This window comes from Spermophilus citellus (genome assembly GCF_964194105.1).
Source record: "Spermophilus citellus genome assembly, chromosome: 3".
Classification (NCBI taxonomy): Eukaryota; Metazoa; Chordata; class Mammalia; order Rodentia; family Sciuridae; genus Spermophilus; species Spermophilus citellus.
In genome coordinates this window covers 34,048,541-34,625,256 of record NC_138184.1, presented here as the reverse complement: position 1 = coordinate 34,625,256, position 576,716 = coordinate 34,048,541, and the positions used below count along the sequence as shown (strand labels likewise).

The window sequence follows — 576,716 nt, the reverse complement described above, 5'->3', positions numbered from 1 at the left end:
CTACATTTATCTTGGAGTCTGTCTGTCAATGCTAACTCTAGATTTTATTTTTTCTTCTCCTCTTTTTTGAATATTTGCCCGAGTGAGTTGAAGCAAGGAAAAAAATAAAGGATTATAGATAGGCAAGTTAGTTTTCATGTGCTGACCTACTATCATGATCTCAAATTGAACCAAGGAGCTAGGATGATCTCTGCTTACTGGTTAATAGTAGAATGAATGAAGTTTTAAAAATTCATTTACTGTTTTTATTTTTTAAAGTTTGCCTCTACTCCTATAGAATCTGTAGCCAAATGGATAGCCTTATGATGAATACCCGTAGCCTTCTAGAGATGTGCTAAACTATGAAGGTGGACACCTACATCTTCACCATCACACTCCTGGCACATTTACTATTTAACTGAGGATTTTTTTTCCTTTGAAAATATGCCTGGAGAGCATCAATTCAGTGAAGTACTTTCATAAGTATTAAGTACATAAATGGTAAGCTATATGGTCCCAGAATTTCAAACCTTCAAGAGTATGTCTCCTACCTTCACCATATTCTTATTTGGACAACATACACAAGACGATCGTGGCTGCCTACTGCAATGTATTTATTAATAAGCAGCATAAGTTAAAAATTCTACATGTTATAGAGAAAATACATTATGTATAATATTTAAACAATTTTTTCCCTTTGGAAAAGTTTTCAAGACTTTATAGACTTCATAACCAAAACCCATGTACCCCAACCACTCTGTGAATGAGCAAATCTTAACCTTTTGCATTTTTGCCTCAGAACTTCACACATTTGTTTTAACATCCTACCATCTCTGAAATTGGGCGCATTTGAAAATCAATGGCATTTCATGGAAACATTCTTCCTTAGTGATACATAAAATAATAGTAAGTTTTATAATCAATTGCTTAGTTTGATAATCCTGATTTATTTTTAATATTTAAGTAATATAACATTGCTGATACAATTGTGGGGCTTTTGTTTCTCATTCTCATTCTTACTGGTCTTATTTTTCTCACTCTTAAGACACAATAACTATCATAGATCTATTGTGTATCTTTTAGGACATAATTTTATATATACATTTATATACATGTGTCTATGTGTTTTATATACATATGTTATTTCATAATATGTACTATTATTGTTTTACATATATCATTTTGCAACTCTCTTTTTTTTTACCTACAATTATATTTTTTAAATTCTACTCATGTTGACTTACATAAAGGTTTTAATCTGCTCAATCTGCTGAATCATATTCTATTATATGCATACTCTAAATAATTTATCCGTTTATTGGCAGGCATTAAGAAGGTTGTTTCCAATTCATTTTTTCAGGTTCATACTGGAATTTTCTGTCTCTCTCTCTCTCTCTTCTTTTGATACCAGGGATTGAACCCAGGGGCGTTTAACCACTGAGCCACATCCTTAGACCTTTTTTATTTTTTTTATTTTGAAGGTCTTGCTAAATTGCTTAAGTTCTTGTTAAATTGCTGAGGCTGTTTTTGAACTTGTGTTCTTCCTGCTGCAGCCTCCCAAGCCACTGGGATTACAGGCATGTGGCACCACGTCCAGCTTATGCTGTAATCCACATTTAGCAGTGGACTTTCCATATTGTAGGATATATATACTTTCAACTATTTTCAATTTACCTTTATTGTAATTAATGCTAACTTTAGTGGTGCCTTTAACTTTATTGAATGAAATCTGGACTTGCTATTTTGTGAGGTTTGATTTCTTTTTTTCCTTCCTCAAAGGAAAGTCCTTTCTGTTTTGCTTTCACCCACTTCTTTACCAGAAATCATAGTGATACAGTTATAAAGTCACTTCTATAAATGTCACCTCTGAAATTTCTGTAGGACATCAGTTAACTGAACCACCTACACTTCTTAAATCATGGTTATATTTCCAAAGACTACCTGTACTTGCAAGACCATAAAAGGTCCTCTCAGGTTCATCCATCAACCACCTGGGGTTTGAGAGCTGAAGTAACCCTGAACTTTAAAGAATTGCCAGTAATAAGTGTCAAGGGTCTAAAAGTGAACATCCTTATTTTATCCAGTAGTGCTACATTTAGGACTTTACTTTAAGTAAATTAAAGATACGCACAGGAATGAAGTGACGAGGTATTACCTACAGATAAGTTTATAGTAGTAGAAAATTAGAAGCACTCAGAATTTTACAGTGAAAGGTTATATACATAAGTCAGGGTGAGTTTCTACGAATAGTTGACCCAGGAAGTGTTTATAATATGTTGTTCAATGAAGAAAGTGGAATAAAAGATAGTTTTTGACATCTTTTAAAAAATACATTCTTGGAAAACTATCTTAAAGGATATGATCAAAGCATTAATGATGGGATGTGCAATTTATAGATGATGACATTTTTCTTCTTTTAGTTATGTATCTTTCTAATATTTGTACAGTGAACATAAATTATTTTCAAAACAAAAATGATTTTTTAGGACCTATGCCAGGACTTTGTTTGCTCGCATCATAATAACATGCTGAGAATGGACACTGGAAAATGGGTAGACTGTAAGAGAATTTAGATGAGGAAATAAGTTTACTAAAATACATTATCTGGGAACAATTTGGATTTTTCCTGTGCATTTTCTTTATTCTTGTTTGACAGACTTTTAAAGGGTTTTAAACACAAAAACCCAGAGATGATTGGTGTCTTGTAATAAATAATCCTATTTTCCTTTTGTTTTTAAGACTTTTGCACTTATTCTTTCACTATAGGAAGAGAATATATGTTCCTAGTATAGACCTGCAGAAAAATAGATTTGACAGCTTTCTTTAATAATAAATTTAAGAAAGATATCCAATGCTTCTCTTATTTATTATTTTGTAAATTTAGTTTGGAGCAGACCACAATCACTTGTAGAATAACATTCTTTTATCTTTTTGTAGCTTCAATATCCTTTCCTTGAATCTTCATTATTTTGTAATAAATAAGTAAATAAATATCACTTGATTAATGTAAGAAGCTCCATCTACAATGAGCTCCTATCAGCTTCAAAACGTGCAAGTTACAATATACAAAAAAAAAAAAAGCTACATTTTAGTTGGCTCCTTAATGGCTGAAGATACTCAAACGCAAATAATCTAGAATTTGTATTGTAGTAGGCAAACCAAAACTACTAATAAGTGATAAAATCTAATGCTTTCCAATATATAGGATTTGAAAAAAATATCATGTATGCATTGATAATGACATTAAAATGGATTCAGTATTTGTGAAAAGAATCCTTATAATATATAAGAATTATCAAAAATGATTTTTTAAATTACTCAAATGAAAACCCTATTTGTACAAGTATCTTTCTTGTAAAGACAATTGATTTACTATCCTTCCATGATGTAACTACAGAGAATCTGCAGCCCAAAATGGAGTTTTAAGACCCATCCCAACTCTGAGCCACTGATTCTAGGATCCCAAAAAATCACAGAATTTTAAAGAAGGAAGGAAACTTAAAAAGCAACTGAATGGCTGTAAAAAAAAAAAAAAAATTAAAAGCTTTCCTGTAGGTCTCCCTAGCTATTAACTAAAGATACTAGGCTTGCACTTGATTATGAGTTAGTGCATCTTTTCATGCAAAACCCAAGCACTCAGTGATGAGGTGGCCCCTAAGGAAAGACTAGGGACCAGAAGCCAGTTGTGGGTCAAGGAAAAGGGATTGTTGGTTCAAGGGTATACCCTGTGTCTGCTTGCTCCCTCTGTATTCCAGACAATAGCTCTGGAAGTGGTGTGAATAACACCCCACCCCCACAATTAGCCTCAAAGAGGTGTTAATTTCACAGTCAAACTGAGGACCATTTAAATTCTGGCAGTGTCAGAAAACAAGCATTTATTTGGAACCGAAAGAACAATTTGTCTCTTTTCTTTTGCATTGTCTACCCATTAATTTTCCCAGAATAAAACATCTTCCTGCAGACTTTCCCTGCTCTTAGAATGCCCCACATCCCAGTCCAGGCAGACAGGACTTTTAAACAAAAAGGAAAAGCACTTACTTACCTTTGGTGAAGACAGCAGGAAGAAAGAAGGCCAAGATGCCTCCAAGGAGGCTGTTTGGGGGTCGGGGGAGTTAAGAGGGACATGTGTTCTTCTGGGGACCCACTTTCATTAAGGACATGGTTATGTTCTTCCAGAGTTCAGAGAGTTTGAGTGTGGATGCCTTTCCTCAGTTTTGTTTCTGATCACAGGGTTATGGTTTTAGATGTTAACTGTATTTATTTATTTATTTTTCATCTCACAGTTTCTCATCTCAGGCACTAATGATATTTTAGACTTGATAATTTTTTTCAATGGAGAAAAGAGAGAGAGAATGTGGGAAAGATTAATTAATTAATTAATTAATTTTGGGTATGGGGGATTGAACTCAGGGGCACTCTACCACTGAGCCACATCTCCAGCCCTGTTTTTTGTTTGATTTAGAGAAAGGGTCTCATTGAATTGGTTAGCGCCTTGCTTTTGCTGAGACTGGCTTTGAACTGGTGATCTTTCTGCCTCAGCCTCCTGAGTGGCTGGGATTATAGACATGTGCCACCTTGCCCAGCCCTGTTCTATTTATTATAGGACAGTTAGCAGCATTTCTGACTTCTATTCACCAGATGCTAGGACCACACCCTTCCCCTGGGCCTCCATTTATAACAATGGAAAGTGTTTCTAGAGATTACTAAATGCCCCTGGTTGGAGGCTAATCCCAACAAATAGCCCTACTATCCTAATCCCCAAAGGTGCTCAAAACCTTTCCCAGAAATGGGTTCAAGACGCATGGTTTGGGCCTCCTGTTCTTGGTACTATTCTACTAGATCATCCACCATACTGAAATGAAAACAAAACCAAAACTAAACAGAATATTGGGTTATTTGGAAAATCATGGGGATAGGAATCAAGTTAATTCTTCATCCCATTCAATCTTGACTACTCCTTTTGTTTTTCATTAACACCAACCTATGTTCTGTATAAATAAATATATTACCATTTCTGCTAAGTCTCCTGTATAATAGAATATAATGAATTGTCAGCTTCTGTATTATGTATCTTACACTGTCATAAAACCCCAGAGAAATAGGTACTTGCTGTCTCAGTGTCACCAGAATACAAGCTCCGTGAGCATAGGTGGTTTACTGACGTACCTCCCAAGGCTTCTTACTATTCTTTGAACATGCCAAGAACACTCCTACTGCAGAACCCTATGCCCTAGCTTGTTCTCTTTACAAAGAACATCCTTCCCACAGGTCTCTGCATACTATCTCCCTAATGCAAAAAAAAAAAAAAAAAAAAATTTAGGGGTGGTGTTGTGGCTCAGAGGTAGAGCCCTTGCCTAGCATGTGTGAGGCACTGGGTTTAATCCTTGGCACCACATAAAAATAAAATAAAGGTATTGTGTCCACTTACAACTAAAAAATGTTTTAATTTTTTTTAATTTTCTTTGGATATACATGCCAGTAGAGGGTATTTTGACATACTATACATACATGGCATATAACTTCCCATTCTTGTAGTTGTACATGATGTGGAGTTATACTGGTCGTGTATTCCATATATGAACATAGAAAAGTTATGCTCAATTCATTCTAGAGATTTTCCTATTCTCATCTCCCCTTTCCTTCATTCCTTTTTGTTTAATCCAATGCCTCATTCAAATCTTTATTCAAATACTATCTTCCCAATGAAGCATCCTCCGGCCACTTTAGAGTTGCAATGTTCCTGACCCTCTTTGATGCTTAACTTTCCCCCTATTTATCATTTACCACCTATTAAACCAGAATGTAAACAGATTTCCACCTTTTTTGTTATTCAGTCTCCAGCATCCAGTACATACATGTAGTAGGTATTCCAACATTTTGTTAGTTGTTAATAGATGGATGAATGAATAAAGACACAGAGATGTCAAGCAGGAAAACTAGCATGTAAATCTAGACTGCAAGTCCTGTTCTTCCAATAAAACTCTGTCTGTGAATAGAATCACTTGGGGGAGGGAGTTATGCTTGTTAAAAATGTAGATCCCATGTTGGATCTAGAGGAGAAGGGGATTCAGGAGATTATACTGCAAAAAATCCCCAGAAAGTCCTATAAAGTAGTATGATGGCCTTGCAAACCCATAAATGAAAACTTAAAGTGTGATCTGGGAGCTGCCTGCATCAGAACTGTCTGGTGCAAAGTCTGGAAACTGGAGCTGGCCTCTTAGGCTGTAAGAATCCTGACTCCACTGTCCCTGAGCCTTCTTGATTCTTGCTTTTATTTTTCCCTTTATTTCCTATCTAATCTGAGACCTTCTGAAGAAAGGATCTCTGTATCTCACTGTGCAAATTTTCTCACAGAAGAATCTCATATCTCCAGTTTCTTAACTGAATGACCTTTGTCAAGTTATTTACCCTCTTTATCATTATTCTCAATATGTAAACTAGTAATGTATACCAGTTCCTATTTCAGAAGACCACTATGAAGATTCCATGAATTTTTTGTTATGAAATTATCAGAACAGTACCTGGCATACGGCAAACATCTACTAAATGTTAGCCACCATTATTCTAGGCTCATTTCCCGGAACTATGAGATTGCAATTTCTGCAGATAGGGCTCTAGAGTACTTAAAACAAGCTCTTTGTGATTCTGATGCATACAGGGGTTTAGACTGCCCTGCCTCACTCTACCTCTTGGGAACCCTCACAGTCAAAACTTCAATAAACGTGGAATGGGAGCACAGTGATCATCATGATCCCTTGAGGAATCCAAGGGACTTGCTAGTAATAACACCACAAGTTTGGAGAGATAAAGATCAGAGATCATACAGCTCAAACCCTTCATTTTTGTAATAACAGAAACTTAAAATGATTCTGTAGCCCATGTGATAATACTGCTTAAACGAGGCATAAAAATCCCTCTAAACCCTGTTACTCAGTGTTGGTCCAAGGACCAACAGAATCAGCAACACTGGAAAGCAATCATATTAGAAATGCAAATTCACAGTCCCTGAGCCAGAACTGATCCAGGAAGACTGCTTCAAACCTCTGCTTCTTAAATCTGTGGCACAGTGGAATTACTTGGGAAGCTTTAAACAACACTGATATCTCAATCTCATTCATCTTAATCTCATTCCTAGAGGTGCTGACTCATTTGGTTTGTGAGAGAACTAGGACCTCACAATGCTGCCCAGGCTGTCCTTGAATTTATGATCCTTCTGCCTCAGTCTTCTAAGTAGCTAGATTATAGGCCAGTGCTCTCTAGATACCTAGCTCTCTAGGTGATTTTAATGTGTAGCAAAATATGATAACGCCCTGTCAATCACAGTGCATACATATTGCCCTCCAGGCATTCTGAATTGGAGACAACTGAGCCAGCAATCTAGATATTGGGTTTGAACTCCCATCTTTTGTTGTAGGGGAATGTCCCAATCAGAGTTGGTTCATAATTATCATTTTAAAAAATGATAATTTATATTTATACATTTTCATACATAAAATATATTCATATATTTTATACTATATACTTATATAAATATTCATGTAAAAATACATATATATAAATACATTTATGTATAAATATACACTTATATATTTTTATACATAAAAATGTGTAAATATAAATACATATGTCATCTCTAGCTTTTTAAAAGTTTTATTTAATAAGGGAGAGGATAAGACAAGAGGGTTAAACTTAAAATTTGAGAAAAGGAAAAGATCTATCATTTACCATTCTGTCTCCCAAATGCAATTTTGCTCTTCAATAGTAACACGAATTTTAAATATTAAATGCATATTTCCCCCTTGTTGACTTTGCTCATGCTAGTATTCATTTACAAATCAACCAAAGTGGATAACTGCATGTAATCCTGTGTGGATGTATTATTTTACCCATTTAGACTGTTGCTTAGTATTTTCACATTTATAAGCAAGTTTTATGAAGAGGATGAATACTCATCTCTTGAATCCATCCCATTAACTGTCTGGCACTTCAGCTTGCTCTTTGGTGACCCAGAGATAACTTCTAATCTATCTCCCCTGCGAAGAAGATTGCATGAGATAATGAAGATGAAGATGCTTTGAGCTGTATAAGGGAGATTACCACCAGAGGGAAAGAGGAAGCATCATCAATAGGCTCCATTTGTTGAGGACCAATGTGCCAGGCATTGAATAGGTGAAATATTTTACATCTGAAACTCATAGTAACCTTGCTAAATATTACTATTTCTTGTTTATTCATTTTAAATAAATGGGAGACTGAGACTCAGAGAATTGAAGAAACAAGTTTAAGATCATCTTGCCAATATTTGGGAGACCCAGTTTTTGAACCTAAATGTTCACAATATTGAAGTTACTTCCCTAAATAGAGGTTAAGAGGGGGCTGGGGCTGGGGCTCAGCAGTAGTGAACTTGCCTAGTGTGTGTAAGGTACTGGGTTCAATTCTCAGCACCACATATAAATAAATAAAATAAAAGTCTATCAACAACTAAAAAAAAGGAATTAAAAAAATATAGGCATGTGTAAGATGCTATAGAATTTATAAAGTTTAATGTTATAGGAAAGGAATAGTTAGAGGGCCATAGAATTATAGAAAGAAAGGAAATTGTGTTATAAATTGAAGCAATTTACATTTAGTAAATATATGGCCTATTTTGCAGATACATTCCAAATCAGAATGGTAGCCTTCTCCAATTAAGAATGGCTCTACTAATTTAAACTAGTTTGAACAAATTATTAGATATTCACCAAGTCTTTACAATGAACATTTAACTTGCAAAATACAATTAACTGTTTAGACGTAACACCCTGAAGATGGGCATAAGTGGAGCTGTACATGCCTGTGTGATGAAAGTCGACAAAAACAATACCCTTGGAAGAAAGGATATGTACTAGTTCTCCCATTTCCCTCTCCAGCCCTTTTTCCATCTCATACACATTCTCTTTCCCTGTCTCTCTCTCTCTCTCTCTCTCTCTCTCTCTCTCTTCAAAATGAGGGTTATAGGATAGGACAACTTTATTAGGAGGTACTAGAAATAAGCTTATATTATCAAATTTATTGATTTTCCACATTGACCACACATTAGAATCATCTGGATAGCTTTTAAAACTGTTGATGCATGGGTCCTTTCCCGCAGATTCTAATGCAATTTGTCTATAGAGAGGCCTGATTTGGGAATTGGGGGAATGTCCTTACAATTCTAATAGGCTACAGTGCTGGAGAAACACTAATTAACCATAAAAGACCAAAGCTTAGTGACTAAATTACTAAAGAAAATGTATGTAGAATATATGTGGTAGAATTATATATGATTAAAAATGCACCACTTGCTGGGCATGGTGATGTATACCTGTAATCCCAGCGGTTTGGAAAAAGTACTAAAATATGGCAAAAAAGATATCAGAATAAACCTTACTGGAACTCTGGAAGATAATCAAAGTTTGTAGCAACCAAATGAATGCTTAACAAAGCTAAAAGTCACTGAAACATGGTAGAAAAGTGTTCTAGCATTTTAACTTGCCCTAGTCCTGATTCTTCCTAGTGTGGTAGTGGTTCTAAACATGGTAGCCATCTTAGTGTGGGTATCATCTGTCAGGGGGAGCAGAGAAGAACTTGTTCTAAGGAATTGTATTTGTCTGTTTTGACCTAACCAGAGATTCTTTCTTTTTTTTTTTTTTTTTTGGTACTGGGTATTGAACCCAGGGGCACTTAATTATTGAGCGACATCCCCAACCATTTTTATATTTTGTTTAGAAACAGAGTTTTGCTGAATGGCTTAGGGTCTCACTAAGTTGTTGAGGCTTGATTTGAACTTGAAATTCTCCTGCCTCAGCCTCCCTAGCTGCTGAGACTATAGGTGTGTGCCATTAGACCCAACTTAACCAGGGATTCTTTAAGGGACTGATGCAAGAGACTTTCCTTTCTTTCACCTCACTTGGAACTCTATGACTCCTGGAAGGTTAGTGCCCCCAAACATGGAAAGATTAAAAATAATCTGTTATAGACAAGGACAAAAGATAATAGTTGGGGCAAATACTAGATATATTCAAAATCCAGAAAAAAAAAGAAGCTATAAATGAACTTAATGTTGGGGATGAAATTTAACAGCGCTTTGAAAGTCTCCCACGTATATTAGAGAATCTAGAAAGCCATATGTATATCCAGGGCAGAACACATGCTCAGAAAAGACTTGCGAAACCATGGAAGCTAAGCAGAATTACCCATGTCCTCAGTAGAGAAAGAGTGACCCATACAGAGTCTGCAAAGATATGGGACATTTTTAATCATAATACCCAAAGTTTCTCAAAGTTGCCAGTTCTATTAAAAAAAAATCTAAAAAATAAGAGAGTATGACCCAATCAAAGAAAAAGTACATATATAAATTAATAGACACTGTTCAGACAGAAGCATAGACATTGGAGTCAATAGCCAAAAACTTTAAATCAACTTTCTTTAAAATGATCAAGGAACTAGAGTTAACCAAGGAAATGAAGGAAACCAAGACCATGAATTCCACCATATCAATAAAAAAAAGGAAATTACAGATGACCCAAAAATGAATTTTAAAGCTGGCAATTGTAATAGTGGAAATGAAAACTACATTGAAGGGATTCAGCAACTGCTTTCTTTCTTTTTTTTTAGCAGAATGAAAGAATCTGTGAACTTCGAGATCCATAAAATGAAATTACCTTGTCTGCACATAGAAAATATTAAAAAAAAAGTGACAAAAAAACTGAGCAGAGCCTAAGGGATCTATAGGATACCATCAAGTTTATAATCATATATATATATATATATACACACAAATAAAATACCAAAGACAGGGGAGGTGAAGAAATTATGCTTTGAAACTTCCCAAATTTGATAAACGACATAAATCTATTCATACAAGAAGCTCAATGAATTCCAAGTTGGATAAATACAAAGCAACCCACACTGAGGCACTGTTGCAAAAACAAAGACCAAAAGTAAATATTCAAAGCAGAAAGAGAAAAACAACATATCACTTACCAGGAATCCTCAATAAAATTAACAGATGATTTCTCATCGAAAGCTATGAAAGCAGGCCAGTGGTGGGATGATCTGTTCAAAGTGAAATGAAAAAAACTATGAACCAAGATATTGATATTTGTCAAAACCATCCTTTTGAAAATGAAGGAAAAATTAAGGTGTTTCCAACAAAAGATAAAGGAGATATTTGTTAGGAGACTCAACCTATACAAAAAAAAGGTAAAAGAGAGTCCTTCATGATAACATGAAAGAACATGGGATAGTACTTTGAAGCCATGTAGAGAAATAAAAGAACATTGGTCAAAATGTCAGAAGCTCTTTTTATCAGTAATTATTTTAAATATAAACAAAGTAAGGTCTCCAATTAAATAGTAGGGATTGGCAGAATGGATTTAAAAACCATGATTTTTTTTCAAGATCGCGGAATTACAGGAGGTGGTGTTCCTGGGTGAACCAAAAAAAAAAAAAAAGGGTGGGGGGACTTTACTGGAATTTAAAACTGGACATTCAAAGCAGACCAGTGACACAGGAGGTTGGGTATAATAAAATAAGAAACAAATCCCCAGTGGCACAGCTGTGGCTAGGCCAGAAGCATAGAGGAGAGAGAAGGGAATTAAAGGAACCTGAGTTTTTGGGAGGTCCCAGACACATCTGGGGAAGGAGTATTTAGAGATCAAGGGCATTGCCCGACAAACCTGAAAGAGGCACTGCCAAATATCCATGTGTGGAGAAGGAAGCTGCCATCTCTCCAGGTGGTGTATGCTGGATGAAGGAAGGAACTGCTTTGCAACGGGGTTGGGGTTGGGGTTGGGGTTGGGGTTGGGGTTGGGGTGGGGGTTGGGGTGGGGGATGGAGGGTGGAGGGTGGTGGGTGTAGCTGCAGCCGAGGAAGCTGATTCCTGACAAACAAACCCGAGTTTCACCTGAAATACAGGCTCAGTAAACCCACACTGCATGACATAGAGTGTGCTTAAGTGACCAGAAGAAAATCAGATGTGGAAAGAGGTTTACACAGGGGACAACTGGTTGTGTAAATCCACCCGGCTTTACCCCTCCCCCTTCAATCCAACTGCTTGCAGGACCAGATGGGAGACACGCAGCTGGCCTTAGAAGGGTGGGGATGGAAAGTTTGTTTGGAGACTAAAGTGAGACCAGGAAACCTGGGGTCCGCAGGTGACATAGGGGACTAATAAGTGGTTCCCTCACCACATGAGTGGAACCTAGGGAGATCTCTGGGGTACAGTCTTTAGTGTGGACCAGAAAGTACTGGGCCCTGGAGGTGTGCTGATTTAAAATCTCCAAACTAACTGGTATTCAGCAAAGAGCCTGCAGCCAACCTAAATCCTGCCTCCAGGAATTATGCCTACAGGATTACCTCTCTCAATCCAGCAATCTCACTGCAGAAAAAAGAAGCTTGGAGTATTTTGAATCCAACAGAAAGAATTCTTTAACATTTAAACAAGATTTTCTTTTTCTATCTTTTTAAATTCTTTTTTCTTTGTTTAATTGTGGCGTCAATGGTACATGGATGATTATACATTTTCATATTTGTTTTTTTTCTCATTTCTAGTATTTTTGAAGCCAGTTAGTTTTCATGGATTAGTTTTTTTTTTGTGTGTGAACTCAGATGTTTAATTAGTATATTTAAGTTTTATTTTGTATTCTTTTATTTAAAAAACAATTTTAAAAAATTTTTACTCTATATATTCTTTTACTTTTTACTCTCTCTATATATTCTTTTACTTATCAGTATACTTTGATTCTCTTTTCTTCTGTTAACAGCCAATTTCTATTTTTCTCTCTTTTACTCTTCTTTTATTTTTTTTACTTCTATCTTCTCTCCTCTTCCCTCATAATCATCACATCCTATATTACTTCTGTTCTCGTCCTGTCCACCATTAGAAATTGTAAATCCTTTTGCAAATTTGCTGTTTTTATTTTAGGCAATAACTGATCATATCATTTCTGATTATTATGATGATTAACATTGTAGATGTCACAGTAGGAACTATGTGGTTTAATGATATATACTGTTTGCATTGGTGGTTGTTATTTGTCTCCCCCTGAATAGTGAGGTACTGAAAAACCTTCAGGGACACTATAAGTCCACAAGGTAGAAACTCTACTGCCTCTGATCCATACTGTAAGATGGTTAGACACACAAACAACATGAAAAAGCAAGGGAATAAATCACCCCAAACAAACCAAGATACTCCAAGAACAGAATCCATCAATACCATACTGGAAGAAATGTCAGAGAAGGAGTTTAGAATGTACATAATTAAACTAATCTGCAAAGTAAAGGACCATATAAGGAATGAAATTAGAAAACACAGGAAGTGAAAGATCACTCAATAAAGAGACATTCTGAAAAAAAAGCAGAAATTCTCAAAATAAAGGAAATAATAAGCCAAATTTTTAAAATTCAATAGAAAACATCACCAACAGACTAGACCACTTGGAAGACAGAACCTCAGGCCATGAAGAAAAAATATATATATAATCTTGAAAATAGTTTTGACCACAGAGAGAAGATGTTAAGAAATCATGAACAGAACTTCCAAGAATTATGGGATAACATGAAAAGACCAAATTAAATATTTATCAGGATAGATGAAGGTGAAGAGATACAAATCAATGTAATGCACAATCTTTTCAATGAAATAATATCAGAAGAATTCCCAAACCTAAAGAATTAAATGGAAAATCAAATACCAGAGGCACACAGAACTTCAAATGTACAAAATTACAACAGACCTACACCAAGGCACATTATAATGAAAATGCCCAACATGCAGAATAAGTATAGAATATAAAGGATGTGAGAGAAAACTATCAGATTACATATAAGGGGAAACCAATTCAGATCTCAGCTGATGTCTTAACCCAGACCCTCAAAGCTAGGAGATCCTGGAGTAAAATATATATCAAACTCTGAAGGGAAATGGATGCCAACTAAGAATACTATATCCAGAAAAATTAAGCTTCAGATTTAAAAAAAAAATTATAGATGGACACAATACCTTTATTTTATTTATTTTTATGTGGTGCTGAGGATTGAACCCAGTGCCTCACATGTGCTAGGCAAGCGCTCTACCACTGAGCCATAACCCTAGTCCCTAAGCTTCAGATTTGAAGCTGAAAAACTTTTCATGATAAACAAAGGTTAAAAGACATCACAACCAGAAAGACTGCACTACAGAATATTCTCAACAAAATATTCCATGAAGATGAAATTTAAAAAAAGGGGAAATGTAGCAAAGGGAGGAACAACACTAAAGGAATAGTCAATCAAAGGGGAAAATAATTCAAATTAAAAATTAGAAATAAACCCAAATGACCAGGAATACAAATCATATCTCAATAATAACTTTAAACTCACCAATCAAATTCATAGACTAGAAGATTGGATTAAAGAACAAGACCCAACAATTTGCTGTCTCCAAGAGATTCACCTCATAAGCAAAGACATCCATAGACTGAAGGTGAAAGGATGGGGGCGGGGAAACACTTATCACTACTCACATGGGTCTTGAAAACAAGCAGGGATTTCTATTCTCATCTCAGATAAAGTACACGTCAAGCCAAAGTTAATCAGAAGGGACAAAGAAGGACATCTCATACTACTTAAGGGAATTATATACCAACAAGACATAACAATCGTAAGTATTTATGCTCCAAACAATGGAACATCTACGTACATCAAACAAACCCTTCTCAATTTCAAGAATCAAATAGACCACAACACAATAATACTGGGTGACTTTAAAACACCTCTCTCACTACTGGATAGATCCTCCAAACAAAGAATAAACAAAGAAACTCTAGAACTAAATAATACAATCAATAATTTAGACTGAACAGACATATATAGAATATTTCATCCATCAATGACTGAATACAATTTCTTCTCAGCAGCACACAGATCCTTCTCTAGAAATCTTATGACACAAAGCAACTCAGCAAATACAAAAAAAAAAAAGAGTGAATACCTTGCATTCTATCAGATCATAATGGAATGAAATTAGAAATCAACTATAGAATAAAAAATAGAAAGTACTCTAACACCTGGAGACTAAATAATACACTATTGAATGATGAATGGATAGCCTAAAAAATCAGGGATGAAATAAAAAAAATACTTAGAGGTAAATGAGAACACCTATACAGCATATCATAATCTCTGGACACTATGAAGGTGGGGCTAAAAGGAAAGTTCATTGCATTGAGCTCATTCATTAAAAGAACCGAAAGTCAAAGAATAAATGACCTAATGGAACATCTCAAAGCCCTGGAAAAAGAAGAACAAACCAACATTAAAACCAGTAGAAGAATACCCTGCATTAATTATTAGGAAATAATTTAATTCAGACCTAAAAATCAGTGAAATCGAAACAAAAGAAACAATTTCAAAAATTGACAAAATAAAAAGTTGTTTCTTTGAAAAAATAAGTAAAATTGATAAACCCTTAGCCATGCTAACAAAGAGAAAGAAAACTCAAATTACTAAAATTCATGGTGAAAAAGTAAATATCATGACAAATACTACTGAAATACAGAAGATAATCAGAAACTATTTTGAAAATTTATATTCCAATACAAGAAAATCTTGAAGACATCAGCAAATTTCTAGAGACACATGACCTATCCAAACTGAATCAAGAGAACATACACAATTTAAACAGATCGATTTCAAGCAATGAAATAGAAGATTCCATCAAAAGCCTACCAACCAAGAAAAGCCCAGGCTGTCCTCAGATTCTCAGCCAAGTTCTACAAGACCTTCAAAGAAGAATTAACACCAACACTCCTCAAATTATTCCATACAAGAGAAAAGGAGGGAACCCTTCCAAACTTATTCTATGTAGCTAATGTCACCCTGATACCAAAATCAAACAGAGACACATCAAGGAAAGAAAACTTCAGACCAATATCCCTGACAAACATAGATGCAAAAACTCTCAATAAAATTCTGGAAATTTGCATACAAACACATATTAAAAAGATAGTGCAGCCAGGTGTGGTGGTGCATGCCTGTAATCCCAGAGGCTCAAGAGGTGGATGTAGGAGGATTGCAAGTTCAAAGCAAAAGTGAGGCTCTAAACAACTCAGTGAGACTGTCTATAGATAAAACACAAAATAGGGCTGGGGGTGTGGCTCAGTGTTTGAGCAGATAAGGACATTAACTCAAAATTTATCAAATAATTAAATATAAGAGCCCAAATTGTAAAACTCTGAAAACAGAAATAAACCTTCATTATCTTTTGTTTGAAAATATATTCTTAGTTATGACTTCAAAAGAACAAATAAAAAAACAAAGCATAGACACAATTGGACTTCATCATAATTAAAAGTTTTGTGCCTTAGAGGATACAATCAAAAGAGTAAAAAGGCAACCTAAAAAAAATAGGAGAAAATATTTGCAAATCATGTATTTGATAAGGATCTAGTATCCAGAATATATACAACTCTTATGATTCAATAATAAAGAGATGACTAAATTAAAAACAAGCAAAAGACTCAAATACACATTTTTCCAAAAAAAGATACACAAATGGCCAGAAAGCATAGGAAAAGATCATAAAACCATTAGTCATTAGGAAAATAAAGATAAAAGTCACAGTGAGATACCACTTCACACTCAAAGTAGGACTATAGTAGGACTATAATTTTTAAAAATATGACTTAACAAGTGCTAAAAAAATGTGGAGGAATTGGAACCCTCATACATTGTCAGGGTTTGGAATGTCAGATGGCCCAATTTCTGCGGAAAACAGTGTGGTGATTCTTCAACAAGGTAACAGAATTACCGTATGACCCAGAAATTCTACTCCTAGATATATACCCTAAAGAATTCAAAATAGGTGTTCAAATAAAGTCTTGTACTTGTGTGTCATCCTTAGAGAAAAGGAGGCCAGTAAAATGCATGTCCCTGAAGTGGCCCTTTCCATTCCCAAGAACCAAGGTACAATCAGAGGGACTTTGGACCAGATGTCCAGATAAATATTATCTCATAGGACAGTTGGCTTTCTCCCATACATTCTGGGAATTCAGGCAAGTGTGTGTGATCTGTATGCATGCATGCCAAGTGTTTTTGCATGCAAGTGAGATCCCTTGGGATGCTGTTCAGACAAGAGGACAAGGCAAGTTGAATGAGTGATGTCACCTTCTGTAGCCTACCATGTAAAACTCCATCCTTGTGGTAACTGGTGTGGAATGGAGAGCACTGTGCAGAGGATAAATGCCACTCATTCAGCAACCATTGGACAAGGTGTCTTGAAGAAAGACATGTTACTTCCTGGCAAGGCACCATGAGGGACAAAGTTGCTCTCTGTCCAGCCAGTTGCCACTGGACCTTTCACATAAGCATTCTTCCAATAAACCTTAGGTCTCATATCTCATCTCCAGGTACTTTCTTTGATCTCTTGGCAACCTATCTCATTGACTGAGCACAAATGGGTTGTGGACAGTACCACCTGAATGTTCATATTAGCATTATTCACACTAGGTAAAAGGTGGAAACAACACCAATATCCATTAGTACAAGACTGTATTAACAAAATGTGTTTTATCCATACCGTGGAACATGATTCTGCATAAAAAGAAATAAAGCAGTGATTCATTATGTGATGTCAATGAACACTGAAAGCATTATGGAAGCTAGAATAAAAATCCAGATGTATAATGTATGATTTCATTTATATGAAATACCCAGAATAGGTAAATCCAAAGAGACAGAAAGCAGATTTGTGATTGACAGGGGAGGAGGTTTAGGGAAGAATTGGGAATGATTGCTTAATGGGTATAGGGCTTCCTATGGAGTTGATGAAAAAACTCTGGAACTGGAAACTATGATGGTTGTACAATATTGTCACTGAACTTAATGCCAGGGAAATGTACACTTTAAAATGGTCAATTGTATATTATATGTATTTAATTCCCCAGAGAGTCAAATACACAAGGCCCTTTAGGAGAAATACTTTAGTCCTCTGCCCCACCCTGACTGTTAGAGGTAAATACATTAAGATTCTATTGTCTACTTTTCTATGTTTATGAAATACAAGCAAATGAAAAAAATATATATGTATGTGTATGTGTATATATATACATATATGTATAGCTATCTTTTCCCCCATAAAATCTAGCATGCAGTACACAAACTGGCATTGACTTCAATTTTTCAATTGACAGTATGGTCTGGAAATCCCCCCACAACATACAGAGATGGTCCCCTTTCTCTAACAACTGTCAGGTCCTCTACTGTGAAAACACTCACAGCTCTGGAAGACCCATTGAATATCAATGCCCTCTCAAAAATAATTATAATCTTTGTGAAAATTTTATCACTTTCATCCTTTTATTTCTCATCATAGTAACCGGATCTGCTTTTTATTAAAGTTCTGAATGAGCCAAAAGATTCCAAGAGCAAAATTGCCTTCTAGGATACAAATGCAAGATGATGAAGTCCCTGATGATCTTTCTTATCTATGCCCTTCTCATGGTCTTACCTATGCCCTTGCTCATTTCAGGAAATAACTGAAGGTGGTGATAATGTGTAAGAGCTCAAATCACATAAGATTTCGCAGGGTATAAATCTTAACCATTGCCATTTTAGTGTTTTCTCCTTATGTGGAAAGTAAATAGAAGAAAGAAAAAGAAATATGTCATTGCTTCCTAGTGGTTTCAGAATTTCTTATAGGTTCCTCAGAACAACTCAAGCTTTGACTCTTGATTCTTGAATGCATCACAGTGAGGTGTTGCATGAGACCCTAAGAGTTTCATACAATTTCTTCCTTGCAAGCATCAGAGGAAACCAGTAACCTCTCAGCTGCTTTAGTAGTTCAAATCAGAAAAGAAAGTGGTTAATAACTTGCTGAAATAAACCCAGTCGGACTCCAGATTTTAGCAACCATGAAAGAAATTATTTTCTTCACACATAAATTTGGCATAATGGGTGAAGAGATGAAAAGGAAATGAGTTTGCATGAGGTACCATTATGATTGATTATGATTCAGCAAAGATTCCTTAGTGTTGATTCTTTCCACCTCCAAGATAAATTTCTGATAAGTTGGCAGGGCTGCCTGTGAGTCTGAAGCAAAGGCAGCTCTTACATTGGGATAAGCATTCCTCCCTCTACTGCCAGTCTCATTCCTATTAGTGCTTCAAGGCAGAGCAGACTCCTTCGAGTAATGCATCTCACACTGACTTTCTTCTCCACTGTGCATCCACAGTGTGCCACATAATCGGTATTCAATAGATATGTTGACTATTGAATGAAGGTTATTAATACTTTTAATTCTATAAAGCCTCTTCTATTAGTCAAATTCCTCCAGAGAAACAGAACCAGTAGGATGTATGTGTATGTGCGCTTGTGTGTATAAACATGATATATATATATATATATATATATATATATATATATATATATATATATATGAATATATAAAATACATGCTTATTTGATTTAGAGATTTTATTTTAGGGTACTGGCACATATGATTATGAAGTTTTTGGCAGGTTTGAAGTCTGCACAGCAAGTCAGTAGAATCAAAACTCAACTTGGTCCTTGAGGGAAATTTCTTTTCCAGGAAGCCTCATATTTCTTGCTCTTCTGACCCTCAGCTGATTGGATGAAGCCTGCCTGCATGATTAAGGAGTATCTACTTTTCTTAAGGTCAGGTAGTTACAAATGTTAGTCACATCTACAAAAATACCTCCAACAATTAAATTAGCCTTTGATTAAATACCTGTATTTTATAGCCTAGCCGAGTTGACACATAAAGTTAAGCATCACACCTTCTCATCTGATGTATAAATAATTTAAGGGCCGCTTGGAGCTTTGTTGAGGACTCAGTGTTCACTTCAACTGCCATCCACTTACCTCAATTATTTCTGGCCCAAGTCCTTTAATTTATTCTGGAGATATCTAATATCTTTTAAATTTTCAATATGCTTTTATTCTTAGTGCAGGCTGGTTTTCTGTCCCTTAGATATCCCGCAGTATGCTTTACCTAGTCCCAAGCTCCATTGCTAGACTTGTATCTGTTTATCTGAAGGATGCAAGATTGTGTAGCTATCTTCTATGCCATAGCTATCACATAAAGCCTCTATCCATTCATTAGCTAATCCCATCATCATTACTTACCCTGGGTGAATCCATATTCCAAACTCCATCCTTTGAGAAGGTCAAAGACAGTTATGATCACCTGAAGTTGCAAATTCTGGAGAGCAAGTTTAAAGCAACTTAGGTTATTAACTCTTCAGTGAGAATAGGTTAGCCAACTTTCCCTGAATGTAGTTCTTTTTTTTTCTTTTTTTAATTGGTTATTCAAAACATTACAAAGCTCTTGACATATCATATTTCATACATAAGCTTCGAGTGAGTTATGAACTCTGAATGTAGTTCTTGATGAGGCCTAGAGAGCAGATACAGAGATGGCAGACCATCCAACAGAAGGCAAAAAGTGATGAAAATGCACTGTGTTAGTCAGCTGTCTGACTCTATAACAAAATACCTGAAGAGAACAATTTAAAGGAGGAAAGGTTTATTTTGGTTCATGGTTTCAGAGGTTTTCATCCATAGCCACTTGGTCCCATTTGCTGTGGCTTGTGGTGAGGCAGAACATAACGGCAGAGAGAGCATGGGGGAGCAAAGCTGCTCACCTTATGGTGGTCAGAAAGCAGAGAGAGAGAGAGACAGAGATAGAGGCCACCGAGGAAGGGACCAGGAACAAGACATAGACGTCAAGGGTATGCTACCAAAGACCTCCTTCTTCCAACTAGGTCTCATCTCCTAAGTTTCCATAGCTTCCCAATAATGCCATCAGCTGGGGCCCAAGCCTTTAACAGATGAGCTTTGGGGGGATATTTAAGATCTAAACCATAATACATACTTCACAAATTTCTCTGTGGTTAACTAATCCAACTCTGCTCTTAGTGCTGGGATAAATTTTAACTATATTTCTTTGATAGGGTTCTTTGAAATCCAAATCTCTATTCACACCATCAATCATACTGTTTTTTTCCCTCTAGCTGACCTATCATTTATTCTCTATAATTTATTCAATAAACATTTGCTTGGCTCCTGATAAGTGTCAGGCACTGGATAAGACCCTCAGCCTTTTCTATTGGTTCAGTCTAGTCTCTCACTCAAAATAACAGGCCCTGTAGCCTTAGTTGTAGTATCTTCAAAACTCCAAAGACATTTGTCCTCTCTGGGCTGAAACAAAATTATTTCTGGTTCATTCAATAAGCTTTAAGTCATGGAACAATGGGACATTGTTGATTGGTGCATATGGCAGGTATGACAAAATATACTCAGTGCCTTCTGCATGTAATAACTATGGTTGCCTTAGGAGAAAACTATGGCAGTGTGACTGCTCATAGCACAGATGAATAAAGGAAAAGGAGATGGACCTAAATGAATTTGTTAAGCTTTAGGCTTCCTTTTAGCGATGAGCCTTTTGGCAGGAGACTGATTTTGGCAATAAATGTACCTGTGTATTCCTTTGCATCAGAGTTTATAAATCCACACATCCACAGCTTAATGGAGTCTAGGAAACTGTCCTTCTTAGTCCGATGGGTCATTACTGTCTTGAGAAAGGCTGAAGCTGGATTGACATGTTAGACCATCTCTCCATCCAGAAATCTACCTCCCACCTTGTGACAAGACGGTTTTAAGGATTTTTATAAAAATGTATGCATTGTACTAAGATTGAAAAGCAGAGTAGGTTAAAAAAGACAAGAGAAGGAATAATGAGAGGCTGTCTTTATGGGCCTGGTTTCTACTTGGGTAAAGCCTATACAAGAACATTGTTCCTCCTGACTTGCAATTATACAATTTCATGTTTCCAGTAGTCTTATTTTCTGTGCATTTTATAACCTTGAGAAAAATTTTATAAAGGATGGTATCTTAGGTGCAGTGGCACATGCTTATAATCCCAACAAGGCTGAGGCAGGAGGATCACAAAGTTGAGGCCAGTCTCAACAATTTCACAAAACTCTGTTTTAAAGTAAAATAAATAAATAAAAAAATAGGACTGGCAATGTGGCTGAGTGGCAAAGTGCCCCTGGTTTCACTCCCTAAGACAAGACAGAATCTTAGATAAATGGAATATGATAATCTAGGACCCTAGAACTAAAGCCACACTCCATTTGTTAATCATCTACATCATATGAGTTTCCATCATATTTTCAATTGCTTTGAATATCCACATTTTATTTTTCTAATTAAAATCGCGAACAGTTTGAGGCAGAGAGAGTATCCGGTAGGTGCCAGACATTTTACACATGCCATTTTTATTCTACATTATTTTAAACACACATTTTACAAATGAGGAAATTGAGGTTCAGAAAGGTGAAGTTACTTGTCTCAATTCAACTTAGTCAACTTGAATAGCAGAATCAGACTCTGGCCAACGAACCCGGGTTGGAGAAGTAACTCTTTGCAGAGAGGTAAGGGTGGGAGTCTGCGTGGTTTTGACATGGGTGGGCTAGAATTTACCCTGGAAATCTTGACTAAAATGTTTTTGTGGGTCCGGGGCACAGTTAGGTTCACACCTAGGAAACTCTCTGAGGGTAAAGCCACAGCTTGGTTAAATTGGGTGACTCACAAGTGTGAAGGTTCATATTTTAGCACCTGGCAATCAGAGGCAAAATTAAACCACTTAAAAATGAACACTGATGAAAATTCAGAAGCTTTGCAAGGGCTCCAGCCACAGCATATATTAGACTCTCAATTGCATCTGAGGACTGAATTACCTTCTGGCTCATCTTTGATTTATATTAGAGAAATATAATGTGATTATCTCTAGGCAGGTAAGAATTGGTCCTGTCTGGGGGTCATGTTCTCTACTTGGACAGACTTGATTTCAGGAACCTCTCCTGAAAAGTGGGTTCATTATTGGATAGGTTTGGAGCAGGCCAGTTATGAAGTTCTGAAAGCTGTAATACAGATCTTTGCAAATCCAAGCCTCAGGAACTTGCCGAGATAAGAATACTGTAGCATATCTAACAGTTAATACCACTTTAACTTGAAAATAGCTCTTTTTTTTTCCTGAAAAAAATTACAATTGTAAGAGGATAAGCAGAGAGAAAGGGGGGAAGTCCTACTATGTGTTATTGTTGGGCTTTTCATGGTGATATCAACTGACCAAAGAATAAAGGGACTTCAGTGTATCTCATCTTCCTATTTCTCTACCTGAGAGAATTCACAGATTTCTTGGAATTCTTGTTTAATTTAAAAAAATGTTTTTAAGTTACCAATGAACCTTTTATTTATTTATATGTGGTGCTGAGAATCGAACCAAGTGCTTCACGCATGCTAGGCAAGCGCTCCACCACTGAGCTACAACCCCAGCCCCGAATTTTTAACACTTATTATACTCTGGATCCTACCAGAGCTAGCTATCCACAGATACAATTGAAGAGTTAACAATGTGGGTATTTTGTCACTGACTTTCAGGAAAATGTGTGGATATATGTTTGTAGTCAATCTAATGACTTGGTTCTTTTGATCATTTTATGCTTCATAAATTTTTTTAAAAAAAGATATTTAGATTCCCCACCTTGTATAGTTTTTCAGCCTTTCCCCACATTTTGAGATGTCTTACAGTAAGAACTGAAGGTTATGCAATAACTGAAGGTCATGTATTAGTAATACCGATGCCAGGCACTCACTTTGTCAAGAGTCTCCCAGGCTCAAGAAGGACTGGAAGAGGGCATTCATATAGAAAGTGGGGGAGAATCTTGGCATCTGGGATTAGAAACAAAAGAAATAAAAAGTGGATCCACATTCAACTTAACCATTTATACCTCACTTTCCCCCATTGAATTATAAACTTTGTGAGGAGAATCACATTTTTTGGTTGGTTTGTTTTTGTTACAGGGTATTGAGCTCAAGAGTGCTTTAAAACTGAGCTACATCCCCAGTTCTTTTTATTTATTTTATTTCAAGACAGGATCTTGCCAACTTGCTGAGGCCAGCCTTGAACTTGCAATCTACTTGCCTCAGCCTCCCAAGTCACTGACTGGGATTACAAGCATGCACTAGTCATAGTCAGTCATATCCATTTTTATTGACTCTTGAATCCTCAGTTTTTTGCACAATGCCTGCAATCTAGCCAGGACTACAAAAATACCTAGTTAATAAATAAATGAAAAGCGAATGAGTCAGGGTTAAGAACCCTGTCTATCTTGTTCTCCGTAGAATCCCCCAACTAGAGCATAGATGCATATAGCACTAGCAGAAGCTCAACAAAATTGAATGTCTCTCTCTGGAAACTTAAATACCAACTTAGACCTCCAACATTCAGTATTTACTTACCACATGACTGCACTGATTTTCAGAAGCCAGATACCAGTATCTGATTGAAAATGCAGAGATGAATACTGATTTGCTCATAAGTCAGTTCTTAATAATGAATCTCCAATGCTTTGTTAGAGAGCTTGGAAACTCAAGTACAAATATTTCTGTCTGTAAGTTCCATCCTTTGAAGAAGCCTACAGATGCAAACTCTACTAGGCTTATTTGATGCATAAGAAAAATGTATTTAATGCTCATAGTGTACCATTGTTTTTCTCCCTTTTCTATCTGTTCCAGGTACAATACATGCCAACTCAATCCTAGAGTTCTATAGGACTTCTTTGCCTCATTATTCATCTAACATGTGGGACTTCGATCTAATTAAAATACTTTCTCAATGTGCTATCAAATAAATTCTAGCCCTCACACATCAACAGCTTACAGGAAACCACCACTGTGATGCCCGGAAGGAAACAGGAAGTACTGCTCGCCTCTGGGATGTCAAGATTGCTGAAGGACTTACATTATGGGGCTCATATTTTGACACAAAAGCTCTCAAATAATTTGTGGAGTTTCCTGTAAATGAGTCCTTCATATTGCCTCCAGCTTGGGAGAAATTTGTCCAAAAGCCACTTCAACTACAAAAGTTCACATGCCAAGAAAAAAGGGGTGGATAGTAAATGTAGTAGTGTTTTCAAATACTGCTAAATACAGAGGAGGTTTTAATGCTGGTTATGGAAAACACACACACACACTTAGAAAAAAGATGAAAAAAAAACCACCGATATGATACCATTGCTCACTTCAGGTGGTGAGTACATTTTATTATCTTCTTTCTGTTATCTCTGTTATACAGATTATATCCATGTATTATTTGGTAATCAGAAGACATTCAAAAAGCATTATTGAAAATTATATTAAATGAAACTGTTTACAGAATTCCACATTGAAAATCATAGAATACCCAACATTTTTTTATATTTTTTTGCTTTGAGACAGGGTCTCACTAATTTTCTGAGATTGGCCTCTAATTTGCAATCCTCTTGCCTTCATTTTTCGAGTAGCTGGGATTATAGGCATCCACCTCCATGTGCAACTATAGAATTTTGAGCTTAGGAGATACAAGAGTCATATAGTCCAAACATCATAATTCATTATAGGAGGAAAACAAAGTCAAATGACTCACTCATGTCTTGGGTGGTAGGTAGAATTGTGTGTGTGTGTGTGTGTGTGGGTGCTGAATGGAGGTTAGAATCTTTGGCCAGAGTTTTTCCAGTGCTATTAATGTAGTTACCATTACAGAGTTCCCTTAGCATACATGTGATGTCACATAGTTTTGGTTGTACAGATAAAATCTACTCTAAAATCTTCTCCATAAGTTCACTGGAGGGAAAGTGCAATTAAAAAAAATATCATTGAATCTATTTTAATCAGCTTTTGTAACTTAAAGGAGGTAAATATTATTTTAGGCTTATGGTTTCAGAGGTTCAGTTCATAGATAGCCAGCTCCATAGCTCGGGGCTTGAGGTGAGATAGACTATCATGATTGAAGGGCATGGTAGAAAAAAAGTAGGTTGGGACATGGAAGCCAGGAAGGAGAGAGGGAAGGAGAGAGAGAGGAAGAGAGGGAGAGGGAGAGGGAGAGGAATTTATTGAGTGTTCTGCTCACCAGGGACAAAATCTAAACCTCAAAGGCATGTCCCCAGTGACTTACTTCCTCAAACCACAACTTACCTGCCTACCATTACCACACAGTTAATTTATATCAATGCGTTGACTCACTGATTATTTTACAGCTTTCATAATCTGATGATTCTACCTCTGCACATTCTTGTGCTGCACATGAGTTTTGGGGGCTAACTCATACCTAAATTGTAATATTCCACTCCTGGCCACCAAAAGATCATGCCCATCTCACAATGCAAAATGCATTTACTCCATTTCCGAAAGAACACATTCTTAGAAATTCCAAAACTGCCCAAAAGTCCACTTCCAAAATCTCATCTGAGATTCAAGCAAACTCTTGGATGCTTTCTCCATAAAGATTAAAGGCAAGTTACATATGTCAATATATAATGGCACAGGGCAAATATTTCCATTCCACATGGGAGAAATAGGGGCATAGGAGGAAGGAATGGGACAAAAGCAAGACTGAATTCCATCTGGGCAAACGAGTCCCCTAGCTCCATGCCAAGCATCTGGACACGTGGCATCATAATATTTTCTCCAGAGGACTTATGTAATTCCACCCCTCAGGCCTTGCTGGTTGAAGCCCCATGAGCTCTCTCTATTCAATTCCTGCAGTTTTTCTTAGCAGACATTGCACATTCCTGGCATCTTTTAATACTGGGGGTCTCCACTCCAGCTTTGACTTTCTTCTCATGTCTTCACACATAACCCTCTCAGGGTCTGCCTACAGGGATTCTGATCCTTCTACACTTTTCCTGGCCTCTCAGGACTTCCCATGAAATCTTGGTGGGAGCCCCCTTGATTCCCTAATATCAACATACTACATTCCTACAGAATCAGCACCACATGGATGATGTCAAGGTCTGTTATCATCTCCAGGGGTAGTTAGACGTCCTGTGACTGTGGCCTCTGAATGCCTGGGGGGAGAGTATGGTTAAACAATTTCCTAGGCCCCCATACAAGCAGGTTGCCCCTATGGTCTCTTCTCAAAGGAATCTTTACTTTTACACCCTGGAGCCTGAGATTGGTGTGGTCTTGACAATTTTTGAGATTACCCTCAAACTATCTTTTCTGTTGTTTCTATGTAAAGCACTTAGCATCTCTTTGCTGACTATGATCTCTTTAACAACCACACCTTTCTTAGTCCCTATTTTATTTGCTCTTATTTGGCTAAATTGCAAGTTTTTCAAGACTCTCTGATCTGTTTCCTGCTCCTTATTATCATGGTAAACTTAGCTGAAAGCTGCCAGCAATATCCATGCCATCCCCTGAATGCTATGCTGCCATGAAACTTTCTCCACCAACTTAATTAGTCCATCACTCTAAAATTCAGCCTCACAGAAAATCTGAGGACTTGGTCAAAATGTAGACTTCTTTGGCAGAATGTAAATGAATGGCCTCTAGTCCAGTTCCCCATAGGTTAGTCTCTCCCATCTGAATCCTCATCAGCATAGACTTTACTCTCTACATTCCTAGCAGTATTCTGAGTCCTTACCAGAATGCTCATTAAACTTCACTTACAGCATCCGAGGGCTTCTCTGGCCTGCATCTCCAAACCTTTCCAAACAGTCTAGAGACAGTTTCAAAGACTTCTGAATCACGTCATCAGGTATAGTGACAGGAATGACTCCTTTTCTTGGCACCAATTTTCTGTGTAAGCTTTCTATCACTGTTACAAAATACCTGAGAAAAATCAACTGAAAGGAGGAATAGGTTTATTGTGGCTCCTGATTTCAGGTGTTTCAGTCCATGGTTAACCGAGTTGGTTTTATTGTGGCTCTTGATTTCAGATGTTTCAGTTCATGGTTAACCAAATGGGTTTGGGGCCCATGGTGAGGCAGAACATCATGGCAATAGGAGCATATGGCAGAGGAGGCTGCTGAACTCATAGGATTCATGAAACAAAGAGACAGGGGGACAGAGGAAGGATCTGGGAACAAAACATATCCTTTAAAGGAAGTACATACTCCCATGATGTACTTCCTCCATCTAAGCCTTATCTCCTAAAATTTCCCACCACCTCCCAATAATGCCATTATCTATAAACACATTAATGGATTTATTCACTGATGAGATCAGAGTCCTCATGATCCAACCATGTCTCAAAGGATTTATTCACTGATGAGATCAGAGTCCTCATGATCCAACCATGTCTCAAAGGCCTCATCTCCAAACACTGCTGCATTAGAGAAGTCTTCAACACATGAACTTTTGGGGGACATTTCAGATCCAAACTATAACACCTGTCAGCAACTGAGCTCAGCTAGGTCACACTGAGTGTGCTGTTATACAATTAGACTTGAGACCCAAAATATGGTTAACTCCAGTTATGACCTAAATCACTCCCCAGGTATGCCTAAACCTATGGAGAGGGGGGAAAAGGAAGTGACTATATCCTTCCATGTAAGGAAAAAGAGAAAACAAGATATAGATTCTGTGAACAAGAGCCTGGAAATTAAATAAAATCATCTCATACATGAGAGAGAGTTTATTTTTTATTTTTTTTATTGGTTGTTCAAAACATTACATAGTTCTTGATATATCATATTTCACACCTTGATTCAAGTGGGTTATGAACTCCCATTTTTACCCCGTATACAGATTGCAGAGTCACATCAGTTACACTTCCACTGATTTACTTATTGACATACTCATGTCTGTTGTATTCTGCTGCCTTTCCTATCCTCTACTATCCCCCCTCCCCTCCCCTCCCCTCTTCTCTCTCTACCCCCTCTACTGTAATTCATTTCTCCCCCTTGTATTATTTTTCCCTTTCCCCTCACTTCCTCTTGTATGTAATTTTGTTTAACCCTAAGGGTCTCCTTCTATTTCCAAGCAATTTCCCTTCTCTCTCCCTGTCCCTCCCACCTCTCATCCCTGTTTAATGTTAGTCATCTTCTCATGCTCTTCTTCCCTACTCTGTTCTTAGTTATTCTCCTTATATCAAAGAAGACATTTGGCATTTGTTTTTTAGGGATTGGCTAGCTTCACTTAGCATAATCTGCTCTAATGCCATCCATTTCCCTCCAAATTCTATGATTTTGTCATTTTTTAATGCAGAGTAATACTCCGTTGTGTATAAATGCCACATTTTTTAATCCATTCGTCTATTGAAGGGCATCTAGGTTGCTTCCACAGTCTTGCTATTGTGAATTGTGCTGCTATGAACATCGATGTGGCAGTGTCCCTGTAGCATGCTGTTTTTAGGTCTTTAGGGAATAGACCCAGAAGGGGAATAGCTGGGTCAAATGGTGGTTCCATTCCCAGCTTTCCAAGAAATCTCCATACTGCTTTCCAAATTGGCTGCACCAATTTGCAGTCCCACCAACAATGTACAAGTGTACCCTTTTCCCCACATCCTCGCCAGCACTTGTTGTTGTTTGACTTCATAATGGCTGCCAATCTTACTGGAGTAAGATGATATCTTAGGGTGGTTTTGATTTGCATTTCTCTGACTGCTAGCGATGGTGAGCATTTTTTCATGTACTTGTTGATTGATTGTATGTCCCCCTCTGAGAAGTGTCTGTTTAGGTCCTTGGCCCATTTGTTGATTGGGTTATTTGTTATCTTATTGTCTAATTTTTTGAGTTCTTTATATACTCTGGATATTAGGGCTCTATCTGAAGTGTGAGGAGTAAAGATTTGTTCCCATGATGTAGGCTCCCTATTTACCTCTCTTATTGTTTCTTTTGCTGAGAAAAAACTTTTTAGTTTGAGCAAGTCCCATTTGTTGATTCTAGATATTAATTCTTGTGCTATGGGTGTCCTATTGGGGAATTTGGAGCCCGACCCCACAGTATGTACGTCGTAGCCAACTTTTTCTTCTATCAGATGCCTTGTCTCTGGTTTGATATCAAGCTCCTTGATCCATTTTGAGTTAACTTTTGTGCATGGCCAGAGAAAGGGATTCAGTTTCATTTTGTTGCATATGGATTTCCAGTTTTCCCAGCACCATTTGTTGAAGATGCTATCCTTCCTCCATTGCATGCTTTTAGCCCCTTTATCAAATATAAGAAAGTTGTAGTTTTGTGGGTTGGTTTCTGTGTCCTCTATTCTGTACCATTGGTCCACCCGCCTGTTTTGGTACCAGTACCATGCTGTTTTTGTTACTATTGCTCTGTAGTATAGTTTGAAGTCTGGTATCGCTATACCACCTGATTCACACTTCCTGCTTAGAATTGCTGTTGCTATTCTGGGTCTTTTATTTTTCCATATGAATTTCATGATTGCTTTCTCTATTTCTACAAGAAATGCCATTGGGATTTTGATTGGCATTGCATTAAACCTATAGAGAACTTTTGGTAATATCACCATTTTGATGATGTTAGTTCTGCCTATCCATGAACAGGGTATATTTTTCCATCTTCTAAGATCTTCTTCAATTTCTCTCTTTAGGGTTCTATAGTTTTCATTGTATAAGTCTTTTACCTCTTTTGTTAGGTTGATTCCCAAGTATTTTATTATTTTTGAGGATATTGTGAATGGAGTGGTTGTCCTCATTTCCATTTCAGAGGGTTTGTCGCTGATATACAGGAATGCCTTTGATTTATGCATGTTGATTTTATATCCTGCCACTTTGCTGAATTCATTTATTAGCTCTAATAGTTTCTTTGTAGACCCTTTTGGGTCTGCTAGGTATAGAATCATGTCATCTGCAAATAGTGATAATTTAAGTTCTTCTTTTCCTATTTTTATGCCTTTAATTTCTTTCGTCTAATTGCTCTGGCCAGTGTTTCGAGAACTATGTTGAACAGAAGTGGTGAGAGAGGGCATCCCTGTCTTGTTCCAGATTTTAGAGGGAATGCCTTCAATTTTTCTCCATTCAGAATGATGCTAGCCTGGGGCTTAGCGTAGATTGCTTTTACAATGTTGAGGTATGTTCCTGTTATCCCTAGTTTTTCGAGAGTTTTGAACAAAAAGGGATGCTGTACTTTGTCAAATGCTTTTTCCGCATCTATCGAGATGATCATATGGTTCTTGTTTTTAAGTCTATTGATGTGGTGGATAACATTTATTGATTTCCGTATATTGAACCAGCCTTGCATCCCAGGGATGAATCCTACTTGATCATGGTGTACAATTTTTTTGATATGATTTTGTATTCGATTCGCCAGAATTTTATTGAGGATTTTTGCATCTAGGTTCATTAGAGATATAGGTCTGTAGTTTTCTTTCTTTGAAGTATCTCTGTCTGGTTTAGGAATCAGGGTGATGTTGGCCTCGTAGAATGAATTTGGAAGAGCTCCCTCTTTTTCTATTTCCTGAAATAGCTTGAAAAGTATTGGTATTAGTTCCTCTTTAAAGGTTTTGTAAAACTCTGCTGTATACCCATCCGGTCCTGGGCTTTTCTTAGTTGGTAATCTTTTGACGGTTTCTTCTTCTATTTCCTCAATTGATATTGGTCTGTTTAGGTTGTCTATATCCTCCTGTCTCAATCTGGGCAGATCATATGACTTAAGAAATTTATCGATGAATTCACTATCTTCTATTTTATTGGAGTATAAGGATTCAAAATAATTTCTGATTATCTTCTGTATTTCTGAAGTGTCTGTTGTGATATTGCCTTTTTCATCCCGTATGCTAGTAATATGAGTTCTCTATCTTCTTCTCTTCGTTAGCATGGCTAAGGGTCTGTTGATCTTATTTATTTTTTCAAAGAACCAACTTTTAGTTTTATCAATTTTTTCAATTGTTTCTTTTGTTTCGATTTCATTAATTTTAGCTCTGATTTTAATTATTTCTTGCCTTCTACTTCTTTTGCTGTTATTTTGCTCTTCTTTTTCTAGGATTTTGAGATGAAGTATGAGATCATTTATTTGTTTGTTTTTTCTTTTTTTAAGGAATGAGCTCCATGCAATGAATTTTCCTCTTAGAACTGCTTTCAATGTGTCCCATAGATTCCAATATGTTGTGTCTGTGTTTTCATTTATCTCTAAGAATTTTTTAATTTCCTCCTTGATTTCTTCTATAACCCATTGATCATTCAGTAACCTATTGTTCATTCTCCAAGTGATGCATGATTTTTCCTTCCTTCTTTTATCGTTGATTTTCAGTTTCATTCCATTATGATCAGATAAGATGCATGGTATTATCTCTACTCCTTTATATTGTCTAAGAGTTGCCCTGTGACATAATATATGATCTATTTTTGAGAAGGATCCATGTGCTGCTGAGAAGAAAGTGTAACTGCTTGATGTTGCGTGGTATATTCTATATATGTCAATTAAGTCTAGGTTGTTAATTGTGTTATTGAGTTCTATAGTTTCCTTATTCAACTTTTGTTTGGAAGATCTGTCAAGTGGTGAGAGAGGTGTGTTGAAGTCTCCCATGATTATTGTATGGTGGTCTATTAGACTCTTGAACTTGAGAAGAGTTTGTTTGATGAACATAGCTGCACCATTGTTTGGGGCATATATATTTATGATTGTTATGTCTTGTTGGTGTGTGGTTCCCTTGAGCAGTATGTAGTGTCCCTCTTCATCCCTTTTGATTAACTTTGGCTTGAAATCTATTTTATTTGGTATGAGTATGGACACTCCTGCTTGTTTCCGCAGTCCATATGAGTGATATGATTTTTCCCAACCTTTCACCTTCAGTCTATGTATGTCTTTTCCTATCAAATGCATCTCCTGTAGGCAGCATATTGTTGGGTCATGTTTTGTGATCCATTCTACTAGCCTGTGTCTCTTAATTGGTGAGTTTAAGCCATTAACATTTAGGGTTATTATTGAGATATGGGTTATCCTTCCAGCCATATTTGTTTATTTATGTTACTGAATATGGTTTGATTTCCTCTTTGATTATTTTCCCCCCTTTACTGTCCTTCCTCCCACTGTTGGTTTTCATTGTTATTTTCCATTTCCTCTTCCTGTAATGTTTTGCCGAGGATTTTTTGGAGAGATGGTTTTCTAGCTGCAAATTCTTTTAACTTTTGTTTATTGTGGAATGTTTTAATTTCATCTTCCATCTTGAAGCTTAATTTTGCTGGATACACAATTGTTGGTTGGAACCCATTTTCTTTCAGTGTTTGAAATATGTTATTCCAGGATCTTCTAGCTTTCAAAGTCTGTGTTGAGAGATCAGCTGTTATCCTGATTGGTTTGCCCCTAAATGTAATCTGCTTCCTTTCTCTTGTAGCTCTTAAAATTCTCTCCTTATTCTGTATGTTGGGCATCTTCATTATAATGTGTCTAGGTGTGGATCTGTTATGATTATGCACGTTCGGCGTCCTGTAGGCTTCTAGGATTTGGGATTCTGTCTCGTTCTTCAAGTCTGGGAAGTTTTCTCGAATTATTTCATTGAATAGATTTCTCATTCCTTTGGTTTGGAGCTCTGTGCCTTCCTGTATCCCAATGACTCTTAAGTTTGGTCTTTTAATGTTATCCCATATTTCTTGGATGTTCTGCTCATGGTTTCTTAACAGTCTTGCTGAGCTATCTATGTCCTTTTCAAGTTGAAATACTTTGTCTTCATTGTCTGATGTTCTGTCTTCTAAGTGTTCTACTCTGCTGGTAGTATTCTCAATTGAGTTTTTAAGTTGGTTTATTGCTTCCTGCCTTTCTAGGATTTCTGTTTGTTTGTTTTTTATAACTTCTATCTCCCTGTATAGTTGATCTTTTGCTTCCTGGATTTGTTTATGTATTTCATTGTTGAAGAGATCTTTCATTGTCTGATTTTGCTGTCTAATGTCTTCCTTGAGACTCCAGATCATCTGACGCATGTATCTCCTGAATTCTTTATCTGACATTCCATCTGCTGCAGATATTACCTCTTCTAACGTTGAGTTGACCTGCATTGCTTGTGGTTCTTTCTTTCCTTGTCTCTTCATACTGTTCGCGTTTCTTTCTGCTTACTGAGACTGTTGTGTTGTTGAATTTTCCCCCTATATATTTGTATTACTCTTGTATAGTTGCAAAGTCTCCCGCGCAGGCGCGGGCAGGGGCTCTGCTCCTCCTCCAATTGGGACACTGTGCCTACCACATCGGCAGGCTGCTGGGCCTGTTCTGCTGGTTGGTAGCAGGTGCGCCTACCTTGGAGGCGCGTGGGGTGGCTCTGCCACCCCCAGGTTGCTGGGCCTGACCTGCTGGTGGGTTGCAGGTCCGGCTACCTTGCAGGCGCGGGGGGAGGGTGCACACCTATTTGTATTTAGACAGTTACGCCAAATGGAGGACGTAATGCTTGGGATGAAAGTTGGGTGAAGGGGAAGGTAGGTGTTCTTGAAAAGAAAGAAGGAGAGGGAGATAGATAGCATAGAGGAGAATGGAAAGAGCAGTAAAACTTGGAAGGGGAGAGAGAGAGGGAAAAGGGAGAGAAAAAATTAAAATGAAATAGGAAATAAAATTAGGTCTTAGAGATCCATTTTCTTCTCTTCCTGTAGCAAAGCTGTGCCCTCCGGGCTGAATTTTGCCCTCAATGTGTCAACAGCAATCCCTGTAAGGCGGTTCCTGGGAGTCTCTCAATCCTGTTGGTCCAGAGCCGTTTCACTTCTACGGCCCCTCCTCCCCTTTCTCCTGCCAGCCAGCCAGGTCCCGCTCACCGGAGGCAGTTCCCCAAGGATTTGGTTACACTTTCAGCCCCACCGAGTGCTCTATTTCCCTAACTACTGAGCACTCTCGCTGTCATTCATCTAAGCCCCAGTGCTGTGGAGCTGTAGTCTGGGAGTCAATTGTTTAATTTTTCCGGACCCCTTTGGTGGGCACACCTTCGGAATCTGGCAGCTAAGACCATTGGTGTCGCTGCTGGTGGTAATAGGAGTTGGGGGTCGAGGATCCCCTCTACTTCCCTCAGCCCCTAGAGTCACAACCACACTGCAGGCGGTAGGAGGAGTTGGGGGTCTGGAGTGTCCTCTGTTTCCCTCCGCCCCTACCGTCACACCCTCTCAGTTTGCGGTTGGGGGATTTGGGGGTGGGGAGTCTTCTCTGCTTCCCTCTGCCCCTACAGTCACGCCCTCGTCACTGGCAGTAGGGGGAGTAGGGGGTCAAGAGTCCTTTGGCCCTTACGGTCATGCCCATGGAGAGATTTTGAAGTTTCCCGGTTGTTTGTATCTGATGTGGGTGGGAGTCACACACCTGCTAAAGTAGATTCCGCTGGGAAGGTATCTCTTTGGCCGAACTTTGGTGACTTCCCCTCTCTGCTGTGGCGGGCCCCTGGCTCCTTGCTGGAGTGTCCGAAGGGAGGGGTGGAACTGGCTTGTCTCTGGTCTGACACAATCTCTGGTTTTAGTTCCCAGTTCGATATTTCGTAAAGGGTTGGTAGGATTCCCTTCACGCTGTCTGGGGGGCGGGGAGCCGTTCGCCGGGTGGGCGGGGCTATTAGTAGAGCCGGGAGGGCATGGGCTGTCTGCTGGGCCAGGCGGGGACACTTCTCGCTGCGCCGGGCTGCCGGGGGCTGCCTATAGAGCTGGGCAGCTGCGGCCACGTGGCTAAGATCCCGGACGGCGAGATGGCGGGTGCCGTTTGCGGGTTCGGGCGGGCTGCGCCACTCGGGGCCGCCGGCCGCTTGCAGAAGCGGCTGGTGGCCGCGGGATTGTACCTCTGCACCCGCCGGGGGGCCACCTGTAGAGCCAGGCAGCTGCGGCCGCGTGGCTAAGAGCCTGGCAGGCGGGGTGGCCGTTCACAGAGCGAGAGCAGGGCCTCCCCGGGACGGTGGGATGGCGGGTGCCGTCTGCGGGTTCGGGCGGGCCGCTTGCAGAAGCGGCAGGTGGCTGCGGGACTGGACCTCTGCGCCCGTGTGGCCGGCCAAGATCCACTTGTCTGGGACAAACTGACACTTCTAATAAAACTACCAATTCCCGGCAGGTCCCCTCTTAACGGAATTTTGCTAGAAGTTCCTCAGTAGGTAGACTGCCGCTGTTCCAGTGGGTCTTTCTGATCCCGTTAATGTGGAGACATTGGAATCGCTGCTTCCTCGCCGGCGGCCATGTTGGATCCCCATGAGTTTATTTTTTAAAATTCCATTTTATAGATGAGTAAAGTGACATTAAGAAATCAATCTATTAGTCCATGATCATAGTAAATAGCATAGATGGAAATCTAAACCCAGTTACCTACCAGGCTAGTGCTCTTTCCAATCTTTTCTCTAACCATAAATTCCTATTTACATGGAAATAAAATATCCATTACAAAAAAATAGCTGTTCCAGAGTGTTAAATTAGAAGTACTGGGTCAAGTGCAAGGGTATAGATGTAGACTATCAGATTAAACTCTTAAAATAGTGAATAACCAGTTAAATATGTGAAATGAATGCTGGTGGCCCCATTTGGGGTTCCCTTTACCAGGCCAGTGTATCTCTCCCCCAGCTGCTGTGAGTGTTGGCTTCTGAAGGTTCACAGCTACCTTCTTATCTGGAGCATTGCTCTCAACTGAACCAATGGAATTCACCTCATCAGAGAGGCAGCCTACAGCCCATGACTGACTGATATGCGGGTGCCAGAACAAGACCTTTTGCCTTAACGTGGGACCCAGTTGTGATACAATATATGTTCCACAGCTCAGAATGAAGCCTGTCTTCAACTGAGACCACATCCTTGCATAGCTTTTTCTTCTTTCAATAAATCACTTGAGTCAGAATTAGGGTTGCCAGATTTAGGAAAACAAAACCACACAAAACACTTGGAGTTTTGATGAAAGAAATTGGATAATTCAATGATTGGATTGAGGCTGTGACATACAGTGATTGTGGAATTTTCCATTAACTTCATGCGGCTAGAAAAGGCACAGGGTCTAGTCAGTTTTCATCTAGTCCCAAGGAAGAACATTCTCCCCTGAATAAACTCTATAGGGTTAGTGGGAAACAAAAATACAGAAGCTTTATTATTGTATTTTATGTGTCCTACATGTTGGAGGTAGCTCTTACATTTATAGATGTAGGACTTTGTCCAGGATATAATCCAGAAAGACTCCCAATGTTGAGAAATCTCCAAAGAAGCCTAGAAAAGTAGCTCTTGAGAATCCGGTTTGAACACAGGAAGGCCTAGAGACCACAAAGTTAAGAGAGTAGCTGTCTCTCCTGTTCCCCTCAGAGAGAGGAGGGGGGGCAAAGAATCAGAATCAAGAGCTGGTGAGAGGCAAGTGGGAGAGAAAGGGGGAGAGGTGACCACACCCTCCTCCCAGGAGGCAGTAGTGGGTTGTGGGTGGGTTAGGAAACCTCAGCTTTGAACAAAGATTTGCTTTGTTAAAATGTCACTTGATATTCTATAGGTTAGTCTCTGAGTTAAGACTCTTGGTGACTTGAGAGTGACTGTAGGATCTTTTTTTTTTTTTTTTTTTTTTTTTACTGTTTTATTTATTTTATTTATTTATTTTTTTTACATTTTTTTATTGGTTGTTCACAACATTACAAAGCTCTTGACATATTATATTTCATACATTAGATTGACATGGGTTATGAACTCCCAATTTTACCCCAAATGCAGATTGCAGAATCACGTCAGTTACACATCCACAATTTTACATAATGCACTAATAGTAATTGTTGTATTCTGCTACCTTTCCTATCCCCTACTATCCCCCCTCCCCTCCCCTCCCATCTTCTCTCTCTACCCCATCTACTGTAATTCATTTCTCTCCTTGTTTATTTTCCCATTCCCCTCACAATCTCTTATATGCAATTTTGTTTAGCAATGAGTGTCTCCCTTCATTTCCATGCAATTTCCCTTTTCTCTCCCTTTCCCTCCCATCTCAAGTCTCTGTTTAATGTTACTCTTTTCTTCCTACTCTTCCTCCCTGCTCTGTTCATACTTGCTCTCATTATATCAAAGAAGACATTTGGTATCTGTTTTTTAGGGTTTGGCTAGCTTCACTAAGCATAATCTGCTCTAATGCCATCCATTTCCCTCCAAATTCTATGATTTTGTCATTTTTTATTGCTGCATAGTACTCCATTGTGTATAGATGCCACATTTTTTTTATCCATTCATCTATTGAAGGGCATCTGGGTTGGTTCCACAGTCTAGCTATTGTGAATTGTGCTGCTATGAACATCGATGTGGCAGTGTCCCTGTAGCATGCTCTTTTAAGGTCTTCAGGGAATAGTCCGAGAAGGGCAATAGCAGGGTCAAATGGTGGTTCCATTTCCAGCTTTCCCAGGAATCTCCAAACTGCTTTCCAAATTGGCCGCACCAATTTGCAGTCCCACCAGCAATGTACAAGTGTACCCTTTTCTCCACATCCTCGCCAGCTCTTGTTGTTGTTTGAATTCATAGTGGCTGCCAATCTTACTGGAGTGAGATGGTATCTTAGGGTGGTTTTGATTTGCATTTCTCTGACTGCTAGAGATGGAGAGCATTTTTTCATGTACTTGTTGATTGATTGTATATCCTCCTCTGAGAAGTGTCTGTTTAGGTCCTTGGCCCATTTGTTGATTGGGTTATTTGTTATCTTATTGTCTAATTTTTTGAGTTCTTTATATACTCTGGATATTAGGGCTCTATCTGAAGTGTGAGGCGTAAAAATTAGTTCCCAGGATGTAGGCTCCCTATTTACCTCTCTTATTGTTTCTTTTGCTGAAAAAAAACTTTTAAGTTTAATTAAGTCCCATTTGTTGATTCTAGTTTTTAACTCTTGTGCTATGGGTGTCCTATTAAGGAATTTGGAGCCCGACCCCACAATCTGTAGATCGGAGCCAACTTTATCTTCTGATTTGATATCAAGCTCCTTGATCCATTTTGAGTTAACTTTTGTGCATGGCGAGAGAAAGGGATTCAGTTTCATTTTGTTGCATATGGATTTCCAGTTTTCCCAACACCATTTGTTGAAGATGCTATCCTTCCTCCATTGCATGCTTATAGCCCCTTTATCAAATATAAGATAGTTGTAACTTTGTGGGTAGGTCTCTGTGTCCTCTATTTTATACCATTGGTCCACCCACCTGTTTTGGTACCAGTACCATGCTGTTTTTGTCACTATTGCTCTGTAATATAGTTTGAAATCTGGTATCGCTATACCGCCTGATTCACTCTTTCTGCTTAGAATTGCTTTTGCTATTCTGGGTCTTTTATTTTTCCATATGAATTTCATGATTGCTTTATCTATTTCTACAAGAAATGCCGTTGGGATTTTGATTGGCATTGCATTAAATCTATAGAGAACTTTTGGTAATATCGCCATTTTGATGATGTTAGTTCTGCCTATCCATGAACAGGGTATATTTTTCCATCTTCTAAGATCTTCTTCTACTTCTCTCTTTAGGGTTCTGTAGTTTTCATTGTATAAATCTTTCACCTCTTTTGTTAGGTTGATTCCCAAGTATCTTATTTTTTTTAAGGATATTGTGAATGGAGTGTTTTTCCTCATTTCCATTTCAGAAGTTTTGTTGCTGATATACAGAAATGCCTTTGATTTATGCGTGTTGATTTTATATCCTGCCACTTTGCTGAATTCATTTATTAGTTCTAGTAGTTTCTTTGTAGACCCTTTTGGGTCTTCTAGGTATAGAATCATGTCATCTGCAAATAGTGATAATTTAAGTTCTTCTTTTCCAATTTTTATGCCTTTAATTTCTTTCGTCTGTCTAATTGCTCTGGCCAGTGTTTCGAGAACTATATTGAATAGAAGTGGAGATAGAGGGCATCCCTGTCTTGTTCCGGATTTTAGAGGGAATGCCTTCAACTTTTGTCCATTCAGAATGATGCTAGCCTGAGGCTTAGCATAGATAGCTTTTACAATGTCAAGGTAAGTTCCTGTTATCCCTAGTTTTTCTAATGTTTTGAACATAAAGGCATGCTGTACTTTGTCGAATGCTTTCTCTGCATCTATCGAGATGATCATATGGTTCTTATCTTTAAGTCTATTGATGTGGTGAATAACATTTATTGATTTCCGTATGTTGAACCATCCTTGCATCCCAGGGATGAATCCTACTTGATCATGGTGCACTATTTTTTTGATGTGTTTTTGTATTCGATTCGCCAGAATTTTATTGAGGATTTTTGCATCTAGGTTCATTAGAGATATTGGTCTGTAGTTTTCTTTCTTTGAGGTGTCTTTGTCTGGTTTCGGGATCAGGGTGATGTTGGCCTCATAGAATGAATTTGGAAGAGCTCCCTCTTTTTCTATTTCCTGAAATAACTTGAAAAGTATTGGTATTAATTCTTCTTTAAAGGTTTTGTAAAACTCCGCTGTATACCCATCCGGTCCTGGGCTTTTCTTGGTTGGTAGTCTTTTGATGGCTTCTTCAATTTCATCTATTGATATTGGTCTGTTCAGATTGTCTATATCCTCCTGACTCAGTCTGGGCAAATCATATGACTTAAGAAATTTATCGATGTCTTCACTATCCTCTATTTTATTGGAATATAGATTTTCAAAATAATTTCTAATTGTCTTCTGTATTTCTGTAGCATCTGTTGTGATATTGCCTTTTTCATCCCGTATGTTAGTAATTTGAGTTCTCTCTCTTCTTCTCTTCGTTAGCATGGCTAAAGGTCTGTCGATCTTATTTATTTTTTCGAAGAACCAACTTTTAGTTTTGTTAATTTTTTCAATAGTTTCTTTTTTCTCAATTTCATTAATTTCCACTCTGATTTTAATTATTTCTTGCCTTCTGCTACATTTGCTGTTGTTTTGCTCTTCCTTTTCTAGGGCTTTGAGTTGGAGTGTGAGCTCATTTATTTGTTGGTTTCTTCTTTTTTTGAGGAATGACCACCAGGCGATGAACTTTCCTCTTAAAACTGCTTTCATTGTGTCCCATAGATTCCGATATGTTGTGTCTGTATTTTCGTTTATCTCTAAGAATTTTTTGATTTCCTCCTTTATGTCTTCTGTAACCCATTGATCATTCAGTAACATATTGTTCATTTTCCATGTGATGTAGGATTTTTCCTTCCTTCTCTTATCATTGATTTCCAGTTTCATTCCATTATGATCAGATAAAATGCATGGTATTATCCCCACCCCTTTATATTTACTGAGGTTTGCCCTATGGCATAATATATGGTCTATTTTTGAGAAGGATCCATGTGCTGCTGAGAAGAAAGTATATCCATTTGATGATGGTTGATATATTCTATATAAGTCAGTTAAGTCTAGGTTATTGATTGTGGTATTGAGTTCTATAGTTTCTTTATTTAACTTTTGTTTGGAGGATCTGTCCAATGGTGAGAGAGGTGTGTTGAAGTCTCCCATAATTATTGTGTTGTGGTCTATTTGATTCTTGAATTTGAGGAGAATTTGTTTTGTGAATGTCGCAGCACCATTGTTTGTTGCGTAATTATTGATAATTGTTATGTCTTGTTGGTGAATGGTTCCTTTTAACAGTATATAATGACCTTCTTTATCCCTTTTGATTAACTTAGTCTTGAAGTCGATTTTATTCGATATGAGGATGGCCACCCCTGCTTGCTTACGAGGACCATGTGCGTGGTATATTTTTTCCCATCCTTTCACCTTCAGCCTGTGTATGTCTTTTCCCATCAGATGTGTCTCCTGGAGGCAGCATATTGTTGGATTTGTTTTTTTAATCCATGATACCAGCCTATGTCGCTTTATTGGAGAGTTTAAGCCATTAACATTCAGAGTTACTATTGATATGTGGTTTGAACTTCCATCCATGTTTGATTGTTTATCCTTTTTTTTAAAAAAAAAAAAATTAGTTTGTCTCTCCATGATTGTCTTTCCCCTTGCCCTCTGTCTTTACTGCGGCACTTCCCACTGATGGTTTTGGTTATTGTTTTTCATTTCTTCCTCGTGTAGTGTTTTGCTCAAAATGCTTTGCAATGCTGGTTTTCTGGCTGCAAATTCTTTTAACTTTTGTTTATCATGAAAGATTTTTATTTCGTTGTCATACCTGAAGCTTAATTTTGCTGGATACAGAATTCTTGGTTGGCATCCATTGTCTTTCAGTGTTTGAAGTACATTGTTCCATGACCTTCTTGCTTTCAGTGTCTGTGATGAAAAATCCGTGGTTAACCGTATTGGTTTACCCCTAAATGTAATCTGTCTCCTTTCTCTTGTAGCTTTTAATATTTTCTCTTTGTTCTGTATATTGGATATCTTCATAACAATGTGTCTTGGCGTTGGTCTACTGTGATTTTGTGTGCTCGGTGTCCTGTATGCATCTTCAATTTGTATATCTGTTTCCTTTTTTATTTCTGGAAAGTTTTCTGTAATTATTTCCTTCAGCAAGTTTCTCATTCCCTTGGTTTGAATCTCTGTACCTTCTTCTATCCCGATGACTCGTAAATTCGGTTTCTTAATGTTATCCCATAATTCTTGGATGTTTTTCTCGTGATTTTTTACCAGCCTTTCTGAGTTGGCTAGACTCTTTTCAAGATGGTATATTTTGTCTTCATTATCTGATGTTCTGGTTTCTACTTGCTCCACTCTGTTAGTGATACTCTCAATTGAGTTTTTAATTTGGTTTATCGTTTCCTTCATTTCTAGAATTATTGTTTGATTATTTTTTATAGTCTCTATCTCCTGATAAAGATGCTTAACTTCTTCTTTTATCTGTTTGTGAAATGCATTCTCAATGTGTTCTTTCGCTGCTTGAATTTGCTGTCTTGTATCCTCTTTAAGGTTCCATTCCATCTGTCTTAGGTGTTCCTTGAGTTCTTTATATGACCATTTTTCTGATGACTCTAGGTCCTCCTGAATATTTAGGCTGTCCTGCGTTGTTTGTACTCCTTTTCTTCCTTGTTTTTTGAAGCTGCTCATGTTGCTTCTTGTTCTGTTTGACTGCTGAGTTACTGTTTACTCCTATAAATTAGTTTGATGCTTGGGAGGAAAGGTATTTGAAGGGAAGGGAAGAAGTCTCTAAAGAGAATGAGAGTAGGCAGGTAGAATTCAAGAAAAAAGGGAGGATAAGAAAAATGAGAAGACTAAAGAAGAAAAAGAATAGGAACTAAAAAAGAAAAAGATTAAAAAAAATAATAATAATAATTAAAAAAATTTAAGTTAAAATTAGTAGAAAAAAAAATTTAAAAAATATTTTGTAAAAAAAAAATTAATAAAACAACAAGAAAGAAAAAAATGAAAATGAAAGAAAAACCTAAATCAAAAAAAAAAAAAAAAAAAGGAGGAAAGAAAAAGAAAAAAAAAACCTAATAACTGCAGTCTTAGAGTTTGATTAACTTCTCTTCCAGTAGATGGCGCTGTGCCCACCAGGTCAAGTTTCTCCTGTCAATACGCGGGAACCAATCACTGTGCAGCAGCTCTTCCCAGACTGGGCGAGTCTCCAATCCTGAGTGTCTAGGGCCTCCTCTTGTGTCTAGTCACTTCCCACTTTTTCTCTAGCCAGGCCCCTCTCACCACAATACTGGCTACACGCCAAGTCTGCTGCTCCCGGGAGCCCTGTTTTCATGAACGACTGGGCACACTCTTCCAGTTTGCCATTCCCTCAGACCCTAAGCTTGTAGAGTTTGGGGCTGAGAATCCTCAGCGGCTTTTACTTGCCCTCTGGTATCCACTTCCCGTAGGTGGTGCAAGAGACCTCAGCAGTCAGCCCTGGTGGGAGCGGTATTTCCGCTTGCGGGACCCGCACCACCTCTGATTCCCTCGGGCTGGCTGAAGCACTCACAGGAGAGGTGGGAGGTGCCCTTACGGGAGAGATGGGAGGGGCTCTTAGAGTTTTCCCGATGTGTGGAGAGGCAAGGCTATGGGATCACACACCTGTTTCAACGCAGTTATCTCCTCCGCAGCAGTCTGATGACACGGTTTCCCTTTGCCGGGAGACTAATTCAACGGGTGGGTCCTTCTCTCCCAAGCCCCGTTTCAAACCTGTGGCCACTACTTATGAAGGCTCGGTAGGCATTTACCTTCGTATGATGAGAAGGGCTGACCAGTTGTTTCAGCGGGATGAATTAATGCCGAGTCATAGCTGTTTGTCTGCGGGAAGCAGGTGACCGGGAGTTTGAATTCAGCGGGTCAGAGCTCAGTGCGTGTTCTCGGATCACTTGGATTTTAAATTGTCGCTCATCTTATCAGCTGTTTCATATACTTCGGCAGCTCATTCGCGCGGTGAAGAGTCTGCTCTATGGTGCTCCACGGGAGGCGGCGCCAGCAGCGGCAGCGGCGGCGGCGGCAGCGGTGGCGGCAGCGGCGGCGGCCTTCAGGACCCCTGGGGAGAGGGTGCGGGCTGGGGGAGGGGAGGCGGCGCCTCAGGGCCGCGCGGTCCGGGTACCGGACACGCAGGAGAGCGGGCGGGGTGGGGGAAAGAAGTTGAGATCTAAATTTAGAGACTGAGCTTGGGAGGAGAGACGGCTGGGGAGAAAGAAGCAAGGTGGAAAGGCGGAGAGGAGAAGGGGAAGGAGAAGGAGAAGGGGTTGAGGGAGCCGGGCGGCTCGGGCTGCAGCCTTACTGCTCTCGCTGAAGTCGTGCTGTACTCCCTTCACCTTGGCTGGATTAGTGGCTGATTCACTCCACCTAGGCCCCTTTCTTGACACGGTGCTGGGTTTTTGTCGACAGATCTCCTTTAATGATCTTTACCTCATCTTTTCAGACGCCGCAGCGCGGGGCTCAGAGCGGCTTACTCACTTCCCGCCGCCATCTTCTCTCCTTCTCCGGATATACTCGACTGTAGGATCTTTTGGCACCTAAGAATTAACAGAATCATCAGGGATGACCTTAACCTTTCATCCAGAGATGGGAAAGGACAGTTCCCATGGAGCAAGATCGAGAGAGCCAAACATGGGTTGTGTGATTCCAGTCCATGAGTCTGCATGTTCAACACACTGATAAATATAACAGGTAATTGTAAAGGAAATAGGATTCTGGAAGCCCTATGGCCTTCTCCTTACTTTACAGTCCGCTGACTCCATGACCTTGGAAACCCAGTGTCAGGATGCACCGTTTGCCAACTGCTGCAGCATATGTAGCTCTCCTTTAATCTTGGGACTTGCAGAAAAGAGCTTAAAGTTGATTAAAAGTATGTTTTACGATACTTTTATGATAACAATGAATTGCTTCTGGGCATTTTCTTAGGATGTGCCACAAACTGACATCAGAGCATATTCCAAAATAATACTATAGTCTGGGGTCACCAAACTTTTCCTATAAAGAGGTAGGGAACAAATATTTTAGACTTAGCTCATTTGAACTTGAAAGCAGCAATAGACAATGCAAAAAAGCAAATAAGTGTGGCAATAATGAAATAAAAGTTTATTCACAAAACCAAGCTGTCTCCCATGGACAACTGTTTGCCAATTCCTGCTGTACTATGGCAAAACATCTTTTTCTGGTAATTGATCTTAGTTTTCTTTCAGAATTACCCCTCTCTACCATCTTTACCACTAGTGCATGTGAGTCAGGTGCTTGGGGACTCAGAGCTTTTGATTCAGGTGTGCACTCAGGTCTAGACAAAAATTGTGTGCCCCCTATGATTGAGTTAGGGGTGGGTACATGAGCCAAGGTAGCCAGAATCAAATTAAGTTTGTTAAAGGATTTTTGCCTGAATAGCTCTGGAGTTCAGTCTGGAATGATACAAGGCTGGAATGTTTGGATCAGCACATAAAACCTGCCAGTATTCAGGCAGAATACAGCACATAAAATTGTCTGAATTAAGTGGGATTCCCTAATATAAGGATTTTTGTTTCCAGGAAAACCTGAGGGAGGATATGGAAGGGGAGGGAGATCAATCAAGGATGCAATATTAAGCAGTCACAGGTAGGATGGTTTAGGCTGGGTTCTGCAGAAAGTCGGGGAGCTCTGGGGACAGCCTGTACTACGAAGTTATTCACATTGGGTTGAGGGAGTTGGGATGTTTATACCCCATGTGTCAGTCAGGTGTACTCCTGGGAGAACTTAAATTCCCAGGAACTTTAGGTCTCAAGGCCGGCAATGCTGGCTTCCAAACTGAAGGCAAAGAGACACAGGTGCCGTCTATCGGAAGCCAAAGGACACAGCAGGTAAAAGTGTACAAAGGTCGTAGATAGAAAACTGGCAGTTTTTGCTACACTGTTAGAGAAGTGGCTAAAGAAGGAGCCAAAGGTGAGAGCTAGGAATAACATGTTTTAAGACAATTTTTGAACTCATACATCCAGTTATTTCTGAAACCCTAAGATTACCCTAGACTTTGTACTTATGTAAGGGCAGGGGAGAAAACCCTTTGAGTTGTTTTTTATTACTTGCCAGCAAAAGTGTCTTAATTGGTAGAAATGTACAATTGATCAGACTTTGCCATAACAGAGAATAGCAACATAACACACCTGGGAAGGTAGCATATTGGCCTTTGGACCACAAGTCTCAACTGAGCTTTTGTGTCTCTATTTCTGTTCTTCATAACAGCCCAATTGCAGGATTGCAGGGGTAGCAGTCTTTCACACTCCTATGAAAATCCAACTCCTGAGAATGAGGGAAGGCCTGAAAAATCTGACCTCAGTTGGGGAGGAACCCCAGGTGCACTCAAGGCCCTAATAAATAATGGAGCACAAGTAGAAGAAAAGGCAAGAAATGTGGGAAATGTGATATCTCAGTTCCAAGGCCCGGTGGACCAACGTGGCAGCCTTGGATAGAAACAGATTAAGTGTGAGAAATCACTCATCCCTAATATGCAACCGTTTCATAGACTTGGCCATGGCGGGAGGCATTCAGCCTCAGTAAGCCACAGACAACAAAATGTGCATTTTTTTCACTTCAGAGGATTTAGCCAGTTGATTAACTACAAAAAGAGGGAGCTCAGTGGGTAAAAGACTTGAGCTTTCACTTCAGGGAATTCTGGTTGAGCCCTCCAAGAACTGGAGTTCACGTCTCAGCTCTGGGACGCTCCTGGATAATAGCTCACATCAGAAAACCACAGTAAAGGATTTGGCAAGGGGGACTAGGCCAGGGGGGTCAGATGGGCAAGGGATTATGGGAAGTCTCTCCTGCCACCCTCATGGAATTCTCAAAGATAAGGCAAGATAAGCAGAGAACATTGGAAATCCAGATCCAGATCTGATTTGAAATTGCCTCATGGTTTTGGAGAAACAAGGAATACATGGCTTATACAAAGAAACATGACAGTCAGGGGCACATTCTTCCTCTTACCAGTTTCTTTATTCTTTTTCTTACTTTTAAGAAGACCTACACATCAATAGAATGGGATATCAGGAAAAGACAGAGATTCACAAATGTCATTGTAGTCAGGGCTGAATTTACCAATAGGCAGATTGAATTAGATTTAACTGTAAGAAATCACTAATATTCCACCATTTTTGGTCTACAAAAATGACAGTTGCATATAATTTAATAATTTTAATTTAGCAATTGGGCCATCAAAACAAAGGAATTTTTCCTGAACTATTTTAATGTTAATTAAAAAATGTATTCAAGCAGATTTCATGGGAAAACTCTGAGTGTTGAATGTTTTTATGTTCTTTGGCATACGCTTTATTATTCAGTATTGCCTTTATTTTGAGTTACATGCTGAAGATGGGATGTGGAGAGAAAAAAAATTTCAGGTCTTGGGTATATAAAGATCCTATTTGAATTAGATAGAAACAGGCTAGGTGTTTAAGTCTCTATGGGTCTTAATATTTTTATATTATTCCACATATCTAATAAAGGATCCTGAGTCCACTGCTTAGGAGCTATGTGACTTTAGATTACACAGATGTAAGTCCTGTGATTTTTTTTTAAGTCCAAACAATCCCTTTTGGAGTCAAAACCTCAGTTCTCCAGATCCTGTTCTACTGTCTCTCAATCTGGTATAGTAAAGCAGTTCAAGGTGCTAATGACATTCATCCACTTGAGAATCATTCTTCTTGTTGTTGTTGTTCTTTTTAGACACACATGACAGTAGAGTGTATTTTGACACATTATACATACATGGAGTATAACTTATTCTAAATAGGATCTCGTTCTTATGGTTGAACATGCCATTCTTGTATTCTAGATCATCTAATAGGTGCCAGTTGTTGGGGTGCAACGGTGCGTAAAACAACAACAAAAAATCCCTACCCTTAGTGAATTTACTCTGTGGAAACAGGGCTTGGGCTAAGTGTTATGTAACTAGTGGACAACAAAGTAAATGGCATCTACAGCATATGAGATTTTGGTGATTCTTTTTCTTTTTGTACCTGGGATTAAAACCAGGGGCACTTAAACACAGAGCCACATCCTCAGCTCTTTTTTATATTTTACTTAGGGACAGGGTCTCACTGAGTTGCTTAGGGCTTTGCTAAGTTGCTGAGGCTGGCTTTGAATTTGTGATCCTGCCTCTGCCTCCTGAGCTGCTAGGATTACAGGTATGTGCCTCTACACCCAGCCAAGTGTTGATAATTCTTTTTCTTTTCTTGTTTAAAAAAATTATTTGTTCTTTTTAGTTATACATAACAGTAGAATTATTTTGACATATTATACATACATGGAGTATAACTTCCCTTTCTTGTGGTTGTACACGAAATAGAGTTACATTGGTGGTGTATTCATGTATGAATATAGGAAAGTTATATCCGGTTCATTCTACTATCTTTTCTGTTCTCATGCCAACTCCCTTTCCTTTATTCCCCTTTGTTTAAGCTAATGAACTTCTATTCTTCCCTCCTCCTCCCTTATTATGTGTTATTATCCACATATCAGAGAAAAATTTGGGATTGGCTTATTTCACTTAGCATGACAGTCTCCAGTTCCATTTACTGGCAAATTCCATAATTTCACTCTTCTTTATTGCCAAGTTTTATATATATATAAAATTTCTTTATCCATTCATCTGTTGAAGGGCACCGAGGTTAGTTCCCTAGCTTAGCTGTTGTGAATTGAGCTGCTAAAAAACATTGATGTGGCTGTATCACTATAGTATGTTGATTTTAAGTCCTTTTGGAAGAGTTTTTAATTTTTTTTGTATCGGGGATTAAACTCAGGTGCAATCGACCATTGAGCCACATCCCCAGCCCTATTTTGTATTTTATTTAGAGACAGGGTCTCGCTGAGTTGCTTAGAGCCTCTCTTTTGCTGAGGCTGGCTTTGAGCTCACAATCATCTTACTTCAGCCTCCCATGCTGCTGGGAGTACAGGAATGAACCACTGCATCTGACATGTTTTTAATTCTTAAAGATAAAAATTTAAAATGGAAGGGAGTGATTGGAAACCTGTGTGTGTGTGTGAGTGTGTGTATATGTGTGCATGTGTGTTTGAGTGTGTGCTGTATGTACCTGTGCGTGTTTTGGGAGATTTCTAGGAAGGGCTGACTGAGAGAACAACTTTGAGTATAGTCCTGAGGGATGAGATATAGGGAAAGACAACCTCCCAGTCTACAATCCTACTATATAATACATCATCTACATGACAGATTTTTATATCAAGTTCAGAATTATTAGCTTTCACCCTTAAATAAATTCTAAGATTTATTCATCTTTGACAAGACTTCTAATATTGCAACTGGGATTAAAAACTCATTTTGGGCAAGCCAGGTTAATACCTGGTCCTCAAATTATTGTGTTAGTAGAGAATCACTTTTTATTTAATTATAGCTGAAAGCATCCTAATTTTCAGCGCAACACCCTCTGTCTTCCCGCATTTGGTTAAGATTCTTTTCTCTAAAAAGTGTGTGCTATCATATTCAACCCAGTTTACTGCTCTAAAAGGCCAAGATCCAGAGGCAAATTCAATACTTGGAACTCAATCATAATAGCTGCCAGTGCTTAACACAATACTTAGAATGGGCCTAGCATGGTTCTCAGTGTTCCTTATATGTTATATGTGACCTAATCTTCACGACAACTCTGAGGCAGCTTCCTTAAGGCAGCTTCCGTAATTTTCCAGATGAGGAAACTGAGGGACAGAACAGTTAATAACTTGCTCAGAGTCATGCCATTTGTAAAACACTAGATATGAAATTTTGAATCTAGTCATACATTTAAGTACCAGATCATTTGTTTTTAAACTCCACTGTGGATTAGTTACATGAAAAGCTTGCAAAACCCAAATCACTGGCTCCAAACTCAGAGATTTTGCATTCTGGCAGGCTCTCAGGTGTAGCTGCTGCTGATCTGGGGACCAGGTTTTGAAAATAACTTTGCTATGTTATGTCATGTCCAGCTGGAGGCACCAGCTCCTGTGGAAGTGGCCATTCACACCCCTGTCCCCTCCTTCCCTAGTTAACATAAGAACCTGGCCCTACAGTTTCTAGTGAAAAGGCTGTCTCAGTTCCCAAAGTCCCTTTACTTTCTACTTTGGAATCATGGAGGTAGTCATTAGGGCTGGTTGTGTCTTTTCTTGGGAAGATCCTAGGACTCTGAGGAGCTAAGAAGGCCTGGTGGCTCAAAGCTGGTCCTAAACCCCAGGCTATTGGACATGGCAAGGGATTTAGAGTTTCCCCCATAGGATTATGCCCAGCTCAGCAGTGTAGGAAGGCAGCAGGCCCTTAAGCTAGGTGAAATCCTAGTTCAGAACAAGAAAGGGAACATTTGCAAGAGTGTTTTTGCTTCTGGATGATATATTTGGATGCCTAAAAAGGGCATAAATGCAGTGGAAAAACAGAGAAGGCTGGGACTCTCAATTTTTAGCAGTTTCTATTTAGCCTTTTGTATGTACCTGGCACTGTCTCACATACAGAAATAAATGAGGTAGGTATGGACCCTGCTCTTGTGGAGATGGCGTTCTAACAGAGGAGTCTATAATAAATAAGTACTCAAAATAATACAGAGTCATGCAAACTGGAAGAATATGGATCAAGTTCAGACCTCAGGTGTTATTTGGCTTGATGACATCTTGGTTCGCCATTTCACATAAAACCTTGGTTTTTGGTTTCTCTTGAAGCAACACTGGACCCACAGACCTACAGGACAACGCTTTGCTGGAATGAGCAATGGCTGTCCTCCTTCAATGAGATGAGTGCTCTCTGACTACCCTGCTCCTCTAGTGGACTTTCCCTGTCTAACCTCTTTGGGTATGTATTTGAGGTCATGGATCTTTGCTATGAGACCAGAAAATAAAACAAACAAAAAGCAAGGATAATTTCTGTGTCCAGATATTACTCCTAAATCAGGCCCTCATTATCTGTCAATCTATCTTTTTACTGTCCTTGTTTATTCAAGCCTCGTATTACATGTAAACTATATGATTTCAGAATTGTTAATATATACCCCTGTGGGAAGAGGATTTACTAACTAGAGTACAATCTGTATGTGTAGCTCTTTTTGTGTTTAGTCTTATACTATCTAGTCAAAACACTGGTTCCCAAAATTCATTGTAAGATATTTCTAAATTTGTTTCCAGAATGGCTGCTATATTTTGCATTTCCATTAGCAATGACTGAGAATTTTAATTGCTCTTCATCCTTGTTAGCTCTTAGTATTGCAGCTTTCAAAATTTTAGACATCTAAATAATTGCATAGTAGTATCTCATTGGAGTTTTGATCTGCATTTCCCTAATGACTATTAATGTTTAACATCTTTTCTTATGCTTATTTGCCATGTGTGTTTGTGTCTGCGCGCCATGCACATTCATTAACACATACAAATATGCATTTATTTTGGTGAAGTGCCCATTCAGATAATTTGTTCATTTAAAAAAATTATTTTTCATCTGTTTGTTTATTATTGTTGAATTATGACAGTTACTTATGTATCCTGGACACAAATCCTTTGAAAGATGTATCATTTGGAAATATTTTCTCCTAGTCTTTTAATTTCCTTAACAATGTTTTTCGTACAGTAAAAGTCTTTAATTTTGATAAAGTCCATTTAATTTTTTTTCTTTTGTGTGCTGAGTTTTTTATTCATGTTTAAAAATTCTTTTGCAAATCCAAAGTCAGAGCAAGTCGCTCCTGTGTTTTTTCTAGAACTTCTAAAAGTTTTTACATTCCACATTCTATGAACAATTTCTAGCCCATTTCTTATCATTTGTGAGGTATATGTAGAAGATTATCTTTCCACATGGGCATCTGGTTGTTTCAAGATAATTTGTTAAACAGATTATCTTTTTTTAAAATTAATTATCTGGGCACTTTTGTCAAAAATCAGTTGACCATATTTATGTGGGTCTGTTTCTAGCCATTTTATTATCTTCCATTGATTTATGTGTCTATTATTTCATCAAACTACACTGTTTTGCTTATTGTAGGTTTTGGGGGGAGTGGGGTCACTCATTTTTAAAGTTATTTATTTAAAATTGATAAATCAAAATTGCCTATATTGGTATTGGGTAAAAATGTTGTTTTGAAACATGTTTACCTTGTGGAATAGCTAAATGGACTTCATTAACATAGGCATTATTTCCTGTATTAATCATTTCTTTGGTTTGTTTGTTTGTGGTGAGAACAGTTAAAATCTACTCTTAACGTTTTTTAAGAATAATACATTGTAATTAGCTATGATTCCCATGTTTTAAATAGATGTCTTGGATTTATTCCTCCTAACTAAAATTTTGTCTTTTCACAAACATCTTCCCATTCACTGTCCCCAGCCCCAGGTAGCCACCCTTCCACTCTCTATTTCTATGAGATCAACTTTTTATGATTTCACATGTAAGTGAGACCATGTGTATTTGTCTTTCTGTGCCTGGCTTCTTTCACTTAACATAATGTCCTCTGTACTTATTCATGTTGTTAACAAATGGTAGAATTTCCTTTTTTTTCTTTTTTTGAGACTGAATAGTATCCTATTGCATATATACACTGGATTTTCTTTACCTACTTGTGTACGTTAATTCCATTTCTTGCCTGTTAAGAATAAATGCTAAATGAACATGTATGTGACATGTCTCTTTGACATACTGATTTCATTTTCTTCGGATATATACCCCGTAATGAGATTGCTGGATCATATGGTAGCTCTCTTTTTAACTTTTTGAGGAACCTCTGTACTGTTTTCCGTAATGGTTGTACTAATTTACATTGCTACCCAGTGTCCCCTTTTCTCCATATCCTCTATACCTCTTCATGTCTTTTTGGTAATAGCCATTCTAACAGGTATGAGGTGATAACTCATTGTGGTTTTAATTTGAATTTCTCTAATAATTACTATTGTTGAGCCATTGTTCATATAACTTGTTGGCTATTTGTATAGCTTCATTGGCTTGTTCAGATCCTTGCCCATTTTTAATCGGGTTACCTGCTTTCTTATTATTGAGTTGTTTGAATTCCTTATATATTTTGGTTATTAACTTATTATCATATGGTTTACAAATATTTTCTTCCATTCCATAAGCTGTTTCTTCACTTATTGTTTCCTTTGCTGTGCGGAAGATTTTAGTTTGATACCATCTCACCTGTCTGTTTTCACTTTGGTTGTTTGTGTTTTGGGGTCCACATTCAAACATTCATTGCCCAGGCTAATGTCATCAAGCTTTTCTCCTATATTTTCTTCTAGCAGTTTTATAGTTTCAGATTTTGCATTTTAGTCTTTAAACCATTTTGAGTTCATTTTAGTTTTGTAGTTAAGTTTTAAAACCAACTAGTGGTAGTCCTCCAAATTTTTGAATCAGTTTCTTGATAGCTATTAAAAACCCTTGTGGAATGTTTTATAGAGTTTCATTGAATTAACTGAAAACACAGGGTTAATAATCACCATGGTGGGCCCTATGGACCATTTTGAGGACTTTGTTTTTTTTAATTCTAAGTGAGAAGGGAATCTTCTGTAGAACTCTAAGCAGGTAAATATGACTTTGTCATATTTTTAAAAGAATTATCTTGGCTTTTTCAGGGAGAAAACATTATGGAAGCAGCAAGGGTAGAAGCAGAAAGAGCATCAGGAGGCAACTGCAATAAGCTAGGTAGCAAAGACTGTTGCTCATAGCAATGGATCAAGGTAGAGGTGATGAGGGATAGAGAGATGTGCCCATATTTCAACATAGACACAGCAGTACTTACTGTTCAGTTGCCTGTAAAACTCAAAGAGGAGTCAATTTCTCTACCAATTTTTATTTTTTATACTTTTTGATTTGAGACACTAGAGGAAAATGAATTTTTCATTTATTAAGATATGTTATGCAAAAGGAGCAAAACTTTAGGTATTTAATTTTGAGATGTCCATTTGGCTTTCAACTGAGGCTAATGAGCAGGAAGGCAAGTAGGGCACTCAAGCCTAGAATTCAAGGGAGAGATGTAGGGATACAGATTTGAGAAATTTTAGCAGTATATTTTTGATGATATTTTCCATTCATTTTCTCTTTCTGAAAATTTTATTAATCAGATTTGGCTTCTTTTTTTTTTTTTTTACCAAGTTTCTTAATCTCCATGTTTACTTTTATATTTCCAGTTTCTTAAGTTTTTTTGGTTCAATTTTTTTGGACTTTCGGTTCCATCCATTTATCTGCTCATTTGTATTTTGTTACAATGGTATAATTTTTCAGGTTTTCTGCTTTTGATTTCTCCTTTAGTGTTCTGCTCTGGTTTTGTCAAATTGAGAGTTCTTGATATCTCTCTGAAGATATTAATTGGTATCTTTAAAGTTTTCCCCAAGTACCTAAGTCATCTTTTGGGTTTGTGTGAGTGAGTCAGTTTAGAGAGCTTTCTTCAAGGGAGAGATGTTTAGTGACCCCTGATATTCATGAATACAAGTAAAATATTAAAAATCTTTTTAGAAGCTGTAATAGGCTGAATTTTTGTGCCATGTTTAAGGTGTTGAGTTCCAAATCCCCCAGTACCTCTGAATGTGACAGTATTTGGAGAGAGGTTGTAAAGAGGTAACTTAGTTAAACTGAGATGATTAGAAAAGGTCTACTCCTATATGATGGGTGTCTTTACAAGAAAGGGGATTTGTACATCCAGGGTGAGGGAAGACCAAGTAAAGACAAAGGGGAAAGAGGCCATGTTTAAGACAAGAAGAGAAGACTCAGAAGAAATTATCTCCAACTTCCAACATCCAGAAGTGTGGATGTTGGAAATTTCTGATGTTTAAGGCGCACAGTCTATAGTATGCAGTTACAGCAGCCCCAGAAAACTAGTGTGGAAGTTTTCAGGCATGGGGCTGTCTTTGCTTTTATTAGAGAACTTCATTGGTGGTTATTCCCTTCTCTCATATACGTATACATGTGGTTTTAGTAGGTAGCTGTCATTCAATATCTCTGGAGATGATTCTTCCAACTTCTTCCCAAGAGGCAGACACCTAGCTAGGCAGAGGCTTGATGGCCCAGCTATTCAAAATGCTGACTCTTCCCTCACCCTCTGCAATCTTACATCCTACTCTCCCCTTCTGTCCCATCTGGTGCTTCTGAATTCAGGTTTTACCCTTTTGCTTTCATTGGAGATGTCCGGGCTGGCAGTGTTGGGGAGTGACAGTTGGCATCTCTGCAGGAGAGCAGGGGAAGGTGGTATATGAATGCACACCTGGAATTTCAAGCCATCCATATGCTTTTTGGCTTTATGTCTTACCCTTGTCACATGTCCTGAATTCTCTGATGCAAATAAGTCTTCTCTCTGGTGGGTAGGTTCCCACATCAGCCACCACTTCACCATCTCTTTTCTCTTTTACATCATCTGAAAATGTGAATAATCCTCTCCCTTTCTTGCTGAGTCATATCTTTTTTATTCTTCTTGTAACTGTTTCATTGAAATCACATGTTTGAGAAGAGGTATAGGAATGTACTCAATCTATCACTTTCAGCTGTTTAGGAAACTTTGGGGGAAAAAAAGAATAATAAAGTGATCATAAATTTTTTCCTACTAAGAATAAATAATAACAAGAAGTTAGATAAGAGTTAGAGTTAATAATAGAATTACAGTTAAAATTTATAGTTAATAATAGATATGATGAAATAAAAATTTGAAAACTATTTTTTTAAATCGTACTGAATGGAGTTAGCTGCATTTAATCTCTTTGCAATTTTATTACCTGTCAAATAATAGAGTAGGATTGAGTAACTGGTTCCCCACTGGGAGTTATTAGAATAAGCTTGGGTGCTTGTTGATAATCCACATCACTGGCCACAAACCCAGAGACTGAAGTTCCATAGATCTGGGTAGAAAGTATAAGGTTAAATAATCTCTTGACACTCTGGGCACTTGGATATTCTGTGAGTCTGAAAATTTCATTTTTGTTGCTTTATTTTCTTTTTAGCTGGGAAGTCTTTCACGAATGAAAAATATTCTAACTATTTGGACCCATTTAAAGCCTTAAAGTGAACCTCAATCTTGCATATGAATATCACTAATTAATAAGTAAAATTATATAGTTGATTTAGTAGCTGGGAGGGCTAAGAAGGGGTTTAAAAGGATGACATGAAATTAAAAAAAATTTTAAATATATTTTTATATTTGGAAAGTGATACTCTGCTTTTTTAAAAAATAACTTCACAAATAAAATGCAAAGCTTTTTTTTTCCTTATCTCACACAATGCACAGGAAACAGAATTTATTTTTTACCACACACAAAGCTCACTCATCAGGGTGGGAGTTGGGGGTGGAGGGAAGGCTGTCATGAGAATTTCAAGTTTATACAAAAGGCTCCTGGGTTTAAAAAGGTTGGAAAGCACTGTAGTAGTGAGATGGATTGGTTTTTGAAGAAAAGTGAGAAAAGAAAACCATTAAGTCCAACTGTCACTCTTCCAACTAAATATTGAAACCACTTGGGAAAAAATTGAGTGAAGTTTATAGTCATAAGCAACTTTGGTGTTTTTGAGGTTTGCCTGTGAACCTCCATTTAGCTCTACCAGAGGCTTCTAGAGATGCAATGAATTGCCATGTTTTAAGACTTTCAAAAATGTTAAGTTGCCTGTTCAACTGGACTAACTCATTAAAAGGTTTCAGTTCAGTTGATTTGGAGGATTGTGTGCTGCTTTGTGCTTTGTGGATACAGAACTCAAGATACTGGGATCTCTGTTCTTTCACAGTTATGGTATGTATGAACTGAACAGATCTCTTAGTATTTTGTCTATAAGTCTTTGTATATCACACTCTGCATGCAAGAGTGATTCAGCTCAAAATTGGTCACCTATGGACTGTGGAGGCTCATTTGACTTACTGATTTGGCCACCAAGGTAAGCATCTTCTACTTCCTTTCTTCTCTGTAACAATGATGACCCAGGTCATTGAAATCCAAAGTGGTATTTTTATTTACTGTAGTGATAAAAGTAATGGTAGTAGTTGTCTTGTTCTAGAACATTCCTTCATGTAAGAGGTAAGCTTGATTAGAGTAGAACATTAATATTAAAAGCCATGGGTCTACAAACAAGAAAGTTGATTTCAAGCCTGGCTTCTCCCAGTTTTGTGGACTGGGTCAGGATGGTTGAAGATTTCTAAGCCTTAGTGTCTTTTTCTTGAAAAGCTAGTAGCAAGGGGTTCTGGGGATTGCTTCTCCCTACTCCCACCACTAGACACTCTGCAGGAATAGAACAATTCTCTCAGTAGCTATTTTGAAATATAAGTATCCAAATGTATAGAATATTTGCAACTTATTTGTGAAATTGAGATCAGAAGAGCTATCTGACAGAATTGTTTTCAGAAACAAAAGAAATAAAATTTTTTTCTCAAACAGTAAACATCATGCTTGGCATTTTGTCCTAAAGATAACTGTAACACTAAAGTTTTAAACAAAATAATGCTACTGAAAATGTAAAGGATAGGTAGGAAGCACATAAAACTGAAAGGTAAGAGACTTGAAGCGGGGAGGCAGGTGGAAAACTTATAATAATACACCACAAAGATTCATGATCTTAAATAAAGCAGAAGAGGGAGGAGAGAGGATGAGACCAACTTGAGTGTTAAGAGACTTGATTTCTAGAGTTGGGTTCATATCTTATTCATTTTTGTGAACCTACTACCTCACACAATGCCTGGCATAGAGTCAGTGCTGAGAAAATATTTTTTATTTGATCATAGAATGGACTCCATCCAATTGTGTTTCACCAAATAGATAACAAGGTGAGAAATTTTATAGTTCTGATCCTTTTCCCTCATGCTCCCTGTTAGACCCAATTCTTTTCTTATTCTTTTTTCTTTTTTTTTTAATCTCCTATTCAGGGAGTTAGGCATTCTGCCTTCATTCCCTTGAGAAAATGTGCCTTAAAAGAGAGTAGGATTTTAAATGTGGTAAAGTTCATAAGTTCATATTTTCAAAAGAACCCAGGCCTATTTAGAGAAATATGTGATGAATCAAAGTCATTAAATTCTTCACAGAGATGAGCAAAGACTCCCAATCCTTAAGAACAGAGAGATTTGGGGGCAGGAGGACATGGTAACCTCAAGGACAGAGAGATTCTGGGGGGGCACAGTGAGCCCTCATAGTTTCTTGAGACATTAGGAGTTAGCTGAAGGTTTAGGATATTGGATATTTTTATTGGATATGTTTAGAGATAAGAAAGTAGAGGAGATCTGTGTTCTGTCCCTGCAGAATGTCTGGGGGTGGAAATGGGGTGACACAAGCTTCACCTTCTACTAGCTTGTTAAGGAAGTCTAGCTTGTCTGTCTTCCACGAGCCTCAAGGATTTCTTTGTGTCATGGCATAACATTTCAACAGCAGATGGTCTTAGGTTCCAAAACTGCTGACAACGAAATGCTGTCTCCTACTCCATCCCTAAAACCTTGACAGTCTCAATTGTAGGAACTCTGGCTCCAGAATTCTGATTCAACTTAAGCTGAATTCAAATGAAGTCAGATTAAGTCCCTGCCACCCAGTAGCATGAAAACTCACAATATAAATTGATGTCCATTCTAGTAAAACAAGAAAAAAAATATCATTTTGTCTGCTGAGTTTTAAACATGGTATAACTAAGCTTTTTGAAATATTAATGGAAGTAGAATTAGCACTGATTGTAAGTTGGTGCATAAACACGATGTATAGGGCCATGTATAGGTTGGTGCATGATCGTCTTGTATAGGCCCCAGCATACATGAAATGGAAATTCAAACTGAGAATCCAGTTTTCAAAAGAGTATTGACGAATTGGAGCCTGATGAGAACAGGAAGAAAGTAGCAGAGGTACAATATGAAAATGGTACAAGTATCTGGGGTCCTTTGGTGGTACTTGTATTTTCTATTATTTAAAGAGGATATTGAAGATCAAAGGTAGAATTATTGTCAATCTTTATGTAGCACTTACCATCTTCCCGGAACTGTCCCAAGCACTTCATTTTGGTTAACTCTCAACTCCCACAAGAATCCAGAGCATAGATGAAATTATTATCACCAACGACAGGTGAAGAAATGGAGGCCCAAAGAGGTTTTTTTGTTTGTTTGTTTTTGGTTTTTTTTTTTTGCTCACATTCATGCAGCGGATAAGTGGCAGAGCCAGAATTTAGACTCAGTTTTATTCCAGGGTTCATGACCTCTCTTTGCTCTCTGTCAGGTTCTGGATTAGTGTAATGAAGAGACATTTACAGTAAGAACCACTTAGAAGCGGATGAATTCTGGTCTCAAAAGCAGGAATCTCACTGGAGTGGGTTGGGGAGGTGTCATAGGATGGTATGGGGAGGTTCGAGATGCTGATGGAGGTGGACTTAAGGCAGAATGATTCTGAGGTCTCTGATCTGAACTTCCCAGTCATAATTTCCCTAATATTTTCTTTGTTAGTTAAAACATTTTTAAGTGGACTTAAATAGGCCTTTTATTCCCCCTGAGGGAATAAAAGTCTGTGAGATTTACCAAAGAACAATACAGCAGTAAAATTCTAGCTCAGCTTAATAGCACTCATTCTGTGCCTATGATCGTAGTTAGAAATATCTCATTAAAAATTGCAGAACTTTGTAATATGTGAAAGTCTTTTATTTATATATCTGTAGATCTAACTGAGATGACTTGAAGTTATTTTCTAAAATTCTTTTCTTTTATATTCTGTTTTCTGTGGGGAGGGTGGGGTGCAGAGTGTGTGTTTGACTTTTATCTCCTGATGATGGATTCTTTTGGCTGACTTCTTGGGACTGGTTTTCCTGTGTGTTTTAGGATTTGTGTTTGGGAGCTCATCTTGGGTATGTTTCACCCATCTCCTTTTCTCCTATCTGTGCTCACTCCTATCTGTCTGTCAAACCTGGGATTCTCATGGTTGATCTGGTCTTCTGTCCTATTATGATATTGAAAATGTCACATTTGGTAGTTCATGAAGACTTCTCCCTTAGGAATGTTAAAATTTATAGTACCTCTAGAATGCATTGAGAAAGTGAATCTGTCTAAATGATCAAAGACTCCAACTTGTTTTACATGTACACTGACTTTTTCAAGTGTACAATGTGAAAGGACTGTGTTTTTTTTTTTTTAGGATGAACTTTCTAAAAAATATTCACTATTTTTGAATATCACATTACTGACAATCCCACCATTTTAGCTTTTGAGTTTCCAGTACCACACACCTCATTTCTGCCTATCTTGTTTAGGTGATTGCTACCTAGAGCTACAACTATCTAACAACTTCAGTAGAACTATAGAGACTATACTGAGAATGTACATATGAAAATTATAAATTTCTTTTTTTCTGTTTCTCTGTTATATTTAAGTTATGGAATTACATTGGTTTTAAAAAGTCTATGTGTAGGTAGGTTAATTCATTATGAATTTTATTTGGCTTAAAACATGGGTTATTACAAAATATTTATTCTAAAATGTAGATTTGAAGATTTATAGAGCTTTCATTTTGTGTTGAGTTTCAATAACCCCCAAACCTCAAAATGAAACCAAGCCCAAACCTCTCAATTTTAAAATCAGGGGCTTCCTTGAATCTTGACTCAAGTTTATTAAAAGAATACATGACACTTCACAAAAGTCGGTGGGAGGAAAGGTTTCTGTGAAGGGTGATGTGAAGCAAATATCATATTTCAGAGAAACCATCCTAGTAATAAAATTGTACTTTCTCAGAATATTTTCAGAAATTTTCTATTTACGTGAGTGTGTTCTAAAAAGCAAATTAAACGAGGAACAAGTGCTGTGATAAAACTACAGTATGGATGCACATTTCCATTGGATTTTTTTTATGTAAAGTTTTTTATTTATATATGACAGCAGAATGCATTGCAATTCTTATTACATATAGAGAGCACAATTTTTCATACCTCTGGTTGTATACATAGTATACATGTACTTTGGATAATAATGATCATCGCATTCCACCATCATTAATTACCCCATGTCCCCTCCCTTCCTCTCCATTGGAGTTTTTATGTCTTATCATTCTCTTGGTTTTCTTATTAGATGATACAGTATCAGAGGACAAATCCTACTTGAGGATAGCAGAGTGGGCAAAAAAAGATGGGCTTTTTAAAACTTCAGATTGCTTTGGGCCTAGGAGCAGCTCTTCAGTGGAAGTTCTTTTTACCTTTGCTCTGTCCCCACTGTGGAATATCTGTCTGTATGTCAATACTTCCAAATTCTATGTTATGGACTGGGGAGGTAGCTGAGTGGTAGGGAGCATGCTTAGCACGTGTGAAGCCCTAGGTTCAATCCCCAGCACCAAAAAACAAGACAAAAACAAAAACAAATCCTATGTTATAATCTGAAAACAATAAATGAACAGAAATATTTTGCTAAAATTAAAAACAAAACAAAACCTAGAGTAATGATTCATCTTATCCATAATCAATGTTGTTAGAAAGTGATAGTGAGTTCAACAGTGTGTTCATGGTAAATGAATCATTATAAATAAACCAGATATTCCAAAAACAGACTCCAGTGTATGAAAAATTATGACAAAAATAATTAGAATTGGGTAGAAAAGCATTATTACATACAATAGATAAGGTTTCCAGGAAAAATTAGATCCTTACTATATATTATGCCATGAAATAAATTTAGGAGAATTGAAAATATTTTTTATTTTATTTTATTTTTTTTCTTTTTCTTTTTTTTATTGGTTGTTCAAAACATTACATAGTTCTTGATATATCATATTTCACACTTTGATTCAAGTGGGTTATGAACTCCCATTTTTACCCCGTATACAGATTGCAGAATCACATCAGTTACACTTCCATTGATTTACATATTGCCATACTAGTGTCTGTTCTATTCTGCTGCCTTTCCTATCCTCTACTATCCTCCCCCTCCCCTCCCCTCTTCTCTCTCTACCCCCTCTACTGTAATTCATTTCTCCCCCTTGTATTATTTTTCCCTTTCCCCTCACTTCCTCTTGTATGTAATTTTGTATAACCCTGAGGGTCTCCTTCCATTTCCATGCAATTTCCCTTCTCTCTCCCTTTCCCTCCCATCTCTCATCCCTGTTTAATGTTAGTCTTCTTCTCATGCTCTTCTTCCCTACTCTGTTCTTAGTTACTCTCCTTATATCAAAGAAGACATTTGGCATTTGTTTTTTAGGGATTGGCTAGCTTCACTTAGCATAATCTGCTCTAATGCCATCCATTTCCCTCCAAATTCTATGATTTTGCCATTTTTTAATGCAGAGTAATAATACTCCATTGTGTATAAATGCCACTTTTTTTTTTATCCATTCGTCTATTGAAGGGCATCTAGGTTGCTTCCACAGTCTTGCTATTGTGAATTGTGCTGCTATGAACATCGATGTAGCAGTGTCCCTGTAGCATGCTCTTGTTAGGTCTTTAGGGAATAGACCGAGAAGGGGAATAGCTGGGTCAAATGGTGGTTCCATTCCCAGCTTTCCAAGAAATCTCCATACTGCTTTCCAAATTGGCTGCACCATTTTGCAGTCCCACCAACAATGTACAAGTGTACCCTTTTCCCCACATCCTCACCAGGACTTGTTGTTGTTTGACTTCATAATGGCTGCCAATCTTACTGGAGTGAGATGGTATCTTAGGGTGGTTTTGATTTGCATTTCTCTGACTGCTAGCGATGGTGAGCATTTTTTCATGTACTTGTTGATTGATTGTATATCCTCCTCTGAGAAGTGTCTGTTCAGGTCTTTGGCCCATTTGTTGATTGGGTTATTTGTTATCTTATTGTCTAATTTTTTGAGTTCTTTATATACTCTGGATATTAGGGCTCTATCTGAAGTGTGAGGAGTAAAGATTTGTTCCCATGATGTAGGCTCCCTATTTACCTCTCTTATTGTTTCTTATGCTGAGAAAAAAACTTTTTAGTTTGAGTAAGTCCCATTTGTTGATTCTAGATACTAACTCTTGTGCTATGGGTGTCCTATTGAGGAATTTGGAGCCCGACCCCACAGTATGTAGGTCGTAGCCAACTTTTTCTTCTATCAGATGCCGTGTCTCTGATTTGATATCAAGCTCCTTGATCCATTTTGAGTTAACTTTTCTGCATGGCGAGAGAAAGGGATTCAGTTTCATTTTGTTGCATATGGATTTCCAGTTTTCCCAGCACCATTTGTTGAAGGTGCTATCCTTCCTCCATTGCATGCTTTTAGCCCCTTTATCAAATATAAGATAGTTGTAGTTTTGTGGGTTGGTTTCTGTGTCCCCTATTCTGTACCATTGATCCACCCGCCTGTTTTGGTACCAGTACCATGCTGTTTTTGTTAATATTGCTCTGTAGTATAGTTTGAAGTCTGGTATCGCTATACCACCTGATTCACACTTCCTGCTTAGCATTGTTTTTGCTATTCTGGGTCTTTTATTTTTCCATATGAATTTCATGATTGCTTTCTCTATTTCTACAAGAAATGCCATTGGGATTTTGATTGGCGTTGCATTAAACCTATAGAGAACTTTTGGTAATATCGCCATTTTGATGATGTTAGTTCTGCCTATCCATGAACAGGGTATATTTTTCCATCTTCTAAGATCTTCTTCAATTTCTCTCTTTAGGGTTCTGTAGTTTTCATTGTATAAGTCTTACACCTCTTTTGTTAGGTTGATTCCCAAGTATTTTATTATTTTTGAGGATATTGTGAATGGAATGGTTGACCTCATTTCCATTTCAGAGGATTTGTCGCTGATATACAGGAATGCCTTTGATTTATGCGTGTTGATTTTATATCCTGCCACTTTGCTGAATTCATTTATTAGCTCTAATAGTTTCTTTGTAGACCTTTTTGGGTCTGCTAGGTATAGAATCATGTCATCTGCAAATAGTGATCATTTAAGTTCTTCTTTTCCTATTTTTATGCCTTTAATTTCTTTCGTCTGTCTAATTGCTCTGGCCAGTGTTTCAAGAACTATGTTGAACAGAAGTGGTGATAGAGGGCATCCCTGTCTTGTTCCAGATTTTAGAGGGAATGCCTTCAATTTTTCTCCATTCAGAATGATGCTAGCCTGAGGCTTAGCATAGATTGCTTTTACAATGTTGAGGTATGTTCCTGTTATCCCTAGTTTTTCAAGAGTTTTGAACATAAAGGGATGCTGTACTTTGTCGAATGATTTTTCCGCATCTATCGAGATGATCATATGGTTCTTATTTTTAAGTCTATTGATGTGGTGAATAACATTTATTAATTTCCGTATATTGAACCAGCCTTACATCCCAGGGATGAATCCTACTTGATCATGGTGCACAATTTTTTTGATATGTTTTTGTATCTGATTTGCCAGAATTTTATTGAGGATTTTTGCATCTAGGTTCATTAGAGATATAGGTCTGTAGTTTTCTTTCTTTGAAGTGTCTTTGTCTGGTTTAGGAATCAGGCTGATGTTGGCCTCATAGAATGAATTTGGAAGTTCTCCCTCTTTTTCTATTTCCTGAAATAGCTTGAAAAGTATTGGTATTAGATCCTCTTTAAAGGTTTTGTAAAAATCTGCTGTATACCCTTCTGGTCCTGGGCTTTTCTTAGTTGGTAATCTTTTGATGGTTTCTTCTATTTCCTCAATTGATATTGGTCTGTTTAGGTTGTCTATATCCTCCTGACTCAATCTGGGCAGATCATATGACTTAAGAAATTTATCGATGCCTTCACTATCTTCTATTTTATTGGAGTATAAGGATTCAAAATAATTTCTGATTATCTTCTGTATTTCTGAAAAGTCTGTTGTGATATTGCCTTTTTCATCCTGTATGCTAGTAATTTGAGTTCTCTCTCTTCTTCTCTTCGTTAGCATGGCTAAGGGTCTGTTGATATTATTTATTTTTTCAAAGAACCAACTTTTAGTTTTATCAATTTTTTCAATTGTTTCTTTTGTTTCGATTTCATTAATTTCAGCTCTGATTTTAATTATTTCTTGCCTTCTACTTCTTTTGCTGTTATTTTGCTCTTCTTTTTCTAGGATTTTGAGATGAAGTATGAGATCATTTATTTGTTGGTTTTTTCTTTTTTTAAGGAATGAACTCCAAGCAATGAATTTTCCTCTTAGAACTGCTTTCAATGTGTCCCATAGATTCCGATATGTTGTGTTTGTGTTTTCATTTATCTCTAAGAATTTTTTAATTTCCTCCTTGATTTCTTCTATAACCCATTGATCATTCAGTAACCTATTGTTCATTCTCCAAGTGATGCATGATTTTTCCTTCCTTCTTTTATCGTTGATTTTCAGTTTCATTCCATTATGATCAGATAAGATGCATGGTATTATCTCTACTCCTTTATATTGTCTAAGAGTTGCCCTGTGACATAATATATGATCTATTTTTGAGAAGGATCCATGTGCTGCTGAGAAGAAAGTGTAACTGCTGGATGTTGGGTGGTATATTCTATATATGTCAATTAAGTCTAGGTTGTTAATTGTGTTATTGAGTTCTATAGTTTCCTTATTCAACTTTTGTTTGGAAGATCTGTCCAGTGGTGAGAGAGGTGTGTTGAAGTCTCCCATGATTATTGTATGGTGGTCTATTAGACTCTTGAACTTGAGAAGAGTTTGTTTGATGAACATAGCTGCACCATTGTTTGGGGCATATATATTTATGATTGTTATGTCTTGTTGGTGTATGGTTCCCTTGAGCAGTATGTAGTGTCCCTCTTCATCCCTTTTGATTAACTTTGGCTTGAAATCTATTTTATTTGGTATGAGTATGGACACTCCTGCTTGTTTCCGAAGTCCATATGAGTGATATGATTTTTCCCAACCTTTCACCTTCAGTCTATGTATGTCTTTTCCTATCAAATGCGTCTCCTGTAGGCAGCATATTATTGGGTCATGTTTTGTGATCCATTCTACTAGCCTGTGTCTCTTAATTGGTGAGTTTAAGCCATTAACATTTAGGGTTATTATTGAGAATTGGGTTGTTCTTCCAGCCATATTTGTTTATTTATGTTACTGAACATGGTTTGTTTTCCTCTTTGATTATTTTCCCCCCATTTACTGTCCTACCTCCCACTGTTGGTTTTCATTGTTATTTTCCATTTCCTCTTCCTGTATTGTTTTGCCGAGGATTTTTTGGAGAGATGGTTTTCTAGCTGCAAATTCTTTTAACTTTTTTTTATTGTGGAAGGTTTTAATTTCATCTTCCATCTTGAAGCTTAATTTTGCTGGATACACAATTCTTGGTTGGAACCCATTTTCTTTCAGTGTTTGAAATATGTTATTCCAGGATCTTCTAGCTTTCAAAGTCTGTGTTGAGAGATCAGCTGTTATCCTGATTGGTTTACCCCTAAATGTAATCTGCTTCCTTTCTCTTGTAGCTTTTAAAATTCTCTCCTTATTCTGTATGTTGGGCATCTTCATTATAATGTTTCTAGGTGTGGATCTCTTATGATTATGCACATTCGGCGTCCTGTAGGCTTCTAGGATTTGGGATTCTGTCTCGTTCTTCAAGTCTGGGAAGTTTTCTCGAATTATTTCATTGAATAGATTGCTCATTCCTTTGGTTTGGATCTCTATGCCTTCCTGTATCCCAATGACTCTTAAGTTTGGTCTCTTTATGTTATCCCATATTTCTTGGATGTTCTGCTCATGGTTTCTTAACAGTCTTGCTGAGCTATCTATGTTCTTTTCAAGTTGAAATACTTTGTCTTCATTGTCTGATGTTCTATCTTCTAAGTGTTCTACTCTGCTGGTAGTATTCTCAATTGAGTTTTTAAGTTGGTTTATTGCTTCCTGCATTTCTAGGATTTCTGTTTGTTTGGTTTTTATAACCTCTATGTCCCTGTATAGTTGATCTTTTGCTTCCTGGATTTGTTTATGTAATTCATTGTTCAAGTGATCTTTCATTGTCTGATTTTGCTGTCTAATGTCTTCCTTGAGACTCCAGATCATCTGAAGCATGTATATCCTGAATTCTTTATCTGACATTTCATCTGCTGCAGATATTACCTCTTCTAATGTTGAGTTGACCTGCATTGCTTGTGGTCCTTTCTTTCCTTTTCTTTTCATACTGTTCACGTTTCTTTCTGCTTGCTGAAACTGTTGTGTTGTTGAATTTTCCCCCTATATATTTGTATTACTCTTGTATAGTTGCAAAGTCTCCCGCGCAGGCGCCGTCAGGGGCTCTGCTCCTCCTCCAATTGGGGCACTGTGCCTACCACACCGGCAGGCCCCTGGACCTTTTCTGCTGGTTGGTAGCAGGTGCGCCGCCTACCTTGCAGGCACTGGCGGCGGCTCTGCCCCTCCGCTGGTCGCCTGGCCTGTTCTGTCGGTGGTCACAGTTCCGCCTACCTTGCAGGCGCTTTAGGCGGCTCTGCCCTTCTGCAGGCCACTGGGACTGTTCTGCCGGTGGGTCGCAGGTCTGCCTACCTTGCTGGCGCGGGTGGAGGGCGAGGCCCTGCCCCTCAGCAGGCCGCTGGGCCTGTTCTGCTGGTGGGTCGCAGGTCCGCCTGCCTTGCAGGCGCGTGGGGCGGCTCTGCCACTCCACAGGTTGCTGGGCCCGACCTGCCGGTGGGCCGCAAGTCCGCCTACCTTGCAGGTGCGGGGGGAGGGGGTGGCTCTGCCCCTCAGCAGGCCGCTGGGCCTGATCTGCCGGTGGGTCACAGTTCCGCCTACCTTGCAGGCGCGTGGGGCGGCTCTGCCACTCCGCAGGTTGCTGGGCCTACTCTGCTGGTGGGTCACAGGTCCGCCTACTTTGCAGGCGTGGTTGGCAGCTCTGCCCCTCCGCAGGCCCGAAAATATTTTTTAAATGTAAAAATAGCAGGAAAAAAAAAAAAAACCCATAGAAGATTAGTGCTGTGATGCTAAAAAGGGAAATAGTTTTATAAGCAAAAATAGAAACTTAAACCAATAGAAGAAATCATGAAGGAATAAATTGATCAAATAAACTACCTTAAATTTTTTTTATTTATTGATTTTACTTTTAAAAATACATTAAATTTGTTTTTAATAATACTAACAGTAGCACCAACTTTATTTGGGCTTACACTTTGCTAGTGAGTGGGCTCCAACATTCTGAACCTGTATCTCCAACATAGAAAAGTGACTGCCGCATAGAGATGTCTGAGTTGTGTGCTATACAAGGGCAAGATAACCAAGAGAGTGCCATTCACATTGTAAACATGCTTATTACTTTGAAAAAAATCTTTTTTTAATGATACCTTTTTGGTTTCAACGATTAGTTTATTCGTATATTTATGATGACAATTCTGAAGCAATCAATTAAAGTGTATCTCTTAACAGTACATAGATATTGCTTTGCTTTGATTTGTAAGGAAAGGAACAAGTTCAACAAACAAAAGACTCTGTGCATTTACCGTAAATAATATTTCTAATGTTGTAAATTGTTTTTCATTGATGTGTGTTTAAAAAAATTCTTAATGAAAACAAGAAAAATTCTCTATTGGCAAAATTTAGCTAAGTTTTGGTTTTCATTTTTGCAGATCATAGCATTATCGTTTGTTTATTTTACCAAGATGATGAGGTAAAGTTTCCACTTAAAGTATAATAATATTTTCACATGACATGAGTCACTGTATAAGTAGCATTCATTTATTGTTACCACAAAATAACCTTCTAATTATAGCAATTACTTATTTGTTGCTGTGAAAGTTTTATTACAAAATTTTAATTGATGCTAAAGTTTAATGGCTCATTAGAGAAATATAATTTTAAAATATTACTACACGTTAAGGTCAATGTACAAAGCAAACACATTATATTTACCCAGATATTCAAAAGTTAAGAAAACAATATATTGGGCTGGGGTTGTGGCTCAGTGGTAGAGCACTTGCCTCACACATGTGAGGTACTGGGTTGGATCCTCAGCTCCACATAAAAATAAATAAATAAAGATATTGTGTCTATCTACAATTAAAAAATTTTTAAAAAAGAAAACAATATGTTGTGATCAGAAAAATTCAAAATGAGAAATCACTAACCTGTAAAATGAAAGAAATTATTTAGATCATTGAATACCCAGTGTTAACAGGAAAACAAGATAGCTATTCTCAGCAAGATCTCATAGACACATCCTAGAGGAGGTCACAGGTGAATTTAACCTCTACTTAGCTGACTGTGAGAGTGGATACATTCCTTTAAAATTTGGAGAAAACCCATGTAGAATCTATTGAATGAAAAAAAGCTTTCTGCTAACTAGTTACATGACTATAAAGTCTGAATATTAAATAGTGTCTCAAATGTCCGTCTCAATTAAGACAACTTTAACTTCCAGAAAAAAACACAATTAGAATGTTTTTGTAAGAAATTTCTAACACTAGAATTCTGAAAGAGGGTGAAAAAGAATTTAACTCCTGCTTATTGTTTTTTAAAGCCTAAAACATTCTTTCTTTAAAAAAAAATTGTTAATTTTGCAAACTGATGATGCCAAAGTAAATGAGTAAAGAGAATGGATGGATGAAAAGACTAGTAGATTTTATTACCCAATCATGGTGAAAGAGGAACAAAGTAAAATATACCACAAACATTTTATTAAGTGTTTAAAGTTGAAACCTATTTGAAAAAAGTTAATTTTTTAGACACTTATCCAATTTTGAGTAGTAGTTTAAATAAAGCTACTACAATTTATAACTGTTTTTTTTTTTCTTTTTTTAAGGCACACACTGAAATCTTCAGTAAAGGAAGGAAGATAGTTGGAGAGCACCATCAATTCTTCCTGTTTTAGAGTCCTCAGTCTTTTCTCAGGATGTGTCCTATACCAGGTAAAGTCTGCATCTGTATATATTGGTAGTTTAACTTCTATTTTTCTAAAGAAAAAAAAATACATTTAAAAGACAACTGAATATAAATAAATGAATATAAAAAAGACATTTCAATCGTTTTCTATTTTCTCTAGCGAACCACATGTAAACCATCAAGAATATGTGTTTTGTCCCAAATGGAACCAAGACAAGTGGGAATTCCCCAAACCAGAAAAGGCATGAGGACACTGTGCTGCCAAAAAGATGATCAGTATTCATTTTGCTTTCGTATTATATATAATCATCACTGAATATGTCAATGGAAAAACCCAAGAGATTTAACTACTTGAAAATTCAAAAATTTAGGATAACTTTTGCATGCAAAAATGTAATGACCTGAGACAAATATTTACAACAAATATAACAGAAAATAGGTTAGTGATTTTTTAAAACAATTTACAAACAATATGCAAATATATCTTAAAAATATAATTTAAAAATTGCCAGAGAATTTTTTTAAAAAAAATCACAAGATACAAACAAATGATTCATAGAACTACAAACGTCTAGCAAACATTTTTTTTTTAAAGAGAGAGTGAGAGAGGAGAGAGAGAGAGAGAGAGAGAATTTTTAATATTTATTTTTTAGTTCTCGGCGGACACAACATCTTTGTTGGTATGTGGTGCTGAGGATCGAACCCGGGCCGGACGCATGCCAAGCGAGTGCGCTACCGCTTGAGCCACATCCCCAGCCCTAGCAAACATTTTTTTAAAAAATCTCACATGTAATCAAAGAAATGCAAAATTAAAACAACAGTAAGTTTGTCATTATCCTTCTATGGCTTGTCTGTGATAAATGGTTTGCAAAGATTGCTATGCATTCATGTCACATATCTTCTCAAGAAGTGCCATTTCTCCTTCTCCTGTGATTTGCTTTGAGCAGTAGAATGGGGTAGAAGTGATGTTGTACCTCTGCTTGGCTTGGTTTTTGAGAAGCCTAGCAGCTTAAGTTTTCTGATTTTTTGAATTGAACTGCCAGGCTGATAGGAGGACCTGATAGAAAAAGAGGTCACCCGGAGCAGAGCAAAGGCCATCTGACAGCCAAATCCCATGCTCCAGACACGTGAATGATGCCTTCCTGGACCTTCAAACCCAAGCAGCTTCCTGCAGTCCATGAGTGGTTCCAACAGATTCCACATGTGCAGAAGAACAGCCAAGACAACTCAAAGACTCATGAGAAATCATGAATTGTTGCAGTTTTAGAAGCCACTAAGCCTTGGGTGATTTAGTAGGCTTCAACAGATAAGTAACACATTGTCAAAGATTTCAAAATCACATGGCTTGGGTTGTGGCTCAGCAGTAGAGCGCTTGCCTCACACGTGTGAGACACTGGGTTCGATCCTCAGCACCACATAAAAATAAATAAATAAATAAGATAAAAATATTGTGTAAAAAAATGCTTCATTTAAAAAAAAATTCAAAATCAAGATGTTCAACTTCCTGTAGGTGCAGAGAGAGAGAGAAGCATTTCCACATATTACTGGTGTGCGTACAAATTTATAAAGCTTGATTATGTGGTAGTTTTAATTTTTTGAGGAAACTCTACACTGTTTTCCATAGTAGCTGTACTGTTGTACATCCCCACCATTAAGCACAAGGATTTAAGTTTCTCCCCATCACTGTCAACACTTCCTGCTCACCCCTCCTCTTTTTGGTGAGAATAGCCCTCCTAATGAACATGAAGTGATATCTCATTTTGGTTTTGGTTTGTATTTCTATAATGATTAATTATGTTCAGCATCCATTCATATGCATGTTGTCCATTGTTGCATCTATTCAAATACTTTATCCAAAAGAACTGAAAGCAGAGTCTCAAAGAAATATTTGTACACCTATATTCATAGCAGCATCATTCACAACAGCCAAGAGATGTAAACAACGTAGATATTAATCAACAAAAAATACACAAATAAATTGTATATATGGTATATACATACAATGGAATAATATTCAGCTTTAAAAGGGAAAGAAATCCTGTCATATGCTAGACCAGAGGTGAACCTGGAGGACATCACACTAAGTAAAATAAGCCAGGCACAGAAAGACAAATGTTATATAATTCCTCTCACGTGGGCTATCTAAAGTGGTTAAATTAATAGAAATAGGAAGTAGAATGGTGGTTACCAGGGGTTCGGAAGAAGGAAGCTGTCATTTAATGGGCATAGAGTTTCAATTTTGTAAGATAAGAAAGTTCTAGTTTTTTTTTTTTTTTGGTACCGGGGCATGAACTCAGGGGAACTCAGTCACTGAGCCACATCCCCAGTCCCTATTTTTTTGTATTTTACTTAGAGACGGGCTCTTGCTGAGTTGCTTAGTGCCTCACTTTTGCGAGGCTGGCTTTGAACTCGTGATCCTCCTGTCTCAGCCTCTTGAGCCACTGAGATTAGGCACCTGGCAAGACAAAAATGTTCTGGAGACTTGTTTCACAACAGTGGGAAAATAATCCACACTATTGAATCAAACCCTGTAAAAGAGTTAAGATGATGATAAATTTTGTCATTTTTACTACAACTAAATTTTTTATTTATAAAGTTCATTTTTTCAAAAGTCAACTGAACAAAAAATATGAGCACTAAAATAAAATTTATAATCTACATCCAGGAACTAATAGCACATATATTTATAAGGATATTCATTACACTGTTGTTTTTAGTAGCAAGTTATTGATTTATTATCAAAATATCCAGCTACAAAATCAGGATTGTTCATGTGAATTGAGGGATATTTATATAACAGATAACTTCAATAATGTGAAATAAATGTTTATCATAGAATTCTAAGTGAATAAGGCAATTAAAATTATATATATACACACACACAATTATGCACAGGTATATGTATTTCTGTTATTTATATGATCTAATCATACACAGATGTGTTTATCTACATAGGCATGGGCATATGTGTTTTTTACATGCATGGATCCAGCTTAATGAATAAATTTGACTTAGTAGTTTATATGATAAAGTAACTTTATTCTTTCGCATAACTGCTTTTTTGAAAAAGCTCTAGAGATTCATTCTTCATATCCCAAAATGAACTTGTGAGCAGAGCCATCAGCTCATCTGGTGATTTGAAGACTTGAGACAATCTGATCCAGGCTACCATCAAAACCTCAACCTTACCTAGCATCAGCTTCTTTCCGGACCTAGCTTAAGAGAACTCTAAGGGCAGTGCAGGAGCTAGTACTGTCTTTATAACTGTCCACTTTGCTCTCCTCACCTTTCCTCTCACTCATGCAGCTACCTCAGGAAGGTAGGGAGGAAAGGAAAGAGCAGAAAAGATCACTGGCATCATCTCTTTGGAGGAAACAAATGATTAAATGCTGATTTTCAGGGGGTGTCTGGCTTACAGACCACCTCCCTGTTCCTACACACTTCTCTCTTTGTGGACCTCCCTCTTAATTTTTTGCTGATGAGCTGATGCCTTCTTTGCTTCATTCCCTACCACTCCCCTCTGGGTCTTCACTCTTCATGTTCTATTCCTATTTTATGTGGTTCCTTTCAAGATGATTCAAGGCATGGTCCCCTTTACCCACAGAAAAGCAAGAATCCTTCACCCTCTGAGCTCTCAAAGTGCAGGTACTTCCTAACTCAGGATACTTTTCTTTGTCTTGGCTGCCTCTGATTGCTGCAGTTAGACCCACTTCTTTTCAGAGTTTTTCCAAAAATGGGTCAAAGTAGTACTTTTGTCCATCAAAGTGTGGAGGACCCTGGGCAAGCTATTTGCTTGAATCCTCTTACTAGGGCCAAAGTGAGAATGAAGCACCCCTCCCAAAGATATGGGGTAGAGTGCTATGTCTGGTAAGAAAGGACTTCTCAGCTGCTGAGGGCCATTACGAAGTAGGAATGACGCATCGAAATTTCCTTGCCAGCGTACCCCATGTTAATTTCGCTGTTGACCTTGCATGTGTGTTTGAGAAAGGTGACCCTGCTCAATGACCAGGGAGGATCCAGGATTAGGGTGTGTCCTGCAGTTTGAGGAAGTATCCTGGTCCTTGGGTTAAGGGCGTTCCCAGTTTAAGACCTTGGGTTTTAGGGAAGTTCGATGTTGAGGATTATTGCTGCTGGAATTAGGGCGTTCCTCCTGCCTGAGCTCCCGTTGAGTTCTCGTGAGATTCAGAGAGCATTTTGGGAAAAAAGCCTCGTGGAGTAGGTGAATTGTGTGGCAGCTGAACTGGGATTGCCCCAGAACGTGTGTGGAGGCCGGTGTGAGTTCGGGAATAAAGAATTGCTGTTTGAATCTACAAAGCTGTGTGGTGGCTCGTGATTCTGTGCCCAGCCGAGACTGCGGCATTTGGTGGCCCGTACTCGGGATGTCTGAAGCTTGGGGGTAAGTGAATTTGCTCGCTCCTGAAGGAGAGCAAAAAAAAATGGGTGACAATTTCAAAAAACAATGTGTTCTTGTTTTGATTTATTTTGTTTTTATTTCAAGTTGCCTGTTCCTAGAACTTTCTCAGGCAAACTGGGGAAAATGGTTAACTCGAGGTTTGAAGTTGTTCGCCTCCGAGGAAGAGAAATTGTTACAGGAAGGAGGCACCCCAGTAAGACCAAGAACAATAAGGGCATATGTTGATACAGTACAAAAATGTAGCCCATGGCTTTTTAAAGACGAGTTATTAAGTATATCAATGGGACCATCATGGTATCCTGTAGAAGGATTTTTCTTCAACAAGAAAGAGATGGCTAGTTTTGTTTACTACATTTGTCTAAGATCTTGGTTACAGACATCTAATTAATTTACAAAGCTGAAGTGTTAAAATATCAACCACTAAATATGAAATCAAGTACTCTTTACTTATTAAGTTCCATAAGGTAATATGCAAGGTCAACAGCGAATTTAACATGGGGTACGCTGGCAAGGAAATTTCCATGCGTCATTCCTACTTCGTAATGGCCCTCAGCACTCAGCTTTATCATTATTGGTATTTGGGGCCAGATAATCCTTTGTTGTGGTGATTGTCCTACACATTAGGACTATTCTGTAATGAAATCATTGGTAGCTCTTTCTTTATTATAACTTTAACATTTTATATAATGAATTTGTAGTACACGTTTAAAAATATTTTTTTTTAAAAGTTAAGGCCAGATAAATCCAACCAATGTTCAACACCTGACTCAAAGGCAATGATGTCTTTAAAGATTATTAAACTAGAAATACTTTGTCTGCAACAATGACAATCAATTTTGATTGATAAAAGCCAATGCATGTGTTATTGTACTTAATCTTCATAGTCATTCCATTAAATGGGGATTTTGCCATTTTCTAGTTTGTTTCAAAGACAATGAGAAAAACAAAGCTAATGGTTAAATTCAAAGAAGGAGATTTTGTACCAGTGGTTATATATATATATATATATATATATATATATATATATATATTCCATGCATCAAAAACATCAGCACAGCCAGAGACTTATTGGAAATGAGAATGTTTGGTTCATAGCCCAGACACCATTAATCTGAATCCATGGAATTAGGATCCAGGAATTTGCATTTTAACCTATTCTCTAGGTGATTCGTATGCAAGCTAACATTTGAGATGTCCTGGTCTATATCACCTTCTCCACATTTACCACCCTCACAACAGAAAATGCCCACTCAAGAATCCACATAAGATGAAAGTCCCCAATGTTCCTAATATTTTGCAGACTGGAGCCACAGGACACATACAGCTATGGACTCCTTGAAATGTGGCAGGCCCAAATAAAGATGTGCTGTAAGTGTAAAACATGCTCTGGATTTCAAAGACTGAGAATAAGAAAAGACCACAAAATATCTCATTAACAATTTTTATATTGATTACATATTAAAATGATAATATTTCAGGTATATTGGGATAAGTATATCATTGAAATTGATTTTCCCTGTGTCTTTTTACAGTTTTAAATTTAAAATTTAAATTACTTGCTACCACATTACATGTGACAGAGCCAGAATTCAACTTGGGGCCATCTAACTCCAAAGCACATGGATGAAAACACATGTCAGGAGTCACTAGGATAATGATCCTTCTTATTCTACTTGTGCTCTACAATTTTGTATTTTCTCTCCATCTTTTCTGCAGGTCTTGAGGTGGGAAGGGTAAAATGATCCCACCTTAGTGATAAGGGCTGTGTCTCACATTTCCTTTCTCAGGGCCGCTTAGCTAACACATGGCTCAATCATGACAAATGCCAGGGCCCTTCTAGAACCAATCGGGAAGACAACTGCAAGTCCAACATGAAATAGTGAAGCTATCTTTGAGAATCACTGAATAATTCTCTAAATCAGAGTTTATACTCACATTGTATTCCTATAGATTTTTAAAATAACACATATGCTACATAAAATAAGATATTCAACAAAATATATTTGGGAATCCTTGAGTTCAGAGTGAAAAAATATTTAATATTAAATAAAGCAATATTTAATATTTAAAGTCTCATTATTAAGTATCATTTTGAATATACTTCTATGGACAGGATATTTATGTAAGGCAAGCACAGGAGCACACACCTTTAATCCCAGTGGCTCTGAAGACTGAGGTAGGAGGATTCTAAGTTGGGCCAGCCTTAGCAATTTAGAGAGGCTTAAGTAACTTAGTGAGACCCTGACTCAAAAAATTAAGTAAATAAAAAGGGTTGGGGATGTGGTTAAGTGCCTCTCTCTATACTTTTCTCTCTTATTATATAATGTATTGAAAAAACATTATTTATTTTCAATGACATTTCTGTATAAAATGATGAGTGTAATATTAAAGTCTATTTCAAATGGGAGCTGATTGTCAGAAAAAATAATAACAGAAGCAACCCTAGATGTAATGTGTGAATCCAGGGGTACTCAAGATGTAAAGCCCTTCAGGATGCTTGAGACCATCTTCCTCAGCGTTGCATCTGACGCACCTTTCCAGTTGATCCTGACCATAAAGCTGGTCAAATGGCTAGGAAAACTCTGAAAACTTGGTTCATGGCTTGTAAATCAGAAATGAACCCAGGAAAAAGCAGCAACTTCATAATTCTATGAAATCACTGTTACTGTCCTACCAGCTTCAAGGACCTGAGCCAACCTAGGTTACAGAGAAACTATGAAAGGTAATATGGATTTTTTTTTTTTGGCAAGTCTATTTCTTAGAAGACCTGTGACAAACAATCTATGCGATGATCAAAATGACACTTTTTAAACGGTAAGCAGATGCATCATCCATCTTTGTTTCAGTGCCTAGAAACAGAGCCAAGAAGCTTACTGCTGTTTTGTTCTTTTGTTGGTGTCGATAGAAGGCATTACCAGGGTAAGCCTCTGAATCAAGAAGACGCAGAGCAACAGAGACTTCTAGAAATAACCAGCAGCTTATTTGGATAAGTCTTCAGAGGTGAGTACAGCATGTTTTCCTATTTTCCATGAAGTAATTGAATGAAGTATAAGAATGTAGAACTGGGTATAAAAAAGGCAAAAAGAAGGAGAAAATCAGAGGCTGCAATGGCAGTGATGTACTGCATAGCACCTAAATCTAGAAGCCTCTTCACCAACTGGGATAGACTTGATCTCTATGGCCAATAGCAACGTTTTTGTTGTTGTTGTTGTTGTTGTTAGTTCCATATTGAACATTTTTGGTTAATTATAGTACTAACAAAAATTGATGTTCTGAGAATTTGTCACCAATAACCAACTTAAATTGACCACTGCCAGTTAAGGCCAAGGTATTCACAACTTTAATGATGGTCTGCATAGGGACTGCAGAATGATCCCAGTGGCTTTTGGGTCAAGTCTCCTGTGGATTTTAGAACCAACTGGACCTTTTCCACCTTTCGAGGACATGTACAGGTAGACCACAGACCTTCATCAGTGGAGACTTCTAGGATGGTATATGCCTGCTTCACAGTGTTTATTGTTTCCAACAGCCTCAGATTTCTCAAGTTGTGAGTTCCTGGACAAGATATTTCAAACCATAGAAAATGTTGTGGAGACTCACCCAGTGGGGGTGGGAAATGACAGTAGTACGTGTCCATAAAGCATTTTGCAGCTGATCCTCAAGGGACTTCATGGAAGCTGCTTCTCTCTCTCTCTCTCTCTCTCTCTCCCCCCACCCCTTGCCTCCCTCCCTCCCTCAAGTCTTTAAGAAAGCCAAATTTCAGTTGCCACTTAGAATTCCCAGAGTTTGAATGTGCCAACCCCTATATTTTCATAACTCTCTCAGAATCTCATCTGATATAAAATGCAAGGGGACTAATATCTAATGACAGTTTTTTTTTCTCCACCTGGGAATTACTAGCTTTCATGTGCTCGGAAAGTTCAAGATGAAGAGTGAATAAAGCCTTCCTTTTGATATCAGAAACTCATGGAAATATGACCCCCTTGGCCTAGCCAGCAGTCAAACGCATCAGCATAGCTCTAGTCTTAGAGCCAAATTAAAACCATCAGCTCAGCCTGACTGTGATGTGGCCATAACATTTCACCACATTAAATGTGTGATAAACGTACACGGGCAGGTAATGTGATCTGACAGTGTCCGTTGTCACCATGGAGCTGTCATGTCTGAATTGTTTTCTTAATCCCAGAATGTTGATGTCCATCATGTGCCTGTATTCTGGTCTAAAGTTGTCATGATGGTAATAAAGTATGCAGTGATGAATCCAAAGCAGGGGAAGCAAATTAATATTTACTAAGTTCTCACTATGTACTGGTGGCAGCCAGACCCTAAGTTGACCCCCCCCCATAATTTCCTACTTCCTGTTGTCCATTTCTTTGTCTAGTTGTCTTTCCTTAAATGTGTGCAGGACTTGGAATTTGTTTATGACCGATATGTCAAAGTTGTTCTGATTTCATTTCCTGATATTTTTTCTAGGTGGAGCCTGTCCATGACCCATGCAGGTAGTGTTGGAGTGGGGAGGAGGGACATTAGCTCCTCTCAAAGCCCAGCATCCTGGCCTGGACGGAGATGTTTCCTCATAAGTCATGCACACGACTACCCAGCTCTCAGAGGCTGACTAGGTTCCACACTGATGTCTCTGGGAAGTCTATCTGGGGCTATGGAGCCTGAGCTCTCAATGAGAGTCTTCCTCTCTGTGCCCCCAGATGAAAACACATGTCAGGAGTCACTAGGATAATGATCCTTCTTATTCTACTTGTGCTCTACAATTTTGTATTTTCTCTCCATCTTTTCTGCAGGTCTTGAGGTGGGAAGGGTAAAATGATCCCACCTTAGTGATAAGGGCTGTGTCTCACATTTCCTTTCTCAGGGCCGCTTAGCTAACACATGGCTCAATCATGACAAATGCCAGGGCCCTTCTAGAACCAATCGGGAAGACAACTGCAAGTCCAACATGAAATAGTGAAGCTATCTTTGAGAATCACTGAATAATTCTCTAAATCAGAGTTTATACTCACATTGTATTCCTATAGATTTTTAAAATAACACATATGCTACATAAAATAAGATATTCAACAAAATATATTTGGGAATCCTTGAGTTCAGAGTGAAAAAATATTTAATATTAAATAAAGCAATATTTAATATTTAAAGTCTCATTATTAAGTATCATTTTGAATATACTTCTATGGACAGGATATTTATGTAAGGCAAGCACAGGAGCACACACCTTTAATCCCAGTGGCTCTGAAGACTGAGGTAGGAGGATTCTAAGTTGGGCCAGCCTTAGCAATTTAGAGAGGCTTAAGTAACTTAGTGAGACCCTGACTCAAAAAATTAAGTAAATAAAAAGGGTTGGGGATGTGGTTGAGTGGTTAAGTGCCTCTGGGTTCAACTGATGGTACCCCGCCTCCCAAAAAAAGATACTTACATAGATTATTTCACTTCATCATCACCACTGTCTTCTAAGATCTCATTATCTCATTTTAAAGATAGGAACATTAGGATCAGAGAGTTCACATACTTGTTCAGAGTCACACAGTTATAATGCTTCAGGGTGGGGGTGGGATTTAAAATTTGTCGCCATCATTTTCTCTTATTCTACAATTCCTACCTGAAGTCTAAATATTTCCCTCAAGAGAACCTATGTGTTGCTTGAATCATGATTTATCCTTTGCCTCCTTTTACTCAGTACATTGGTGATTAGGTTCTTAAACTCCCAGTTTTCAGCTCATCTCACCATGCCCCCTCCTTAAAATGCTCTTCAAAGCCTCCGGTGGATTGGAGACAAAGGGGACTTCGGCTGGACTCACTTACCAGGCCCTCTTTCTAATCCACTAAATATCTCATTACCATTGACCAGCCGGATGTCAGCATGTCACACATTATTCCAAGAGCAGAGCAAGAGCCCCTCAGGTCGGCAGATAATCAGGAAACAGTGTTATGAGAGTTGACATCTTATGAATAATTATTTTAAAAATCTGTTCATTTCTGTCCCTTTAACTCCAGATGGGCAAATTGGTTTTACCAAGTTGCTCAGTCAAACTGTGATCACTTAAAGCAAGGTGCCAGTTGTTTTATTTTTTTCTTAAGTAACTTTATTTGTGTGTTATATTCTAAGAGTTTATGACCCAATAACTGTAGACAAATAACCCCATGTAAAATAGGTAACTCTTGAGTTCTTCTGGGAACTCCTCTTAGAGTTGTTTGGTCCTGTTTATTTTTCTATTTCATATTAGTTTCTCTTGGTGCAAAGTCCTGTGGCTTGGATGGGTCAATGGTGGAAAGCTGAGTCACGATGTGAACATAAAATGTCAAGCTCATGACAACATTGAGGGGGACCTGGCTAACTTTTGAGAATGAAGTGTTTGAGGATGGGGCTGCCTAAGGACTTCGGGACTTGTTCTGCAAGATATTCGTTGAGATGCAATCTTGTTTTCCCAGAGTATTTGGTCTGTTCATGTTAAGGCTCAAGGTGGAGGAGACAGTGTGCATTATTTTCTGTTGTATTTTAGGAAGCTAACATGGACTCCTGCCCTGCGTGTGCCAGCCATGACATAAGGGAGCCTCTCTGTCCCCCAAAAGCTACTTTGCAGAGGTGCTGGTAAAACTTTGATCTTGTGAATAGGAATAAACTCTCTTCAGTATCTGATGTACCACTGTTTAGAGGCAGTCTGGGGAGAAAATGGAAAACAGTGTCACATAAAATGTCCACATTGCTTGCAATATTCATCATTATTTTGGGATAATGACAGGTGAAAAAAATCAACAATAAAACTTTAACCCAACACTTCTTCATGTGTAATTGGAAGACCAATCATACACACATATTCCTCATCTCCACATAGATTGCAGAATGGGGAGAGGGAGCTGAAACCTTCTCTGAATTCGGAACCTGCTCAGGCACAATCTACACCCACCTCAAGGGCCTGGAAGCCTAGAACTTGGAGCAATTAAGTTGTTCATTTTAAATACATTTTACATAGACTCTTGTAGTTCAAGAGAAGCACGAAGGAGAATAATTCATAAAAGCACACACTCAAGGTAGAGTGTGGTCAGTGGGTGGCTTACTACTTTGTTTTTAGCCTGCGGTGGTGATTCCTGAGTTGATGGCAGCAGAAGAATTCCTCCTTCCCACAGGACAGCTGTAGGGGGACAGTCAGGCCTTGGAGCCCCATTGGAGCACTACAGCATTGCTATTTGCTGTCTTCCAGCCTCACTCTATCGTGTTGATGATACCCATGATGATCCATCAGTAAGGAAGCAGGGGACTGACAAAACTCCATCTCTTAATTATAGAGCCTGTGCAGGCTTTGTGTGTGTGTGTGTGTGTGTGTGTGTGTGTGTGTGTGGTGCTGGGGATTGAACCCAGGACCTTGCACATGCTAGACAAGGGCTCTTCCCTGGAGTCACATCCCTAGCCCCTGACTCAGGCCTTCTTTAGGAGGTTGAAAGGAGAGACTTTTAGTCTGGGTGATTAAGTGTTCTGGTTTAGTTGGAACCAAGGGATTCCTAGGACACTGGATTTCAGGTGTTTTTTTTTTTTAATTTTTTTTAACCAGAAAAATTCTGGGCAAACAAGGACAATTAGGTCACTATATCTGGTCATGATTTTTTCAACCATGGCTGCTGAATAGCATCACCAGAAGAGCCTGAAAACGTGGATGCCTAAGCCCCATCTCAATTGAATCTGGATCACCTGAAGTATCTATATATTTTTGATGTCAAATACAATACCAGTGAACTTTGTCTTTCAGCAGATCACACCAAAGACATAAACTTCCAAAAATCCGGCATGCTAAAAATGGGAAAAGTGGCTCAACAAAGCCTTACTGAAAGGCATACTGGAGAAGGTTGCTGTCCTTAAGGACATAACAGCTGGAGCGAGCCCTCCATTGATTAAATCAACCAATTGCAGTGCTGGGGGGAGTTCCAAGGACCACAGTGCCAGCACAGCCCCAGGACTTGTTTGGGGAGACAGATGCTGCTTCTGGAAAGCCATCTTCCATAGGTTGGCATCCCGTCCCCCTGGCTCGTCTCAAGGAGGAGGCAGGGCATGGCCAATATGGTGTGATAAAAACAAATCTCTGTGGAGCCGGAGTTTTCTTCTAGCTGCTGAATAAAATAAGTGCCTTCTGAGAAGTTAAAGGAGTTTGACTTTCCTCAAGGTAAATACTTATAAGAAAAAGAAATCTCAATTCTTAGTTAAGCTTCACATGAAATAGGAAATATCACTCAGTGATTATTAGTCAATGTGTCTTGTTTTGCCCGACCCTGTAACGTTCTGCATCATCTGTGGTCCTTTGAGAAAAAAATCTGAGAATAACTTCTCACTTATGGATTTAAAAACTGCACATCAGATTTAATGGGTGCCTATTCTGTGACATGATTTGTCCTTAGCTAGTTGCAATGACCAAATGTGCTGCTCAAAGTAGAATTTGTAACAGCCTGTGTTTTATTACTTTTTGATCACTGTGGGCTTTTTAAATTGTAAAAGCAATAGTATTGAATGCTGCTTGAGAAAAAAAAAATCTTGCTATTCCTCAACAACTATTCTCATCTTGTGCTTCCATTTTCATCTTATTTTCTGATCGTACCAATAAGCAAACAATAAGATACTAGAATTTAATACTTAGGAAGCCTCTTCATGGTGGGATGACATTCCAAATTTTGAAGCAATAGGAGAAATGTCACAAAGACTGACTCATTTAATTACAGTCAGTCCTAACTCACAATAGTATGACTTCAGAGTTTTCAACTTCACCAGAGTGTGAAATGATATGCATTTAGTAGTAAACATACTTTAAATTTGGGTGTCTTTCCAGGATAGTGATATGCTGTACAATAAGATGCTGGGCACAGGCAGTGAGCTGCAGCTCCCAGTCAGTCTTGTGATCAAGAGTGCAAGCAATCAGTACTCCACAGTGCCCTGTGTTGCAAAGCTTAGATGCTTAGCAGGTTGGGTGTTTCAAATGCACTTTTGGTTTGCAATATTTTCAACTTATGATGGGTTGATATATATATATATATATATATATATATATATATATATATATATATATATATATATATACCCATTGTAGGTAGAGGAGCATATATAATTTATGTCTCTCCAAACATTCTCTGTGGTGTGTGTATGTGTATGTATGTGTGAGATGTAATCAAACAGCACTTAGAATCTTGCTACACCTCTTCTACATGTGCCTTCTGTATTTAGAGGTTGAAAGGTAAAAAGGGACATTTTGCAGGCTCCTTGCAGGTAGGATAGAAGAATCAAATTAGGTTGACTCATAATGCATTCCGGTGAGGACTCAGGGGCAAAAGTGAGACAGATGCTGCTACCGGCCACTTGATTTTGTTTTGGGGTATGGCGGTGGAGATGTCACATCTGAAAAGTTTTCCTATGTCTAATTCCAGCCTTGGTGGCTCTCAGGAGACATTTGTGCTATCATGGTCAGGCGTCCTAATTCTCAGGTCCCAGCTGCAGTGGCATTTTCTTCCTGATGGTGGCAGATGTAGTAGCCACTTTTGAGGATCAGTGCAGTGATGTTATGGAAGTTGTCCTTAGGGGTCCAGCCCGGATTCTGTTTCTAGAGAATCTCCAGGGATTTTTGTAAGCATTAAATTCTCTGTGTTAAATCCTTTTTGTTTAAAATTTCTGGTGTGATTTATTTTTTGCATTGAATTATGAAGTCTTGGTAGGAAAAGGAAAGATCCAGAAATATAAAAATGGAAAAAATTTAACAAAGTGAACGATTAGTTTATACAAGAGAAAATGCACATAAATAGAAAGCACCTGAAGTAGATTTTGTCTTAGGATTTTCCTCATGGCAGTCACCCAAATGACTGCAAGGAAATCTCAATCTCTCTCTCTCTCTCTCTCTCTCTCTCTCTCTCTCTCTCACACACACACACACACACACACACACACACACTCTGTGATCCCAGTCTCTTGCCCATGAGTGATCAGTAAATCCCTTCCTTTTTTAAAAAAAAAATTTTTAAGAGAGAGAGAGAGAGAATTTTTAAATATTTATTTTCTAGTTTTCGGCGGACACAACATCTTTGTATGTGGTGCTGAGGATCGAACCCGGGCCGCACGCATGCCAGGCGAGTGCGCTACTGCTTGAGCCACATCCCCAGCCCAGGAAATCCCTTCTTGAGAAATGTGACATTAAAAATAAAATCTCTTTGAAAATTTTCCATGTATTTGGAATGAGAATGTATAAAACTTTTGCCTGTGGAATGAGACATGGAAAAAGCCAGTTTGTAGTGGGAAAAAATTAAGCAAAGAAACAGAAGAATACGTAAAGAAGTAGAACACAGAAGGGTTAAGAGAATGAGAATGATGGGCTGGAGATATAGCTCAGTTGGTAGAGTACTTGCCTTGCAGGCACAAAACTCAGGGTTCAATCCCTAGCAACACACACACACACACACACACACACACACACACACACACAAAGTCAGAGTAAAAATGTAGAGGTGAAAATTTAAAAAAGAGAGACAATGAGAATGATACTCTGCTTTCTGTTTGTTCCTGAGGATCAGAATATATTTCTTATTCAGCTTGAGTTTCGTGTGTCTTTGTTGCTCATAAACAACAGCAAAAATTTTAACCTTCTTTTTAATAACAGAAAATGGGCTTAAAGATCATTCCCTCAACAAGTATTTATTGGGCCTCTTATGAAAAAGAATTGAGGAAAGGGCTTAGAATAAAGCTAAGCCTTCATCTTCATGGAATGGGCAGTTGAGCAGGGAAGAGATACTGAGTGAAGCCTCCTAAGGAATTGCTGGTTTCCTTAAAAATGCACACAGGCTAAATGAATCCCTGTCAAGGCATTTAGAATGGAGCATTAGCCAAAATAATAATTTATTCATTTGTGGTTGGGGAAAGTTCCCTCGAGGGTTTGTGATGTGTGTCCTCTCTGCAGGTGGAGCACCCTTTCACTACTGTGATCAAATACTGAAGTTAAAAACTTCTGGGATGAAAAGATGGAGACTGTAACAGTAGACAAGATACTCAAAGTTGTGACATTAGGCAAGTCACAGAAGCATTCCTTTTACTCTACCAATAATAGTTCTTCAGTCCAGGTCATAGACGAGCGTTCCAAATCAGAAACATGTAAACACTGAAAAACTATATGGCTCTTTACTTACTCCATCATTTCTCCTAGATAGCTGTGCTTCGATCTCCAAACCTACATTCAGAGTTATGTATCATCATTCTCCTCCATGAGAACTGTCACTTAAGTTTTGCAGAGGGATACAAACATGGTTACCTCTTTTGTGTGTTTATTTAAAACACTTGAACTAGAGGAGGAGGAGGAGGAGGAGGAGGAGAAAGAAAAAATAAGATAAAATACTTGATTGGGTTTTTAAAAATGCTAGAAGTTTCCCTGTGATTTCTGGGCCTGATTACCAGCTGACAACCACTTTGTCCTGTTTTGAGCTGAGGACTCTAATTCTGGGACAATATGTGTCCAGGAGAAAAGCATCTGGAATCAGAAAGACTGATGGCATCCAGACTCTGATTTCCAAGGTGCACATTCTTCTAGGCCTTATTTTCTTACTTGTACAATGTTATATTCCAGCTCTATCCTCAGATTCACTGTTGATGGAGAGCCAAAGAGGAATAAGAATGCAAAAACAAACAGAAGGTGGAAAGAGAGTATTCTGTGCAAGAGTTATATTGCCAGCAAATGAAAATTGGTGTGAAACCTTGAACTTGAAGGAACAGAAGATGAGCCAGACTCAGGTCACACCAACAAACCTGTTATAGCCAGAGGATGCTTCTCCTTGGTTAAATACCAGATGAATTAAAGGCCGTTGCCAGCAGCTATGAAGAATGTCACTGGGATGCTGTCTGATTGCCCAGTGGAGTATAATGAGTGATGGGTGTCAGCTCCCATAGGAAGGTCAGCACGTTTCCAATGGTTCAACTGTGGGGTTTGGCTGGAGGCACCTATAGACACACAGGTGACAGGAAACGTCTCTTCTTCACAGTGTGCACTGGAATAAGCCAACTCTGTGCTGTCAGATAAAGTGTAGCAGAGATCACCATGGCCACAATAGGGAAATGATAGTGAATCTGGGGCAGGCCGTGGACTCCAGGGAGCAGAGAAGTGAGCCTGTGTTAGGACTTTCTCTCTCTTCTCACTCCATTCTAAGAGAAGATTGATTGCCCTGTCACCTGGCCTACTACTTTTTATTATAAACTTTATTAGAAAAAAAACAGTGTTGGCTCAGCTCAGTATTTTTAGATGTGTTTCTTATAATCCTGGTGGGGCTGGGGGTGATCTGTGAGATGCCTCAGGGCTATCTGGTGGGAGCAAGCAGGCAGACTCAAGATCCCTTATCTCTCTTCAATCAGAAATGTTCTATTCTCAGTTTTTTCTCTTGTTTATTGTATAAATTTATAGTGCATAACTGTGTGTGTGTGTGTGTGTGTGTGTGTGTGTATGTGTATGTATATATATTCACTTTTTGTTGCTGTGACCAAAATACTTGATAAGAACAACTAAAAGGAAGAAAGATTTATTTTGGCTCACGGTTTTAGACAGTTCAATCCATACTCAACTTACCGCACTAAAGAAACATCGTGGTGGAAAGGTGTGGCAGAGGAAAGCTGATCGGTTCATGGCCTTCTGAAAGAGGAGAGAGGGTGGAGGGGAGGGGAGTGAGAAGACAAGTCTTTCCAGGGCATGCCCCCAGTGACCTACTTCCTATAACTAGGTCCCACTTCCTGGCAGTGTAGTCAGCTATCCAGTGGGTTAATCCACTGATGAGGTTAGAACCCTCATGATCCAATCAATGCCCCAAAGCCTCAATTCTGAACACAGGAGACTTTGAAGTACATTTTAGATCCAAACCATAACGTACATACTTAGAAAAATAATTGCCATGGGGAAGCAATTTAACATGTCCATCACTTACAGGGTGACCTTGTTTTTTAGTCAAAGCTACTAATTTATATATCAAATTTAAATGTAACTTGTTAAGAAATGATTCCATTGTTCAAAATAAATCAGTGAAGTAAAACGGAAGAACAATAGATTAGAGTTTTCACTTTAATGTGCATATGAATCAACTGTGGATTTTGTTAAAATGCAGATTCTGATGGAGTAGGTCAGCAGTGAGGCTTGAGATTCTACCTAGCTCCTGGGTGAGGTTCAGGCTACTACTGCTCCAGGGGCCACACTCTGAGGAACAAGGAACTAGATGACCTTTTTGGATGAACATATCACAGCATCCACAGCACTCTTTGTTGAGATTTAATTTACTCTTTGTTAAAATTTCATTTATATACCTAAACTTTTAAGGTGTAAGATTCAGTGAGTTTTAGTATATTCAGAGTTAAGGAATCATTATCACCATCTAAATTGAAAATATTTCCATCATCCCAAAAAGAAACCTGTGATGGTTAATTTTATGTGTTAACTTGACTGAGTCATAGGGTGCCTAGATATTTGGTCAAACATTATTCTGGGTGTTTCTATGAGGCTGTTTTTGATGAGGTTAACATTTAAATAGGTAGACTGAATAAAGTAGATTTCCCTTCCTAATGGGAGATGGGCAGTGCTTTTCCAGTACTAACAAAATGGTTAATTTTCCTTGAGTAAGAATGAGAGAATTCTTTTTGTACTTTGTACTAACACGCCATTTTTTCTTGCTTTAGAATTTGAGTGGACTCTTATGATCTTCTTAGATCTTGAGTTTGGCAACCTTTGGACTAGAATAATACCATTGGCTCTCCTGGTTCCCAGGCCTTCAGACTAGTACCGAAATACTCTGCTGACTATCCTGGAACTCCAACATACTGATTCATCTTGCAGATCTTGGGTTTGTCAGCCTCCACAATTCCATAGATGAGCTATGTATTCTGTGTCTCTGGAGAATACTGAGTAATACAAAATCATATATCCATTAGCAATCTCTCTCCACTGCCTGATCTCCTCAGGTCTGAAAATCACTAACTTACTTTATGCCTCTATGACTTTACATATTCTGAGCATTTCATGTAATGGAGTCATTTGATACATGACATTTTGAGAATGCCTTCTTCCATTCAACACATGTTTTTAAGATTTACCTTATTGTAGTATAGACCATATATTGCCCACTCTTTGCAATCCTTTCCAACCCAACTTCATATCTCACCAGTGAGAGGAAGAGGCATTGTTCATTATTCTGTCTCCAGTGCTAAGTACAGTATATGGGATTTATTAAGTGTTAATAAATAGTTGTTCATAGAATTACTGAAAGTAAATACCCACTCAACTAGAGATAGATATAGAAGAGCTATTTCAAGAGATGTAGACATGAAAGAGATGACCGAGAGGTTCTGACATATGTATAGGGAATGGTGGGGGGAGAGGTAATTGTTGAGTTGCTATCAAGTGAGAGTAGGAACCCTCAGTGACTTTCCAGAGCACACATCAATGTAGCTGTCACCCAACCTTTTGCTTGGACTGGTTTTTCAAAGCAATTGGCTTAACATCAGAGATGTTCCAAGAAGGGTAAGTTAATTTATGCATGGATATGGGAATCTCTTTCAGACCTAAGAACCTACTATGACAACCTTAGGAAATGTGGAATGAATGACATAAGATAATTCTGAAAAACAAAATCATTTTCTTCTAAATTCAATTCAGTTATAGCCACCAAACATCAATTGCATATCTACTATATTTTTATACCCACAATATTTTAAGCAAACAAGAGTCTTGCTTAAGAACTTTACTCTGTGGTAAATAATATTTTGGAAATAATCTCTGAAACATTTCAAACATCTCTGAAAAAGGAATAATTTACCCATAATGTGTAGACAAAATCTCTCGAATTGTGAGTTAAAGCAAACTTGCATAATTTTTTTCCAGAAGCTGAAAGAAGCTATACATGTCTAATATTACCATTTCACTTTTATATAAGCACTAACATAAGATTAGAACATTGCAATATATTTTTTAAAATATTTATTTTTTAGTTGTAATTGGACACAATGTCTTTATTTCACTTATTTATTTATTTTTTTTATGTGGTGCTTGGGATTGAACCAAGGGTCTCCTAATGCAAGGCGAGTACTCTACCACTGAGTCACAACCCCAGCCCTAGAACATTGCAATATTAATCAGAAGATCTGAGTTCTAATCTTACTGATCCTCAATTGTGTCTCATTATAACTTTTCTCCACCCTCAGCCAGGGTAACATTTCTACTGTATATGCAAATCCAACCATGTCATCTGCTTGCTAAAAATCCCTTCATGTTAAATTGACTTTAGCATAATTACCTTTTTATTTGTCCAGTGGTAACAAAACATGTTATTCAAAAAAGATAAAAGATACACTGGACATGAGAGAAATTTTTTTTTATATATTTATTTTTTAGTTTTTGGCGGACACAACATCTTTGTATGTGGTGCTGAGAATCGAACCCGGCCGCACACATGCCAGGCGAGCGCGCTACCGCTTAAGCCACATCCCCAGCCCCCCACTGGACATGAAATGACACAGAAAGGCTCAAATAAAGGCAGAAACAAAAACATATTCTTAAATACTACCAAGAATCACTAGGTGTACAATATTAAAAATAGATTAAACAGAATTCAAGTAAGAACTTTTGGTAAAACAGGTTTTTATATTGATAAAGAGATACATATATTGTTAAAAACTAGTCACAAACCTTTATGTTCCTACTAACACATCAGGCAAAAACAGAATTTCAAGAACAAATTCATAAAATCACCAGCAAAATAGATTACCTCCTTCAACATTTTATAGATGAAGAAAACGAGATGTAAGGGTATAATGAATGTGACTAGATTAATTAAAAATAACATAACTAATTTTAGATAGGATATTTCCATGTATTTAATAAAAGCAAGATCACATCATTTTTAAAGATCTAAGAAACAGTGAAAAATTTGGCAACTCATGAACAACGAAGAAAAACCACAAAAAAATCCCTAAGACAGAAATCATATTAAGTCGTATTCTCCGTCAATAAAACTAGAAATTAAGAAGATATAGACAATTAAATTAAAAGGTATATATATAGATATCTATATGAATACTTTGTTCCCATGTAAAGAATCAACCAATAATGTACCAACTCTTCCCAAATTATTTTACAAATGAAAGACAATGCTAATCAATAATTCTCCTTACACATGGGGCTAAATCAGTGGGGCTCTTCTTGTCCCCCCAATTCAAGACTTAACTTGTTCCTTCATCAACTCCCTTACCAACTCTTCCACTTTTTAACCGTAGCACAGGCACCTTCAAATTACCAGATAGTGATTTATCATGCTTATTATGGTCTGCCTTACCTTGTTACAGTGTAAATTCCCTGGAGCAGGAATCATGGCTTTCAGTGAGATATTTCCAGTGCCTTATGTCTGACATAGAAAGTTGCTCAACAAATATTGCAAATATTTTTCTGACAGAGGTTCAACTATTTTTTCTAACATCTGTTTTTATGATGTATTTGCCATAGGGAAGTTAGCCTTTTGTTTGCTTCTAGTAGGAAAAATCTACCTGTTTTTTTTTTCTTCCTCTAGTAGGAAAATTGTACCTGGTTGCTGGATTCCATGACTTAGTCAATCCAGAATTATTAAATAATTGAATATATTTTGCTCTATTGATTTAATCATTTCAAAAATTAAAACAGAATTAAAATTTAAAAACCCAAGGCTATTTTTAAAACTGGAAAGGTGAAAAATTCTTCTGGAAGTATAAACACACTAAAAGACCCAATATTTGTTTTTTTTCAATGCTAGGGATTGAAACCCAGGACCTTCTACACACTAGGCAGGTGATAGTGCTCTGCCACTGAGCTACGTCCCCAGCCAACTCCTTCTTTTCCTTTCTTTCTTTTTTTTTTTAAGAAGAAAATCACAAGAGCTGCCTATTAGATATAAGAATATAACAGAAATTTGCAGAGATTAAATAATATAGTAATGGTATTAAAAACACACATACATAAAAAGAATGGGTGGAGAATAGAGAAACCAGAATTTGTCTCATGTGTAATGAGAAGTAAGTAGTATATGATTAAGGTGGAGAAAATAGAGATGATTTAGTAAAGTTATTGCTGAGATAACTGACTACATAGAAAAAAGTTATATCCCTTCTTTTTATCACAAACACAAAAAATTCCAAGTGAATTTGAAAATATATTTTTAAAAACTGTTTGGGTAGTAAGCCCAAATGTACATGATTAGGACATAATCTTGGCAAAAGAAAAGTACCATGATTCTTGAATGCTTCTAGCTCTTTAGTCTTCCTTTTCCATCAAAAATTGCTACTAAAATTATTTTATTAAGAATGCAATTGAAAATGCCCCACTGGAAAGGGAGTCAGAAGAATTTGATTTTTCCTTCTTTTTTAAGATTTTATTTTCTAGAAGGGTTCTAGGTTCACAGCAATATTGAGGAGACAGTACAGAGAGTTCCTATATACTCCATACTGGCTGCCCCATCATTAACATTCCCCAGCAAAGGCATATACTTCTTACAACTGAGGAATCTTTGTTGGTATCTCATTATATATAATGAGTCCAGAGTTCACGTTAGGGTTTATCCTTACTGTTCTATATTCTATAAGTCTGGACAAGTTTGTGACATGAACTTACCAGCATAGTATAACACAGAATGGTTTGCTGGGATTACAGGCCACCACACCTGGCTGCCAAAAGTCATCTATAAAGACTGAAGCTTTAGTGTTTTTTGAGAAAGTTTGGAGAGGATAGGGAATACATTCGTTTCTGGTTTATGCACAGAAAAACTGGAGTATAGAGAATTGAGATAAGTTACTAAAATCCATACAATGGGTCACTTCATTTGCATATTTTCTCTAGAATATTCTTCAATACCTATATTCACTAAATAAAAGGAAGCCAGTCATTAGATCTTTATGTTTAAAAATCACATTTTTTTTGAAAGTCTGAATCAAATCCCCTCTAAATTCACATGTTCATGCTCAAACTCCTAGTACCTAAGATGTGACTATATGGATACAGTGCCTTTGAGGTGGTTAACTTAGATCAGGTGCTATAGTGGGACTCAACCCAACACACTGCCATCCCTATAAAAAGAAAGGTTTAAGACACAAACAAGTTCAGAGGGAAGACCACATGAAGCCACAGGAAGAAGATGGCTATCTTCAAGCTAAGGACAGGAGCCTTGGAAGAAACCAGCCCTGCTGACACCTCGAACCTGAAACTTCTAGCCTCCAGTACTGTGATAAAAATGTATTTTTTATTGTTTAAGCCACCTGTTTTATGGTATTTTGTTGTGGCAGACCAAGAAAACTAATACAGAATGGTTCTTGTTAGTGGTGGTTTCATTTTTAAGGAGATATCCTTACCAAGCAGAAACTGCATAAATGCATAATACCAGTTTGTAATTACAGAATTAGAAAATCATTTTTCTCTTTGCCAAAAAAATCAGATTCACAGCTCAAAATGGACTTTCCGAGCCCAGGATGTGTAATTTCTGATTAATGGGAGATGAAGAATAGAGAATATATTACCCAGTTGGTAGCAATATTTTCTATAATTAGATGTCCTGGTTAAGCACACCCATGGGTTTGGCATATTTTCATAAATCATCAGCTGTGTATGCCCCATTAATAAATGACATGTGGAGAGGTGACAGTGATGCAAGTAAGAAATAGGCTGTCTATGCCCTGGGGATAGAAGAGGAATGAAGCAGAGGCTTTGATAAATCAAACTGTGATAGGGACAGTACTCCAAGACCAAGTAACATGAATCCTTTGACATGAACCAAGTTGAACTCCTGGGAAGTTTGTAAACTTGAAATGAGGTCTAGATCATGGGCTGGGGGAGAGTATCTATAGCGGTGCTGCTCAAATTTAATGCATTTTGAATTACTTGGTGACCATGGGAAAGGCAGGTTGTGAATCAGGCATTTATGAGGAAGGCACAAGATTCTGTACCTCTAGCTGGTGCCAAGACCCACATACCTCCTATCTCAATTTCTGATTCTAAAAGTTTGTTTGGCTTTCCATTGTTTCCTTATTCCTGTTCCTGAGAGGGCTGAGCCAGCTTGAACAAAGTGTAACTCCCTGGGTGGGAGTCATGAGGCAGAATAATGGCTTCTGGGTGGTCAGCAGAGCTGCTGGTCTTGATATGGATTAGACACTGTGACTGACCTTCCAAAGCAGATTCTCCCTCCAATTTCTGAAAGACCCAGGCTTAATATTGAAAGACAAATAAGACATCATCACCTGCAATCTTTCAGTCTTCCGTGGCATGTCACTTCCTAATTTTCTGTTCATGAGACTCTTTGCCCAGAAACATTCAGAGTCCTGCTGGACTACCCCTTGTATATAGCTTGTTCTGCTTCAGGCTGCAATTGCACCACTCCAAGGTACCATTCTTTAAAAGACTTAGGAAATCTTTGACCATCTTATACCAGTTGGCCTAGCATCTGTGTGTGTCTGATGTCTCTGCAGAACCCATTCCACTTACAGACCACAGACTGAGATGGGTATCATGTTTCCATTTACTAAAAGATTTACAAAATGCAGACAGGATCACACCCCAGAGGCTGAGAAAATAGTACTTGTGTGAATTCCTGAGATAAAAACATATATTTTTTTTTCCAGCTGTGGTTCTTTATAACTCACTGGCTTAGCAAAGTAGAGAAACTAAGGAAATAGAGTGTTACAGCTAGATATTTCTCATTACTGCAGTCTAGAGAAACAATTCATAGGGTTCTTTCCCAGTGTCTTCCTCCATGCTCCATTTAGCAAATATATTTCTTAGTCCAAAGAGGCTGCATGCTTTTGGCATGATACTTTCTGATTCACAGCACCCAACCCATTCTCTGCAGAAAGATGGGTCTTCAAGCTCAAGTCTAGTCTTCAGAGTAGCATCCTGCACCCTTGCTTCCCTTTATCTACAACAACAACAACAATGAAAAACTTGGAGAAAAGTGATGCCTGACCTCTCTATGCTAATGCTGCTGGCATCTCCTGTCACACCCCACAGCACCAGTTCAGTGTTCTGAAAAATCAGGAATTCTCACTGGATAAAGACTTTGGCTACTTCCACAACTGCTCCTGGTTGAAAGAACGACCAAGGCTCGTCATTGGATAAAATGCCCGTTTATTGAGGAACAGCTCTGCATATTTATGGAGCCAAGGGTGATTTGACAGTTATGACAGTTTAATGGTTGAATGGTTTGACAGTTGGCTGGGGTGCTTTCTGATTGGTGCGTAAGGATCATGTGAGCCAGCCAGGCTAGTCTGATTGGAGGGTAAGGATCATGTGAGCCAGCAGGGCTCACCATTGGATGGCTCTTCTTGGGGGATGGGGAAGTTAGTCTTTGGAGCGGGGCGACTCCCAACACTGGTAATCATGTTTCTTCTGGTCCTGATGCTACCCTCCTTCTGTTAACCCCCCTCCCCCTCCCCCCCTCACTAGGTGGTTTTAAAAATTGTTTTTAAAATAAAATAGAAAAGTTTAGGTTGGTAATAGTACAAAGTGCCACATAGGATTTGTTTACCCTTTAACCAAGGCTCAGATAGGGTTCAACTGAACCTCGAAGGATCAGAGAGGCAAATTACATCCCTGGACTTCTGTGCAAGAACAGGAGGTTTTCAGCTTGGGCTGAAATGGCCCAAGTCCACACAGAAGAAAAGCAAAGAGCAAAAGAAATAAGCAACAGGCAACAAGAGGCATCTGTGGGAAAGATGTCTACTGAAGAAACAAGTCAAACTGCTAGTCTTTCCCCCCCGATTTTTACACATATCTGAGAACCAATTATTTGGCAAGACATGTTAATTGCAAAGAGAACCCTCAAACTATAGTCACCTTTCCTTTCTACCCAACACCTTAAAGGTAGAGAAATGTAAATTTGGACTTTCTTTCCTTGACAACGCAGGAAAATCATCATGTCAGAACCCATTGTCCAAAATGAAGCCCAACAGTTCTAGAGTTAATTCAGAAAGTATAATGAATAGAGAGTCCTAAGAGGTCTGAGTGAGTTAGAACCCAAATCTATGTCCCTGTGAATGAGTGGGCTGGCAGCTTGGCTCCAAACTTCCAAGAAGGAGCTTGATTTTTAAAAATGGCACTTAAAAAATTAAACAGCTCTTCCTTTCTCTCTCCCCAATCTTCACTATTTATCCTCCATTGGCATTATTAGCATTCTTCTTCAAAAATTTCCTTATTGATGTGCCGCAGTTTTGGCTGGGCCCAGAATCACGAGCCACTCAAGCAGGAACAAAACTTTATTTTGAAAAAACCGCCGATACTCTCTAGGCGCCGGCAAGCCAAACCCGGTCCTCCCACGCGGGCGTCTACCGGTACCGCGCGCCTCCCGGAACCGGGGGTCCCCCGGACCTCCCCCGGAATTCCCTCCTACTATCCTTCCCCAACCAATGGGAACTCTCCATGAGTCCCGTAACAGGAGTCCGGTAGCAGGCCAAGGTGAACAGCGGGAGTCCAATTTCCATATGAATGTAAATCTTAACATAATCATATCTCAGTGGCTAGCTGGCGTCACTTTACAACCAAAGGTGCCATACATCGTATATTTGCTTGTGGCTCCTAGCATCGATGTGTGTGTGCCTGTGTGTGTGTGTGTGTGTGTATGTGTGTGTTTCCTCCTCTAAGTCTCCCTGAAGAGAGAGAGATTAATGAGAAGACACAAAGACCTTGACACAGAAGCTAGAAAACCATCTATAATGTGGAAGGAGAGTATTGACAGAAATCGAGGGGAGTGCTGGGGACTCTGAGAGGAGAATCAATAACAATGGTAGAGTTTGATGTGGAGGGGATTTTATTAATGAAATAGCCCCCTTCCCACAGCCACAGAGAGAAAATGAATTGGAGACGGTAGCTCCCACTGCAGATCTTTCTGTTCTCATTGTCTTTCCTCATTCAACACTTGAAAAAAAAAAAAGCTGTCCATTTTCCTGGAGGGAACCCTTCCTTCTGGGTCCTCTTCCCAGTGGAAGCATAGAGTGTTTGAACCTAATAAACTCTCCAAGGCCCAAGTGTCCTGGAATTTGGCCAAATAGCAATCGTCTGGGAATTTCACTTACTTCTACGTTTTAGATTCTGAGGTATGCAGAGAAAGACACCAAGCCGCCACTTAGGTGAGTGAGAGGAATATTTTCTATGTGAAAGAGATCATTCACTTCATCCACATGAGTGGGAGGCAGTAATAGAGAGATTAGCATTAGAGGTTGAGGAGAAGATGGGATGAATGAAAGTCCCATCCTTGGGGTCAGGAGAACTGGATTTTAGAGCCATCTTGTTACTAACAAAGTGCTTTCATTTAACACAAAATCAATTAACAACAGAATACACACTTACACTTGATTTCCACTTGAGCATTTTGATTCTATGTTACACTGATCCTGGAGGCCACATTCAAAACAGTGAAGATACAGGTTTATAGTACGAGGGGGGAAAAGTAGGTTTCTTCTAATACTTGAATATAATGGACAAACACCAGAGTACTAAGATTATAAAAGAGAACAAGGATATGTTGGTAAACAAGTTAAGTGTTAGGGATGAAAGAGGAAGAAGTATAATAGTCATGAAACAGATTCCAGTAATCTTAAATAATTATTCGGTGTCCTTTTTGACAAACGTTTGACAATCAAGATTAAATGGGTGACATAGAGTCAAAAAATAAATGGGAAAAATATTCAAGATAGAAAAGCCAAGTAGATTAACATTCAAGGATAAAATTGAAAAGTTTGTCAAGATCTGCCATTTGAAGGGGCACCAGGCTTGGAATCCACGCAATTCTCCAGAAACAATTTCCATGTTATTCAGACTATAGAGTCAACATGATGCTCAAATCAAAACCAAAATTAATAGCACTGAAAGTTTCATTTACCAATTTTAACTCTGTTTTCTTGTTAATTTTAGCTCTTCTGCTAATTTTCTGTTTCTTTTGGTTTATTTTGTACTTTCCCCTCCACTATTCCTAGTTTCCTGAGAATTTTTACTATGAACATATACTGGATTTTGTCAAATAACATGATTTTCTTACCTACTCTGATGATCATATGGTTTTTATATTTTATCTGTGAATATGATGAGATACTGATTTTTAGATGTGAAGCCAACGCTATAATCCTGGGATAAACCCCAGGAAATGAACGTGGTGTATTATACTGTTTATGTATTATTGGACTCAATTTGCTCAAAATTTTAGGATTTTTTTCCCCTCTATGTGCATGTGGATATAGGGTTTTTTCCCCCTTTATGTGCATGTGGGATATGGGTCAGTACTTTTCTTTTCTTATAAATTCTTTGCCTTTGGCATCAGAATAATGCTCGCCTCATAGAATAAATTAGGAAATATTTTCTTCTCTTAAAAATGTTGTGAAGAATTGATATTATTTCATCTTTAAGTGTTTGATAGAATTCACTAATGAAACCATTTAACCACATTTTTTTGGTAAGAAGTTTGTTAACTACAAATATAATAATGATGATAGCTAATATATTATGTTTCAAGTACTGTGATATTTATATGACATTGAAATCAGTCCTGGTAAAGACATTATAATGCTTGTACTATCATTTTACTCACTTCTAAATGAAGTAACTGAGGGTTAGGGAAGTGAAGTGACTTACTTGAAGCACATACCCAGTAAATAATAAAGTGAGAATTTGCATTTATGTCTTTTCTACTCTGGCTTCTGAATCCTTTATCTACATCTTGATTATAAATGTTTTATTCTAGCAATAAACCTGGAAGTGGAAAGTGTAGTTCTAATTCATTCATTTATTCATTCGTTTTCTCACTTTTTGCTTTACCACGACAAGGAGGCCCTACCGTGTCTCAGGATCTGTGTACTAGGTATGTTAACTGGAAACTCAGAAATGAGGTGGGTTTAAAGGACAAGTTATTGCCAGGCACGGTGGCAGATCAGTGAGGCAGGGTCTCACTAAGTTGCTTAGTGCCTAACTATTGCTAAGGCTGGCTTTGAACTCATGATCCTCCTGCCTCAGCCTCCTGAGCCGCTGCCTTTAAAGTCTAAGGATGAGCTGAAGGTTTCTGTTGTTGTTCTGCAGAACTGGGGACTGAACCCAGGGCTTTGGGTATGATGGCTCCACTGTTATGTTTTAATTAATATTCTCAGTTTATATAAACTGTCCTTAAACTTTGGTTTTGGAGAAATCATTTCTCTTAGTGATTTTCCAGTTCATACCAGTGTGACCCATGCATGTGAATGCCAGCTTCCTGAAGACAAGGACTTTCTGGCTGTGTTATTATAACAATATCCTCACAACAGTGTACCACCCATGAAGACATGCCATTCTTTGACAAATACAGAAAGTAAACATTCTTGGTCCCTATGTGCCAGCTGCCAGACTAGGTAAACCAAAATTCCCTGGTGTAGAATTTTCAAGGAGCTTTTGAAATCAATCCACATAATTTCCTTAACAATTAAAAAGATAAAATCCATCCCCTCCCCTCTTCCACCCAATGCTTTTTGGTTTCTCAATAAATCCTGAAGTCCCAGCATTTATTTGTTTGTTTGTTTGTTTGTTTGTTTGTTTATGCATGCCACACAGGGCAGAGATAGAATGAAATCACATATGGACCTGCAAGGAGATTTTCAGTTATCTTTATCTTTTCTTTTCTTCTTTTTTTTACTTGAAACCACATGTTTCTTGTCTTTGAATATTTTGCAGCTGGGTTAAAGGAGGCTAGAGTTGAAAATGTTCTTACACTTAAAAAATAGTTTTTGCCAGGAGGGTTTTTCCCAGTTTGCAAAATAATGCGGTGTGCCTCCAAATAAACAGATGCGTCACAAGAACTGGAAGCCAAGACACTAAAAACAAAAAAAGCAAATGTAACTCAACCCTAACATCTGCTCAGGTGTGTCGGTACTCAGTGGAAAAAGTTAAACCTGCATCTGTTATGGCTGTTTCAATCCCTACAATGTGACACATACTTTGATAGGTCCAACCAGAAAACGGCACGTAGGAAGAGACACAATTGCACTTGTAGCTAGAGTTTCTTGGGACTATCAGAAATTTGACTTTAAGTTTCAAAATCTGCCCCCTAATCTCCTGATTAGATTATTGTCCTATGCACAATCCAATGATGAGGGGCACAATTTTAAAATATAAAGGATCTTGAAATATTTAGTCCATGGCATAATGTTACAAATGAGGAAACTGAAGTACATAAAGACTAATTAATTTGGCTAATATCTAACCTCTAGGTAGTGGCAGAATCCAACCTGTCATGACTGACACAATGAATTCTTACCTTCACATAACACTATTTTTATTTATACAGGTAGAAAAATTGATCAAAGAATGGAGCTTGATGGTGGGACTGCAAATTGGTACAACCATTATGGAAAGCAGTACAGAGAGTTCTCAGAAAACTTGGAATGGAATCACTATTTGACCCAGCTATCCCACTCCTCAGCTTATACCCAAAGGACTTAAAATCAGCATACTACAGTGATATAGCCACGTCAATGTTTATAGCAGTTCACTTAACAATAGCTAAACTATAGAACCAACCTAGATGTCCTTTAACAGATGAATGGATAAAGAAGTTGTAGTACATATACATAATGGAATATTACTCAGCCTTAAAGAAGCATGAAATTATGGCATTTCCTGGTAAATGGATGGAGTTGGAGAATATCATGATAAGAGAAATAAGCCAATCCCTCAAAACCAAAGGCCAATTTTTTTCTTTGATATGTGGATGCTGATCCATAATGGGGGGAGGCTAGGGAAGAATAGAGGAACTTTGGATTGGGCAGAGTGAGGGAGAGGATGGTGGGATGTGGGGATGAGAAGGATGGTGGAATGAGATGGACATTATTACCCTATGTATATGTATGATTGCACAAATAGTGAGACTCTATATTGTGTACAGCCAGAGAAATGAGAAGTTGTGCTCCATTTGTGTACAATGAGTTGAAATACATTCTGTTGTCATGTATAACTCATCAGAACAAATTTTAAATTTCTTTTTAAAAAAAATGGAGTTTAAAAAATGGTTTGGAGTCTTTACTTGGTTCTGTATCTACCTGAAGACTCCTGAGCTGTTGTACTTCAATATACATGTAAAACATATTCCTAGCAATGAAAGGTGTGGTATGTGGTAAACACTAAACAATATGCAAATTAGGATATGCCAACTGAAACTTGAGAAGATTAAGATAATACATATGAGACATGGAACAGAGAGTTTGGTACCTGCATAGAGGTTAATAAATGCAAATAGTACCCGGAGCATACAGGCACACAATTAAAGCTTGTTGTTGCCAACAATGATTTATCCATCTCCCCCTTACAAGCATCTAGAATACAGAGGCTTGAAAATAAAGCAAGCTGTCTCCCAAGGTGAGACCATTTCTTTAGGGAAGTAGGTATCTCTCTTGCAAACTTACCACTTTCAGCTTATAACCTGGACCGTCTGTCTTCAGTTAACCAGTGGTGGTGGAGAGTGCTGGGTTCTCTTTTCTGGTGGAAAAGGCTACTGGACTCATGTTTGGTGTTGCGGAGACTGCTGCTGGCCTGCTATATTGGTCAAGTCTAGTCACAGTACAGCTGCATCAACAATCACCAAGCTAGTGTGAAAATAGCTCATTGATAGAACAGGGAAGAGGAAGATGAGACCCAATGGGAAAGGGGCCCTGGATGAGGATGTGTTTAAGGGAGTATTTTCATGGAAGAATAGAATATTCCTCTCTTTCTTATAAGAACCAAAAATATTGAATTATATCAGAAATGAATATTACAAACTATGATCTGTGTCTCTTCATAAGATCATAACTAAGAAGATTACCGAGAGAAAACTCTCGTTTCTTTACAGGGTCTATGCCTAGGGTAGTCAGCACAAAGTTCATAATCATGCAGATTTGAGTTGACTTACAAGTTCTTCACTTACAGTTTGGGGAGAATTTACAATTCTAACCAGTTGAATCTTTCCATGGTGAACAGCTCACACTCATTTAGTTCTTCTTTAATTCTTGCAAGAGAATTTTGTAATTCACGCAATATAGATCTTATACATATCTTATTCAGTTTACATCTAAATAGTTTATTTTCTTCTGAGTGGTCATAAGTTATTGTGTTTTAGATTTTGCTTACCACATGTGCACACATTCATTGTCAGTATATAAAATGCGATCCCTTTTGGTGCATTGATCTTGAAGATTGATCTTTTAAAAAGCAATGTTATTTAGCACATGTGTTATGTAGTATTTCACTTTGTTTAGGTCACATCATATGTAGGCGGGATATTGGTTATGTTTATTTTATTTAAAATACCTCTAGCAGGTTCAAGAAGTGAAAAATATATGATATCATTTCAGTTCCTGTCTTATATGGTTTATACAGCATATTTGAAGCACTGATGAGATGTTTGACAAAGGGACAGGAAAAAGTATTGGGTACAATGAATTTGAAGAGTACATCAGGGTGGAAAGGTCTCAAGCCTAGGATTCAGGCTGTTTGCCTTCTAGATTTTTTCTGTGACTCTGGCAATCCTGCAATGACTTTCTCATCTGTGAATGGCTCATATCACATACATACTTTTTTATTTTTTAGCAACATATTTCAGAATTCAAAAAGATAGCACTCATGAACATGCTTTTGAAACACAGAAATACTATGCCAGTATAAGGTTAGAAGATTTTTCTCTCCTCCTGTGCTTTAAATAATTAAGAGCCATTTTCCACTAGGAAAATGCTTTTAAATTTTAGCATCAAGGTGAGATGTGTATTATCAAGGTAGCCTCTCCAGCCATGTTTCTGGGGAACAGGAGTTAATTACATCACACCATGTATGAGTGAGTGTCCCTTCCATCCAGGCCAACTGGGCATTATTACAAGTACAAGTAATTGCCCTGCCTTTCATCACTTGCCTAAGTCATTAGAACACAAGATTATTAAACTAAGACCCTACCAATTTAGCTGCTCAATGATGGAGTCTATTAGACCATCTGCTACCTTATCAACACCAGGCACAGCAAGTCCAGGCAACTTTATACCCAACATGGAGCATGGTACTGCTTCCAACTGGTCCATATACTGTTTTAAAAATGATTGTTATTTAATTGCTAGGGCTAACAAGCAATCCAACAACTGCTCCTCAGCTGTTAGAAAGATTTGCCAAGAGAGGACTGTTTGGTTCAGAAAGCGCCATCATACAATGTAAGTTTATTTCAAATCCTGTTGTTCAGGCTAGAGTCTTGGAAATATTATTTTGGGAAGGCATGAATCTTAAAGATACAGGATTGTGACCTCATTCTCCTCTCTGCTCAAGTTCTCTCAGTAAGTGAAGGCTTGGTTATTTTAAGAAAGTGAATTGCAAAAGACAAATGTGGAATGTTGAAAGTCTGTGTTTTTATAATTATTCTCTCTGTGTCCTTTCTCTCTGCCCTCCCTCTTGTCTCTCCCAGAGGTAGAGAGATGTCTATGTTGCCCACTATCATATCCAGCACTTGACAGGTGCCTAACAAATATTTTACAAATAAATAAATGTTACCCCAAAGAATGTATAGTTACACACAAATCTAGGGAAAGAGGTTAGGAAGGGTATATGCACAGAGTTTAAGGGGAGGAGGAAGAAAGCTTGGCAGGTAGCTCTGAGTAGGGATCTCTTGTTGGGTGGCTCTTGGCAGATACTTCTCAGAACCAGAACAAGTGAAGGAAATGATCTGCATGTGTGGGAGAACTGGCATACTGACAGAACATTATAAAGGAAAACTACTAATGCCTAAGTGAAAGTGGAATGGAGTTTTTTTTTTCCATCCTTTTCCCCAAATAAGTCCTCCTCTCCCATTCTTCAATCATGTAGCATGAATTTCCTCTAGCCCCCTGAGGTAAAGAAGTTTCCCTACCTAATGGCGCTTACCTGTACATTTATTAAAAACAGTATTTTGTTTCTCATCTAAATATGTGACACTGTACTAGTCAGGGTTCTCTAGAGGAACAGAATCAACAGGAAGTATAATTATAAAAAGGAGATTGATCTGGTTGGCCTCTCGACCAGAAGCTGAATAGTCCACTATGCCCATCTGCAGGCTGGAGAGCTGGAAGAATCAGTAGCTGTACAGTTCAAGAGGCTGAAGCCCCAGGGTAAGAGGGATCAACAGAGCTAGCCGGTCTAAGACTGAAGGCTTCTGGAAACTCCCTAGAGAATCACTGGCAGAGTCAGTTTGGGAAGAGTGAAAAAGCAAGAGTCCAATATCCTCAGACGATGACAGCAGCAATCAAGAACACAGTCAAGAAAAATGGAGTTTACATCTGCTGGTGCTTCCTTATCTTTTTTTTTTTTTTTTTTTTAAGAGAGAGTGAGAGAGGAGAGAGAGAGAGAGAGAATTTTTAATATTTATTTTTCAGTTTTTGGCAGACACAACATCTTTGTTGGTATGTGGTGCTGAGGATCGAACCTGGGCCCCACGCATGCCAGAGGAGCGCTACCCCCTGGGCCACATTCCCAGCCCACTATTTCCTTATTCTTCCAACTTTTATTCCATCCAAGCCATCATCCTATTGGATATTGCTGCCCACACTTAGGGAGGGACTCCATTTCAGTTGGCTCTCCCACATGCCAATCATTCCTAGACACACCCTCATTGACATACCCAGATGCCTCTTAATCATTGTCATATCTTCATCCAATCAAGTTGACAATTCAAATTAAGCATTACAGACACATTGTAAGCTCTTCAAATACAAAACCATGGTCCTGTGTGTATTTTTTAGTTCACCTGGCAAAGTGTGTAGCACCTGCTGACCATGGTCCTCTGACTGACAGAAGGATCCATATTTTATCTTCTCACCAGGATGAGGGGGAGGCAGCATGTGTTTCTAAATCATTTTCCATTAGGGACTTGAAAGGTTTGAGGAGCAAACCCACTTTTTAAAGATTCTCTTCAAATCACCTTCAAAGAACTAATAGACCCTATTAAGGGTCCAATCCAGAAATGGCTTTCCCCCTATTCAACTTTAGTTAGATTTCTTAAGGATACAAAATTACTTGAAACACTTAAAAAACTGCAATGATATAACAGAGAGGATTCTTCGAAATTAGACAATTCAAATCTAGCATCATTCCTTATAACACCGTGAATGAAGGCAAGTTTTGTAACCTCGGAAAGTCTTGCTTTTCTTTTCTATAAGATTGTGTTGATGGGGTGGCCATGAGAATTATACATACATGAAACTATTTAAGGCAATGCCAGACATTTTTGTGACTACTAAAAATTGGAGTTAATTATCAACTTTGATTAACCTCTCTGATCTTTGATGTCCTCCTCTAAATAGAAGGATGACAGTTATATTCATCTCCATGGTGTTTCTATGAGTATTGAATGTACGCTTCAGAGGAAAGAAGGGTGATGTACACTGAATTATTTTCTTGATATTAATACACTATTCCCAATACAGAAATGTGCTAGCTATTTTAAAATAGAAAGGAATATATGCATGAGTCTTATTGAAAAACAAGTTTCAGAATAAATTTCCACTTACATCAGTGTACTTAGGACTACCCTTTAGATCTTTGGGAATTATAATCATGCCATGCTGATCTTGGGGTAATTTGAAGGAACAATTTGAGAACACTAAGAAAATGATTGGTAAACTATAAAACACCAAAAAAAAAAGTAATTGAAGAGATGCATTTGGGACCTGCTAAGCTTTCTCAACATGACCAGACATTGTATACATGTAGACTAAAACAAGTAAAAATTTTTTCTTTTATATTCTCACCATAGCCTATTTGCACCCATTACCAGTTTCCTTCCCTCCAACACCTCTACCTGCAAAAGACTGCTCCAATAACTTTGGGGGATTAAGAAATTCTTTGAGTACTGCTTGGTATTATGGATTTAGTTGCTGAAGATTTTCAAGTGAATATCATTCACTGTATTCTCCCACCAGAGAAAGCGATGATGACTCCAGACCAAATATTAAGTTGCCATGTTCTTAGAACTCACAGAAGTCCCATACTTTATATAGTTCATACGATTTTTCTAGCAGTTAACCTGATGCTTGTTTCTTCTTAATGACTCTTCCAGTTACATCTCAAAGTTACACATTATTAGAGACATTTTTCTTTTACAGAGCTATTTACTACAAAAAATTATACTCACACTTTCCCTGTCACCTTGGTAATAATAACATAAACCCCTCCTGAAAACCAGTGAGTGAACCAGTGGTTCCAGATGGCCTCCAGGTATAACTGGGCTGCTGTAGCCGAAGATTAGAAGTTGCACAATCCAGGTTGAGTGGATTTATTTATCCATTTAACAAATATTTGTTGACACCCTATGAAAGGACAGATGGGCAAGGCACTGGACAGATAGATGAATGGATAGATGGGCAATGGATGGAGGAAGAGGTGGACAGAGGAATGGATGGGAGGTTTGATGGATAAATTTATGATTATATGGATGGATGGTTCCCCAAAATGTGTGACAATAAATACCTACCATAAATTAAACACAGTAACCCTAAAACAGATCAAAGGTAAACAACATTATTTTTCAGGTATAAGATCAGATCTATAACTATTGGGTGCACATTATTTCAGAGATAGCTTGAGCTCTAAGTGGAGTTTCTCTACTACTTGAAATAAATGCTTTAGTCTTTTCTGGTAGAGATTCTCTCAGTTATAGTACATTGGAGCAGAACAAGCATGTTTTTTTTTGTTGTTGTTGATATTGTTGTTGTTGTTTGTTTGTTTTTTGGGTACAGGGGATTGAACTTTGAGCCACATCCCCAGCCCTATTTGGTATTTTATTCAGAGACAGGGTCTCACTAAGTTGCTCAGTGCCTCACTATTGCTAAGGCTGGCTTTGAACTCATGATCCTCCTGCCTCAGCCTCCTGAGCCGCTGCCTTTAAAGTCTAAGGATGAGCTGAAGGTTTCTGTTGTTGTTCTGCAGAACTGGGGACTGAACCCAGGGCTTTGGGTATGATGGCTCTATAGTTATGTTTTAATTAATATTCTCAGTTTATATAAACTGTCCTTAAACTTTGGTTTTGGAGAAATCATTTCTCTTAGTGATTTTCTTGTTCATACCAGTGTAACCCATGCATGTGAATGCCAGCTTCCTGAAGACAAGGACTTTCTGGCTGTGTTATTATAACAATAACCTTACAACATGGGACAGTGCCTGCAACTTTTGATGAGTAGATGGATTGATACACATTAAGTCTGATTACTGCAGTTATGTCAATCTACCTTGTTACATATTAGACTATACTTCCTCAATCACTATAACGCTACACTTTAGCCTTGAGGATAAATCATATCCAAAGAAAAAAGTAAAAGTGATAGGAGCAAAGAAAATAGATTAAAGCCTACTGTATTTAAACAAAATCAGAATAAGCCTCTGTATCGCTCTGGTCATCTCTCTCCTGGGCCACATAGTAACCGTAGTTCTGCTATGTTTGAAAATTAAGTTATTTCTTACTACTTTCCCAGATTATATTAGATATTTTTTTCCAAAGAGATGTAGAATTTTGTTCTCTTTTTCTATATAGGATAGTCTTGGAAAAAAAAATTTGCCCTTTAGTTTAAGTTCAAATACTGGTAGATATTCTCACCTCACAATGCCAAGCCCTGAAATGGACCATATTACCTATTTTCCCAGTTATAAGCAGAACATTTTAAAATTCCTAAAGAAATAGTCCTAATTGGTATATTTCCCCAAATCTGGCCTGCAGATTGAATAATTTCTACCATCAAAAAAAAAAATGGCTGAAATAATGCCTGGTTCCATTTATACAGTGAGTGTCAGAGAAATCCTACCCTTCTAAAATTCTTGGCCAGCTTACCAGATGTTTACCCCATGTTACTCATTTGTTCCATTAATAGAACTTGGACATTATTTTCAAATAACAAAAACCATAATCTTAGTAATACCTTCCAGAATCTCTCCCCACCATATTAGACTTACCAAGTCTGAACCTTTCTTAATTCAGTTGAGTATCTTTCAAAGACCGGTATAGAAGGACTCATGCTCGAATACAAGATTAGGAAAAAATGCCCATTCCTACTGTTGTTGAAAGCTGATTGCCAAGACATATGTAGGTCAACCCAATTGTGACCTTTATCCTGATGCAAAATATTTTCCAAGGCAAGATAATGATTGCTAATATATTATTTGGGACCAGAAGTGTTATTTTCAGGTTTAAGAAGCAACTGGAAGATCCTGTCTCTTATGGGCAACATGTGGTTCCCTTCACTCTCCTGGGTTCCTATGTTGAAGTCCTAACCTTTGGTACTTCAAAAATGTGAATGTATTTGGTGATGGAGCCTTAAAGAGAAAAGGTCAAATGAAGTCAAATGAGTGGAACCTAATCCTATGACTGGTGTCTTTATAAAAAGAGATTAGGGGGCTGGGATGTGGCTCAAGCGGTAGCGCGCTTGCCTGGCATGCGTGCAGCCTGGGTTCGATCCTCAGCACCACATACAAAGATGTTGTGTCCGCCGATAACCAAAAAATAAATATTAAAATTATTTCTCTCTCTCTCCCTCTCTCGCACTCTCTCTTTAAAAAAAAAAAAAAGAGATTAGGGCTCAGACACATACAAAGACAGAGGGAGATGATGGCCATGTGCCAGCCAAGATATCCTCAGAAGACCAACCCTACTGACCATACCTCAATCTTGGACTTCTCAGCTTCCAGAACTATTAGAAAATAAAAGCCTACTGTTTAAGCCACCAGTTTGTGGTACTTCATTTCAGCAACCATAGCAAACTAACGAAATGTCACAGAATATCTGGAGAAGAGATGCCTGAAGCAAAAGGGAAAATTAAGAAAAAGTGAGGTTCTTTCAAGTCTCTGAAGTGGTAGAAGTCTGAAATGTGTCTAGAGACAGTTGCCTGCTGGGGGAAAAAAAAAAAAAAAACAGCAGACCTTAATAAAGATGAGGAACCTTTCCTTTGGCTCTACTTACTTTCAGGTGAAAGCTAGATTGATTTCTGCTTTGTTCCCCAAACAGCTTGCATTAGAACTGGCCACTGCCAAGCTTGGACTGGGAGGGAAGAAGGCTTTATCAGTATGCAGATGAGGTGCTGGGGGCAGGCTGCTAACCAAACAGCCTGGTGTCAGCAGCCTTTAACCTGATGTAGGAATTCAGCCTCATTTCTGGCCAGCAAATCAATTCAATCCAGAGAGAAACCTTGGGGATAAAAATTCACACACCATCAGGAATTCAAAAACCTTACCTCCTGCAAGACTGGCTTCCAACAATTTGGAATAATAATACACCTCTACACAAAGACCCAAAGCAACAAAGAACATCTCAGCCTACTTAAACACATTTAAAAAGCTCTAAGCAGATGGTCAGCTCCGTCCCAAACTGAACAGGCTGCAGTGGACCTATCAAAACACGGCTAGTGTGCTGCTTTCATCTTTATTCCAAAATCTAATGCTCACTAAGCATTTCCAATATTAGACAGGCCCCATTTTATTTTCATTTGGAGAAAGATGGGAACCAGCCCCCACAAAAATTTAGGCACACAACTGTCTTAAAACCCATAAGCAATTTCACCTTGAATATTTAAAATATCTTGTACTTTTCTTTTCTCAGTAGCCACTGAGTACTGTATCTGAGTACCATATCTGACCCCTTTAGTGGATCATTTGTCTCACCTTCTCCTCTATACAACAAAATTATTTTCAGCAATAATCACAAAATGAAATGAATAATGGTCATAAAATAAAAGTAAAGAGTAGAAGTTTTTCTTTTATTTAACTTTGTATACCTAGTAATTTTAGTGAAAAGGGAGAATAGAATAAAATATTGACACTGAGAACTTGAGAAAAGAATGGATTAGTACTTTTTAATTAAGTGAAAAAGTCCAATTTAGGTAACCATAAGTCATATCACTGATTTAATGTTGTGGTTTCTGGATTTGTTTTCTAATTAACAAACAGTAAGAAGGGAAGAAATATCAATTTTAAAGATATTCAAATTATTTAAGATATTTCAGGAATGAACTAAAATTTGCACTTACCAAGCAAAATATTACACTTTGCAGCTCACACCCTGGTTCAGTGTTTGAATTTTAAACACAAATAGAAACTCCAAGTGATTATGAAGAAAGACAAAAATGAAATAACTCAAGTTCTGATTATTTGTTTTTTTTTAATTCTTCTTTTTCGTGCATTTTAGTTATGCATAATCTGATTATTTATTTTTATTACTGTTCATTTTGGATTCCTCCTAAGGGTTGAAGGCTTAAATTGTCCCTGAGGTAAACAAGAGTGACTCAGAACTACTGGGGACCATTTTCTAAACAGACAGAGGTAGCTGAATCCATAGGTATCAAACGAAAAGCACAGAATATCCAAATTAACATCAGTGCTGATTACCTATTTAGTCAAGGGCAATAAAATTGTGCTAATCTGAATATTGCATATATAGCAATTGTCTAGCCTAAGACAAAAAATTTGTGTGAAGGGGTAGTCTATCCCTGATAAGTTTAAATTTGTTGGGTCATGGAAAGAATAAAAACTTTTCAGTTGCAATTTATGATTTTTAAATTCTCTACAGACAACACACTTCTTTCCTGCCTACATCTGGGAATACGACCCCAGTACCTCCTGAAAGATATGGTTACCTACCTGTCCTCCCACCCCACACTAAATTTCTCCCATTACCTGGCTCTGCTAAGGTCATATAAAAGCCAGAGCCTGGAGGTGGCCCACCGCCATTTTACCCCCAGAAGATGTGCCCCTCCAGTGCTGAGTAAAGCATCTCTGGTCCATGAGGTTTCCCTCATTTTTCTTTTTCTTTTTGTATTCTCTCTCATGTGCTATCACCTCCACACTCAGCATCCAGTGGCTTCTTTTCATTGCCAAAGTTAAGTGAAACAGCTTCTATTTTATTGCTGCTCACTTCATCCATCCTCTAGTCTATAAAATTCTCTCCCCATGAAACCACAGAACAGCTTTGATTTTTAGCTAAACATACTAAGATTTTGAGAACAGGGATTATATTTCTCTCTTCTTGATATTTCTCATGGCATAAATGCCAATTCAATAAGTGAGTAAACCAATGGATAAAAGATTTGCTAATTTTTCTAAAATGTACACACACATCCTGGATAGTGATTCCATGCACCTTTACTTTAAATATTGTTATATGAAAATTCAGTACTAGAAGTTGTAGGTAAATGAATCTCACAAAGAAGGTTGAGAAAACAAAGAGTCCATAGTGTATGATTCCATCAAAATAAACTATGGAAACAGGAAAGCTATTTTAAGCTGCTAGGTCAGACAGGATCATCACTCATAACCCTAGGCAAGGCAGGGAAACTGCACTGATGATTAAAGGGGCATCCAAGGGGTGTTTGGGAGGTTGCAACAATGTTGCTTCTTGATCTGTTTGCTGTTTGTCTGGGCATGTTCATTTTGTGAAAATTCCCAGAGTTGAGTATTTGTGAAATGTATGCTTTTCAGTAAATATGTTATAGTCAGTAAAAAACATTTTTCTTAAATGTTAGAAAAATGCATTGTATATGAAAGAGGAAAGATATGTCTTGCCCACATATAGGAAATACACGATCAAAACCTTCGATAGAGGCAGGCAGATATTTATCTAATTTTTCTGACCTCCCACAATCCTCTAAAGCCACACACAATGTTTTACCAGTTTATTTAGACTGGTTGTCACTATCTGGAGAACTAAAACTAGTTTTTAAAATGTAAAATATGCTCAATGACAGTTTCGGCTCCAAATACATCTTTCTTTTCTTTTCTTTTCTTTTTTTTTTTTTTTTTTTGTACTGGGGGTTGAATCCAGGGGCACTTAACCTCTGAGCCGATCCCCAGCCCGTTTTTATATTGAGACAGGGTCTCTCTAAGTTACTTGGGGCATGCTAAATTGCTGAGGCTGGCCTTCAACTTGTAATTCACCTGCCTCAGCCTCCTGAGCTGCTGGGCATATCTTTTTTACACCCACAAACTGGACAGTCTCTTGCAGTCAGAACTTTCACCGCTCTTTTTGTGCTTCATTCTCCTGCTCTTGTGGTATTCCTCATTTTTACATGTTTTTTTTTTTTTTTTTTTTTTAGTTTTGGATGAACCTTTATTTTTATTTATTTATTTTTTTTATTTTTATATGGTGCTGAGAATCTAACCCAGCACCTCACACTGTTGGGCAAGTGCTCTACCACTGAGCCACAACCCCAGTCCCCTTCATTTTTCTCTTTACATGAGGTTTTCTGCTTCCTGAATATTGATATCAAGACTTTCTCATCCTAGAATCCCGATATATACAGGAAAATTATCTCGGCTTGTCTTCAAACCAAGTTAGCTGATTGCATGTCGGTTCTAGACTCCCCTCAAGTTTATCAGCAATGTCCTGGGGGCCTGAATCAATGGATGACCCTCTTCTACTTCCTCTGAAGACTCCCAAACTCCAGGATTTCCCGTGAATCATGCTCTATCCTGAAAGGAGGAGGATGTGCAAGGGAAGACAGGCTATAGGGGGAAATATCCCTGACTCAGAGGAGGAGGGAAGAAGAGAAAATGAGTACAGGTAGCATCAAGTAGGGGAACCGCAATGAGTCACAAGTGTGCCACGATTTAACACAATAGTAACAGAAAAACATTATTTACTGGAGTTTCTCAGAATTTACTGACAACAACAACAAGGGCAGTATAACAATAGCTGCTTCTTCTTCTCTTCCTCCTCCTTTCCCTCCTCCCCACCCCCTCCTTCTTCTCGTTCTTCTCCTTCTCCTTTTTGGTACCAGGGATTAAATCTAGAGGTACTTAACCACTGAGCCACACCCCTAGCCCTTTTCATTTTTTATTTTGAGACAGCATCTCACTAAGTTGCTTAGGCCCTCACTAAGTTGCTGAAGCTGGCTTTGAACTCACGATATTCCTGCCTCAGCCTCCCAAGCTGCTGTGATTACAGGCATGTGCCTGGCTAGCTACTACTTCTTGAGGTTCTATTACACGACAGACACTGGGCTCAGCACTCTTGGTTGGTTCTCATGATAAGCCAATGATGTAGGTATTTTCATCTCCATGCTACAGAACAAATCACTGAGACTTTACCAGCTTTGAATCTAGTTTTCATCTGAAAATCCTTATCACCACCCATATGGCAAATGTAACACAGAGATTGAAACACAGCTCTAACGAAGAGTGAATTCAAATTCCAGAATCCATTTGAGGAATGTCAGTTTCAATCATGAGTAGTCCATGTTCACATAACAGAGGCAGTAGTTGATCTTGTCATTGAAATTGTGTGGGCACTTCTCATCGAAACCTAGAAACTTTTGAGATGTTAGTTATTGGATTTTATTTATTTTCATATCTGCAGAATTTTGCACAGTGCCTAGCACATTAATAACAATGGAGATCATTACAGAAATAATTCTCAAGGTTTTTATCTCTTAGTTTAACAAAATCAAGCAGAAGATCACTCCCTGCATTTTGGTCACTCCCTATGAAGCAGCAAATCTCCACATTCTTATATCATCCTATCAGCTTGAAGTTAGGACCTGCAAAACCAACACCCAAATCAGCAACAATGGTTTTCCAACCCTTTGCCAAACATCCATGTCGTTTTTTTGTAGGGAATGCATTTTTGTTTTGTGTTGTTTCTGGGGGACAGATTTAATTTATTCAAACACTCTTTTACTATCTAGACTTTAAATTGCTTTCTTTTCTTTTCTTTTTTTCTAAGTAGTTTTCTACCACTATGAAATCTTATAAAAATCTTGCAATTTAGATAAAAGAGGAAAAATACTTACACCCATTGTAGAGTTTTTCATTTGTTTTCTGTTTTTGTTTTTAAAATAAGAGATGAGCAGCCTTTTATGGGTCCATTTACACAAAATACACTAGAAGCAGTAGATTTTTACTACAGAATGGGAGGTTGTGTTTATAAGCAAGAAAAACTCTGATTGACAGAAAGACATGACTAGTACCCCTGCTGATAAGAGCTATCTTATCTCCTGGAGACTCAACAAGGGACTGGCTAAGATAGCTCCTCCAGACATCCTTGGAAGATTCCATTTAAAAGTCAAGTTCTATAAGAACTTATTGTATGGCAGATTTAGTGTAAATAAACATTAATGGAAAGCTACCTTTTCAATCACACATAATACTAACTAGGGAAATCTTAGCTCTGAAAATCTTAAATCCAGGCTTGACCTCTCTTTACACAATCAAAAATCTGAAACATAAAACAGCAAAAAACAAACAAACAAACAAAAAACCCAAAAACAAACAAACAAAAAAACACCTCTTTATGGAACCAGATACAGGGAAACTTCTTTGATAAGGCTGCATTGTGCCCAGGCAGTGGTGGAGCAGGAATGCAGGAATATGGAAGAATGAACACAATTCTTCCCATGGTTCTTTCTGGTCTTCCCTTGTCAACCAGAGGAAGAATGAACTGGAACAGGGTTATGACCCCTGAGTACATTGATATTACCTGAGAATGTGTTCTTTTCCAAATTCACGTGGTTCAGGGGCAACAGAATCTCTGGGCTCTACATTGAACAAGGCTTTTTTGTTGGCAAACACAAGATGGCTCTTGACTGTATACACATCCACAAAAATGCTTTTTTTTTTTTTTTTTTTTTTTTTTGCATACATTGACTCCCAAAGTTTATCCAAGATGGGGAATAACTACAGGTACCAACTTGCTTACAAAGAAATCCTGGGGGATACACATGCAGAGATGCTGAGTCTCAGGATGCTGAGGCAGGAGGATCCCAGATTCAAGGTCAGCCTTAGCAATTAAGTGAGGCACTAAGCAGCTTAGCGAGACTCTGTCTCAAAAAAATAAAAAGGGCTGGGAACATAGGTCAGCAGTAGAGTGCCCCTGGGTTCAATCCCCAGCACAAAGAAGAAAGAAAGAAAGAGAGGGAGGGAGGGAGGGAGGGAAAGAGAAAAATCCACGGGGAAAAGATTTTTAGAATTAATTCTAGTTCTGAGACTACTCAGATACACAAATGAGAAATAGGGCTGTCAGTGCTATTAATACAAAGAGTTCATGATTGAGATTGTAAAATACTCCCTAGTTTTATGGTAGCCTTAACTTTGAAATTAAATGCAAATGAATATACACAATAAGATTTTAATTAATATTACATTACAGCAAATTATATAACCAATAGCATTACATAACGTCTTCAATATGCTCTCTCTCTTTAGCAATCCGTAGCTCAATGCTCTGAGCAAAATTACAATAACATAGACTTTCCATCAGACCAATGTGTACATCTGGGATTCAGTGCTTTAGTAATTTGTGCTTTTAATTTTGCTAAGCAAAAGTATACTTTTAGGGCTGGGGTTATGGCTCAGTGGTACAGAGTTTGCCTAGCACATGTTGGGCACTGGGTTCAATCCTCAGTACCACATAAAAATAAATAAAGGTATTGAGTCTATCTACAACTAAAAAAAATATTTAAAAGAAGTAAACTTTTAGCATGCTTCAGAGTAAGCCAAAGGTTTCAGATCTATTAAGCATGTAGCCCATTTCACAGGATCATGTGATCTAATCCATTTTAGAAATTACATCCCCCCCCAAGTCCCTCGCCAATGATGATGCAAGGAGATGGTGCCCCATCTTCTTGGGACCACTCTGGTAACTTCATGCAGCCCATCAAACAGAAGTAGAGGTTTTTCTTTCTTTTGTGAGGGTGAAAGTTAACTATTCTTATGTAAGAATCTTGTGTAATGAAGCATTTGGTTATGTATGGTTCCATAACCAGTACATAATCTATTCTTCTTCTCTGTATTCATTTAGTCTAAAAATATTTGCTGAAAACATAAAAGTGCTAGACATTATTCTAGATACTTGACTTACATCTATAAATAAAACCAAATTCTGGCCTATGTGAAACATATCCTAGGATGGATATAAAGATAATAACCAATGAACATTATAAATAAGTCTATCATATATATGTTAGAAGGTGGAAAGCAATGGGGGGAAATGTAAAGGAGAATAAGGGTGTTTACTAATATTCAGATGTGGTATACAATAGGAAAAATAAAAACATATAAACACAGCCATATTGTCAATCAATAATAATATTTGGGTATGGCTTAATTTTAGTAGACAATGTCATTTAAAAGAAAAGTTTCCCTTGGGAAATTGAAAAGAAAACATCAACCAAAATATCTTTTTTTTCCCCCTAAATAAGTCTGCGACTCTATTGCATGAGGAATTCACAGGTGAAAAATTAGGAGGAGATTTAGGTGTATCACTACAATAGATTCATGTTATCCTCAGCAAACAAATAACAATTTACTTGATTAGTCATTTTTATTTCTAACTTGAATGTACAAATGCAGATACGCTGCATTTGCTGACAGGCAATTGACTGTACAAGCCACATAAACCAACAATCCTAACCAGACTCAAGTACAAGGTTAAGACCATCTAGCTCAAGGAGTTGCCCTTTCTTGCACATTCATTTCTAGAAGGAAGTGGCTGGCCTAGAGCCACGTTTTGGTAAAACATGTGTATGAAAGACGAGGACTCAATTCTAGCTTCTAATTATTGGAGGAAATGCTGTTTGAACATAATATATTTCCTGGGATATCACTGTGTACACCATGCTCCCTCCTCCCCTACCACAAACTGTCACACCCTGACACCCTCCATCCTCAAGTCCATAATCCATGACTCCTCCAAGCTGACCCAGGAACAATGGGGGTACTCCCTTGGAAGAAGGCGGAGAGAGGGTGGAGTGACCGTTGAGTACACTCTGATTTTTTTTTTTAAACTGTCATATGGCGAGATAGTAGTGGGTTTCAATGCTGTCACCTATTCAGTCAGCCCAGATGAACTAGAATCACCATTTCAGTTTTATCATAGCTCCAGGCAAGAACATGTCACCCTCTTTATTTTCAGCTTCCAACAAGCTGCTTAGGCAGATGCTAAATGTGGTCCTCCCTGCCACGTTGGGTAGAGTGGCCTTTGTGTGGGTTAATTGAGCCCCCACTCCATTTAATAGGCTGTTGAAGTCTTATTGAAACAGAGCTAGTGCCGCAGGTTAAATACATTGCAGTGCTCTTGCTAATCCTCTCATTAACAGGGCTGGAAAGCTGGTTGGGAGCTGTGAGTTTGCATATATTAACAGGGAGCTCTTCGCTCAAGTGCTATCAATAAAATGACAAAGCCAGTTTGCAAATAGTGAAATCAACAGTGACACAACGCTAGGTACCTTTAAAAAAATAAACAGCTTAATAACTGATAAATCTTATATTCACACTTGGGAGAAGAAAAAAGATAAGCTGGGAAGAGATGCCTTTTGTTGAGTCAGACTTAAGACAGAAGAGACTGATGTCAACCCACTGCAGAGACTAGTGGGTGAACTTGAACTGAGAAATGGCGCTAATGAGCCATAGAGACTAGACCCACGTTTGGAAGTACTCAAGATGGCAGCGTATGCTGGTTTTTATTTTATTTTATTTTTTGTTGTTGTTTTAATAAGGGAGAAAATAAGATATGAATTGCTGTCCGTGGCTGGAATAGTTAAGATGGAGATGTGCAGGTTGCCAGTTTTCCTAGGAAAACAGTCCTGAGAGAACCATTTCAGAAAGTAAGTGGCCTCTGAAGCCACCTCCTGAAGCAAGAGACTGCTCCACGCAAGCAGGGGATGTAGGGGTAGAGGGACCTGTGAAAAGGAGGAGGGTTTCAAGTGTATTCAGCTGAGGACTCTCCATCCTCAATTTGTATGTCACACAAGAAAATGGAAAGGGGATTTGTGGAAAAGAGAATCAGTAAATGGAGAAAGAGTCAAAAAGGATGAAAAATTTCGGCCCAAAGACAAGACTCAATGTCACCTGCTCTGATCCATTAGTGGCCCTTTGTGCTCAGTGAAAAGACAAAGAAATGCTCTATAATGTCAAATAGCAACATGGAGCTCTTAGGTCTAGATGAATTCTGGGTATTTAGGGTAAAAGGGAATCTACATTTTAGGAAAAAACTTTCCTCTTGTCGACTGGCAAGAGGTCACATCCTGCAATGAAGTTCAAAAAAACAGTTAATAGCAGATGATAGATAGTGATTAGTGACATTGCTGAATAACAAGACTATTTAGTTTCCCCTGCCCCATGCCCATCACCCATTTGTGTGGAAAGAAAAAGTTCCTGGTTTCCAAGTAAATCAAACGTCACTGGTCTGAGAGTTACTAATCTTAAGGAATTATGCAACTTTTTAAACTTTATTCTAACTTTTTGGAAGTATGCAAGTCTTTTTTTTCTAAACATTGTGACTTGATCTAACTACCAAAATTCTGCTAAAAATGAGTCATGTTTAAAGTGCTATGCTGGATAATTCTCAATTAGATCAGCAATTATTCTGTGGCTAACTAACTATGTGATCCTAAGCAGATCATTTACTTGGCAGGACCTAAAAATCGTTGTGTGTAATATGCATGAATTCCATTAGGGGAAGTCTAAAATCTCTCCTAGCTCCCAAATCCTATGAATAAAATAATAGGACAACTGTAAAGAAAAAAAAATTGGAAGATTTTATTCTAAAAAACCAAGGGTCAGCATCATTGATCTGTGGTAATGGTTGGAAAGTGGAAAGTAAATGGTCTTTGGTAATTGACTTATATTTGACAGATTCAGTTATTAGTTCCCAGAGAAATGTACTGGGCCTTCCATGCTTCTAAAAACCCTTACAAATCATCACACAAATTGGGCTTTACAAGTTTACTATTATTTCAAACACCAATTCTAATGACTTCCTGAATTTAAAACAGACATGTTGAACCTCTCCCATATCCAGATTGATTTACGATCCTCTCACTTTCAATATGAAATCTGTTGTCAAGTCTTTTCAATCTGTATCTAAAGGAATCTCAAAGAAGCTCTTGCTTCTTTGCCCACTACCACTCCCCTTCGTGCTCTTCCTACTGATCTCCTTCCCAACATATCCTCTGCACAACAGACAGGCTAGTTTTCCTAATGCACACATTCAAACATATTATTTACCAGTTTGCAACCTTTAATAAATTGCTGGCATTGGGTAGAATAATAACAAATTCTACACCAACCATCTGATGCTTTCATAATCAGACTCTCACGGTTTTAGGTTTGTTCTCCTTTATAAACTCTAAAAGGTGTTCTATGTTGACCAAACCAGGGGAGGTTTGCCCAACTTGCCTTTGCCTCCCCATTACTGGTCTCTATCATCCCACTGCCAAAGTCCCTAGCACAGTTCACTCAAAACTTTGACTTCTCTTTAGTCTATGAGCTGGAGACAAAACAAGCAGCTTCTATATTTGCTATAAAAATCACTAGAATATCACATTCTTCAATCTCATGTTTCTTCCTCATATTAAAGCTTTCCTGAAATATTAGACAGTAAATTTCATTGAGTTCTCCTCATAACCTTACAGTTTACAAACTTCAGCAGGGCAGTGAATAATGATGGTGTCATTATTTTGAGGTTGCCTGAATGTACCTTGCAAAAAGCCTTCTTCTAAAAGGGGATCTATAAAGATTTGTTGAATTATATGGAACCATCTGCCTCACCCCCAAAAGAAAAAAAAAAACCTTTAAAGTCCTCTTGTGAGTTCAAACTGTTCTTTAAAGAAATTCTTCTTAAATGAGGATAACTACTTGTGGTTTATTCTTTGGTACCTTGTATTTCCCATGTTAGATTTTTCTCTATGGAAGTAGATACCCATGTAAAAGAGAAGATATAGGGTGCTTTAGTAAGCTTTGTTGTTGTTGTTGTTATTGTTGTTATTGGGACCAAAGAACCCAACAGGAACAATGTAGAGGAAGAAAAGTATATTGGGAGTTCATGGATTCAGAGGTCTCAGTTCATAGATAACCAACTCCATTGCTAATGGGCCCAAGATGAGGCAGAACATCATGATAGAGGGTGTAGGGAAGAAAAGAAGTTCAGAAAATGGTACCAGGAAGCAGAAAGAGAGAGCTTCCCTCACCAAAGACAAAATATATATACCTCAAAGGCACGTCTCCAGTGACCTACCTCCAGGTACCACCACATTAATCCATATTAGTGGATTAAGCCATTGATGAGTTTGCACCTTTCAAAACCTAATTGTTTCTCCTGTGACTGTTCTAGCATTGTCTCACACATGAGCTTTTGGGGGACATCTCAGATCTAAACCATAACATAGTGTCTCAATGTGGTTAGCAAATACTGAAGGTCACACAGTTGGTTACTGACAGAACTAAGGCTAGAAGGGTTAGGTTTTTGTAATCACGTTCAAGTGTGGCTCATGGACCAGAAGCATCAGGATCACTGGGGAGTTTATTGATAATGCAGAATCTGAGGCCCCACTCTAGACCTACTGGGTCAGAATCTGCATTTTAACAGGAGAATCATGTGCACATTAAAAGTTAAGAAGCTCAGCTCACGGGCTCTACTACTAGAAAAGAGATCATGTTGTTCGAGCTTTCAAAGATCAAAAGACAAAGATAACAAATGATGGTGAGGATGTGAAGAAAAAGAAACCCTTACACACCGTTGATAGAATTGTAAATTAATATAGCCATTGCAGAAAACACTATGGAATTTCCTCAAAATGTTAAAACTACCATTTGACCCAGAAATCCCACTGGATATATATTCAAAGGAATGAAAATCAGTATGTCAAAGAGATATCTGCACTCACATGTTCACTGTCATATTATTCACAATAGCTAAGATATAAGATCAATCTAAGTGTCCATCAGCTGATGGATGAATACAGAAAATGTGGTCCATATACAAAATGAAATACTATTTTGCCACAGAATAAATGAAATTCTGTTATTTGCAACAACATGGATGAACTTGGAGATCATTATGTTAAATGAAAGAAGTCAGGCACTGAAAGACATTTATCACATGAACTCACTCATATGTGGAATAAAAAAAAAATCTGATAGAAGTAGAAGGTACAACGGTGGTTACCAGAGTCTTGGTTGTTAGGGGAGAAGGGAGATAGAGAGATGTTGACTAAAAAAAAAATGAGTATATACTTATAATTAGGTAGGGTAATTTAAAAAATAATGTGTCCAGATTAGGTAAATATATAGAGACAGAAAACAGATAAGTGATTCCCCAGGTGAAAGGGGGAAGAATGAGGGATGACTACTAAGGGTAATGGAGTTTTTCTTATGTGTGTGAAAAGTTTTTAAAATTGATTTTGTGACTATTTCACAACTCAATGATCATACTAAGAATCACTGGATCATACATTGTAAGATATAAATTATATTTCAATAAAGCTGGCTTTTTCCTAAATAAGCAAATATATAAATAAACATATCACTCAAAAAATGTTTGTTTTGATCAACTCTCACAGATAAATATATTTTCATCAACCTACATCTGTCACGGAGGTAGTGCAGGACAAAAAACCAAGGTATCAAAAAACAAAAGAGCATTGCTAGCAGACTTTCTTATTGTTCAGGACTGATACTAATTATAGTATGTGGGGTCAAACCAAAACCTCCTTCTACCAACTCACATAAAAAGTCATCAGCAACTTGCTGATTCAGTGAAGTCAAAGAAATTAATGCAATTGCTTTTCTCCTTCTCCTGTCTAACAGTTACTATTCTAGTTTACTATAAAAATTTTCAAAGGCTGCACTAAAAATCTTTGGGTCACTCTAAAATTTCCCATTACCAACCAAAATCAAATATCCTATATTCACAATCAATGATCTATTAGGTATAAAATTATGACTTCTCTTTAGGAAAACTGGGAGTTATTTTTGTCTGTAATCATGCTGCCAAATTTATAAAGCGTTGTTTACACAACCAGTTGTAAAAATAAGTAAATAAATGAACAAACAAATGCAATGGGAATCTCCTAGCCAAATAATGCACATAATCAAACTGAAAAAGTATAAGACTGTTCATTTAAATTTGTCCTCTTCTCTCTTCCCATATCACCTCTTTTCTGCTTTTCTTTAAAAAAAAAAAATAAGACTTGTAAGGGAGTTTCCTTGGAGAAGCACCTTGTCATTTCACCACTGTTTAAGACAACTGTGGAATCCAAGAGGGAAATTCTGACTTAAGAATTCCCCTGTATTATGTTGCCCCAGTTGAAACTGATCACATTTATCAAACACTATAGAAGTGCTAATGCTATGCATTGTTATCCACAGTTAATGCAATCAAGGGAACACCTCCAGTACTCTGGTGTGTGTGTGTGTGTGTGTGTGTGTGTGTGTTTGTGGGTGTGTGGGTGTTGTTGTGGGCATGTGTGGGCATGTGTGCAAGAGCTGTTCTTTGGGTGAAGAAAGCAGGATTGATTATAGCATAGATTACTGTGAACTTCTGTCCTTTTAAAGACAGGAGGATTTCGGTGTCAATTTGGTGGAGTGCTAACAGCTTGTGATAAGTCCTCTCTCATGATCCAATGAAAATACAAGAAGAGAGGGAAGAGGGAGGGAAAAAGAAGGGGGAGAGAGGGAGAGGGAGAGGGAGAGGGAGAGGGAGAGGGAGAGGGAGAGGGAGAGGGAGAGGGAGAGGGAGAGGGAGAGGGAGAGAGAGAGAGAGAGAGAGAGAGACTAAAATAGTTCTTGAAGTGGAAAAAAAGAGACAAAGCCATATGCTACAGTAAGGGGAAAATTCATGTAAATTCTGTTGGTCAGAGAAACATTATCCTAAAATATTCACATTTTATCCTCTGAAGCAAAAACAGCACAGCAGGTAAGGGCTGGAGTAGCAAAAACAAAAGGAATGTCAGAGTTAAATAAACTACTATCTCCACTCAGCTGGTCTAAATATAGTACAGAACTGAACTTTGGGTCCAGCTCTCCCCTGTTCTCCAACAACATGACAATTATTTCTACTTTTATCAAAAAAAAAAAAATAAAAACCTTTAAAATGCTTATATCTCCAGGTAATATTATAGGAAAAAATTTTCCCTTAAGGGTTTTAAAATAGGAAGTTTCTAATTATAACAATCCATGTCATAATATGGTAAAGAAGGAGGAGGAGGAGGAGGAGGAGGAGGAGGAGGAGGGTGATGTGGTGGGTGATGGAGGAGGAGGAGAAGTAGAAACATTTCATTAAGACATACAAGGATACTAACATTGTTCCAAAATTGGATAAGAGTCACCCTCTACAAGAACACTATTGATGTATTTCATGTGTGAATAAGTAAGAAAAATACCATATATAATAGAGATGAAATTAATATGATTGCAGTAGCTATGGGTTTTTAATCTCCCGAGCAAACTATTCCCCTCCTATCTATCACATTTGTCACTGTGTTCTGCAAGAATCAGACTCTGAAATACCATGTTTAGCAGCAGGATGTTCAGTAAGGAGTGTCCTTGGGGTCAATTTCTGTTAAAGGGAGAGAAGAAAAGCAAGATTGGACAGTGGCAGCAGCTGACTTGTGATACAGGCTCCACACCCCCCTCCATGGGGCCCACAGGAAGCTCTGTGAGTGAGGTGGTCCAGACTTTGCTCCCACGTCAGTCAGTCTTTGGATGTAGGCCATGCCAGAAGGAATGTGACCTTGAGGAAAGCAACTCTCACATCCAATGCTGGGAAAGAAGAGCTCTTTCTTTTGTAGATTTGCTGGTGTATTCATGACTTCCTCAGGGAGTTTCAAGATGGCGGAATAGAGAAGGTTGCTTTCCTGGCTGCTTCATGGTGTGAAACCAAGAAAGCAGCTTCTCAGCAAGGCGAGTGAGCAAAAAAATGAGTATGGGGGAGACTTTACTGGGATTTAATACTGGACATTCAAAGCTGATATGGAGTTGGATATAATAAAATAAGGAAGAAATCCCCAGTGCCACAGCCAGTATGGCAGCCAGAGTCACCAGCCAAAGTGGTCCCTCTGTGAGCAAAGTGGAGGCACAAGGTAATTAAAGGAACCCACATTTTTAGGAGGCTTGAGGAGTGTCTGGGTACAGGGAGTTTAGAGATCAAAGGCACTGCCCAACCAAACTGAAAGGCATGCTGAGTGCAGAGGACAGTGGAAGGAACCATTTTGTAGCTGCAGCATGGGGGCTGGCAGCTGGAGAAGCCAATTCCTGGCAAACCCTAGTTTGACCTAGAAAGCCCACATAGAGTGTGCTTAAGTGACTGGGAGAAAAATCAAACATGGAGAAAGGTTTACACAGGGGATAACTGGTTGTGGAAACCCACCCAGCTCTACCCCTCCTTCTGCAGTCTGGCTGCTTGCAGGACTGGCTGGGTAAGATGGCACCTGGATAGGAATTTGAAAGGGCAGGGGCAGGAGAGATTGAGTTTGGAGACTGAACTCAAGACCAGGAAATGTGGGGGTCCTAAGATGATGTAGTGGACTAAGAATTGGTTCCTCTACCACATGAGTGGAATCCAGGGGTGATCCCTGAGATACAGTCTTCTAGTGTGGACTGGCAATTGCTGGGCCCTGGAAGTGTGCTGATTTAAAGTCTCCAGACCAAGTGGCATTCAGAGAAGAGCCTGGAGCCCACCTAAGCCTAAATCCCCTCTCTAAGAGTTTCACCTACAGGGTTACCTCTCTCACCCCAGTGATCCCACCTAAAACTGCTGAGAAGGGAAGCTGAGAATCTTTTGAACTCCAATGGTCATAATTTTTTAACTTTTCACTAACAACTTTTTTTTTCTTTTCTCTGTTTAATTGTGACCTTAATGATTCATGAGTATTTATACATATTTGTATTGTTTTTTTCTCATTTCTAGCATTTTTGAAATCAATAATGTATTTTGAGGACTAGGATGTCTGATTAGTATATTTCAGTTATGTATTCTTTTATTTTTATTTTTAATTAAAAAATTTACTTTTTATATGCACTTTATGTATACATATATATTCTCTCACTTTTCTGTTTCCCTTGATTCTCTTTCTCTCTTTTCTTCTGCTTACAGCCAATCTCTATTCTCTTTTTCACTCTTTCCTTAATTGTTTACTTATATCTTCTATATTCCTCCCTCACAATCATCACATCCTTTATCACTTCTGTTCTCTCATAGTCCACCATTCAAAATTTTAAACTCTTTTGCAAACTTACTGTTTTTACTATGGGTAATAACTGATCATATTTCTGTTTCTTGTGATAATTAACACTTTAGATATCATAGCAGGAACTATTTGGTTTAATATTGTATATTTTTGCATTGGTTATTATTATTACTTATCTCCACATTAAACAGTGAAGTACTGGAAACATTTGGGGAGACTATAAGTTCACAGGGTAAAAACTCTACTGCTTTGAATCCATACTGTTAGATAGGTAGACATACAAACAACTTGAAAAAGCAGGGGAATAAATCTCCCCAAACAAACCAAGATACTTCAATACCAGAATCCATAGATATCACAATGGAAGAAATGTCAGAGAAGGACTTTAGATTGTACATAGTTAAACTGATCTGCAAGATAAAGGATGATATAAGGAGTGAAATCAGAGAGAAAATTCAGGAAGTGAAATATCACTTCAATAAAGAGATAGAGATTCTGAAAAAAAAATCAAGCAGGAATCCTTGAAATAAAGGAATCAAAAAAAAAAAAAACAAATTAAAAATTCAATGGAAAGCACCAAAAATAGACTAGACCACTTGGAAGACAACGTTTCAGGAAATAAAGACAAAAATATATAATCTTGAAAATACTGTGGAGAAAAGATGGTAAGAGACCATGAACAGAACTTCCAAGAAATATGGGATAACCTAAAAAGACCAAATTTAAGATTTATCAGGATAGATGAAGGCTCAGAGATACAAATCAAAGGAATGCACAATCTTTTCAATAAAATAATATCAGGACTTCCTCTATAATTGTGTGAATTAACTCCTGTAGGTTCTCTTCTATATCTCTATCTCTATTCTATATCTGTTTCTCTATCTATCCATTGATCCATCCATCCATCCACCCATCCATCCATCATACTAGTTGGGTTTCTCAGGAGAACCCTGACTAATATACCAGACATAACAAATAAAGTCAACCCTAGCAAGAAAAGTATTATTCAACATCAATTTTCAGATATTTTGGAGGTGGAAGGTTAGGAAACCTAAGACCTTTACTCACTCCACATACATAAATTAAAGAATAAAACTAATATATTTAAAATTTCTAAGTGGAGGAAAGTGAATATTTTAAAAATGTTGCACAAGACAATTTTACCATGTGGAAAATGCAATGGACTGAACTTTTGAGAGATAAATGAATTAAGAAGTAAATAACCAAATTAAAATGTACAAAAAATAAAGGTAGCAATTTTTTTCAGATAAAAAATCAATATCTTTAGAATGTACAATTTGTACAAGCAAAAAAAATAACTAAGGTTCCAATAGAAAAATAATGAGTATAAAACCTCACAATTCACACACAGAAACCAATAGCCAGAGAATTAGGATTCAGGTGTTTGTTTGTTTCATTGTAAAGAATTAAAATAAGTTTTATTATAACATTTGACTATCTTCAGATCAGATTCTCCAAGATTACATTGGCAAGTGATTGAAATGAAAGTCAATTACTTCTTTCTTGCCTACAAAATTATTTTGTCATGTGTTTAAGTCTTTTTGATATAGGGAGTAAACCTTTAATTTTTCAGTGTACAAATTCTAAAACAGCAATAGGAAGAAAGTAATTAACTTAAGAATTTATTATTTATGTATATGGTATGTGCTAGGAAATTCTTAATCCCAAAAGGACATACAATAAACAATGAAGTTTAATCTAACAATGAAGACGAAGTTAACAAATGGCTTTCATATTTCATAAATAAATATAGGCTCGCTTGCTCTGGGAGAATTATAATAGCGATAGCTATATGCTAGGATATCAATAGAGCTAAAATTGATAATGGCTGCAATAAAGTATTCTCGTTATTTTTTAGTTAATACTAAGAAAGAACTTAACAAACTTATAAAAAGGATCTACATATTTTGAGGGGAATTTTATGGAGTAGAAACCAGTAGCCAGAGAATTAGGATTCAGGTCTTTGTTTGTTTTATTGTAAAGAATAAAAATATGTTTTATTATAACATGTGACTATCTTCAAGCAATGAGCTTGAGATAAGAATGGAAATTCATTAATTTCTTTTCAAAGGGACAAATCTTAAGGCAATGAATAGAAAAATAAAATAAAATTTTACTTCAAATTTAATGACAGTTAATGGATACTAAGTTGAACCAGCAGAGTGACAATGTAAAAGTCACTTGAAAGCTCTAGATATCAGTTGGACTTATGGATTATTTGACAAAAATAATTCTTAGAGCTTCTTCAAAACCTAGAATCTTGTCATTGTTTACACTTGTGATCCCTTTTTGCTCTGAAATCTATTATGTGATCTGAGAGGTCATCTGTTCCCAACACAATGAAGAGAAAGAAATGCTATGGTCTGAGGGCTTGTGACCCCTAAGTTTCATATGTTGAAATCCAGATTCCTAAAGAGATGGTATTAGGAGGTCGTTTTTATCTTTGGAAAGTAAACTGGTCATGAGGATGAAGTCCTCATGAATGGGTGTCCTCATGAAAGAGGCCTCAGAGAGACCCCTGGCCCATTCTGTCATGTGAGGACACAGCAAGATGATCACATCCATGAACCAGAAATCTGATGATCACCAGAAGTGAGATCTGCTGGATCTTGGGTTTTCCTGCCTCTAAAATTTTGAGAAACAAATTTCTGTTGTTTATAAGCCACCCAGTTTATGGAATTTTGTTATAGGAGCCACAACAGACTGACACAGCTAGTTATAAAGATCTTCCACTATCACATTTCAGAAATGAAACTCTCAATGGAATATAGCTCCAAGAAGCTTGTGATTTTTTTTCCCCTTCTATGTTATCAGTACTTAGGATAATACCTGGCCTGTAATAGAAACTCAAAAAATGTTTGTTGCAGGAGTAAGGAAGAAAGAATGGAAGGAAATAAATGGGTTTCTAGATTGAAAAAGTCCATTCAATTCCCAGAAAAAAAAAAAAAGAAAAATAGACCACCAAGGCATACTATCATAACATTTTGAAATAGTGAAGATAAAGAAAAAACCCACAGAAGACCCTGTGGACTTCCAGGGAGATTAAAAAAAAAAAAGGTACACAAGTCAGAAGGGGTTTGTAATTTTCACAAGTAACACATACTATAAAGATACTAGACTAACGCTTTCAATTTTTTTTTGTCATACTTAGGAACTTGCACATGCTAGGCAAGCACTCTACCACTGAGCCCTTTTTATTTTATTTTGAGACAGGGTCTTGCAAAATTGCCCAAGTTGGCCTCACACCTGTGATTCCCCTGGCTCAGTTTCCCAAGTAACTGGGATTACAGGTGTGCACCTTCACACCCAGTTCAACTCAACATTCTGAGGAAAAATCATTTCCAATTTAGGACTTCACTTTCAGTCAAACTGTCAATCAAACATGAAGATAAAATGTAGATATTTTCAGATATAAGCTCTCAAAATTTTGCTTTTTAAAAATTTTTTTATTAGGAAGCCATTGGAAAATATGTTAGTTACGTAAAAACGAGAGAGTCATCCAAGAAACAGCAAGACATGGGATACAAGAAACTGACGATTCAGCTCAGAGAAGAGGAGAGAGGAGATCCCTGCTTGCTAGTTGTGGAGGAATAGAGGACAGCAATTCCACATAGAAGTTGGTCCAAAGACGCTTCTTTTTCTTTTTTAAGAATGAGAAATTGATAAGTGCCCATCACACTGAAATATCTTAAGAGGAAATTTAGATGATTAATGGAGTGAATGAAGTTTAAATTAGCGTTGTTTTGAATCAATCCACAACCGCAAATAAGACTGTTATTAATCATAGCAAAGTAAAAAATAAACTATACAAAAAAAAATAAAAGTTAGCAGAGGATACTCCATGACTCAGCTGTGAAAAAATTTTACAGTTCCATGAGCACTGACTGACATCACCAATAGTCTAAGGAGATGAGAAGACCTTATGAGTAGGTAGGGTTTGAAGGTGGGGTGAAAGAGGACTAAATCCTTTCCTTCTACAGGGAAAGCCAATAGAGAAGGCTTAAAACTGAAATGCCAAGATGTTGCAATATAAGCGTATGGTTTTGAGAAAGGGACTTAAAGATCAAATAGAAACAAACTCTGCTCAGTCTAGCCAAGCTCTCTTTTCCCACTACCCTGCACATAGTCCCTAAGCACAGAGTGGAGGGGCCACCATGCTCCTCCTGGTAATGGCAATAAGTAACATGGTGTTCAAATTGTTGGTTAGACATGAGCCACTGGGAGACTGCCTGCTGTGATGGTGCCATTGGGAGATTACCTGCTGTGATGGTGCGTGCTAACATGAGAAAGAGGGAAAGACATCACTGACAGCTGGTCGTGTACCTGGCCCTGGGCTAGCTTTTCACGTTTGAATTTCTCCTTTAATCTTGTTTGTCAGAAAGAACAAGTAACAGTTGTCTCTGAATGCCTTAGCCTGAAGAATAGAATGTTTGCTTTTAAGCTGATGTGTGTTCAAGATGTCTTCCACCAAAGCCAAGGCATAAATCTCATATCATAAGCATCTGAACAGAGTGAGCAATCACTAGAACACTGTAGATTCCAGATGAAGTGTTAGAGCTCAAGAAATGTACATAAAAAAGCCAATCCCCAAAAAACCAAGGGCCGAATGTTTTCTCTGATATATGGATGCTGACCCATAATGGGGGTGGGGGTGGGGAGCATGGGAGAATGGAGGAACTTTAGATAGGGCAAAGTGGGAGAAGGGAAGAGAGGGGGAATAGGGGCAGGAAAGATGGTGGCATGAGATGGACATCATTACCGTAAGTACATGTATGAGGACATGAATAGTGTGACTCTATTTTGTGTACAACCAGAGACATGAAAAATTGTGCTCTATATGTGTACTGTGGATTGAAATGTATTCTGCTGTCATGTATAACAAATTAGAATAAATAAATAAATTAATATATATATATATATATATATATATATATATATATATATATATATGAAGACAACAGTATACAGGGAAAAAGGCCAAGGAACATTTGGTTAGTTCATAATGTTCCAGCTTTTGGATCCTAGTTAAGTATACATTTCATAGAGGTCTGGACTTAAAGGGAATAGAATCTTTCATTATATTTTATCAATCCATCAAAAATTAGCATAGCGTTGATCATCAGGTCTTACATGCCCATCTAATTTTCATTTTCTTTAAAGCAACACCTTTAAGCTGAGTTCATTATAAGAAACAGAGTACCAGTCAAACTGAAAATCAGAAAACACTTTAAGGGGCATGGGTTTTTCCAACAACTTTAATGGGGGCTGTTGAAAAATCTAGTTTTCATCATTTCACTGCATTTTAGTTTGGCTTTGAAGCCCACATTACTCCAACCAGTTCCTGTCACTGCTTGAGAATCATAAAATATACATGGGCAAAAATTACAAAGTTGGACATCCATCGTCTCCGTATCCAGTGACAGGAAACAAAAGACACTTCAACACTACAAAGACACAGACTGCTGGATAAACCCACCATTTTAACTGTTTCAAGACAAATCTCTAAATAAAGACAGAGAAGATCTATTTGTGCAGATCCTCATGGACCAGGACTTTTAAAAGTATCATTCATGATATCAGGTACACAGAAATCTAGAAAATTAAGGGGTTTTATTTTGTTTAGTTTTGAAAGCCAATACTTTCATAAATATATAACTTTGCTATTAATTACCAGAAGGAAAGAATTTATGATCTGAATTTCCAAAGACAGAATCAGTCTAGTTTTGAAGAATGGGGAGCTTGAAAAACTTCAACCTCCTGATCCTGATGGAAGAAACTGATGTTGAAGTCAACAAATGTGTAATTGAGTGCTTTGTTTATTTGTCGTTCATTCATTCAAAAATATTTTGGGCACCTGCCATAGTCTTGGCACAAGAATACAGAAATAGAAAAAAAAAGAAGTTCTTGTATTCAGGAAGCTAATATCTGGTGGCAAAGACCAAAAAAAAAAAAAAAAAAATCAACCCAAGACCTTGAAGTCTTGTTGAAAATGAAGAAAAAGGGTCAGAGACTAGGAAGTGAAGGAAAGTTGGTTAAGGGAATCATGGGAGGAAATGAAATTGGAGATGAAGCCAGGGACCAGACATTACAAGACTTCAGAGGCCACAGTAGGATTTTCTGTTTTAAGTATATTGGAAAGTTCATAGGGGGGTTCCAAGCACGAGCAATATGGTGAGTTCCACTACATCATGCTGCCTCTGAGATAAGTTATTTATAGCACTGAATGTTTGGTTTATATGGCCATGTTTTCCTTTATCTCATTTCAAAAGTTTATTTTTAAAGACATGAAAGATTGTGCCTTCAGCAGAGAATCTTTAATTTGAAACACAAAGTTGATGCTTTGCAAGCAAACCAGAAAAATTTGCTAGATTTAAAGTTCAGATATTTCATTACTTTGTTTGCAAATCTGTTTCTTCTGGATTTCTTCTGTCTCCTGCTAATACAAGTTCTGTTTCTTTTCACTCATTATTTCTAGTGATATTTAAACAGCAAGAGTGACTTTTTCCAGGACGGTTGGAAACCCACTGCGTTTCAAAGATGCAATAACAATTCTATAAAACACAACATTCCCAGTGGCTCTGGAAGCTGAGTCAGGGGGATCTCATGTTCAAGGCCAGTCTCAGCAACTTAGGGAAGCTCTAAATAACTTAGTGAGACCCTGTCTCAAAAAAAAAAAAATCAAAAGGCTGGGATGTGGCTCAGTGCCATTGAGTTCAATCCTTGATACCAAAAAATAAAAATATAACTTAAAAACAATAGTAAAAACTAGAGCTTATATCTTTAGAGAGCCCATATCTTGTATGTTGTGGAATGGTCCTGGTTTCAAGTATTTTGTGTCTATGTCCCTAAAGGATACTTGTATTCATTGTCTCATTATCTCCAGTTCAGAGCAGATGATCACTTTGCTTGTCTCACATTGCATAACCTATTGAACTGAGATTTGTTCAAAAAGGCTTTCAATTGATCTTGGAAATATGCACCAATACACTTTCATCTCTTTGCATCTGGAATAGAAAGAAATGTCATGAAAAATGCACTTATTAAGGAATGGATCATGATTTTTTTCTTTTAAGTTTGCAGAGTTGGGGCTGGGTTGTGTGACTCAGTGGTAGAACACTTGCCTTACATGTATGAGGCCCTAGGTTTTATCCTTAGCACTACCTAAAAATGAATAAATAAAGGTATTATGTCCATTTACAACTAAAAATATTTTTAAAAAATGTTTGCAGATTTTATTAGTCTCAGAAATAGAATTCAACTTTAGTCTTTGGGCAATTAATGAGTTACCTCAGCTAAAGAACATTTTTCATTAATATTACACTAATAGGAATTTCCAAAAGAGAAAGAGCAACAAAGTCTCCAAAGACAGAATCAGAGAACAACTCTCTGGCAAAGAAAGGTGGGAGGGAGAGGAAGAAGGGATGAAGGGAATGAGGAAAAGAAAAAAAAATGTTCCTTCTCAAACCTGCTGGAAGATATTTTAGATTTATTTCGAGGCTCAATGCATCATAATTATATGCATATAATGTATCATAAGAATCATGCTTCTAGATGACAGGCATCCCCAAACTGTAACTCTGTTCTGCTCTTCACTTATGCCTAGCCAGAACTCTTGCCTTTAAACACACTTTGCTCTGATTTGCTCATCTTTTGATTTCAACCTGTACCAATAAAACTGTGCTCCATACATATTCACTTAGCAAAATATGCAACAGATTTTTTTAAAAGTCAGAATAACAAAACAATTATTGAGAATAGTCTTGACAGAGGACAATGTCTGTCCAGCTGTAATTTCAGAATGAATCACAATGGCAAGGTGAAATGCTGGTTTTTACAATGTAAAAAAATGTTTTCCACATGTAACTTTATCTAATTAAGAGCAGGAACATGAGAGGACCAAATGAGGAGGCACCAGACCTCTGTTAGACCTGTGAGCTTGAATAAATTAACCATTGTAAGCCTATTTTTTCCATCTGTAAGTGGAAAGGAGATTTCATACACAAAATATTTAGCACATAATGATTAGCACTGTGCCTGACACATAGCAAGGTCCCCACGGATGGGAGCTGTTTGTTATGATTCAGTTGGCCTCAGAATCCTCCCTCAGTCCTACTGTCCAAAGGCAGCTGTCTTTGATGTACATCAACTGTCAGGAGGCCACAGCCACTGTCGGGTGGAAAGTATCTCAGAGGTCTTTGAGTTCAACCTCCCACATTTCACAGAGGAGGAAACAGCCCCCCAATGGGAGAAATATGGCCCAGGAACACATCCTTAGTTATGAGCTTTCCTGACTACACAGTTATGGGTTTCCTGAGTGCAGGGCCCATTTATTCCCTGTAGTTAAGCTGTATCCAGTCCCCTCAGGTGTCTTCCTTTCACTGCTATCCCCCTTCTCACTCAGCTTCAGGACCCCTGACCAAGAAGTCTTTGGAACATACCAGGTACCTTCCAGTCACAGGGCCTCCATGCTTCTGCCTAGGTGGATCACTGCCTCCCAAAAATCCCCAAGGCTCTGCCTTCTCAGCATTCAAGTCTCAGCTCAAATATTCTCTGCCCTGAGAGGGTTTCCATGACCTTCCCTGCATGATGCGCCTGCCCCTGCTACTCTCTCTTTTCTGCCTGCTTTGTGTTCTTGACACTATCATTAGCTGACATTTTGCTGGATACTAGTTTCTTTGCTTATGTGGTTTCCTCATGGAACTGTGAGCTCCATAAGATCACAGAGGCATGGTCATGCTTGCCGTGTGTCTTCAGTCTAGAGGAGCATTTGGCTTACAGGAGGTTCACTAAGTGTATGTTAAGCGGATGGAGAAAGGGAGCCCAGCAGAAAGGGGTGGAGGAGGGTTCTGTAAGTTGAACAGACTCAATGGAAGATTCCTGGGTTGCAGTAGAATCATCAATACAAACTACTTTAGAGAGAGAGAGAGCAGGCATCTTTCTAAAAATAAGTGCTCTGGTCACCCCACCTGTTTAAATGCATGAGCTTATTGTCTACCTTTCTCATTCTTTTGCAGACATATTGAAAGTTAAAACTTGTTCAGTTCTCTTCTATATCCCCAGCACTAGACTAGTAACTGGTACATAATTAAGTTCAATAAATTAAATGATTCACAAAAGTTTTATTTTTAAGGAAATAACTGGAAAATAATTTGGATTTAACATACCTAGAATAGGTTTTGAAAATGAACCAGACCCTCTAATGAGCACTTTACACACTTTGGCTCTGATAAAGTTTTAAAAAATGCTTTAAAAATTGACTTTATACATTACTTTCTTTTCTTCATCCCTCCCTCTCTTCTTCCCTTCCTCCCTCCCTCTCTCCCTCCTTTCATTTCCTTTCCTTCCTTCCTTCCTTCCTTCCTTCCTTCCTTCCTTCCTTCCTTCCTTCCTTCTTCTTTCCTTTCTTCCTTCCTTCCCATCCATGTACCCTGTTTACCATCAATGAACCCTATTTGGATGGCAATTCTCTAACATTCCTTCATCTACTCAAAAAATATTTTTGGAAGAACAATTATGTGTTGAACACTGTTGGAGGCTACAAAAATAATTATGATGGAAAGGGATGTGATCCTTACTCTTATTACAGTCACACTCTCATAGAGGAAAGAGATTAAACAAGGTCAGTTGGGGCTAATTGCCTAAGTGTTCTAAGGGGAAAAAAAACAGAGGTGCAATAAAAGAGAAGAAAAAGTAGGCTCAAATCTTCATCATGGTCCCAACTTCCTTAACAAGACTCCTAAAATGCAAGAAATAAAATAAAGAATCAATAAATGGGTGGATTCAAACTAAAAAACTTCTTCTCAGCAAAATAAACAATATATTAAACATATATTAACTTATTTATAGTTATAAAGTAGCTACAGGTATTATTCTCATTTCATAGTTGAAGGATCAGGCATCAAAGTATTGAGCAGCCTGCTCAAGGTTATCAAAAAGTTGAAGAGAGAGCTTACAGAATGGGAGCAAATTTTTACCACAAGCACATCAAACACAGCACTAATCTCCAGAATATAAAAGAACTAAAAAAATTAAACACCAAAACAAACAAACAAACCATTTAGTAAATGGGCTAAGGAATTGAACAAACATTCTCATAAGAAGATATATAATTGATCAACAAATATATGAAAAAATTTTCAACATCTCTAGTAATTATAGAAATGCAAATCAAAACTACTCTAAGATTTCATCTCACTCCAGTTAGAATGGCAGCTATTAAGAATAGAAGCAACAATAAGTGTTGGCAGTTATGTGGGGGACAAGGTACACTCATATATTGCTGGTGGGATTGCAAATTGGTGCAACCAATCTGGAAAGCAGTATGGAAATTCCTTAGAAAACTGGGAATGGAACTCCTCAGTGTATACCCAAAGGACTTAAAAACAGCATATTACAGTGCTGCAGCCACATCAATGTTTATAGCAGCACAATTCACAATTGTCAAACTGTGGAACCAACCTAGAAGCCCTTCTATAGATGAATGGATTAAAAAAAACTGTGGTATAGATACACAATAGAATATTACTCCGCATTAAAAGAGAATAAAATTATGATATTTTCAGGTAAATGGATGGAGTTGGAGAATATCATGCTAAGTGAAGTAAGACAATCCCAAAAAACCAAAGGCTGAATGTTTTCTCTGATAAGTGGATGTAATCCATAATTGGGGATTGGGCAAGGGATGAGTGGAGAAACTGTGGATTGGGCAAAGGGGAGGGGGAAAGGGAGGAGGTATGAGGGTCGGAAAGATAGTGGAATGAGATGGACATCATTACCATAGGTATATGTATATGCACGAATGGTATGACCACACATGAAAAATTATGCTCCATTTGTGTGCAATGAATCAAGAAGCATTCGGCTATCATACATAACTGATTAGAAAAATTTTTAAAAAGAAAATAACAGATTAGTGTGGATTATATCATGACAAATTCAATAAGCTAACATCATCAGCTGAGACAGGTCTGAGATGCAGCCTAGTCCAGCAACTTGAATGAAGCTCTCATCACCATGAAGTTCTATTATTTTGATAAGAGATGTTTATCTGAAACATCTACATGCTACCTGAGAATTCAGGACAAAGCAATTACTTACTCTGTTGACATCAGCAAAAGTCTCTCAGTTCATAATAATAATAGCAATAATTATAGCAAACCCTGTGCTGGGCAATATTCTCAGATTTTAACATACATTAAGTTATTTATAGTTATAAAGTAGCTACAGGTATTATTCTCATTCCACAGTTAAAGGATCAGGCACCAAAGTATTGAGCAGCCTGCTCAAGGTCATACAAATAACTCTTTAAGGGCAAACTGGGTCCATTCTTGTTTCTCCATTATTCATATTTTGTAGCTTAAGGACCCTGGGGACTCTGGAGTATATGGAGAAAGTGAAGAGACCTCCTTTTGATTTTTATTACAAATTCAAATTCCAAAGTTGCCATTGTGAGTGAATAATAAAGATCTTCTAATCTATATTTAATAAAAGGAAGAAGGCTCCCAAAATATCAGTAATTATGAGGTTGAGAAATAATACTATGAGATTGGTCCATAACAAAATACTTGTTTTTAGGGTTTCTATAAAGGAATAAAATAAAAATGCATTTATTGAGCACCTTCCATGAGCAGAGTCCTGTGATAGGTCATTGATCTAAGAGATTAAAAGAGTGAAAAGACATTAAAAAGCATCCACAGTGGGATGTGGTGGCACACACCTGTAATCCCAGGGCTCAGGAGGCTGAGGCAGGAGGACCTCAAATTCAAAACCTCAGCAAAAGCAAGGTGCTAAACAATTCAGTGAAACCCTGTCTCTAATAAAATGCAAAATAGGGCTGGGGATGTGGCTCCCTGGTACAAAAAAAAAAAAAAAAAAGTAAAGAAAAAGAAAGAAAAGCATTTAACAAATTCCTGTTTTTAGGAAAAAGGGATATATATACTTTTCCATATTTTTTCTTAAAAAAAAGCAGTAGGGACTTAGGGATTCAAAAACAACATGTGGTGACTCCCCTGGATTTTTTTTTTTTTTTTTTTTTTTTTGTCTCTCATATGTCCCAGACCTGGTATGTCACTATCTGGGAAACCAGAAAGGCTGATGGACATAAGGGTAAAAAGCCAAAGGATCAGGAAAGGGCCAACCTAGAAAACCAGAAAACATTTAAATAACTTTTTCTATTCTGGTCAAACATCACAGGAAAGATTATAGCAAGCCTCACCCCATACCTGCAAATACTGCATGGGGAGCTTGGATTTTACTACAGAGGCTAAAATGAGGTATCCTAACATCCATGGCAGGGGTAGTTGTTTTTTCAAATAAGGAGTCAGGACTTTTTCCCCTCACAACCAGTAACAAGGGCCCTCTCCCTGCCACATTCAGTGGAGATTATGTAACTTATAGTAATAAGTTAACTTAAGTAATAACTTATAGTAATAAGTTACCTCTCCCTATTCCCAATGGAGTGGTGTTGGAGGAAGATTAATGGAACATGAAGACTTCTACTTTCCCCAAAGTAACAAGGACATTTCTATTGCAGTGTGAATGGAGAACACATGCAGAGGTAGCATTTCCATCTATGTCTAGTAGTAACAAGGAACATCACTCCTCAGGTGCCCATAGAGGCCAGCTGGAGAACCTGGACTTTAACCTCTATCTGACAGTACCAAAGTGGTGCCCAACATTGCCTTGTCAGATTGTTATAAGAAAAATCCAGTTAAACAGAAGGTTTACATATGATCCAGAATCTCAGGACATAATACAAAATGTTCATGTTTTGATCAAGAATCACTTGTCATACCAAAAATGAGGAAGATCTTAAACTATATGAAAAAGATAATAAATAGATGACAAGAAATGCTAGAATTATCTTCCAAAGGTATTAAAGAAACCATGGTAAAAACTACTTTAGGGAGCAACTGAAAACATAATTGAAACAAATGAAAAAAAAGAAAGTGGAAATACTCAGCAAAGAAATAGAAAGTCTCAGTAATAAATAGAAGCTATAAAGAATCATTTGGAAATTTGGGGACTGAAAATCATAATTGAAATACCAAGTTCAGAGGAAGTGCTTCTTTACAGAATAGAAGGGATGGAAGAAAGAACCAGATGATAGAAGAATAGAAATTATCTAATCTGAACAACAGAAAGAAAACATATGAGAAAAAATGAACAAAGCACAGGGAGCTCTGTGGGAGTTTAATAAAATATTGAATATTCATGTCATGAGAGTCCTTGCAAAAGAAAAGAGAGAATAGAATTGAACAGTACATAAAAAAATAATCATTGAAAATTTCCCACATTTGTCAAGAAACATAATCTATAGACTCAAGTGGCTTGAATGAACCCCAAACAGGATAGATCCAATGAATTCAACAGTAAAATGATGACCATCGGTAACCAGTAATGAGTTATGGTCATATAATACTTACAGTAACCACTCAAATACATATTCAAAAACACTAAGTGCAAACAAAAAAGAATTTTAAAAATGTTAAGTAATCCACAGGAGAATAGGAAAACAGAAAACAGAGGAGTGAAAATCAGAGGGAACACACATAAAATAAAAATTTAAATTGCAGTCTTAAGCTTTAAAATGTCAATAATTATATTGAATGTAAATGGTTTAAATATACCAGTCAACTTACACTGATATTGCATCTCCTTCCAGTCAGAATGGTAATCATCAAGAGTACAAGCAAGGGCTGGGGCTATAGCTCATTTACAGAGCATTTGCCTAGCACATGTGAGGCAGTGGGTTTGATTCTCACATAAAAATGAAGGTATTGTGTCTATCTACAACTAAAAAATTATATATATATATATATATATATATATATATATATATATATATATATAAAATACAAGAAATAATAAATGTTGGTGAAGATGTAGGGGAAAAGGCACACTCATACACTGCTGGTGGGACTGTAAATTGGTGCAACCACTATGGAAAGCAGTATGGAGATTCCTAAGAAAACTTGGAATGGAATATACCATTGATCCAGGCATCCCACTCCTAGGTTTATACCCAAAGAATTTAAAATTGGCATATTACAGTGATGCAGCCACATCAATGTTTACAGCAGCTTAATTCACAATAGCTAAACTATGGAACCAACCTAGGTGCCCTTCAACAGACGAATGGATAAAGCAGTTGTGGTATATATACATAATGAAATATTACTCAGCATTAAATAAGAATGAAATTATGGCATTTCCTGGTAAATGAATGGAACTGGAGAATATTATGCTAAGCAAAATAAGCCAATCCCAAAGAAATGTTTCTCTGTGTTTGGATGCTAATTCACAATAAGAGAAGCAGGAAGAACAGAAGTATTTTGGACAAACAGAAGGGAGTGAAAGGAGGGGAGGGGATATGAGGGTAGGAATGATAGGAGAATGCATTGGACATTATTACCCTAATGCATATATGATTACATATCATGTATATCCACATCATGCACAACAAGACAAATGAGAAGTTAGACTTCATTTATGTATAATGTGTCCAAATGCATTCTACTGCCATGTATAACTAATTAGAACAAATAAAAAATATTTTTTAAAAAATACACCAGTTAACAAACAGACATTTTCAGAATGGATTCAAAAACATCATGCAATTATATGGTAATAAACTCATTTCAACTATAATGTTTTAGGCAGATTAAAAGTAAAAGAGTAGAAAAATATTTCCTGTAAATACAAATAAAGAGAATTTACAGTATTAACATAAAAAGGTTAACTTCAGGGCAAATAAAATTACCAGAGACAGAGAGGGACATTATAGAACAATAAAAGGTTAATCCATGAGAAAAGCATTTCAGTCCTAAATGTGTGTGCACCTAACAAAAGGCCTATAACACAGGTGGGCCAAGAACTAATAGAACTTACAGGAAAAAAAGCCAAATCCACAATCATAATAGGAAATTTCAATACTCCTCTCTCAATAATTAATAGAACAACTAGATAGAAAATCAGCAAGAATATAGAACTCAACAATGCCATCAACCTACACAATTGTAGGTCGATGAAATATTACTCAGCCTTAAAGAAGAATGAAATTATGAACACATCCAACCAACCAAATATACATTATTTTCAAGGATCCACAAAAATATACCAAGAGAGATTATAATCTGAGAATAAAACTCCAAAAATTTAACAGAATATACTCATAAATTACTAAGATTCTAGAGATAGCAAAAGGGAATACTTCTACCCAGAAGAAATCAAACCAAAAACCAATAACAAAAGGATAACAAGACAATATCCAATAGTTAGAAGCTATAAAACACACATCTAAATAACCGGTTGTTCACATCTGATTGGAAAAGACATACACAGGCTGAAGGTGAAAGGATGGGAAAAAATATACCACGCACACAGTCCTCGTAAGCAAGCAGGGGTGGCCATCCTCATATCGAATAAAATCGACTTCAAGACTAAGTTAATCAAAAGGGATAAAGAAGGACATTATATCCTGTTAAAAGGAACCATTCACCAACAAGACATAACAATTATCAATATTTATGCACCAAATAATGGTGCTGCGACATTCATAAAACAAATTCTCCTCAAGTTCAAGAATCAAATAGACCACAACACAATAATTATGGGTGACTTCAACACACCTCTCTCACCATTGGACAGATCCTCCAAACAAAAGTTGAATAAAGAAACTACAGAACTCAATATCACAATCAATAACCTAGACTTAACTGACATATATAGAATATATCAACCATCATCAAATGGATATACTTTTTTCTCAGCAGCACATGGATCCTTCTCATATATTATACCATAGGGCAACCCTCAGTAAATATAAAGGGGTGGAGATAATACCATGCATTTTATCTGATCATAATGGAATGAAACTGGAAATCAATGATAAAAGAAGGAAGGAAAAATCCTACATCACATGGAAAATGAATAATATGTTACTGAATGATCAATGGGTTACAGAAGACATAAAGGAGGAAATCAAAAATTCTTAGAGATAAATGAAAATACAGACACAACATATCGGAATCTATGGGACACAATGAAAGCAGTTTTAAGAGGAAAATTCATCGCATGGTGGTCATTCCTCAAAAAAAGAAAAAAACAACAAATAAATGAGCTCACACTTCATCTCAAAGCCCTAGAAAAGGAAGAGCAAAACAACAGCAAATGTAGCAGAAGGCAAGAAATAATTAAAATCAGAGCGGAAATCAACGAAATTGAAACAAAAGAAACTATTGAAAAAATTAACAAAACTAAAAGTTGGTTCTTTGAAAAAATAAATAAGATCGACAGACCTTTAGCCATGCTAACGAAGAGAAGAAGATAGAGAACTCAAATTACTAACATACGGGATGAAAAAGGCAATATCACAACAGATGCTACAGAAATACAGAAGACAATTAGAAATTATCTTGAAAACCTATATTCCAATAAAATAGAAGATAGTGAAGACATCGATAAATTTCTTAAGTCATATGATTTGCCCAGACTGAGTCAGGAGGATACACACAATTTGAACAGACCAATATCAATGGATGAAATTGAAGAAGCCATCAAAAGACTACCAACCAAGAAAAGCCCAGGACCGGATGGGTATACAGCAGAGTTTTACAAAACCTTTAAAGAAGAATTAATACCAATACTTTTCAAGTTATTTCAGGAAATAGAAAAAGAGGGAGCTCTTCCAAATTCATTCTATGAGGCCAACATCACCCTGATTCCGAAACCAGGCAAAGACACCTCAAAGAAAGAAAACTACAGACCAATATCTCTAATGAACCTAGATGCAAAAATCCTCAATAAAATTCTGGCGAATCGAATACAAAAACACATCAAAAAAATTTTGCACCATGATCAAGTAGGATTCATTCCTGGGATGCAAGGATGGTTCAATATACGGAAATCAATAAATGTTATTCACCACATCAATAGACTTAAAGATAAGAACCATATGATCATCTCGATAGACGCAGAGAAAGCATTCGACAAAGTACAGCATCCCTTTATGTTCAAAACATTAGAAAAACTAGGGATAACAGGAACTTACCTTGACATTGTAAAAGCTATCTATGCTAAGCCTCAGGCTAGCATCATTCTGAATGGACAAAAGTTAAAGGCATTCCCTCTAAAATCTGGAACAAGACAGGGATGCCCTCTATCACCACTTCTATTCAATATAGTTCTCGAAACACTGGCCAGAGCAATTAGACAGATGAAAGAAATTAAAGGCATAAAAATAGGAAAAGAAGAACTTAAATTATCACTATTTGCAGATGACATGATTCTATACCTAGAAGACCCAAAAAGGTCTACAAAGAAACTACTAGAACTAATAAATGAATTCAGCAAAGTGGCAGGATATAAAATCAACACGCATAAATCAAAGGCATTTCTGTATATCAGCGACAAAACTTCTGGAACGGAAGTGAGGAAAAACACTCCATTCACAATATCCTCAAAAAAAAATAAAATAAAATACTTGGGAATCAACCTAACAAAAGAGGTGAAAGATTTATACAATGAAAACTACAGAACCCTAAAGAGAGAAATTGAAGAAGATCTTAGAAGATGGAAAAATATAGCCTGTTCATGGATAGGCAGAACTAACATCATCAAAATGGCGATATTACCAAAAGTTCTCTATAGGTTTAATGCAATGCCAATCAAAATCCCAACGGCATTTCTTGTAGAAATAGATAAAGCAATCATGAAATTCATATGGAAAAATAAAAGACCCAGAATAGCAAAAGCAAGTCTAAACAGGAAGTGTGAATCAGGCGGTATAGCGATACCAAATTTCAAACTATATTACAGAGCAATAGTGACAAAAACAGCATGGTACTGGTACCAAAACAGGTGGGTGGACCAATGGTACAGAATAGAGGACACAGAAACCAACCCACAAAACTACAACTATCTTATATTTGATAAAGGGGCTAAAAGCATGCAATGGAGGAAGGATAGCATCTTCAACAAATGGTGTTGGGAAAATGGAAATCCATATGCAACAAAATGAAACTGAATCCCTTTCTCTCGCCATGCACAAAAGTTAACTCAAAATGGATCAAGGAGCTTGATATCAAATCAGAGACTCTGCGTCTGATAGAAGAAAAAGTTGGCTCCGATCTACATATTGTGGGGTCAGGCTCCAAATTCCTTAATAGGACACCCATAGCACAAGAGTTAATAACAAGAATCAACAAATGGGACTTACTTAAACTAAAAGGTTTTTTCTCAGCATGAGAAACAATCAGAGAGGTAAATAGGGAGCCTACATCCTGGGAACAAATTTTTACTCCTCACACTTCAGATAGAGCCCTAATATCCAGAGTATACAAAGAACTCAAAAAATTAGACAATAAGATAACAAATAACCCAATCAACAAATGGGCCAAGGACCTGAACAGACACTTCTCAGAGGAGGACATACAATCAATCAACAAGTACATGAAAAAATGCTCACCATCTCTAGCAGTCAGAGAAATGCAAATCAAAACCACCCTAAGATACCATCTCACTCCGGTAAGATTGGCAGCCACTATGAAGTCAAACAACAACAAGTGCTGGAGAGGATGTGGAGAAAAGGGTACACTTGTACATTGCTGGTGGGACTGCAAATTGGTGCGGCCAATTTGGAAAGCAATTTGGAGATTCCTGGGAAAGCTGGTAATGGATCCACCATTTGACCCTGCTATTGCCCTTCTCGGACTATTCCCTGAAGACCTTAAAAGAGCATGCTATGGGGACACTGCCACATCGATGTTCATAGCAGCACAATTCACAATAGCTAGACTGTGGAACCAACCCAGATGCCCTTCAATAGATGAATGGATAAAAAAAAATGTGGCATCTATATACAATGGAGTACTATGCAGCAATAAAAAATGACAAAATCATAGAATTTGCAGAGAAATGGATGGCACTAGAGCAGATTATGCTTAGTGAAGCTAGCCAATCCCTAAAAAACAAATACCAAATGTCTTCTTTGATATAATGAGAGCAACTATGAACAGAGCAGGGAGGAAGAGCAGGAAGAAAAGATTAACTTTAAACAGAGACATGAGATAGGAGGGAAAGGGAGAGAAAAGGAATATTGCATGGTAATGAAGGGAGACCCTCATTGTTATACAAAATTACATATAAGAGGTTGTGAGGGGAATGGGAAAATAAACAAGGAGAGAAATGAATTACAGTAGATGGGGTAGAGAGAGAAGATGGGAGGGGAGGGGAGGGAGGATAGTAGGGGATAGGAAAGGTAGCAGAATACAACAATTACGAATAGGGCATTATGTAAAATTGTGGATGTGTAACCGACGTGATTCTGCAATCTGCATTTGGGGTAAAATTGGGGGTTCATTACCCACTTCAATCTAATGTATGAAATATGATATGTCAAGAGCTTTGTAATGTTTTGAACAACCAATAAATAAATAAATAAATAAATAAATAAATAAATAAATAACCGGTTGTTCAAATTCTCAAGGGAAAAGAAAAATACATTGAATTGAATAAAAGTTAAAATACAACATATCCAAATCCACGAAATAGCTAAATCAGTGCTGAGAGGCAATTTTATGATACTAAATATACACATTAAAAAGAAATAAGAATCTTTAAAAAATATATAAAATTCCATCTCAAGAAACTATTCAAAGTATATACCCAAACAAACAAAAGGAAAAAAAAGAACTTTAAAACTAGAAATCAATGAAATAAAAAACTGAAACAGCAGAGAAAAATCAATGAACCAAAAAAGTTGTTTTTTCTAATTATCATGTAAACCTTTAGCAACATTTTAAAAAAAAGAGACAAGAAACACAAGTTACTAATTTCAATAATGAAACAGAGCATATCACCTTTTGATTCATAAGATATCAAAAGGGAATACTCCAAGCAACCCTACGTAGGTATATTTGACAATTTCAATAAGATGGACCAATTACTAAAAAAATGCAAACTATCATAATCACCCAAGATGGGAAAGATAATTTGAATAGCCATATAACCATTAAGAAACTTGAGTTTGTCATTTAAAATTTTTCGAAAAAAAAAAAATCTTCAGGACTGAAAGACTTCACTGAAAATTCTACCATTTAAAGAAGAATTACTACTAATTTGTTGAAGGGGATAGACCTCATCCCAAATAAATTTGTGAGGCTAGTATAAGACACATACTAAAAGCAGAAAAAGAGAGTACCAAAAAGTAGAGAGCTATATGCCACTTGAAAATAGTTGCAAAATTATTTTAAAAAGGTTGATAAATAGAATTTATTAGCATATAAAAAGAATTACACACCATGGACAAGTGGGATTTATTCTAGGGAAGCAAATCTGGTTTACTATTTGAAACTCAATCAGTGTTAGCCACCATATTACCAGGCTAAGGAAGAAAAATCACATGCCTATATCAATCAACCCAAAAAAATAAACAACAAAATTTAATATCCATTTTATGATTTTTTAAAAAAGAAGCAGCTTTCAAACAATGAGAGTAGGGAGGAATTTTTTTCAGCAAAGGATCTACAAAAATCTTGCAGCTAAGATCAAACTTCATGATAAAATGTTTTTCTCCTAAGATCAGGAACAAGGCAAGTATTCCCAATCTCACAACTCATACCAAAGAGATTGCTAACCAAAGCAATGAGGCCATAAAAGAAAATAAAAGGCATATATGTAAAAAAGGAAGAAGGAAAACTGTCTCTATTTGTGGGTAACATGATGGTGTATGTAGAAAATGTAAAAGAATATAAAAAGAAAAAATTCTTATAGAATAACACATGATTTCATTAGGATCACAGGACATAACACATAAAAAAAGAAAATAAGCACATGAATGTTGAAATTAAAAATATAATACCCTTTATAAATGTGCAAAAAACGAAGTACTTGGATGTCAATAGTTAAACATGCACAAGACTTGTGTGCTGAAAACTATACCACACTAATGAAAAAAATATTCTAAATGAATGGTGAGATATACTGTGTTCATGGATTGGGGGCTCATCTAGGTAAAGATGTCAGTTCTCCCTAAACTAAAATACAGGTTTAATGCAATTTCTACCAATACCACAGAAAGATTTTTTTCAATATAGAAAAGATTATTCTAAAATTTATACAGACAAGCAAATGACACAATAGTTAAAAAACAATTTTGAAAAGGAAGAATAAAGTAGGAGGAATGACTTCAATACTTAATTGCATTCAAGTCGACAGTAGTGAAGAAGGAGTCAACACATAGATGAATGGAATAAAATAAAGAACATAGAACTGAACCCACACAAATATGTCCAACGGATCTTTTATCAAGGCGCATTAATGCAACATAATGGAGAAAAAAATGCTCTTTCAACAAATCACTCCAGAACAATTGGACATCACTGAGTAAGAACCTAAGTCTCACCACTGATACAAGATTTAGCTCAAAGTACATAACTGATTCAAATGTAAAATGTGAAACTTTAAATGTTTTAGAATAATAGGAGAAAATCTTCAAGATTTAAAGGTAGGCAAAGAATTTTTAAACTTGATACCAAAAGCATGAGCCATAAATGAAAAAGAATTAATATATTGTAATCCATCAAAACTTAAAGCTTTTAACACATGCACTTGGAAAAAAAATCTATACGTTACATACCATAGCTCATTATTCCATCCCAGAGTCCCAGCATCAGACCCAGTACTAGGCATATAAGTCAATATTAAATAAATATTTGTCAAACAAATCTACAAACATTTGCAAAGTACCTTTAAAATCTTAATCTGCTATTTGTGATGTAATACCGTTGTGTTCATTGAAAAGCCAATTATTGCAAAGCACTGTGTTAGATCCAGAAACACTGGGTTTTAGAGAAGGGAATTGGAGGAGTGAAAAGATTGCAGCGTATGGAAAACTAAACCTAATGTCTGCCTTCTAGATAATAAATATCACCCTCTGGGCCTCAAATCAGAGCATCTTTTCTAGAACCACACATTTTAAAACTTTGACATTTGGTGTGACCACAGGTATCCCAGTTGACTCTATCAGGCCTTGGTCCTATAAACTAATTATAATTCCTTCAATTGTGATTGACAGATGCTTGACACAAGTGTGATTTGTTTCCTGTCCTCTGTCATGGCAGACTTTGCTTGTGAACCTCAGTGCTATGCAATACTGTCCCTAGAATGGCCTCAGAGTCCATCTCAACCCAGGGCCCAAGGCAGTGCTCACCCAATGATCAGAGTTGATTCTTGAGAAACAGCTGTTATGACCTCTAGATCTGAAAGGTGATCTTGCATAAATCATTTCACCTGCCACTTGTGCAATGCTTATCTCTCACTGACCTGCTTGTGTGGAACGTGGCCTCCCAGGGTTCTGCAATTTAGTAGGAAGAGGCGATTGCCAGTGTATAGCTTCAACTGGGTCATCCTCCTTCAGAGGACTGGCTCGAAAACGGAGTATTTTTCCTCATCCTCAATAGACACGTCAGCACTGTCCCTCCCTGCTGGCCCTGGCAGAGAGAAAGGGAGAGACAGGGACGGAGGGCTGCCATAGATTCCAGGTGTCCCTTAATGCAGTCCAGCGTGGCCACCACAGGGCCTCTCTGCTCACCTGCAGATATCCTTTTGAGCGTTCAATTAAAAGGGACATTTGCTGACGTCCGTAGGTGGTGTGCCTGGTCCTGGCAGTTTCAACATGTTGGCTTCCAGCATGGATGTTTATAAGATTTGGGAGACATTTTCGCATTTGTTGAAATGCAAACATTAAGGTTTGCAAATACTTGGCAATCTTTTATTTATTATAAGCCTCAGAAAATAACAGGACTGCCTTCTTTAGTAATCTAGATAGTATTTTACAAAAGTTTTCCTGCAGTGACTACAGGTGATTTAACATTAAAAAATTGAGATTCAGAATGAATAACGAACAATAATTTTCACAACCCTCCCAGCCCAAAGTTTGCAAAGTGACACCAAAAAGAATTTATTTTCTTACTCCTTGAATCATGTTTTGAGGAAGCTTAGGAGTAAGACAGACCTAACCTAGGCCTTGGATCTCAGTATTCTCATTGATAAAAACAAGGCTACTTACAGAATTGGTGAAACAATAAAGGGAATGAGTGAATTCTTCTATTGCTTTGGAGAGGGAGAAGGCTGATTAACAATTACACAAAAATCCATGACCCACAAAAGAAAAGCCGATAAATTAAAATGCAGTCTTAAAATAAGCAAATTAAAAACAACAGTAAAACTGGAAATAGCTGTGTCATGTCATAAAGAACTCAGCACTTTCGTATATAAAGAGCTCCTAGAAATTGAAAAGAAAAAAGGCTGAAAAGTTGATGAATCAAACTGCTTACAGGAATAAAAGAAATGCAGTTGGCCCATGCATTTTTAAAAAGGATGTGTTTCACTCACAATAAGAAACAAAGCATTGTGAAATTACACTGAAATAACACTTCTCACCTATCAGGTTGGCAAAAATCCAAAAGTTTAACAACACTCTCTGTTGTCAAGGTAGCAGAGAAACCGGCATTCTCATACATTACTGGTAGGGTTACAAATGGCATAACCCCTGCAGTGGGCAATTTGGCAATCTATCAAAATTACAAATGCATTTACCCTTTGACCCAGTAATCCCACTTCTGGGAATTTTTCCTACATATAGACCATACATACATGAAATAATGAACACATTAATAGAAACCTTAATAGCAAAATACAAGAAATAATTCAACTGCCCAACATCTCTGGATATCTGTATATTTCTAGTGCAATGTCTCCATACACCTCTAGTATTTATAATGAAAAAATAGATACTATATAACCCACTACCTTTTCTATAAGAAAGGGAAAGGTTTGGGAGACAAATATTGATATTTGTCTTAATTTTCAGAAAGAAATAATTGTAATAGCCAAAATAAACAAATAGAAGTAGGATTTCTTATTGGAAATGAAGCTGGAAATAAAATGGATAGTAACGACAGCGGGAGCAATATTTTTTGACATTTTTCCTTTTTTAAATCATTTTGACTTTGTGTGTTTGTATGTGTATGTGTGTGTGTATGTGTGTGTGTGGTGCTGGGGTTTGAACTCAGGGCCTCACACGTATTTGGCAGCACTCAAATGCTGAGTTATATCCCCAGCTCTTTATTTGACTTTTAACTCTGTGATCTTTTTTACTTTTTTAAAAATAAAAATTTAGAAAAAAGAATCAAGTGAGTTAAAAGAACATAAAATACTTAGCCAGGGTTCCAGGCCCATTCAGGTATAAATGTCAGTGGCTTACATAATTTGAAAAAGGTATCCTCAGGGTTATTTAATTGGGCTCAGCAGAGATCTAGGGCTGTTTCTTAGATCGTGTGACCTCAGACCACTAGCCTCAGAATTATCTGGGGTATGTTTTAAAAATGAAGATTGTTGGGTCCTACCCAATACTTTCCTGCATAATCAGAATCTTCAGAGCTGAGACTTAAGAACACAGACTTCAGAGTCTCCCAGTGAGTGTTTGGAACCTCACAGTTTGAGAGCATCATGGCTTTCTCAGGTACCCTGTAAAGGGTTCTGAACGTAGCAAGCATCAGGAGCCTATTCAAGCCATGACTTTCAGTACCATAGCAAGGCTGCTAAGTTCGAAATAGACTGCATAAGCCCTGTGCTCCATCCCTATGTACCCAGTTGCCTGTTGGCATCCTCACTTGACTGTTTAATAGGAATTGTGAATATCATGCAGCTGATTGAACTTGGACTGACTGGCTTGGAACTGATTTCCTGTTTACACATTCATTCTCTTACAAGGTATTCCTGTAGTCTTCTCCATCTTTGCAGATGACATCATAATCCACCTCACTGCTTAGCTAAAAATTTAGACATCCCCTAACATTTATCCTCTTACATCTAATCTATCATCAAGCCCGAGCCTCTGCAGGGGTTGTACCATTTTGAAATATATGACAGTGCCCATTTCTCTACTGGCTTACCAACAGAAATTGAAATTGAGCCCCCTTTCATATGTATGAGACACTGGTATTTCCTATTTTATTCTATAAACAGTCTACTTAGGAACTTGGCATTATAATAATATTTACTTTCTTCTTAATTTCTAGATACTGTTGATAATATAGAGATAAGTTGCTCAAAATGTAAGATGCAGATACTTCCATTTTTATTTTAGAATTTGATTTGCTTATTTTTATAATTAATAAATATAAATCACATTATAAAATAACTTGGAGTATAATTATTTGAAATCAAAATAATCCACATATAAAATCATTATTTTTGTTATTATTACTAAAATATTTCCAGGTATCAGTTTTACTTGTATGGCCCCTGCATTTTGAATCATTATTACAAGGCTCACTCCACCAAAGTATCTTTAAACCATACCTCATACCTCTGACTTCTCACTATCCTCATTACCCCCCTGGAACCCACTCCTTAACGCTTTGCTCTTCATAAATGATCTGCTTCGGGCAAATCTAACCACAGCCTCTCCCTTCCCTGCCTGCAATGGCTTCCCACTTCACCGAGGAGAGAACGCTGAGTTTTCCTCCCTGTGACCTATCAAGACCTGGATGATGAGCCCCTTTCATTCTGTCTTCTTTCCTCCTGTGTTGTCTTTCCTGGTCTGTGTTGCAGCCTCAGAGCCCTTCTTCCTTCTCTGCATGTGCATGCTCATCCCTGTTTTGGGACATTTGTGTTCGCTGGGCTTCTGCATAGGGTGTGTTTTCTCTCCTTTTTTTCTATCTCTTATTTTTGGGGGTACCAGGGACTGAACTCAGGGGCACTTGACCACTGAATCACATCCCCAGCCCTATTTTATATATTTATTTAGATGCAGGGTCTCACTGAGTTGCTTAACGCCTCGCTTTTGCTGAGGCTGGCTTTGAACTCTCAATCCTCCTGCCTCAACCTTCAGATTCACTGGGATTGCAGATGTGCGCTGCCCCACCTGGCAGCATGTTTTCTCTTGAGGCTCCCAAGGTTTATCTCTTTGGGCCATTCAGGCCTCAGCTCAAATCTCATTTGCTTTAGAGAGATCTTTCCTGAGCACACCAAGCACGCCAACTCTTAGAAGACCCTTCATCATGCCCCACCCCAGAGGTCACTGTGTCATGGCTCCCTGATTTCGTTGTAGTGCTCATCATTATTTGATGTTATTTTCATATTTGTTTACCTCTTTATTACCTAGATTCTTCTCCCAGAATGTTAAGTGCCATGAGAGCTGGGACTCTGCCCAGTCTGCTCGCTGCTATATTCCCAGGACCTGGTCTGTGGGTGGCAACTCAGTAAATTCCCAATAAATAGTTGTCAAGAAATTAGCGCCTCCTCATGGCATCTCCTCCACTTAGCCTCATAGCCTTGGCTCCAGCTGTCACTGTTTTTTTTTTTTTTTTTTTACACAATATCTTTATTTTACATTTATGTGGTGCTGAGGATTGAACCCAGTGCCTCTAGCATGCTAGGTGAGCACTCTACCACTGAGCCATAATCCCAGCCCCCCAGCTGTCACTGTTAATACCTAGTTCTTTCCAGCACTGTTCCCAAACCTTAATGAGATAGTATTGCCAGTTAAAAAAAAAAAAGAATACTTTAAAGTTACACAATTTCATGATATAATATATGCATTTCATGTTGTGAAATATTCACTACAGTCGAGCCGTATATAATCACCATCTATCCTCTTAGCTAATTTGAAGTATATAATACAATATGGTTAACTATAGTCATATTTTTTTTAACATTAGATCCCCAGAGTTTATTCATGTTGCATCACTGAAGTTCTGTATCCCTTGACTAACAGCTTCCCATATCCCCCTCCCATCAACCTCTGGTAATCATTTTGCTCTGGTCTGAGGTTGACATTTTTAGATTCCATATATGTGAGATCATGCAGTATTTGTCTTCCTGTGTCTAGCTGAATTCACTTAGCATAATGTCTTCCAGGTTCATCCATGTGGTTCCAAATGGTGGAATTTAATTTCTTCAAGACTGAGTAATATTTCATTTTGTATACACTATAAAATTTATTTATCCCTTCATCTGTTGACCAACATATTGATTCTATATCTTGACTACTGTGAATAGTGCTGAAATGAACATGGGGTGCACATAGTTCTTTGAGATATTCATTTGACTTCCTTTGCATATATATACCCACAGGTAGGACTACTCAACTTTTAATTTTTTGAGGAATTTTCATACTATTTTCCATAATGGCTGTAAGGAATTTATGTTCCCACTAATAGTATACAAGTGTTCCTTTTCTCCACATCCTTACCAATACTTATTACCTTTTTATCTTTCTGATAATGACCATTGTAACATTATGGTTTTGATTTTCATTTCCCTGATGATGAGTGAATTTGAATACATTTTTTATAGCTGTTGACCAATCATTTGTCTTCTAAGATATGTCTATTCAGGTTCTTTGCCTTTTTCCCCTATTGAGTTACATGAATTCTTACCTATTTTGGATATCAACCCCTTATCAGATATATAGTTTGCAGATATTTTCTTCCATTCTGTAGATTGTGTTTTTACTCTGTTTTTTTTTCCTTTGCTGTGCAGAAAATTAAGTGACATTCCTTTTTTTGTTGTTGTTGATTGTACTTTTATTGTAATTTCCCAAAATCCATTGCCTAGGCTAATGTCAAAGGGCAACTTCCCTACATTTTCTTCTAATAGTCTTAAAAGTTTCAGGTCTTGGGTTTAAGTTTGAAGTACATTTTGAGTTGATTTTTGCCTATGGTGTGAGATAAGGGACTAATTTTAATTCTCTTGCATATGGGTATCCGGTTTCCCCAATACCATTTATTAAAGAAAGTATTCTACCTCCATTATACATTCTGGGAACCCCTGTGAAAGATCACCTAGTTATGGATGTGTGAGTTCGTTTCTGAGCTCTCTGTTGTGTTCTATTGGTCTATATGTATTGCTATCCAAAAAGGAAGTGGAGGAAACTATCCCATTCATGGTAGTTTCCAAAAGAACAAAGTGCTCCCCTATTTTTTAAGGTAACATCTGATGGATCCAGCTCATCTTTTGCCTTTTGTCATGAGTTCACTGTCTTGATTTAAGTTCCCACCCAGGATCCAAAGGTACAGATTGTATTTGAGTGGGTGATAGTAGAAGAAGAGTCATGTGGTTTGCCTCAGAGTTGTGAAAAGGGGGGCTTCATTTAAATAAGTCTAGGATAGCATTATATATAGTATCATATATATATATATATATATATATATATATATATATATATGAACAAGTATATGAGAAAAAGAAGCCACCAAAATAGAAAAGGGGTCAGGAAAAAGAAGACTGAGGATAAATCTTCCACAGGCTCAGCCTTGTCTGGGAGCCTTGTGTCCACTCTGTCCTATTGAGGCACCAGTTACTAGAAAACCAAATCAGGGACAAATAACCCTGGGAGGGGATTGGAATTCACAGATTTTGTGAGCCTGATTCAGACTCGAGTGTGTCAGTCCTAACAAACACAGTGTCATAGTGATCTGTTGCTCTGTGCTATCCACATCTTGTCACTAATTAGCAAAGGAATCCAGAGTCTCACGGAAGAAGCAATTCTCACTTTAGTACATCATAGAAACAATTTAAACTCTGCTTTATCTTTGGCATCTCTGGCTTCAAGCAGAGAAAACTCTGCAGTTCATTTTAAATGAGAACAGAATCTTCTTTCCCCTTACTCCTTTTTATTTTTTTTATTTTGTTAAGTCCCTAGAAAATAAAGCCACCAGATTCCCCATAGATAAAAATCCATTCTCTCCCCCTCCTTCACATAAGTGCATCCCCACGTATTCACGGGCTTCTGCAGATTTTAATAAGGTCCCCTGTGTGGATCTCTTCAAATACGGGCAAAATACTTAGAGTGAGAAAATGTCACATCTAATCAAGGGTGCTATAAATGCAGCGCCTGTGGCAGGCAGACAGTTCACAAGTGGCTTGAACCAAATCACAGTCCTTGTCTGTTGGTGACCAAAATTGAAGAACCTCATTTGGATTTTTCATTTTGGCCATTTCGATAGCCAAATATGTAAGATTCTTTTTAAAGGAGATTACATTTGAACTGGAAAAACAGAATAAATAGCCTGCTATTTATAAGAAAACCCCAGCACTTTATTTCCTGGGGATAAAGTTAGAAGTTCAGCAAGTATTCTCTTTAAATATAAATACCTACATGCACAGACACAAGTACCTCAAATCTCATTACCTCTCAAGTTCTAACTCTACACTTAATCCTTTTATTACCAGAACCCAGATGTCTCCAGCCAAGAGCTCTTTGGACCTATGCCTTTACATCAACATTCTATGCTCTATCATGTACGGAAAATTTCCTGGATCTCTGGAGGATTTGGTAGGTGGGCATTGCCCATAAGGCATATTTGGCAATGTCCAGAACATTTGTGGTTGTCACATCTTAGCAGAGGAATCATGCAAGTGGGTAAAGGTCAGGGATGCTGCTGAACATTCTCCAACGTTCACAACAGTCCTGAAAACCAGCATCATCTCAGTCCCCAGATGTCCCCAGTGCTGAGGCTAAGAAGCCCTGGGGTAGGGACTTGTGTTTCTGTGGAAGCTCTTTACATTGTACCTGTTGCAGGCTGCTTCTCCATCATCACGAGGTCCTGTCTGCAGTCCTCAGTTGCACCTGGGTCTCTGCTGGTTTGATAGACAGTTGCTCTGGGATTTCATCCTTTCTCTGTGAGAAAGCAGCGGCTGCCATGCCGGTGTCAGTAGTCAGAGTGTTGAGTTGGGGAATATTATACTGCTCCTGATTGAATGTTCCCTCATCTTCCTCTCACACAGGGACTTCCTTAATCTTTGACTAGAAGTTTTGGGGTCAAGGAGAGAGAGAAAGCAGAAGCCTGCAGAAGGAACAGGTAAACATATTGGCATTCTATTGTTCTTTAATTGAATTGTTCTTCAAAGGCAAGTTCCTACCAGGGCTTTCCTGTGGTCTACCTTTTCTCCTGAGGCCCCGACACCGGAGTGTCACTACTCATCCTCTCCTGTTCGAAACTTGCAGCTGTCAGTCTGCACTCTACTTCTGAATTGTCTTCATCCTAAATTATGCTTTCCTCTCTGTTTCCAGTTCCCACCCAAACGAAGCTTTTGGTTCATTTCTACATCTGAGTAACCTGAGAAAGGCCTCCAATCCTAGGATTATAAGAAATCTCACAGAAACTTACAAATTGCATTATTTTCTTGAACATACTCTGGATCAACATCTCAGGCAGGGGATCCTTCTCAAATAAGTCTGTGGAGTCAGAGAGAAGAACAAAAGAAAACTATATTTTTTTTTGTCTAAACCAAGCAAAGGAAGGACTGTGGGTTTTCTTTTGCTTTATATTTTTAATCATGTTAGGAAGGAAGGGCTACATAGAGACATGATTAAGAGTATCAGAAAGTTCTAGATTTGAACTGTAACTCTGATATACAAGCAACATAATCTTGGGCAATGTTACAGTTTGGATCTGAATTGTCCCCCAAAGGCTTATGAATTGAAGACTTGGTCCCCAGCTGGTGGCACTATTGGGAGGTAGTGGAAATTTGAGGAGGAGGGGTATAGTTGGAATAGGTAGGTCACTGAGAGTGTGTCCTTAAAGGGTGTGTCTTGTCTCCAGTCTCTCCCTGCCCACAGCCCCCTACTTTCTGCCCAGCCACCATGAAGTGAGTAGCTTTGCTCCACCACCCTCTCCCCACCATGTTCTGCCTCAGTGTTTCAGAAACAATGGAGCCAAGTGACAACAAGGACTGGAACCTCTGAATCCATGAGCCAAAGTCTTTTCTCCTCTAAGCCGATTTTCTCACATGTTTTGTCATAGCAATGACAGCTGGTGAGCACAGGGAAGCTATTTACCGTCCTTTTTGGTCTGGTTTCCGAATATGGGAACTACAACAGTATCCACTGATTAGAGGTTAAAGGATTTATACAAGGCACTTCATATAAACACTGACATTGGGCATGTCACATAACCAACTGCTCTGAGAACGCAGAGAAAGATTACCTGCAAAGGGAACAGAGATCCTTTCATAGTGTAGGGTGTATTCCATCTGGCAAGCTAGAAGGATGGAATTATGGGTTTAGAAAGATGAGCTATGTTTTGTATTTCTATGGTTCTTACTGAGTATTTGTGATGTTTCTTGATTGTCTGATTTGAAAAAAAAAAAACACCGATCCAAAAGAAATCTTCAGTGTGAAAAGAGAAAAATAAATATTCAAAGAGAGACTACTAAGAGGCAGAGATCAAGGGAGAGGGGAAAAAAATCTGCATTTTCTTCATTTTACATTCTGGCCAGTATGAATTTTTACAATAATTACAAATAGTTTAATAGTTATAGTTTTTTAAAAGATGGACATGTGTGTTTTAATTGACCAAGTCATTGTGGCTAATTTATTTACCACAGTGCTGGGGATCAAACCTAGGCATGCCCTGTACCACTGAGCCATACCCACCAGTCCCTAAAATGTGCATTTTAAAAGACATGCACTGATATATTAGTTTCTAATTTGTTTCTGCTCCCTCACATTGAACAAGTGATATCTGGATTGTGATGATGATATGGCTGACAACTGTCATAGTTTTTATGTAAGTACAGCTAGACATATAGTCCAGCTGGTAGAACAATTTTTTTAATTTGTTCTTTTTAGGTATACATGACAGTAGAGTGTATTTTGACATATTATATATACATGGAGTATAACTTATCCTTATTATATTCCCATACTTGTGGTTGTACCTGATATGGATTTTCACTGTGGTGTATTCATATATGAACATATGAAAGTTATGTCCTATTCATTTCATTTTCTTATTCCCATCTCTCCTCCCTTCCCTTCATTCCTTTTTGTCTAATCCACTGAACTCTATCAAGTAGATCAATTTTTATATTTGTTATTGATTATCCAGTTAAACTCTATTGAATGTACTCACGGCATTTTTGAAAATAGAATCAACAGTTTCAGGATTATTATTTCTCCAGTTTGAATATTAACACCCTTAGAGGAAATATGTAAATCTCATATTGCATCATCCCATTGCCAGAATCTAAAACATAACATGGATCAGTTACACACTGAAGGTCACATATTCTCATCTTTGCATTTACATATGCCATCCACACACCTCCATGTAAGTAAGAACACTGGAGAAGTGAGGAACACAACATATACCAGTAGATCACTTCCTAAAACGACTGTGCATGTCACATAACCAACAGCTCTGAGAACACAGAGAAAGAATGAGCTTCATACAACAAAAATCAATGTGTCTCAGACACATTTCAGGACTCTTGTGAGGTTGGTGAGAGATTTCCCCCACCAAAAAAAAAAAAATTTTTTTTTTTTAAAAAAGAAAGGATTTGTTTTGAAATTAGCTGTAAGGCAGGTGGGCAAGGAATGGCAAAGGTTATCCTACATGAGGTGTGACTAATCTCCAAACTGACTTCTATTACAAGATAGTGACCTTACCTCAGCCATGGGCGTTGCCACTTCTTTTATGTGTCTCTGAGTCACTTGTTGTGGGTGAACCTCTACTTCAAAGATGAAGATCAATGACAGTGTGTTTCTGGGTGTATGTTTTCCCGCACACACACTTACACAGTTCAGGGCTCAGGGAAGAAAGGCTACCCCTCTAGGTAGTTCCCAGAATAGGCCTTTTGAGAAGGACACTTGGATTTTCCAATAGGTTTAAGAGACAAGCAATTGATTTCTCTGTTTCCAGAGACTCATTACCTTTCCCTTCTCCCAACATCCATGGCTGGCAGGAACTCACAAGTTTCATAAGCCAAGCTTTCTGCCTATAAATTGATGACCTTGGATGCATAGTATTTTCCCTAAATTCTATCTTCCTCCTACAACAACATTTGGAGACCTCTAGAGAAGTTCCTCCAAGTTGTTCTCTTATCCCATATCACAGCTCCCACCTTTTTCTCCCTAGCCAATAGCTATGGCTATAACTTCTAACTGATATTATTAGCCAGAAGAATGAAGGCATGAATCAGTGAGTGAATGAATGATTGAATGAATGTTGACTGGCAGAAATTGCCAACATAGAACCTGAACACCATCCACACACCTCCATGCAAATGCCTCACTAGCCACCATCTGGATCATTCCCTATCATTTCAGTCCTCCTTCTCCCACTTCAGTCATCAGGCCTTGCAAAAATTTAAAGGAAAATAAAAAGAGTTTTGCTTCATGAAAAGTTGGAAACCTCATGCCTGAGATGTGCAAAAAAGCACTGATGAATATGCTATCGTCTCTGACTACTAGTTTTTGACAGCTTCTTTGACTTTGTGCTATATGTATGATCGAGTGTTTTTTCCTGCCTTCTGTCTTTTCGTTTCTGTTAAAATCTGTCCGTTTGGGGAACCTGTATGTTTGCAGTGTAGGAGTTTGTATGGTAAGTTCTATGCATGCTAGCTGGAGCCATTTATTACATTCAGTGCCAAGGGAGCAAAGATGTTTTTGTTCTTGCTCTTCCTAAAACAGTACAGGACACATGGGCTTTCTCTGTCACATGAATATTTCTTTTCTCTTCTCAATGGCATGGAAAACCTGTGACACACTACCCACAAAATCAAAATAAGACTCATTGGCTTGCTTGTGGATAGGTTTTAAATAGGGGAGAATTTTAAAGATCTAGGAATGAGCTTCATACAACAAAAATCAAGTTTGGGAAATAGAAGACAGATTCTTCCCATCCAGGCTGGTACCCACCCTCACAGCCCTGTGCATGGGCTCACAGCTCTGATACAAGGCAATCATGTTGACTTTGCAACTTGAGTTTACTTTACGTGGAAACTCAAAACTAAACTTGAGGGAAACCAGAGCCCATTGCAACTGAGAAAAAAAGAAAAAGAGAAACAGAGGGAGATTGTGTGGACAGAAACTGTGAAATTTCCCACTGCTTGTATTTGCCGGCATCACATCAGAAGTCCCCACCTACTTACCCTCCCTCCCTCCTTCCCAGTGATGCTGAGGGAAGCAGACTCAGAAGCAATGGAAACATGTGCATAAGAAGGCACTGTAGGGCATGGTCACAGAGATGTGGACCTCCGCAGATCCTTTACCCAGCACTGCCTTGCACAACTAGTTTCCTTAACTTAACTCTGTTTAAAGTATTAGTTTCAGCACCTGGCAAATGACATTTAATTTTTTCTCCTTCAAAAGGGTACCCAGAGGCCATCACCACCCAGTTCCCAAGTGACTTTCAGGACTTGAACTCATGTGAGAACAAATGACAAGCCACATGGTACTTTACCCACCCTCCACCCACACATGGAAACCCAGCTCAACCTGGGCTGTCGTTGAGAGCACCTTAATCACACCTCTGTGCCAAAGGCACCCCTGGACTCTGTAAGAATGAAAGCATGAGGAGGGCTCATCATGAGCATAATACCTAGCACTAATTGAGCACTTACTGTGTGCCAGGCCCTGTGCTAAATATTGTACATGAATGGGCCCATCCAATTCTCAGGAAGAACTGTATGATGAACAGGAAAGTTAAGACAAAGAGAGACTAAGTCACATGCTTAAGATCACACAGCTGCTAAATGGAGAAAACAGGCAATATAACTCCTCAACTTACTATTTTAACAAGCATCTTCCTTAAGTTCCACTTACATATTTGTATGAATGAGTGTATGTAGTGTATAAATATGCATGTGCTTGTTAGTCCAATATGTATATAAGTGGGTTTCTGAAAGGGAGGTACTGGATGCAATAGAAGGACAAAAAAAGAACTAGAAGGAGAAAAAAGACATATTTAGAGCCTTGGATAGCTACCAATGGACACACTTTTCATGCATTGACTGGAGAGGCCCTTCTAGGCATCGACAACATGGCTATTGGCAGGATGTATTGCAGTTTCTCACTCTGTCCCAGTGACAGTTTGAGGAGACCAATTCAATAAAACATCATTTGTCAATTACTGGGGTTTCCAAGGAATTTCTTTGGGAAAGGTGTGAATTGCAGTAAAAAGTCCTAACGTTTTTAGGTCCCAAATCTTGCTCCCTCCAGCTTTGTTCTAAGTGGAGGTAAAAGTGGCAGGTGAGGATAATGAGAAGGGGCGGAGGAATAGAAACAACCCAAACCCAGAAAAAGTATCTTCATCTCATAGCATCTTATAAAAAGAAACTTAACCATTTTACTTCAATGTTTCTTCCCCAAGGGATTTCTATTGTTATTGAAACTTGCAAGCAACCAGAAAAGGCATCTGTCTCATTATTAAAAGATGAACTTTTCTCCAGAAAGTAAATCATTCTGACACCTTTTTTTTGGGGGGGGGGAATTTAAGATATTCTACCCAACAGTCATCCTGAAGGGTTAGAAAATGATTACTTTACAGATTCATTTATGTCTCTCCTTTGTTCTTTCTCCATAGAACTTCTCTTTAGAACTTCTATTAACCCCAAGGAAAGTCCTATGTGGGTGGAAATGTAAATAATAGAGTTTGTTTTCTTCTATTTCTATTAACACCGCTCACTAAGCTTTACTGCCCAAAGAACTTAGATGTTGTTCAGTGCCCTCTTCCTATTTGGGGGACAAAGAGAGCAAAGCCCAGATATCCTCTAAGCCACATGCTGTCTCCAGGTTTGATCCACTCTGAATCTCACTTCATTTCTCATCTTTGCTGGATCTTTTATATGCTCTATTTGATTAAGAGGTCAATGGACTGCTCAACGTGAAAAGTGTTGTTCAAAAACTTTTGCAGAATCAATACATTAATTTTGGACTAGCAATCTTCATTCCAATGTCTTTTAAGAAAATATTTCTTAGTTATAGATTAACACCATACCTTTATTTTATTTATTTATTTTTATGTAGTACTGAGGATGGAACCCAGTGCCTCTATGTACTAGGCAAGTGCTCTACCACTGAGCCACAACCTGAGCCCTCATTCCAATGTCTTTCTAAAGAGATTTTTCAAAAAAAAAAAAAAAAAAGTGTGGCCCTCTTGGCCAAATTTAAATGTTGACAAAATTCAATTTGCTTTCAGCATTGAGGGTAGTTTCTATTTATATTCTAGCTCTATTTAATCTTTTTAAAAAATTAGTTGCATTCATCAGTAGGGTTTCTTACTGAGCAGAACTGAGGCAGAGAAGCAAAAGTAGAAACCAAGTGCTCATGGTCACGGTGAAGTCACTATGGTGGCTACAAGCTCCATGAGGATAGAGAGCTAGCTTATTTTATTCATCACAGTGAACTCAGGATTAGCAGAGTATGTGATAAATGGTAAGCACTCAACACATTTTGGATAAATAAATTAATAAACAGTAATAGGAGAAGGAGTTTCACATATATTTTTCTGCTCTATCATGTTTGCCCAGTTGGCCAAAGTGTTCAGGACAATGCATGTATTTTTTTTTTTTTGAGGGGGAATACCTGGGATTGAACTCAGGGGTACTCGACCACTGAGCCACATTACCAGCCCTGTTTCATATTTTTATTGAGAAACAGGGTCTCAGTGAGTTGCTTAGCACCTCGCTGTCGCTGAGGCTGGCTTTGAACTTGCAGCCCTCCTGCCTCAGCCTCCCGAACTGCCAGAATTAAAGGCATGCACTGCCATGCCCAGCAGGACAATGTATTCTTGATGGCTCCTCATAAATCTCCTACACCTGGATCAGGCCAACTAAATAGCATCTTCCTAAAGAATGGGGCTGAGATGATAGTACTATTTGGTGCCTAAAAGTGTGAAGGTGCTTATGTGCACAGTGACCAAACGGGTAGAGCCAAGAATGTTCTCCCCCTTCCACATTATCAATACTGTCAGCCACATGTTTTCTCTGATATCTCCTACTTCTCAAGGTTGCCTTCTCTAAGCCTCATATTTCTTGTCTGTAAAATGTCAGTAGTTTTGGTTAAAGGTGTTAAACAAAGAACATGCCATTTCTGCATGTTGGAGAAAGACATGAAGAGAAATGATTGATTGATAGAAAAATCAAAGCATAGGTCCCCACCATCAAATTACACCATGAATAAGGGGTTATTGTCCACTGTAGTGCAGTCCTACTTAGTGGAAATTCTGCAAGGGTGAATCAAGAGGTGCTCTCTGAGATAATTAATGACAGAACAGATGAGGAGCTATGCCAGCTGACTTCTACCCCATTCATCTATTTCCCCATATTTAGCAGTTGGCCATGATTTTGTTTCTGGGCTAAAATTATTAGAATGATCTCTAAACGCTTCAAGACCTCTGTTTTGAAGATGAAAAATGAGTATTGAGACTGGAGGGGAAAATGTACCACCACTGTACATTTGTATATAAAATAAAAAGAGGCTCCTTCTTGCAGTGCAAAATGTCAAAACACCTTGCCTCCTAAATTTTGCAAACATAAATTGAGGAATCATGTTCTTGGTCCCCACCCGGCAAGAAGGCTAGATTCTGTCATTCTCTCTCCACCAAAAAGTTTCCAGTAAGTGCAGAGCCCAATGAAAAGATAATATTTCATATCTGCTGAGAAAAACTCACATTAAATGCCTATATTAACCCTCTCAGCCAATACACTAAGCATTTAAAGAAACACAAATCATGAATTTAAAAAATTAAAATGAACTAAATTCTAGGGAAGGGGAAGAAATAAACATCCATCCTAAGAGCATGACCTATCAATATTAATTTGGTTTCAACAGGAACATATATTTCAATACATTAAAAAAATGGCTAAACATGAGTTAAGTAAGTGGAATGTAGAGTTTTCAAAATATTGATAGATAAAAAACAAAACACAGCACAAAACCAGAAAAGGAAGAACAAAAACAAAAAAAATGTTGTCAATATGGTGACAGGAATGGGTGGAAAATTACAGCAAATAGAAAATAAGATAACAGGTATAGATCAGACAAATATGTAATCAAAATAAAAGACAATGGCTTGAACTTCATTATGAAAAGACAGACTTTCAGGTTCCACTTCAAAATTTAAAAGTGCATAAATGGGGTTTATAAGAGAAGATCTTTTTAAAACAAATTTTTCTTCATTGTCAATGGACCTTTATTTTATTTATATGCAATGCTGAGAAGTGAACCCAGTGCCTCACATGTGATAGGCAAGTGCTCTACCACTGAGACACAACCCAAGCCCAATAAGAGAAGATCTTTAAAACTGACTTAAAAAGATTGAAAAGATGGAGATTTACAAACATCTGACAGAGAATAAAGAAGCAGTTCATAGAGAAAGAAATCTGAGTTGTCTATAAATTTATAAAAATGTATTCAACCACTAACATGGATAAGAAGAACTGAAATGGCCAAAAAATACCATTTTCCACTTGTAATAAGTTAGGCAAACATTTGAACAATTAGTGGTAGCCAGGGTTGATGAGGATGAGGGGAACAGCCACTAAGGATGGAAAAATAAATTGGCTGGGATTCTCCAAATTATGGAGAGGAAGCAAGAATGGTATGATTCTACCAACTCACCTCCATGGTAAGGACTTGGAGACGGGATAAGGGTATTCAGAAGAGCTGTGTTGATAATCATGTCACTGTAAAAGGTGGAGACCCAGACCCAATTCTAACCCTTCCTTTCTGCCTACTGTTGTCTTTAGATGAAATTAAATAGCATTTGCAAAAACACTTTATGGAATACAAAAAAGCTACATAGTGTAACATCATTTTATAACAATGATAAAATGTATTGATATACTCTTACAAGAAGTACAGAAAAATCAAATGCATATAAAATTGGACAAAACCTAGCTACCATCACCTGAATGCTTTTCTTATGTCTCAAAAAATTTTAAACATTTTTAAAAGAAGTACTTTTCACATCTGGGGTTAGAGCTCAGTGGCAGAGCACTTGCCCATCAATGGGCAATCCCCAGCATTGTAAAACAAAAGGCAAAAAAAAAAAAAAAAAAGACAAAGTACGTATAGCATCTTTGGATAGGTCCAAATATATAGTCAGCTTGTTTTCTTTATAGAAATGCAACAAGATGTCCCCCTGCTCCCCAACAGCTGTGCCTGTCTAAAGCATTCACAATCACTGAGCTTCTTAGAGATCCCACTTAGGAGAAACCAAAGAAAGTGCTTTTAGCAGCTGTGTCCCAAACCCAGGCCACAGGTCTCTGTGTAGCTTGTCAACCCTGAAGTGGGAGGCAGGGACTCGGGATTTGGGCTATACCTTCCATTGTCTGCCTTTTACTGTCACAGCTACTAGTACTTCCAAGGATGACATCTGAGCAGGCTTTCATCACTGGGCAAAGAGAGAAGACTTCCACAATCCAGGAATGACAGGGTTTCTCAGAGGGGATAAAATTGTCTCCTTTCTTAAACCCTTGATATTATCTTCAAAAGTCAACTTTTCCACAGAAAGTTTCCATTGAACTACAACGTTCTATTTGAGTCATTACTCTATGTACCAAATAGTTTTTTAAAAAATGTATTGGTCAAGCCGGGTGCAATGGCACACGCCTGTAATCCAAGCAGCTCGGGAGGCTGAGGCAGGAGGATTGCAAGTTCAAAGCCAGCCTCAGCAAAAGTGAGGTGCTAAGCAATTCAGTGAAACCCTGTCTCTAAATAAAACACAAAATAGAGCTGGGGATGTAGTTCAGTGGTCAAGTGCCTCTGAGCTCAATCCCTGGTACCCCCCAAAAAGTATTGAGCAGATATCAATATACTTTAGGAGCAGGTATAATACTGTGTTGGCATTCTGTATCTGAGTGTTATTATAACTGCAAACTTGCATAAGGTATTACAATTCTTTTTTATATTTAAATTGAGATAATAATAATAATACCTTTCCTATAGACTTGTTGTGAGAGTTAAATGAGATAATGTATGAAGCCTTTCACATAGTCTGGATATGCAACTGGCACTTGATAAATGGCAGCATTATTATTTTTTTTACACTGTTTAATTTCGGGACTTATCGTAAAGCTACAATAATTTAGAAAGTGTGACGATGGAAACATCACTTGGTGAAAGGATGGAAACAGATCAATGGAACAGAATAGACAGAAATAGGAATGGTCCCTGAAGATGTGATCAACTGTTTTTTTGTTTTTTGAACAAGATACAAAGGCAATTCAGTGAATAAAGCCTAATTGTTTTGACAAACAGTACAGAACAATTTCATATCATTATGCAAAACACCTCAATCAATAACTTGTGTTATATACATATTTAACTTAACATAGGCAATAGATCTTAATGCAAAATCTAAAACCACAGAAGGAAAAAGAATATTTTGTGAGCTTGAGTTACACAAAAATTGCTTTATATATGATACGAAAAGCAATTTATAAAAAAGGAAATTTAATAAATTGGCTTTCATTGAAAGTAATTTTTTTAACTCTTTAAACTTCATTGTTAAGAATATGAAAACACAAGACTTGAACTATGAGAAAATTTCAGCTAAACATGTATCTGGCAAAGAAATTATATCCAGGAAATATAAAGCTCTCTCAAAACTAAATAGGAAACAACCCAACAAAAATGAAACAGACGATTTGAATAGATACTTTACCAAAAAAGTATATATGTATGGTAAGTAATCATAAGAAAAAATGCTGAATACAATTATTAGGGAAATACAAATGAAAACCATAATAAGATACTGCTAAGTACCTATTAGAATGTTTAGCACTTATTGTTAAAACTTGGCAATGGAATTTTCATAAGTTGCTGATGTCGCGGAAAAGTGTGACACTTCTTATAAAGTTATGTGTTTGTCTTATCACCCAGTAGTCCCTTAACCCCACAAAAGTCTGTACATGAATATTTATAGGGTATTAACTTATACTTATCAAAATTGAAAAATCCTGAAAACAAGCCAAATATCCTTTAACTAGTGGATGAATAAACAAGTTATGGTTTATCCATATAACGAATTGATACCCAGAAAAAAAATAAATAAATAAACTTTTTTTTTTTTAAAGAGACAGTGAGAGAGGAGAGAGAGAGAGAGAGAGAGAGAATTTTTAATATTTATTTTTTAGTTCTCGGCGGACACAACATCTTTGTTGGTATGTGGTGCTGAGGATCGAACCCGGGCCGCACGCATGCTAGGCGAGCGCGCTACCGCTTGAGCCACCTCCCCAGCCCCATAAATAAACTATTGACACGTACAGTAACATGGATACATAGCAAAGACCTTATGCTAAATAAAAATTTTTTATTATTTTATTTTATTTTTAAGAGAGAATTTTTTAATATTTATTTTTTAGTTTTCAGTGGACATAACATCTTTATTTTATTTTTATGTGATGCTGAGGATCGAACCCAGTGCCCTGTGCATGCCAGGCGAGCGCACTACCGCTTAAGCCACATCCCCAGTCCCCTAAGTAAAAAATTTAAAACCTGCTTTCTGTATAATTTCATCTATATGACATCTCAAAAGGGCAAAGATACAGAGAAAGATAATAAATCAGTGGTTTCTAGGGGGATGGTAGTGTGAGAAGTGACTGACAACATGTGGCATGAGGAACATTTCTGGAATGATGGATATGTTCTAAATATTGAGAGCAATTGTGGTTTTATGACTATGTTTCTCAAAACTGATAGAAATATACATTTGAAATGGTCAATGTTACTCTAAGTAAATAAGACCTCAAAAAACCCACCTAAAAACAAATCATAATGAGATGATCATGCAAAATCAATCCACCATCTCCAATTCAGCTTGAACCCCAAACTACTACATTGATTAGTATGGTAGATATTAAAATTTGTCTAAGACAGCTCCGGATTTAATTGTATCATTTTTCTATGATGGAATAGTAACCAGATCACTCTTTATGATGGAATAAATAATATATTATAAGCCGGGTGCAGCGGTACACACCTATAATCCCAGTGGCTCTGGAGAATGAGGCAGGAGGATTGAGAGTTCAAAGCCAGCCTCAGCAAAGCAAGGCGCTAAGCAAATCAGTGAGACCCTGTCTCTAAATAAAATATAAAATAGGGCTGGGATGTGGCTCAGTGGTCAAGTGCCCCTGAGTTCAATCCCTTGTATCCCTCCCTCAAAATAATAATAATATAAAAGAGTTGGAGAAGTGGGGATAGGATAAGACTCTGGGTCTTCAAGTCTGGTTTGGATGATGGCTCCTCAGGAAAGAAACTTTTGGACAAAACCAACTACATTGTAAATTTGCCTGTTTGACCTTTCTGAACATACTTTATAACTTTCAGAGTGGTGCATCAATGGAAGCTGATTTCACAGGGTATTCCCCAGCAATAAAACTTCAATTTCTGTTGATGGAACATTTTTGTCATGTTGGCTCTTTACACCAATCTAGACAGGAAATCCCTTTTGGCAAGAGCTCTAAGTTCATATTAGGTTAGGTTGTTTGGTGACACATTCTCTGGAGAAATTCAGATCTGGTGCTTCTTTATTATGCAATAAAGAGTATTACCTTAAATTTCTAGAGATAGTTTCAAAGTCCTATGTATCTTAAATTTATTTTTTCTTATTAGTCTCCAAAACACCTGTTTTGAATTAGGAAGACAAGGGACACATTACCATTCACCACACGTGTATGTGTGTGGTGAAAACCAGGGATGCTGGTAGTTTCTTAAAACCACTTTAAGAAAATGACCACATTTAGAAGAAAGGGGTGATGGAGTCTCGATTATGTTGCAAAACCTCTGGGAAGAATCAGTCTCCTGAACATGGGAGGGGTTAACAGAAAACAGCTCCTTTTCACCTAAAGCCATTTGTTTTTAAACAGCCTCATTAATTTTATCTTCTGAAAAGAACTTGGCCATCAAATTTATATCAAATACCAGAAAGCTGTCTTTTGGTTTTGAAAGGTGTCTGAGTCACTTAGGAGTCACAGGGTTCTCCGCTTGAGGAAGAGCTTCTTTGGTGTTGAAAGATGTCTGAGTCATTTAGGATATGTAGAAAGATGGCCCCCTGCCAGCACGTGGGTTATCTAACATCTGAGCAGCCCAAAGTTCATGTTGGCTGTTTGCATTAATCACCATAATTTGACTAACAAGCCCGAAGTGACAGCTCAGCATCAGTGTGGCACCAGGGCCACAAACTGAACAAAGAAGAAACAGGGAGAGTGGTGAGACAGAAATCCCCCACTCCCTTCCATGATAGTTGAGAATTTCCAAAATGTCACTGAAAGCATCCACAATTCAAGGAAAAAAGACAGTGAGGGGGAAGCCCAAGTGAGATCAGGACAATTCCAACTTCATGTTCTGGCTGTGATTTTATTTCTTGCTATAAATTCCAGCTAGATTCTCTATGACTTTTGGCTACAGCTGTATGCATGGTACAACCACAGCTACACCCCAGACCACCTTGAGTTCCTTTAGCCACACTGTTCAAGAAGCCAAGATGAGCACTGCGGATTTCAAACAATTTGATTTGTTTTTTGTTTTGTTTTGTTTTCATTTTCTAATTGAAAATACAATACCTCTATCCCCAAGACCTGGGTAAGAATGGATTTTTTTTTTTATTTCACTGAAATAAGAATGAACATTTTACTTACAAGGGAACAAGGTCAAGCTATACCCCTCACTATCACCTTCTCCTCCACCCCACTTTCAAAGACATAGAAACAAATGACTTTATTGGACACAAATTATATTTTTTAATAATCCAATTCAAGCAATTGATTGGCCTAATTCCTAAGCTAGATATGTAGCTATAGTTTTCCAACTTAAACTTGACTCTTTCAATTTGCCCCAAGTACATTACCTGGCCAAGTCTTATGTCTGTGGGCTTTTGATAAAGCATGGCTTCTTTGGGTGGGCAGCTGGACCTACCAGTCATACGATGGCACTCTTCCCTGAAACCAAGCAACCTCTCCAAAGATTCTCTCCATTTCCTGAACCAAGTTCCAAAGAATACTCATTTCCTGAGATGTTAGTTTAAAAAAAAATTTTTTAAGGATGAGATGAGATGAACAAAAAATTGTTTGAGAATCTGTTTTAGACGTAAGCAAGGCTTCTCATAACCTTTTGTGTGTTTGTGTGCCTAGTGACTCTCTATAAGCAAACATGGCATACATGGTTTCCCAAGTCTGACAAAGGAGCCCTTTTAAAATTGTCCACCACTTCACTAGTAGTTCCATTTAACACAGTTTGGGAATTTCTGTCCAACTCAATTTTCCTTTCCAGCGGCAGGTGACACTACTTTGTCTCTAAAACTGTATTTCATCCTCTGGTTATAATCCCACCTCCAGCTCCTATGCATTTGCTGAACAAAGATGATTGACACAGCCTGAGTCCAATCCCTCTTGCCTGAGTTTACAACCATCTGCATTTCTCCAGGTGTTGAAGATGGGCTTTCTTGGTTTTTGTATTTTGGCATGCTAAGAACTAAACCCAGGGCCTCACACATGCTAAGCAAGTACAGTACCACTGGAGTTACATCTCCAGCCCTGGAGATATGTCTTTTATCAAAAAGTAGTCTTTCAGAATTGGATTTACTGCAGTTACATTTTTCAATTACTTCACATAAATGGTAACACACACACTCACACACACACAGTGTTCTCACATTACCCTATCCCAAGTTAATTCATAGACACAGACATATAATATCATCTCCTCACCAAATGGTCCACTTGCTTCCTGCTCTATCCTGAAAATCTGTAGTCTTCAAATCTGTGCCTTAGAAAGCAGCCATAACACAAAATGAAAGATCCTGGATATTTAGTAAGATAGAAATATTGCCGATACATTCAAGACATAGCCAGTCTTCTTATTCACAAAATAAGTCCTGATTTAAAAGAATAACTATAAATCTGCCTGATAATATCCTAACTTTTGATTTCTGAAAACAAAGAAATACAGTGATATGATCCTCTTTTAATTACTGAAACTCATTTCAGTTTTCTTTGGAAATGGGGATAAATTAAATTAAATTTGGAACAATATTGAGTTTGACTAATTTAGACATGTATAACTTGACTCCAACATGCTCTGAGATTTTTCAATATAGAACAGTAGTCACTTCAAAAAGAACCCTTGGAATAAAGATCAACCATTCTTTATTCTTACATTTTTTAGAATATATATGTGTGTGAATAAATGTATGTATGTATATGTGTATATATATACATATATATATATGGGTTTATAGCATTTGGAAGAAAACAAAGATAACTGAGGGCGCGGGAGGAGGTGTCTCCTGTTTTCACAGAGATTTCAAGGGTTGAGTCATCCTTGTCATTTTCAGATTTAACTGCTCAAAGCTGAGTCACAGGGGTGGGATAGAGTAGGGGTTAAACAGAGTTTTAAATTTTGTCCAGTAGCTGGTCACATACTATGGTAACCCATGGAATTGTTTTCATACATTACTCCTCATGTACTTTTTCTGGTTCCTTTCCATTGCTCTCTGAGTAAGAATATGTTATGTGCCATTTTCTTTCCCCAGATGCGCTCTCCTACTCAGGGGGATGATATGGCTACTAGTAAAAAAAAAAAAAAAAAAAAAAAAAAAAAAAAAAACCCTCCAAATATTTGGACTTGTATAGCTTAACACTAACATGACCTGAGGTTCTTGATATGTAACAGTAAGTCACTTATTAAAACCCTTGGAATAAAGATCAACTATTCTTTTTTCTTATCTTAGAGTCATTGTGAAGAATAAATAAGTCAGTTTATGTAAAACAATTCAAATAGGGCCTAGAACAGAGTGTGTGTGTTAGCTTACCAAATGGAAAACAAAAACGTTAGCTATCTCTATTGTTATATATTACTACATCTACTATGGCTATCAGTATCTCATTCAGGTTCCCTGTATTTCCTTGAACATTAACCTACATAGTAAGGGAGGTATATTTTATGTCCTTACTTCTCAGAGTGTTATTTGCAGCAGGACCACCAGGTACCTTATTAGAAATGTAGAATTCTTAGTTCCATCCAGGTTTCCGGAATCTCAAGACCACATTTGGACAAGATCCACAGGTGATTCATTTGCACATTAATGTTTGAGAAGTAATCACATAGCAGACTATTCTGGTTAATGGAACTTAACTTCATATACCACATACAGATGATTAACTTTTAAAGATTTGAAACTAGAATATGACCCCCCAAACTTTGCTTTTTTAATTCATGAAGGACGAATGCAAGACACCAGAGGGCAGCTTCACGTTCTGTATTTTCAGGACCCTGTTCTCAGTGATAAGGTGGATAAAACTTTGGTTCAATCCTTTAGGGGACTCTAGGACAACAGTGTATCCTTGCAACTCAAAGTGTGGTCCATGGGACTAGCAGACTGATATAACTGGAAACTAGGTAGAAGTGTAGAATCTGAGATCCCATGCTTCTCCTGCTAAGTTGGAATCCACATCTTAACAAGATCCCCCAAGTGGCTCACAGGCATGTTAAAATTTGAGAAACACTGCTATAATTCATATATCAAAGTTGTCCCAGTCAGACTGTATTAGTCTTTGATTAAAGTCTTGTCCTAGGGTCCTTAATTTCCTTGATAAATTTCCAGCCACTTTGTACTCTTTGTGCATGCAGTACAAGGAGTTTCAGCAGCCAAAGGTCAGCTCCTGACCAAGAGGCCCAGTTTTTATCTGCTCCCAAGTTTTGGCTGAGAGTGAAAATACACCAAGAGCTGGTAAGCATGGAACTGGTGAAGAAATTCCAGAGGATAATGGGATGAGAACTAGGAGAGCCTGTTGGTCTCCATTTATCTTCTTGTTAATTTTGCTTTTCTTCTTGTCTTCCCTGGCACATAAGTCACCCACAGAATTCCAATATCACTTTCCCTCACTTGCCAAGATGAATAGGCAGCCAGTCCTCTCAGGCCCTCCTCTGCAATGGTTCTCAATCTGGTCTCTGTTTTCCATCAATTTGCCACTGTCCCAAGTTCAATTCCCCTACTGCTCTCAATCTATGCCCCGTCTTACCACCTATAACACTTCTTGAAAGACATCCTTCAAGGTACAACACAAAAGCCCCCTGCTAATCCTTCCAGGCAGAAATGGTCATTCTGTCTTCTCATAGCATTTTTTTTTGTATACTTTTAAGTGAGGCATTTGTCTAATTTGCTCTTGTTAGTCGTTTACAGAACTGCCATCCAGGTAGATTCTGAGTTACTGGAAGATGAAGACTGTGGTTGCAAGCCAGGCATGTACATATAATCCCAGCTACTTAGGAGGCTGAGAGGCAAGAGGATTGAAAATTCCAGTTCAGCCTTAGCAACTTAGCAAGACCTGGTCAGTCTCAAAATAAAAAATAAAAAGGACTGGGGATGTAGCGCAAGGGTGAAGAACCTGGGTTCAATCCCCAGTACAGAAAAAAAAAAAGGAAGAAAGAAAAAGATGTGATTGCATGTCCTAAGCAGTATATAATAGGAACTTAGCAAATATTCATTTAATAATGAAAATATTGATTTTAACGTATTACCAAGTACTATAATATATTTCAGATTAAGTGCTACGTTTATATTCCTTCTCAAGGATATAAATTCTGTATAAACTTGGGAGGAGAAAGATGAGAGATGTTATACACAAGTCTTTCATGTTTTCCATAGAGGAAACCTCATTTATTTGTCACTTGGCAGATTCTTTTAGCTGCTTTGGAAAAAAAAACTGTATGTGGAATTGTCAATGCAAAAATTGGTCACATACATTTGTATCTATTGGCTAAAGTCAATCATTGCTTATTATTCAAGCCATTCAATACCAATTTTCATATTCATTGCAGACTTCGAACTATGTTTCCCCAAAGCAAGTCTTGGGAATAAATGCTGTTGGCTTTTACTAGTATCATCCTACAGGAAATGCAATGTTTGTAACTTGAGTAATTAGCATCCGGTCTGTTCTTTTAAATTATCTCTCTTCCTCTCTCTCACTAGAGCCTCTCTCTCTCTCTCTCTCTCTCTTTCTCTCTCTCTCTCTCTCTCTCTCTCTTTCTTCTTTCTTCTCTCTCTCTCTCTCTCTCTCTCTCTGCTTTAATTAATGCTAATGCATACTGCCCTACAAGAATTTGCAAGCTGTACTGAGAAATAATGCAGTGTTAGTTTTGTAATTTAGTGCACAGAGCACATTTGTGCAAAAGCTTTGTAAACTGGGCCCGTGGTCAAAAGGAGCAATTAGCACTTTGTTAGTATGCAATGATGTACTAATCTGTGCAGTCCCCAAAAGCAATTGTCTGTTCCATTTTGCCCTCATGTGCAAATTTTTTCCAATGTGCACAGCACTCCTCTAAAAATAACATTTTGCCTGCTTGGTGCTATAAATTGGGTTCATGATGATGAAGACATATCAGTTTGAAGGTATTTGTTGTGTGTGTGGGGGGGAATGAACATAAATTTTGCCCTCCAATTTTCAATAAAACAAGGAAGTTCAGAAACATCCCCAAAGGGGATAATTGTTTGTTCCTCCATCAAATTTCAAAAACAGAGTTGCCTTCCTCTTTGGAGAAAGACTATGGGGTTGGCATCAGGTGGGAAAATGAGACCTCAAACCAGAACAGTTAAACCCAAAACACACAGATTTTAACTTCATTAGCACAGCAGGACTGATTTGCATTTAAACAGATGACACTGGTTTCTTAATTTAACTAACACATAGGAACCATATAACATTTTTTTTTTAAGATACCAGGGGTTGAACCTAGGGGAGCTTAACCACTGTTTTTGTTTGTTTGTTTATTTGTTTTAAGACAGGGTCTCACTAAGTTGCTTAGGGCCTAAGTTGCTGAGGCTGGCTTTGAACTCATAATCCTCCTGCCTCAGCTTCCTGAGCCTCTGGGATTACAGGTGTACTAGGAACCATATAACACTTTGTGCTTTCTTTGGACTTTTCAAGTTCTTAGTAAAGCATGTGATTATGTCGGGTTAATAATAAAAATAACAATAATGTTTAAGATTTTTAGAGTGATTTGCAGTTCCCCAAGATACTTTAGACTTGTTTGAGTCCCCTTCACATCTGTGGGTTCAGAGAGGTTGGATGACTTGTACAAAATCACCCAGGAAGCAGAACTGTAAAGTGGTTCAGAGCCTGACCACTTTGGAGGTCAAGCTGTCAGAAGACAAATTTCCACTGTGCTTCTCTCTGGCCATGTGAGCTTGGCTTCTAGTATATAGTACCACTTTTTTTCCAAGGACTTGTTTTTCAGACATAGTTTGACTCCCTGTTAAGAGAGTCAAAGGGAAAATTAATGCTATTCAACTTAAGGAAAAGATTTTGAAGGGATAGAGATAGTGTTCTTTATTACCATCAAAGAATGATCAGAACATGTTTTTGATTTGACATAGAGATAGTCCTAACAGTAGAGAAGAAGGTTCTTACAGTGCCAAAGGTTGCAAAAATGACCACAATCCAGCACCTTTCCTTGTATCCATGACCTTACCGTTCAAAGTTACTTTGTAGCTTCTGCCATCAAACAATGAAGTCTTTGTTCCCACCAGTGAATCTGGGATGGCCTGGGGTTCATTTTGGCAAATAGGATGTAGTAGAAGTAACACTATGATAGTTCTGAGTCTGGGACTCCAGAGGCTTTCCAGCTTCTGCTCTTGCTCTTGGTTTGCTGTCCTGTTAGCCTGAGCTAGCCTGCTGGAGGTTGAGAGAGAGGGCCCAGTCACTCCCCTGCCACAGGAAACAACCAGCAAATACACAGATCTAGCTCACTGGCAATGACCTGCAGGTTTATGAGCAAGCTTGGCTGTGTCCAGAGGAACTGCCCAGCTGAGCCCAGGCCAAACTGCTAACCCACAGAAATACAAGTAAAATAAATATTGATGTTTCGAGTTGCCATGTTTTGGGGATAGTTTGTTACACGGCAAAAGCTAATTTAGCACTAGGAGGTTAAGGCATTTGTGACCTTAAAAATTCTTGAAGACAGCATAGGCTCCTCCCACTCCATTCACAATATCCTCAAAAATAATAAAATACTTGGGAATCAACCTAACAAAAGAGGTAAAAGACTTATACAATGAAAACTACAGAACCCTAAAGAGAGAAATTGAAGAAGATCTTAGAAGATGGAAAAATATACCCTGTTCATGGATAGGCAGAACTAACATCATCAAAATGGTGATATTACCCAAAGTTCTCTATAGGTTTAATGCAATGCCAATCAAAATCCCAACGGCATTTCTTGTAGAAATAGATAAAGCAATCATGAAATTCATATGGAAAAATAAAAGACCCAGAATAGCAAAAGCAATTCTAAACAGGAAGTGTGAATCAGGCGGTATAGCGATACCAGATTTCAAACTATATTACAGAGCAATAGTGACAAAAACAGCATGGTACTGGTACCAAAACAGGCGGGTGGACCAATGGTATAGAATAGAGGACACAGAGACTAATCCACAAAGTTACAACTATCTTATATTTGATAAAGGGGCTAAAAGCATGCAATGGAGGAAGGATAGCATCTTCAACAAATGGTGTTGGGAAAACTGGAAATCCATATGCAACAAAATGAAACTGAATCCCTTTCTTTCGCCATGCAGAAAAGTTAACTCAAAATGGATCAAGGAACTTGATATCAAATCAGAGACTCTGCGTCTGATAGAAGAAAAAGTTGGCTCCGATCTACATAATGTGGGGTCGGGCTCCAAATTCCTTAATAGGACACCCATAGCACAAGAGTTAATAACAAGAATCAACAAATGAGACTTACTTAAACTAAAAAGTTTTTTCTCAGCAAGAGAAGCAATAAGAGAGGTAAATAGGGAGCCTACATCCTGGGAACAAATTTTTACTCCTCACACTTCAGATAGAGCCCTAATATCCAGAGTATACAAAGAACTCAAAAAATTAGACAATAAGATAACAAATAACCCAATCAACAAATGGGCCAAGGACCTGAACAGACACTTCTCAGAGGAGGACATACAATCAATCAACAAGTACATGAAAAAATGCTCACCATCTCTAGCAGTCAGAGAAATGCAAATCAAAACCACCCTAAGATACCATCTCACTCCAGTAAGATTGGCAGCCATTATGAAGTCAAACAACAACAAGTGCTGGCGAGGATGTGGGGAAAAGGGTACACTTGTACATTGTTGGTGGGACTGCAAATTGGTGCGGCCAATTTGGAAAGCAGTATGGAGATTTCTTGGAAAGCTGGGAATGGAACCACCATTTGACCCTGCTATTGCCCTTCTCGGACTATTCCCTGAAGACCTTAAAAGAGCATGCTATAGGGATACTGCCACATCGATGTTCATAGCAGCACAATTCACAATAGCTAGACTGTGGAACCAACCCAGATGCCCTTCAATAGATGAATGGATAAAAAAAAAATGTGGCATCTATACACAATGGAGTACTATGCAGCAATAAAAAATGACAGAATCATAGAATTTGCAGGGAAATGGATGGCACTAGAGCTGATTATGCTTAGTGAAGCTAGCCAATCCCTAAAAAACAAATACCAAATGTCTTCTTTGATATAATAAGAGCAACTATGAACAGAGCAGGGAGGAAGAGCAGGAAGATAAGATTAACATTAAACAGAGACATGAGATGGGAGGGAAAGGGAGAGAAAAGGGAAATTGCATGGAAATGAAGGGAGACCCTCATTGCTATACAAAATTACATATAAGAGGTTGTGAGGGGAATGGGAAAATAAACAAGGAGAGAAATGAATTACAGTAGATGGGGTAGAGAGAGAAGATGGGAGGGGAGGGGAGGGGGATAGTAGGGGACAGGAAAGGTAGCAGAATGCAACAATTACTAATAGGGCATTATGTAAAATTGTGGATGTGTAACCGACGTGATTCTGCAATCTGCATTTGGGGTAAAATTGGGGGTTCATAACCCACTTCAATCTAATGTATAAAATATGATATGTCAAGAGCTTTGTAATGTTGTGAACAACCAATTAAAAAAAAAGAAAGAAAAAAGAAGGGAGAAGGAGCAGAACATAGAAGATGACTTAAGTGAAGACAAAAGATAGGGCTAGGACTCCCATCAAATTATTCTGAGTACTTTGTTAAGTACATGGATTCTAAGTTCCATCCCATAACTACTGAGTCAGAATCTCTGGAAGTTGAGACCTGGAGTCTTGGCATATCATGACTAAGAATTGTATTGTTTAAGGCAGATAGATAAGTGGGAAAATGATGAAGCTGAAAACTGATGTGTGAGCCTTAAGAAAATAGGAAGAAGCAAGGACACAGATTCAGCGAGAGAGTGTTGGGCTTTGGCATAGGTTTCCTTCTAGGTTTGCTGAGCACAGAACCCTGTATCCTGGGTTTGTCCCAGCAACCCTCTGCCTATTTCCCTGTCTGTACCACACTGCCAAAGCTCCTTCCAGCAAAATGCTAAATTCTGAACTACAGCCTCTGAGTTGTTCCTATTCCCCACACCCCACACTGCGATGTCATGCATTTTAATCTGCATTTCATTCTGATTACTGGTGAAAACTTGTTGATAAGACTTTAAATAAGGGTCAGTAAATGACAACCCATTGGCCAAACCCAGCTGGTCCCTTGATTTTGTAGGACCCAGAAACTAAAAATTGGTTTATGTTTGTAATGGCTGAAAAAATATAAAAGACTGTTTTTTTACGACACAATAAAATTATAGGAAATTAGATTTAGTGTTCATAAATGAAGTTATTGGAACACACAGCCATGCTCACTCATGAAGAGCTGGTTTTGCTCCACATATTCCAAAGAGGCAGAATTGGATAATCATGATAGAGACCATCTGGTCCACAGAGTCCAAATTATTACTATTTTTTTTCATATTTTAAATAATTTTATTATATCATATTATTATAATTGCCATATTTTATTGTGGATTATTGTTAATTTTTTACTGTGCTTCGTTAATAAATTTAACTTTATCATAGATATGTATATAGAGAGGGAAAAAAAACAGTATGTACAGGGTTTGGTGCTATCTGCAATTTCAGGCATTAGCTGGGGAGTCTTGAATGTATCTCCCACAGATAAGGGGAGATTACTATACACCAAAATATATGTAGCTTACATTCGGCTGATACATACTTAAGTTGTTTTAACTCTTTTACTACTGTAAGTGGTATTATAATGAACTTGTACCATTTATCAAGCATTTCAATGTACCTGTGTTAGTTCACAGATCTGTAAGTGTATTTTATGGCTACATTTCTGGAGGAAGAATTTCTGAGTCAAAGGCAAATAAATGTACTTTAGGGTTTTTGTCTCCATTGCTGTTAAAAGAGGCACAATTTTCTCTATTCCCAGCAAAACAAGCACCTCTTTCTTTCCCCACCACTGTGTGAGACCGTGCATTATCCAGTATTTGATCTTTGCCCATTTGATAGTAAGGAAGTAAGTGAACAAAATGTAAACAAACAAAATCAATCAATAAATAAATCACACATAGGAATTTGATTTTTATATTCATTTTTCTAGTTATGAGTGAAGTTCAACGTGTTTTTGTGATTTTTTTTTTTTTTTTTTTGGTACTGGGGATTGAACCCAGGGACACTTAATCCCCCAACCCACATCCCCAGCCCTTTTTCATATTTTATTTAGAGATAGGGTCTCACTAAGTTGCTTAGGGCCTCACTAGAAAAAAAAAAAAATGTGTTTCTGACTTGTTCTTAAATTAACCTTTCAGTGTCTTTGGTCAAAATATTAATATATTAACAAGCTCTTGTGAAGCAAATAATTAATTCATAATACAAATTACTGCCTTTAATTTAAATCTTTCATAATGAATCTTCTTAGAAGTAGACATGCTTTTATCTTAATTTACTAACTTACTTTATGAATCTTTGGTTTCATAAAGTCTCTAACACGATTATCAGTCCACTGTACATGACCTATGCTTCTCTAGAAGAACCAATTAATAAGACAAAACCAGTCTATAGTCTCTGATTTATCTAAAACAGGATAAATGACTTCTGGCTTGAAACCCATTCCTTAGTCTTCTACCCTGGGACAATACTGTATATTTGAATGATAGAATTTTTTGAATATGCAAAACGCTTTTGGAAACAGCAAAAAACAGATAATTCACACCAATGATAAGGAGGCCCAGTACAGATTAGCACATTTCTTGGGAGGGAGGATTAATTGAAAAAAAAAAAAAATTGTGTAAGTTTACTGAATGGCTCTGTAAACTATGCCCAGAGAGACACACACACACACACACTGTTGACAAGAATTGTTCCTAAAGATACCATAACATATCCGGTTAGCAGGATGGGAGTTGCTCTTGCAGGGGACCTCATTACAGCTGCTGGCTATGAAATCTTGGTGGAGAAATGGGGTGAGACTGCTGGGTTTTCTGTGAGAAGTATTGAGTTTGTGGATTATTAAGGAGGTGAGAACCAGTGAATAAGCAGGGTTAGGCTGTACAGCACTTTTCAAAATTCATTTTTGTCTTTAATGCTTAGACTGTTAGAGACGGTCATTCTCAGATTCAGCTAAAGTCTAGGAATTTTTTTTTTAAATATAGTTATCGTTTTGTTTTGATTTTATTCTTGTATCAGGTACTTCTGTTTATAGCAATAAAATCTCTTAATGGAGAATTAGGATGGAAGAGAAATAATAAATAATAACCTTTAGATGTCACCTTCCCTGACTTTTCCATGAGAGGGTAGATAGTTTTAAAGCCCAATGGAAAAGGAAATTAAAGTTGCTTCCCCGGGCCTGAGCCAGACTGGAGCCATATTGTAAGGAAAGCATTTCCCCGTCCTGCGTCCACTCCTCAACTCATTTCTTTTTAATTTTTCTAATCAAGTATTTGCTTATTCCTGGGGCATCAATTCAACAAGTTTGTATTTAGCACCTGAGAGGACCCAGGATTAACCCCCTGGAAGTTCCACAGAGAGCTATAAGAAATGGTGCCTGCTGGATTGGCCAATTTAGGAGAGTTGTTGTAATGATGTCAACTTCTCATTGAATTCACATAATTCAATGTTATTCCTCACTCTTATAACTTTTCAGTGTGGAAACTGGGCCCAAGCTCCTTCCACCTTCCTTTGATATTGAATCTATAGCTCTGTCACACCCTAGGGTGCCAGGGACCCCCATTATGTTCTCTTCATCTGACCAACAGAGGGCAGAAACAGAGACCAGTGTTACACTTGGTTTTCCTTGAAGTGAGCATGGAAGAGGCCCTCACCGTGCTTTATTGTGCTGCTCAGAGCTCAGTCACCAGGACATAGTTCAGACTAATGAGTGTGAAATGCGACAAATGTCATTTAACTCCTCCCAGAGGTAGAAAGAAATGGATTTGGGGAGAGAGCTAGCCTGTCTTGGACAAACCTGGTTCAAAAAACTTATTTCTCCCACATTTGAGCCATGGAACACTCAAAATTATCTTCACAGATTGACATTCCTTTCACACTTTCTGCCACTCGATGTTCTGAAAACCTTCCAAGCTCTCGGGATGACTGGACGTAGGGATGGAAATGTTAACCTGGTTGAAAGTGGAGATTAAATGAGAAACCACACTATGCCTTATTATTTTAATAAGTAAATTATTTTAATCCTGTTCAATCCTTTCAACCACTCCGAAATGCAGATTTTATTACCAGAATATAGCTGAAGACAAACTGAGATTCGGAGAGATTAAAATCCTTTCAGAATCACTGGATGCCCCCCACCCAACCCCAATTCTAGCACACTTTTCACTACTTTGCTGCCTCCCAAACCTGAGTCTTTCGCTCCTTACCACACTATCACCTAGTATGTTAGACAAGCTCTGAAATCTTAGTCTCAGCCAAGATGAATCGTATCTGTAATATGATCTGGTGGCATTGTATTTTCTAGTACATCAGTGGTCAACACCTCGCACTAAAGCAATCATCTGATGGCCTTTATCTTCCTCATTTGTCATTTAGGACAATAACCTGACAAACAATTCTGAGAAGGACAAAAGAACAGAGTTCATGATTCTATAACCCTTTTCCTGTTTGTTTGTTTGTTTTAAGATAGGCACCTGGCATGGTGGCTCATGCCTGTAATCCCAGCAGCTCCAGAGGCTGAAACAGGAAGATTGCAAGTTCAATGCCAGCCTCAGCAACTTAGTGAGGCCTTATCTCATGATTTAAAAAAAAAAAAAAAGGCTAGGGATGTGGTTCAGTGGTTAAGTATTCCTGGGTTAAATCTCTTTTGTATCTCTAGTACAAAAAAGCCAGGGGCCAGGGTTAAACCCAGAGGAAAGTGCCTCTAAGATAAAAATCTCTCAAATTAAACCCATAGTGCATTATCATTTTATGGGCACTAGAATGACTACGAAGACAAATGTAAAAAGCAAAATTGACAAGAATGTTGAACAACCAGACCTCTCATAAATAGCTGGAGGGAATGTTAAATCATATAACCATTTTGGAAAACTGTTTGGCAGTTTCTTAAAAAGTTGAATATACAGCTATTATTGACTCAAAATTCCATGTGTATCTATTATCCAAGAGAAATGAAAACTTTCTCCCTCCACTTACACACACATATACACATACCCCACAAACCAAACCTGTACAAAATGTACAAAGTTTCCTAAACTTCTTGGTCTTAGGACATTTTTATAACCACGGAGGATTCAAAAGGCTTTTCATGATATCATTTTTGTCTGTTACTGTTTACCAAAATATAAATTAAAACTGAGAATTTTAAACAGATTTATTCAGCTAAAATAAACTTAGTTAATATTGTTAACACTGTTAGCTTAAATAACATTTTTATGAAAAATAGCTGTTTTTTTAAAATTTCACATGAAGAGTGGCACTGTTTACATTTCTGCAAATCTCCTTCGCATATTTCTTTTTTAAAATTTTTAATTCTAATTTGTTATATATGACAGCAGAATGCATTACAGTTCATATTACAGATATAGAGCATAATTTTAATATCTCTGGTTGTATATCAAATATGTTCACACCCATTCAGGAATTTAAGAAAGACCCACCGGAACTTATAGTGAGGATGCAAATAAAAGCAATCTTCATAAATGTACTTTGGATAATGATGCCCATCACATTCCATCATCCTTGCTAACCCCTTGCCCCCTCCTTCTTCATGTATATCTTAATAGGAGATAGCTGGGTTCTCACAACTGGTTCCATGTTTAATCTGTTGCTCTATCACATTGCACAGCCTCTAAAACACTCCTCTGTATGCTTGTGAGAATAAGAATGACAAAGTCAGTAATACCTAGCACTACTATGAAAATCGTTTTAATCTTGCAAATCTTCTGAATGCCTCTCAAAAAACTCTAAGCATCCCTGTACCACTCTTTGGAAACTACTGCCTAGGAAAATTTTCCCACATACCCAAGCATTTAACAGGAGGATAGATAAATATAGTATTCACAGTACAAAATAGCTATTCAACTATGTATACTTACATGTCTCAACTAGGTAAACTTCAGAAACAAACTATTGTCCAAAAAGAACGAGAAGAATAACGCCGAATATGAGACTATTTTTGTAAAGGAAGAAAATATGAAGGAATGTTCTAAATAGTTATTTACTACATAAATAAAATAAATCTAAAACAAGTTCCATGTGAATTACAAACTCCAAATTCAGAGTAATTTGCTTCTGGATGAGAGAGGAAAGGAAGGAGGGGGAAAATTGGATAGGAATACACAGGGACTTCAATTGCATTTAAATGTTTTATTTTAAAACTCAAAGCAAATATAGAAAAAACGCTAAGATGTGACAAGGTGGGATAGTTGGTACATAAGAGTTATTTTTACCTATTATGCTTTTATGTATGACTGAAATATTTCACAATGTTAAATTTATGTACAAGAGTCCAAAAACCTTTGGGAGTAAGATAAGCCAATGTGTTGATAATATTTCTTTCAAAGGTGATTCACAGTTTTGCTGTTTTCTTAAAGTCCTCCAAAACCAATACCTCAGTTCATGAAGGTATTTTTGTATTCAAATCTTTCCTGAATTTGTTTTCTTTTTAAATTTTAAAGGAAGAACATCTTAGAAATGTTTATATTTATCAAGTGAAAAGACATCAATATCTTTTATTAAAAAGAAGAAGGGGAGGAAAGGAAAGAAGAAAGGAGGAAGAGGAGAAACTGAGAGGTATTGTAGGGGTATAATGATGCACATTTTGCACCAACCAACAATGTGACAAGAAAGCCATTTCTTATACCACTGGATTTAGAGATGAATGGATAATCCAACAAATGTTCATTTGGGTGCATAGGAATACATGCAACAGTATATGGGCACATGTGTATAAGGATGATTTTTTATTTCAATGAATCATTAACTATTAAGGTAGAGTAAGTTATTGGAGTCTGCATAATAGAATATTATCCAGCCCCAGGTTACAATAGTATTGATATCTGATATGCACTTCCTTACATAAATATCTTTGTTGTTTTTTTGTTTAAAGAATTTGCTCGGGGCTGGGGATGTGGCTCAAGCGGTAGCGCGCTCACCTGGCATGCGTGCGGCCCGGGTTTGATCCTCAGCACCACATACCAACAAAAATGTTGTGTCCGCCGAGAACTAAAAAATAAATATTAAAAATTCTCTCTCTCTCTCTCTCCTCTCTCACTCTCTCTTTAAAAAAAAAAAGAATTTGCTCTTTCATAAAAGTTTTGAGATAATTTTATCTAAATCTAAAGAAGAAATCTTGTTTTTAATTAGGTTTGCATAAAATTTAACTGTAAACAATTTTGGGAGAAATGATGTTTTGTGATTTTATTTATTTATTTATATTTTTTTAAATAGAGAGAGAATTTTAGTATTTATTTTTAGTTTTCGGCAGACACAACATCATTATTTTTATGTGGTGCTGAGGATCGAACCCAGGCCGCACGCATACCAGGCGAGCATGCTACCGCTTGAGCCACATCCCCAGCCCGATGTTTTATGATTTTAAATTGTGCGATTTAAGAACATATGGGTTTCCAGGCCTTGTGTTATATCTTGTGTTATATCCACCATTAAGATGTATTGTCACCTTTGTGCTTGCTGTCTTTGCCATGGTTAATATATTTTAAGTGCTTTGTTATCTGTTGTTACTATGAGTTAAATGTTTCACATTCCAATTTTCAGGTACTTAAGGCTAGAATCTGTGATAACTATAGTTTATTCAAAATATTTATCATGTATATAGACAAACATTCTTGCTAATTCGATTTTTTTTAACAATAAAGATTATATGGTCTGAATATCTCCTCCAAAATCCATGTGTTGGCAACTTAAACCTCCATCAGTGTTTTTGTAAGATGGGACTTTTTGGAAGGTGTGTAGGCCATGAAGGCTCCACCCTTATGAAGGATTAATGCTGCTATGGAAAGGACTGAACAGTAAGTTGACTCACTTTTGCCTTTCTTCCATGTGAGGACTTTGCCCTTTAGCCTCCCACCAATATGGAATCTGGGCTCTTGTCTGTGAATGTGTGGATACAACCAGAAGACCTTCAACACCTTGACACCCTTATCTTGAATATCACAGTCTCCAGAAATAAAATAAATTTCTATTCCTGATAAATTACCTGTACTATGGTATTCTGCTAGAGTAGAATAAACAGACGAAGACAAAAAGTTTGCTACATATCTTTGTAGTCTTATTGGGGCTCGGGGCCTGTTTGATCCATGTCAGTTCACCTCCTGAAGGGAAACGAAGTGGGCATGCCTAGTGGCTCTCCAGTGCAGTAGCAGGAACCTGTCACTCCCTGCTGAGACACCAACGTTGAAGAAGCTTCCCATTCCCTAGCCTCTGTTCTGTCTCAGCATTCAGTCTTCCTGTTGAGAGCCCTGGGCTCCTAGAAATCAGGGATCTCTGGCACTCTCATTAAAGGCTAGTGATCTTCATCTCCCTGGAGTTCAACCTCCTCAAAGTGAATTCTTTCCTACAGTTCTGCAAAAATATTCTTCACATGCTCACCTACCCAGGAAATAAAGTCCCATAGGGGCTTCCACTCACTAGGGCCAACATGTGTGAGTCTCTGAAGGTCAAATAGATTGGAATTGGTAAGAAACTCAAGGGTTGGATTTGAGTCTACTGGGTATCCTGAGTCTCCCTTTTTTTCCTGTTTCTAGATTATTGGGTCTACTGGACTTGATGTTACTTTTTTTAAAAAAAATTTGTTTTAGTTAGTTATACATGACAGTAGAATGCACTTATATACTTTGATATATCATACATAGATGGGATAAAATTTCTCATTTTTTCTGAGTATAATATTGTAGAATCACATTGGTCATACAGTCACATACATACATACAGTAATAATGTCTGTGGTCCAAATGTCTACTTCCTTATCCCCACATCCCCTGCCTTCCCCTCCTTTCACTTCCCTCTACCTAATCTAAGGTAACGCTATTCTTTTTTAAAATTTTTTTTTGCATTACAATACTTAATACACATATATACCACAATTTTTGTATCTCTGATTGTATATAAAGAATGTTGACACCCAATTCATGTCTTCATACATGTACTTTGGATAATGATGTCCATCACATTCCACCATCCTTGCTAATCCCCTGCCCCCTCCCTTTCCCTCCCACGCCTCTTCCCTATCTAGAATTCATCTATTCCTCCCATGCTCTCCCTCCCAATCCCACTGTGAGTCAACCTCCTAACCTCAGAGAAAACATTAGGTATTTGTTTTGGGGGGATTGGCTGATTTCGCTTAGCATTAGGACTTAAAAACAGCATACTACAGAAACATAGCCACATCAATGTTTATAGCAGCACCATTCATAATAGCTAAACTGTGGAGCCAACCTAGATGTCCTTCAGTGGATGAATGGATAAAAAAAATGTGACATATATATACAATGGAATTTTACTCAGCATTAAAAAGAACAAAACCATGGCATTTGCAGGTAAATTGATGTTACTTTTTAAGGAAGCTATTGAAATATGTATCTATGGCTTTACCCTGACTCAAACACTTGTGACTTAACTTCTCACATTCCTCCATTCTCATCCACTATGTAGCCACATGCCTTAACTGAACAGTGACTATATTATTTTTGAAGGAAGGTTTTACTATAATAGAATCTCATTTCACCCATAGCTAAGCCAAGAGACATAAAACTTCCATTCAGTTGAAAGTGTTATAGAATAGTTGAACAAATCACCTAAGATAGCCTATCATAGAGGACTGAAAACATCACTAAATTCTTGGAAGTTAAAGACCACTGTGTATAACGTACATCTGTTGGTCTCCAAAGAGACCTCCCAGTGAACCATATCACCCAGTCTTTCTGCCCATGTGTAGTTCACTCCAATACAGAATCTGGGCTCTGTCTGTGAATCCATTTAATTAATAAGATGTAGGAATAGTGACAGCGAACACTTATAAGGCTTAAGCTTGTAAGAAGGTCAGTAACCTTGAGTTACAGTGTAAGATGTTCAGCTACTTCATTAGGGAGACCATATGGAATCATCATATACAGGTGCCATTTGAAGGAGAGCAAGAGAGAGGGAGAAAACTAGCCATTTTTCCTACCAGTTCCAGTTCCAGGCATAGGCACCCTTACCAAGGTACCAGTCAAACTTTCAGGAGAAGAATCTTGGATATTTGAACCTCATCTACAATCTGACTTCCCCTGTATAGTAACTTCAAGCAGGACCATCAGAAGAACCATCTGATGGAGCCTATTTAAAATTAATGAAGGAAATACTATGCAAAATGGTCTCCGAGTCCAGACCTTGGGCTGAGGTTGTCTTAGTGTATTCCAAGATCATTCTTCAGAGTGCCACCCCACAGAATGTAAGACATGATACAATGGTCATCGTTCTGCATCACTAAGCATTGGAGTGGTTTGTCCTGTACAATGTAATAACCAAAACACATGAAGGCAGAAGTCAGTCGTGAAGATAGGGATTCTCAAACTCCAGGAAGACTTCTTTCCAGAACGGAATTTGTCATTTTGTGAATGTTTCCATCTGTCCACCCAGATCCTTGGCCACCTTGTTCCACTAAGTTAAAAATCTAACATCACGTCCTGTAGAAGAAGATCTAGGGGGGCATCCCTGACTCTTGGGAATTTAAGAAAGACCCACTGGAACCTACAGTGAGGATGCAAATAAAAGCAATCCTACAACTTGGATTCCCTAAGATATATATGCACCTGCCACTGGAGAGTACGAGAGCTTGTTTCTTTTCCCAAAAGCATTGGGCTTTGTGAATCAAGCCTTCGATCCAGTGAAGTGTCTACAAGAGTAAAATAACACACACACACACAAGCCCATGAATTCATCCTCATAATAAAACCCCCTCAGACATTTTTTTTTTTTTTTTTTTTTTTTACGGCTGTGAAGCAGCACCTGCCATTAGCCGTGGTGTTTCCTATTTTCATATTGTCTGACAGTAGCAGTTGGATCAGGCTTGAGCCAGTGTGACTGAGAGGCAGACTCCCTGCTTCCACAAAGCTGAATTTAATAAGATGAGAACAGCATGCCAAGATGGGGAGCTCCCTCCCTAACACTTATCCTGACACCAGCCCCTCAGCGGGGCATATTGCTGTGGTAATCTGGGTGAGCCGGACAGAGGGTCCTGCTTACAAGTTCAATATAATGGAGCAGCAGGGGGTGAAGGGCTGGCAGAAAAGCTTAGCAAAGTTAAAGCCTATTACTCTATGCTTGAGGAAAAATGAGTCACAAAATATTAGACCCAGAGCAAGACTTGAACCTGCCAAATACAGCAGCAACACACGCTAGGTCTTGTCCCTAATGGCACATTCATTATTCCACAATCCAGGGTAATGTGGATTTAAATGTCTTTAACCCTAATGGAAATGGATATGCAAATTTCCTCTCCAGCCCATGCCTCCTTCAGTATTCTTTTGCTCTGAGTCTTAACAGACAAGGTGACCGTACACTGCATATGTCAAAGAAAATGATGCCTTTTAAATCTGCCTTTAGTAGCGAGAAGGCAAGACACTGGACAGAAATCTTTCCAGCTGCAGTTTTGTGGCCTTTGTAGATGTTGTTTTATTCCTGTGTGGTGTTGGATTTAAAGCTAAATGGAAGAAACAGCATATGCAAATGATTTTTTTATTTCAGTCTTGGTTGAGGATTAGCTGGTTTAGTTATTTTGAATATCAACTCTTTCCTATAAGTAAGTTCTAACAAAAGCTCTTCAAAACAGGGGAGCTCTGGTGCAAATTCTTCAATACTAGCTCATCAAAGCACACTGCTGGACTCAGAGCAAATCTGACTCCCATGTTTCATCAATCAGTGCCCCAGAACCCGTCTAGGGTTCTCAGACCATTCTTTAGAATCCTGGACCTTAAACGGCTCAAAGATGGAGAATCTTTGAAGGGGACAATAGAACAAGGACTTGTGATTCCTTCTGCTTTCCCTACACCGAGTCCTACACTATCACAGCCAAGTAGTCCTCTAGCTCATCAGGTACAATGCTGATAACAACGGCCACCTATTTCTGAGCTCTTACCTTGAGCCAAGTTCTTGGTGGGTGCTTTATAATCAGAATCTCTAATCTTTGTATAGGTTGTAAATTTTCTTACCACGTACAAACAAATTTCTCCTTTATTTGTAGTTGATCAAATTATCTTTGTGATTTTTTTTTTTCCCAGGGGAGAATCAACCTGAAATGTCAGACTCTCCAAAGTATGTCTCCTGTTGTCTTCCAGTTTTTACAACCTCCTTGAAAGTGCAGGGACTCTCTGATATATGCACAGTCTTTTGGATTCCCCCTCATTTCCCTTGCTCCTCTTGAACATGGTGTCTAGGACTCCTAAGCTTAGCACCAGCGAAGAGGAGGGACTTCCAGATTCACATGGTGAGTCTTGGGTTCCTGAGGGTCCTGCCTTGAAATGACTGGTGTGGCTGACTCCATGACTCCACAGAGCAATCAGGTCTCCCTTGCCAGTTGTAGCCTCCTGCTGTTACTGCTAGAAACTGTGGCCTGGCCTGTTGTCTGTGTTTATGAAGCCCTCACACGTTGCAGACTCTGACTCAAGGAGTATGACAGTCCACCTTCTGTCTCTGAATTCTGTGTCCCCAAATAGAAAGCATGGGGATATTTGCAACTTTCATGCCACACACAGGCCAGGCCAGGAAAGCCAGATTGTCCACTTTCTCACACAAGTCTTTCTAGTTCCTCTTTAGTCAATGGTGTATATTCATTCCCATCTCATGAACCAAAGATTAATATGGAGTTCCTCCTAAGATCTCAGCTATGCCTAAGGAAACAGACCACTAACCTTGATGTTTTGAGTGATCTCCTAGTTCCGTCTGGATATTTCTATTGTCCTCTCACTCTAAGAGCAAGACCAAGAGTCGGGGAAATGGGAACTCTGGCATCTGACCTTCTTTCTTTATCTTTCTCACCTTTATTCTACTCCACACGGACCTGGGCCAAGAAGCACATCTCAACATCTCACTCCTTCCTCCTCCTCCTTTGCCTGTACCTTATATCCTGACTTCTTCTTGAACTTGGACTGTCCTAACACAAGTTTTCCTTAGAGATAGACAAAGATTCAAGTAGAAGTTATTTGGGAGAGGCAGGAAATACTAAAAAGTGGATTAGTGAGAGGGAAGGCAAGGCAGTGTATTAATTGCCTTCCCTCTTGCCCATCACCATGCTGGAAAACTGGACCTTCATCCCATGGAGTGACAATGTAGAGCACCTGTTCAGAGCAATATCGTGCAAGGGCTAAAGAAGCTGCAGCATTTATACACCAATTCCTATTACTTATTAGTTGAGGACCACTCCATTTGGAGTAAGGGAGCTATTCATTATCTTGATTGTGGTGAGTACCTAAATCTCTACCTATGTTAAAATTAATAGAATGAAGATATGAAGATGCTGACTATGCATAAGACAAATATTCAACATCAGATGTCATTAGGAATTGCAAATTAAAACTACAAGTCATCACTACACCCCCAGTCAGAAGGGTGAAATTACAAAACCTGACAACACTAAGCGCTGACAAGGATGTGGAGCAAAAAGAACTCCTTCATTGCTGGTGGGAATGTGAAATGGTGCTACTACATTGGAAGAGAGTTTGATGGTTTCATACAAAACTAGATGCATTCTTCTCATATAATCCAACAATCATGTTCCTGATTCTTTTGCCTAGATAATTTGAAAAGTTTTTGTCTATCCAAAAACCTATGCACAAAAGTTTATAGCAGCTGTATTTGCTATAAAACTTGCTATAAAATTTGTTAAAACTTGGAAGCAATCAAGATGTCCTTCAGAGGGAGAATGAACAAACTATGGTACATCCCTACAATGGAATATTAGGCAGCAACCGAAAAGAAATGAGCAATCAAGCCATGAAAAACAGGTACTTTCTATTAATATTACTAAGTGAAAGACACCAGTGTGGAAAGTCCCCATGCTGTGTGATGCCGACTACATAGCATCCTGCAAAAGGGTGCCAGGAGTTAGGGCAAAGGGGGGATGAATAAGCAGAGCACAGAGGATCTTTAGGGAAGTAAAATTATTCTATATGATTCTATAATGATGTTTACATGTCATTACACATTTGTCAAAATCCATAGAATGTGCAACAGGAAGAGAGAAGCCCACTGTAAACTATGAACCTTGGGCAATAGTGATGTCTTAAAGCAGGTTCATGGGCTATGACAAATGTGTTAGTCTGAAATGTTAACAGTGAGAGAGCTGGGGGGGCGGGAAATATATGGGAATTTTGCTTTTTTCTTAGTTTCACTTTAAACATAAAACTTACCTAAAATATAAAATCAATTTGTTTAAAAAGTCCCTTAGCACTATATAGCAAAAAAAAAAGTTGAATTTACTATATGTTAATTGTTTAAATAACTAAACAGAAAGAAATAGGGGGAGGGAAGAAAGCCATTTGAAGACATCTTCTGTTTCTTCATGTTTTATGGAAACTTTAATATTTACTCATCAGAGATGTCATATCCATCAGCAAGATATTATAAGTCCATTGCCTGCCATTTTACCCAGCAAGTAGTAAGTACCCAACAACTGGGTCAGTGGGTTCTACTGCTACTTCTTGACAGAGCCTCCTTGGAATCACATTAGTATTTATTCCTATTGTCACACCAGTCCAGTCCAAGAGGCAAGAGTGTTGGTTTTCAAATCCAGGGTACAGTAGAATCACCCAGAAAGCTTACCAAAACACAGATTGCTGGGGCCTAGCTCCAGATTCTGATCAATGAGTTATGAGGCAGAGCCTAAGCTTTGCATCTCTGACAATTTCCTGGGTTGTACTACTGGTCCTGGGACCATACTTTAAGATTTTGACATTCTTCATATTCCTCCCAATCTCAAGCAGCTGCCCACTTCCAAAATGACTAATGCCTCCGCATCCTACATCTGGGGCTTCTGATTGAACAATAAGTTTAGTGTTTAGCCTTCTTCTTCTTCTTCTTCTCCTTCTCCTTCTCTTCTCCTCTTTCTTCTTCTTCAATCCACCTTCCCAGTTAATTTTAATGTAAGGTCAAGGTTGAGTACCATGGCCCTGGAGGCATGTCAATGAAACCTTATATCCCAAGCATCATTCTCAGATCAGCAGCATCTACATCACTAGGAAGCTTGAGAGAAATGCACAAATTCAGACCCTACATAGACCTAAGTAACCAGAACCTACTTTTAAAAAAATTTTAATCACCATATAATAATTATAGATTCATGGGATATGATGTGACATTTTGATATGTATGTACAATGTGTAATGAACAAACCAGGATAACTAGCATACATTTTTTTTGCATTGAAAACACTCAAAAGACTCTCTTCCGATAATTTTGAAATGTACAATAAATTATTATTAACTCTAATTATCTTAATGTGCTATGGAACACCAAAAAGGAATCCTCTTATCTAATTGCATTTCTATACCAATTCTTCTCTGTCTCTCCTTCCCAACTACCTCCCAAAACCATGGTAACCACCATTCCACTCTCTACTTAGTTGATTGACTTTTTCAACTTCCGCATATGCATGAGAACATGTGGTACTTGTCTTTCTGTCCCCAGCTAATTTCCTCCCGTTCCACCCATGTTGTTACAAATGACAGTATTTCATTTCTTTTGGCTGGAAGAAGGGGTTGTTTGTTTTTTGAATGGCTGAATACTAGAGTATGCATTTTCAACAAGATTCTTCTAAAGAATTCTTATACCTGTTAAAGTTTGAGATGCTCCCATACAGACTGTCCTCCCCTACAACTCAAATCAGAAGTGTCACCAGATCTCCCCTTTGCCCAGAGTTTCCCTTTCTAAAATACCAGGATTGTAGAACAAAATGAAGAACCTACTACATGTATCCTTTGCCCCAAAGAAAGCAGTTTTTGCCTTCCACATTTCAGGTGTGATCCTGAGAAGCTTTTTCTCTTCACCCTAGCCTTTTCTCCCCCATCTTCCCAGACTCAGTTTACATCACTAGACTTCATCACACCTATTTGTTAATGCTAAGGCTTCTTACTCTGATTCAAGTAAAGATGGGAGGCAGGATCGATGTCTCAGTAGGATTTAGAGAAAAAAAAAAAGAAACTCTTCTTTAAAAAATGTTAGCACCTGGTTTCTCCCTAAATTACCCTAACACAGAGATGTGTTGAGATGGTATTAAAATAGAATCCTTATCCACTAGAGGCTAGAAAGTGAAAAGTGACATGGAAGGGATGCCTAATGATTTGGAAAAAGAAAAAGATCTAACTGCATTAGTGAAGAAATTATGAGGTGTCTATGACCAGAGAAACCTGAAATGTGCTAATTGAATGCCCTCAGATGCCATTATCAGTGCAGGCCCTCTGGAGTCAGCAGCACAGGCACATCTGAGCAGAAACCTGAGCTAACAGCACACAGAGCTGTCTAAGAGAACTGGCCTAAGTGAAGGTTTGGTGTGCTTGAGTCAGCAGGGGAGGGGCCTGTGCATGTGGCTCTGCCAGTAATCCTCTGCAAACAAGGGAGGGAATCACCTCTGGTTAGGATGCCATTATGTGTTTAAAACCCATAAAGAAGACAATCTCTGTTTCCAGAGGGAACAATAGTAGCCATATTAGGAATATGTGCATGCACCCATAGGTACTCATGTATACACACACACACACACACACACACACACACTCCAAAACACAACTCTTGCCACTTAAAATATGTTCCATGGGTCAACAGCATCAACATTATCTGGTCCTAGCCTATACCAACAATTTAAGAATCTGCATTATAACAGTGTCCCCAGGTCAGTTTGATGCACACTTGAAGTTCAACAAGAATTTCTCTAAACCATTGATTCCCATCTTTGGCTGCAAACAGGAATCACTCAGGATTTCCATGCACAGCATATTTTGAGAACCAAAGACCTAAAATACAAGATGAAACTCTGCCCACCTTTTCCTCTCAAATCAAGTCCTTTGCCTCTTTTAAAACAGTACATTGATCTAAGACTGCTGTTGGCAGGTCTGGCTAATAACTCTTTTTAAAGACTAACTTTATTCTGTTCTAGTAACTACCACTTTAGTTACATGCTTCTGAGACTAGGACCCACAACTTACTCTGTTTTACATCAGACTTCAGGCCAAACAGCAAAATTAGGTGGATGCTCATTTAATATTTATAATTAATGTTACATTTCTGATAATAAATGAAATTCAGGTTTCTGGCTTCTCTTTACTATTTATTTTTTGTGCATTTTAATTGTTGAAGGCATTATTTGGATTATATCTCCCCAGTAAGACTATACACTCTTTGAATACAGAGACACATTTGATGTTTCCATTCCCCTTTCCATCCAAATGTGTAACATATTAGTGAACACAGAATATATATCCAGTACTTATAAATTGTATTGATTACCCTCAAGTTTTTAATTCAACTAAGAGACATGACTTTCTAAGAGAACATCTAAATCTATATCAATCATATCTATAATTAAAATATATGGATAATTCCATTTTTATTAAACTATTTTCAATGCTTAATTGATTTAGTAATCCATATCTTTTAATATTTCCTGGGATAATATTTAGAGTAGTAAAAATTTGATCATTTATTTAGAGATTTGTTGAAGGCACTAAACTAAGCACAGGAGAGTGGGCATAAATGCACAGATGGAAGTGGCAGCCTAGAGACAAGAGTGTTATGAGAGATAGGCAAAGCTATTCATGGAAAGTAGAGGTTTCATCAAGGATATATCTTTGGACTGGATATGAAATACCAGAACAAAAGATGGTAGATAGTGTTGCAGAAAAAAATTCTAGGCAAAGGGCAAAAGAGTAAGAGGCCAGCTCTTTCTGCTTCCAATGCTTCTACAGTTTAGATACGAGGTGTTCCCCAAAGTCCATGTGTAAAACAATGCAAAAAGTTTAGAGGTGAGATGTTTGGGTCATGAGAGCTTTAAACTAATCCATTCATTAATCCCCTGATATAGTTACCACCTTAACTGGGTGGTAACTATAAGGCAGGTAAGGTATAGCTGGCAGAGGTGGGTCATTGGGAGTGTGCCTTTGAGTTATATATTTTGTCCCTGGTGAGCAGAGCTTGCTCTCTAAATAGACATGGTGGACATGTCCAAAGCTGCTTTCCTCTAGCACAATGTTCTTCTTCACCTCAGCCATCTGTGGACTGAGACCTCTGAGACCATATGCCAAATACATTTTTTCTTTCCTAAAATTGTTCTTATCAGATTTTTTGGTCCCAGTGGAGGAAAAAAAATTACTGACTAAAACAAGTGCCAAGTAGCAAGAGGACAGAGAGAACAAACAGCAGGAATCTCACCACAGTGTCTCTGAGCAGTCATACGGACTCTCCAGGTTTGGAGTTCTGGATTCATGACCAGCCAACACTGTGATTGCCACCACCACCACAGGATTTTTGGGGAACTGTTGAAGTAGAAACAAAGAGAATAAAAGCAGGAGGAGGCTTGCTTGCTTTCTGTCTGTCTGTCTGTCTCTCTCTCTCTCTTTCCAGACTAAAGCTGAAGGACTTCTCCTGGCACTCTTTCTGCCTGCACCTGTTGCTTAGTTCTAGGTTCCAGCTGTCTTTGGGGCTAAAGCAGGAAATCCTAGAAGAGAAAGAGGTTTTTCTGTTTCTTCAGGTTCCAGTTTCTTTCCCCGATCTGCTTGCTATCTTTTACTTTTTTGGGTTCCTTAAAGAACTATTCTTTCCATTCCATCCAGGGAATGCATTTAAATAGGGACCTGGTATATATATATATATATATATATATATATATATATATATATATATATATATATTTACTCCACTTTGATGGAACATCCAAGAAAGGTCAGGACATCCCAGAAAGGATATCTTAATGACTGGAAAAATGGCTTTGTGATTAAAAATACCCAGAAAGCATCTTACCTGATATTTGAGAGTCATGGGATCTGTTTTAGAGTTCATCTAAGATCTGGGGAAGAAAAGAATAAGGTTATTTTATGCATGGTCTTTTAACTTAATGATTACATATGGCTAAATCTTCATAAGAAATATTGACAGGCAATTCACTTTCAATGATTAATTCTAGAGAGCTGGCAGGGGGAAAAAAAGGTCAATCTGAAAGTACTTGACATGCTTAATTGTTTTTCAGAGTGGACAGTAAGGGGGAAAAAAAAAAGCCACAGATCTCAGCACTGGCTCTCCGCTTCACTGAATCATCAAAATAAAGGGGAGTCTCCAGCCATGTCTTCAGATTAAGACAAGATGGGAACTTCATCATGCTTGTGTTATTGTTGGGGGATTGATTTGAAAATAAAAGACCTAAATTTCAGCTGGTCCTAAACTATGGAGAATTTTACCCACACAAAGGCCCCAATTGCCAATGCAAATCTGGTAATTGGACACTTAATTACCCTATTTGCACACATAAATGAGGGGTGTTCCTGCAGGAAATCAGAGTCCACTCTTAAAACTTTGGCCCCAAGCAATGAAACCACATGCTTTTGTCAACAGTTAAGTTGATTAGAATTGTGTTTATTTCTGCTCGTGTTAGTCTACACGTATTTTCATTGGAGCCTTATGTCCACTGAGTTAAAAGCTTAGCTTAAAAAAAACCAAAAAACAAAAAACTATTTTATGCAGAAAACCTAGATAGTAATTGCCAACTATGTGCCAAGTATCCTTTCATTATATAGAGACTGCAAGGTCTGAATAAAAAGAAATATTCTTTGCAACCTCATATGCTTGGGCAGACTCAGCAGTCTTATGGTCATAATAAAGACAGAAGGGCCTTTTAAAAACAAAACCTCAAGCAAAATTTCCAGCATGGATTACTCTCTTGGGTAAATGGCTCAAACATGAATTTTCCCATTTCCCTAGGGCAGGTAGAGGAGTGAATTTTCTCTGAATATCTTCTAGCTAGACAATGTCCTAACAATGTCCTTAGGGGGAAACATGTTCATTGATTTGGAAGTGTGTATCGTGAGTAGGCCCATCTGGGTTTCCTTCCCATGAATAGAAGCTCCAAGACTTGGCTGTCTCCTGATCGTTGATTACATATAGGCCTGGGTTCTAGTCCTGGCTCTAACTCAAACTAGCCATGTAGTACTGGGGACAGACTCAATTCCTTATAATTTTTTGAAAAAGGAGAAGGAAGAAGGGAGAGCTGATGAAGTTAGCCAGGCAGCAAGTCTAGAAATGGAGGTAGGCCGTGAGAAGCAGTCAGGTGTCAAAGGTGAAGAAGGATGAGCAAGAAGGGATGATCATTAGATTTCATGATTTGAAGGTCCACAGTAACTTCCCTGGCCACTAGATGCTCAATAACTATTTGTTGAGTAAATGACTTAAATATCAGCACCATTTATTGAGTGCCCTTGTACAGGGAGCACTCAGAGAAAGAAAATGTGCTCTTATTTAAAAAAGGAGTTGTAAGAGTATTCCTTGAAGAACAAAAGTTGAACAAGACAGTCAAGAAAACTTAACCTGGCAGAATGGCAATTATCAAGAATACAAGTAGCAACAAGTGTTGGCAAGGATGTGGGGGAAAAGGTACACTCATACATTGCTGGTGGGATTGAGAATTAGTGCAGCCACTCTGGAAAGCAATATAGAGATTCCTCAAAAAACTATGACAGAACCACCATATGACCGAACTATTCCACTCCTTGGTGTGTGTTCAAAAGATTTTAAATCATCATTCTACAGTGATTTGGCCACATCAATGTTTATAGCAGCACAATTCAAACAGTCAAGCTATGGAACCAAACTAGGTGCCCTCCAGCATATAAATGAATAAAGAAAATGTGGTATATATACATAATGGAATACTATTCGGCCATAAATAAGAATGAAATTATGTTATTTGCTGATAGATGGATGAAACTGGAAACTATCATGCTAAGAGAAATAAGCCAATTCCAAAAACCAACGGCCAAATGTCCTCTCTGATATGTGGATGCTAACCCACAACAAAAGAGGGAAGGGAGGAAAAAATTAGAACTTCATTGGGTTAGACAAAGGGAAACGAAGGGACAGGGGAATGGAAATGGGAAAGACAGTGGGATGATCCAATAGCTTATAACTTTCCTATGTTCGTACATGAATACACACGTGACCAGGGTAACTCCATATCATGTACAATCATAAGAATGGGATCCTAATTAGAATGGGTTATACTCCATGTATGTATAATATATCAAAATACACTCTAGTGTCTAGTATATCTAAAAACAAGAAAGAGAGAGAGAGAGAGAGAGAGAGAGAGAGAGAGAGAGAGAGAAGAAAAGAGAGAAGAAAGAAAGGAAGGGATGAACTGGATGTAGCTCAGTGGTGGAACGCTCACCTAGCACGTGCAAGACCCTGGGTTTCATGCCTGGTACCACAAAAGGATTAACTAAATTTTTAAAAACTAAACAACATGAGCTTGAAATAAATCATTTTTATATCAAATGTTGATATTCATACTACAATGTATTTTTGCCTTTAAATATTTTAAAGAAAAATGATGTGAAATATTTTAAAATATTTTTTATTTTTGCACTTGTTTGATTTCCACTCTTATTAAAACATTAAAATTGTGTATAGTTGAATGCAAAAGAAAACATAAAACATATAACATCTCTGTTTGGAAAACCATGCTCCTGTTTATTATTTTATTTTCAAGGCAAATATTCAAATGAAATTCTTCTGCTGATGGGTGGTTATGTGTGAAAATTTCTAATGTGAGAACAGAAACTGAAATAGGGACTCTATCCATCATATTCATGATATGATTGTCTGCCTCACCACCCTTTCTTCCTACATGAAAAGTATTTTTAATCTTCATCCTAACTTTCTTTCCTTCTTTTTTGGCAGGGTGAGGTGTGTGGTACTTGAAATCAAGGGCACTCGACCACTGAGCCACATCCCCAGCCCTTTTTTGTAGTTTATTTAGAGACAGGGTCTCACAGAGTTGCTTAGTGCCTTGCTGTTGCTGAAGCTGGCTTTGAACTCGTGATCCTCCTGCCTCAGCCTCCCAGGCCACTGGGATTGTAGGTGTACACCACTGTGCTTGGCTACTTTCTTTTCATCTGTATTGAGAATCTGCAGATGCAGTTCTGGGGGGGGGGGGGTTGACTGGAAGCTGTTGAAAGTGCTGAATTAGTTGAATATAGAGGTAATAGTGTTGAGGGATGCATTATCTGAGGATAAACACTCTGATCAGAGTTAGAGGTTGGGGTTGAGTAGAAAAAATATTTTTTTCTGTGTTAAAAACCTGTGAACCTCAGCTGGGTCTTGTTGGTTTAGAAGCAAGCAGAAGAAAAGAAACAAACATTTATTAAGTGTGGACTAGATGCCAGGCTTTTTAACCACATCATCTCAGTTAACTCTCTCTGCCACCTTGAGGTAGGTATTAACATTTGTTCTACACAGGAGGAGAATATTTAGAGAAGATTGTGAATTTGCATGAGGCCACCCAGCGAACGGTCCTATGATCTCAATCACATCTAAATTATTGGTGTTTTTCAAGCCATTAGAAAGTCAACTTAGTGTCATGACTAGAAGTTTCTAAGTTTAAAAATAGACTACACTAGATCTGAAAATACCCAGCAATCATTTCCTGGAACTTTTGCTTTATGTAATCGTGTGTGTGCATGTCATAAGGAAAATTACATTTCTCCCTATGAATTTGGGTCAAAATTTGAAAGCCACTACCATTGTCCATGCTGATAGTATACAATCTTACCTACTGTCCTTTTTCTGTTCCAGGTTCCCATCCAGGATACATTATAGCTAGTCACCCTTGGGTTCGTATTGGCCATGACAGTTCCTCATTTTCCTTATTTTTAATGGCCTGATGGTTTTGAAGCATTCTGATCATGTATATTGCAGGAATGCCTCTCTACGATAATTTGATTTCTTTCTCATAATTAGACTGAGGTATATAGGTTTTAGGTAGAAAGATAACAGAGTTAGTCTTTGGCCTGTTTTAACTCTTGCATGTAGCTTGGGATAAAGGATGGAAATACGGATATCCAGATTTCTCAGTGCAATCTGTTGAAAAGACTCGTTTCCTCCATTCCACTTTTATCCAATCAGCTTGTCTCCCTTTTCAAAACTCATTTGCCCAGATGCGTGAGGTTTTATTTATTTACTCTCAACTGAATACCATAGATCTCTATGTGTATCCTTATGCCAGCACCACACAGTTGTGATTATGAGAGTATTGTAGCAGAAATGGAAAAAGATAATCCCTCCAATATTGTTCTTTTTTTCAATATTTTATGGGAGAAAGGAGTATTCTGAACAATTTCCATTTCCATATGAATTTTTGGATGAACTTGACAATTGGATGGCTCTCCACAATTTATTTTCAAGTATTTCCTTTTCTTTGATGTCGTGGGAAATAAAAATACTTTTTAAGTTTGATTTCTGATTTTGTATTGCAAGTGAGTAGAAATAAAATTAATTTTGTATATCAATCCCATGCAGTGTGATTTTTGCCAAACTCATTTATGAGTTCTAGTAGTTTTAGAGAATTCACTAGGATTTTCTATACTTAAAATTATGTCATATGCCAAAAATAGTTTCACTGCTTTCTTTCCATTCTGGATGCTTTTTTATTTCATTTTCTTGCCTAACTGACCTGGCTAGAAGTTCCACTAAAATGTTAATACAAGTGGTAACAGGACATATCCTTGTCTTGCTCCTGAACTTCAAGGGAAACCATCTTTTTTGATGTTAGTTGTGAATTTTTGTAGATACACATTCTCAGATTCAGAAAGGTGGCTTTAAGTGCTAGTGTGTTGAGTATTTTTATATGAAATGGTGTTGATTTTACAAAATGATTTTTCTGTGGTTTAAAGATATGGTTTTTGTACATTGTTCTATTGATAGTGGTATAGCAATTTAATCAATTACCAGATATTAGAGTTTTCCAGAGACAGAATGAGTAGGATATAAATGTAGACATATGAGAGGGGATTTTTTTTAGGGGAATTGATTAATGGGATCATGATGGCTGAGAAGTCCCATGATGGGCTGTATGCAAGCTGGACACCTTGGGATGCTGGTTGCATGGCTCAGTCCGAGCCTGAATGCTTTAGAACCAGGAAAGCATTCAGTCTGATGAGAATTTGGGAGAACACCATTGTAAGTCCTGGAGTACAAATGCCCATAAACCTAGAGTTCTGATGTCTTAGGCAGCAGAATAAAATCTATTACCATCCTGCAGTTATGAGACCCCAGGGTAATTGGATGATGCCCTTTTGTCCAACTGAGGGCAGATCTCAGACTCACACATTAATCTCCTCTGGAAACATCCTCACAAACACACGCAAAACAATATTTTGCCAAGTTTCTAGATATTCCCTAAATCCAATCAAGTTTACACCTAATATCAACCATCACTAATCATGTTCTCAACTTCTATGAGAGCTATGTTTTGATATTCCACATATGAGTTGAGATCATGTGGTACATATATTGATGTGCCTGGATGATCTCATTTAATATAATGATTTCCAGTCCACCCATGTTGCTGCAAAGGACAGAATTTCCTTCTTTTTATGGCTGACAGTGTTCCCTCATGCATGTGCACCATGTTTTCTTTACTCATTCATCAGTGATGGACACTGTTGTTTCTGTTTCTTGGCTATGGTGAATAGTGTTGCAGTGAATATGGGGGTGCAGATCTCTCCTCCATATCCAGATTTCTTCTCCTTTGGATATATATGCAGTAGTAGGATTGCTAGATCATATGGCAGCTCTATTTTTAATTTTTCAAGGAGCCCCTGTACTGTTTTCCATAATGACTGTACAAATTTCCATTCCCATCAACAGTGTGCAAAGGTTGCCCTTTCTCCACTTCCTTGCCAACACTTGTTATCTGTAGTCTTTTTTAAAACAGTTGTTATTACTGGGGTGTGGTGCTGTGATATCCCTATGTGGTTTGATTTGCATCTCACTGGTGATGTTGAGCATCTTTTCCTGTACCTGTTAGCCATTATTTTAATTGGGTATTTTTCCTTGGTATTGAGTTTTTGAAGTTCCTTACATATTCTAGATATTATTCCTTTGTTAGATATATAGTTTGCAAATATTTCCTCCCATTCTGCATGTTGGCTTTTCACTCCATTGATTGGTTTGTTGTGCAAAGTTTTTTAAGTTTTATGTGATCCCATTTGTCTATGTTTTGCTTTTATTTCCTGGGCTTTTGGATTCTTCTCCAAAAAACATCTCTGCCTAATGTAATGTCCTAAAGGATTTCCCTTTGTTTTCTTCCAGTAGGTTCATAGTTTCAGTTCTTCTATTTCAGTCTTTAATCCACTTTGAGTCAGTATTTGTATCTGGTGAAAGAACCAAATCATATTGTTTAACTGTACATTTCTCCTTTAAATTGGCTCTGTGTCAGTGTGTAGTTGTTATACTCATTTGGCTTTTGGTTTTCTATGCATCTCGTACCTTCATTCCTCATTGTCTCTTTCACTGCCGTGTCTTACACTGGGTGAATATTGTCTATTGTAATATTTTAATTCCTGTAGTGATTTTTTTTTACTATGTGTATTTTTAGTTACTTTCTTATTGGTTGTTCTAAAGCTTGGCATATACATCTTATCACTTCAGATATATACTGTTGATTCCAGTGAGATTTTGAAATGCTAAGAGTTGTAGTCCCTTCCCCTGTTTTTGTGCTATTACTATAAAACTATATACTATTATAATTCAATTTGTGTATATATATGTATATATATACACACACACAGACACACACATATTACATCTATATGCTGCAAATCTAATGTGTATTATAACTAACATTTTATATAGGCATTCTTATAAAATTATTTTATATAACTTTATGTGAACTAAAAGAGCTTAAGAAATAAAGGACAGCAAATATAAATTTATGAAATTTGTTATGCTGATCTTCTTTTTAAACAGTTCTTGTCCTTTTCACTTGTTCCTGTGGATTTAAGTCACCATTTGGAGTCATTTTCTTACTCCATTTTCTTACTCACCTGCTGTGTAATATTATTACATTTCTACTTATTATAGGTTCCAAAGTATCAAAATATTCAGAATTTCATGAAATTACATTTTAAATCACTGATGAGACAAAAGAGAGGAAAGAGGAAATGTGCATGTGTACTGTTATTGGTGTGTGTGTATGTATTTAATGTATTCAAATCACTGTCTGGAGTTACTTGCTTTCAGCCTGAAAACTTCCTCTAGTATTTCTTATAAAGCACATCAACTAGTGACAAATTCTGTTCATTTTTACTTATTTGGTAATGTCTTCTTTATTTTACCTTCATTTTTTTGAGACAGCCTTGCTTATTATAAGACACTTAGTTGACATTTTCTTCCCCTCAGCATTCTACTGCCCTCTGACCCCCATTATTTCTGACGGAAACTCAGTTGTTCACCTTATTGAATATTCCATTGCATGTGATTGAATGTTTTTCCTTGACACTTCCAATATTTTCTCTTTGTCTTTTAGCATTTTTACTATAATGTATCCAGTCATAATTTTTTTGGAATTATATTATTTAGAGCTTGTGGAGCTTCTTGGATATGTAAATTAATATTTTTCAATAAATTTGGGAATCTTTTAGCAACTATTTCTTCATCAAATTTTTTTCTGCTTCTCTCTTTTTTCTATTCTTCCTTTTTTGATATGCTAATATCTTAATGGTATTCTACAATATTTTAAGTGTTTGTTCATTCTTCTTCATTTTCCCCCTTGTTCCTGAGATTTCAAAATTTCCATTAGTCTTCTTCAAGTTCACTGATTCTTTTCTTTGCCAGTTTAAAACGGTTGTTGAGTCCCTCTAGTTAAAATTTCATTTTTGTTATTATACTTTTAATAATTTCCACCTGGTTCTTTTTAAAATTTCTCTCCACTGATATTCTCCATTTGATGGGATATTATCATCATAGCTTCTTTTCCTTACTTGGATATACTTTTCTTTAGTTTTTTTTTTTCCAACATATTCCTAACAAATCCTTTGAAGTCTTTGTTAAATTTGATATCTGGGCCATCTCACAGTAGGTTTTTGTTGCCTGCTATTTTCTTGTGTTTAGGTCATACTTTCCTGAACTTTTTATTTGTTTTTTGCATGTCTTATGATTTTGCTGTTGTTGTTTTAAACTGAAATTTTATATAGCAATTCTAGGTTCTGATTCACTTCTCCACTCTCCAGGACTTGTTTATGTTGCTCTCTTGTTTGATTTTTTTTCTCTCTCTCTGCTAACCAACAAACCTATTTTAGCAGGGCCTATTTCCCCTGCATGTGTAGCCTCTGTTAACATTTCTCAAGGGGGAAGTCTTGGGCATGTAAACTGGGATGACTGGTTTGAGCAGGTTTGTTTTGAATATCTCTTTCCCTGATATTTCTGTTACCATGCTTGCCTTTGCTATCATACCCAGCTGTTTTGTCAGTGAGAGAACTGCTAAGCATATTTTATCACTTACTGTGTTTGGCTTAGGACTTAGGCCAGTTAGTTGCCCTAAGACTTAATTTGCTCAAATTATAAAACATGAACAAATAACACCTATCCTGGTAGATTATGCCAATTAAATTAAATAATGGAAGTAAAAATGTCTAGCATAGGATCTTTGGCACAAAGTGAGTAGTTCACATTTAGTTCTTTTCATCCAAATACCTTCAGTACACAGAAAGTTAATAGGTATACAAAAATAAAATTTCAGAATGCTACACTCAAAATATTATAGAAATAACTATTTTCTTTACAAATCTGGTTCTTCCCATCTGCTTTATTGGCTGGATGATAAATACTAATTAGAATTAAACTCTTTATTTCTGTTTTCTAGATCATTGAGTATCAGAGAAATTCCAGAATGGATTTGTCTAGCATTCAAATACATTTAACAGTTAAATACATCTGCAGTAAAGAAAAAAATTCAAATAAAAAGCAACTTTTCTCTTAGTAGTCACAGTCATGTTTTTCCCTAAGCACTACCCAAACCAGATCTCTCCCTAAGAGGAAAATGTGATGTTAATTGTTCACTGGACACTTATTAATTATATTCCAAGAGAAAAAAAGATTCTGGACATAAGAAATAGAAAAGACACATGTCTCTATCCTCATTAATTTTATAATCCTATAAAGGTTAAGAGTCAGGCTATTTGTAAGTACAAAATTGAATTGGTTATGAAATTAAAAATTTTCTCCAGATTGGAAATCAAACTTGTGTGAGGAATATCTTTATGGTTATGAACAAAGTTTATAAGTTATTTGGAAAAACTTAGTATTTGAGTATTAAGGTAGAGCATAATTTTTACTTCTGTTGAACTGCAGGAGACTCTGGGTTCATGGGGGATATATACAAAAGTACATAGCAGTGACCCAGAAGCAAAGCAGGATGTTCTATAATGGAATTGACTGCTTGCATTACTATTTTACTAAGTATAGAAAGGAATTTGAGAAATACAACACAAACTCTGCTGTGTACTTTTACCAGATAGTTTATTGTCAAATATGACTCCTGAGCACAAAGAAAACAAGGGTCATCTAGATTTGCATTTAATGGCTACCTTCATTTATTCAACACTATAGTGAGAACTCTGGGGAAGTTAAAACCCACTGGCATTCAAGGTGAGTATACTAATGGAAACAACTCAGGACAGAAGACTCAGAACCAGATCAGCTGCTGATCATGAGCCTATTAGTTGTAGGAACAGAAAGGCCTTACGGTTTCTGAGCCTTTATTTCTTTGTCTGTAAAATTAAAATAAAAACACTTAGTATACTTAACAGAGCTAAAATTAGTGTGAAAATGTGTTAAGGAAACGTGGGACTTATTGCTACAATCAACAGGAGAAACGCTAATTCCCCTTTACATCTGTTGGCCCATCTCCCAAGACCTAGGCTCTTTGTGCTCACACAGGGGAGTTAGTTACCACAGCAAATGGGCCTTCCCTTCTCTAGCCCACTCTGCTGTTCCCATGTAAGGTGAATCCAGCATTGATCGTGTGGATAAAATGGAACCCTAAATGGGATGCCCTTTATCCCTGGAAAGCTTAAGCTTGAATATGACTAATTCTGTAGTCACCCTATGCTTCCTAATCCCTGCTTCCTCTCTCCCACCTACCAAGTTGGTTTCATTCTCCTGTTAGAGTTACACATCCCCAGAAAAGTCTCTCTCTCCTGTTGCATTCATCTTTTAACTCCCAAGGTTCATAGCAGAATGATTAGCATGTAACTGATATTTAATATTACTTTTAAAGAAAACCATCATTTTAGCTGCTGGCATTTAATAAAATTAGCTCTAACATTAGTGATAACTCTCCTACTCTCTGCTATCCAATTTTAGCCAGAGGGATAGATAATTCATTTGTCATAAAAATGCCTAGGTTCAGACCAGCATTGGGAACACAGTAGTGAGCAAAACCAGACCTGTCTTTGCTCTCATAGAGCTTAAGATCTATTTATTGCTCATGGCAAATAATAATATTGTACATTATATATGAAGATCAAAAAAAGAAAAAAAGCTAGGCACGGTGGCACATGCCTGTAATTTCAGCCGCTCAGGAGGCTGAGACAGGAGGATGATGAGTTCAAAGCCAGTCTCAGCAAAAAGCGAGATGCTAAGCAACTCAGTGAAATCCTGTCTCTAAATAAAATACAAAATAGAGGCTGGGGATGTGGTTGAGTGGTTTGTGCTCCTGAGTTCAATCCTCAATAGAAGGAGAAGGAGAAGGAGAAGAAGAAGAAGAAGATAATTCAGGAGCAGACTCAGAATTCATCAGGAACACACAGAACAGCTGCGTATATGTGACCAGAATCTAGTCAGTACTTAGGCTATGTATACAAAATATTTTTATAACAACTTGTACCCAAATCTAAAGTCATTATTTCAAAATGCCTACACAAAATAGATGAAACATCATCACCGATTTAACCATCTGCATTTAGTGTTATAAGGTGACACAGAACTGAAAGGCCAGTGTCCCATTGCTGAACACAAGCTGCAGTGCAAATCAGTGTCCATCATTAATGTGCACACTCAGATAAGCTCCTTGGTAAGGACAAAGCTCTGTGAGCCTCTGCACGCTTTAAGAGAGTCTAACTCTGTTTTCCAAGAGACATACTTCATAAAATAACCCAAAGAAATGTTTTTCAGAGAGAGTTCCATTAGCAAAATGGAGGAAAACTGCAAATTTAAGAGAGAATGTGAAAAGTCTAACAAAAAAGTCCTTCAGTAAAAAAAAAAAAAAAAAAATTCAATTCAATTAAAAACCTGGTGTTGAACTCAAGACTCCTCGTCTTGGATTTTTGGAGTGATTTTTTTCAACACACACCCATAAATATGATGAAAGAATAATGTTCTAGGGAAGATATTTCTGGATCCTCCAGTTTAACTTATTCAGATTCTACACTGGTAGGTTTTTGCTTGTTTATTTTTAAAATTTTTATCACAGGAACTTGGTCAATGTATTGAACTGTTCTCTAGGTCCATTTTGATCAGTTACATCAACTCCTGAACTGACAATCAAATTCCTTTTCTGTATCTTACCTGAGAAAGCAGTTGAGAGTAATTATAATAGCTCTCCACCACCAGCAAGTCAGCCAGTACAGCCTGGATAGGTACTGGGTGGGGCCAAAGAGGATTCATCCCATAAACTCCCACGAGATTCATTTTTATACTTTCAGATTTCCTTCTGTCATATTTCTCTTTATTTTAGTAATCTTAGATAAATTTCCAATTTCCCCAAATTCCCTGCAGTGAAGTCCTATCCCCAGAGGGTGTTTTTTTTTTAATTATTATTAGTCTCTTAAACAAGTTACACAATTCAAATCACCTCTCCCTATCACCCATCTGCTTGTTTTTGCCTTTCTTCCTCTCTGCTGGATTCAGTGTAGAAATCCTCTCTGCCTCCTCTCTCCCCTCCCTGTCCACTGCCCTAAACTCTCCCCCACCGTTCTGTCTATCCTCTCTGTCAGGGTCCAGGGGCCCCTTCTGTTCAGATGGCTCTGGGCCCACCTGTACCGGCCCCATCTGTCAGCAAAGCAGCCTCAGCGTCCCGCAAACCTGGTAGAGGAAATTCTCCTCCGAAGAATTGACGTCACTAGGTGTTCTCCTGAGAGTTGTGCCCTGAAAAATTAGCTATGCTGAGGAAGAATAAAGCGCACTTCAGCATGGAATAGACGCACTGGCATCGATAATACCTCGCCCACACAGGACCACACTTCGGTCTTTCCTTTTGAGCATTATTTAACATTAACCAGTAAAATATTAACAGGAAAGTAGGAATTTGAACACATAATATCTTTGGACTAACCAGATAGATTAAAGTAATTATCTATATTTTAATGCCCATGGATATAAAGTTTAAAATATCTATTTTTGAAGCATAGCATGAGCAAACAGATTTGCAGAATCATTTCCTCTCATTCCTTCCACTCAAGTAATACAGCGATGTCTTCGAAAGATGTCACTCAGCTTTACTTTATTGACACTATTTGCAAAGATATCCTGCTGCAGAATTTCCTTGAAACATTTCATTTCTGGGATTCGCTGTTTCCTGCCTCCTATAAAATACATGTGGTGGAGAAAAAAAAGAAACAACAAAAAAATTTCTATAACACAATAAAGCTTGGCTATATTTTTTTCCCTTGAGATTTGATTCATATTTAACCAGATCTGTGTGTTTGTTCATTTAGAGACCAGAATGCCAAGAGGAGAACAGAATGGTCACAGCCAGCCATTGTAGAGAGTATTTTGTGCCAGGACCAAATAAGCTCTCAAAAATGTTGATGGCACCTGAATTTGTACACCAGAAACCCTTGAATTACGAGCTGGCCTCTTGGTTCTGATGTTCCCTCGCCTGTTTCCTGTGTCAGGCGTAGCGCTGCAGCGACCCTGTTTATCTGGCCCCTGCACAACATTGTCAGGACACATTTCCATTTTCCAAGTGACTGCTGCCACTGGGCCGCAGTCTGTGCTCATTTCTCGAGTAGCTAAACCCTTTGACACTGTGGTTTTTAATTAAAATTACATTAAAGTTAATCAACCAGAAAGAGGCTGCTGTAGAAGGCAGGTTTGATTGCAACCTGCAAAGGGCACGGAGGCTGCCAACTTGCTAAAGATGTGCCTGCAGATGCCAATCTGCCCACACGAGCCCCACGGTGACAGAGCTGCCGACGAGAGGTCAGTTCTGCTTGTATTTTCCTTGGACTGTCAAAAAAAATCGAGATGGCAGTAGCATGGCATCAAGTGAAAAAACAGACAAGCTCTCCATCCAAAGAGTACCAACCCCTACCCAGCATTTCCACTGCTGCCCCAAACCACTGTTGCAAAGCTGTCACAGCCCAAGTGTTTCCCCTTTAGGAGCAGCTAGGCTCCACTGAGAACCATTGGGTTTGTGGTTTGGGGAGGCCAAGGATACTCTTAGAAGATCCTGTCTTCTCTGGGCTGGCTTTCTGACATATGGTGCTGTATTTGGCTTTGCTTTGTTTTGAAAGAGACAGAAAAAAAATATTTGAATGCTCAGGATTCCTTGTTCCTTTCCAAGTCCTGTGCAGAACAGCTTCCTTGGAACACGACTACACAAAGCACAGCATATATTCATGCCTGCGAACAAAGAGACTATCAAATGAAAATGCACCGTCCAGGTTATTTAGTTATTTGGCATTTATTAAATGTTGCAGGAGTGTTGAGTCTAAAATCTAAATCATGTGCTGTTCAGTTCTTCCATGATTGGTTAACTGAATATGCTCAGGCTTTAAGCAAGTACCTGGTCCTTGCTGAGAAATTAATTTTGGATAAGAGAATGAATGAAAAATAAATGAATACAAGAATGAATGAGTAGATTAATGAATGAATGAATGAAAAGTATGCATTGCCTATCACAACGAATTCTATGTTGCTGTTTTTTTCTAAAGCTATATATTTATATACTATAGCCATTAGTATAAAAAGTTAGATGTCATTTTGGGTTATCTACTATTGGTAGTTGCTGCTTAAATCACTGTATTGGGAAGGATTCTAAGGCTATACCCTAGTGACTAAGCAGAAAACCTCATGTCACAGGCTCAGAATGCTATCCTTGTCCTCAAACCTAGAAAACAGTATGAAGACTATGTCAGAATTCTGTAATAAGTAGGAAGCAAGTGGACAAAATCCAGTGGGATGATCTATCTATATGGGAAAAACAAACAGAAGAGGAAAAGTAAGGAACTCTACTGAGTTTCAAATTCTTTAAACATTGGTAAACATTTTGTTTCATTTATTCTTGAGCGGCTTCCTTGGTCGGGAACTGATTCTGATCCCTGCTTTGGTCTGTCATTGCTAGCTTGTCTATGGAGAGCCACGCCACATAGTATCTGCCTGAGTACTCCATTCAGGACCAACTTTCTTGTGGCAGGTGAGCCCCAGGTGCTATGCACATCTATGTTCATTTTGTTGATACCAAGAATACCAGAGGCTGGGTACTTTATAAAGTAAAGGGGTTTATTTAGCTCATAGCTCTGGAGTTTCAAGAGCAAGGAGTCAGCATCTGCCGGCCTCTGACGAGGACTGCATGGCAGATGGCGTCACAATGGTGGGAGCTTGTACAAGAGTGGCAAGTGGTGCATAGCAGAAGAGAGAGCAAGGGCAGGTGCCACGCTTGCTTTATGACAAGCCACTCCCACAGTGCTAATCTAGTCCCTGGAGGGCTGGAACTCCTGGGAGACAAGATGGACCCTTTCATGACAGAGGAGGCCTCATGGCCCAATTACCTTACACCAGCCTCCACCTCTTAAACCTTCCACCACCTCAACATAGGGAATGGGCTTCCAGTGCATGGACATCTGGGGACAAACCACATCCAGTCCTCAACAACCTCACAGCTGTGATTGTTCATGTCTGGCAAAGGATCTTGCTACAAAAAGCTAGTTTTGTTCTTTGAAAACATTAATTTTTTTTGCCCCAGTGTTTATTATTCTTTTAAAGCAGAGTAAAGAATTTTAGCACATGAGGATTGTTCATTCGTCTTTACAGTATTCTCTTCTTATTGATCATATCATGAAATGAAATTGAAACTAAATTCTTTTTTAGGGGGAGGTGGGATTGAATTCAGTGTCACTTTACCACTGAGCTTTATCTCTAGCCATTTTTTTAATTATTATTTTATTTTGAGACAGAGACTTGCTAAGTTGCTGAGGCTGGCCTTGAACTTGTGATCTTCCTGCCTCAGCTCCCAAGTAGCGGGGATTACAGGTGTGTGCCACAGTGCCTGGAGAAATTAAAATTCTTGAAGACTGCTTTCTTTGAAGGGGAACTTACCATATTTTACTCATAAAAGCATTTCATCTATTTTAAAAAAGAACATTTAAAATGTTCTTTTAAATAGGAATGACTCTTTAGGGTAATTTGTCCTCCTTCTTTTCAAACTCATTTTCTAAAAATCATAATAAATATGTTTCTCTTCTCACTTGAAATTAGACAGTAACATTTTTTATGCCCTCTAAATCATGACCTTGATGACATCATATACATATATGATTTTCAACATAGCTTCTACACTCAAACAAACAATATTGTGGTATAGCCTCTTCCCGTAACTTCCCAGAAGGGGAACAAAAATCAGTTTTTAACTAAATATTATAAATTACATTAACTTAATCAACTAATGTTGACCAAGAATCTACCATGGCTAGTCACTCTTCTCTGGGGAAAGGCACAGGAGTGATCAAGGCTGGTGAGGTTTCTGCTCCCATGGAGTTTAATCCTCTTTATGAGACAGCAGCTATATAAAATGTGGAATATAAGTTCATGGTGGTTTTGGAAGCACTATAGGCTGGCTACGCATCAGACGTGTCCTGTCCTTCCTTGCTAACAGCATTCCAGTTTTGTATAAGAAGGCATTGGAGAATGATGGATGATGACTGCTTAGGGCCAGGATGATGGACACATTCCTATCAACCATGTGCTATTTACCTAGCCTGTTTTGAGCTGGAGAAGCCCGGATGACACCATTTTAGGCAATAAGGTCTAAGAGCACTCCTGTTTGATTTAAAGCTAGAAGAGAATATTGTCTGGGGAAAGTTTTGTGGAGACTGTCAGAGACCTATTTAGAGAGATAGTCCTCCAAAAATCTTCCCAGGCAAGAAAAGCTAATCTTTGATATATTTCTCCACGAGGGACTTTTACAAAGAATAAACAGATTTTTGATGTATTATGAACACAATTTTAAGCACAAAGATGTAGAATGATTAATATATTAAAGTGGAAAGACAGTATATTATGTGATCAGGAGATTTATTTTCTGTTGGAAAATAAGATTACTGTATTAATTAGGATGATTTTTGCTGTAACACATTTTCCAAATAATAATGGCTTAAGTCTTGTGACATTAAATTATTACAAATAACAGGAAATCTAGAAGTTCCAGTTTGGAGACAACAGTTCAAAATATCTTTTAAGTCACAAGTTTCCATCCTTCTATTTTACCATCTTCAAAATTTGAAATTTGGCTTCTTGTCTTGGTCCCAGCCAATCATACCAATTGCACCTCCTGGTTTCTGAGGCTGAGCACCCTTCTGGTCTTATGGTTCATGTCTGTGGGAGCCACAGGGAGCCAAGATCTATAACAACCCCTGATCATCAGCCTTGACCTTCCCTCCACCTGAGAAGCACATAAGATTTTGAAGAAGTGAGCTGTATATCTCTATGTTGAACACATAGGACTTTATTTAATTATATTAGATGACCTAATTATTAATTAAGATTGGTCCCTATCTAAAGTGATGATTGTATTTTCTATGCCTGGGAAAAGACATATGACTTATCAGGATTTTTTTTTCTTTTCAGAATCAGAGGAAAAATTTTCCCAGTGAATGTATTTCAAAGAGTCAATGGGAAAAAAGAAATCAGGATTTTGATTGCATCCCATGAGACATGCCTGTTTAAGGGTATGATTACATACACTAATATCAGACAAAATAGACTAAGGAAAAAAGTGCTACCAGATATAAAGACATTCATTGTGTAATAGTAAAGCATCCAATTGACTATGATTATTTTTTAAATCTAGGTTTTTATGCACCTGAAATATATGAGGCAAAAATTAAAAGAAGTATAAATAGGAATTTACAAGTCCACACTCGTGGTATGATTTTATCATATTTGCTGCAGTAATTAAAAAATAATAGGGACCTAGAGAATGTGACCTTCATAATGACCTTGGTCTAATAAGCATATGTAGAATTCTGCACCCAGTTATTTAAAAGTGTACATCACAGACACAAAAACAATGAAAATTTATCACATATTGTCTCCATTTTGGTCCCTGAGGAAAATTTGGCATGAGGCCTTTCTCTGGACTTGTAGAGGAATTAGTCCTACTTTTTAATACTTCTGGAAATGTGACCTTCTTTAGTCAAAGAAATGACTCAGGTGGATTAATTATTTATAAATTCAGTGAACAACTATTACTGGAGCCTCTACTATAGTCTATAACTAGAAATGATGTTAGGCACATAAGAATTTCAGATCAGTTTGATTAGCTTTGCACCTCTCAGGATCTTTGCAGCTGATTGAACAAACTAACATTAAGAGTTATACTGGATCAGCATCCACTTATCAGAGAGAACATTCAGCCATTGGTTTTTTGGGGATTGGCTTATTTCGCTTAGCATGATATTCTCCAATTCCATCCATTTACCTGCAAATGCCATAATTTTCTCTTTTAATGCTGAGTAATATTCCATTGTGTGTATATATCACAGTTTCTTTATCATTCTTCTATTGAAGGGCATCTAGGTTGCTTCCAAGTTTAGCTATTGTGAATTGCGCTGCTATAAACATTGATGTGGCTATGTCACTGTAGTATGCTATTTTTAAGTTCTTTGGGTATAAGCCAAGGAGTAGGATAGCTGTGTCAAATGGTAGTTCTATTCCAAGTTTTCCAAGGAATCTCCATACTGCATTCCTGATTGGTTGCACCAATTTGCAGTCCTGAGTGCTGATCCATAGTGGGGATGGGCCATGGGGAAAATGGAGGAACTTTAGCTGGGCAAAGGGGAGAGAGGGGTGGAGAGGGGGCATGGGGGCAGGAAAGATAGTGAAATGAGATAGGCATCATTACCCTAGGTACATGTATGATTGCACATATAGTGCAAAGCTACATAGTATACAATCAGAGAAATGAAAAGCTGTGTTGCAATTGTGTACAATGAATCAAAATGCATTCTGCTGTCATATTTACCTAATTAAAATTAATTAATTAAAAAGGAGTTATGCTGGTAGTCTGTTAACACAATAATACTATATAACAAGCAGCCACAAACCTTACTGGCATACAACAACACGCATTTATTTTGCTCATAAATATGTGGATTGGCTGGTGGTGCTGAAGCTCTAATCTGGGTTCGGCTGGTCTCAAATGAGCTTGCTCAAGCATCTGCACTTAGCTGGCAGGTTGGCAAATCTGCGATGTCCTTGAATGGCAGGATTCAGCTCTACTCCACATTATCTCTTATCCTCCAACAGGCTATCCTTGGCTTGTTCACATGGGAAGGAGTCAGGCAGAACATGGAAGTATAGGAGGCTCAGGCTCACAGCTGGAACTCTCTAACATCTGTAGTGTTTATTGGCCAAAGCAAGTCACCAGTTCAGCTCAGCTTCAAAGAGTGGTGATACAGAATCCCTTCTTGATGAAAGGAACTGCACAGTCACATGGAAGGAGAGGAAGGAATGGAGGATTTGGGGAAATTCTTTTTTTTTTTTTTAACCAGGGATTGAATGTAGGGATACTCCACCACTGAGCAACATCCCTAACCTTATTTTGTATTTTATTTAGAGACAGGGTCTCACTGAGTTGCTGAGAGCCTCGCTTTTGCTGAGGCTGGCTTTGAACTCACAATCCTCCTTCCTCAGCCTCCCAAGCTGCTGGGATTACAAGAGCATGCCACCATGCCCATCCTTGGGGGAATTCTTAAGATCAATCTACCACTAAAGGCTAACTTGACTCCTTAGCAGAAGCTACAACAGGATGAACTAGAAATTTAAATAGACATGTCTCTTCAAGTTTGTGTGAGTTTTACCTTTTAAAGAAATCCATACCTTCAAAAAAGGGTTGGATAATGGCAGCTATTAAGAATACAAACAGCAATAAGTATTGGCGAGGGTGTAGGGGAAAAGGCACACTCATACATTGCTGATGGGACTACAGATTGGTGCAGCCAACCTGGAAAGCAGTTTAGAGATTCCTTGGAATACTGGGAATGGAACCACCATTTGACCCAGCTATCCCACTTCTCTTTTTATACCCAAAGGACTTAAAAACAGCATACTACAGGAACACAGCCATATCAATGTTCGAAGCAGCACAATTCACAGTAGCTAAATTATGGAACTAACCTAGATGCCCTTCAGTAGATGAATGGATACACAATTGAACATTACTCAGCATTATAAAAGAATAAAATCATGACATTTGCAGGTAAATGGATGAAATTGGAGAGTATAGTGCTAAGTGAAGTTGGAGAGTATAATGCTAAGTGAGAGTATAATAACGCTCAGCAACACCTCTGCCTGGAATGGTCATCCTAGATCTCTGCATAGCTATATAGTATAATGCTAAGAGTATAATGCTAGCATTATAATATTTTTTTCATAAAAAAACAAAGGCCGAATGTTTTCTTTGATATGAGGATGTATAATGGCGATTGTGGGGGAGCATGGAAAAAATGGAGGAACTTTAGATAGGGCAAGGGGGATGGAGGGGAAAGGAGGCAGGAAGGGGCTAGGAATGCTGGTGGAATGAGTTAGACAGCATTACTTTAAGTACATGTATAAGACACAAATAGTGTGAAAATACTTTGTATACAACCAGTGTCTTGAAAAATTGTGCTCTATATGTATAATATGAAATGAATTGCATTCGGCCATCATGTATAACAAATCAGAATAAATTTAAAAAAAGGTTGGATACAAAGGACCAAGTTAATATATGAAATAATAATTGATAAATGAAATATAAAAACAATTACTGAGGTTTCATGAGCTACAACAAATCTGACTTTAGTCCTAGAAATCTGAATCAAATTATTCAGTGTAGGAAGGCATTTCTTAAAATGTTACATGCAAAATAAAACATTAACAGATAAATTAATAAATGTGAATATCAACATATCTTAGGAAAATATTCTCATTTGGACTTTGTGGCTCCAAAATTTAAATAGTAAGACTCTCTTAAGGACCAATCATTCCTGGAAATGAGGTCTCTGCTTTGTGATGTTTCATTTAAATTATATAATTAGGCTGGAATATCACATCTTTTCCAGGTTTTATGGAAAAAAGCACCTTTTGCGTTGTATGTTTGGTACAAAGACAGGTAGCATTTATTGTACCATGGGAGAGTGAAGGTAAAATCTTTATGACATAAAACAGCATGAGAAATGTAATTTTCACTTCCAGCTCACTGAAAGCTGTATTAGAAATGCTCTTGAAGATGCTGTCAACCATCTATCCAAGAACCAGGATTTCTGAAGGATCAATTTGTTCCTTAAAACATAAATTTTAATTGACTCAATAGTACATTTAAACTTCCTAATAATGAAGTCTTATGCTTTAGAGAATAAATTAAAACATCCTTTTTTAAAAATTATTTTTTAAGCAGTAAATAACACATCATGAAATTTCGCTTAGATTCTTGAACATTCATTAATACTTTGTTTCTCTCTATGCTTGTAACATAAAAGTTGTGGAACAAAAGTTATGTTTTAAAAAAGAATTGCTTATACACTCTTTTCAGAAACAACAGTGAACTATGTTATTGAAAGAATCAGCAACTTAATTAAAAAGTCTGTTAATGCTGGTGTTAATAAACTTGGCATATTTTCAATTTAGATTGACACTCTTCAAACTGATACCTGTCAGTAATATGTTATAAAATCTGGATAAGAACATTAAGAAATTAAGCTTTGATTCCTTGAAAATATTAGAAGTTATTATAGGTGTTCTGTGAACAAATTGTATTTTTTATAAAAATATTCTACTTGGAAAGCCAAGATGTACTATTTACCTTCTGGTGACAGAAAAATTGTCAACACATAATTATCCACGATAGTAATGTTTTAAATAAACAAGCTAATTTTTAAAGGATGGAAGTGTGTGCTATTTGGAGTTCAAAATTGAATAATTGCTTTATTGTTACTTTGATTTCTTCATCAAATATTTGTTGGACTACTTTTATGTGACAGGCATTTTTGTAGGGGTTGGGGAACATTAGAATGCAGACATAAAAATGACTCTCCTGGAGTGTACACTCTAGTGATTTTATTATTACAATTCAATGAATCATATTAAAGAATGACTGGAACATCCAAGTGACACAGTAGCTTCTTGGAAAACTATAATAACCCAAAATAAAACTTTTGAGGAAGGTTCAAGTATTGCTAAAGAGTTGTCTCAGAGGAACCCATGTGTCAGCACCTGCTGGCCTCTCCAAGATGAGACCACCTCTTAGACTTCCATTACTTTGTCTCCAGAAGTTGAAAGTGGTATCTAAGTTTTCTGCAATGAGGTGAGAGATGATGACTTATTCTCAGAAGCAGCACAAGCTTCCAACCCCTGGGTTCTAGAAGTTTCTTCTGGTCCACTTAGTTTACTTAATGGAGCTCAGTCCCTTCCTTTTTTCCACTATAATCATGCACCTCATTTCCTAAAACTCTTCCTGTTTCTCACTGTTCTTGAGGCACAATGGCCAGCATTTTATTTGTGTTAAACCCATCAAGCTGACTTCTTCTGCAGGGACCTTAACGCTCAGCAACACCTCTGGAATGGTCATCCTAGATCTCTGCATAGCTCAAACCTCGGTTCATTCCTGTTACTGCTGAAATGTCACCTCCTCTAACCACCATTTCTAAAATACCACATATGCACCCTCTCACCAGCTGCCTCAGCACCCTTCCTTATTTTTCTTCATCATATTGGGTATCAGGCATCACAAATTGCATTTATTTATCTGTTTATGGTTTCTCTCCAACAAGAACATAAACCCCATGACATCACGGGCTCACATTGTTCTCTACCATAACCTTCAAGTCTATAACATGCTGAGAACCCAAGATTTATTCAACTAATGTTTGCTGAATGGAAGGAGTGATACGTGAATACAGGGAAATGGCATGCAGATGAGTTTGGCAGACTTTATTGAAGAGTTCCAGGCTAAGATTAAAGAAAGGCTCAAACTATAGCAACGGAAATAAACTGAGAGAATTATTAGCATCTACATTCAAAGATGCCCTATAGCCATTCACTTTCCTTCCTCTTTGAGATGCAACACAACAAATTCCTGCCCTCATCTCACATATGAGTTCCTCCTTTCTTTATCATTTCTGGCACCTATCAAACCTAGACCCCTAAACACCTCACATCCGACCCAGACACTTCATATATTTTGCAACGATTAATCTTTCCTTTAGAGGAGATTACTTAGTATCTATTATGAAAAAGTTAAAAATTTCTCTACCTCATTGCATTATTTATTAAAAGCATTTCAAAGTCAAATTTTCAAGTTAGGTATCTTCCCAGATAAAAACTATGTATCTGGTGAAGAGCTATATCTGAAAGATAACCCTATCCTTAACAAGTGGGAGCTTTTAAACCATATTTACAGCTTGAATTTTTCTGGGGAAGAAATATACTTAGATCAGTCTGACAGTGGAAACAGTAAATCAGACACTATGGTCACATCTGGGGACAGGCACCAGAGGTTAGAGGTAACACCAGGAAGCTTTTTCGTGGTGATGGAAGAGTTATGTGTCTTGATTGTGGTGTGTTGGTTGTGGTTGTGGTTGCATGCATCAATACAGAGAGTAGAGCTTTATAGAACTATTCACACACACAAGTGAGTGCATGTAAAAATTAGTGAAATCTGAATGCTATTCAATTTCATATTGTGTTGTGCCATGTCTGTTTCCTGCTTTTGATATTGTACTGTAATTATATAAGATATTGCCATTGGGAAAAACTGAGTACAGAGTACAAGCAGCTATCTATACTCTATTTGCAACTGTCTATGAATCTATAATTTTTAAAATTGTTTCAATAAAAAATGTATGAAATAAAGCACAAAACTATAACTGAAGTATTTGGAGGAAAGTTTCAATATTTATTGAAGGCCTAGATGGTGATTCTGATGAGAAATACATGGATAATCAAGAAAATTATCCCAGGCCTGTATTGGTGCTTGCCTATAATACTAGCAACTTAGGGAGCTGAGGGAAGAGGATCACAAGTTCAAGACCAGCATGGGCAACTTAATGAGTGTCTATCTCAAAATAAAATTTAAAATAAAAATTACTAGATATGTAGCTCAGAAGGGGAATGCTCCTGATTTTAATCCTCAGTACCACAAAAAAGGAAATTTATAAATTTATTGGAGAAAAATGGTTTTGCTTCATTAGAAATTACAAACTCACTGTCAACCAAATTAATACAGTTGTTATAAGTTTATCCATGATGAAAAAGTGTTGATTGGCAAATTGACAAAACCCCATAATACATGAGGAGTTTAAAAAATAAAGTTCAACAATTAATATTGTGTAAGACCTATATATTGACATTCTCCCACACTATATAAATTCTTTTAAATCAGTTTTGCTACAGTGGCGATGAGGGTTATGATGGTCTTCGAAATGCCACAGCCGTGTTGTCAGTGATGTTTCATGTATCTTTCAATTCAGATGTTGCTTCTGAGGAGCAGTCCTTACCACAGAGCTATTTCTCACTTGCAAGGATTTGCAGGAACTTTCCAACTCCATTCTGTTGGACGGAACTCTGTCGATTTAGGTATTTATGAATGCCAACAGGTCACAGCTGGTCATAATGCATCCCTTGGTAGGCTATACAAGCTAGACAGTGTAAGACACTGCAGAATGAAAATGAGTCCCCTGTGAATGGTAATAAATTACATCTTTTCCTTTCCTCAAACTACCAGCCTTCCTTTAGTGAGCCTGCATTTAACCATGTTTCACAAAGAAGAGGAACGTGGTGGGGCAAAGTGAGGCCATTCTCATCAATCCACAGAGATTGGAAAGTCAGTGTTGTAGCTCTTGGTTTCCTGCCTTGTAGACACTATCATGTCTCCTGTTCTTTTTCTTTTAGTCAACTTTTTTGATGCTGTGACTTCAAGACCCAACCAGAACAAATGGAGAGGAAGAAAAGTTAATTTAATGGCTCACAGTTTCAGAGGTCTCAATCCATAGACAAAAGGCACTACTCCTTAGGGCTCAAGATGAGGCAGGACACCATGGCAGAAGAGTGCAACAGAGGGAATCAGCTCACATGATGATCAGAAAGCAGAGAGAGAGAGACTCCACTCTCCAGATACAGAATATATACCTATTGCCACCCCTCCACACCAGTGAACCACTTCTTCCAGGCCCACCCGCCTCCAGTTACCACTCAGTTAATTCCATCGGGGATTAATTTATTGATTAAGTTAAGGCTATAACCCCAAAATTTCTCCTCCAAACCTTCTTGCATTATATCACATGAGCTTTTGGGGGACACCACATCTAAACCATAACACTTTTGAAGCTAGGGTTGTCAAATTCTAGAGGATCATTATATCTAAGTGCTGTTGGTAAATTAATCTTCAGTAGTGGCAAATACCCTGATACGACAATGTTTTTCATCATTATATTCCAAAGCAAAATTCTTTTACCCTGTGTGTCTTTGGAAGAATTGGATTTTACTCAACAATATACCCATGTTTCACATCAAAAAAGACCAATGTTTTATAGAGAAGTTTTAGCCCATCTTACTAGGAGAATGATGGCTGCTACAATGGAGGATTAACAAATAGACCATGATACTTGAGAGTTAAGTCAAATGCTTCCTTGTTAATCGTCAACTGGAATTTGTTACCTATAATAAATTAGAAATGCCCATGGAAGAAACAGAAATGGATGGAGTGAGTAGGAATTGGAGGTGGTTTAGATGTGAGGTGTCTCCCAAAAACTCATGGGTGAGAAGATGCAAGAGAGTTTAGAGATGAAATGATTGGATTTCATGACATTTAATCTAGTCAGTGCATTAATCCCCTGGTGGGGAGTAACTGGAGTGTATATTTTGTCCTTGTTCAACAGAGTGTGCTCTCCCCCCTCCCCATCCTGCTGTCCTGTCTTGATCCACTTCCCTCTGCCACAACCTTCCACCATGATGTTCTGCCTCACCTCAGGCCCTAAGGAATGGAGTTAGCCATCTATGGACTGAGGCCTCTGAAACCATGAGCCTTCCAAACAAACTTTTCCTCCTCTAATTGTTCTTGTAGGGTGTTTTGGTCACAGCAGAAAAAAAAGCTGACTAAAATAGGAAGAAAAGAGAAAAAATTCAGTCCATGAAATGCAAATGAAACTTATAGTCCATAGTTTGTTCCAACATAAATTTTTTGGTTTAGGCAATATAGTATGGTAATATAAGATTGTTATTTGGGGGTGAAGCTGAGCAAAGAGTGCAGTGGAACTCTCTCTGAAAATTACTATTTCAAAATTTAAAATATTTTCTTTCAAAAAAGAAACCAGAGAACTGAAAATACAGGGAAGCTCCCCTCACCCACAAATGATTGCTGAAAAAACCTTCACATACTGGCCTTAGCTGCAGATGGGCAGTAGTTCTGCAAAAGGTTTTTAAATGATGATATTACATGTTATCAATCACTCACCATCATGTGTACTAAACACTATACAAAGTGCTTTGTATATATCATTTTATTTAATCCCCACAACAGTCCTCCCCAAGGGCTAGTCAACCCTCCAACAAGTAACTATTGCTATCTTCATTTTACCAGTGAATTAAACAAGATCTAGACAACTTGATTTTTCAAAACCATGTTGCCAATAGGTAATAGGGTTGGGAATTGGAATCAATGTCTTTGGCTTCAAACTCCATGTGCTTCATGGCACAAGTGACATGGATTCTTGATATATACTTGATGGCTCAGAAAAAGAAGGTATGATGATTTCTTTCCCATGGTATTTTATTCAGCTTTTCTCTGCTGTGACTAAAAGACCTGACAGCACAATTGTAGAAGAGGAAAAGTTTATTTAAGGGCTCACAGTTTCAGAGGCCTCGGTCCATATACATCCAGCTTCATCATGGTGGAAGAGTATGGTACAGGGAAGCAGCTCACATGACAATCAGGAAGCAGAGAGAGAGGGAGACTCCACTTGCCAGATACAGAATATATACCCCAAGGCCATGCCCCCAGGGACCCACTTCCTCCGCCCACACCTTACCTGACTTCAGTTACCATTTAGTTAATCCCCATTAAGGGATTAATTCAATGATTTGATTAAGGCTTTTATAATCCAGTCGTTTCTCATTTAAACCTTCTTGCATCATCTCACGCGTGAGCTTTCTGGGGATACCCCACATCTAAACCATGACACATGGAGAATGTGTAAATTGAACCAATATATTCTAGTCATTCTTTGGACAGAGAAAGGAGCAGGAATAGTCCCATTTGAAGGCCACAGATGGTTCCCTCCTCCCAAGCTTCTTTTCTTTGTGTTCTAGGGACATGACACTCTGGCCACAGTTCATTGGATTAGGAAGTAATGATGTAATATAGAATCCCATCGCTGTTATTGAGGTTGCCAAGAACCTAAAATTTGATTTTTTTTTAAATGAATAGGACTATTCAAATGTGAAGAATAGAAACAGTACTCTTACAGGGATAAGAAGGGACCTCATTAGGGATTACCCTGAAATTTGATTTTGATACACATCAGATTAGGATTGTGAGTTCAAACAAGGGAGTCCAGTTGCCTATGTTATGAACTAGGATAAGAACTCTGTCCTGGGCTGGGAATGTGGCTCAGGCGGTAGCGCGCTCGTCTGGCATGCGTGCGGCCCGGGTTCGATCCTCAGCACCACATACCAACAAAGATGTTGTGTTCGCCGAGAACTAAAAAATAAATATTAAAAAAAAAAAAGAACTCTGTCCAACTGTAGTGTTCAATATTAGATGGTGACTGAATAACCCAATAAAGATGCTCTCATGAAATTTTGAACGCAAGATACACAAGGAGAAACAGAGGAATGAGAGACAGAAAAAAGCTAAATGCTGAAAATGACACAGTTTTTAGGCAAAAGATTAATGACTACAAGCTGTTGAAGAATGTAAAATAGATGGATTTCTAGAGATACTCACGAATTGTGATGATTGGTGCTCTAGGTTTCCAAAGTCTAATTGTGTAATTATTTCTAGTTTTCCTTTATATATTTCAGTCTTCTTTTTGTTGCTATGATCAAAAGACCCGACACGAATAACTTAGAAGAGGAAAAGTACATTTGGGGCTCATGGTTTCTGAGGTCTCAGTCCATAGATGGCTGACTGCATAGCTCTGGGCTGGGGTGATAGGAGAAGAGCCCAGGAGAGGAAGGCAGCTCCCTTCATGGTGAGGTCAGGAAGCAGAGAGAGCTCTGCTCACCAAGGACAAAATATAAAAGGAACACCCCCAGTGACCTACTTCCTCCAGCTAAACCCTACCTGCCTATAATTATGGCCAGTTAATCCATATCAATGGATGAATCCATTGATTAGGTCACAGTATTCCTAATGTAATCATTTCACCTCTGAAAATTCTTGCCTCATGTCATATATGTGCTTTGGGGGGACACCTCATATCTAAACATATAAGGGAACATTGTAAATTCTCACCTATTTTTGTAATTAAGGGGTTCTCTGTAACTGGAAAGTACAGACTGAGAGAAGTTTCTTGCAGTTAGGAAGTATAAGTCAAAAGAGCAGATTTCTATATAGTATTTAAGATAGCTTTGTCAGATTTTTTAAAAAAGCAATAAATATACAAGATCATACATTTTTATGCAGAGCAATAGTTTAACATTTTATGAAATAATTTCAAACTTAAAAGTTGCAAGAATAGCACAAAGAGTTCCCATGAATGCTTTCTAGATTCACCCATTACTAACATTTTGCTGTGTTTGCCTGATCAGTCTTGCTTTAATTGCATACATGCATACTGGTTTTTTTGTGAACCACTTGAGAATAAGTTGCCAATATCATTTCCCATTATTCTTAATTATCAAAGTTATTTTCAAACAATATTCTTCCCTCAAATAACCACAATGCAGGTCTTATTGTGAAATTTAACACTAATGCAATATGATTGCCTAATTTACAGTCAATATTCCAATTTTGCCAACTGTCCCAATAATATCTTCACAGTAATTTTTCGGGTTCAGTGTCCCATCTAAAACCATACACTGTATTTAGTTGTTATATCTTTTGGGCTCAGTCTTTCCTGTTCATCTATTGTATTGTCATCTTTACGATTACATGTCATTTCTTTGTAGAGTAGCCTCCATTTTGACTTGTCTGATGTTTTCTCACATTTAGACTCAAGTTATGTCATTTTTACAGGAACACTACCTATATAATGTTCTTCTTAATGCCTCACATAAGGGACATAAAAAGTGAAAATCACCATTTGATAAACATCATAGTAATACTTGAGCAAGATAATGATTATCAGTGGATACTAAGTTACTAAGTAAAGTTTTGATGAAGAGCAGAATATCCACACAAGCTCAAAGTATCTTCCTGTAAATGCCTATTAATTACGAAAGAAAGAATAGTCATTTTGCAATGGAGAAAGCTGCTGGATACCGCCTTAACAAAGTGATCAGAATCACATACTCTTAAAGTTAATAATTAAATACATAGGAGATTCCTTGGACATGTTTCCTGTTTTATTTTCTAGCACCTACATGAAAAATTACATACAAAAATGAAAACTAACAAGAAGGGGTAGTGAGACAAAATACATAGCAGAGAAGTAGCACCTTCCTTTCACATACATCCTAAGTAAATGGATCTTATAAGGTGAGATATTTCTACATTGAATTTCTGCACTAACTACAAAATAAATACCCAGACGTGTGCCTGATAGATTCCAAACCCAGAAGGAGCAGGACTATAACTCTTGCATTCTTTACATGTAATAATACATCCAGCTATGGATGGGGGCAGGGATTGGCAATGGTATGACCACCAGAAACTATTAGGTTTCTGAGCAAGGGTGCTATTTGGAGTTTAGGGAGAATAAAGCCAGGTGTGGTGGCGCATGCCTATAATCCTAGCAACTCAAGAGGTTGAGGCAGGAGGATCTCAAGTTCAAAGCCAGCCTTAATAACTTAGTGAAGCCCTAAGCAACGTAGTGAGACTTTGTCTAAAAATAGAAATAAAAAGGGCTGGGGATGTGGCTCAGTGATAAATCACACACACACACACACACACACACACACACACACACACACAGAGAGAGAGAGAGAGAGAGAGAGAGAGAGAGAGAGAATAAAGACAACTAGAAGACTTGTAAATAATGGCTACAGCTGTAAAACCAATGGAAGAATGATCAAATTGAGCTGTGTTTTAGTTTAACTAGTTGGAGATTCTTTTTTTTTTTTTAACTTCATATAAAACAATAGCCCATATGGTCTGGGACCATGAGATCCAGGCTAGAAATCTTGCCTCCAATTTATATGAACTCACTTTCTTGGTGATTGACTTGAATTTTCATAATTTTTGAATAGAAGTGATAATGATGAGCAAGTTTGAGCTGCCACAAATCCTCGTAGAAAAACAGGAAATGATAGCAATGCTCAGATGTCTGTTTCAGTATTCACTGGTGGAGACTTTTCTTCTCTTCTAAAGGAACAACTTCCCTGGGGGTCTGAGGATGACTTAGGAAGTGCAAAAATAACTTCTTTGGAGATTAAACGTACAATGGTTGTTATCTGACATGAAATTCCCCTGAATTTCAGCTCCGTACAGAGTCACTCAGCATGGAGGCTCCTTCTTGGATTTCTTAACCATGTTATAGGCGTCGTGGGGTGATGGACCCCACTGCAAGTGAGGTCTGGACCCTAAGGATATTTAAAACTTTAATCGATTGATTCTGGAAAAGCCGTCATTTGAAAGTTATAAATCACTTCTATCCTTCATGTTGTAGAGGTTAGACTTTATTTTTGAAGCCAATTGACCTTGTTTTGGGGGGAAAAACCATCCAAATGGACTTCTAATTGTAGACAGAGAAAGATTTCTGAAATACAGAGATTTGAAAAGTGCAGATAAAAGATCTACAGAGGATTGGTGTGAAACCTTAACTTTTATAGTGATAAGAGGTGGTGTCTCTTCAATTGAATTTTAAAATAATTGTAAAGTTTATTTTAGAGCAATTTTAGGTTTATAGACATATCGAGCAGAAGATAAATAGTTCCCATGAATCCCCCACCACTGCCCACCTAAAGTCTCCCATGTTATTAACATTTGTATTACAGGGATACACTTGTTATAATTGATGAGCCAATTTGATATGTTAACTCAAATGCATAGATCATATCAGCAACATTCTTTATGTTGTGCATTCTGTGGGTCTTGACAAGTATATAATGATACATCCTGCTATCACAGTATCATACAGTCTTGCTGCCCTAAAATTCCCCCATGCACAATCTCTTGGTCCCTGTTTCTCTTCCTGGCAATCCTTGATTTTTCTGCTGTTTCCAGGGGTTTATCTTTTCCAGAATGTCATATAATTGGCATTATAAAATAGTTTGTTCTGGATTGACTTCTTTCACTTAGCATTATTCAAGTTTCCTCCAAGTCCTTCTGTGATTTTATGCCTCCTTTTGTTTTATATCTGAGTAACATTCCATTGTCTGGATGTACCACTGTTTGTTTATTCATTTACTTACTGAAGTACATCTTGGTTGTTTCTAATTTTTGACAATCATGAATAAAACTGCTGGAAACATCCATGTGTGGGTTTTTGTTTGTACATACCTTTTCAATTCTTCTGGGTAAATACTGAAGAGTGTGATTACTAGAGCATATGGTGACAGCATATTTAGATTTGAAAGAAACTGCCAAATTATCTTCCAAAGTGGCTACATACTTTGTATTCACAACAGATAGATTTTCTTTTCAGCTATTGATTTACACTGTCTTCTATCTATATTTTATTGATTTGCTTAGAAGAGTGTGTATATTTGTGTGTGAGAGTGTGTGCACATGTGTGTGTGTGTGTGAGAGAGAGAGAGACAATTGTTTCCAAAGGATTAGAAGATGTCTAAAAAGAATTGTGGTTGGTAGTATAATGGGCCCCTGAAGGTGTCTATGCCAGAATCTATAAATATTCTTTCTATGTTATAGTAAGGAGGAGTTTAGGTTGCAGTTAGAATGAAGGTTGCTAACCAGATAACCTTAAAGTAAAGAACTACCCTCAATTATTCTCATAAGCCTAATATAAAAACTAAGGTTTTTTAAATGTGGAAGAGGAGAAGAGTCAGAGTTACTCTGATACATTGTGAGAAACTACTGGCTTTAAAGATGGAAGGATACAAATTGCCGCTAAAGAAAATAGAAAAAGCAAGGAAATAGATTCCCTGAAAGAACCTGCTAACACCTTAATTTTGACTCAGGGAGATTCATTTTGGACTTCTGACCTCCAGAACAATAATAAACTATATTGTTCAAACAATAATAAACTTCCATGGTTCTAAACCCAAGTCATAGTAATTTGTGATAGCAGTTATATGTAGTCTCATCTTCTCAAGAAGATTTTGAATAGGAATAAGGTTGGACTATTCATGATCCACATGTAATTCCAAGACTGAACCATCCATAATCAAAAACAAATGTCCACACAAAAACTTGTACATAAACAAGTTCATAGCAGCATGATTCACAATATCTAGAAATATAAACAACTCAAATGTCCACTAACCGACCAGTGAATTGACAAAATGGGATCAATTATACAAGGGACTATGATTCAGCCATAAAAAAGAATGAGGTACAAATATATGTTACAATATAGATGAACCCTATAGACACTATGCTAAAGAGACCAGACACAAAAAGCCATGGAGAACATGATTTCCTGTGAAATGTCCAGAATAGAGAAGTCCATAAAGATGAATGTAGGTTAGTGGTTGCTGGGATCTAGGGTCAGGAGATTGGAAAAAGGAACGGATTCCTAATTGAAGAACAAATAAATTTTGAAAATCTGAACTTAGTAACTTTTTTTTAGAGAGAGAGAGAGAGAGAATTTTTTTGATATTTATTTTTTAGTTTTTGGCGGACACAACATCTTTGTATGTGGTGTTGAGGATCGAATCCAGTTGCACTCATGCCAGGCGAGCGCGCTACTGCTTGAGCCACATCCCCAGCCCCTGAACTTAGTAACTTTTAATAGAACAAATTTATTCCTTGTTCATCCTCTATGTCATTGCAAATTAGCAGGGAGCTCTATACTATATTTCCTCTTTCTGGATCCCAGGTTAATAATATAACCATCACTCCAAAATTACTGAGTTCACAGCAAAAGGAATCAATCTTTCAAGGATGGTTATAAACAATTTTATTTTCTGAGCTGGATGTGGTACAAGTTGCTTCTACTTATTTGCTGTACTAGTTATATCCTTCACCCAACCAAAGGAAGTGAGCTAGTGCATTATTACCCTTGTCTAGATTGCAGATTGAAAGTATCTGCTGAATAGCACTGAAGACCACTGAAGCAGACTGAATAAGAGCCCTCAGGTCCTACTTCATGGCAACTGTAAACATTATATTATTGGAAAGGGGTCTTGGAAGATGTGTTTACACAAAGGATCTTGAGACTGGGAGATTATCACACAGGCCCTTAAATGATATAATACATACTATTGTAAAAGGGACGCAGCAGGAGATTTGACACAGACAGAAAAGGAGGGGCCAGTCTGACCATGAGGCAGGCACAAATCAAGCAATGCTGTTACCACCAGAAGTTGAAAGAGGCCAGAAATAATTCTCCCCTTGGACCGCCAGATGGAGTGCAGCCTTGCCGACACCTTGATTTCTGCCCAGTGATGCTGATTTGGACTCTGACCTCCAGAACTGTGAAAGAATAAATTGGTGTTGTTTTAAGCCACCCTGCTTATAACCGTTTGTTATAGTAACCACAGGGAACTAATACAGCTATCCTAATGACTACGGTGGATGTGTTTCAGTATCTCTCTTTGGAACAAGTAATGGTCCCTTTTCCATATTTATATAACCATGAATGACTACATTAAAGCCAAGCGGAGGGGCTGGGGATGTGGCTCAAGCGGTAGCGTGCTCACCTGGCATGCGTGCGATCCGGGTTCGATCCTCAGCACCACATACCAACAAAGATGTTGTGTCTGCCGAGAACTAAAAAATAAATATTAAAAAATTCTCTCTCTCTCTCTCCCCTCTCTCACTCTCTCTTAAAAAAAAAAAAAGCCAAGCAGAGGAGTTAGACAAAGAAAAATCTGGTAGAGAACCACAGTCAAAAGACTCTACAGTATGAACTCCTAGGACCAATAGAATTGGGTAACCATTCTTACTAGAATCCCACTGAATTGTCCTCCAGTCTCTAGGAAACTCCCACTGAAAGTCATAGCACTCTTTTTACTATACATAAGCAGTTCAAGGAAGTGCAGATGCCTGTGATTGGCAAAAGGAGAGAGAAGTAGAATGATCATTGGCCCACGGCCCAGATCAGCTGGTCAGCTGGCCAACATGGCGAATGACAGCTGGGGTAGATCCATGGAATGTGGAGGCCTTTCGTGGGTCTTTCTTGAAGTACCTGGAAAAGGGAATACAGTCAGTATCTGGAAACAAATGAAACTCAAGCTATTGAGATTTGGGTATTTAAAGATAGTGTATGCCTATAACAAATTTTTTGGCGCAGGAAGTACCAGGGATTGAATTCAGGGGCACTCGACCACATTGAATTCAGAGCCACATCCCCAGCCCTATTTTGTATTTTATTTAGAGACAGGGTCTAACTGAGTTGCTTAGCACCTCACTGTTGTTATTGTGGCTGGCTTGGAACTCATGATCCTCCTGCCTCAGCCTCCTGAGCAGCTGGGATTACAGGCATGTGCCACGGTACCCATCCTCCTATAAGAAACTTTTATACTTTAAATATTAGGAATTATAAAACTTAAGGAAGTCTTGGAGAACATTTAGTACAATCACCTCATTATACTTATGAAGAAACTGAGGCTCACAGGTCAGCACATCAAGATCTCCATCTTTAAAATACAGAAATTAAGTGCTATGATTTTAGATTTGAAATAATGTCTCCTGAGGCCTGTATGTTAAAGGCTTGTTTTCCAGGTTGGCTCTCTTGAAAGTAGTGGAAACTTCAAGAAATGAGGCCTAGGCTTAAAAGCCTAGTTGGAGGCTTTTAAGTTATTGGGGGCATGTTCTTAAAGAACATTGGGGAACCTGAGCCCCTTCCATTTGTTTTGTCACACATTCCTGCCCTGATGTGCTTCATCATTGGCACAAAGCAAATGGGGTCAATTAAACATGGAATAGAACCTCCAAAACTGTGAACCAAAATAAACCTTTCCCCTTAATAAGTTGATTGATGTAAATATTTTGTTATAGTAATGAAAGCTGACTACAACAAGTTAAGTAAGGCCCTCATAAGTGATTCTTTAAATAAAGACTTGGGGTTCTAATACATTAGCTCTAGCACTCAAAATTTGAATGACAATAAAAAGAAAATTATGCAGATGAGCTGAAATTGACTAGCATATTTCTTCTCAAAAATGTTATTGGGATTAGAAGAGATTATTATAGAAATGACTATCATCTTAAGGGATTGCTTAATATTAACTATAAAATAGCCAATTCTTTAAGAAGCTTTTTAAAATAAGTCTTGAACATGGTGATAAATACATAGTAAATGAATGGGGAGTGAATGGCCAAACACATTTTTTTAAACTTCTAAAATAAAAGTATATAGTGATAGTCTTTCATCAAAAATGGTTTCTGAAAATATGACTCCATCCTCAAAACATATACAGATCTGGCCACTCCAGACACTTCCACCAGTTCCACCTTGACCTAATCCACCATCATCTTTTGCCTGTGTTATTCCAGAGTCATTGTAAATGGTTCCCTGTTTACACCCAATAATCTATTCTTAATACAACGGCCAGAGGAATTTCAAATATATATAAATCAGATAAGTCATCCCTCTGTAAAATTTTGTTTCCTCTCAATAGCTTCCCATATCGGGTGGAACGAAGTCAGTCCTTACAACAGCCTGAGAAGCTCCTCTGAGCTGGCTGCCCATCACCTGACTGAGCTCCTCTCTCCTCTCTTCTCCACCACTTATTTTGGTCTAACCAACAACACTGCTTCTCCCTCACTCCCTTCATTCATTCAGTGATATTAAACAAGTCCTTCTCAGAGAGCTCAGCCTTGTAATTCCTCCTCACTCAGCTTTATTTTATCCATAGTGCTAATCACCAAATAAAATACATTTGCCTGTGAATTCGTTCATTTTGCTCTCATTCTGTTAGAATGAAGATAAGGACTTTGCTTTGTTCCCTGCTCCATCCCTAGGATTTAAGGCAAATTCCAGCACAGAGTGGGAACTCAATAAGTATTTGCTGAATGAATTCATGAGTGTAGTCTCACCAGTAGGGAAGCTGATGTATAATATTAATGAGAAATGCAAAGGTAATTTGTCACAAGTCTGTCTTAGTGAAATGACGTCATGAAAGACCTTCCACTGTGCCACGCTCAGGGTGCTGCCTCTTGTCACAGAGGTAGCTGCTTCAAGGTTGCAAAATGGCTGCCACAGTTCTAAACATCAGTCTCTCACAAATATTTGCATTTGATCATTCAGTTATTAAGTAAATATTAGGAGAAACTACTAAGTATCAGGCTTTATTGTATGCATGGGAACATAACCACATAAAAATGAAACAGGTAGTCCCAATTCTCACAAAGCTTCATTGTAATGTAAAAAGATCAAGAAGAAAGAAGAGAAAACAGCTTTTCTTAGCTTTTTCTTTTACGAAAAATCTTTCTTGGAAGTCACCAATCAGTCTTCTCCACAGATCAGAATTATGACATGTAAAATAACCCTGTCTGGAAAGAAGCTAAGAAAGCAAGTCTCCAATATTTTCAGCCTCCACCAGGACAGATGGGTTTTGCTATAGGAAGGGAAACATGGGGGGTGTGGCTGCTGCAGGGTTTGCTACAAATAGTGCTAAGCATACACAGTCATCCAATATCTGGGTTTTGTTAAAGCATTGAGGTTGGCAAGCATTGCCCTGTGGCTAAAATTTAATATTTATTTCTGAAGATTTTTGTTCCCTATGTTTCTGTCACTTCTTCCAACAGCCTTGATCATACAGCAGCCCCAACATTTGTACAAAAATGCTTTGGAGATTTACCAAGAAATCCTGGATTGCTCCCAGGACTGAGCAATGGCATTTAATTTGCTCACCTGGAAATGACCACAACTCCAGAAATGACAGAAATGCCATTTCTCCTCATTTACTTATTGGTAAACCAGCAACCTTGAGGCTAAAGATGTGAATATATGTATTGTGTCAGCCTTCTCTATGTGTTCTTCAGGACCAGACCTGAGTCTCAAACTTCTTTTGTCCAGGGCCATTGCAAGACCAGCTTCAGACTCTTCATGCCCCTTCTCCGTGGGCAATAAAGCAGCAGTTCCATCACCATTGTCCAAATGGCAAATGAGAAGTGATGGTTTGAGTATAGGCTGTCTTGAAAAGAAGAGAAAGAAACAGCTCTTCTGACAGAGCTGTTCACACTTCTCCTGCACAGCTGGGAGACATTAGCTGAATTTCCCCAGACTGCTCTGCTTTCTGGCATGGGACGTTAAAAACCCTGAGAGCCTCCAAGGTAAGCTGGATTTCTATCATACACATTTAGCAGCTAAACCACCAAAAGTCACTTTCAAAAATTCATGCAAAGCTGCATCTTTACCCAAGGTCAAGAGTTCAACAGAAGTTAGCAAAAAAAGGATCTGTGGACAGGAAGCAAGAGGAGACAGAGCATATACTGACAGATTATTTCTATTCAAGAGCTGCTTTCATTTTGATGGAGTCTGTGTTCATGTTTATACATTTTTAAAAAATGGTTCTTCACTACATAGTATGGGATAGGTATTAGAAGAACAAATAATATTTCTATGTATGCAAATATATAAGTAATATCTCTACATATGTCTATTTCTATTCCTGCCATCAAATTCAGTGGATGGGAAGAAAGAAAGGCCAGAGGACCTGTATAATTTGTATAAAGCATTTGAAATTTATTAAGCAAATCACTGACATTTTAAGATGCTTTCTTCACCACATTTATATTCTTCAGTCTGAGAAGCCTCTCTCAAAGGCTGCCAACTGATCTCATGCAAAGGTTATATATAAATTCTATTTAAAACAAAATATGTGTGTAGCAAAATATCTAGTCTTAGTATTTTTTTTTTGTCAAAGTTATCTTGAATCAGGTGCCTGAAATATTTCTTAAGGAGATTTTTGAAACCCTGTGCTATTTGGAGAGAGAAGATATAGGAAAATGAAAACATCATCTTAGAACAGAAAAGTCTAGACTCTAGTCCCCACCTCATAACAAATTAACAGTGAGGTTTTGAGCATCTCATTTAACCATAAAACTCAAAGTCCTATCCCCTTCACTTTAATTGGAATTTAATTATAAGTAATTCTGTTTTCCCTAGCATTTATTGATTCATTATCAGCTCTTTAGAATAGACAAGAACCCTCTGGATTTTGCATTTATATTCTTCCTTATTCCAAAGGATTCCCAGGGTTACTGTAAGGAACAACTTATATGACTTTGGTGTTGATTTTAGATTTTAAGTGTTTTTCTGAAATGATATAGCAATTTCAGGATAGATTTTGAAAGTGTTAATTCTAAATTATGTAACCTGTGTGTATAAATATGAAAAAATTCCTACTATTATGTAGGATTATAATATACCAATAAAAATTAGAAAAAACAACACCCAAACCACTCAAATAAAATAAAATAAATGGGCTAAAACAGAATGTGTCTAGATATTTTTGTTTATAACTTTTACCTAAACAATTTAATCCTGCTCACTTAATGGATCTACACGTACTTTCTTAAATATATACCCAAAAATTTAAAGACAAGCACTCTACATTAATGATAAATCTTACAATATAAGAATAATCTCAAGAAATAATGAAGACTTCTGGCAAGCTGTCAATTTGAATTACAAGAAAAAAAATCACATGTCAGTGAGACATATTTTAGCTTTCCTATCTGTGGAAAGATAGGGAAAAAAAAGATAGGAAACCTATCTGTGGTTTCTCTTTTTCTAGAACTAGGGATCACTGAAGTAGGACTGGAACTGGGAAAAGGCAAATGGATGTAGCCCAAGCTTTGTCCCGGTCTCAGAGGAGCATTTTGTCATTTATGTAGAAGTCCAATAAATAAAATTTGGACAATGGTGATGGAACTGCTGTTTTATTGCCCATGGAAAAGGGGCAATATTCTTTATTTTAAAAAAATATTATGTCCGATCAAAGAGGTTAACCAGGAGCCATGAGACTAAAACTTGCCCATGGAATTTATTGGCCTATGACACATCATTAAACTTGTATCATGTTGCTGATACTTAGAAGTCAGTCATTTTACATAAAAAATCTGAATTTCCAGATATCTTGATAATTGGGATGACGGAAAACACTGAGATCATATTCCCACAGACAGTATTCAAGCGGAGCAATGCACTCAATGCCCTGCTTTGGAAGACTCACGGTACTAATTCACCACATCCCCACCAGCCTCTAATTTTTATCCACCTAGTTTGGATTTCACTTGCCTCCCACTTGGAGGTATTTTGGGGGGTGATTCCTGAGTCTACATATTTAACACCAAACCATACACGTATCTCAGGACCATTACATTCTGGCATGTCAACCAGGATGTGCTTCTGCTCAAAATTAAGCTTTCTGAATTAACCACAGTGGGACTTGGAGGACAGCATTCAGTCTCTCCTACTAAGGGATTGTTTCAGCATTTGGACAGATCCAACAAATTTGTCCTGCCTTATGTCCTGGGCACACTGAAGAGGAGCCAGCTCTATCTAGGCATAACCTCAGATGCAGACAGGAGAACATCAGCTTTTTCATCATATATCTGAGAACTGATCACAATCTGCTTCTAAATGACAGTTCAGAGTTCCTTCACCCTCCCACACTCTACAGCAGTCTTAGTCAAAATCATAGCTGAGATGAGACATGCTGAAGGGTGGTTTGAAGAAGTGTTTTTCAAACTTATTTTTACCACAACCTGCAGTAATAAATGTGTTTGGCAACATGTACATACACACACATACACACACACACACACACACACACACACACACCACACACAAACACATGCAAGTTTTATGTGGAGGTATCTGCCCCTACTGAATACAAATAGCACATTTGTATTGATGATACATATAAATCTATAAAAGCTATTGTTTTATTTTTTAAAGGGCTATTCATAACCTACTATCTTGATTTCACAATTCATAATAAGCCAAATCATCCTTGGAGTTTGGAAATCTTGAGTTAAGGAGACATGCTCTAAATTCATCTACTAGGCTTTGTCTATACTACTTAAATCTTAAGAAAATAACATGTTTATGTGATATTATTTTAGCTACCTATAGACTGACTTCACTGAACTATGAATGAATATTTTCAACAAAGATCATGATGAGAAATAGCCATGTGCTCGCCAAGTGTCCTTTCTTTACAGGGTAACATTCCTTACAACACACAATTTGTTCCTCTCACTGTTCAGGAGAGGTTTAGTTCTTCTGATTGGTACATATTGCTAAGAAATTATTTTTCTAAAACACAAATGTGATGATCTAAAACACAAAAATGATCACTCCTCTGCTTCAAATCATTCCATGGATCTCCTTCAGCATTGCCTTCAAGTGCCTTTGTGGCGCCCAAAGATTTTTCTGAAAACTTGTGCTGGTAAATACTGCTTATATAATGTTAAAATGAGTAATACTCCAAAAAATTGATAGAAAAAAGAGAAAAATATTTAAAAGCTAATAAAAATGTGTATTACTATTGATTCTATGGTTATTTATTATTTTAATATGCAAATATAAAAACATAAATATGATGCTCATATGTTCAGAAATGTTCGGACTTACTCAATAAAAGGGAAACTTGTAGGCAGGGATCTCAAATCAAAGTCAGCCTTGAGACAGGCTTAGTTTGTTATGAAGAGTTTCAGAATTTTCTTTTGCATACCTTTAGAGGGACATGTGCCTTCTGGTTCACCAACACCAAGTGTTTCCCACTTAGCCTATCACATTCATGTCAGCTACCTGACAGACCCCAAGTGGCTTTGGAATTTATAATTTTTGTTTAGAAAGTTGAAAAATCCAGGCAAAGTAGTCAAATGGGGTTTGTTCATGATGATCTATTTCTCAAATACTGTTTTTGCATCTGCTTTTCATACCTTTTCCAAGTTTGATTCTAAAAGTATCTGAAATTCCAGCCAGGAAAGGAAAAAAAATACACCACCAACAACCATATTCCTATCAGTCTAAAACACAAATAAAATCTTGGGTACAATCTTGAGAAAAGCATCCACGTTGAGGTGGTATTTAAGCTGACAGTGGAAGATTTGCATTATTTCTATGCAAAGAAACAGACAAAGAGTGTTCTAGGAGAAGGAACGCAAGTGCAAGCAAAGAGCCTGAGTCAGAAGAGAAGTTGGGGATTAGACCAGTGTGACTGGGGCTTATTAAAAATAAAGAGAACAAGGTCATGTTCAAAACATTGTATTGAGCCAGAACATGAAGTGCTCCACAGACTATGGTAACGGGTCTGGATTTTTGTCAACATATAATAGAAACTCTTCTAGAATTTGGAGTTAAGGAGTAACATGGTATGAAATTTGTTTTTAAAGGGACATTCTGATCACTGTGGGGAAAAATGGATTAAAGGAACAGCAGAGGGCTGGGAGAACTACCAGAAGGCACCTCCAGTAAACCAGATAGGGGATGATGGTAGCCTGGACCAGGTAGCAGTGGTGGAGGTGAGAAAAGTGGATGGACTTGACATACATTTTGAATTGTACTTGACAGAAATTGCTGGATATAAAGGTGATATGGCAAAAGTCATTCAAGGATGTTTCCCAGGTTTCGGGGAGTGGTACTATTTACCATGGAAAAACTGGGAAAGGATAACATAACAGTGTGTGACTGTTTGCAGGGTGCTAAGGGTTTCACTCTGGGTATATTCAATTTGAAATCTATTAGTTATCAGATCAGCAGGATTCAGAGGAGCTCTAGGCTTGAAATACAGATTTAATATCAGACAGAGATTAAATTTCAAGCCTTAGTCAGGGATCAAAGAAAAGAGGAGAAACCAAATCCAACATCAGAAATAGTCCAACATAAGAGTTGGAGTAAAAAGGAAGAGTGGAGTGAGAGGAATGCTGGCATGAAATAACTGAAAAGGAAGGAAGAAAGCAAAGAGAATGGGATGTCACCAAAGCCATCTAGAAGGATGAAGTTGTCAACCTCATTAAATGATGTTGAGAAGTTACATAAGATGAGGTAGAAATGTAGGCACCAGATTTTGTAAAGTGTAGGTCCCTGGTAACTGGAATAGGAGCAGTTTTGATGAGTAGTGAGTGGTATGAAGTGGTATTTAAGCTGAGAGTTAAAAGGCAAGGAGAGAGTTATACAAAGAGCCAAAGAATTTTCTAGAAAAAGGGGAACAAGTGCTAACAAAGAGCCTGAACCAGAAGAAAGTTTGGAGTGGAATGAAAGCCAGATAGAAAGGGAGGAAGAGAAAATGTGAGGTATAAACATAGTGATGGCATGTGTAGGGATTAACTGAGCTCCTCTGTGAACAGCTGGGGACTACCTTCTCGGATCACTTAAAGCATCATGAAAATATGAATTCAGGGAATATACTTTCAATATTTATCTTACTTTGAGGATGCTTTTCAATTTGAAGAAGCCAGGTTTTCCCTCGATTCAGTGGCTGGTAATGTTTTTCACCCAGCTCTTCTTTTCAAAAGCTGTTTTATGACTTGGCTGTGATCATTCTGCCTGTCAGTATACTTCAGGGCCTGAGGTTATCTCAAGATGGTGTGTTGGAGTCTGTACAAGTTTCATTTATTTAAAACATGGACTTGGTAAAAAAGAGTCTCTTGAGATATCACACCTCCCTTCTCTGGCAGGCATAGGGAGGGGAAATAAATCATACACAGCAAATATCATTTACACCATTCTAACACATTCATAGCGCTCTTACCAAATCCTAACGAAGGAAGAGAGAATGCACATGCAAACGAAAAGTTCAGAAAATGCAAACTAGAGAGTTGTTTTAAGAGTATATATTCCAGTAAGGAAGTTTAGGGAAAGTTACTAACCATAACATTTTTCTTTTAGCTTGAAGAGATGTCAATATTTAGAATGTTAAAATCTAAAAGTAAATAGATTATTCACAGGAAAAATAAACAAGAAAATACTGTTATTTTTGTACTCTTTAATATTTAAGAAATAATAAATAATAATCTCCAAAAATAATGAATAAACTGCATCTTCCAGTAGAATTGCAAAGGTTAGACTTTTAATATTCCTCATTTTAGAAATTCTGGATCTAGCTAGAATACTGCCATTGAACCCAAATACAAATTAAGCCCAAATTTTAAGTGAGGAATTTTATCTTTTGTCCAGGCATGGTGGCACACACCTGTAATGCCAGCAACTTGGGAGGCTGAGGCTGGAGGACTGCAAGTTCAAAGCCAGCCTCAGAAACTTCCCAAGGTCCTAAGCAACTTTAAGACCCTGTCTCAAAATAAAAAGAGCTAGGGATGTTGCTCAGCGGTTAAACACTTCTGGGTTCAATCCTTGATACCAAAAAAAAAAAAAAAAAAAAAAAAAAAAATTGCCTTTTGAACTTCTTACTCCCTATTACAGAATCACAGAAATGTCAACAGGAAGGAATACTGGAGTTATTTAACAGTTTCCACCTAAAGAAAAGTGGTCATAGGGCTGAGGATGTGGCTCAAGCGGTAGCGCACTTGCCTGGCATGTGTACGGCCCGGGTTCGATCCTCAGCACCACATACAAACAAAGATGTTGTTTCCGCCGAAAATTAAATAAATAAATAAAATTTAAAAAAAAAGAAAAGAAAAGTGGTCATAAACAGAATCAGGATGATATACACAAGTTAAGAGATCAATTTCAAGCACAGAAATAGAAGATACCATCAGAAGCCTACAACCAAGAAAAGTTCAGGACCACCGTATAGATACACAGCTGAGTTCTATAAGACCTTCAAAGAAGAACTAATATCAATACTCTTCAAATTATTTCATGAAATAGAAAAAGAGGAAACACTTCCAAACTCATTTAATGAGGCCAGTATCACCCTGATTCCAAAAACAGACAAAGACATATCAAGGAAAGAAAACTTCAGACAAAGATTTCTAATGAACATAGATGCAAAAATTCTCAATAAAATTCTGGCAAATCGAATACAAAAACATATCAAAAAGGTAGTGCACCAAGATCAAATGGTATTCATCCCAGGGATGCAAAGTTGGTTCAACATACGGAAATCAATAAGTGTAACTCATCACATCAATAGACTTAAAGATAAGAATCATATGATCATCTCAAACGATGAAGAAAAAGCATTTGACAAAATGTAGCACCCCTTCATGTTCAAAACACTAGAAAAACTAAGGAAACAGGAATGTATCTCAACATTGTAAAAGCTATCTATGCTAAGCCCCAGGTCAATATCATTCTAAATGGAGAAAAATTGAAAGCATTCCCTCTAAAAACTGGAAGACAGGATGCCCTCTTTCACTACTTCTATTTAACATAGTTCTTGAAACACTGGCCAGAGCAATTAGACAGACAAAAGAAATTAAGGGATCCAGATAGGAAAAGAAGAACTCAAATTGGCACTATTTGCTGATGATATGATTCTATATCTAGAAGACCCAAAAAATTCCACCAGAAAACTTCTAGAACTAGTAAATGAATTCAGCAAAGTAGCAGAATATAAAATCAACACCCATAAATCAAAGGCATTTCTGTATATCAGTGACAAATCCTCTGAAAGAGAAATGAAGAAATCTGCCCCATTAAAATAGCCTCAAAAAAAAAAAACAAACAAACTTGGGAATAAACTTAATGAAACAGGTGAAAGACCTCTACAATGAAAACTACAGCACACTAAAGAAAGAAATCAAAGAAGACCATAGAAGATGAAAAGATCTCCCTTGTTCTTAGATAGGCAGAATTAATGTTGTCAAAATGACCATACTACCAAAAGCCCTATACAGATTTAATCCAATTTTAATCAGAATCCCAATGTCATTCCTCATAGAAATAGAAAGAACAATCATGAAATTCATTTGGAAAAATAAGAGACCTAGAATTGTTAAAACAATCCTTGGCAAGAAGAGTGAAGCAGGTGGCATTACTATCAGACCTTAAACTATACTACAGAGCAATAGTAACAAAAACAGCATGGTATTGGCACCAAAATAGACTTGTACACCAATAGTACAGAATAAAGGACCAGAGAAAAACCCACATAATTACAGTTGTCTTATATTAGACAAAGGTGCCAAAAACATATATTAGAGAAAAGATAGCTTCTTCAACAAATGGTGCTGGGAAAACTGAAAATCCATATGCAACAAAATGAAATTAAGCCCCTATTTCTCACCATGAACAAAACTGAACTCAAAATGGATCAAGGACCTAGTAACTAAACCAGAGACCCTTCACCTAATCGAAGAAATAGTAGGACCAAATCTCCATCATGTCAGATTAGGCCCCATCTTCCTTAGTAAGAGTCCTATAGTGCAATACTTAAAATCAAGAATCAAAAAATGAAATGGACTCAAACTAAAAAGCTTCTTCTCAGCAAAAGAAACAATCAGTGAGGTGAATAGAGAGCCTATAGAATGGGAGCAAATTTTTAGCACAAGCATGTCAGATAGAACACTAATCTCCAGGATATATAAAGAGCTCAAAAATCTTAACACCAAAAAAAAACCCAAATAACCCAATCAATAAATGGGCCAAGGAACTGAACAGACACTTCTCAGAAGATGATATACAATTAATTAACAAATATCTGAAAAAATGTTCAACATCTCTAGCAATTAAAGAAATGCTAATCAAAACAACTCTAAGATTTTATCCCACTCCAGTCAGAAAGGCAGCTACAAAGAATACAAAACATCATAGCAGCACAATTCACAATAGCTAGACTGTGGAACCAACCCAGATGCCCTTCAATGGATGAATGGATAAAAAAAAATGTGGCATTTATACACCATGGAGTATTATGCAGCACTAAAAAAATGACAAAATCATGGATTTCGCAGGGAAATGGATGGCACTAGAGCAGATTATGCTTAGTGAAGCTAGCCAATCCCTAACAAACAAATACCAAATGTCTTCTTTGATATAATGAGAGCAACTAAGAACAGAGCAGAGAGGAAGAGCAGGAAGAAAAGATTAACATTAAACAGAGACATGAGGTGGGAGGGAAAGGGAGAGAAAGGGGGAATTGCATGGAAATGGAGGGAGACCCTCATTGTTATACAAAATTACATATAAGAGGTTGTGAAGGGAATGGGAAAATAAACAAGTAGAGAAATGAATTACAGTAGATGGGGTAGAGAGAGAAGATGGGAGGGGAGGTGAGGGGGGATAGTAGAGGATAGGAAAGGTAGCAGAATACAACAGTTACTAATATGGCATTATGTAAAAATGTGGATGTGTAACCAATGTGATTCTGCAATCTGTATTTGGGGTAAAAATGGGAGTTCATAACTCACTTGAATCTAATGTATGAAATATGATATGTCAAGAGCTTTGTAATGTTTTGAACAACAAATAAAAAAAAGAATACAAAACAATGAGTGTTGGAGAGGATGTGGGGGAAAAGGCACACTCATACATTGCTGATGAAACTGCAAATTGGTGCAGCCAATATGGAAAGCAGAATGGAGATTCCTTGGAAAACTAGGAATGGAACCACCATTTGACCCAGCTATCCCACTCCTTAGTCAATACCCAAAGGACTTAAAAATAGCATACTACAGGGATACAGCCACATCAATATTTATAGTAGCACAATTCACAATAGCTAAACTCTGGAATCAACCTAGATGCCCTTCAACAGATGAATGGGTAAAGAAAATGTGGTATATATACACAATGGAATATTACTCAGCATTAAAAGAGAATAAAATCATGGCATTTGCAGGTAAATGGAGTTGAAGAATATAATGCTAAGTGAAGTAAGCCAATCCCCAAAAAACTAAATGCCAAATGTTTTTTTCTGATATAAGGAGGCTGATTCATAATGTGGATGGCAAGGGAGCATGGGAGGAATAGATGAACTTTAGATAGGGCAAAGGGGAGGGAGAGAAATGGAGGGGGTATGGGGTTAGAAAAGACAGTGGAATGAGATGGACATCATTATCCTAAGCACATGTATGAAGACACAAATGGTGTGATTCTACTCTGTGTACAACCAGAGACATGAAAAATTATGTTCTGTATGTGTAATATGAATTGAATTGCATTCTGCTGTCATATATAACAAATTAGAATAATAAAAATAGGGCAGGGGATGTAGCTCAGTGGTTGAGTGTTCCTGAGTTCAATCCCTCCTACCAAAAATTTAAAAAAAAATAATTAATTAAATGAAGTTTAATAAAAGAAAAGTGAAGTGGTCATTCCAATCCCACTTAAAAAGTTTGCTAATGATCCTCTTATTCCCACACAGAGTGAATACCATTTTGGAATAGGTCTAATTTGAATAGAATGTTTACTATTACTTTAATTCTGTTCCCTTGTATTGTGACATGGATCAAAACACCTAAATTTTAGAACTATAAAGGCTCTCCATTGAAATGTTTTCTTTTCAAGACAAATTGTTACACTTTTGAAATGTTTACAGCAGGTGCCTGTGAAAATTATTTTATATTCTATCCACCTAGTATTTATATTCGGAAATGTGTAGGAAGGCAGATCTCTGGATGTATAAACAAGGTCTCTCAATGTTCTAGCTGGGCACATAAGCCTAAAGAGAATTGCTTTCAGGGTCTCTCAGCCATAGTATGATTTGGGGCCCACACAGTCAAGACTCCCTCTGTCTTGGGCAGCTTTCCTGAGCCTTCAAGGATGGACTTACCATAGATCTTAGGCTCCTCTTTATCCTTGCTGCCTACTTAGGAGTAATAAGTCTGCTTTGCCTGACGTGTATGTTTTGTGTCTTGCTGGATTCATGTAACTGGAAAAGAACCTTTGTAAGATGGTTGTGGTCAACTTTGTCAGTTCCATCTCTTTTGTCTGTCCTCCTGCTGTGGAGGATAGTAAATCAAATAGTTTCTTTCCCAGCCTTTCTTGGGGCAAGAAGTGGCCACAAAACTCAGTTTTGACCAAGGAGATAGAGAAGGACATCAACTAGGGGAATTCTGGCAAAGACTTAGAAGGAGAGAGAGAGATGTTTGGAGATATGCCCCACTCCCCCGCCCCCAATCCTCTTGCCTACATTCTGCTTCCAGATTTTAAACTTAAATTATGAGGTTGACATATCTGAAGCCACTACTGCTATTATTCAACTATGAAGGAAAAATCAAGGAAGCCACACAGATTTTAGGACCCTCCCATCTTCATGGAGTCTGGTGTCTTTTTGAATTGAATTCAAAGTTAACTAAATTTTCAGTTACCTGAATCTATAGGCATACTGACCAATATAGTAGCCAATGTTATTATTCTTGATTCACATAGGAAAAAAACTGATTTAGGGAAATTAAGTAAATATCCCACGGTTGCACACAGGGAAATTGGTAGAATCATGACTCAAACTTTTCTTTTAGTCTCAGAACAAAACTATGATCTCTAGTTTGACAAATCATTTTTTTGTGTGTCATGTTTTTCCAATCCTGCATGGTACTGGAGAGCATGATGTTGTCATATTTTTTTCCTCAAAGTACCTCCTAAATGTTATTCTTTTAAGAGTGTTTTTATTAGTGCATTACAATTTTACACAATAGCGGTGTTCATTGTCACATATTCATACATACATCTAACATAATTTGCTTCCATTTCATTGCCCAGTACTTTTCTTTCTTTCCCCTCCTTCTTCCCTGATTCTGTTCCTCTATTCCACTGGTCTCACTTCTGTTTATTTATTTCAATTTGTGCATTTATTTATTATTAAAATTGGGATTTATGTGGATATATTACTACATGCACATTGCATAATTTGGTTGGTTTTAGTCTCTGGTACCTCCTCTTGATTCTTTATTTTTATTTTATTGATGCATTATAATTATACATAATAGTGGGATTCACTATAGCATATTCATACAATATGAATATGCTATAGTGAATATAGCACACAATACCTCTTCCCTGATTCTTAAAGTCAAGTGCAGTCACTCTTTAATCTGACCAATGTAGAGGATGGAAGGACTTTATCTTATTTGATACACTGATATGAATGCAAACTAAAATTTCAGGAGCTTTTTACTCAGTCTCATTACCTTCATGTCAATTAATATTATTTTTCCTCTTAACTTCCTTTGACTCAATAATATGTAGATAAAGGAAATAACTTTAGGAAATTAGAAGGGTTTATTTTAAAAACATTTTCTTCAGTTGTTCAACTTTATACATATATATAGGATAACAAATAATTCTTTCCAATCAAATGAGCATTTAAAGACATTCAAACACAAGGATTCCTATATCTCACTTGTTTAAAATTGTCATGATTATCATTAACTGTGTGAATAAGATATAAGTTGTACAAACAGTGACTTTTTGTCTCTATACCAAATCATCAGCATCTTAGCATAGTAGCACATATTAGGCAGTCAGTACACACTGGTTGAATATAAATGATTCTAAGAAGTTCTTCCTTCTAGTTTAAGTTCTTAAATTCATTTCCCTATATTCTTTGCACAGTTAAGACCCCAAAAGAAATGACTTAAGATACAGACAGGCATTTTCCAAAACCGTAGTTAAGAAATGGATATATTTATACATTTAATTAGCTCTTTCTTTACTCAGTTATTTGGGAAATGTTTAATACCACTCCTTCCACAACTAATAACATTGTTTCCTATCACACTCAGTCTAACCAATTCCTTTTGCAACCTCTAAATGCTGATCTACCCAGAACACATGTTTAATCAATGAATGTCAGTCACATAGCAAGGAATCCAGAGCTATGCTAAAGCCAGTGAACAGTGAATAAACAAATGAATGAATAAAATCAATATCTATTACACTCACAAGTTCTCTTTGATCTTCATTCTTATCTCCTTTCACAGGAGAATTTGTTTCTAAACAAATGATTTTGACATTTTCCTAATATTCTGGGATTTTTTTTAAAGTTCTCCTACTTTTGTAGAAATCAAATTAATCTATAAGGTCTGTTTTCTGTCTCTCCTAATAACACTAACTACCTTTTCTTATCTAATCTTAAAGATTTCACTAGGTCTCCATGATAGATAATAGCTTTCTGGTTAGCCAAGTGGTCAACTTCATATTTTAATCAGATTTCAGAAGAACATGTAAGTACTCATTGTCATCAGTTTAATCAATTCTCACCACTTTTGTTTAATTATTTTGCTTCCTCTCCCATAGGGAGCTTGTCCTAGTTTTTAGCTTACTTGCCACAATGATTAGGAAAAATCTTTTACGTGTTAAGTTCAATAGAAGGCTAAGAGAAAAAGTATATACAGTTATCAAAAGAACTCGCCAAAGCTAAAACTAGAAGAGTACTCAGAAAAGAACAAATTATAAAAGTGTAGTCCCTCACCTAGTAAAAATGATTTCAAAAAAGGAAAACTATGATGTGAGTTTCTCTGAGAACAGACTCAGAAATACACTGCTCTGAATTTCATCTAATCTACTGGAGAATTTGAGCATTTGAGGATCCTCTTCATGAGTGACATTTATAACTTGGTTTGCCTGCCAAGTGAATAAAAATGTGAATTTGTCGACCTAGTTGACAAAAAAAAAAAAATCCAGAGTCAGAAACTACACATCTAAAGTCATAAGCTAACAGACCCCAGATAACTATGGAAACAAAATGAGAATATTACTGACATCATTTATTGTCAACACATTTCATGAACTAAACACCTAAATACAAAAAAAAAATTTAAAGACAGCTATTACATGCTTTGACGTTAGTGTTATGCTTTACTGTGAGGCATAGGTCAAGGGAGTTATGACAAGACACACCACCCTCTGCCAAACAATTGTTTTTATGAAGAATCTGCTGGACATTCTTTATCAGAACAAATTCTAACATCTGACCTAGGCTTTCAGGGCTCTGGTGAAAGATAACTATGCTATCACCCAAAACATAAAACCCAAATCTGTCACTTCCACAGCAGTGAAATAAGGATGGAAGAGCTATAAAAATGAACATGTTCTGAGCAGACAGAGTGGCACACACCTGTAATCCCAGTGGCTCAGGAGGTTGAAGCAGGAGGTTTCTGAGTTCAAAGCCAGCTTCAGCAAAAGCTAAATGCTAAGCAACTCAATGAGTACCTGTCTCTAAATAAAATGCAAAATAGGGCTGGGGATGTGGCTTAGTGGTTGAATGAGTGCCCTGAGTTACATCCCCAGTTATACCCCCACCCTTCAAAAAATATGTTCTGTTAGATTTCTATATGAGGCATTAAAGAAAAATAAAAGGTAAGAAAAGTATTGGTAACTGATCCAAATAGCTTCAAAATCCAAGGGCATATATTTGTTTGCCAGGTTCAACCCTCACATTTTTTATTAATTAATTAATTAATTTTAATTATGTATATATGACAGCAGAATGCATTTTGATTCATTGTACACAATTGTGACACAATTTCTCATTTCTATGTTTGTACACGACGTAGCTTTGCACCATATGTGCAGTCATACATGTACCTAGTGTAATGATGTCCATCTCATTCCACCATCCCCCATACACCCTCCCCACTCTTGCCTCCTGTTTGCCCCGTCGAAGTTCCTCCATTTTTCCCATGTCCTGCCTCCATTATGGATCAGGATCCACCTATCAGAAAGAACATTTGGCCTTTGTGTTTGGGAGAGTGGCTTCCTCACTTAGCTTGATTTTTCTCCAACTCCATCCATTTACCTGTATATGCCATGATTTTATTCTCTTTTAATGCTGAGTAATATTCCATTGTGTATATATACCACATTTTCTTTACCCATTCATCTGTTGAAGGGCATCTAGGTTGGTTCCACAGTTTAGCTATTGTGAATTGAGCTGCTATAAACATTGATGTGGCTGCATCTCTATAGTATGCTGATTTTAAGTACTTTGGGTATAGATGGAGGAGTGGGATAGTTGGGTCAAAAGGTGGTTCCATTCCAAGTTTTCCAAGGAATCTCCATACTGCTTTCCATATTGGCTGCCCCAATTTGGAGTCCCACCAGCAATGTATTAGTGTGCCTTTCCCCCGACATCCTCACCAACATTTGTCTGTGTTCTTGATAACTGCCATTTTAACAGGTGTGAGATGAAATCTTAGAGTAGTTTGTATTGCATTTCTCTAATTACTAGAGATATTGAACATTTTTTTTCATATATTTGTTGATCAAATGTATATCTTCTTCTGAGAAGTGTTTGTTTAGTTTCTTGGCCCATTTATTGATTAGGTTGTTTGCTTTTCTGGTGTTAAGTTTTTTGAGTTCTTTATATATCCTGGAGATTAGTGCTCTATCTGATGTGTGTGTGGTTAAAAAGTTGCTCCCCAAATGTAGGCTCACTCTTTACCTCATTAATTGTTTCTTTTGCTGAGAGGAAGCTTTTTAGTTTGAGTCCATCCCACTTATTAATTCTTGATTTTATTTCTTGTGCTTTAGGAGTCTTGTTAAGGAAGTCAGGGCCTAATCTGACATGATTAAGATTTGGCCCTACTTTTTCCTCTGTTAGGCACAGGGTCTCTGTTTTAATTCCTAGTTCCTTGATCTACTTTGAGTTGAGTTTTGTGCATGGTGAGAGATAGGGGTTTATTTTCATTTTGCTGCATATGAATTTTCAGGTCTTCCACCACCATTTTCAACCCTCACATATTCTTGATGTGAGCAGAAATCTAGACAGTGTCTTTGTAGGGTAATTTGACCAAATCCATTAAAATTTAAAATGTACATTCTCTTTGAGCAATTTTATTTTTAGTATATACAACATATATAATTCACATTTTCAAAATTGTGTATGTACTCTTTATAAGCATGAAACATTGAAAACACCATAAATGTCCATCATCACAGAACAGGTTAAATAAATTATGGTATATTCTCCAGTGGAATGGTACATGTCCGTAGAAAGTATGAGTGATATGAAACAATCACCAAAATAAATTGAGTGAGAAAGAAAAAATATATATATAGTTTTTTTCTCCCTTCTTATATACACACTGGAATTCTCTAAGTGGTACACAATCAGGTGGCTATAACTGTGTTGGGAAAGAGAAACTGGAAGACTTGGGAGCAGGGAAGAAATGAACGAAGAAATGCATTTCATTACACAACAGATTAGATTTTTAATATGTCTATGAATTCCTAGTTTAAAAATAATTTTAAATGAAATTACACAACAGGAACATATTAGATAATAGGAAGTGATCTCTGTTTTAGCTAAAAGAGATCCTTATTACTTTGAATACTAATGATTCACATTAGAGACTTATGAGCTGTCATTTGGATGGGGAGCAGGGTGAAGGGTGGCTGCAATATAGTCATGGGAGAAGTGGCTGGAAGAAAGGCTTTACCTGGTGCTCTTACTTCTCATCCACATTGCCTCCGAAGAGTCACTGCTGCAGGCTTGATGGGCATTTTGAGATCAACACCCACAAAAGAAGTCCAGGTATCTGACGTGGTCATATTACCAAGGCATCAAAAAATGTCTGGAGTGTGGACAGATTCACAGCTAGGGTATTCACTCACCTATCCTCTCCTCTTCCAAACCACCAAAACCAGTGGAGATTATAATCCTGAACCCAAATTATTATCCTGATATACCTACAATGCTTTTCCCTGGGGCTCATCCTTTCCTCTGCCTGAATCCACCAAAAAGGGCACCAGCCATGCCCTTCCCTACCTCACCAGATGATGGTGTCATCAAAGTCTCAGGGAAGCAATCTCTTCCAGGTCAAAATACATAGACCCTGAGGAATGCAGTCACTATTAATAAAAACAGACAAACTGAGCATATAAAGATTTGTAGGGCTCCATACCTTAAAAAGACCCCAATATCCTTGAAGAGTAAAGGAGGGTTTTAGTAATTTCAAATAGGTTATTGCAGTGTTGAAATCCAGTAGGCAGCATAAAGCATGCCCAGTATCAAGGGAGACTAATTGTTTGTCACTAATTTGCCTTAAGTTCACTTGGAAAACTAAGGTTATCAGTTCTTATAAACTGTACTCTGAGGTTAAAGAGTTAGAACTTTGGGGTCCAGTGTAATTTTAAAAATCAATCAAACAAACAAATATTAGAGGAACAGCTACAGTTTGCATAAGTTGCAGAGGGTCTCCTGGAGCAGGGCTTTGAACCAGTGCTTTACAATAAAAGGAAAGAAAGGCTGGTAAAGGGGGAAAGGAGGACATTAAAGGCACATCACCAGATGACAATGCAAAGGTAGACGTGAAGAAAACCCAGGCCTGGAAATAACAGGTAGGCTCATCCTGCTTGCGCTGACAACGTATTTTAAGAAGAGAAGGGAACCCAAGAGAAGATCGTGCCGGTTACTGAATAAAAGATTAAGGAGTTCAAATTTTATATGCTAGGCAATAGGAAGCCACCAGAGATTTTAAGAAGCTAACTGACAGACTTCCATTTCACTAGTTTGACATGGAGGAGGAGAAACACTTAAAACGCATTCTCAGACTTGCCTTTTATGTCTGTCCTCGTTAATAACCGAACATCATCCTTACTGTTATCATCCAAAGCATCACCAGTTCTCTGATGAATAATCTGGTGGGAAACACTAGAGTTTCAAGGTTTCAATGCAATATATTTGGGTTTTTCTTGTTAGGAAAGCTCAGTTTCTAGAAAATTCACCTAAAAAAACCCCAGTATTAGAATTTTTATCTAGTCATTGACATACTAAAATGTCATGGTCAAGATGTGAGGCTTAGCGGATATTAATGCATCTCTGACAAATTGAACATGATAAAGTATTCCTTGTCAGTCAATTAGGTCATTCTCAACTTGCTTAATGATTTCAGGAGTCTTTTTTGTAAATTCTAAGGGCTAGATTTGAAGTGTAGCTACAGTTGCTTTTAAAAAGGCATACTTATTATATCAATGATAGTTATGTATTTCATGATGTCTTTAAATCCACATGTGTAAAAGGCCCAAATACTTATTCATCACATGTCTTCTTTTGCTTCTTACTAATAACCTGTTTCTCTTACTAATGTACCTTAAAATTGGATATTTCCCAGATTTGGATCCAAAAAGTTCCATTTACTTTGTATTTGTTCTCTAAACTGGGAATTTATATGAATTATATATTAGGTAATTTGTTATTATTTTCGTGGAGTTTTAAAATTTTTATTTTTATCATATAATATGTATAAGTAATTTTGGATGTCAGGGAGTTCCAAAAGTCTTCCAACAAAAATGTGGTAATTTCTTCAATTATCAAGAATACAAGTAATAATAAATATTGGTGAGGATGTGGGGTGGGGGAAGTATGATCGTACATTGCTGGTAGGATTGCAAATTGGTGCAACCACTCTGCAAAGCAGCATGGAGAGTCCTCAGAAAACGTGAAATGGAGCCACCATTTGGCCCAGTTATCCAACTCCTTGACATATACCCAAAAAACTTAAAATTAGCATACTACAGTGATGTGGCTACATCAATGTTTATAGCATCTCAATTCTCAATAGCTAAACTATGGAACCAATCTAGGTGCCCTTCAACAGATGAATGGATGAAGAAAACACAGTATATATATGCACTGGAATATTACTCAGCTATAAAAAGAATCAAATTATGACATTTGCTGGTAAATGGAAGGAACTAGAGACTATCTTACTAAGTAAAGTAAGCCAATCTCCTCAAAAACAAAGGCCAATTGTTTTCTCTGATACGTGGATGCAAACACACAATAAAGGAGGTTGTATGAATAAGCGACCAGTGTAACTCCACATGTACAACTACAAGAATAGGAAGTTATATTCTCTATATGTACCACATATCAAAATATATTCTACTATCATGTATAACTAAAACAACCCCCCAATATATATATATTATTAAATATGGCCATTTCTTGATGTGTCTCTTCCTATCCCCTCTGTGATAGACTAAGTCATGTTTTGGTTGGCTCCTCTGGTATTTGCATCAGTACATAAAAATATACAAAAGCTTTTTCTCTACATTTCTCTAGAAATCAGATGAAGTTGCTGCTGACAGGATCAATGTTATTACAATTTCCTGTTCTTTTTAATGTGACCCTCCTTTTCTAAGATCATTTTTGACAAAAATTGTGTTATGTATTGTATGTGAATATGTAACAATGAAATGTACTATCATACACCGATTTTAACAAAATCATTTTTGTACCTAATTCTCTGAAATTTCACAATCATTCAGGACAGTGTATGTTTTATTTTTTCATACATTGTGTTAGAATGATTAACTTTTAGATTGAAGAAGTGTTCTTGTATATCTTCCTCACCATTTTCTCCATATTTCCCCTGGAAATGTCTATTCATTGGCTATTACACTTCTAATTTTCTGGACTTTTCTCCTTTATCCATCTTTTTTTCTTTTTGATCAACTTTTATATTTCTTTATCTTCATCATCTACCACTTTCATTAGGTTTACCAAATCTACTCTTAAATTTTAAATTGCTCTTTCTATTTCCTTTAATGGTAATCTGTCCTTATTTTATCTATGTAATAGTTCTCTTACCTCTCTGATATCTCTTTGAGGATTTTCTTCTTGTGTTTTCTCTGGGGTTTTTTCCCCCCTTGAGTTCTGTTTCTCTACGTTTCCCAGTCTCTTTCTCTTTTGCTGGAGGTTATCCTCAAATTTCTGATCATAACTATCTGTCTTTTTATGGGTAAGAATAAAGGACTAAGAAATTGACAACTGTTTCTGCAAGGGTGGAGTTGTATGCTGGTGGGCTGCACTACAGAACCAGGGAGAAACTATTCAGTTTTTGACTTGTGTGTCCTCCACATCAATCTCAGGATGCTTTTCCTCTGGAGTTGTCCTTCTTGTGCACAGAAGGAGACTCTAGTCTCCTCCTGTTGGGTGATGAGGTGATGACAGGGAAAGATAAGTAACCTGGCTGCTGGTGTTCTTCTGGAACTGGATAGGAGACGGAACCAGGGGTTTTCACCATCCAGGGTACTCCAGTTCACTTTGTAACACAGTCTTCAGTATACCACCTCCTTCCACCATTTGTCCTAAGTGCTGGTATTCCCAATCCTGAAACTCTGCTTTAATTAATCTGGAGAATAAACATTCAGTTTTCTACTACAATAGAGCAAAGGCAGCACACTGACCATGCCAGATGAAAATGAAAAGTAGTAGGTACCTGTCTTCAGAACCTTCCTCCAATTCCTAAGCCTTTCTCAGGTCTATAGAAAACCTCTGCCTGCCCTTGACCCACATTTGTGCTCAACACAGTCAGGTGCTCAACACACTCAGCCACTTAGACATGTCCCTCTTCCTGCCTGCTACATCATTTGTGATTTCTCCATCTTCTTCTGTATTCCTGTTTCATTTGAATCAAACATCTCCAAGTTATCATTGGCAAAGCAATTTTTGTGAATTATTTCTGTTCTTTGAAGAGGTCAAAAAATATCATTATTAAGCTACTTTGAGACAAAAATCTCCTAGAATACAACTGAAAATTTGATCATTTTTGTGATTGATGAGGACTGTGCTAGTTTTAGGTTAACAGTGCCCAAGAATTATTTTTGCAGTGCTGGGATCCACCCTGGGCTTCTTGCATGCTAGGCAAGCACTCTACCTCTGAGCTACATCCCAATACCAATAAATATTTTTGAGATAATAGAACTATTCTAATCTGGCACTGTACAAAATGAAAATCATCAGCCAACTATAGTTGCTAAACACTGTAATGTGGCTGATGGACTGAATTTGTAATTTGATTTCATTTTAATTTAAACTTTAATACTTACCTGTAGCTGGTGGCTACTATATTGTACAAAACAGTTTTAGACAGTAAATAACATGAGAAGTCAAACCAAGATTCCAGTCAAATAAAAGGCCTTTTCCAGTCTGGTTATAGATTTGGCCTATCCTCACAGGTAAATGATCAATGCAATTCCCAAAATGTTATACTCCACATTTCTACAGAATTATAGACATTACTTTATGCTGGAAGTTCTATGCCAACTCTCACAGCTCTAGAAAATGTTAAGAGTGCTCCAATAGAATTTTCAATTATTTTAAGACCCTTTAGGAAAAGAAAACAGCTACCAGAATTAATGGACTACCAATAGCCTCATCTCACCAAAATATGAATGAACTATTCTACTCTATGAAAGCATTGGCTATGTATTAATTAAATTTTAGATGGCATTTGCTAAAATAACTTTCAAGTTTGCAAATAATTAATACTAATACAGTTACAGGAATTATTTAAGAATCATTTATCCTCTGAGTCCTACCACATTCACTAACATGACAACATATAATTTGTATACAGAGTAATATTTATTGTTCTATTTGTTAAAACCAAGATGTGTATATCTAGGTTTTCCTAAAGCAGGTTAAAACCAGTAAGATATAGAATTAAGGAAACAAAAAATGACACAGTGTCATTTTGAACTCAGGGATTAATAGACAATTCTTATTCTCATGTTAATAAGAAGTAGGTTTTAAAGAATCAAGTAATTATGGAGTTTATATTGAATCTTTAATGAGTAACACATCATAGTTCTTGTCTCTGGATCTAAACACCAACGACACAGGTACAAGTAGAAGATGCATTATAATATTTCCAATAGGTTTCTCCATAGGACCATAAAGCATAAAAGAATAATTAAAAGTGAAAGAGGCCATTCCAGAGCTAGTTTCCCCAGTGGAAACAATTGGCCTGGGAATCCAAACTCCCAGTTTGCTGAGAAATCAATGAGAACATTATAAAGCTGGAATTTCTGTCAAATTGGTAGCTCCACACTTGGAGGTACATGAAAAATAACTCTTTTATTTATAGCAAGCTGGAAAAAAAAAAGATCCTTTCATTCCATCAACTCCTAACTACATTCACTGTTCTTCAGTAAAACTTTCTAATCACAATTGACTTAACAACTACACTTTTCATACAAAGATAAACAAAAATTTTAAAAAGGAATCATTTTTGTTTCACAGGTGCCTGGCAATGACTGCTTCAATAGAGGAATGTATATAATATGTTTTGATATGTAATATGTGTGTTAATACTGAAAGGATGAATACATTTTAGTTTATGCAATTGAGAATATTACCAACTACATTAATTTGATTCCATTTTAATTATTATTATATAATAAATAAGAATAATCAGTTAATCTAAATAAAGGTTGATGTCTTAAATCCAGCAAAATATGGCCTAAGCCTGGGTCACTATGCAATGTGAGATATGTGCAAATCAAACACACTTATGAAACGCAAGTGCTCACCAAAGACTGAGGGTACTAATGACTTTAATAAGAGTGAAACATTGTGCTTAAAGCCAACTGATTGACCTTGACAACAGAAGTGCAAACAAGAGTCTAATGAATATTAATATTTCTTCTTTCCTGCATTAACTGTAGCTATTGATTAATTCACTCTGACACCTACATGGTCAAATTAACAAGCACATTTGTGAGACTTTTTCTATTGTTTATAATACCAACAATATTTCTGAACCTTGGTAGGTTACTTGTCATCATTATTTACAAATCTACCAGACTACCTTCAAAACCATCATGACATATTATTTCCTGAATCATAGGTGCATATTTTGAGATGGATATGTAGACTTCCAATAACTTATGATGGGAGTTCAGAGCCTAAGCCAAAATGTAATAATTGTCTCATTATTAGACTTACACATGAGTTGGATTAGTTATCAGCAGTACTGATGCAGGGCAGGTTTGATGTATCCAGAACTACCATATTGAACTAAGTGCCACATCCCATTGTGCCCTTGCCATCTGTATAATGACATCAAAGGAGAGAAGGCAGGAGCAGATGGCACCAATGGCATACAAGAACAAAAGTCACACCCACAGCATGCTGCTGAGTAATGAAAGTGAGGTGATGCACAGGCAGAAAACAGAAAGAAATTAAACAAGGGTCGTGTTGGTGCTATGACCTGCTTAGCTCCTATCATCATTATGAGAGCTCCATGCCCCACCCACTCCCACCTCGCCTCTTAGGGGAAATGCTCTTTCACCATTCCCAGCATGTGCTTGCAGCAGGGGATGTTGTGTTTTACAGGGCCCCAACCTCCTCGGCCGCAGTTAATTATCTCAGGAGGTCAGCATCTGACCCAATCTGGACCTATTTTGCTCAGAATTTGAACTCAGTAAAAGGAGATATTCCCTCTGTAATTTTGGTGAGAGACACAAAATGAAAACATAGTAGCCATCCACAGTCTTGTCTCCAGATATGAAAAGAAACCCATTCCCCCTACAATTAGAAGGAATGACACTTGACACCAATATTGGAGGTAGGATTTCAGAGAGTTAAAAAAATATATGAAATATAACAGAGGTGGAAATAAGATGGAATTGCTTCTATGGATCTCTACTTACACAGGGAAAAGTACAAACTTCTACAAGGCTTTGTGGAAATGTGTAAAAACTGTGGTGTTCAACCTTGGCAGCAACTGTGAGGACTGGTCAGAGCAGCACTGAGGTCATTTGCTTCCCCTACCTATACCTATAAAAGAGATAAAGCTGTTTTAAAGTTAGCCATTTTAGCAACAATAAAGGAGACCACTTAACTTTGGCACAGCAATGCCAGCTCTCTCCAAATTTTACTCCACTCACAAAGCTTATTGAGGATGCTTGAAGGGCCTAATTCTTTTAATCCTCTAAATCTAGTGGAAGCCAAAACAGTACTATAAATTTGTAATTAGAAATCACAACATTGGGATGGTTGAGTTCTTTGTTGTAGGCACCATGTGTATTATCTCTGCTGAAGAATTTAATGATGATGATATTTAATAATGATAATTAGTACCAATTTAATTCTGCAACAACCCTAAGAGTTAAGTGCTAAAATATCACTATTTTATAGGTGAAAAAACAGAGGCACAGAAAGATTAATTTACTCAAGGTCATATAACTAATAATTGGCAGATCCCAGATGCTAACCAGTTAGTCTAGGGTCAGGTAATCTAAATTCCACTATATCCTACATTGTCTAACATTAAGGAAATGTCATTCATATTTGAGTTAAACTTTTGTCAGCTTGGAAATATGTGTACCAAAATATTAACAGTGGAGATCAATTTTAAAATATTAAATTGACTTTCATTATTTTATTATTATTACTATTATTACTATTATTATTATAATTTTTCACCAATGGATATGCTTTAACTTTTCAATAAGAAAGAAAGGTCATAAGTTTTCAAGGTAATATAATTCAAACTATCTTGTTAGCCTTTCTACACATTGCAAGGGAATGTTCTCAAAAGCAAACAGCAGGTTCCTTTGCAATTGGTAATTGAGTTGCTCTGTTCTATGGTGATTGGCAGCCAAGGTAAGAGTTTTGCAGAGATGTTGCATGTGTTATTTTCACCCCTTATGGCATAGCATGCTGTTTGAGAAGGTATGTTATTCCAAGTACATATGGGAGCAGGTATGAAGAAGTTAATTTTCATTCAACAGATACTGATTGATCCTGCAAAGTGAAGGTCATGAGAATTTTCTCATAATACACCAAGTATCTGTAATTTTTGTAATCCCTGTCTGGGAGCAGTCATGCCTGAGAACTGGAACAGTACAGAATTGCAGCACCATTCTACAAAAAGAACTTGAGACTGAGAACCAGCAGACTAAGATTTGGGGCAAACAGGTAGTTTATCCTATTAGAAAAGGTATTAAGCTCAGTGATACCTTAAGTTATGTTACCCTATATGAGACATATAATCACTTTGGTTTTTAGTTTTCTTATAAATAGATTCTCACTTTAAAAATATAAGGTTTCATGGGTAAATACTAATGAATTTGGCCATGTCTATAGAATTCACTTTCATACTTTAACAGCAAATTTTCTTAATTATTCAAAAACTGAAATTCCCGGTCTTTTGGACAGATGTATTACACTCCCTCAGGGAAACAAGATACTATAGCTACTGAAGTGTGTTCCTTTATCTAAATGGAAGACAAATATATACATCCAAAAAGGCAAGGCTGGTAGCTGAGGTTAACCCTTAAGATGTGAGTTTCAGGCTGCTATCAACAGTGCAATGGAAGACAGCTTTCACTTTACATAGAGAAGGCAGCACTTAGTATTGATAGCTTCACACAATGCTTTCTGACACAGACTACAGCAGAAAAGAAAACAGATATAAGACTTAATTCTGCCTGATGACAGTTCATTTGGCAGTCAGATTGGACTATATGTAAAAACATTATTTATTCTTCTAAACAAAACATGGCAAATAAAAAAGTTCAGTTCTCAAAACTTACAGTAATTAATGGGCATAGAAGAAATTTTGGAGATGAATTTATTCTATTTCTTGATTTTAGTGGTGGTTACATGAGTAAATGAATAATAATTTAGCTGCTTTTTTATCATTAGAGTTGATTTAAGAAAACAACTCATGCCTAGTACTGTGGCACATGCTGTAATTCCAGTGGCTTAGGAGGCTGAGGCAAGAGTATCACAAGTTCAAAGCCAGCCTCAGCAATTTAGTGAGGCCCTAAGCAACTCAAAGGGATCCTGTCTCTAAATAAAAAATTTGAAAAGGGCTGGGATGTAACTCAGTGGTTTAGAGCCCATGGGTTATTAAGAAGAAGAAGAAGAAGAAGGGGCTGGGATTGTGGCTCAGCGGTAGAGCGTTCGCCTAGCATGGGCGGGACCCAGGTTCGATCCTCAGCATCACATAAAAATAAAGGTATTGTGTTGTGTCCATCTATACCAAAAAGTAAATATAAAAATAAATAAATAAAGGAGGAGAAAAGAAAAGAATTCATGGGGACATATTGGAACCATGTTCAAAATCATTCCTTCTCTTTGCCCTGTGCTAAAGATCATCAATATTCCAAAATACTTAACTTTGAAGTTATACTTATTTGTCAACTCATAAATTCCAGATAAGAATTCGGAACCAAGAAAAGTGATGCTGGAGGCATCAAAATACCTTGTCTTGAATTATGTTACAGAGCTGTAGTAGCAAAAACAGCTTCTGCACAGCAAAGGAAATTGTGAAAAGAGCCTATGGAATGGGAGAAAATCTTTGCCAGATACTTCTCTGACATGCGAATTAATACCCAGAATATTTAAAGAACTTGAAAAAATGCCTCCAAAGCCCAGTAGGCAAAAGAAGTAAAACTAAACAAAAAAACAATTCTCAAAAGAAGAACCATAAATGGCAAAAAAATATGAGAAAAATGTTCAGCATCTCTAGCAATTAAGACAATGCAAATCAAAACTACACTAAAATTTCATATCACTCCAGTCAGAATGACAATTATCAAGAACTTGAATAGTAATTGTTTTAGTCAGCCTTTTCACTGCTGTGACTAAAAGATCTGACCAGAACAATTTTAGAGAAAAAAAAGTTTATTTAGGGGCTCACAGTGTCAGAAAGCTCAGTCCATAGAAGACCAGCTTCATTCCTTCAGGCTTGAGATGAGGCAGAAGATCATGGAGGAAGAATGTGGTGGAAGGAAGGGGCTCACATGATGATCAGAAAGCAGAGAAAAAGACTCTACTTGACAGTCACAAAATATATACTCCAAAGGCATGCCCCCAAGGGCCCACCTCCTCCAGTCACATCCCACTCTCCTTTAGTTACCACTCAGTTAATTCCTATCAGGAGATTAATTCACTGGATTAAGACTCTCATAACCCAATCATTTCACCTCTATATCTTCTTGCATTGTCTCACGCATGACATTTTGGGGGACACCTAATTTCTAATAATAAATGCTGGCAAGGATGTGAGGGAAAAGGTACACTTATATTGTTGAAGGGACTACAAATCAGTAAAACCACTTTGGAAAGCAGTGTGGAGATTCCTCAAAAATCTAGGAATGGAACCACCATATGACCCAGCTGCCCCACTCCTCAGTATTAATCCAAAAGAACTAAAACCAGCCTGCTATAGTAATACAGTCACATCAATGTTATAGCAGCAGAATTAACAATAGCCGAATTATGGAATCAAACCAGATGCCCATCAATAGATGAATGAATTAAGAAAATGTGGTCTCTGTACATGACGAGGGAGCTTTACTCAGCCATAAAGAAGAAAGAAATCATGGCATTTGCCAGTGAGTGAACAAAATTGAGAAAATCATGCTAAGTTAAATAAAACAAACTCAGAAAATCAAGGTTCAAAAGTTTTCTCTCATATGTGAAAGCCAGGGCAAAATAAGGGAAAGAAGGTGGTTGGGAAGGGTCTCATAAAAATACAGAGAAATTCAGTGGAGAAGAAGAAGGAGAATAATAGTGAGGAAGGATAGAAAGGAAAGGGGAAGAAAAATGGAATGAATTTAACAAAATCATTAAATACATATATAGAGGTATCAAAGGAATCTCACCTTTATGTATATGTAGAAGAAAGGGAGTTTATTAGAGTAGTGGGGGAGGTGGGGGAAGGAGGAGAGGAAGGAAAGAGGAGAAATGGGTATGAAAATAAAATTCCTTGCATGTATAATTTTGTCAAAATGAACCCAAATACTATAATTAAAATGCTCTAATTAAAAAAAAAGAAATTCCAGCTAAGCAAATTATCAATTAATGAGAACTAAAATTTGTCTTTAAGAGTGCTCATTGCAAGGTTATTTATGATAGCAAATAATAAGTCACAAGCAGCATGGTGAGCCAATTAAAAGTAGGACTCTGAACCCAGTGTGGTTAGTTTAAATGCTGGCTAGATGGAGATTTTAAAAGTTTCTTAACACCTCTTGTCCTAGTTTCTCCGTTCTTAAATGAACTTGACAATGGAGCCTACTTTGTGGATTTATTAAAGGGATTAAAAAAGTTAATATATAGGAAACTCTTAAAGCAGTGCCTAGAATGTAGTTAATGCCTAAATATGCATCATAAAAGCAAGCCATGTTTTCCTTGCTGAATACCAGAGTTCTAATCAAATAATAGTTCATTTTAGTGTAATTTTTTCTGTTAGATATAGGCTAACATAATAAATTGATACTAAATGGCTTTGAATTTTAATGATAAAAATAACAAATTATATTTGTTAAATTACAAATATTTTTGAGTAGCATCTTCAGAGTTGTAAGGCTTTCTTTAATAGCAAGTCCTCTGTACTCTTTGGAATAACATGTATAAATATTTTCTTAAAAAGAGGACTATGAAAATATATGCATATAAATATGTTTATAATATACATGTATATTAAAATATATGTCACAAGTAAATATTATATTTCTTGATTGTTTTGGTCATTTCATGAATATAATACATTTTTGTCAAAACATTGAACTCTATATTTAAATTGTATTATTAGAGTAGGTTTTAAAAAGAACTTTATGAAGACATATAGTCACCATACTCAGAAGGATTCCATCTCATGTTTGTGCCAAAGATCATAAAACTATAAGCTTGTGTATTAGCTACATCTCTATATATCTATTGATACATCCTTAGTGATATGCATATATATTAAAGAACCGAGGAAATCAAACTATGCTTATTGATTATATTGTTAATAATAGCAGTATGATTATTTTGCATACATATTGCTAGGTTAAAGCAAATAAGTAATTATATCAATGCCATTAGAAGCCAAGATGTTTAGTATTTTAAAAAGGAGATATAAGTAAATTCAAATAAGTTAGACCAAAAAAAATCAAAATTTATTTTGGAAATATTAGTATGAACAAACAATGTAATTTTTCACGGAAAAAATATTTTTTTCCTATTCAAAAGACCTATAAAAGATGAATGCTGTGGTAATGAGCACCCTAAGTGCCCAGATTGTGGTTTCTAAACATCATTTCCCACTGAAAAGAAAGAACTCCTCAGAGAAATGACTGGTTCCAGCCATACAGAAATACAAATCAACTTCTTATCACACCAGAAAGCAAAGAAGCTATAGAAGATAGTGAAGGAAGAAAAAAAAAAGACAAGCCAAAATAAAGGGGCTTCCTTAGAGCAAAGATTAGATAATTTGTGAGTTAAAAAAATTATTTCAGTGTTGATACATATCAACTTTTTATATAATAGGCAAATTTTAGAAATTCTCATTTTCATTTATAAACTATTGCCTTATGGTAGCAGGGGACTTTATAGCAGTTGGATCAGGCTAACAATACTTGAATCTATTAATCTGTCTTGACATCATTAAAATAAAGAAAAAAAGAAAAAGACAACCAGACACAAAGTGCTTTCTGATATGATACTAACCACATGATTAATAAATATAGTTGTCTTTACTATAGATTTTCACTAAGGAAATATAGAAAGATACATTGGTATGATACAATGGGATCAGGCCCACTGCTGAAAATTCTTTGAAAAACAAAAATCAAATTTGATCAAGCCTCTAGATCTAATTATTACTTTACTGGAAACCTGGAGGCTAGAATAGCATCTTATACAACAACTAATCAGTAAATCCAGGAAGTAGAAATTTCTATTTCACAAATGACCTGCTTCTTCAACAAATCAATGGCAAGAAGAAAAAAACCTCAAATACAGAATTTGTAAATGTAGACATTTAAGAGGCATATCAAAGGATGCCATGTATGATTCTTTGTGCATCAACATTTAAACAACTACAAAGAAAAATAATTACAAATAAAGATTATAAAACACCTGAAAATTTTGAATAACTAGATATTTAATGATAGTTAAAAATAGTTAAAAATAGTTGTTTTGGCTGGGATTGTGGCTCAGTGGTAGAGTGCTTGCCTACCATGCATGAGGCACTGGGTTCAATCCTCAGTGCCACATAAATGTAAAATAAAGATATTGTGTCCACTAAAATATAAAACTAAAATATAATTTTTTAAAAATCACTGTTTATTTTAAGTATTATAATGATAATGTTTCTGTCTTGTTGTTGTTCAAGGTTGTCTTTTAAAGACACACTTTGAAGTATGTAGGTGCAATAATAGGATGCCTGATATTTTCTTTAAAATAATCCAGATTAAAGATCAATGATAGAAAAAAATTGTAGGGGTTATAAATGAAACAAGTTAGGCCATGTCATGATTAATTATAGAAACTGAGTGATGAGTTCATGAAGTTTATTATACTGATCTTCCCATTTTGTATATGTTTGAAAAAAATCCATAATAAAAAGGCACCACCTTCTTCCAATTCCTAGTTGAGTTTTAGCTTCTGTATTCTTTAGAACCACTCCTGGTTTAGGCTTTTTGTAATTAAATTGTGGACTGAGGCTTCTTACAATTGAATCAAAACAAGATATGGGAGTGGAGTGGTAGGTAGGAAGCCACAAGCATATTCAACCTAAAATCTCCTGGCTTCCAAGTAATATATTATTCTATAATTACATGTGTCCTCACTTTTGTTTGACTCCAAATGAAGCTGCATTTCTTCAATTGGCTGCCACCGGATAATAGTGTGCGATGAATGTCAAACATAATTAAAACATAGCAGAGCACAAGGAGAGATATTGTCAGCAGCCAGTGAATACAGTGCTGTTCTTCTTCCAGTAAAAAACGGTGCCACAGGCAGATGAACAGATGCTACTTTTAACTCAAAAGAGTTTATAGAAAAGGGAAGCAATTTCACAATACAATGTCACCCTGTTCATTTCATCTCCTGGCCCTCATTACCTGAACTATTCAGTCTCTTACCTGTATTCCTTGCCTCCAGACTTTCATGAATTCTTATTTTCCTAAAATTTCCCCAGCTCAGATCTTTGGCTACTAAGGCCCCCCTCACCTGTTCAAGTCAACCCTGATCCTTAACCTGGCATTCAAAGCTTTCCACCATCTGCTCCAGCCTTTGTTTCTGGCCCTAGCTCCAGCTACTCTCTTTCCTGTAACCCATGCCCCAGGTGAATGGGCTACTTGTTATTTTGTGAGCACAACCAAACTCCTCTTTCCGAAGGGCCACCACCTAGTTACCCTTACTGCTTCTACCCTTTCGTTCCCACCTCTCACCACCCCCCATACCTGTTCATTAACATGAAAGATCATTTAAAAATTAAAAAAGCAAAAAAGCTCATAATCTTTAGATTATGTCACTTCCTCTTTCTTCCATTTGCCTTTTGAAGTCATATATAGATACATATTCAACTCCCTCCTTCAAATTCCAAAGTCATCTGTCAGAATCTTCCCATTTTATTTTACTTTGCTCATGTCTTTTCTTTTCTAATTGTTCATTCTTTCTAGTCCAGCTCTCATTTCACCCTGTATTTGCCAGGTACATAATTCTCCACCGTTTGCAGTAATTACTTGTTTCATGTATAGTTCCCCAACTAAATCATTAATTCTGTATGGAAGGGACCATATTTGTCTTTTTTACACTGTAATCCCAGGGTCTGGAGCAAAAAGACAAAAGAAATATTTTCAGTGAATAAGTACATTTTTAATGTCATCACTTTAATTCACTATTAATTATCCATTATTAATTTTGCTTTCTCCTTATGTTTTTATACCCTCCACTCCATGTCAAGAATCATCTTTTTTTTCCTTATTTTTTTCCTCATTACAAAATATTTAAAGCAAAAGTTTCCTTACACAATTTTTTTTTCAAATGGAGTATTATGAACTTTCACAATTCTAAAATACTTCAATAGAGCATTTGCTTTTCTTCCTATATCCATATCAACGTTCCAGATTAGGAAAACTGTAAAATAAATAAATTTGGAGTAGCAAAACAAATCTAATCACAAAAAATGATATGCACACCAAATAGTCATTCTCAAACTACAGCCGTTGGGCAAAATCTAGCCTGTAGACTATTGTGTGTGTGTGTGTGTGTGTGTGTGTGTTCGCATGCATGTGTGTGAAGTTTTGTTGGAACACAGCCAAATCCATTCATTTACGTATGATTTTTATTTGTTTTAACACTACAAGGACAGAGTTGAGTAGTTTGAGTAGTTGCAAGAGAGGCCTGTGACCGACACAGCCTAAAATATTTACTACATATCTCTTTACAGAAAAGGCTTGATAACCCATAATAGAAATGACTTAGAGGATGATGCCAGAAGGATTTGTGGTTCGGTCCCCACTGGAAAGAAAGACAGGGAACACAGTTTGAATCATACCATGAATGCTTTGCAATGTCTAGTAAACTTCCTGATAAGAAAAAAATGAAGGCATAGTATCACAAGAAAAACATGGATGCCTAAAGGAAAATAATGTATTACTAGAAAAACAGCAATGACAACAAAAGTGATCTCTTTTCAACATGAATGAACTCGTGAAACAAGTATTTTTAACATTCCAAACTCAGAACATAGTCAGGTGTGCAATACCAGAACTTAATTACCCAAGCATTTGCTCTTGATGTTAAACAAGTATTGGGGAGGTTGGTAATTTGGTGGACGATGCTAAGAGCCACAGTGAAAGTATGAAACCTAGAGAGATAAGTGATAAAGAGGGATCGAGAAGGGAAATCGCATGGAAATGGAAAGTGATCCTCATGGTTTTACAAAATTACATATAAGAGGAAATGAGGGGTAAGAGAAGAATAATACAAGTGGAAGAAATGATTTACAGTAGAGAGGGTAGAGAGAGAAATGGGGAGGGGAGGGGAGGAGAGGGGAGGGGAGGGGAGGGGGGATAGTAGAGAATAGGATAGACAGCAGAATACATCAGACACTAGAATGGCAATATGTAAATCAATGGAAGTGTAACTGATGTAATCTGTATACGGGGTAAAAATGGGAGTTCATAACCCACTTGAATCAAACTGTGAAATATGATATATTAAGAACTATGTAATGTTTTGAACGACCAACAATTAAAAAAAAAAAAAAGAGGGATCGAAAGGTATAGTGGGAGCCCTGCGACAAATTAGTTCACCAACAATTAGTTCTGGCCTTCCATTACTTCACATGTGAGAAAATGGATACTATTATATAGAAGCTTAAATAAGAAAATGTGTGTGAAAGTCCCTGGCAAAATCGAGTTAATATACCCTTGACTAGGCTGACTGGATGCTATAATTAATCATGGACACTAACAGAGTCAACTCCCCATAAATAATAGTGATGATCTTTAGTGAGTACATTTAATTGCCCATATAGGGCTACATTTCCTCAATTAGACATTGCAGCAAAAGCATTGCATTTTTTGTTACACGTGGTAGGTGGTTACAGAGTCATCTCACAGATGTGACACTTGCCATTTTGTTATATTAACTGCCATGATATCTCTTCTGTGAAACTGTCCTGGTGTTTTTGTCTGAACTATTTCCACCAAGGACCTGGAATCACTATTAGATTCTCCTCTCTGATTTCCAAAGTCATCTGAGGAAATCCTGGCCCTAGGGATAGGCAGGTAGCATTACCTACTATCCAATCCTTCCTATTGTTTCTTTAAGACAATCTCTGATCTGGTCTGTTTGACAATGACTTCCCTAGAAGATCAAAGAATTGTGCTTATATGCCATTTTTCTTTGTTCTTCTATAGCGAGCATGCTTTCATTTGCTCCTTGAGAATGTACTATCTGCCAGATATTCGCCTAGGATTTGAATACACAGTACTGAACATTAATATTTCTTAAGGTAATGTGAACTGCTGTAATGAATAAAACTCCATATTTCATTGCTTTAAACCAACAAACATATTTCTTAAGGAACATATGCTTCTAGTCTGTGTGAAGTACAATGCAGGGGTGGTCTGTTCCGTCTAGTCACTCAGGGATCACATGATAGATATGCCGAATCTTCTATGCGTGGATTCCAAGAAGGTCATAAGCTTTGACATGGAGTTAATAATGAAGAGTATAAGAGGGTAGAGGATGGTCCAGGGCATCACAGGTTATGTCTGGAAGGGGATTTACCTCACTTATCCACATTCCACTGACCAGCACTTGGATTCAGTGCATGCTGAGAAATGGTTTCTATGGCTAGAAATTTAATAGCAGCTCTGTGCTATTAAAGAACATGAACTTTTGCCAAACAGTTGTCCATTCTGCAACACTTCCATACAAAGATGAGACACCATTAGCAATTACATGCATAAATATTTAAGCAGGATTCCAGTTCTGAAAAAAGCAAGCTTGTCAAAGGGGACACAGAAGTTCACATTTTCTGTCACTAAACAGCTCACTGACAAATTTAATAAGCCGTATCAAAGCCTCTGAATGCAATCCATAGGAGATTTCACACCAAAAGCAGAAGAGGATAGACATACAAAAAAACCCCCGCAAAATTAATGCAAAAATAAAATTGTTCTTTTTTGTTTGTTTGTTTTGTGTGTGTGTGTGTATAACTATCACTTTTATTAGATCATTTGATTGTTTTCTTAAAACTTTTCCATCTTGGATTTGTTACTATCTTATGAGGGTATATAAAGTCTCTGTTGGAGACCTGCTTAATGAATATCTGTCATGGTGTTTAGTTGTATATCCACAATAACCATAAAAATGCATTCATGATTTTAGCAGTCTTTATCTGTGCATCATGAAATTGTCTCAATTTTGTATTATGAAGTTTTTGTCAGAGGAGTGAGTAGAAGTTTCCAACTATCATAGGAACTCTGGGTCCTAATTAAGCAATTGGATTTGACAAAGTGTATATTAATGGAAGATTGCATACCTTGGGGGCATTGAAGTCTATTCTCTGAAAGTCAATTACAATTCGTAGTGTCACAATATCACTGTAAAATGGAACCGAAAGTATCTCCAGTAGTAAGCAGGGAAAAAGTTTTCATCCTTACACTGTAGGACACTAGGTTTAAAAGACATTTACTTCTTAGTCCATACATAGTTTTATTGTGTAATAGTTCTGCCTGTTTATATATAACAATATCAGTGTGTGACTAATTTTTTGATATCCTCTCTTACATCTGTATTGCACCAGGTGATATTACTTGTCAGCAATAATGATGAAATGCAAAAAGATAAAACATTTTTTTTTAAATAGCACATTTATTAAAGGACAATGTATCCACAGGAGCAATAGTGCTCTTGAGGGTCTTTTGGAAATTTGTAGGGGTGAATTTATTTGTTTCAATCATTGGATGGCACTATTGGCACTCAGTGGTTGTCCCTAGGAATACCAGCCATCCTGTGACATGTTAAATATCCCATGTAATGAAGGATTATTCATAAGTTGATAGGGTTTTGCGTGTAACCAGACATTCATGAGCTATGCAATCCCTTCATTATCTGAGTTCAGATAATGATTCACTCACCTTCCCGGGATCATATCTGCCATGTAAATTTATGGAATCGTGTCTTTTTTTTTTGTTCAGAACTTTAAAAAGAGATGTTCACCATTTCAACAAGTCAGATTCCCACCTATAATGCTGGTTATGATATTGAATCACCAGTATCATACAGCCAGAATTATGGCTCTCTCATTTATATGGATTTTAATTTTAAACAACTTTGTGACCACATTTTTTATAGCCCATACCTGAACTTATATTATTCTTTCATTATAAACTACTTTCCTTGTTTTGTCTGTCCTTTACTGTAAGTAAGGTGCTGGGAAATTGAACCCTGGGCCTTGTACATGTGAGGCAAGCACTCTACCATAGAACTGTGCTATATCCCCAGCCCTTACTATACGAGAGTTTTTATTGGACTTGGTTTATTTTGTTCATTTAGGGGTAGGGGTTGGTACTGGACATATAACCTAGGGGAACTCTACCATGAGCTACATCCCCAGCTCTCCCCTGTGCACCTTTTTTTTTTTTTTTTTTTTTAATGAGACAGGATCTCACTAAGTTGGCCAAGCTGGTCTTGAACTTGTCATTCTCCTGCCTCATTTTCTAAGTAGCTTGAATTTCTGGGCATGTGCACCTGGCTTTTTAAAAATCTTTGAATATTGGGAATCTTGTAAAAGTTTTGTGGCACTGAGTCTGAGAGGATTGAGAACCACTATTTAGAACAGTGTAGGTTTTCAGGACTGTGACGAGATCATAATTATAATAACAGCCACCACTTACTGGTTGTTTAACATGCCCTAAGAAGTGTGCTAATCACTTCACAAGTATAATTTCATTCGATTCTCACCAAAAAAAACTATCAATAAGTACTGTTTTTATCTTTATTTTACAGTGAGACCATGAAGCATTCAGAGGTTGAGTCATTCAGCCAATGCACATTAAAAAAATAATAGAAAATTTCTTGAATCCTTATGTACCTAATCTTAAGGCCAGGGTGTGTGAATACCAGGCTAAACCAGCACTCTGGAAAAGACTGAGGGAACAATCAAAAGAAAGGGAGTAACTATATGTCAGAACCATCACTGCTTCTAACACAGCAAAACAAGACTCCTAATTTCACAAGAACAGAGAGACTACTAAAAAGTGTTTCTCAAACTTTAAAGGACATTAAATGTACCAATCCCCAGGTGAGTACCTGGGGATCATATTAAAATTCAGTTTTTGATTCATTAGGTGGCTGCTGGTCTACAGACCACTTTTCAAGGAGGAAAGGCCTAAAGATAAGTTTCAAACAGAAATTCATCCAATATATAGAAATTTGTTAATTTTCATGTAATTGAAAAAATTTCAAAAAAAGGAGCATGCAACATTTTCGACTTTTTCATAAATGATTGGTATGATGCATTAGTATGATGTAAAGGAAAAACATTAAAAAACAAAATACCTATACAAAATAAGAAAATAGTTAAATAAGTGAGGTTATTGAACATAATAGAACTTTTATACTCAACTAGGAACCTCATCAAAACCCCAATACACAATAAGTTCTAGGAATGAGAGATGTTTTATGGGAAAATATAAATAATTAAATATTAAATAGATCTATAATTAAATGATAAAACATAGCAACTGGTATCTATAATGAAATGAGAAAACATAGCAACTGGTCCAATATAAAAACATTAAACATTATTTATTTAAAAATCATAGTAACACCAGGAATTGGCCACAATTTTGCTGTCAGTATGCTAGTTTATATATATATATATATATATATATATATATATATATATATATATATATACATATATATATATACACACACACATATATATGCACATATATATCTAATATCTAATATATATACATATATACAATATATCAATAGATATATTTTTTAAAAGCTAGGTTGGCTTTGGTAAAATATATCTATTGATGCATGTCTGGTTGCAGTATGAACAAATTTGGTGGGATAATCTTATTAAAACCTTGATAAAGTTCATACTCCATGACAAAAATTCTTTGTACTGCTAGGCTGTTTATAGTACCAAAGCTATTTCTCCCATTTTAGGAGTAAAAATGCAGCAGAAGTCTCTACGGGCAAAATCTTCTCTGTACAGCTCTTCTCCGTGAACAACTTCTTCATACACTCATGAAAATCTTTGACCCCCTAAGAAGCCAGCATCATTCATAATTATGTCTCAAAAACAACTCTTTCTATGGTAGTCACTTCATAATGGATTCAGAGACATGAATAAAACATCTTAATTTTCAAGTATTTCTTTTTAAATTAATTTTTGAAAGAAAAATATCTTGTAAAGAAAGATTTTTTTTTTTAAGGCATGCTGCTCTTGCATACAGGAATATAGTTTCCCTGGCCTGTCTTGTTAAAACTGTTCTAGTACCCATCTGATGCACACTTATTTATGGATTTTAGACTAAAAGCTCTTTTTTGCCAGTTTTCTTCACGAGCACTTATCTTGACATCCTCATTAGGTGGTTTTTCTCTTTTCTTTTTTGTGGAGGCCTAGCCATGCCCTTGGTACTCTCTTTTGTTCCTTGCTGCAAAAGGAAAGGTTTTAAAGGCTCCCTCTCCACCAGTCCCACCTTTTTTTCCTTTGTAATTAGCCTTATTTGAGGATCAGAAAAGCAAAAGACTGGAAAGAAATACAAAAACTGTTGAACAAAAGGTACGATGTTCTTTACCCCAACCATATGCTGTACAGCTCGTGTACAACCTAGGTCAGATGACTTGCATATATGCCTTTAAAATGAAAAGAAAAAGAAAAAAGAGAAAGAAAGAAAAAGCACTGACTTACACAGCAGCTGCGTTGGTATAAACAGGCTTGGAGTAAATGGCACAGTCAAAGGAGAATAATACATTTTACCTTCATTGCAAAAGTAATTCACTTTAAAACCAAAGAACATGAAGAGACTAGTACCTGATAACAATGCTTGAAGAGAGCCATTTGAAATATGTTAATATTAACTTGCTTTAATGGAAATGATAGAGACACTTCTTTTTTTTCCAACCCAATTGTTTTGTCTTTTGAGACATATGCAACTGGAATTGTTCAGCTAATTCCTTTAAAATGGGTTCATTGGATACGGTGATAATTAACCAAACATTTTCTTCTGCCTCTAGCATCACTTCATTGGGTAAAAGCCTATGTCTAAGTAAAGGGCTGAGAGATTTGTGCCAGCCTAGTATCTTGAAGCAAAACTCTAGCTTTTAAAATATTAAAATTCATGAACATCATGAAACTATTGGACTTAAAAGAGTGTTCTGCATTTTTACAAAAACAAAAACAAAAAAAATTCTGTACCAATAAAATTCCATGAAAATAACCATCAATGGTAACTTTAAAGGGGCAAGTTTTACAAAGTATAGAGACAGGATTCCACAGTTGTCAGGAAACCAGCTTCAGTCTTACTGTGCACTCTCAGTCATGAAGTTTGTTCCTAGGACCAGAGGTGAAAAAGGCAGAAATCATGATCGAATCTAGAGAGGAAGCATTATAAAATGAACTTTTGGCTTTTGGAAGAGAGTTGTAGCCCACCCATACGACCTTAAAATACAGATGTTAGAGGAACAAATACCCTAACCCTTCTCTTTCCCTGCCTTCTGATTTTTCTGCAGATGTCTCCCATTAGGCAAACCTATCTGGAAACCAAAGAGCAGAGAAAGCTACTGATGCCACCTATACATCAGGCTCCCATGCATAGAGAAGGTAGAAAGGGAACCCAGAGAGGGGCGGGGGGGGGGGCAGGGTCTGCAAATGAAAGTTCTCCATTTTTTTGCAGTAGCAAATAAATGTCTCTTTCTCTCCCTGCTTTTTTTTTTCTTTTCTTGTTTACTATTGATAAAGTCATCTATTTCCTTATTCCCTTCAAGTTTTCTTTTCCTTTTACAAAAACCAATTTAATGCATTCCTTTAGGAAATAACTCTGAACCTGGAGCTTGTGTCCTCTTTATGACTTTACCAAATCAAAAAGCTTAAGATAACAGAAAAAGGTTACCCTCCTTCTCACTCCCTATTGGTTAGAAGGTGATTAATGGATATGGGCATTTCATTCAGCAAATATTTGAACAATTTCTAGAGACAAGACACTGTCCCAGAACCATGGGGTACTCAAATAAGTTTCCCATCAAATAAGTTTCCCATCAGTAGCACATATCTCTGTTATTCCCTGTCCTGCCTCACTTTTTGCTTTTTTTTTTTTTTCCTTCTTTCTGTTGTCTGTGATTCGCCACTGAGTTGGATGCATGATTCAGGCCAACCAATTCACATGCTGTTTCCTGTGGGTCAAAGGGATACTCAGGACAGACAAGTCAACTATGATAGTCCAGTAACCGTTTTATTTGCAACATCATTGCAAATTTATTAAGAAAGGGTTTTTTTTTTTTTCCAAAAGGAACTTAAAAGGATGTGAAAAAAGAAGTTGAGATAAGCAGAGGTGAAGAGTCAGAGACTGAGGCTCTGGCTCTAGCCATGCCTGAAACCCATTAGACTTCTCAGTGTTCTGAGACAATACATTATCTATAATTTTAGTCCTTGCAACCAGATGAACCTTGGTGAATACATTATCCTCAAGAAATTTATACATAATAGATAAGATATGTTTGAATGTAAAACATGAAATATAAAGTAATAAATGCCCTTTTAAAAAGATAAAGAATTCAGAGAAGGTAGGTTTATTTCTAGAACTAGTGGCCTGAACAATCGAGGCAAGATGCCATTTGAATTGGGCCCTAAATTATAGAAAAATTACAGAACATTGATCTTTGGGAGTTGAGACATGAAGAGAGGTGGCAAATATAGTATTCCCTTTGGGAAATAATTCTGAACCTGGAGCTTATGTCCTCTTTATGATTTTAACATATCAAAAATCTCAAGATAATAGAAAAATGTTAATACCCTCTTTTTCACCCACTATTGGTTAGAAAGTGATTATGAGTACAGAGGGGAACATACTACAACTTACTGCAAGTGGGAACACAAACATCTAAACAATGTACATGACTTTAAAAACATACAGAAAATTTTTAAACAAAGGTTGGCTTTTTTAAAAAAAATTTCTAGTTGTGTGTGGACAGCAGGCCTTTATTTTATTTGTTGATTTCCATGTGGTGCTGAGGATAGAACCCAGTGCCTCAGACATGCTAGGCAAGTGCTCTGCCACTGGGCCACAGCCCCAGCTCCAAAGGTTGGCTTTTGATAGTAGAATTATGAATAATTTTTTTCTTACTTTCAAGTTACATTTTGTTAATAAAGAGAAAATGTCAGAATTTGTTTTAAAAAAGGGAGGAAGGTCACAACTAATATCAAACTTTTTAAATGCTGATGTTTTTATTTGTTCTAATTAGTTATACATGATAGTAGAATGCATTTTGACATATCATACATAAATGGAGTATAACTTCTCACTCTTCTGGTTCACACCAATCCTATGTTCATAGGGCAATAATGTCCAATTCATACTACTATCCTTCTTACCCTGGTACCGGTTCCCCTTCCTTCATTCCCCTCTGTCTAATCCAAAGTACCTTTATTCTTACCTAGCCCCACCCCCTGCATTGTGAATTAGCATCTGCATATCAGAGAAAATTTTTGACCTTTGGTTTTGAGAAATTGGCTTATTTCGCTTAGCATGATATTGTCCAGCTCCATCCATTTATGGGTAATGCCATAATTTCATTCTTCTTTAAGGGTAATACTTCATTTTGTGTGTGTGTGTGTGTGTGTGTGTGTGTGTGTGTGTGTGTATGTATATATATATATATATATATATATATATATATATATATATCACATTTTCTTTATCAGTTCATCTGTTGAAGGGTACCAAGGTTGGTTCCATAGTTTAGCTATTGTGAATTGAGCTGTTATAAACACTGATGTGGCTGTGTTATTGTAGTATGCTGATTTTAAGTCCTTTGGGTATAAACTGAGAAGTGGGATCCTGGGTCAAATGGTGATTCCATTTCAAATTTTCTGAGGAATCTTCATATAGCTCTCCATAATAGATGCATCAATTTGTAGTCCCACCAGCAATGTATGAGTGTATCTTTCCCCCCACATCCTCGCCAACATTTATTGTTGCTTGTATTCTTTTTTTTTTTTTTTTTGAGGGTGGGGGAGGGTAGCGAGGATTAAACTCAGGGTTACTCAACCACTGAGCCACATCCCCAGCCCTATTTTTCATTTTATTTAGAGACAGGGTCTTACTGAATTGCTTAGTGCCTTACCTTTGCTGAGGCTGGCTTTTAACTCACTATCCTCCTGCCTCAGCCTCCCGAGCTGCTGGGATTATAGGCAGGTGCCACTGTGCAATCTTGATGATTGCCATTCTGACTGGAGTGAGATGAAATCTTAGAGTAGTTTTGATTCACATTTCTCTAATTGCTGGAGATGTTGAACATTTTTTCATATATAAAATATTGATATTTAAGTCCATTTAGTTTTGAGTCTTTTTCAAGTCTAAAGGTACATTTATTGGTCAACAACAGTTCTTAAATTCATGCCCACAAATTCAAGGGTAGAATTCACTCGGGCCATTGCAGCTCCAGGCTGTATGCCTCTCCCACTCAGTTTTTACAGGTTGCCTAAGATCAATGTATCCGTCAGAGAACTTGTTATAACACTTCTGCATTGCTCTAGGAAACTAGATTTTAGTACATGGTTTTATCACAGCAAGCCAAGAACACATGCCACATCCTGGCATAAACCTAACACAACCATCAGAAAAGAAAAAAATCCAAGCAGATTGTAGGGCTGCATCAAAAGCTAAGAAAAGTTTGAGCATTTACTTACATGAGGAACAAACTCATTTTAGTTGTGTAGAACAATGCCAAATGTGTACATGCCAGCCTTTAACCATGCGAACTATCAAAATAAAAATAAGATATTTTTAAAAGTTGAAAAAGACCATTCTCAGTTTAGACTCCAGAAGAGCTGAAAATCTTTTGTTACTCCATAGAAAAGAACTCCAGTACATTTTAGATTGTTTTACTTTATCCATTAAACAGGTTTATCATCAGAATTTGGGTAACACATTTCTTGGCATTCTTCCTACCCAGCCAACTTTAATCTTCTCAGGGGCTTTCTTTTTCCTCTAGTTTGATGTAGTTTTCATTGGCTTTTATGCGACTGGAAGTCTGGGAAAGCAGGAAGAGAGGTTCTGGAGCCCTCGGGATATGAAATTTAAGATTGATTTTATGTGACATCACAAAAAATATTTTGTCAAGGTAACCTTTAAATTTGTTATTGGTTTCAGATATTGCTTGTTTTGCTGTTAGAGCTTCTCCTTATGGTTCCAAAATAAAATGTAATTTGTATATATTTCATTTTACAAAATTTTAAACGTGTGTTAATACATTTTACATATTTATATACACAAATACACAAACCTACTGTTTTTTTTTTTTTAAAGAGAGAGTGAGAGAGGGAGAGAGAGAGAGAGAGAGAGAGAGAGAGAGAGAGAGAGAGAGAGAGAGAATTTTTAATATTTATTTTTTAGTTCTCGGCAGACACAACATCTTTGTTGGTATGTGGTGCTGAGGATCGAACCCAGGCCGCACGCATGCCAGGCGAGCGCGCTACCGCTTGAGCCACATCCCCAGCCCAAACCTACTGTTTTAACACATCTGAATTTACTCATTTCAAATTTTTTGAGTGGGAAGAATGATTATACTTGAAAGAAAAACGTAATTTTAAAAATCATGCTATCATATGAATGGGGGGGGGATGGGATCACCAGGAAAAAAAATCTAGAATCAAATCTATATTACATGCAGGACTTATTCACTTTAAAAACAAACAAACAACAACAAAAAAAGCAAAGGCAAAATTCAATAAATAGTCTTATCTACTTAGGGAAAAAAATACTATAGATTTACTGCATACCATCCACAAAAGTTGAAGAAATATAAATATTCAAATTTTTTTTTTTCTTTTTCAGTATCAGGGATTGAACTCAGAGGCACTTAATCACTGAGTCACATCCACAGCCTCTTTTATTTTTATTTTGATACAGGGTCTTGCTAAATTGCTTAGTGCCTCACTAAATTGCTGAGGCTGGCTTTGAACTTGCCATCCTCTGCCTCAGCCTCCCAAGATGCTGGGATTACAGGCCTGTGCCACCATGCCCAGCTTGAATCATTTTTTAATGTAAGACATTATAGTAAAATAGATTTATAATCTTATTATGAATAAGACAGTAAAATGTTTTCCAAGGAATATAGAAACTATGAAGGAAAATTTCTAAGACATGAGTACACACAATTTTGTTACTTTTGTTATTCAAAGCTACCATAAACAAAGATATATGACTTGAATCAATAGATAGAAATAAAATATTTTGAATACTTATTTCAGGCAAATGGCTAATATCCTTAATACAAAATGCTAATACAAATCAACAATGAGAAAAATAAACAACCCAATTAAAAATAGCACCAGATGAGATAAATTAGGTGCTAAACTTATGTAGAGATATTTAATCCACTAATAAAGACTTCAGTAAAATAACAATGAGATATGGGTAGTTATTTAGAAGCTTAATAACAAAGTATTAGTAAAACTGTAGAAAAACAGGCAATGAGATTAACAACATAACTGTTGGTAAAAGTGTAACTCTATATAACCTTTAGGAAAAGACATTATGACAGTATCTATATGTTTAATCCACATACTCAATTACCCAGCAATTTCACCAGAAAGAATATATATATATATATATATATATATATATATATATGTATATGTATATATTATGGAAATGCTGACATGAGTTGCAAACATATCTACAGAATAATGGATTATTGAATCTTACTCAAAAAAGAAAAAAAGACAAGTCCACCAACCCCAAACAAAACAAGTACCAATGCCTATAGTTCTTAATAGAATACCATGAATCATAGTGTATCTATACATTTCACTCATCTATTTATGTCTAATTAACCATTCCAAAACTTGTGCCTTAACACGGCATAGCTGATTAGTTCTCACAATTCTGTGGGTTGGAAATATAGGGAATCTTTCCTCTCTATGTGATATTGGTTGTGGCCAATCCTATGCTACAATAGCCAGTGGCTATCCCAGGCTGGAAGTTCCCAAATGCTTCACTCATGTGTGGCACCTTGACATTCCTCCATACAAAAGCTCTCTCTTGACATTGCTACTTGAGCCTCCTCACATCATGGAATTTTCACAGTAGTCAGACTTCTTACAGGAATGTAACAGTCCTCTAAACACACAAAGATAATAATGCAACTATTTTGAAAAGAAGGATGAATCATTTTTTAGTTCTTGATTGATATAAAATTGTCCAATATGTTTTTTAAGATATCTGATCACAATGCTTCTTTTTAAAGCAAAAATATAAAAACTACTACATGTGCTTTTCACACATATAGTGTGTGTGTGTGTGGGGGGGGGTGCACGTGTGTGTATGCCTGTGAAAGAGAGAGATGGGGTGGAGAGGAGACCTAAAAGAGTGTATTCCAATACACACCATGGATGGTAATTACTGTGATTAGGATAGAGCTTGGCAAGTTGTTTATTTTTTAAAATTTTTGTTTGACTTGAATTATAATTTTTAATTCTCTTTTGTATTCTTTAAATTTATTACAAGTATTATGTGTTATTTATGTGGTGTCTAAAAAAAACTTATTCAGAATATCTCCTTAAGTTCATGATATAGATACATAGCAATTATAACAAGTCATGTACTGATTGTGATCTGCCAAAACAGGGTACTGTGGAGGGGCAATAGGTAAGCAGCATAGTACAGGGACATGAGCTATGGCAGGACAATCTACTGTAATGACTTTTTTAAAACAGATTTCAAGTCTGAAGGATGACCTTCATAATTCCTCCCTTTTCTGAGCATGACCAATCCTAGGCAAATGCAAGTGTGATTTTGGTAATAATTACAATTTGATTTGTTTTGACACACACACACACACACACACACACACACACACAACCTTCTAGATGAACTTTTCATTTCTTTACCTGTGTTGACAGGGTAATAATCAGAACACAATGATGATGATTGGTGGTGGTGGTGGTGATGATAATGATGATGATGATTTTTTTTTTGTCATTGCTTTTTTTTTTTTAATTTACTGAGCCTTGGCGATGATGATGATTTTGATGTTGATAGAAATAGTAAATGTCAAGCCCTGTGTTAGGCATGTCACCTGCACAACAGCACTAGGAAGTATCTACTACTAGCATCTGTATTTTCAGTTGAGGAAATTAACACTCTCCCTTATTTTCAGTTGAGGAAACTAATACTCTCTCTGACATCATATGACACTATTGTGGAAACTGAGATATGACCTCATGCAGTCCTGGTCCAGAGCTCTTACACTGTTTCTCCATGGAGTTGATGGTAGATGGTTGCTGTATTATATATACAAAAATATCCTTAAAGAATTAGAAGTCCTATTATTGATACAAATCAAGGAAGGCTAATAATTGAAAGTTTACACTACTAAAACCCATTTTCCATTGTCATTTGTGGTACAGCTGTCTTATGTCAAGTGTGCATTTATGCCCAGGATCTTGGCTTCCATATAAACACTTGATCAGTTGGCCAGCATATCCGGAATGATATATCAATTTCTCTGTGCCATAGAGTTGTTATGCCAGAGAAAATATGATATACCAATATTCTAATTCTGAAAGTGGAGATCTCAAACAACACTGATTGCACACCATGAGATCCATTAAAATCTGACAGCAGGTATATTCACCAATTTTGACCATAATGATGCAATAAGGAGATTTTCTGTTAAAGGGACAAGAGAACAGATATCTGGCACTGGGCACTGGAAAAAAGCAAGACAGTTTTAAACAAGTACCACATGTGGTGACTCATTAGATATTGAGAGCTAATAAGAGGCTGAAGATTTTTAGCTTAGCACTGATGCTGTGGACAGCAGGATACCCTAACATCTAGAAATTGAGAATGAATCAGGAGTGGTGATAAATCCTGTGCTGCTGCCTGCTGTGCGGAACTGTTATATTTTTAGGATAAAGGCAAAGATGTAAAAATCCAAGAGAGTGCCAGGGTGAAGCATATATACTGAGACCGGCACATTTGTGTATTCATTCATTCACTAAGCAAGTGCTACACGATGGGCAGCATCCCAGGTTTCAGAATGCAGAAGTCCACTAAAAAGACAGAGCTGTATCAGAAAGGGAGCTGTGTCTAACAGAAAAAGAAGCAACTAGATAATGATTATAACATGTAAAGGGTGTTATGATAACAGACATATAGGATATCGTGCCCATCCTGGTCCAGAAAAGTGAAGAAATCCCTGTGGGGTTGCAGACCCAGGACAAGGAGAAGAAAAAGCACACAGAGAGGAAGGAAGTCCCCTAAGTAAGGACATCGGGAGACAGAAGCTAAAGCTTGTTAATGGTAGGACATCAGAAGAAAAAAAAATGGTAGGACATCAGAATGGACGGGATAGTAGCGCGCTCGCCTGGCATGCGTGCGGCCTGGGTTCGATCCTCAGCACCACATACAAACAAAGATGTTGTGTCCGCCAAAAACTAAAAAATAAATATTAAAAAATTCTCTCTCTCTCTCTCTCTCTCTCTCTCTCTCTCTCTCTCTCTCTCTCTCTCTCTCTATCTTTAAAAAAAAAAAAAGAATGGACAGTGGATAGATACTGATGCTCCATGCAAATGCATCTCTATTTTTATAGACATGCAAGTTATTTTAATGGCTGCTGTTCCTTCAAAGCAGTCAGCTAACCAACATTTAAATTTTGAGAAAATGCTGTGTGCCACATAGTGAGCAAGACAGTTTCTGCCCTCCAGAGGAGGATTCAAACAATGAACTCATAAAAACAAATACAAATAAATACCTACCAACCACTAGGAAGAAAGAGAGTGCCACAGAAGAGAATGAATGAATGAAGGAGCAGGGAGTACTCTAAGTTTGGTGGTCAAGGATGATCTTTCTTGAGAAAAAATATTTGAATCAGGATCTAAACAGAAGAGAAAGGAGGAGTCATATGGAGGTCCAAAGAGAACATTCCAAACAGAAAGAACAGGAAGGACAAACAGCTTGTGGCAGAAACAGGTGAACTTGTGTTCAAGGCACAGAAATTAGGCCAGTGTGGTCAGAAAGAGTGGCTGAAGGCAGGTGTAAAGGGGTGATGCCCAAGAAATGAATAAAGGACAAATCTGTTGGATCTTGGAGGAAGAGCGACCTCATATCCAGCTAGGTCCATGATTATCCCAGATAGTGCTCCTTAACCCAGTGTAATTATTAATAATGACCCCTGGGTGTTGTAGTCCAGATGAAAACTACTAGGGGCTTTTAAGCATGGGAGCAGCAGGATCTGATTCATGTCTTTCAAAATTTGCACTGGCTACAATTTGAGGATGTTCTGTTACAGGGGGAAAAATAAAGCTGAGGGCCCAGTCAGTGGGCCTCATATCTCTATCCATTCTGTTTAAGTCCCTGATACCAAATAGCTTCTAGCACTTCTTACAGTACTCTAAATTCTTTGAATTTAGAAAGATTCTGAGAATTCACTTGGTCTACTCTCTCATATCTTATAAGAATGTTTCCTACAACAGCGGATACCTGCAACTGGCTCTAATGAAACTAAAATCAAAGTTAGCTTTTCAGTAGAAAACTGCAATGGGATAAAGAGACAGGAGACTTAAAGTAAAAAGAGCAGAATCTTTGGAGCAAGACAGAGCCAGATGTGAGTCCTGATCCTTCATGAGTTTCATGAGATTGGACAAATGACTTAACTTCTCTGAGTCTTCTATTGCCATTCACAAAAAAGAAATAATAATAACCAATCGACTCCCAGAGAGTATTAAAACTAAAGAGCTTTGAGTGCTGCCTGGTACACACCCAGTATTCCAATAGTATAAAAATGAATTAAACAATAAAGATTCTCAAATGCTATTTCAAAACACAATCCTACAGCCCACCCTCAGCATCCCATCTTCTTGGCAAGGAAACTTAAAATTTTCTCCTTCTTGGGCTGGTATTGTGGCTCAGTGGTAGAGCGCTCATCTAGCACGTGTGAGACCCTGGGTTTGATCCTCAGCACCACATAAAAGTAAGTAAATAAAATAAAGATATTATGTCCAATTACTTCTAAAAAATATAAAAAATTTTTAAAAAAACACAACTTTCTCCTTCTTTTGCTTGTACCCGTTTTCTACCTATAGTCTAACTGACCTCATTAAGCAAATGATGTCAGGCACAAAAAAAGGCGAATTTTATGGAATTTCATAAGGAAAAAGGAAACTCATTGAAGATCTCCAGCAATCACTGTAGCAATGTTTTTCAGTGCAAGTGGTTTTGGTCCTGAAAAATTTGGTTGACTGTTCCTGAAATATACATTCACAGAGTCTCATTCATTTCTGCAACTAGAATAAGTGACCCAAATTGTTGTGATTTATCACTGGTGCTAAAAGACCAGGACCACAAAAAACTATCCACTTCTAAAGGAGCCTCTTTTTCAGGGGACTTCATTGGTGACTATACTAGCTCTAAAAAGAAGTCATCATAAGGATACCAGAGACACTTTCATTCATTTTTTTTAAATTTTTTTTAGTTGTAGATGGACACAATATATTCATTCATTTATTTTATGGTGCTGAGGATCGAACCTAGTGCCTCACACATGGTAGGCAAGCATTCTACCTCTAAGCCACAACCCCAGCCCTGCTTCCAAGTTTTACCAGCCCCTTGCATTCATTTTTTGAGAGCCACCATTACAAAGGTCCACAAACTGTGTTTTCACAGTTCTGGAGGCTGAAAGCTGGCAGAATTGGGTCCTTCCTAGGACTATGAGAGGGCATCTATTCCATGCCTCCCAAGCTGCTGGGATTACAGGTGTCAGTCACTATGCCTGGCTGAACTTCTCTAGTTTTAAAAAAATTCTGACTCTTTAAGATCTTCAGGGTTACTTAGGACACTTCTTTTTAAAAACCTATTTCCTTTGAAAGTCTTCTGCCTTGATTAAAAAAAACAACAACAACACAGCATTATAACAAGGAATTAAAAATGTAGAAGAATCTGGTGCAGACCTCCCTGTAGGCCCCCCTCTGCCACCACTTGTTCACAAAGTTGACATTTGGGTCTCATGGGTGATCACAAACATGTAATTCATTCGGAAAAATCTCTGCTACCCACTTGGTACAACTGTTTGTATTTATAAGGCACATGCTATGATGAGAGTTCCATTTATTTTATATTAGTCTGGGGCCTGGCATTGTAGTTCTAAAAGTTTGAAGATGAAATTATAAATGTAAACAGCTTAAGTTAGTAGCCAAGCCTGCTGTTTGCTATAACAGATGTCATCTGTGCTCTGCCTACTTACATCCTGTAGGCACTGTACAACAATACAGCCTGCGACTCTGCCCAAGGGCTTTCTTTAGGCCTGCATGTAGCACAGACTAGAAGTGCTGGGGGGTTTAACACCACTTGGAGTAACCCTTCAGCCAATGGTTGATGGAAGTTGGCAGATGAATGCTCCAGTTTCTTAAAACTTGGTTAGGAAATGTCTCCACTGATTCCCAGCAACCCTAAGAATTCCCCAGCTGCATTAAATTTCAGTTGCCCATTCTAGCAACTTGATTTACAATGTACCCTTCATGAACTGCTTTCCTTTCCTTCTCTCACTTCCCTACCTTCCTAGCATTTCCTAAATAAACCACTATACAGAGTTTTAGGACCAAACTAGACCATCATCTTCCCAACAGCCATTCGTTTCTTACTTGTTTATACCACTTCGATTTGCATGAAGTTCCCACCCTCCTTGCCAGTACCATGGATTTCAAGGGAGGCTGGCCACCCCGGCCCCTCAGAAGGGTCCTGCCTGGTCTAGATCAATCATGTCATTCTTACTCTGAGAAGGTGATTCAGTTTTGACCAGTGAGACATGAAGCAAAGTCAGCCAGGGGGCATGGAAAATACACAAAAAGTCAGTTTACTTTTAGCCACTGATTTGTCATGTCCAGATGAAATGTTGGAACTTGTGCAACTATCTTGAAGCAATGAGGGGAGCTACTGAGAGAGCAAAGATAATGCAGCAGATGGCAGGGCATGAGAGCCCCTAAGAGAGGCAGAACTCTAATTACACTGAGATGCCTGGTCTTTGAAATTCTTTTATTTTTTTAAAAATCTACTTCTCCATCAGATTATTTTATAACTTTATTTATTTATTTATTGCAAGAAATAATTCTAATCATTTAAAGCAGTCGAGTGAGGATTCTTTGATACTCCAAGTAGAAAGCATCCAATTAATACGTGTTTATACCTGAAAAACTGTCCACACTCCTCAGAATGTCAAGAAGCTAAATATGGCAAATCAAGAGCCCAACAGGGTCAAATAGACATCAAGACAAACAGGTCAGAGGCAGGGGTAGGGAATCTGGAATCATGTTCCCTAAGTAATAATGGTAAACAAAGCTAGAATGTATAGATTCCAGAAAGGGAGGACATCAATAGTGGAGAACATGCTGATTGTCTTCTTTCTTTTCTTCCTTCTTTCCTTCAGCTATCATTTGCTGAGCACCTACTCCATTCTGGGCACCTGTGGGAATTGTGCATTCAGTAGTAAACAGGAGCTACATGGCCAGAGCCCTTGAAAACCCTGCATCCAAGAGTGTCATGGGCAAGATAGAGCCTAGGATTACTTGGTAGTAACTTAGAGCAAGAAGAGGGCAGGTAGACACACATATAGGCCCAGATAAAACTCTGGAGCAGCTAAGGTACTGTTTCTCTATTCTCTCCCACAGGTGGATCTAGGTTCACATTGCATCTAGGCTTCAAAGAGGCCAAGGATGACTTCTGACCTCAGACAAAAAATACTCATGACTAAGCTCTGCTAAAGATAGAAAACTCTTCAGAAGGCCGTGCTCAAAAACGTATGAACTGGTCAATATTTGGCAAAAACGGTGCTTTGAAAGAGAAAAGTAACTTTTATCAAAATTACAATGTGAGATAGACACCAGTAGTTGGCAAATTATTTTTCTCCTCAGTTAAGCAATGGCCTAAGTTGGGGGCATCAGATAATAGCAACTGAAAATCTGTATTGATAAATCTATTCTCATTAGGGAAAGAAATGCTGCAATGTCTGCCATTGGCACAGAAAGGATGACAGCTACTCAAATACCCATCTGCAACAGCCTAATTGCAGGAAAACTTGGAAGTAAGATCTAGCCTTCACTCCTCCAAGAGAAATCACTTTGTACTAAAGGAGAATGGAATCAAAATGTAAAAATATACTTATTTCTTTCCTTGAGATCAAATTTATGGCACAAAAAATGGGAATTCCATTCTTGCATATTGAGTAATAAATTGAGTCTGTTGAATCAAACCTCTCATAAATACAAAGTGCAACATTACACAGGTAATTTAAATGTGGATTATGCTTTATTATTTGTGAGCCTCTGAGATATACTTAAAACATTTTACTGGATGTTTATTATTTGAACATTAAATTTGATAACACCTTTGTTTTTTGTGTGTGTTTTTGCACTGACTTGCAGATGGCTGTTACCTACTGCTGTTCTGCTTTGCATATGCTCTGCTTTATTTTCAGACACACCAAAAATATCCACATACAAACATTTAAGCTCCCTTTTTAAGGCAACATGGCTGATAATGGTGTTATTAAAATATATTATTGCTAAAAAGAATCTTGTGGATTTTATTTTTACATTCTGAAAGCATAAAGACTAGTTTTTATTCATTTATTTATTCATTCATTCAACAAGTATTTTTGGAACACCTAGTAATTGGTAGGTTCTTAGAACACTGGGCTTGAAGCTAGATTTAGCACTCTCTCTGTAGAACCAAACAGAGCTGAACCAACTTTTCTACTATAGCCTTAGGATGGAGCCATGAATTGTGTATACCAAGCTCTAGACAGTGAATCAGTACAACATGGCAATTAAAAGTTCCAAAAAGAAGAGATTTGATGATACATGAGAACCAAATTTTTTAAGCAAAAAAAAAAAAAAAAAAAAAAAAAAAAAGTTGGGATAAGGCCAAAAGAAAAGTTTTGGGACAAGGTCAAAGTTATATAGTGAGTGTATATTATCAGTTATACTGTCTTAGAATAGAAGATTCAAGATAAAAATGATCAAGAGAGAGTATGAAAATCATGGGAAAATCGGAGGCCCCCAAAACACAGAAGCTTACAAATAGATAAGCAATCTTAGGCTGTGCTTACTTGATGTGGGCAAATTCTTACTGACAGAGAACTGTGTTGACAACTCTGAGCCTCATCCTTTTGTCCCAAATGGTGTCTAAGAGATAACATTGAGGGGCACAAGCAAAGTACTGTTTTCAACTATGGAGATTTTACTATTTCATCACAGAAATCCAGTCCTTCTCCAATTTCTGTTTTATGTTTATTCCTATTAACTTACTGTTGCTTTTCAACCGTGAATGCAGAATTCCAACACTGTTTCACAGGAAGCATGATCTGGATTTCTTCTTCCACATTAATCTATAGTGTATCTTTGATCCATGGTATAGGGTCAATATGCTACCTAAATCTCCTCCTAAAATACAAAGAACAGAATATCACATTATCAAAGCCAGAATATTATAAAAAGGGAGATATGAAGACAATAACAAATCCCAACAAAATAACCTCCTACTAATGCACAAAGTTTAGTAGGATGGGCAGGAAAGCCTGGCAAGCCTCCTCAAACAGCACTGGCATTTAAAGGACAAACTCTGAACAATGGTATAAAGTCAGAAATTTTGCTTTTTTATTTTTCTCAAGGCTAACCAGGTCCTGGAAACTGATAGATTAACTACATCTCTGAAGAGATAGAAATACATATTGGTAAGTTGATTATTTATTTACAGGAAGGAAAGGTCAAAATTCTTATTTCACCTTTCCAAATCTCACAAAATTTCTCAAACCTATTAGGAGTTTTATTAGGGATTGAAGATTAAGAATAACAAAATGTAAAGTGCCTTGAGGATCTTTTATTCAGATAGTGGCCAAGCTTGGTGATCTGACCCTATCCCAAGTCATCTAAGCTCTCACACCAAGCAGATGGGGCTGCAGAACTTTGAATAAGTCTCAATTCCCATGTCCTACAGTTCTCAGAGTGAAGAATGAACACTGGAATAGATCAGAGTTGACCCAGAGCCCACTGTGTGAAGCTAATAGAGAGATAAGGGTAGAAGTTAGGTAAAAGGAAAGTCATAACTGAGACAAAGCACAAAGCTTAAGAAGATAGGAAGTAGAGGCATGAAATGCTGGGTCAGAGTCAGAGACCTTTTTCTGGGGCGCTTACCAGCCTCATCAATACATGAAGAGAGATCTGTCAAGGGTGCCAAGTGGCTCAGACACAAGGCACTGGAATTCCATTAACTGGAAGCTTTAATGTTTCCATAGTTACTATACAAAATACAGATTTACCTCTCATTTTCTGAACTCTATGTGTTATGGTTTGGATATAAGGCGCCCCCCAGAAATCTCATGTATGAGATAATGCAAGGTTTAGAGGTGAAATGATTGTGTTATGAGAGCCTTAACCCAATTAGTGAATTAATTCCCTGATAGAATTAACTGAGTGATAACTGAAGGCAGGTAGGATATGGCTGGGGGAGGTGGGTTCCCAGGGATGTGCCTTTGGGATATATATTTTGTATCTAGTAAGTGGAGTTTTCTCTCTGCTGTCTGATCATCATGTGAATTGCTTCCCTCTGCCACACTCCTCCAACATGATGTTCTGCCTCACCTTGAGCCTGGAGGAATGGAGTCTGCTGCCCATGGATTGAGACCTCTGAAATTGTGAGCCCCCAAGTAAACTTTTCCTTCTCTAAATTGTTCTGGTCAGGTTGAAGCAATGAAAAAGCTGACTAAAACGCTATGAAAATCACAAACTTTATGCAACCCATGAGTTTTCTTAATGGTGAGACTGAAATACTAAAACTGAAGTGCCTGACAAGTCATTTGATCAGTTTTACTGTACAATTCCTCAAATAGGAGAAAATAGATGATAAGATTATTTAGCAGTATGTTTTCTTAGGATTTTGAAGGCTATAAGTTAAACCTAACATAGCAAAAAAGATTACCTCTGTTAGATGTGCTGTGTTTGCCCTCAACATCTATTCTCTAACCTCATCTACCCTGCTCTGTGTTGCAGAAAGCTGATGTTTGTGGCTACATTAACCAAGTTAGCTCCTCTTCTGGCTTCAACCAATGGAACCCACTAGCAGAAAGTTAGAAAAATGAAAAAAGGAAAAGATTATTGCAGTAGGCCTCAAAGAGTTTGTTTTTGAAACTCATTTCTACTCTTAAGAGATAAATGTCTATTGAGTTTAGAAACTATAACAAAAATTATGTATGTTGATATTATCAATGAAAACTGAAGCTGAAAAATTAACATTAATTCACTTTCAAAATAATAAGCCCAGTGTACATTAATATAAGTAATACTTTTCTGAAAAATAACTATATTTTCCCATACAAATTATGATTAAATTGACATTGATATTTTTGCAAATCTCTTGAATATCTGGCTTAATATAAGGCAGCCAGATTTTCATATCAGCTTCTGTATTTGTGCTAATCAGTTTTCCATCATAGTGACAAAATACCTGAGATAAATCAACTTAAAGAAGGAAAGGTTTATTTTGGCTCTCAGTTTCAGAGGCTTCAGCCCATGAGCAGTTAATTCTGTTGTTTTTAAGCCTGTGATGAGGTAGAAGATCATGGCAGAGAGCATGTGGCAGAGCAAAGTTGCTCATCTCATGGGCAGCAGGAAACAGGAGAGATGGGAAGGAGCCAGGGTCCCACTATCCCCTTGAAGGGAATGTCCCCAATGATCTAACTTCCTTGCTGTAGACCCCACCTTCTAAAAGGTCCACTGCTTCACAATAGTGCCACAGATTGGTGACCAAAGCCTTTAGCACATGGACCTTTCAGAGTCATTCTAGATCCAAATTATGGTGACATTTAATCTGTTTTAATGTCACATTATGCAGTCCCTGAAAAACTCCTCTGCAGGTTCATGAGAAAACAAGGCAAAAGTTATCTCAATATTACTATAAAAATATTATTGAAAAATAGTTATAAAAGGCCTTGGGACACCCAAAAGTCCCCCCAAATTGCTGATTATTTATTTCCCTGGTTCCCTTTCTGCCACACTGGAAGTTGGCAGTGGCAATGTTCCCTTATCAGAGCTGTATCTTCTATTGGGCAGCCAGCTTCCCCCTACACTTAGGGGATAAATTTTCCATTCTTCAGCCATCCTTTTAAACTCATGAGTGATAAAGGCTCCCTGTTATTAAAAGACCCAAGATGCTTCAGCATTCCTTTTTGGCCTTTCTTAATCTTGCTTATACCTTTGCAAATAGATCTTTCATTAAACTCTCACTCTTTGTGCATATGATGGACAACCTGGCCCTCCATAATCTCCACTTTGTGATATTACTGATATTCATGCCTTTGTGTAATCTCTTCCACTTGAGTGTGGAGAGGACCTGAGACTTGCTTCTATTTTTTTTTTATTGTTGGTCGTTCAAAACATTACATAGTTCTTGATATATCATATTTCACAGTTTGATTCAAGTGGGTTATGAACTCCCATTTTTACCCCGTATACAGATTGCTGAATCACATCATTCACACTTCCATTGATTTACACATTGCCATTCTAGTGTCTGTTGTATTCTGCTGCCTTTCCTATCCTCTACTATCCCCCCTCCCCTCCCCTCCCCTCCCCTCTTCTCTCTCTACCCCCTCTACTGTAATTCATTTCTCCCCCTTGTATTATTCTTCCCTTACCCCTCACTTCCTCTTGTATGTAATTTTGTATAACCCTGAGGATCACCTTCCATTTCCATGCAATTTCCCTTCTCTCTCCCTTTCCCTCCCACCTCTCATCCCTGTTTAATGTTAATCTTCTTCTCATGCTCTTCGTCCCTACTCTGTCCTTAGTTACTCCCCTTATATCAAAGAAGACATTCGGCATTTGTTTTTTAGGGATTGGCTAGCTTCACTTAGCATAATCTGCTCTAATGCCATCCATTTCCCTCCAAATTCTATGATTTTGTCATTTTTTAATGCAGAGTAATACTCCATTGTGTATAAATGCCACATTTTTTAAATCCATTCATCTATTGAAGGGCATCTAGGTTGGTTCCACAATCTTGCTATCGTGAATTGTGCTGCTATGAACATTGATGTAGCAGTGTCCCTGTAGCATGCTCTTATTAGGTCTTTAGGGAATAGACCGAGAAGGGGAATAGCTGGGTCAAATGGTGGTTCCATTCCCAGCTTTCCAAGAAATCTCCATACTGGTTTCCAAATTGGCTGTACCAATTTGCAGTCCCACCAACAATGAACAAGTGTACCCTTTTCCCCACATCCTCGCCAGCACTTGTTGTTGTTTGACTTCCTAATGGCTGCCAATCTTACTGGAGTGAGATGGTATCTTAGGGTGGTTTTGATTTGCATTTCTCTGACTGCTAGCGATGGTGAGCATTTTTTCATGTACTTGTTGATTGATTGTATGTCCTCCTCTGAGAAGTGTCTGTTCAGGTCGTTGGCCCATTTGATGATTGGGTTATTTATTATCTTATTGTCTAATTTTTTGAGTTCTTTTTATATTCTGGATATTAGGGCTGTATCTGAAGTGTGAGGAGTAAAAATTTGTTCCCAGGATGTAGGCTCCCTGTTTATCTCTCTTATTGTTTCTTTTGCTGAGAAAAAACTTTTTAGTTTGAGTAAGTCCCATTTGTTGATTCTAGTTATTAACTCTTACGCTATGGGTGTCCTATTGAGGAATTTGGAGCCCGAACCCACAGTATGTAGATCATAGCCAACTTTTTCTTCTATCAGACACCGCGTCTCTGATTTGATATCAAGCTCCTTGATCCATTTTGAGTTAACTTTTGTGCATGGCGAGAGAAAGGGATTCAGTTTCATTTTGATGCAAATGGATTTCCAGTTTTCCCAGCACCATTTGTTGAAGATGCTATCCTTCCTCCATTGCATGCTTTTAGCCCCTTTATCAAATATAAGATAGTTGTAGTTTTGTGGATTGGTTTCTGTGTCCTCTATTCTATACCATTGGTCCACCGCCTGTTTTGGTACCAGTACCATGCTGTTTTTGTTACTATTGCTCTGTAGTATAGTTTGAAGTCTGGTATCGCTATACCGCCTGATTCACACTTCCTGCTTAGCATTGTTTTTGCTATTCTGGGTCTTTTATTTTTCCATATGAATTTCATGATTGCTTTATCTATTTCTACAAGAAATGCCATTGAGATTTTGATTGGCATTGCATTGAACTTATAGAGAACTTTTGGTAATATCGCCATTTTGATGATGTTAGTTCTGCCTATCCATGAACAGGGTATATTTTTCCATCTTCTAAGATCTTCTTCTATATCTCTCTTTAGGGTTCTGTAGTTTTCATTGTATAAGTCTTTCACCTCTTTTGTTAGGTTGATTCCCAAGTATTTTATTTTTTTTGAGGATATTGTGAATGGAGTAGTTATCCTCATTTCCATTTCAGAGGATTTGTCGCTGATATACAGGAATGCCTTTGATTTATGCGTGTTGATTTTATATCCTGCCACTTTGCTGAATTCATTTATTAGCTCTAATAGTTTCTTTGTAGACCCTTTTGGGTCTGCTAGGTATAGAATCATGTCATCTGCAAATAGTGATAATTTAAGTTCTTCTTTTCCTATTTTTATGCCTTTAATTTCTTCCATCTGTCTAATTGCTCTGTCCAGTGTTTCAAGGACTATGTTGAACAGAAGTGGTGAGAGAGGGCATCCCTGTCTTGTTCCCGATTTTAGAGGGAATGCCTTCAATTTTTCTCCATTCAGAATGATGCTAGCCTGTGGCTTAGCATAGATTGCTTTTACAATGTTGAGGTATGATCCTGTTATCCCTAATTTTTCTAGAGTTTTGAACATATAGGGATGCTGTACTTTGTCGAATGCTTTTTCTGCATCTATCGAGATGATCATATGGTTCTTATTTTTAAGTCTATTGATGTGGTGAATAACATTTATTGATTTCCGTATATTGAACCAGACTTGCATCCCAGGGATGAATCCTACTTGATCATGATGTACAATTTTTTTGATATGTTTTTGAATCCGATTCACCAGAATTTTATTGAGGATTTTTGCATCTAGGTTCATTAGAGATATTGGTCTGTAGTTTTCTTTCTTTGAAGTGTCTCTGTCTGGTTTAGGCATCAGGGTGTTGTTGGCCTCATAGAATGAATTTGGAAGTTCTCCCTCTTTTTCTATTTCCTGAAATAGCTTGAAAAGTATTGGTATTAGTTCCTCTTTAAAGGTTTTGTAAAACTCTGCTGTATACCCATCCAGTCCTGGGCTTTTCTTAGTTGGTAGTCTTTTGATGGTTTCTTCTATTTCCTCAATTGTTATTGGTCTGTTTAGGTTGTCTATATCCTCCTGACTCAATCTGGGCAGATCATATGACTTAAGAAATTTATCTATGCCTTCACTATCTTCTATTTTATTGGAGTATGAGGATTCAAAATAATTTCTGATTATCTCTGTATTTCTGAAGTGTCTGTTGTGATATTGCCTTTTTCATCCCATATGCTAGTAATTTGAGTTCTCTCTCTTCTTCTCTTCGTTAGCATGGCTAAGGGTCTGTCTATTTTATTTATTTTTTCAAAGAACCAGCTTTTAGTTTTGTCAATTTTTTCAATTCTTTCTTTTGTTTCGATTTCATTAATTTCAGCTCTGATTTTAATTATTTCTTGCCTTCTACTACTTTTGCTGTTGTTTTGCTCTTCTTTTTCTAGGATTTTGAGATGAAGTATGAGATCATTTATTTGTTGGTTTTTTCTTTTTTTAAGGAATTAACTTCAAGCAATGAATTTTCCTCTTATAACTGCTTTCAATGTGTCCCATAGATTCTGATATGTTGTGTCTGTGTTTTCATTTAACTCTAAGAAGTTTTTAATTTCCTCCTTGATGTTTTCTAAAACCCATTGATCATTCAGTAACCTATTGTTCATTCTCCAAGAGATGCATGATTTTTCCTTCCTTCTTTTATTGTTGATTTTCAGTTTCATTCCATTATGATCAGATAGGATGCATGGTATTATCTCTACTCCTTTATATTGTCTAAGAGTTGCCCTGTGACATAATATATGATCTATTTTTGAGAAGGATCCATGTGCTGCTGAGAAAAAAGTGTAACTGCTTGATGTTGGGTGGTATATTCTATATATGTCAATTAAGTCTAGGTTGTTAATTGTGTTATTGAGTTCTATAGTTTCCTTATTCAACTTTTGTTTGGAAGATCTGTCCAGTGGTGAGAGAGGTGTGTTGAAGTCTCCCATGATTATTGTATGGTGGTCTATTAGACTCTTGAACTTGAGAAGAGTTTGCTTGATGAACATAGCTGCTCCATTGTTTGGGGCATATATATTTATGATTGTTATGTCTTGTTGGTGTATGGTTCCCTTGAGCAGTATGTAGTGTCCCTCTTTATCCCTTTTGATTAACTTTGGCTTGAAATCTATTTTATTTGATATGAGTATGGACACTCCTGCTTGTTTCCGCAGTCCATATGAGTGATATGATTTTTCCCAACCTTTCACCTTCAGTCTATGTATATCTTTTCCTATCAAATGCGTCTCCTGTAGGCAGCATATTGTTGGGTCTTGTTTTGTGATCCATTCAACTAGCCTGTGTCTCTTAATTGGTGAGTTTAAGCCATTAACATTTAGGGTTATTATTGAGATACGGTTTGTTCTTCCAGCCATATTTGTTTATTAATGTTACTAAACCTGATTTGTTTTCTTCTTTGATTATTTTCCCCCCTTTATTGTCCTACCTCCCACTGTTGGTTTTCATTGTTATTTTCCATTTCTTCTTCCTGTAATGTTTTGCCGAGGATTTTTTGAAGAGATGGTTTTCTAGCTGCAAATTCTTTTAACTTTTGTTTATCATGGAAGGTTTTAATTTCATCTTCCATCCTGAAGCTTAATTTCGCCGGATACACGATTCTTGGCTGGAACCCATTTTCTTTCAGTGTTTGAAATATGTTATTCCAGGATCTTCTAGCTTTCAGAGTCTGTGTTGAAAGATCAGCTGTTATCCTGATTGGTTTACCCCTAAATGTAATCTGCTTCCTTTCTCTTGTAGCTTTTAAAATTCTCTCCTTATTCTGTATGTTGGGTATCTTCATTATAATGTCTCTAGGTGTGGATCTCTTATGATTGTGCACATTCGGCATCCTGTAGGCTTCTAGGATTTGGGATTCTGTCTCATTCTTCAAGTCTGGGAAGTTTTCTCGTATTATTTCATTGAATAGATTTTTTATTCCTTTGGATTGGTCCTCCATGCCTTCCTGTATCCCAATGACTCTTAAGTTTGGTCTCTTTATGTTATCCCATATCTCTTGGATGTTCTGCTCATGGTTTCTTAACTGTCTTGCTGAGCTGTCTATGTTCTTTTCAAGTTGAAATACTTTGTCTTCATTGTCTGATGTTCTATCTTCTAAGTGTTCTACTCTGCTGGTAGTATTCTCAATTGAGTTTTTTTTTAAAGAGAGAGTGAGAGAGGAGAGAGAGAGAGTGAGAGAGAGAGAGAGAGAGAGAGAGAATTTTTAATATTTATTTTTTAGTTCTCGGCAGACACATCTTTGTTGGTATGTGGTGCTGAGGATCGAACCCGGGCCGCACGCATGTCAGACGAGCGCGCTACCGCTTGAGCCACATCCCCAGCCCTCAATTGAGTTTTTAAGTTGGTTTATTGCTTTGTGCATTTCTAGGATTTCTATTTGTTTGTTTTTTATTACCTCTATCTCCCTGTATAATTGATCCTTTGCTTCTTGGATTTGTTTATGTAATTCCTTGTCAAAGTGATCTTTCATTGTCTGATTTTGCTGTCTCATGTCTTCCTTGAGACTCCAGATCATCTGAAGCATGTATATCCTGAATTCTTTATCTGACATTCCATCCATTGCAGCTATTACCTCTTCTAAAGTTGAGTTGACCTGCATTGCTTGTGGTCCTTTCTTGCCTTGTCTTTTCATATTGCTCACGTTTCTTTCTGCTTAGTAAAACTGTTGTGTTTTTGAAATTTTCCCCCTATTTATTTATATTGCTCTTGTATAGTTGAAAAATCTCCCTTGCAGTGCGGGTAGTGGCTGTGCTCCTCCTCCAGTTGGGGTGATCTGTGTACCACGCTGGCGGGCCGCTAGGCCTGCTCTGCCGGTCGGTCGCAGGTCTGCCCACCCTGCAGGCACGGGTGGCGGCTCTGTTCTGGCCCCACACCAATTGTGGCAACGTGACTACCACGCCCACGGGTCATTGGGCCTGATCTGGATGCGGGCGGTGGCACTGTTCGGCCCCTACTCCAATTGGTGTGACATGTCTACCACGCTGGCAGGCCTCTGGGCCTGTTCTGCCGGTGGGTCGCAGGTCTGCCTACCTTGCGGGCTCGGGCGGCAGCTCTGCTCCGCCCCCACTCCAAATGGGGCTACCTGACTGCCACTCCGGCGGGTCGCTGGGCCTTTTCTGGACACGGGCGGCGGCTCTGCTCCACCCCCACTCCAACCAGTGTGATGTGTCTGTCTCGCCGGCCGGCCGCTGGGCCCGTTCCACCTGTGGACCGCCGGTCTGCCTACCTTGCGAGCTCGGGTGGCGGCTCTGCTCAGCCCCCACTCCAAATGGGGTGACTTGACTGCCACGACGGTGGGTTGCTGGCCCTTTTCCAGGCACAGGCAGTGGCCCTGTTCAGCCCCCACTCCAATCGGTGCGACGTGTCCACCACGCTGGCAGGCCACCGGGCCTGTCCCCCCGGTGGGTCGCAGGTCTGCCTACCTTGCAGGCTCAGGCGGCGGCTCTGCTCGGCCCCTACTCCAAATGGGGTGACTTGACTACCACGCCATCGGGTCGCTGGACCTGATCCAGGCATGCGCGGCTGCTGTCTTCGGCCCCAGCTGCAGTTGGGGTGACATAATACCACGCCGGCGGGTCGCTTGGCCTGTTCTGGGTTCAGGCAGCAGCTTCACTCTGCCCCTCTGGCCCCCACAGCACCCAGCAGGACCCGGACCGAGAAGCAGTTTCCGCGGGATCCCCAGCCCTGGGCCAAAGCAGCTCCGGGAGCCAGAACCCAACCGCCCCGAGCTCGGTGCACACTCTGCTGGGAACGGGCTCCAAGAATCAGTCTCCGCGGGTACCCCAGCCCTGGGCCAAAACGGTTCCGAGAGCCAGAACCCGGCTGCTCAGAGCTCGGTGCACGCTCTTCTAGGGGCGAGCTCCAAGAAGCCGTCTCCAAGGGTTCTCTAGCCCTGAGCCTGATCTATCTGTCTGCGAGTGGCAGGCAAATAACAGCCTGAAATCACCTGCTCCGTAGCTGAATGAGCTGAGATCAGTAGAAAACAGGGATGATTACGTCAGCTCTCCAAGATGGTGGCCGCTGGCCTCCTCCGTGGACCCACCGGTGTGGAGAACCGAACTGGACCACTTCCCTCCTCCGTCTCAAACCCAGAACTAAGCTCTGAGCACAGCCATTGCACCGCTGGCAGGAGCCCACAGAATCCGCAGCGCTGCACCTCCTCGCCGCCACCTCGCCGCTTCCCAGCGCGCGCCGCAGACTCCGGCCGCGGGGCAATCCGCCAAACAAGCCATGCGACCCTCCATTCAGAGAAATCGCCCGCGACCAAGCCCCCGCCGCCGATCCTCACGCGGTGAAAATCCCTCCACTAGATTCTGGAACACCTCAATTTCGCTGGAAATTCCCAACAAGACAGCCTTCAGCTGTTTTAACTCGTCATTCTCCCACACAGTGATGCGGCACACGGGGGTGATGCACTCCCTTCGCCGCCATCTTCCTGACCCGAGACTTGCTTCTAAATCATAAAATCTAAAAAGGTGATGGATGCCTCACTCACAATCACACCATGTTGTATAAGATCCATCTCGCTAGTAGATGCATTCTAGAGACTCTTCCTCATGGCTTGATGAAGCAAATGATCATGACGCAGAAGTGATCATATGACAAGAAGGCTTATGGATGTCACAGCTTATATATACACCATGGAATATTACTCAGCCTTTAAGAAGAATGAAATTACGATATTTGCTGGTAAATGGATGGAATTGGAGAACATTATGCTAAGCAAAATAAGCCAATCCCAAACAGTCAAAGGCTGAATGTTTTCTCTGATATGTGGACACTAATTCACAATGGGATGTGGGGAGAATAGAGGTATTTTGAACTGGACAGAGGAGAGTGAAGGGAGAGGAGAGGGCATGGGGGTAAGAATGATAGTAGAATGAGCTGAACATTATTACCTTATGTGCATATATGATTACACAACCTTTATAACTCTACATCATGTACACCCAGATGAATGAGAAGTTACACTTTATTTCTGTATGATGTGTCAAAATGCATTCTACTATCATGTATAATTAATCAGAACAAATAAAAAAAATATTTTTTAAAAAAGAGTGCCCCACAGCCTCCAGCCAATAGCCAGCAAAAAGTTCCACCTCAACTCTCAGCCACAAGGAATAAATTGTGCCAAGGATATGAGTGAACTTGAAAGCAATTCTTCCCCAATGAAGCCTCTAGTCAACACCTTGACTGCAATACCATGGGACCCTTAAGGATCTGCCTAAGCTGCGCCCATGTTCCTGATCCACAGAAACTCTGAGATACTAAAGGCACATTGTTTCAAGATGCCAGGATAGTGGGGACTTTTGCATAGCAGTAGATAACTAGCAGAATGCCATTCGCTCCTCCCCCTAGAACTCTGACCCATAAATCATTTACACATTAACTGTAAAAACAAAAAAATACATATATTTTTTACCAGTCTTTCAACTTTTACCAGCCCTTCCAATATTCATCTCCATATCATACAATGGCTACAAAATCATTACCAATTAATAATGTGAAAAAGTAATGATGGTGTTAAGCATTTTGGTTGTTAGAAATTTTTATCCAGTTAACATTTTTCCACGTTAGAAGGAGATAGTATATAATGGTTATACATGTAAGACTCTTCTGTTTCTAATTACAGAATAATTAATATCAGTAAAGTAGAAAGAATTTTTGCATATGCCTCAATATAAAGTGTGATTATATTTTTAAATGTATATAGTATCATGATCACTTATGTAGCCATCATCCCCATTAGAAAATTGAATATTATAGAAACCTTTGATGCTAACTTCTTGGCTGTACAACTCAAATCATATTTTTTTGAAAAAAAATTATTATAATCATTAGTGCATAATAATTGTAGAAAATACTGAGTCTATGTACATTTTCACACATGTGCATAACATACTTTGGTGTATCCACCCTCCCTAATTACTCTTTCTTACACCTCTACTCTCTCCTCCTGGTCTTCTTCCTCTTCCCTAACAGTCCCCCTACACTTTTGTGTCACCTCTTTTTCCCCCTAGATTCCATATATGAGAGAAAACATGAAGTATTTTTTTTTTCACTTACTAACAAACTACACTAATTTTAATGGTTGCTTGGTCCTAGAAATCAAATTAGAACAGCATTGAAAGGATTGAGCTCTGAAATTTTAACGCCAAATTATCTTTTTTGTGCTCATGTGTCTTTGTACATGACTAGTGGCACAATATGGTAGATGGCTCTAGAAGAAGAAGAAAAAAAATAAAGTTCTCTTCCTGATTCTGCTGCTAATCATCCATGAGTCCTTAAACAAATCACTCACTCTCTCCCAGATGCAGTATTTCAAATGCAAAATAAGAAACTCTACCAGCTAGTTTTCTACATTCTTTCTTATTCTAATATTTGGAATTCAAGTCGAAGGTTGAGTCAAGACATGATTCTCATGCTCTGCATTAAGATTGAAGCTTAAGATTGAAAACACTTAGTTATTTCTAGGGCATAATATTATTATTTATTTCTGGATGATTGTGTTATCATGTTTTTTTCTTTGAAAGAAGTATGTGGAAATAATGCAAAAATATATTTGAAAGAATGGTTCTTTGTTATTGTAAAATTAATGAAAGTCACAATGCAAGAAATTCATATGGTAAACTCTGTTATCTTGAGAATTAATCTGCTATAACTGCAGCATTTTCTTCTTTTTGGATCATGTTTTTATGTTGGCTTTTGTTCCATTTATATACTGCTACATAGTACATTATCCCAAAACTTAGTGACTTATTTTTTATGTATTTATTTATTTTTATTTTTTTATGATGCTGGGGATTGAATCCAGGGCCTTATGTGTTCAAGGCAAGCACTCTACCAACCGAGCTATATCCCTAGCCCAACTTAGTGACTTAAAACATAAACTAGTTGACAACATTTCAGTTTTCTAGGTTGTGAATTCAGGCACCAGGGTTTCTATTCAGTTGGGAGCCAGGCTGATCTGGAATATCCAAAAAGCTTTATTTACATGCCTGGAACATTGGTGAGGGCAGCTGGAGAGCTGGGCACATTGTGTGCCCTCTCTCATTCTCCAGCAAGATAATTAGACTACTTACTTTGTGACCCAGTGTTTCCAGAGACCAATGTTAAGGCTTCCAGACGGCCAGATCTGAAATTGACATGGCATCATTTCTGCCGTATTCTATTTGTCAAAGCAGTCAACAACCAGCTGGGATTAAATGGAAACAGTATCAAATAATTTATGGCCAGTTTAATCTTTCATAAAGCAAGACATATCAAATTCTGCAGGATTTATGAAGGCCCCATTTAATCTTGGTTTCTTCCAAATAAACCACTGCTACACTACTAGCAGAGAGATAATATCTCTTAAATGCCTAATACATGATAGCAATTCCTGTTTGAAGGCATGCATTATGAATTACAGTTAGTTTGAATCTTGCCTTGCTCACCCCAAGTGTTAAAACCATGTATTGCCTATCTATAAAAGCATGGGAATATTTAGCACAATATTGGTGTATAATAATTGTACAAAAGCATGATAATTGTATCAAATTGTTTTTCTGCAAACTTGTATACAATACAGCTAGAAAATCTGGTGCTTTAGTTAACTTGTAGTAAAGAAAACATAGACTTTGTTCATGACCATGTCAAAAATTTTGACAATATCAAAATTTAAATGAATCTGTATCACAAAATATCATGTGTTAGTCAGCTTTCCATTACTATAGAAAATACCTGAAATAATCAACTTATAAAGATAAAAAAGGTTATCTTATCTCACAGTTTTGGAGGTTTCAGTCCATGGTCGATTGGCCTCATGGCTTTGAGCAAAACAGAAAATCATGATGGGAGCACATGGTGGCAAAAACTGCTCACTTCATGGCTTTGAAGCAAATGAGAGAGAAAGGGGTTGGGGTCTCACTATCTACTTTAAGGGCACATTCCCAATTATCTAAAGACTTCCTACTAGACTCTGCCTCTTAAAGTTTCTACCACCTCCCAATAGCACCTAGCTGGGGACTAAGCCTTCTACATATCGCTCTTTGGGGAATAGTCTGGATCCAAAATACAGAATACATAAACAAAGTTCAAAGAAAAACAACAAATTTGAATAAAATGTTTTCAATGTATATAGACCATGGATTAGTATCTAAATTATACAAAGAACACCAATAAACTAATAGAAAAAGATAAATCCTATGAGAGAAAAACAGACAAAGAATATATAAAAAAGCCATTCACAGAAGCACTCAGAAACACTAAGAAAGTCTAAGAATCAGGGAATTGAGAACTACACTCAATATAATAGCATTCTGTACTTATTAGATTGATAAAAAGTTTAAACTTATCAACATTGAGTATTAGAAATACTGTAAAGACATGAAGACTGTGGATGGACCTGAAATTTGTGCAGATCAGCATGATTTATTGAAACAAACAAAATTGCACACTGTCTGCAACCCAGTAATTCTGTTTTATTAACTTCCCTTGTTGCTCAAAAAAGAAAGCATTTTGATTTTGTCAAACTTATTGACAAAGTTACAACTTTTTCTATACTTTTAAAAGTAGTTGGATAAAAATGTCTGGCTTGCTAGTTAACACCTACAAGTTTTGTAGGAGATAGTATATTAAATGTATTAACAAAATTGATGTTTGGTACATATATCATGTATAAAGAACTATGTTAAGAATTAAAAGAATTATAGCATCATTTGTAAGTATAAAAAAGTACCTAAATGTTAATCAATAAGGGAGGTGCTAAAGTAAATGAACTATAGTCTCAGTTATAGAACGGAGGAGGCAGGGGCTGGGGTTGTGGCTTAGTGGTAGAGCACCTGCTGGCATGTGTGAGGCACTGGGTTCAATCCTCAGCACTACATAAAAATAAATAAATATGTTGTGTCCATCTACAACTAAAAAGAAAAAGAAGAATGAAGGTAGGTTTGTATGTATTAACATGAACTAGTCTCTATAACAAAATGTCAAGTAAAAAAGAATATGGCAGAACATTACATATAATGGAATCCTATTTAGGTTAAACAAATACACAAAAACACAATACTATTAATTGTTATGATTTTGTAAGTAATGACATGCAAATGAAGGTACTAAGATCTGGAATAACATTTACAATACTGCTCACACTGGTGATCTGGAGAGATATTGAGGATGAAGACTGAAATCTAAAGCAAGATTAAAAAGGACTTTAGCCCCATCTGTAACACATTAATTTCTATCATAACAATGTATTTATTATGAAAAGTAAAAATAATTTAACATTAATCACAGAAGTTTTTATTTCAAAATGTATAAAGATATAGATTACTATTAGTAAAAAAATAAGATATCCACATTATACTTTTAGGTGAACAAAGTAAGTTTCAGTATGATTCATTTAGCATATACTTTCACTGGAAAAGGAGAGAAAGTCCATTACCTACATGAATGCTGTACCTGAAGGGAGTGAAGTGAGAGAGAGAGAGAGAAGATATGGTACCCCCTTTTAAAAATATGTTTCTCTATTGTTTCAGTTTTATAACAAGCACACTCTTCTCTTATAATAAAATATTTAATCTTATAAGGGCCTCCATGGCTAGTTATAAAACATCTCGGGTTTCACACCTAGACCATGGACTATCTCCAGGTCTCACTTTTGCTTTAAAGATAAAAGCTTCCATATCTAAGGGATTGACTTGCAGGTCATGGGCTGTCAATAGAAAACAGCCTTCTCACTTCACATGTGCACTGATAGGGCTCTTTCATTAAGAATCAAGAAAATAGGAAAATGTAAATTATTCTTTTCTAAAGATTAGTAACACATTGCTTTTCATTATTATTATTGGTTTGTAAATCTCCGGCAAAGTGTGTAAGAGCTAAATATTCTAAACCAAATCTTAGGCAAGAATTCAATCTAGAACTAATTATAAAGCATCCACTAGAAGAAACTGTACGAATTGCATAACCACATTTTTCATTAAGTTAGTTACAATAAGATAAGTGTATAAAGCGACATTACTGTTCTTTTTGCCCCCCCCAAAAAAAAGAAAAAGATTTTTTTTTAAGTGTCTGTTTCGATGATATCAAACATGGTAGGAAGAACCTCTTCCTTTAGTCGTTTCCTGTTTGTCAGTTTTCTATCTAGGTGTCAGGTTTAAATTTGGAACATGCAATATGCAGTGAATTTATCTCAGGCAAGGGAAGAAAAAAGAGAAAGGAAGAAACAAAACCTCAAATTACCCATTTTAAAATAAAATGTAATTTAATATATAATGTTACTTTTTCTAGTTATAAAAACTATAGGGCTATAATTTGCAGGATGCCAATGAGTGCCACGAATAAATACAGCTCTAATTGCTTATGAATTGTTAGACTGTGATTTGAAGCCTGGTTTAGAAATTGCTGACATTAAAAGATTATGATGTAAAAGTGATAATGAAAAGCAATAGATTCCAAAATGGAGGAAAGTCAAAAGTGGAAAATAAAGAACAGCAAAAAGTGTCAGAACCTCCCAAGAGAATGATAAGAAGTAAATATTCTAATACAATCAAGGTATACAATAGCGGCCAGGTGTGGGTGCACGCCTGTAATCCCAGCAGCTTGGGGGGCTGAAGCAGGAGGATTAAGAATTCAAAATCAGCCTCAGCTACTTAGTGAGGCCCTAAGCAACTCAGTGAGGCCCTAAGCAACTCAGCTCTTGCTGTCTCTAAATAAAATACAAAAAGGTCTGTGGATGTGGCTCAGTGGTTGAGTGCCCCTGGATCGAATGCCCATTATCCACCTCCCCCCCCCCAAAAAAAAAATAGAAAGAAATACAATAGTACTCATTAAATTATGTGATTTATAAAAGGATTCACTGTTACAAAAATGTAGTTCTCTCTTAGCTAATATACAGAGAAAATGAAGAGAACAAAGCCCTATTCGACCCCCCCTAAGGACTGACCTTAAGAATAGCAAAACACTAAGAGAATTCTCTTCATGCTTTCAGATCTAATTCTTACTTGCCTAATTCTCTTTATGTACCTGCCTAAATAGTAGGTAGAATAACCATTCCTGGGATTTTCCAATATAATGACAGATTACTTTTTAATTTTGATATAGATGGCACAGTAAATGCACAAACCTTTAGTGTATAGCACAATTAATTTTTGTATATGTATACATCTGTGATTACTATATGAAACAATCCATTACTTTAGAAAATATTTTTCTGACCCTCTCCAGGCATTTCCTCTTCCTTCAGAGATAGCCAGCCACTATTGCAACCCCTATCATGATAGTTTATTATTCATGATCTTGAACTCAATACCCACAAAATCATATAATATGTAATATTTTATGTCTGGCTTCTTTCACTATTTTATTTTAATATTTTACTTGTTTTAATTAGTTATACATGACAGTAGAATACATTTATGTACTTTGATATATTATAAATAGAAAGAATATAATTTCTCATTTTTCTGAGAGTATGTGTTGCAGAATCATATTTGCCATGTAGTCACATATATACATACAGTAATAATGTCTGTTTCATTCTACTATCTTTTCTATCCCCACATCACCTCCTCATCCCTCCCATTACTTCCCTCTACCTAATCTAACGCTATTCTTCCCTAGTGCCCCACCACTTTATTGTGAATCCACATATTAGAGAAAACTTTTGGCCTTTGGTTTTTGGGGATTGGCTTATTTCACTTAGCATGATATTCTCAAACTCCAACCATTTACTGGCAAATGCCATAATTTCACTCTTCTTTAAAGCTCAGTAATATTCCATTGAGTATGTATGTGTATGTATATATATATATACATACACATACATACACACACACACACACACACACATATATATATATATATATATATATATATATATATCACATTTTCTTTATCCATTCATCTGTTGAGAGACATCTAGGTTGGTTCCATAGTCTAGCTATTGTGAATTGAGCTGCTATAAACATTGATGTAGCTGCATCACTATAGTATGCTGATTTTAAGTCCTTTGGGCATGAACCAAGGAGTGGGATAGCTGGGTCAAATGGTGGTTCCATTTCCAGTTTTCTGAGGAACCTCCATACTGCTTTACATAGAGGTTTCCTCAGTTTGCAGTCCCATCAGCACTGTATGAGTGTACCCTTTTCACACATCCTCACCAACATTTATTATTGCCTGTATTCTTGATGATTGTCATTCTGACAGGAGTGAGATGAAATCTTAGAGTACTTTTGATTTGCATTTCTCTTTGAGACAACAAAAATCATTTGTTTTGTTACCAAATCTGCAACTTGATCAAGCTCAGTGGAGACAACTTATCTCTAGTCTATACAGCATCAGCCAGGGTTAAGTAACTGATGCTGGAGGATCCACTTCCAAGATGGCTCATTTGCATAGTCAATAGGTTCATGCATACTATCAGATGGGTGCTCAGTTTAATATTTCATTCCATTATAGCATCAGACTCAGGCTCGAAGTATTAAATATTATTATCTAAAAATAAAGTTAGTTTCTTTTGACAAGTGGCTCCTGATTGTGTCCAGCCAGACTGTGGCACTATAGATAGCTATCATCTTACTGTGTCCTCACTTAGGAGAGAAGGGGAGGAGGAAGACCCTAATAGGACTGCATATCTCTCTCTCTCTTCCTCTTTTTATGAGGCCAAGTCCAATCTAATTAGGGCCTTGCCCTTATGACAACTTTTAACTTTATCCCCTAAAGAATGTATCTGCAAACACAGTGACACTAGGTTTAAGGGATTCAGCATTTTTATTTTGGGGACACAAAGCACAAGTCTACCTATAGACCCTCAGGTGAGGTTCCTTGAGTACAGATTTATGGGTAGTTTCTAATTATTATAGAACCTGTGGATTAAAGAAAATATTTTTATCAGGCTCTGATGGTGAGACAGAGATTGCCTATAATAGACAGGCCTATCCAAAAAAGGGAAGGAACAAAGGTAAAAAAAATCACAGATTCCATGGCAATTCTGAAATCCACTCAGGCACATGGCACCAAGCCTGCTTGATAAGAGCACAGTGATGCTTCCTGAGTGATTATTCTTGGTCCTTGGCTTGGACCTCTGGGTTTTAGGCTCTCTCTTTTGAATCATTTATTTCCCATTTCCAGGTACCATTGCTGTACAAAAAAAAAAAATTACACCAAATTTTAATGTCTTCAGATAATAGTCATTTAATTATACATTATTGTTGTTGTTGTTGTTATTATTATTATTATTATTATTATTATTATTTTGTGGTGCTGGGGATTGAACCCAGGGCCTTGTGCATGTGAGGCAAGTACTCTACCAACTGAGCTATATCCCCAGCCCTATACCTCATTATTTTAGGCCTCTGGAATTTGGTCAGAGCCCAGCACATCAGAACTTCCAGAAAGCATGTTCCAAGGATACAAAGCAGAAGCTACCAAGTCTCTTCTAACTTAGTCTTGAAGACATACAATGAGTCGCTTCTGCTACTTTATACTAGCTATGAGTGAGTCACAAGACCTGGGGGTATGGTGGGTAGGAAGAAACAAAGAAATATGAATAGGATACAAAATTAGTATATCAGTGGAAGAATAATAAAAAGCTTTGTAATGTCACCATTTCTTATCCAATCAACAAATAAGAATGTTCAACTTTTTAGTTATTATGTTTTATCTCTGTGTTGTGTAAGTTAAACTTTCTGTACTTTGTTTTCTTTAACTGTTAAGTGGGGATAAGATACCCATGTCATAGATTTTTGTGATGATTAAATTGAGACTACAATATACTTACAGGTAAATGTGTGGCATAATAATACAAATGTGTAATAGTTTTAGTCCTCATTCCTATAGGAATCCTATTGGAAAGGAATTATTTGTGACATAAACAACAACAAAATAGACTCATTGAAATTACTAAGATCTATTCACTGAAATGATGTTATTTTTATTGTTGGGGCTCAGATACAGTCATAAGTTGTGTTGTGAAGGGGATATGTCCTCAGAAATGTGTCATCAGGCAATTTTATTTTTGTGTGATCACAGAATGTACTTATATAAACTAAGATCCCTATAACATCACTAGGCAATATAATCCCACAGAACCACTGTTATATATGCAGTCCACTGCTGACTGAAAGGTCATAATGCAGCACATGACTACATTTATAAATGGTGCTGTAAATGGTGAGTAGGAAGTTAGGACTTTGATACATGTGAGCTCGTCTTAGGGCAATACTGATATACAGTCCTAATTCTCTGAATGACTCTAGTAAATCTCAAGATTATTCTGAAAAATGTTGCAAAGACAAGATGCAAAGGTAATTCATGTCATTCACAGGGTTTTCTCTGGCTTAGATTACTCCACAGAACAGGAAAGGCCATCCTCGAAATGCTTCAGGGAATCATTCTGTTTCAGAGCCAACTATGAATTTAAAAGGATTTTCAGAATTATTTTACTGTTTTATTTTATTGCCCCGAATTAGAGGGCCTATAAACAATGAGGCCAGCCAATGTATGATTCTAATGGGCACATTTTTAAATGTGTGTGGTGCTCTTACAGACATTTGCTCTACTTTCAGGGCTGCTCACAGTATTCAAGATCTTAAGTTTCAATATCTGCTCCAGAGAAAGACATCTCAGTTTCCCAGGTCCCACATTCACCTCTCTTTCAACCCATTTGTGCTTACTAAGGTCTATAGCTGACCAAGTTGCAGATTTGGAATAAGTCCCTCAGGGCATGGTACTCCCTTCCTCAGAAGGTATACCCACTGAAGATGAAGGTGACTTTTTCTTTTTTTTTTTTTTTAGAGAGAGAGAGAGAGATTTTTATTTTTATTTTTATTTTTTTTTAGTTTTCAGTGGATACAACATCTTTATTTTATTTTTATGTGGTGCTGAGGATGGAACCCAGCGGCCCGTGCATGCCAGGCGAGCGCACTACTGCTTAAGCCACATCCCCAGCCCCTGAAGGTGACTTTTCCAGGATCCTTTTTGATAGGAATAAGTCTCTGACCTCGGTCACATTTCATACTCTCCTTTTTTTGGTGGGTGGGAGTGGTACCCATTTAGCCACATCCCCAGTACTATTTTGTATTTAGAGACAGGGTCTCACTGAATTGCTTAGCGCCTCACTTTTGCTAAGGCTGGCTTTGAACTTGCAATCCTCCTGCCTCAGCCTCCCCAGCTGCTGGGATTAGGCATGAGCCACCATACCAGGCTCATACTCTCCTTTTAAGCCAGTTTCTCCCAAACACTTCTGTTTTCAGTTTTGAAAATGTCAGTGAGGCTGCTAGGGCTAAGTGTTCTCAGATGTTTGGTCAACTCAGATCTTCCAGGAAGATCAGAAGAGACCTGAGAACTACAGTGTCCTAAATCAAAGTGGGGTCATAGTGAGAAATGATGGCCATTGTTAATGACTGCAGAGTGCATTAGCATGCAGTTGGGAATTTAAAGAGGAGTAAGTACATATGAATTTACTAGCCCATTTGCAATGATGCAAAATGGTAAAAATAGTATGCTGTATAATAGACTGGTTAGAAGTGTTGGAATGTTATACTTCTTTCAACTATTTACCTCTCTCTCTCTCATTTATTTTGGAGGGGAGGTACAAAGGATTGAACCCATGGGTGCTTAACTACTGAGCGAAATCCATAGTCTTTTTAATTTTATTTTTTAAATTTTGAGACAGAGTCTTGCTAAGTTGCTCAGGGCCTAACGTTTCAGGGTCTCACTGAATTGCTGAGCGCCTCACTTTTGCTGAGGCTGACTTTCGACTTGTGACCCTCCTGCCTCAGCCTTTGGAGTCACTGGGATTACAGACATCACTATGTCTGGCCTCATCTTATTTTCTTGCCACCCAAACCTTTAATGGCTTGGCATTTGCTTGCCTGGTATCATACCCAAATCAAAAAATAAGCAGCAATTTGGGGCTATGTATATATTGGGAAACATTTAAAGAATAAGGTTATTGCACAGAAATCTGAGAGCTTATCTAAGTGTCTAGAAGAAAACTTGCGTACACTATCTGAAAAAAGAAGAAAGCATTGGAGATGAAAGAGACATTCTTTGAATGAGAGAAGTGAATTTTCATTTATTTTGGTACTGAGCCAACATTTTAAAGAAGACTCAAAGCATATTAATGATCAGTTGCATTGTATTAGTGTAGCACCAAAGCTAATGCTGGCCTAGGAATTATTATTTTTCATGAAGGATTAAAATTTGAGCTTATTTTTACTTAAAAAATGTGGTTAAAGATCAACTTCTATCTCTTAGTTCCTCTTTTCAGTCATGATACACTACACATTATAACTAACTCACTGATATTTAAAAAAAAAATCAGATCCCCCATGACTTGGTGAGTCAGATTCTAAATTAATAGTCTTCACCATTAGGATAAGGAGAACAGCAGCAAATGAAAAGCCAATTGGAGAGATTCTGATGCTGATACTGATGCTGATGCTGATTTCAAGTTACCAGACTGCTCAGAAAGGCTCACTATATTTATTTAATGTCTCAGAGAACAAGTCCACAATTTCCAGCTTTGTCCTATTGAAGTTACAGTGATTGTTAAAATCTCATAAGGAGTTTCTGTTCCACTTTCTAATTCCATGAAAGACTGACTCTTTTGTAAAATGCCTCACTTCATTCACTTATTTATAACTGAATATATGCACCAATCTACTTAAATATTTTATGAAATAAAATTAAAAGTGTAAATGTGGCTAACATTTCAAAGATATGCCAATTGAAAGTACTCCTTGAACTCACTTGACCAAGTATATTTTCCCCATTTGTTTTGAAATCACACCTGTGCTAAGACATGCACTCTTTTCCTCTATCTGGTAAGCACAAGGTGTGGGAACTTGTGCAATGGATAATTAATCTCTATTGCTATCTATAGTTTCATAGTTAACACTGTCTTAGCAGAAGTGTGAAAACACATTCACACCTTTGAAAATGGATGATTAACTAATCAAATGACAATATGAATGTTAGACAGAATTACAGAAATGACTGCAAGGCAGAGCTATTTATGATTATAACATTCTCTTTAATTTTTTAAGGGTGGATTGTTCAGTATAATCTGTGTTCCTTAAACATCTGAGGAGATTCTCAACTTTTTAATTGCACGACTCCTCAAAAAAGAATAAAGACAATTTCAGATTCTCCCTTAATTAAGTGTTTTTTAAATACAAGGGGTTAAAAAGGGGAAAGAGAAGTACAGGTTAGGACCATAGCAAGGAGGATCCAAGAGAGGAGAATCAGAGTTAACTGAATAGTGAGTTACTTATTTTCCCCTTTTGGTTTTGGCCACTTCCACTTAAAATGAAAACTAATCTCAATGGATAATTGAATATTTAGTCTATGGCAGCAAGTCCTCTTTTGATTGTCCAAAATATAAAAATCTAAATTGGGAGATAGACCTCTATTTTCATTATTTTGTTAATTTTCTAATTTTTATCTGTGATCTCTCTTTTAAAAAATAATCCTTGGAAAAAGGTAATGACACTGGTGGAGAATAGCAGATCTAATAACGGAAACTTTAAAACCAATATCCCATGTATACTGCTTTAAAATCTTTTGGAATAAAAATATTTTTCTGTGTTATATTTAAAGCTGAAGTATATATATGTGGCATATATCACTTATTGCCTTGTAGTAATTTTGAAGGCATCTTAATTGCCTTAGAAGCCTTTGCAATCTGGTTACATATATGTCTTATTACCCTGTTTTTAATTAGCCCAGAACTTTCTTCTAAGTAGGCAAACTTGTCTACTGAATAAACACTAAATAGTAAACGATGAGCAAAAATTTGCCACAAAGTTGCATTCTCATGGAAAAAGTTAATTATTTAAAGCATAAAAAAGCATTATACTCAATTTATATGAGTCACATATTTCTTTGTTACATAGAAAATTTAAAAATGTATTAATTATCACTAGTTTACCAGTGAATGCTGTTATAGTTTGACCTCATACTTACTGTTGACATTTGGGGCAGTTTAGGGGTACACCAACACCATTTTCCTACTTTGGTCTGTCCCCTTTGCTTTCTTGAAACCACCTTTGTTAGGGTCTTGACCATCTTTTTTTTTTCCTTCTAATTTTTAATTCTCAATAACATTGACCCCACTGCTTTCTCTTGGTTTCCTTGCTATGGCATGCTCCTGATTGGCCTCTAAAGGCCAGAGCTCATTCCCTCCTTTGGATTCAGTTACAGGGGAATATATTATTATGTATATGTTAGTACATTTCATTATGCCTGCCAAGTTTACACCTCTAGTCCAAATCTCTTTTCACTTTCAGTTCTACATATGGATGTGAACGTATGTGCACACACATGCATACACACACGCACCCACACACACCACTCTGTCCCCCAAGCCTGCCCTTGCATTCTATTTCCCTCTCTTAGTGATTAAGGAGCTATTTACTGTTACCCAAGTAGAAACTTGAGAATCACCTTTCAATTTTCTCTCTCATACCCCACCATATCCAATCTCTCACTATATCCTCTTTATTCCATTTCCCAAATATTTCTTGGATTCATCTCTTTCCATCACTCCTATTCTCTACCCAAATTGGGCAACCACTGTCTTGCCCTGTGTATTGAAACATGTTCTTCTTGCCTGCAGTCTGTGCCCCTCTGTTCAGTGTCATATTGGATTCAAAGTGATTTTTCTAACAATCTTTAAGGTTTTTTGCTCACAAGCTCTGTATGAAAATTTGAAAAAAAAATACATATATCCTCTAATGCATTTTTAAGTTGGCATAAAATTATTTTACCTAAGCTTAAATAATTACCAAGAACAAAATAAGTACCAAAATTAAATAAATAAAGAATATACATTTGGATACATTCAAAAGAAGGACAGCTGTGTTCTCTCTTGGATATATCCAAGTGAATCTAAATAATAATATTTGATACCTGTCATTGTCCTCTTAAAATGCACAAACAAGTTCTTCTCTAGAAGTTAGTAATTTTATGGTTTTTATTTTCCTTGAATTTGTATTTATATTTCATCTTCTTCTGAAGTAATAAATTTGAGTCTCTTATTAATTATCCTATCACACTATAGCAAAATTACATATAGTAGCTGTAGTTTCTGTTTATTTTTTGTACCACACATTCAAAGTTAAATAATATCTTACAGATTGATTTACTGTTATATATATCATTATGACTGATGAAAATAATATAAACATACTTTACTTCTAGAAATATGCTTATTAAATAAATATAAGTAAAATTTTATAAGAACCTATATCTTTATGTTTATCTTTATAAGAAACCATATCTTTATGCCTGTGGATAAATATCCTTATTTCTATAATAAGCATTCAGAATAAATTCTATGCCTATATTTGATCTTATAGATATAAATTTTGAGAAGCCTTGATACCACAAATAACCATATGGGTCAAAAAAGTATATTATAGCAATGACAGTCATTTCTTGAATCTCTTTTCAAGTAATGCACAAAAATTCACAGGATATAGTGTTAAAATTATTTTAATAAGCTATCAGTTTGGCAACTTTATTAGATCCTCCTTCAATTTATGAAAAATGATTGGACACCATCTACTTTGTGAAAGTAGCTTTTACCATTTATTAGAGTTACTTATTTGGTCAGTATCCAACAAGTATATTTAAAAAGTTTTAGCAAAACATATATGACAGTTAATTTTATTCCTTCATTTAGGGCCCCTTATTTATGGATTTAAAATTAGGTTAAGGCAAGTTATCTATCTACCCATCTATCTATGTGTGTATGGAATTCATGTTAGAATATCTCCTGTTATCTGTTTAATAAAAGACCTTTACATCTGTGCCAAAGTTCAGTTTTCTAGGTCATTTCACGATACCTTAAAAGGCACAGCATATCAACATAAATATAGGCTCTTTAGAACTGTTATAAATAGATAGTATAATAATGTCATTTCATGGTAAAAACAATTTCAGAATTAATTCTGTAAATCCACACCTAGAACAGTAGAAAATTAATCACAATAAACTGACAATAAATTTAGGTTCAAAGCATTTGCAGAAATTAATAGCAAGAAGAAGAGAAGGCATTCCTACATATTAGAGATTGCTATTAGAGTAGAACCTATAACATATTTTCTTAAAGTTATTATCATTGTAGTAAATACTTGGAATTGAAGAATATTTGACTAAAAATGCTGATGAGTGACAAAAAGCAAGAGAAAAATACTTAGTTTCTATGTGTTTAGAGTACTGAATGCTTTCCAGGTAAGGTAATGAAATTGTTTCCTCACAATCTGAATAGAAACACAAAACATAAGCTTATCTTTGTTGTATGTTCCTTTCACTAAAGCTATAAAAGCTCTTGAAAATAAGTTAATTATTTTCTACTTTTTTTCTCCTTGATATCAGATAAATTATGCAGCTAAAACATACATGAGAATTCACTCACTGGTGTTGGAGAAGTTCTTTCTTCTTACCATGGAAGATAAAAAAAAAGTGCAGTCAGCAGTTTATTGGAAATTCTTATTTTCTAACACACTTTTTACAATTTGGGATAGTCCATTTTTTAAACAGATAGAGCAGGGAACTCTGCCTTGAGTTGTTGCCTAGACAAAGTAAGGTGCCAAACTCATCAATGTTTTTGACTAAAATACTGTTTCTTTTTAGAAGGACTGCATTATTTCATAAAGGATCTGGAATCAAAGGGACAAAATTCTTAAGTATAAATTATCGTTACTCCATCATCTCCACTCTGCAATTTATCTTATCCCAAAACATTCTAGCACTATTTTTGGGTCTTGAGTAAACACTTTTCAAGCAAGGGAGAGTCTCAAATCCTACAAAGTTTATTGTGCCTTGATAAAAGGAGTCTTCACCAATACTGATATTTTGAAATGTTCATGTGTTTTGTGCTCCTGATAACCCCACCAAAGCAAGACTCTGAATGGGGGAATGATATGATTTTTTTTAAATAAGGAGGAAACAATACAGTTTTGATAGGAAAAGAGGGAAGGGGAAAACATCTGATGGCTTTTCCCAGAAATATTGGCTTTCTCAAGTAGAAAGAATATAGAAAGGACCTTAAAAGTTGATGACCTTAAAACTATTTCAAACTGTTTGTCCTTGTGACCCTTGTTTTAGTCACCTTTTTCATCACTGTGACCAAAAGATCTGAGAACAATGTAGAAGCTCACAGTTTCAGAGGTTCAGTCCATGGTCAAAGGTCTCCACAGCTCTTGGCCTGAGGTGAGGCAGAACTTCAAGACAAAAGGGCATAGTGGAAGACATCAGCTCAGGACATGGCAACCAGGAAGCAGAGGCTGCTCACCAGGGATCAAATATATACTCCAAAGACTTGCCCCAGTGACCTAAATCCCCCTACCACACTCTACATGCCTACAGTTATCCACAGATTATTTCTCTGATTAGGTCACATCTCTCATAATCTTATCATTTCACCTCTGAAAAATCTTGCATTGTCTCACACATGAGCTTTTGGGGAATACCACACATCCAAACCATAACAACTCTTGAGCCCCAGTACACGAGCTTACCCCAGTTTGAAGTCTTGTTCTACACATAATTTCATGTTACTTCATGGATTAACCTGTGAGTGTCCTTTGTATGCTCTTAGAATCAAGGCTAATCCCATGCATGTTACCTATAAGGTCAAGAAGTCCCAGTGACCCTGCCTGTGTCTACAACCTCACCTCTTAGGCTTGTACTGAAGCACCAGCCATATTGAACTTCCTCAGGGTTTTCAAATCTATAGGCTTCTTTCCTTATTTTGCATATTTTACTCAATCTGGATTATTTACCTTTCCTGTTCTTTTCAGCCTGAATTTCTCCTATCTATCCCATTTTTCCAATATCAGTTCCTCTTAAAATCCTTTTGAGACCACTTACTGCCCCATGCAAGGTTGGATGAAGTACCCCTGTTAGGTACTTACTCTGTGCTATTTTTGCTCCCTGTTTCCATAAGGTTCCACTCCCTTATCATCTTTATTAAATAAAATCTTACTTATAGACATAAGCATCTTGGGGGTCACCAACACTACTTTATTCACCATTGCATCATCAACATACAGGTCAATACCTAGAATATCAGATTTCAATAGTGAGCATGGTTCTTTTAAAAAATATATATTTTTTTCTGTTGTAGATGAACACAATATCTTTATTTATTTATTTTTATGTGGTGCTGAGGTTTGAACCCAGTGCCTCACATGTGCGAGGCAAGCACTCTAATACTGAGCTACAGCACCAGCCCATGAGTCTGGTTTTTAACAGTTATGAAAGAATTTATTCATTCAAATCAATCTTTTTCTTTCTTTCTTTCCTTCTTCATCATTTGAATTTGAAGTCTTAATTATCTCATCAAAGCAATGAAAAAATTAGATAAATCTTCATCTATTCTGCTTATTATTTAGTTTTCTGATTAAAAGTTTTGTGTTGGAAAAAGGAGGTCAGAGCTTTAAAATTACTCTGAATTTTATGAAAATTAGGTTTCATTATTCCCATTCAAAACAAGTAACTATTGATATCATGTGTGTAAAAAGTTTGACCATATTTCCTATGGAAACTCTATCTTGGAATTTTCTGATGATTTTCATTGATATAACACATTAATGTGTTTCTGTTTTTTTTAACTCACATGTTCAATAAATTATGTGTAAGATAGCCCAGCATGGTGGTGCACACCTGTAATCCCAGTGGTTTGGGAGGCTGAGGCCAGTCTCAGCAATTTAGCAGTGCCCCAAGCAACTTAGCAAGATCCTGTCTAAAAACAAAAAATAAAAAGTATTGTGTTGTGGTTCAGTGGTTAAGTACCTCTGTCTGAGTTCAATCTCTGGCACCAAAAATATAGACAGTGAAGAATTAAAAATGCCAAAACTGATTAAAAAGGTAAATAACAACAGTTGTACCAAGGACTTGGAATGAGTGAATTCATGACTTTCAGCAATTAAAATACTGTGAGTTTTCTGGTAGCTAATAAATAATGGGAAGTTCATTAAGTAAACGCATTCTGTGTATCTGCATACTTTTTCTCTCCTTGACAGATTCCACTGCTATGGTCTCAGTGTTTTTCCTCTCCAAAAACTCATATTGAGATTGAATCTCTTGAAGTTATATATTAATGGAATTTGGAGGTGAGGCCTGAGAGGTAATTAGGATTATATAAGTTTATGAGGATGGCTCCGCATAATTGCATCAGTGACTTTATTAAGGATAAGAGAGACCTGAGTTAGCAACTTTGCAGAGTCTTGCCATGTAATGTCCTTTATTTTAAAGTAAAATAATAAATAGTTTGACGTAGAAATATAATAGATGGTATCATACCCTTCCTCCAGATTACATGCTAGCACCAGGCTCTGGTCTTTCCAACCTCCAGAACCATGATCTGAAATCAACCTTTCCTCTTTATAAACTATCCAATCTGTGGTACTATAAACAGCAACAGAAAATGGACTACGTTACTCTTTAAGGCATAGACAAAATTTAACATAGATACTACACAAATATCAATATATTTGATACCTTCTGAGTCATAGTCACACCATTAATTTATGGAATTTCAGGTGAACTAGAAGGGTTTGATAAGCCAAAAATTTCATATCTCAGAATTGTTTTCCCCCTGTGGTACAAGACAAGACCTCTTTACTTTTTAAAACTGAGACAATGGCTCACTCTTAGAATGAGAAATCAAAAAGTCAAAATTAGAAAACATTTTGGCACTACAGAATATATCTATTAGGCCCTATATCACCTGTACTTCTGGTTTGTTACCAGTCAATATTTGAAATCAGAAAAGTATAAGAAATTTCGCCTAGTTATGATAACAATGTTCTTTATGTAAATGAGAAATACCATAAATTCCAAGAGTAAGAAATTTTTCTCTGATTCAACTTATTTGGCCTAAATGCAGCTAAAACTTTAAATTTGAAACTTGACATAATATCTTAGCTATCATCACTTCCATCTAGTTCATCAGAAATTGACAGTTTTTCTTTGTTGTTTTTAACCTATGTATCTCTTGGGGGATATAGACTATCATTTATTCTTCAAGCCAACTTGCAAGGTAAAAAATAATCTACATATTCAAGAAGGTGTATTTCACCCTGAAAGTAAACAGGGTATGCAATCTTTCATGGCAAATAATTTCTATAATTGTAATACATCCAGTATAATTAATGGAGTTAAGTTATTCATCTTTTCTGAAAACCAGCTTATGTTGCCCTCTTAATGGTTAAGTGGAAGAGGCTGTCATTAACAATATTTCACAGATGGGTTGTGATTGAAATTTTTTAATTTATTTCTTTTCTTATCTAGACATTTTTCCCCTTTGTGATTTCAGAGTAAAATAATAAATAGTTTAAAGTAGAAATATAATAGATGGTGTCATACCCTTTGTCTCCTGCAAGCCCCAAGTGAAAGAAGGGATGGAAGAATAAAATGGAGAATGGCTAAAGAATAAATCAAGGCCAGTTGAAAAGAATTGACTGGTGGGTACTAGGAAAAAGGGAAGAGATGGAGGGAGGCTCAACCAGGGCCTTCCTCCAGATTACAATAACTGGTTGAACAGGCCTTTATTTTAGTAGGTATAGTCAGTTTTAAGATCCAGGAATCAGTGAGCCAAATCAGATCAAGCTATGTGGTTGTGTTATTTTGGTAGGAATGCAAGCATACAGAGATCTAGAGAACTTAGTCTTAACCTCAAGAAGCCAATGCCAACCAAAGAAGGCTACAGGGTGCCAGACAAAAGAATGGTCAGCATAGCCTGAATAGAAGTCAGCTACATAGACATTTTGAATGTATGGGCTACTGGTAAGGCAGTAGTAGCTGAACAGAGTTCAAGAATGCTCCTTGATAGAGTCTTTGGTCATATCCTCATAGAGTGGAAGGAACTTTTTAAGATTTCAAGGTGATTATATGCCCCATAAATGATTTAAACCTTTTCATACATTACTAAATTAGCTTTAAACACAAATGTAATGTACATCAAGCAACTATTCTTGCCAGATATTGTGTGGATCATCAGAAATATGAGATATGGAACCCCACTCACTATCTAGTGAAGGAAAAAGACTTGGCAACAGTTGAAGTAAAGCATGAATGTAAAACAAAGATATGAAGATGGTGTGTGGTCATTATTAAAATTCCCTGAAAGAGTAAGGGAAGTCTGCAAAAAGGAGGAAGCTTTATTTTTATTTATGTCAGTATTAATTTTAATAGAAATAGTGGAAACTACCTAAACACAGTGAAATAAATTGTGGTATCAATAAACAGCTTTGATGAAGACTTTGATGTTTTCTAAGGTTCTAACAAATAATAATCATGAATAAAGGGAAATATTTGTAGATATATTCAGTATATGTATTATATATGATTGATAGTGTTTCAAGCAAAATCAAGTGAATGATTATTTCCCTTCTAATTTTTGCTTTCAAGGGCATAGGCATCAATGTCTTTATATATTTATTTGACAGTTTTTCTGAGTACCCTGTACATCTCAGATATTTGAGGAGATCTGGGTGAGCTGGTTTGGCCCTTGTGGGTCATTTGGGTATATACACGTGCAACCATATAATATGGGACTAAATTTTGATGTAGAATGATGTCCAGAGAATCTGACAGTCACACTTGGGGCAGCATGATCAATGGGTCTTCACAGAACCAATGCCTGGGATGAGTATTGGGAGCTGGAGTTTTAAGCTAAGCGATTTCCAGCCAAGGTAGAACAAAACCAAAGAAACAGGTAAATAGTAGTCTGAGGTAATTCTGGAGACTCTTGTGCCTGAATTTTTATTTTTTTCTCATGCAGTTCAATTACTTGCATGAACTTTATCTTCTGGGTGGTGAAGGAACTATTACAAGTATTTTTACTAATTGGGACAATGTCTTTGAGTAGCAAGGAGTAGGAACTAACAAGAACCATTTTTTTAAAAGGGTTGAAGAGGGGAACCATGAGCAATTATCTTTTAGCTTAAGTTGTGTTCAGGTATATTCTATTTAGAATATAATCCTAGGGAACAGGAGTGAGGAAGAGGGAAGAGTGAAATAGGAAAGGAAGGAAACAAAATGCATGGAAGTATTATTGAATTTCACACTATACAGATGACAGGTGCTGGTTACTATGAGATCTTCTGAGGCATCTTATACAATGTATTTCAGAACAATTTGTCTAGGGCATGAAAGTGGAAGCATACAGCCATTTTGTCCTCATCACTTCATCAGGGTGGCCTCACAAAGTCTTAACTTTCCCTTTACTTATGCATTATATATACATTTCTGCTGAGCCAGTCCCTGCAGGTGTGTAAAACAATAGTGGCAGAGAAACAAGTGAGAAGTTCAGGGTTGAAGCAAGGGGCTATCAGGTTGAACTAATGGACGTGTTTTATAGAGTAAAACTTTGTAAACTAGGAATTCATTTGTCTTTCTCTCATTGGATACCTAAGTATTCTTAAGATCTACTCCAAAGAAATATTTATATGAAAGTCTTCTGGAAGTTGAGTTAGTTTCTTCTTCCTCAGGTCTCCTACATCATCTCGTATCAAGTTGGGTTGCAATTTTTGGTTCATGCATTTGTCTCTCTCTGCCCAGAGAAAAGGGGCTTTATCTTTTTACTCCCTGGATTCAGTATCATGTATGGTGTATACGAAGTTCTTTGATTCAGGGGAGGAGTGGATGTTGAATGCAGGCTGTTTGTACTCTCAGATTAAGAGTGAAAAGATACTGGAGTGTAGGTCACTAAGATTTTCATTGACTTTATCTCCTTCACATTAAAAAAAAAAAGTTCCCTGACAAGCTTTCAGTGCAGTTGGCCATCTAAATAGAATGTCACTGATATTTCCAACTCAGTACAAGAAAAGCACGACTGCTTTTGTTTGTCACATTTGTCAGCTCCTGTGAGAAATTCTAAAAAGGGTCATAGCATCTGCTCAAGACCACAATAAGAGAAATCCCAAATAAGCCATGTTATAATATATATTATCATTAGTTTTATCATTATTCTGTCCTTTTTTTAGGAATAAAAATTCTCTGACCACAGAGAAAAATTGTGGTCTGTCTCAAAGGAGGCCACCCAGAAAACAATACACATTAAAAACAAAACATGAAATATAGAAAGCTTTTCACAGAGGTGAGAGGTGATTTTTTTCACACCTTTTTTTCTCACCTGATAAGTGATAGGGCACACTGCTAAATCTCCTCTGTTCATTTGAAAGATGTTTCACATAAAACTGATTTAAACATATTATTACTTAGATTTCAGTCCTGAAGGCAGGGTAAGTCTGAACTATTAAATATTTTAAAAGTTACTTACAATATAAAAATAGTTCAAATGAACAATTTCCCAAAACTGAAAATAGAAGATTAAAGGATAATTGTCATAGTAACAATAGCTACAATTTAATGAATGGCCTACTAAGTACCAGAAACCATTATCAGCATTTATAATAGGTCAATTGTTAAACATAAGTTCAATTATCCTTGCATGGGTTCTGTTTTTACAGATGAGGAAACTAGATCAGAAGGATAAGTGATTTATATCAAATGTCATATGAGAAGTAGCAGAAGTTATATACAGATACACCACAACACAAATGAATTTCATAGCTATGGGGCCGAGCCAAAGAAGGCAGAAATAAACGATGTACACTATATGATTACATTGGGATAAGTTTCCAAAACAAGCACACCTAAAGAAAGCTTATAAAAGGAGAGTATTACTTTTGTAGGGTGGGATTTTACTGGGAGGTTGTAACAAGAATCTTCTGGACTACTAGAAATGTTTTTTTTTTTATATTGGTTGTTCAAAACATTACATAGTTCTTGATATATCATATTTCACACTTTGATTCAAGTGGGTTATGAACTCCCATTTTTACCCCATATACAGATTGCAGAGTCACATCAGTTACACTTCCACTGATTTACATATTGACATACTCATGTCTGTTGTATTTTGCTGCCTTTCCTATCCTCTACTATCCCCCTCCCCTCCCCTCCCCTCCCCTCTTCTCTCTCTACCCCCTCTACTGTAATTCATTTCTCCCCCTTGTATTATTTTTCCCTTTCCCCTCACTTCCTCTTGTATGTAATTTTGTATAACCCTAAGGGTCTCCTTCCATTTCCAAGCAATTTCCCTTCTCTCTCCCTATCCCTCCCACCTCTCATCCCTGTTTAATGTTAGTCATCTTCTCATGCTCTTCTTCCCTACTCTGTTCTTAGTTACTTTCCTTATATCAAAGAAGACATTTGGCATTTGTTTTTTAGGGATTGGCTAGCTTCACTTAGCATAATCTGCTCTAATGCCATCCATTTTCCTCCAAATTCTATAATTTTATCATTTTTTAATGCAGAGTAATACTCCATTGTGTATAAATGCTACATTTTTTTAATCCATTCGTCTATTGAAGGGCATCTAGGTTGCTTCCACAGTCTTGCTATTGTGAATTGTACTGCTATGAACATCGATGTAGCAGTGTCCCTGTAGCATGCTCTTTTTAGGTCTTTAGGGAATAGACCCAGAAGGGGAATAGCTGGATCAAATGGTGGTTCCATTCCCAGCTTTCCAAGAAATCTCCATACTGCTTTCCAAATTGGTTGCACCAATTTGCAGTCCCACCAACAATGAACAAGTGTACCCTTTTCCCCACATCCTCGCCAGCACTTGTTGTTGTTTGACTTCCTAATGGCTGCCAATCTTACTGGAGTGAGATGATATCTTAGGCTGGTTTTGATTTGCATTTCTCTGACTGCTAGCGATGGTGAGCATTTTTTCATGTACTTGTTGATTGATTGTATGTCCTCCTCTGAGAAGTGTCTGTTTAGGTCCTTGGCCCATTTGTTGATTGGGTTATTTGTTATCTTATTGTCTAATTTTTTGAGTTCTTTATATACTCTGGATATTAGGGCTCTATCTGAAGTGTGAGGAGTAAAGATTTGTTCCCATGATGTAGGCTCCCTATTTACCTCTCTTATTGTTTCTTTTGCTGAGAAAAAAACTTTTTAGTTTGAGCAAGTCCCATTTGTTGATTCTAGATATTAATTCTTGTGCTATGGGTGTCCTATTAAGGAATTTGGAGCCCGACCCCACAGTATGTAGGTCGTAGCCAACTTTTTCTTCTATCAGATGCCTTGTCTCTGGTTTGATATCAAGCTCCTTGATCCATTTTGAGTTAACTTTTGTGCATGGTGAGAGGAGGGGATTCAGTTTCATTTTGTTACATATGGATTTCCAGTTTTTCCAGCACCATTTGTTGAAGATGCTATCCTTCCTCCATTGCATGCTTTTAGCCCCTTTATCAAATATAAGAAAGTTGTAGTTTTGTGGGTTGGTTTCTGTGTCCTCTATTCTGTACCATTGGTCCACCCGCCTGTTTTGGTACCAATACCATGCTGTTTTTGTTACTATTGCTCTGTAGTATAGTTTGAAGTCTGGTATTGCTATACCACCTGATTCACACTTAATGCTTAGCATTGTTTTTGCTATTCTGGGTCTTTTATTTTTCCATATGAATTTCATGATTGCTTTCTCTATTTCTACAAGAAATGCCGTTGGGATTTTGATTGGCATTGCATTAAACCTATAGAGAACTTTTGGTAATATCGCCATTTTGATGATGTTAGTTCTGCCTATCCATGAACAGGGTATATTTTTCCATCTTCTAAGATCTTCTTCAATTTCTCTCTTTAGGGTTCTGTAGTTTTCATTGTATAAGTCTTTTACCTCTTTTGTTAGGTTGATTCCCAAGTATTTTATTATTTTTGAGGATATTGTGAATGGAGTGGTTTTCCTCATTTCCATTTCAGAGGGTTTGTCGCTGATATACAGGAATGCCTTTGATTTATGCGTGTTGATTTTATATCCTGCCACTTTGCTGAATTCATTTATTAGCTCTAATAGTTTCTTTGTAGACCCTTTTGGGTCTGCTAGGTATAGAATCATGTCATCTGCAAATAGTGATAGTTTAAGTTCTTCTTTTCCTGTTTTTATGCCTTTAATTTTTTTCGTCTGTCTAATTGCTCTGGCCAGTGTTTCAAGAACTATGTTGAACAGAAGTGGTGAGAGAGGGCATCCCTGTCTTGTTCCCGATTTTAGAGGGAATGCCTTCAATTTTTCTCCATTCAGAATGATGCTAGCCTGGGGCTTAGCGTAGATTGCTTTTACAATGTTGAGGTATGTTCCTGTTATCCCTATTTTTTCGAGAGTTTTGAACAAAAAGGGATGCTGTACTTTGTCGAATGCTTTTTCTGCATCTATCGAGATGATCATATGGTTCTTATTTTTAAGTCTATTGATGTGGTGAATAACATTTATTGATTTCCGTATATTGAACCAGCCTTGCATCCCAGGGATGAATCCTACTTGATCATGGTGTACAATTTTTTTTATATGATTTTGTATCCGATTCGCCAGAATTTTATTGAGGATTTTTGCGTCTAGGTTCATTAGAGATATAGGTCTGTAGTTTTCTTCTAGAAATGTTTTTTATCTTGACATGGGTAATAGTGCAAAAGCATATACACCTGGTAGGGCCTGCGCTTATAATCCAGCTACTTGGAGGTTGAGGTAGGAGGAGGTATTTCAAGGCTAGCCTGGATAACTTAGTGAGATCCTGTCTCAAAATAAGAAATAAAAAGATCTGTAGATGTAGATTAGTAGTAGAGCAACCCTGGGTTCAATTCCCACGTCTCTCTCTCTCTCTCTTTCATGCATGTGCGCGTGCGCGCGCACACACACACACACACACAGCTCAGGTGAGGTGGAGGACATCCAAAATCCCTGTGATTTAGGAGGCTGAGGCAGGAGGATTGCAAATTTGAGACTAGTCAGTAATTTAGTGATATCCTGTCTCAAAAATAGAAAGGGCTGGAGATACCTCAGGGGTAAAAATACCTCTGGATTCTCCTCCCCTCTCCACACAAAAGGGTTGTGTTAGTAAGCTTTGCGTTGCTGTAGCCAAAATTGCCTCACAAGAACAATTTAGAGGGGGAGTTTCTTTGTTTTTTTGGCTCATAGTTCCAGAGGTTCAGTCCATGGTAACTAGACTCCATTGTTCTAGGCCTGAGATGATGTAGAACATCATGGCAGAAATATAATGTGGAGGAAAGCTGCTCAGCTCATGGCAGCTGGGATGCAGAGGGAGGGAGAGAAGGGGGGGGAGAGAGACAGAGACAAAGACAGAGAGAAAGAGAGACAGCCAGAGAGAAAGGGCAGCTAGGGACATGATATAATCCCCAGGGGCAAGGCCCCCCATGGTCTACTTTTTAAGCCTGCCTACAGGTATTTCTAATTCTGGTGTATAGGAGGATATTTTGATATATATGCACATACATTGTGGGATGTATAAATCAATTAGCATATACATCATGCCATGTATTCATCTTTTTCATGGCAAGAACACTTAAAATCTAATCCTAGAAAATTTAAATATACAATATATGGTTACTAACCAAAGATACCATGATGTATAATAGGTCTTTTGAACTTATTCCTTTTGTCTAACTGAAATTTTGTGTCCTTTGACTAATATCTCTTCAATCCCTCTCTCCAAATTCCATCATTTTACCCTGTTTCTATTCTTTCTTTTTTTTTTTTTTTTTGTATTGTGAATGTAAATAAGATCATTCTGTATTTGTCTTTCTGTGCCTGGATTATTTCACTTAGCATGTCCTCCAGGTTTATTCATGGTATCAAGAATAACAGGTTGTCCTTCTTTTTTTATGGTTGAACAGTGTTGTATTTCCATATATGCTACATTTTAAATATCCATTCACCTATACATGGACACTTAGGTTGATTCTGATCTTGGCTCTTGTGAATAATATTCCATGAATATGAACATGCAGATACCTCTTCTACATTTTCATTTCACATCTTTTGGCTATATACCAAGCAGCAAGATTGCTAGGTCACATGATATTTCTATTTTTGTTCTTTGAGGACTCTCCTTATTGTTTTTATAGCCAGTATGGATCCTGGCTATACTAATTTGCTATCTCTCTAACAATGTACATAAATTCCCTTTTCTCCATATCCTCACCAATACTTATCTTTCATCTTTTGGATAATGGTCATTCTAACAGATGTGAGGTGATATTTCATTTGTGGTTTTTATTTATATTTCCCTGATAATTAGTAAGCTTTTTCCCCCCATATACTTTATGATCATTTATATACCTTCTTTTTTTCCATTAGGAAAACATGGTCAAAGTATATTGCATTGGGGAGATGTATATGTTAGTCTTCCATTGCTGTGACCAAAATACCCAACAAGGACAACTTGGAGGAGATAAAGTTTATTTTGACTCACAGTTTCAGAGGTTCAGTCTATGTTTGGCTGACTCCATTGCTTTGGACCTAAGTAGAGACAGAACATCATGGTGGAAGGGTGTGCTAGAAGAATACTTCTTGGAATGAGAGGGAGGTAGGGGAGAAAGGTGGAGGGATGGGGCCACAGGGAAAATACACCCTGGCAGGGCATGCCCCCAGTGGCCCACCTCCTCCAGCCACAACCCCACCTGTGGGGACACCTTTTACTTTGTGGGGATATCTCATATCCAAGCCATATTACAATGCCAAAGTTAGGTAGGTTAGCAGTCCTCTTCCCAAATGATTTGGGATTCAGGGAAGAGTTTTAGTTTTTATAAAGAACTAAAGAGTTTTATGGGCTGAATTTTGTTCTCCTAAATTCATATGTGGAGTCTGAACCCCTAGTACCTAAGTATGTGACTGCATTTGAAGGTAGGATCTTTAAAGGGGTCATTTTAAATAAAAAGAAGTCATTGGGGTGGTCATAAAGGTGGGCCCTTTTGGTTGGTGTCCTTACAAGAAGAGATTAGGGTACTCACACACACAGAGAGAAGAGAGTGTGAAGACAGAGGGAAAATATGGTCTTTTATAAGCCAATAAAAAAGACACAGGAAAAAAACAACCCTGCTGACACCTCAGCTTTAGACTTCTAGCCTTTAATCGTGAGAAAATAAATTTCTGTTGTTTAAGCTATCCACATTGTACCTCTTTGTTATGAAAGACCTAGCGAATCATACATGTGTCTCTAAAACAAGGGTCAATCTGGGTCTCAGTCAATTCAAATCAGACAGGGCCCAGGCCATGAAGACCAAGTATTAAGTCATATAGCTCAGAAAGTCACCAGAGCTGCCAGGGATATTTGGTTAATGATCTTAGCCAAAAATAATTTCCAAACTCTATCTACTGTAGGAATGGGGCTTCTAATATTCTTTGAAATGTGATTCTCACTGACTCAACTATGGGGCAGAACAGAGCTACAGGTGGAAAATCTTTAATTCTCATGCTGAGCAGAGTCAGACACAAGCAGAGGTTGACTGACCATCTCAACAAGCTAACTAGCTGCATATTAAAAATTTGCCAGTGAATGGTTGGAGTTGTAGAATATCATGCTAAGTGAAATAAGCCAATCCCAAAAAACCAAAGGCCAAATATTTTCTCTAATAATGCAGATGCTAATTCACAATAAGGCTGGGGGGCACTAGGGAAGAATAGCATTACCTTAGATTAGGTAGAGGGAAGTGATGGGAGGGGAAGGAAGGGGATGTGGTGATAGAAAAGATAGTAGAATGAAACAGACATTATTACTGTATGTATATAAGTGACTACATGACCAATATGATTCTGCAACATGTCCACTCAGAAAAATGAGAAATTATATCCCATTCATGTATGATATATCAAAGTGCATAAATGCATTCTACTGTCATGTATAACTAATTAAAACAAATAAAAAATTAAAAAAAAGAATATGGAATGCTGAGCCATTCAGAATTGATAGACAAGATATTTGTTTCTGTTTGCACATTCCTTGGGTATTAGATCAAGGAGGACGTGTGTGTGTGTGTGTGTGTGTGTGTGTATATATATATATGTATGTATACATATATATATATATATGTATGTATACATATATATATATATATATATATATATATATATTTAATATCCAATGTACACAATGAATACTTCAGTTCTTTTCCTTCACGTGCTGTACTATGATTCGACCACTGTCATTGCTTCTATGGGTTACTGCAACTTCCTCCTTCTATCTTACTGGTCTTTCTTGCTCCCTGGCCTCCAGAAGTGAGGAATAAGCACAGATTATTTTAGGTATGAACAGGCACATTGTCACGATTTTCCCATTTGCATGTATATATTTGCCAAAGAAAGAAATCACCTAGAAATTATCTTGAGTCCTTGTCCTAGTCTCTTAAGTCCAATTCTTTCTTTGCAATTACTCTCACTTTCATTCTTTCCTTTTCCATTTCTACATTTCCTAGTACTTTTCAGATCCTCCTGAACTCAGAAATAGCCTTACTTTTCTGCTTCGCTCTTCTCTTTCTCCTCAATTCCTAAATTCATCCTACATAAAAAATTTTTATAAAACATCTCTATAAAATTTTGACCACGGTGCTATTTTCCTATTTGTTAAACTTCAATAGCTCTAGACTGTCTGCAACAAGTTCCAACACTCCTGAGCCTAATGTTTAAGGCTATGAGAATCTGGCCTGTGCTAGAATAACCTTATTTACAACTGCTCTAGCATTCCAAATCTTACAATGAATTGAAATGGTATCCTGTATTACCTGCCACAAGCCTCCCACCCTTATGCTTTTGCTGGTATGGTGTCATTCCCTAGCTTCCACCTTTTCCATGTTCCATCTGTCTTTCAAAACCAACTCAAAACCCAGATGCATTTGTTCTAGTTTTTCTCCCACTATGATGTGCCTTCTCCTCTGCCTTTCCATGCTATCCATCTTTTATGGCTAAGAATAATTTTAACTTAACTTTCAGATCTTTCCTAACCACCCTGGCCTTCAATCCTTCCTGAAAGGCTATCATGGGGCCATTAGGTGCCAGACATTGTCTGAATCCTAGGGATCATAGCTAGATAATGTACAATTTCTAATGTCCAGGATGGTGTACTTTCCTCTCTAAACACCTATTTCAGTCACTGCCCAAAGAATTGTCTTCCAATAATGGGATGTGTTAGAAAATTTTTTTCTCTTTTGAACTGTCAATTATATTTCTAGAATTTTCCTTTAAAAATGACTTGTCTCCCCTAGTTAGATTATAAAGATTCTGTCCCCCAAGCAAAGTATCTAGTATTTATACAAGAATGGAGAGGCATTTATGTACTAGGCATGAGGTCCTATTTTTGCTAGTGTTCCTACTGGTGTAATATGTCAATTTTATGGGGCACACAAAACCCAATATTTTACAGGTATTATTGCTTAGGATAAGGTTAAAGTAGACATTAGCTATTTAGGTTTTGAAAAGTGAATTAATTTAAATTTAAAAAAATTAAGTAATACTGTTTCAAGTTATAGTTTTGGAAAAAACTAAAAAGTGGTTCTTCAAGTGTGCTATATAAGAATGAACTTGTAAAGTAGAAAATAAAGCCCAGAAATACACTGGCTCTTACTTATAAGTCTTATAACTGTCTTATAAGTCAGCATACAGGATTCAAGTGAAGGTACCAGGTTTCTCTAACTGAAACTCTTTAAATTTGCCCCTTTTACCATGTACCATGATACTCTTTTGCATAAAGATTAAGTTTAATTACTTCAATGTGTCTGACCTGTGTTTTTATATGGCTTCTCATCTCCTCTGTAAGATTTGCTTTTGTTTTTTAAATCCTTCACTACCAGAAAAATGAATGGGGCACTAGAGTGAATTTTGTGTGTCTCCAAGCACATTTATAAAGCATAGAAGGAAAAAGACCCGATTTCCTGCCTGGCTGAGTGAAACGTTAATTCTTCACGTTGGCACCTCAACCTGCAGCTGTAATCAGGGCTGTTATGCCCAAATAGGCCCTTAAACGGAAGACCTGCTGAGCAGAGACCCACTTTCCCAGCCCCACTCAACTGCGTTGTCTTTTCTGCCAACTGACCAGGCGGAAGCAGCAGCAGGGGAGGAGGGACTGCAGGTAGGTGGGGAGGGGATCATTTTGAAAGCCCTAAATCCCTTGCAGGGAAGAAGCAGCTGCTCCTTGTTTTTCTAAACATCTGTCCCATCTGTGCTTGGCCTTACCTCACCGTTTGGTGGCTTGAGCTAGTTAAACGTATATTTGACGAGGGATCACTTCTGAATGCTGGTTGGTGAGTCAAATAGGCCCAAGTGCTACCCAGAAAGTTTTTTTTTTTTTTTTTATTGAAAAGAGGGGCAGTTGGGGCGCTTAAGGAGGATGGCTGTTTATTTTCTTCTCACAAAACATACAGCTTTAAAGGACAGGGTCGTTATTTGGAACATCACCCCAAATGGACTGTATGCCCTGGGGTTATTATTTCACAAAAGTTACTTCTAGAGCTCAGATTGTACTTACCGGCCCCGATTTGAAAGAGTAATGATACTTGCACATCATATACCACTTTAATGGTAGGATGAGCTGTGCACACTGTGTGTGAGCTGCGTCTCACCGATGGTCTTCAACAGCATACTGCTTGTATTTGGTTTGCTTGCTAATCCTGTGCTCTTGAGAATAAAGGCCTTATTTTTATTCAGTTGTTTTTCCTTAGTACTCAGAACCAGGCCTGGAACCTGGCGAATATAAAATGGAGCTTTATGAATGAATGACAAAGAAAAATAAAGGGCGGATGTTTCATTTGGTTCTCTGAAGGAGCGTATGGGGAGGGGGGCTCGGACATTGACACAGCAGCGGAGGGAAGTATAGTTCCAAAGTGCCAGATGCGGAACCACAAGCCTTCGCTACGCCTCCCAAAGCCAGGCTGCGCGGTGGGAGACAGTCCGGGTGGAAGCGCGGGAAGCCACGCCCCCTTCCCTAGTCAAGCACTGAGAGCTCCCGGGACAGGCTTCGGGGCGGGGCCCGCGGGGCGCAGGCGCAATGCGCGGCGGAAGTAGGAACTTGGGCAGGGTAAAGGATAGGAGCTTTGCCCGGCTTTGCGAAGGGCGCCGCGCTCCTCCTCTTGTTGCGGGAAGCTGCGGCGGCGCACGTGCAAACGAGCCCAAGCCCCTCCCCCATCCCACCCCCGCCCCTGCCCTGAGCCTCCGGGAGGCTGCCTTCTGCGACCGCCGTGATGGCGCTCGACCCCGCAGGTACGGGGACGACCAGCGTGGTTTGCCGAGGGCCTGGGCTCGGGTCTCGCGCCGCGGGCCTGCGGGCGGGGCGCGGCCTGGGAAAGGTGCAGAGCTGAGGTTGCACCGCTTCCGCACACTTGCCCTCACGCCTGGCCGGCTGCGATAGGGTTTCCTGCCGGCCCTGGCGTCTTCCCCTGGTTGTAGGTCATTCTCAAGTGTTAGGTGAGGCGCGTTCCATTTGTTGTCTGAACTTTCGTCCTGTTGTGGCCTAGGAACATCTTGCCGCGGGGGACTGGTTTCCTCATCGCCATCCTCACTTTCGCCCCTTTGGGCACCGGTTCCTTGCAACAGTGTGTCTTGCCAGACTTTCTTGCCACAGAGAAAAATTCATTGTTGCCCCAGCGCACACTTTTACATTTCTTTTTGGTAGTTCATGGACCCCAAGTTCATCCTTAAAGCCCAACTTAACAGTTAAAAGGCTTCATCCTTGTGGCCACAGTCATTTTCTTTGGAAAGGATCTTCAGAGTCTTGAGTGCTCCTTTACTTTCATCTTTCCTCCAACTTGTCAGTTTCTCTCAAATTTTTTTTCCTTACAGTAAACCTCATCCAGTGTACTTTTTTTTTTAGGTTATTTATGTGAGGGTGTAGCTGAGGGACTTCTTATCACTCCTTTCGTTTTAGAGAAAAACACAAAGTATTGAGAGGTGGGATGCTTTCAAACTTTCGGAGATTCTGAAGTTGAAAAAAAAAGTCCCTTTCATGGTCTCTCAAGGAGAATGAAAAATATGTGCAGGACACAAATGATAAAAGTTTGTTGAATATTTTATTATCAAGAAAAGTAGTCTCATTTATCCAAAAGTAGTATCTCCATTTTACAGAATAGGAAAGTGAAGTTCAGAGAGGTTAAATTACTAGTCCAAGCAGGTAGTGGTAAGATCTGGTAAGAGAAAAAAAGATTGCATAGATTCTGTGATTAGAGCAATTGGTGCAGGTGAAATCATGTGGTTAGAAAAAGGATGATGTAGTCAAGAAGGTCTTTGAGATGGAGAATATTGAGTTGAATTTTTAAATAAGTAAACTTTGATAATGAAAAAAAGAAGATGGAAAATAAAAACTCTTAATTGAGGCAGAAAGGAGTTCTTGAACACATAATGATCATACAGGGTTTGGGCTGGATGACATTGGTCTAAGATGTATCTAAAACAGGCCAACATGATTTCATGGGCCTAAAAACTATTGCGCATGTTTTTCTTTTTCTAGAATTTTCCCTCTCTTCTTCCCCAAATCTAATTCTGGTTCAGTTTTTGCTTGTCACTTTAGAGTCAATTTTGTAGGAGGCTTTTGCAAATTGTCACTGCTCCCCAGTCTTTCAAAAATATATATATTTTCTAGTATTTAGAATTATCTAAAACCCACCAAAAATTTACATAAACAGGGTACATTCTTTGTTTCATTCTAGATCTGAAGTTTTCCCTTGAGAAATAAAAGGAAAATGAGAGATACAATGGGTGTATATGTAACAAAAATAATTTGAGAAAGACAAACATGATTTGGAGAATCATGTGTAGTAAACAGTAAATATAGCTCATGTGATGTCACCTCTTTAAACTTATTAGGGAGTAGATGACTAGAAAGAGTAGACCTAGACTGCAGGAGATTGCCCGTTAAGGAGTCAATGCACTATTGTGGACTCAGCCCTAAATTTGTCTTTTTCTTTCAGATTTTTTGATTAACCAATTCTGAACTGTATGGTAAAAGGTTTGAGGATGAGCAGTAGGGAGAGTAAGATACTTTAGATATTTGTTAATGTTTCTTCAAGCCTTAAACTTTTATGATTCTGAATACTTGTTGGTGTCCATGGGTTCTTAACTCTGCGTAGTCAATTCACCACAGAAAAGAATATTTATTTGTTATTGGGTGAGTCAGTATCCTTATTTTTGTATAAGGTTGTGAATTTGTAGAAATCTATTATGTTTACAGATTTCAAAAAAATGAGAAATATCAACTAGAACTTGATACAGGTAACAATATTGTGCCCAATGAGAACACTGTTGTCCAAGTTAACCTTCTCCTCTGTGGGAACCCCCTATTATATTTTCACATTTTAAATAAAGAGATTGATGGGCAAGATTTTTAAGACCCCCTGGCATTGTGCTTTCGCTAAAGCACTATTACTGGGAGATTTTTAAAGATTATGATAATGTTAATTATCTAAGAATGAGTAATTGAGAGTAGAGAATTTCAGATGTTTTTTTCTGCTAAATAAGGATGCTTACCTATATTACTCACTATTGTATATGTAATCTCTGACTTAGTATTTGTTATATAATAGGTCCCTAGTGTTTGTTGGTAGAATAAATATCTGTGACTATCAAATATTGAAATTCTCTTAAATATTCATGCTATTTGTTAAACAGTTAAATGGTTTTATTGCACATTTACCATGTCCTAGGAGCTAGACAGGTGTTCTTACTCTTCTGGAGGCTAGGAAGTTGATTCACAAGGTGACACTTGAGTTGGTTACTGGCGAGGACTCTTTCTTAGCTTGAAGATGGCCGCCTTTTTTCTGTATCCTCTTGCAGTTGGGCTAGGGGGGTTCTTTGCCTTTTATAAAGTTACCAATCCTCTTGGGTTAGGGCCCCACCCTCATGACCTCATTTAATCATAACCCATAATATATATTATCCTTTATATAAGACACATAAAAACTTAAGTTGAGCAATTTCTTAAGTGTCAATTCTATAGGACAACTATACAATTTTATAGGTGCCCTATATATAGGGATGCTGGGACAATGGGCTAATTACCTCCTTAAAACACTATCTTAAAATATAGTCACCTGTGGGCTATGACTTCAACATTTGAACTTTGAGGAGCAAACAATTCAGTCAATACCAGTTATCTAGCAGGAGAAAAAAGATTGCATAGATTCTGTGATTAGAGCAATAGAATTGGTACAGGTGAAATCATGTGGTTAGAAAAGGGTGATGTAATCAAGAAGATCTTTGAGATGGAGAATATTGAGTTGAATTTTTGAATAAGTAAACTTTGTTAATGAAAAAAAGAAGATGGAAAATAAAGACAGAAGATTGAACTGGAGTTTGGTTTTACGAGTTATTTGCTGGGTAATGTTAATGAGATTGTTTTGAGCTCATTTCTTCATATCTGCTTCTGAATGAAATGCTATTTGTAAATAATTTCTTCCACTCCTTTCTTTTTTTTTTATTTTTTGGTACCAGAGATTAAACTCAGGGGCACTCAACCACTGAGCCACATCCCCAGCCCTATTTTGTATTTTATTTAGAAACAGGGTCTCACTGAGTTGTTTAGCTTCTCACTTTTGCTGAGGCTTGCTTTGAACTCACAATGATCCTCCTGCCTTAGCTTCACAAGCTGCTGGGTACAGGCATGTGCCACTGTACCCAGCTCCACTCCTTTCTTCTTTCTGGAAATGTTTATTGTGCCTCTTCTGCATACATAAATGTAAGCTGATTGGTCAGCTAAGTAGGATAACTAATGGGATGGCAAAATTCAGGTTTCAATTATAGAAAATTTAAGTTAAAATCGGGATACTGAGTAATATTCCATTGAGTATATATACCACATTTTCTTTATCCATTCATCTATTGAAGGACACCTAGATTGATTCCATAGTTTAGCTATAGTGAATTGAGCTGCTATAAACATTAATGTGGCTGCATTACTGTAGTATGTTTATTTTAAGTCCTTTGGGTATAAACCGAGGAGTGGGATAGCTAGTAAATGGATGGAGTTGGAGAATATCATGCTAAGTGAAATAAGTAAATCCCATAAAACCAAAGCCTAATGTTTTCTCTAATATGTGGATGCTAATTCACAATAAGACAAGGACACTAGAGAAGAATAGCATTACCTTAGATTAGGTAGAGGAAAGGGAGAGGAGGAGAAGGGATGTGGGGAAAGAGTAGAAAGAAACAGACATTATTATTGTGTGTGTATATGTGACTACATGACCAATATTAGTCTGCAACATGTACACTCAGAAAAATTAGAAATTATATCCCATCTGTGTATGATATATAAAATTGCATAAATGCATTGTACATTTTAATGTATAACTCATTAAAACAAATAAAAAATTAATTTAAAAAATTAAAAAAATTGACTACATGAAAAAAAAAATTGAGATGCTGGTAGGATTTGGAAATTACTAACACTGTGACAGTAGTACAGTTATAAAGATGGAGGTGAGTACTGAGAACTCTACAGGAACACCATCTTTGAAGCTGGAATCTGTGGGATCACCTCAAGAGTAAGTGCAGTTAATTACCTTGGCAGCCTCTATATTTTTTCTAGTATTGCTATTGTTCAGTATTTGTAAGACTGTTTTAAAATGTGCCTTCCACCTCTATGTTAATGTTAATATCTTCATTTTTGCAAATCTTGTTCTGAAAGTGAATTTAAATTTCAGTCAAAGTTTAGCCAGAGATAAGCTGATGGAGGTGGTCAGTGATCATCCTGGGAAATGTTACCTCTGCTCTCTCCACCAAAAAAAAAAAAAAAAAAATTATGGATCCGATCTGGTTTGCATGTTTGAGTGAATTGATTCTGAGTGAATTGATTCTGAAGGCCATATTAAGAAACATGGTCTGATTTGAGCAAACGCTACATTTTTTTAATTATGTGAATAGCTCTCAATATAAAAAGTTCCTGCACCTCATTATCAAAGTAGTATATGTTTTTTTGTAGAAATTTTATGAAATATTGTAAGATAAGAAAAACCAGTGGAGATAGGGAGGAGATAAGCATTGGAGAACATTTATAGAGTTTAAAATGTTCTGTTATCTTCTAGATGTATATGAGAGAAAAAAAACAAGTCAGGTAATACAATGCAAAGTAGGCCACAGGCAAACTGTCTTGTATTCTTCTATCAAATGTCTTCTTCTGTTCCCTATAATATTGATGTTTTTTTTTTCTTTATTAGATATCAGTGGGAAATTGTACTTTTTGGAAAACATAGTTTCAAAGTTTTACCAAATAAAGTAAATGAAACTCGTTAATTCGTTTAAGAAATTATGGTTACATTGTAGTTTATAGCAGATTTCTAAATTTGACATGTCATATTGCATAAGTTAATTTCCTGCTTTGATCTACTTTTCGATTTGTTGAGTGAAAGGGGAAGTTTTCACACCTAGCAATTTGTACAATCTGAAGTTCAAGAAATTGGTGGTATTGAGAAATGAACATCTACTGTGAAGGAGTTGGTTATTAATAGTGAAAGCTGATAAGATAAAGAAGTTCAGATGAAGTATGTCATTGTGGGATATAGGTAATAAATGACTCAGAAACTAAGCAGAAATAAGTGCACATACCTTGTTGATATAGTTTCCATATTTTGTAAGAGTTTGAGACTAAAAGATTAGATGTTGCTAATAAACCTAATATTTTATATTCCTTCTCTTCAAAGAAAAAGGTGTTTGTCAGCTACCTGACGACTTGCTCCTCTTTTCTTCTTCTTCTTCTTTTTTTTAAATAGTTTTTCTCCCATTGGGAGGGGTCAGAATTCATTTGTCTTTACTTTCTGATAAAAAAATGAGAACTGTGAAATTTTGAATTTTGCTTGTTCCAAATGATACTTCTGAAATATACAGTTGTATTGTCTAAGGGTTATTTCCATGCTTTGGCATAACTGCAGAAAATCAATTAACCTTATTTGCCAAAGTTCTCTTAGATAGGCCCCGTATGTATGATGGTGTTATGGAAAATTTGAGACCTTGGTTATATGACTTAATGTTACCTTTCATCAGAGACTTGGGTCATTTTACCTCTGTGAGCCTCCATTTCTTTATCTGTACAATTTGATCAAAATACTTAACCTGGGAGGGTTGTTATGAAGACTGTATGGACTTCATTGTCCTTGTCTCCTTTTTGTTTTGTCAGTTTAAAATAGCATGAAGGTAAGACTGTATGAGGCACATGGATCCTAACTGTCTTGATTTTCCCAATTTAAGACCTTTTCTTCTTTCCTTTTCTCATGTTGCACTTTTATTATTGCAAGAGGGTATGAGCAAGCTGGCAAGAACATGAAAATCTTGTTATGAGCATCCATATGGAGGGAGCTAGAGTCTGCCTAGCTTCTGGTGGAAGCACTTAGTGTTATGGTTTGGATATAAGGTGTTCCTCAAAAGCTCATGTGTGATACGATGCAGGAATATTCAGAGGAGAAATGATTAGATCATGATAGCTGTAACTTAACAAATTAATTCGTTTGATGGATTAATAATTTGAATTGATTAATGGGTGGTAACTATACACATGTAGGGCATAGCTAGAGGAAGTAGGTCACTGGGGGGATTTTATTATCCTTGACTTCTTGCACTGAAGCTCTCTTTGCTTGCTGGCTGTCAGGAACAGAGTAACTTTTCTCTACCATGCCCTTTTGCCGTGATGTTTTGCCTCTTCTCAGGCTCAGAGCTATGGAGTTGGCCTGCCATGGATTCAGCCTCTGAAACCTTGAGCCAAAATAAACCTTTTCTTAAGTTCTTCTTATCAGGTATTTTAGTCACAGTGATGAATATTAGGAAGTAACAATTGAGAACTATGATCTTATTGTTCTATACTTGATGCTTTCTCTTTGAGGCTCTTGGTAGCTAATAAAGGAGAGGAACATAAAGATTGAACCTGTGCTAATGAAAATACTTTTGCAGATTTATTACAGGCATTTTTCTTGTGTGTGTGTGTGTGTGTGTGTGTGTGTGTGTGTGTGTGTGTTTGTTTCCCTCTAGAGTAAATAGTAGCATGGAAATGTCTTCAGGAACAAATAGGAGTACCTAGGAAGTTTTTTTGAATTGGCATTAAGAGCTGGTTAATCTCAGTGGTTTGGGAAGCTGAGGCAGGAGGATCATGAGTTCAAAGCCAGCTTCAGCATGTTATCAAAGCCCTAAACAACTCAGCAAGACCCTCTCTCTAAATAAAATATAAAAAAGGGCTAGGGATGTGGCTCAGTGGTTAAGTCCCCTGGACTCAATTCCTTGTACACCGCCCCCCCCCCCGCCCAAAAAAAGTGGAATTAATTTAAATAAGAACTGAGTTAGTTAAATCAGAACATGCTATGAAGATTCTGTAATACTCTGATTTGTTTCACTGTTATCTTTGTCGATTCATTGCAAGTGCTGTTATCAGTAGCCTTATAATCTGGTGCTGCCATATTGCAAGAATACATGAGCCCCAAAGCAAAATCTGAGCTAACAAATTCAGCCAGTGAAAAAGGTGAAAATTGACTTTTAGGTGATGATAGAATGTTGAGAAGTTAGAGCTTTGGAAATTTTCCGTGGTTGTGTTACCCTGCTTCTTTATGAATTCATGTGACTATACAGAAGGAAACTTTCAAAAAAAATTTTTTTTTCTCCAGGCTCTTGTACAAACGTATAACATGTATACAACATTGACATGAAGGGAATCAGAAGTTTTTGAATTTTATGAAAAGTTCCATATCTATAATATTTTCAGTGTTGAAGATAGCTTTGAAATTAATTAATTATAAAATTCTAATTAATTAATAATTAATGTTTAATGACTGGTGTGCTACCAAGTGCAAAATCTTTAAATTTATAAATTTTTAGAAGGGATATTTTTGATGCCATGCCAAGTGTTTGGGAAACTGAAATTAGTATTCATGCAATTCTGTATTTATTTGCCTTAGGAGGTTTTAGAAGAATGATCAGAAGGAATTTTTGTAAGCAGTTTAAAGAACTTGTTTGATAGGGCTATTTTAACTTAGAATTCATAATGAAGATAAATTCCTATTATAATTTATTTATGGAAAAATGGCTCAATATTACAAAAATGGTTCAATATTACTAAATCTGTATCCAGAAAACTGATTTAAAAAATTGCTTTAGTTATGTGTGACCATTGCAAGATTTATAAAACAAAGAGATTCATTTGGTACATTGTAAATAAGTGATATCAATTAAAACATAGAGGTGAAAGAGGTAAAACTTTGAAATTGATTTTCTAAATTTGATCAGTATATCACAATATTTATTTGAATCTGCTCAGTAGTTACGCTGTTAATTATTGAGATCTGATTATGATTTATGCTATAACAATGTAAAATGGAGTGTGTGGAGATAGTCCTAGTTTTATTTCTTCTTTAAGTACACATTAGCTTTCTAGTCAACAAGATGACTCAAGAGCATTTCAAATTCAACATGTCCACAACAGCCCCTGGTCTTTTGTCTCAGTGAGTGGTCACATCATTTCGCTTGGAGTCAGAAAACAGGGTGCCCTCCTTGAATCATTTATTTTCCTTTGTCCCTTCAGGCCCTGCCACTCTTGTGGAATCTCTCTTGAATCTATCTGTCCTTTTCTCTCCATTCATATTTTCAGCTTGTTCTATAAGCTTAGTTTTCTTTTTCTAATTTTATGGCAGTTTCTTTCAAAACAAAGGGAAAGGAGAAAGCACAGATAAATAGTATAGCACAGATTTCAGCAAACTCCCTTGTGGGCCAAATCTGGTAAGGCTTGCAGAAGCTGGGAATGGTTAGTAACCTTTTTAAAGGGTTGTTTGAAAATATACACCCCCCCTCCCCAAACACACACAGATGGTATGTAGCCTGCAAACTTAAAATATTTATACTCTGGTTCTTAAGGGAAAAAGTGTCCTATCATAGGCAGCAAAATTGGGATACAACTAGAGGTGTGATAACGAGAAAAAACATCATGTGAACACCTTCATATAATTATTTTGAAATTTTAGGTGAGATAAGTGTCCTTAAGAAATTTAAACTTAAAAAACTCCAAGTGATCCAAGAATAAAAATCCCTTAGAAAATTGAATTAGTTGTTAAAATTCTCTTTGCATCTTCATGCCCCGCATACATACTTCCAAACCAAGGCCCTGATAAGTGATGGATCTGCATCTCATAAAAAGGAAAAGAAAGAAAGAAAAAATCAGTAGGATGGGCTGGGGATGTGGCTCAAGCGGTAGCGCGCTCGCCTGGCATGCATGCGGCCCGGGTTCGATCCTCAGCACCACATACAAAGATGTTGTGTCCGCCGAGAACTAAAAAATAAATATTAAAAAAAATTCTCTCTCTCTCTCTCTCTAGACTCTATCTCTCTCACTCTCTCTTTAAAAAAAAATCAGTAGGAGATCTGTATGCACATCTACACGTCTATATGTGACTATCTGTATTTTAAGAGATTTATTGCAAAAAACTAGCTCAGCTGATTGTGGGCAGCAATTGGGCAAGTCTAGAATATGGAGCAGGGCAGACTATCAGAAAGTGCAGGCTTAGTACTCTTGGTCGAGAGCTGAAGTTGTAGTCATCTAGTGGAATTGTTCAGGAAAGCCTGGTTCTGCTTTTTATCCTTTTAACTAATTGAATCAAGTGCACCCAAATTATTTTGGGTAATTTCCTTTACATAAATATGCAAGATATCTTCAGAGCAACACCTGAATTAGTGTTTATTTAAAAACCTGGGTGCCTATAACCTGTTAAAGCTGATCCATAAAATTGACCATCACAGGTGGTTTCTGCCAAATTTTGAAGGAACAGGTAATAATCTTTATATAGGTTGAGCATTCCTAATCTGGAAATCTAGAATTTGAAATGTTCCAAAATGTGAAACTGCACAATTTAGGATGCTAAACTGGTAAAATCTATGTGAATATTCCAAAATTCTAAATCTGAAACACTTCTAGTCCCAGTCATGTCAGATAAGGGATATTCAACCTGTACAGAGTGATTCAAAGAATATTAGAGGCAGGGAAAAATCCCTAATTTCTTGTTTAAATAATGTAACTTCGATACCAAAACAATACAGACAAGAAAGTCATAAGTAAATCAGAAATTCTAAAAAGAATTTAAGCATTCAAGATAAGCATCCTGTTAATTAATATTCACTATTTTTTTCTAAAGAATGTAGCCGTAGAATTAGAAGACACAAAATAGTCCCTAAAATTGTCTGCTTAGATACTGGAAGAGAATCTATTGTCAGATTACCAGAGTAATGATAGAGTAAAGTTGTGTGGGTTTTAAGGACAATAGTAAAAGAAAAATTGAACCTATACACCAGCAATGAATAATTATAGCCTGTTATCTATGGAACAACACCTTGACCAATAAAAATTAAATTAAAAAATGAGCAGTAATCTTTAAGGAGAAAAGCATAAGACTTTTTGTCTACTTAATTATCTAATTTGTAATAATTTATGTGTTAAAATATCTGTTAAAACAATGTGTCTTTTTAAAAGCTAAATTATTTTAAGTTGAGATGACCAGCTAGTGACATTTACAGACTTCAAGTGAGTTTTCATAAGTGTATACTGTAATCAAGACATCCATCAGAATACCTCTCTCCACACCCGTAGACAACCACTGTTCCATTTTTGTCACTGCAGATTAATTTTGCATGTTCTTCAACCACATAGCTAAGTAGCAAGTATTTTTGAGATTCACCCATGTTGAGTGTGTCAGTATTCATGATAGTATTGTTTGTAGGGTATCGATAATACCTTTCTTTTTTGTTACTAAGTAATTTTTGGCCATTCTGAATAATGCTTCCATAAACAGACTTGTATAAGTTGTTTTCTGGGCATAGTGAAGTTTTTCAAAGAAATTTACCATTTACTTTTATCAGTAATGTATGAAAGTTCTAGTTGCTTCACATTGTCTCCATTGTTCAGTGTTGTCTGTGTTTTAATTTTAGTCATTTTTGTGGTTATGAAATAATATCATAGGTTTCATTTGCATTTTTGATGATTAATGATTTGGGGCATCTTTTCGTGTGTAGATTTATAATTTGTTTAGCTTTAGTGATATTTTTGTCCACTTTTTATTGGGTTGTTGTTTTTATTACTATATGTAATTATTATATGTAGGCATTCTTTATATACTTTGTATTCAAGTTCTTTCTCATATACATATGCTTGAACTGTTTCTCTTGGTCTCTGGTTTTGCCTTTTAATTTCCTTAACATTATCTTTTGATGAACAGAAAATACTATATTTGATGAAGTCAAATTTATCACTTTTTTCCTGTACAGTTCTTTGTATTCTCTTTAAAAATTTTTTGCTCCAAGGAATTAATTTTTTAAATAGTTTTAATTTTACATGTAGGTTTGTAATCCATGACAAATTATTTTTATTTTTGTGGTATTGGGGATTTAATCTAGAGGCACTTAACTACTGAACTACATCTCTAACCCTTTGTATTTTTTATTTTGAAACAGGTTCTTGCTAAGTTGCTAGGGCCTAAGTTGCTGACTCTAGCTTTGAACTGGTGATCCTCCTGCCTCAGCCTCTAGTGTCACTGGGATTATTTTTGTGAATAAAATGAAATAGGGGATCAATGGGATCAGGCTGATATTTTACATGTTCACATATTTGTTCTGCCACCATTTATTGAAAATGCTTTTATTTTCTCATTGACTAGCCTTGTTGTATTTGTCCAAATAAATTTATAGTCCATGAAAGTACTCTGGACTGTATTTTATGTTACTTTATTTGGTTAATCTAATTATGCCAGTACTACCCCAACTTTTTGTGTAGCTTTATGGTAAAACTTTGTAGTTGTTGCAGGTCATTCAAATTTGTTCCCCTATTTTGGTGTTGATTTGGTTGTTCTAGATCCTGTGTTTTTGTATACATTTTTTACTTTATTATCATAACTTTTTATAGTAATAATTTAATATTCACAAGAAATTGCAAACTAGTATAGTTTTCATGTACCTTTACCATCTTTTTCTGATACTATATGACATAATCGTAGTACACACTTTCCCAGTGGGTGTGATGCTGCTTCCAACGGGGACAAAACTTGTTATTGGGTGGAGGCAAAAATTCTGCTTCTTTAATATATAAAAGCCCTGTTACATATTCAGTATGTAACTTTTAAATATATTTTTGATGTTAATATTTTATGGGGGACATTAGGAATAAATATCAACAAAAGGCTCCTTTTAGGGAAAAAGTGAAAAAAAATATTGGGGGCACAATGCTATGGTAAAGAAGAAAAACACAAATTGACATTGGCATGATACTGTTGACTCAGATACATACATATCTTAGTTATAGTTATGACATTTTATCCTATGTGAAGATTTGAGTAAGATTTAAGAAACCATGACCACAGCGTACAGAGCTGTTCCATTACCACTAAGAAAATCCCTTATTACCTCCTAATAGTGTCACCCTCACTTATGTTTTCCATTGCTATAATTTTGTTACTACCATAATTTTATATTAATGGAATTATATACTATAGGATTATCTTTTTTTTTCTATTTAGCATAATGTCCTTAAAGCCCATCTGAGTTGTTATTGTGTATTAAAATTTCATTTTGTTTTATTGCTGAGGAATATTTAACTGTCTGGATGAACATTGTTTATTCATTGACCTGTTGAAGGATTTTTGTGTTATTTCTAGGTTTTGGCTATTACAGATAAAGCTACAATGACATTTTTATGTAGATTTTTGTTTTCATTTTTTTAGGATAAATCCTGGGGAGTGCATTTGTTGAGTTGTAGGGTTAGTTTTTGCTAAACTTTGTAAAAAAGTGCGTACTTCAAAGTGACTGTACAGTATTGTTCCCTTGAGACCCATTTGCTCTGTATTCCTGTCAGTCCTTGGTAAAATTGTTATTTTTAAAATTTCATCTATTTTATAGGTCTTGAATAGCATCTGTTTGTAGTTTTAATTTGGATTTCCCTAATGGCCTATAATATTGAGCATCTCTTCCTAGACTTATTTTCCATTTTGATATCCTGGTATAGTGTCTGTTCAAATCAATTGCCTATTTCTAATTGGGTTGTTGGTTTTCTACTGTTGAGTTTAAGGAATTCCTCATATATTCCAAATACAGCTCCTTTGTCAGAAATGAGATTTGTAAATGAACTTTCACAGAGGAAATGTCTGTAAATTTGGTGAAGTCAAATTTATTGATTTCTTTTTTTTTTTTATAGCTCTTTGCCTAGTTCTGTCATGAAGATTTTCTCATGATTTCTTCCATAAGTTTTTTTCCTTTGGCTTTTTATTTTGAAATAATGAAGACTTCACATGAAGTTGTAAAAAGTAATACATAGTGTCTCATGTAAGGTTATCCTATTTTCCTAGGAGTGACATAAAATTTGTAGTAAAATATCAAAACCAGGAAATTGAAGTTGGTATCATACTTTAATGAGATTATAGTGCTTTTCAGTTTTCACCAGTTCTAATATACATTAATATGTGTGTATATAGTAGTACACGTCATTTTTTCTTTTTGCAATTTAGGGGATTTAACCCAGGGCCTTGTGTGTGCTACACAAGCATTCTACTACTTAGTTACATTCCCAACCAGTTCTATGTAGTATTATTTTATGTTCCTGCTCTTACAAAGAAAGTGTTTTGTGTTTTGCCACCTAGTGTGATGTTAGCTATAGGTTTTTTGCAGATTTTTTTTTCTACTGGCATTGAACCCTGGGGTGCTTAATCACTAAGCTGCATTCTGTAGCCCTTTATATATATATATATATATATATATATATATATATATATACACACACACACACACACACACACACACACACACACATTTATATATCTATATCTATATCTATATCTATATCTATATCTTTATATATATATATTTAGAGACAGGGCCTAAATTGCTACTGAATTGCTTAGAGCCTTCTTAAGTTGCTGAGGCTGGCTTTGAACTCTCCATCTTCCTGCCTCAGCCTTCTGCTGATAGTATCTTGGAGATACTCTTTTTTTTTGGTACTGGGAATTGAGCTCAGGGGCACTCAACCACTGAGCCACATCCCCAGCCCTATTTTGTATTTTATTTAGAGACGGGGTCTCACTGAGTTGCTTAGCTCCTAGCTTTGAACTCGGGATCCTCCTCCCTCAGACTCCTGAGCTGCTGGAATTACAGGCCTGCCCCACCACGCCTGGCTGCAGATACTTAATTGAGTTAGAGACATTTTCTTCTATTCTTAGTTTATTGAAGATTTTTTTGTTCATTTAGTTTTATGAATGTATATTGGATTTTGTCCAGTCTTTTACTGTATCAATTGGTGTGATTATATAATTTTCCTTTTATAAGCTATTAATATAATGTATCATATTGAATAAAATTTTAGATAAGTGAATCAGTCTTGTATTGCTGGAATAAGCCCAATTTAGCTGTGGTATATTTCTTCTTTTATATTTTGATGTGTTCAGTTTGCTGAGATTACATTGTTGAGGTTGTTTGATCTATGTTCATGAGGGATATTGGACTGTGGGGTATGTGTATGTCTGTTTTATAAATACCATGTTTCCTTTTGGTATAAAGGTAATGTTGGTTTCCTAAAATGTGTTGGGAAGACACTGTAAAATTGGAGCTTGTTTGTTCTTTAAATATTTTAGAAAATTTATTAATTAAGCCATCTGGGCAAATTTTATGGGTCTTTAAAAAAAACAAGCTTCAGTGTATTAATCTCATTTGTACTTCTTTTGTCAAATTTATTGCTTTCTGTTCTTTGTTATTATTCTCCTTATATAAAGTTCATTTTTTCCTTTTTCTAGTTTCATCAAGTGGAAGCTTAGGATATTAGTTTGAGACTTTTCTACTATGAGAGTTTACTGCTATCAGTTTTCTCATCAGTACCCTAGCTTTCTCACAAAGTTGGTTTATTTTTTTATTTTTAATCTTTTACACTTCTTTTCTGACCTGTAGATTATTTGCAAATGAACTATTTAATTACCAAGAATTAGGAGATTTTCTTATTATTTATGATCAGAGAAAATACTTTCTTTTTAGTTTTTGAGTGTCCCCTTTGATTTACATATTGTGTTTACCCTGTGTTTTTCCTTTTCTTATTTTTATTTTTAATTTTTAAAATGTTTTACTTTTTTGGCACTGGGGATTACACTCAGGGGCACTCGACCAGTAAGCCATATCCCCCAGCCCTATTTTGTATTTTATTTAGAGATAGGGTTTCATTTAATTGCTTAGTACTTTGTTTTTGGTGAGGCTGGCTTTGAACTTGAGATCCTCTTGTCTCAGCCTCCTGAGCTGCTGGGATTACAGGTGTGCACCACCATACTCGGCTTGTTTTTACTTTTTAAAATATTATTAGTATACTTACTGATGTTTTAATATTAAGTGAACTCTTTTATTCTGTGATAAACTCTACTTGGTTATGAGGTTTTATCTTTTTATATATTACCATGTTCAATTTTTAATCTTTTGTAATACATTTCCATCTTCATTTATGAGGTTATTAAGATGCTGAGTTTTTTTTTTTTTGTTATTGTTGTTATATCTTTGTCTGGTTTTGGTATCAGGGTAATGTTGGCTAAGAGTAATTTTCTGGATGAAGAATTTTTGTAGAATTGATAATTTTTTTCTTAAATATTCAGCCAATCATCAGGGAGACTATCTGGGCCTGGAATTTTCTTTTAACTTTAAATTCATTTTCTTTAACAAATATATTGAATAAGTGTTGGTTGTATTTTTAAAGGAATTTGTTCATGTCATTTGTAGTTCTCAAATTTATTTGCCTAAATTTGTACTTAATATTCTTTTATTACCCTTTAAAAATGTTTATCATTTTTGGAGTGATATTGGAGTTTGTGACTTGTGGTTTTACTTTGGCTGATGGTTTATCAATTTTAATGATCTTTTCAAGTAACCAGTTTTGGTTTCATTGATTTTGTTTCTATTGTGTATTTTTTATTTTTGCTTTTACTTAATTGATTTCTGCTTTGATTATTATTATTTTTTTCCTTGCTTCATGTTAATTTATCTTTTCTTTAAAATTTTTTTTTTTAGTTTTAGTTGGACACAATACCTTTATTTTATTTATATTTATGTAGTGCTGAGGATCAAACCCAGTGTCTCGCACATGCTAGGCTAGTGCTTTATCACTGAGCCACAGTCCCAGCCCCTTTTTTCTTGGCTTCTCAAGGTAGAAATTTAAGCTGATTTAAGATCTTTCTTTTTGTATGCTGGCTTTTAGTTCTACAAATTTCCATTAGCTGCATCACACAAATTTTGATATGCCGCTTTCATTTTCATTTATTTTAGAATATTTTCCAATTTTTCTTTTGGATATCTTAGGATCTATGAGTTATTTATAAGAGTATTAGTTAGCTTGCAAATATTTGGAAATTATCCAAAGATCTTTCTGTTATTGATTTTTTTTTTAAAGAGAGAGTGAGAGAGGAGAGAGAGAGAGAGAGAGAGAGAGAGAGAGAGAGAGAGAAAGAGAGAGAGAATTTTTAATATTTATTTTTTAGTTCCCGGCAGACACAACATCTTTGTTGGTATGTGGTGCTGAGGATCGAACCCGGGCCGCACGCATGCAAGGCGAGCGCGCTACCGCTTGAGCCACATCCCCAGCCCTGTTATTGATTTCTAATTACATTGGTATCTAGGAACATACTTAAATAGTTTGAATTTTTTCAAATTTATTGATATTTGTTTTATAGCCAAAATATGTTATTTTGATAAATGTTCTGCTGTTCTTTAGTGGAGTAGTCAGTAAATATTAGGTTAAGTTAGTTGATAATGTTATTCAAGTGTTTTATAATTTTAAAACATAAATTTAAAGCACAACAATTTTGGCAAGAAAAGGAAATAAAAGGGATAAAAATAGAGAAGAAAGAAGTCAAATTATCCCTGTTTGTAGATGATATGATCCTATACTTAGAAGATCCAAAAAGCTCCACCAAAAGATTACTAGAGCTTCATCAAAGTAGCGGGTTACAAAATCAGCATATAGAAGTCAGTAGCTTTCCGTTACACCAGTAATGAATCTGCTGAGAAAGGAACCAGGGAAACAATCCCATTCACAAAAGCCTCATGTAGTTAGATCCTATACATGTCATTTGCAGGAAAATAAACTTGAAAACATTATGTTAATCAAAATAACTCAAAATCAAGGGTCATATGTTTTCTCTGATATATGGAAAGTAGATAGTAAAAGGAAAGAGTGAGTTGGGGGTCATGAAAATTGAAAGGAGATCCTTAGACACAAGGGACCCTGGAGAGGGAGGTGGAGAGGGAAAGAGGAAGCATTGGGAAATAGACAGATTATATAGTTATATGGCGTGTATGTACAAATATGTAACAACAAATCCCACTATTATGTACAATTGTAATTCACCAATAAAAAATATGACAAAAATTTACATGTATTTTTTCTAATATGCTTTATATATTTCACATATATGCGTCATGGATTCATCTTTATTTTAATAAAGTATTTTCTCTATCACTTCTAGTCATAGGTTTTATTTTACAGAGATTACATCCCATCCCTCAGGCTCTTTGATAAGGTGGCTTTGACACAAAGAATAGTGCCTACCCCTACCCCCACTTGAACGTAGGCTGTCCTTAATTACTTGAAATTATATAATGTATCAGGAATAGTGTTGCATGGCTTCCATGACAAAGTCCGAAAAGGCCAGATGGAGTATTCACTTGATTGTGTTGAAATGCTTGATCTGCAGACATTGCTTATGAGATTGTTCTTTCTCAGGACGCATTTGTCTTACTGCAAGAAGCCAAACCAAATGGAGAGGGCATGTTATGGTTTGGATATAAGGTGTCCCCCAAAAGCTCCTATGTTAGTGCAATAATGTTCAGTGAATGGATCATGTGTTGTAACCTAATCAGTCTATTGTAGTTTGAATGGACCTACTAGGTGGTAACTTTAGGCAGATGGGGTGTGGCTAGAGGAGGTAGGACACTAATGGTACCTTTACAAGGTTTCATCTTTCCTGTGGGACTCTTTCTCTTCCTCCCTCTGCTTCCTGACCCCACCACAAGATGAGCAGCTTTCCTCTTAGGGGCTCTTGCACCTGATGTGCTTCCTCACCTCCGGCTCAGAGCAGTGGAATTGGCCATCTGGGTATTGAACCTCTGAACTTGTGATTCAAAATAAACTTTTCCTCCTACATATTTTTCTCAGGCATTTTGGTCTAACACAGGCCATGTGTAGGTGGTCTGGTTTACAGTTCTAACTGAGCTCTTCCTTATTCCAGCCCAGATATCAGATATGCAAGTGGTGAAAGAAGTAATTTTGCAAGCAGATCCTCCAGTCACAGCTTTTGCCTCTGTTAAAATTAACATCTGTCATTTGAGCGTTCCTGGATGAGGCCCCTCTGACTATAGGAACCTTAAGCATAATAAAATGTTTATTGTTCTACATCACTTAGTTTGATTAGTAGTTGTTGCACAACCAAAATGTTAAGGAAATTACTTCTTTTTCTGTTGGGTTTGAAGGAGGTAAACATTTTTGTTTCTACATGTCTGAAAGTGTCTTTAACCTAACTTTTAACTGGTGGCTTACCTTACTATAGTTTTCTTACATATAAAGTAATTCTCTCACAACCTTGCAGTTGTTTCATTGTCTAGTTGCGTACATTTGCCAGGGAGACATGATGCACATCTGATTCCCATTACTTGTCAAATGGAAAAAATTCTAACACAAAATTTTGACTTTTGGGTTTCAGATAGTCCATCAAAGTGCATTTGAATATCCATGGTCTTTTTCCATCCAAAGACTCCTGTTTTTTTATTTGCCTAAATATATTTATTTTACTTTTTCTAAAATCTTATTTTCTTTACTCTTTTAACCCTTTCAGGGATCGTTTACTTTTTGATTAATTGTGATTGGATATCCTGTTTCACTGTGTTGCCCTTCACCAAATTTAGGTGATTCTTGGATTTTTGTTGTTGTTGTTGTTGATCTTGTTTGCTTTTTGAGAGCTTTTTTGTTCTCCTTTCTGAAACTATATATCAGTTCATAAGAGTTTAGGGATTCCTAGTCTTCTGGGTGTCACTGGATACTGGGAAACTTTCTGATCTTTTGGGAATAAATATCTTTATTTCCTTCTTTCACCCATGGTCTGACAGCAGCAAAGAAGGTAGCTATTTGGCTCCACTGAGGTACTTCATCAAATAACCAGTTTCCTCAAGGGAAGTTTCTTGCTCTGTGTGTTTACTACTTCAGAGCAAGGAGCAACACCCACTTTCAGCATAAGTTTTTTCCTGGGTGCTCTGTGGAAATGTGATTGTCTCCTTTAATCCAATTTCACCTGCCTTTTTGTCTTTCAGAGATTCCTTGTTATTTATTTTCACCAAGGATGCTTAGCTCTTCTTTGTTTCTCAGGGCACTTTGAGAATTTAAGAAGCAGGCAGGATGCTGTAGCAGTTGCTCCTTTTGCAATTTTAGTCTTATGGTGGAAGTTCTGTTTAATATGAACAGAAGTCTTAAATACTTTGTTTTGTATATGGATCTGCAGTTCTACTTTTTCTTCTGCCAGTTCTTTCTTAGGCTACTCTTTTTACTAGGTAGACAAACTATTCTTATATCACTTAATCTTGTATCTCTTCCATCTAGCTATAAATCTCAGTATTGATAAAAATCTTGTTTTTGAGGATTATTTTATTAAGAAAATGATGATGAATTACTTTAATTTTGACCAATCTACATTATCAAGTAAGTGTGTAATATAGTTTGCAGAAATGTTTGGTAAGATGGTTGCCTTTGTTCCTCACATTGTATTGTATATCCAAAATACATTTCCATTGCTTTTTAGTGAGTAAAATAATCACAGTTTTATCAGTTGGTAAAAGCCATTTAAAAATATATTTATAGAAGCTTTTATTTTAACAAACTAGAGTACTTCTTTTTCTCCTCGTCTGATGATTTACTTGAGCCTTTAATAAGGATCTTTTTTTCTCCTCCTCCAGAGCAGCATCTCAGACATGTTGAAAAAGATGTTTTGATCCCAAAAATAATGAGAGAAAAGGCCAGAGAGAGGTGTTCTGAACAAGTTCAAGGTAAGAATCCAATATTCCTATAAAGATCAAATTCAATTTTAATAATATGATCTGAATTTAATCCTTAGCCTCAGAGTCAAGTAGTCAATGAATTAATATGTATGAATTGCTTCTCACCCTTTCACTGAGATACCAGTATTTCAGCTTTCAGAACTTCCAGGCAGTGTTCAATTCATTTACAATTTAAAAATATTCTCCCAAATTACTAGTAAAAAAGACACTCTCCCCCACCAAGTATGGTAATGTATAGAGAAAAACTCGGTGTGAGTATTCTGGAGAAACAAGTTATTTTGGTGAGTTTGATAGGGAAAGAACAAACATCTAATCTAACATGTACCTGTTTTTCATCTATCAGCATATTCATGTGTATGTACTAAGATGATTTTCTTAGAACTATTGTCTATTACTGAATTGTTAATGGAATCCCAATAGGATCTACAGTGAGTCTAGGGAGTTTTAATGTTGTTTCATTTTGTTTTGTTTTATTTTTTGTTTCTAAGTAAAGGATATTTATGTAAATGTATGTTAGGGGTTCCCACACATGTATATTTTCTTTGAAAAATATTGTTAACATTTAAATGTTCCTATATACTATAAACTTTAGATATTGTTGATTAATATGTAACATTCTAGTGAAAGTACAAACAGTGGTGATAGGTAAAAAATGAGGTCATAATACATCTGTAAATAATGGGTAATTAAAAAGCTGATGGCAATATTTCTGTAGAACTTTCCTTTAGAAAAAAAAAAAAAAACTACCATTTGGAATAACCTTCAAAATAAGTAGTAATACTTTACTGACATAGTCTGTTTTCTTGATTCCCCTTCTTCCCTTTCCCCTGTAGTATCTTTGTTGGGGATCACCATACTTTCTAGGAAATGGAATGCAGTTCCACTGCACCTTCTTAACAGACAAACAAGGTCGTGTCAACTCTAGTTTCAAGACTGTGCTAATAATTTTTGGATGCTAAGAACATTTCTTTGCCTCTCCACCTCCAACCCTTGGAGGGGAGAGGCAAAGAAATGGAGACAATGTGGATGGAGACAATAAAATAATAGTAGTTTCTTACACTTCAACAATATGTGATGATCACTTCTGTTTCTTAAATTAAGTGTCTTATTCTGTGTGGCATTCTGTTAATCCATCTACAAATTAGTAATTTAAAATAACAATTATTCTGTGGTATTATTCTTGCTTTTACTTTCAATCAGTTATTTAATAAAAGCATCTTTCAGCCCCACTCCAGGTATCAGGAGAAATTAACCTATTGGCACCTGCAGATAGGGTTCAGTGCACATCTGGAAGTAGCAGGTATCATGCTGACATTCTCAAGAGGTAGCCTTTCACTTGCCTCATAGAACTTCCAAAAATATGTATCCTGGTTCAGGTGAGGGAAGAAAAAACTTCAAAATGGAATAATAAAGTTTTAAGGTTAACTTTCACTACTAGGAAAATTTACTTGTTACTGATACATCAGTCTAAATTTATAGGTTGTATTTATTCTGTTTTATAACTCATAATCCTGGTAGCTAGACTGAAAGAAAGCTAGGCTACTCAATTATAGATTTCTTTCGTTCTTTCTTTCTTTCTTTTTTTTTTTTTTTTTTTACTGGTTATGATTCAGATAGGTTTCAGAACTGTGCTTATTCTTAGAACCTTTATTTTTGGCTATTTAAGTGAAAGAAGAGAGAATAACTAAACTGTTAATACTTGTGTGTGTTGCCCAATGGTATAAAAAAGAAAATGCTTATTTAAATTTTTTTTTATCAAAAATTAGATTGTTTAGGGTGTTGACATGGTTAGGGTTTTGTTTTCTTAAATGGAATTTTGTTTCTTTCTGGAGACTAAGCATCTGGAAATGAGATTCATTTGGGTTATATTAGTATGTTAATGCCTTTGCCCTTATTAGAAAGCATGCTATATCATAATTGACATTTTAATATTTGAATTTCTTAAAGGTAATCATATGTTGATTTTTTTTAGATCACATGTCCAAAATTGTGTTTTAGAATATAAAATTGATTATTTTATAAAAGAACAATAATCCTTAATATTTCCTCTGTTTAACCATATGAATTAGAAAAGAATATATGTTAGTATTGCCTAAACAGCAGAAGAAAGCTACACTGAAGCTAACAATAAGATGTAATTTAGAATAGGGACACTTTCATTGTAGTTTATTTACTATTTATAGTTTTTGTTTCATTAAATAATTAGGGTTTTACATAAAAGCATTTACATAAAAGCTAATTTTATGGTTCTTGGATAAAGATATAGGAATTTTAATAAGTAATCTGACTTTCTGCTAACTGCCTGAAACATGATTATGTAGGAAAGCTTTTCTGTTTAATTTTTTTTTTTTTTTTAATGTCACTTCAACCCAGCTGATCATAAGAATTGGGTCATACTGCCAGCAACTTAGGTTTGTGAAGGGAATGGAACAGCTTTTCCAGGGACAAAGAGAAATGAAATCACTTTCAATGAAAGAAAGATGCCTCATTATAGTCACCAACAGCAGTTATTGACAGCTACACTTCCTATTAACAAGGAACATTTAACTAAGAGTTTGGCTGTTGGATCTTTGGACTTGATCTAATTTGCTAGCATTAATTAGTTTCTTTTGAGCACAGACACTTGGTGCTCACAGCTATAGATTTGGAGGGCTAATTAGGATAGAAAATTGAACAGAATGGGGTAAGGCATTAACCTTCAACCATTACCAGCTGGGACACTGATAAAGACCACAGAGTCCAAATGCTCCCTATTGATGTGAAGAGTACCCTAATGAATATCAATTTCAGCCAGGTTGCTATATTTTTTTTTTTTACTAGTTCTCTATTCATTATAATTTTTAACCAGCTTCCATGATACCTTCATTATCTATACACTATTGGTTTTTACTATACACTTATTTAGTCTGAGTTGCACATTTCACCTAATATTTAAACAATTAAAATTTGTCTTAGCAGATAGCATTTAGAATATTTCATTGTTAATGCTTGTAAAATTTATCTTCAATCTACAATTACATTATTCTAATTCTACAGTACATTTGTACATAGTCATAGTAACTGACTCATTTCAATATGATGAAAACTATAACTTTATAAAAGGAAAATTTCAGCTTTTGGATAACCGGTAGTGTTTGTGTTATTAAGCTGGTATCAACTAGAGAGTTTGTCTTTAAAAAATATATTTTTAAGAATGTAAAATAAGAAACATCAAAGTATATGTTTCTTTTTGAAGAGAAAACTAGTGCATACTACCTTTTCTTTGGGAACTTCATTGATTTGATCAGTAGAGGTGTCTTGATATAAAGATAGATATAGCATAGAGAACTGTGATCTTATTATTGTGAAGCTTTTTGACAAGATTATAAACTGTTGATAGCAAAATAAAGGTTATTGATTTAAATTCAACTTATTATTTCGCCAGTGATAATATTAGTAGTGAATAGAGCCATTGGAATAAATGACTAAAGTGTATGTGTAGACTTCAACACAATCAGCACACTGGAAATGGAACTGACAGAAAATTCTAGAATGGCCAAATCTCTAACTTTTCCCACTTTCCCTATTTCTCAAAAGCAAAACACAAATCTCCTTCTGCCAGCTGTGATGATGGAATCATGGTTTTTCTTGGATCTGGGAATTACCAACTCATGTTTTAGGGAGATGGTTTGACAAACTCTGGAGATTGCTTTCAGTGTTGTGCCTTTTCCCAGCTGTTTCACTTCACCATATTAATGATTTAAATTTTCTGTATTAATCATATTTTAAAATACATATTTTTGTTACATTTATTGGTAAAGTGTGTATTTTGTATTTTAGTATTTAAAATTTTCTTCTGGAAATAGGGCTTCCATAAGAGGAACAGTTGCTGAATTGCAGTGTTTTGTAAAAGAAATTCCTCATTATATTCCGTTGTTCTTTTGATGGACATAGTTGACATTTGGTATAAAGTCTCTATCTTGAATTTTGTTTGTTTTAAAAATAATAAGAGCTTTTCTTTATTTTTACTATGAAAGATCAAGACCAAAAATTATTTTGTCATGAGAGAGCTTGGAAGTTTATTTTACTTAACTGCATTCTCCTCCTCATTGACTCTCCTATCTCATGGGCCTTCTTTTACATTACTTCGTATTTGTTTTGTGACTTTCTTATAGACTTCTTGATCTTTTTTTCAATAAGTGGGATATAGTTCTGAAGGAATTATATAAAGTACAAGGAAGCAATTTTGAAATATTACAGAACTGTGTTTAAAAAACACAGAAACTTGGTAAAATGCCTGCCTTCTACTATCACTCACATACAACTGCAGTATGTTACTTTTTGCTAAATTTCAAAGATATATGAATAGACAAAAAAGAAAATCAAATTAAGGACACTTAGGATATTCTTTAGGAAATTTACAGGAAGAGAACTGTTAAAATAGCATTAACACAAGTGAGAGGGTTACAGACTACATTCTCCAAGTGATCAGTCTTTGTGCAACTGTGTTACTTGAACCTGCCCCAAACTTCTCTTTTATTGTTTGAACTGTACCATTTTTATTACACATTTTTTTTTGTCATTTAATAAGTTTACCAATATTAACTAACACCGAGGTGGAGATCAATATATCTTTGGACAGGTCTGAATAACATATAAGAGAATAATATATAAAAACATCAAATTGATGAGTATCTGTTACATATAAGACCATGGTATATACTCTAAAAAATATACGTTGGGGCTGGGGATGTGGCTCAGGCGGTAGCGCGCTCGCCTGGCATGCGTGCGGCCCGGGTTCGATCCTCAGCACCACATACCAACAAAGATGTTGTGTCCGCCGAGAACTAAGAAATAAATATTAAAAAAAAAAATTCTCTCTCTCTCTCTCTCTCTCTCTCACCTCTCTCACTCTCTCTTTGAAAAAAAAAAAAATATACGTAAATAAAAGACACAGTTGCTCCTTCTTGGACTTGTCTGGCCTTTGTCAGAGGTCCCCAGGACCATCCCTGGGTTCATTTGTATTCTAGGAGGACTTATAAGACTCAGCATTTAGTCTTAATCATGGCTAAGATTTATTACACCTAAAAGATACAAAGCAAAATCAGTAAAGGGAAAAGGCACATAGGACAAAGTTCACAGACAACTAGCTTCTAAGAGTCCTGTCCCAGTAGAATCTTTTAGAATGTGCTCAATTCCTCAAACATTAAATTTTGACAACACACATGAAATGTTACCTACCCAGGAAGCCTATTAAAGACTCAGTCTCCTGAGTTTTTATTGGGAATTGGTCAGATGGGCACCCTTTGCTTAACATGTACCCAAATTTCATACTCTCAGAAGGAAAGCAGGTATACAACATGAGCCATATTGTTTACACAAACAGTCTGGGCTCAGCAAGCTGCTCCATCAATTAGGTAATGGTGGGAACATTCCCAAAATTCAAGTTCTCAGTTGCCAGCTAAGAGCCAACCTTGCATGCAGTCCTTTCTAAGGATAGCAGCATCATGTCTACTATGTCAACTCTTTTTTTGCATATAGACATTGAAAACTAGCAATATTTGTGTATGACTAAGGCCTAATGTTATGCCAGTGGAATTTGGACAAATAAACTCATATGAATCACAAATAGTACTGAATTAGTCTTAAAACAAGTGAACAAAATATCTGATGGTTATTTCTTATTGATTTAGTGGTTCTCAGGTTTCTTAATGTATTCATACTTCGGTTATCAGAACTGGTGGCTTTCTGTGATTTCCTTATTTTGATTAACAGGATAATTTTGCAACAAAATTATATGTAAGTAGATATAAATACTCTTAAATAAAATGATAAGCTTTTGTCTCAGAGAGAGTGCAGAATATTGTAATTTGAGAAGTCAGTGAAATCTTTTAAATGGCAAGTACTTAATTTAAGTACTTAATTTAAATGACTAAGTTAGCATGAAATTTTGTCAGGACATATGAATATGATACTTTAAATAACCAATTATACAAGTCATAAATAATTGAGAAAAGTCAACATTTGAACACAAAACAAAGAATTGCATGGCTTGAAACTAAAAAAATTGTTAAAATAAATAAACATTATTATAAATCATGACATAGCTTTTCTGCCAATAGTTCATTAAAAAGTTTTTATTATCATAGTATTCCTTGACAATAACTTTCAGTTATTTTTTGTGTAATAGACTTAAATTCTTGTATCTAATGAGAAGTTAATTAAAAATTAGTTGTGGTCTTTAAATAATACCCTTGTTTTTAAAATCTAAGTACAAAATCTTGCTTTGCTTAAGCTATCTGATGATCCTCTAGTTGTAATTGATAATCAGAGTCTGATACTGGTAAAATTTTTGTAAATTCCCACAATAATTACATTTTTAGTGAAATGTATTCTAATATGTATCTTATACATATGTTGGGAAAATTATAAAGGAGGCAGCTTGGCTTGTACAAAACTTTGGAATGTGTTAGAGTGGAACATTTAGAACCATGTAAAAAATAATCAGTCTTGCTGGGTGAGGTGGTGCACACTTGTAATCTCAGGCTGAGCAGGAGGATCTCAGGTTCAAAGCCAGCCTCAGCAATGTAGCAAGACCTTGTCTCAAAATAAAACATAAAACGGCTGGGGATGTGGCTTGGTGGTTAAAAAATCCCTAGTACTAAAAAAAAAAATATTCATTCTTTTTTGGTGGGTGGAACTGGAACTTGCTTTGAACTGTATTGTCTAAACATATACTATTTATTACATTATAAACAGATAATATTTATTATATCATTTGATTTTGTTGCCTTTATAGTTCATAGAGTCAATAAGTAGTGTTATTTTTTATGAAGGATATTTTGAATTAGCAATTATAGATTTTAGTTGCAGCCTAGTATTTCTCCTTTCAGTTTATTTTTGTGGTTTTCTTTTTGAGGGGATGTGAAGTCTAGGGTAATCTGAAGTCACATGTCATTCCTTATAGAAATAGAAAAAGCAGTCATGAAATTCATCTGGAAAAATAAGAGACCCAGAATATTCAAAGTAATCCTTAGTAAGAAGAGTGAAGTAGATGGCATCACTATACCAGACCTTAAACTATACTACAGAGCAATAGTAACAAAAACATCATGGTATTGGAACCAAAATAGACTTGTAGACCAGTGGTACAGAATAGAGGACACAGAAACAAACCCATATAAATACAGTTATCATCTCATACTAGACAAAGGTGCCACAAACATATATTGGAGAAATGATAGCCTCTTCAACAAATGGTGCTGGGAAAACTGGAAATTCATATGTAGCAAAATGAAATTAAACCCTTCTCTCACCATGCCCAAACCTCAACTCAAAGTAGATAAAGGACCTAGGAATTAAACCAGAGACCCTGCACATAATAGAAGAAAAAGTAGGCCCAAATCTTCATCATGTCAGATTAGTCCCCTACTTCATAAAGCACAAGAAATAAAATTAAGAATCAATAAAAGGGATGGTTTCAAACTGAAAATCATCTTCTCAGCAAAAGAAATAATCAGGTGAATAGAGAGCCTACAGAATGGGAGCAAATTATTACCACATGCACATCAAATAGTATAATTTCCAGGATGTATAAAGAACTCAAAAAACTTAACACTAAAAAAACCCAACCAACCAACAAACAAAAAAAAACCCAATCAATAAATTGGCTAAGGAACTGAATAGATCCTTCTCAGAAGAAGATATATGATTGGTCAACAAATATATGAAAAAATGTTCAACATCTCTAGTAATTAGAGAAATGCAAATCAAATGTCACCTTACTTCAGTCAGAATGGCAATTATTAAGGTCACAAACGACAATAGTGTTGGCGAGGATGTGGGGGAAAAGGTATACTCTTAGATTGTTGGTGGAACTGCAGATTGGTGCAGCCAATCTGGAAAGCAGCATGGAGATTCCTTAAAAAACTTCAAATGAAACCACCATTTGACTCAGCTATCCCACTCCTTGGTTTATACCTAAAGAACGTAAAAACAACATACTATGGTGACACAGCCACATCAATGTTTATAACAGCAAAATTCACAATAGCTAAATTGTGGAATCAACCTAGATATCCTTTAATAGATGAATGGATAAAGAAACTGTGATATAAATACATACACACACACACACACACACATACATATGTGTATATATACATACAATGGAATATTATTCAGCATTAAAAGGGAATACAGTCATGGCATTTGCAGGTAAATGGATGGAGTTTCATGCTAAGTGAAATCAGTCAATCTCAAAAGACCAGGGGCCAAATGTTTCTGATAAGTGGATACTGATCCATATTGGGGGTGGCAGGGAGCATGGAATGAATGGAGGAACTTTGTATAGGGAAAAGGGGAGGGAGTGGAAAGGAGGGGGGTATGGGGTTAGGAAGGATGGTAGAATGAGATGGACATGATGACTCTAGGTACATGTATGAAGACATGAGTGGTGTGACTCTACTTTGTGTACAACCAGAGAAATGAAAAATTGTGCCCCATTTGTGTACAATGAACTGAAATGCATTCTGCTATCATGTATAACAACAACAAAAAGAAGTAGTTTTAAATTGTAATGATTTCTTGAGATTCACTCAAATTTCTGTACTATTATTCAATTAAATAGAGATCATAGAGTTTTATTCTTAGGCCCCGTAAGCATCTGACATCATATTTTAATATGATAATATTGATACAAAATTCTTGAAGGAGATTGAGTGATATATGCAGATATATCAGAGAAGAATGATGTGAGTAGAAGGAATAGCACATGCAGAGACCCTAAGGAACTCGGTGAAGCTAGTGTGTCCAGGGGATACCCAAAAGGTCCCTGTGGTTACGGTGGGATGAATTGGGGCCAGAGTGGAAGGAGAGCAATGCAATAAAAGAATTGGAGACAAAAATTTGTTTAAGATCATGGAGGTACTAAGCATTCATAGGTCCTGAGGAGAGAAACAGAAAAGCAAAAATGACTTTGAAGAGTGAAGTAAGAGTCTGATTTATAATTTAACATGCTATATTAAGAATAGAAAATGGCAGCAGTTGCAGAATCAGGGATGCCACTATGGATGTGCTTGAGACAATCCAAATGACAGACTGGAAAGGTGGGTGGCAATGAAGGTGATGAGAATGTGCGCATCTAGGATCTACTTTGAATGTACAGGCGGCACAGAAATGACTCCTTATAAAATTTTTCATGAACTAGTAAAAGGAAGGAGTTAATAGCAGGGATAAGGAAGACTGTGTAGGAAATTTTATTTTTTGGTGATCAGTGGATCAGGAGTTTAGTTTTGGACATGGTAACTTTGATGTGCTTATTAGACATCCAAGAATGAAACCATTATTTTTAGTGTAATAATAAACTAATAAATCTCTTAAAGGGAAAGAAAGAAGTGTGATAGTAGTGGTTCTAATATTTTTCTAATGTTTTTGTGTAATTAGTGGTAAGTTGATTTAGGGTATAATCAGTACATGTGTTCACTTGGACATTTATATGTTAATAACTGACATTTTTATTTTTTGATTTTCCTTTTAAGTTCTACACAGACAACTTTCTTTCCAGAATGAAACATAACTACACTGATTTGTTAATTCAGTCATCACTGATTTGTTAGTTCTAGTGAAGTTAGAACTACCTTTCATTACTGCTATGGCAATGTATGGTGCTAGGTACAATGGAGAATTGGAAAGCTAGAGTCTCAAACCTCAATAAAGACAGTAAATTACCTATTCAGTCTCCAGTATGTTAATATTAGCAGTGCTGTAATTAGAATTCAAGTATCTTAATTCCTGGATCAATGCTCTTTTTATTTTAATTTACTATTTGACTGTGTCAAAATAGCAAATACAGGGACTGGGGTTGTGGTTCATCGGTAGAGCACTCACCTAGCACGTGTGAGGCCCATATAAAAATAAATAAATAAAATAAAGATATTGTGTCCAACTATAACTAAAAAATAAATATTTTAAAAAATGTTAAAAAATAGCAAATACTCTACAAATGGGATGAATCAGAAAGTGTATTGTTAGATTAAATGACTCTCATGAGAGGTGGATTTGACAAATGATATGCGTGGGTAATGTTTTTTTTTTTTTTTTATCTCTGGCATGCATACTGCTTTGCATGTTAACTTTGAGGTACCTATTAGTTCCTAGATCATGTGTGCTAAGTGATATTTATACCATATTTCAACCAGATGTAAAAGTAATTTTCTTCTGTACCTTAAGCCATTTCAGATTTTTATTTTCTTTCTTCCTATGGTGCTCTTTTGGACTGTAATGCAACATGCAGAAACTATGAGCCATCTACTAATCAAAAATGCATTCATCCAAAGAAATGAAGTCAGCATGTCAAAGAAACATCTGCATTCCTGTGTTCATTGCAGTGCTACTTGCAATAGCCAAGAAACAGAAACAACTAAGCATCATCAACTGATGAATGAATAAAAAAAATGTGGTACATATACACGGTGAAATACTATTCAGCCATAAAAATAATGAAATACTATTCAGAATTAAAGAAAAAAAAAGAATGAAATCCCAATCGTGGCACACACCTGTAATCCCAGCTACCCAAGAGACTGAGGCAGGAGAATTTGAAGCCAGCCTTGCCAATTTAGCAAGACCTGGTCAAAACAAAATAGATTTAAAAAAAAACAAACCCAAATCCTGTAATTTGCAACAAGAAGCATGGAACTGGAGAGCATTATGTTAAGTGAAATAAGATAGGTGCTAAAAGACAAGTAATACATGATTTCACTTATATGTAGAATCTAAAAAAGTCGATCTCATAGAAATTCAGAGTAGAATGGTGGTTACCAGAGGCTGGGGAGTATAGGACTGAGAGATAGGGAAAGGTTGATTAATGGGTACATAGTTACAATTAGGAGCAAGAAGTTCTGGTGTGCACAACAGAATGTCTGTAGAAAACAATAGTGTACTGTAGGCTTCAGAAATCCAGAAGAAAAGAATTTGGAAGTTTTTACTGCAATGAAATTGTGTTTGAATCGAGAGATGTTAAACCTGATTTAAACATTACATAATGTCTTTATCAATACATCAAGTTACTCCATTAACATGTACAATTTTTATATAACTAGTTAAAAATACATTCAATTACAAATGGATTCATACCTGCATAGCATAATAATCTGAGTTATATGTTAAGCTTAGTTTTTATTTTATAATTCATAATTAATATCTTTGATGTTAGTTTTCACTGAAATTGAAATCCTTTCCTTGATTTTTATTACCACATATTAATTATATCATTAAATAAAACATTGCAATTTAATTTTATGAATGATTAGCAACAAATATGAATGTGCTCATATGCTGTGTAAACATGACTGAGATTAACATACAGGCCAGTAGCTGGGGTGTGGTGGTGCACGCCTGTAATCCCAGCTGTTCGGGAGTCTGAGGTAGGAGGATCACAAGTTCAAAGCCAGCCTTAGCAAAAGTGAGGTGCTAAGCAATTCATTGAGACCTTATCTCTAAATAAATTATGAAAAAGGGCTGAAGATATGGCTTAATGGTCCTGTGCCCCTGAGTTCAATCCCCAGTCATCCCCTTTCCCCCTAAAAAAAATACAGCAGTGGTAGAGCAGTTGCCTAGCATGTACAAGGCCCTGGGTTTGATCCCTCAGCATCATTAAAGAAAAAAAAAGCATGATATAAAGTAATATACATGGTATAAACCCATTTTTAAGTAAATCATACATATATATACATAAGAAAAAAGAAATGTTTCACAAATTTAATATAATTGCTTGGAAGTATGGGAAGACTATTTCTTTTCTTACAGTATGCTTTTTCATTTTCTTGAAAAATGAAAACATGTTACTGTCTTTAGACAAACTTTTATATCCTATATATGCAAATTACAAGTGTATGTATCTTGATGAATTATGACAGTGAACATCTCTCTATGTAACCACTATTAAGGTTAAGAGAAAGGTATTATATGAAGCTAGCTTTCTTTGTACTCTTTCCAAGTCACTGCACTTTCCCTCAACCCAAAGTCACCATCATTTTGATTACAAATTTCATAGATTAGTTTTCTACTTTTTAAATTCAAGTATAATCATATAATGTGTGCTCTTTAGTTTTACTCATCATTATGTTTGTTAGAGTACTTATGTGACATGTAGTAATAGTTTCTTCATTTTTATTACCATATAATACCATTGTATAGGTTGGCTATAATGTATTCTTTATTTTTACTATGATGGGCATTTAGGTTATCTCCAGCTTTTATACAAATAGCACTTATATAAACATTCTTGTTTAGTCTTTTATATCCCTATGTATGCATTTTTGTTGGTTAAATACCTAGAAGTGGGATTTCTGAGTCATGGGATATATATCATTTCAACTTCAGCAGATAATGTTGTTTTCCATATGACTTGAAAGTATATGCAGTGATTAAAAAGTTATAAATCATTATAAGAAGAAGAAGAAGAAGCCTAGAGTTTCCTACAAGAACTGTCAAGAATCAAATATTTTAATTTATAATAGAAAAAATCATCAATATAGGAAGATAATTGTTTTGTATCATATACTGTAAACAATTGAAGAAAAAGACTACAAAGTAGGAAAATATATGTATAACATATAACAAAGATTTGATATCCCTAGTTACAAAAGACTATTAGGAAGTAATGAATACCAGTTTTAAAAATGAGCAAAGGTGAACAATCTGAAAAGTTTTATATTCTTAAACATGAAAAATTGTTTTTTCATCTAGGCAATGGCAAACCACAGTCTATATTACTATATTTTTACGTATTAACTTAGCCTGATATATAAATTCATAATGGAGAAATTCTGCTTCTGGCATGACCTGTTAGCTTTAACAAGTTCTTTTGTAGAAAACAAATATAACTTATAAACAAAATATGAAAAACAGTCTGAAGGCTTCATAGGGTAAAAAGAACCACAACAAAACAAACGAGGGTAGTCAAAAACTGAAGGAAAGGAATAGCATTGGGTGGATCTCTCCCAGGTAGGGTGGCAGAAACTCAGATAAAACATCAGCTAACAAAAGAACCCTTCAGTCTTGCTTGTTTGAAAGGACAGGGAAAGTGTCCTTTTAGGCCCTGAAAAGTGTATGTATGAAGTAAACTAAATTGCCTGCTTAAATGAAAAATTCCTCAGAAAAAAACTGAAACCAAACTTTCTTTATATCATTCACAGTATTCATAATACAATGCAAAATTATTTAGTGTACAGAGAAACAAGAAAACACAACACATTCTCAAATCAGCAAAAGGCTAATTTTATGATATCAGATTAAAATCACTAATTGGAATTAGTGGGTAAGGATTTTAATGCAGCCATTGTCATTGCTTAAGAATATAAAGGAAAATGCTCTTGCAAAGAATAAAAAGGTAGGAAATATCAACAATTGGAAACAATGAAGCTGGAATGAAAATTCTAGAACTGAAAAATATATCTAACATAAAAACAACTTTAGAATGGAAACAACAGGAATCATGAACCAAAAGAGAGCAATAGAAATATTTAAAGAACAGAGGGAGAAAAAGAGATTTTAAAAAATGAACAGAACCTTGGGGACTTGGAGAACAATAACATAAAGGAAATACTCATGTAATGGCATACCTATCAGAACGCTGTAATTAAGAATACTAACAACATTCACTAAGGATATATATCCAATGACCTAGCAGCTCTGCTTAGGAGAAATGAAAATTATGTGCACAAAAAAGAATGTGCCTATACAATAATACTTATAGTAACTTATTTGTAATAGCCACAAATTAAAATTAGCCCAGGTTTATCTCAAAGGGAGAAGGACCAGACCAATTTCAGTATATTCATGCAATAGATTACTTGTTAGCAGTAAAATGGATTTAGATTACTGTTTTCTACAACAGCAGAGATAAATTTCAAAACTCTTATGTTGAGAGCTTCTACAACCAGCTTTGGCTCCTAACCACAATGGCTGTCAGCTTGGTGAGAAACACAAAGAAGTGGGACTTAACAGCTCCCAGCCCTTGACTCAAGGGTTACAGAACCCAAAAGTAAACATGAAGAGTGGCACAACAGCATGAGCAATGAACATGCATCCTTGCCAGTAGTTTTGATGACTACAGTGGAAACAAGCCCTTTATTTTTCATTAAGAATTTTTTCTCTATTCTATCCCCCCTTTCCCCTATTTTTTAAATTTATTTTTTACTTTTTATTATTCATATATTTTAAAAATTATTTTTAAATGTTTTAAATTTATTTTTTTCCATTCTGCATGGGTACACACACGTGTGTGTATGTTTGCTATATATGGAAAGGTTTGAAAATTACATGTTTTTCATATAATCTTTTTATTTTAATTGCTCTGTATTATTGTATTGAAGTCTATGTGGGATTTAATGCCAAGAAATATAAATATATACACATATATAACATATATATAAGTTTATAAATTCATATATATATATACACATATATGTATATATTTATTTTATGTAATTAGTTGCACTGATATTTAGGAGATAAATATTATCATTATTGTCTTCTTGTTGGATTGTTCTTATATTTCTTTTATATGAATACAGTGGAATTTCAACACATCCCTATAGACAGGTCATCCAAACATACAATCAATAAAGATATTTACAACCTAAGTAATAGTATAAATTAAATGGACTATATCTAAATAATATCTATAGAATATTTTACTCAAAAACAACTAAATTCACTTTCTTTTCAGCAGCTCATGGATTCTTTTCCTAAATAGTCCATACCAAATACCAAAAAATGAGCAAATGCCAAAAATTGATATAATATGATCTATCATATCATAATGAAATGAAACTAGAAATCAATAGCAAGAGAAATTATAGAAACCATAAAAACACATGAAGATTGAACAGTACTCTTTTAAATGAGGAGTGTATCTTAGAAGAAATGATAGAATAAAAAATTCTTAGAAACAATGAGAACCGAGATAGAAATATCAAAATAAAATCTTTGACACAGTATGAAACAGTTCTGAGATGAAAATCGATAGCAATGAATGCCTACATTAAAAAAAGTAGATCCCAAATACATAAATCTTATGTTTCACCTCAAGGTAAGAGAAGGAAATTAAGGGGATACAAATAGGAAAAGAAGAAGTCAGATTATTTTTGTTTGTTGATAACACAATCCTATATGTAGAACACCCTAAAAAAAACTGCACCAGAAGACTTCTGGAACTAATAAATAAATTCATCAAAGTAGGATACAAATAAACATTCATAAATAAATAGTTTTCTTATACTTCAGTAGTAATTCTGCTAAGAAATGTATCGGGAAAACTATCTCATTTACAATAACATCAAAAAAGTTGGGAATTAACCAAGCAGGTGAAAGACCTCTACAATGAAAACTATGGAAAACTGAAGACCTTAGAAGATGGAAAGACACCTTCCCGTCCCCACATGTTCTTGGATAGGTTGAATTAATATTCTCAAAATGACCATACTACCAGAAGTGTTATACAGATTCAGTGTTTGTTATACAATCCCTGCCAAAATGCCAATGGTGTTCTTCACAGAACTAGAAAAAAGTTTTTAAATTCAATTGGAAGAAAATATTACCCAGAACAGTTAAAGCAATCTCAAGCAGGAAGAGTGATATTGGAGGCATTGCAATACTTGATATCAAATTATATTCCAGTACTGTAGTAATAAAAACATTATTGTATTGGCATCAAAATTAACATGAAGATCACTGGAACAAAATAGAAGACCCAGAGACAAACCCACATAATTATAGTCTTCTGATAACTTGACAAAGGTGCCGAAAATATATTTTGGAGAAGAGAGCCATTTCAACAAATGGTGCTGGGAAAACTGGATATCCATGTGTAGAAAAATAAAACTAGATCCCTTTCTCTCACTCTGCTCAGAAGTCAAAGCAAAGTAGACAAAAAACTGAGGAATATGTCCAGAAACTTTGCAACTGCTAGAAAAAAACCTGAGGTCAACATTCCAACACATTGGCATAGGAACTGGCTTCCTTAACACAACCTCTAAAGTGCAAGAAATAAAACCAAGAATTAATAAATGAAATGGCATCAAATTAAAAATCTTTTGCACAGCAAAGGAAACAAGAGCTTGAAGAATGGGAGAAAATCTTTGCTAGCTACTCCTTTGACAGGATTAATGTATAAGAACTGAAAAAGTTTAAAACTAAAAAAAAAAAAAAAAGCCAAAAAATACCCCAATCAAAAAATGGTAAAACAAAACAAGCCTTTCTCAAAAGTTGAGACACAAATGGCCCACCAATACATGAAAATAATGTCCAACATTCCTAGCAATCAGGGAACTGCAAATCAAAACTACACTGAGATTTCATTTCACTCCAGTAAGAATAGCAATTATGAAGAATGCAATCATAAATACTGGCAAGGATGTAGGAAGAAAAGTACACATATATTGTTGGTGGGATTGCAGACTGGTGTGATAACTCTGAAAAGCAGTATGGAGATACCTCAGAAAACTAGAAGTGGAACCAACATATGACCCAGATATCTCACTCCTTGGTATTTATCCAAAATAATTAATATCAGCATTCTATAGCAATATAGCCACATTGACCTTTATAGCAGCTTAACTCAAATCAAGATATGGAACCTGTCCAGGTGTCCATCAATAGATGAATGGATTAAGAAAATGTGGTATATACACACACTGGAATTTGACTTGGCCATAAAGAAGAGTGAAATTACGACATTTGCTGGTAAATGGAACTGTACAACATCCAGGCCAAGTGAAATAAGCCAGACTCAGAAAATCAAAGGTTGAATGTTTTCTCATCACATGTGGAAGCTAGAGCAAAGTAAGAAAGGGATAAAGGGGGAATGGGTTGGATATCATAAAGACAGAGGTAAGTTTAGTAAAGTAGAAGAAAGAGATTGAGGGGGAAGGAGAAGGGATAGGAAAGGGGAGGATATGTGGGATGATTTTGACAAAATTACACTATGTGCATATATAAATATACCACAGTAATTCCACCTTTAAATGTATAAAGCACTAGTTAGAAATAAATATGTGGAAGGCAGACTAGTAGAGTAGAGGAAGGAGAATAGGGGGTGGAAGGGTGGGAGGGAAAGGGAAGCACCAGAGACTGAAATGGAGTAAATCAAATTTCATACATGAGTGATTATGTAAAAATGAGCCCAACTATTATGTACAATTATAATATACTAATAAAAGAAAATAAAAGGTCAGGTTGTTGTATGAAAATGAACACTAACTGCCAGGTAGTACTTACAGAGTTAACTGTGGCATGGTCTCTTTTACAGATGTCATTAGGTATGTGTTATTCCTATTTCCACAGAGAAATTGATTCATTAGATTTGTCAGATTTTTGAATCAACTTTTTATTTTAAGTCTCCAAAGTTAAGGAAAACCCCACTTTGGTCTGAAAATGATTAAAATCTAAACTGTAGCATATAGTAGTGCTCCTTTATTCAGTTTTGCATTCTAGGGTTTCAGTTATCAGCAGTCAACAACCACAGTTCAAAAATACTTAATGTAAAATTCCAGAAATAATTTGTTTTAATTGCATAGTGTTCTGAGTAGCAAATGAAATCCCACACTGTACTACTTTGTCCCACTTAGGATGTGATTCATCTCTTTGCCCAGTGTATCCCTGCTGAAGATTGCCACCTGTTAGTTGCTGAGTAACCCTCTTGTTTATTAAATGGACTCTTATACCATCATCTTGTACACTCTTGTGCATGTGTTCAGGTAACCCTTCTATTATGTAATAGTGACCCCGAAGCACAAAAGTGGTGATGCAAAGGAGGCAGCAGGGCATGAAACGTGAAGGAATAGTTTAACTCTGGTACTGATTAGAAACACCATAGGACATTCAGAAAAAAAAAAAAAAAGTATTCATGGGTTTGTACAGTTTCTGGCATCCACTGGGGGTCTTGGAACTTAGGCCCTGTGGGTAAGCTGCGGGGATAGATAGTATGTTCTCTTAATGTAAATGGAAATAGACTTCTTATTTAATTGGAAAGTTCACATTGCCTTGCTGCTTTTTCTTCTCCCTAGTGATGGCAGAAATCTTAATCTGCATTCTGATGCTGTGCATTTGCCATTAAATGCATAAATGAATGACTTGTTTACATTGAACTTTCATCCTTATAATGCTTCACCATAACCTTAAGTCTTTAGTTTTAATGACAACTAAATTCAAAAACAAAGAATAAATTCAACCTTGAATCTACATTATTAGATATCTTTCTTTATTTCAACAATCTCTTCTAACAAACTTTAGAAATGTGATATAACTTGACTAAAATAGATTTTTTAGGACACATCTTTCTACAAAATGATTTCCAGGTCAGCATACACAAATTCAACTTCCTCTTGATTTTCTGAACTTTGCTATGTGTTTGTTAGAAAGTATTACCCTAGTTCAACCCTGTACTTGCCTCTGTAGTGTGACACTGCCAAAAAGCCAAGCCTTGCATGATATTACACAGTGGGCAGTGTCCTTTATGTAAGACAGGTAATTGACTAATCTTTGGTAGAATCATGGATTAATAGCAAACACATGATCCCAGTTCTCTGCAGTAGCATTGTCTCACTCTTTTATTAGTTGTCTTTCTAAGCTTATTGGATCGTTGAACTCTTTACATTGCAATTTCATTTCCATTCTGACTGACTTTTTCCAGGTATAGATAGTAGCCCTTTTGCTTAGGAGGTAGTTAACCTCTCCTGCTGAGAAGGAGACTTGTGCCGTGACACTTGTATACACATTTACATTCAAAAGGTATTTATGGATTCAGGTGTGCTTTTTTTCTAGGTATCTATATGTGTATATGTATATACACAAAGAATAAATACATATGCACACACATGTGTATACACATAGATAAACATATACACTCGCTCACACAATGTATATAAATGAATACACACACACACACACACACACACAAATAGAGTTAGCCATTTAAAAATCTCACTTAGGGGCTGGGGATGTGGCTCAAGCGGTAGCGTGCTCGCCTGGCATGTGTGCGGCCTGGGTTCGATCCTCAGCACCACATACAGACAAAGATGTTGTGTCCGCCGAAAACTAAATAAATAAATAAATAAATAAATAAATATTAAGAAATTCTCTCTCTCTCTCTCACTCTCTCTTTAAAAAAAAAATCTCACTTAGGTCTTAATATGACTTTCTTACCAGGTTGTTAAGTTATTATAGTCCCATATATTGGACCAATAAATTCCCAATTCATTTGGTATGATGTCCTGTTGGTATAAACATTTTATATTTGTATATACTGTATTTCTGAGTTTCACCTAAGGTAACATTGTGAAGTTGTATAGGTTACTGGCCTTGCTAGCTAATACTGTTTCACATTGAAGAAATAACCTCCACCCCACCCCTCCGCCCATCAGTATTTTATGTGGACTGCTACTTCTTAAAACAGAGTTAGTTTGAATGGATAGTCAGGAAACTTTTTGACACTTTGAAAGAACATTGATTTTCCTGTAGCGGGTTATTTTGGTAGTTTATAATTAATTATGATTAATTGTTATTGAACTTGGATTCTTCACCTTTTTTCTTATAAAATTTAACATGTCACTTAATGAATGTATGCATAGCATTTATATTAAATAGACTTGCTAAGTATATCTTTCCTATCTGCTACCTGACTCCACTAAGAGTTAATATTCAAGTATTTATTCATGATGTGTATTATTCAGGAATATCCCTGTTGTACCACATAGTCTTCCATCTTTAAAATTCATTCCATAATAATATTTTCATTAGAGGATGGAATATATCAGTTTTCTTCTTTCCATTCCTTTTTTTTGGTTCTAAATGAAAAATTCTAAGCTATAAGGAAATAAGTCATGATATCTATAATCTGATGAGGAACTGAGGTCTATTAGGAAGTAAAAACTGAAGCTCAGTTGCCCTCTAGGGGTTTAATTTTAATACAGCACATGTGGAAATAAGTTAGTGAGATCTTTTGAGGTCGGGTATATCTGCTCAATGAAAGAGCTCTATTTTTTGTTTCCTTAGAGAATAACTGGCCAACACAAAGCTAGTTTTGACTAATTATTAAAAATGAGAACTCATCCCCAATTTTGGGGGGTTCTTTTTAAAAATCAGGTGCCTGTACCAGAACAATCCAACCAACAGCATGTTTCCAAGAATTATTTGGTAACCAATCCGTGATTCTTTTGTAACACTTAATTTCAGTGTCACCACTGTGGCACTTTTAATTAAGCTTTTTCCCCTACTCTGTTCAAACTGAAAAACACGCTCCAGAGTGAAGTGGCTTCTTCCTGAATCTTTTCATATAATTAACATATGAACATTATGAAATGTTTTTCCTTATGGTTTTAGTAACTTTTGGTTGACAACTTTGGATTTGTTGAGACTATTTCTCCCAGTTTCAGATTGGCTATTGGCTCTTTAGCCTAAATGGTACCTAGCTTTGCATTGCTTGAGGTCCAGTTAACCCATCGGAATCTGTCTTGGTGTAGAGTGCTCTGCTTTGTAATTATACAATTACACTTGCTGTTTTGGTAAGAGGAAGCAGTTTCTTTTTCCATTATTGAAAACATTAACTGAACTTTGACTTGCATAAAGAGTAAATTTTGAGTTTTTTGGTGTACATATATTTAAGTGTTTTGAATATTTAAGCACATTTCTACATCAGATATTAAAATTCACAGTTGATATATTTGAAAAAGATTTTTTGTGCATTAATGCATGCTCCTTTATTCCATTAAAAAATGCTGTAAAACTTTAACCCTTTTAATGTATAGCATTTTAAAAAATGTTTATAGTTATATTATCCTCTTCTGTTTTTTCCCTTATAATATTGAAAAGAACACCACTATTAATGATTAGAATCTTTATTTTTTAATCATCAATTTATTATAATATTTCTTTTAAAGCCTGTTGTTTTTTGAAAACTTTCATTGGATTTTTTATATATATTAAAATATTAAACTGACTATGAAAATATGTCTGTACCACGAAGTATGGTAGTCAGTAGCCATATTGGCTATTTCACTTTAAATTTGGAATAAATAAGATTAAAAAATTAAAATTTAGTCTCTTAGAATTACTAGCCACATTCCAAATGCTCAACTTTCTTACCAGGTTGACTTTCTTACCAGGTTGCATGTGGCTGGTAGCTACCCCACATTGGACAATGCAGAATCAATCGGTCAATTCCATCCTTGCAGAAAATTCTGTTAGGTCTATCATAGATATGAGAATCATCTTCCTTAGTGTGTTTTTTAAAAAATATATTCTAATACTGGTAATTACCTGAGTAAAATAAGTTGGGATATGAAACTTTTATGTGTCTTTCTTATATTTTCTCTTTTCAAAGGAATATTTTGGAAATAATTATAAAGCTGATCACCTGAAGTTACTTTTCTTTTGTTTACCTTGAAGATCAGAATATACTTCCGATTAAAAGCTAAGTGATATCAAATATTATAATAAAATTTAATACATTTTGGAAATATTGATACATTTACTTTATCTCCATCTTGTGGTAGTACTATATGGAAATCTTATTCCCAACAATATAGGTAAAACTTATTCCTCTTTAATTGACATGCCCCTCCTCTTTGCCATGACTTAAGTTAGTGTAACTTTTGTTATTTAGAAATTTTCAGGTCTTAGAGAGACAATTAAAAATAATTTTAGGTTTTATACTGACTATTAAAGGAAAATCTTGGGCTACAGTTGCCACATTCTGAATATGTAAGAATATTAAAACTGGGAATACAGACATTTTGATCATAGTTTAAAGGAAGAACAAAGCTTTAGCTGTATACTTAAAAATGTACATTGTGTTGTTAAGTAGGATTAAGATGAAATATGTTTATATGATAAACCTATAATATTTGATAAATTATTTTTACTATAATATGATAGTTGCTTAATAATTTTCATATTTGTAGTTTTTATTTTTTAAATTACTCACAAGTCCTTTTGTGTAAAATTATTATACAAGGCTGTTTTAGAAATAAATGAAAAAATTAGTATTACAGATTTGTAAACTGGAGTAGTTCACACAAACAATCTTGTTGTTTTTAAAACAACAATATGAAAAACTTGGTTGAGAAGACTATCTCAAAGGTTTAAGAACATATTCAAATCAGGTTTACTTGATTTCATTCCTTTTCTTATTTTTTTAGTTTCTTTTTCTCCCCTTTTTTCTCTTTTTCTTCTTCTTTTTTTTTTAAGTTGTACATAGACAAAACCCCTTTATTTATTTTTGATGGTGCTGAGAATTGAATCTAGTGCATCACACGTGCTAGGCAAGTGCTCTACCACTGAACCACAACCCTAGTCCATATTCCAATGTCTTTCTAAAGAGATTTTTCTAAAAAAAAAAAAAAAAAAAAAATGTGTGGCCCTCTTGGCCAAACTTAAATGTTGACAAAATCCAATTTTGCTTTCAGTATTGAGGGTAGTTTCTATTTCTATCCTAAGCTCTATATAATACTTTTTAGAAATTTTAGTTGCATTACTGAGTAGAACTGAGGCAAAAAGAAGCAAAAGTAGAAACCAAGTGCTCATGGTCAAGGTGGAGTCACTATGGTGGCTACGAGCTCCCTGAGGACAGAGAGCTAGCTTATTTTATCCATCACAATGAACTCAGGATTAGCAGAGTATGTGATAAATGGTAAGCACTCAACACATTTTGGATAAATAAATTAATGAAGGAGTCCCACATACAGGTCTCTGCTCTATCATGTTTGCCCAGTTGCCCAAAGTGTTCAGGACAACATGCTGTATTTTTAAATTTTTATGTTCTTTGTGGTTATTTTGAGAATTTTTTTTTAGTTAATATAACCTATAAAGCATTACTAATTTATAGTTAACTATTTAAAAATATTTATTTTTTTTAGTTGTAGATGGACACAGTATCTTTATTTTTATTTTTATGTGGTGCTGAGGAGTGAACCCAGTGCCTCATGCATGCTAGGCAAGTTCTCTACCACTTGAGCCACAACCCCAACCCCTACAGTTAACTTTTTATATATGAAAGCTTGTGAGTACTCCAGTAAGTTTGAAAGAATATTTTAAAGAATTTATGTGTTTCTTAATAAAAAGCATGGTTCTGGCTTCAATCATAAGAAAATTATGAAAACCATTAATAGATTCGAGCTGTGGATTTCTTTCAATTTGTTCTTTTTAGTTATACCTGACAGTAGAATGTATTTTGATATATCATACATACAAAAGAGTATAACTTTCCATTCTTGTGGTTGTACATGATGTGGAGTTATGCTGGTCATGTATTTATATATGAACAAAGGAAAGTTATGTCTGATTTATTCTACTATCTCCCATTCCCATGCCCCCTCCCTTCCTGTTGTATCCGCCCCACATCATTGCTCCCCCCCACACACCTCCCCACACCCCACAGCTGCCTCAATCCAGTGCACCTCCACTACGCCCTACCTCTGCCTATTGTGAGTCAGCATCTGAGACTCATTTGAGAGAGAACATTTGGACTTTGGTTTTTGGGGATTGGTTTATTTCACTGAGCATGATTGTCTCCATGTTCCAAACATTTGCTGGCAAATGCCATAATTTCATTCTTCTTCATGGCTGAGTAATATCTGTTCTGTGTATGTGCTACATTTTCTTTATCCATTCATCTGTTGAAGGGCACCTAGGTTGGTTCCATAGCTTAGCTATTGTGAGTTGAACTGCTATGAACCCTAACGTGGCCATGTCCTGATAGTATGCTGATTTCAAGTCCTTTGGCTATATGCCAAAGAGTGGGATATATGTCAAATGGTGGTTCCCTTTCAAGTTTTCTGAGGAATCTCCACACTGCTTTCCAGAGTGGTTGCAACAATTTGCAGTCCCACCAGCAGTGCATGAATCTACTTTTCCCCCCACATCCTCACCAACATTTATTGTTACTTGTATTTTTGATAATTGCCATTCTGACTGGAGTGAGATAAAGTCTCAGTACGCTTTTAGTTTGCATTTCTCTAATTGCTAGTGATGCTGAACATTTTTTTTCATATATTTGTTGATAGATTGTGAAGTGTCTGTTCAGTTCCTTAGCCCATTTATTTATTGGGGTTTTTTTATGTTAAGTTTTTTGAGCTCTTTATATACCCTAGAGATTAATGCTGTAACTGAGGTGCATGTGGTAAAATTTTTCTCCCATTCTGTAGTTTCTTTCTTCATGTTCTTGATTGTTTTCTTTGCTTGAAGAAGCTTTTTAGTTTGATAACGACCATTTATTGATTCTTGATTTTAGTTCTTGCACTTTAGATTTGTTGAGGAATTTGGTTCATAAGCCAACATGATGGAGATTTGGGCCTACTTTTTCTTCTAGCAGGTGCAGGGTCTTTTTCTAATACCGAGGTCTTTGATCCACTTTGAGTTGGGTTTTGTGCAGGGTTAGAGATAGGAGTCTAATTTCATTTTATTACATATGGATTTTCAGTTTTCCCAGCACCATTTGTTGAAGAGGCTATCTTTTCTCCAATGTATATTTATGGCGCCTTTGTCTAGTATGAGATAACTGTATTTACCTGGGTTTGTCTCTGTGTTTTCTATTCTGTACCATTGGTCTTCATGTCTGTTTTGGTGCCAATACCATGCCATGTTTATCACTGTAGCTCTGTAGAATAATTTAAGATCTCGTATTGTGATGCCTCCTGCATGCCATGGTTTTTTATTTTTAACTCCATATCCTTATTTTTAAAAATATTGATTCTTGCATGAAAGTATAGGTATCCTTCCTTACCTCCTCTCTTTTAGGTCCTAGTTGTATTTTTACATTGTCAGAATTTGCAATACTTATATTCTTTTCTGAAATGATAAATTCAGTCCTCATCACATTCTTTACTGTCTTTATTATTACTGAATCCATTTTGCTTGATTTTACTGTCATTTATTTAAGATCTTTGGATTCCTTGCCATCTTTCATGCTTGGTAATGACTGCATTGCCTTATATGTTTATGTCAGAAAGGGTGGATATTATATTGTCAGTTCATATTTTCTGTACCTCAGAACTTGGTACACATTGCATCTATGTTTTATGACACTAAATGTTGCTCTGAAATGTCTGAGGCTACCCTGATTTTCATCTCCACCCACCTTGCAAAAATTTTCTAATAGGCTGCTTGATTTTCTGTATGGATACTTTAGGAGAATCCTTTCTTTATCCTTGAGTTTGGTAATGTAATTAGGATATATTGTATTAGTTCTCTCTGCAATTAGCCTGTCCTTTTGGTTTATAAGCATGATTCTTTGAATCAGAAAATTTTTCTTAATTGTAATTTGAATTTTTTTTTCCTTTTTAGGAATTATCTCCCTTAAAGATAGCAATCATCCTTGGAATTTTGAATCAAGGATTAACACGTGGGGTGGTATTTGCTGCATAACTAATTACCCAAGAATGTAGTGGCTTGAGCAGCATGTATTCATTACTTTCACAGTTTCTCTTGGTCAAGATTCTAGGAAGAGTGCCTCAGCTGGGTCCTCTGCATCAGCCATTTAGCAAGATTGCAGTTAACATGTTGGCCCGAGATCCAGGTTTCATCTGAAGCCTCAACTGAGGAAGGATCTGCTTCCAAGCTCATTCGGTGTTTTTTGGCAATAGTTATTCCTCCTGGGATGTTGAGTTGACAGCCTCCTTCCCTTGCCACCTGAGTTTTCTCCATATAGCAGTTTACTTCATCAAAACCTGTAAGCTGAGGAGACCAGAGTTAGCTTCTGCTAGCAGGACAAGTCACAGTCTTCTGTAAACTAAATATGGAAGTGACATCCCATCTGCATTATCATATTCTTTGGTTAGAAGCAAGTCACTAGGTTTATCCTATCCTCAGCAGGAGGAGTTTGTACAAAGGCATGGATACTCACAACCTGTGATCATTAGAGCTTTCTACCATAGTAGTTGCCTTCTGCAACTTGGTTATCTTTGTTTCTTTTAGCTTTTAATTTTCTTTCCCTCTATTTAATGAGATTATCTAGCCTCATTTTTATAAAATCTCTCATTTGAACTTTAGCTGTGTCTGCCAGATATATTTCTAATATATTTACTAGCATTGTTATGAATTTTTTTGGTCTTCAGCTTATTTTCTTTCTCTTTCATTTCACTCGATTTTATCAACTATTCCTTGAAGTCTAGTTTTCTTGGATTTATGTTTTTATTAAGTTCTTATACAGTGTGACATTTGAGATGCATCTTCTTTTCCTTAGGCATGTTTGCAGAGTTGCTCTGCTGCTTCTCTGAAAAATTGTGGGTGAATGCTCTTTAACACTTTTGCCACTTTTTTTTTTCTGATGTTTGTCTTCCCCTGTGGGCTGAATTGTGAGGGCTGGGATGTTCTTCTCTGTGCTTCCCTGAAGCCTGGAGGGAGAGGGAAAGGGAACATACCAGCCAGTGCCTGTTTTTTTTTTTTTTTTTTTTTTTTTTAATAGCCTTTAGGAATGTTTCTTCTTTTCCTGTGGGCTTACCTTGGGGGTATCTTCTTATTAAGTGTGGATCCCTAAGAATGGTGGTTTTTGAATTAAGTTTTTCTTTTGTTTCATTTTTCTACTTTCTGTAGGTTTCTTATTTATGACCCCCGACTGTCTCTGGTGAGAATGACAAGTGCTATTACTGGGAATTCTCAGGATATTTTAACTCCTTTAGTTTCTCCAATATGCCGTAGGGTAAAAAACATGCTATACTGAACCTTATTGGAATCTTTTATTTCCTTGGTACTACTTTTTGAAACTTATGGTATGAGATTTTCTTTAATGGTATAGTGTTAACCAATTTTTGCCTTCTTAAAACTGAGGAAAGGTTTGTGATATTACAGTATACTACAGTTTTGACCCAGATTTGTCCCCAACATCTTTTGCCTGAACTGGTGTATAAACATATGCACTAGCTTTCCCTATTTTGAAAATTTCCTTTCTTTCCTCTTCCTAATTTTGCCCTAAACATAGTTGCTAGATAAAGCTTAGAATTATACATGTATGTTACTCCCCACTGCTTATATGGTCAAGTCTAAATATGCATTTAAAGTCACTAATCACAATTTCATTCTTTCATTCAGTCCGTCTTTTCTGACAAATTCTGAATTTTTTTTTTTTTTTTTTTTGCTTTCCCATAGATAAATTGTGTAGATTCCCAGAAGTGGTTAGTACCTCTTATGGTATATATATACATCGTGGCTTTTAGACTTCTCAGTCTCCTGATAACCTTTCTTTTTTTAATTTTTTTTAATATTTATTATTTTTTAGTTATCTGTGGACACAACATCTTTGTTGGTATGTGGTGCTGAGGATCGAACCCGGGCTGCACGCATGCCAGGCGAGCGCGCTACCGCTTGAGCCACATCCCCAGCCCTCCTGATAACCTTTCTATAGAAATATGCTCTTTATCAAGATCCATCTGAAAATGTGGTCTCCAGAAATGACCACAGATATGCTGTGAGCTCCTTGCAATTATGATCGGGGCACTGATACTAAGATTGGTTTGGATGTTCTACATGTTTCATCATATCTTTGAATATGTGGGGTTTATCAAATGTCATTCTATTTCTAAAAATTAAGACTTTTTGAAACCTTAATGTAGGAATTTGCATTTATCGTAAGAAATTGAAAATGAAAAAAAAATTGCTAGATTGTCCATACTGTTAGGGTTATTTGAATATAGTAGTCACATATCTATATGCTAATCATGCCTTTAGTGATTTCCTACAAGTCTGCACAAGAAATGGCAATTAGAGGGAAGGTAAATTAAGTAGTTACATTATTTTTGCATCCTTTAAATTTAATACAGTTTTGTTTTCTTCCTTTGTAACGTTAGAGATAAAGATTATGGTGGTCTTGTATAGGGGATCAAGACTGGATGAACAGTTGATATTAGAGAAAAGGGACATCTATCCTTGGATTAAGCTACAAATAGAGGACCTGTTTATGGGGAGGTGATGGTGGGAATGGAAAGTATCAAAGAAAGCATGAGCAGGACCTGGTGATTAAACAGATCACTGAGGAGAAGCAAAATGATGCCAAAAGTTTCATTAAAAATGATTTGCAAGAAACAATGAACCTAGCCATGTTAGGTTTGAGGTAGATGGTTGTGAAATAGCCAAAAAATAGCTGTTCGTGAAAACTGGCTCTGAGTCATAGGTATTTGTTTTGAAACAAAACATGTCTTTTAAAAGTATCTTTCCTGAAACTTGAAAACCTGCTTAATCCTGTTTAAAATTAAATCTGTGTTAATTTTCTTCCTAATGCCTTTTCTGGTTTGGATGTAGGATTGAATTTGAATCATATGGTTATGTAGGAAGTTTCATGCATTATAATTTGATGTATACCCATTAAAATGATATATGTCAGTGCTAGCTATGGAGCACATACATAAATGAACTGTGTCAGAGTTATAGAAATGGCACTGCAATCATGAGAACTCAGTGGTTATGTGTGGTTATGTGCACACAATAGAGAAATACTTCCTTCCTCAATGTACAAATGTTTCTATATATTAGCCTTATTTTCATCCAGTTGTAAATTGTATGGTTAAGTAGCAAAATTTGGGGTAGTATATCTTTTTTTTCATATGAAATAAATTCCTCTCTTCTACGATATAGGACAAATAAATAGATGAATCTAGAGAATTTGTCATAGGACTCACAAAGTAAGAGGAAGAATTTATCTAGCTCCACAGACATTATTGAATACTGGAAATTAAGAAGTAATCTGCTTGTATTTAGCAAGTAAAAAGAAATAAAATGCTTCAGTTACCAGTTAAAAGCTATGGAAGTTGATACTTTATTTTTAAAGTTGAAAAAAAATAATAATACAGAAGTTCCAAATTCACTCAGTGTACTTCAATCATTTTATGAATTTAAAAAATCATTTTAACCTAGGGTTTTAAAATTTAATTTTCCTATTTTTATTTAGAAAAAATATGTGTGTTCATTGATTTAGGTAAAGTAGAGGACATAGGTTCTAAGCTTATGCTGCTGTGATTATTTCTAGTATTTGTCATTTCAGGTTACCAGCCAGTACCCAAATCCCTATTACTCAGAGTTTACTATATTAGAAATCAAGCTTGGGTTCTTAAATTATTTTGATATTTGAAGTTGCCTAGATGCTTAGCTTATGTAGTTGATTGTTTAGAAAACTTAAAAAATAAGAAAAGAATGTTTAAACTCTGGAAGAAGTAAAGAATGCAGTTTCATACCCCAGAAATACCCTAAGTATTTTTCTAATGGATTCACTTTAGTAGGAGCTAATTTTTCTTCTAAGATTTAAATCAATTTTTTATGTGTGTCTTTTTACTTCAGCCTTTACTTTCATTTTAGTGACATCTTAAAATGAAGCCCTCTCTGATTTCCACAAGAGTAACATAGGTGCTTTTGTATTGACATTAGTAAATACATCTTCTCTTTAATGGTTGCTGGAATGGCCATCTGTATTAGGTTGAGGATCCAATAGTTTTTCTTCATTCTTATTTTTTTGTAAATTTTGATAGTTCATGTATAGAATTAGACATTTTAGTATTTCTTTTATGCTATCATTAGATATAAAAATTGATGTCTTCACTTTTTTTCTCCTAAAATTTTCCTTAGAGGAAACACCTTGCCTTTACAGCCCTGCTTTTAAAATGCAGCACACTGTGTCCCCTTCCCATAATCCCTTCATCTCTTTCCTCCCCTCCCCCATAACTTTGTTGTTTTTGTTGTTGTTGGGGACTAGGGATTTAACCCAGGGGCACTTAACTACTGAGCCACATTCTCAGCCCTTTTTTATATTTTATTTGAGACAGGGTCTCCCTGAGTTGCTTAGGCAGCACTAAATTGCTGAGGCTAGCTTTGAACTCGAGATCCTCCTGCCTCAGCCTCCCAAGCTGCTGGGATTACATTGTGTGCCACTGTGCTCAGCTCCCCAGTAATCCTTAACTGCATTCTAGCATACTCCAAGGTATTCCTGCTTCTTTTCTGTATCTTTTAACATAATCTTCACAAAGGCAGAGTTCTTGGGTTGTTTTACTCTAGTGTTTCAATTATCTTGAACAGGACTTGATATTCAGAAGTGCTTTAAATATTTAACAAAAGAATGAATTAAGAATTTATTATTTGAATTATTTTTCTACTATTGTAAAGGATAAGGATTAGCATGTTCTAGCCCTGTGGCTTTCAAGCCCCCCCCCCCCTTTTTTTCCTGGCCCCTGGCAAAATGTAAAAACACATTTTAAAATATAATGTAGGTTACACATACTTATGCATTTTGTGCATATGTATGCATTTATATAGATGAAGTGTTCAGTGTGCCTAATATATCCTATTTCTTTTTTAAAAAAATGAATGCAATTGCATGGTAGGGTAAGTACAGATAACAATGTACTCAATATTTCAGAAAGCTAGAAAAAAGGATTTTGAGTTTTCACTACAAAGAAATGATAAATGTTTGAGGAGACAGATATGTTTAACCTGATTTAAACAGCACCCAATGTACATGTGTATCAGAACATCACGTCATCCCATTAATATGTATAATTTTAGTGTTTTTATGTATAAGTTTAACTATCAATTAAAAAAAGAATGCTGTCTTTTGTCTACTGTATTTTCATGATCCATGAAAGAGTTGCAAGCTTTATTTTGTGGTAGGCAACTGATAACCTAAAACAAAAATTAGGTAAATATAGAACCTAGTTTCTGTTTGTCTTATGTGACTATTTAGAATTATATTATCTTTATTTCAGATTGATGTTTGGGGCTATTTATATCATTTTATTTTCAAATTTCTATATTAGTTGTTGGTATGTGAAACTATTACGGGAACTGTGGATATATTGTTTAGTACAGATAAACTGAGTCTGAAATGTGTGCAGTTTCTCCCAAGTGTATTTGTTAACTTTGAGTTCATTTCTTTTTAAAGAAGGAAGAGCCTCTTCCTGATACATGGGAGCAAAGAGGAGACAGACTGAGACTACATTGAGTTAAAAGGCAGCCTAGGATTCATTTTGAGATGGAATAAAATCCAGGAAAAAGTGGATTGGGAACAGATTGTTACAAATCTGAACTAGTTTCTTCTCCCAGCTGTTATAAGACTTAGCAGACCAGGAATTATGCATATATTCAGTTAACTAGAACATGACAAATACCTCCCATTAAAATGTAATGCTGAGACTTCCTTCAATGGTTGTTTGATTAACATGTAACCATGCGATATTTTATTAAAACCAGAAGATATACAAAATAACTTATTCCTGTTTGACATTAAAAAATATGATGATTCTCCAGTTTTCAAGTTTGTACATTTTGAGAAAGCTCTTTTTAGCCTAATGTCAGCAAAGCAGCTGTTGCTTGAATTTACTTTGTAAAACACTGAATTATTCATTTCCATAAACAAAACTTCCTTAGTAATTATTTAGCATTAATTTATTTCTCTTTATTTCAATCAACCCTGTTTACATTCTGTTTTAAAATTAAAAAATATTCTTTGTGGAATCTAGCAAATAAGACTCTGTGAAAACTACTTTCTCTATTTTGTTCTGTTCTTGCAACAAAAGATTTCCAGATCCTGAGATGAACTGTTTTATTGTTTTAATAAAAGTTACTAATAAAATATGCAACAAAAGTATAAAATACTTATTTAGAAGTCTTTTATCACTAGCTTCTTAAAACCAGGTGCTGTGATTTTGACTTATTAGATTTGACCATAATGCTTTATGCTTAAGTATATTTAACAGCTGTTATCTTGAATTCTAACAATGTAAACTTATTAGAAATATTTTGAACAATTATTCATTTAATCATTTATATACACAGCTTGTTTAATAGACTATTTAGGGAAAAAAAGGTAAAAAGATTATTGTTTAACATTTCTTGTAACTCTTCCACCATGGTGAGTTCTTACACCTTCAGACTCTCATTATTAGTTATTGCTTGTGGTTTTCTTGGGCAATAAGTCTTTTACTGCTCTGTTATATTTTTTATCATTTCTACAATTGCTAGCTTTTTTGTTTTTCATTTGTTTAATTGTGTCATTGTTTTGCTGCTCTATGGAGAATTCTTGATATGAGTCTGTTAATATCTGCTGATTATAGAGGAGGAGACTTTATAAACTAGCATTCATTCAAAAGAAACATTTTTATCTTAAGATTTTCTCAGAACATACATTTAGACAAGCACAACAACTGATACAAAATGTAATCCTTGTAAGTTTAACAGATTAGTTAAGGGCCGATTCTGAATCCCTGATGTTGGTTTCTGAAAGGGAATAAATGCATCATAACCACCACATCTACAGGTGACCTTATAAGCCAAGGAGAAGTTTGAGGCCTGTGAGAATTAGGTATGGAAAAAGACTCCATGTGACTCTTCTGCCTCTAGGTTTTATGATGCCTTTTAAGGTGATGATGGAGACCTCTGCTTTAGCAGTTGTTGAGTGCATAATAGTTTTTGAAAGGACAGCCACATACACGTAATTATTCTAGAAACTGAAATGTCCAGGAAATTCTTCAAGCAGGAGATATGGACGTCAGCCTTCAGCTGGGAGCCATTATGCAGACATATTTGTTTTTCCTCTGTGTAGTGTTTTAGAAAATAGAATGAACTATTTCAAATTATTTGATTTTATATAAAACAAAAATTCCAGTTTTTTAAAATATGAATTCTCAGATCTGGAAACTGTGTTTCCATTCCTGCACCGTAAATAAGGATCTGGTACAGCTGTACATTTAAACACAGGACATGTGCTGTACTTGATCATTACAATTTTTGTGCTTGCACTGTTAACTTATGTATGTATATGAATGTAAATACATACACTTATAATGTGTGTGCATACATATGTATACATTGTGTGATACACAGAAGTTATAATATCTACAGAAGAAATATTTCTTTGAAACTGAAACTATATTTCATTCATAAATAAAAATAGAAAACTGAGAGATCTGTGTGATTAAAAAACTTAGTCTTTTGTGAAAGTAAGGAATAGCCATTTATATTTAACATGCAAATGGCCCAACTTCCAAGTTCCTTAGGCAGCCCAGCCTTGGCATATACAAATCTTAAGAGATTATCATACCTTGTTAAATTTTCATTTTAATGGTCTTAATTATAGTCTACCAGTAACTTATATGGCTGTTTCTCATAGGATATGAATTTTGGAAATCTATGCTTGCATATTGATTCTTGGTTCCTCATATTCTTTTCTATGAAGGTATTTCTTTCATAAAGCTAGAAAGAGCACATTTAAGTTAAGAAACACCTGTGACTACTTAATGTATGATTAATAACCTGGTTTGTGAAGCTTAGAAATAATGAGTATATTTTATATATTCCACTTCATTTAAAACATTTTATATATAAAATATGTAATATATACATGAATATATAAAGTTGTATATAACAACTGTACAATTTTGGCACACAATACCTTAAACTGTATTATTTTCAGCTAGTAAATGGTATAGTTTGTTGTGATTTGAATTCTTAAATATGCTGTTGAAAATTTTCTGAATATTTGAGTCTGTTGATAAGGAAAACATCTACTTCTATTCAATTAATCCAGCAAATGATTGGACTTTCTTTACTCTTTGTCTTAAATGTGAAGGGACAATAAGGAATAGGAGTGAAATTCATTACATGATATCTTTAGTGGTAATAATTACAACTACATAAGCATTTTGTTATTTTTGGATTTACTAATTTTCCTGATGAGTAAGGATGGTTTGGTGTGTTCTTCTTTTTCTGGAAGTCATATAGAAGTAGTTTGGTTGTTTTAAGGATGTGTATGCTTGTTTGAAGGGGTAGTGGTGGAAAGAACAGGATATAAAAAGAGCTGTTTCTTGCCCACTTTATAAGTATCTGTGCTTGACACAAGCCTTTTCTTTGAGAGTAATCAGTCTTTAATAAAACTATATTCCTAACTACTTGAGCTGATAAACAGGTTTGTTTTAAAGAAGTCAAGTTTATTTTATGTCAATTTTCTATTTGCCCTGTATAAGGTATATTTAATTACTTTACTCCATCTCTGTGTTCAAATTAATCAGATTCTGCTACATATTGGTGCTCAAATTAGAATAATTCTTTAATCAACTGTGTTATCCATGCCATGGTAGACTAGAATAGAAAAGCTACTCGGCATATTGAAGATGCATGCATTTTATTTTCTATTGTAATTTAAAAGTAAAATCAGAAATATTGATTTCTACTTGACTGGAGAGATGATTTAGTTTGAATATCAGTCTGATCTTAATCAGGTGAGAATTAATTGAGTTGGAGGTATTAGATATTCAGTGATGTTAAGTGAACCATGATCAATCTAGAGAGAAGCTTTCTTTTGGACTATGTTAGAATTATCAAATAGCTCATGCACTACAATATAAAATAATCTTTTCATGTTCATCTTTCTACCTTTTTGTCTCATTAAATGCACCACTAAATTCATTCTATATACAGACTAATCTTTAAAGTATAAGACTAATAAATCACAATTTAATAGAAAATTAATAGCATAATAATTTTGTCATAAAATGCTATTGTTGTCAAGAATTTTTATAATGATGTATTTTCTAATGCCTGATTTTAAAACTAAGTGATTAAACATCTGTTTTTCCAGTATACTTAGAACTTAACAAAACCTGCTTTACTATTTTTTTTATGTAAAAAGTGAGCAATACAGAATTATTTTAATGTTTATTTCCAGAAATAAAAATAGAGTCTGTAGCATTATATTGGCCTGAAATGTGGCATGGGCTTTTCATTTATTTTAAGAGTGTGATAGCAATATCATAAGTGTTGTGAAAATATAAATGGTGAGATAACACCTCCATAGGACTTGCTCTTAAGTAGTAAAATTGTAAAGTCTTTAAATAAAACTGTAGCCAGAACTGAAAGGATCATTTTGCCTTGTTAACTAGGGATACTATACTTATTAAATATCTAATTAAATTTAGTATACCTTGTCTGTTAGTAACCCCCCTTTTCATTTCTTAAAACTGAAAATTTGGACCTATTTACTAAGAAGGTAGGACGTATTGTCACTGTTAGATTTCTTCCATTTTGGCAGTTGGTGTGACCGTGTTAAATTAAAAGAAAGCCAACAGCGTGACATTTTATAGTGTCATTCTATCTTGGAATAGTGCTTTTCACTTGATAATGGTATAAAGGGAATAGTCTGCTGACCCATGCAGCCATGTATTTTGCAAAAAGCAATGTTCAGATTTATATTTGGGAACAATTAGCATTTAATGAAATTAACCTACACACACAGAAACATCCCTAGAGTGTGATGAATGGGGAGTGCTTAGATGTGCTGGGGGTTTCCCACCTAGTTGCTAAGTAGCAATTCAGGGAAAAGGCCCTGGGTGGGGAAAAAATAGATTGTTGGCTTTTTCGCTGTACTCATGAAAGCCACTACTCCTCTTATCTGGACTCCACTTTCCCCTCCCCTTCACCTAGAAATATTTCTTTCTTTTTTTCTTAACATTTCATAAGGAGTAGAGAGAACCAGAACAAGCGTGTTTTTCAATTTTTGGCCCCCAGATTACCAGCTTTCTCCTATGAGATAACCAATTACCTGTTTCTTAAATATTCTTTCCACAGACATTGTATGCATGTGTGTGTGTGTGTATTCTAAACAGCAACAAAAATATTTTATAATACACTTTACTGTTTTCAGTTTAAATCCTGGACATTACTGGGTGCAGTGGCATGCATATATAGTCCCAGGTACTTGGGAGGCTGAGGCAGGAGGATCACTGGAGCCCAGGAGTTCCAGGCCAGCCTGAACAATTACAGAGACCTAATCTTGGCAAAAGAAAAAAGTCTTGGAAATCATTCCCTGTCAGCATTTTTAATGGCTGTATAGTATTTCATAGTACAGTATTTCCACATGGGTAGTTGTATAACCATGTTAGATTTGGTGGTATGACCAAAAGTCACACTTTTGTTAAAATATTTCTTATTTCAGCTGAGAGAAGACCAGATGAGGAATAGCTAGTGATGTTGTTCTCTATAAATGGGGATGTACTTTCTTATTTCTGTTAAGATATATGCATACACATATACATACAACTACATTATTTTTATATTTGAATTGATTACAATTTCTATTGTGATTGAATTAGAAAAACATTATGGATTCTACTTTTTTTTTTAATAAAGGCAGATACTGAGCTGTTTCAAAGTAAGTTGTTAAATAGGTAGATTGGATAAACCAGCATATTTTTTAGAAAGCATTTTTGGTAGTAATTGGACATAGTAACTTTATTTTATTTATTTACTTTTTTTTATATTGCATTGAGGATTGAACCCAGTGCCTCCCATATGCGAGGCAAGCACTCTGCCACTGAGCCACAACCCCAGCCTCTATAAAACAGCATTTTATATGGAAAATGACAAGGATTTGTTGGTGGTACAGAAACCACCCACATCCAATGAAGAGAAAAGTCAATAATGTTCAGACTGGCTCTGAGCCAAGAGAAAAATACAGATGTTGTTTTTACTAATATTAGATGAAGAGGAAGCATTAAACTGACTCTAGCTTTTTTTCAAACTGTAGTCTCTTCTCATCCCCAACACACATCCAATTGGAACTGGACACTTTTTTATGAATTTTCTAACACCACAGGTGTTTAGATAAATTCAGGAAGGACTTTCTGAATTAAGAATTTAAAGTGACCTCTGATGTCCTTCTCATTCCAACCATTTAGATTGCAGAAATGAGAATAAGGCAGCTGGTCCTTTCCAGGACACTTGATAAGTGTTGTTTAATTGTCACTGGGCATTAGTGCCCATACTGAATGCCTCTGTTTATCCCCAGGTTGGGCTGTAAAACCACTTGCAGACGCAAAATAAATAAATAAATAAAAACTTTTTTTTTTTTTAAATGAAAACCCTACAGTAGATTAGTGTGTTACTTGGTTACTGACAACATCCTTATTTTGTTTCCCCTTTTGGTGAAGGGAATGGGGAAAAGCCTAGCACCCACTGGGAGGTGGCAAGGAAATCCAGAAGTCTCTGCATTCACAAGTGTGTTCACCTTATTAATAGGTAGTTTTTTTTTTTCCTTAAACATTGAAGACTAAGGGGAGCAGAGATTTTTCTATGCAAGAAAAATGTGGTATAAGCCAAACTCATTCACTTAATAATTGTCTTGCCTTGACACCTTCTAAATCCTTCACCTCTGTAGTCATTAATAATGCTTAAGGATCCTGCTATTTGGGACACTAAGGCATCTCATGTAGTCCTTTTAAAAAGGTAGGATAATTTGATGGTTAGCTTAGCCACACTAGGCTGTGCTGTGCTGATTGTGTACTTTAAAAATTCTGGTAATACTTAAAATCTGAAAACAGAATTTAGTCCATTGTATTCAGTTTGGAGAAGCTACTTTCTAATGTGTAAAATTCCCATTTAAAATATTTATATTTATAGGAATTCTGAAGAACAGCTTATAAGATTCAGAGAGCTAAGGTATCTAATGCTATTTTATTTTAGATGTTTGCTAAGTTGCCAGTTAGCAAAAAATCAGCAATAATCTCTCCCTTATTTTTCCCTGTGATAGTATTAGAATGTGCTGAGCCATTGCCCCTTGCTTGCCAGGTCTGTCTTGTGATGTCATATGAAAAAACAGGCTTGAGTTAGTCTCTATTTGAGCATAGAATTTTCTAGAAGAGGCAGCATTAAACTTACTCTATAGAGTTCCCCCCCCCCCCCGGGGTTCTGATCATAGAAAGGATTAAGTGGGGTCATTGTACTTATATGTAGTTCATTTGAGTTAATTTTAGGCCTGGTTTTAAGCTAGTCTGTATGCCACATTATATGATCTTGGAAATGCATCCTATTTAAAACTCAGTTTCTTCATCTGGCAAATGACGGTAATAATGTGCCTATTTAATGGTGCTGTAAAATTTGTGTGAGCTAATAAAGTACTTAGTATTGTGCCAGGCACATAGTAACATTCAGTATAAATAAATCATGTTGCTGTTAATGCTTTATTATTGGCACTTCAAAATGCTTGAAAAAAATAGTAATGAAGTTACATAGAAAAATGGGAAAAACAAGAAAAAGGCCACCTGAATTAAGATGATTGTTTCTAATGGAGAAATAAATTAAAAATTACTTAAGACCCTATTGAGAATTACTAATGCTTCTTTGATCTTTGACTTTCCTGAACAGAAATTGTCTATGTTCCAAGTACTACATACTAAGTACTCCTTGTAGGAATAACATTTTAATCTTATTAAATTTATATTCTAATAAATTGAAATAATGAGTCCAACTATCCCCCCTCACATTTAATTTCCATGAAACCCTGAAGCTTTGTGTTACAGATTTTTGCTTGTTTGTTCTGAATTTTGTTTTAGGATAAATTCTGAAAACAACCTGAGCTGAACTGAAGAAATGATGATGATAAACAGCATTGTCAAAAATTTAGATCTATGTCAAAGAAATTAGATAAGAGTAATGGGAGAGATTATTAAATAAAATCATATTTAAAAATATAAGGATAAGTTAACTCAAGTCTGGTAGGAAATCAGAATTATAAATTGAACAGTCATTCATTTAGTTCACTTATCTATTTATTCAGCTGTTTGTTGAATACCACGCAGGAAAAGTTTTCCTGAATGATTATTTGTAGCACTTTAGGTTTTATTTCTTTAAGCATTTTATTTTGATTAGGTATTTTAATAGACTTAAAAAATGATGAATGGATAAAAAAATATGCTTTAAGGAAAACTAAAGAAGATAAAGAAAAGCTAAAGCCTAAAATGATGATGGAGTCAAGTAAGAGCCATATCGTCACCAGCTGCTTGTTTGTATCTCACCTTAAGTGTAGGGAACTAAAAATGTCTATAGCTCTGGTAGTGTGCCTGCCTAGCATGTCCAAGGCACTAGATTCAATTCTCAGCACTGCATATAAATAAATAAATAAAGGTCCATTGACAACTAAAAAATATTAAAAAAGAAAAGTCTACAGCTGTATTGTCTAATATGGTAGCCACTAGACTCATATGATTATTTAAATTTAATTAAAATCAATTATTAAAATGAAAAGTTCAATTTTTTCAATTGCATTAGTCATATTTCAGGTACTTAGAAGCCACATGTGTCTAGTGGCTACATTATTGGAAAGTGTGAAGAACATTTCCATTATCACAGAAATTTTTCTGGGACAATATAATGTAAGCCAAATATATAATTTTAAATATATAGTAATCACACTTTAAGAAATTAATTTTAAAAGGTAAAATTAATTTCAGCATATTATTTAATCTGGTAACATATCCAAAGTAATATCTTTTCAACAGTAATTATTATAAAATTATTAATTAAATATTTTACTTTCCTCTTTTTATCATAAGTTTTCAAAACTCACTATATATTTTATACTTAGCAATATAAGCAATATAGTACAATTCAGATTATCCATATTTCAGGTGTTCACTAGCCATGTGTGACTGGTGTCATGTTGCACAGTATAGTTCTAGAGGATTGCTAACCCAAGTTGACATGTCACAGACACAACTACTTGATAGTATTGAATTCCTTCATGTGTGTCTGCTAACATATTATAAACAAATACACTGAAGTTAGGAACTCCATTTTGTATTTAATGACCACTTGATTAAAGGGAATAACCATCCTAGAAATGAAAATGCAAGCTGTGTTTAATGTATCAGACATAAGAAGTAAGGACTTTTGTTAATGCCAATCTCTTCCTTGGTATTATGTGAATCAGAGATATTTCTGATTTGTATTTTATTTTATTCTGTTGCAGTACTCGTGCATGCTAGGCAAATGCTGTATTACTGAGCTACATCCCAAGCCCTCAGAGATATTTCTGGATAGCAATATGATGTTTACAAGTTTTATCATAAAAGCTGATGGATGCCTTTCTCTTCTTATTTTAGAAAAACATCTTAGCATTTGGCATTGGTGACGAAGCTTAACTATCCCAGAAAAAATAGTCATCTGGTGGACACCATTTATTTAGTTTTATATTTCAAAATTACTCACAGATAACTCAAAAGAATAAAGCTATACTGTCTTTAGAAATTTTAATAAGGATTTAATCATAATAAGCCCCAAATTTTATACCCTATTTTTCTTGTTTAGAACGAATTATACTTAAATTGGTCAGTGTCCTTTGAATCCAGCTGGCTGCTTCTCATGAACTTGGACTATATCTATTTTGTAATTTCAGATTTAAAATGTATCTTTAATAGATTCTAGTTTACCCTTAAGCCTGTTTTTCTGGTACTTGCATCTTTAAAATGTGATATTTTCGAAAAACATTCATGGCTCAATTTTGCTGAAGTGGTGTCTATCTTTTTTACCCCATAATTTTAACACGTTTTCATTTTTAGACTTATAAGTGCTATAAATCCTATATAGTTCTAATCACTTTTTTTTATACACCTGCCTTCAACATTTTGATCAAGTGCATTTTAGCACACAGAAAACATAAAAGATGGATGAATACTGCATATGTCCTTCAAGCGTAATGGGATAGTACTGTTTTTAGTTATATAATGCTGTATAAAAAGTCACTTCTGTTGAATGATTAATGGGATGAGCATACTATACTTCCTTTTGTCCTTAAAATTATATTACTCACTTTTCAGTTCCTGATTTTGAGAAAACTCATTAAGGATATTGTTAGTTGAAGATTCAAAGTCTGTGATTATGTGCTTACGTGCAATTTTACTATCATTTAAGTCCAGAGTACTGTTTTATTGTCTTCATATTCTTCTAGCTCATTTAATAATTGTGAAACATATTCTGGTCATTTTTTTCCATTATGGAAATGTATTTGTTTCATATTGCTACTATAACACTGTGTTAGCTTTTGTTGCATTGTGAAGACAGGAATGTAGGTGATTTTTTTTCTTTTGTGCTCTACTTTGGAAAGTAAAGAAAAAGCTGATATAATACTTCCAAATGGATCTATTCTTAAACATTAAGGTAATATCATGATTTGACACTTTCTCATCTGCAGTATCATATTTATATTCAAAAATCGAAATGTTTTTAAAGCTATCAATGCAATGAAGAAGTCTGTTGTCTTCAGGCACTTTGTGCTTTACAACCTCCAGAAGGGATGATGATTACTGAGACAGCACTTAGGCATTGTCTCCCGGGACTGACATTAGACTTCTCACTACAGAAATCTTCACATAAAAAGATAACCTTTCTTGAGAAAATTCAATTTTGGATTTAAATTTATATTACAAATTTAAGATTACATATATCTTTGAAAGGAAATTTTACTAAATGTTGGCACCCAGATTCTGCCCAAATTGTATCATTTTTAGTCTTATATTTTTAAAGCTATTTCTGATTCAATACTGATAAAAGATCTTTCATACATTATGTTTAAAGTAGTTTTCTAGCTAAGTGTGGTGGTGCATGCCTAAAATCCCAGTGTTTGGGGAGGCTGAGGCAGGAGGTTCACAAGTTTGAGACTAGCCTTGGCAATTTAGGGAGACCCTATATCAGAATAAAAAAATAAAAGACTGAGACTTTTTATTGTTTTATAGTTTTATAAACTACCATATATAAATTTAGAACTTCTGTGTTAAGAGTGCCCCTGGGTTCAATAATAGATTGCTCCTGGGTTTTCAGTCCCTAGCACCAATAAATAAATAAGTATATAATAAATAAAATTATTTAAATATTTAAAATAATTTAAACATTTATAAATACATAATAAAGTAAAACACTTTATTCTTATCCAGTTTCATATAGGGAGAGTTTTGTATTTAAGATTTTCTTTTTTTTTATTTGTTATTTTTAGATATAAATGACATTATGGTGTATCTTGACATATTATACATACATGGGGTGCATCCCGTTACAATTTTGATCCAATTCTTGTGGTTGAACATGATGTAGAATCATACTGGTCATGTATTCCATATATGAGCGTTGGAAAGTTATGTCCGATTCATTCAACTGTCTTTCCTATTCCTTTCACCACTCTCTTCCTGTCATTCCCCCTTGTCTAATCCAATGAATTTCTGTACTTTTCCTCTCTCAACTCTTTTGTTATGGGTTAGTATCCGTATATCAGAGAGAACATTCGGCCTTTGGATTTTTGGGACTGGCATGTTATTCTCCAGTTCCATCCATTTACCAGCAAATGCCATAATTTCATTCTCCTTTATATCTGGGTAATGTTCCACTGTGTGTGTATATATATGTCACATTTTCTTTATCCATTCATCTGCTTAAGGGCCCCTGGGTTGGTTCAATAGCTTGGCTGTTGTGAATTGAGTTGCTATAAACATTATTGTAGCTGTGTCACTGGAGAATGTTGATTTTAAGTCCTTTGGGTATAAGCCAAGGAGTGGGATAACTGGGTCAAATGGTGGTTCCAGTCCAAGTTTTCAAGATTTTCATTTGTAGAGGATATGTTATGAATTTGGATGATTTGGAAATTTACCTTGCCATGAGCTTTAATAAGCAGAACCTCCTAAATATGTTTCACTTAATTTGACATTTCTAATTTAAAGACAAAAGCCACTGTGATGTTGGTGTAGTCTTGGAAATATTGTGTATGACTTGTGTGCAAAATTTCTACATTAAATCCAGATAAATCTTTGCCTTTTGTAATATGGGAAAAAATAAGCATTTAAGAAATACTGGTTAAGGAAAGAAAGCTACTGATAAGTTACAGATAAGTGCTGTATCTAAAGATAGTTGTGAAAAAAAGTTCATTTTAAAAAATCACAAAGGAGATATCTATAAACAGTGGTTCTAGTCAGAGACATGAAATAATGGGGATTTTTTAAAAACTTGGAATCTTTTGAAACTCATTTCTCAGTGAATGCTTTATATCTAACTGGATAACTATATTTGCAAAATAATATGTTGTGTGAAACTCACTAAGTGCAGAGAAAAATGTAAAAGATGAAGTGGCTGTCTAATATTTCTTGTTTCACGCAGAGTTGTTGCTTGATAAGTACTTATCCTTGGCTTAATTAATGAAGCTTATAATTAAATATTATAATATGTTTAAATATTAAAAAATAGGGACTGGAGTTGTGGCTCAGTGGTAGAGTGATCACCTAGTATGCACAAGGCACTGGGTTCAATCCTCAGCACCACATAAATGTAAAATAAAGATATTGTGCCCACCTAAAACTTAAGAATAAATATTTTAAAAAAATATTTAAAAATATTCAGATGTACCATAAATTGACTCAAAACACAATTAATTTCAATTCATTATTTTGGTATTGCTTTTACATAGTTTTTAACATAATTTTTACATCATTATAAATTTTTTTCAAATAGTAAACTGGAAATTTTATTTTACTAGTATCTAATTGCAATATGAACGATTATTTTTGCCTGTTGTAATAGACTAAACTTTCACTGTTTTCCTAGATGTTTTTAATCCAAATTTTATTATATCCAAAGAAGGGTTTTAAAAATGCTTTATTATATAGTATTAAATAGTTTCTTTGAGAGAAATGAAGGTTGTACAAAAGAAAAACACAGAATTTCACGTACTTGATATTTTATAGAGAAAAGATCTTGAGTACACATTCCTTTAAGCCTTAGAATAACTTAACACTTTCTCCACATTGCTACTGTTACTCTTTACTGATACTTATTTTCACTGCCTTTTATTTAATTAAATGAAATTTTATTTTCATAGTGTTTAATGGCAACTAAATAAATTTTTGGTAGAGTCAATTGTACATTTTCTTTAACAGTTAACATAAAATTGAAAGATGTAAGCAATTTAATTGTAAGAATTGTTTCAGAATACCATTTTAGAAATCAGTTTGCAGTATTAGTAACATCACTATTATATGAATATATGCTAATGTAGGATGAAAGAAGAATCCTCATTAAAAATCTGGTTGCTAAACAAATGACAAAAACCTTAAAAACAGCTTGAGGCTTCGGGTCAGTCACGATTACTCCAGAAGAGATTTGGACAAGTGTGAAAATATATAGGCTATGCCTTTAGTGTGATCAGAACACATAAATACTATCTTCCATCAGTTCCCTAACAATGGCATTTTTATTAATATTAGGGAAAACATCTTTTTCCCCACAGTTTTATTGGTGCATTATAATTGTATGTAATGGTGGGAATTGTTACATTTTCATGTACACATAATATAACAATATAATTTAGCCAATATCATTCTCCATTACTTCCCCTTTCCCTTCTCCTCTCCCTCTTCCTTGTCTCTTTCCTCTACTAATCTCCCTTCATTTTTCATGAGACTGACCCCTGCCCACAACTTCCTTTTCCTTTTTCCTTTCTAGCTTCCACATGTGAGAGAAAACATGTGACTCTTGACCTTCTGAATTTGGCTTATTTCACTTAACATACTGGTCTCAAGTTCCAGCATTTTTATTTATGACTAAAAAGGTAGACTTTTGATATAGTCATTGTGTTTGCTTTCCAGAAAAGGAGTGAAGTTTGGTCAGCTAAGATATTTTTTTTTCTTTGTTGTTTTTAGATGACAGTAGAATTTATTTATACTGTACATGCACGGAGTACAACCGGGTCCAATTAGGATCCCTTTCTTGTCGTTATACATAATGTGGAGTTATATTGGTCTTGTATTCATATATGAGCAAAGGAAAGTTATGTCTGATTCATTCTGCTGTCTTTAGGATATTTTCTTTAGGCAGCATTCACGATGCTATTATCTGTCTCCTAAGTAGGTATAACAAGATGACAGTAAGGGTAAGGTGGTACAAAGGAATCCTCCTCCTTGTTTATCACCACTACCAAACATGGCAGTTCTCTTAAAGAAGGGTTTAGCCAACTTAGTCAATTCTGGATTAACTTTGTGTGTACATTTCCTTTGAGTATTGCACATGCTTTTATTTGAGAGATAATCTTAACATTTTGATGTGGCATTGGAAGTAGAAAAATTAACATGTAGGAAAAGAGAGGGATTCCAGAGTGAAAGTTAATGGACTTTTTGATAGCCATGTGACTGCTCCTTAGTGTTTCCACCGAAAGTGAATTGGCTGCAGGTCTGCTTTGCCTTTGGAGTTGTAGTAAGTTTGTAGTTGAAGGACTTGAAGGAATTTCCCTTGGATTGTTGTGGCCTGTATGCCTGGCTTATCTGCACAGGAGCATTTATAGTTGGGAAAGAAGATATTCAATGAAGTTAAGTCTAACAGGCTGGCTTGGGAATGAAATTAAATGGTGGGATTGCTAACATTATATGAACAAGAAAAGCAATGGGAGCTAATTCTGTGTGACTGTGAAGGGGAATAGTACATATCACACATGTTATCATGCACATTAAATTATTTGAATTCAAATCATTTCTTACATCCTTTGACCTTGTTCCTATTCCATGTTTTTTTTGCAGAGTGTGGTTAGGTTGCTGTGGGTACACATCTATGCTATAGTGCTTTTGTTCTGGTAAAGTTCTAATGAGTTTTTTACACACTTAACAAATCTCAATCATTTTTGGTTGTTTACGATTTAAAAGTATTTTTGTTACTTATTATAGGTATGTAGCTCATGGAGATTTCTAAAGTTTCCTGTCTGTGTTTTGAAAATCATAAGTAATTTATGTTCCTCAGTAACTGGAGGATAATGCATAACTCAAGGAATGAGGGAAATCTTGATCATATAATGTTTTAAAAGATATTAAGGAATTTTTTTTCTTTTTGGTCTACAGCTTCTTTGTGAGACTGATGTCGTGTTTTACAGTCTGAAATGGAAATTGCTGATTACTTGATAGCAAGCAGATTAGAGGTAGCACAGCCTAGAATTAGATCTAGTGTCAGAAGAAAGGGCCAGAATAGTCCAGGAAGGTAGCTGCAAGCAAAAGCACACTGTAATGTGGAAAGGATAGTAGGATTGATTCTGACCTAACTACAAGACAGAGTAGCAAGTGGCTCAGCTGTGGGTAGAATATGGTGCCAAACTTAAGTTGATAGTCCTGAAAAGACAGATACCAAAGGTGTTAGTGCAATTTAAAAGGTAAGATACTGGAATGGGAATCTAACAGAAAACCATTTGAAATTTCTGGGGAATCAAGAGTTGACTTGAGTATGAAATATTAGAAGTTACGGTACCATCACTAGCTTATTTAAAAGAAAGGGGATCCTTTGATGCCAACAGGTTGAGATCCACCACCTCTGTCATGTACTGAGGAGATATACTAAGCCTGGACATCAGTGTCTAGAAACAATTCCCTTTGACTCCTTAAGTATTTAATTCCCTTAGAATATGCCCTTTCCCTACTAGAAATGCTTCTGAGAATCTACATTCTTTCTCACCTTTACCTCAGATGTACTTGTCTCCCTTATCTCAAATATCATTTATTTCTACAAAGTGAACAATACTCAACTTATTCTGCCTTTTATTAGTGTGCATGTCATTTATTGAACACGTACTATGTGCAAGGCACAGTTTATGTAATGTTGTTAATAATTTAGAACTATTAAAATTTTATTGATATAATTACAAATTATATTTGTTTCCAATTTTTAAATTTCAGATTTTACAAAATGTTGCAAGGACTCTGGCATCCTCATGGTAGTAAAATGCCAGAAAGAAAATTCTGCATTGAAAGAATGTCTAACTGCTTAGTAAGTAGTTACTTCAGTGTGTGTGTGTGTGTGTGTGTGTGTGTGTGTAAGAGTGTGTTACTTAACTCATTACAGGTAATACATTCTGTACCTCCCCTAACCAAATTCTTCACCTTTTTGGCTGAATCTAAAATTGCAGCATGTTGAAAATTTATTCTAAAAGAAAAAAAGCTTGCATATTTGTTAAATGATTTTTTCAAGTTGTCTGTCAACATTGTGTCTGATTAAAAATATGTCAGCAAACAAAAATATATGACTTAGCATAACACCTAACAAATCTCTTTTTGTCAACAGGTTGATTTATAGAATACGGTATAGACTGATTTTTTTGTTTATTTCATCTAGCAGAAAGAAACTGAATTTAGAATATCTTTATATTGTGATTTATATAATTTTAACTTTTAGAATTACAATAAATCACATGAAAAACACAAAAGTTAGATTTTTTGAAGTTAATCAATTTTTAAATAGCATTTTAATGTTATATTCACCAATATTCTCATTGTAATTCCTTTAGACCTGAAGTGAAAATATGCATGCAGGTGCTTTCTGTTTTATCTCTGTTTTATTATCCACATTATTGACAATAATATTGCAGAATATATTAGAAAGTACTGTTGATAGTTGTGAGATCTTAATTTTGGCAAGCTCTTATTTACTTTTATACTCTGTTTTTCAAGCTTCTGAACTATATGTATGTGTCAGTATGGCTTGATCTTTCTTAGGGGACTAAATAAAATAATAATGATCTGAATCCCATATTTTTAAAATAACAAATTACATGTACACAAAGTTACAGGTTTAGAATGCTATAGATGAGACTGTGGAGATGATCTAAACTCATCTGTACATTTATAAATGAGGAAATACTCAATATTCATTTTTTCTCAAGTTAATATCAATAGCAGCTCTTTACATCTGGGCCCAAAATAGTACTAAGCACTTTACTGTAAAAGAATTCATTCTCTGATGTATTGTTCTTCCAGTTTTGTTGCTGGTGCATCTAAGAGATATTTAATAAATAATCACTTAAACTTCATGTGTCTGAACTTGTTTTATATATTGATGAAGAATTTTTTACCTCTAGTTCAGTCATCATAATAATTACCTTGACATATTATCCCACCCTCCAAATGGGCTGGTTCTAGAGCAGAGTAGACAGGAACAGACTGCAGAGAGGGCAGCCTGAGGGCATCCTGAGCTCAGCTTCTGAATCAGTGAGTTTAGCTAGCCTTGTAAACTTGGACAAGATCCCTCACTGTGAGAAGGGATGCCTCTCCTGGAGTGATTGTGAAGTACTCTGTGTGAACACATTTACCCCAGTGCCTAGTGTACTAGGTACTCAGTAAATGTTAGCTCTTATTGATATGTACTTGTTATTAGATTGGTATTTATTTTGTTACCTGAATATTAATCATGGGAATTTTATTTCACATCTGCTAAAAACAGGAAATAATAGGTTTTAGTGGATCTGGGGAAGGGGTGTAGAGAGAGGCAACTGCTTCTGTTGGTTTAGAAGAGAGAGAAGCAGTGAAAGAAACACAGGATGTGAATGGAAAATTATTAAGAGAAATTTTACTTTAGATCCAGAGTTCTCAAGAAATATTGTGTCATCTTTGAGTAAGAAATTCTCTGCTTTGTTAATTACTGTTTGACATTCCATGAATGTAACCACTATTCTTAATGACATCTTGAAATGTTAATGGTTTGTGCTCCTTTATTTCTACCTCATCTTCATTTATTCCTTGACATACTGTGATCTGATTTCTGCCCTGACTCTACTGAAATCTTATTCCTAAAGACTCTAGTTAAATCAAACACATAGTGCTCTTGGACTTGACCTTTCTCTAACAATCACTTCTATTGTTTGGATCTTTTGATTCTCAAATATTTCTTTGTACTTCCCAATCTTTTTTTCCCTTAACCTACTGCTTAAAGTTCATATTTCCCTGGGTTCTCCTCTCATTCTTAATTCTAAGAAAGTTCAGTTTGTACTCATGGATTAAATCACTTATAGATAATGAAATTTTTCTGCTTTCTTCAGATAACAAACTGAACCTGACTCCCTTTTGCTCTACCCACATCATGGGTCTTTGTAAATTAGAGAGTTATCTGCTAACTCTAATTGGTGAGTTCCTGTGTCTCACCAAATCTAATTTTTCCTTTTCATTTTTACAGCTGCTCATTTGGCCTAGGCCCTCATTCATTCTTGCCTGGATTACTCCTGAGTCTAACCTTACTGCTGCCTTTTAGCCTATCTGCAATATGCTGTCAGATTCATCCAAAGACACAAAATTTTCTGTTCATCATGTTCTGTTGCCTTCAGGATAGATTTTAATTTCTTTGTGTGGTATAAGTGGCCCGTAATTATTTGGCCTTGAACATTCCATGCTTGTATCAGGCCCTTTCTGCTATGTGTAAGCCACTGTAGTGGTAGCAATCACCTTGCATTCTTCATGCATCCCAGCTTTTCCTCATCTGTGTGCCATTTATATGGATTTCTGTTGGTCCTACATAATTCATCTTAAGCATTTCTTCATGACTTCTAACTCATGTTTCTGTGGTATCCTGGTTGTATCTGTCACAACAGTTTTTACACTTAATTGTAGTTCAGTCTTCACTTGTCTGCCCTGTAATACCATAGGTTCTTTGAGGATAGGAGCTGTGCTTATCATTGCTCAAATCTGTGATAGTACCCTGTATAAAAGAATCCTTATATTAATATGTACAGTTAAAAATAGAATCTTTAGGTCTATGTTTTCATTAATTTGATAACTTAATGTTCACACTGAATTTGTGACCAATATATAAAAGTTTACTTCTAAATAAAAGTCTGCTTCTGAAGATTGAACCTGATGTACTAGATATCTGAATATCATTGTTTACAGCTTATAACTAAAATTGAGATTTTCATTTCCTTCTTGTAGCTACAATGATCCAGCTTTTTATGAAGAATGCAAAATGGAATACCTGAAGGAAAGGGAAGAATTCAGAAAAACTGGAATTCCTACTAAGAAAAGGCTACAGAAGCTACCTACAAGCATGTAGACAGATATTAAAATGAGAGGAATCTCATATTCACAAAAGTCTTTTATAATATAAATCATCTGAAATAATGGACTCAAATGTGTTTGCTTTATTCTAATTATGAAAATAATAATTTATAAGAAATAACGATCATTATTTCAAAGTTGATTTATTAAATATGGGATAGGAGTAAATACTGGAATGAAATATGGGTTTCCTGATCATTCTGAATTTTTCACAAGCTTTTCCACAATTATAGTTCTATGAACAGTGCTAATGATTTCCAGAGTTCCACATGGACTTTACCTTCTTCCATCGTATAGGGAAAAAGCTAATCATAGGGATCAAAGTATTAAATGATAGCAGAAACAACCTTTAAAGGTGTTGATAATATCTAAGCAGTATAGCACAATGGCTAGGAACCAGAATATTAAAGTTTCACAACCTATTGACTATTTGCAACTGTGAAAGTGAATCTCAAAAGCTATTGTGAGAATTTGTTGAATATAGCAAGTGTATATCTTGTATGGGACAGTGCTCCAGATGTGGTAAACACTTTCTAATTGGTAGTGTTAGTACTACATAATAAGGCTTATCTAAAAGCATAGATAAGTATATATATGTATTTTACTTACATTCTTTGATGGATTTTTTTCCTGAAACTGTTTTTTGATCAAGTTGATTATGTTAACTTGATTATTGAAAATACTTTTTCTTTTTAAGAACTCATCCTTAGGATGAATAAACACCTTGTAAAATAGTGGACTCAGAAAGTAGTGTAATAAATTTCTGTCCCAATGCCATAATTTGGGCCCAGGCTGATATTATATTAAAAAGTCATCCCCCCCACCCACAACCCCAGGAGCTATTAGCTGTGCACCACAGCCACTATAACCAGTTTACAGATAAGTAAATTTTCTGTTTCCACATAGTCCTCATTAAAATCAAAACCAGAAACTTAATTACAAAACAAGATTTAACTTTGGTCCCAATCCCATGAAATAGCTGACTTAGGGGAAAAAAAGGACTTAATAATTTAAATGCAATACAATCAATGGATGTTCAAGTTCCCACTTTACTCATACTCTTGAGTTAACCACTCAAAGAATGATTTTACTCTTATTTGAAATACAAAGGAACTACACTTTTCCCAGGCCACAGATCAAAAGGAGGGAGATTAGTAGAACAGACAAAAATAAAGCAAATATTGAAATCTGGAGTCCACACAGAATAGGAGCTAGTAAGCCTATATTCCCCTGTTCACCTTCTGATACTGGTACATTTCCTAAAGCACAGGACTGTCATTTTTCTTTTTTTTAAATGACTCAAATGGAGAAAAGGCAAAACAGTTACAGAGGCTGGTAGAAATATACAGTCTGTGACTATTTTAATGAAAATTAAAGTAGCCAACTTCAAATTTTTGTTTTTGTTGGTGTTGGGGATCAAATCCAGGGCGTTGCACAAGACAACTTCAATTTTATGTGGAAAATTAGCTTATATAGATGTCACATCCTCCATAGATACTAGACAAATTATACAGTATACTCATCCTTCTTTCTCATAGCAAAAATGAACCATTCATTGGAGACTTTATTCATGCCTCACCACACTCAAGTCTACTTATTGGACTGAGGCAGTTGTACTTTGCTTGCTTACTGGTACCTTTGTTTATATTCCGTCTGTATGTGACAATTCATAGGATGTTACCCTTTAAAATTTACCTTTTCCAAGTAGCTTTTCTGGATAAAGATCATAACTTTCCTCCACATGATTCAATGAATTTACTATTTATTTTCTAATGTTTCACATAGGTATGTCACTACTCTACATGTGAATTCAGTTCCATTTTGGCAGATAGTCAATAAAAGAATCTTCCTTTCAGAGAAATAAATTCTACCTCAAGCTAATAAGAGGAAGGAAATGTAGCTTTTTAAAAATTATTTGTGTTCTCTTTATATTGTTGGGTTATAGATGTGTTGAACTCGGTTCTTACAAAAAGAAATCTAAAATTTTTGGAGTGTTTAGTTAGTATAAGAGATCAACATAAAAGTTTCCATTTTAAAAAGATTGTAAGCCACAGATGGGCCAATTTTATCATTTCTTTTTGAATCAATGAGAACAGATGATAAAATATTCTGTGGGTAAAATATTTTTGATTAATTCTTCTTACTAAAGTCTTATGCACATTTTTTTTTTAAAGAGAGAGTGAGAGAGGGGAGAGAGAGAAAGAGAGAGAATTTTTAATATTTATTTTTTAGTTCTCGGCGGACACAACATCTTTCTTGGTATGTGGTGCTGAGGATCGAACCCGGGCCGCACGCATGCCAGGCGAGCGCTCTACCGCCTGAGCCACATCCCCAGCCCTCTTATGCACATTTAACACTTAAACTATTAAGAACATCACTGATATTCTTAATAGTTTAAGTGTTATATGTGCATAAGACTTTAGTAAGAAGTAATTCAATGACTGTTCTTAATAGTTTAAGTGCTAAATGTGCATTAGACTTTAGTAAGAATAGTATACCTGTTTGATTACTATCATCACTGTCTTTTGGAGGGAATTTTCTCCACTCAAAGTCAATTTAACAAGACAAATGTCTGTTATACGAATCAAATTAACAACTAACAATCAGTACCAGACCTTGTAGTATATAAGCAAGGATATTATTTCACATCCACTTCCATTTCAAACAAAAAAAATTTTAATTAAACAATTTCTTGGCATTGTTCAAAACATTAATCAAGCCATTATCTCATAAGACTGACTGACTTTACGAAGGGAAATTTCCAATCATGGTTTTAAAAAAGGCAAACCAGTAAGCCACATTAGAGATTAGAGATAATATACAGCCTATGCAGCCACATGAGAAATAGTTTATGCTGCTTTGTTATTACACAGGTAGTTGCTTCCTTCAGCTAAAGCCTGGAATCTTATATTTGTTTTATGCATATTGGGTTTTGTTCTATTACTTGGCAGAAGACTGTACTCCCTTGAGTCAGCTGTGTTCGCTGGTCAGAATAAATTCCAGCATCTGACTTCAATTCCATTAATCACAGACAAGCTTGAATAAGTGAGAAAGATAATAGAGAAAAAGAATGGTGAACATTGTCTGTGTATGCTATTCAATAATATGGAGATCTGTGATACTCTTTTGAATTTAAGATATATGAACTGTCTATCAAAAAGGATAAAGTCCTTCCTACATGAAACACTGTATTCTAGGCAAAAGGTGTATGAACCAAGTAAAATATTATTACTATTATTAATATTTCTATCCTGAAAGAATTCAGGTCAATTTTCCTGTGAAGCCACCTTTGTTATTTCCTCACTTATTTACAAATGACCTGTTAGAATGAGTTTGGGGATATTTCATGATTGTACTATATCAATGCAGCACAAAATTTAGTTCTAGAGTGAAATTTTGTAATTCAAAAATAACTTTCTCAAGTACTACATTTCAAAACAAAGTCTAACAATTTATAAACTGCTTTATACAACAAGCAGCAATATTCCCTTTGAAGAAAATGACTATACAGTTATACACATTTAAATTTTCATTATGGACCACCAGAGGGACAGATTAGACTCAAAACTTTTAAGATGCTCTTTCTACTTCTAATTGAATGGTATATAAGGTTATAATAGTTTATTCACATACCACAGTTTGTAACTATTTCATCTTTTTATCCATTTAGGACTTGAATGTACTGGGACAAAGCTGGCTTCAATGGTCATTTCAAGTCTTAGAATTCAAATTGCAATTCTAAAGTATGATTATTTAAATCTTAATGTCTAAAACACAATACCATAAAGATATAATGACCTAGTCATTTTTATCCCATTATATTTCTTATCTCTATGCATCATAAAGTCAATAGAATATTAACTTATTTGCATTGCCATTTGCTCCTTTATGCATATCTGAACCAGTGAACATGGTTTTTTCCCTGTTTTCAAGGCTTCCTTTTATTTTTATGGATAGATGTCTAGGCCTTTCACACACTTCATAAAACCATGTCTAAAAATATCCAGTTCCCTTATCTTCGAGGCAAAATTTTACAATTTTTATCAAAGGTAGAATTGTCTTTTTGAAACACCTTAAGTTTATAAATTAGTACAGTAGCACATATCTGATTCTTAGAATATGGAGCTGGAGGTACTCTTCTTTCATACTAGAAAATCAACTACATAATATCGTACAGTGTGTTTGAATGTATATACTGAAGAACTCTGCAAAATTTTAATCAAAGCCCACTTTCAGTTTGTTAAATAACTTCCTTGGAGAACCATTGAGAGAGAGAGTGTCCTCATGATCAAATCATGAATCTCTTCAGAATTAATTCTTATAAAGGCAGTTTTGATTATGATGATCCAAGTAATGCAATGGTGGTAGGTTGGATAAAGGCAAAGTTTTACTTTTAGTTTCCCCAAATGCTGTCTCACTTGATTTAGGAGGGCTTGGGAATACCCAAGAATTATCTTCCAGAGAATTTCTGCCGTAAGAGTTGTGTTCCTGAAAGTCTGTACCATCAGTGGGAATGGATCTCTCATTATCTGTCCATGATTGGAGAAGTGCTTTCTCTGATAAAACCTTTATATCTCCTGGTAAAGGAGAAGATGTAGTATGACAGAGAGCTTTGCCATTTGGTGACAGAGGGGGATGTCTTTTGTATGTTGCAGTGAAATTTGTCAAGTGCAGTTTCGTTCCTTCTTTCCCAAGGTCTTCCATGCATCCTATTGGTGTGCAGGCTAAAAAGAAAGCACAGGCTAAATAAATGTCCATTTTCATGGCATTTGTGATCATAAAATATAATATTTCATTAGTCAATAAATCCTAGAAATGATAATGAAATTCACATTTTCAAGATACAAATAAAGGTCCTGTTCTAGGCCATTAATGTGACTAGTTGAAGGCTTGTATATCATTGTGTGCAAGTGGGGACTGAGAAAGCTGTTCTTAAGTTTTAGTTAAATATAATATTCCTTTACTTATTCAAGGTTTTTCTCCATGGATATTCCAATAGTGATTTTTTTTTTCAGAAATAATTCTATTTTTAATTGTCAGGAGCCAAATGAAGTTTTAATATACATTTAAAGGCTTTTTATAGATAAAGCAGTTAAAATAAAAGTTGCAAATTAATTCTATTTCTTATTAATAAACCTATAAGAGCAACTGTGAATTCTGCTGTGGTCACAATACAGGTCAAATCTTTATTAAAAAAAGGAAAAAAAATGTTTCATATACATGCAATAATGACTTAAGAAAAAGACCCTATTTGGCCACAGCCAGCAATTGGTAATATGGGCTTCCCCTCTATTTCTAACTCATCACGGTTAAAAGATAAATGTATACTTAGCCCAAAGATGGCCAATTGTAACTAAGGATTTACTCTATGTAGTTTAGGACAAACAGAACCACGTTATAAAATAAGCTCATTGTCTTTTTTCTTAGGAAGATGAATGTGGGTGTGGGGGATAAACAGAATTAACAGTGTTCAGCTTCTGGACAGAGGTACTATATAGGTCAGAAAAAGGAGGGGGACAAACCTCAGTGATCTATAGTCTTATTTCTGCCTACTCCTCAAAAACAATGAGCTCTGTGGTAAGGAGTGGTGACTTTATGCCTGCCACTGTATAAGGAAATATGCTGGTGAATTTATAGTCCCAAGCATCAAGAAGATATAGATATATCATCAACCAGCTAAGAAGGAACAACAGATAAACCACTTCTAAGCTCTGCTGTTTTTTATTCTTCGGAGTTAATATTTACTATGTGAACAAAGAACCACACTAAAAACTCACTGCAAAATTATTGTGTCCCTTTAAAGAAAGGTATTATTTCTACCCTCTATTTGTAGTTTTTCATAGACCACAGAACACCATATTATTTTCTCTTCATTCTTAAGTAACCAGCTCTCCTGAACTAAAAGGAATTCCGAATTCAATTTTTCTTCCCAATATGTAACATTTTCCTTCACTAAGAAACACTCCTGAGGAAAACTTATTTATAAAATACAGTTCTCTCAAGACAATGAAAATGCAAATAGCAATTTTAAATTAGGTGTTGATTATTTTTTTTAAAGTCTCATTCCTTTAAAAAGTAATATTCAAATTTATACAACACTACTTTTTTGAAATAATACTATTATGTAATACTAGGCACAAATGCACCGATTTTTCTCCATGGAATTAAGAATAGTTTTGGCAAACTACCTAACATAAAACTCAAAAAAGTTTAATTGGTCAAACAGTTAAATATGAAAGGCAAAGCAATGAAAATTTTTGGTTGAAGGGGATGCGGTGAAGCACTTAGCCTCCCATCTAATAAGCTATTCTTATAAGAAAGAAAAATTAAGTTTATAAAAAATGCAAATAAATAATGAATAAGTTATTGTTTTGAAAACAAACAACATGAAAAGCCAGGACTCTGGTACATTCTGTAGCACTGGAATGAAAAATTGCTTTTGGGCTTTTAAAAAAAATATATATGAAGTAGTTGCGGTAAAAGGTCAACTAGAGCAAACTTAACACCTCAGCCTTATACACATAAGCAACACTTGGCTGAGAAAAGCCACAAGGGGAAAAGAATACAGTACTGAAGAAAAAACACATCAGCAACACCTTTATGTGTGAAGTTGACCAGTATGAGACTGAAGCCAAAGCAGAGAATAGGTAGCTGTGAACACACTAAATATACTATGACTTATCAAACTCATTTGATGAGATTTTGATAAGATACGATGGCTAGCTGTTCTTCAAGCAGTTTAGCTGGAATGAGTAGTTTCTGGTAAATAGTAACTTGCCTTTCTTGATTGCAGTTGGGGTTTTCAGTTTTCGTAGTAGTTCAGCTTGTACTTGAGTCACCAGATGTAAATTGGACATTTCTCTCTTTAGTTCCCAGTATGCATGTTGCATATTATCACTAAAATAATTTTTTTAAAGAAGTTAGTATTCATTCTTTTCATGAACAAGAAGGAATAACTTTAAAACAGAAGCAAGCAGATCTATATTTCTGCTCCTGTCAGTTCTGTGATGATGTAAATTAAACAACTGAAAGATAATTAGGACATTGTATAAGAAAAGATGTAAGAAAAACATCATCCTCTTAATTTCTAGCAATTAATTGTATGCATTAAACAGAAAGTTTAAAAAAAGAAGTATTCTAACCACCATGTTTTCTTACTGGTTTCAGAACTGATATTTTATTACAGTCTATAATGTGCACTGGTGTTAACATAATTTATAAGTAATAAGGAATATGCTTATTTGTAAATCTGATCAAGAATAAAGTTATAATCATATATACATGTATTTATCTTTTAATTATTTTGACATTGTAAATTGAAATGATGTATCAATTGCTAAATATATACCCAAGTCCACATTAAAATAAAATTTAGGTTTCACACATTACATTCTTTATGTTTGACTGAGTTGTCTCATACTGTTGGTTCTAAACCAATGTGACATGACAGCATAAGACATGAAGAGCCAGATGATTTCCTCATAAGGAAGAAGAATCTACAAAAGGAGGATTATATGAAACAAATAAAAATTTCAAAATTTTTATCATTAAAAGTATTTTATCTCAATTATCTGAGGAAATATGAATTATATAAATCTAATTTTTAAAGGTTTTACTTTCCATTAAATATTTTAACTTGATAGTCATAACTTTCTTTAGATTTTTAATTGTAAATTAAATAGACTGAAATCTTCAGCACATATTCTCATTTCATTGTACAAGAACACACAAGTATAAAAATAGCTGATCTCATAGCATCCCAACAACCATATTGCATCTGAGAGATACAGTACAATTTTAGTAATAAGGAAATCAAGCTAAGCAAACATGTCACCTCTTGCTTCAATTTTTGCCTGGCCATATACAAAACTTAAACTTCAAGGCAATAACCCTCTTAAAATCTAAATTTAATATCCTAGTTAGAGAATCAACAAATATATCAATTATTTTGAATTGTGTAAGGTTAAATACCTTTTCTATTAAAATATTCTCATTCTACTTAGACTATAATAAACTTTGTACTGCTTTGCAGAAAAATATGTTATGAACGTCACTGGATAACCTTTCGTGCACTGAAAAAAGACATGACTTTTTACAGATTTTTGGAAGGCATGAAATATTTATTTTACAAAAATTAGTTAACCACTTCTTAACCAGTAAATGTCTGAGATGTTTGCTACAATTAATGTTTTACACAGGAGACAGTGTGAAGAGAACTGTTGATTCCTTGGTTCAATTCTGGGCATTTGGTATGTTTTCACATTATAAAGCACTTGGTATAATCACTGCACATGTGCTAATTCATGCACACAGTCAGGACATCAATAAAACAGTTTAAGAACAGTTTACTATTGATATGACATGGAGAAAACACCCATGATAGTGTTAGGGTATTGAAATACCAAGCACATCTAATAATTCAAAACAGCTAGGCATAGAAACAAATATAAGGTTGATAACAAAATAGCATCTAGTACATATTTTTAAACTCAATTTAATTAGGACTGCTTAAAAATTAGATTAAGTTGAATACTGGGTCACCATGATTAACACATGTCATCATTCTGTCTTTTGCCCTTCAAGTCACCTGAACTGAAACCTATAGTTACAAAAAATTTAAGACCATTACTAAATATAAGCTCTCCCTCTTGTGGATAACAAAGTAATCGCAGTTAGTGCTATCTACTGTTAATATTAAAGTGCTATAGTCTTCAAACTGTTTAAAATTTTATTTTTAATTCTATTAACTTGAACAAAGTGTTTAAACGATTAATTGATTAGAAAAGCCAAGTTGTTATCTCTCAAATTTTTAGCAGGGTTCCAACTAACCCTGGTGAATTATTAGGTATTTTATCTAAGTAATCGTGAGACTATTCATAGTAGATTGCATGTCACATCATTCTAGTTTTGCTTTGAATGACAAACAAAATCCTATTAATATTTACAGTTGTCTATGAAGATCTTAGGTAACTGCTTGAATACTTGTATGTGACAAAAAAGCAACCCAAATGAGACTCTAAAAAATAGTAGATTGAGCTGGGTGTGGACACACACACCTATAATCCCAGCTACATGGGAGATTGTAGCAGGAGGATTCTAAATTCAAAGTCATTAGGCCAGGCAACTGTAAGATCCTGTTTCAAAATAAAAACTTCTAAAAAAGGCTGAGAATGTACCTAAATTACTACAGTGCTTGCCCAGCATGTGCAAGGCCCTGGGTGCCATCACCAAACAAAAATAAGATAAGAGCATTTATTATATATATCTTATATAATTATATAATATGTATAATTATATATACATACCAACTTGGCAAACTGGGTACACTTAATTGTGTACATGAGGAAACAGATTCAATAGTATATTTAAAGTAAAACTATGTTGTTTTTCAAAACTCTTTTTACCTGTCCAGTCTAATGACTGATCACTGCATTTTGGGGGTAGCATTTCTCATATCCTCATCATCCACTCGCCAAGCACCTATAATAAGTTAACTGCCAATACAATCTTCTCAGCCCAGAATGATACTTCACACCTCTGACTTTTAAATGTTATGAAACTTGCTTGTCTGCATCTCAAGAACTGGTTACAGTCCTGATTGTAAAATAAAATTGTGTAAAAATCCAGTCTTCTTAACTGATACTATATATGCATTTATTTAATATAGAAATAAATACTCCTATATAAGAAAAACCTACTTAACTAATTTTGTACTTATATCATACAAATTTTTTCTTTAGCTTTTGAAAATTTCCTTAATTTAATTTCCAAAAATTATATTTTTAACTGAAAGCTAGAGAATTAAAAAGTGTGTATTTTACCAACTTTGATTCCCCCATAGTGTCTTTTAAACATTTTTGACTGCAAGGAATAGAAATCATTTTACACTCTTATATGTTCTATTGTGTTTTATTCCATATTTTTAAAATGCTTAACACAAAATTTCATGTTCACTAAAGAAACACAGAAGAGGATGAAAAACACTAATCCATATATTCTGAACCAGCAATTTATATTTTAATATCATCTATAACATAGCTAGCTCTATAATATAAGTTTACAGATGATGAGCAAAAGAAAGACAGTAACTCCATACAGAGATATGGTTTTAAAACCTAAATTATCAACCTAAAGCTGACACTGAAACAGGGCACCAGCTAAATTTCTGACAGGGCTGTTACTGTAAAAAAAAAAAAATTGTTTTTAATATAATGAGTACCATATAAAAGGCCACCAGAAATCAAAAGGGTCAATATGTCTTAAGAAAATATTATAGTGCCTTCCTTTGCCTGGCAATATATAGAGGAATTAAAAAAAATTAAAAATAAAGAATTTTCTTAATAACTGAAAAAAAATACTAAAAAAATCTAAGCTTTTTGGAGCTGGGGATGTGGCTCAAGTGGTAGCATGCTCGCCTGGAATGTGTGGGGACTGGGTTCGATTCTCGGCACCACATAAAAATAAAATAAAGATATTGTGTCCACCTAAAACTGAAAAAAAAAAATCTAAGCTTTTAGTTAATAGTTTTATTGATATATTCCTATATACTTTTTCTCTAATTAGTAAATTTAGCATCTGAATTGTTTCACTTAAAAGAGGATAAAGTAACTTATGAAGATTAATAAAAACACAGGAATACATACTGGAAATAGGTATAAATGATGAAATAAATAAACAAAAGACAAAATATATGTGGGAATGAGGCTAACATGAGAATACATGATATAACTTATGTTTACCAAAGTTAGGCCAAAACTTTGGTTAGGTTCTTTAGTTGCTAATCAGAAGGGAGAAACCTAACCAGTTTTGTATTTCATAGTGCCTACTAAGTTAAATGCAAACTAATTTGAAGAAAAAACACACACATAAAAGTGTATTTGAGTACTAAGGGGAGAGCCATGAGCATTTATTCTAATTGCACATTTATTTAACATATCATACTCTTGGTATTGTTTTAACACAAAGCAACTTTTAGAATAAATGTAAGGCAATTCTTTCTAAAAACTGTTTCTCTCAGCTGATCCTCTGAATTGATACTGGGCTTTAGAGAGCTGAAGGCTATTCTTTGATGCCATAATTATAGCTATCTCCATAGCCTCAAAAAGTACTCACTTTCTTGGACCTTCAAACTCCTGCAAATCCTGTCATAGAGATTCTTCACTATCTTGATAGTTATCTGAAGTCTTCAAAGAAATATTTTTTGGAGGTAGTCAGCTTTTTAAGTTATTCTCAGTGGATATGATCCAAATTATGTAATCCCCCAATGGAAGCAGAAATCCTCTTCTATACTATGTATACCTAATATATTGTTTTTATATAGCCCCATTTATTTAAGCTACTATAACCAATGTATTTATTGGTTCCCTGCTTCTTTTCAGAAACGATTTGAAGTGGCTTTATAAAAATGATAAATACAACACAATTATAAGGGGAAACACAAGTTGATCAGAGAAAAGGTAACTCTGACAGAGAAGATAACTTCTAAGGAAAAGTTTACATGGACACTGTACTAGATACATTATTTAAAAGGGAAAAAAAAAAGGAAAACTTCCTTACTGAAAAAATACATAAAATTTGAAGACAGAATGGAAATGCTGTTCAGATAGCAGAAGTGAATAGTTCCAGCAAAATGACTACATGGCCAGTCCACAAAAACGAAATATTTATTGCTGTCACTTTACAGAAGTGCCTTCTCCTGATTTCCTGTTTTCCTTAGTTGATCATTTCTCTCAAGCAAATTTTTAACAGTAATAGGTCTGAGACAATTCATATTTTATTTAAATCACCAAACTCTGAAATCCAAATAACTGAACACTGAAGTCAAATCAGTATTTTTCCTTAGATGGAAGATACCCATGTAGAGAGGCCTTCCTAACATAATAGGAACAAAAATTATTAATTTAAAACAAAGAAGTTACTTACGTAAAAATGGTAAGTATTTGAGGGAAAAAAAGGGCTGAAGTGCATCAACTCTGATAGTTACTTCTGTTCTAAACCTAAGGAGGAATAATTTTCTTAAACTTTATGCTATTCCAAAGATGAACATTGTCCAAAACTGCCCTTAAGACAAAGGGATATTACTATAAATAGAAATGTGTAATTTCTCATGTTCAAAAAACAGGGTTTATTATAGAATACTTTCACAAAGCTAGTTCCTTAAAATCAGATCCAAAATATTATTTAATGTTCAGAAGCTTTGTCTAAGATATCATAATGTGCACCTTTTTACCACTTAAGTTCAAGGCTGCAGTTAAGTGAAAGTTAAAATGTTTTTATAAGTATATTGTGATCAGAGGTTAAATTCAGCATCAAAATAATATCTATTTGCTGTGTTTTTAAGGTTGAATTAAAACAGAAATCCAGGTACCTACCCAAAGTGACCTACAGAAGAAAACATGTATTATTTTAATGTTGAAGAATTTTCATACCTTGAAATGCTTAGTTTTTGGAGATCTCTGCTCTTCATACTGTCTTCCTGAGGTGGATCCTGTCATTTATTTTAAAAAATTTAAAAAAAGTTATAATTATTATTCTGTTTATTCTCAGTTTGGTATTACCAAAGAAGATTCAAATTTTACAGAATATACTTATAATTGAATAGCATAAAACTAATTTCATATCCAATTTTAATAAAATATCACCAAGCTATCACAAATATTTCTAAATTACTTTAAATTATTTAGAGAATATTTTAATTTTCTTTAGAATTGCCAATCTGAAGTCTATATTCAAAATAGTACAACACATTATCACACTCTGTTTATTCAAGGAAAATGTGAATGAACTTCATGAGAAATTTAAAGTTTTGAGTATTTCATCTTTTTGTATTATTATAAAAAAGTCCTCAAAATATTTTTCCAGCTACTGTCTAACAAAAAGAGTGATCTAACATTCAAAGATTATTTACAGCCAGTTATCAGTTTGCAATGTTCTGAAGGTAATAATGGATTTGTTTTCTAACTCATGCAATATGGGAGTTTTAGGGAACCCATGGCTACAAATTCTTGGGAAATAATATTGAAATTATACAGAATTTGTATATTATAGGACTTCTCAGAACCTTTAATTCACAAAAGCACAGTCTGAACCTTCCTATATGGGCTATTTTTAGGAACCTCAGACGTCTACTATAAAAACCCCAATTTTATTGGCCCAAAGTTTCTTATACTTCTTTAGGAAAGAGTTTGCATTTCTTAATAGGATCAAATGTTCTGAATATAAATGCTGGAATACTGGGAGATAAAGAAAATCTAAAAGTGGAATTACCTTTGCAACCTCGACCTCAATAGCACCAAACACTAATCAAGAGAGTATATAAAACAAAAATGAAAACCTTAGCTGGGCACAGTGGCACACACCTGTAATCCCAGCGACTCACTGAGGCTGAGGCAGGAGGATTGTGAGTTCAAAGTCAGCCTCAGAAACTTAGTGAGGCCCTAAGCAACTCAGTGAGACCTTGCCTCTAAAAAAAGGTATAAAAAAGGGATGGCATATATACACAATGGAATTTTACTCAGCATTAAGAGAATAAAATCATGGCATTTGCAAGCAAATGGATGGCCTTGGAGAAGATAATGCTAAGCAAGTTAGCCAATCCCAAAGAAAACAAATGTGTCTCCCCCCCCCATATAAGGAGGCTGACTCATAGTGGGGTAGGGAGGAGGAGAATGGGAGGATTACATGAATTCTAGATAGCGAAGGGGGTGGGAGAGAAAGGGAGAAGGCAGGGAATTAACAAGGGCAGTGGAATATGATGAACATCATTATCCAAAGTACATGTATGAAGACTCGAATTGGGTGTCAACATACTTTATATATAAACAGATAAATTGTAGTATATATGTGTGATAAGAATTGTAATGCAAAAAAGTACATGTATAAAGGCATAAATTGGCATGAACATACTCTGTATACAAAGATATGAAAAATTGTACTCTATATGTGTAATAAGAACTGTAATGCATTCCGCTGTCATGTATTTAAAAAAAATAAAATCAATAAAACTTAAAAAAAAAAAAAACCGGTGAGGATGTGGCTTAGTAGTTAAGCACCCTGGGTTCAATACCTGGTACTAAAGAAAAGAAAACCCTAATATGTCCAAGTAGGATGCTTCTACACATTCCAGAAGGTATTATAAAATTCATTTAATAGAAAGGAAAGTACCATCTTAATGTTTGTATATTTGGCTGTAATAAGTATAAACAAGTTTATTAGTGTGAACATAAACTTCTTTCTTGGTTTGTTCTAAGATTCCCACATCCAAGAGAATTTTAATCAGCAACACCTCTGAAATAAATTTAAAAGGGCATCAAGATTTCACAACATCAAGATTTCAATTTGGAACCTTTGATATTGTTATTTCCATTTTTTTTATCCTCAGTTCATTTCTTTATGGTAATTATGAACATTTTCACTTCATAGCCTCTATCTACCACTTAATAAATAAATGCTAGAGTGGGTACAATGCTTTAAATCTTTTCCCCCTCCTTTATCTCACCTTCAACCCTTAAAAGTTTGTTGTCTCTAATTTCATCATTAAAAAAAAGTTTCTTCCACTATAAATATCTGTTTTTCTGTGACCAGTTTGCTTATAATAGATCTAAACTAAAAGCAAATTCACTCCCCAGCACCATCTAGTGGAAAAGAATAACTACTAGTAACCAAACTATGCCCTAGCCCCTCAAACAGAGACCTAAGAGCACTGCCCCTCTGGATTATCCTCATTAAGTCTTATGGATAAGATTTGCTACTCAATACACTAAGTTCTGGGCACTATGCTAACTGCTTTATACATAATAATTTAACTTTCATGAAAAAAATAGGTACTTAACATCTAGAGAAAATAAATTCCCTAATAAGTTAAATGAAATTCCTAATTTTACGTTAATAAGCAGCACAATTATGAGCCAGACTTCTAAGATTCTGTAGCACAGCTTCCTACTCTACAATAAAATATTCACCATGTATAATATTGTTGTGATTTAGATGTGGTATCCTCCCAAAGCAAATAATGTGAGACAATGCAGGAAGATGTAGAGGTGAAATGATTGGGTTATTACAGCCTTAATTCTATCAGTGAATTAATTCCTGGATAGGGTATTAATTTAATGGTAACTGAAAGCAGGTAGGGTGTGGCTGAAGGAGGTGGATCATTGGGGCTGTGCCTCTGGGTTTATATTTTGTCCTGGTGAGGGGAACTCTCTCTCTGCTTCTTGGTGGCCATGTCCTGACCTGCTTCCTCCATCACACCCTTCTGCCATGATGTTCTGCCTAAGCTTGGGCTCTCCTGGCCACCTATGGACTAAGACCTCTCAAACCATAAGGCCCAAGATAAACTTTTCCTCCTCTAATTGTTGTTGTTAGGTCTTTTTGGTCACAGTAACAAAAAAGCTGACCAAAACACATCAAACAATATCAAGCAGAATATATACACTAACAATTAGAACTCAGAGTTTCAAAGTGTAAATTTTGTAAGGAAAAGATTCTGGAAGCTTTTGAAGAAACAATAGTGTGTGGCCGGGAAAATCAAATTCCAATGTCAAGTAGGAAACACAAAACCATTGGCTTTTTATTGGCTCTAACAGGAGTTGACAGTAATTTTTATGTTTCCCCTTTACCAGAGCTGGGGACGCCAAAGTAAGTTCTTATTGCTTGGTTCAGAGGAATTCTTCTGGTTATAGCCAAGGCAGAATACTGTGTTATTCTTATCCTGGCTCATTCTTATCTAGTGGGCTGCCCCTGATAAAGACTACATTATAGAAGAGAGAAGTGTTAGCTCCATCTATGAACACTTGGGATTCAAGGGCAGAATCCTGATTGGCAGTCAGAAGTACAGGAGGTAGTTCTTCTTTTAGATAGCAAGATCCCAGAAGAACATGGAATAGCAGACATACTTCCTCAATAGTATTGGAATGCTCTGGTGGTCAAAATGGTTGAGTTAAAAATTATTTAACTGATTACATCTAGTGTGAAATACATGAATATGTGAAATTATTATTTGTTTCAGGCTTTAACTAAGCTTTTCAATTTCTTTCAATAATTATTTCGTATTTTGCATGTAATACAGTACTCTCATGCTCCCCTATTTCTTTATCACTTTCTTTCATTCTGAGTGTTATATCCACCTGAAAACATATGGCCATACTTATTAGAGCTTAATGTATATTAATAGTAAACACACTCCTGGGAAGGACCTGAGAATCAGCTTATGTTTTAGTGGATGACGTTAGGCTAACCACACTATAGCAGCTTGGCAGGTTTGGTTCTTTTCCAGCACTTGAATTCTCAACTATTTGCTAATAGTTAAATGTTGCCCTTAAAAGTATTCTTCTTCTAGAAAGAAGCAGACTACAGTTTTCTTTGTTGGTGGTAGGTTTTTGACAGAATTCTAAAACTCAAGTTGTCTTTGCAATGTTTAAATCAAATTATTAAGTTAAATAAAATGGGAAACTTAAAATGTTAGTTTTCTTTAAACTTTATAGGAAAAAAAACAAGAAAACTGAAGGAAAGGGAGTTTGAAAAAATAGTTACAATAAATAACTTTACAAGCCTTTTAAAAATAAGTCTTCAAAAACTGAATTACAAAATTTTAAGGTCAGGCTAAAAAGTACACAATGTATCCAATATTAGCAGAAATGATTAAAGGAGAAGATAACATGAACTTTTCAGGGAATGAATATTAGTAATTACAATTACTAGTAAATCTATAGTTTAATACTTTGTGATAAATCCTACATAGAATGCACAAAGAACTTAATTTCCCAATTAATAATTTTGTAGTACCATTTGTTTGGCTTTTTGCAGCTCAATTTTAAGATCATTACATTCTTTCCTCATCAGTTCCAACTCTTGTTCCAAACCATGGATCTTCAGGTCACAGCTCAACTTTTCCACCTCCCAGTTTGATGAAGGTGGATTTAAATTCCTCATCACTACAAAAAGGATGAATAATATAAAAACTGTTATCTTTGCCTTTTACATTGACTTCAATTCTAAAAATGTTGTGCTGATTAAATATAGATAATAAAAATACAAAACATGTACAACCATAGTTTTGTTTTAAAAGAAATAGCAATTACTTCCAAATATCTATGCTAAAGAGTAAGACAGCTAATGTTCTTGTTTTAGAATGTATTAACTACTCCATCTCTGATTCTGTTATTTAAGTCAAAGTATAAATTTGTCAGTACAGAATTTTAAGATACCATACCCATAAACAAATGCTAAAATGTAGCATATCAGTAATCTGTTTTGCATAAGCCAATGTTAAGACAGTGACAAAAATAATAAACTAAGGTTCAGCTAATCACTTCATCTAGTCCTTTCAGAAAGAATAAAGTTTGACCAACAAATCCAGGACATAGTGTCAAAACAATTTTATTCATAAACATTATACTACAGAAACTTAAAGCTGTATACTGCTTTATCTTTGACTTAGTACTTTTAGTCTTTCCATCTACAAAAAAGCCCAACCAATTACCATAAGAGATCTCATATACATTTTGTATTCAAAGATCTCTCAGAAGCCTATTCTTATTCTTCAGTTTATCTCATGAGAATGTTCATAGGAACAGACTACAATCCGCAACCCCAGATCTAACTTCCCACACCAACATCTCATTTGTGGCTTTTAAAAACCTTCAGGAAAAACAAACAAACAAAAAAAACTGAAACTCTTCCATGACTACATGTCTAGGCAAAATGTTCTGTAAGATGGATAAGACCGGACCTAGAAGTTTTGATGAGGATGGAGTTTTAAACTCCTTTCCTACTCCATCACAAACTAATACTAGATAAAAATTAACAAATTTTCTCTAAAAAGGTATAATTTCTAACTGAAGTTAAAAGGAGTCAATATTGAGTGAAAGCAAAACAGAAAAACATAAGCCTAAAAATAATAGTATTAACACATACAGAAAAATGATTCTGTTAGAATATTTATAATAAGTAATTGGCATACCCTGCTGAGTTTCCACCTCTGTTCTTAGCTGGAGGAGTTCTACTTCTTTAGATTGTAGCTGCTCATTCAATACTTTCAAAGATTCAGAGTTGTCTTTATTCTAGTTAAGTAGGGAAAATGCCAAATTACATTCAATAAAATCTATAAGTTGGTAGTATATGCTAATTTTCAGGTAGATGTTGAAAAAACTCATTCTAGGCCTTTAAAGGCAAGATGGGAAAATGAACTCAGTTTCTTACTAATTTGCTGTATCTAACATATGACATTTTAAATATAATGACTCCCTTCCATGTCATGATTTTTCAAAATAAGTTAGTGGCATTATATGTATTTAAGTCCTACATATCATTATGTATTAAGTACTTATTTTTGTTTGTAAGTTACAAATATAATTATTAATCATTTCCACTTTGCCTTAAGCATGTATATTTTTAATTAATAAATGTAAATATATAAGCTCATTTAAAATTTTAAACCTTATGAAGGAGAAAACTCATTTGCAACATACAGATAAATTATTTCAAAACAACTTACCATCTTGTCCAATTTGCTCTTCAAATTATCTCTATCAATGCAAACTTCTCTATATGCATGGTAGGCCTTATTTACTTGTTCTCGTCCCACAGAACTTGTTTCTTCATCTAATCGAGCTCCTACAAGCTAATGGTATAAAATCAAAAAAGGAAATTGTAAGAGGATATTTTACAGGAAAAAAAAAAAGTTAGTCCGTCTTCTGATGGCACCATACTACTTCAGTGCAGGATAGAGCCTAGCCTATAAGTGAATATTGTTCTTCCATATAATTAATCTTTACTGATTAAGAAAGCAAAACAGGGCTGGGGTTGTGGCTCAGCGGTAGAGTGCTCACCTAGCAAGTTCGAGGCCCTGGGTTCGATCCTCAGCACCACATAAAAATAAATAAACAAAATAAAGGTATTGTGTACAATTAAAAAATAAAATATGTTAAAAAAAGAAAGCAAAACAATATAGAATACTTTTAAAAAGCCTTCTATGCTTTTACATAACTAGCATTTTATCCTTTATAGTATCTGATTAAACCATCATACTTCAATGGAGTATACTATTCTTTTGAAGTACTTAGTCTATAGCATCTAATTTCCACTATCAGAAAAAAATAGTGAATTAAGTCATACTTGACATTTTAATAAGTAAATGTGTTAGTTCATTAAATCCCTTATTATTCCAGAATTGGAATTAATACGCTTACTGGTCACAAAGTACAGAATAATTTCCAAAGGTAACTGTACATAAAATCCCACTTTTGTACTTAATTTTAAAATGAATACAGCTATGAGCTCCAAAAAGTTTCCTTTTCTCAGTTTATCCCAGTGTATTACTAATTTACTTAATTACTGTAAAATTCATGTGAATATAATGAAATTATCATCATTTTTATAACTGACTCCCCTCACTTTACTTTCCCCTACATGTAGTGAACTCTACCATGCTTCATCCTCAAGTTTTTAAAATATAGGAAAATTCATTTCTTTGGCTTTTGAGAACTCATTTTCTTTACCCTTTATGGAAGCTGCTATTTACAAGACAAAATACAAATCTGAGATGAAGAAACACAACTAAGAAGTCAAAACTTTAAAACTCAAAAATAAATGGATGATTGAGGAAGATTTTCCAACACTGAAAATAATAGTAAGTCTGGTGACATAGTAAATCAGCTACCTTACTTCATAACATCTGGAAGCGTCAGCTTTCTAAATGAAAAAGTAAATGACATTAATTTATCAGATAAAATAATTATTTCTATTATGTATGTGAAAGAATAAATGAGAATGTGGAGGTAAGATTCCAGTTCTGGTAAAGACCTTACTAAACATTAAAACAAAGTTCCAGAGCTTTCTCCTTTGAAACTTAATTTTCTTCTTTGGTATGTTATTTATTTTTGCACAGATTTCAAATTTCTGAGTAAGATACATACAGTTATGAAGGTAAGGCAATCTGAAAAAAAAGAAAGAAAAATACTAGGAATATAACTCCTCCAATTTGTTAAAACCTAATCTACAAACATTTGGCAAGCACATATTACATGAAAAACAGTATACACTTAATGCCAGGGTTTGAGATTTGTAGAGATATCCTTAGAAATTTAGCACAATCATGGAATGTAAGACAGAAAATATCTGAAATTTAAAATATATTTTGAATTATTTTTCACATAATAAATCATAATGAAGATAGAAGAAATTACCTTTTCTTCCAAAAACCTTATTCTTTTCTTTAAGAAAGAGTTCTCTTTCTCTGAATCTTTAAGTCGTTTTTTGATGTCTTCATATGCAGTGACAAGGGCAAAATGTGAAGCAACAGACTCATCTCCTGAATATATTGATACAGGAGTCAATGTATCTCTTCTATGGGCTTTTTCATGATTCAGGATGCAGATATCATCTTCTACTAGTGCATCCATGACAGCTATTTAAAAGAAAAAAAGAAACATGAAATACAAATATCTCACTGAATAAATGAGCAGAAAAAAGATATATTCAAAATAATGTGAATACTGGGTTAATGTTTAAAAAATCCTATTTTCTTTTAGAGGCAGTGAAGCACAAGAGTTTATGTGTAGGGGTGCACACACCTGCAATCCCAGTAACTCAGGAGTTGAGGCAGGAGGATCACAAGTTCAAGGTTAGCCAGGGTAAAATCTCAAAATAAAAATTTGGGGCTAGGGTTGTGGCTTGGCAGTAGAGTGCTTGCCTTGCATGTGTGAGGCTCTGGGTTCAATTCTCAGCACCAAATAAAAACAAATAAACAAAATAAGGTATTGTGTCCATTTACAACTAAAAAAGTTATATTAAAAAAATAATCAGTGGGGCTGGGAATGTATCTCAGTGGTAGAGCATTCTGGATGCAGTCCCAAGAAAACATGGATTGTCAAGGGGTTGGGGTAGAAGCATAACCATAAAGCAATTAAAACCATAATCTATCAGGAAGCTCTATAAAAATCTACGAAATACCAATTTCACCAAAGAATCAGAATTTTTAAACACTTTATGCCCATATATTTTTTCCTCATTAACATTTACACTTTCAGATCTACAGTAGCAAGATTTTATAGTTTATAAAACTGTCAATTTTCAAAAATTCTTCAAATTCATGACATAATATTATAGAAATTTTAATACCTTCTCTACTATATTCTTTCCACACTAGTAATGTTTGTCATATGTTCACAATAGAAGACAAATTAACATTTGAGTGTCTACTGTCCTAGTACCACACACTACATTGTTTCAATATTATCTCATTTAATCATATAAACATTCTGTCAGGTAGGGATTATCTAAATAGGTAGGGCTTATTGCCTAAAGCTAGTGAAACTTTAGCTCTATGAGGGCAGACCTTATGTCTATGTTGTTCATCACTATGTCCCCAACTCATCAGCGTGCATGAAGTATTCAATACTGATCATTACATGAGTGGATAAAATAGGATTCAAATCAAACTCAGACTCCAAAACCTAAAAGCAGCAGCCAGCTACTTTCTTTACTTACTGAATATATATATACTTGCTTTGTGTATCTACTTTTGCTATTAAGTTCGATATTACCTTCTCATCCAAGAGTTATGTACCTGGAAAAATGCTACGGAAGAACTTGTAGATGAAACCTTTTAAGACCTCTGGGAAAAAAAGAGTAAAAAGGATTGTAGGTCATGTTAGAAAATCTAAAAGAATTCTTCCAAATATTTTTTACTTTAAAATAAAACACTAAATACAGCATTCTAAATAAGAATACCAATGGAATTTCACATAGATTAGTAACTAATGATTGCTAAAAAAAAAAAGTTTTTTTTTTTTTTTTTTTACTATTCCTTGCTTGGAATAAAATTTGATTACTAATATTAGACTTTAAGATCATTATAGATCAAAAAATTAAAGTAGAGGGGTATTAAGTAATTTTTCCAAGGTAAAATAGTAGAGAGTTTAGATATAAACAAAGTCAACCACAAAATTCATCTTTCACTATGCCTGCTTTTCCTCTGGAACTCCCTTCCCCATGTCAACTAATGCCTATAGTTTGTTTTGCTTTATCTCAGACAATGTGAATAATTAACAAAAGGCTTTGTGTTTTTCTGAGTCTGGTCTACTATCATTATATTTCTGCTTTTCTAATTTTATAACTGAAACTTTCTGGTTGCTCTCAACTGAAATCAAATTTTGGAGTATCTAAACAATCTGTGTCTTTGTAGGATCACAGAAAATGTAGGCAAAAATAAATGTGTACACTATGTGTTTTGAATAGGTAAAACCTACAATCCAGTCAATCCACACCAATTTCAATTTAAAATTTTCTAAACATATGAGCAATTTCTATTAAGTTAGAATTTTTTCCCAGGTAATCAATCAATAAAGTTCAAAAACAAGTATGGACTATGCTATTAGCAGTATCCAAAAAGTGTCAAGATTCTTATTATAAATAACTACTGTAAGCTACATTCTTTGCTAGTAATAGTTTTAAGATTTCCTCCTCTAAACTGGTTTGCTTCCCCTAAATTCAACTATTTCAAGTTACTTAACTTGTTCACTTGTGTAATCTGTATTCATTTTTATCATGAAATGATCATGATGAAAGAAAAAAAGCAAGAAAACTCAGTGTGGGAGACAGCTGCCCAGAAAAATAATTATTATACCTAAAGGTAGGTAATATATTTGAAACAATTCAGAATGATGCAAACTGCAGATAGGGAGGAGTGACTTTCAAAGAAGATACCATAACAGATCAAATGACTGTGTAGTTATCTTTATTGTACTTATTGTTCTTAAACCTTTACATTCTGCTTTCTTCTAGCAGGAGGAACAAGTTCAAAAATCTGGAAAAGTATGGGGAGGTTGAAAAGCATAATGATAGATGAGATTAGAAACATTCGATGAAGATAAATGGAGATGATCCTTTATGATAGACAGACATATATTTTGGTCTTTATTCTGCAGAATTTTTAAAAAGATAGAAGTGGACATGATTAAAGTATAAAAATATTTACACATATTCATTAAAAACATTCATGACTGCTTTGGCTTGGATGAGTATCCCTCAAAGGTCCACTCCCCAAGGCTGCTGGTACTGGTAGTTAAGTACTGTGGACCTTTAAGAGAGAAGACCTTATGGGAGATCTGTAAGTTATTGGGGGCATGCCTTCAGAGGTGACTTGAAGACACTGATCCAGTCTTCTCTGCTCCCACTTCTTGGCTTGTGATACGGGTAGTTTGTGCTTATATGTGTCCTTGCCAAGATGTGCCATCCTTGCCAGATGCCCAAAGCCTGGAAGTGCAATTGAACCTCCCAAAGTGAGCAAAATAAACCTTTTCTTAATAAGTAGCACATTCTCAGGCACTTCACTTAGTAATACAAAGCTGATTCATACAACTCACTAAATGAACTGCTTAGTATTGGCTGTTTACAAATATTTGCCCCATTTAATTTTCAGGACCATCCTAATTAGGACTACAGATGAGAAAACTGGGAACAAGAAAGGTTATGAAGGTTAGCCAGAATAAGACAATTAGTATGCAGCAGAGGTACTTGGATTTCAGAATGTGAGCTACCAATATTTTCCCCTCTCCAATGAATCTATTGCAAACCTTCATGGAGAACTATAAAACAAGGAACTCGCTAGAAAGTTCATAAGCACTTTAGATGGAAGGTAGGGGGTGTGTACTGAGACAACAATACCACATTTTATACAATGATAGCTTGTCACTTTTAGGTAAAATGAGTAGTCAGACTTGTTCACTGTTATCTTTTTAATTAACAAATTATCAAAAAATTGCACACTGTGTGGTCTAAATAAAAGAAAACTATTTGCATATAAAAGATTTTTCAAGTTTTATATCATTCTATGTATTGATTCTATAAATATGATTTGGAAAATAGTATAAAAATTGTTTATCTATACTAAAAATTATATGAGAACTAGTCACATGAACAAGAGAAAATCCACTAGCACTACATACATCAAGTTTTATTGTTTTAAGCAGCTGGTATTTAAATTCACTGTAAAATGAGAATCAGAATTTTAATTTCTATTCCAAAATAAATATAAAATCAAATGCATCAGAATGTAAATATATACTCTATTATTCTGAACAAACTGGACCTCTGGAGATTAAAAGCCATAGTGTCCAGGAAAATAAGATCTTAAAAAGAAACCAATTAATATGAAGCAAATATCCCATTATATTTATTATTACAATGAAAAGAAATCTGAGGGCAAAGTAAAAGTAGAATATTTGTAGCCTTCAGTTTTATTATTATTATTATTATTTTTTAAAGAGAGAGTGAGAGAGGGGGAGAGAGAGAGGGAGAGAGAGAGAGAGAGAGAGAGAGAATTTTTAATATTTATTTATTTTTTTTAGTTCTCGGCGGACACAACATCTTTGTTGGTATGTGGTGCTGAGGATCGAACCCGGGCCGCACGCATGCCAGGCGAGCGCGCTACCGCTTGAGCCACATCCCCAGCCCCAGTTTTATTATTTATACAAGCCTCCTTTATCCTTCCTTAACCTTATTTCTACAGAGAGGTAAGGGGAACCACAGTAGTTTGCCTCAATGCAAAGGCTCAGTTTTATATATTTTTGCTGTGTTACAATGTTTCTTAATAGATATACAAATAAGCAGGCCCATAAATTTGACTTTTTGGATAAGTGGTAAAAACCTAATTTCTTATCACTACACTTAAATAGATCAAGCTAGCTTTAACATTTTGAAAAATTTGCCTAAATCTGATTTTATTTATCATAACTTAAGTTTTCTTAAAATAGCAAATGTTTGTTTCAATTACTCATATTTTAAAAATAAATGCCAGGAGTAGAATATTGCCAGTGAAAATTAGAATTACTGGGCTAGGGGTAGAATGCCCAGTGTTTAGACAGCCAGCACCATCCCCGTCCTCCCACCAAAAAAGGAGAGCGAGAATCCACTATCAAAAAAGACAATATTTTCAGTAGTCCAGCAGGAATTAGTAAATTAACTTTTAAAACTTAACAAATGTCAAAACATTGCCCCAATACAAGTAGATTTCTCTCAATCATGAAAATCAATAATAAATTATTCCAGAGACATCCCACAAAGAAATTTGGCTTTTTCAAGGACATTCCAAGAAGCTGGACATGACGTAGGGCAGGATTAGAGAAAGTGAGGTATGGAAGGGACCACTGCCTTAGAATTACTTGGAGTTCTATGCAACAATATTGATTACTTGGCTCCAATAAAGATCTATGTAAATTAGAATATATGAGTAGAAATATCAAACTGCACTTCAATAAGCACCCCAGGCAATTTTACGTTCCATACTAATGTAAAAACTACTCATCTAGATTCAGTAAGAGTTAACAAATCACTATATGATTCATAGAATTCCAATTATAACTATTATTCTTGAACATCTGTAGGCAAGGGTAGATCTATGGTACCAACTGGTAAACACCACCTAAATCTTTCATGAAGATTTAAGGATTGAGGTGAAAGATGACAATTATTGTTGAGAACAATAAAATTTCAGGAATGATAATGGAGAAAAGAGGGCGCTATTTATCAGATAAGGTGGGCAGAAAAGGATACTATCTGAGGCTAATGGAAAGACACCTGGGGAAAAGGTTCAAACATTATTAATTAGTATTGTTTTAAAAGATGTTAAATTTCAGTGTTCACTATAATTGACACGGAGAGGAGTCTCTCTTCTTCAAATTACATATACAGGGGTTTGGTAGACTACAAAACATTGAAATATCTTCTGACACTACACTGGTCTTTTTTCTGAAAATAAATAAGATTATCCTGCCATTTTTCAATATTGTTATGTTTACTATTTTACTGATCACTTGCTATATGTCAAGTACTAATGCTTTTATATGCATTTTCCTACTTCTTAGGTAGGTACTATTATCCTATTTATATAAAGTTTTATCTGTAGTTCCTCAACAGATCAGTGGCAAAGCTGGGATGTGAATTCACATAAACTGTCTCCTAAATTTATGCCCTTGATGCAACATTCTGAATAGAACAAAAAATTAATTCTGATTTTCCTAATAAGATTCTGGATAAATCAGAATTCTGGTAGAAAGAACACTGGTCTAGGACTCAGAAAGCCAGGTTCTATTCTAAGATCTGCCACCTGGACTATAGATTAGTTCACTTTACCTCTCTGGATTTAAATTTTCCCATCTATAAATGACAGTTGGACTATCTCACTAAGATGTAACTTTACTAAACTATGAAGGCAAAATTTTAATCCAAATACAGAATAGCAACCTGAACAGATAGAAGGAATTTCACATTTGTACCAGAAACTGAGTAACAGGTCAAATATACACATTACCTCAAGTATACACTAAACTTGGTCAGAAAGGCATTATTATCTCAGTGAGGAAACTGAGGCTCAGATGTGAGGTAAATGTGCCCATAATCACATCAGCAGTAAGTAACTGGGGTTTGAATCAAAATTACACAGTAGGCTTTTTCCTCTATTCTGTATTGTTCCCTGTAGTGAATCTTGTTTAGAATTTCCATTACCTTTCTATCTCTTGAGACGTTAGGATATTCTTGAGCCCATTTCATACAATTAGTTAAGATACTACGGCACAAGGATTAAGTTTTAAGGAGGCAGAGAGACCAACACTTACTGCTCTTTGTCCATAGTAATGAAACAATTAGGGGCAGGGATTCCCAGTTTATAAAAAAGGGATTATTAAGTGCCTTTTTTCAAGATACGATCTGATCTCTTAATCTAGGTACCTTAGTAATCAAATTTAATCTACTATTCAATAAGTGCCCAAAAAAATAAAATCAGCATCAAATACACAATATGAAAACTCCAGTTTCATTTTTATGGTCCTCACTGACTCACTAACTGCCTTAATTCAGAAATTTAGTTTGTGTGGCCAGGGAATCCTAAGACTGTTTCAGGGATAGCATAATGTAAACAGCAGTCTACTTCTTTTCATTCCTTTAAGTAATTTATAACGCATTAATAAATGACACTGGTGTTACTAATAAATATTTCCTAACAATGATTAGAATATTAGCGCCATAAAACAGTTGCATTGATTCCACTACGTCATGGATTATAAAAAAGGTATCACATTATTTTACTTATTATAATAATGTTCTGTGTTGTTAACTTTTTGTTTGTTTGTTTGTTTGTTTTGTACAGGGGATTGAACCCAGAGGGGCTTAACCACTGAGCCACATCCCCAGCCCTTTTTTATATTTTCTTTTCTTTTTTTAAAGGGGGAAAAACATGAACAATTTAATAGAACAATGGGCACCTAGAAGAACAGGAAGTATTAAATAAGAAATTATTATATACTTATTAAATTTTCTTTAGAGACAGGGTCTTGCAGAATTGCTCAGGATGGTGCTAAATTGGTGAGGCTTGCTCTAAACCCGCAGATTCTCCTGTCTCAGCCTCTGAGCCGCAGGGATTACAGGTGTGCGCTTGTTAACTAATATTAATCAGATAGTTATGGTACACCAAGTAGTATGCTTCACCTTTTAGGGCAACTATCTCATTTATTCTTCATAAGAATTCATCAAACTTACATAAAACCTCTGAGGTTGGCTATAATATCCCCATTTCACAGAAGGAGTAAATGAGACATGAAGAAGGATAGCCGATTCCAAGGCCAACATAACTCTCATAAACTATGTTTTGTTGTCCTAGAAAGTAAGCATTACCCTCATTTTAAAGATAGGGAAAAGGAGAAGGAAGACCTCTTTCCAAGTGTCAAATGAATCAATGGAAAATTCAGTACTTAGATTCTGGAGTTCTGATCTAATCCACTACCATTTTCCATTACACTACGTTGTCTCTTTAATATTAAAACTTTATATCGGCATAAAATTTACATTTACAAACAATAATGCATTAAAATTTCATAATCATCCTGTGAATAATTTACCACTCCCAATTTACAGAAAAAAATATTATCAGATTGGGCAAATTAGAGAGTTTAAAAATAGTGGAATTTAAGTTATGCCCTAAGATATGGTTCAATCCATTTTAAAATTCTAATAATAAAAAAGAAAGTGTCTTCTATGTTTAAGGAGCAAGGTCAATTTCAACCCTGATACATCAGTGTCTTCAATCACCTTACAGTATTTCCAATACGTCGGAGGAGGCCATTTGTTTTGATCTACCTGTATTACAATTTTCGTGGTTATTTTATTTCACTTTCAATGATTCGAGCTCCTTGTGTGTGGGAGATTGGGTGTTAGCCTACCTTGCAACGAAATAATCCAAAACGTTACTGGAATCGACAGGTTAGACACCGGAGAAATGGCGAATACCTACAGCTTGCCAGCCCTCGACAAGGTGCAAAGGGCAGATGTTTACTGCTCGAGCGCCCAGGTAGTACCGCCCTAGTTACAAGTCCCTCTTTCCTTTCCGATATAAATGCCATCTCAGTGAATGAAATAAAACTGGAAAAAGCCCCAGTCAATCAGAGCATAGAAGCAAATGAGCAATAGGTGAAAAGTAAAGTGAAGGACAAGAAGGGGCCTGGAACAGCTAAGGCGCGGGGATGTCACGGGCCAGGGAAGCCTGGGGTGGGCAGCTCCCCAAGGGAGGGGGCCGTGGGAGAGGGTGAGGGAAAAATGACGTGTGGCTTAGACCCACTACAGCACGGAGGTTGGTCCCAGCAGTGCCCGCACGCTAGCTCCCACCCAGCCCAAACGATTCACTCACCCTGAACCCTGGCTACGTGGGGCCGCCCCTGGGGCCGCCGAGTTTCGATTCCCCAGTGTATGGAAACCGCCTGAAAACAAACCGGGTCGCCAGGGGTCACCAAGGACTTCCGGTTTCCTCGAAGACACCGCTGCTTCCCCAGAGAAAGTGGCGGCTCCAGGTGCGCCGCAAAGGGATTCCCATTTCTTCTGCCTCAGCGGAGCTCGCGACGCAGCCCTGCCCTCGGGCAGGAGCCCTGGGGGTTCTGGAAGGAGGGGCGAGCCGAGGCAGGAGGGGCGAGCCGAGGCAGGAGGGGCGAGCCGAGGCAGGAGGGGCCCGGCGGCCACTGGAGCAGGCCCGTTACCCAGCAACGCGCGCGCGCGCGCGAGACCCAGGCCCGTCGGCGCCGGCTGGCGTCGTCGGGACTCGCGAGCGCTAGTAGCCGCGTCACGCGCCGCAGGGGCAAGCCTTGTCGAGGGCGGGTTGAAAAGGTGGAAGAGCGCCTGACAGCCGGAAAAGCGGCTGTCGCCTAACCGGGGCTCCACGTTAGGGCCGCACAAGGAAACCGGAAGTCAGACCCGCGGGAGCTGGGAGGGCGTTCGCGGAGCCGGGCTGGAGGAGGGGCCGGGGAGAGCAGCGTACTACGTGTCCCGTGAGCCTCCGCGACGGGACAGGGCTGGGCCGCGGCGACGCGAGGAGGCGGAGTGGAACTGGGTAAGAGCGTTTCTCGCCGCCGGGGCGGTTGGGCCGAAAGCCGCCTTCGGGGGCGCCCTCTAGCGCGTCTTTTTTTCTCCGCGTCCACCCGGTATCCGAGCGTGGGGTGCGAGTCGGCTTAGCCTAATAACGCCTTAGGGGTTGTCGCTGTCGCCGCTGTGTGGCCGGGACCCGGACGCTCGCTGGGTTATCTGGGAGGGCGCCGTTTTAATCCCCGCGGCCTGTTTTCTGGGCGCGTTGCGGACTCTCCGGCCATCGTTGGAAGCACTTAGTGGGCGAATACCTCAGGGTCGCACAGTTATTCACTAAAGAACTCGGGTTCCAGCACACTGCTCGGCAGGTGGGATAGAGAGCGCCAAGATCTCGGCCGCTCCCCTAGAACTCTCAACGCCCTGGGTTCTTTCAGCAGAGAAGACAGTCTTGAGCTGAGATGTCACAGTCTATGGGGTTCTCATAACGAACCCCCGAAGCTCTAGATCATTTCAGGCTAAGCAGGCAAACGAATGAACAGTAATTATAGGAAATTTATCCTCGGTAACCGCCAATTAGTATCACAGACGCCCCTGGCCACCCTCTCAAGTAGGGTTTTGTCAACTGGAGTCTCTCATCTGTCGTCACTGTTCTGGTAGAAGGTCTTTCTGCATCACGTAATAAATTAGCCCAACTGTAAGCTCAAGAGAATGGGTTCAATACGAGAGAATTTATTTGAAGATACGTTTTCATAGTTGTTAAGCCTGTCTTAAAATTTAAATTGAAAAGTCACAGCTGTTGCCAATAAAGGCCACAACTTTGTTACATGGTAGTCGAGAAAATATTTTAGAATTTATATTAATGTAATGTGGAAGGAGATCCATTCGCCTCAGTATCTTGGAATGGAAGGTGGAAGAGAGCAGTGTTTTTAAGCAAGAATCGGTCCTCGGCGTATTTTGATTGTTTCTGTGATGCGCTTTCTGATTTTTTTTTTTTTTAACTAAAAAGCAAACCATCAAACACTTTGTTTTGGCCAGTAGAGTTTTGATAAATGTTAACAAAAGCAGTTGAGACACCCGAAGTCATCAAATAAAGTGATAATCTAACTTAATTTGAAGATGTAGAAATGTTTTCTATTTTTAAACATGATTTAGAAAAATTAGTTGTTGAAAAAGGAAGGAAATTATTTTTTCCCCTCTCACGGTAAGTAAAGAGAGAAGTGACACAGCTCAATATTTTAAATTCTGGTGAGAGGGTCTATTTAAAAAAAATATATATATATATACACCTCCTGAATGTAACTATTTAAAAGCTGGACTTTGTTAACAAAATTATTTTTTTTGATTGCAGTGCATGTTTGTGTTTACTATTTGTCAAGTTAAAACTTGTTAGTTTTTCCTGTGAGGGCATTGTGCTGCTGCTAGGTTACGACAAAATATAATCCAAATCTTTATTGCATTTAGCCAGAAATGGTCACCTTCCCCCAACTCCGAATCTTCTGCTTTAATTAACTTTGGTGAATAAAATAAATCATTAAAAAAAACTTGTCTCACAGTTCACTTATAATCATGTATTTGTATTACAATCTTACTGCAAAGAAAAAAATCCTCCAATAAGTTGATTAAAAGATAGTTTTCATAGGAGCATTTCATAGGAAAACAGAGTGGTTAAATCATCATTGTTAAAATTAGATACCAGATAGAAAAGAATTTGCATGTCAGTAGTTTCTTAACTGATAGCCAACTGGTTAGGTGAGTGGCTGGTTTTCCTAAGGCTTACTTCCATTGATTTTTTTTTTTTTTTTTTGAAATTGCTTAGGCATTGTTTCTAAGGAATGCTCATTTTTTTCCCAAGAGGGAGTTGTTAACTGCATCCTCCAACAAATTCTCTGACTAGATTTGGACAGTTTTTTTGTATTTTACATCATCATTACATTTCCTCTAGATACAAGTGTAATCTAAAAATTTCAAAACAATTGATTGCTTTAAAAAATATATTTGTTGTAGAAGGTCGCCTTTTCTACCTTTTCCCACCTTCCCCCAACTCCTCACCAAAGTTCAGATGTTCGGAGTATGATATTGACTATCTTGGTACCTTTTTTCACTGGAGAAGGTTTGGATTTCACAGTAATATCAATAAAGAATATGGGCCCTGTCACAATTTCTGACTATGGCTCAGCCTGCTTTTCTTATTTTTAGGCAATGTAATAATTTTTTAGAGTTACTTCAGATTTTATTGTTAATTGGGCAATATGTAAAAATAATGTAAAAAGCTTTTTAAAAAAAATTATGAATGTTGTGTCTATAAGCTATGAAGAATACTGTAATAGGAAACAGTAAGAATGCCATTTTTGATGAAAAAAATCTGAAGTGAATTTCTGCTAGTGGTTTAAATTGCATATTAATTCAATTAAATTAAAATTATACCACTCTGGGGGTCATTATTTTTCTGAGTACTATGCTCTATGGTAGATATGGTTCTTCAATGTCGGTGGAACAGATTTAAACTATCAGAACTGCTAACTTGTGATAGCAGTGTCTATCTTCATATTAATACCAGCTTCAACATAATTTTATTGATGTTATTTTAAAAGCATTCTTCTCTCTTCCCCATGTGTCATTTATTCAGGTTAAGATAGAATTTTAGTGGCCAAGGTAAAGAGAATATTAAAGAATACTACCAAAAATGAAAAATGTGGTGTCTGGGCATACTTGGTATCTTCTGTCTTTCCTTCCAGCTTCCCCGGCCCACCCCCTCACACGGTGTGTGTAGACACATGTACACAAAGAGAGGGAGAGAGAAAGAAAAGGTTGTAAACTTAAAGTTACTGTCATATTGTGTTTATACAAATGTGTGTGTATCTTAAAGCAGCAACCTTCAAATTGGGCAACACACATATCTTACCTTCATGTAACCTTAGCATACAAGAAGGCTTTCCAGGAGGTTAATGGGGAGGGTTTAACAGCATTGATTCTAAGTTGTTAACTTCCATTTTTTTGTCTCTGAGATTCATCTGCCCCAAAGTGTGCCAGACACCTTTCTGCTTCCTCTCATTATACCAATAAAGCAATGCCTTTCATCTGATCTAAATCTTGATAGTGTTGTATAGAGAGGGAATAAGTTTGTAACATTTTTTGTTTTGTTATACATGACAGTATAATGCTTTTGTGCACTTTGATGTCCATAGATGGGCTATAATTTCTCATTTTTCTGAGTGTACATGTTACAGAATCATATTGGTTAGGTAGTCACATTTTTACATACAGTTATAAGGTCTGTTTCATTCTATCTTTCCTAAACCCATACCCCCCCCCCCATCACTTCCCTCTACCTAATCTAAGGTAATTCTATTATTCCCTAGTCTCCCTCCCCACCCCCCATCTTATTGTGAATTAGCATCTGCATATTAGAGAAAACTTTTGGCCTTTGATTTTGTGGGATTGGCTTATCACTTAGTATGATATTCTCCAACTCCAACCATTTACTGTAAAATGCTGCCTGAATGGCTATCAACATTGCTGCTGCCTTTAGTTCTGCTGCTGCCAGCCAGAGGGAATAAGTCTTAATGACTGGGTAGTTGATTGCTTTGCAAAACTAGTTTCTTTCAGAAATATGTGAGAGGGACCAAATTGAGCTATCAGCTCATTATTAAAACTAATTTTTAATGGCACACCCCAATGTGATTTTGGCTATATAATATAGGAGTTTAAAAAATGACAAATGCTATAACCAGAAACCTTTACACTCCCAAATATTTGAAATGGAATAATATAAAATGGATTAGCCTGAACCATGTGTCTTTCTAGTAATATGTAATATTCACTTTGGGGTATGTGACTTAATGGAGGGGATGAGGGACAGAAGGGTCATAATGTAGTTTGCTATGACATGTATTTATAGTAAAAGTTTACTTTTGATATTTATAAAGATTATAATTTGTGATATGTTTGCTATTTGATCTATAGTGTTCAGTAATCGAATGACAATACTAAAGAGAATTTTTAGAACCTATGTTCTTGGAAATTTGAAAATTGTCCTTTTTTGGTAGGGAAATGTGATAGGGTGATCAAAGTATTTTTAAATACTAAAATGTATTACATTGGTATAAGCTTATGTGGGAACTGAGATGAAATAAATTCAAGCAGAAAAGGGATGAGAGTTCTTAAATGTTAAAAGAGATTTTATGTACTTTTCAAAAAGATGGATGTTGGCAGAATTATTATGGTATTTTTTTCCATTTACAAAAATTATCTGTATACTTACCTTTAGCACCTAGTCTTGTACAGGACTTATAATCTGTGCTTCATTGATAACTTTTTGACTTGAAATACTTTTTTAGTTAACAGGAATTAGTTTCTGAAATATTTTTCCACAAATAAAATATAAATATCATAATTGTATGCACAATATCTAAATGCAGTTATTTCCAGGCAGAAATATGTTGGTGAAGAAAAAGTAATGGTCCTTCAATAGTTTGATATGAAGAATAGGGAGATGAAATATGGGAATAAACAACAGGAAAACAGCAACAGAAAATTCAATATTCACACGCAAAAGAAGGAAATTGGAGCATTATAAACAGAAATCAAATCAAAATAGCTTAACAGCTTAACCTATGTTAAATGTAAGATGAAAAACTAAAACTCAGAAACAGAGAAAAGGCTTTGTAACATTGTTCTTGGCAAAGATTTCTTGGATATAACTCCCAATGTACAGGCCAACCCCCCCACCCCCCAAAAAACACCAAAAAAGCAAAAGTGAACAAGTATGACTGTTTTCAAACTAAAATGTATTCATCTAGCAAAGGAAACAATCCCAGTGAAAAGGCAACCTATAGAATAGAAGGAAATATATGCAAAACATGCATCTGATAAGAAGTTAACATACAAAATATATAAGGAATTCATACAACTCAATATCAAAACACCAAGTAACCTGATTGAAAAATGGGCAAGGGACTTGAGTTTACATTTCTCTAAAGAAGGCATTGAAATGGTCAATAATTCTATGAAAATAAGCGTAGCATCAGTAATTATCCAGGAAATGGAATTCAGAAGCTCAGAGATCACCGCACAACTTATCAGGATGGCCATTTTCAAAAAAAATCTTAAAAGTAATTTATGTTGGCAAGAAAGTGAACAAATTGGCATCATCAGATGAATGGATGAATAAAATGTGGTGTACATGTACAATAGAATATTATCAGTCTTAAAAATGATGAAACCATATCATGCAACACCATAGATGAAACTAGAGAATACCAGGCTACATAATATAAGCCAGATATTGAAAGATGAATACAGCATTATTTCACTTACGTACCATATGTAAGTAGTCAATCTCATAGTAGTAGAAAGCAGAATGGTGGCTGCCTGAATTGGGGTTGCCGAAAATAGAGTTGCTGTTCAGAAGATATAATTTCAGTAGCCATAATAGATGATAAAAGTGAAGATGAAAAAGTTCTAGAGATTTACTGTTTAATGATGTACATATAACTATTATATTTAAAAAATTTAAGAGGGTAGATTTCATGTTATTTTTTTTTTAAAAAGGCATCAAATAGTAATAAAAATAGTGAGATGGAATCCAAAAAATGGGAAAAGTTACTGGGAACAAGTGGAAACAGCAAAAACAAATACCTGATAACCAAGATATATAAAGTTTAGAATATTAAAAGCATAAAGACAACCAGATAGAAAAGTGAGCAAGAGACTGGGGCAAGTATTTTATCGAAGAATTTTCTAGAGACCAAGATAAATTGCTCTAGCTTTTTTTTTTCTTATAATAGTACCAGGCTTAGTCTTATTCTTAGTCGTTGTTCTATACCTTGAGTGAACATATTAGTTCTTCTAATTTCCTGTGTTCTGATGCTTTTACATTCTGATGCTTTGCTAAGCCTAGAATCATCGCCCCTCGCAAATAATAGCCCAATATTTAGAGACAGAAAATAACTGGCCTAGGAGTGTACTTTTCAAATGGAAATCAACCAATCAGGAGGCCACATTTCTAACTACCTTTTGCATGCTCTTACCATGCTGCTATTCACTTGTGGTAATGAACCTAGGGCCAAGTAACAAAAAACTCAAGATAGCCTCTAAGTCTCAGACCTTCTTAAAATTATTCAAACTATCCAGTTTTAAACCTGTTTTAAACTAACTTTTTAAAAACGGAACCAAGTATTAGTGAATTAGTCTACAGTAGCTTCTTGGACACTAAAACAAAATAATTTCTTTATAACACAGGAGTTTTTAGAAGTTTTCATCACCAATTTTCACATCCAGTTTTGTTAGAAAAGGAAAATAAGCAAATCATGAAACTTTCATAGTCCAGTTATCTCAAGATATGATGAAGGCCTTAATAATAAATTTTTGGACTGGGGGTGTAGCTCAGTCATACAGTGCTTGCTTAGTACTCAAAATTCTTTAACATCAAAAAAATAAAATAAATTATTGACAAAACCACAATATATACAACACTATTACATTTTGAAGTATATTCTTCTAATGTCTATACATTCTTTACAATCTTTTCTGTAACTTCTTTTAAAAATATTTTAAAATTTGGACTTTCTTTGTATTGTAATAATTTGCACATGCTATGATTCAATTGCCTTTTTTAAAAAAAGGAAGTCCAATTAAAAGTCAACAATTCCTTACCCTGTGGCATACATTAGGCCTTAAAAGCAACCATTTTTAAAAAACTGGCATTGTAGGTTTGCATATAGTTATCTAAATGCATGACCTTATGCTCTACTTGTTTGTGGACACTGAGCCACAAACCTAGCCCTATTTTGTATTTTGTTTAGGGACAGGGTCTCACTGAGTTGTTTAGTGCCTCGCTTTTGCTGAGGCTGTGGCTTTGATCTCGTGATCCTCCTGCCTCAGCCTCCTGAAGCCTCTGGGATTATAGACATATACCACCTTGCCCACTCTGCTTTTTAATTTATCAACTTTGGGCAATATTCACTCTATACTATAAATGGTGAAATTATAGTTTAATATTTTTGTTATTCATCAGAGAAATATGCATTTATTTATTTATTTTTATTATTGTTCAAAACATTACAAAGCTCTTGACATATCATATTTCATACATTTGATTCACGCGGATTATGAACTCCCCATTTTTACCCCGTATACAAATTGCAGATTCACATCGGTTACACATCCACTTTTTTACATATTGCCATAGTGTATGTTGTATTCTGCTACCTTTCCTATCCTCTACTATCCCCCCTCCCCTCCCTTCCCCTTCCCTCCCCTCCCCTCCCATCTTCTCTCTCTACCCCATCTAATATAATTCATTTCTCTCTCGTTTTTTTCCCTTTTCGCCTCACTTCCTCTTATATTTAATTTTGTATAACAGTGAGGGTCTCCTTCCTTTACCATGCAATTTTGCTTCTCTCTCCCTTTCCCTCCCCCCTCTCGTCCCTGTTTAATGGTGATCATCTTCTCATGCTCTTCCTCCCTGCTCTGTTCTTAGTTGCTCTCCTTATATCAAAGATGACACTTGGCATTTGTTTTTTAGGGATTGGCTAGCTTCACTTAGCATAATCTGTTCTAGTGCCATCCATTTCCCTGCAAATGCCATGATTTTGTCATTTTTTAGTGCTGAGTAGTACTCCACTGTGTATAAATGCCACTTTTTTTTTTTTTTATCCATTCATCTATTGAAGGGCATCTAGGTTGGTTCCACAGTCTAGCTATTGTGAATTGAGCTGCTATGAACATCGTTGTAGCAGTATCCCTATAGTACGCTCTTTTAAGGTCTTTAGGGAATAGTCCAAGAAGGGGAATAGCTGGGTCAAATGGTGGTTCCATTCCCAGGTTTCCAAGGAATCTCCATACTGCTTTCCAAATTGGCCACACCAATTTGCACTCTCACCAGCAATGTACAAGTGTACCCTTTTCCCCACATCCTCGCCAGCACTTGTTGTTGTTTGACTTCATAATGGCTGCCAATCTTACTGGAGTGAGATGGTATCTTAGGGTGGTTTTGATTTGCATTTCTCTGACTGCTAGAGATGGTGAGCATTTTTTCATGTACTTGTTGATTGATTGTATGTCATCCTCTGAGAAGTGTCTGTTCAGGTCCTTGGCCCATTTGTTGATTGGGTTATTTGTTATCCTATTGTCTAATTTTTTGAGTTCTTTGTATATTCTGGATATTAGGGCTCTATCTGAAGTGTGAGGAGTAAAAATTTGTTCCCAGGATGTAGGCTCCCTATTTACCTCTCTTATTGTTTCTCTTGCTGAGAAAAAACTTTTTAGTTTAAGTAAGTCCCATTTGTTGATTCTTGTTATTAACTCTTGTGCTATGGGTGTCCTATTAAGGAATTTGGAGCCCGACCCCACAATATGCAGATTGGAGCCAACTTTTTCTTCTATCAGACGCCATGTCTCTGATTTGATATCAAGCTCCTTGATCCATTTTGAGTTAACTTTTGTGCATGGCGAGAGAAGGGGATTCAGTTTCATTTTGTTACATATGGATTTCCAATTTTCCCAGCACCATTTGTTGAAGATGCTATCCTTCCTCCATTGCATGCTTTTAGCCCCTTTATCAAATATAAGGTAGTTGTAACTTTGTGGATTGGTCTCTGTGTCCTCTATTCTGTACCATTGGTCAACCCGCCTGTTTTGGTACCAGTACCATGCTGTTTTTGTTACTATTGCTCTGTAGTATAGTTTGAAATCTGGTATCGCTATACCGCCTGATTCACACTTCCTGCTTAGAGTTGCCTTTGCTATTCTGGGTCTTTTATTTTTCCATATGAATTTCATGATTGCTTTATCTATTTTTACAAGAAATGCCATTAGGTGTTTGATTGGCATTGCATTAAACCTATAGAGAACTTTTGGTAATATTGCCATTTTGATGATGTTAGTTCTGCCTATCCATGAACAGGGTATATTTTTCCATCTTCTAAGATCTTCCATTTCTCTGTTTAGGGTTCTGTAGTTGTCATTGTATAAATCTTTCACCTCTTTTGTTAGGTTGAATCCCAAGTATTTTATTTTTTTTGAAGATATTGTGAATGGGGTGTTTTTCCTCATTTCCATTTCAGAAGTTTTGTCGCTGATATACTGAAATGCCTTTGATGTATGCATGTTGATTTTATATCCTGCCACTTTGTTGAATTCATTATTAGTTCTAGTAGTTTCTTTGTAGACCCTTTGGGGTCTTCTAGGTATAGAATCATGTCATCCTCAAATAGTGATAATTTAAGTTCTTCTTTTCCTATTTTTATGCCTTTAATTTCTTTCGTCTGTCTAATTACTCTGGCCAGTGTTTTGAGAACTATATTGAATAGAAGTGGTGATAGAGGGCATCCCTGTCTTGTTCCAGATTTTAGAGGGAATGCCTTCAATTTTTCTCCATTCAGAATGATGCTCGCCTGAGGCTTAGCATAGATAGCTTTTACAATATTGAGGTAAGTTCCTGTTATCCCTAGTTTTTCTAGTGTTTTGAACATAAAGGGATGCTGTACTTTGTTGAATGCTTTTCCTGAATCTATGGAGATGATCTTATGGTTCTTTAAGTCTACTGATGTGGTGAATAACATTTATTGATTTCTGTATATTGAACCATCCTTGCATCCCAGGGATGAATCCTACTTGATCATTGTGCACAATTTTTTTGATGTGTTTTTGTATCCGATTCGCCAGAATTTTATTGAGGATTTTTGCATCTAGGTTCATTAGAGATATTGGTCTGTAGTTTTCTTTCTTTGAGGTGTTTTTGTCTGGTTTCGGAATCAGGGTGATGTTGGCCTCATAGAATGAATTTGGAAGAGCTCCCTCTTTTTCTATTTCCTGAAATAACTTGAAAAGTATTGGTATTAATTCTTCTTTAAATGTTTTGTAAAACTCCGCTGTATACCCATCCGGTCCTGGGCTTTTCTTGGTTGGTAGTCTTTTGATGGCTTCTTCTATTTAATCCATTGATATTGGTCTGTTCAAATTGTGTGTATCCTCCTGACTCAGCCTGGGCAAATCATATGACTTAAGAAATTTATCGATGTCTTCACTATCTTCTATTTTATTGGAATATAGGATTTCAAAATAATATCTTATTGTCTTCTGTATTTCTGTAGCATCTGTTGTGATATTGCCTTTTTCATCCCGTATGTTAGTAATTTGAGTTCTCTCTCTTCTTCTCTTCATTAGCATGGCTAAGGCTCTGTCGATCTTATTTATTTTTTCAAAGAACCAACTTTTAGTTTTGTTAATTTTTTCAATAGTTTCTTTTGTTTCAATTTCGTTGATTTCCGCTCTGATATTAATTATTTCTTGCCTTCTGCTACATTTGCTGTTGTTTTGCTCTTCCTTTTCTAGGGCTTTGAGATGAAGTGTGAGCTCATTTATTTGTTGGTTTTTTCTTTTTTTGAGGAATGACCTCCAGGTGATGAATTTCCCTCTTAAATCTGCTTTCATTGTGTCCCATAGATTCCGATATGTTGTGTCTGTATTTTCATTCATCTCTAAGAATTTTTTTATTTTATTTTATTTTATTTTATTTTATTTTTTTTTATTGGTTGTTCAAAACATTACAAAGCTCTTGACATAGCATATTTCTTACATAAGCTTTGAGTGAGTTATGAGCTCCCATTTTTACCCCCAACGCAGATTTCAAAATCATATCAGTTACATATCCCCATTTTTACAAAATGCCATATTAGTAACTGTTGTATTCTGCTACCTTTCCTATCCTATACTATCCCCCCTCCCCTCCCCTCCCCTCCCATCCTCTCTATCTACCCCATCCACTGTAATTTATTTCTCTCCTTATTTATTTTCCCATTCCCCTCACAGCCTCTTATATGTATTTTTGTATAACAATGCGGCTCTCCCTCCATTTCCATGTAATTCCCATTTTCTTTCCCTTTCCCTCCCCCTTCATGTCTCTGTTTATTGCTAGTCTTTTCTTCCTGCTCTTCCTCCCTTCTCTAATCTTAATTGCTCTCATTATATCAAAGAAGTCATTTTGTATTTGTTTTTAGGGATTGGCTAGCTTCACTAAGCATAATCTGCTCTAGTGCCATCCATTTCCCTGCGAATTCCATGATTTTGTCATTTTTTAGTGCTGCGTAATACTCCATGGTGGGAAAGCTGGGAATGGAACCACCATTTGACCCTGCTATTGCCCTTCTCGGACTATTCCCTGAAGACCTAAAAGGAGCGTACTACAGGGATACTGCCACATCAATGTTCATAGCAGCACAATTCACAATAGCTAGACTGTGGAAACAACCCAGATGCCCTTCAATGGATGAATGGATTAAAAAAATGTGGCATCTAAGAATTTTTTGATTTCCTCCTTTGTGTCTTCTGTAACCCATTGATCATTCAGTAACATATTGTTCATTTTCCATGTGATGTAGGATTTTTCCTTCCTTCTTTTATCATTGATTTCCAGTTTTATTCCATTATGATCAGATAAAATGCAAGGTATTATCTCCACCCCTTTATATTTACTGAGGGTTGCCCTATGGCATAATATATGGTCTATTTTTGAGAAGGATCCATGTGCTGCTGAGAAAAAAGTATATCTACTTGATGATGGTTGATATATTCTATATATGTCAGTTAAGTCTAGATTATTGATTGTGTTATTGAGTTCTATAGTTTCTTTATTCAACTTTTGTTTGGAGGATCTGTCCAATGGTGAGAGAGGTGTGTTGAAATCACCCATAATTATTGTGTTGTGGTCTATTTGATTCTTGAACTTGAGGAGAGTTTGTTTTATGAACGTCACAGCACCATTATTTGGTGTATAAATATTGATAATTGTTATGTCTTGTTGGTGAATGGTTCCTTTTAACAGTATATAATGTCCTTTCTTATCCCTTTTGATTAACTTAGTCTTGAAGTCGATTTTGTTTGATATGAGGATGGCCACCCCTGCTTGCTTATGAGAACCATGTGCGTGGTATGTTTTTTCCCAACCTTTCACCTTCAGCCTGTGTATGTCCTTTCCAATCAAATGTGTCTCCTGGAGGCAGCATATTGTTGGATTTGTTTTATTAATCCATGTTACAAGCCTATGTCGCTTTATTGGTGAGTTTAAGCCATTAACGTTTAGAGTTACTATTGATATATGGTTTGTACTTCCAGCCATGTTTGATTATTTATCTTTTTTTTTTTTTTTAATTTGGTTTGTTTCTCCATGATTAGCTTTTCCCCCGCCCTCTTGCTTTACTGAAGTACTTCCCACTGTTGGTTTTGGTTATTGTTTTTCTTTTCTTCCTTGTGTAGTGTTTTGCTCAAGATACTTTGCAATGCTGGTTTTCTGGCTGCAAATTCTTTTAACTTTTGTTTATCATGAAAGATTTTTATTTCATTGTCGTACCTGAAGCTTCATTTTGCTGGATACAGCATTCTTGGTTGGCATCCATTGTCTTTCAGTGTTTTAAATATGTTGTTCCAGGATCTTCCCGCTTTCAGCGTCTGTGATCCAAAATCCGTTGTTAACCTTATTGGTTTACCCCTGAATGTAATCTGCTTCCTTTCTCTTGTAGCTTTTAATATTTTCTCTTTGGTCTGTATATTGGATATCTTCATACCAATGTGTCTTGGCGTTGGTCTACTGTGATTTTGTATGCTCTGTGTCCTATATACATCTAAAATTTGTATATCTGTTTCCTTTTTTAATCTCTGGAAAGTTTTCCATAATTATTTCATTCAACAGATTTCTCATTCCCTTGGTTTGAACCTTAATACATTCCTCTATCCCAATGAATCTTAAGTTTGGTTTTTTTTGTGTTATCCCATATCTCTTGGATGTTTTTCTCGTGATTTTTTACCAGCCTTTCTGAGTTGACTAGACTCTTTTCAAGATATTATATTTTGTCTTCATTATCTGATGTTCTGGCTTCTACTTGCTTCACTCTGTTAGTGATACTCTCATTTGAGTTTTTAATTTGGTTTATAGTTTCCTTCATTTCTAGGATTATTGTTTGTTGTTTTTTATAATCACTATCTCCTGATAAAGATGTTTATTTGCTTCTTTTATCTGTTTATGTAATTTATTTTCAATGTGTTCTTTCATTGTTTGAATTTGCTGTCTCATGTCCTCTTTAAGATTCCATTCCATCTGTCTAAGGTATTCCTTGAGTTCTTTATTTGACCATTTTTCTGATGCCTCTAGGTCCTCCTGTATATTTAGGCTGTCCTGCATTGTTTGTACTCCTTTTCTTCCTTGCTTTTTCATGCTACTCATGTTGCTTCTTGTTCTGTTTGACTGCTGAGTTACTGTTTACTCCTATAAATTTATTTTGTTTTGTGTATCTCTGGGGTCTCTCTTTTGTGATGGGAGACTATGACTAGTGATTCTTCATTTCTTAAACTGTGTATGGATTCTGATGGCATATAGCGGTCTGCAGTTTGGTCTTGTGACTTATATGAAGGTCGAATGATGTGATGGTATTGAGGTTGGTATCTCTTGGCAACCTTGTAAGGTTGCTCTACTGATGAGGGATATTAACAGCATAATGGTCTGGAGTATTTGGGGGTAGCTAGGGACTTGTCAGCACTATATAACGCCTCGGAACATTTACCTATACATATTTAGTAAATTACACATAAACAGCATCGTGATGCTTGGGAGGAAAGGTATTAGAAGTGGAGGGAAGAAGTCATTAAAGTAAATGAGAGTAAACAGGTAGAATTCAAGGAAAGGGGAATAAGGAAATTGAAAAGAAATGAAAAGACAAACAAAAGAAAAAAATAGAAAATAAAAAATGAAAAAATTTATAAAAATAATTAAAAAAATAAAAATTAAAAAATTAAAAAATATAAAAAGAAAAAAAAGAAAAAAAAAGAAAAAACAAAAAAAATTTTAAAAATGCACTCTTAGAGTTTGATTAACTTCTCTTCCAGTAGGTGGAGCTGTGCCCACGTGGCCAAGCTTCTCCTCTCTATACACAGGAACCAATCACTGTGAAGCAGCTCCTCCTCCCCGACTATGTGGTCTCCAATCCTTAGTTCCTAGGGCCTTTTCTTGTTTCTAGTCACTTCCCCACTTTTCCTCCAGCCAGGCCCTGCTCACCGGAGACACTCACCACAATTCTGGCTACATACCAGGTCTGCTGCTCCTGGAAGCCCTATTTTCTTGAAGGACTGCACAGACTCTCCCTGCTTGCCATTCCCTCAGACCCTAAGGTTGTGGAGTGTGGGGCTGAGAAACCTCTGCGTATTTTGCCTGCCCTCCAGTAGCCATGCCCCTGGGAGCTGGTGCAAGAGACCTCAGTTGTCAGTGCTGGTGGGAGCGGTAGCCGGGGTCCCGCGCCGTGGGTCCCGAGCCGCTCCTGGTTCCCATGGTCTGACTATCACGCTCGCGGGAGAGCTGGGAGGGGCCCTTGAGGTTTCCCCACTGTGAGGAGAGGGAGGGCTAGGGGGTTACACACCTGCCGCTGCAGGTTTCAATGAAGTTATCTCCTCCGCCGCATTCTGGTGACGTCAGTTCTCTGCCATGGTGATATCTCATGCGAATGGCCACAGTTCTTTTCCTTTGCCAGGTGACCGATGCAACGGGTGGGTCCTGACCAGCTCTCCCAAGCCCAGTCTCAATCCTGTGGCCACTGCCTATGAAGGCTCGGTTGGTATTAATCTCCGCAGGTTCAGGAGTAACCGACTAGTTGATTTAGCGCTGAGTCACAGTGGTTTGTCTGCGAGACACAGGCGAACCGGGGCCTGAATTCAGCCACTCCGGGCTCAGTGTGTGTTCTGAGAGGTGCAAACTGTTCGCCCCAGATCCACGTCAACTCAGCATTGCCTAGTGATCCTGAGCAAACAGCATTTAGACGGTTTAAGACTCCCTATGCCCTCGCAGCTGAAGAGGTCAGAGACTTGATCTCTTTGCGCCCGTCGCCATGTTGGATCCTAGCTTAATCTTTATATTTACGTTTTTTTCTGTGTATCTGAGGGCTTTTTTTAAGCTTACATTGATGCACAAATGTATTGTTCCTTACAAAGCCAGCTGATCTGCTTACATAACTATTTTTCTTAAAAATCTAATCTTGTAAAAAGTAACTCAAAAACAATTCTTGTATCAAGATCATGTACACCAATAACTCCTCAAAATCATGTCACATTTTAGTCCATATTCAGATGATAAATTTGGTGTTCATGCTTTTTGTCTTGCCTGAAGTTTTGTCTTCAATTTTTTTCTTGCTGAAAAAAGAAACATATCTTCTTTATCATATTGTATGATGTTTTACTTTCTTCCTGATTTTTATTGATATAATGAAATTCATTCTACTTCTTAATTTTTTTTCTCTTTTTTTTTTAAGAACCTTCTTTTCAAAACCTTATAGAGCCTCACATGCTTTTCAAGGAAGATTGTTTTCCATTTTTCTTGTGGAGTTCTCTATAGTATATTCTGTATTGAACCTTCCTGGGTACCATTTCATTTGGCCAGACATCTATCCCCAGTTTCTTTCAGAATGTAGTTGAAATTCTTTGTTCAATGATGACTTCTTAGCCTACCTTTTGTCCTCTATAGTCTGTATATTTTAATTTTATGTTTTAATTGTAATTTAAATGGAAAGGAATGAACAGAACTAGACTATTTGCTTTCTTTTATAGTATGATATTTTTATATTATCATTAAATGTCTATTCTAAGCATAGGTATGGTTCAGTTTTCAGGCTGAAATTATATTTTTTATGTACCTATCAATTATGTAAATACTTAATGAAGTTCAAAGTGAAAATAATGCCATTTTTCCAGCTTGGCATCACTAGATGATCTATCTTTTTTGCTTTGTTGTGTGTGTGTGTGTGTGTGTGTGTGTGTGTGTGTCTGTGTATGCTTTATTTGTGATTGGCTTAGAGACTTTAGTTTGTCTCTTTCCAGGGAAGAATTCTGAATTATTATTATTTTCAGCTTGTCATGTTTACAAATTGAAATGTGATACACTGAGGAAGTATGCATTCAGTTTTGCATTATGCAATTTTAAAGTACTTTCATCTTCACATTCTCATTTTAAAACTCTTCAGTAATTTCTTTATTTGTGTAGTGATCCTTGAAACAATCATTTTTATACTTATTAGAATAAAGCATAAAAGAGTCATCACTCGAATTAGTTATTAGGGTTATGATATTCATTTCTAAAATAAGAAAAAAGTGACAATATAAATCATTTTGAATGGCAAGTTGAAATTTTCTAATTAGATTAGATGGAGACTTTGTTTTTGTGTCTTGCAGCTTGAAGAAAGTGGTTGACTTAAAAGACTATTCTTCCATAGTATTAATGGAATTAAATTTTACCTTTAACCATATCAACCGTATGATTTTATGACAATGCAGCTTAGATAAAAGTCAATTGAGAATGGGTACATGAAAGGGAAAGTAAGTGGTTTGAAATTCATACTCCTTTAAATATATATATATATATATATATATATATATATATATATATATATATACATATGTATGTATTTTTAGTTGTAGATGGACACAATACCTTTATTTTTTATTTTTACATGGTGCTGAGGATTGAACCCAGTGCCTCATGCCTGCCAGGTGAGCTCTCTATCACTGAGCCACAGCCACAGCCCCCATACTCTTCTTGTTTAATCTCCTCACACAATTCTTTTTCATTTAGAGCACATTTTATTTGATAGACTGTCTTAAGAACTTAATTTTAATTAACATTGTTGAATCTATTTTATTCTTTTAAGTCTCAATATACTGAATAAACTGGGGTATTTTTAGCCATCCAATATAGTCCAAAAGCATATAAATTCATTAATAAGATTTGAAGTTGATATTTAACACAATATAGAACATTATTATTATTTTACTTTATTACTTATTTTACCCTTAAAATAATTTAAAGTAGCGTAATATAGTTGTTGCAAAGATACCAGCCTTTAGTATGCCATTAAGTTTTCTCTTTCAGTCTACTTTGATTTCTGACTTGGATTAAATCCATCAGTTATATTTATTATTAAACAAGAAAAGAAAAAGTATTTTTATTATGCATCTTGAAACTATGCTAGAAGTGTCCCCAGTATCTGCATAATCTATTCCCAGAATTATAAAGATAAATTACAGTTTTGCACAGATATTCATAGACTCTTAATACATTTTTGTTGAATCATTAAGTATAATCTAAGGTTAGCATATATGCACAAATTTGTTAATTAGGTAAATGATTGAACAGTGACTGTTAAATTTACATCATAGAGAAGATTAGGGGTAAATGCATTTTAAAGATTAGAAGCAAAATAAATAATTTGTTAAGCTGAGCACTTGAGAAAAATCATGAAAGAAGATAATTAAAGTATTCTCATTCTGTACTGGTTTTTACATGTTTAATTTTTTTTATCTAACTACAAATATAACTCATTTAAAAGCATTTTAGAAAAAAAACCCCAAACATTATTTAATATCTTCAATGTGCCAGCACTGAAATGGGGGTTTTTCATATACTGTTTCATCATTAATACAATCCTATGAATTATTACCATCAGCATGTTTAGATGATAAGATGATTTTTTGATAATTTAACTGACTTACCTTCATTTTAAAAGTCTCACAGGGAATGAAGCAAGAATTTATTTTATTTTATTTTTTAATTTTTTTTTGTTGTTCAAAACATTACAAAGGTCTTGACATATCATATTTCATACATTTGATTTAATCGGATTATGAACTCCCATTTTTACCCCGTCTATATACTGCAAAATCACATCGGTTACACATCCACTTTTTTACATACTGCCATACTAGTGTACGTTGTATTCTGCTGCCTTTCCTATCCTCTACTATCCCCCCTCCCCTCCCCTCCCCTCCCATCTTCTCTCTCTACCCCATCTACTGTAATTCATTTCTCTCTCTCGTTTTTTTTCCCCCTTTCCCCTGACTTAAACCCAGACCTGGGGAAGATATTCACTTGATATGCACAGCCTCACTGATTTTAAATATTTTGAACATCAACACTGCCTAGACCAGTATAACACTAAATTTTATATTTTTTTCTATTACTTCATGCATTTTAAATATTCATTCAGTGCTTTTTCTGGCAAGGACTTTTCTAGATACCTGGGATACAGTGGTTATCAAGCTATGAACTTTGTCATAAGTGGATTTTTCCTGTAGCAAAACTTAAAAAATAGAAAAATTTGACCATTTGTTCTTCAAGTAATAAGTCAAAAGGTTTTTAGAAAGTAACTTTCTGTTTTGGAAGACAAAGGGAAGGAAAATGCAATGCAACAATTGTGGGCTGTAATTATTCAGTCAGTTTTTTTTTTTTTTTAATTATTACTGGGCTCTTCTCTACCATCCAACATAAATAAATAAGTTGTTCTGACTGCACACTTTTTCAACTTGCTCTTTTATTTGCATTTTTATCCCCATTCACAGAAATAAAGAAAAACAATTACTCACAGATTTATCTAATTTTTTTCCCCATTTCTTGCTTTATAATTACTCTTTATAGTATGTTCCATTCAGGATTCCATCCCCAGAATAAACCTCGCATTGCTCTTGTCAGATCATCCGTTTTTTCCTTGTTGAATTCTAATGTCATTTCTAACCTTCTCTGTCCTTATTACTGAAATCCTAAGTATCATCTAACACAATTATCCACTCCATCATTCTGTGAACATATATGCCCTCATCTTTGACATGAATATTTGGACTTGAGATTTAGTAGTTAAACTTACCTTGATGCCTCTCTTTTCTTTTTTCTCTATATGTAGTAATACATCAGAGAATTCTGCCTATTCTACCTCTAAAACATATACAGAATCAGTCCACTTTTTTTCAGAACCCTATTTCCATTTAAAACATAATCTCTTGCCTTAAATCTATCCTCTATACAATAAGGTGAACTATTTTTAAATATGTGTTTTGTTGAACTACACCGTTTTGTATATATAAAAAAGTACAAAAGTGAGGCAAAGAAAGCTCTTTTCCTCACTCATTACCTGTCACAGTTTCCAGCACCCCAGGACATTGCCAGCCCCACAGAAACTACCTCATGCCCCCTCTCAATTTCTACATTCTTTTTACCCATAACTCACTGCTGTTACGAGTTTTTGCATCCAAAACATGTCTCTCATGTTTTAAAACTATGTAAATGGAAAATCTTTACATATACCATATATAAAAGTTATTTAAAGCTTTATATAACTCATCACTTTGTATTTTATATCTGGCTGCTTTCCCTCAATGTATTGTTTCTGAGAATCATTCAAGTTATATCATTTTCATTGCTATTTCACTTTTAAAAAATATTTTTAGTTGTACCTTTGTTTATTTATATGCAATGCTAAGAATCATACCCAGTGTCTCATCATGATAGGCAAGAGCTCTATCACTATGCTGTGACCCCAGCCCATGAAAAGCAATTTTATCAAATATTTTAGTAATTGGCTGTTCAGCATGCTATATGTGTAATTCAAGTTTTTTAAATTCTTGTCAGCACTAGGCTTTGTCAACCTTTAATATTTGTTTAGCTGGTGAGTGTATATTGCTATCTTTGTAGCATTACTTTACATTTCCTTAAATTTGAGAACCTTTTCATATTTATTTGTCATTCACATCTCCTCTTTTGCTAAGTACCTATTCAAGTCTTGGCTTCCCCCCACCCCCAATTGAAATTTCTGATTTTTTTTTTCTGATTATCTGTAAATAGGAAATCATTAAGGTAGGAAATGTTTCCTTAGTCCTATCACCCTGATCTTGTATTTGTCCTTTAAATAGGCCAAAATGTTCCCCTTTTCAAATATATTTTCAAATATTGTGGATACATATACTCTTTGGTTATCATCCTATTTTTCCTCTCGAAAACCACTTCCACTATTGAGCTGTCATTACCCCTTGCTCCAAGTATGGGTTTGTGACATGTGCCCCAAAATTCTCACTATTCATTGACTACATTGTTATTGGATTATACAAAGCCAACTTGGAGCTAGAAGATAACATAAGATATGGAAAAGAGATACTAGCTTTTACATAGTAGGCTTTTACTTGTTACCACCATCTTTATATAAAACCAAGACTGAACCCAAGGCAGCATAGAGAAAGTAAGTGAAAACAAATTCATTTGAAATCATTTGTTCTTAAATTTAGCTATGCCTTAAGTCAGCATAACCACCTACTTTTAATACATGTTCCCAAAGGCTATTTTTTTTTAAATTTTAATTTAAAATCCTTTTGGGGGGGCTTAAGACTGTTTGTTTGGATTATCTGATACTTGCAACAAAGTGAATCTGAGCTGATATCATTTAGTTGCATTCATAAACATTTAGAATATTGCTTTTGTTCATATATGCTTATTTGAATATACAAAATCAATATATTTTGACTAACACGTTAGTTTTTTTTTATATATGACAGTGGAACGCATTACAATTCTTATTACACATATAAAGCACATTTTTTCATATCTCTGGTTGTATACAAAGTATATTCACACCAATTCGTGTCTTCATACCTGTACTTTGGATAATAATGATCATCACATTCTACCATTATTAATAACCACGTGCCCCCTCCCTTCCCCTCCAATCCCTCTGCCCTCTCTAGAGTTCATGTATTCCTCCCATGCTCCCTCTCCCCATCCCACTAGAATCAGCCCCCTTATTCAAAGAAAACATTTGGTATTTGTTTTTTTGGGGATTGGCTAACTTAGCATTATCTTCTCTAACTCCATCCATTTACCTGCAAATGCCATGATTTTATTCTCTTTTATTGCTGAGTAATATTCTATTGTGTATATATGCCACATTTTAAATCCATTCATCTATTGAAGAGCATCTAGTTTGGTTCCTCAGTTTAGCCATTGTGAATTGTGCTGCTATAAACATTGATGTGGCTGTGTCCCTGTAGTATACTATTTTTAAGTCCTTTTGGTATAGACCGAAGAGTGGGATAGCTGGGTCAAATGGTGGTTTCATTACCAATTTTCCAAGAAATATCCATAGTGCTTTCCATATTGGCTATACCAATTTGTAGTCCCACCAGCAGTATATGAGTGTACCTTTTTCCCCACATCCTCACCAACATTTATTGTTATTTGTCTTCATAGTAACTGCCATTCTGACTGGAGTGAGATGAAATCTTAGAGTAGTTTTGATTTGCATTTCTCTAATTGCTAATGATGTTGACCATTTTTTAATATATTTGTTGGTTGATTGATTGTATATCATCTTCTGAGAAGTATTTGTTCAGGTCCTTGGCCCATTTATTGATTGGATTATTTGTTTTCTTGGTGCTTAGCTTTTTGAGTTCTTTATATACCCTAGAGATTAGTGCTCTATCTAATGTGTGAGGGGTAAAGATTTGCTCCCAAGATGTAGGCTCTCTATTCACCTCACAGATTGTTTCTTTATGAGCAAGGAAATTTATCCCAGAAATTCAAGGTTAGATTAACATTTAAAAATCAATTAATGTGGTATACCATATCCATTAACAACAAAACTTATATAGGGTTGGAGTGTAGTTCTATGGTGGAACTCATGCTTAGCACAGTACCACATCCACATGCACACACTCACAAAAAGATTAACACCACATGATAATCTTTGATAGATGTCCAAAAAGCCCTTGACAAAATCATAATATCATAAATACATGAAAAAAATGGGAAAAGAAGGGAAATTTCTTCAACTTACAAGAGTATCTACTACAAAAGTGCTACAGTTAACATCATATTTGGTGGTGAAAGAATGAGAGTGCTTTTCCTAAAATTGAGAGCAAGAATGTCCACTCTCCAGTATTATACTTGTAAGTGTAGCCTGGGCAATTAGGCAAGAATAAAAGGCATCAGTGGGTTGAAAAGAAAAAGATAAAATTTTATCTACTTGAAAAAAAAGTTGCAAGATACACCGTCAATATACAGTTGTACTTCTGTATACTAACAATAAACAGGTCACAACTGAAATTAAGAAAAATTCATGGACAATAACAAAAGTATTTTTTTTCTGGCAATTTTTTTTAAAAAAATTTTATTTGTTCTTTTTAGATAGACATGACAGTAGAGTGTATTTTGACATACCTACATGGAGTGTAACTTCCCATTCTTGTGGTTATACATAATGTGGAATTTCACTGACGTTATATTCATATATGAACATAGGAAAGTTCTGATTCATTCTACTGTTTTTTGTTCTCAACCCTGCTCCCTTCTTTTCATCCCCCTTTGAAAAGTCTTGAATAAACTTGCCCTTATCTTGTTGCAGTTTTTGGAAGAAATGCTTTCAATTTTTCTCCAGTTAGAATGATGTTGGCTTTAGGTTTAGCATATTGTGGTATGTTCGTATTATCCCTAGGTTTTCTAGTGTTTTGGACATGAAGGAGTGCTGTATTTTGTCAAATTCTTTTTTTTGCAGCTATTGAGATGATCATGTGATTCTTCTCTTTATGTCTATCGGTGTGATGAATTACATTTATTGATTTCCATATGTTGAACCAACCTTGCATTCCTGGGATGAATCCCACTTAATCATGGTGCATTATCCTTTTAATATGTTTTTGTATGCGATTTACCAGAATTTTATTGAGAATTATTACAATTGTGTTCATGAGGGATATCGGTTTGAAGTTTTGTTTTCCTGATGTGTCTGTCTGGTTTTGGTATCAGAGTGATACTAGCAATGAGTTTGGATGGGTTCCCTCCTTTTCTGTTCCATGGAATAACTTGAGGCGTATCGGTATCAATTCTTCTTTGAAGGTCTTCTAGAACTCAGCTGAGAATCTATCTGGTCTTAGACTTTTCTTGGTTGTTAGGCTGTTGATGGCATCTTCAATTTCATTGCTTGAAATTGATCTGTTTAAATTGTGTATGTCCTCCTGATTCAGTTTGTGTAGGTCAAAGGGCTCTAGAAATTTGTTCACGTTGTCAAGATTTTCGATTTTGTTGGTGTATAAATTTTCAAAATAGTTTCTAAATATCTTCTGCATTTCAGTAGTGTCCCTTGTGCTAGTTTCTTTTTCATCATGAATTTTAGTAATGTGAGTTTTCTCTCTTTTTCTTTTAGTGTGGTTAAGGGTTTATCAAGTTATTTATTTTTTCAAAGAACAAACTTTTTGTCAATTTTTTGTATTCTTTTGTTTCAGTTTCAGTGATTTTAGCTCTGATCTTAATTATTTCCTATCTTCCACTGCTTTTTGTGTTGATTTGTTCTTTTTCTTGGGCTTTGAGATGTAATGCTAGGTCATTTATTTGTTGTCTTTCTATTCTTTTCATGAATGAGCTCAATGCGTGAACTTTTTTCCTAGCTGCCGCAGTCTGGCTGGGCACAAAATCTCGAGCCACTCACAGCCTTGTAGATTCAAACAGCAATTCTTTATTCCCTGAACTGTCACCGGCACTCTACAAGCACATTCTGGGAAACTCCACACGCACTCTGCATCCCAAATACTCTCTGAACCCGGGAGAACTCAAAGGGAACTCAAGGAGCAGGCAGGCGCCTGAGGCAGCAGGATACGCCCTATTCCCAGCAGGGTCCACCTTAAACCTGGAACCGCCCTAAACCCAAGGAGCAGGATACTCCCTATTCCCAGCATGATACACCCTAAACCTGGACCCACCCTAATCCAGCAGGATCCTCCCTAAACCCGGATCCACCCTGGTCCTTGAGCAGCGTCACCTTACTCAAACAAGCCCATTTCCACAATGGAGAGTCCTCTCTCTAAGCAACATGGGGTAGGCTGACAAGGAAATTGCCATGCGTCATTCTTACTTAGCTATGGCTCTCAGCACCTAGCACTGCCTTTATCGTGTTCCAGGGGTTTTGATATATTGTATCATTATTCCCATTTACTGCTAAGTATTTTTTTTAAATTTCATCCCTGGTTTCTTCTGCTATCCATTAGTCATTGAATAATTTTCTATTTAGTCTTTAGGTGTTAGTGTAGCTTCTATTTTTTATTTTATCATTAATTTCTAATTTCATTTCATTATGATCTGATATAATGCTGTGTATTATGTCTATTTTTATTGTATTTGCTAAGAGTTTCTTTGTGGCTTAAGATATAGTCTATTTTAGTGAAAGATCCATGTGCTGCTAAGAAGAAAGTGTATTCACTTGTTGATGGATGAAATATTCTATATATATCCATTAAGTCCAAATTATTGATTATATTGTTTAGTTCTATAGTTTCATTGTTTAGTTTTTGTTTGGAAGATCTATACAGTAGTGAGAGAGGTGTGTCAAAGTCACTCAGTATTATTGTGTTTGTGGTCTTTTGATTCTTGAGACTGAGGAGGGTTTGTTTTATGTACATAGATGCTCTACTGTTTGGGGCATAATATTTACAATTGTTATGTCTTGTTAATGTATATGATTCCCTTAAGCAGTATAAAATGTTCTTCTTTATTCCTACTAACTTTGGTTGGAAGTCTACTTTATCTGATATGAGGATAGAAACCTCTGGTTGTTTATGCGGTCCATGTAAATGATATTTTTTTTCCATATTTTCACCTTGACTTTTGTCTTTGCCAATGAGGTGAGTTTTTTGGAAACAGCATATTGTTGGGTCTTATTTTTTAATCCAGTCTGACAGTCAATGTCTTTTGATTGATTAATTTTGGTCATTAACATTCAAGGGTCTTATTGAGATATGATTTGTACTCCCAGTCATTTTGGTATATTTCTGGTTTTGAATTATAACTAAGTTTCTCCTTTGATTGACTATTCCTTTAGTGTAGTTCCTTTCTTTGCTGGTTTTCACTTTTTATTTTTTTTCATTTTATCTCCATGGAATATTTTGTTGAGAATGTGTTGTAGTGCAGGCTTTCTAGTTGTGATTCTTTTCACTTTTGTTTATCATGGAAGTTTTTTATTTCATCAAGTCTGAGGCTTAATTTAGCTGAGCATAGTATTCTTGACTGGCATACATTTTCTTTTTTTAAAATACTTTTAAGTTGTCAATGAACCTTTATTTTATTTATTTATATGTGGTGCTGAGAATCAAACCCAGGGCCTCACACGTGCTAGGCAAGGGCTCTACCACTGAACCACAGCCCCAGCCCTGGCATACATTGTTTTTCCAGAGCTCTCTCTACATATTATTCCAGGACCTCCTAGCTTTGAGTATCTGTGTTGAGAAATCAGCCGAGATACAAATTGGTTTTCCCCATACATGTTTTGAATTTTTTCTCTCATGGTCTTTAAAGTTCTATCCTTATTCTGTATGTTAGTCATTTTCATTATAATGTGCTTTGGTGTGGGTCTGTTGTAATTTTGTATATTTGAATTCCTGTAAGCCTCTTGTACATGATATTCCATTTCATTCTTTAGGTATGGGAAACTTTCTAATATTATTTCATTGAAAAGACTCTGCATTCCTTTGGTTTGTGTCTCCATGATTTCATCTATCCCAATAAATCTTAAATTTGGTCTTTTCATGTTATCCCATGATTGTTGGAAGTTCTGTTCATGGTTTCTTACCATCTTATCCATGTGGTCAACTTTATTTTCACCACTTCTATTCCTTCATCCTTGAAACTCTAGCCAGAGCAATTAGACAGAAGAAAGAAATTAAAGGGGTACAAATCAGAAAAGAAGAACTGAAACTATCACTCTTTGCCTATGACATCATTCTGTATTTAAAATAGCAAAAAATTCTACCAGGAAACTTCTAGAATACATGATTTCAGCAAAGTAGCAGGATATAAAGTCAATATCCATAAATTAAGCACATTCCTATACCAGTTATGAATCCACCAAAAGAGAAATTAGGAAAACTAACCCATCCAAAATAGCCTCAAAAGAAAAAATAAAAACCTGGGAATCAATCTAACAAAAAGAGGTGACAATCCTCTATAATGAAAACTACAGAACACCAAAGAAGAAATTGAAGACAACCTTGGAAGATTAAAAGATCTCCCATGCTCCTAGATAGACAGAATTAATATTGTCAAAATGTTCATACTACTAAAAGTGTTAGGCAGATTTAATGCAATTCCTATTAAAATCCCAATAACATTCTTCATGGAACTAGAAAAAGCAATCATGAAATTCATTTAGAAAAATAAGAGACCCAGAATGGCCAAAACAATTCTTAGCAAGAAGAGCATAGCCTGAGGCAGTACAATACCAGCCATGGTAACAAAAACGGCATTGTTTCTGGTAGTTATTATCATTTTGCTTCACATTATAATGTATTGCTTGCCTCATACTATTGGACTGAGGCTTTCTGAGAACAGAGACATTATTTTCTAGATCTTCAACAATGAATAAATAGGTTGATGGTAGAAAAAAATATTTTCTGGGCATTGATCCTCAAATGCCTAATAGTGTTTTACTCGCAGGATTTTTTTTTGTTGTTATTGTTCAATTTCTCCTATATTTCTGTGGAACATTTTAGTAAGAATGTAGGGAGCAATTTTTTTTATTTGTAACAATGTAACACAAAGCATTACTACTTAAATACTTAAACTAAATTTATTAGAGATCACCAACATCTGCAGAATCCTAATGAACAATTATAAAAAATCTAATACTGTATAATTATTATATATATTTGTAGCTTTCAAGTGAAATTTACTTGAAATTCACTAAATAAAATAAGAGTATTTTACATACACATGCATATGTGTGTTTGTGTGTGTGTAAATGAGGATATATATATATATACACACATGTATATGTACATATCTAATCATGTATATTATATATTACATATTATATAACAATAATATATATTACATTATATTAATCATATATAATATATGTGTGGATGGTTTGGATATAAATAGATACACCTATACATACATGGAATATCATTCACTCAGAAAAGAAGTATTACATGCCACAATGTGGATAAACCTAAAAAATATTATGCTAAGTGAAATAAACCAGTGACAAAATGAACCAATTACAAAGACCATATATTGCATGAATTCATTTATATTAAATGTTTAGAATAGACAAATGTACAGAGACAGTAGAATACTTGTCTGAGCTAGAGTTTGAGAGCTAAAGAGGAATATCTCCTAAAGATGTCTATCTTCCTCAGTGATGAAGAAAGTATACTGAAATTGAATGTGATAATGATTGACCAATTCTATGAATATGTTAAAAACTATCGAATTGTACATTTAGATTAGTTATATGGGATGTGAATTATATGGCAAAAGAGCTGTCAATGTTTTTTTTTTTGTTTTTTTTTTTAAGAAAACAAGCCAGTCATCTCATGCAACATTCAGTTGGTTAGGTATAGAAAGCCATATACTATGAAGATATAAAGAGTTGTAAGACTATTACAAATAATTACATGACTAGAAAATCAGATAAAGCAGAAGAAATGGATAATTCCTAGGAACATGCAATCTACCAATACCAATTTGGAAGAAACAGAAAATCTGAACCAGACCAATTAAAAGTAAGGAGATTGAATCAGTAATCAAAAACCTCTCATCAAAGAAAATCCTGATGAGTTCACTGTAAATTGTACCAAATATTGAAAGAATTAATGCCAATGCTTATTAAACTCTTTCAGAATATTTAAGAGAAAGAAACACTTCCAAACTCATGAGACCAGCATTAGCATGATATTGGTGCCAGATCAGGATGCTATAAGAAAGAAAATTATAAATCAATATTCCTGAGCAGCAAAAATCCTCACCAAATACCAATGAACCCAATTCACTAGCACACTAAAAGGAGAATATATCATGACCATGTAGGATTTATGCCTGAGATGCAAAGATAGTTCAATCTTTGCATATGCCAATCTGTGAATGTCATACCCTGCATCAGTAGAATGAAGGGAAAATATATGATTATCTCACTAGGTACAGAAGGTTTTTGAGAAATTCAGCATTTTCTCATGATTAAAAACCCAGAAGAATAGGTATAGAAAGAATGTTCCTCAACACAATAAATTTTGTGCATCATATGGCCTCAGCCCACAATCATACTCAATGGTGAAAAAGTAACTTTCTATGAGATCAGAAATAAGTCAAGGATATTTACTTTCTGTTTCTATACAATGTAGTACTAGAAGTTCTCACCAGAGCAATTAATAATAAGAAAAAGGCAGCAAAATCAGAAAGATGTAAAACTGTCTCTGTCCTTAGATGACATGATGCTAAATATAGAGACACTAAAGACTCCATAATAAAACTGGTAGAATAAAAAAATTTGCCAAAGTTTCAGGATACAAAAATCAAATATAAAAAATCAGTTATTTCACTGCAGCAATATTAAAAAAGAAATTAAGAAAACAATTCCATTTATAATGGCATCAAAAGAATAAAATATTTAGAAATAAACCAAGGAGTTGATAGATCTATAACAATGAAAACTATAAAACATTGATGAAAGAAATAGAACAACACATAAATAAGTGAAAAGATATCCCATATTTTTGTAAAAAATATTTAAACTACCCAAAGCAATATCCACATTTACTACAGTCTTTGTCAAGATCCCAAGATCCCATTCTTCACAGAAAAATAATAAAATTACTTATATAGAGAAGCATAGAAGACCCCAAATAACTAAGGCAGTCTTAATTTTTAAAAATCCTGAAAGCATCACATTTTCTGATTTTAAACTATATCATAAAGCTGTAGTTATCAAAAACTGTTATATAAACTACACAAATTAGCACAAAAACACATATTAGTTATATAGTTATATATTAGCACAAAACAGAAAGTTAAGAAGTTAACCTGTGCATATACAGTCAACAAAACATCAACACAGGCACTGAGAATACACAATGAGGAAGGTATAGTCTCTTGAACAAATGGTGTTTGGAAAACCAGATATCCAGAAGCAAAAGAAGGAAACTGGACCATTACCTTGTACCATACACAAAAATCAAGTTAAAATAGATTAAGGACTTAAATTTAGGATGTGACACTAAAAAAAAAAACTCTTAAAAAGCATAGTGGGAAAACTTTATGATGTTCATCTCAGCAATGAGATCTTGAGTGTAGACACCAAGAATATAGGCAAAGTAAGAAAAAATAAGCAAGTGAGATGACCTCTAACTGAAAATTATTTGCATGGAAAAGGAAGCAACACAGTGAAAAGGCATTATCTGGACTAGGATAGAATATTTGCAAACCATACATCTGACAAAGGTTTAACTATTCTAAAATACACAAGGAATTCATACGATGCAATATCAAAAAAACAAGTAACCTGATTTTAAAAATGGGCAAATGGCTTGAATAGTATCTTTATGAAGAAGGCACACAAATGAGTTTTATGAAACTGTGCTTAGCATCACAAATTATCAGGGAAATAGAATTTAGAACCACAATAAAATATTTGACACCTTATTGGGATGGCTATTATCAGAAAAAGCATAAAGTAACACATCTTGGCAAGAATGTGGAGAAATTGACATTCTTATGCACTTTTGATGGGAATGGGAAGATGTCACAGTTTCTATGGAAAACAGTATGCAGTTTCCTAAAAAAAAACGCACACACAAAAATTGAAAGTAGAATTATTATATGATCCAGCAATCCTACTTCAGAGTATGTTTCCAGAAGAATTGAAAACAGTATCCAGAACAGATGTTAACACTGTTCCCTGCAGCAGCATTCATGAGTCAAGAAGTGGGGAAAACCTAAATGTCCATCAACAGATAAATGTATAAAGAAAATGTGGCATATACACAGAGTAGAATATTATTCAGCCTTAAAAAGAACAAAATCCTGCCATTTGCAATAACATGGATAAACATGGTGAACATTAAGTTCACCATGAGCTAAGACACAAAAATACAAATGTTGCATTTTTATTAAAATTCATCAGTCACTTTAATAGAACTTGGAGGTAGGCAGGGCACAAGTAAGCAATCTTGTAATCTTCTTAATACTTTCAAAATGGCACTGTGGGCACCATTCAAACCATTTTAAAATGGTTTGAAGACACTTTAAATGGTCAGAATTACAGTCCTATAATCATTGATTTTGAGTGAGACATTATCTAGAAAATAAAAGTGATTAAAATTGAAATCATCGTGCTGAAGTATCCCGACTCTGAAGACAGTGAAACAGATGCCATTGATTTTTTTTCAAATCCAGAAGAGTTCATCATATTCTGTAGCCAAAAATGGATACACTTCCTATATCTACAATGTTGAAGAGCAAAAGAATAATTTCAACTTTTTTTTTGGTTTAGAACAGTCATTTTTTCCAATCACATTCACACAATAAAAACAATTTCTATTACAAGTAGTCACATATCTTCATTCCTATTCTGTATGTATGAGTTCATGTCTCATTAAATTCTGATTTTTTCAGAAGTGCTTGAGTGTGTTGTAATTTTACCATCTGAGATATATCAGTCACCAAACACATACACATTGTAATAAAAAGTGATGCTTCACAAAACTTCATATTGACTAAATTTCATCTTAAAAACCTTTGTTTTACTTCAGACCAATGTCTCTAATGAACATAGACACAAAAATTCTCAATAAAATACTGGCAAATCAAATAAAAAAAACATATCAACAAGATAGTGCACCATTATCAAGTAGGGATCATTCCAGGGATGGTTCAACCTACAGAAATCAATAAATATAATTCATCATATCAATAGACTTAAAGATAAAAATCATATAATCATATCAATAGATGAGAAAAAGCATTTGACAAAATATGGCACCCCTTCATGTTGAAAACACTAGAAAAGCTAGGAATATCAGGAACATACCTCAACATTGTAAAAGCTATCTACACTAAGCCCCAGGTCAACATCACTCTAAATGGAGAAAAATTGAAAGCATTCCCTCTAAAAACTGGAACAAGACAGAGATGCCCTCTTTCACCACTCCTTTTTAATATAGTTACTGAAACTCTAGCCAGAGCAATTAGATGAAAGAAATTAAAGACATATGGATAGGAAAAGAAGAATTCAAACTATCACTCTTTGCTGATGATATACCTAGAGGATCCACCAAGAAACTTCTAGAACTAACAAATGAATTCAGCAAAGTAGCAGGATATAAAATCAGCAAAATAAATCAAAAGTATTTCTGTATATCAGTGACAAATCAATTGAAAGAGAAACTAGGAAAACCACCCCATTTGCAATAGCTTCAATAAATAAGTAAATAAATAAAATACTTAGGAAACAACGAAAGAGGTGAAAGATCTCTACAATGAAAACTACAGCACACCAAAGAAAGAAATTAAAGAAGACCTTAGAAAATGAAAGGATATCCCTTGTTCTTGGATAGGCAGAATTAATTTTGTCAAAATGACCATACTACCAAAAGCACCACACAGATTTAATGCAATCCCAATAAAAATCCCACTGGCATTCCTCATAGAAATATAAAAAGTAATCATGAAATTCATCTGGAATAGCCAAAGCAATCCTTAGCAAGAAGAGTGAAGCTGGAGGCATCACTATACCAGACCTTATAGTATACTACAGAGAAATAGTAACAAAACGGCATAGTATTGGCACCAAAATAGACCTTTTGACCAATGGAATAGAAGACACAGAGACAAACCCATATTAATTACAGTTATCTCATATTAAGACAAAAGCACCAAAAATATATTGGAGAAAAGATAGCCTCTTCAACAAATGGTGCTGGGAAAACTGGAAATTGATATTCAACAAAATAAAATTTGATCACTATTTCTCAACATGAACAAAACTAAACTCAAGGTGGATCAGGACATAGAAATTAAGCCTGAGACCCTGCACCTAATAGAAGAAAAAGTAGGCCCAAATGTCCATCATGTCATATTAGGCCCTGGTTTCCTTAATGACTCCTATAGCACAAAAAATAAAATCAAGAATCAATAAATGGGATGTATTCAAATTAAAAAGCTTCTTCTCAGCAAAAGAAACAATCAGTGAGGTGGAGAGCCTTCAGAATGGGATCAAATTTTACACATACACATCAAATAGAGCAATAATTTCTAGGATATATAAAGAACATAAAAATCTTAACACCAGTAAAACAAATAACCCAATCAATAAATGAGCCAAGGACATGAACAGACACTTCTCAGAAGAGGATATACAGTCAATCAACAAATATATGAAAAAAATGTTCATCATCATTAGCAGTTAGAGAAATGCAAATCAAAATTACTCTAAGATTTCATCTCACTCCACTCAGAATGGCAGCTATTAAGAAGACAACAATAAGTGTTGGCAAGGATGTGGGGGAAAAAGTACACTCATACATTGCTGATGGGACTGCAAATTGGTGCAGCCAATTTGGAAAGCAGTATGGAGATTCCTTGGAAAACTGGGAATGAAACCAACATTTGACCCAGCTATCCCTCTCCTTTTAAGGGCTTAAAAACAGCATACTGCAGGGACACAACCACATCAATGTTTATAGCAGCACAATTCACAATAGCTAAACTGTGGAACCAACCTAGGTGTCCTTTAGTAGATAAATGGATTTTAAAAATGTGGCATATGTACATACAATGGAATATTACTCAGCATTAAAAGAGTATAAAATCATGGTATTCGCAGGTAAATGGATGGAGTTGGAGAATATTATGCTAAGTAAAGTAAACCAATCCCCCCAAACCAAATGCAGAATGTTTTCTTTGATATGAGGGTGCTGATCCATAATGGGGAGGGGAGGGTACATGAGAAGAATAGAGGAACTTTAGATAGGTCAAAAGAGAGGGAGGGGAATGGAAGGGGCATGGGGTTAGGAAAAATGGTGGAATGAGATGGACATCATTATCCTAAGTACATGTATGAAGAAACAAATGGTGTGAATGCACTTTGTGTACAACCAAAGACATCAAAAATTGCGTTCTGTATTTGTAATATGAATTGAAATGCATTCTGCTGACATATATAACAAACTGGAATAAATAAATAAATTTTTAAAAACCCTTTGTTTTATTGAACAATGAGACTATGTAATACTTTAACTTAAGAAGAATTAATCTTATTCTCTTCTGCTTTGACATTTCAAAATAACATTCATTGAATACAGAAATCTTTAAAGAATGTGTGTACAATCCACATGGGCTTCTTATTTTATTTAGCTCATGAATTTCACTTGAAAGCTAAAAATACATATAATAATTACATAGTATTATGTTTTTTACAATTGTTCATTGACATTTTCCAGATCTTGGTGGTCTCTAATAAATTTAGATTAAGTAGTAATGCTTTGTAGTGCATTGTTACAAATAAAAAAAGTGTTCCCTATTCCTTTACTGAGATGTTCCACAGATATATAGAAGTTGAACAAGAACAATGAAAAAGTCTTGTGTATAAAAACACAATTAGGCATTTGAGGATCAATGCCCAGAGGACATTATTTTTCCTATCATCAATTCATTCATTGCTGTCGCGTCTACCCGCCAGCAGGAATGACGACAACAAAACAGGATTCTTCTTTAGCACGCTTTATTGGGAGCATCCATTATGGTTCGTTGAGAGAAAGGACCCCAAGCCCGAAAAGACCACCCCTAATATACTAGAGCTGCGGCCTAAGTCTCACGCGATTGGACAAAAGCGCATAGCAACACAGCAGCAGCCAATAAGGCAAGGAATTCAGCACTGGCGCCCAGAGCCAGGAAGTACAGGTCAACTGGTTCTTACCAGTTTTTACTGGTTCTTAGAACACTCAGCACATTATCATATCGGCTCGCTCCGGAACTGGCCAACCACAAAGAACTGAGTCATTGTCCAAGAACTAAGCCACACCCACACAAGGCAGCGCAGCAAAATGGCTCACCACACATTGCTTCAGATTAAAAGAAAAATGTCTCTGCTCTCAGAGAGCTTTAGTCTAATAGAGTGAAGGAGGCAATACGTGTCATTATAATGTGAAACAAAATGATAATAAGTACCAGAAATAGAGGGTGGAAAGGGAAGACAGGAAGAATAAACTGGAAGAAAATTTCACCTGTTTAGGTATATCATTCCTCCCCTTGCAAAATCCTCCCTTTGCGAAACCCCCACATACATATGATGGATTATCAATTCTTTGCTATTATCCTTTCAGAAAATTTCTCATATCCACCATATTCTAAACATTATTTGTACTCTTCTAATGAGGTCCACAATGTTTGTATGTATACTCCTAGGAACTTTCTAACTAGCTGACTGTCCTGCTTCTAATTTCTCTACATTTTTTCAATCCTATAACATTATTGAGAGTTATATTTCTAATATTTTGTTAACTACTAGGAATTTAACCCAGAGTCTCATGCATGCTTTCTTCAGCCATAGAGCTATATTTCCAAATCACAAGTTAAATGTGAGATACTTTCTTAGTCAGTTTAGGCTGCAATAGCAAGTTATCATATACTGAGTAGCTTAAAGAACAGATATTCATTTTTTACAGTTCTGAAAACTAGAAATATCAAGATGACAGCAGATCCCATGTCTGGTGAGGAAACCCTTCTTTTTAGATTGCTGTCATAGCTGTATTCTCAGATGATGGAGCAGAGGGAGAAGAGCTTGCTGTCTTCTGCCTCTGTTTGTCAGGTCATTAATCCCATCAGAAGAGCTGTATGCTGATGAACTTATTAGCTCCTCAAGTCTCCTATATCCCAAAATAATCAAATTGGGGATTAGGGTTTAAACCTGTGCCTGGGTGCTGGTGGATAAAAACCTTCAGTCCATAGCAGGTATCATTAAAATAATAATAAATTGCACCATATTTCATCTACCACTGGAAAAGAAATGCTAAACTATGACACAACACTCTTAATTCCTATAATTTGTATAGTTACCTTAAAAGTTCTTTCTAACTTATTTTGGTATACTTATTACAGCTTACTTTTGTATACATTATATAGAAAATATAAGCAAAATAAATTGAGAAAAGAATTCTTTTTTTTTTTTTAAAGAGAGAGTGAAAGAGGAGAGAGAGAGAGAATTTTTTAATATTTATTATTTTTAGTTCTCGGCGGACACAACATCTTTGTTGGTATGTGGTGCTGAGGATCGAACCCGGGCTGCACGCATGCCAGGCGAGCCGCTACCGCTTGAGCCACATCCCCAGCCCGAGAAAAGAATTCTTTAAATGATCTTTGATGAGTGACAATAAATGTTGGCAAGGATGTGGGGATGTACACTTACACATTGCTGATGGAACTGCAAATTGGTGCAACCATTCTGGAAAGGAGTAAGGAGATTTCTCAGAATACTTCAAATGGAACCACCATTTGACACAGTTATCCCACTCCTCAGCATATACTCCAAGGACTTAAAATCAGCATACTTTAGTGATATGGCCATATCACTGTTTACAGTAGCTCAATTCACAATAGTTCTCAGTTATAGAACCAACCTAGGTACCCTTTAGTAGATGAATAATAAAGAAAATATGGTACATATACACAATGGAATATTACTCAGCTATGAAGAAAAATGAAATTATGGCATTTGCTGGTAAATGGTTGGAGTTGAAGAATATCATGCTAAGTGAAATAAGGCCATCCCCCCAAAACCAAAGGTTGAAGGTTCTCTCTGATACTTGGATGCTGACTCACAATAGGTAGGGGGCAGATCATGGAGGAGTGGAGGTTCACTCGATTAGATGGGGATGAATAGGGGGAAGGGAAAAGAAAGGGAATGGGAATTGGAGAGACAGGAGAATGAATGGACATAACTTTCCTGTGTTCATATATGAATACACGACCAATGTAACTCTACATCATGTTGACCACAAGAATGGGAAGTGATACTCCATGTATGTATGATATGTCAAAATACATTCTACTGTCATGTATAACTAAAAAGAATAAATAAAAAATACATTTAAAAATGTCTTTGATATTTAGGAATTCTTCCTAAATCACTTTCAACTCAGAGTCTTAGATGTCCACTTTTCCAGGTAATATTGCTATTGTCTGAATATTATGTCCTCCAAAAGTTATACATTATAATATTAACCCGCAAAACTGATGGTATTAGGAAGTAAGGCCCTTGAGAGATGATTTGGTCATGAGGGCACGATGCTCATGAATGAGATTAGTGTCCATCTTCCAGGCCCAAAAGAGACCCTCACTCCCTCCACCATGTGGAGAACACAGCAAAGACAATAGTTAATGAACCAGCAAACAGGCTCTTTCTTCACAAGACAGTGAATCTTTCAAGACTTTGACCTTAGACATTGCAGTCCCAGAATTGTAAGAAATAAATTTCTGTGGTTTATAAATGTTTGAAATGCTTACTGGTGGTGGTTGTCTAATCATACCATGAAGAACCATTCATCTCTCAACACTTTAATGAGTTTATATCTTACCTCACCAAGTTTGTTTATATACAGACAATGACAGCTGTTATAATTTTAATATGCCATAAATTTGAAGGCACATTTTTTTGCCCAATGTTCAACTATAAAAATTGGTCCCATAGAAGCTATGAAGTAAGATATCTGATTTTTGAGATGCTCTTTGCAATGGCTCCTATTTACTTCTAGAGTAATGTCTATTATTTGACATGGTAATAACTCATTTTTCTTTTAAAAAATTTTTTATTTTTATTCTGATCAAGGTTATCTATGTACTTTTTCTGTGTGTGTGTGTTGGGGTTAACCAGGGATTGAACCCAAGAGTGCTCTGCCACTGAGCAACATCCCCAGCCCTTTTTGTTTTTAATTTAAGACAGGAAGCCCAAGGAAAATAGAGAGTTAAGAATAAAAGGGCTGGGAATGGGAATCTATGGTAGAACCCTTGGCTAGGAATCATGATTCAAACCTAAGCACCATAAAAATAAATAAGTAGATAAATTAAATACGATCATATTTAAATATTTACAATATAAACAACAAATATTAACTAAAAATTATAACAATATTGGGGAGTTAGAGGATAGGTTACAAGAACTATGGAATAATTAAGAAATAATACTGTATTGTTTAGAAATACGGAGATGAAGAATTAAATAACTAAAAGAGTCGAAATAGTTGCTGCTGGGGAAGTAGGTATGGCAGGAACAAAAGTTTTATCATTTCAAGCTTTATAAAAGTATTTGATTTAAAAAAAAATAAGAACAGTGGGCATTGCGGCACATGTCTGTAACTAAGGCTGTTAACAATCTTGCCCCTGGATGGATTCTTTTTAGCCTCACCAGCTGCCATTTTTACCTCCCTGAAAAAGCTCTGGCTATGCTCAACCACTCAATATTCTTGTGTATGCTTTGTTGTTTTACACTTTCATGCCTTTGTTCATGGGATTTCCTTTTCATACATGTTCATTTCCTCCTTCATCTTGCCATAGTGAATACTTACTTGTCCTCACAGGCTTAGCTCAAATGCTAGCTGCTCCATGCATCTTTCATAGATTCCACCTTTCCTAAAAGTTGTTTTATCATTTATGTTCTCCTTAGTACTTGTACATTTATTATTACATGAATCACATTGTGTTAAATTTATCAAGGATTTTATGCAACTTGGTTTTATCTGTATTTCTGTAAACTTAAGTCTGATGAGTGTTTCATGTTCATGTTTCGTGCACAGTGCACAGTGCTTAAATTTAGTATATGTTTGAATTAATGTTCAAATAAAGGTAAATTCATGTATTTAAGAAATATAAAGTGCACAGTATTCTGTGCTAGGAGCTCAATATTGGGTTATAGGAAGTAATCTATGATTTCCAAATAAGGGACCAGAGATAGAGTGATTGTTTAATTTGCCTAGTAAAAAGTGGTAGAACTGTCTGACTGAAACTTGAGTGTCCATAACCATACATATGTATGATGACTTTTAATGAAAAGAAAAACTAATGTATAAATTGTGAACTTAAGGCTGTATAATTTTAAAGAGCCATTCAATGTTTTCTGCATTTTATTTTTTATGGAGTATCTAGTTCAATGTTTTAGCTGAGTTCCATAGTAGAAAAACAGAAGTTGAGTAAATCAAGTGTTGTTCTTAGCACAGCTTTGCATTTGTCAAAGTCTGCATAAAGTCCCTATGAAGCCTAAGTTTTGGCTACTTAGGAATGATTTCATAGGAAGCCCTTCAAAGACTAGCATTCTTATGACATTTTCTTTCTCCTTGTCATTTGCATCTTTTGAATGTGGCAATAATTTTAAACACCAGCAAAGTGTTGGAGAAAAGGTAATAGAAACAGTGAGATTCTTAAGATGAATAAGCATTTCATAATCTGTAGTACAAATTCTATTAGCCTGGATAAAATATACCAAATCTAAAATACCAAGAGGTTTAAGTTAGATGTGATTGAAAATGAGTATCACTTTTTAAGTAATAATGACGTTTTCTTAATGTTAATTTATCTTTTCAGTATTATCCACTGTGAGACTGAAGTTCCTAAGAAAATATGAAAACTTTATCTACAATTTAAAAGTAATCTTTTAATCCCCTTAACATTTTATAATAGACTATCATAATGGATTTTTCTAAGCTTTCCGTTGATGTGGTGCCACAAACTTAAAAAGTACTTTCTCCTCTATAGCAGTCCATTGGTTGTAAAATAGACAAAATCCTAGACAGTTAAGTGACCACAATTCCTTTTTGCTTACTTCCAAATCTCTTGTAATTTAATTATTTGCATTATTGATATTGTCAAATTCCTCAATTATTGTCGTTTTTGTAGAGATTTTTTAAATGTGCATTTTGTGAAGAATAGTTTAAACAATTTAATTTACAAGCTTGTTTATCTAGAAGTAAAACTCCAATGCATCACAATATGGCGAAGGTAAATGAAAAAATTAAAGGTATCTTCATGAAACCCTTTTAATTATGGGACCTCAAACCTTTCTAGCAGGAGGCCTCACATCCCATTTAGGCTAGCTTACATATGGTCTGAATGAGTATTCCAGTGTCAGTTAATATTAAGTACTAGTAAAGCCCATTTTTGTTATTTAATAAAAATGAATAGAAGGACCTTGAATCAATGTACATAAAAATTAGAGTCTTTCATCTCATCATTTCCAAACTTGACACAATATTCCAGATGGGTTAAATTCCTAAATGTAAGAAAGAAGGAAACAAATATATTGGCAAATACAGAGAATTTATTTAAAATTTGGGTCAAACAAACTTTTTTATTTGGTTAGACATAAATGCAAGTCATATAAAAATTTTAAATTCCTGTATGATAAAAATATAAAGTTAAAAGACACACAAGAAACTGCTTGAAAATGTTTGCAACATATATAACAAACGGACAATATCCATAATATATCAACATCTCCACCTAATAAATAGAGAAAATAATCACGTATGAGTATCTCATAGGATTTCCAATAAATGGAAATAAAAATAGTAAAAGCTCACTAATAGTCAGGGAACTGTTAATTAAAACTATAGTAAGATAACTCTTTGAATAGATTTGAAAATAAATGAATCATTGTTAATATCTGTTGTGTATGAATGCTGAAATCAGCACTCTTATATGTTGTTGGTAAAGTGTAAATTGGAACAAACATTTTTATAGGGCCATTTGGAATCATCTATTAAAATAAAAATACGTATAACTTTTGATCCATCATTTCTACTTCGAGTTATCCTTCCAAGAAGAATACATGCTCATATACATGAATTCATTAGTGTATGATAATATTTGTTACCGTATTAATAAACAACTGGAAAAATATCAGACTTCTTGAGAGAGAATTAGTCAAATAAGCTACGTTTCATTCATTCTGTGTATGCTATGCAAAGTCAATAGTGAGGGGAACAATGTCTAAAATGCAGAAACATAATTGCAAAAAGATGAAAATATCAAATATATAAAAACATGAATAGGTGTATACGTAAAAATTATCTGGAGAATACACACTATTTAGAGTGGTTACTTTCAGGGAAGGATGTGATTGGAGTTAAGGGTGGTTTTATTTTGAAAAAAAAATTATTCGGTCATTTTAAGAAGATAAATATAGGGCTGAGGCTGTAGCTCAGAATGCTTGCCTAGCATGTGTGAGGCACAGGGTTCAGTCCTTTGCATTGCATAAAAATAAATAAAATAAAGGCATGGTGTCCATCTACAACTATAAAAATCTTCTTTTAAAAAAAGAAGATAAATATAGTTTCTATAAATGAAAGTCTTTAATCAATTAAAACCATGAAAGAAGAAAGATACCAAGTTATTTCTTCTTGAAAATATAGTTAATATATTTCTTTATTATGTCACAAAGCGAAGTTCATGTCATTAAAACCAAGGAGGTACTACTTCATAATGGATTTTGAGTAGTTCTGACCCAACATTCTGAATATGAGAATCAAAAATACAATATCTGGATTCATTCAATAAATCAAGGCAGAATAAATGACACAAACAAAAGAATAATAAACACATCCAAATATAGCTTTAGGACAAAACTTAATAGAATATAAGATACTTTGGGAATGCAACTGGAAGAATATTTAGAAGATTATATGGTTTAATTTTTTTCCTGCAGTACTGGAGATTGAACCCAGGGATGCTTTGCCACTGAGCTTTATCCCAACCCTTTTTTATTCTTTATTTTAAGATAGAGTCTTGCTAAAATGCTGATGCTGGCCTCAAACTTGGGATCCTCCTGCCTCAGCCTCCTGAGTAGCTGGGATTACAAACAAGCAACACCTATCATTTGTTGTTAATTTTTTCTGGAAAGTTTTAGGAAACATGTATTCAATTTTCAAAAGCATATGCATCAGAAAAGTTATGTCACTTATTTTTAATTTTTATTTCTTTTTAGTTATAAATGAGAGTAGGGTATATTGACATTTATACAAACAGGAAGTATGTTTTATTCTAATTAGGATCATGTACATACTTGTGGATGTACATGATTTGGAGATTCACTATGGAGATTCATATGTGTACATAGAAAAGCCATGTTATATTCTTTCCATTGTCTTTTTGGTGTCTATCCCTGCTTCTTTCCCTTCCTTCCCCTTTGTCTAATCAGCTGAACTTCTATTCTTCCCCTATCTCTCCTTGTTTTGTGTTAGCATCCACATATCAGAGAGAACATTTGACTTTTGATGTTTTGAGGATCTGTTTATTTTACTTAGAATGACAGTCATCAAGTCATTCTTTTTTTATGGCTGAATTATATTCTGTTGTGTGTGTGTAGATGTGTGTGTGTGTGTGTGTGTGTATGTGTGTGTATAAAATCACGTTTTCTTTATCCACTCATCTGTTGAAGAGTAGTTGTTATTTTACAAACTGATTATTAGGTGCTAGTCCCAGATATTCTTATTCAGTATCTGGGGGAATTCTGAAACTTTCCACTTGTGAATAAAGTTGAGAGTAAGAAACATCTGTCTTCATCTTCATCCTATTACCACTGCCAAAGTTTCTAGCATACAGTATACACTCAAAAAAGATTGCTTGATTGACTGGGTGACTGACTGAAGTTATTCAATATTATTTGTAGTAATAATTGCGAATAAAATGAATATTTAGGTTAAAAGATATCATTTAAACAATTGTTGGTATATCTATATAATGAACTGTGTGGAATATTTCATGTAATTAAAAATGTTTACAACTTATGATGTCATGAAAAATACAAGCTGATGTACAGAATGTGTAATTCACTTCCTACATTAAAAAGTGTAACAGCTTACCAGTTCTAGCAAAATAGCTTGCCAGATCTGGTAATATAAATCATATAACATGAATAATCTTACCTTCGTTCCTGCTATGTATATATAACCAGAAGTAATGAAATATAACAAACATTGTTGCTTATATATAGCTGAGCCATAAAAAAAGGAAAAATTCTCAAGGGTCAGAAAAGAAGAGAGAACGGAAAACTAGAGGAGTTATCATCTAAGTTGATGCTGTTTCTCCCATTTAGGGAATGGGAGTATAAGAAAAGGGGAAATGAGAGATGAGTAGTTGGTAGACCCCATAATCTAAGGGTTTATGTTTTGACAGAAAATGAGGATTTGAGTACTAGTGAAGTATAAAATTGGAACTTGAATTGCCTTCTTAGAATTGCCTTCTTATAGTACAGTCTGTCAAAGGGCTTACTACAATTAGAGAGGCCTTTAAGCTTTTTTCTTTTTTTAAATCATAACAAAGGAATACAAAGATACCTGTTTGCCTTTATATGGTATGGACTTTAAGAATCAATTACCCTTAGGGAATTTTGGATTTAATATCTGTAATAGGTACTTGTTTTATTTTAAAAATTAATAAAATATTGATCCCATACAGTAATGCTTCTGGGTCTTACAGAAGTAAACACAAAATTTCATACTCATTTCAAGTCACAAAGTATTTCCACAGATAAAACTTGGTTAGAGATGTATTCACTTTAAAAATTTACAGAAATTACAAGGAAGTAAGCTAACAGGACATTCAACAAATTCAGCTAACAGCAATTATACCTAAGAAAAGAACAGGATCTTATAAATAAATACACAATGAATTCCAATAAATAGAGTTCTGTATATGGAAAGGTCTTTGAAGTTAACAACTCAACAATAGATTAATCGTAATTGAGGATAGAGGAGCTAAGGAAATAACCATGGAGGTAGTGCAGGGAAATAGTTTTTAAATATATGGAAGTGATTTTTGCTACTTTTTATTTTATTTACTTTTATTGGTGCATTATAATTAGTGGGATTTGGTGCATATCTGTATAGGCACACAATAAATTAATATGATTTGGTTAATTTAATTCTCCAGTATTTTCCCTTTTGCTTCCTCTTCCTGATTCCTTTCCTGTACTCTACTGGTTACCCTTCTGTTTTCATAAGAAACACCCTCCATCACTTCTTTTTTCTTTTTCCTCTCTTAGCTTTCACATATGAGAGAAACCATGATCCTTGATTTTCTGAGTTTGGCTAATTTTCATTTTGCTTAACATAGTGCTGTCAAGTTCCATCTATTTTCCTTCAAATGACATAATTTCATTCTTAAATTATAGCTGAGTAAAATTCCATTGTGTATATATATCACATTTGCTTATATATTCATCCACTGATGGACACTTAGGGTGGCTCTATAATTTGGCTGTTGTGAATTGTGATGCTATCAACATGGGTATGCATGTATCACTATTTTATGCCGACTTTAATTCTTTAGGATAAATACCAAGGAGTAATATAGCTGAATCATGTGGTGGATCCATTCCTTGTCTTTTGAGGAAACTTTATATTGATTTGCATAGTGATTGTACTAATTTATAATCTCATCAACAGTGTTTAAGTGTTCCTTTTTCCCCAAGTGCTCTCCAGCACTTATTATTATTATTTGTATCCTTGATGACTGCCATTCTAACACTAGTGAGGTGAAATCTCAGTGTAGTTTTAAAATGGATTTTTCTAATTGCTAAAGACGTTGAAAATTTTTTGGTTATTTGTATTTCTTCATTTGAAAAGTGTCTGTTTAGTTGATTTGCCCATCAATTAATTGAGTTATTTAGTGTTTGGGGTATAATTATTTTTAGTTCTTTATATATTTTAGATATTAATTTTCTCCTGGAAGAGTAGCTGGCAAAGATATTTCTCCTATCCTGTAAAGCAGGACAAAATGGAAAGTACGGTCAATTGGAGTTTTGTTGATACAGACTAGATAGATGCACTTCCAAGATAGGGGTGGCACATAGTTCTAAATGGGAATTTCTGGTGGCTAGAATGCTGGAATTTTATTAGGTGGCATCTGCTTAGTAGAGATTAAATCAATGCATTCTAGATCCAGAAAAATGTTAATTTCTGCTGGGTGTTTGGGTCTCAGGGGCCTACAAAATGACAGCAAGATTGCTAACTTTCCATGGGTCTGTTCTCCACCACCCATGAATATGGCCTTCCCAGACTCATTCCCCAAGTATAATTATTTTTGCTTGTTCAGTATTCTCGTTCTTATTGGCTGACATGAATCACCAAACTCAAAAGGAAAATGAGTCGCACTCTCCTGCATATCTCTGAACTGAATCCCATTGGGTTTCTGTGCTTGTTTCAATTGCATTCTGGCCAGGTCACTGTGGCAATATTTGCTGTGATCCCCAGGTCTCTGTATCAGCAAGCTTTGACTAAAATAAAATTGTATAAAAAATCAATAATAAAATGATAAACCTCAAATACAGAGACCCTCTCAAAAATTTTTAAGTGTAAATTACTCCTGGGCCCAAAGATAAACAGAATTGAAATTCAATATTTAAAATTGAGTAATATTTAGTAATACTTAGAGTGGAAAGTAAAGCCTTCAATGCTCATATTAGAAAAGATTGGAAATGAATTAATTAAGCATCAATGAAAAGAAAAAAGAATTCTAAAGAAAATAGAAAGAAGGGATAAGGGAAATGTATTAAGTCAAATTTCAAAACTAATTTTTAAAACATCTCTGAAAAATTAAATAAAGAATAAATGAGAGAAGGCATAAACAAATTTCAGAGTAAAAGAGAGAAATGTAATAAATCCATTCACTTCAATTGCAGTTTACATTGCTCCTTATAAATTTCCTTACCAGTTCAAGAATTAAGCAAGTAAAAATTAAATGTTATTGGCAAAGTTTTATATTTTCTGATATATTTAAATCTTCCTGTTTTTAGGTTTTCTATACTTTCAGTATGATAAACAGTGCTTCAATGAATATTTTTGATTTTTATAACTATGGTTTGGTCTCTTTTATGTTTATTTTCTTTGGATACATTCACATAAGACATATTAAAATATATTGGCAAATTTCTAAAGCAAATTATAGTGGCCCAAGGAAGGTATATGACATGCATAAGTAAGTTTCTAAATATATGATTAACTCATGAATTAAAGACTTCTTTAAATGGTGTTAACTTACATGTTTTATTAGCTTGTGGATATGGTATACCAAAGGCTTTTTTTTTCTTTTAAGACATAGGTTTGGTATTGCAAAATAAGTTGTCAATAATTAGTTTTACTTGTAGTTAGTTATATTATTAGTGTACATGTAACTATTATTATTGATATTATGTTTTAGAAGCTTAGTCATACAATTCTAACTTTATATGTGTAGCATTTTCATAATTAAAAAACTCTGAAAACAATTTGGATTTTTAATAGATTTAAAGGTAAATGACATAAGAAATCCCTTTAAATTCTGATTAATTTTAAATCTTATATGGTAAAATAATTTGCTACATTTGATTTTCTGGAGAATTAGAAAAAGAAAAAGAATTGTCAAGCCATCCTTTATGAATACTCAAGGAACAATACAGTCTAAAAGTTAAGATCACAAAATTTAAAACTAAACTACCTGCATTTAAATCTCACCTTTACTTTATCATATCTCTGGATCTTTAAAAAAATTTTTACTTTTCTTATCTCAAATCTACCCTGTAAAAATGGGCATTATAAGGTGATTGGGAATACTATGTGAAATGTGTAAATAAAGCACTTAGAATAATACCTAGAACATTGTTGTCGTTCAATAAGGCTTAGCTGTTGACAGAAAATATTGGATACCTACAGACGTGTGCTGTCTAGTAGGTTAGTAGAAATTAACTAATCTCTACTCCTCATGTTGTCCATCATATTTTTCTTATTTTTATTTTTGGAGCAGTTTTTGCACAGTGATGTTTCCATTTTGTTCTTTTGTTTTTGTGTGGGTGGAAGTTAAACGTGTTCAACATATATCTTCATGATACAGAGATGTTAGGCAAAGAAGAGTTATTTCTTTGATTTTGGATGGAATTTTCTCTCATACTTTTGAATGCTTATTTTTTATTTTCCTTTTTCTTATTTTTCAGATTAAATGTATGGAAAAAGGAAAAATTAATGATAAAATAACTAAGTTTTATAACAGTGCAATGGATTCTTCAGTGGAAAACAGTATGTATATAAACAGAGTATGGGTTCAATGTGAAAATGAAAGTTGTTTGAAATGGAGATTATTGTTAAGTGAGGATGCAGCCAAAGTTGATCACAGTAAACCATGGTATTGCTTCATGAATGCTGACTCAAGATATAATGAGTGTTCTATTTCTGAAGAAGACTTTCCTGAAGAGACTCAGCTTCATCAAAGTGGATTTAAGATTGTTTATTCACAGCTCCCTCTTGGAAGCCTGGTTTTGGTAAAATTACAAAATTGGCCAAGGTAAGGCTTTTGTCGTTTTTTTGCTAATTATTTAGGTGTAGTCTTGTTACAAAGGTTCAAAGGTTCAACTTTTTTTTTCTCTTTTGTTTATTTATTTATTGACTTCTGGTCTTATCATTATTCATTCCCTTATTTCTTTGAGGTTAATTTATTCTTTTTCTAGTTTTTAAAATTTAAAATTAGGTCATTGAGTACAAATCCTTTTTTCTTCTCATTACAGACAATTTAAGTTTGAAATGGGTTTCAAATCAAATTCTGTACCACTGACTTACAAATGAGTTCTAATTCAAATCTGTAATAGTTACTACCACTGAATGTTATTTTTTCGCCCACAGTGGTGCATCTTGTGAATTCTTTGTGCACATTTGAAAAGAACATATATAATTGTCTTGACACCCAAATAATTTTTTTCTTAAGATTTGTATGGATTTTTACCAATATAGCTCAGTGTTTTGCATTTCCCCCAATATGTGATTGATTTCCCCAAATATTCAGTGTGCATTTTCAGTTTATAATTTCAAGTTTTATTTATATATTTTTATTTTTAAATTTTTATTTGAGAGAGAGAGAGAGAGAGAGAGAGAGAGAGAGAAAGAATATGAATCTTTTTTGTAGATGGAAACAATACAATGCTTTTGTTTTTATGTGGTGCTGGGAATCAAACCCGGGTCCTGCCGGTCCTAGGCGAGCACTCTACCAATGAGCCACAATTCCAGCCCCAAGTTTTATTTTTAATTTTCTTAAATTATACAATACTATATTTGCTCTATCTCATGGCTTTGATTTTCTTATTTCAGAACTCCATCTTATTTATCTTTTATTTTCTTTATTCACTTTATGTATTCATTTTTTCATGAATTATTTTTGTCTTTTCAATTATATTTACATATAAATATTTTTTTCCATGTTTTATTTTTCTGAAGGTATTACCAATAGATTTTCTATTCTTTCCAGTCTATTATTCTTTATTGAAATAAAAAAAAAAAAAAAGCAGCTACCACAGGCTAGAGAACTGCTTTCAGGGAGACTCCAGGTTTGGTTGCATGTGGCTACACCCATTTTGGGACACCAGCCTGGGGCTGGGGCCTGCATGCAAGCAGGTTTACCACCATAAGAGCATCTGTCTGGGGACTCCAGGTGGACCTCCAGGTCCAGTGTGGGGGTGCCTGCGGGTTTGGAGAAGCCTGGGGTCTTCCTGCTGAGAGTGCTGGTGGCCCTGGTCTCGCAGCTGCATCGTGGGTTTGCTCCTTTGCATGAGTGTATCCCTGGTGGTTTCTGCAAGTAGGAACAGCGCTGAGATCTTGGGACTGCAGCGTGGCTGAGCCTGAAGTATCTGAAGCCCAGATCTGTGGGATAGACACTGGGTTTGCAAGGACTGATTTGGGTTTGGTGATCCCGAGAGACATCAGAGACAGGGCTGAGAAATGGTTGAACACTGGCAGAGACAGTACGACTTTCCAGCAAGATTTATTTTATTTTAGTTTTTTATTCACTAATATCTCTACCATATTTGGAACAGGATGTTTTTTATGCATCAGTATGTGGAGGACATTGACATGAATGGTGTTTTGCATTTTTGTTGTATTCTTATGTCTTTAATTTTTGTCTCTTTATTCACATCCTTCCTCTCTCTTTTTTATTTTCTTGGATTTTTTCCCCAAATTTTCTCCAACCAACAGACAATCTCTGTTGGCTCCTCTTCCACTCTTCCTGTGAATTTTTACTTCTAGCTTCTCTTTCTTCCTCGCAATTATTGCATACTACACTACCTCTGTTCTCTCATCCACCATTTGAAATTGTAAATCGTTTAACAAATATTCTGTTTGTACTATAGATAGTTATTGAATTCATCATTTTGGTTTAATGTGAGATGCCATAGTGGGAGCTATTAGGTTTAAAGGTATATGTTGTCTACACTGGATACTCTTTATTGGTCTCACCAGTAAAGGTGAAACTCTGGAAACCTTCAGGGACACTATAGGTCTATAGGGTAGAATTTGTCCTGCCTTAGATCTATACTTTTAGATGGGAAAACACATTAACAACATGAAAAAACAAGGGAATAAAGTGCCCCAGACAAATAAGATGCTTCAACAATAGAAGCCACTGATAACACAGTAGAAGAAATTTACAACAAGGAGTTCAGATTGTATATAGTTAAATTGATATGTGAAGTGAAGGATACTATAAGCAGTGAAATCAAAGAAAAAATATGGGAAGTAAAAGATCACTTCAATAAAGATCTAGAGATTATGGAACAAAAACAAACAGAAATCCTCAAAATGAAGGAATCTGTAAACCAAATTATAAATTCAATAGAAAACATTACCAACAGACTAGACCACTTGGAGGACAGAACCTTAGACAATGAAGACAAAATATGTAATCTTGAAAGTAGAGTTGAACATGTGGAGAAGATGGTAAGAAACCATGAACAGAACATCAAAGAATTATGGGATAATATGAAAAGACCAAATTTAAGAGTTATCAGAATAGGTGAAGGAGCAGAGATAAAAACCAAAAGAATGCATAATCTTTCAATGATATAATAGAAAACTTCCCAAACCTAAAGAATGGAATGGAAAATCAAATACAAGAGGCTTACAGAACCCCAAATGTACAAAATTACAGCAGACCCACAGCAAGACACATTTTAATGAGAATGACTAATACACTGTGCCGCACTCTTGGCTGGGCACAGAATCACGAGCCACCACACAGCTTTGTAGATTCAAACAGCAAATCTTTATTCCCGAACTCACACCGGCCTCCACACACGTTCTGGGGCAATCGCAGTTCTGCTGCCACCCAATTCACCTACTCCACGAGGCTTTCTTCCCAAAGTGCTCTCTGAATCAGCAGGAGAACTCAGTGGGAGCTCAGGCAGCAGGAACGCCCTAATTCCAGCAGCAATAATCCTCAACATCAAACTTCCCTAAAATCCAAGGTCTTAAACTGGGAACGCCCTTAACCCAAGGAGCGGGATACTTCCTCAAACTGCAGGACACACCCTAATCCTGGATCCACCCTGGTCGTTGAGCAGGGTCACCTTTCTCAAACACACATGCAAGGTCAACAGCGAATTTAACATGGGGTACGCTGGCAAGGAAATTTCGATGCGTCATTCCTACTTCGTAATGGCCCTCAGCAACACTGAATAAAGATAAAACCTTAAAGGATGTGAGAAAAAAATCAAATTACATATAGGGGGAAACCAATTCAGATATCAACTGATTTCTCAACTCAGATCCTCGAAGCTAGGAGGTCCTGGAATAATATATTTCAAGCTCTGAAAGAAAAGAGATGCCAATCAAGAATTTTATATAAAGCAAAATTAAGTTTTATATTTGAAGATGAAGCTAAAACTCTCCATGATACACAAAAATTGAAAGAATTCACAACTAAAAAGCCTACACTACAGAGCATTCTCAACAAAATCTTCCGTGAGGATGAAGTGAAAACTAGCAAAGGAAGTGGGTACACTGAAGGGACATACAACCAAATGAGAAACTAAGACAAACCAAAAACCAGAAATAAATCAAAATGACAGGGAATACAGGAATACAAATCATATCTCAATAATAACCTTGAATGTTAATGGCCTAAACTCATCAATTGAAAGACATATACTGGCAGATTGGATTAAAAATTTAGCAAGACCCAACAATATTCAGTTTTGAAGAGACTCACCTCATGGGCAAATACATCCACAGACAGAAGGTGAAAGGATGGGAAAAAACTTATCATTCATATGGATTGCATAAACAAGCAGGGGGTTCCACTCTCATTTCTGATAAAGTAGACTTCAAACCAAAGTTAATCAGAAGAGACAAAGAAGGACATTTCATACTTCTTAAGGGAAGTATGTATAAGCAGGACATAATAATTATAAATATTTGTGCCCCAACAATGGAGTATTTATGTACATCAAACCCTTCTCAATTTCAAGAGTCAAATAGACCACAATACAATAATACTGGGTGACTTCAACACACACCTCTCACTACTGGACAGATCTTCCAAACAAAAACTAAGTAAGGAAATTATAGAAGTAAATAACACAATCAATAATTTAGACTTAAAAGACGTATATAGAATATTTTATCCATCAATGAGCAAATATACTTTCTTCTCAGCAGCACATGGCTCCTTCTCTAAAATAGACCATATTTTATGCCACAAAGCAACTCTTAGTAAATTAAAAAAAATAGAGATAATACCCTGCATATTTACTATCAGTCCACAATAGAATGAAATTAGAAATCAATGATAAAATAAAAAATAGCAGCTACTATAACAAATAGAAACTAAATAATACACAATTGAATGATGAATGAACAGTAGAAGAAATCAAGGATGAAATTAAAAAATTCTTAGAGGTAAATGAGAACAGTGATACAACATATCAAAATCTCTAGGACACTTTGAAGGCAGTGCTAAGAGGAAAGTTTATTGCATTGAGTGCATTCATTAAAAGAGTAAAAAGTCAACAAATAAATGACCTAATACTGCATCTCAAAGCCCTAGAAAAAGAAGAACAAATCAACACCAAAAGCAGTGGAAGAAAGGAAATAATTAAATTCAGAGCTGAAATTAATGAAATAGAAACAAAAGAAACAATTGAAAAAATTGATAAAACAAAAAATTGATTTTTGAAAAAATAAATAAAATATATAAATCCCTGGCCATGGTAATGAAGAGAAAAATAGAGAAAACTCAAATTTCTAAAATACAATATAAAGAAGGAAATATCACAACAGTCATGTCTGAAATATAGAAGATAATTAGAAACTAATTTGAAAATTTATACTCTAATAAAATAGAAAATATCAAAGAAGTCAACAAATTTCTAGAGACACATGACCTACCAAAACTGAATGGGGAGGACATACATGATTTAAACAGATTAATTTCAAGTAATGAAATAGAAAATGCTATCAAAAGCCTACTAACCAAGAAAAGCCCAGGACCAGTTGGATTCTCAGCTGAGTTCTACAAGACTTTCAAAGAAGAATTAACACCAATACTCCTCAAAGTATTCCATGAAAAGGAGGAAGCCCTTCCAAACTCATTCTATGAGGCTAATATCACCCTAATTCCAAAACGAAACAAAGACACAACAAGGAAAGAAAACTTCAGACTAATATCTCTGATGAACATAGATACAAAAATTCTCAATAAAATGCTGGTAAATCGCATTCAAAACATATTAAATAGATAGTGCACCACAATCAAGTGGGATTCATCCCAGGGATGCAGGGTTGGATCAACATATGAAAATCTGTAAACGTAATTCATCATACTAATAGACTTAAAAATAAGAATCATATGATCATCATTAATAGATGAAGAAAAAGCATTTGACAAAATACAGCACACCTTTATGTTCAAAACACTAGAAATCTAGGGATAATAGGAACATAGGTCTACATTATAAAAACTGAACCCAAGGCCAGCATCATTTTAAAAGGAGAAAAATTGAAAGCATTCCCTTTAAAAACTGGAACAACAGGGATGCCCTCTTTCACCACTTCTATTCAACATCATCCTTGAAACTCTAGTCAGAGCAAAATTTAATTTAATTTCTTACAAAAGAAAGAAATTAAAGAAATACAAATAAATAAAGAAGAATTCAAACTATCAGAATTTGCTGGTGACATGATTCTATATCTAGAAGATCCAAAAAATTCCACCAGAAAACTTCTAGAACTAATAAATGAATTCAGCAAAGTAGCAAGATATAAAATCAACACCCATAAATCAAACACATTCCTGTACATCAGTGATGAGTCCACTGAAAAAGAAATTAGGAAAACTACTCCATTCACAATAGCCTCAAAAGAAATGAAATAACTGGGAATCAATCCAACAAAAGAGGTGAAAGAACAGAACACTTAAGAAAGAATTAAAGAAAAACCTCAGATTTTTAAAAAAATAAATAAAATATATAATAATGAAGAGAAAAAGAGAGAACACTCAGATGGAAAGATCTCTCATGCTTCTGGAAGACAGAATTAATATTGTCAAAATGGCCATACTACCAAAATCATTTATTCAGACTTAATGTAATTCCTACTAAAATCCCAATGACATGCTTCATAGAAATAGAAAAAGCAATTTATGAAACTTATTTGGAAAAATAAGAGACCAGAATAGCTAAAACAATCCTTAGCAAGAAAATTAAAGCAGGAAACATCACAAATCAGATCTTAAACTATACTACAGAGCTATAGTAACAAAACTGGCATGGTATTGGCACCAAAATAAACTTGTAGACCAATGGTACAGAGTAAAGGCCACAGAGACTAACCCACATAAATACGGTTATGTCATACTAGACAAGGGTATGAAAATCATTCACTGGAGAAAAGATAGCCTCTTCAACAAATGGTGCTGGCAAAATTGGAAGTTCATATGTAGCAAAGTGAAATTAAACTCTATCTCTCACCCTGCACAAAAATCAACTCAAAGTGGATCAAAGACTTAGGCACTAGAACAGAGACTTTGTGCCTAATAGAAGAAAAAATAGGCCAAATTTTTACCATGTCAGCCTAAGATCTGACTTTGTTAACAAGACTCTTAAAGCACAAGAAGTAAAATTAAGAGTCAATTAATGGGATGGATTCCAATTAGAAAGCTTTTTCTCAGCAAAGGAAATAATTAATAATATGAGGAGAGAGCCTATGATTGGGAGAAAATCTTTACCACATGAACCTCCAATAAGTATTAATCTTTAGGATATTAAGAACTCAAAAAACTTAACACCAAAAAAACAAATAACCCAATCAATATATGGGCTAAGGAACTGAACAGACACTTTACAGAAGAAGAAATACAATTGATCAACAAATATATGAAAAAGGGTTCAACATCTCTAGTAATTAGAGAAATGCAAATCAAAACTACTCAAGATTTCATCTCACTCCTCTCAGAATGACAATCATCAAGAATCCTGGCAACAATAAATGGTGGCGAGTTTGTGGTGAAAAGGAACACTCATATATTGCTGGTGGGAATGCAAATTGGTGCAACCACTATGGAAAGCAGAATGGAGATTCCTCAGAAAACTGGGAATGGAACCGCCATTTGACAAAGGTATCCAAATCCTTAGTTTATACACAGAGGCCTGAAAATCAGGGTACTATAGTGACACATCCACATCAATATTTATAGCAGCTCAATTCACAATAGCTAGCCTATGGAACCAACCTAGGTTTCCCTCAATAGATGAATGGATAAAGAAAATGTGGTACATATATTCAATGTAATATTACTCAGCTTTAAAGAAGAGTGAAATTATGGCAATTGCAGGTAAATGGATGGAGTTGGAGAATATCATGCTAAGCAAAATAAGCCAATCCCATAAAACCAAAGGCCAAATGTTTTCTCTAATATGTGGATGCTAATTCACAATAAACGTGGGTCACTAGGGAAGAATAGCATTATCTTAGATTAGGTAGAGGGAAGTGATGGGAGGGGTGGAGATGGGATGTGGGGATAGGAAAGATAGTAGGATGAAATAGACATTATTACTGTGTGTGTATGTGTGTGTGTTTGTGTGTGTGTGTCTACATGGTAAATATGATTCTGCAACATGTTCATTCAGAAAATGAGAAATAATATCCTATGTATGTATGATATATCAAAGTGCATAAATATATTATACTCTCATGTATAACTAATTAAAACAAAAAAATTTAAAACTGTCCATTAGATATGACAATTTTTAAAAACCTTTAGTCACTTTAAAATAGTTTTCTAATTTATATATATTTTTCATGCCTACATTATTTTATTGCCATTAGCTTAACTTGAAATTTCAGGTACAATTTTGATTTGTTTTAAGGTCTTGTCTCTCTGGACAGCTTTCAATTTTTAATAGGAGTATTATTCAGTCTTGTCATAATAACTTTATATCAGTTTCTACCATGATCCTTTCTTATCATATACTCTTATATAAAATCACATTCGTTTTCTTTATGAAGGGAAGAGCAAGCCAATAGATTTTTCTTAGTCCATTTTCTTTTTGTTGTTCAGATTAGATCATTCCTTTTGTGTAAGAATGATGCATGTTTAAGTTCACTGAGTCTTTCTGCTGTCATGTTCATTGTGCTGTTAAACTATCTGTTGATCTTTATTTATTGTATTTTCTGTTATAAGATGTTCATTTGTTACTTCTTCATTTCTTCTATTCCTTTTGAATCTGGGGTGTGTGTGTGTGTGTGTGTGTGTGTGTGTGTATGTGTATGTTATTGGGGATTGAACCTATGGCCTTATACAGTAACATAGGCAAGTGCTCTAACAATGACTTACATCCCCAGCCCATCCATTTTATTTTTTATTTTGAGGCAAGGTCTAAGTTGCCCAGGCAATACTCCTGCCTCAGCTTCCTGAGTAGGTGGAATTACAGGTATGTGCCACCATGCCTGGCTTAATTTTGGATACTGTTTAAATGTGTTTAGCAAGCTGCTTTTTCTAGTATATTACAGGGATTTGGGGGCACCTTTTTATTACTGCCAGATGGGAGTGAATGTCCAGCTTCTTCATTGAATTGCAACTGATTTCCAGGGAGAGTAGTTACCTCTTTCTTACTAGGGGAAGGTAGGAGTTTAGGTTCCCCATTCACAACATTGGCTGTAAAGGGTAGAGGTGTCTTATTCCTACTCCCAGGTTACCTTCAGTGACACCATGGGAGAGGTCTTGCTAGCCCTGGAAGGTGATATAAATCTTCCCTTCCTAATAGGACTCCTTTGCCACGTCTTAAGGGAGAAAATGCTTCATTATAGCTTGGTGGTTTGAAGTCCAGGCTTACCACTAGTCTTTGCCGTGGGGATAGGTTGGAGGCAGGGTGGCATAGTTTGTCTGGAATAGAGAAGTAATTGTATGAAAGACTTCTGTCTTGCTATACTGCCCCTCTTCTTGTCTCTTGGCTAAAAACAGCAGGTTTCACTGGGGCTTTTTTTATTTGTTTGCACCTATTGGTATTTCTGGGCTGCTCTCTTTAACACTTAGTCTAAGAAGATATGAGGCAAAAGAAGGCTCAGGGAATGCACTATTACAGGTTTCAGTGTCCTAGCTGCTATATTTTTTTCATTCATCAGATTCTTCTTATGTTTGCTTTATATATAATAGCCAGGATTTTTCTGTATATCTAGAGGAAAAAATATAGAGAATTGATTGTCTTGTGCAGAACCAGAAGTTACAGAATAAATTTGTTTTATACATTTTTTATTCACAGCCCCAGGGCCCTTTATTCTATTATTTTCTTCAAGAATCAAAAATATAGAATTGTTACTGAAACTCCCTAGGTTTACCTCCCCTACTTTATTTTTAATTTTAAATTTTTATTTATTTAAATTAATAAACTTTTTTAGAACAGCTGCAGGTTCACAGAAAAATTGAATGAAAATTAAGAGAATTTTCACATATTACTTCTCCACCACACACAGCTCATTCACCATCAACATCCTGCACAATATCATACATTTATTATAAGTTATGAACTAATATTCACTCATCATCAATCAAGTATGTATTAGGGTTCATTCTTTGTATTGTACATTTCATGAGTTTTGACTATAATGACATGTATTCACCATTATACTGGATGGTTTTACTAGTCTAAAAATCCTCTGTGCTCCACCTATTCATCCCTCCCTGCAAACTCTTAGCAACTATTGATCTTTTTACTGCCTCCATACTTAGGCCTTTTGTAGATAGCCATATGTTGGAATCATACAACATGTAGCCTTTTCAGATTAACTTTCTTCTCTTAGTAAAATGCATTTCCATTTCTTCCATGTTCTTTAATGCCTCCATTGCTCATTTCTTTTTATTATTGAGTAAAATTCCGTGTTTGTATGTACTACAATTTATTTATCCATTCACCTATTACCTGTACATCTTGGTTGCTTCCAAGTTTTGACAATTATGAATAAAACTTCTATAAGCATCTATATACAGGTTTCTGTGTAAACATGAGTTTTAAATTCCTTTGGGTAAATACCAAAGAATGCAGTATGCTGAACTGTATGATATGTGTAATTTTTTAAGAGACTGCTAAACTGTCTTCCAGAGTGGCTGTACCATTTTGTATTTTTACCAGCAATGAATAAAAATTCCTGTTGCACCACATTCTTACCAGCATTGTTGTTAGTGTTTTGGGTTTTGGCTATTCTAATATGCATGTGATAGTATCTCACTGTTGTTTTAATTTGCATTTCCCTAGAGATATATGCTATTGAACATCTTTTCATATGTTTATTTGCCATCTTTGTATCTTTTTAAGAGAGGCATCTGTTCAGATATTTTGCCTATATTTAAATCTTTTAAATATATAAAATACTCTTAATATTTTAGAATATTAAGAGTACTAAAATATTAAAAGTACTTTATATATTCTGAATACTAGTCTTTTATCAAATATGTCTTTTACAGATGTTTTCTCTCAGTCTGTGGCTTGTTTTCTTAGTCTCTTGACAGTGTTTTTTGCATATCAAATGTTATAATTTTTTAATTTTAATGAAATACAACTTATCGGTTTTTTTTCTTTCATGGAAGGTACCTTATGTGTTATATCCTCACTTTTGTTTGGATCTTTATTTCCCTCTGTTATTATTGATCTTGTCCTCTTCTAATCTGATTTTTCTACTAGGAGTTTCTCATCAGTATGAACTTTTGTCCTGCAAATGATCTTTATTAGATCTAAGTGTTCATAGTGCCCAGACTGCTTTAACACCTTCAGAATTTGTTGCAGTTTTCCCTGCTGCATTTTTTGCTGAATGCTTGTTGCAACTTTGAAGTTCTCATTTCTCAAAGCCATTAGCCCTCTGGTTGCCTTCCTTACCCACTCTTCTTTTCTCACACAGAAGCTAATATTTTGCAGGTCTTGTAATTGTCAGTAGTTTGCACCTACTAGTCCTATTTTTGTGTTCTTAAATAACTATTAAATTTTAACATAGATGTTGTGTGTCTTGTATGGTATTGCTTTTATATTTTACATACCTACATTAGAAAATTTCAGGAGATTCTAACATGGTAACATTATTGCCACTATCATTCCAAAACCTCATACTATTTCATATTACATTCTTAAGCAAAAATTCTCAAAGCTGGGATATTTTGGCTCATTATCTTATTTTCATTCATGTTCTTCTCCATGAAAATATAAGATGTTGAGTGTGAGATGGTATAATTGGCTTATTCCAGCATACACACAAATACAGCAGCCCTTGAAGTCAATACCTAGATTCATGTTCTTGCTCTCTCACTTACTAGTATGTGTTGAATTTTGTTCCCTTAAAATTCATATAATGAAGCCCTAACACCTCGTACCTCACCGTATGACTATATTTGGACATAGGGCCTTCAAAGTGGTAATTAAGTAAAAATGGGACCATTATGGTGGATCCTAAGCTAATGTGACTGATACACAGAAACTTTAGAAATGCATATACAGAGAAGAAAGGCCATGTAACGACACAGCAAGAAGGTGGTCATATGTAAGCCAAGGAAAGAGAACCAGAAACAAAATGCATCAATACTTCAAGCCTCTAGGATTGTAAGAGAGTAAATTTCTATTATTTTACCCACCCAGTCTGTGATATTTTGTCAAGACACCCTAGTGAACTAATATACTATCTTGGAAAATGTGTGAAATCTTTTGGAATTATGTGCCCTTTGTTGATGAGGTCTTTTCTAGGTATCAAATGTAATACTGTTGTAAAAAATGTTACTGACTTCCATGTAATAATTAAGTGGACATCAAGAAGAAAAAGTTGGCTAATAACAAGTATTTTAAGAGGTATGAATATAAACACTCATTTTATGAAGTTACTTATGAAGGTATTTGTAGTCCCATCTAATTTTTCACATCTAAAATTAACATTTTGAAAGCTTAGTGTTTGTATTCTCAAAGGGTAGTACTGAACTTTTAACAACTCTAACTCAAGAAATGGATTTGTTTTGGTCACCACATAATGAAAAAACTATTAATAATTTCATTAGGAATTCTTTTACAGTTTTGTGCTACTGAGGCTTAGAATTTAAAATTACAAATGAAATATATTTTACTTCTGACCCTAAGTTATATCTAATATATAATTAGGGCCATCAATATGCCTGAAAAATACAACTATATCTCACTTCTTCCTTACTCAGAAGTAGGATGCCTTTGACTAAGTGGCCACTTACGTTCCGTTTTATGAACTAAATTGAACACAAATTTAAAATTCAAATTAAGAAAGTCAATGTACTTATGTTGCTTATTCAGTAGCAAAAGATGATAGGATAAATTGTAGTAGTAAAATGTAAAGATAGAATTAACCTATAAGAAACAGCCAAACATCAGATCTTAATTAAACAATGTTATAGATGCTGAAGTTTCAAGTGGAAAGACCAGCTACTGGCTGCAGAGATACTTAGCATTGTAGCATTATCTGGGTCAATTCTCAGTAACCCATGGCCTTACATCCAGATTTTAAGACTCAGAAACTCAAATGTTGTCAACATCTCAAAGTTCTTCTTTCTCAGAAGTGTTGACCTGCTTTTATAAAGCTAAAGGGAAACTGATACAAAATCAAGAAATGCCTATTTATAAAAATAAATCATTGTCAAGATAATAGCACTCTCTTTATGGGCAAGCTCCACGAGGAATCAGATTATATTAATTACATCTATGTCCACTTGCTGATGCAACACACACTCATGTATTTATAAAAATACATATGCATGCTGGGGTTGTGGCTCAGTTGTAGAACGCTGCTTGCCTAGCATGCATGAGCACTGGGTTCGATCACTAGCACCACATTAAAAAAAACTAAACAAAAATACATGGGCAGTCTGTGTCTTTGGATTATTCTTATATATACTTGGGATAGAGTTGTACATACTATGAAGACAAAACTATTTCCACAATGTTTAAGCAGGTTTGCTTTTTAATATTCAAAAAATAGTATTGTATTCAGCTAGAAAGAATCCAGAAGTTAAAAGGAGAAAATAATAGTTCACATCTCACTTAGTTTAGGAAGATATATTGCCAAGCAGAAACTAGATTTTATTTAGGATAACTATTTTGAATATATTTATAGAGCATTTTACAAAGCTTTTTCATAAATATGAAAATTCATTTATAGAAAATATATTTGCACCCTAATGTGCTATCATCCAAAGCACTTGGTATTAAAATATGCCTTCAAGTTAACAAAGCAATCCAGTGATACTTTTTAGATAGTATATAAATGTATAAATTGAGATTTCTATTAAATCCTTTCAGTATTATAAACATTAATTGATTGTTTTTTATTTGCATTATTTTACATGCAAATTAATATAATGTCTATGTGTCTGTATGTCTTCCTGTAAGTTAGATACAGCACAGAGATTTCTTGGCCCATATAATATTCATATAGTGATGATTCCAACTCATCCATTTTACTCCAACATTTTAGGAATAAGGCCCAAGTTAAGTTTGTTCTCCTCTTAAACATCCAAACCATAATTAGAAAATGATAGTGACACATTTCTAATATGGTATAAATAAAAGGCAAATGCAACCATGCTTTTGTTGGGGGCAAGAATTATCTTATTACAAATCAGTTCCACGGTATAATAAATGTGTACAACATCAGTTTCTTCATGATATATTGGTACTTTCCTTGAGGTGGTTTATCCTGCTAAAATTTATCTTTGCACATGATTAATTGTAACACCTAGCATTTTTTATTTTTTGGAACCAGGGATTGAACCACTAAGCCACATCCCCAACAACTCCCTGTTTCTCCCGCTCTCCCACTTTTTTTAAAATCTAGAGACAGGGTCTCACTGGGTTTCTTAGTGCCTCCCTAAGTTGCTGAGGCTGGCTTTGAACTCACCATCCTTCTTCTTCAGCCTACCAAGCTGCTAGGATTACAGGCATGTGCCACCATGCCCAGACAGCCTGCAGCCCCCCCCCCCCCGTTTTTAACCTTGTTTATGCATTTTACTTTCTATCGCCCATAGATTCTAACATTAAACATATACTTTTCTTGTAATTCTGATACCTTTTCTTTGGGTTGTCTATTCTTACTGTTCCTTTCCACTTTTAAGTCAGTAGAATGATACTTAAGAATTTCTTTTCCGTACGAAAAGAAAAATAGGGAAGTAGAAGTGCACAGTACAATCTTAGAGTTGACAGTGTTTGAACTGAAACTGAGGTCAGTGTGAGGGCGGAAATGGACATCAGCTTTCTTCAATCATAGCAAGTCAGCTGATGGATATAGCAGTAGGGGAGAAGTAATCATGTTTTCTTCATCTCTTCCCTCTGCTTAGCTTTTCCTTTAGTTTGGTACACTCTTTATTAGCTGAGATATACAGACTAGGAGTCAGAAAATTCCTCTCTGTGGCTTGAAGAAATGCTAAAGTGTCCCAGTATTTGGACACATGACAATAGTTTACATAATTCATCTTTAAATCAGCATGTGGTGTTGTCTATAGTTTAATGTGCCTTAATTAATGAATGGAAACTTTTATTAACATCTAATTCTTTTTAAGAGTTTACTCTTTTATTTATATTTCATAGAGTGATAATTTAAAGTGAATAGTCTTGGGCCCAATCGATACTGGATATATCATAATTTTTATCATCAAAATAGCAACTTGTCTGCAAAATATTTCTCTCTTTTGTGACTTAAGTGTTAGAAATCTTGAGAGGTTTATGCTAAATGGAATAAGTACTACCTATAATTTGAAATTACTTGGCATAATCAATCCTTTTTAAAATTGCTGTGAGGTGTAAAGCTCCAAGTAGTAAACATGAGCCCCTTAAATTCTACAGAGTTTAAACAGTGAGATGTAACAATTACAGTTTGGTTGCTTTAAAAATAGATGTTAATTTGGTTGAAAGACCTAAGGTTCCTAAACTAGAATAGAAAAATGGAAGAATTGAAAGGGACAAAAGTGGAAGTGAATAGCCAGAGATAAACCTGAAACGTATCGAGAAGTTTCTAGAGATTTATGCCATGAAAGAATGTATTTTTTCTACATGTTTATTTTTAATACGAGTAAATTTTTTTTCCAGGACATTCAACAAGGTGGTTAGCTGCCAACAAAGCAGATATAGTTAAAAGTGACAGTATAGAACTGTGGTGCTCTGTCTCTGCTTTTCCCACAATAGTTTTACTGCATAGTATTGTTACAGCCTGAGCTGGTAGTATTTTTTTGGCAATCCTTGTTCAGAAAATTGTGTCCCCTTCTGTCAGCAGCCATGCCAGGGTATTAATATTTTGGTAATTAACCATTCTGATCGGTTAGAATTAATTCAGTATTGCCATGAATTTGATGAATTTTTTTTCTTATCTTTCCAGTCAGTAGGGCCTAAATGTCACTTATTGACACTGGAGATCATTCTTTTGTTTTATAATTCTTTCCTTTTATATCTTATCTATATCTTAAATTAGTGACTATTTCAAAGATTTCTGTAGCTACAGAGTAGATACAACTTACTACTTGTCTCAAATGAATACCCTATCTTTAAAAGATGTTAGTAGAAATATATTTGTGTTTTGTTCAAAAGTCATTAAAATTCAAAGGAAGAAGTCTAATAAATGATTTTGAGAGATGTGTTGATATCTGTCTTTTTTTAAAGCATCAAAATAATTTAAAATATTTTCTTTTGAAAGTTGGCCAGGAATACTTTGCCCTGATCCGTTTAAAGGTAAATATGTGACTTACGACCTGGATGGAAATGTTGAACAATATCACATAGAATTCTTGGGTGATCCACATTCAAGATCATGGATAAATGCAACATTTGTTGGACATTATAGTATCACGTTAAAGGTAGGTGCAGTAACGTAAAATCAGTATTCTTTTTGCATTTGTTTTCATTTCAGATCCTAAAAGATATACAATTACATAGTTATTTATTTATATAAATAATTGATTATATAAACAAAATAATGCATACTGCTTGCTTAAATTCAAATATTTGTATTTTAAAGCTTTTTTCCAAAGAAATTATGGGTATAAAATAGCAGTGGAATTCTCGATTTTATTTTTCCAATGGCAATATAATAAAAATCAACTGAAAACTTTATGTAATTGCCTTTTGAAACAGTTTAAGACTGTCATTTGGCAGTTTTAAAATTTTCATGGGAAGACTCAGTTGTAGCCATAGTCACAGGGAAAATTAATTATGGAGTACAATCAGCTTTTCAAATTTCAAAAAGAATATTTCATCATGCTAACTCCTGCAGCATCCTTTTGACTCTTTTTAAATGTAAAATTCTTTGCTACAATTAATAGATTAGATTCTCAAATTGATGAAAATAAGTGAAATAGATTTATTTCTGAGGATTGTTGTCATATATACATATATAAATTCAATTATCTTCATCTATTTTCTAATATTGAAACTTTCCATCTGCAAATCACTCTTCATTAAAAATCTGAAAAAAGGTAGATGTCATAAATGTGAATACATTTGACTCAATTTGGATAGTGAGAAATATACATATAAGCATGCAGTTTTATCTTCAATAAAATCTGTGAAAATTTGAGGTACTGTAAAATGGGACTTACTTTATCTTTTGCATAAATAGCACTTTTATATAATTCAGTTTGAAACAACTAGAAAGAAATTAGTTGTGAACCAGTCATCTTAATGTGAAGTCCCTTCTTTGCTCTCATGTTTTGGGTATGTTCTAGACACATTTACTGGCAACCATGGGAGACAGGAAAGAGTATATATCCTGTGCTCTCTCTACCTTTCTAGTAGATGAGAAACCTAGCTGCTCATAAAACTGACTTCAAAATCTTAGATTTGTAATAATGTGGTAAATAAAGAACAGGACATTTCTAAGAAATTATATTTAAATATAAGTATAAAAATTAAAGTGTAGGGCTGGGGATGTGGCTCAAGCGGTAGCGTGCTCGCCTGGCATGTGTGCAGCCCGGGTTCGATCCTCAGCACCACATACCAACAAAGATGTTGTGTCCGCCGAAAACTAAAAAATAAATATTAAAATCTCTCTCTCTCTCTCTCTCTCTCTCCTCTCTCACTCTCTCTTTAAAAAAAAAATTAAAGTGTATTTTTAAATTATCTGAACAAGTATTCTCAGAATTTGAAATTTGTCAGGAGTAATTTACATAGTCTGATTCTAATATGTTGAAGAGATGCCTACAGGCCCAAGTTTATTGCAGCACTCTTAACAAAAGCCAAGGTAAGGTCTCAACCTAATTGCCCATCAACAGATGAATGAAGAAAATGTAGTGTGTGTGTGTGTGTGTGTGTGTGTGTGTGTGTGTATACAATTGAATATTATTCAGGTTTCAAAAAGAGTGAAATCTGTCTTTTTCTTGGGGGGTACCCAGGATTGAACTCAGGAGTACTGGACCACTGAGCCACATCCCCAGGCCAATTTTGTATTTTATTTAGGAGACAGAGGCTCACTGAGTTGCTTAGTACCTTGCTTTTGCTGAGGCTGGCTTTGAAGTTGCAATCCACCTACCTCAGCCTCCCCAACTGCTGGGATTACAGATATATGCTACTGTGCCTGGCTAATCCTGTCATTTGCAGCAACATATATTAAGTGAAATAAACCAAACACAGAAAGACAAAGACCATATGTTCTCACTCATATATAGAAGATAAAAAAGTTGATCTCATACATGTAGAGCATAGAATATTGGTTCCCAAAGGCTTAGAAGAGTAAGAAGGGCAGAGAAGAATAGAGAGAGGTTGGTCAACAGGTACAAAATTGCAGTTAGGTAGAATTCATCAGCTTTTTTTTTAAAGCTTGTAAGTAATAAACATTTATTTTTCATCATTCTGGAGTCTGGGAATTCCAGTCAAGTCAAGGACAGATTCAGTGTCTGGTGCAGACCTGTTTCCTGGTTCACAGATGGTCTTCTTTCCACTATGTCCCCACATAGCAGAAGAGGAAAAGATAAGAAGAATTCATCAGCATTTTTGAGTTCCACAAGTGACTTCAATGGGTAGTTGAGGAAGAAATACTGATTTAGTTTTTCTCAGCCTTGAGACATCATTTTTGTTGGTTTTATCCCTACCATTAATATATTAATCTAGCTTTGGCTATGGCTTACTATTTTCTACTGCCTTTCTTTCTTCTGTGTACTAATTTGTTAGTATTGCACTTTCATTTGCCTGGAAATTATGCGTTCATAGGTTAACATGTCTAACTGAATACTAATCACTTTAATTGAACACAGCTTTAGGTTGTTCTTGTCATTCAACATTATGCATAATTTGTATATAGCATTAATAAAACCGATTCAGGATTTGAACTTAATATTTATAACATGTTTAAGTTGATCAGCTATTGTATAAAATCATTATAATTTGCCTTGGGCATAAATAACAATACTACTAGCAGTATACTGCAATGATTGCTTGACTGCTGCCTTTCTAGTTTCATATATTGCCAAGGAAAAGTAGGTGATTTACCCTCTGCTATGGTTTGAATGTGGTTTGCCTCCACCAAAACCCATGTTGAGGTTTAATTCCCCAATGTAATTGTATTGAGGTGGTGGAGACTGTAAGGGAGATAATTAGATCTTAAGGGCACCACCTTTAGAAAACATGACTAGTTCTCAACAGAGCTGAATTACTTCTTGAGGGAGTGTATAGTTATAAAAGACTGAGCCTGGCCCCTTGTGAACTCAGCCAGTTCTCTTTTCACTTCTCTGTCATTGCTTTGGTATGGGTATGGTTTGAATGTCCCCTAAGTATTCATTGTTATTGAAGGCTTGGTATTTAGGGTGGCATTAATGGAAGGTGGTGGAACATTTAGGAGGTAGAACCTTGTGGGAACATCCTTAGGTTATTGAGGGCATGCCCTGCGAGTTGATTGTGGAACACCAGTCTCCATCTGACTTTCTGGCAATGTGAGCTCTTCTACACAGGTGCTTTCATGAGGTGCTGCCATCTGCTCTCCTCACCAGAGGTAAAACACCTGGAGCCTCCAGATCTTGTACTATGAACCTCTAAATACTGTAAGCTAGATAATTTTTTCTCTTTACAAAGTTAGCTACAATAGTATTTTGTTTATAGTGATGAAAAACTGACAAATACATCATATTGTTGTATAGCAAGGGTACCCTTCTGAGTATGCTGGTTCCATACTTTTTGAATCCTCTAGTCACCAGAAAGAAGCATGAGCCAAAAAAAAAAAAAAAACAAAAAAAACCAAAAAAAAAAAACAACTGTTTTCTTTATAAAGTTCCCAGTGTCACATATTTTGATATAGCAAACACAACAGACTCCCTGGTAGTAGGATGTACCTATTGTCATATTTAGCTTTTTTTTTCTTTTGTCCATAGTGTTAATAGATGCTTTTGACTTATTTCAGCAGGGTGTTTACCATTGTAAACAGGACATTCCTGTATAGATATGCAGCCATTTATTTGGGTACCAGATGTCATTTGAGTATTTACGCATTATATTAAAGCAACCCCATGAACATAGGTATTATCATTGTTTGACACATGAAAAAGTGAGATTCAGACTACACATCTACATGCTGAATCAATTGATAAATAATAAGGCAATGATTAGACTCAAGATATCTAAATCTCAAGTCAAATACTTTTCTCTTTGTACAGTCTGCCAATTTACATATGCATGCCAAGTGCTTTAATTTATTGTTGAGTATTTTCTCAATAATGAAAATTTTCATCCTTTAATTCTAATGCACATGTTGAATGATGGCAATCTTTGGTAGATGTGCTCTTTACATATTTTTTTTTTTTTTGGTTTTCCCTTTGGGTGGCTAGAAACCACGAAGAACAAGCAGAATTCTTGATATTTTGATATTGCATATGCAATAATCATTTGACCAGTGCATCTGGATTAACATATATTTGTGCAAGTGTTTTTTCGATGTTTCATGAGGATCCAAATTATAAGCATGCAGTCTCTGATGAAGATTAGCAAATGATTTTATAACTAGATCATTAGGCAGTGTTGCTCTCAGAGTAATGGAGTGAAACTGGATACATATCTGTTGAGCCAACTGATCGGGAACATACATTTGAAAACAAAAACCAAAAACCAAGAAACTGTTGTATCATTCCTACTAGCAAATAGTCTAAAATAGTTGCCAAATTCTCAGTAAAATGTTATCATACTAATTCCATATTTATATTCAATTTGCCATAATTTTAGAATTATTGTAGTACAAATAAAAATTAAGCACTGATGAAATATTCTCCATCACTGCAAAAAAAAAAAGAATTATTGGATTACAACTTTTTGTTTGTTTTCTAAGCATTGTTTAGATTTTGGCCTGGAAAGTGGTTAATAGAATTAGAACATGTTCCTTTAATTGTAACTTATTTGTGAATAATCTGCTAGAAACCTCAGGAAAGGAGTAAAGTTATGAAGTGGTTTAACAAAGTAGCTAAAGAGGCAGACTCTAGAGTCAGGCAAGCTCTTTGAGTTTAAATGCTGGCTCTTTTTGCTTACTAATGAATGACCTCAGACAAGTCACTTAACATTTACAAATCCCAGGTGTTTCAACTATTAAATAGACACTATGACAGTATCTACCTCATAAAATTATTGTGAGAGTTAACTGAGATAATACTTGTAAAGCATTTAGTGTAACATTTGGTCCTGTAATAAACCCCCAATAAATATTAGTTATTCATTGAAAGTAAAAGGTTAAATGAAAGGTAAATCATGTATTTTGTTTTTATAGAACCTCTATGTCTATAATGTATTTAAAGGGATACCAAGGGCAATCAAGAAGAGAATCAGGTGGGGTACATCCTGTATTAGAAATTGAGGAAAATAGAGTTAGTTGGTCATCTTATTCTTTGATTTTCAGTACATGACTGAAATGAGGCTATTACTACAATGCCTTTCTAGTTTAGTGTAAACAGAAGTGCTAAGAACTATTGAAAATAGGAGATAAGTTAGAGTTTTCTTAATCTGATTGCTTTGTGAATGAATAGGCCCCAGTATCAGCAATGCCTCAAGAGTACTTTGGACTTGTTTGATGGAATTTGGAAGGAGAACAAGAAATTCTGTCTCTCACATTTTTTGCAATTGAATGAAACCAGTTTCTTTTCCTATCTCTATTCTGCTTTTCTGACTTACATTTATATATGCTGACTTTGCTGCTACATAAATTCTTAAATTCGCCTCTGTCATCTCTCTTCTTCATCACTTATGAGTTTAGACAGCTGTGAACTTGTATGAAAGTTTAAAGTCCAAGTCCAAATAATATGACCAAATTCACTCAGTCTATAAAAGACAGAATAGGTAGCTACCTTTCTCATCAAAAGAAAAATGTGCTAAGTATTAACTAGGTTTGTCATACTGACTCTTCAGTGGGATAGTAATATTCTTTTCTAAGACATTCCAATATATAACTTTCTAGGTTTTCTAGAGATATGTATTTTCTGTTAAAAATATTGTTTTTAGCCAGTCTACAAGGCTAACTAAATTCCTCTCAGTCATACTCCTTATGAATAAAGTTAAGACTGTCTTACAATGAGTCTTCTGTGTTGGGGTTTTTAGATTACTAAATAGTTGTAAATTAACTTCTTGATACATTCTTTCAATAGGGAATGGTGAAGTCCAAAACTTTTATGTTGGAAAGTCTGCAATGGAATATATTGACATCTTTTTCCTTATCTTTTCTTTAATTCTCTTTCCACTTTTTTTTCTATTTAGGTATCTTATAGCAAAAGATTTTATTGGCTTACAAAGTCATTTCATGAATTAAATAAAACCCATTATTTTAAACTCTGAACAATGCTGATTAAACTAATTTTGAAAACAAATTTCATAAGTAGTATTTAGTTACCATACTGATTCTGTGTGACATATTTAACCATTCTCTTCACCTAAATTCTTACCTACTCTTGTGATTCTATCATTAAACATTAGAATCTGAGCATCTGCCTGTAGTAAATACAACCAATGTTTTCCCATAAATACATAGTTGATAAAAGCAAGAGTTTTAGTCATCTTTCTCACTGCTGTGACTGAAGGACAACTAGAATAATTATAGAAGAGGAAAAGTTTATTTGGAGGCCCGTGGATTCAGAGGTCTCAATCCATAGACAGCAGGTTCCATTTCCCAGGGGCTCCAGGTGAGGCAGAACATCATGGTGGAAGAGGTGGCAGCTCACATGGTGATCAGAAAGGCAGAGAGACACTACAGTCACCGGATATAAAATATATACCCTATAACTATGCCCTCAATGGACCACGAAATCAGCCACACCCCACCTGCTTTCAGCCCCCACCTAGTTAATCCCATCAGGGATTAATACACTGATTATGTTATAGCTGTAATTCAATCATTTCTCCTTCATACTGTCTGCATTGTCACACATGAGCTTCTGGGGGCCACCACATCTAAACTATCACAGCAAACAAACATGGATTAGAAAATAGCAGCCAAGTGTATAATTTTTTTAGGTGCATATTTTGATATCCATTAATACTGTTGCTTAAAATACTTTAGAACAGGGGCTGGGATTGTGGATCCATGGTAGAGTGCTTACCTGGTATGTGTGTGCGGGGGGCACTGGGCTCGATTCTCAGCACCATGTAAAAAAATATAATAAAGATAAGTGTCCATCTACAACTAAAAATATTTTTAAAAAGTAATTTAGAACAATCTTGATGTTTTTAAGACTCAGGGAAATTAAGCACATGCTTATTTTCATGACAGATTTAAACCTGTACATTTCTCCTGTGTTGCTTAACAGTCAGCCCAGCTACCAAAGTGGGAGATAGTGGCACTTCAGATAAGCACTGGCCTTAAAAATTATGTATTGACTCAATGCTTATTTGCTCCCTGTGCTTTATTCATCAATATATTACTAATACTTCACTATCATTTTGCATGGCAGTGTTTACACTGTTTTCTTGCTACAGACTTAATATGATGTATTCAGTTCACAAAATAAAAATTCTACATCTCAAAACCGAATACATAAAGTACTTTAAAATGTACATAATAGTAGATTTTTTTAATTATGTGAAAATATAAACAAAATAAAATAATTTAGCCATATTTAAATGTATAGTTCAGTGATGATTTAAATTTTTAACTATTGATTAATAATCCTAAAAAATATTCTAAGCAATATAAAAGTGGCCTGATGATATGGGTTAGGAGCTCTTCATAATACCATCTTTGAGATTTGTGCAACAAAATTATCTTGTAGTGAAATGGTATAATTTTGTAGTGGCATACAAACTCAGGAACTAGGTTGTCTGTGTATAAATTTCCAGTTCTCTCTTACCAGCTATGCAGAGTTGGGAAATTTCTAACGTCAGTCTTATCTATAAAGTAAATGTAACAGTACCTACCTCATAAGCTTTTTAGGAAGTTAAAATGACTTATTCATTTAAAAAATGAATTATAAGTGTTTAGGTTTGTGTTTGTCAGTACTGTATAAGCACTGCATAAATTAGTAAGTTAAAAAATAAAAATAGTCTCTTTTTAAAAAAAATTGGTACCAGGAATTGAACCTACGGTACTTAACCACTAAGCTACATCCTCAGCCCTTTTTTATTTTTTATTTTGAGATAGGGTTTCATTAAGTTGCTTAGGACCTTGCTAAGTTGCTGAGGCTGGCTCTGAATTTATAATCCTCCTGGCTCAGCCACCCAGTTGGCTGGGATTACCTTTGAACCAGCAGTAGTCTTTTTAAATAATAGAACTCCTATAGAAATGAAATATGTACTTAGTCAACTCCTTCCTATTGTTAATAGAGCTCCTGCCTCATTTTCTTGAACTGTAGAGACCAAATTATAATCTTATGTGATCTTCATTCATTGTTAGGAAAGTGGGAGGCTCGTGTTTAGTAACCTGACTGAGGTCGCACAGCTGTAGAACTGGGACTCAAAACTAAATATCATGACTACACACTCCACATTTTCATATTGTATGTCTAATTGAAATTTACACTAGACCATCTGCTTGTATTCTTGATAAACATATCAAATTTGTAATAAGATTATCTATAAACTACACAAAGACCTTCTCATTGATCTACTATTTTTAGTTCAACCAACTTGATTAATTAAGCTTTAATCAAGGTTTTTAAAAGTTGGACAAAGATGTCAGAGTTCTCTTCTTCACATTGAGCACATTGATTTCTTGCCATGGATTTGGGGGTTCTCCATGCTGTCATTAAAACTTAGGATTCATCCTTTGTAACACTGGGAGTAAATGGCTTGTATTAATACACATGTTGGGATCCTGATGGTAGGGTTTGTTGTTTTTTACCTTACTCTGCTATTGGTTGCCAAATTTGCTATTCCTCATACTCTGCTGAAACCCCCCCACCCCCAGGCATATATTTCTGAACCTTTGTACTGGCGAGTATTTGGGAAGTCTTAAATTTCCAATGGAGATTGGCTATAATTTTCTTGGTGAATCTCAAGAACCATTGTATAGCAGGTAATATCTCCTTAAATACTGTTTTCTCTATGTTTACTGGAACCAGCTAAAGAACATATTTATAAATATAAGTTTATTGTATTTATTTTGTAGAACATGTGAATATGTTTTTGAGTATATGGTACTAAAGAAACCAGGTAAGTCTTGGAGAGAATTGTAACATTAGACTCCCCTGTCCTTTGAAACATGTTTCTCTCTTTGGTGTAGCCTGACTTTCTCCCAATGCACAGCTGGAGCTCAATTTTTCTCTCCTCTCAAAATATGATTTCAGATGCATTATACTAAATTGCTGGTGTATTAATGGGTATAAAAATTATTTTCTAGGGTCTAGGTTTGTAGCTCAGTGATATACTATTTGCCTAGCATGTTTAAGGCTCTGGGTTTGAACCTCAGCACCACATAAAAATAAATAAATAACATAAAGGTATAAAAAAATTAATTTCTAGATGATGTCACTCCAGTAATAGAACAGCCTAAGATATCAGATGGGATTTATTTTAAAAAATCATAGCATATACCATTGTCTATTCTATCTTTATAGAAAAAACTTAAAATATTCAAAATCTGTACAGATGCTTTTAAAAGCTTATCTAGAATCCTGTGACTTCTTTCCTGATTTGTCCGTAGGATCATTTTATCTTAAACTACTATGTTTCCTACTCACAAATCCCCAATATTTTAGGCAATATCCAGTTAGGAACTAGGTCTCCAGTTTCTTTAATTTTCAGTATTTCAAGCTAAGTCATGGAATCACATCGTGAAGATTTGAGTTTCAAATTTCCTTATTCTTTTTTTTTTCTGCCTGATTTCTCCTCTGGTGTTCATTGCATTCTTGGTATTATTTCTCAATCTGATATAAAAGATCGTACTAAATGGAACTAGACTTCTTTTTTTAATCAATTTTACTGATTCCCATTTTCCAGTGGTATGGATAGTAGGTGACATGAGGTGTTTTGATCTTAAAATCCTGCTGGGTTAGAGTAAGCAAAATTCCTATTTATGTCTAGAGTAAGCAACAATTAAATTAGATTTTAAAGGCAATATTTGCTTCAAGTATTTAATACTTAAAGCTTTCTAAATAATCCAGAGTTGATTATATAAATCTATATTAAAGATGATGGTTTGATGAAGGCCGTGATTAATAGGAAGGTAAGAAGACTAAAAGCTATAATTTCTGTGGTGTACATGGGCATGAAGTGACTATCTTCCAGTATGTATCAAAGGAACAAGAATGTTCTTACTGTCCAGATTACTGGTTGTTGTTGCAGAAATACAATTTAAGAAAGACAAGATATCTTTGTGATTAACTTTCTGCTGAATTGCTTTAAGTGAAAACTATCTGCCCAACAGAGGAAAAGAGCAATAGCTTTGGCACAATAGTAAAATAGAATGATGCAACAGTGCAATACATAGTTATAGTTGGTGAGCTACATGGCAACTTTCAATGTATGAATAGCAGCAATTAACATTAATTTCCAGATAAAGTTCTTTATAATAGGTGATAATATTGGTCCTCAAATATTTATTAGAGATGCCTTCCAAAATAATAATTTTGTGTTTCTTTACATTAAGAAATCTAAGACTTATATTTTAAAGACACGACTTTTTAAAGACATATTATGTAAAACAAAGTAATGGTCAATATTTTAAGTCATTTCAATGAATTTATGAATTTCAGTAAAGCAGATTCCAAGTAGTTATCATTCAGTTTTCTGAATTTTTAATATATGTTCAACAGTGTGCCTAAAAAATAAATTTCTAAATTGCAAGTACCTGTGTTTGCACTTAACTTTGATATTGACATAATCAAAATTTGAATTGATAATTTGAGATTTAAGGTGTTATCATTTTATCTGATGAATTCTAGTGAAGTTCCACTATCCCCCACATAGATCATATTAAAAAGCATTTAAGTTAGTATAGTTTTAAAATTAGGAACTATATTTTATATTACATTAGCACTTAAAATTAGCCACACTGCTTTTTCAAAAAAAATGCTACTAGTATCATAGATCATAAGATAAAATAGTGATCTATAAAATACTTGGCAGATCTTAATTCTGTACAAAAAAGTTCTATATTACGAGTAATATTACCATTATACTAGATGCTCAACATCTGTGTAAAATTTTTTTTGACCTTTTAAGGGAATAAAATGTAGCAGCCTTTTATTTCTGTATTTAGTTTCCTGACTAAGTTTTACTCATGCCACCTTGATCAAAATATGTTTATTAGGTTGGGGTTGTAGCTCAGTGATAGAGTGCTTGCCTCTCATGCATGAGGCACTGGGTTCAATCCTCAGCACCACATAAATAAATAAAATAAAGGTATATGTCCATCTACAACATATATATATATATATGTATATATATATATATATATATATATATATATATATATATATGTTTTATAATACTCAGTATTTACTGAGCTCCTCGCATTTGAGACTCTTCTAGGCTCTGAAGTGAACAAAACAGACAAAATTTAGTACCTTCATTAGACTTAAAACAGTAGAATAAGACATGTAGTAAACACATAAATAAGAAAAAGACAGTTTGTTAGTTGATTATGAATGCTTTACAGAAAAATTAGGGGAGAGCAATAGATAGGATTAAAGGTATAGGGATCCAGAGGATGGAAAGTGAAGACTCTTACTCCCAATCTCTACTCATTTTTAAAGTCCACAGGTAGGACAGTCTTCCTTGGAACTAACAAAACATCAATGTTTGATAATAATAATTCTTTTGATTGTATTTTCCCCTCTCTTTTATTCCAAACAGTAATCAAGCCTTTTGTAGGGCTTGCCTGTTTTCCTGATCTGAGTTCCTTGAAAGTTGGCAGAGTAAACTGAGAAGAGAGTCCTGTGTTTTTGAGAGGGAGAGGCAGGAACAGCAAGCATAGATTATATTTTCAGACTTGGAGGAGGACAAAATATGTTCTGTCGGTATCAAAGGCAAGTTGCAGTGCCTGGAGAATAGTACTACTGTAATGTACTTTGGAAGGTTGTACCCATGCTATTAAGGTACTTAGCATTTGAAAAAAATTACTTTGTGAAGGTGTGGCAAAGAAGCTGTTGGGCTCCCTATTCATGTTACCATTATGTATTGAAGAGTAATCATTTTATCTCACTTTTCAAGCAATGTATATCTTTCCAATTTTTATTAACCTTTCTTTGGTGGCCCCAAGATGACCAAGACCAAATTTCTCATCCTGGTTGAATGAAATTTGTCACCTTCAGTTTAATTTAGCAAAAATAAGGTAATATGACATTGTTTAAACATTCAGGTTTGAAGAATAAGATTTGTCTTGCTACAACCCCAGATTATTATGTCTTTATTAATTAATTATTAATCCTTATATGGAGAAAAAATCTTGAAATGCAAAGCAACAGAGACCTGAATTTCTGGCATATTGAAGAATTCTCCACTGGACTTACTGGGTGGACAAATAAGCAATCTTTTTCTTGAATTTACACCTTCATATTAGTACGTGGTTATTACCACATACAAACTTTATTCAGTGAGTTAAAAGTTACTGAAAAGGGACAGTCAACTTCAAACCCTGGGAAATGGAAAAATGATATTAAAGCCCTCAGTTGTACAATAACACCTGATTGACACAAGATCACACACGACAGTGGTTTTAAAACTTTTCAATTTTGGACACAGCTAGGAATTTTCTCAGACATAGGGTGTTATCTTTCCCTGTATAGCCATCTGTTTAGTCTCAAACCTCATCCTTATTCCAAACATTTCCAGGCTTATTCATCTGTCAAGAATAATCTTATTTATGCTCATAAGCTTACACCAATTTTTAGACTAATTATATTTATTTTATTAATCCCCCCCCAAGTTTAATAAAACTGATAGAGACAACTCAAGTTGTCAAAGTAATATAAATATAATAAAGCATGTGATATCTTCTCACGTACACAGGATTTACTGGAATTTGAAGCTAAGGGTGTCCACTCCTTCCTGTGGTCTCATATGAAGTCACTGGTCTTAATTCTTAATTTTATAAGCTTTTAGTTCCTAAAGTTTCCTAAATTTTGCCTTCAAAATTTCCTTTAAAAGAACCCAAATTTTATTTTATTTATTCATTTTTATGTGGTGCTGAGGATTGAACCCAATGCCTCACACATGTTGGGCGAGCGCTCTACCACTGAGCCACAACCCCAGCCCTTAAAATTTCCTTCTTAATAGTGTATTTCCAAACTTTTTGTGTCCTATTTTGGGGTGGGAGATCAGCTCACTTAAAAGTTCTGAAATTAATATATATATACCTTGGTTTTAATAAAAGATCTAAGTCTTTTAGAACCCCAAGCTGATGACAAAAATAATTTGCAAAGTGAGGCACAAAATTGTGTACGCAGGACTTACAGAAGAGGTGCCAAAAACGTGCCTGGCAATTTACATATAAAGATATAAAAGTCAGATGTGAATGTACAGGAATTTCTTAAAAGAAAATGTCAGTGTGCTGTGGAATTTTTCTACATCTCTTCCTTCCCCACGTTAGGGAAAGGAATGATGGTAATTTTCCTTCATTTCATGGGTAATACAAGAGTTGTTGTATTTTTGTTTTTGTTTTAGTTCTTGTTTTTAATTTTGAATGCTTAGTGAATCATGTATCCTGGAGCTTAAACAATACAGCATACTCGTATTCATTTACCCCTTGAGAAATTTACAAGGTGAGAGTTTCTGTTCATTACAACTAAAGAAGCATGGGGGCCACTGAGAATGGCCAACATTCCCACTGTTTTCAGAGGCAATGATGCATATACCTGGGAATAGTCAGAGGTCATCTTAAAAGGGTGTCCACTTAAGAGAGCTTCTTGTCCCCATGCAGGCTAAGCAGAAAGATGCAGAAAACTGGTAATGCAATATGCATTGAAATCAACCACCTGAAAGAAAGGCTTTGCCCTCTCAAGGGAGCTTCAGTCGAATGTATCTGGTTAGGAGAGAGAATTCTCAGAAAATCCACAAAGCACCCCACAATAAAAAATAATTTATAGCCCTGAAAGCACCAACTAATTCCACCTTGTCCTAACAGCAGACAAACAAATGTTTTTTAAAAATTTCTTTTCTGTTCCATACATATCTTTCAACCCCAGAGAACACAGAAAATGTGATGGGAGAAGGAAAAGCACAAGGACAAGGAGAACCACTTTGCAGCCTAAAGTGTACCTCTAGTTTGTGGAGCACAGGAGCTTTAACTTGAGTGGAAATTTGGAATTCTGTCTCTTACATGCAGTGGACATTTTCGTTTTTTAATTTTGGGGGACTAAAAATAACCAGAGGGTGTTTCATTACTTGGATATTAGCAGAAAAGTCAGACAGCCTGTTGGAAATATTAGCAAAGGATTAAAAAACATCTAGATTCTATTTGAAAAATTGAGTAGAAATATATTTTTTTACATTCCTATTTTGAATAGTATTTGACTTTAAACAATTCTTTTTCAAATCTGAACTTAATTATCTTATTAACTTCTGGCTGGAAAGGTAAATGTAAATGTTTTCGCATTTTTTAAAGGTAGTTTTTGCCTTAGTTTGGATTTATTTATAAAATATCATTGTTTGCTTACTTTGTTTTCAGAATATAAATTTTCAAGTTGAACATTTATTTCATTAAATACTATAGTATTTTAAAATTGTACTGTTTTTCAGTGTTAATCATTTAACACTGTAAATCATTTATGCATGATATTCATTCATGAAAAACTTTATCCTAGTAATTAGTATAGGGAATGAATCTATTATGTTTAGTGAGATACTGACTCTGCTTATTTCTTGTCATCCCAGAGGTAATTCCTTGGCATATTTCAATTGAAAGGTTATTGTAATGTTTTAAAGAGCTATGCTTTTTAAAATTTTTTTATTTGCTTTATTTAGTTATACATGACAGTAGAATGCATTCATGCACTTTGATATGTCATACATAGATGGGATATAATTTCTCATTTTTATGATTTACATGTTGCAGAATCACATTGGTGATGCAGTCATATATATATACATAAAGTAATAATGTCTGTTTCGTTCTGCTATCCTATCCCCACAGCCTCTCCCCTCCCTTCCCTTCACTCTTCTCTAACTAATCTAAAGTAACTCTGTTCTTCCTTAGGGCTCCCTGCCTTATTGTGAATTAGCATCTGCATATTAGAGAAAACTTTGTTTTGGGGATTGGCTTATTTCACTTAGCAAGATATTCTCCAACTCCATCCATTTATCAGCAAATGCTATAAAGAGCTATGTTTATGAAGATGATTGCAAACTTTTTTTGGTAGCTTCTGTGGAATGACTCAAATAAATGTGAATCAGTTCAACATGTCTTAAACAAGTACATGAACTCATTTGACTGAATATTTTATATAGAGGAAAATTTGCTGTTTAGGGGGAAATATAGGATTTTTAAAAATAAGTTGAATTAATATGACTATTTAAGATTGTCCTACTTGCTAATATAATTATCCAAAGAAAGAAGCAAACATGCATAGACAGGAAAGGAAGAAAAAAATTACATTATTAGCAGATGATTATATACCTGGGAAACCCATGGAACTCAAATGAAAAACTGTTTTAAACAAAGTTGTTATAAATAATAGAAAAGCTGTTAAGAAGTTAGCAGGGTGTTCCACATCTGTAATCCCAGCCATGTGGATAGCTAAGGCAGGAAGTTCACAAATTCAAGGCCAGTGTCAGCAACTTAGAAGACCCTATCTCAACAAAAAATTTAAAAAGTGCCAGGGTTGGAATTCAGTGATAGAGTGCTTGCCTAGCATGGACAAGGACTTGGATTTAAAGCTTCAAGAGTTAAAACATTTTTTTTTTTTACTAACAGTGATTTGACAGATTGATAGAACAGTGGAGTCTACAAATAAAAGTATTTGGAAGAACAGTTATGGGCAAGGTCATATTTAGTAAAAGCTGGGCCCAGTATTTTGGGCCTATTGTTCTAACTACTCAGGAGGTTGAGGTAGGAGGATTACTTGAGCCCAGGAATTTGACATCAGACTGGGCTATGTAGCTAGACCCCCATCTTTAAATACTTAAATAAATAAGTAAATAAGAAAAAAGTAAAATGGTTTTGTTTGTAAATGGTGTGGGTACAAATAGCTTTCTTGAGAAAAATGAATTTGGAATTATAAATCATACATACATCCATATTTAGTTCTAGAAAAATGAAAGGTTTAAATGTACAAAAAGAAAAATCAGAAGTACTAAAAGATGAACTATAAACAGGAAAATAATTGTAACATTTAAAGCAAAGGGCCAATCCCTTTAATGTGTAAAAATCTTTTACAAATCAATAAGAAAAATACCATTATAGATCTTAACGGAGTATTTGAACAGTCATTCCTTAGAAAGGAAAATATAAGTTGCTTTTAAAAATAATGAAAAATTGTCCAAATTAAAGAAATGAAAACGGTCATAGAAAGAAATTATTATTTTTCCTTAAAAAGTGTACCACATATCTAAAAACTTAAAACAGAAGTATTCTCCAGGATGTAAGGAAATATATTGTATGTGGCATCATAGATTGCAACCTCCTCATTCAAGAGTAATTTCACAGTAGCTTCTAAAACTTAAAATATGCATACATTAAATCTGGCTATTTAATGTTTAAAAATGTATCCTTTAATAGGCTCTCAAATGGGCAAAATATCATATGGATAAAATTTTCATTGAAGCATTGTTTCAAATTGCCTAATGTTAGAAACAACCTAAATGTTCATCACTAGGGCATTGTTCCCAGGCACAGTGGAGACATATCTGTAATCCCAGTGACTTGGGAGACTGAGGCAGAAGGATTTCGAGTTCAAAGCCAGTCTCAGCAACTTGGTGAGGCCCTAAGTAACAGCAAGACCCTGTCTCAAAAAAAAAAAAAAAAAAAAAATTAAAAGGGCTGGAGACATGGCTCAGTTGTTAAGCATCCCTGGGTTTAATCTCTGTTATCAAAACAGACAAAAAACTAGGACATTTGTCAAATAGTGTACCTATGTATCTTGTATGTGGGTACATGTATGTGTACATCTGTTTCCTCATTCCTTTGGTTGTCATTCTTTAAGTACTGACAATTTCTCTCCCCCTCTCTCTTTCTCCCCTCCCCCTTTCTCCATGTGTGTGTAGAGAAAGAGATTACCAAATTTTATATTAATTCTCTCTCATGAATTTCCTTATCCAATTGATATTTGATATCTCCATTTGGATGTCATAGTTATCCTTCTTTTTTTTTTTGGGGTGTTTCTTACTCAAATCTTTTTTTTTATTGATTATTTAAAGCATTACATAGCTCATGATATATCATCTTTCATACATTTGACTCAAATTGTGTTTTGAAATCCCATTTTCACCCCAAATACAGATTGCAGAATCACATCTGTTACATATTCACATTTTTACATAATGCCATATTAGTGACTGTTGTATTCTGCTACCTTTCCTATCCCCTACTATCCCCCCTCCCCTCCCCTCCCCTCCCATCTTCCCTCTCTACCTCCCCTGCTGTTGTTCAATTCTCTCTTTTTTTCCCTCCCCCTTGCCCCTCATAACCTCTTATAATTTTATGTATCATTGAAGGTCTCCTACTATTTCCATGTGCTTTCCCTTCTCTCTCCGTTTCTCTACCCCCATTCGTCTTTGTTTACTGTAGTCTTTTCCTCATGCTCTTCCTTCCTGTTCTGTTCTTACTTGTTCTCTTTATATCAAAGCAGACATTTGGCATTTGTTTTTTAGGGCTTGGCTAGCTTCGCTTAGCATAATCTGCTCTAATGCCATCCATTTCCCTGCAAATTCTATGATTTTGTCATTTCTTAGTGCTGCATAATACTCCATTGTGTATAGATGCCACATTTTTTTTTTATCCATTCATCTATTGAGGGGTATCTAGATTGGTTCCACAGTCTAGCTATTGTGAATTGTGCCGCTATAATCATTGATGCAGCCGTATCCCTATAGAGCGCTTTTTTAAGGTCCTCAGGGAATAGTCCGAGAAGTGCAATAGCTGGGTCAAATGGTGGATCCATTCCCAGCTTTCCCAGGAATCTCCATACTGCTTTCCAAATTGGCCTCACCATTTTGCAGCCCCACCAGCAGTGTACAAGTGTACCCTTTTCCCCACATCCCCGCCAACACTTATTGTTGTTTGACTTCATAATGGCTGCCAATCTTACTGGAGTGAGATGGTATCTTAGGGTGGTTTTGATTTGCATTTCTCTGATTGCTAGAGATGGTGAGCATTTTTTCATGTACTTGTTGATTGATTGTATGTCCTCCTCTGAGAAGTGTCTGTTCAGGTCCTTGGCCCATTTGTTGATTGGGTTATTTGTTATCTTATTGTTTAATTTTTTGAGTTCTTTGTACATTCTGGATATTAGGGCTCTATCTGAGGTGTGGGGGGTAAAAATTTGTTCCCAGGATGTAGGCTCTCTATTTACCTCTTTTATTGTTTCTCTTGCTGAGAAAAAACTTTTTAGTTTAAGTAAGTCCCATTTGTTTATTCTTGTTGTTAACTCTTGTGCTGTGGGTGTCCTATTAAGGAATTTGGAGCCCGACCCCACAATATGTAGATCGTAGCCAACTTTTTCTTCTATCAGAGGCAGTGTCTCTGATTTGATATCTAGCTCCCTGATCCATTTTGAGTTAATTTTTGTGGATGGCGAGAGAAAGGGATTCAATTTCATTTTGTTGCATATGGATTTCCAATTTTCCCAGCACCATTTGTTGAAGATGCTATCCTTCCTCCATTGCATGCTTTTAGCCCCTTTATCAAATATAAGATAGTTGTAACTTTGTGGATTAGTCTCTGTGTCTTCTATTCTGTACCATTGGTCCACCTGCCTGTTTTGGTACCAGTACCATGCTGTTTTTGTTACTATTGCTTTGTAGTACAGTTTGACCTCTGGTATCACTATACCTCCAGATTCACACTTCCTGCTTAGAATTGCTTTTGCTATTCTGGGTCTTTTGTTTTTCCATATGAATTTCATGATTGCTTTGTCTATTTCTACAAGAAATGCCGTTGGGATTTTGATTGGCATCGCATTAAACCTGTAGAGAACTTTGGGTAATATCGCCATTTTGATGATGTTAGTTCTGCCTATCCATGAACAGGGTACATTTTTCCATCTTCTGAGATCTTCTTCTATCTCTCTCTTTAGGGTTCTGTAGTTTTCATTGTATAAATCTTTCACCTCTTTTGTTAGGTTGATTCCCAAGTATCTTATTTTCTTTGAGGATATTGTGAATGGAGTGGTTTTCCTTATTTCCATTTCAGAGGTTTTGTTGCTGATATACAGGAATGCCTTTGATTTATGCGTGTTGATTTTATAACCTGCCACTTTGCTGAATTCATTTATTAACTCTAGCAGCTTCTTTGTAGACTCTTTTGTGTCTGTTAAGTATATTATCATGTCATCCGCAAATAGCGATAGTTTAATTTCTTCTTTTCCTATTTTTATGCCTTTAATTTCTTTTGTCTGTCTAATTGCTCTGGCTAGTACTTCGCGAACTAAATTGAATAGAAGTGATGAGAGAGGGCATCCCTGTCTTGTTCCAGATTTTAGAGGGAATGCCTTCAGTTTTTCTCTGTTTAGGATGATGCTAGCCTGAGGTTTAGCATATATAGCTTTTACAATGTTGAGGTAAGTTCCTGTTATCCCTAGTTTTTCTAGTGTTTTGAACATAAAGGGATGCTGTACTTTGTCAAATGCTTTTTCTGCATCCATCGAGATGATCATGTGGTTCTTGTCTTTAAGTCTATTGATGTGGTGAATAGCATTTATTGATTTCCGTATATTGAACCATTCTTGCATCCCAGGAATGAATCCTACTTGATCATGGTGCACAAGTTTTCTGATATGTTTTTGTATTCGATTCGCCAGAATTTTATTGAGAATTTTTGCATCCAAGTTCATTAGAGATATTGGTCTGTAGTTTTCTTTCTTTGAAGTATCTTTGTCTAGTTTTGGGATCAAAGTGATGTTGGCCTCATAGAATGAATTTGGAAGAGCTCCTTCTTTTTCTATTTCTTGAAATAGCTTGAAAAGTATTGGTATTAATTCTTCTTTGAAGGTTTTGTAGAACTCCGCTGTATACCCATCCGGTCCAGGGCTTTTTCTGGTTGGTAGTCTTTTGATGGCTTCTTCTATTTCTTCTTTTGTTATTGGTCTGTTTAAATTGTGTGTGTCTTCCTGTCTCAATCTGGGCAAATCATATGCCTTAAGAAATTTATCGATATCTTCACTATCTTCTAATTTATTAGAATATAGGGTTTCAAAATACTAATTATCTTCTGTATTTCTGTAGTGTCTGTTGTGATATTGCCTTTTTCATCCCGTATGTTAGTAATTTGAGTTCTCTCTCTCCTTCTTTTCGTTAGCATGGCTAAGGGCTTGTCTATCTTATTTATTTTTTCAAAGAACCAACTTTTAGTTTTATCAATTTTTTCAATGGTTTCTTTTGTTTCAATTTCGTTGATTTCTGCTCTAATTTTAATTATTTCTTGTATTCTACTACATTTGCTGTTGTTTTGCTCTTCCTTTTCTAGGTTTTTGAGGTGTTGCGTGAGTTCATTTATTTGTTGGTTTTTTCTTTTTTTGAGGTAAGAACTCCAAGAAATGAATTTCCCTCTTAAAACTGCTTTCATTGTGTCCCATAGATTCCGGTATGTTGTGTCTGTGTTATCATTTGATTCTAAGAATTTTTTCATCTCCTCCTTTATGTCTTGTATAACCCTTTGATCATTCAATAACATATTGTTCATTTTCCATGTGATGTAGGATTTTTCCTTCCTTCTTTTATCATTGATTTCCAGTTTCATTCCATTATGATCAGATATGGTGCATGGTATTATCTCCACGCCTTTATATTTACTAAGGGTTGCCTTATGGCATAATATATGGTCTATCTTTGAGTAGGATCCATGTGCTGCTGAGAAGAACATGTATCCACTTGATGATGGTTGATATATTCTATGTATGTTGGTTAAGTCTAGGTTATTGATTGTGCTGTTGAGTTCTATAGTTTCATTATTCAGCTTTTGTCTAGAAGATCTGTCTAATGGCGAGAGCGGTGTGTTGAAGTCACCCATAATTATTGTGTTGTGGTCTATTTGACTCTTGAACTTGAGGAGAGTTTGTTTTATGAACGTTGCAGCTCCATTGTTTGGTGCATACAAATTGATGATTGTTATGTCTTGTTGGTGGATGGTTCCTTTTAACAGTATATAGTGACCTTCTTTATCCTTCTTGATTAACTTAGGTTTGAAGTTGATTTTATTCGATATGAGTATGGCCACTCCTGCTTGCTTCCGAGGGCCATGTGAGTGGTATGATTTTTCCCAACCTTTTACCTTCAGCCTGTGTATGTCTTTTCCTATCATATGAGTCTCCTGAAGGCAGCATATTGTTGGATTTGTTTTTTTGATCCAGGTTACTAGCCTATGTCTCTTGATTGGTGAGTTTAGGCCATTAACATTTAAGGTTACAATTGAGATATGATTTGTACTTCCAGTCATGCTTCTTTATTTATTTATTTTAGTTTGGCTAGTTTTGCTTTTTGGTTATTTTCCTCCCCCTTTACTGAGATACCTCCTGCTGTTAGTTTTGGGCACTATTTTTCAATTCCTCTTCTTGTAGTGTTTTGTTCAAAATGCTTTGCAGAGCTGGTTTTCTTGCTGCAAATTCTTTTAGCTTTTGTTTATCGTGAAAGATTTTAATTTCATTGTCAAATTTGAAGCTCAATTTTGCTGGATATAGTATTCTTGGTTGGAATCCATTATTTTTCAGCGTTTGAAATACATTATTCCAGGATCTTCTCGCTTTCAAAGTTTGTGATAAGAAATCGGTCGTTAACCTAATTGGTTTACCCCTGAATGTAATCTGCCTCTTTTCTCTCGTAGCTTTTAATATTCTCTCCTCGTTCTGTACGTTGGCTATCTTCATAATTTTATGTCTTGGAGTTGGACTATTATGGTTTTGAATGTTTGGGGTCCTGTAGGCTTCCAGGATTTGGCAATCCATTCCATCTTTCATCTCTGGGAAGTTTTCTAGAATTATTTCATTTAATATGCTGTCCATTCCTTTGGTTTGAATCTCTGTGCCTTCTTCTATCCCTATGACTCTCAGATTTGGTTTTTTTATGACATCCCATATCTCTTGAATAGATTGCTCGTGGGATTTAAGCATCTTTTCTGTTTTGACTATATTCTTTTCAAGTTGATAAACCTTGTCTTAATTATCTGATGTTCTTACTTCTACTTGATCAAGTCTATTTGTAATATTCTCGTTTGAGTTTTTAATTTGGTTTATAGTTTCCTGCAATTCTAGGATTATTGTTTGATTTTTTTTTAAGATCTCTATCTCCTGGTAGAGCTCGTTCTTTGCCATTTGAATTTGTTTGTTTAATTCATTTTCAAAATATACTTTTATTTCTTGGACTTGCTGTCTCATGTCTTCTCTAATATTCCTTTCCATTCGAGTTAGGTATGCCTTGAGTTCTTTCCCTATCCCTGTTTCTGATGTTTCTATGTCCTCCTGTAGAATTGAGTTGTCTTGCATTGTTTGTAATCCTTTTTTCCCTTGTTTTCTCATGTTGTCCACGTTACTTTCCAGCTCTTTTTGATTCTCATGTTTCTGCTCTCTTCTATAGATTTGTTTTGTTTCTGTATTACTCTGATGTCTCTCCTTTGTGTTGTTAAACTATGCCTACTAACGTGGATTCCGCTGGGAAGGAATTCCGACGTCCGAGCTCCAGTGACGACACTACTCTGCTATGCCGGGCCCCAGTCTCCTTGCCGGAGTGCCCTAATGGGGGGGGGGTGTGACTGGACTGTCTCTGTTTGGTTTCAGCTCCCGGTCGCGGCAGGCGGGCAGTCTCCAGCCACCCAGTATCACAGGCCGCGGGCAGGTGATCAGTTGCCAGCGGGTGGGCGTTCTCCTACCGCCCAGTTACGCGGGCAGTGGGTGAACTGTCGCCGATGGGCCTGCAGTTTACAGCCGCCCAGTCGCGAGGGCCTTGCCTCTAGTCTCCTGGTTTCTCCTGCTAGTCTTGGTTTCTCCTGTTTCGTTGTTGCAATCTGTCGGAGAGTGGCGGTGGATACTTCAGCTCTCCAAGATGGTGGCCGCTGGTTGCCTTAGTGGAGTGTCCCTTGTGGGGGATGGGACTGTACCGCTTCCTTCCCCGTCTGCAATCCCGAAGTCAGCCCGGGGGTCAGTGCGGGCTTGGCTGGTGGGATACCACCGTGTCGTAGCCACTTATCTCCCTGCTTACCAGTTAATCCCTTCTCTGCAGCGCCACACCTTCTGTAGCCGCGGGGCAGGCCACGCGAATCAGACAGCCTGGATCTCCGGGGTCACACCGTTGGCTTTTGGGATCCCCGGCACTCTATGGTTTTGATTTTTTCTGCTTGCCCCTCCCCCAGCGCTGGCTAGACAGGTTTTGTTTTGGCCTCTGATGGGAGGGGGGGTTGAAGTTCAGGTGCCTCTAGTTCTCCTTTAGTCTTTATGCAGGCTCACTGTGATACTCCCTTCCCCTGAAAGTCTAGGAGAGATTTTATGCGAAATCCCCCTATGTATGGGGGCTGAACTGAGTGACACACACCTGTTTTGTTGATGCAATCTGTCGGAGAGTGGCGGTGGATACTTTAGCTCTCCTCTCCAAGATGGTGGCCGCTGGTTGCCTTAGTGGAGTGTCCCTTGTGGGAGATGGGACTCTGCCGCTTCCTTCCCCGTCTGCAATCCCGAAGTCAGCCCGGGGGTCAGTGCGGGCTTGGCTGGTGGGATACCACCATGACGCAGCCACTTATCTCCCTGCTTACTAGTTAATCCCTTCTCTGCGTCGCCACGCCTTCTGTCTAGTTATCCTTCTTATGGACATGACTGTGAGACATCTTGTTCTTGGCATGCCGAAACTCCTCATCTTCCTCACTTTTTTGAGCCTACCCCATCTGAATGTATAGCAGTTTTCAACCTTTTACTCAATCAGCCTAAAAGCCCTAGAATCTTCCTCACTTTCTTTCATACTAGATTTTGGTTGGTCCAGTAATTACTTTTGGTCAAATTACATCCAGAATCCTAACACTTTTCACCACAGGAGTTGCTACTTCATTAATCCACATCATCATCATTTCTTGCCTGGATTATTGCAGTGACTTCTAACTAGCTGTCCTGCTTCTCCACTTTTACCTGTACATTCTATCCTCATCAATGCAACAAGAATAATTATTTTAAAACATTAGACAAAATCAAATGTTATTATTCTGATTATAACACTACAATAACATCTCCTTTGCTCAAAGTAATAGTCAAAGACCTTCTAGCAGCCTACAAGGACCTCAATGACCTGGCCCTTACTAATTTTCTGACATCATTCCCTATTACTCTCCCTCTATGTAATTCATCCACTCAAACTGGATTTATGTGCATTAACGATAGGGGATTTTTTTTTTTTTTTGCCTGAAATGCTCTTTCCTTGCATAGCTAAATAGCTAACTCCCCAGTCCCCTTCAGGTCTTCACTAAAATATTACCTTTTCAGTGATTTATCCTGACCACTCTATTGCTTATCCCTCAGCATTTGTGATCACTCTTGTTTTGTCTTGTCTTTATTACGTAGTACTTAACACGTCTTACAGCTTTTACTCATTTGTTATGCTTGTAGTAGGTTGTTTGTCCTCACACGCTAGAATGTAAGTTTTATGCATTTTTCAATGATAGACCTTGAATATACAACATATATTGAATCAATAATCAATCTGTAAGAAAATTTTTAAAAAATATAAATATTCATGTCCTTCTAAAATGTATGTTCATACAAATTATTTAAATGATTGTAAGTACATACAATATCTCTGGAAGAATACAAAGTAAACTGTTAATTATGTTTGCCTTTGTGATAAACAATATCCAGGATGGGAAGGCAGGCACATTACATACTATTAGAATTTGAACCAGTGACTTCTTGAATTTAAAAAAAAAAAAGCCTACTTCAAAAATTTAAAATGCACAGTTGAGCCTAATCTGGTATTCGAAATTCTTTATAAAATAGAACTTTTTGAGTTCCCTGAAAGTGTTCATTTGTATTACCACTAGGTGGCACATATCAACCAATATGTTCTTAAAGGTTCCCAGGGAAGTTTTAAACAAAGCTTTCATTTCCCTTAACTCACTCAAATTTATTTGGGCTATATCACATTGATTTTTCTTAGGGGGAAAAAAACACTTTTGAATACTATACCCATAGGTATAGCATCTCTCCCACCCCTTCTCACCAAGGAGCACTTTACCCAACTGAGCTTACATCCCAAGCCCGCCTTCCTTCCTTCCTTTTTTCCTTCCTTCCTTCCTTCCTTCCTTCCTTCCTTCCTTCCTTCCTTCCTTCCTTTCTTATTTTTTTTATTTAGAGACAGGGTCTCCTTGAGTTGTTGAGGGTCTCCCTACTTTGCCTAGGCTGGCCTTAAATTTGTAATCTGCTGAGAGCCATAGCCAAGTAGGAATGACACATGGCATTTTGGGTTGAAAGGTGACTCCAGCAAGCCATTGAGATGATAATGATTATGTTAAGATGTGCATTCAATTGGAGATTAGACCCCTGCTGTTTGCCTTGGACTTCTACTTTGGGACTGCTACTTTGGAGCTCTGGGACTCCTGGAGAATTCCCATTGGTTGGGGAAGTGGTGTAGGTTGGAATTCCAGAGGAGGGATTTCCTGTTGGTAGTGTGTCCCAGGAGAAGGCCGCATGCGTGGCATTCAGGGAGTTTTGGAAATAAAGTTTGTTCCTGCTTGAGTGGCTCATGATTTTGTGCCCAGCCAGACTGCGGCAGCAATCCTTTTACCTCAGCCTCCTAAGTCTAGGATTACAGATGTGAACCACACCCACCTAGTAGCAACTGTTTAGTGCCAGGTAAGCTTTAGGTGATTTTTCACTATAATTTCTTACTTAAAATCATGAAAACATTGGAATTGTAGAAGTACCTCAAATATGCAAAAGCTAGCTTAGATAATCTCTCTTTTTTTTTTTTTTTTTTTTTGGCAGGCGGTGGGGGGTGTACCAGAGATTGATCTTAGGGGCACATAACCACTGAGTCACATCCCCACCCAGCCCTTTAGAGACAGAGTCTCATTGAGTTGCTTAGTGCCTCAATAAGTTACTGAGGCTAGCTTTGAACTCTCAATCCTCCTGCCTCAGCCTCCTGAGCTACTAGGATTACAGGTGTGTGCCACTGTACTTGGCTAGATATTCTTAAAAGTAATTTAAAATTTCCAGTTTCAATAAATTGAATCTACCTATATCTTTTTACTAAGAAATACCTTATTGAATGAAATTTGTAGATCCTATGTACAAAGGTGTACTTTTATTTGATAATATTGTTTTACTGTATATAAAATTAATTAATTATATTAAATTAATCAACATCCTAAACAAAAGTAGCAATCACTTTCTGAATGCCTTTATATTATGCAATGAGGTATTAAGCAAATGAGTACTGTAGAAGTTACAAAGATGAAATATTATTTATTTCCTTTATCTTTGTAGGTTGTTCATTGTATGATGGTGACAGTCATGAGCACAAATAGGTATAATACAAGTCATAATTTAAAACACCATTAAATGAAATAATAACTGCAATAGGAGTAGATAGTTGATATTAATTTGGGGATTCCAAGAATATTGGTGGCATTTGAGAAGAGCTTTATATTTAGTTTCATTCTATAAATTGAATATAGATGCTATAGGAATTTATATTTCTATGTAAAGGGTGAATTATGTTCTATGTCTGAGATAAAGTTATGATCTTTATACATAGGTGGCAAATATGAATGAATATCCATGTTTTTATGATGGTAAAATTTTCCAAAAAAAAAAGGTGGCATGTATTTTATAAATTGTAACAAAAAACATGGAAACCTTTAAAGTTTGGAAAAATTATTTGATTAGATAATATTTATAGTCAGCTTTAACCCATGGATTCTTCATTTTCTAAAGAACTAAGTAAGCATGTAGAAAATGTGCTATACCTTCATTGCAATTCTTTTTTTGGTTCTTATATCCTAAAAAACTATTACCTATTACATAAGTTTCATGGAAGTTTATGGTGCACATATTATTAATATTCACATTTTTCAGATAACCAGGCACAAAAAGTTTAAGAAACGTTCTAAATATAAGATGAATCATAATATAAGCTCAGTGAGCTAAGCATCTGACCCTTTTGACTATTAGCTTGCAAATTTCCTACAACTGCACTAAACTGTTAAGTCATAAAGCAACAATCACAGACCAAAGTCTGAGTAATATATTATATAATGCTCAAAGTAGATTTACTTCCAGCTCAATAGGTAAGTTTGGATTTTAAAATAAAATTACATATTTAAAAATATATCTTATTCTTTTTTGTATTTTCTAGCCAGGAAAATGTACAAATAAAAAGAAGTGGTATAAAAGTGCACTTCAAGAAGCATATCTATTCTATGGATATTCTCATGAGCAAAGACTGGAAATGTGCTGCCTATCAAAGCAGGGTATATGAGTTTTTTGTTTTTAACACCCCAAAGAAGGATTTATTTATTTATTTAAAATGTTTACACATTTTAAACTCTCTGTATCTTTATAGGGAGATACTATGTCTGTGTCCATTGGAAAATAATTTTGCATTAATTAATAGCATGTATTTTGTCCTTGGAAGCTACTTTTGATGACAAAAATATATTCTATTAAAAACTGGGATTGTAATTAATGCTTCTGGTTATCTTTTTATCTATGCAGGTCCTCTTGTATATTTCAAAACCAATATAAATAATTCAAAATTAGAAACCATAGCTTTAAAACTTACTTCTGATATGATAATTTTACTTGGATATGTATATTTTTTCAGAACATAGTATTTTGAAAATGTTTTATTTTTAAGTAAATTCAAGCCAGGAATAAAAGATGAACTATTATAATTAAGCAAAAATCTATTTCAAAGAAAATTATCTTGAATCATAAATGTTATGGTTTATTTCTTAACCTAATTCATTAGAAAGATTATAATTGTCACATAAAAATGATGATTTTCAATAAACTTAAATATGTTGTTTTTTTTTAAATTAGTGATCATAATTTTTATGTTTCACAAGGCCCCTTCTTTCTTTATTACCTTTATTTCTAAAAAAGATTGCTCTGTGGGAGGATCTGGCCTTCAGTGATGACTAAATTTCAAAGAAATAGTGATTATTTTCTCCTTTGGAAAAGTTTTATGTATATTTTCAATTAATTTATATGAAAATATTTTACTTGAGAAAAAGTTTAAATATAACCCAACCACTTAAATTTAGTTTTTAAAGAAAATAAGTAGATTTGAAAAGAATGGAAAAAGAATGATAAGCACACCACACAGGTTTATTCTGAAACCAGGAGAAGAGACATTTATTGCCATAAATGCAATTTTATTCCTTGTGCTGAAAATATAATGTCTGTGTTTATTAGCAATAAAGGTTGAACTTACTCTATTGTCACAAATACAATTTTGTGTCTTGCACAGACTATATACAGTTATCTTGTTTAACTACAATAGGCCTTGAAATATTTTTAACCATTAATACCTTTAAGTAATATAGTCATTTACTTTAAAGTTATATTACATCTATCTCTCACTCAAATACACTTGCTCTCACAATAAGTTTTGGAAATATATCTTGGCCAAGGTGTGTGCCAGGCTACTCCTGCCTTATGTCCTTTGGCATTTTCTATTCCGAGATCCTGAGGAGGCATATTTTTTGTTTGATTTTTTTAGTAGTAGCTCATTTTCTTAATGAAAGGTTGATGATTTCTGCATGCAGAATTTGTAAAATTTAGTATGATTCTTGGGAGCCATAAACTGAAATACTTTCATTTTTGTCCTCCGGGTGGCTAGAGTTGGGGAACATGAACAGATATCTAGGAGTTCCATCTTTACTATAGCAAGCTCACTCAGAGTCACTATCTCTAAAATAATCAATTTAATCTTTTGGTCTGCTTAGCATACAGTGTGGATTCTGGTACAGTATTTGACTTCTTATGTGTTCAAAAGTACTTTTGAGAGATAATTAGCCATTAATAAGATATTTCACAAAAGATGAGTACCTTAGAGACAACTCATTTATTTCATTCCAGCAAATTTGAGGATTTCTTCACCTAACAATTGCTTGTTCTAACACAGAAATAATTCTACTAATATTTAGCTCGTATTCTTTGTACTCTACAGAAATTGGCACACTCTGATGTCTGATACAAGTCTTTCATTGTTGAAATATGCAGGATCATTAAATAATATGTAAATAAGATTCAATCAGACTATAACAAATTTCAAAGTTCTGTCTACATGATTTAGTTGCTCTTTTTTTTTTTGTTGTTCTTGAATTAACTATTGCTCCAACTTGGTAATTCTTTTAGTGGGGCTTGAAAGCTTTTTATAGGAACATTCATTATAATAGTATTTTTAAAAAATAGTATTTTAATCCCACTAACTCTCAACAATCACTGATCCTTTTGTTACTATCTCCATAGTTTTGCCTTTTCCAAAATGTCATATAGTTAGACTTAAGTATGTAGCCTTTTCATATGGCTTCTTTCACATAGTAACATGCATTTATGTTTCCTCCATGTCTTTACATGGTTTTTATAGCTCACTTAATTTTAGTACTGAATAATATTCCATTGTTTTTATGTACTATAGTTTATCATTCAACCTCTTAGGAACATCTTAATTGCGTCCAAGTTTTGTCAGATATGAATAAATATACTGTAAACATTAAAGCACAAGTTTTTGTGTCAGCATAAGTTTTTAGTCCCTTTTGGAAAATGCCAAGAAGCATGATTCCTGATCAAATGATGAGAATATGCTTAGTTTTATAAGAAATCATTATACTGCTTTCTAAAGTGGCTGTACCACATTGCATTTCCATCAGCAATAAATGAGAGATCTTATTGTTTCACATCTTCACCATAATTTGGTGTTGTCAGTTTTTGGGGGGTTTTAGCCATTCTTATAGGTATGTAGCATTTTCTTGCTGTTTAATTTACAATTCCCTAATTACATATAGTGTTGAATATCCCTTCATATGTTTATTTGCCATCTTTATATTTTCTTTGGTGAGGAATCTATTCAGATCTTTTGCACAATTTTAAATAAATTGTTCATTTTCTTAGAGGTTTAAGAGTACTTTTAGCTGAGGATGCTGGTGCAAACCTATAATCTCAGCAGCTTGAGAAGCTAGGACAGGAATAGCTCGAGTTTAAGGTCAGCCTCAGCAATGTAGGGATTCCTTCAGCAACTTAATAAGACCCTCTTTCAAAATAAAAATAAATAAATAAGTGCCTGTGAGTCAAATACCTGGTACCTAAATAAATAAATAAATAAATGGTTCTTAGCATATTTCGAATACTAGCCCTTTATCAGGTATGCATTTTGTAAACATTTTCTCCATTCTACAGAAGGTCTTTTCATTATCTTTTTTTATTAATTTAAAAAACATAAATGACAGCAGAATGCATTACAATTCTTATTACATGTATACAGCACAATTTTTCATATCTCTGGTTGTATATAAAGTATGTTGACACCAATTCATGTCTTCATACATTTACTTTGGATGATGATGTCTATCACATTCCACCATCCTTGCTAATCCCCTGCCCACTCCCTTTGCCTCCCACCCCTCTGCCCTATCTAGAATTCATCAATTCCTCCCATGCTCTCCCTCCGTACCCCACTATTAGTCAGCCTCCTTATATCAGAGAAAACATTTGACATTTGTTTTGGGGGGGGGATTGGCTAACTTCACTTAGCATTATCTTCTCCAGTGCCATCCATTTACCTGCAAATGCCATGATTTTATTCTCTTTTATTGCAAGTATTTTCCAGAGCAGATGTTTTTAATTTTGAAGTTGAGTTTATCATTTCTTTCATGGACCATGCCTTTTATATTGTATTTAAAATGTCATTGCCATGTCCAAGATCATCTAGATTTTCTTCTTATTGTATTAGTCAGCTTTCTGTCACTGTAACAAAATACCTGAAATAGTTAACTTATACGGAGTAAAGTTTTTTTTGTTTTTTTTTTTTTTAATTTTGGCTTACAATTTTAGAGGTTCCAGTAGATATCAAGTGGACCCATTGCTTTTAGGTCTTTCATGAGATATCTTTTTGAGTGGATGTGCTTATCTCTACCTTTTTTTGCTAGTATTATCCACTTTAAAAAATAGACAGTCTGGGTCCACAGAAAAGTGAGTAGAAGGTACATATAGCTCCCATATATTTTCTGAAGTTACCACACACAGCCTCCTCACTCAACATCTCACAACACATAGTTCATTTGTTGTAATTGATTAATCCACATTGACATATCATTAGCACCCGAAGGAACAATGACAGGGAACATGTTCTAGAGTAAAGTACTTGCCTTATGGCCTGGAAGCAAAAGAAATGGAAAAAGGAAATGGCCAAGGTCCCACAAACTTCTTTGAGGGCATCTCCAGTAATGTAAAGACTTTCCACAAGGCCACACCTCCTAAAGCATTACCCTTCAACACATGGGCCTTTGGGGGACATTCAGATCAAAATGTATTGGCTGTGTACTAGGAATTTTATAGTTTGCATTTTATATTAAGTTTTAGAACCTATTTGAGATTAATTTTTGTGAAGGGTATAAGATCCATGTCTATATTAATATTTTTTTGCATGTAAATGTCCAGTTATTCTGATACTATTTCTTGAAAAGACTATGTTTTTGCTATATTGTATTGCCTTTGCTCTTTTGTCAAATATCTGCTATCTTTATGTAGGTCTGCTTCTGGACTCCCTTCTATTTCATTTATTTGTGTAATCTTTTATCAGTATCAAACTATTTTGATTCCTTTAGCTTTATAGTAAGTCTTGAAGTTGGGTAATACCAGTTCTCCAACTTTTTTCATCTTCAAAAATATGTTGGTTATTTTGGTCTTTTTTTCTCTCCATTTAACCTTATAATCAGTTAACTGATATCCACAAAATAAATTGCTGACACTTTTGTTTGGAATTGCATCATCCATAAATCAAGTTAAGAACAATTAACATCATAACAATGTTGTTTTTCTTATAATGAACATAGAATGTCTCCATGATGATGATGATGATGATTATGATTTTGTGGTGCTGAGGATCAAAACCAGGGTTTCTTGCATGCCAAGCAAGTTCTCTACCAGTTGAGCTGCATCCCCAGTCCGTGTTTCTTCATCATCATTATCATTATTATAATTATCATTATTTCTTCAGAGTTTTGTAGTTTTCCTTTAGATATTGTACATAGTTCATTGGATTTTTGCCAAACCATTTCATTTTGGGAATATTTATGTAAATGATAATGTCTTTTAATTTCAAATTCCACTTATTTGTTGTAGGTATATGCAAAAGGGACTGACTTTTACATGAGATTATCCTATAACTTGGCTATGATCATTTATTAGTTCCAGGAGGTTTTGTTTTGTTTTGTTAATTCTTTTGTATGTTTTATAGACAATCAAACATCTATGTACAAACACGATTTTATTTTTTACTTGAAAACTTTGTTTTATTTCCTTTGTCTTATTTCATTAGCTAGAAACTCCATCACAATGTTTTAAAAAAGTGGTTTGAGGGAACATTATTTGATTGTCCTTGATCTTCACAGGAAATCTTCTAGTTTGTAATTATTAAATGAGATATTAGCCTTAGATGTTTTAAAATATGTTCTTGATCAAGTTGAGTAAGATCCTCTCTTAGTTTGCTAAGATTTTTATACTGAATGGTGTTGGATTTTTGTCAGTTGCTTTCCTCCCATCTACTGATATGATCATGTGATGGTTTTTCTTTATGTTGGATTATATTAATTTAATTTCAAATGTTGAACTACCTTGCATCCTTGGGATAAGTCTCACTTGATCATGATGTATTATTTCTTTTACATTGTTGAATTTGATTTGCTAATATTTTGTTTCATTAAGTATTTTTGTATCTATGTTCATAAGCAATATTGGTCTATAGTTTTCTATCCTTCCAGGATATTTATCTGTTTTGGTATTAGTGAAGAACTGGCCTCATTGAATGAGGTAAGAAATATTTCCTCTACATCTGTCTCCTGAGTTTGTATACATAATTTCTTTCTCAAATATTTGGTAAAATTACCAGTGAAACCATTTGAGCTTTGTGATTTTTATTTTGGAGTGTTATTATATTTATTCAGTTTCTTTAATATATGTGGATCCATTAAAATTTGCTGATTTTTCTTGTGGGAGTTTTTGCCAAGTGCATCTTTCATGAAAGTGATTCATTTAAATATGTTATCAAATTTATGGACATAGAATCTGTGTTAATAAAATTTCTTTATTATCCTTTTAATGTCAATGGTAACTGAAAAGATGTCATCTTCTTTCATTTCCAGTGTTATAATTTGTGTCTTTTTCTTTTCCTTTTCTTTCTTGTTTGTTTGTTTGTAGTTAGCCTCAGTGGAGTCTTATTGATTATATTGATCTTTCAAAGAACTATCTCTTGGCTCTGTTGACTTTTTCTATTTACTTCCTGTTTTTAAACTACTTGATTTATGCTATTTCTTTATTTCTTATTTTTGCTTAATTTAGATTTAATCTGCTTTTCTTTTTCCAGTTTCCTAAATGAGATGCTTAGTTATTGGTTTTAGAACTTTCTTCCTCTCTGCTACGTATGCATTCATTACTGTAAATTTCCTTCCGAGCACTGGTTTTGCTGCATCCCAGAACTTTTAAAAATTGATTAATTAATCTATTTGTCCTAATTTGTTATTCATAACACCAAATGCACTTCAATTCATTATACAAATATGAACCGAATTTTTTCATTTCTCTTGTTGTACACAAAGTAGAATCACACCATTCGTGTCTTCATACATGTACCTAGGGTAATGATGTCCATCTCATTCCACCATCTTTCTTACCTACATGCCTCCTCCCTCCCCTCCCTCCCCTTTGCCCTATCCAAAATTCCTCCATTCCTCCCATGCTCCCCCACCACCCCATTATGGATCAGCATCCACTTATCAGAGAAAACATTTCGCCTTTGGTTTTGGGGAATTAGCTTACTTTACTTAGAATGGTATTCTCCAGCTCCATCCATTTACCTGCAATTGCCATGGTTTTATTCTCTTTTACTGCTAAGTAATATGCCATTGTGTATATTTACATAGTTTTTTTATCCATTTATCTATTAGAGGACATCTAGGTTGGTCTCACAATTTATCTATTGTGAATTGTGCTGCTGTAAACATTGATGTGGCCATGTCACTTTAGTGTGCTGTTTTTAAGTCCTTTGGGTATAAACCAAGGAGTGGGATAGCTGGTCAAATGGTAGGTCCATTCCCAGTTTTCTAAGGAATCTCCATCCTGCTTTCCAGATTGGTTGCACCAATTTGCAGTCCCACCAGCAATGTATGAGTGTGCCTTTTGCCCTACATCCTCACCAACACTTATTGTTACTTGTATTCTTAATAACTGCCATTCTGACTGGAGTGAGATGAACTCTTAGAGTAGTTTTGATTTGTATTTCTGTAATTGCTAGAGATGTTGAACATTTTTTCATATATTCATTGCTCTATTGTATATCTTCCTCAGAGAAGTATCTGTTCAATTCCTTACCTAGTTATTGATTGGGTTATTTGTTTTTTTAGTGTTAAGGTTTTTGAGTTTTTTACATATCCTGGAAATTAGTTCTCTGATTTGCATGTGGTAAAAATTTGCTCCTGGGGCTGGGGATGTGGCTCAAGCGGTAACGTGCTCACCTTGCATGCGCGGGGCGCTGGGTTCTATCCTCAGCATCACATAAAAATAAAATAAAAAAGATGTTGTGTCCACCGAAAACTAAAAAATAAATAATAAAAAATTCTCTCTCTAAAAAAAAAAAAAAATTGCTCCCATTTTGTAGGCTCTCTATTTTCCTTACTTATTGTTTCTTTTGCAGAGAAAAGCTTTTCAGTTTAAAACTATCTCATTTATTAATTGTGATTTAGGAGTCTAGTTAAGGAACTTGGGGCCTAATCCAACATGATGAAGATTTGGGCCTACTTTATCTTCTATTAGGTGTAGTGTCTCTGGTCTAATTCCTAGGTCACTGATCCACTTTGAGTTGAGTTTTGTACACGGTGAAAAATAGGGGTTTAATTTCATTTTGGTATATGTGGATTTCCAGTTTTCCTAGCACCATTTGTTGAGAGGCTATATTTTCTCCAATGTATGTTTTTGGCACCCTTGTCTAGTATGAGATAAGTGTATTTATGTGGGTTTATCTCAGTGTCCTCTATTTTGTACTATTGGTCTACAACTCTATTTTGCATACCAGAAATTTTGATACCTTACATTTAATTTTCATTTAGTTCAAAATGTCTTTTAAGTCAGGTGCAGTGGCACTCACCTGTAATCCAGTGGCTCAGGAGGCTGAGGCAGGAGGATCTCACATTAAAAGCCAGCTTCAGCAACTTAGTGAGGTCCTAAGCAACTTAGTAAAGCGCTGTTTCAAAAACTATAAAGGGCTAGGGATGTGTCTCAGAACTATAATGCCCCTGTGTTCAAAATCACTGGTACAAAAAAAAAATCTTTTTTTTTTTAGCTTTTCTCTTGAGATTTTTTTCTTTGATCCATGTGCTATTTAGAAGTATGTTGTTTAATCTTCAAGTATTTTGGGATGTGTAAGCTGTCTTTTTGCCATTGACTTCTAGTTTAATTCCACTGTGGTCTAGGAACAGACATCATTTTATTTCTTTAAAATTTGTTAAGATTTGTTTGTGGTCCAGAATGTGATCTGTTTTAGTGAACATTCCATATGAACATAAGAATGTATCTTATACAGTTATTGTATGAAGTATCTATCAATGTAAAATATATACAGTTGACTGAGGGTGCTGTGCCTTCTAGATTTGCCCATTTCTGATAGAGGAGAATTGAAGTCCCAAGGTATAATACTGGGATAATTTTTTATCCTTTCAGCTTTATGAGATTTGTCTTTTGTTCAGTGCATACACATGAAGTGTTGTTATATCTTTTTGCAGTGCTGACCTCTTCTATAATGCTCTGTTTATTACTAACAACTTTCCTTGATTAGAAATTTACTCTATCTGAAATTAATATTCCTACTCCTACTTTTTTTTCATTGTGTTAGTATGATATATCTTTCTTTTAACTGTGCATGTAGGCCATTGATGTTTAATATGATTAAACATATTAATATATAGTGGAACTACCATCTACCATATTTGTTGCTATTTTCTATTTGTTGCCTTTATTCTTTGTTGCTATTTTTGTCTTCCATTCTTTTTGCCTTTTGTGGTTTTAATTATGCATTTTGTATGATTTTGTTCCCTTTACATTCAACAATTACACTTTTTTGAAAACTTGTAGTAGTTGCTTTAGAGTTTGCAGTATGCATTTATAACTAGGTCAAGTTCACTTACAAGTCACTGTACTCCTATATGGCTAGTGAAAGCACCTTATAGTAACAAAATATTCCTAATTCTTCCCTCTTGGGCCATGAATCATTACTGGCATTCATTTTGCTTACATATAAGCATATGGAATCATATGTATATTCGTATATAAACATACACAGAAGATATGTACGTGAGTATAAATAGCCAAATGTATTATTATTTTTAATATTTTGAATACATTGTTATTAGATAAATTAAGAAAAATAAAAGTTTTTTTATTTGACCTCCACCATTCATTCTCTGTTTTTTTTTTAAACATAGATCTGAGTTCTTTTAATATTTCTCATATGGCAGGTCTACCAAAAAAAAAAATTCCTTAATTTTTGTTCATTCACAGAAGTCTTTATTTCTTTGCTTTTAAAGGATTTTTCAATATGATATTGAATTTTGGGTTGATTTTTTCCACCAACACTTTATTCACTCTCTTATTGCTTATGTGGTTTCTGAGGAGAAGTTAGTTATAATTGTCATCTTTGCTTCTTTATGGGTAAGGTGGGGTTTTTTCCCCTTCTGAATCACTCAAGAATTTTTTCTTCTTTAATTTCCTGTATTGTTTTTTCTTTTTTTATTGTTGGTCATTCAAAACATTACATAGTTCTTGATATATCATATTTCACAGTTTGATTCAAGTGGGTTATGAACTCCCATTTTTACCCCGTATACAGATTGCTGAATCACATCATTTACACTTCCATTGATTTACACATTGCCATTCTAGTGTCTGTTGTATTCTGCTGCCTTTCCTATCCTGTACTATCCCCCCCCTCCCCTCTCCTCCCCTCTACTCTCTACCCCCTCTACTGTAAATCTTTTCTTCCACTTGTATTATTCTTCCCTTACCCCTCACTTCCTCTTGTATGTAATTTTGTATAACCCTGAGGATCACCTTCCATTTCCATGCAATTTCCCTTCTCTCTCCCTTTCCCTCGCACCTCTCATCCCTGTTTAATGTTAATCTTCTTCTCATGCTCTTCGTCCCTACTCTGTCCTTAGTTACTCCTCTTATATCAAAGAAGACATTTGGCATTTGTTTTTTAGGGATTGGCTAGCTTCACTTAGCATAATCTGCTCTAATGCCATCCATTTCCCTCCAAATTCTATGATTTTGTCATTTTTTAATGCAGAGTAATACTCCATTGTGTATAAATGCCACATTTTTTTATCCATTCATCTATTGAAGGGCATCTAGGTTGGTTCCACAATCTTGCTATCATGAATTGTGCTGCTATGAACATCGATGTAGCAGTGTCCCTGTAGCATGCTCTTATTAGGTCTTTAGGGAATAGACCGAGAAGGGGAATAGCTGGGTCAAATGGTGGTTCCATTCCCAGCTTTCCAAGAAATCTCCATACTGCTTTCCAAATTGGCTGAACCAATTTGCAGTCCCACCAACAATAAACAAGTGTACCCTTTTCCCCACATCCTCGCCAGCACTTGTTGTTGTTTGACTTCATAGTGGCTGCCAATCTTACTGGAATGAGATGGTATCTTAGGGTGGTTTTGATTTGCTTTTCTCTGACTGCTAGCGATGGTGAGCATTTTTTCATGTACTTATTGATTGATTGTATGTTCTCCTCTGAGAAATGTCTGCTCAGGTCCTTGGCCCATTTGTTGATTGGGTTATTTGTTATCTTATTGTCTAATTTTTTGAGTTCTTTGTATATTCTGGATATTAGGGCTCTATCTGAAGTGTGAGGAGTAAAGATTTGTTCCCAGGATGTAGGCTCCCTATTTACCTCTCTTATTGTTTCTTTTGCTGAGAAAAAACTTTTTAGTTTGAGTAAGTCCCATTTGTTGATTCTAGTTATTAACTCTTGCGCTATGGGTGTCCTATTGAGGAATTTGGAGCCCGACCCCACAGTATGTAGATCATAGCCAACTTTTTCTTCTATCAGACGCCGTGTCTCTGATTTGATATCAAGCTCCTTGATCCATTTTGAGTTAACTTTTGTGCATGGCGAGAGAAAGGGATTCAGTTTCATTTTGATGCAAATGGATTTCCAGTTTTCCCAGCACCATTTGTTGAAGATGCTATCCTTCCTCCATTGCAAGCTTTTAGCCCCTTTATCAAATATAAGATAGTTGTAGTTTTGTGGATTGGTTTCTGTGTCCTCTATTCTGTACCATTGGTCCACCCGCCTGTTTTGGTACCAATACCATGCTGTTTTTGTTACTATTGCTCTGTAGTATAGTTTGAAGTCTGGTATCTCTATACCGCCTGATTCACACTTCCTGGTTAGCATTGTTTTTGCTATTCTGGGTCTTTTATTTTTCCATATGAATTTCATGATTGCTGTATCTATTTCTACAAGAAATGCCTTTGGGATTTTGAGTGGCATTCCATTGAACTTATAGAGAACTTTTGGTAATATCGTCATTTTGATGATGTTAGTTCTGCCTATCCATAAACTGGGTATATTTTTCCATCTTCTAAGATCTTCTTCCATATCTCTTTTTAGGGTTCTGTAGTTTTCATTGTATAAGTCTTTCACCTCTTTTGTTAGGTTGATTCCCAAGTATTTTATTTTTTTTGAGGATATTGTGAATGGAGTAGTTGTCCTCATTTCCATTTCACAGGATTTGTCGCTGATATACAGGAATGCCTTTGATTTATGCGTGTTGATTTTATATCCTGCCACTTTGCTGAATTCATTTATTAGCTCTAATAGTTTCTTTGTAGACCCTTTTGGGTCTGCTACGTATAGAATCATGTCATCTGCAAATAGTGATAGTTTAAGTTCTTCTTTTCCTATTTTTATGCCTTTAATTTTTTTCGTCTGTCTAATTGCTCTGGCCAGTGTTTCGAGGACTATGTTGAACAGAAGTGGTGAGAGAGGGCATCCCTGTCTTGTTCCTGATTTTAGAGGGAATGCCTTCAATTTTTCTCCATTCAGAATGATGCTAGCCTGTGGCTTAGCATAGATTGCTTTTACAATGTTGAGGTATGATCCTGTTATCCCTAATTTTTCTAGAGTTTTGAACATATAGGGATGCTGTACTTTGTCGAATGCTTTTTCTGCATCTATCGAGATGATCATATGGTTCTTATTTTTAAGTCTACTGATGTGGTGAATAACATTTATTGATTTCCGTATATTGAACCAGCCTTGCATCCAAGGGATGAATCCTACTTGATCATGATGTACAATTTTTTTGATATGTTTTTGAATCCGATTCGCCAGAATTTTATTGAGGATTTTTGCATCTAGGTTCATTAGAGATATTGGTCTGTAGTTTTCTTTCTTTGAAGTGTCTTTGTCTGGTTTAGGCATCAGGGTGATATTGGCCTCATAGAATGAAGTTGAAAGTTCTCCCTCTTTTTCTATTTCCTGAAATAGCTTGAAAAGTATTGGTATTAGTTCCTCTTTAAAGGTTTTGTAAAACTCCGCTGTTTACCCATCCGGTCCTGACTTTTCTTGGTTGGTAGTCTTTTGATGGCTTCATCTATTTCATCCATTGATATTGGTCTGTTCAAATTGTGTGTATCCTCCTGAATCAGTCTGGGCAAATCATATGACTTAAGAAATTTATCGATGTCTTCACTATCTTCTATTTTATTGGAATATAGGGTTTCAAAATAATTTCTAATTGTCTTCTGTATTTCTGTAGCATCTGTTGTGATATTGCCTTTTTCATCCCATATGCTCGTAATTTGAGTTCTCTCTCTTCTTCTCTTTGTTAGCATGGCTAAGGGTCTGTCGATTTTATTTATTTTTTCTAAGAATCAACTTTTAGTTTTGTCAGTTTTTTCAATTGTTTCTTTTGTTTCGATTTCCTTAATTTCAGCTCTGATTTTATTTATTTCTTGCCTTCTACTTCTTTTGCTGTTGTTTTGCTCTTCTTTTTCTAGGATTTTGACATGAAGTATGAGATCATTTATTTGTTGGTTTTTTCTTTTTTTAAGGAATGAACTCCAAGCAATGAATTTTCCTCTTAGAACTGCTTTCAATGTGTCCCATAGATTCTGATATGTTGTGTCTGTGTTTTCATTTAACTCTAAGAATTTTTTAATTTCCTCCTTGATGTCTTCTAAAACCCATTGATCATTCAGTAACCTATTGTTCATTCTCCAAGTGATGCATGATTTTTCCTTCCTTCTTTTATCGTTCATTTTCAGTTTCATTCCATTATGATCAGATAAGATGCATGGTATTATCTCTACTCCTTTATATTGTCTAAGATTTGCTCTGTGACATAATATATGAACTATTTTTGAGAAGGATCCATGTGCTGCTGTGACAAAAGTGTAACTGCTTGATGTCGGGTGGTATATTCTATATATGTCAATTAAGTCTAGGTTGTTAATTGTGTTATTGAGTTCTATAGTTTCCTTATTCAACTTTTGTTTGGAAGATCTGTGCAGTGGTGAGAGAGGTGTGTTGAAGTCTCCCATGATTATTGTATGGTGTTCTATTAGACTCTTGAACTTGAGAAGAGTTTGCTTGATAAACAGCTGCTCCATTGTTTGGGGCATATATATTTATGATTGTTATGTCTTGTTGGTGTATAATTCCCTTGAGCAGTATGTAGTGTCCCTCTTTATCCCTTTTGATTAACTTTGGCTTGAAATCTATTTTATTTGATATGAGTATGGACACTCCTGCTTGTTTCCGCAGTCCATATGAGTGATATGATTTTTCCCAACCTTTCGCCTTCAGTCTATGTATGTCTTTTCCTATCAAATGTGTCTCCTGTAGGCAGCATATTGTTGGGTCTTGTTTTGTGATCCATTTAACTAGCCTGTGTCTCTTAATTGGTGAGTTTAAGCCATTAACATTTAGGGTTATTATTGAGATATGGTTTGTTCTTCCAGCCATATTTGTTTATTAATGTTACTAAACCTGATTTGTTTTCTTCTTTGATTATTTTCCCCCCTTTATTGTCCTACCTCCCACTGTTGGTTTTCATTGTCATTTTCCATTTCCTCTTCCTGTAATGTTTTGCCAAGGATTTTTTGAAGAGATGGTTTTCCTGCTGCAAATTCTTTTAACTTTTGTTTATCATGGAAGGTTTTTATTTCATCTTCCATCCTGAAGCTTAATTTTGCCGGATACACGATTCTTGGCTGGAACCCATTTTCTTTCAGTGTTTGAAATATGTTATTCCAGGATCTTCTAGCTTTCAGAGTCTGTGTTGAAAGATCAGCTGTTGTCCTGATTGGTTTACCCCTAAATGTAATCTGCTTCCTTTCTCTTGTAGCTTTTAAAATTCTCTCCTTATTCTGTATGTTGGGCATCTTCATTATAATGTGTCTAGGTGTGGATCTCTTATGATTTTGCACATTCGGCGTCCTGTAGGCTTCTAGGATTTGGGATTCTGTCTCTTTCTTTAAGTCTGGGAAGTTTTCTCGTATTATTTCATTGAATAGATTGTTTATTCCTTTGGTATGTTTATTCCTCTATGCCTTCCTGTATCCCAATGACTCTTAAGTTTGGTCTCTTTATGTTATCCCATATCTCTTGGATGTTCTGCTCATGGTTTCTTAACTGTCTTGCTGAGCTGTCTATGTTCTTTTCAAGTTGAAATACTTTGTCTTCATTGTCTGATGTTCTATCTTCTAAGTGTTCTACTCTGTTGGTCGTATTCTCAATTGAGTTTTTAAGTTGGTTTATTGCTTCCTGCATTTCTAGGATTTCTATTTGTTTTTTATTACCTCTATCTCCCTGTATAATTGATCCTTTGCTTCTTGGATTTGTTTATGTAATTCCTTGTCAAAGTGATCTTTCATTGTTTGATTTTGCTGTCTCATGTCTTCCTTGAGACTCCAGATCATCTGAAGCATGTATATCCTGAATTCTTTATCTGACATTCCATCTGTTGCTGCTATTACCTCTTCTAACGTTGAGTTGACCTGCATTGCTTGTGGTCCTTTCTTGCCTTGTATTTTCATACTGCTCGCATTTCTTTCTGCTTGGTAAAACTGTTGTGTTTTTTTAATTTTTCCCCCTATTTATTTATATTTCTCTTGTATAGTTGAAAAATCTCTCTTGCAGGGCGGGTAGTGGCTCTGCTCCTCCTCCAATTGGGGTTATCCGTCTACCACGCTGGCGGGCTGCTAGGCCTGCTCTGCCGGTCGGTCGCAGGTCTGCCCACCCTGCGGGCGCGGGTGGCAGCTCTGCTCTGCCCCCACTCCAATTGTGGTGACGTGACTACCATGCCCTCGCGTCGTTGGGCCTGATCCGGATGCGGGTGGCAGCTCTGCTCGGCCCATTCTCCAATTGGTGTGATGTGTCTACCACGCTGGCAGGCCTCTGGGCCTATTCCGCCAGTGGGTCGCAGGTCTGCCTACCTTGCGGGCTCGGGCGGCAGCTCTGCTCGGCCCCCACTCCAAATGGGGCTACCTGACTGCCACTCCAGCGGGTCGCTGGGCCTTTTCTGGACACGGGCGGCGGCTCTGCTCTGCCCACACTCTAACTAGTGTGACGTGTCTGCCTCGCCGGCCGGCCGCTAAACCCATTCCACCGGTGGGCCGCCGGTCTGCCTACCTTGCGAGCTCGGGCGGCGGCTCTGCTCGGCCCCCACTCCAAATGGGGTGACTTGACTGCCACGCCGGTGGGTCGCTGGACCTTTTCCGGGCACAGACAGCGGCCCCGCTCAGCCCCCACTCCAATCGGCGCGATGTGTCCACTATGCTGGCAGGTCACCGGGCCTGTCCCTCTGGTGGGTCGCAGGTCTGCCTACCTTGCAGGCTCGGGCGGCGGCTCTGCTCGGCCCCTACTCCAAATGGGGTGACTTGACTACCACACCATCGGGTCGCTGATCCTGTTCCAGGCATGGGCGGCTGCTCTCTTCGGCCCCAGCTGCAGTTGGGGTGACGTGATACCTCGCCAGAGGGTCGCTTGGCCTATTCCGGGCGCAGGCGGCAGCTCCACTCTGCCCCTCTGGCCCCCACAGCACCCAGCAGGACCCGGGCCGAGAAGCAGTTTCCGCGGGTTCCCCAGCCCTGGGCCAAAGCAGCTCCGGGAGCCAGAACCCGGCCGCTCCAAGCTCGGTGCACACTCTGCTAGGAGCAGGCTCTGAGAAGCAGTCTCCACGGGTTCCCCAGCCCTGGGCCAAAGCAGCACCGGGAGCCAGAACCCGACCACCCTGAGCTCGGTGCACGCTCTGCTAGGAGCAGGCTCCGAGAAGCAGTCTCCGCGGGTTCCCCAGCCCTGGGCCAAAGCAGCTCCGGGAGCCAGAACCCGGCCGCCCCGAGCTCGGTGCACGCTCTTCTAGGAGCAGGCTCCAAGAAGCAGTCTCCACAGGTTCCCCAACCCTGGGACAAAGCAGCTCCAGGAGCCAGAACCCGGCCGCCCCGAGCCTGGTGCACGCTCCGCTAGGAGCAGGCTCCAAGAAGCAGTCTCCGCGGGTTCCCCAGCCCAGGGCCAAAACAGTTCCGGGAGTCAGCACCCGGCCGCTTCGAGCCTGGTGCACGCTCCGCTAGGAGCAGGCTCCAAGAAGCAGTCTCCGCGGGTTCCCCAGCCCTGGGCCAAAACAGTTCCGGGAGTCAGCACCCGGCCGCTCAGAGCTCGGTGCACGGTCCGCTAGGAGCAAGCTCCAAGAGGCAGTCTCCGTGGGTTCTCTAGCCCTGAGCCTGAGCAATCTGTCTGGGAGTCGCAGGCAAATAACAGCCTGAAATCAACTGTTTCGTAGCTGAATGAGCTGAGATCAGTAGAAAACAGGGATGATTAGGTCAGCTCTCCAAGATGGCGGCCGCTGGCCTCCTCCGTTGTCCGACCGGTGTGGAGAACCGAACTGGACCGCTTCTCTCCTCCGTCTCAAACCCAGAACTCAGCACTGAGAACAGCCATTGCACCACTGGCAGGAGCCCACAGAATCCGCAGCGCTGCACCTTCTTGCCGCCACCTCATCGCTTCCCAGCGCTCGCTGCAGACTCCAGCCGCGGGGCGATCATCCGAACAAGCAGTGCGACCCTCCGTGCGGAGAAATCGCCCGAGACCGAGCCCCCGCAGCCGATCCTCGCGCGATGAAAATCCCTCCACTAGATTCTGGAGCACCTCAATTTCGCTGGAAATTCCCAACAAGATAGCCTTCAGCTGTTTTAACTCCTCATTCTCCTGCATAGTGACGTGGTACACGGGAGTGATGCACTCCCTTCGCCGCCATCTTCCTAGTCCCCAAAACATTTTTCTAATTCCCTGTATTTTAACATAAATAAGACTAAGTGTAGATTTGTTAGCACTTATCTTGCTCAGTATTTCTCTGAGTTTTTGGACCTGTATTTAGTGCCAGATATTAATTTAGGGGAAATTCTGTGAAATTGTTTTTCAAATCCTTTCTTTCCTGTCTCTCATTTTTCTTCTGGTACTCCTGTTATGTACAAATTACACTTTTGCACTGTAGAGAGCCATTTTGCTGTGCTGCCTTGTGTGGGCGTGAGCCTAATTCTTGGGCTGAGACCCAGTTCTTTGTTTTCAGCCACTCCCTAGAATACAATGTATCAATTGTCCAGCTCCTGGAACAAACTGTTTTCAAGAAGTGCTTGTTGCTTTGCACAAGCTGGAGCTGGGTGTCTCTTGCATTATGTGCAAGTGCTGGGTCTATCATTCTATTGGCTGCTGCTGTGTTGCTATGCACTCTTTGTCCAATGGTGTACGAGCAGGGCTGCAGCTGAAGTATATAAGGGGTGGTTTTTTCGGGCCCGGGCCCTTTTTCTCTCATCTATACCTCATGGAAGCTTCCAATAAAGTGTGTTAAAGAAGAATCCTGCTGTTGTCGTCTTTCCTGCCGGCGGGTAGACGCGACAAGTGGTGCCGAGACCCGGGAGAATCAGAACTTTCAGTCGACAGGAGTGGTGCACCGATCGTCCCGTGAGTGGACCCCTCGTCCCTGAGTGGACCCCTCGTCCCGTGAGTGGACCCCTCGTCCCGTGAGTGGACCCCTCGTCCCTGAGTGGACCCCTCGTCCCGTGAGTGGACCCCTCGTCCCTGAGTGGACCCCTCGTCCCGGAGTGGACCCCTCGTCCCGGAGTGGACCCCTCGTCCCGGAGTGGACCCCTCGTCCCGTGAGTGGACCCCTCGTCCCTGAGTGGACCCCTCGTCCCGTGAGTGGACCCCTCGTCCCTGAGTGGACCCCTCGTCCGTGAGCGGACCCCTCGTCCCCGAGAGCGGGACCCCGTAGGCCTCATATTTTATTGCAGCTGCAATGTGTGCTTTTACTTTTGTTTTCTGTGTTCTTTTTGTCGTCTGTGTCTTTTGTTTTCTGTGTTTTTCTTGTTGTTGTGTCAGGGGTGCCGCACCTTCAAGTCCGCTTTTCTCGGCCCTAGATGGTCTGTTACGCTCCAAGGGCCTGAAAGTGAAGCATAGCACTTTACAGAGATTGGTGCAATGTGTTGCTTCGGTATGGTTCTCTGCTTGTGGTTTCTCTGTCGCCTTAAGGCCCGCAATGCTCATGATAAGGCTATGCTCACACAAGCTCTTGCAGCTTTAGAAAATGGCAACTCACCTCAAGTTTGGCTTGCGCAAATTAAACAGTGAATCTTTGACATGGTCGTTGCACCCCAAGTTTACGGACATTGCACTGGGAACGACATGTCTCTTCTTGCTATTCTCTTAGTGTTGGAAAGCCCTTGCACTCTGCCGGCTTTACTGCCATTGCACGCAGATGGGTTTCCACACTAGTGCTTTTCTATCGCTTTAGGACCCGTGCCTTTCTTTTAGGGTGTTGCCAACTTGTTTGTCGTTGTATTTTTATAGCCACAGTTCAGCCTCAGAGACCTAATAATGACTGGCTGAGTAGATACCATTAAACGCCTTGGCAACAACGAGCTGATCTTGTAGTACCCAGAGACGGGCAACTTTCACGCTTGCACTGCAACCTAAGACAGGGGAATGGGGCCTCCCCAAGGACGGGTAAGCAATGTAAGGGCAGTGAACGACCTAAGACAGGGGCTACTTGATTCCCTTTGACGTGCAACAAACAAAAGGAAAACACTGCTGGCAGTGGATTCCCCCCGGCCCCCAGGGCTTGGATCCAGCCCTGAAGTTTATGCACGTCAAGGAGGCCAGCTCACAAGGCCTTGTAAGATCTGTGGTGTCTGTTTTCATATTCAGCCAATACCGGTCATGCGGGAACGTCCTGACCTGCTTGGGTCTGATAAAGTTCCTGGTTGAAGGCTTAGTATGAGTAATGGCAATTCACCTCTACTCTTGCCTGTATTGTTTTTAGAAAACAAAAGGGGGGAACTGTAGAGAGCCATTTTGCTGTGCTGCCTTGTGTGGGCGTGAGCCTAATTCTTGGGCTGAGACCCAGTTCTTTGTTTTCAGCCACTCCCTAGAATACAATGTATCAATTGTCCAGCTCCTGGAACAAACTGTTTTCAAGAAGTGCTTGTTGCTTTGCACAAGCTGGAGCTGGGTGTCTCTTGCATTATGTGCAAGTGCTGGGTCTATCATTCTATTGGCTGCTGCTGTGTTGCTATGCACTCTTTGTCCAATGGTGTACGAGCAGGGCTGCAGCTGAAGTATATAAGGGGTGGTTTTTTCGGGCCCGGGCCCTTTTTCTCTCATCTATACCTCATGGAAGCTTCCAATAAAGTGTGTTAAAGAAGAATCCTGCTGTTGTCGTCTTTCCTGCCGGCGGGTAGACGCGACATTGCACTTTTCTAGTTGTCTCATACTTCAGTATTCTTTCTCTCTCTTTTTTTGCCTCTTTTATTTTTGATTTTCAGTTTTTGTAGTTTCTATTAATATATCCTCAAGTTCAGAGTTTCTTTCTTCAGCTGTGTCTAGTTTTTTCATTAGCTCATCAGAAGTGTTCTTCCATTTCTTTTGATCCTCCAGCATTTTTTTTAATTCTTTCTTAGAATTGCCATCTCTTTGCTTATATTACCCACCAGTTCTTGCATGTCATCTGCTTTTTATATATTAACTATAATTGGCTTAAATTCACAATCTGATGATTACACTATTCCTACCAAATCTGATCCAGTTCTGATGCTTCTCTGTCTCTTCAATTTGTTCATTTTGCCTCTTCATATGCCTTATAATTTTTATTGAAAAATGAGCATGATGTCTTGAGTAATAGGAACTATAATCATAATCCTGTACTAGTACAATGCTAAGGCATGAGGGGAGGGGAAATATTCTATAGTCCCATGATTAGGTCTCATTTCTAGGCTATGAACTTTATGTTTCTTTTTTTCTTAATTCTCTTTTCTTTTTTCTTTTTTTTTTTTTTCATTCTTTTTCTTCACCTGTTTAGGTGTTAAAACGAAGGGGCTGGGATTGGGCATTTGCTTCACTCAGGTTAGTTAGGCTGTGATAAAAAACCAGTATGTTAGAGGGTTTCATTTGAGGATAGGCCTTGTTCAGTTTTAATTATTTGTCAGAATTAATATTTCTATCTTTTAATTATAATAAGATCCACTGGTTTTTTTTTTTTAATTTTCTTTATTGGTAGTGGGGATTGAACCCAAGTGTGTTTTAACCCTAATGTGCTTTGGCACATTTCCTCCTCATCCTGCTAAACCCCTGGGAGAATTTTCTCTATGCTACACAGTGAGAATGTGGTGGACCTCCTGGAGGAAAAACTCACAAAAGTGTTCCCAACTCTCCACCTATTTTTCATGACTGGAGTTTTTATCATTCAGGTTTGTCCATACTGAGCTTCCAGCAATATATCAGTTCAAGTTCAAGTTTTCCTATCCTTGTACAGTTTCCATGGAGATCTCAAGTAAGTAATGATTCTCTGTATTTGTGTATTTCTCCAAATTTTGTAGGACAGGTGTGCCATATGAAGTAAAGTCATTTTACTTCTCAGAGGGATCTAAGAATTGCTAATTTTTCAGTATGTTCAGCTTTTAACATGTTGGGATGAAGTAGCAACTTCTACTTCATCCCAGCATGTTAAAGTTGTTAAGACATACCAGCAGCTGGACTGTCTTCTACCTATTTAGGAAAGTAATCGAAGCTGTCACATTTAAAGCACAAACTAATAGTTTTTCAGAAGCTATCAATGGACATATTTTAAAAAAATATATATGGGGATGGGGGAGAAGCCATTGAATTATGTTTCCATTTATATTCCTCTCTAATATGGTTGTAATTTTTTTTAATTACCATCAATTTGGGGACCCAAAGCATAATTTCCTCTACTCATTTAGAACATTTTCATTTACTACCTGCTGCTCCTCTTTTGTACTTCAAAAATATGACTTGGATACAACTCAGAAGAGGAATAGATACTCTTCATTATCCAAATCTACATTGCATGTCAACTGTTTTTTTACTCTATTGTGAGAGTCCTCACATACAGAGATTTCTGAAGAAAAGCTTTCACACTAGAGAAAATTTGGCACTTAGAAAGTGGTTAATATTGCTGAAGTTGAACACTGACCTCCTATTATTAGTAGAGAAATCACTAATGGTCATAATGTTTCAAGTATTATTTAAGAATTTCCCTTTGGTGTTTAAAAATCACTGTGATTGATGCTTCCCAAGACGTTCTCCTGTTATTGGGAGATGATTCTACAGCTATTGAACATAAAAAGTTACTTGAACAACATTCTGGATATTTCTCTTCTTAATCTTCTCTATCTCTGTATTGGAAAATTCCCCTAAGAATGACTATATTTTGAGAGGAAATATAGCAAATGTCTATTATGTTTTTATTAACTCTCTGTATGCTAACAGAGTTGATTGAATCCCATTTTATTTTTTGAGTTGCTTTTCTCAGTTTTAATTATTTGTCAGGATTGATATTTCTATCTTTAATTATAATAAGATCCACTGTTTTTTTTCTTTATTGGTAGTGGGAACTGAACCCAAGTGTGCTTTAGTACTGAGCTACAACCACAGTCTTTTATTTTTTTGTTCTGAGAAAGGGTCTCAGTAAGTTTCTTAGGCTGTCTTAAAACTTTGTGATTCACAAGTCACTGGGATTATAAGCATGCACTACTTCACCTGGCGTCACTGATCCCTTTTATAAAACTAGAATATATTGTGGGATTTTGCCTAATTTTTTCTTATATCTTAAAATATTTTTCTATTTTATTATTACTCATTAATCTATCCAGTTATGTTTAAAAGACTTAAATAATTAAATAAAAGGATAGTGGATTAACCTAAAAAAGATGATTCAACAGTGAAATATATTATACTATTTTTCCTACTATTCCAAACGTTAAAATCTACCTTCATACATACACACCTACGTATCCATAGTATCTTATTTAAAATGGAAGTAAACAGTTGATTGTCTATTATTTTTCAGAAATTATTTTGGGAACTTTTTTAACATGAATTTTATTATTTAAATCTCCCAATATATCAATGAGGTAATAATTATACCTCTAGTTTATCAATAAACTGAGGGTCTAAGAATATATATATGTTGTCTTATATCTTGTAGCTTATACTAAGTAAATGCTTAGTTTATGTTAATAAATTTCATTACCTTGTTGGGTAAAATGTATATTTCAGATTGATGTAAGATTTTGGATAAAATGCATGTATACTTGTTATAAATTATATCAAGTACCCACTGCATGTAAAATTTTGTCTCTACTTTTGAGAAATAATCTAGTCTTGCAGAATTCTTAGACATATGCAAAAGTAACAATAATATGAGGAAGAAATTTCCATAGCTTAAGAGGACTATGAATTTGCAAAAGAAGTGGAGATGTTTCTTAGTTGGAGGAATCATCTCTAATGGTGGATGGTCTTGTACTTTTATCAGTGGGGAGAACAGGTATTTCAGGAGGAAAGATCATCTCAAGCATATATTTAGATATGTAGAAGGAGTGTTTATGTATAACAGTTGTAACTATGAATATGATTAACAGCTTAGGGGATTTTCATGTTTGATACCAAATAATTTTTGTCAAAATATGAGCACACATATATTGAACATACCAAAATAATATCCTGGAATAGTTTTCTATAATCAATTTAGTTACTAATTATTCTGGTTTTAGTAATAGTAGCATAAAAAAGGATTGGTAGTCCCCATTCTTTTTTATCGATTTATTTATATATGATAGTGTAATGCATTACAATTCTTATTACACATATAGAGCACAATTTTTCATATCTCTGATTGTACGCAAAGTATATTCACACCAATTCGTGTCTTTTATACATGGACTTTGGATAATGATGTCCATCACATTTCACCATCGTTTCTAACCCCTTGCCCTCTCCCTTCCCCTCCCATCCCTCTGCCCTATCTAGAGTTTATCTGTTCCTCCCTTGCTCCCCCTCCCTACCCCATATGAATCAGTCTTTTTATATCAGAGAGAACATTCCTCATTTGTTTTTCTGTAATTGGCTAACTTCACTTAGCATTATCTTCTCTAACACCATCCATTTACCTTCAAATGCCATAATTTTATTCTCTTTTATTGCTTAGTAATATTCTATTGTGTACGTATGCCACATTTTTTTATCCACTCATCTTTTGAAGGGCATATAGGTTGGTTTCATAGTTTAGCTATTGTGAATTGTGCTGCTATAAACATTAATGCAGCTGTGTCCCTGTAGTGTGCTGTTTTTAAGTCCTTTGTGTATAGACCGAGAAGAGGGATAGCTGGGTCAAATGGTGGCTGCCATTCTGACTGGAGTGAGGTAAAATTTTAGAGTGGTTTTGATTTGCATTTCTCTAACTGCTAGTGATATGAACGTTTTTAAATATATTTGTTGATTGATTGTATATCCTCTTCTGAGAAGTGTTTGTTCAAGTCCTTGACCCAATTATTGATTGGGTTATTCATTTTTGGTGCTTAGCTTTTTGAATTCTTTATATACCCTAGAGATTAGTGCTCTGTTATGTAAGGTGTAAAGATTTGCTCCCAAGATGTAGGCTCTCTATTCACCTCACAGATTGTTTTTCTGAGAAGAAACTTTTTTGAATCCATCCCATTTATTGATTTGTTATTTTAATTATTGCACTACAGGAGTCTTATTAAGGAAGTTGGGGCCTAATCCCACATGATGGAGATTAGGGCCTACTTTTTTTTCTATTAGACACAAGGTCTCTGGTTTTATTCCTAATCCTTGATCCATTTTGAGTTGAGTTTTGTGCATGGTGAGAGATAGGAGTATAATTTCAATTTGTTGCATATGGATTTCCAGTTTTCCCAGCACCATTTGTTGAAGAGGCTATCTTTTCTGCAATGCATGTTTTTGGCACCTTTGTCTAATATAAGATAATTGTAATTTTTTGGGTTAGTCTCTGTGTACTCTATTCTGTACCAGTGGTCTACCAGTCTGTTTTGGTGCCAATAACATGCTGTTTTTGTTACTACTGCTCTGTAATACAGTTTAAAGTCTGGTACAGTGATGCCACCTGCTTCATTCTTCCTGCTAAGGTTTACTTTAGCTATTTTGGATCTCTTATTTTTCCAGATGAATTTCATGGTTGTTTTTTCTATTTCTATGAGGAATGCCATTGGGATTTTGATCAGAATTGCATTAAATCTGTATAGTGCTTTTGGAAGTATGGTCATTTTGATAATATTAATTCTGCCTATCCAAGGGCAAGTTGGCTCTTTCTATCTTCTAAGGTCTTCTTTGACTTCTTTATTTAGGGTTCTGTAATTTTCATTATGTAAATCTTTCATTTTCATTAAGTTGATTCCCAAGTATTTTTATCTATTTTGAGGCTATTGTAAATGGGGTAGTTTTCTTCATTTCCCTTTCTGAGGATTTGTCACTAATATACAGAAATTCTTTTGATTTATGGGTTGTTGACTTTATATCCTGCTACTTTGCTGAATTCATTTACTAGTTCTAGAAGTTTTATGGTCGAACTTTTAGGGTCTTGTAGGTATAGAATCATATCATCAGCAAATAGTGCCAATTTGAGTTCTTTTCTATGTGTATGTCTTTAATTTCTTTCATCTGTCTAATTTCTCTAGCCAGTGTTTCAAGAACTATGTTAAATAGAAGTGGTGAAAGAGGGTATCCCTGGTTTGTTTTTGTTTTTTTTTTATTTTTATTTTTATTTTTTTTTTTTACAGTTTTTAGAGGGAATGTCTTCAATTTCTCTCCATTTAGAATGATGTTGCCCTGGGGCTTAGCATAGATAGTCTTTATGATGTTGAGATATGTTCCTGTTATGCCTTATGTTTTCTGGTGTTTTGAACATAAAGGGATGCTGTATTTTGTCAAATGCTTTTTCTGCATCTATTGAGATGATCATATGGTTCTTATTTTTAAGTCTATTGATGTGATGAATTATATTTATTGATTTCTTTATGTTGAACCAAACTTGCATCCCTGGGATGAATCCTACTTGATCTTGGTGCACAATCTTTTTGATATATTTTTTGTATTAGATTTGCTAGAATTTTATTGAGAATTTTTACATCTATGTTCATTAGAGATATTGGTCTGACGTTTTCTTTTTTTGATGTGTTGTTTTCTGGTTTTGGAATCAGGGTAATATTGGCCTCATAGCATTAGTTTGGAAGTGCTGCCTCTTCTTCTATTTCCTGAAATAAATTGAAGAGTATTGGTAGTAGGTCTTCTTTAAAGATCTTGTAGAACTTCGCTGTGTATTCATCCAGACCTGGGTTTTTCTTGGTTGGTAGACTTTTGATGGCATCTGCTATTTCATCACTTGAAATTGATCTGTTTAAATTGTGTATATCAACCTGATTCAATTTGGGCAAATTATATGACTCTAGAAATTTGTCAATGCCTTCGATATTTTCTATTTTATTGGAGTACAAGTTTTTAAAATAATTTCTAATTATCTTCTGTATTTCTGTAGTGTTTGTTGTGATATTTCCTTTTCTATTACGTATGTTAGTGATTTTCTCTCTCCTTCTCTTCATGAGCATGGCTAAGGGTCCGCCAATTTTATTTATTTTTTCAAAGAACCAACTTTTGTTCTGTCAGATTTTTCAGTTGTTTCTTTTGTTTCAATTTCATTGATTTCAGCTCTGATTTTAATTAGTTCGTGTGTTCTGCTGCTTTTTTCTTGGCCTTTGAGATGTGACATTAAGTCATTCATTTGTTGACTTTTTTTCTTTTAAGGAATGAACTCTATACAATGAACTTTCCTCTTAGAACTGTTTTCAAAGTGTCCCAGAGATTTTGATATGTTGTATCTATGTTCTCATTCACCTCTAAAATTTTTTTAATCTCGCCCTTGATGTCTTCGGCAGCCCATTGTTCATTCAGTAGCATATTATTTAGTCTCCAGGTGTTGGAGTGGATTTTATTTCTTACTTTATCATTGATTTCAAATTTTATTTCATTATGATCTGATAGAATTCAGGGTAGTTTCTCTACTTTGTATATTTCCTAAGAGTTGCTTTGTGGCATTGTATATGGTCTATTTTAGAGAAGGATCCATGTGATGCTGAAAAGAAAGTGTATTCTCTCATTGAAGGATGAAATATTCTATATATGTCAGTTAAGTCTAAGTTATTGATTGTATTATTGCGTTCTAGAATTTCTTTGTTCAGCTTTTGTTTGGAAGATCTATCTAGTGACAAAAGAGGTGTGTTAAAGTCACCCAAAATTACTTGTTGTGGTCTATTTGACTCTTGAACTTGAGAAGATTTTGTTTGATGAATATAGATGCTCCATTGTTCGGGGCATATATATTTATAATTTTTAAGTCTTGTTGGAGTATGGTTCCTTTGAACAGTATGTAGTGTCCTTCTTTATCCTTTTTGATTGACTTTAGTTTGAAGTCTACTGTATTTGATATGAGGATGAAACCCCCTGCTTGCTTCCATAGTCCATGTGGTGAGTGGTATGATTTTTCCCACCCATTCACCTTAAGTCTATGGATATCTTTTTTTATGTGATGAGTCTCTTGGAGGCAGCAGATTGTTGGGTCTTTTTTTTTTTTTTTTTTTTGATCCAATCTGCTAGTCTATGTCTTTTGATTGGTGAATTTAGTCCATTAGCATTCAGGGTTATTATTGAGACATGATTTGGATTCCCAGCCATTTTTGTTTATTTTTGATATTTAATGTGACTTGTTTTCTCTTCTGGTTAGATTTTTCTTTAGTGTAATACCTGCCTCTGCTGATTTTCAACATTGTTTTTTATTTCCTTTTCTTGGAATATTTTGCTGAGGATGTTCTGTAGTGCAGCCTTTTAGTTGTAAATTCTTTTAACTTTTGTTTATCATGGAAGGTTGTTATTTCATCATCAAATCTAATGCTTAGTTTTGCCAGATATAAGATTCTTGATTGGCATCCATTTTCTTTAAGAGCTTAGGTATATGTTTTTCCATGATCTCCTGGCTTTGAGGATTTAGGTTGAAAAATCTGCTGATATACAAATTTGTCTCCCCCATATGTAGTCTGATTCCTTTCTCTGCGGCATTTAAGATTCTATCCTTATTCTGTATGCTAAGCATTTTCATTATAATGTGACTTGGTGTAGATCTGTTGTAATTCTGTACATTTGGTGTTCTGTAAGCCCTTTGTATTTGGTTTTCCAATCTGTTCTGCATGTTTGGGAAATTTTCTGATATTATCTCATTGAAGAGATTGTACATTCCTTTGGTTTGAAACTCTGTGAAAGAACTATCAAGGCTTGCCATTGGAGAAAATGCCCGTTTATTGAGGAACAGCTCTACATATTTATAGAGCCAGGGCGGTTTGACAGTTATGACAGAATGGTTTGACAGTTAGCATGGGGTGCTTTCTGATTGGTGGGTAAGGATCATGTGAGCCAGCAGGGCTGGTCTGATTGGTGGGTAAGGATCATATGAGCCAGCAGGGCTTACCATTGGACGGCTCTTCTTGGGGGGTGGAAAAGTTAATCTTTGGAGCCAGGGCAACTCCCAACACTCTGTGCCTTCCTCCATCCCAATAACTCTTAGATTTGGTCTTTTGATGTTGTCCCATAATTCTTGAATGTTCTGTTCATGGTCTTTTACTATCTTCACTGTGTGGTCAACTTTATTTTCCATATTGTATACTTTGTCTTCATTATCTGACATTCTTTCTTCCAAGTGGTCTAGTGTGTTGGTTATGCTTTCTATTGAGTTTTTTATTTGATTTATTGTATCCTCCATTTCAAAGATTTCTGAGTATTTTTTTTCAGAGTCTCTCTCTCTCTCTTGAAGTAATCTTTTGCTACCTGTATTTGCTCTCTTATCTCATTGTTGGAGTGATCAATTTTTGCCTGTATTTGCTCATTTAGGTCATTCTTTAATTAACAAATCTTTAATTATGAACCTTCTGAACTCCTTCTCTGACATTTCATCAACTTTGCTGTCCATGGGTTCTGTTATTATAGTGTCCTGTTTCTTCGGGGCACTTTCCTCCCTTGTTTTTTCATGTTGTCTGGTCCATGTGTCTTCCTTTCTTGCAGTGTGGATCTAGATATTACAGTTTCTTCCCTATATTTTTGCAGTACCCATGCAGACTGTCTTTACCTCACCTTGATGTTGGGCTTCCAGACCCTGATGGTGTCCCTCAATGTATGCTACTGCATCCTGGACCTGGGTCCTGAACAAGTTGCCCTGAGTGGATCTGGACCTCTGGGCTTGAACTCTTCTGGTAGTCTGCTGGTCGGAAGGGGCAGTCCTGTGCCAGAGTCTGGGCTCTGGCTGGTGTCTGCCTCACTTTGAGGGGTGGACCAGGCCTATTGTGAGCCTGGGTCCCACACAGTCCTGGGCCACTGGGCTTGACCCCCCGCTATAGTCTGCTGGTAGAAGGGGCAGTCCTGCCACAGAGGCTAGGTTCTGGTGGGTGACTGTCCCGCACAGGCTCCGTACTGCCCATTGTTTTTGACTCTTTTCTGAGGCACTATTGGCACCTCTTTGGCCCCAAATGAAGGCAGCAGACATCCTGGGATGATTAGGGGTTTGTAGTCAGAATAGGTCTGGTCCAGCTGCAATACCTTAGGCAGATTATTTAATGTAGCTTTGCATCAAACTTATCAGTTCCCTTAGATGTAAAGTAAGGATGACTGCATGCCTTACAACGTTCTCATGTGGATTATATAAAGTACCATTTATATGAAGTTCTTACCCCATGTCCAGCATATAGTAGATCTACAAGTGGAGGTAGCTGGGATTTAATTCTAGATCCTATATATCCTATATACTGCACAGAGGCAGACCAGAACTTAGAAATCAGCTATACTTAATGCTAATATGAGGAAGTCCAATTAACCAATAAAATTAAAGGGAAAGGGTTTTTCAAATAAGTGTATGAATCTCTAGTATTATTACATGTGAGTTACTTAGTGAATTTATTAGCATTTTAGTTTAAAGGACTGAAAACAAAGTATTGTTGTTACAGTATTAGAAAGTAGAAAATTCTGTGTAACACTGTGTTTATCAGAACAGGAGCATAGGTACTTTTTTGAAGCAGCCACGTTTTATTATCTTACAGATAAATCCAAAGCAGATGCCAAAGTTTCTGTGGTGGCCAAGAAAAGGGTAAGATCATGTTTTATTAGTATAAAATAAATAAGCTTTAAATTCTGTTTGACTAATACTATTTAAAAAATATTAAATGATTTAAAAATAATTATATATATTCTATTTTTTCTTATAAATATTGTTGAGTATATATTTTTCTTAGGCTGACACTATTAAATTAATATTTGTGGTTACTTATATTAGCATTAAAGAATTAGAAATTAGACTTATAAGTAAACAATTACTTTTGTTTAAATTACATTTTATATACATACTCATATAAACTAAAATATTTTTTCTTGCTTATCATGTTACTATAAGGTGTGCAAGGAATCTCATGGGGAAATTAAAGTTCTCATTTTAATATGGATTTTACTTTAAATGTAACTGGAGCAGAACATTAGGTATTTGAACAAATCTGTAGAACACAAAAACTTTTTAATGAAAAGTTATAAAATTGATGGAATTTTTAAAGAGTTTTTTAAAATTTAAAATATTTTCCTAAACATTAGAAAAATGTCTAATTCCACTTTCAAAAATATGATTGGGATAGCATAAACCTTGACATTCTTCTCCAGTGACCATGCTCTTACAGGACACTTCTGGGGGGAAAAAAGGAGTTGATGCCTTAAACTAATTCTTCTGAACATATATTAGAATCACAAGAAAAGAAATTGTGCTGGACACTATGTTGAGTGGTGGGGTTCAGGCATGACAGACCCAGGGACGGTCAAATGTAACATGAAGTAACAGAGAAGATTATTAGGCATGAATTTAGAGATGCCTGGGCAATGGGATGAATATCCTTTTTATAATATGATAATACTTTTTAGTAGTCCTTTTAGAAATCATATCTTATTATTATTTTGCTTTTTGGTTTGTAAAAGGAATCTGGACATTTAACTGGCTAAATAATGTTGATACTCCTTTACAGGAAAGAATTCATTCTCACAAAAGACACAATTACCCTTTATGAAAAAAAGAGAGAATAGAACTTTTATGTATATCTGGAGATTTGGCAGAGGTAGTGAGGTAGTATTGCAGTGTTACCATGGATAGAACTATTTATTTCAATCTCTGCTAAAGGATATTTAGCATAAAAAATATAGTGATTGTAACAACAAACTTTTTAAAATATTTTTTTAATATTGCTTTATTTTTACCAATTCTTCTCAAAAAGTACACTACTGTTTCTAGGAAAGTGTCATTCAAAGTGTGGTATGCAGTTAAGTACAGAAAGTGAGACATTTAGGGATTTATTTAGTAACTTGTCGGATTAATTTTTGTCTATCGAATCTAATAATAAAATGGAGATAATGTTTATATATCATTGTTTTTATTTTACATTTTCCCCAGAAACTCACTTTCATTTTATAAAATAAACTTTTTCATTTTATAAAAGTATAGATCTCAGACAAGGTTGAAAAACTGGTTCTTTACACTGGTAGTTTAAGAGATACTGCCTATGAGACATTTCAGGAATTTGTAGCAATGCTTTGGGTTATTGTAATTTTAGGAAATACAGGGAATGCAAGGAATTTTATTGGGCAAGGGCTAGGGACACTAGATAAACTAAAATGCAACAGATGAGAACTGTGTAACAACTATACAACATTTGAAGTTTCTTTTGAATGTTCAGCTGTACTAAACCAACTACAAAATAATATAGTGATTTAATACAAAATAATACTGAAACATGATATGTTAAGCAAAAATTCAAGGAGTTTTTCAGAAGACTTTTTATGGAGAGGGAAGCTGATATGAAATAAACTTGTTGCTCTTGAACTTACTGAATAATGACTTAATTTCTACTCAACATGTTGTATCATTTCTGAATATATATTTAGCTTTAAAAGACAGGAATGCAGTTACTGAGAAACCATGGAAAGCATTTACAAATGCAAGATGCTTTTTAATATTCTAAAAACAAATATTATTAGTAAGTTGACAGAATGGATAAAATAGATTGATTTCATTGAATCTGAAAAGATAAATATTTGGAAATATAGTATTGCTAGGCTTTATAACTCTTCTAACTGCTTTAGCATAATGATAAGAAATATATGGTATAAAAATTATACACTAAGATTGCTTTTGGATAGCCTGTTGTTTTTCACTCTTACTTAGATATTATCCACAAAGCTCTACCTTACAGTTCTTTGTTACATCTTCTTGTTCCAAATTATCATTAAGCTATTCTTCCCTCCCCTTTGAAAATTATGGTCAAGTTATTTCAAGTACTGGAGATAATGTGTGCCCTTACATGTTGTAGAATTTTCAAAAAAGATTTATTTTCTGTGATATTTTGTTAGTAGGTCATCCCATGTCATAGTCCAGAAAATTATTTTCCCCATAAGGAATTCTGTTGCTCAGTTCATTTGGGAGATTATCACATTTTCTTATTTTGATAGTTGGATGATATGCAATTTATTTTGGAAGCTATTTCTATTCCATTAATACTACTTTCTTTTCTCCTCTGTCATATACAAATATTTAATCTGCTATTACTTAATAGTGGTTTCTATTCTTATAGCTATGATTACTTCTGTTAGTACATTTTTCTATAGATCTTACACAGAATGGCTTTGTTAATATTATTTAATTATATCCAAACTTATTAATGATAGGAATAACTAGTATTTCTTATTGCTTATGTCTTCAAATATAGTTGTTCTAAAGCATATACATATGGAAATATAGTTCATCATAAGTATGTTACTTTTAAATTAATTATAATTTTTTGAAATAGTTTATGTCACCAACTATATTAAGTAGGGTACAGACTATAATTCTGCAATAAGGAAACTCCAATTTACAGTGAGTCATGCAAAATAAAAGTTTATTTCTTTATCATGTATCTGACCAAAGATAGGCTGCTGGTCCACTTTGAGAGGAGACCTTGCCCTATAAAACCATTCAGACTGGCAAGTTTCCTAGGGTGTGGTTTTATATGGTCAAAGGTTGAATATACTGTCACATCACATTTACATTCTTACTCATGGAAGAAAAATAAACTGGAAGAGAAGTACGAACAATTAGCTGAAGAAGAAAACATGAACTTGATGCTGCACATGTCACTTTACTCACTTCCTATTGGCCTACATTTAGTAATATATGGTCATATCCAATAGCAAGGGGAAGAAGGAGAATAGAGCTTCCAGTGGGCTAGCTTGAGGGAGAGATTCTGTTGCTAACAGGAAGAAGAGAAGCCTAGATACTGGGTTACCATTAGAGAGCTATGAGTTTCATTTCAAGATAAGAAATGGAATATTTCAGAGTATTTGTTATTAAAAGGGACATTATAGGGTTAAAAATACTAACATACTATTGTATTTACCCTTACAATATTAAAGGGGAATAGATTTTATCAGTTGTTTTTAGGGTATTTAAGTTGCCATAAGGGTATTTAAGGTGGCTAACAGAGAAGTGTCAGAGCCAGAATAGGATCTAGTTTTGATGATTCCATAACACAGCATGCTTTAACTGTTCTTTGTTTTCTAAATCACTGTAGTACCCTTCTTTTGGAGTCTAACTTTGAACTTACAAATGGACACAGTCCTAGTTAAAAATATGTCTTCATCTGTATAGCATTTTCAGATAACAAAGCATTCCAAACATGTCTTTCAATTTAGACCCTTGGAGAAAGGAAGAGCAGACATTATCATCTTCATATGAAGGGTCAATTACAGTAAAAGAAATTAAGGAATTTGTCCTATATATTATTCTTCAGATACTATTATTTAACTTTATTAGTTTTCCTTGATTATGTAGCACATGACTATACTTAAACTAACAGATATAGACCTGGTTTTAGCCTTCTGCATAACATGCCACAGCAGATATACCCAGGTTTTTAGTCAATAAGTCCTATGTTGATGAACATGGTATTTTCAAATTGGTATTGTGGAATGTTTCTGCCACAAGTAATGCTTTAATAAACATGTGTGCATGTGCATGCTATTATTTCTGCAGGATAATTCCCAAAGAGGGATGGCTAGATCAAAGCCAATCTCCATGTCATCCTGCCTCCCTTGAGAGGACCTTGAGAGATATGTTACGCTGTGTATTGGCCTATGTTAAGTTTTAGTAGTATTTGCAGCAACTTACTGGAACCAAGACATAAGAATATTGCCATCAAGATATCATTACTAAGTGCCCACTAGGAAGGGTGCTTCTACATCTAGCAACAAGCCACTTGCCATTCATCTAGTTCATCTCACTTAGAACATATGATGAGCTGAATAGTGTAAGTGCACCTCACTGATCAATTCTGCCCCAATGGCAGTAGTCTGAAAGAAAAAGAGTCTGAGTGAGCCAGACTAATTTCTCGAGTTCCACTTAATTAAGTACAAGGGGTAGATCTAGATCACCTCCAAGTCCTTCCCTACTCCAATATCCCATAAACTATAAAGTATAACAGCTCAGCAAGTACTTTAAGAGTGTCAAGGGACCTGTGCACACCAAGGTTAATATTCACAAAAAATATATGAGATAACTGGGCCTAGAACTAAAGAATAAACCAGTAGTGCTACAACAACAAAGATGGGGTAGGTGATGGTGCTACCTGTTTTAAATTTTGGAATATGGTTGAGTACATACACACATTACATATATATGTATTTATAATTTGCAGGGAAATGGATGGCACTAGAGCAGATTATGCTAAGTGAAGCTAGCCAATCCCTAAAAAACAAATGCCAAATGTCATCTTTGATATAAGGAGAGCAACTAAGAATAGAATAGGGAGGAAGAGCATGATAAGAACATCACCGGGGCTGGGGATGTGGCTCAAGCGGTAGCGCGCTCGCCTGGCATGCGTGCGGCCCGGGTTCGATCCTCAGCACCACATACAAACAAAGATGTTGTGTCCGCCGAGAACTAAAAATAAATATTAAAAAAAATTCTCTTCTCTCTCTCTCTCTCTCCTCTCTCACTCTCTCTTAAAAAAAAATAATAATAAAAAAAAGAACATCACCATTAAACAGGGTCAAGAGGGGGGAGGGAAAGAGAGAGAGAAGGGAAATTACATGGTAAAGGAAGGAGACCCTCATTGTTATACAAAATTACATATAAGAGGAAGTGAGGGGAAAGGGGAAAAAAACAAAAGAGAGAAATGAATTACAGTAGATGGGGTAGAGAGAGAAGATGGGAGGGGAGGGGAGGCGAGGGGGGATAGTAGAGGATAGGAAGGGCAGCAGAATACAACAGACACTAGTATGTCAGTATGTAAAAAAGTGGATGTGGAACCGATGTGAATCTGCAATATGTATACGGGGTAAAAATGGGAGTTCATAATCTGCTTGAATCAAATGTATGAAATATGATATCTCAAGAGCTTTGTAATGTTTTTAACAACTAATAATAAAAAAATATAAAAATTAAAAAAAAATAAAAATCTAATATACAAAGCAATTATAGTAACATATAGTTTCTATATTATAATAATAGGTACTTATTTAATAAATGCTAGTACTATCCTTTCTAATTTCCACTAAGGAAGAATTAGGAAGTATGGTTTTAAGAAAATTAAACATTTTCAGATTTATGATAATATCATAGGGGCTGGAGATAGCTCAGTGGTAGAGTGCTTTGTCTAGCATGCCTAAGGCCCTGAGTTTAATCCCCAACACCACAAAAATAATAACAATCAAATAAAGCTGTCTGTTTGACTTGTAAAAAATAAACAAACAAAACCAAAACTAAATATAATAGTATCATAGTTCTAATAGGATTGGGTAGAAGCCTTTTTTGTAAGTAGGTCCCAATTTTAATATTTTTTCTAATATGATAACATAATATTTGAAGTCCAGAATTTTAGAATCATTTAAAAGCCACAATCTTCCCATATTTTATTGGTGAGTTATAGTCTTATACAATGGTAAGATTTATTGTTACATATTAGTATATGCACACAGATTATAGCAATACAATTTGACTAATATCATTCCAAGTATTTACCCTTGCCCTTCCGTCTGCCCTCCCACTGGTATCTTTCTTGTACTGATCTCCCCTCAATTTGAATGAGCTACTACCACCACCACCACCTTTCTTTCCCATTTCCTCTCTAGCTTCCACATAGGAGACTAAGTATATGGCCATTGACCTTCTGAGTTTGGCTTATTTCTCTTAATATAATATTCTCAAGTTACATCCATTTTCCTGTAAGTGACATAATTTCATTTTTCCAAAAATCACCATCTGAATTAAACCAATTTAACTTAATGTATTTATGTACAGTCATTTCTATATTTTTCTGTATATTTCTGTGTTTATTTTCATAATTTTAATTGTTGATTACAATATTTTTAATGTTTTTATTTATTATATCACAAAACTTTTCATGTTGTTTTATGGATTTTAATACTGTGTTACTAAGCTTTTTGTCACTGGAACAAAATAACTGAGGAAACAACTATGAGGAGGAAAAGTCTATTTGGGGCTCATGGTTTCAGAGGTTTCAGTTCATGGTCACTGACTCCAGTCCCTTGCACCTAAGGTGAAGCAGAATATCATGGTGGAAGAGCATGGTAGAGCTGTCGGCTCATGGCAGCTAGAAAGCAGAGAGAAAAGAGGTGAAGGGAGATGGAAGGGGCATTGGACAAGATGTAGTCCCCAGTGGCACTCTCCCAAGGATTTAGTCCCTTCATCTAGGCTCCACCTCTTACAGATTCCAACACCTCCCATTATTTGTCCTTTCAAATTATTAATTCATCAACTGGATTAATTCACAGATACTTAGAGCCTTCATGATCTAATCATTTTTCAAAAGCCCCATTTCTCAGAAATGCTACAATAGGTATCAAGCTTTTAATATATGAACTTTGAGGGGGGTGTTTCTAGATCAAAGCCAGAACAATTACTTTAAGATTAGCATTTTTCCCCTCAATTAGAAAAGGAGCATTGTGTGAAAAAAAATACAGATATGTTTTCTCCAAGCTGTAATTTCAGTCCTAAAAGAGAATAACTGCTAACAATATATATGCACATGTATATGCATGTCTAAACATGTCTTATGTACAAATACTTATTAGTAAACAAAATATAACATGTAGACAGTAAAATTTATAAACAGTTCATAAGCTTTAAATTGTGTGCAATTCTGGCATGAAGTCTTGTTATAACCTTCTGAGAATGTGAATTATCTCTTTGTTTAGCATATCGACACTCTGTGTCCTACCCCCATTAGTTACTTCATAGCTATTTGCATTACCAGATTTTTGAGATATTGCAATGCCTATATTCTGATAACCCTCACTGTATTTAATAATGGTCTCAAAGCACAAGAGCACTGATGCTGGCAATTTGAACATGCCAAAAAGAAGCTTAAAATGTTTCTTTTAAGTAAAAAGATGAAAGTTCTCAACTTTGTGTGTGTGTGTGAGTGAGAGAGAGAGAGAGATACTGGGATTGAACCCAGGGGTGCTCTACCACTGCCATACTTCCCCAACCCTTTTTGCTTTGAGAGAGGGTCTTAGTTGCCCATTCTTGCCTTAAACTTGTAATCTTCTGCCTTGTCTCCTGAGTAGCTGGGATAACTTGCATGTGCCACAGCATCTGGCCTCTCTATTTTCTTTACTGCGTGGTTAGTGATCCTTCATTACTCCAATTTTTAAAAAATTATTTTGATCATTCTTACCTGTTGACTTTTTCCTCATGAATCTTAGACTTATTTGGTTAGGTCCTAAGAAGAATTCTGTTAAGGGACTGATTGGTATTATAAAAGATCTATGTGCTAATTTAGGGAGAAAATAAATTTTTATAATAATCAAATACATTCATGTAGAAGTATAACTTGTCTCTGTATTCATTTTTCTTCAGTCTTTTTCAGTGAAGAGTTTTACATATTTCTAATTAGTTTTATACAAAGCAATAAACTAATGGGGAAAAATCTTGTTTCTTTTTTTCTTTTTTCTGGTTTACCTATAGAAGTTGTGTGTGTGTGCATGCGTGTGTGTGTATGTATCTTTTTCCCTAACACTTAATAACATGACTTTAATTTATGCTTTTTGAAATTAAAAAATTAATGACCACTCTCTTAATTTATACATTTATGTATAGAGAATTTCTACTATTATGCTGGTGCATGATAGTATAAAAATATTATGTATAGAGAATTTCTACTATTATGCTGGTGCATAATAGTATAAAAATAGAAAAAAGTTGGATGTGTAGCTGTGTGGTAGAGCACCCCTGGCTTAAATCTTTAGTACTGAAAAAAAGGAAGGAAGGAAGGAAGGAAGGAAGGAAGGAAGGAAGGAAGGAAGGAAGGAAGGAAGGAGGGAGGGAGGGAGGGAGGAAGGAAGAAGAAAATAGATATTATGTTTCCTCATGAAAAAAAATCTGTCCCTAAAGTTACTACAAAAATTCTCCATAGCAAGCAGAAAATTTTCATTAGCCTATTTATTAGGATAAGTTACTTATATTTTGTGACTAAATATTTGGATATTTGTGTTAATTGCTAATACACCCATTATTAATATGGAATTAATGTACTACAACTTACTTAATTTACTTAGCTTTATATGCATCTTTCCCCAAAGATAAATATTGTAACATCCTCACTCCTGACTTCTAGCCCTAAGCAGAGAGAAATCTCAAGAAAAGAATAGGAAACAGTTAACCTCTTGGGAAGAGTCATGTTCAAGCTTCAAAACTCATTTAGTTTTCTTTTTGGATTCAACTCTGTGAGCATCATTCACTTTTCCATAGGGCAGTGTTTTCCAACCTTGAATCATTCAGGTTTTCTGTTACCATTTTGTAATTTTTCTGTACTATAGCACCCCTCGATTCAATCCCTGGTTGTTCTCTCTCTCTCTCTCTCTCTCTCTCTCTCTCTCTCTCTCTCTCTCTCTCTCACACACACACACACACACTTTTTTTGTTTTCAAAGAACAAAATTTCAACAAGTTTAAAATTTAATTGACTTTTATTAGTAATTCATGAATCAGTCAGCATCCCATCATCTTGGTATGACAGAATGATCAGATCAGCTTTCTTTTTTATCATTATTATTAGATCTTTGTGGATATACATAGTAGTTGGGTTCATCCCAACAAACTTATACATGCATGGAAATCAGTTTTGCTTCATGATTCCCTTTCTCCTTTTCTCCCTCTTATTTCCCATTATCCATTCTCTACTAGACTTCCTTTCACTTGTCTATTAATTTTCATTTGTTTTTATGCAATATTTTTCTTCCCTCTTTCTTTATTTTAATCTAGCTTCCTCATATGAAATAAAACATTCAACCTTTGAGTTTCTGAGTTTGGATAATTTCATTTATGATATTGAGAAATGATATTTTATCCATTTACCAGCAAATGCAATAATTTCATTGTTTTTAATGGCTGAGTATAACCTTTATTATTGTGTGTGTGAGAGAGACCTACATAGGTAGGCAGGTAGATAGATAGATAGATAGATCTATCAGTTTTCTTTTTATATCATTATTATTAGAGCTTTGTGGTTATATATAGTAGTTGGGTTTATACCAACAAACTTATACATACTGGAAATCAGTTTTGCTTCATGATCCCCCATCTCCCTTTCTTCCTCACCTCTCCCATTCTCCTTCTTCTGTATCTATTCATATCTATATATCTATTCATACCACAGTTTCCTCATCCATTCATCTATTGACAGGCATCTGGGTTGATTCTGTAATATAGCTATTGTGAATTGTGCTGGTAAACAAAAGACCAATAAATATATGAAAAAAATGTTCCAGCAATCAGGTAAATACAAATAAAAATATACTAAGATTTCATCTCACTCCAGTCAGAAGGGCAATGATCAAGAATATGAACAACAATAAATGCTGGCAAGGTTGTGGGGAAACAGGAATAGTGTTGTATAGTGTTGGTAGGGCTACAGACTATAACCACTCTGGAAAGCAGTATACAGTTTCCTCAAAAAACTAGGGATGGAACCACCATATGACCCTGCTATTCCATTGCTGGGTATTTCCCCAGAAGATCTAAAATTGTCATACTATAATGACACAGCCACATCAATGTTTATAGAAACACAGATCAACTTTCTTAAGATAGCTCTAGCGGGTACAAGGGGACAGTATAGAACAAAAAGCAAACTGGACAGCATCAGATTACTTAAGGTTACTTTTCATACTATGTGGTAAAGCAGAAAGGGCTTCATTATGCTCACTGAGGTTAACTGGGCCTCTTATGATTGGTTGCTGTCAATCTTCTTCTTCTTTTTTTTTTTTTTTGACAATTGGCCTACTCTAAGTTCAGTTTGGTAATGTGACACCTAGCACATGTGACTCCATTCTAGTTTGGTCTGTTCTGTTGGGGTCTTATGCATGAACTCAGTCCACAAAAAAATTATTTAACAAATTTTATTATTTCAAATTTTATTTAACATATTCTATTGACTTTTTTCTTAATTTTTATTGAGTTAAAATTTAAATACAGTGAAATGCACAACTATTAAGCTTATAGTTTGATGAACTTTTTTTAAATGCACACATTCTTGTAACTATCACCCCTAATCAAAAGAGTATTTTCCTCATTTCAGAAAGTTTCCTAATATAAGTTTTTAAATATAAGTGCACTTTTTTTTATTGGTGCATTATAGTTGTAAATAATGATGGAACATATTGTTATATATTCACATATGCACACAATATAATAATACAATTTGGCCAGTATCATTTCCTAGCACTCCCTTCTTGTAAGTACACTCTTTTGATGTACATTTTATTTTTAAAATGTATAAAATAAATATGTCAGTATTGAAAATTATCTATCAATCACTTAAACTCAGCAGTGGAAACTTTAACATAGGATGTTCCTTTCACTCTGATTTCAGTTATCTTACTCTGAAAATCTGCAGAAACAATGTTAAAAAAAAGGCTTCCAAAAGAGTGATTTTTTTAAAAAGTACTCTTTAGTGACTTCATAATTAAACCTATTTTCTTTCTTTGAAAATCTATGAATCACTACTTTTTAAATTCTTTAAAATTATACTTAGAGGTGCTGTTTATTTTTCCTTTTGTTTTTATATTTAATATCTTCATTTTATTCAAAAAATTAATTTGCTGTATCATGAAATGCTAATGTTAGATACACATCTTCAATCTGTACTCCACAGCTTACTGGGGAACAATTACCCAGATCAAAGGGAGCTATATCCTCCATGTTCTTCCATGAACCTATACAGCCTCTGGGGTCTTCAAGAAGTTGATGTAAAATGTTTGGTGAGGACAAAATTTTTAAAAGAATAATATTTTTCTTAGTATGCTGTTGTGAAAGTCTATTCCTATGGAGGGGAGAGATTTTTTAAGTATTATGCTGAGGTTTATAAACACTTAAATATTTGTTAATGATCTATGGGTTGAATAATCAAGTTGGTGGGGGGAAATTATAAAACAGAGAATAAAGTTCACAACATTCATTCTTTTGTCCAGAAAAAAAATATTGAAATGTTGGTACTATGACCATTGAATGTTTTCTATATATCAGCTTTTTAAAATATAATTGAAATATGTAGATTCCAAAAAATCTCCCCTGGAAATAATATCTTCTCCTAATATTCCCCTGGTTGAAATATCTAATGCCTTTAAAAAGAACTATAAAGAAATAGGAATTGTTATCACCTATTCAGATTTTTAGAGACTCTACATTTACAGCTAATTTGTGATCAACATTTAATCAGTTAAGCAAATATGCCCTTAAGTTCTGCTTCTCATATGGTTCTTCCCTCCTTAGATATCCTTTTTGGATTAATACTTAGTATTCCTAAACTCTATAGACATAAATAAAATCTGTCCTACTTTAAAAAAAAATGAAAATGCTGAATTTCTATATTCTAATCCTGATATAGTCAAACTCCATTAAATAAATAAATAAATAAACACACACACACACACACACACACACACACACACACATATATATATATATATATATATATTTTTTTTTTTTTTTTTTTTTTTTAATCCAGGACCTTAAATCTTTAAATGCTAACAGTGAGTGGCTAGGGATGTAGCTCAGTGATACAGCAATTGACTAGCATATGTGAGGCCCTGAGTTCCATTCCCAGACTGAAAAAAAAAAATTAACAGTGAAGCATCAAATTATGGCTCCTTGAAGTTTCCTATTACTCTTATCCTCAGCCACAATTGGAGGTGTTAATAAAAAAAAATCTTTCACGCCTTTTGTTTAAGATGGGCCTAGTAGCCAACTTCTATTTTTAGAGAAAATACTCTCCTGTGTCTCAGCTCACTGCTTGAAATATACACTGTAGTGTTTTTTCGTAAGACAGTCAAAGCAGAGAAATCCATAGTGCTTTATTGTGAACTTACACATGGATGTAGAGAGAATGCAGAGGGATAGCAAGACATAAGTCCTGCTGCCAGGGACTGGGCTGTGATACTGTGCAGAGCTCACAGGAACACTGAACCTGACTTAAAATCAACTAGACAAGAGCATGTGGCAATTGATGATTAACATTTATGTAAGAAACACTAGATTTGTGTTCTTTCTGTTGAAATAGTATGTAAAATTAAAAAATCATTTCAATCCTCCCCCTATTTTAAATGAAGTTCTGCAAGCAATCTTTGTCTAGGCCTGAAGACTTAACTGTATTATCTGTACTCTCCAGATACTCAGATTAAGTAATTATCATGATGTATAATGCTACATGAAACTAGTTTGTATCCTTTTTCCAAGCAGATTTCCCCAGCAGATTTTCTAAAGGAAAATAAGCCTTTTTAAAACTTCTATATGATCACTTTTTGTTTTGGTACCAGAGATTGAATTCAGAGGCACTCAACCACTGAGCTACATCCCCAGCCCTATTTTTTTGTATTTTATTTAGTGACAGGGTCTCACTGGGTTGCTTAGCGCCTTGCTGTTGCTCAGACTGGCTTTGAACTCCCCATCCTTCTGTCTCAGCTTCCGGAACCACTGGGATTACAGGAGTGCGCTACTGTGCCTGACTATGATCACTTTTAACAAGGAGTTTGTGTACATTTTTCAAAGCACACAAATTCACTTTTGGCAGTTCAAAGTACATAGCTCTTTTGTGATTATCGACTGATAGTTGTCAAAGTTACAAAACATATTTATGTCTTCTATGAGCACAGAATGCTGGAGGTATATTTTACACATTCAGATTTGACAAAGCTAACAAACTTATACCTTTTACTTAAAAATTTTTTTTAATTGTTCAGATGAGTAGTGACTTAAGGAAATGGGCAGTGTCAAGTCAGAATATATAAATTTGATGTAAACACAATTTTTAAGGATTTTTCTGTCTTTTGTAATTAAAGGCAATTCTATCATTTGCCATTCCAGTCCACAATTCAAATTATCATTAATTATATATATTTCTTTTTCAGTAAATGGCTTATTTTTTATATCCAGAAAGAGAAAAATTAATAATTATATCTGTAAGGGTCCGGCGAAACGTCGGAGGAAGAGACCACAAGAGACTGTCTTATGCAACAGCAGAAGGGAGGGTTTATTTGGAGACCAGCATGCTAGGGCCCAGAGCTCTCTATAGCAAAGAGAGATAGAGCCCTGAGAACAGCTTAAGCAGAGCTTATATACTTTCCTTGGAGAGGGCAGGGAGAGAAGTTACATTTTGTAGTTTGGCAGTTGGGGACAGCTCATTCTGGGAACAAGATTAGCAAACAGTTCACAGTTGGGGACAGCATATCCTGGGAACAAGATTAGCAAACAGTGTTTTGTTAAGCATATAGAAAAACGGAGTGACAAGTACCTATTTTATTGACCTTTCAATATCGGTTTCTTTAAAATCACTGACATGTATATAGTATATTTGTGTAGATATTGGGAAAGACTAGACCACTGCCTCATGAACGTTAGTGTTATGGTTTAGATATGAGGTGTCCTCCAAAAGCTCATGAGTGAGTCAATGCAAGAAAGTTTAGAGGTAAAATGATTAGGTTTTTAGAGTTTTGGCCTAAACACTGCATTAATCCCCCAATAGGGATTAGCTGAGTGGAACTGTAGGCAGGTAGGGTATGGCTGGAGGAGGTGGGTCATTGGGGGGTGTATTCTGGGTGTATATTTTGTTCTTGGTGAGGGAAGCTTTCTCTGCTTCCTGGTGGCTATCTCTCTCTCTCTCTGATTCATGTTCTGAGCTGCTTTTCTTTACCACTCTTATCTGCCACAATGGTCTCTACAGCAATGGAGCTGGTCATCTGTGGACTGAGACCATAAGAGTCAACTAATTAGCATATTTAAGTACAGATTCTTGGGCCCCATCCCTACTGTTTCTTGTTTGGTAGGCATGAGAATTTGCACTTCTATCATCTTCTTAAGTGTTTCTGATCAAGTCACATTGTGGTCCTTCCTCTGAATAGAACTGAGCTAGATAAATAGGGAAATTATTATACAACCATGGGAAAAGAAGTGGAAAAGATGGGTGAAGATTGTATCTTCTTACAGTGGGTGGAATAGTGTCCCCCAAAAGAGACTTCTAGAATCCCAGTATGTGACCTCATTTGGAATAAGAGTCTTTGTGAATCTAATTACTGTGAGGATATTGAGATAAATGATCCAAGATTAGATAGGCTCTAATTTAATGAAGAGTGGACTTGTAAATGATAAACTTATGTTGTGTAAAACTGTAAGATAATAAATTTCTGTTGCCTTACCAACTTTGTGATGATTGGTTATAGCAGCCTAAGGAAACTAGTATATTACTCAAAGACTAATCATCCTAAGATGACAAGTTGCCTAGGTTTATGCTATAAAGAAAACAGATAAAATTTGGACCCCTGTCCAGTAATAGATAATGATTGGGACAATTAATTGATAAGTACAATTGAATACTTTCTGACATGTTATTTGATTTTATCTTCCCCTAAATATTTTGAGGTAGTTATGTTTTACCACAATTTAGCAGAGTACCTTAAAATGCAAAATGGTCTTTTAGGTAGTAGATATTTAAGTATTTATACCAGACTTTAGCTAGATTTGGAAAAAGCCAAGTGATTACCAAAAGTGATACAGCCAGTAAGTGCCAGAGTTAGAATCAAATTGGGATCCTTCCATGTCACAATCTGTGCTTATCTCAATCACATCAGACTTTATCAGAGGCTTGGAGTAGGAGGCAAATTTTGACTAGTTTATTTGGTTAGTATGGGATTTTCTATTAATTCTATAGTTATTTTCATTTTGTTACATTAATATTATTTCCTTTTATAGTAACCCTTTTACTTCACACTTAATTTACAGATAATTTAGGCTGATACTTATAACAGCAAGGTAATAATAGCTCTACATTGTGTTTGGAGATGTAGATCAATGATTTTGCCAATATTTCTATATCCTTTTTTACTATGCATGGAGAGAGAGAGAGAGAAAGAGAGAGAGAGAGAGAGAGAGAGAGAACTGAGTCCTGGAAGAAACATTACTTTGAGGTAAAAAGGTCACGAAAAGAAGCTCATTAGTCTTTAGCATCATAGGATGAATTCCCAGAGTATTTCATACAAACCTCCCTTGAATGATGTTTAATGTATTTTAAGCTGTTTAATAATATTTTGAGAGTTATTAAATTCAAGCCTCACTTATTATAGTTAAAGCTTTTAAATATACATTATAAATGGTACTTCTGGCTCCCAAACATTAAGTAAGTTTTAAAAAAATTGCTTCTATACTTGTGGTTGATTCAGAAACAGCAAAATCAAGATCAGTAAAACAGTGAAGGGACTAGACAAAATGGGCTATGAAACTTCTCACACTTGACAGGTTGAAGTGAATAGACAAGAAATAAAAGAAGCTAACATTTTGAAAAGAGAATTGCTTTGAAGTTCTGGCTTAGAAGTTCAGGATAAATTTCATAATGTCATTAAATGTCTAAATCCAAGAGAATACTGCTGAAAAATGGACAGTAACACACCTTTTTCCCCCTTGTATTGATGTCTATTTTTACCCCAACATGTTATTTTTCTCCCAAAATTAATCCCACAAATTCTTTATGTGTACCTGCAGCTTACAAGACATGGCATAGAAACAAAGGCTGTTATCCGGTGGTAAATCTCATATATTCATCATGAAAATATGGGACAAATTCTATTTTTCCAAATGACACAGATCATACTGTTCTTCTGTAAAGGTTTATGGAGAGTATGACTTCTATTCCTATTACTCTGTTACAAATTTTAGTCTGCTATCTTTTGGAATTTGATTTCCTATGTTATTGAATTTTATTCAGTGAAAGAGGTAAAAACAGAGATTATTTTAATATTTTTAAGACTTCCTTTGTGACTTAGTAAGTGGTCAAATTTGTAAATATTTCAGGCTTGAAGAATGTGTATTCTTTAATATTCAGTGTCAGAGCCAATATATATTTATATGATCAAGGATTCTATTTGTGTTGTTGAACTCTTTGTTGATTTTTATATCTTCTATAAAGATATAAATTCTACAAAAATTTTAAGGGAGATAAACTATAGTTGCATCAAATTCTACTTATAATTCTGATTTTGCTTTGTATATTTAAAGCAAAGATTTTAGGAATATACAGCTCAGGACAATTATATTTTGGAGGTGAATTATTTCTTTTAGCATTGAGTAGTAAACCTTTTTTTACTCTGTTTTTTACTTTATATCTACTTTTTCTATCATTATTATTGCTACATTAGATACTTTTGTTATTTCAGCTCCTTACTTTCAATGTTTCTATGCCATTAAATGTTTTAAATTGTGTATTATTGCTCTATATTTTATATATCATACATGTCACTCTTTAAAATATATCATATAGTGGTTTCTAGCATATTTAAAGTTGTACAACCAATACCAGTATCCAATTTTATAATGGTTTTTCATCACTCCGAATGGAGCAATCACTGTCCATTTTCTACCTCTTCTCAGTCCCTAGCAACCACTAATCTATTTTCTGTCTCAATGGATTTCCCTTTTCTGAACACTTTAAATTTTTTTTAGATATACATGACAGTGGAGCCTATTTTGACATATTTTACAAACAAAGAGTGTATCTTATTCTAATTAGAATCCTAGTCTTATGGATGTACATGATAGTGAGATTCACTGTATATTCATGTAGGCACATAGGAAAGTTATGGTCTGGCTTTTCACTTTGCATTTAGAGTAATGGTCTTGAGATATACCCAATTGTTAGTAATTCATTACTTTTATGGCTGAATAATGTTCTGTTGTATGGATATACAGTAAGTAGTCTCCCTTTAACTATAGGGAATACATTCCAAGACCTCAAACTTCATATAATACAGGATCCTATGTATAACTATGCTTTTTCCTATACAAGCACACTTATGATAAAGTTTAATTTATAAATTAGGCACAGAAAAAATAAGAACAATATCTAATTGTAATATAGAAAAGTTATAACAAAATAAGGTAGTAAAATTTATTTAAAATTTTAAAATCCTTATTTCTATAATTTTCCATTTAACATTTTTAATATTTCTCCATACTCTTAACTGCTCTTCGAAAAATTCTCTTTCTTTCTCTTATAGATTTGGTGATCTCTTCAATATATTTCCATATACTTATTTTCTCTTCAGTGTATTTAAAGAGTTTTTAAAATCATTCCCTGATTAAATCAATGATTCTTCTCTTCTAGAAGTGCTTTTTGGTTATTTTAGAATTCTTCTATAAGTCATAAGTGAATTAGAGACCTGACCTTGTTTGATGTGATAGTATGTATTTTAATTGTTTAGTAATATGGACTGGAGTTTTTCTTCAGCTAAAATACTTGAACCATGTAGATCCCATTATTATAGTGAGTACATCCAGTTCCATATGAACTAACTCAGTTCTTTTTTGTTGTTGTTTTATAGATGCAAGTTTCCAAAACTAATATTGAAAAGAAAAAGCCCAAACTTAGAAAAAGAAAAAGGTATGCTGGTAGTATGATAAAATGTAAATATGTATATATGTTTTTTTTAATTATTATATGACATTTACCATAATTCTTGATTCCATTTTATTAGGGAAACATTATGTTTAAAGTTTTCTAAAAGAATTTATAAGATTATTAATAGTAATCTTAGAAATATGGAGAAAGTTTCATAATCATATAAATACGTAGTTTTGTAATTGGAACTTTAAAGATTAATATTATTTTACTAACTAGATGAAAAGGATCCTAGCTTAAAATTGGTAATACAAACCAGAAACAGGGCTTCATAATAAACTAATAAGCCACTAATGACAAATTTTAGTATTTATCATTGAATCAGCCATACTTGTTAAAGAATATAATCAGTGTTGTGTTTGTTAAAAGGAATTCTACTCAAAAATAAAAACTGGCACTAATAGTCTTTCTCTTCTTCTTTTTACCTTTCCAGAAGATAGCTAATTTTTTAAAATGGACTTTCATTGCCTTATACCAGTAATACTTCACAGTAATTCCATCAAGTAAATAGAAAGTGTATCATAATTATCTTCATTTAAAATATGAACAATTTGAGGCATATAGAAGTGAAGTGACTTTCATAATAACTTATGTTTAGAGAAAATGGATTTGAACAAAATTCTGCTTTAAATCATCAACATAGTATAATGGAAAAAAGCATGAATTTGCAGTCTTAACAGAATTTAGTTCTATAATGTTCAGCCATTTACCTTTATTGTCAGATAGCTCAGTTTCTTCATAAAATGAGAGGAGCAAATACTTAATAGATTTTTAAAGGAGAATATACATGAATAAAACTGGGTATACTGTTAAGTAGATCACCAGTGTATTGTGCCTAATGACAGCTTAAATCAATATTAGTCCTCTCTTTTTATAATTGTATTTTACTATATAACACAACCAAGAAAAAGTACCTTAGTTAAATAAATACTAATAATCTACAGTTATCAATGAATACTCATGAATGGTCATTTACATGTATACAATTGAACATTTGAAATTAAATCTGTCCAATTCTTTTTCTAGGAAAGCTATTCTAAAATGCTCTTTTGAAAATGTTTGTTCAGATGATGCTTTATCAAAGGAAAGCATGGGTATGTGAAGTCCTGTTCTACTTTTAGTTCTTTTGCATATGTCTAATTCTACAAGATGTAGTTGTTTCCTTTGAAAGAAAAAAAGAACTGTTGTATATTTATAGGAGAGAAACATTAATAGGTCATTTTCAGTATTGATTTATATACAGGGGCTTCTCAGTTGTCTCTAGGTTTCTGGTTTTTTAAATTATTTTTTTCTGGCTTTGTCCTGTATTTAATTTTTAAAATAAAGCACTAACAGTTGTGGGAGGAAATACCAGCAACTGTATTCCAATCCAGACTTCTCCATTCCAAACTTACAATAGTCCAAAGGGAGAGAAGAAATAAAGTAAATGTCTGGGGCTTCCAACTGAATTAATTGTCATTGGTATTATAACACAGTAGGGTAAATGTGAAATTCGGGGAGAAAGTATCATTTACTCTCCCTACATTTTCATTAGTCTTGAGAAGCAGGCAAATGCTTATTTACAAGATAAAACTTTGGCAGGCATGTTCAAAGCCCATTAAACCCAGAGGAGTTACAGATGCTATAGGCCCTCTCTCCTTAAAGCTACCCCCATATCCTATGGCCTTGCATTTCAATTGGCTAAATAAGCCACTTATTTCTCATTAAAAGAGTATAACACGGGCAGAAGGATTTTTAAAATCCTTTTGTTCCTCTTCTAAATCACACAAAATTCTGTTTTTTCTTTTCCAACTTAACCTGCTGCTGTCGTCACACTAATTGAGATGACTTTTCTTAGCTCTTTCCTCCCTTTGCCTCACATGATCAGTTCATATATTACTGTAGAAAAGCAAAAGTTTGCTTATCTCTGAGTTGATTTCCCAGTTGGAGATCTAGGCACTGTGGCTGAGGGCTCCAAAACCAGCATCCTTCTCCCCTCCAGCTCACATACTATAGGATACTACAGAAGTCATTTCTAGCCAGGAGGCCATTGACTAGAAATAATGGATGAATATTTCCCACTAGTTATCCAGGTAGAGGGAAACCCCTCCAGGAATCTCATATTCTATATGGTTATTTGTTAAATCAACTAACCTAATCTGTGTTTTATTTCTTCATCCCATCATGAACTATAGGGAGCAGGAATATCTGGTGTACTGTATTCTTTCTAAGAGCTGACTCCCAGAAAAAAAGTGAAATATTTTTCAAGTTTAAAATTCCTCATTTTTTAAAAAAATTCCTACCCAATTTCTGTGGATTCCCTCAATTCAAACCTGATATCTCTTATTTCTTTGAAGTTTAAGATAGCGTCAGTCCTGCATCAAATGACAGAAGAAAATTGTGCTTTGTTCTTGAATCACTGCCCTCCTTCTTTAAATCAATTTCCTTATATAACCAGATGTTAAAGTTTCCCATTTGTTTCCTATACCAGATTTGCTATTCCTGGGTGAGCTTTCTGCTCCACAGGCGGTTTCTCTTTCCCTCTCTCCATTCTCCCTCTCTTTCTTCCTCTTTCCTTCTTTCTCTTTCTCTCTGCACTGCCCTGAGTTAGGGATTAGGACAAGGGCTAATTAAGTACAGCTACTTTATCTCTCCAGGTATCAGTTTCCTCGTCTGTGAAAAAGAGATGCAGCAAGAGCTCTCTTATCCAATGAAGATCAGATCTGCTTTTTGGAAATTAATAGAAAAAGCTGAGAGATCATTAAATAATTTAAACTATATGCCCATGTCTATATAGATTTATCTAAGAAATACTACTAGTGAAGCATGTCTGCATTTTGGGGACAATTCCTGTCAGGAATAATTATGGTAACATCAATATAATTTCCTATTACATTTTCATTATTCCCTATAACTCATTTTTTTTCAGTTTTTAGGAATAAGAAAAACCATCTATCATGAAGATATGGTTCTAGCAATAATAATGATGATGACCAGCACCTATAAAAATTACTGTATCTCCTTACTGTTCTAAATATTTCATATACTTTTGTATATTTAATCCATGCAAGATTTATATTAGGTAAAGTGGATATTACATTACCTTCCATTTTATTGATTGGGAAAGTAAGGTACTTAATAGGTCATATGACTTTTCCAAAGACACCTAGCTTAGTAAAATAAATAAATGAAAGTGTGTAGCTATTTCCTTGGTTGCTTAGATTATGAGGAATTATTGTTGTTGTTGTTGTTGTTATTAGTAGTAGTAGTAGTAGTACCAGGGATTGAACCCAGGGTGCTTAACCACTGGGCAATATCCCCAGCCCTTTTTATATTTTATTTTGAGACAATTTTATATTTTATTGTGCTAATTTGTTTAGGGCCTTGCCAAAATGCTGAGGCTGGCTTTGAATTTGACTGCCTTAGTCTCCTAAGCTGCTGAGATTGTGTATATCACCACACCTGATGATTATGAGAAATTTTAAAACTAAATTCATGGAGGTTTTGGTGCAGCAATTATAGTTGGTCTGAACATGTTTTTTTCATTATTGCCTTTCATGTTTTCCTTATTTGATTTTATTTATTTTAGCTTTTTATTTATTGTTGTTTGTTATTTCATTTTTTTCTATTGGCAAATTTTCATTTTGAACAGGTAGATCTTTAAAAGTTTGAGTAAATATATTATTAAGAGCCAACTAATAACCTGTTAACATTAATTGTTTAATTAGTCACTTGATATAAATAATCTTGGAAGAGGATGGCTAATATAGGAAAGGTTTGGCTTACGGGATAAACTAGAAAGAGCATGAAAGGCTTTGGGGCCTAAGTTCAGGATTTAGACAGAGTGACAAGGAAAAAGGTTATTTTGCTACTCATGATACAGTTTGCCTACCAACTCTTGGTTTAACATTTTTAACTTCTAAGCCAAAAGTGGTGTTGGCCCTTATTCCCCTCATCCCCCTTTCCCAAATTGTACCATACCTCCTATTTCAGTTTGTTTAGTGATCTCTTCTTTTTTTAAAGAGAGAGAGAGGGGGGTGTGTGGGGGGGAGAGAGAGAGAGAGAGAGAGAATTTTTTAATATTTTTTAGTTTTCAGTGGACACAATATCTTTATTTTATTTTTATGTGGTGCTGAGAATCAAACCCAACTCAGTCTGTATTTTATTCTTTCGTGTGTGTGTGTGTGTGTGTGTGTGTGTGTGTGTGTATGAATATTTGTGGCTACTTCAAAACAAAATACTACTCCTCACCTGCTTCCTTTATTAGGTGCTTACATAATTTAAACAATGAAATAACTCTGCAAATTAATTTTTTTTAAATACAAACTTTGGGGTAACTCAACCCATAATTTATAAATAAGGAAAGATAATTTCTGTAAACATTTATTAAAGAAATAGAGATTAAAAAAAAAACTCCCTAAGTATACTCTTGAAAGTTTTTTAAATACTGACTGATTTTTGAGACAGTGATTTATTTCTTATCAAGAATGGATTTATTTTACACACACTGATTTTTAAAAGCCAGATGTCAGCTTTAGAATTAGAGATATCTCCTTTGGTCTCTCTACCCAACCCCCCACTCCTTCTTTCTTTGAGTGATAGAGTAGCTATAATGTTACCACTTTACTCTCAACAACAAATAAAAGCAAGTCAGTGAAACTACAGTATAATCAGTATTGATAGGAGATGATTGGTCATGCAATCAGCAAAGGCATTTATTTTGTGTCTACCTTTTGGAGGGTATCATTGACCAGTTTTGATAACCTAGTTTGTAGATTACAGCAACTGCTATTTTTTGAGAATTAGTTTTGAACTTTAGCTTACAATGTAAGAATAAGTGTTTAGTAAAGCAAGCCTCCCATTCCTCTGGAAACAGAATTTGACATCAGTCAAGTTAATGTTATAAACACTGGTTGATTTATGAAATCCTTTATTATTTGTCTACCCTCTGATCAAAAGGCAGTGTATTTTTCCAGATCACTTGAAAACAGAGAGATTACAATGCCATTTGGCGATGACATTAATTATAAATTGATGTATTTTAGCCTAATGTAAGAAATATAAAGATGTTTGTTTGCCATTTTTTCCTTTACAGCATAGCTCAAATTCATCTCAACAGTTCTTTAAATTTCAGTGTCAGTTTCCATAGACTCAGAATCTAAAGTAGGAAAACACAGCATTTGTGAGTAGTACTGGGAAATTGGTGTGAAGATAAGATAGCCACAGTAGTTATCTGTTAAGTAAGAGGTTACTAATAAGAAATCTATCAAAATATGAGGGTTGATTTCATTAAAAGTGCTTCAACAAAAACATATATTTCTCTAGAAAATTCTAATTCAATAGACATAGAATTGTATCCTTTTTCTTTAATATATTCTCCAACTGACTCTTATACATTTTGAATTTTTAATTCCACTGTTCTAGAATGGAGCATTCTATTATCTGTGTTCTTAGTCTTTAGCAATAGCTGCATAACACATCTATTTGGATACAACTAACATTTTAATTGCAATTTTTGTTTGTTTTGTTTTTTAAATATGAGAATATATTCCATAGTGTGGAATAGTTTATCATTCTACATTAAGAAAGCTTCCCTAAGTGAGCTTTCCCTTGAGAAAACCAAAGATTACCTGGGAAGAGAGTATGGTCAGGAATTCTAAACCTGTGGAGCTCCTGGTCCCTAGTAGGTACATAGTAAATATTTGTTGATTGAATATAAATATAAAGTGCTTAGGATAAGCAGTAAATATTGACCCAAAAAAATCTTTTCTTTTTTTTGGTACTGGGGATTGAACTCAGGGGCACTAAACCATTGAGCCACATCCCCAGCTCTATTTTATATTTTATTTAGAGACAGGGTCTCACTGAGTTGCTTAGCACCTTACTTTTGCTGAGACTGGCTTTGAACTCAGGCTCCTGAGCCGCTGGGATTACAGGCATGTGCCACTGTGTCTGGCCTCCGAAAAATCACTTTCGTAGACAGAACCTATAGTGCAAAAAGTGTAAACTGAAATTGTTTTTCCAGTACTATAATGACAACTGAGAGCATTTATTTTGTCTTCTGCCTCTCACATTTGCTGTTCATTCTCTTTTTTTGGAAACTTGCAATTTGATAACTTTCCATAATTTCATTTAACACTATTTTTAATAACTGTTTTAGCACTTTTGAAACTTTATTATGTCTTGCCTGGGTACATTTTCATGTTCCATGAACTTTCAGCTGCTGTACCTGGTGTGATTTTTGGTGACCTACCAAAATAAGAGGAGGTTATATGTTATATGTCAGCTTTTAATAATCAGAGTGAAGAAGGGGCACATACTCATGGCCTTTCCCTCCAAATTATATTGTCTATGGAAGAGCTTCTCAGATTCTCCATCTGTCTGTGGTGTAGGGCAGCAGGCCACACATGGCTTACTTTTTTTGATCTTTGCTTCAATAAGATCCTATATCAAAAACAAATGATTATATTGTTTAAATCAAGAATTCAAATGCATATTGTTGATCAGAACTTGATTCTATAGAGTTATACTAGGTTTCTTTATCTTTGGTGAGGATATTGTTTTATTTCAGCAAGGTCAATGAAGAATCTAATTGAATTTTGCCTACTTAAATTTTTATGTCACAATAATGAAAAAAGTGCTTCTTGTAAATGCAGTATTTTATTTATCAAATCATTTAGGAAATTAATATATGTTGCTATTTGGGTTAAAAACAGACAAATCTATGTTCAGCCTAGCTATTTAAACACAGGGTTCTCCTTTTGAATAATAGTTTAAATAGATTGGCAACCAGTTGCTAACTGTTATTGTTAATAAAATTTTATTGGAATATAGCCATTCTAATTTCCTTAGTGCATGTCTACAGTTTGTCCTACAACACAGTTGTGTAGTTGTCATAGAGATCAGTCTAACCAAAAAGTTTGAAATGTTTGTTCTCTGGCTCTTACAGAAAAATTTTGCTACTTATTCTCTGTAATAAAAGTAATTTAGTTTGGTGCCCTGATCTCCTAATTTAAAAAAAAAAAAACACAACTCGGGTGAGCATTTTATACTTCAGAGATATTTTGTGGTATATACATAGCAAGAATATTGCCTGTGTTTTTCAAAGAACAATTATAAAAGTTTGCAAATCCATAATAATAATAATAATTTTGGATCAAGCAAAATCATATGTACAAATTACATGAAATATTTAGTTTTTTAAATCTTGTACCATTTAGAAGATTTGTTTTTTCCTGGTGGCTAAGATTATCAATTATATCAAATTAATTAAGAGGTGCAGCATATTTGATATGTTAATGATACTCCTTTAGTTGTTTCTGAGACAGAAGTTTTACTAAAAGAGCTGGAGCAAATGCTACAGCAAGCCCTAGAGCCCACAGCAATAACTGATGAGACTGAAGAAGAATGTGGAGAAGAAATTAATGCAAGAGAAAAGGTAGTATTGAAGTTATTATCGGGCCTAAATATCAACTTCAAGTTTTTTAAATGGCAGAATTGTTTCTGATTGTACATTTTGATTATACAAAATGCCAATTTCACATCTGAAATTTGAGCTCTTGGTTATCATGAAGTGAATTGTAAAGTAGTTGCCTGTTGAGAAATCAGAATACATCTATCAGTTTTGGGAAAGATATCTCTGTTTAAGTAGAGAAGTTCTTTTAATTTGAGATCTTTGTGGTTGTAATGAAGAAAGATGGAAGAGGTTTGCTATAGCTGTAGTTCACTCAGAAAGACCTCTCCCCTGCTTCTGATCTTTTCAATTGGAAGGGGCCAGGATAACAGCAGCTCACTAGAAAAGGGTAGCAACTTACTGGGAAATCTGCCCTGTCCAGATCAGGCATCAAGATGACCTCTATAACAGAAAAACCTCATTAGTAACAGTGGCGGTAGAATCTTTCATTGGAATGTTTCACCTTTTATATCTTGGTTTATGCTCCATAACCCCCTACATTTTGGACACTTATGTTGGGCTTAGGCCACATGTGCTTACTTTATTTAATGCCTACAACTAAAATGAGGACTTGTGATATAAGACCCAGGCTATTAATACAAAGTAGCAATGAGAAAAAAAAAAAAAAGCCATATGGTAGACTTCCACTACGCATACAGTTGTACCCTAAATAGTAAGAAAGAAAAATGACAGTACAGAGTTTTGTATCTTAAAGTTCATTCATTCTTTCAGATATATGGTGTATCTGTAGTTAAGAGAACATATTGAGCCTCACTCTGGTATATAATGCCTGTTTCCTGGTCCTGGTTTTATCATTAATGACTTGAAATTTAGCAAAGTTGTTTGCCACCTGCCTCAGGATTGTTTTAGGGATTAAATAAGGTAAACTGGGAAAAGTGCTTGACATAACATCAGATACCTCAGGTTAACTATTATAGATGAGAACTGGTAATAGCAGTTTCTAAAGAGCATAAATGCTAAAATCTTTTTTATGAAAGAGAGAATTTTTTTAATATTTATTTTTTAGTTTTTGGCAGACACAACATCTTTGTTTGTATGTGGTGCTGAGGATGGAACCCGGGCTGCACGCATGCCAGGCGAGCACGCTACCACTTGAGCCACATCCCCAGCCCCTAAAATTTTCTTACATCGCTTTTATTTTCCCACATTCTTGCTTTGAGCAACTACCTACTCTGAAATCTTATTGTTTTCAGATGCAGAAAAAGTTGGATTTAGGACCATTTCTAAATGATTTACATACTTCAGCAGACTATTCAGTTGCATGATTTCATTTAGATTGTCAATATGTGTAAGGATGAATCTTTAGCACCTCCTTTACTGAGTTAGAAATTTACAAAATTTATAGAATTTGTTAATAAGATAAATGTATTAAAGGAAGAAAATTAGTATCAACTCCTACTGAGTTGTAAATCATGGTAAGTTTTCTTAATCAGCACCAGCAATGGCAACTTTTGCCTGAATCTGCATAGGTTATAAATGCCATTTTTCCAATGAAGGGTTCCTTTCATTAAAAAAAAATATATATTGTTTTCTATAGATGGATCTTACCCTTTGTGGAAAAATATCTATAGATTGTTGACATGCATTTTATATACATATAATTAATATACAAATTATTCTTTTTTAGCAGTTATATGCCTTGTTTGAATACCATATGGTTTTGTGTAGGTTTTTTTTTCTTTTGTGTGTGTGTGTGTGTGTTTGTCCATTCTAGGCAGCTTGTATTTTCAAAAATACAGCTTGGTCAATTTTTATAGTGATGTCCTGGAGCTTTTACAGTCATAGAAATGGCTTCTATTTTGGTATTATAACTAGTAACTTGATAGAACAGAAAATTACTTCTGATTTTATTTCTTAAGGTAAAATACATAGTTTTAATTCACCACTAGGTAGGAGCTTACTTTTTGTTTTAGATTCTTGTATTATTTTACTCTTTCAAAAGGCTTTTAGGAATTATAAAAATTAATTATTTTAACTTGCTGGCAGGCAGGTGAGTGCCTCCTGCTGACTAGTTTAAAGCCACTGTGCACACTGAGCTTCCTAAGTCTGACATTCATGCCACGTTCAGAATATTTAGGGCCTTGTTCACTTTTAAATGAGGAGAATAGCAATTAATCTGAATATCAAAACTGAAACAGGTTCCAGTGTAAAATTAAAGAAATGATCACTTCTAGGATTTCATTTTTTTTCTTTTTGGTTATTACAAAGAATTAATATGCCTTCCAAAGGGAATTTCACTTAAAACAGGATTTTATTTTGGTTTTAAGAAGAAAGTAGACTCTCAAGCTAAAAATGCCAAGAAGAGCCACCTGATAATTTTAAAGTCCTGAGCCTGTTGATTCTCTTAGAAGATAGTATATGAGCTATTTTCAAAGTTGTAACTTTAATGATATTTTCATCATTCATTTCACCTGTGAGATTTCAATTTGATTACTCTCAAGCATTTACACCAACAGATGAGAGTCACAATGTGGAAAAGAGCATACACACATTGATAATCAAAACACTTTTCTATTTGTCATTGAAATGCTTTATGAGATTATTTTCCTCAGTAGAGTCACCTTCCTAATTATGTTTTTCTTTAGCTAATATTAACACTGGTTGACATGCCCTGACTTGGTAAGCAATGGGAAGAAATTAACTGCAGGTTTTTATATATCTATTAGAATAATTCACAAATTGGATAATCTATATACAAATAAGATCATTTACTACATAATAATTTGGAATAAATGGTACATTTTTAAATATTAAAATACTCTTATGAACTACATGTGCTTTTTTCAACTTTGAATTGAAGAAGAAATTAGCCATATCCTTAATGAGCATTGAAGTTATGGACTTCATATGTGTATGTGCATGTGCACAAATAAATTGTTTTCACAAGTCAGTCCCCTTCCACACTAGAGTACACATAGCTTATGAGAAGATAGTGGCAGAAAATTTGTCTAAAACAGTTTTAATCTGTATTCTCTATAATGATTTTTAAAATAAGCTAATATAGAAAACTTAGACAAAATAAAATGATTTTTTCCAAATCATAAAATTAAAAGTAAATATGGATAATGTTGAGAAATAGAGACAGAACCTAAATAATAATTTACTTCTACGGAACACATTTACTCTACATTATACTGTATATAAAAATCATTATTTGACCTCCAATAAAGAAAACTTTATACACTGCTGTGACTTGAGTTATTACCACTACTTTATATTTTGTTCAAGTAATCAAGTAAATGTGATATAGTTCTGATGATTATATGGTTGTTTTCACAGTTATCTAAAGGCATCCCTGAAGCTCCTGCAGGCAGCCCATTTCAAAATCAACATGAAGAGGACTATCTTGTAATTGATGGAATGAAATTAAGAGTTGGAGAATGTATTGAAAATATAACTAATAAGTTTAAAGAAATAGATGCCTTGATGTCTGAATTTTAGGGTGTTACACATATTTTCAGAAGTTAATTGGGAAAACATTGGTATTTTTCTGAAGCCAGAAATTTTAAAATGTTTGGTAAAATAGGTATACATTATATACGAAAGTTGATATTTATAACAACTTTGTACTTTAAATTTTGAAAATATCCATAGTTTTGAGAGCCAAACAAATTGTATTGAAGTTAAGAGTTAGAATTTTTAAATTAAAGAAAAGCCTTATTTTCTTATTTATAGATATTTTGTTTGCCTTATTTACAAAATGGTTTATGGAATTTACTTCATAAATACACACTTTACAGTGCTTATTTAGGTCATTTATTCAAGTATGGCAAAGTACTAAAATGGCTGACCATGCTATTACAATTCTTAGAAATAATTTAAAGCTAATTAATATATTTATAAAATTTGTATTTGTATTATAATTAAACTATTATAAAATAAAAGGACATAATAAAAATATAGTAGTGTAATAAAGTTGGAGACTTCTTAAAAGACAAAAATGTCAGTAGCCTCATTATATTAGAAACAATTATTTCCATCATGGTTTCTCAAACTGCTTATTTAACAGTCTTTAGGAAACTTAGAAGCAACAGAATCCTGGAACTTTCCCTGTTGAATCAGTATCTCTGAAGATGAGCATGGGAAAATGTACCAAGAGAAATTAAACATGCACTATTAAAAAAATCCAATAATATAAAAGTTAAAAGTACATCATTGTTAAAAAAAAATTACCTCTTTAAGGCCCTATATCCTAATACTGTCACATTCTCATACACTGGGACTTAGGAATATAGCCCATAACAGTATAAATGAATAATATCTGCCACGTAATATCTTACATATTTTCCAGTTTTTAAACACTTAATTAGATTTTTAATTTTTTTAATTTGTTCTTTTTAGTTATATATGATATTAGAAAATATCCATGGTTTTGAGAGCCAAACAAATGTATTTTGACATATCATACCATGCATGGAGTATAACTTCTCATTCTTGTGGTTGTATATTATGTGAAGTTACACAAGTTGTGTATTCATATACAAACATAGGAAGGTTATATCTGATTCACTCTACTGTCTTTCCCATACCCGAAATTCCCCCCTGTCCAATCTTCTGAACCTTCAATCCTCCCTCTGCTGCTCTACAGCCTATTTTGAGTCAGCATCTGCATATTAGAGAAAACATTCAGTCTTTGGTTTGGGGGAATTGGCTTATTTCCCTTAGCATGGGAGTCTCCAGTTTCCTTCATTTTCTGGCAAATATTATAATTTCATTCTTTATGGCTGAAAATATTCCTTTATGTATATATACCACATTTTCTTTATCCTTTCACTTATTGAAGGGCACCTAGATTGGTTCCATAGCTTAGCTATTGTGAATTGAACTGCTGTGAACATTGTTGTGGCCACATTACTATGGTATGCTGATTTTAAGTTGTTTGGGTATATGCTGAGGAGTGGGATAACTATGTCAAATGGTGGTTCCACTCCATGTTTTCTGAGGAAACTTCATACTGCTTTCCATATTGGTTGCACAAATTTGCAGTCCCACCAGCATCCTCACCAACATTTATACTTGTATTCTTGATAATTGCCATTCTTACTGGAATAAGATGAAATCTCTGTTCACTTTTAGTTTGCATTTCTCTAATTGCTATTGATTTTGAACATTTTTTCATATATTTGTTGCCTATTTGCATTTCTTTTTCTGTGAAGTGGTTATTTGTGTTTTGCTTGTTTATTTTTGTTTTCGTTTTTGTATTAAGTTTTTTGAGTTCTTTATATATCTTGGAGATTAATGCTCTATCTGAGGTGCAGGTGGCAAAGATATTCTCCCATTCTGTAGACTCTCTTTTCATGTTCTTGATTGTTTCCTTTGCTGTGAAGAAGCTTTTTAGTTTGATAAAATCCCATTTATTGATTTTTGATTTTAATTCTTGTGCTTTCAGAGTCTTGTTGAGGAATTCAGTTCTTAAGCCAACATGATGGAGATTTGGGCCTACTTTTTCTTCTAGTAGGTACAGGGTCTCTGAACTAATGCCTAGGTCCTTAATCCATTTTGATTTGGATTCTATACAGGTTGAGAGATAGGGGTCTGATTTTATTTTATTACATATGGATTTCTTGTTTCCCCACCACCATTTGTTGAAGAGACTATCTTTTATCCAATGTCTGTTTATGGCACCTTTGTCTAGTATGAAATAACTGTAATTGTGTGGGTTCATCTCAGTGTCTTCTATTCTGTACCATTGGCCTTCTTGGCTGCTATGGTGCCAATACTATGCCATTTTTTATTACTGTAGCTTTGGTTTAAATTAAGGTCTGGTACTGTGGTCCCTCCTAGCTTCACTTTTATGCTGAGAATTGTGTTGGCTATTCTGAGCCTCTTATTTTCCAAATGAATTTCATGACTGCTTTTTCTATTTCTATGAAGAATGTCATCAGAACCTTAATAGGAATTGCATTGAATCTGTGTAGTACTTGGTAGTGTGGCCATTTTGACAATATTAATTCTTCCTATCCAAGAATATGGGAGATCTGTCCACATTCTAAGGTCTTCTTTAAATTCTTTATTTGGTATTCTGTAGTTTTCATTGTAGAGGTCATTCATCTCTTTAGATTGATTCCCAAATATTTTAATTTTTTTTGAGCTATTGTGAATGCGGTAATTTTCTTTTTCTTTCAGTGGATTTATCACTGACGTATAGGAATGAAGTTTATTTGTGGGTGTTAATTTTATATCCTGCCACTTTGCTTAATTCATTTATGAGTTTAAGAAATTTTCTGGTGGAGTTTTTGGATTTTCTAAATGTAGAATCATGTCATCAGCAAATAGGAATAGTTGTTCTTCTTTTCTTATTTGCATCCCTTTAAATTCTTTCTTTTGTCTAATTGATCTTTCTAAAATTTCCAGAACTGTGTTGAATAGAAATGGTAAAAGAGGGCATCCCTGTCTTGTTCCAGTTTGTAGAGGGAATGCTTTCCATTTTTCTCCTTTAGAATGATGTTGGCCTTGGATTGTTATAGTTAGCTATTACATGTAGATCTATGTTCCTACTATCCTTAGTTTTTCTAGTGTTTTGAAAATGAAGTTGTGCTATATTTTGTCAGATGCTTTTTCCGATCTATTAAAATAATCATGTTATTCTTGTCTTTAAGTCTATCTTTTTAATATGTTTTTGTATGTGATTTGTCTGTATTTTATTTAAAATTTGTGCATGTATGTTCATGAGGATATGATATTGGTCTGAAGTTTTTTTCCTTGATGTGTCTTTGTCTGCTTTTGGTATCAGGGTGATATTAGCTTCATAGAATGTGTTTTAAAGTGTTCCTTTCTTTTCTATATCATGGATTGAAGGTTGGTAGAATGCCCCTGAGAATTTGTCTGGTCCTGGGCTTTTCTTGGTTGGTAAGATTGAGGGCATCTTCAGTTTCATTGTTTGAAATTGATCTGTTTAAGTTTCCTGTGTCCTCTTAATTCAATTTGAGTAGGTTGTATGTCTCTAGAAATTTTCCAGTGTCCAAGATTTTCTATTTTTTTTAGAATATGAATTTTCAAAATAGCTTCTGGTTATCATCTGTATTTCAGTAGTGTCCATTGTGATATTTTCTTTTTTCTTTCTGAATTTTAGTAATTGGAGTTTTTTCTCTCTTTCTCTTTGCTAGCTTGGCTAAGGGTTTATCAATTTTATTGATTTTTTTTCCCCAAAGAACCAACTTTTTGTTTATTTGATTTGGAGAGATTCTTTTGTTTCAATTTCATTAATTTTAATTATTTCCTATCTTCTACTTTTGGTGTTGATTTGTTCTTTTTCTAGAACTTTGAGATGTAATATTAGGTCACTTATTCATTGACTTTCTTTTCTCTTAATGAATGAGCTCAATGCAATGAACTTTCCTCTTAGCACTATCTTCATAGTGGCTCAGAGATTTGATATATTATATCACTATTCTCAATTACTGCTAAGTATTTTTTATTTCATCCCTGATTTCTTCTGTTATTCATTCATTGTTCAATTATTTATTATTTAATCTCCAGGTGTTAGAGTAGTTTCTATTTTTTATATATCATTGATTTCTAATTTCATTCCATTATGATCTGATAGAATGCAGGGTTATTATCTCTGTTTTTTTTATATTTGCTAAGAGTTGCTTTATGGCATAAGATATTGTCTATTTTAGAGAAGGATCCATGTACTGCTGAGAAGAAAGTATATTTGGTCAAAGATGAATGAAATATTCTATATATGTCATTAAGTCTAAATTATTGATCGTATTATTTAGTTCTATAGCTTCTTTGTTTAGTTTTTGTTTGGAAGATCTGTCCAGTAGTGAGATTGGTGTGTTAAAGTCACCCAGTATTATTGTGTTGCAGTCTACTTGATTCTTGAAATGGAAAAGAATTTGTTTGATATACATAGATGCTCTGTTGGTTGGGGCCTAAATATTTGCAATTGTTATGTCTTGTTGATGTATAATCCCCTTAAGCAGTATGAAATATCCTTCTTTGTCCTTTCTGATTAACTTTGGCATGAGGTTCACTTTATTTGGTATGAAGATGGAAATCCTTGCTTGTTTACATGGTCCATGTAAGTGATACATTTTTCCTATCCTTTGGCATGTGGATATTTTTGCCTATGAAGTGGGTCTCTTGGAAATAGCATATTGTTTTTGGTCTTGTTTTTTAATCCAGGCTACCAGTCTGTGTCTTTTGATTGATGAGTTTATGTCCTTTACAATTAATGTTATTATTGAGATATGATTTGTAATCCCAGGCATTTTGATTTATTTCTGGTTTTTAATTTGAATTAGTTTCTCCATTGATTCACTGTTCTTTAGTGTTCTTGCTCCCTCTGCTGGTTTTCACTTTTATTTTTCATTTCTTCTTTTTTATGTTTTCTAGTTCAGACTTTCTACTTGTGAATTCTTTTAACTTTTGTTCATCATATAATGTTTTAT

General features: G+C 35.9%; 3 protein-coding genes across 6 annotated transcripts; 2 read left to right on the top strand and 1 right to left on the bottom strand.

The window, feature by feature from the left end:
* The first annotated feature begins 325,841 nt into the window (after window positions 1–325,841).
* On the top strand, window positions 325,842–395,613 carry CMC1 (C-X9-C motif containing 1). 2 transcript variants are annotated; one of them, XM_081284069.1, is made up of 4 exons: window positions 325,842–326,055; window positions 345,759–345,843; window positions 392,328–392,418; window positions 395,346–395,613. In XM_081284069.1, the coding sequence occupies exons 2-4, from the start codon at window positions 345,801–345,803 to the stop codon at window positions 395,464–395,466; spliced, it is 255 nt and encodes an 84-aa protein (XP_081140195.1). In that variant the 5' UTR covers window positions 325,842–326,055; window positions 345,759–345,800; the 3' UTR covers window positions 395,467–395,613. The 2 variants fall into 2 exon arrangements, with proteins under 2 accessions (XP_081140195.1, XP_081140194.1); XM_081284068.1 differs by having other exon boundaries at window positions 325,844–326,055; window positions 345,754–345,843.
* Window positions 395,614–398,862: 3,249 nt separating this feature from the next.
* AZI2 (5-azacytidine induced 2) lies at window positions 398,863–424,853 on the bottom strand. Of its 2 annotated transcripts, none has more exons than XM_081285002.1 (8): window positions 424,660–424,853; window positions 415,655–415,875; window positions 413,965–414,090; window positions 413,431–413,530; window positions 412,254–412,402; window positions 407,900–407,958; window positions 402,250–402,368; window positions 398,863–400,195 (listed from the first exon to the last, which is right to left on the bottom strand). In XM_081285002.1, the coding sequence occupies exons 2-8, from the start codon at window positions 415,868–415,870 to the stop codon at window positions 399,783–399,785; spliced, it is 1,182 nt and encodes a 393-aa protein (XP_081141128.1). In that variant the 5' UTR covers window positions 415,871–415,875; window positions 424,660–424,853; the 3' UTR covers window positions 398,863–399,782. The 2 variants fall into 2 exon arrangements, with proteins under 2 accessions (XP_081141128.1, XP_081141127.1); XM_081285001.1 differs by lacking the exon at window positions 424,660–424,853 and adding an exon at window positions 424,147–424,405.
* On the top strand, window positions 424,282–572,244 carry ZCWPW2 (zinc finger CW-type and PWWP domain containing 2). Of its 2 annotated transcripts, XM_081285003.1 has the most exons (10): window positions 424,282–424,412; window positions 424,451–424,839; window positions 470,375–470,721; window positions 486,378–486,537; window positions 513,548–513,662; window positions 542,938–542,984; window positions 560,788–560,846; window positions 561,891–561,958; window positions 568,157–568,281; window positions 571,597–572,244. In XM_081285003.1, exons 3-10 carry the CDS (start codon window positions 470,384–470,386, stop codon window positions 571,756–571,758), a joined length of 1,074 nt encoding a protein of 357 aa, XP_081141129.1. In that variant the 5' UTR covers window positions 424,282–424,412; window positions 424,451–424,839; window positions 470,375–470,383; the 3' UTR covers window positions 571,759–572,244. The 2 variants fall into 2 exon arrangements, with proteins under 2 accessions (XP_081141129.1, XP_081141130.1); XM_081285004.1 differs by lacking the exons at window positions 513,548–513,662; window positions 542,938–542,984.
* Window positions 572,245–576,716: the final 4,472 nt, after the last annotated feature.

Coding starts and splice junctions, on each gene's coding strand:
- ZCWPW2 (XM_081285003.1), top strand. CDS start 470,384: ATGGAAAAAGGAAAAATTAATGATAAAATAACTAAGTTTTATAACAGT. Junction 542,985..560,787: donor CTGTGGTGGCCAAGAAAAGG/GTAAGATCATGT, acceptor GTTGTTTTATAG/ATGCAAGTTTCCAAAACTAA. Junction 568,282..571,596: donor AAATTAATGCAAGAGAAAAG/GTAGTATTGAAG, acceptor TTGTTTTCACAG/TTATCTAAAGGCATCCCTGA.
- AZI2 (XM_081285002.1), bottom strand. CDS start 415,870: ATGGATGCACTAGTAGAAGATGATATCTGCATCCTGAATCATGAAAAA. Junction 407,959..412,253: donor TGCAAAAAGCCAAACAAATG/GTACTACAAAAT, acceptor AATAAATGACAG/GATCCACCTCAGGAAGACAG. Junction 402,369..407,899: donor CAAAAACTAAGCATTTCAAG/GTATGAAAATTC, acceptor AAATTATTTTAG/TGATAATATGCAACATGCAT.
- CMC1 (XM_081284068.1), top strand. Junction 345,844..392,327: donor GTGTTCTGAACAAGTTCAAG/GTAAGAATCCAA, acceptor TTTAAATTTCAG/ATTTTACAAAATGTTGCAAG. Junction 392,419..395,345: donor AAAGAATGTCTAACTGCTTA/GTAAGTAGTTAC, acceptor TCCTTCTTGTAG/CTACAATGATCCAGCTTTTT.